The 502,923-nt window shown below is 42.6% G+C and overlaps 34 protein-coding genes across 66 annotated transcripts; 16 read left to right on the forward strand and 18 right to left on the reverse strand.

Moving 5' to 3' along the window:
- Window positions 1-1,017: 1,017 nt before the first annotated feature.
- tmed8 (transmembrane p24 trafficking protein 8) lies at window positions 1,018-3,246 on the reverse strand. The gene is made up of 6 exons (XM_030045221.1): window positions 3,065-3,246; window positions 2,544-2,655; window positions 2,291-2,378; window positions 2,070-2,163; window positions 1,551-1,844; window positions 1,018-1,406 (listed from the first exon to the last, which is right to left on the reverse strand). Exons 2-6 carry the CDS (start codon window positions 2,651-2,653, stop codon window positions 1,189-1,191), a joined length of 804 nt encoding a protein of 267 aa, XP_029901081.1. The 5' UTR covers window positions 2,654-2,655; window positions 3,065-3,246; the 3' UTR covers window positions 1,018-1,188.
- Window positions 3,247-3,639: 393 nt separating this feature from the next.
- noxred1 (NADP-dependent oxidoreductase domain containing 1) lies at window positions 3,640-6,061 on the reverse strand. The gene is made up of 6 exons (XM_030045220.1): window positions 5,765-6,061; window positions 5,435-5,616; window positions 4,832-5,012; window positions 4,583-4,737; window positions 4,054-4,252; window positions 3,640-3,814 (listed from the first exon to the last, which is right to left on the reverse strand). The coding sequence occupies exons 1-6, from the start codon at window positions 5,920-5,922 to the stop codon at window positions 3,658-3,660; spliced, it is 1,032 nt and encodes a 343-aa protein (XP_029901080.1). The 5' UTR covers window positions 5,923-6,061; the 3' UTR covers window positions 3,640-3,657.
- A 5,590-nt stretch (window positions 6,062-11,651) lies between these two features.
- atg2b (autophagy related 2B) lies at window positions 11,652-27,873 on the reverse strand. 3 transcript variants are annotated; one of them, XM_030044311.1, is made up of 43 exons: window positions 27,794-27,873; window positions 26,712-27,110; window positions 25,995-26,157; window positions 25,607-25,759; window positions 25,398-25,500; window positions 25,091-25,253; window positions 24,825-25,004; window positions 24,588-24,684; window positions 24,311-24,475; window positions 24,049-24,197; window positions 23,675-23,786; window positions 23,090-23,333; window positions 22,588-22,750; window positions 22,357-22,449; window positions 22,074-22,262; window positions 21,301-21,574; window positions 21,101-21,209; window positions 20,816-21,017; window positions 20,012-20,154; window positions 19,510-19,667; window positions 19,247-19,422; window positions 18,986-19,136; window positions 18,644-18,846; window positions 17,841-17,921; window positions 17,584-17,690; window positions 17,401-17,493; window positions 17,233-17,303; window positions 17,061-17,137; window positions 16,777-16,947; window positions 16,541-16,673; window positions 16,213-16,412; window positions 15,896-16,125; window positions 15,667-15,784; window positions 15,336-15,527; window positions 15,152-15,253; window positions 14,926-15,004; window positions 14,634-14,844; window positions 14,472-14,541; window positions 14,301-14,383; window positions 14,036-14,157; window positions 13,528-13,682; window positions 13,254-13,403; window positions 11,652-13,138 (listed from the first exon to the last, which is right to left on the reverse strand). In XM_030044311.1, exons 2-43 carry the CDS (start codon window positions 26,871-26,873, stop codon window positions 12,908-12,910), a joined length of 6,228 nt encoding a protein of 2,075 aa, XP_029900171.1. In that variant the 5' UTR covers window positions 26,874-27,110; window positions 27,794-27,873; the 3' UTR covers window positions 11,652-12,907. The 3 variants fall into 3 exon arrangements, with proteins under 3 accessions (XP_029900171.1, XP_029900169.1, XP_029900168.1); XM_030044308.1 differs by having other exon boundaries at window positions 12,908-13,138; window positions 24,049-24,200; XM_030044309.1 differs by lacking the exon at window positions 27,794-27,873 and having other exon boundaries at window positions 24,049-24,200; window positions 26,712-26,873.
- A 498-nt stretch (window positions 27,874-28,371) lies between these two features.
- gskip (gsk3b interacting protein) lies at window positions 28,372-32,576 on the forward strand. The gene is made up of 3 exons (XM_030045231.1): window positions 28,372-28,445; window positions 30,874-31,119; window positions 31,227-32,576. Exons 2-3 carry the CDS (start codon window positions 30,877-30,879, stop codon window positions 31,383-31,385), a joined length of 402 nt encoding a protein of 133 aa, XP_029901091.1. The 5' UTR covers window positions 28,372-28,445; window positions 30,874-30,876; the 3' UTR covers window positions 31,386-32,576.
- Window positions 32,577-32,726: 150 nt separating this feature from the next.
- Window positions 32,727-35,027, reverse strand: LOC115354758 (NPC intracellular cholesterol transporter 2). 2 transcript variants are annotated; one of them, XM_030045259.1, is made up of 5 exons: window positions 34,965-35,027; window positions 34,590-34,686; window positions 34,030-34,137; window positions 33,757-33,929; window positions 32,727-33,333 (listed from the first exon to the last, which is right to left on the reverse strand). In XM_030045259.1, the coding sequence occupies exons 2-5, from the start codon at window positions 34,669-34,671 to the stop codon at window positions 33,247-33,249; spliced, it is 450 nt and encodes a 149-aa protein (XP_029901119.1). In that variant the 5' UTR covers window positions 34,672-34,686; window positions 34,965-35,027; the 3' UTR covers window positions 32,727-33,246. The 2 variants fall into 2 exon arrangements, with proteins under 2 accessions (XP_029901119.1, XP_029901120.1); XM_030045260.1 differs by lacking the exon at window positions 34,965-35,027 and adding an exon at window positions 34,795-34,818.
- Window positions 35,028-35,828: 801 nt separating this feature from the next.
- On the forward strand, window positions 35,829-38,705 carry isca2 (iron-sulfur cluster assembly 2). Its single transcript, XM_030044218.1, has 4 exons — window positions 35,829-35,966; window positions 36,877-37,054; window positions 37,876-37,991; window positions 38,096-38,705. Exons 1-4 carry the CDS (start codon window positions 35,905-35,907, stop codon window positions 38,268-38,270), a joined length of 531 nt encoding a protein of 176 aa, XP_029900078.1. The 5' UTR covers window positions 35,829-35,904; the 3' UTR covers window positions 38,271-38,705.
- A 276-nt stretch (window positions 38,706-38,981) lies between these two features.
- Window positions 38,982-76,479, reverse strand: eml5 (EMAP like 5). Of its 2 annotated transcripts, XM_030044215.1 has the most exons (45): window positions 75,991-76,479; window positions 68,592-68,751; window positions 65,862-65,960; window positions 65,328-65,396; window positions 61,123-61,308; window positions 60,141-60,276; window positions 59,930-59,953; window positions 59,287-59,488; window positions 58,319-58,456; window positions 57,888-58,144; window positions 57,510-57,722; window positions 57,237-57,404; window positions 56,040-56,146; window positions 55,800-55,918; window positions 55,300-55,486; window positions 55,033-55,138; window positions 54,473-54,566; window positions 53,143-53,243; window positions 52,844-53,037; window positions 52,181-52,292; window positions 51,865-51,992; window positions 50,852-50,993; window positions 50,600-50,752; window positions 49,907-50,038; window positions 49,645-49,733; window positions 49,049-49,225; window positions 48,671-48,872; window positions 48,436-48,562; window positions 48,145-48,159; window positions 47,483-47,491; window positions 46,449-46,527; window positions 46,008-46,137; window positions 45,743-45,841; window positions 44,350-44,370; window positions 43,601-43,774; window positions 43,287-43,495; window positions 42,813-42,970; window positions 42,523-42,637; window positions 42,226-42,414; window positions 41,877-42,049; window positions 41,632-41,794; window positions 41,416-41,519; window positions 41,182-41,335; window positions 40,417-40,517; window positions 38,982-40,323 (listed from the first exon to the last, which is right to left on the reverse strand). In XM_030044215.1, the coding sequence occupies exons 1-45, from the start codon at window positions 76,185-76,187 to the stop codon at window positions 40,287-40,289; spliced, it is 5,949 nt and encodes a 1,982-aa protein (XP_029900075.1). In that variant the 5' UTR covers window positions 76,188-76,479; the 3' UTR covers window positions 38,982-40,286. The 2 variants fall into 2 exon arrangements, with proteins under 2 accessions (XP_029900075.1, XP_029900076.1); XM_030044216.1 differs by lacking the exon at window positions 59,930-59,953.
- A 915-nt stretch (window positions 76,480-77,394) lies between these two features.
- On the forward strand, window positions 77,395-81,848 carry ttc8 (tetratricopeptide repeat domain 8). 2 transcript variants are annotated; one of them, XM_030045105.1, is made up of 15 exons: window positions 77,395-77,610; window positions 77,930-77,959; window positions 78,143-78,263; window positions 78,376-78,439; window positions 78,556-78,715; window positions 79,204-79,293; window positions 79,398-79,442; window positions 79,550-79,635; window positions 79,748-79,835; window positions 79,944-80,054; window positions 80,180-80,319; window positions 80,407-80,581; window positions 80,707-80,829; window positions 80,997-81,080; window positions 81,198-81,848. In XM_030045105.1, exons 1-15 carry the CDS (start codon window positions 77,497-77,499, stop codon window positions 81,312-81,314), a joined length of 1,548 nt encoding a protein of 515 aa, XP_029900965.1. In that variant the 5' UTR covers window positions 77,395-77,496; the 3' UTR covers window positions 81,315-81,848. The 2 variants fall into 2 exon arrangements, with proteins under 2 accessions (XP_029900965.1, XP_029900966.1); XM_030045106.1 differs by lacking the exon at window positions 77,930-77,959.
- A 75-nt stretch (window positions 81,849-81,923) lies between these two features.
- LOC115354516 (CD209 antigen-like protein E) lies at window positions 81,924-84,784 on the reverse strand. Its single transcript, XM_030044908.1, has 6 exons — window positions 84,679-84,784; window positions 84,306-84,422; window positions 83,701-83,964; window positions 83,094-83,257; window positions 82,841-82,968; window positions 81,924-82,077 (listed from the first exon to the last, which is right to left on the reverse strand). Exons 1-6 carry the CDS (start codon window positions 84,782-84,784, stop codon window positions 81,924-81,926), a joined length of 933 nt encoding a protein of 310 aa, XP_029900768.1.
- Window positions 84,785-86,479: 1,695 nt separating this feature from the next.
- On the reverse strand, window positions 86,480-88,720 carry LOC115354517 (CD209 antigen-like). Its single transcript, XM_030044910.1, has 5 exons — window positions 88,541-88,720; window positions 88,427-88,436; window positions 87,154-87,420; window positions 86,892-87,055; window positions 86,480-86,620 (listed from the first exon to the last, which is right to left on the reverse strand). The coding sequence occupies exons 1-5, from the start codon at window positions 88,718-88,720 to the stop codon at window positions 86,480-86,482; spliced, it is 762 nt and encodes a 253-aa protein (XP_029900770.1).
- Window positions 88,721-89,489: 769 nt separating this feature from the next.
- Window positions 89,490-96,368, reverse strand: LOC115354662 (C-type lectin domain family 12 member B-like). 4 transcript variants are annotated; one of them, XM_030045111.1, is made up of 8 exons: window positions 96,248-96,327; window positions 95,611-95,680; window positions 94,999-95,098; window positions 94,783-94,896; window positions 93,153-93,416; window positions 92,528-92,691; window positions 90,308-90,441; window positions 89,490-89,935 (listed from the first exon to the last, which is right to left on the reverse strand). In XM_030045111.1, exons 3-8 carry the CDS (start codon window positions 95,060-95,062, stop codon window positions 89,788-89,790), a joined length of 888 nt encoding a protein of 295 aa, XP_029900971.1. In that variant the 5' UTR covers window positions 95,063-95,098; window positions 95,611-95,680; window positions 96,248-96,327; the 3' UTR covers window positions 89,490-89,787. The 4 variants fall into 4 exon arrangements, with proteins under 4 accessions (XP_029900971.1, XP_029900972.1, XP_029900970.1 ...); XM_030045112.1 differs by lacking the exon at window positions 96,248-96,327 and adding an exon at window positions 96,144-96,171 and having other exon boundaries at window positions 94,999-95,091; XM_030045110.1 differs by lacking the exon at window positions 95,611-95,680 and having other exon boundaries at window positions 96,248-96,368.
- Window positions 96,369-96,530: 162 nt separating this feature from the next.
- On the forward strand, window positions 96,531-105,145 carry nek9 (NIMA related kinase 9). The gene is made up of 23 exons (XM_030045100.1): window positions 96,531-96,951; window positions 97,784-97,961; window positions 98,052-98,107; window positions 98,189-98,259; window positions 98,412-98,517; window positions 99,012-99,143; window positions 99,258-99,368; window positions 99,502-99,566; window positions 99,686-99,736; window positions 99,847-100,039; window positions 100,167-100,311; window positions 100,406-100,606; window positions 100,808-100,854; window positions 101,046-101,207; window positions 101,294-101,402; window positions 101,490-101,651; window positions 102,164-102,331; window positions 102,436-102,489; window positions 102,596-102,783; window positions 102,878-103,033; window positions 103,222-103,323; window positions 103,414-103,467; window positions 103,555-105,145. Exons 1-23 carry the CDS (start codon window positions 96,766-96,768, stop codon window positions 103,723-103,725), a joined length of 2,868 nt encoding a protein of 955 aa, XP_029900960.1. The 5' UTR covers window positions 96,531-96,765; the 3' UTR covers window positions 103,726-105,145.
- A 27-nt stretch (window positions 105,146-105,172) lies between these two features.
- Window positions 105,173-110,455, reverse strand: zc2hc1c (zinc finger, C2HC-type containing 1C). 4 transcript variants are annotated; one of them, XM_030045102.1, is made up of 3 exons: window positions 110,406-110,455; window positions 105,962-107,370; window positions 105,173-105,847 (listed from the first exon to the last, which is right to left on the reverse strand). In XM_030045102.1, the coding sequence occupies exons 2-3, from the start codon at window positions 107,102-107,104 to the stop codon at window positions 105,626-105,628; spliced, it is 1,365 nt and encodes a 454-aa protein (XP_029900962.1). In that variant the 5' UTR covers window positions 107,105-107,370; window positions 110,406-110,455; the 3' UTR covers window positions 105,173-105,625. The 4 variants fall into 4 exon arrangements, with proteins under 4 accessions (XP_029900962.1, XP_029900964.1, XP_029900963.1 ...); XM_030045104.1 differs by lacking the exon at window positions 110,406-110,455 and adding an exon at window positions 108,579-108,594; XM_030045103.1 differs by lacking the exon at window positions 110,406-110,455 and adding an exon at window positions 108,034-108,149.
- acyp1 (acylphosphatase 1, erythrocyte (common) type) lies at window positions 108,150-109,555 on the forward strand. The gene is made up of 3 exons (XM_030045114.1): window positions 108,150-108,272; window positions 108,836-108,923; window positions 109,142-109,555. Exons 1-3 carry the CDS (start codon window positions 108,196-108,198, stop codon window positions 109,358-109,360), a joined length of 384 nt encoding a protein of 127 aa, XP_029900974.1. The 5' UTR covers window positions 108,150-108,195; the 3' UTR covers window positions 109,361-109,555.
- Window positions 110,456-110,930: 475 nt separating the features above from the next.
- mlh3 (mutL homolog 3 (E. coli)) lies at window positions 110,931-119,861 on the forward strand. 2 transcript variants are annotated; one of them, XM_030045098.1, is made up of 13 exons: window positions 110,931-113,873; window positions 114,060-114,161; window positions 114,277-114,356; window positions 114,566-114,670; window positions 114,822-114,903; window positions 114,995-115,063; window positions 115,166-115,274; window positions 116,234-116,393; window positions 116,495-116,518; window positions 116,651-116,729; window positions 116,869-117,020; window positions 117,141-117,212; window positions 119,774-119,861. In XM_030045098.1, exons 1-12 carry the CDS (start codon window positions 111,230-111,232, stop codon window positions 117,210-117,212), a joined length of 3,678 nt encoding a protein of 1,225 aa, XP_029900958.1. In that variant the 5' UTR covers window positions 110,931-111,229; the 3' UTR covers window positions 119,774-119,861. The 2 variants fall into 2 exon arrangements, with proteins under 2 accessions (XP_029900958.1, XP_029900959.1); XM_030045099.1 differs by lacking the exons at window positions 114,060-114,161; window positions 119,774-119,861 and having other exon boundaries at window positions 117,141-117,485.
- fosaa (v-fos FBJ murine osteosarcoma viral oncogene homolog Aa) lies at window positions 118,595-122,578 on the forward strand. Its single transcript, XM_030045107.1, has 4 exons — window positions 118,595-119,861; window positions 120,514-120,741; window positions 121,072-121,179; window positions 121,272-122,578. The coding sequence occupies exons 1-4, from the start codon at window positions 119,724-119,726 to the stop codon at window positions 121,938-121,940; spliced, it is 1,143 nt and encodes a 380-aa protein (XP_029900967.1). The 5' UTR covers window positions 118,595-119,723; the 3' UTR covers window positions 121,941-122,578.
- Window positions 122,579-123,133: 555 nt separating this feature from the next.
- Window positions 123,134-127,353, forward strand: jdp2a (Jun dimerization protein 2a). Its single transcript, XM_030044623.1, has 4 exons — window positions 123,134-123,274; window positions 125,293-125,510; window positions 125,877-125,981; window positions 126,142-127,353. Exons 1-4 carry the CDS (start codon window positions 123,187-123,189, stop codon window positions 126,325-126,327), a joined length of 597 nt encoding a protein of 198 aa, XP_029900483.1. The 5' UTR covers window positions 123,134-123,186; the 3' UTR covers window positions 126,328-127,353.
- Window positions 127,354-128,549: 1,196 nt separating this feature from the next.
- Window positions 128,550-157,959, forward strand: flvcr2a (FLVCR choline and putative heme transporter 2a). 3 transcript variants are annotated; one of them, XM_030044536.1, is made up of 12 exons: window positions 131,840-131,881; window positions 137,944-138,616; window positions 143,043-143,184; window positions 147,938-148,078; window positions 149,159-149,226; window positions 149,502-149,605; window positions 151,582-151,692; window positions 152,969-153,074; window positions 153,215-153,326; window positions 154,096-154,157; window positions 155,310-155,429; window positions 156,351-156,871. In XM_030044536.1, the coding sequence occupies exons 2-11, from the start codon at window positions 137,951-137,953 to the stop codon at window positions 155,382-155,384; spliced, it is 1,587 nt and encodes a 528-aa protein (XP_029900396.1). In that variant the 5' UTR covers window positions 131,840-131,881; window positions 137,944-137,950; the 3' UTR covers window positions 155,385-155,429; window positions 156,351-156,871. The 3 variants fall into 3 exon arrangements, with proteins under 3 accessions (XP_029900398.1, XP_029900396.1, XP_029900397.1); XM_030044538.1 differs by lacking the exons at window positions 131,840-131,881; window positions 137,944-138,616 and adding an exon at window positions 128,550-129,515 and having other exon boundaries at window positions 156,351-157,959; XM_030044537.1 differs by lacking the exons at window positions 131,840-131,881; window positions 155,310-155,429 and having other exon boundaries at window positions 137,258-138,616; window positions 156,351-157,959.
- Window positions 157,960-158,048: 89 nt separating this feature from the next.
- erg28 (ergosterol biosynthesis 28 homolog) lies at window positions 158,049-160,492 on the reverse strand. Its single transcript, XM_030044543.1, has 5 exons — window positions 160,351-160,492; window positions 159,902-160,047; window positions 159,448-159,538; window positions 159,237-159,355; window positions 158,049-158,716 (listed from the first exon to the last, which is right to left on the reverse strand). Exons 2-5 carry the CDS (start codon window positions 160,032-160,034, stop codon window positions 158,628-158,630), a joined length of 432 nt encoding a protein of 143 aa, XP_029900403.1. The 5' UTR covers window positions 160,035-160,047; window positions 160,351-160,492; the 3' UTR covers window positions 158,049-158,627.
- A 675-nt stretch (window positions 160,493-161,167) lies between these two features.
- On the forward strand, window positions 161,168-216,245 carry ttll5 (tubulin tyrosine ligase-like family, member 5). 3 transcript variants are annotated; one of them, XM_030044533.1, is made up of 32 exons: window positions 161,176-161,255; window positions 161,666-161,805; window positions 163,888-163,994; window positions 164,150-164,232; window positions 165,108-165,214; window positions 165,535-165,665; window positions 165,777-165,859; window positions 166,662-166,731; window positions 166,921-167,005; window positions 176,029-176,130; window positions 176,270-176,361; window positions 176,595-176,702; window positions 182,678-182,759; window positions 183,262-183,323; window positions 185,767-185,837; window positions 186,444-186,482; window positions 187,474-187,581; window positions 187,733-187,824; window positions 188,430-188,492; window positions 189,523-189,671; window positions 189,954-190,188; window positions 191,827-191,944; window positions 192,414-192,560; window positions 192,761-192,855; window positions 192,990-193,120; window positions 193,375-193,959; window positions 194,075-194,262; window positions 197,214-197,350; window positions 204,717-204,915; window positions 207,782-207,990; window positions 211,552-211,634; window positions 214,652-216,245. In XM_030044533.1, exons 2-32 carry the CDS (start codon window positions 161,747-161,749, stop codon window positions 214,702-214,704), a joined length of 3,873 nt encoding a protein of 1,290 aa, XP_029900393.1. In that variant the 5' UTR covers window positions 161,176-161,255; window positions 161,666-161,746; the 3' UTR covers window positions 214,705-216,245. The 3 variants fall into 3 exon arrangements, with proteins under 3 accessions (XP_029900394.1, XP_029900393.1, XP_029900395.1); XM_030044534.1 differs by having other exon boundaries at window positions 161,168-161,805; window positions 186,459-186,482; XM_030044535.1 differs by lacking the exons at window positions 161,176-161,255; window positions 161,666-161,805 and adding an exon at window positions 163,242-163,653.
- A 315-nt stretch (window positions 216,246-216,560) lies between these two features.
- tgfb3 (transforming growth factor, beta 3) lies at window positions 216,561-245,719 on the reverse strand. The gene is made up of 9 exons (XM_030044539.1): window positions 245,708-245,719; window positions 238,025-238,028; window positions 226,397-227,154; window positions 221,133-221,296; window positions 219,650-219,779; window positions 219,381-219,488; window positions 218,539-218,710; window positions 217,747-217,900; window positions 216,561-217,633 (listed from the first exon to the last, which is right to left on the reverse strand). The coding sequence occupies exons 3-9, from the start codon at window positions 226,740-226,742 to the stop codon at window positions 217,475-217,477; spliced, it is 1,233 nt and encodes a 410-aa protein (XP_029900399.1). The 5' UTR covers window positions 226,743-227,154; window positions 238,025-238,028; window positions 245,708-245,719; the 3' UTR covers window positions 216,561-217,474.
- Window positions 227,916-243,889, forward strand: ift43 (intraflagellar transport 43 homolog (Chlamydomonas)). Of its 2 annotated transcripts, XM_030044540.1 has the most exons (10): window positions 227,916-228,273; window positions 230,800-230,901; window positions 231,008-231,019; window positions 234,011-234,081; window positions 236,549-236,584; window positions 237,432-237,478; window positions 241,925-241,997; window positions 242,779-242,854; window positions 243,007-243,069; window positions 243,341-243,889. In XM_030044540.1, exons 1-10 carry the CDS (start codon window positions 228,229-228,231, stop codon window positions 243,449-243,451), a joined length of 636 nt encoding a protein of 211 aa, XP_029900400.1. In that variant the 5' UTR covers window positions 227,916-228,228; the 3' UTR covers window positions 243,452-243,889. The 2 variants fall into 2 exon arrangements, with proteins under 2 accessions (XP_029900400.1, XP_029900401.1); XM_030044541.1 differs by lacking the exon at window positions 231,008-231,019 and having other exon boundaries at window positions 227,920-228,273; window positions 243,341-243,613.
- Window positions 245,720-266,347: 20,628 nt separating the features above from the next.
- On the forward strand, window positions 266,348-291,488 carry LOC115354114 (G patch domain-containing protein 2-like). 3 transcript variants are annotated; one of them, XM_030044306.1, is made up of 10 exons: window positions 266,348-266,396; window positions 267,846-268,538; window positions 274,443-274,504; window positions 276,043-276,201; window positions 276,312-276,391; window positions 276,507-276,571; window positions 277,697-277,736; window positions 277,824-277,915; window positions 282,425-282,507; window positions 287,993-291,488. In XM_030044306.1, exons 2-10 carry the CDS (start codon window positions 267,850-267,852, stop codon window positions 288,181-288,183), a joined length of 1,461 nt encoding a protein of 486 aa, XP_029900166.1. In that variant the 5' UTR covers window positions 266,348-266,396; window positions 267,846-267,849; the 3' UTR covers window positions 288,184-291,488. The 3 variants fall into 3 exon arrangements, with proteins under 3 accessions (XP_029900166.1, XP_029900165.1, XP_029900167.1); XM_030044305.1 differs by lacking the exon at window positions 266,348-266,396 and adding an exon at window positions 266,452-266,562; XM_030044307.1 differs by lacking the exon at window positions 266,348-266,396 and adding an exon at window positions 267,057-267,126.
- Window positions 291,489-327,671: 36,183 nt separating this feature from the next.
- On the forward strand, window positions 327,672-373,611 carry esrrb (estrogen-related receptor beta). 5 transcript variants are annotated; one of them, XM_030044462.1, is made up of 8 exons: window positions 327,672-328,019; window positions 332,077-332,145; window positions 342,735-343,144; window positions 349,240-349,356; window positions 355,913-356,098; window positions 356,583-356,744; window positions 366,390-366,659; window positions 370,281-373,611. In XM_030044462.1, exons 1-8 carry the CDS (start codon window positions 327,970-327,972, stop codon window positions 370,523-370,525), a joined length of 1,509 nt encoding a protein of 502 aa, XP_029900322.1. In that variant the 5' UTR covers window positions 327,672-327,969; the 3' UTR covers window positions 370,526-373,611. The 5 variants fall into 5 exon arrangements, with proteins under 5 accessions (XP_029900322.1, XP_029900324.1, XP_029900323.1 ...); XM_030044464.1 differs by having other exon boundaries at window positions 355,913-356,023; XM_030044465.1 differs by lacking the exon at window positions 327,672-328,019 and adding an exon at window positions 328,026-329,798.
- A 36,242-nt stretch (window positions 373,612-409,853) lies between these two features.
- Window positions 409,854-417,553, reverse strand: prox2 (prospero homeobox 2). The gene is made up of 4 exons (XM_030044713.1): window positions 416,000-417,553; window positions 413,816-413,923; window positions 411,872-412,066; window positions 409,854-410,693 (listed from the first exon to the last, which is right to left on the reverse strand). Exons 1-4 carry the CDS (start codon window positions 417,551-417,553, stop codon window positions 410,526-410,528), a joined length of 2,025 nt encoding a protein of 674 aa, XP_029900573.1. The 3' UTR covers window positions 409,854-410,525.
- A 2,462-nt stretch (window positions 417,554-420,015) lies between these two features.
- Window positions 420,016-427,852, forward strand: dlst (dihydrolipoamide S-succinyltransferase). Its single transcript, XM_030044750.1, has 15 exons — window positions 420,016-420,171; window positions 421,175-421,208; window positions 421,327-421,363; window positions 421,748-421,809; window positions 421,917-421,991; window positions 422,146-422,201; window positions 422,519-422,627; window positions 423,806-423,988; window positions 424,166-424,251; window positions 424,407-424,504; window positions 425,992-426,122; window positions 426,529-426,602; window positions 426,684-426,767; window positions 426,862-427,029; window positions 427,149-427,852. Exons 1-15 carry the CDS (start codon window positions 420,109-420,111, stop codon window positions 427,281-427,283), a joined length of 1,395 nt encoding a protein of 464 aa, XP_029900610.1. The 5' UTR covers window positions 420,016-420,108; the 3' UTR covers window positions 427,284-427,852.
- Window positions 427,853-428,758: 906 nt separating this feature from the next.
- Window positions 428,759-435,235, reverse strand: rps6kl1 (ribosomal protein S6 kinase-like 1). Of its 2 annotated transcripts, XM_030081763.1 has the most exons (12): window positions 435,167-435,235; window positions 434,181-434,297; window positions 433,789-433,962; window positions 433,245-433,369; window positions 432,795-432,887; window positions 432,634-432,681; window positions 431,813-431,945; window positions 430,048-431,553; window positions 429,875-429,964; window positions 429,585-429,667; window positions 429,362-429,457; window positions 428,759-429,254 (listed from the first exon to the last, which is right to left on the reverse strand). In XM_030081763.1, exons 3-12 carry the CDS (start codon window positions 433,922-433,924, stop codon window positions 429,144-429,146), a joined length of 2,421 nt encoding a protein of 806 aa, XP_029937623.1. In that variant the 5' UTR covers window positions 433,925-433,962; window positions 434,181-434,297; window positions 435,167-435,235; the 3' UTR covers window positions 428,759-429,143. The 2 variants fall into 2 exon arrangements, with proteins under 2 accessions (XP_029937623.1, XP_029937624.1); XM_030081764.1 differs by lacking the exon at window positions 429,875-429,964.
- Window positions 435,236-437,558: 2,323 nt separating this feature from the next.
- On the reverse strand, window positions 437,559-439,426 carry olfm4.2 (olfactomedin 4, tandem duplicate 2). The gene is made up of 5 exons (XM_030044920.1): window positions 439,378-439,426; window positions 439,097-439,264; window positions 438,688-438,900; window positions 438,454-438,595; window positions 437,559-438,367 (listed from the first exon to the last, which is right to left on the reverse strand). The coding sequence occupies exons 1-5, from the start codon at window positions 439,423-439,425 to the stop codon at window positions 437,577-437,579; spliced, it is 1,362 nt and encodes a 453-aa protein (XP_029900780.1). The 5' UTR covers window position 439,426; the 3' UTR covers window positions 437,559-437,576.
- A 1,785-nt stretch (window positions 439,427-441,211) lies between these two features.
- olfm4.1 (olfactomedin 4, tandem duplicate 1) lies at window positions 441,212-443,051 on the reverse strand. Its single transcript, XM_030044911.1, has 5 exons — window positions 442,998-443,051; window positions 442,719-442,892; window positions 442,429-442,641; window positions 442,147-442,294; window positions 441,212-442,041 (listed from the first exon to the last, which is right to left on the reverse strand). The coding sequence occupies exons 1-5, from the start codon at window positions 443,049-443,051 to the stop codon at window positions 441,212-441,214; spliced, it is 1,419 nt and encodes a 472-aa protein (XP_029900771.1).
- Window positions 443,052-443,447: 396 nt separating this feature from the next.
- On the reverse strand, window positions 443,448-448,822 carry lrrc74a (leucine rich repeat containing 74A). 2 transcript variants are annotated; one of them, XM_030045292.1, is made up of 14 exons: window positions 448,496-448,822; window positions 447,841-447,913; window positions 447,447-447,622; window positions 447,255-447,362; window positions 447,046-447,139; window positions 446,694-446,743; window positions 446,514-446,595; window positions 446,321-446,406; window positions 446,051-446,245; window positions 445,860-445,955; window positions 445,427-445,570; window positions 444,938-445,042; window positions 444,516-444,601; window positions 443,448-444,155 (listed from the first exon to the last, which is right to left on the reverse strand). In XM_030045292.1, exons 3-14 carry the CDS (start codon window positions 447,507-447,509, stop codon window positions 443,549-443,551), a joined length of 1,716 nt encoding a protein of 571 aa, XP_029901152.1. In that variant the 5' UTR covers window positions 447,510-447,622; window positions 447,841-447,913; window positions 448,496-448,822; the 3' UTR covers window positions 443,448-443,548. The 2 variants fall into 2 exon arrangements, with proteins under 2 accessions (XP_029901152.1, XP_029901151.1); XM_030045291.1 differs by lacking the exon at window positions 448,496-448,822 and adding an exon at window positions 448,346-448,409.
- angel1 (angel homolog 1 (Drosophila)) lies at window positions 448,374-455,307 on the forward strand. Of its 4 annotated transcripts, none has more exons than XM_030045286.1 (10): window positions 448,374-448,529; window positions 449,087-449,917; window positions 450,531-450,766; window positions 450,900-450,969; window positions 451,279-451,721; window positions 453,087-453,225; window positions 453,687-453,797; window positions 453,910-453,943; window positions 454,304-454,449; window positions 454,529-455,307. In XM_030045286.1, exons 1-10 carry the CDS (start codon window positions 448,463-448,465, stop codon window positions 454,702-454,704), a joined length of 2,253 nt encoding a protein of 750 aa, XP_029901146.1. In that variant the 5' UTR covers window positions 448,374-448,462; the 3' UTR covers window positions 454,705-455,307. The 4 variants fall into 4 exon arrangements, with proteins under 4 accessions (XP_029901146.1, XP_029901148.1, XP_029901149.1 ...); XM_030045288.1 differs by having other exon boundaries at window positions 454,544-455,307; XM_030045289.1 differs by lacking the exon at window positions 448,374-448,529 and adding an exon at window positions 448,535-448,589.
- A 1,611-nt stretch (window positions 455,308-456,918) lies between these two features.
- vash1 (vasohibin 1) lies at window positions 456,919-464,311 on the reverse strand. Its single transcript, XM_030045009.1, has 7 exons — window positions 463,304-464,311; window positions 462,233-462,321; window positions 461,574-461,630; window positions 460,967-461,041; window positions 460,103-460,484; window positions 458,542-458,651; window positions 456,919-458,399 (listed from the first exon to the last, which is right to left on the reverse strand). The coding sequence occupies exons 1-7, from the start codon at window positions 463,523-463,525 to the stop codon at window positions 458,327-458,329; spliced, it is 1,008 nt and encodes a 335-aa protein (XP_029900869.1). The 5' UTR covers window positions 463,526-464,311; the 3' UTR covers window positions 456,919-458,326.
- Window positions 464,312-464,909: 598 nt separating this feature from the next.
- Window positions 464,910-468,904, reverse strand: fcf1 (FCF1 rRNA-processing protein). Its single transcript, XM_030044211.1, has 8 exons — window positions 468,753-468,904; window positions 467,996-468,060; window positions 467,675-467,746; window positions 467,441-467,589; window positions 467,261-467,333; window positions 467,068-467,155; window positions 465,309-465,403; window positions 464,910-465,167 (listed from the first exon to the last, which is right to left on the reverse strand). Exons 1-8 carry the CDS (start codon window positions 468,843-468,845, stop codon window positions 465,119-465,121), a joined length of 684 nt encoding a protein of 227 aa, XP_029900071.1. The 5' UTR covers window positions 468,846-468,904; the 3' UTR covers window positions 464,910-465,118.
- Window positions 468,879-486,163, forward strand: arel1 (apoptosis resistant E3 ubiquitin protein ligase 1). Of its 5 annotated transcripts, none has more exons than XM_030044208.1 (22): window positions 468,879-468,908; window positions 469,824-470,051; window positions 471,140-471,308; window positions 474,507-474,727; window positions 475,279-475,350; window positions 475,682-475,908; window positions 476,069-476,306; window positions 476,785-476,954; window positions 477,162-477,342; window positions 477,886-478,130; window positions 478,283-478,360; window positions 478,457-478,598; window positions 478,705-478,826; window positions 478,949-479,024; window positions 479,815-479,924; window positions 480,037-480,216; window positions 480,534-480,659; window positions 481,712-481,841; window positions 481,948-482,006; window positions 482,102-482,191; window positions 482,644-482,819; window positions 483,645-486,163. In XM_030044208.1, exons 2-22 carry the CDS (start codon window positions 469,904-469,906, stop codon window positions 483,745-483,747), a joined length of 3,063 nt encoding a protein of 1,020 aa, XP_029900068.1. In that variant the 5' UTR covers window positions 468,879-468,908; window positions 469,824-469,903; the 3' UTR covers window positions 483,748-486,163. The 5 variants fall into 5 exon arrangements, with proteins under 5 accessions (XP_029900068.1, XP_029900069.1, XP_029900067.1 ...); XM_030044209.1 differs by having other exon boundaries at window positions 468,887-468,990; XM_030044207.1 differs by lacking the exon at window positions 468,879-468,908 and adding an exon at window positions 468,926-469,601 and having other exon boundaries at window positions 469,770-470,051.
- The last annotated feature ends 16,760 nt before the right edge of the window (window positions 486,164-502,923 follow it).

Consider the following 502,923-nt stretch of genomic DNA (forward strand, 5'->3'; position numbering starts at 1 on the left):
CATAACTTAAAAGTAGAGTACAGCAAACATAGGAAGCTTTGAATCAGTTGCTTTATATTGAATACGGCATTAGCAGCAAAATCTGTGATATCTTTGGGAACATGCACACCACAACTTGTGAATGTGGTAAAAGCACTGATTTTCAAGACAGCATGGAAAAGGAGTATTTACTTCAATACAATCAAACTGAGGGGTGTTCAGAAAATGTGCCCTACACAGAGAGGATATACAAAAACAAACACAGTGACCTTCACTCACAGACCGGTGCACAAATTACATTTAGATGAAATATGAGTGACACAGCAGCCTCCTGTGGTTGACCTCTGAATCAACTCCCCAACTCACAGCCAACAAACGGGGGCAAGGCAAATGTAAATATTGGACCTATATTACATAATAAGAGCTTTATGTGATAAGGGATGGCTTTTATTTGTGCCATAAAACACACTGTTAACTATACGCTGGATCACTGTTAACCACTTATTTCAGTACATTCAATATTCTTACAGACCTTAAACTCACTTCTTGTAACAATAACACACCACAATGACAGTACAGAGATAAAACATAAGACATCGCTGTGCACAGTGTGTGTATCGCTTGATTGTATTTCCCGATAGCACGATTGGAACTCACAAAGATTACAAAAAAAAAACAAAAAAACGTTTTATCAGAAAGCAGTAGGATAAATACAAATAAGAACAAAGCAACACAGCAATCATAATCATAAAAGGTGCACAGATAAATGAAAATCCTCCCATTTATTTAGAGCCCTGTTGATTAAACCCCTGGCCTGCAAAAGGATATTTTATGTTCCCTGATCACTGCTACTATAGAAATGTTACGGCCGAAGACAATATATATATATATATATATTTTATAATGGGCACTTTACCTAATTGCACAGTACATACAGTATATTGGACAATGGCACATATGCAAGGCTTCGTAAAATATTCATCAGTAAGACATGGAGCAAATGTTGCACGCAAAATTCTCTGACCTTATAAACTTAACATGTGGCCTCACGGCAACACAAGCCTGATAGTGATAAAAATAGATATGCCTACAGTAACCATTAAATATAACTTTTTTTTTTTTTTTTAAATGGAATCAAAAATAGTTCATAGTTCTTGGGAGTAATAGTCTTCAGTATCATACATTCAAAGACAACAATAACTTGGATTCTCAGGCACTGTAATATACCCTGTAGTACAGAGTTTTATTTCGCCAAAGGGAGTAGGAGTTATCAAATTTCAGGAGGTAAGTGCCCTCACCTGGAAATTCATGACTCCCCCCATGGACTGACAAGTGGCAGTCCTGGCGGTACACCGGTAAGATTTCTCCCAGATTTGAGTTGGCCAAAGTTTTGGAGCCCTTCTCGACATCTCCGCTGCTGACGGGGCCTGCAACACACAACACACGCACCATAAAGTCGATGGAAATCACATTTGGAAGCAGCAATATCCAAATACAATTTACACCGGCTTGCTTAGTTAAGAATCTCAAGACACGGTGTTGAATAAGAGGCCAAGGCCAAGCTAGTTTACCTTCCAGGTCCTCCTCTTCATCTTCATCGTCACTTGATTCACTGATGTGCACTGTGATGGCCCGGCTGGTGACGGGAGTCCAATCAAAATATATGCCGAAGCCAATGTCATAACCGTCTGTGGCGAACTCCCAGCACACTCGTTTGCACTCGGGGACGGTGGGCACATGCACTGTCATGATATCGCCTCGGTACACTGTCACCACGCTGTCCTTCTCCGTCCGAAGCTTCGCCTTCAGCTCCTTCAGCGTGGCAGATGTCCATGTTGTCGGGGGCTTAAGGGGCGGCATTTGGGCTGCCGTCAGGAAAAGCAAATGACAGTGAGTGTGTCCACAAAGAGCTTGATATTTACTTATGTTTCGGGCAACCACTAGCAAACTGAAATATTTATCTTTTCCATGATAGCATGATCCTCATTACTGAGATAGCATCTATTCATTACAGTTGATTGAAACCCCTGAATCCAAACTGCAGATGAAACAAAGCACCGACCATGGCAGCATACCCAGCAGGCCCTCACCTTTTATCTCACCAGAGGGCTGACAGCTCCCAGCAGTGCTGTTCTCCTCAGCTCCTTCCCCCAGGGCTTGCTCTGCAGGAGCCTCTTCATTACCCTGAAACACACACACACACATACACACAGAAGACAGATTCTAAAATTCACCAAATTTGGTAAATGCGCTCCATTCATTGTCTTGACCGACTGCTCAACTGACATACTTAAATAACTGCATTAATTACCTTGTCATGCTGCCTTGAACCCTCTGTGGTTGCTTCCATATCGGGTGGACTGAGGGAATGGCTCTGTGAAAGATCTGTATTCTGCAGCCTGACATGAACACAGAGTGAATGAGCAGAAATACTGGGAAAATAACATGAGTGATGATGCTATGAGACAATCAGAAAAAGTGGAACAAGCAACTGCAAAGAAAACACTAGATTTGAAATGGTAAACATTTTTTTTTTTTTTTTTTTGGTGGCAGCAACAGGTTACCTGTCTGGCAGTCTGTCCTGGCAGTGCTTGGATGTTATTCCGGGGAAAGAGGAGAAAGACAGGGATGACAGCCTTGACTGAAGCTCAGAGGCAGCCTCTAATCGCTCCATGGCTATAAAGACAAGATAAACACCTCAGTGTGCATGGCAGAAAAGCATTAATCTCCGCCCCTTTCAATATCACAGAGAGGGGGAGAGGGAGAGAGAGAGAGCGAAAGTACAGACCCCTTGACGAATTCAGCCAACCAATCCTTCTCACACTCAGCGGCAGCAGCCTTCCTGATTGAATCGACAGGGCAAATGACTTTCTCACAACAAGCTGCCCACATGACAGATTAATGAAAATGTCACATCGCGACTGTGTGTCTGTGTGTGTGTGTGTGATGTCTGAATTCATTAACGCTAGCTCCATCGTCGTAAACTGACGCTAGCTTGTAGCAGCAGGTAAGTTAGCCACTCGCTGGCAAATCAAAAAAAAAAAAAGTGCAGCCAAAGCTACGGACACATGGGACACAGTCTCACCACGGAGTGACGCTAGAAATCCGACGAGTCACAGGCGACAGAACTTGAGTCCAACTTTAGGCCACGGGGAAATGTTTTTCCATATTACTGCAGTCATGCGACGGATCTTGATCTTGCCACCGTGCCGCCGCCGCCGCTGCTGCTGCTGCCTGGCAGGAAAAAAACAGACTCGAGATTTTCATACTTCCGTGTTTCCTCGAAGGTTGACGAAATTTCACGAATCTGTGTCCGGGAGAGTGTGCCTCGAGCAGGAACCATCCGCACGGGAGTTTTCTCGTTTTTATAGTATTTATTTTAGTTTAATGTTTACAGGATTTGTGCGCATGGTCTGTCTTTAGATCACGAGACGCTCTCTTAATTTCATTGCACTTGTACGATGACAATAAAGGCTTTCTATTGTATTCTGTTCTATTGTACCGGAAAAAAAGAGACACAACACGGATAACTGCAAAATCACTTGAGCCCATTTCAGTGCATTTTTTCCATGCAAACTCACATGAGCAATACAAACTTGAATTTTATTTTATTATTCATTTCATTTCAAGACACTCAGACTAAACTAAGCATAGCCGACATCCTTTGACTGCATTTATTTATTTATCCATCCCCCAGTCTCTCATTTCTTTTTTTTCCAATAGTGCTTTGTATGCTGCAGAGATGGCCTCTTGCACAGATTTACTTCTTGATAGGAAGCGTGACAGAGGTGTCTCCTTGGTCTGGGCATCAGTCAGAGTAATCCAGGGGAAAGGCCTTGATGAAGTGAAAAAAAGAGATGGTTTTATTATAATTTTTATATCACAAGCACGTATGGGAATGTTTTCTTAATAATTCCTTGTTTGATTTAATGTGTCTTTTCAGTACCGTGATACTGCACATTTGATTCAAGTCATCCTTTATTTCCCATTGCTTTTACACAATAACATCATCCTGGCAACGTTAAGTTATACATCATAAAAAAACAGTATCAGTTGTTGAATGATTGTACTCACTCATCAGGCATCAGTGCAGATGCATAAGATGCATTGACATAACTCTGTGCATTGAATTCCACTGTGTTGGGCTCTTTCAATAGAAAAAGACTGTTGATCAGAGCGAGGGCATCCCTGGATCCCAGACTGGCAGAGGTGCAGATGTTCAGGAGGCTGTACAGCACTGCATACACCCAGCTTGCACCCAGAGAAATGCCCCCTAGAGGAGATTCAAAGTAAAGATATATGGTTGCTTTCCCAGAGGTACAGGTACATTTGCTGCTTCAGAACTGTAGAGAAATCAAACAAATCCATGTCTACAAAGTCAAGTCTTTCATTAAGCGTCAATTAAATACATACATCAGAAACTAGGTTCTCTTGTATGCACATTTTTGAGACTTGCCATGCTTACAGAAGTTTTTTGAAGCGCCCTTGTTTATGCAAATTCCATGCAAATTAATTGTTTTGTGGCATGTTTCCCTTTAGCTCATAATTGCATATGACATCTCAAGTTGAGATTTGAGCTTTGTCGTCATGAAAGGCAACATACCGCTCACTGAAAGAGGACAAGACGCCTCTATCAACAAAGGGTCGTTCAGAGCCGTGATCAGCTGACCGTGGGCCGGCCACATATCAGCCCTGTCACAAGCGCTGAAGTCATACTGTGGTTTGAGAACGAAGCTGTGCCCCAGCAGCCGGGCCAATCTGAAACATAGGGTTGGAAAAAGGGGTGACTGAGCGCATGGAAACACACGCCTGTGTTTGTGTTTGTGTATGAGGTGCATGCAGGCGATGGTACCTGGTAACAGGCACAGCAGAGAGGAAGCTGTAGATGAGGCAGCGCGGTGGCAGGTGGGAGTGGAGGCTGGCGCACACTTTGGGGAGGTGAGAGGGCAGACAACAGAGGAACAGCACATCTGCCCATGCTGCCAGTCGGCCATTGTCAAAGTAACATTCAACCCCACTCTGCGCAAACTCCGCTAACATGAGGAAACAAGGAGGATCATACATGGATGGATGGGTCATGCAGTTTGATTATGTTCTGAATGCACTATCAGGTTGCAGGGCATGCACTGTGAAACCTCAGAGCAGTTTGGTGAAATGAACTCACATTTAATCATTAACTAAGTGTGTGTGTGTTTTCTACATGGGTTAATGACTTGAAATTATGACATGACGAAAGCTTATTATGTGTGCATCTTTGGTAAATCACAGCTCAACATCTAATTATGATAATCTTGAGTTAAATTTGTAGGATGGTCAGTTCAGGCTTTATCCAAAAAGACTGCTTTACATTAGAACAACTAGTGAACTTTGACCCAATTATTCTGTGCTGTTTCAGCCAACTTGCAGATTTACAGCGTCAGAGTATCCTTTGTTTTTCAGATGATTTGCACTATACCTGCAGTTTCTGGTCTTCTGGTGGAGATCTTAATGTGTGAGGGTTTTGTATCGGTCTTTTCAAGCAGGCAGAGGAGCAGCTGTTTGCCAGTGTGACCCAATCCAAGTATCCCCACGCGTAGGTCACTGTCTCTCTCTGATGCCAGTGCAACTCTCTGTGTGGTATGTCTATTAATCAGCCCTCTAAATGTAGGAGTATACTGATTAGTGTCATTTAAATCAAGATGAGCAAAATTAGATTAAATTAAATGAAAACGATGATACATGTGACTCCTCCTCTTGGATACCATATACACTTGCCTTTGGGCTTGTTATGGATAAAGATAATTACCTCAAGGAGTGAGCAAGCTGGCACCAAAAAACTGCGTGCGCGCACCCACAGATACTCAGTGCAGCGGAGCGCGCACGCAGGGAGAGCAGTTCCTCTTGGTCCTCCGTCAGTCCACAGTCAAAGGAAAAAGTGCTCAGACCAGCTGTTAAATCCTGCATCGCCTGAAAATAAGGTGGTTAGATCTGCGGTATGAGCTGTTAGTATTCTCAAAAATAAAATAACTTTATAAAAAAAAAAAAAATAGAGCAAGTGGGCGACTAGAATATCATTTCAGACTTTATATTTCAACGTTGCAAAATAACTTGTGCACTTGTGGGCATCCTGTTTCCATGACAACAACTTGACAATCAACAGGAACTTCCGATCTGCCACGGTTCACATTCTACAAAATAAAAGTCCCCCCTGGCCGACACTGCGTCGTTTTAAAGCGGCGCCTAAGCGATTTTCTGACCACTAGAGGGCGTCGGGGTTAACGTTACACAAAGCAATGCTCCTGGCTGTGCCTTTAATGAACATTTTATGACTTTACATGATGATGTCCTGCTGATGTGAACCATGTTTGAATTATTGTTTGGAAAAAGTAACTGAGTAACTTTTAATCCAAGTACATTTTAAATGAGCTACTTTTTATTTTTACGTCAGTAAATTTTCACAGCATTACTTTGATTTCAGCTCAAGTAAAATATTAGCAAAGTAAAATTAGTTTGATACAAGTAGCAATTCGTAGTAGTCTCTCAGCCGCTGTCAGTTTTCAATATTTGTTTCATTCACCCATTCACAATTTAATTATCCTTTAAAACAAAGTTATAGCAATGTACCGGTCATATACAATACGTACATAAAACAAAACATACAATGTAATGTGGTTCTTTATGTTCCTCTTAAAGCTAAATTAAGCAATTTCATATAATCCACAAAAACCTGTTTTTTGTTGTAAATCTTTGCTATAAATACCCTGACCACAGCTTCTCTCAGATGGCATTTTTCTTCTATCCTTTTATGCAGACTTGCCATCATTTGTGTTTATGTTTTGCATTTACCTATAACCATTTAACATTTAAAAAAGCAAGACAATGTTATGAACTTCCTGATGGTAGATTGCATGAAATGTCAGGCCAAGACAAAGTCGCGGTCAGATCACGCTGCCCCCTTCCTTCCTGTTCAGTGTTGGGCACTTCCTGCATGACTTCCTCCAGCATCATCATCATCATCATCATCATCATCATCATCATCATCATCCTCTATTTCCCTCACATCTCCGTCCTCTTCACTCTCTGTGTGAGCGGCTGAAATATAAACACACCATCACTCAGCTCCTAATGTACCATGTGTGTAACTTCTTTATTCTCAGTTTTTTCTGCCATCAGTGATGTGACTGTAAGACCTGGAGTGAAGCAGTCTACCTCACTCGGTGAATCTTTTGTTGATGTAGAGGAAGGCCAGAAGAAGGGGCGAGGAGGGGCAGACACCGGAGGACAAATATTAACACCTGCTCCCTCTCTGCACCTGAAATTCATCCACCGAGACAATCAATCCGTTACACCACCAGGTTTTATTTGGAGGAAAGCTTGTCTGGCATTCACCACTGCCTCCAAACCACAACACCACATAAGCTTGCTATGTGGTGGCTGTTGAAGGCTTTGAACAATTTCCAGTAACAATAAAAAGTTATTCTTTTAGTGTTACGTCATGCACATATTGCTCTGCTGTACTTTTTTTCCCCCCAAAATACTTTCATTTTGGAGATTGGATCTATTGTCTACACAAAGTAATCCTATCTATCTAAGTGGAAAGGAAATTCAAGAAGTTATTGAGCGTATAATTTCAACAAGATCGTCTGATTTGTAATTTCATTCAAGCCCTTTATTCACTTGGGCTGTTGTCTCACTAACAGAGCAGTTTTATGACAAACATTATTTCACGACATTCATAAACAGTGTTTATCTTAAAGTAATAGTTCTTTTGATAACATTTCTTTTGGTCTCACTTAATCTAATTTGCCTTTCTTGCCAAGAATGTGGATGTGTTTAATACCAGGTTCTATGAAGGTAATATGCAGCCAAAATATCAGAAAATGAAAAATAATGAAAAATAATAATAATAATTACCGATATTTTGGCCCCATTTTACCTTCATACTTTAGAGAGGCGGTATCTCCTCCAGCAGTGCAGGTGCTGGTGTGGGCCAAGGACACTGATGGTGCCACCCCAAAAAAGCCAATCAAATCGCAGAGGATTTATCAGTGCAATCCCAGGTTTTCCCTTTAACCCTTTGAATCCCATGGATGATAGCGCTTTTTTGTGAAAGTTTGTATTTCACTATCTGAGCAAAATTTACTCCAGTCCTTTTTTACTTTTAATTTTTGGGAGGAATTATTTTGTAATTTTTGATTTGATTTTAAATATACAAATATAGTCAACACAAATGTGTTTTTATGTTTTTTTCTAATTGTACTGTCATTGTCCTTTTTTGAAAAAAATTCTCAGCATTTCTGCTTTTGTTTTCCCTGATATATTATGATTTCAGTGCTCTAAAAAGGAGAGAAGTTACTGCTATTGTGGCAAGGAAAAAAGAAGGAAAAGAAGTCAGTAATAGCTCATTTTACGCCCCTTTGCCTCCCAGCCCTGCAGTAAACAGCCTTTGTGTCAGAGGCTGATCACAGACATCATATCAGAGGCGGGCCCTGACTGGAGCAGATCTGATTTTCAACAAAAGGTCAGTACTGGCCTCAGATGTCAGCAAACCAATGTCAGTCAAGCCGCTCACACTTTGTCCAACTGGCCTGGTGTTTTGTTTCCTACCCTCAGCTGGTTTGTTGGCAGGTTGGTCGGCTGTGCTCTCTCTGGCTCTGACTGTGACGACTGTACCGTTTCCTCGGGCCTGGAGGAGGATCAGTCACAACAGTCACCTTGCAGATGTATCCACCTGAATCATTTCTTGTAATATTTAACAAGCTCAAAGCTGAACAGTTACTCTTTTCTTTCTGTATAGATCCCCGACATTTACTTTTATTGATGATTACAGTCTCAGCAATTGTTCTCTCGTCAGTTTCTGTCTGATGTTTCTGCCAGGTGACTCTCACTCTTGTACTGTCGACAGTCCAGCAGCAGTGGATGTGGACAGTTTCCCCCTCCAGCACAGCAACATCAGGATACTGGACTACATCAAGGTTGTTGTCAGACAAAACACCTACGACAAGATGATTCGTAAACACTTTATTTTATGTATTTATTGAAACTATGCATAAATTTAAACTGTAAGATAAAATACAAATGCAATGGATACAGAATATGTAGATCTGGGTCTGAAAGGTCTGAAATACTTAAATTTTGAAGGGCTTCTCATTATCCTGTGGCAACATAAACACAGTGATATAATAAGGACTTTGTTTAAATCTTGACATTTGAGAGTTGTATTTATCAGTTTCGACACAGGTTTGAAACAACTGTCTTTTTAGAGCCATGGTTAAAAATTAGATTTATTTCTACTTACTCCATGAAGAGAGGTCAGAAAGAGAGGCGATAAGGAGACTGATCAGTAGAGGCTTCATCATTTCAAACTGATTCAACACTAACCTGATTCACTCAAGTCTTGAGAACTACACCCCTCACACACACACACACACACACACACACACATACACACGCGCGCGCGCATTTGCAGTGAAGTGTCAAAACCACAGTGTGTTACTTCATAGTTCCAGTTCAAAAGTGTCTTACCTCGTCTTCTGTCATGTATAATATGAAGACAGGAAATCTTCTTCAGATTCACAGTTACTGATAACTCCCCTTTTATGTTGATGCATACAGCTGAGGAAAAAAGACAGGCACACTAACAGGTATAACAAAGGGGCTCACTGTCATGACAGTCATGGCATAAGCTTAAGACAGAAGAATACACTAAGGTTTTTTTTTTTTTTTCCCCTTGTCTCTAATGAACTCACTCACTCACTCCCACAGAGGCCAACATCACAACTCGGAGGACCCTCGAGGTGCTTTCACACGATGTGATTAAGATGTAAAATGTCAGATCTGGTGTGTTAACAGCTCCAGTGGCAGCGGATGTGATCTGGGTCTCCAGTCTGGTCTGGAAATCCAGAGGAGACTGAGACACTGCTACCAGGAGGTCACAGATGTACTCAGTTTGATGCCTAAAGACAGCCATGAGTAAAATCACTATCCAATTAACATGAGGTACTAGAAAGAAAAAAAAGTGTCATTAATAACAGATTTTGTAGCATAATTCATTGAAATAGTGAGCAACTCAACAACGAGAAGACTGAGGAACACTGCTTTCAACATCTATATTCAGAATTTGTTGAAAACCCAGCTGTAATCAAACAAAATATCTTAATCAGTCCAAAACAATGTCATGATAAAGGCTTCAAGGTGCATGCATCTAGCAGCACCATGCAGAAAACAGTGACAGCTTAATGACTAGGTGTATGTGAAAATCAACCATTAGGGAGGTGCATGCTGATTCTCTGCTTCAAAGACCAGAGCAGAAAGAAAACCACCCGGGCATTTCTTTATTAATAAACTGAAGCACTATATGAGGGTAACTTGGTATGAAAAAAAAAACAGCTGCTTTTCTCACTGGCCTATATACTTTGGTTAATGTACATTACATACACTATTCTAATGTCAAAAATGCACAAGTCTGGTTTATTTTAATAAGGAACTGTAAAACTACAACTGCAGACACAAGCGTGAATATATATAATAAATGATTGTCCATTGCATTAAACCAGATCCTGGAATTTCATCTAGTGTCTCCAGTCCCTGTCTTTGGAGCAACTTCACTCTGTGTGTATTAAGTCTGACTGTATTGGCTATAAAAGAAAAAAGACATATAAAACGCTTCCCTGTTGTGAAAGAGGAGCAAATGCCTTTTCAGAGACTTCGGTTTGGATTTACAACGCACTGTGACCATAGAGCCTTTGTCCAAAAGGAAGTGGCCTCGGAAGTGGCTTTGTGTTCTGCTGCAGAAAATACCAACCATTGGAGAAAAACAGGAAGATCGTCACTACAAGCCACCAAATTTGAGACCATCTATTACCTCAGTGGTTTCAGAGTGGGACAACGGTCATCTTCCCTCTCTACGGCATCGCTTTAAGTCCATTCCATATAACCTGTCTAATATTTTGCTATATTTAAGACAAAAGATAAGCACCAGAATATCTAAAGGCTGATCATAAGGAAATGAATCTGGGCCTAGCCTGGAGTTTAAAGACCTCCTCCACTCCAAAATGTGTTTTTTCTCTTGTTAGCGTCCCTTCAGATGTCTGACCTTGACTTCTGTCAAGGTGATTTTGTGAAAAGTTCATCACAAGAGATGTGTTTTCACACACATGTATGCATGCTCCTGAAGTCAGAGATACAGATGCACCCCGGATCAGCAGGATTTGGTACATCACAAATCCCACAGGAAGATCCACCAGTCATTTGAGTGTTTTATTTTCAAAACTATTAACAAGACCGGGGAGATTCGCTGTGTCAATGTAAAGCTTTCAAAACTTGTCTCCTTCACATTTTCCTTTCATTTCGTTTCATGGTATTTCTCTCAGTTCAAGCACTGAGCATATATTTATGTTTTAAGGCATCATGTTCAGTTCATCAAGTTTTGAGAGACCAGTTTAAAAAAAAAATCTGAAAGATTCACATTGATGTTGGAATATTTCAGGCAGATTTGGGAGTTTTAGCCCTGTGTGATTTCTGAACTTAGTTTCCATGAATAAAGCTTTTGGCTTTATCTTTGGTGCTAAGTAAGTGCCGATTGTTGTGTGTTGGTTGTGAACTACACTGTACTAGGTAGAGATCTGTAATACCTCCATGAATGAAACCCAAAGTCTGTACAGTAACAGTAAACAACTTTGACCACACTCGGCTGAGGTGGACTTAACACTTTTTATTTCCCTTTTAATAACAGTTCATGCTTTGATACAAATTCGGAAAATTATCTGTACACTTATGTACAAGAAACAATACTCTTAATTTCCACATAAACAAGAGAATGAGCAAATTGAAAGACTGTGGACCACAGTATATCACACCAAATATCAATATTCAAACATACACTAAAAAAAAAAAAAAAAAAAAAAAAAAAACTTCAATGAAAATAATATTAAGACTTTGGTTAAATGTCTTAAGCAGATGCAGTTTCGTGTAGGAGTTTGGGTCAACAGTTTCTAAGTGTGAGTAGCAGACAAACAGGAAAAAGAGAATAAAAATGTGGAACTCACCTTTAAATTAAAAAAAGCAGCTTTCAAAATAGCAGCTTTAATGAAAATTATACTTGAGCCTGAAAATTACACTTTAGCTTGCAACTCTCATTAAAGCCCACAATAAGATAATGAAACTTCTTTTCCCCGTCTACCGTTCATGTGGGCAAGTAACCTTTCAAGTCACTTAAAAGTGCTGATTATAGAAAGACAAAAATGTACCACATTCAGACTCTATACTTATTGTCTCACATTTGCATGAAATGTTACACATTAGGAATATTTACAGTAAGTAACAAGGCCCACAAATATGATTTTTCTTTAATATCTAAAAATTTAGCCATTACGCCTAAGATATTAGTGTTTGCTGACATCCAGTAGGATAAGAGAATGTTGAATGACTGACCAGACATTTTGTAAACATAGCTATTTCAAAAACGAAGCAATTATGTGTCTCATGAGGCAACAGCCTGTTCTTTCCTTATTATTATGCTTTAATGTTTAAAATGCCAGTTCTATCCTACAACAGAAATTAATCCACATAAAGACGATATGTGGCCCTGATCAGCATTAATTCCTCATACTTCATTACGTCCCTTTGATTAAATGCAGTGTTGGAAAATGCTGATAACCATAAAGGCACTGTGAGGGAAATGTGGGAACTGGCAAGCGGACACACGCCGAATCACATTAGCTTAGATTGCCACAAATCCTATGAGATGAATTTTGTTTTTATTTACACTGGGGCTGACTATCTACTTCTGCGTAGTTTTACATCAAAAATAATCTGAAGAAACATATTCATTCAGTTTCCAAGACTCTGCATCAGAAAGTGCTGAGCAATCTACGTCGATCAAGTCTAATTTCATTGGCAGCTGAATTGTGCACAGTCACTGTTTCAGTTACTGGATGGCAGTATGGAGTTACTCCTCCCCTTGCCTCCATTTCTGAGACTCCTCCTGGCGAGCATCAGGGTGGATCTGGTTCCTCATCCCACCCAGCACATTGGAGGTGGCCTCAGTGGCCATGATGAGCGGCTTTACCACTGCTGGCGGCAGCTGTCGAAGAACCCCGCCCACAGCGCCGGTCATTCCTCGCTGCTCGTGCTCCCGGGTGGCGGTGTCATAGATAGTCAGTGCAGTGTCTGTGATTCCCTGGAGGTGCAAACCCACACACAACACAATTTTAAAATTAACAACAGAAACCGTTTCTGTCAACCATTTTCAGTGCAGTGTCAGTACTGGCCAGCTCAACTTGCAGTTTGTGTACCTCTTTCACCACTGTGTAGGCTTTAGCTACGCCTTCTCTCAGGTCAACAGGCTGGTGAGCCAATCCGTAATGAGAAAACCGTTTAATCCTCTTGGTGTCTCTCTCATCAGGCACCGGAGACACCATGTCATAGGCTGTCTCAGCTGCTGCCTGAATAGGACAGACACAACACATTTGTTTGGTTACTCACAGAGGGCTCATGAGTGATTTTAATCATAAGCTGTTAGGCAATTTTGCACATCTAAAACCAGACTCAACAGGATGGCCAGCTAACCTGGATTGTCCGGACCATGCGGTTGGTGAGCTCCAGAGCAGCCATAGCAGTAGAGGTCCCAAAGGAGGCAGTGCCGCGCTGAAACCCACGGACAATCCGACCGTCCTTTCGGTACTGCTCTATTGGGAGCCAGACCAAGTCCCTGAACCCTTGGACTGAACATAACAGAGAAGATCAGCTCATAAAATCACCTTATAGTCGGGACATTCTGGAGGAATACCTGACAGAGTAAAAGACATCCACAGAAAAAGACATCCACAAGAGTTTATCAGTACAGTTGTGAGTTGTAAATTGATCCGGCCTCACAGACACTGATTAAGCATCTTCTCAAGCGATTGTGTGGTGCTGATCTCTGAAGTGTTGAGATTTTTAGCAAATCCCATGAATGAGCAGCTCCTTTTTCACAAAAATACTGTTGTGGTTTCATTATAAATATCAAAGTTGACCCTGAAACATGGAAATCAACTGTGCCTGTGACTGGATTAATGGTTATACTGGTTATACTCACCCAGCTGTATCAGAGAATGAATAGGCCCCACTCCACCCAACAGTCCTGGAAGCTGGTTTTTCTTTATGTCATTTAGCCACTCAGTTATTGCATAGGAGAAGAGTTTATCCACACCTAACAATCTGAAAGATAACCAAATATTACTTTTCTTCAAGAAACAAATCACTTGTTTCCTCCATAGTGATTTACAAATGTGCACTATAAACTGTGTCAGTGATATTAAATGAAAACAAAGCAGTCTAACAATCATCTGAGATAAACATACCCTTGCCTGTAGCACAACCGTCTTAGTTTCAGCTCTGAACAATTCAGCTGGGTCAGTCCAATAATGATCCCTGCAAACGTTCCCTGAAACAAAAGATGGATAAAATCATCCATAAAGTGTCAACAAAATGGTGCACGCTCTGTTTTCTCATAGGCCTCTCAGACAATGTACCTGCTCCATTGCAACATGTTTCCCGTGGTAATCCAAGCGGATAGGAACTTCAGAGGTAAATCGAAACTCCCTGTTAAGAAATAAAGCAATTATCAACTACTGAAAAGCAATTCAATCATTTGCTCAAAGGGTTTGGATCACTTTTAGCTATTAAACACCAACCTAAAGAAGATGGGCTGATCTGTGAAGGAAGGAGCAGCAGCTTCATTTTCACTGGATTCACTCCTGTCCGATGTGGAGAGACCGTTGTGGCTGAATTGCCTCTGAGCAGGCACTGAGATAATTGGGGCCGGGTCTTGGCTGCCGCCAGCATGCTTGGAAAAGCTACAGGAGATCTCTGGGGCGGCTGGTTTCCTCATGGAAACACAGATAGCTGCAGACCAAACAAGCTATCATGAGCCACTGAATGAAAAACAATTTTTTTTGCCTCCCAACTGTAAATGATGAGATTTACCTTCCTGATCAGGCGGAGAGAACAACTCAACTTCAGCAGCAAGACTAGTGAAGAAGTCCTTCAAGAAGAAAAGTGCATCCTTCAAACACAAAAAAAGAGGTAATTTAAGAAATTTTATCATAACTTCCGTAAAACATTCATCCTTCAGTAAAACATTACTGAAGTTATGAGTATATCAGATGTCAGTGATATACTGGAGGAAACTGTATCGGATGAGCTTGTTAACCTGGTCGATGTTGAGGCGAAGAGGCATCAGGGAAACACGCAAACAGCACTCCTGTGGAGCCTGGCCTGCCTCTGGACACATGTGCAGTGCTTTAACTGTCAACTGTGACAAAAAGCACATAAAAAGTTACACTGGGTCCCAACCTCATCTCGCTGGATTACTGTGATTATGTTGCCTTCCTCACCATATTCGAGTGGGCTTTGCGGGGCATTTCCTTGCTGGAGTATAAGTAGAGAAACTTGTTCATTTGTGAGGTGGCCAGCCTATCTCGAATCTCCAAGTCCTGCACAATGAACACCTGCCGGGATACTGGCTGGTCCACAGCTGTACCAGAAGCCACCTGGGCCTGCGGGTACACCTCGTGCTGAAACCTCACCTGGCGGAAAAAGTTAAAAGGAAGCCAGAGAATTGTGAAGTCATGAGTCATTCGGAAATGGACACTTTCATCTCTTGGAGCAACTATGTGACCTACATCATATCGTCACATCTGTTTAATACAGAAGAGAAAGCTTTACTTTGCTGAGCTGTATCTCCATCAGGACATCAGGGTTCCTTCCTCTTCCACCTCCTGCACGTCCCAAGGTCCTGCTCTGCCTCACTGGGGTTTGGGAGGGGGAGCTGTGAGGGGTAGAACTGTGACACAGGACAAAAATCAAACAAACCTGCCTCCATTTGAACACATTTACATTCTAAAACTTTTTTACAACTTCTGTCTGCTCAACAGCTCAACATTTCATGGCTCACCCTCTGCTTCTCACGGGAGATGCCGTGAAAGCAGCATTCCCAAAGTCTTTCCCGCCATAGAGGTGCCACACAACAGAAATCTCCCTAATGAGGTAGCGCACTTCTGGAACGGGGAAATTCATGGCTCCACGGCTGGAATCACTCCCATCTAGAGGCTGACCGAAGTGATTATCTTTGATTTCTATGGGGTTTGACGTTAGCTGCTTCACTACTGGCTCTTGATCACGATCCTGAAACACAAGATGATTACAGAGAATCAAGACAAATTCTACCTGACCAGTCAATATGTGATTTGTGGTGAATGCACACATCCCAACCTCTCCTCTGGAGCCTGGCGTCTCTAGGATACAGAAGTCATCTGTCTCTTGGGCCAGGCTGGGAACAGGGGTGATGAGAGGAGAGTGAAGCATGGGATAGGTGGGGCTTGATTCTTGGGTTGAATTCCCACTTTCATCTGGGAACAGGAACAGGTCTGAGCGAGGAGGGTCGTGGTCACAGTTCCGCTCCTCATGTAAGCCTGAATAAGTGGGGAAATGGTATAAAATGTCATTAAGGGATAATGTTACACAATTTGTCAAACAAGAAAATTATTACATATAAATCAATATGAAAAGTTAAATAGAAATAGATTTTTAAAATGCCTACCATTCTGTTGTGGTCCAGCAGCTTGCTGCCCATCAGTCTCCTCCATAGCCTCGCTCATCAAGTCCTGCAACATCTGCTGCTCAGTCTCCGGAAGCAGTGGGGTCTGAGATGTAGGCCGGCTAGGAAACTCCGCCTGTCCCAAAAATTCGCTCAAGATAAGAATTTGCGAAGAAAATTAATCACTGAGTTATGTAGTTACAGTGTAATGTTGAGTAGTGGCTGGTGTCCTTGCCTACCTTGGGTTTCTGTGTGGTGCTGCTGCTCCTAGTCTCTGGTTCTGTCGGGGGTAGCAAGTCTCCATAACTAGCCACATATTGGATAAGGTTCATGAGGGCAGCACAGGAATCAGAGCATGTTCTGATGTGAATGACGTCACTGGAGCACCGCAGCTCGAACCTGGGCTCCAACTATCACCACACAGATAACACAACAGTATGCAGTAATGAATGTGTGATCATGATTTTGAGAGAAAAGGATGAAAAAAAAGCACTTAACTCCATCAGAGGATGCAAATTCTTACCAACTGTCCATCCACTCCAGGTTTGACAGCTGTAATCCTCAGTTCCAGTGTTCCCATGTCTACCACTTGCACATAGTCTATGACACAAAGGTAGCCAAGCATAAGTCAAAGCTGCAGCATTTTAAAAACAAAGTATTCTTTATTCAAAAAGCTTTATCAGAAGTCAACCAACCGCGCATTAGATTGACAGAGACAGCATTACTCCTGTCCGACAGGAACAAGGCAGCTTCGTCCAAAATTATCCTGTAATAAACATGATAGTTAAACAAATTCTTCAGTGTCCTAAATGCAATGTAACCTCTCATTCAGTATCAACGTGGGACCAGTGGAGCTTTCGTACCTAAGTGTGGAGGAGGAATGGTCTAGAGAGACGCTGCTGGAGACACTGAATGTCTCTACAATCAACAGTGATCTGAGTGGCAGGTAAAGGGGTCTGCAGAGCGAATAACAAAAGGCACATTAAAATATACACACACAGAAAACTACATAACACTATCACAAATGAGCTGGTGGTCTACAGTACCTGTAGTCTAAACAGCAGCTCCACAGGTGTAGATGTAGGGTGGTAACAGAAGTAGGAGGGGTGTAACCTAACACAGGCTCATCGGAAACATTCAGAAAATCGACAATCTGTCACACATACAAAAAAGAAATGCTGATTAGATTGATAATGTTACGTATTATTCCATTGTATTTACTTTGAAAAGACTGAGGACTTTACACGAGCTAAATAAGTAAGTATAGAATAATTAGGTGGCTGCCAGCCGCATCTTGCCCTACCTGGTCATACCAGCCGAGGCTGGGAGGGACGACTCTGTGTTGGAGAGTGGCACCTCTGACTCCAACAGCAACCAGAAACTCCTGCAGAAAACACACACAGCAGCAAAATGAGCAGCAAACTAACTGAATTGAATTTGATAAGCGATAACAGACTGATACTAAATACAGTTAACTGCCAAAATAAACATGTGGATAAATGTGGGGTACAAAACACTGAAAGTAAATGTTTCTTTCTGCACAAGTGTGGTCTCAGAGATAATTCAACTATTAACATCCATCATGCCAAGAATTATGCATAAAATGCTGGGAAAATCCAGTTGTCCGTTATTTTGGCTTCAACAGCTTATGGCAGAGATCTCAAGGACTTTGAGAGAGCACTGACTGCTGGGGCATGTTTAGCTCAGATGTCAGTGACAAAGTGCGCAAACTTGCTGATGTTTCAGGGACAGAATTGGCTGCAATGACGTTGGCATGAAGGCTGGAAGGGAAGACATATTGGGAAATGATACTTCATCAAAGGTGGTCCCCAAATGATTTGATGAGTCAGAGTAACCTCAACCTACTAAGTCTGTCCTTGTCATTAGATCTCAATCAAACTGAGCCTTTGTTGATGATGCTTTAGCTATATCAGCTGTTGAGGAAATCAACCGCTGACATGACTGAAGACCGAAGGATCCTGTATGAGGCCTCTGAGGTAAGAAGTATTTCTGGGGGCCTAAAGTGCTGTTGTGCCCTACTGAGACACTTTATATTAGTTTTTCCTTTATTTCATTTGTTATCTGTGAGCTAATTATGTGCCCTACCTTGACATTACGCTCTGCGTTCTGTGATGAGATTTTGACAGCAACAGACAGCATGCTATGGGCCTCCAGGCCGATGCCCTCTGAGGGTGTCGACGATCTGTCAGGTGATGTCTCTGATTGATAGATGGTGGGCTCCAGCCAATGGGGGTGCGTGCTGCATGGCAACTTTATGTCTGACACAGATGTGTCCCCGTCCACTAGTCCTGAGCAGATTGGTTGAGTCAGAGGAGGGGGAGTGAGCAGTATTAGTCTTGCTATCTTTAAACAAATTTCAGAAGGATACTGTAATATAATGACAGAGGACCTATCCTTTGATAAATCATTTGATGTCTCCTGGTTTACCTTGGTGATACATGCAGATATTACTGGTGTGGAAGCAGATGTAGTGCTGGTCTTTGTAGCCTTCATACTGCGTCACACTAAACAGCACTGCATTCTTTACCTCCAGCCAGAACTCGCCATGTCTGTTTTTCAGGATGGTCTTATCTTCCCTCTGGTAAGGAAAAACATGTAAGCTCCTGTTGTTTAGGCATACAACAAGCCTCTTAGGAACACAGAGAGAAACAGTGATAAAAATAATACTATAGGAGTTTTGAGGGCTACCTTTGCATTAGTATGTAGAGCCACCAGGCCATGGTTGACACTGAGGACGACAGAGAACAGGCTCTGGGACGTCTTGCTCTGGGTCTTGGGCTTTTTCTTCTTGCGAGACCTGAGGCCCAGGTCAGAGGCCGGAGAGTAATATTGTGCTGTCTCTTCCTCTGAGCCACTGGTCTCCTCTACAATCACAGCACAGAGCAGTTTTCTACCAAGACACTAAGAGTCTGACCAAATACAAATTTTTGTGAAATGTTTTCTGTTCTCACCCTCAGGACCGGTGGAGCGGAACTGGCTGAAGCTGTCCTTGGAGTAGGTGTTGATCAGCTGACTGGCGACAGAGAGTCCAACACCATATGGCATGTTTTCCACCGTCTCTACTGGTGAGGGAGCTGTGGGCTCCCACAGTAGCAGGTCATTGTTTATTCTGTAAGAAAAAGAATAGAGATTTTAGATAAGGAGGACGTAGGAGTTAGGTAACTTGCACATGGATACTTTGACAGCGGAGATCAGTGAACTGTAGGAGACAACCTCACTAAACAATCATGAATGCCAAAGAGTGAGGAGGTTTCTATTTCAATCAAACCCTACCACAGTTGATTTAACCGGTGACTGCACTTTGATTTATACAAGCAGAAATAATTAGTAAAATCAGCTGCTCTAGACATTAACTGCAATGATAGCCTGCTTACTCTTGGGCACATAACTGAAAAGCACTGTTCTGAGCTGTTGTGCTGCCTGATTTGTATCAGATTATCATGAATTAAGTACCTGTTGTGTAGTTTTTCGTAGAACGCCTTGCTGGGAAGTGCTAACTGCACGTTGGGGAAACATAGTTCAAGTATGAAACGGGAATTGTTCATGGTTTTCTCCTGAAACTCAGTCATCTCAGCAACATCGCCAGGAATGACCATCTGGAAAAAGGAAAAAAGGATTTCCCATATGTGGTCAGTACTGCTTCTGTAAACAGGATAGGTATGCAAAGCAGTGCTCATATTTATTTTCATAGTGTCTCTGTCAAAGGGTTCAATAGGGCAGATGACAGCGCTTCCCATTGCATGCAAATTTAGCATCACACACATCCCCTGCAGAACTAGCCAAACACATGAACTAAAACTGCTGTCAAAAGTTCATTGTCAATCCTTGAATAAGGAAAATCTTAATTTAGTCAGAATTTTCAAATACAACCAAATATATGTGGAGCAACATCTCCTATAGCTGAAATTAAGTTTTTTTTGACGCAAAGAACATAAAATTAGTCTTTTCTCTATAAAAAATACATCCATATGCATTCGTTTTATGTCTCACTAATGTGACTGGTTGCAAGTGGGTGGATTTTGAGTTTGATGAATTGCATGATAATGGTAGACGTAGATGAACTACTGAAGTGGAACAGATACCATGCATTTAATTCTAAGCCAGCCCATTTAGCAGCTGAAACAAAAATAATAGGAGGGGGGATTTGATGTCTTTTCATGGTAAAATTATTCTGTTACACCCTATGAAATGTACCAGTTACTATTATGGTTGTATCTGAACACTTCTGACTGATGTGGCCCTTTTGGAGCTACCCACCTCTTCATTCTCATACATAACCCTGCGTGAGGAAAAAGGTGATGGCTCAGGTTTCCCAAAGTCACAGACATCCTTCAGTGAGTGGGCAGCCCCTTCCTCCTCTTCCTCCTCAGGTGAATGGTCCTCAGCCCCCTCATCATCCTCAGCTGTCACACGCTCAAGGATGGAGTGGACGGCGGTGGGGTTCATCTTCAACACAATTCTGCCCAGCAGTGACAGATAAATTAAAGGTCACTGTGAGGTCATCATGAGAGGAGAGATCTGAGATTGGATAGCTAGTCTTACCTTGGCCAGTCAAACTTCACACTTTCAGACGTTGTCATGTCTCCGTCCATGGTGTGCGACACCCTGAGGAACCGGGCAGCTGGTTGATCCTGCTCCTCCTGGAACCTCCCTGTGGAAATGACAAAAATAAAGAGCAGTTCCTCAGTTTAAAGGCTTATTCAGAGAGCAGTTTGGGAACATTTGTTTCTAGGGCTACATACCAACAAGTTCCCTGAAAGTGAGTTCCATCTTGGTTTGGTCAGGAGAACTGCCACCCATGAACTCGGTCTTCACTTCCAGGTCCTCCAGCTCCAGGTAGAGTATTTCCCTCTGCAGGGATTTCTTGAACCAAGGACCCCTCTCCTGATCTGAGCGTAGGTCAGGAATGGGGAAGCGGATTGCCAGGCACATCACTGGGGCATTGACAGTCAGTGTTACATGACAGCTGGTTGGGGTGCGGCTGTCGTCAAGGAAGACCTCCGTAAAGGCCTTGTGCTGTGAAATACGTTTAGACAGACAGAGGCTGACATTAGGTACAATGTTGTAGAACATAAATAAGCAGCAAATTTGACATTTTTATCTAAGCCTGGGATATCAATGTGCTAGATCATCGAGTAATCACGTCCCTCGTGTGGTAGGTTACATCAAAATGGATGACATCTGGGATCTGGCAGTAAAATGTCTGGGCGCAAACAGGAATATGGAAAACCAATGATATGCAAGTAAAAATAATATAGCCCGGGGAAAAAAACTGTTGGTTAGTCCGGAGGTGTGGGCTTTAAATGACCTGTAGTGCCTGCCTGAGAGCACTAGGTCAAACAGACAGATTGGTTTTCCAAGAAATTATTTATACCCCAATTTGCCCTGATGACTGGCCCAAATAACAATAACTATGGATATGTACAAGAGCCTTGCTGCTTCTATTCATCCCCATTTCACAAAGTCTGAATTCTACTTATAGAAATTCAAATGACAATTCCTTGGATGTCCTTACCAAGCTGACATGCTTGTTATAGGATGTGTACATGTGAGAGGCCATCATCTCTGTAGTGGCTAGCTTCTGAGGCTGTAGTAGTGAGTTGAGGCGGTCTACGATGCTGATGTCCAGTTCGGAGCGCACTGGGCCCAGCTCGACCTGGATGTCAGCCTTCCTGGGAATAGTGCTGAGACGCACCTGGCCACCCTGCTCAGAGAAAAACAGGGTTGATCGACTGAAAGCCAGACAGCAGAGTGCAGCTTGTGTAGTGTTGCTTTTTGTCATATTTTTTCACATTTACCTGAGGGCCTCTGCGCTCAGCCTGTTTATAAAGCAGGTGAAGGCAGGTGGTCGATGGTGCCTCGACACTGGCTTTGGTGTCAAATGTCAGGAGCTGAGGTGTGACAGAGAAACTAGTGAGACACACTTGTATTATCATGCCAGGTGCACCCGTCAGGCTTGTACATGCAGTGTTTAACCAACCAAAACTGAGTGCTGTGCTAGATGTGTTGTGTCAGGCTCAGACTCTAACCTCTGTGTACTGAACCCCTCTTTGGGGGCCACCAATGAGGGTTTCAGAGGGGAAGAGGCACTCCAGCAGTTCCATCTGGCCCAGGGAGACATCAGTGCTGAAAGTCCGCAGGCTGGAGCCCTGACAGTGCTCATAGATTATCTTCAGTCCCTGGCCCACAAACCTGGAGAAATGGGCATGGGTAAGACAGACACTTAAACTCAGGTGATAGACTTATGTCCCATACTAAGCTTTAAAACCCCCAAGAAATGAAATCCAATGATTTGTACTTCCTGGAACACAGTGTATTTAATGGTGACCTCATGTTGTAACCAGTGTAAATAAATATTTTGACTATTAAAACTTTTTTTTTTTAATCAATCCAATCCCTCCACCCATCCCATAAAATTAAACTGCTTCCGTCTTCCACTATTGAATGATCTCTACCTGCATTATGTACCATCCCAACAAGCGTTTACAGGAGGAAATATAATAAAATCAAGGAACTAAGAGAAAAATGCACCTGAGGTGGTCATGGGGGCAAGCCTGATCAAACACGGTCCGAGACTGAAGAAACGCAGCTGGTAGAAGCTGGCCCGGGCCCACCTTTCTGAAGAAGTCTGTGGCCATGGGGGCAAGGGGTCCGGGGGCAGCATCTGGTGGCGGCAGGGGATCGATGTGGAGGACTGAGACGGCCAAGCTGCCGAGTGCCAGCTTAAACACCAGCTCTGGCCTCGACTCATCACCATGAGTTTTGGATTGATGAGCTGAAACAAAATAAAGACATTTTATAAAGATTGTTTAGCCACTGGAGTGAAAACAGAGCTCCATATAGAGACAACCCTGTGTCACAGAGTGCCGACAGTATGAACGTTTTTATTTCAAACAACCAGATGATTTCACGAATTAGCACATCTTCAACCAGAGAAGAGGAACTAAGCAGTAGAGCAGGCTGGTATCTTCTTTTACTATAAGGACAAACCTTCATAATTTGGACGTTCCACAGCACATAACTACTCTCCCCTGTCAAGCCACTATCAAATGTCAGCATCTCAAAATCTAATAGCTTTGACAATATTAAACAGGTATTCTTTGTTTTAATGCTTACAGGTCTGTCTCAGTAATTTTGGAGGGAGCTGTGAATCTCGTGCCTGGAGGGGAGTTTCATTAGCTTGTTTCTCTCTTTGTCGTGGCACATCCAGATAATCATCCCAGAGAGCCTAAAAAGACAGACACAGAGATATGGTATGCGATTATGAGGGAACAATAGGTCCAACGTTTTAAAGACAAGGACATAATTTATAAAAATAAGCACACATTAGGCTTAAGGACTACCACACAAGCTGAGACACCTTTGCTCAAAATAGCCATGTGTATACCACCTAAGTGTCTTAACTTAGGATAACATTGTGTATCTGTGAGGGTCTTCAGATTTTTATTTATTGTGCAGCTGTAGGAGTGGCCAAAGAGGAGAGGACGTACAGTTGCATTTCCAGAGGGAGATTCTCCTGGGGAGGCAGAGTAGTTGCTGTTGAGTGACAGGTCCAGGTCAACAGTGGGTGGTTCACCCAGGGGAGGAAGGGATGACAGGCTGTGAGACATGTCCATGTCAGCCATCGAGAAGAACACATCTTCTACACCAGAGACAGGGAAAGGATAAAGAGAGGATCATTCTCATTAGACAGGTGCAATCATGACAGTTTGTATGAGAGCACAGTAAACATCAATGATATTTCCACCCAACCTCGACTAGACACCGTTCTGGTAGTCTGGCTCTCAAAGAGGTCAGGATCTGCTCCGGGCATTGTGCTATCCTTCTTCAGACAGCGGTTCAGTTCCATATGCAACCGATATTCATCTTCTTGCTGTATGGGTCGATTCTTTCTGTCCTTGGCCCATTCCTGTGCTCCTTTACACAAAAAGTAAGAGATATTCCTTTCACTCAATTTCTAAATAATTCACTTGGTTTTATTGCCACCTTTCAAACAGTCTACATCATCTGTGAATATTAGAGAACTCACCTGCTCCGGAGAAAGCACCAAACAAGTCCAGAAGAAGATGAACTTGCCGTGGAGACAGCAGAATGATTACAGCATCAATCTGTCCGTCAACATCCAGCTGAAAAACAATGTACACATAAAAAAAGCTTTTACTGTCAATTGTCCTACAGGCATAATATTCCATAGTCCAGTACTGATTTTTGCTATCATTTTCTTAAAACAGAGTAAATATGTCGACAAAGGGCACTGTTAATTTACCTTTGCTCCAGGCATGGCTAAATTGTGTTTCAAAGTGAGGGACAGCTCAATTTTTCCACTGAGGCTGCCCACCTGCATAGGCTCAAATGGCGTAGTAGAGGAAACTGGCTCTGTGAACTGGGGATGAGGCTCACATATTATTTTGGGATTCCAGCTTGGAGAAAGCTTGGCTTCAGTCTCCTGCACATAAAGGAGAGAAGTAGGTAAGAAAATGAAATAATTATGTCCACCTCCTTTGTTTAAATTCAGAAACTTTCTACACTCACCGCTGGAGTGGGTGAAGATTTCAAACCAGCTCGGGACGCTTCTGAAAACTCATCCCAGAAAATGGTGACTCCTTCCATCAGCAAGTTTTTGTGTGCAAATGTGGTTGGCTGATGCACATTCACACTTGAACTCTCCTCACCCGTTTCATCACAGTAAACAATCCTGAGCAAAAGAACAAAATAATGAACATCACAAGGAGGTGTGGGGGGTCCCCTCATTAATGTACATCATAAAAAAAAAAAAAATAAGTGTCTCCAATATTTTATAAATTCAGTTTATTCAGCCTGAATGACTGTCCAAACTTACTTGCTGATTCGAACCTCAAGAGCAATTCCAGTCTTAGAGTTTTCTGGAATGTGCTCAATTCTGAGAACAGTGTCCAAAAACGTCACTCTGACTCTTCTAAGAACTGCAAAGGAAGAAATTGTGGATATTAAATAAAAAAAATACCTACTATGAAATCCAGGTAGGTAAGCCCATTTAAGAGCTGGTGTATCAAATCCACAAAAATGTACCTGTTTCTATGGTTTCTGCAAACTTTTCTAGGCCCTCAAATGGCTGGAAACTCTCTCCCATGTCATCGGTGAGTCTCTGGCTCAGACATTCTTTGGCAAGCTGCATGCTGCTCGTCATGAAGCTGGACCAGTACATGGGCTCCATGCCAGATGCTAACATAACAACAACAACAACAACAACAACAACAACAATAATAATACTTCCAGTGTGTATCACTGTCAATTCCAATACTCCTCTCTGTATAGATGCATAGTATATACTGTCTCATTCATTGCTGACAGGTTTATATAATGTTATCACCTTTTTTATTTAATGAAGAGAATAAAAATGTTTATTTTCTCTCAGGTTTTGTGTTAGAGAAGAAACAGGAATGTAGTATTTCCTTACCCACTCGTGGTCTGGGTCTGAACACCATCTCCAAACCCTTGATCTCTAGGGCACAGTTTTCTTGTAGCAGCGCTGCCCATGGCACAGTTAAAGAAATTGTCTGGATAAAGCCCTCGATGACCTCGAATGGGGCATCCGCTGTCTCCAGGAGCTCGTTCAGTGACTGAGGAACAAAGAATAATGTTCAGTGCTTCTTCAACTGCTGCACACTCTACTCTTATATTTAATTGATTCATCTACTCTGTTTAACACCACAAAATTAACACTGCACATACTAGGGCTGAATAATAGATATATCGTTATCATATCATTATCTAGGTATGAACATGAGCAATGTTAATATCTCAGAAAGCAACAATATGAACGATATCACATTTAGGATTAGTGTAAGACTGGTCTGTTATGATCAAAAAAATATTTTGTGAATAAATTGCAGTTTCTGCATCCAGTTGGTATTATTATGCTGCTTTTAGAGGAATGCTCAGACTTCACTGTGGTTACACTCTTAAAATTTTGTTGAAGCACTGAGTCAGAGCAGATATTGCAGCCAAATGTTTGATTTTAATTTTTAATTTATTTTAATGCAGCCTAAGACAGTGAGTCACCTGTTCTGGTCCATAAAAAAACTTGAAGTAACTGCATTTTGTCCATTTGGTATTATTATGCAGGTCATATGATATATCTTTGGCAAAAATATCGTGCCACCTAAAGACATACCCATTTGTCCAGTGGTACTTGTGCAAGTGATCCAGTGCCCTGGTATAGGTCCAGGCTGAGCTGATCCAGGCTCAGCTTCTCCTGCAGGAAGTTGCCCAGGTACCGATGCAGGAGGTATCGGCACGCCCGTTTCTTGATGGACTCCGAAAACGGCCAGGGCATCTTGACTGAACCGATGCACCCAGATAGCTGAGGGGATCCTGAAGCTCTTGACTGCTAGTTAAGCAAATGACTATGGATTTACGGCTGGCTGTATTACTCTGTCATCCCGTCGATTTAAAGCAGTCAAGAAAAGGTGAACTCAAACATCCTTCATATCCCAAGATCAGGGAGACCTCGGAAGATGGGCAGACACTTAGGGATATGTGTGGGAATTGGTCCGACTCCAGTTTGATGTGCCTACAGAAAATAAACACATATGGTGCCCCTCTTAGTAATCTGAGACATCACCAAATGTGATTGACAGCCGGAGCCAGACACACTTCTGTTAAATAGTGCGCTTAGTTGAAGTAAAAACATGAGCTTATTTCAAATGTCTGTGGAAGATAATTCACTGAAACATATCCACCAGCTTGGTAGAGAGACAGAGAGTTGTCGACAACACATTATTGCCTTTTACAATTCAAGAGTGGCAGTGTCAGCTAGCCGAGCACACTTGCGAAATAGCTGCTAACACGCCGCAAACTAGCTAATCATTAGCCACCTAGCTAGCTTCAACATCTTCAGTGGAGTTAGCTGCGGCTGTCATCGTGGTCAGAGAGACGGGAGCTGTGCTGTGACTGCTGGCGAGACAAAGGGGTGAGGGTTAGCTCGCCAGCTGGCCACCAGGCAGCCACTGTCCTCTCAGCTACACTCCTGCTAGCCGCTAGCCGCTCTGCTAACGTTAGCCGGCTAAGTTTACCTAGCGGGACTAGCATGCTAGCTTAGCGGGCTAACTTCAAAAGCCTGACGTTACATTTGTAAAGTGAGCCCCGTCGCTGAATGAATTCACGTTAACTGACAATACAGACCGACATGTTACTGATGTGTGACACATGTTTCAGTTAGTAAGCTGCTGGTGGAGACAGCACGTCTGTTCTTACCCTCTGTCTGAGTTGTTTACAAACACTTTCATGACTCCGCACCAATTGAGCCTAACGTTACCCTGCACACTGAACCCAGCGCACCGGGATGAGACAGTGACGTCACGCTGTAGCCGTTATTACTATTATTATTATTAGCCTGATGAACGTCATTAAATCTTATAAAAAAATCATGAACAGAGAAGATAACAACATTGCTTACTAATTGAAGCATTAAGTCATTTAAACATTTTTTAAAGGAAGAAGTCGTTGACATGTATTATTCTATTATCTTCATGAATACAAACACTCGATTTTTTTTTTTTTTTTTTGTAAATTTGCATCTGTGAATGAGGGTATCAAAACAATTACTGTGCACAGTAGTTACGGTGTCTGTGAGTTTATTGTAATGCACAAGCGTTTTCATGTTTTATAGAAAAAAATGTTTTAGGTATTTGCTGTATCTCTCTCTTTTATGCGCTCCCTACTTCATGTTGTAATGACTTAATGCTTAATGTATTTGCTGTTATTTTCTTTGTTCGTGACTTGAAATAAACAACACAACCCGGGCAGGTTGACTCATCCTTGTCCACGGACGGAGCTCGGGGCGGGCGGAGTCAGCCGTAAGCCGGAAGTATACTCTCTCACACACAGTAACACCGCCAGCACGGAGGTAAGAGAAAAATCAGCGCAGCAAGGCAGAGCACATATTTACGAGCCTTGTAACATTACAGCATTACACCTGTAGTAATAGCTCTCAGTCGCACATAATACACATGTTTGAAATGTAAAAGCAGGTGAATGAAACGTGTTTATAAGCCGAGGAGGAACGGGTTTATTTGCTAACGTAACCATAGCAGCGGCTCTGTCACAGCTCACCGTTAGCTCGCTAAATTATGTTAAAGTATATAAAGTGGAAAGCACCCACTGTCTTCATGAAGTTCATGTCACAGAAGGCTAACTCGGATTTACAATAAGACTAGACAATTCACGTTTACATGGTACACGCCTACATATATTCGGTGTCGGGAGAAAAACGATTCACTTTGTTTTTAAATCGATTTTGTAATTATTTGTAATTTGTAATTAAGCGATTTAAAGTAAAGGTATTGGTGTCATATAAAACTAGACGACCTAAGGAATCCATCAGCACCACGTTTGGCATGCTAGGTTGTGGGCGGCTAGGTGGCTAAATAATCCTTCAAAGTTGGGCTATACTCTGTTGAGGAAAATTTAGCATGACTGTTGTTTTCAAAGAGACCCCCTGACCTCTGACCTCTAAATATCTGAATGAAAATAGGCACTATTGGCAACCACTGCTCTCTCCTCTGCAGACATGCCCACCTTGTGCTAATCCTACGCAGTTTGGCCCACAAACCATGCAGTGTAAAAAAAAAAATGTTTTACTCATTTAGGCCTGTGCTAAAATGGTGTATATGTGCAGATTGGGGCCTAAACAGACTTAGAGTTGCATAAATTGGGTTTGACTGGAAAGCTGAGCCAAGTTTTATTCCTGTGTTGATGATGTCAGCCCCCATGGTAGCCATTTCATTGTAGTGAGACCGTTTTTTGAAAGTTGACATCACTGTATAAAATGACCCATTTTGACCTTTAGGATGATTAGAGTCTCATTATATTAAACCTACAATATTAAACAGAGATTTACAGCTAGTCACTTCAACATAACTATGGGCAGCATGGGGCAGTGTTGCAGTAGAACCCATTGACCCATTAAGAGACCAACTAGGACCATATTTATAAACAGTTAAACAGGATATCTACTCACATGCTACAGATAGACAGATGTATCGACGACTATCTGGTATAACCACACAAGATGCTGTATACAGTGCAACAATCAGAGCATAATTATAGGCATAATTGATAATAAATGAAAGATTACAGCGTTGTGACATTTTGCTGCCTAGTGGTAGTGACCCGCGGGCCATGTTAGTGCCCATGGTCAGTGGACGGCACTCTGAATTGGCTGCGACTGCTGCTGACTCACTGGGCATCATGTAGAGTCAATGTATTGATGAACTGGAGCTGTCCTGAGGGGAAAAGAGGAGGTGCACTGTGTCTGTGATGAATGTTGTTAATTGGGACAAATAATGCCTCTTTGTTTGATACTTATTTAATGTTATTTTAGTCAAGATGACTGTACTTCAAGAAGTAATTTAGAGATTAAAGTGATAAACTGACAGTCAGAAAAGTTATTTCCTCTCAGTGATATTTTTGCTGTAGAAAAGAGATAAGAATATGTAGGCTAGTCATTTGCACCTGTTTTTCAGTTCTGTTTTTCTATTCTCTCAAGTGAGAATGATTCTTAGAAGGTGAATTGTTCTTGTTGTTTAACCTATGTTTTACTTAATTTGTACTGAGGGAGGCAAGGGTATTTTTCTGGTTGTCATTTCTCATGGCCTTTCTGATGGGTAATTAGGCCAAGAGATAAAATGGACACTACACTGACCTCTATCAAAATCCTAGTATAGATCTTAAGAGGTGGACAGGTTACAAGATGGACTGATTTTTTTTTTTTCTTCCATAGTTCCCCATACAGTGCATCCCATGCTACAATTTCAAATTGTTAAAGATTAAACTTTCAGTGTAGAGGTTAAAACACTTTTCCAGTTGTGACCTGCTCTCTTTAGACTTCAAGTTCATTATTAAAGCACATTATTTGAATTCAATGCCTCGAGCTGTTTGCCCTTCTTATGTAATTTAAGTAAGACTGTAAATGTAGCTTAATTACACTTGTGAAAAGAATCTCAGGCTTATTTTTTAGGTAGTCTGCATAATTCAAGAATGACAGTTATATCCTGGCTCTTCTAAAATTGCTGTGTTGACAACCGGACAGATGTACATTGGCAAAAAATGAAATCTAGATGTTTGTAAGTGTGGTTAAATCAAGACCAAATGGAGTGTGCAGCCTTAAGCTGACAATAAAGCAATTTATTCTAACATGACCCAGTTAATTACAGTGTTGGTGAAGTTTACTCAGCGACTGTGAGTGTGCAGAACCGTGTGGCAGTCAGTCAATTATTTTAATGGCACATGGCAGTGAGTAAATTGCAGTATGTTGTGGCTGTCCTGTGTTGTAGGGGATGGAGATTGACTGCCAGCCCGAGGACTCCATTGTCACCTCGTTTGATGAAGACTGTGTGGAGCTCGGCGACGTCAAGGACATGAGACTGGAGGCGGAGGCCGTGGTCAACGATGTACTGTTTGCCGTCGCCGAAATGTTTGTGTCACAAAGTCTCAGCAGCGCATCGGACGTGGCCTACATAAATGTGGAAACAAGAGAGGGCAATCGCTACTGTCTGGAGCTCACAGAGGCAGGACTGAGAGTAAGACATCAAACAATGACGCCCAGTGGTTTGCTGTTTTAACACTTACACACCAAAAAACAAATATAGCTTTGCAGTTCTTTAACTAGAAGTTTCTGCCCTAACAGGTGGTGGGCTACGCCTTTGATCAAGTGGATGAGGATTTGAGCACCCAGTATCATGAGACTGTTTACTCCCTTCTGGACACCCTGAGTCCAGGTTACAGAGAAGCCTTCGGGAACGCTTTGCTGCAGCGGCTGGAGAGGCTCAAGCAAAACGGACAATAAGAAAATGAGATGCTAAGCTGTGCAACTGGAAAAAAGGGGGTTGATAATGCGGTTGTGTTTGGACATGAGTCAATAATAACCTAACCTGTTCAAATATTATAGCCTATCGCCTGTATACCACTGGGAATGAGTGGTACTTTGGCTTGTCACTATGGTTTTGTTTCCGTTTCCCTGTGTGGTTTCATGTCAGTCATTTTAGTTTGATCGCTAGGGATTGGCTGTGTGGGATCTGCTGCATTATTGCAATATTCACCTCTTTTCCCCCCCGAGGTTGGAAAGATATTCCACCTTCCAAATGTTACAAATGTGTGACTTTACATGTTTTATAATGCTGCACCTTTTGTACTCATCAGACCGAATCCCAGTAAGAAAGAGTGAGTTGACTGCTATACCGGGAAAATAGACCGGTTGTACCTCTGTTCTGCTGACTGCACTACGGCTGTGATACTCTGACCAATATGATCCCTGCAAAACACCCAGTGGTTTTCTAGTGCTTAAGAATATCACTCTCACTGAAAGAGCCAAAGACGGTGTTTAGTTGGTTTCACAGGCTTATTTTCAAACCTGCTCCTCTCAATCCATTCCTCATATTTTATATTAACTGCCTTAATGACAGATCCTTGGTTAGGAAAAGTACAAAATCTCATTAACCTGGGTTTTGCTTAGTTTGTATTGAGGGAGGTGAAAGGTATTTTTTTGTGGTTCTTTCTCACAGCCTTTCCGATAGGTAATGAGGTCAGATGTAAAGTGGAAATTTTTATTCAAAGTGTTCAAAATCCTCCTTACCATATTGTTGTATAGATCTATAGAGGTGGACAAGTTACAAGATGGACATATTTTATTTAAAAGTTGCTTTGTGGACATTATTCCTCCATGGTGGCCCATGCGCTGCTTCTCAAGCTACAGTTTCAGAATTTTTGCAGTGAAAGATTAAAGCTTTCGGTGTAGAGGTTAAAACACTTTACCAGTTGTGACCTGCTCTCTTTAAACTTTTGCTTCATTCTTAAAGCACATTATTTGAATTCAGCGCCTTGAGCTGTTTAAAGATTTGCAGTTTGGTTTATTGTATGTGACCTGCTCATCAGTTTAATTGGGTGTTATGAGATCTGTGTGCAGAAAGCCTGTTCATTTTGCGTTCATATGGTTATTCCTTGCTGCTGGCCTTCAGACCAATAAATTCTCAGAAGTACATCTGCCTGTATTTCTGTTGCATGGCATCAGTGATTTTCACATTGTGTGGCAAGTGAACAAAGGGTGTGGCACCTCTTGATATCAAAAGTAAAAAACACTCATTCCAAATTTCAAAATTTAACTTCATACAAAATGATAGCACAACTTAGGTAAATGTTAAATCTCTTTATTATAATTAACTATTCAAATTCATTTACAAAAAAATTAACTGTTTGGAAGAACAAGTTCTACATGAAGTACATATTACAAAAGTTTTAAGTGGAAAAAGTGCAGCATATGCGAAGTATTTTTTGTTCCGACTACACAGCAGCCAGTAAGACATGACATGGAGAGAATTGCACTGTAGTGGAATGTATTTCACCAGCCAGGGTCACTGACACGATCACTACCCTCATTTCACCTCCACAAAACTCAGAATCAACGGTTAGTGAGATCACACGGCGCAGCAACAAGCCCTGTATTGATTTGAGTTAACACTCGGCTGCAGAGTTAGAGATGGCTGCAGGGCAACTGAAAATCTTGCAATCCAGTGAAAAGGCTACACAGCTTAAAAACCAATCTGATGAATGAATAAAATGAGATCTTAATAGAATCATTAACATTCCCAATCTTATTTTTATGTTTTTTTTTAATCCCTTAAAACAATTGTGCAGGAGGTACCATCGATGAATTAGCTGACAATCTGAACTGGGAACTTGATGCAGAACAAGTCCTTGCTTGTATCGTCTCTCAGTTCCCATTCCACGACCAGCCTGATCTACAAATTAAAAAAAAAAAAAAAAATGGAGACAGTCAGTGAACAATGCACAAGAAAGGTTACAAAGCTTTAAAAAGGGAACAAACGAAAGGCAAAAGAGGAAACTCGGATTCACGAAAACACATTAACAAACAAAACTGCTTTTAAAACTTGCAATCACAGTGAAAAGAAGCTTTAAAAAAGGCATTGTTCCTCTGAGTCATATATATATATATATAAACTAGGCAAAAAAAAAAGTTCTGCAACGCTTTTTCAGTCTATAATTTCTCCCCTTTATTTATACCCAACAGTGTTGTATCTTATACCGTTGTAAAGCCTGATTCGTCCTTTTTCCAATGATAATTAAAGGGGAGAAATTAGACTGAAAAAGCGGTGCAGAATTTTTTTTTTTTTTTTTGCCTAGTTTAAATATTTTTAACTTACAGCAGGGTACTCGGACTTCACAGGCAGTGCGTTCACATAGTTATAGCTCTGCTGCTTCTGGATGGGACACTTGATTCCAGACTTGCAGCCATCCTCGATAGGGATGGGGAACGGGATGGGGACTCCAGCAATCACCCCGTGAACCACCGCTTTGCTCGTCTGGCTTACCACATCTGTGAAAACAAATACACCAGGTGAGAGGGAAGCTTGAACTCTGCTTGCTGGAAATAAAATAATCAGGGCAAGACAGAGTCAGAGCCAAAGCCTGCTCACCACTGCTGAATGTCACATTGACACTGTAGGACTGGCCCTTCTGCAGTTGGCACGGCTGACGAGGACAGGGCTTAATGTCCACCATGGACACTTTGCCGACAGATGATCCTGGAGAGAAAAACGACAAATTACAGCATGGAGACTTGCTGTGTGTGATAAAACCTCCCACTTCACTCTGATCTGCTGTCGACAGGTTAGTTCAATCATTTGTCTTAAAAAAAACAACAACAAAAAAAAAAAAAAAAAACTGTTTTAAATCCAATCTTGCCATGCTCACCTTATAATCATGACAATCCAACAACACCTGATTACATTACATGTACTTCCATCTAAAGTCTTAGTTCACTATTTTTCTGTCTAGGCTTTTGTTCCTCCAGTTGTTTGTTTGTTTGTTTGTTTTTTAAATCTAGTCACTGATTTTCAGCACTGGGAAGGTTATGTTTATTTTAATATTTTAAAAGGGCTATTTAGGTGGTCAAGACACAAAAGTACATGACCCCAGCTTACTCCTGTTGGCTTCATTTTGATGCGTTTTTAAACTGTAGACCAACATGACTCACCACAGTCGACATATTTCACTGGCTCCGCACAGGCGAGCGCCACCAGGGACAAGAAAACGATGAAACCAGTTCGCAGATACATGTTTCTGTCCGGGACCTGAAATAAAACAACATTAATATGATTAAACCACATGTGGAAACCAAACTTCAGACGGCGGTTGTCCCGCAACAGTCGAGCCAGGAGCGGCTAAATCATATGACTTGCTTGTTTGCCGAAAGCCCCGAGTCAAGACGGGGTTACCAAGTTGGACAAAACGAGGAGACACTCAGCGCCTGAAGACACACCAAGCGCTCCTCCTGATGCTGAGTAAAACCCCGTCGTGTCTTTTCAAAACAAATTAAAACAACAAGTCCACAAACTTTCCACGCACATACCTGCACAATGGCTTCCGTCTCAAGTGCAGCTGATTGGAGTTCAGCCCTTCTTATTTCCCTGAATCACGCGACCGCGCTGACGCCCCTACGTCATGGGTGCGTTTGATTCGGACCCCGTGACTGAATGGTCCGCACGCGAGCCGGAGCCGCGCGTTTCAGTGTGCCGCACGCCCCCGCCCCGAGCGTATCACGAAACAAGCGCACCTATCAGAGAACACAATGTACAAACAGAAGTATTAATTTTAAAAACAATTTAATACAAAAACAGACTCCATTAATATAAAATCATTAAAGAATAATCATTCAACACATCAGGTATTCCTCTTTAAAGAGCTAACGGTACAGAGTGGCAGTTTTATTACTTTTTTTTAAATCGGTGTTTATAACTTTAATAATTCTCACAATAACAATGAAATCTGGGGTAAGCTTTGTAATTCTGCATTTATGTTTATGAAATGTATCATCTTAAATCAATAAAAACTGAAATCCGGGTTAGATTTATCATGTTCAAAGTAAGCAATGGCATTTTTACATTCACATTTTGACATTATGACTAGTTTTACCCTAAATAAATTCTGTCATTCGAGTCCAAAAATAAATCGAATATACACAATGGTAAAATAAATAAATTATAAAATAATAAATCATCTAAAAATGTGGGAAAATATGGATTTGTCGGCTGTATATTACGTAAAATTCGGATGAATTTAATTTTATTTATACGGTCATAGCCATTATAGATATCTATGGTCATAGCCACAGCATGTCCTTTAACCGCTCATTGGCTCTCGATGCGACGAGTCAAATGGTCTGTCTCAACACGGTGGGCGTTATCGTGTGACAGACAGACACTTCAACCAATCAGCTTGTCGAACTTCTTTGACGTCGCAGCCGTTTCATCAACGGGGGCGGAGCCACACCGGGACATTTGTTATGGAATATGTCGTTCGTCGGAGCAGCGATGATAGCCACATCAAAGTCAAGAGTGTTGAGCCTCGCTAGGTAACACCGACTTATGTTTAAATTTAAGACCATAAAGGAGGCGTGTTTAAAATGATATCTTGTTTACAGCCGCTTTTGAGCGACAGGTTTTGGTTGACGTTACAGGTGTATGTATGCTAGCTACGTTAACAACATCAAGCTAGCGCTAACGTCCTGAGGTCAAAAACACAAACAAACAAACAGCGTTATGTACATTTAACACACTTAACAAGCAAAACTGAATTTAAAAACAGGTTAAAGACACACCTCAAAGCTCAGAACAGCAGTCCGTCTTCAAATTGGACATCCATTGCTACATAACATCTGATTACATGATCATTAACGAGGATATTTTGGCCATTTTATTTTCTCAGTCACTGCATACATTGTTTTTAATGAAACTATATTATATTGTTGAGCTGTATGAAATGTTTTACTGATTATATATTGATTACATCCCGATAGAGTGTGGGTGCTTTGTCATTATTGTAATCATCGTCGTTGTAAGGGATATTGTTGATGATTCATGGTTTTTATGTTTTATTCTTAGCAGTCTTACACAGTTTGTTGTGCATTAGGATGATATGTTTTGTGTTATGATGTAATGTTTTACCTGTGTGGACCCCAAGAGGAGTAGTTGCTTCCTTGGTGATGACTAATGATTGATCCAACTAAATTGTATAGTAATAATAACAAGGATAATACTGTATTCATGTAGCACCTTTCATGCAGGGGGTCTAGCTCAAAGTGCTTTACTTTCTTTGCTTGGCTTTCTTGTTCTAGGAAAATAAATAAACTTGTATGGTCGGTGTAACTGCACTACCAGCAGACATGCAGTGTTACCTGAGCTTCCACCTTCAGTGACTTGACTGTGATGTTGTTGGCCTGAGGTGGTTGCCCCCCGGTGTGTGACATCAATGTTGTGTTGCAGGGCGTCTTCTCTCCTCAGTAACTTCCATGTGAGCCGGCAGGTGCAGTGGCATCCTCAGAGCCCGCAGTGTCTCTACACAGCTGGGGTGCAACGCTTCAGCAGCGCCTCAGCCCAGGAGCAACCGGTGGCGTCAAGCCCCTCAGAGGACAAGGTGCACCTCAGTGAATCGTGTGTCAAGGTCAGGAGAAACCCACGTTTGGGCTCAGAGCTGTTATAGCTGTGTAGTTTTCATTAGTTGTAATGTTCATTTTTGTTTTTAATTTTGGTTTTCAATTCAGTTTAGTTTCCAGGTGGATTTGCTCATTTAAGTTAAGTTTTTATTGTTTAAAAATGTTACATTTTTATTAGTTTCAGTATTAGTTTTAGTTGGGATTTTAATTATAATATGGGCGGGTGCTTGTCAGAGGCAAGATGTAAGAATTTCAGGAAAGGTATTACATTAAGAACACCTCACTTTGTGAAGGCAGTTGACTCCCAGCCTCAGTAAACATCAGCACCAACGCCTTTTCATGCTTGTTGTGTTGATAAATTGGGCCAAATTGATGAAACATAATGACATTTTATGTATATTTTGATGTTATTCTAGTTAGTTTTCTAATTACACAGTATTGATTTAGTTAGTTTTTCAAATCAGTTTTCTTTTTTGTACGTGTGGTCCCAGTTGTTTCAGTTTGTTTGCTTGTCTGCATGACTTCCCGTTCTCAAAGCTCAAAACAGAGAGGAAAGGCTGTTGTCCAGCTGAAGCTGCTTCAGTGTCAGGATTTGTGGAGTCTGGAGTCTCTTTGCCCATCACAGAAAGATATATGAATGATCATTGTTTTAATTAATAGTAGGTCACCCTGATGGTCTATTAAAACAGTGATCTGTGAGACTGTATTAGTTTGTATATAGATGATCCACCTTGCCTCTGTTGCCTCTGCTGAATAATAAATAGTACTGTGTTGAAATCTTTGTGCTCTACACCTCGTTAAACATGCCCACGTTTCTCTTTTTATCCAGAGATTAAAGGAAATAATGACGGCGGGCGAGTACCTGAGGATACATGTGGAAGGAGGAGGCTGCTCCGGCTTCCAGTACAAGTTTTCTGTTGATAGCAACAGGAGTGAAGATGACAGGTAAATGATGCCAGAAATTTAGCTTTCAAGTCATTGTTTTGAACTTGCCACATCCTGTTAATCCAATCAACCTTGCCCCCCTGCACCTGCTCTGCCTCTCTCAGGTTGTTTGAGCGGGAGGGAGTCGGGGTCATCGTGGATGAGGAAAGCCTGGAGTTTGTGAAAGGAGCCACGCTGGACTACAGCCAGGAGTTGATCCGTTCCACCTTCCAAGTACTCAAGAATCCCCAAGCGGATCACGGCTGCTCCTGCGGCAGCTCCTTCTCCGTCAAATTATGAGACCCACCCCAGTCACAGCATATATGAATTATATTGGATTATCTCAGAATTCTTAATTTATTTTACCAGCGTTTCATTTTAATTACAAATTAATAATAACATCCTCTGACAATCCATAACACTGCTAGAATACTCGCTTGCTTGGAAACGTATTCTTTACTTATATATACAATTTTTTGAATTGAATGAAAGGCAAAGATAGTGATTCATCACTGTGTATGGATCCTTGCTATTTTGCAAATAGTAACATTGTCAGTGATGCTTCTTGACAGTGGAGTTCAGTGGAGTTTTTCTGCACAGATTTGCAATGTCTTTACAGAACAGAGAGTATTTTGAAGTGGTTTATATGATCGAGCATTCAATGCTTAGATTTATCTTTGTATGTAAAAATGTAAATAGACCATATCTATGAATATAAAGTGTCAAGCAATCTCACCTTGTTGTTTATTTCATCAAGGATGAAATTACTGTGTGCATTTCAGATATTTGCAGTCAGTTTCAGATTACATCAGAATGAAGAAAGGACAGTCAGTGAGTGTTTCCATTCACTGATAGGTGATAAACTATTGACAAGATTCAGATGTGCTCAAGGCAGGTTTGAGGATTGCTAGTTTCAAAGTGCTGCTTCACTAATCTATCAAGATTTGCTTTGTGGCCTTCACACTCATACATGGAGTAAGGCAAGAATACAAATCAACATGTCACTCAAAATTTGAAATGCAGGGTCAGTTGCCTTTTTTATTAAAGTTGAATTTAAGAAACATCTCACAAAAATATACAAAAAGAATATCTACAAATGATATTTACACTGGTATAATGTAAATCAAAATATGCAGCAACTTTTTCAGTAATCAGTCTTAATACATGGAGCAAAATGTTTTGCACTTTTCATATTTTCTCTTTGATAAAACATTCCATTTAAGCAATATATCTGATTACATAAAACATTAACTTACTCTTGAAAAAATAGTCACACGCTTCATATAAATGAAAACGCGACGATAATACACCATAGCAGCACACTGAAAAGTGACCAAAAGAGAAATGCAACAGTGCATCGAAACATCAATTTACAGCTGTTCCTTTGTTTTTCTGAGGAATTTGGTTAGACAGATTGTCTCTCGGTAAGCCATGCACACCCGTTAACCACAAACAAGTCCTCAAACAAGTATGCACACGTAACATCATGAGGGGGTTACTGCACAAGCTGAAAGACTGCTACACACATGGTCACATACTGCTGAGGGAAGTTTGAGGTTCAACCAGTCAACAACACAATCACATAAACAAACCATAAATAAACCGTCAGGGTAACACAGTGACCAGGTCAGGTGTACAGTGCATAGTATGCTTTGGCATGCTGACATCCAGAACATAACAGTGGATGTTACATTCAGGAGGAAGGCCACAGGAGTTAAAATTACCAGTAAAAAATAATCAAATTAACCAAATGAGTATGTGATCAAAAAGTAAAACAAATAATGACAATACAAAAAGAATTAAACAAATCCAAACCCTCAAAAGTTAAACACTCGTAGATTAAGGCTAATTCAATATGCTACATTTTTTTTTAAAAATGGCATTGTCAGTAACACAAACTCATACCAGCTGGCAAAACTGCCAGTTGGAGCATTTACACAGATACGCTCATACTAAAAAAATAATGCATTTTGAAATGAACTGCGGGCGTTGGAGAGATGTTTGTATACTTTTTTCCAGTGCTGATGTGACTTATTCAGAGGGATACTTTGCAACAGCAGGGCCACACGCTCTGCACCTGTAGTGTTCACAATCGGGGCTGATGTTGAGATGAGAATGAGCCTTGCACATATGCATGCACCTAGTTTTGAGGCAGTAAGTCAGATCGCCTCTCTCCTCAACTCCTAGCTGCCAGGTCCGTCTTCCCTTTCCTTGACATGCATTCTTCAGCACCTTCCTTTCTCTGGATAGCCATGCTGGGGAAAAGCCCGTGCAGCCCCTCGGGCTCATGGAGGTGGGATTGCCAAGGGCTGCTGTTCAGTGAGGCGCATGGACACACCTCCAGACAAAGAGGCTGGGAAGGACAGAAAGGAAAGGACACATTCTTTAACATTCAATAGTCACGTAATTTGTTAAGTATCATTGTACTCTGGGGCTTCAGTCATACCTTCTGTCATCTCCACCGGCACTAATGACAAAGCGATCTCCATTTGTGAAGCGTATGTTAGTCAAGTGAGCTGAATGGCCTAGAAAGCGTTTGTGTTTGGCCTGGAATAAAATGACATTTGCATGGTCAAAGTGGCACTTTTTTAAACAACAGGTAACAGATGCAAGACAGCGTCCAATGGCATCATAATTAGGCAATCAAAGTCATGTTTTTATCACAGGCACATTTATAGTACATATATGTGCCTTTAGAAATTACATAAATTCCAACTGAATCATTTCATCACATGTACATTTAGAATATCAGCAATGCTAGCATCTCATCAACAGAAAAGGATGCTGAACAACAGGCTTGAGTACTATATCCTATCCTATCAAGACATTAATGACATACACTAAGAGACTTTTGGCTCTGTCGTAAATTACATCTTCAAATATATATATATATATATATACATATATATATATGTGTGTGTGTGTGTGTGTGTGTGTAGTGTGAACTATTTAAAAAGTATCGTGTGGTGTCAAGAAGCCACATAATCTACATGGCAAGTAGTGTCAAAAAACAAAACAAACAATACAAACTCAGCTTAGCATATAGAAAAATTCTGCATTTACAGTTAGCCCATAGTTTATTAAGTATTTCCATTAGACTGATGATGTCAGAATGTCACAAAAATGAATGTGTGATAAATCAAAGTATATCAACAGAACAGCAAATATAAAAACAGTGATAATAACACAGGTATTATATTGTTATACTTACAAACTTCTCTGGACACGGAAAATCAAACAGCTTTACCATCCCGAAGTCATCACCTGTGACGATGTTGAGGCCCGAATGGGACACGCAGGCACAGGTGACATCTGCTTTGTCAGTGTTACGGGACCAGATCCCTATGACCTCGTCCCCAAGGACACTGGACCGGGAAAGAAAGAAACACACGTCAGTCGACAGTCGACCGCGTCCTCAACCAACACCCTGGTGCAGCACCTTCACCTTGTCCACGTGGCCCAGGTAATCCTGTCAATGTGGGACTGCTCTGTGACCTGCTTTCCAGATGGCACCTCGTACACCAGCCGTTTATAAGCACCTGTGGATATCTGTTTCAAGGAATTCGACATCATGAGTCACACTGGTTACATTGCTTGAGGCAATATCTGGCAAATTATCTTTTTAGTTTAGTGGGTTGATGTGTCTTTAAAGAGTTTGTACCTGGACATAATTGCTGTCTGCAGAGAAGTCCATCTGCATGACAAAGCTGGGGATGTCCCGACAGCAGTTAATACGGTTAAGCTGTGGCCCGAGTGTCAGATCGTAGAAATCAACTGCGTTCTCCGTAGAGCCCACAGCCAAGTAACGAGAATCTGGACTGAACCTGTAACAAAGAATTAGAAAGACTTGTGTTTTCTCAGATTTACATATGCAGTTTGTGGAGTGTAGCGCCTTATAATGAATACCTAATATCCTGGATAGGGGAGCGCCGGTCTCTTTTTTTGCCCCAGATTTTGAGAGAGGCGACCAAGAGGATGATGAACTCTCCATTCTTCATGCCGATGGCGACCATGTCTCCCTCAGGACTGTAGCTGACGGTCCGCGCCGGGTGGCCCAGGTTCACTTTATTCAGCATCTTCTGTTTCCCCACAAGGCAAGCCAAGGGCATACATAATTGTTATGAACACAATGACAAGTTGATTTATTGTTAATGTCTTGATGAAATGGAGGCAAAATGGAAGTGCTGGAATGAAATCAAGACTGTTTTATTGCTTAATGAATGCGCAGCCGATGATGGAGGTGATTGGTACTGACCTTCTCTGGGATGTCCCACAGACGTACGGTGCCGTCCTCTGCAGCAGACAGGAACACATCTCTTGAGGGATGGGTGCCTATGCCCCAGATAGGTCCGTCCATGTGTCCGTTCACCAGAATGTTGCATGCTGCATTTTTCTCCCCTACTTCAATAATCTCTGCATTCCTAGTCCCCACAAGGATTTTACCCTAACACAGACCCAAAAGAAATATGTGAGATTTCCAACAATTTACTTCACTCAGCTACAAACAACATATTATTTACAGCAGCAGTAAATGCACAGCTATGTAATGTACCTTTCCTCTGCATACAGAGCGAACACAGTCAATAATCTGTCCAGTTTCTAATCGAAAAGCCCTGCACCGCTTCAGCTCCTGGTCCCAGAGCTTCAGTGCTCCACCCTCCTTAGATCTACAAAGGAAAACACATCATGCAATTCATAGATTTTAGTCGATCATATCCTAAATGCCTAAAGTGATTCATTATACTCTGTGCAGGTTGATTGACTCTTATGCAGTCAATATGTTAATAACAAGAATTTACAGTTGTGCAATTTAGTTTAGCAACGTAAGAACGCAGCACTCACGGTCTCTCTTTGCCTCCAGTGACGATGAGGCCGTCTCTCAGTGTGGTGTACATGGTGAACACAGGGCCCGTATGAGCCTTGGCCACTATTCTTACTAGAATGTGTTCCTTCCACACACACACATCCCCACTAATGGTACCTGTAAATGTCAAGTTATTCTGAAAAGAAAACAAACCTGCACTAATCTAGTGACCTAAAAGAGCAGAGCAAGCATTGCAAAAACAACTCACAGTTCATTTAAGCAAAGTGTATAATGATATGTTACCTAAGGTGGAAAATATAGCTTCAAATATTATCAGGCATCACATTGTGAGAGAAAATGTAGGAAGGATCAATCCAATATTTGAGAGATGTTTACAATAATGGCCCTGGGCTTACAAAAACAGCAGGCCCATTTTTACACAACTTGGACAAGCATATTATATATTATATTGTATTATATATCAGAATTTTAATGAGGAGAAAGTCACTTACAGCTCCAAATGCCACAGAGAGCATGGTCTGCATCCGGGCATCCTCTATGGAACTCAACACGCCTTTTTTGCTGAGCAAAGCCCGACCAGCCAACGTCCAGAAACGAACGTGTTTGATACCAACAGACACAAAGTGTGTGTCTGAGTCAGGACGAAACTCAGCCACAAAGATCCTCTGAGTGTGACCCATCCGGCTGGCCACTTTGGCACCTTGGAAACAGAGAATGCGAGAACATTGAGTTCTTTGCAATGTTTCAGTTGCGGGACAGTCAAACCTCAGACCTTTTAGGTGTTTTTTTAGATCTCAGAGCGTACCTTCCTGCCACTTCCAGATGGTGATTGTATGTTCAGAGTCCAGGCCCACAGACAGCAGGAGCTTCCCTGTGGCACTGAAGCTGACAGAGCAAACCCCGCTGGAGTGGAAACAACGCAGCACCGACAGCGTCTGCTTAGTCATGGCATCCCACACATGAATAGACGGAGATGTGGCTGAGAGAGAAAAAGCAAGAAAAGAACAAGAATAAATTCTCCAAATCGAAGTAGCATGAAAATCTTTCTTTACTCTCCCCTTTTCTCTCTTGGGCTTATCCAAGTTTTGTGCTCATGCCCAAATTTGAGAATTTTGATTTTAAAGTTTGTTTTCAAAGTCAAAATGAGTAGTTCATTTATTTCTATGAAACGTCTTAGAAAAAATATATTTGTATCAAAAGGATAAAGGTTATACACATTTGTAGTTTAACACTGTTATAGTTTCTGGATGATTATGTGATGCAAACTAAAACAATGTAAAAAAAAAAAATGTTTTTATACATCATAGTCCATCATTGAGGAAAAGAAGCTTGGAAAACAAGTTTGTGTGAGGCGGAGGGCTGTCTTAAACCAGAAGGCCACTAGATGGCAGTGTTTTCAAAGAATACCTTGTACTGAAACTAAACCTATTTTCTGTAAGAGTCATCATTGTTATTTCAGAATACAAAGGCTATAAAAACTTGATGCATTTGTGCTTTTACCACAATGCATTTTTTTTTTGCCTTGCATGAGGAATATTTTATAAATGTCCTTACCTGACATGTCACCAGTGTCACCTGAAAAGCAGGAAAATGAGAGAGGTTAAAAGTGACTACCCAAGGGCCACACAAGGTCGAAAATAAAACACTACGAGGACAAAGGAAAATCTTTTTAATTTCTATACTCCAAAATCCTGAATCAGGCTACACCTAACACAAAACTGTTTTTTTTTTTTTTTTTTTTGAAAAGCCTGCAAGATTGTTTCATCACTCCAAAATTTGGTGCATCATTTTATTGATGCTGATGTGCAGCAAATTGTTGTTTGCAGTGCCAGGGGGTCTCATGCTGTCTAAACAAGTGTGAGCCAGACTGTGTTATAGACCTGCATAACTGCGAATATCAGACTTTGACAAATAATTGACTATGAATAGCCAATGGCATGTGAAAACTAGACCTCATTTCTAATCTTCTCATTATTCCTCAGTTTACTACATATCCTGTTCTCATCAGGTGCGAGGCCAAAGCCGAGCTAGTGTATCTCACACTGATTATCAATTATTGGCTGTTGAAAGAACATCCCTTTGTTGATGACACACTCCATTTGCTGTCAAACCACACCCATTGTTGATGAAATACTTCTAATTTTGCTCATAGAATACTCTCATTGTGGACAGCCATTGTTGATGATTTTGTTAATAGAGCACTCATTTAAGTTGATGGAATGCTCTCCTTGTTCATAGAAGTTCATTGGAACAATCCTTTTTATGATGGAACACTTCCTTTGCTGAGGAAACAAACTCTCTTTGATTGATGGAACAATCCTTTTCTTTATTCTTGGAACTCTGCCTTTGTTGATGGAACTCTGCCTTTCTTTTTTTGATGGAACACTCCCTTTATTAATGGAATGCAATGCCTTTGCTGATTGTATAGTCTGTTTTATTAATGGAATACTCCCTTTGTTGATGGAATACTGCCTCAAGGGTAAAGTTCATTCATTTATCTGACACATTTAAGACAAACCAGAAACTTTTTGTTGATTTTCTGTATTTACTGAACAGTGTTTTCTCCTGTACAAACAGCTGTACTTGAAAAAAATGATCTTCATGTTAATTTATCATCCTTGACTATAAATATATTAATTTTAATTCTAACAATTTAAGGTGACTTTTACAATCAAAACCCTGCATTCAACTTCGCAAAAGCAGGGGGTGTTTTTTGTACCATTTGTTCCTGTGAATAATACAGCATGCAAGGCAGTTCCACTACAATTCAACCATGTCGAGATTGTGATTGTGCAGGCTAGTTGCTTTAGAGCACAGATAAGAGTGGGGGGAGGGGGATGGTTCCCTGTCATGTGCAATAATCCCTCTGCACAGTGCACAACACAGAATATAGGGAGGAAAAGTGAGGCGGCTGGTGACACGTGAGGTCAACTTTTCACAAACATACCTACTTGGCCAGTTGCCACCACGTTGGGGAATTTGGGGTGTTGATTGATTGTTAGGCACAGAATGTCATCGCTATGTTCTACATAGAAACTTTGGCAGGCTGTAAGAAAACACATCCAGTCACACACATGCACACACACACACACACACATACACACACACACACAGACATATTGAAATATATTTCATGTTGGCTATTATGGTAATATAACACTGTCATTGCGTGGCAACACTATCCACCTTCTACTGTTCTCTGTCCTACTCACAGGTCGTCAAGTTGAGCACAATGCCAACTGAGGCTGCATGGTAGATGATATCCGCCCCCTCGTTCAGATAGTGCACGTTATTGCGGCAGTCATTGCCACGGTAACCAAACACCAGATCCAGCACCAGGTCCTGTGGGGGAGAGAGGAAAGGGCCGTCAGAAAGCCAGAAAGGTCGATGCCATGACAACTGAGATGTTTTGAGCCACCTGCCATTTCAAGTGCTTCATTATTCAATTACAGCATCATCAGAGTCCGCAGAGAGGTTGTCTGGACAGCGTAGGAGCACACAGAGTCTTAGCTGGAACAACTGCATTAGAAACCAGGATTTTGACTCATTTGTTCCTCTGACAGAGAGGGGGCTGCCTGAGATGAGATGAAATGCACCATCTTGATATGATCACTGAACTTGATGTGTTTTGGTGAAGATAAGGTCTCTTTTACCTCAATGGGCCTCTTCTTTTTGCCAACATTGTTGGTCTGTAGCTTCTCTGGCTGTGGCAGTGCCCTGCTGACAGGAGGTCTGAAACAAACAAGTGGGACAGGATAAGAACTGTGGAACTGCTTATGATGATGATGATGTTGATGATGATGATGACATTAATAAAATTATATTACAATATTTTTTATTCTCAATTATAGTCTGACTCTAACACTTAATGGAGCTCTTTAAGTAGTGAGCTTAAAAGTGACAATGTATTCATGTCCTCACATGTGCAGCCAAAGTACACAGTGCTAAAATGTACATCTCATTTAAAAGACAAAAACATCCATTCTGCACCTGTTGAGGGAGTTTTTCTGTTCAAGGTGGAATTATCAGAGCTACAAATTTCAAGGTGGAATTGAAATGAGGGCACAGATAAAGCCTGATGATAAAATGATTTTTTAACCATCAAGGCTACTTGTATCACTTGGTTTTACAGGCAACTACAGAGTCTATTGGGAGCAAAGCAGTGAAAAGAATATATTTGAATAAGAGGGCTGAGTGGGAACACGTCAACAGGTGAAAAGTGGAACAGACTACTAAAGAGATATGAAATAAAAAAGCCTTGAGATGTGTCTGTTATTCACCACACATTTGCTCTGGCACTCAAATGATTATGATCGACAGTATTGAAAATATCACCAAGGGTAAGAACTTGAATATCTATCAGCAAGTGTGGCTTCAGAGTAAAGCAGTCTGCACTCTGGGCTGAACAAAAACTAGACTGTAAATGTGTTAGTGTCTTCTGCTTATTCAGGCAACAAGAAAAGGGAATTTAATTACAGGTAAATGATTATTAAGCCTATAAAATATGCATTATAAAGAATAGCTAGACAAGGGCATGTTCAAGATTTAACAATGACCAGAGAAAATTTAATGACAGAACGTTCTCCTTTTCTTGCTTCTGAACCATTTCCTATATTAACATTATTCTGTATTAATTAATCAACAGGAGAAAATAAGTACAAATTCCGAAACACAAGATGCAGCTTACCTTGACCCTCTTTGAGGCAGCAAAAACAAAGAAAAAGCAAGAATTACAAAAAGGTTTCTCACAGCGTTCGCTGCTGCCCCGCCAGCATACACAACACTTCAGCCACTGAGGACATAAAATACAGTAGTCAGTACTATGGGGTAACCATAACAACCAAAGCCCGTCTCTATGACAACCACTGCCCTGTACATGCTACGTGGATGCTTTGAAACAGTCAAAAACAAATAAGTTAGTCGATGAACCCACAAGCACCAAAAGTCAATAACTTTCCTTTATATGCTATTACCTGTACTAGAATAACAAAAAAATCATTATATTTGCAACTTTCACTTGAAGACATTAAGGCCTTTACAAGAAAAAAGATAATCAATCTAATGACTGAATCAAATGACTTAAATCTTCACAATATTTGCAATGTGTTATTGACCTGAGTTTTGAGGTAGCTCTTTATTTTTTCCATTAAGGTTTCCATGACGTTTTGTTTTGGAGGCTGATCCATTTGAGGCATTCTCCCTACTGTAAGATTTACACTACAAGTACTCGGTTCAGCCAGGGTAGGTTTGTTTACCTTACCTCCACATTTGGACATGTGTTTTAACTATGCCCTCTGCTTAATTTTTGTTTTTTGTGCAAAACCAGCAAACACAGACAGAAGTGCTTACCTGACCACCCCTTGTCTTCAAGTGGGATTAAAGAAGGAAGCAGGATAGTGACAGATGGACAGCCATTAAGGAGAGAGGAAGAGCAGAGAAGGCCAAGTTATTTCAAAGGGACAGGGACAGGACTGGAAATACATGCAGGAAAGAAAAGAAGTTGAAAAAACAAGTTGAAGTGAAGTGGTCTGGTTTCTACCAATCTTTACTATGATTGGCTGGAACCTTTCGGAGCGGTTGCCTCGCTGCCTGCTGGTCTGAGGCTTTGCAAAGCCGCTCCACATCTCTGTTAATGGGTACCTTTCATCCACAGAGGGCTCCTTCAGCTGCAAGTGGGGTTTGACGCCTGTCATGGGTCGCACGCTGGTGGATAAGGCCTTGATGGTGTAGTTGATCTCATTCTCCCTTGTCACATCACTGTCATAACCTGACACAGGCGGGGATGATACAGATACACAGCTTTAGGAGGACTGTTGTATGCAGTAGGACCGTTTTTGTGTGCCACTGTATGAATGAAAAGACATTTGCCTCTCACCTCCATCGTCCTCACTCTCGATGTCTGACTCCTCGCTGTCGCACTGCCGGAACTCTCGGTGGCCCTCGGGCTCGTGGGCCCAGATCATGAAGCACGTGTCACCCCCACCGACTGTCACCAAGAGGCTGTCATCGTGGGTCCATCGCACATTGGTAACATGTGTGCTATGGGCCACATAGCGTTTGAACTTTGCATACTTTCCCTGAGGGAGGAGGCCAACATTTATTTAACACTTGTGACATTAACACGGCATTAACATAACATTAACCTAAATCTTAAAACACTAACCTTAAGTCAGGAGATATTCAAAGAGAATGAGTCTCATTCACGATTAAATACTGAGAATTATGCATTTTGTAAACATCCTGCTTGTCGTACCTTGACAGGGTATCTGAAGAGCTTGACGTATCCCATATCATCTCCTGTGGCCAGCACCTTTCTGTCATTGCTAAGGCAGGCAGCGGTCACCTCAGTGACCTCAGTGATCACGGGCCAGATTCCCTCAACAGACGTTCCCAGGACACACGTCCACGTGCTCCAGTCAATTTTCTCCACCTGACCGAGACAAACGGGAGATGAGTGTGAGGACGGGGAAGGAATGGTAAGGAGGTTGAATGCATCATGATAGGACGAGATGAGGGAGCGGAGGGAGGAGGGGGAGACATCAGACGCTCCAGTGAGACTTGACCTAGCATCCTCCTTAACAGCATCTATCATCTCTAACCCTCATTTTCTTAACGCTCCCCTCCACTGTGTTCCTTGCAAGGTGTCTGAATGTCACACTGTATAAAGGGACCCTAAACACTATCCCATTTCCACTGCCATAATTAGAACGATACTGGTGAAAAGTGGGCCGTGTTAATGCTTCACTGCCCTTCCCCGGGCCGTCTCCCATCCCAGGGGGAAAATGTGGGCCAACAGAGCCACAACCACGGCTCATCCATGGCTGCTCCTGTGCTTTTGCCCCTGCTTACCTCTGTAGCTGGAATAGTCTGCCTCTTGCCGCGAGGAGCTTCGAAAAATAATTGCTCTTTAGCACCAGTGTTGACTTGGAGTAGTTTTCCTGTGAATGAAAGAGCCCAGTGGGCCGTGGTGTGTAATTGTTTTTTAGAGGGCCATTTTGAATCCATAATCACCCGCTCTAAATTGTTTTCTGTAGTCTGATGCATATATCACTTCCTATCATTTGCAAGGATCCACTAAGGAGAAGCCCTGCAAATGAATGAACATGTTTACCTCTCTTGTCCCAGTCCAGATGGGTAATGTAGTTGAGGGATCCTTTGCACACACCAACCCTTTTGCTGCTCATCACGTTGTAAATGTCCACAAAGCTGTCCCCTGACGCTACTGCAAGGTACTTCCCAGAACCTGAGCGAACACAGAAAGAGAGCAGCGTCCAACAATCAGTTTCAGAAGAACAATTTGGGCCAGGGATCAATAGGATAACAGAAATCACAATTACTTTCTGTGATGATCATAAGTAAATAATTATACATATTCTGGATGCACATACTCCACACTAAACTGCACTATGCAATGACTTCTACTCTAAGGTGCAGGCTCGCAGAAATTCATCGGTGTTGGGTTGAGAAATAGGATGCCCTGCATTGTAGATTAAGGTTAAGTGTCCTGGCGAAAGAGAGTTTAGTTTCTTGCTCTCACTTTGTCCGCCCCCACTGTTTCTCATTCCTCTCTAGCTGTCTCTCTGTCTGGCCTTATTACAGAGAGCCATTAATTTGGGTCAGGCCTGCAGCAATATCTCCCCGACTCACAGTGGAGGGAAACATGTATACCTGACTAGATAAGTGGAAAACCTAACTTCTGCACAGCATCCTACAAAAACAGAGATAACTTCAAGAGTGTGATGTTGTGAGGAGCCTAGTTTCTCCTCGGTGTAGCAGTGAGGAAATGGCGAAGTGAACTGCAGACCTGGAGAGAATCTGATATCGGAGATGATGTCCTTGCGGTGGTGGAAGGACACCAGGTCCTCCAGGGTGTCTGCGTTTACAATGAGGAAGCTGCCGTCATTCAGACCCACTGCCAGGGCCTTGCCATCTGGGGAGAAGCAGCAACAGCGGCCCCCTATGGAAAAGAGATCCGTTCAGTACGCTCCCTGTGAGCACAACTGTTGAACAGAAAAGAGAAACACAGGCACCTCTCCCTGTTTGGATGGTGACTCACCTTTCCTGAGCTTGCGAACAGCCAGCATACAGTGGCTGGGGGAGAGGTCCCATATGCGCAAGGTTTTGTCATCGCTGACGGTGGCACAGAGAGGGAGATGTGGATGAGTCGCCAGGCCCCACACTTCTCCCTCCATGTGACCCTGCAAGCATACACATATGCAATGGCATGATGGTTTCATATGATGAATTCCTGCAAGACTACTTCATTCATGCAGTTTCAGTGTTTCAGAAGGGTTAGGATGCTTGCTAGAGGCCGTTAACTATTAGCATAATACAAATCTGTTTCAACAGATGACAGAGCAGAACTCTTGGTTCTTGGCTTTCCAGCAACCGACTCCATTCACAAGCATTTTCTTATATATTTTAATGCACTGCAAAAGGGCAATCAATAACATTAGCTCTGACTACAGTCGTTGGAGCCCGGGGAAAACTGCAGGACCACTTAACTAAATTAACAATCTACCATTCAGTGGCAGTAATTCATCACCATTTACGGCCACCTCTTTGCTGATTCTGCAGTGTTGCATAAGAAAGAGTGGTGTTATAATCACGCCACAGCTCTAGTCACTGCCAGCCATTCATTCAGTGCATCTGCAGCCTTTTCGAATCTTAAAGGCACAGTTCATCCAAAATACACAACGTTAGATATTTTCCAAATTATTCCTAGTCCGTTCTATCCATGCAGATAGTTTCTGTGTGAATGGTAAGGTTTACAGTCAAACACAAGCTTCACTGAGAACTATTTCCTACCAAATGTTAATCCCCCTGCCACCCACAACAAGGGTTGCTTATTTTCGGTGAATTGTTCCTTTAATTAGTCTGGAAAAAAACCCAAACCCAACATTACTGTCACCTCACAAGCACCCACCTAGCGATGCTGCAAAAAGCTGGCGTCCTCATGACTTTGTGATGCACAGCTGGAGTTTGATGTGGTGTATATTATTACATTTGTGACACGTGTTTGGGTTATTTCTAAATGTGCTAAATGTGCTGAGAGTGTGCTGCTCTCACCTGGACCAGCAGCGTGATCGGGCCACTTTTGTCCACCTCCAAGATCTCACCGTTCTTTGTCCCCACTAGGATATGGCCATGGCCCAGCGATATGGCACGTATGGAGGGATTGTCCTCCAAGAGCAACCCTATAGAATCAGTGAATTATAGCATGAAGTCAGAGCCCTTCACTTGAACCAGGGCACTGCAGGAGGCAATATTCATTACAGCTAAAAGCACTGAATGTTTTTAATGGATCTGTGCTGGATGATGATTTCACCTCTCTGAAGCGACAGGACTGGAAGATTGAATCTAAAAGAGAAAGATAATCTTTTACCTTTAGAGCCTGGAGCTAGGACTGATCTCTTGATGGCGTAAGTCTTGAGGCATCTCTCGAAGGTGTCGTCCCAGAGAGCTACTATACCATCCTTACCTCCAGTCACAAATCCCTGCAGAGTCAGACAATATGATGGCACATTTAAAGCTGCAAAAATGTCTGCTGATTGCACCTGTTTTTTGATGATAAAGTCCATTCTATATGCTGCTCATTATAAAAGACAAAACGTGAGGCAGAAAACTGCAGATGGGCATGAGCATTATTAAAATTATCATTTGTCATCTTTCAGTTGAATTACATTGTGATGATATAATGATATCAAATTATTTTAATACACAATGCTGTTACATAAGTTTACAATAAAACCAAATACTAATTAAAATCTATAATAAGTTAGGTAATCTTACTTAAAATAAAGAATTTTATTATACCATGTATTTCAATGGGATGAATATCAATGTGATTATTTGGCATTTTATTTTGCAGATATATATTAGAATAATTCCTTAAGAATATTGTTATAATCTTGAAATCCACATTGCAAAGACCTAGCTGTAGAAACAGATGAAAAGGAAGTGAAATGGGACCATTTCTGGGAATATTTTTTTAAATGTCAAAACAAGCTCGTGCTGCCCAGCGCATGAACCCTTCCCCCTGTCGTACCTTTTCTAGTGCATGCATACTGAACACAGGGCCATCATGGGCCTTGACTGTCTTCATCAGGAACATGTCCCTCCAGATACAAATGTCTCCCGTGCACGTGCCTGAAAACACCATCTCCTCCGTCCAGCCGTACACGGCGCACATCATCGTTTCTGTTTTCCCCATGTTCCCCTTGCGCCCTATCAGGCCGCCACCTGAAAGAGGAAAAACGAATAATAACCTTAGACTAAGGTGCCAACTTTGCCCTAGTTAAAGTCGCTTTTTTTTTTTTTTCAGTAAAATGTGCCACGGGGTCTTACCAGCCTTATGCCAGAACTTGATATGCTTCACTCCGGCTGTGATAAGCTTGTCAGGCATGTAGGGATTTATTTTGACAACAAATATCTTGTCCTTGCTTCCCCTGAAAATCAATTTGCATAACACAACAATTTCATGAAAAACTATCCTGTATATGAAATGTAAAGAGAAAGACAGCTAAATGGCACAGGATTTACAACACATGCGGTCCATTTTAACAGCCCCCCTGCTCTGCCTTTTTCACACAGTATGAACAATAAGGATCAGTGGCTGTTGCGTGCCCGATGCGATGGAGCATACCTGACACTTCAACTTCTCTAATCGCTGGCCTTTGTGCTGCTGCATCACTGAGCCTTGGTGAAGCTCGTGCAACACTATGCCCCCCTCCCGCCTAGCCTTTCACTCACTCACCCTTGCGTACCCTTTCCCTGTCCGCCCCCCGCCCCCCACCGCTCCCTGTAATTCCATCCCCCTCCCTCGCTCAGCCCCTCCCTTCCCTTCACCCGCTCTCACACACACACTCCTCTTCTCCCAGCTGAGGACTAGGCAGTGTGGTGTACAAGGCAGGCTCTGTCAGGCCCCATTTCCCTCTGCCCGCCTCACTGCACTGCCCACCAGGGTCTGCAAAGAAGATTAGTGCAGCTCCAAGCTGTCCCGGCACACAACAGCACGCAGGAGAGCAGCCTGCATGCACTGCTCCAACTAGCCAGGGGGGGATTTTGATGGAGCAGACACTAAATACAACTATCAAGTGGGCCAAGGAACACAGCCAGATATTTGGAGGTCTGGAGGTTTTAAGGTTCATACTAATGTAGGCCTTTTGATTTGCAGGATATATACGATCTTACCTAAAAATTTAGTGTTATGTTTCTGGTCCTGTGAGGTACAAGCCTGATGTGCTCCATATGTGGACACATCTATCATTTCCATCATATATCAAACAGCCCAATCTTGGCAGGAAAAGCTCACGGTGTTCGTGGGTTTAAAGTAAATCTCATTTATTATGGATCTACAGTTGGAGCCCTGAGGCAAACCCCTCTTCTAACCTTGGCAGGGTTAAGGTCTCTGCCTCATACAGTAATCTACAAGGCACCCTCCTCTCTCCCTTCCTCTGCTCCATCAATCACACTGCAGACTGGCACAGTGTAGTGAATTCAATTTGGCTCTCCTCTATAAATGTCTGCATTTAAAGTGGAGGTGCTCAAGTCATCTTTAGAATTAACAGTTCTGTGTTGTCAAAACTCAGCTTCCTGTTATTGTGTTTGTCCTCCTAATGTGAGGACAGCTGCTGCTGATCAGCGACAAAATAAAGGCTGTAATAAGTGCGCTAACCGTATGGCCGACAGCTTCTCGCCCTTCCTCCAGTCCCATAGGACAATGGTGTGGTTGTCATCCAGACCCACCGAGGCCAGCCGTTTGCCATCCGCTGTGGAAGGAAAACCAAAAGCAGACCCATTCAGTGAAACACTCGGCACAGCTCCCGTGTTGCTTCAGTGAAGTTTTGCCCTTGTTAGCAACATTAAAGCAGCTTGCTGGGTTTGATCCATGGCAGGTAGTTCAATGATATTGACAGAGAGATCACTGCTCTGCCTCTGTTTGGGGCCAATTAAAGGAACTGAGATGAATGGCTCTCTCTTGATGCCGTCAGACTGCCACTGCTAAAAGACAGTAGAAAGAGGATTTTTTTCCATTGTGGCCTATAAATTTGCTGCCTTGTGAATTTGCTCATATCCTTTGTGGGGAGGGAAGTCCTCATCTTTTTTGAGTCACTACTGACTGAAGAGATCTCAGGAAGCACTTTTGTAAATATGAAATGTAACATATTCTCTGGGTAGTCGAAATGATCTGGTAGATGTAAAATAAAAAGCCCAAGGAATCAGCATTGCTGTTACCTGAGAAGTCCAGAGCACACACTCCCAGCTGGTGGAAACCTTTCAGCACTGACAGGGGTTTCAGCATCTCTGTGTCCCATATGTGGATGGAGGAATCTCGACCGACCTGCAAAAAGAATAAACATTCAAAGTCCTTAGGCAATTTAAATTCCACATGAAAACAAAAAAATACTGAGGTCTGTAAACATGGAACGGCAATGAATTCAGACCTGCCGGGCAAAAACTTAGCCTTTAAATATTTCATGCTGGCAATGCTGGGTCAGCTACCTGGCCTGTGGCTACAAAGTCCTTGAGGGGGTGAATAGCCAGGCAGAGGATGTCATCATCGTGCCCCATGTAGAAACGCTGGGTGTTCTGCTGTCTGTTGTACACCACCCCCACAGCAGCAACATGGTAGACTATCTCCCCTGTCTGGGTGTAGAACAAGTTGCTCCTGCAGTCGTAGCCCCTGTACCTGCAAGCAAAAAGAAAAATGCAATAATGTTCAAAATAAAAAAATCACAAGGTCAATATGAGAGGCTTTATTGCAAGTGCTATGTTTTCTTTCTGGAGTCGTGGCTGCCTGAATTTTGTCAGTAATTGTTTTTCTGAAACGCAGAAGATTCTAACCTAAAGCTGTTTTCCAAGCAGTGGTCTTAAAATGACTTGCGACTTCAATAGCGGACGATTTGTCATTTGAAATTAAACCTTTCATAAGTTAACTGTTCCATGTTTGTGGTGTGTTTGGTTTTTGGGTGATTCTCTGTGGCACAGAGTCAGTGGCCTACCCGTGAATGAAGTGTAGCTTCACTCCGCTGCCTGGTGCTCGCTCTCTCTTCTTCATGGCCGTCGCTCGGTGCTTCTCTTTGCACTGCTCTTTGAGCTGAGGTAGATCTTCTTTATAAACCTGCACATGCGTTGGACAAAGTGGGTTTGACAAAGTCCCAATTGTGCTGGTGCAAACTCAAGCAGGATTTGCAGAGGGGTACAATGTTTCAGAGGGGATCATCATTGGTTTCACCACAAACCTGTCGTCGATACGTGAGCTGTGTCTCCTGCTCGATTTCTGAGTCCATCTCAGGCACATCTGACTGGTCTGAGTCTGACTCTTCACTGTTTGAGTCTGCCAAGGTCTCTGCAGGAAGAAAGAAGGTTGCATCAAACCTCCCAGATAAAATCCTTCCCTGCCACTAAATTGGACACAAATTCCAATTCAGGGCAAAAAAAAGAAAGAAGCAAACAACAAAAAAACTGCATCGTGTTTCAGTTAAAGCAAAGTGGCTCTTATAATAATAGTTTGCCAGCCGCTATGACATCTCCTATTTATCAGACAGCCGTGCTCCACAGTGACATTACTCAAGACAAATTCATAAAAATCCTGACGCAGCGAAACAGAGCTGTGCCAAGACAAGGCAATAAGCGGCCCTGGAAGCCGAGGGCTGCTGCTCACAAGATCCATTAGGAAAATTAAACGGAAAGGCAGTTAGTATGTGCTTTAATTTCAGAAAGCACAGCCGCACTCTGTCTCCAGGAAAAACACAACTTGAAAATGACAATGAAATTATGCTCTCCAAGCTTCAGTCACTTTTATTGGATGTGTCTTAATTAATGAGCAAGTCTTTCCTTTGGAGAACATTACAGAGATGATAGTTCACAAAAAAAACTATACGGGAAAAGAACAATCTACATTGCTCTTCAGTGCCTTGGCACATCAGATTCATAATGAGGCCATTAGGGGTAGTTTGGGGGGCACAATTATGCAGCTGCAAGTCATCATTAATCATGCAACCCTTAATGAGTGACTAAGTAATTTAACACATTACTTTTTCAAATTGGGTAACATTGTTCCAATAACAGAAATTAGCCCTAGTCTAAGAATTGCATTGCTGTTAGAATGTTAAAATGTAAAATGTAAGCTGATACAAAAGAAAAGTAGCAGTTGTGATGCTGAACCACTTTTTTCACACACAATTTTGCAGTAATTGAGCACAGCTCTTCTCAGATTTTAGTAGACTTGATGACCTTGTTAACAGGAACCATTGGAAGAAACACTAACTTTGTTAAAGTAAATCACTGGTCTCTACACAAAGCAAAATTATAATATAATACTGTAATATCCCAATGCTCTGTTTATATGAAGATGATGTGTAATGCCTGCCCTCTTTAGACAATAAATTCCCCTTTCCTGGTTAAATGGTGGTATGGTTTAGTGGATGGCACCTTACCTTGCGGTGCTATATGCAAAGCCTCTTTAGACTTTCGTTCAGGAATAAACTTCCACTGGAACACTGAGTGGTCAGCACCGCCAATAGTTATGACCCACTGGTAGTCATGTGACCATCTAACATTGGTTATGTGGGCTGAATGACCCAAGTACTTTTTAAATTTTGCACCTGAAATCAAGAGGAAATGCATCAACAATTAAATTGTTGTAATAGGAATATCAATTTTTAAAAAAAATGTGCATCTGTGCCAGCATTTGCTATGGTCTTCCTCACCTTTTTTTACACATGGATATCGTAAAAGTTTTACTAATCCATAGTCGTCAGCTGTTACTAAGACTTGATTATTAAAGTTGGCATCCACAGAGTTGATGTCGTTGATCTCAGAGTATTTGGGCCAGATCCCGTTCACCTCGGGACCCAACACACATGTCCATGAAGACCACTGGACCAGCTTCATCTCCTCCCTGTTGGTGACCTCCTTGCCACCTCAACAGAACACGGAGACACTTTATCTCACACAATATGACATGACATCCAAGTAACATTTGTCTTTTTGGCATTTCCTTTGATTGCAATCCTGTTACAGAGAATGGACGTGATGCTCTGAGACAGTTACAGTACACGCAGAAGCTGGCGATGTTTTGGACTTACTTGGCATCCTGTAGAAGAGCCTCCTGCCGCCGCCGTCGTTTGTCTGCAGGTATTTGCTGTCCGTGGACCAGTCCATGTGTGTGATGAAGCTGGTGGAGCCGATGCACTCACCCACTTTCTTGTACCTCTGCACCACCCCGTAGATGTCCACTGAGTTATCATTGGAGCCCACAGCCAAGTGGGCCCCATCTGGGGAGTACTTCAGCTCATGGATGGCCTCCTTCCTGTCCTTGATGTGGACCACCTCTGTCATATCTCTGGATAGAAGGAGAGAAATCTAGCTTGACTGAAGAACTAAGGAGGACACAAAATAAAATTATGGACTCCCTCATCATAAAGGTTGTTCGTGCAGGAGGAGAATTTCAAAGCACTGAATTCTGGGTGAATTCCTTCCTCTTGAATAGGGTTTGCCCTTTGACCTGTCTACCCACCTGACTCTGAGAACGGTGAAGGAGCCATCCTTCATGCCCAGGGCCAGGTGAATGCCATCGGTGCTCACAGCGGCACAGCGTATGGGCTCTTCCATGTTACAGCGTGCTATCAGTGCATGATCTATAAGGCTCCATATCCTATAAACACAGAAGGAGATTCAGCTCAGCAGGAGAATTTTACAACCAAACCAGCCTTGGGGCTACACAGGGGAAGATCACACTCCCTACAACAGGAGAGGAGGTGCAACTGCAAAAATAGCTTATCAGTATTTCTACTCTGGGTCATAGAGGGCTGGAAAATATCCCAGCACACACCGGGTGGACAGCAGGGAAACAGCCTGGACTACACTCTCATTTTCACACCTCTGGGCAATTTAGAGTCTTCAGTTGTCCTGACCTGCTTGTATTCAGACTGTGGGAGGAAACAGGAGCAAACTCATGCAAAAGCCAAAAACAGTCCAGGAGTACAAAATGGACACCACGCTTGCTCCATTTATATTTACTTAACTAGGGAAAATTAAAACTTTGGCTATGGAGAATTTCCTCAGAAAACAATTTACACTCTACAACTTTTAGGTGAGAGACTGGCACCCATCATGTTTTAAAACCAGCATTTGGAAGTAAATTGTTCCTGAAACTATGATTACATAATGATATTACTATGAGTAATACAGTAATTATGTTTGCTAAAATACTTTCAGAATCACATTTTAAAAGCTGAGATTTTAATCAAATTACTAACCAAATGAAGCAAAATTTCAATTTCACTAATTGCTTCAGTTGAAAGATAATATCCCTACACAGCTGTCAAAAACTCTTTATGTGGCTCTTTTCGCATGAGTCACATAAAAATGACTAGAATTTTGTCAGATACATCATCGGCCTATTATCCTACTGAGTGATTTACTCCAACGCTGCGTTCACAGGCCAGTCTCAGTGGCACCGTGAGGCTGCACGTGATGATTCACCTGACCGAGCGGTCGTCACTGCCGGTCATAGCCAGAGGCTTGGTGGGGTGCACGGCCAGAGCCCACAGCTCCCCCTCACAGTGACCTTGCATGATGAGGAAAGGCTTGTTGCGGTCATGGACCACCACCTCAAAGATCTCACTGTCCTGGGTTCCCACCAGGATGTGATCTCCCCGCCAGCACACGCTGCGTACCGACAGCCCTGTCAACACACACACACACACAGACGTACAAACCAGTTAGGAAAAAAAAAACCCAAAACATCACAAAAAAAGAAACATAGACCAGACAGATGTATGCCAACATGTACACAGTCAGTGTAAGAGACATGACAGGGAAAATTACAGGGGTGGTGTAAACAGCCATCTTTAGGCTACCTAGGATGAGTTTTTTTTTTTTTTTAACAGGAAGTACAATGACAGCACATGTCAAGCTGGTCTGTAACTGACTGTAAGGTAAATAACAGAGAGAATAGGATGGAGGAAGCATGTACTGTATACATATGCACACATGACATTTGTATACAGCTTATAATTACAACAGCTTGGACTTAATAACAACAGGAGGAACAGTGGAACAATGCAGGGACTGCTACAAACAGACTGACATGGTTGTTCACTGCGCCCTCAACAACATTACCCACCTCGGCTATTTTCACCTCTAGCTACTGTTAGGTCCAAGATTACAAACCAAGGAGATGAAGAAAATAAAGAACAAGAAAAAAAAGTTAGTAAGGAGAACAGGGACGAAAAAAGAGTGGCTTTAGCTTCTCTTTCCATTTGCACAATTCTAGCAGCACCTCAGTGCACTATGATGCTGTCTGCCTTCCTGAAAAGGAGACGGTCTGAGATCACCTTTATATCCTTGGTCTGTTTCCCTGAGATCGATGACAGTAATTGGTTTGAAGTTGAGATCCCACAGCCGCACGCAGCCATCTCGGCCCCCAGTAGCGAAGCCCTCCTCGCAGGCATTCATGCTGAAAATCCCTGACTGGAGGAAATGACAGGCTGTCAGCCGGGATCTGCACAATAAATGGACAACGACAGAACCTGCCCGACCTACAGACAACATAACACCATTGTTCAGCCAGGCATTTGTTTAACAAGGCCTCCACAATTACAAACTTGTTAGCGCAGTCTCAAGATGACACAGCACTGGTTAAGAGGAGGTGTGCATTGTGGGATTTTTCTCATTATCTGAAAGCTCTGATGGCCTACTTTGGCTTAGTGTGATGGGCGGTAGACAGGTAAGCAAGACAGTGGACATTTGGCGGTGGACAGTGTGCAAAAAGCAGGAATGAATGTGAATCGTAGTCACTGTCCCCTCCCCCATCCCTCCATCCCTTCACCCAGCTGTTTGATCCCATAGATATCATTTAATCCTCTGTAGTAAAACGCTGATCCTTTTCTACCGGGCAGAATCAAACATCAAACAAAGCCACAGGGGCTCCATGGCATCACCCTTGCTGTAAGTTCACTTGATGCTTTTACTGTGAATCCTTCATCTTTAGTTTATAGGAAATAACAAGCAGCGTATTGGCTGAGGACAGAAAGCCTTTGGGTGGGTGGAAGCAGCCACAGTGATGGAGTACAGTAAGTTTGTGTCTGAGTGTGAGCACACTTTCATGCTTTCGGCAAATCCACGGGGTCTGCAAAAGCAGAAATGCAAAAGCAGCCTGAGCCGCACAGCCCAGCGCACCCTCTAAGTGGGGACTTGTTTAGCACTGTCCTCGTTACGGCCCCCCCACAGGGGGGTGACACACAGACGAGACACAACACTGGAGCTCGGCTGAGTCTGCGCTGGCTTAAACCAACAACCTCCAATCTTCAAACTTACCCCGTGAGCTCCTTGCACTGTCCTCATTAGGTTGATCCCTTTCCACACGTAGATGTCACCATTCAAGGCACCTGAATATGTGACCTCGTCCTTTGCACAGGCAAGGCAGAGGATGGTTTGGAGATCCCCAGTTTTGCCAAAAACACCTCGTTTAGGGGTCAGGGCATTACCGCATAAGCTCCAAAACTGAAAACACAAACAGGAGAGTATGGTGGCTAATAATCCTCTGTGTAATCCTTCCCTGTAAACGGCAAATAGACGATTAATTATGTAGCATTTGGATGCATAAGAGTGGAAAATCAACATACACGCACACTAACACGCGCGTATGAACATTCACACATGCATATACATTGATACACACGTACATCAGAGAACAGAGCTGCACTCAAATACACACATTTACAAAGACCACACTGCACATCTCCATTTTAACAAGTTATTTAGTCTCATATTCAGTGTTAAAAGCTTGTTTTCCTTAAAACAAGTGACAAAAATCTGCCAGTGGGGTGAGATAATCCCACTTGTTTCAAATGCAGTTTCACTTGTTTCAGGTATTTATAAAGGAAGCAGACATATGTTGAAACAAGGCAGATCAGCCCACTAGTATTAAGAAAGTGATACTTGATTCAACAAAATTCTGCAAACAAGTTGACTATCATTGGAAACAAGGGTGATTATCTCATCCCACTGGTAGTTTTTTTCCCTTGTTTGAAAAAAACAACAACACTAAATGAGACTAAATGGCTTGTTACGATTTTATGCAGGGCATCACAGAAAACACCAGTGCATGCACATGGTCACCTTGAAACAAAGCAAAGTCAAAATTCATACAGCACCCCCCCCACATCTCATAGCGGGGGCTCTTGCTGGGGGTCAGTGCTGTAACCACCTGATCAACATGCCCAGACACAGACGCACACACGGGCTCATGATTTATGAACAAGGTCATTGGGATGCATGGGCACAGCCTCGTCTGAGGGCTAAATCCATCAAACAGAGGGAGACGCTCCGTCTGCATGGAGATGAGATCACAGGGAGAGGGCTCGCGGAGCGCGTCTCGAATGCTGAGACACGGCCGCCGGCACGTGACACAGAGACGCACTCATCAAAGGCAGCAGCTGGAAAATGACAGACTCGACAGCCCTTTTCCCTGCCCCACCTAAAAGAGGATATCCCCCCACATCATCTTTCCCCTGCAGATCACGTACTGAAACCTGGCTCACTGCACAAAAAACTGTATAACCTTGAAAGAGGATACTGCTGCTCGGAAAAGACGAAAAAGTGTGGGCGAGCAGTGGTGCACAAGAACAGACAAAACCTATCTGAGGAGGCCAGACAGACAGAATGCACAAATGAGCTCCTCTATCACAATAGCCTGTCAGACTCAGCCTCACTAACACCTATCATGGTGACTGATAAGGCCACTGCGTGTTAACAGGAGGGATCGATTATCAGCGGCAGGCATCGCAGGCTCAGATACAGCCGGAGCCTTCTGCATACCCCAACACTCAATCCTCAGTGTTTGGATTTATTTATGTGTGGGGATGGAGGAGGTGGCAGTGAGGTTAAGTAGTGAAAATAATAGGTGTACAAACAGTCTGGGCAGGTGTACGGGTGGGTCGGATCGTGTCGAGTAGCAGTAGCTTTGAGTATCCGGGCTGTGCAACACTCGACGGGGGGGCTGTGTGGCCCCAGCCTGTTGCGGAGGCAGTGGGAATGGATGCGGCGTGACTGCACAGCCCTCCCTGCCCGCAACTGATAAGGCAGCGAGACACGGGCACTGGCTAATCCCCTCGCTGCTGAATTACTGAGAGGAGATGGGATGCTGGAGGGGTTTATGATGAGGCTGGGAGCAAGAGAGGGGAGGAGAAGGAGAGGACTGCGGCATGGTAGAAGAGTGGAAATCAACAGTAAATTGAGAAATAAAACTACTGTGATTTGAAAAAGGGGAGGGGGGAAACAGTGTGACACACGAAATGGATGACTTACCGTGTTGAATTGCTACAAATTAAAAGCACTGTTGGAATAACTCAGTGAAAACTGGGCATGATGGAGGCTGTCCTTCTTAGTTCAGCACTAGGCACACACCACAGTTCCATTTTAACAAGTCATGTAGTCTCACATACAGCTTTAAAATCTTAAAACAAGTGAATAAAGATCTGCCTCTGGGATGAGATAATCCCACTTGCCTCCAATGCAGTTTCACTTGTTTCAGACATTTTTCTGGGAAAAAGCAAAACTATGTTGAGACAAGGCAGAATAAGGCACATCAGTCCACTAGGATAAAGAAAACAACACTGGATTAAAAAAAAATTCTGGAAACACTGATAAATTTTGGAAACAAGTGGGATCATCAATCTCACTGACAGCTTTTTTTTCACTTTGTTTTAGGAAAAACAAGATATTAACACTCAATATGAGACTAAATGATGTGTTAAAAAGGAATTTTTTTGCAGTGTGCATGCCAGTGGCTTTAGTTACCCTCACTAACACTCCAGGGAAAAACATTTGAATACAATAAATGTGGAGAGGGGTATAAATCTAACTTTTCATCTCACTCACAAAATCCCCTATCTCAGAACGACTGCAGCGACCATACAAGAGCTGGCTGCCAAGTTGAGACAGTGAGAGGTCGGCAGGCCAGCAATCTGACTCCTCGGTGGCTCATTGTATGAACACTAGCTGTCTGACTAACTGGGTGTCAGTGTGCTAAAAGTTGATTCTCTGAAAGCTGCTGTCATCCATGCACACGGTGTCAAACGCAAGCTCACCTTTGTGGCAATTTGTGGCAATGTGATCCACTCACACAACTACATGGGCGCGTGAGCTCATACACACTCCTGCAGCTTCCTTAAGCAGCTTCAGAGATGAACTAATCACCCATTAGTAGTCAGGCAGGGGGTGGATGAGAGGTATGTGTGCGTATGCGCGTGCATATAAGGGGGCTGAGGAAGGGTAAGCCAAGGTCTGCGTCGTCCTGAGCAAATTAAACACAAATGGCTATATGATTAGCCAGGAGGAGTTATGTGTGTGCAGGAGGAGGCTGCCAGCAGCCCAGGTCCTCGTCACAGAGGTTGTGTTTTCTGCAGCCTGCTAGTGAAGGGATTACTGGGGCTAAATCTCCTGGTTGCTCTGAGTGCTATAATCGCTGAGCGAGCACAGGGCCAGGGGAGCAGATGTCACATGGTCCGCGGGGTAAAGGCTGGGGAATTATGTGGGACGATTGCTGGATTGCCTTGGCATCATGAAACTGAATGAGGAAAGGAAGAGGGGAGGGAAAAGAGTGAGGGTGAGGGATGCAGCAGGGACTGGGAGGGGGGTTCTGCAGGCTAGAGGGGGCGTCTGTGCAAGAGGGCAGTGGGAGAAGAGTTCAGGGGGAATTACTGGTGGAGATGGAGGTAAGGAGCAGGAGGCAGGTCAAGCCGGATTGAGAGGAGAGAGTCATCAGTGCAGTCTTACTCCTTTGGGAAATACAGTAACCCACTCGACTGCATCAAACCCATTTAAGCATGCCGCAGCATTGAGCCTTACAGCAACAGTGGGTGCATTTCCTATCTATTTGAGAGTGATTTGCTCCCTGTCTACTGTTTTGGGAATCAGCTTGCTCTGTGGCTCTCTACTCTTGTTATTTCCTAATGGCCCAGCCACTCAAGGAACACAACTAAATATCCCGGGGGGACGGCTTGGCGAAGATACCGCACATGAACTCATTGAAGATTCATGAACACCACTCTTCTGTGAAAAAGAAGTGATAGAAAGATAGGCTTGAAAAGGGAGCGGCACAGCTGTGGTTTGTACAGTAGAGGGGTTTGAAAAGCTGAATGAGGAGAGCTGAAAAGGAGAACTGAGCAGCACAGAGTCATGCTCTGCTATAAAAGAGGACATTTTCCCACTCCGCAGTCCAGATTACTACAAACTTGAGAGGAGAGACTGGGAGTCATTGCCTGTCCTACTTATGTTAAGTGCCTAATAACCATGGACTCTGGAATAGAGTGAATTTGCATACATCTATTTTAAGGCTTTGATATGGTCATGCCGATAAAGCGAAGAAGGCAGAGAAGAAAGGGCCGCAGAGCCACTGGATTCTTCGAACTTCCTGAAAATCATAATCTGTTTTCAGATATTATGCAAATAAGGCACAAGAACTTCAGCTTTCAAAAGCCGACTGTAATCTATGCAGAATGACCAGGAAGCAGCTGTACCTTGATATGTTTGACACCACAGCTTACGAGCTTGCTCGGCTGGTACAAATCCCATGATATGTCAAATATCTGTGAAAGAGAAAACACACATACACATACATCAAAAAATGACTTATTTATTTAACCAATGCCACAACATCTCCCTTGAATTGCATGCAGCATATTGATCCTTGAGGGTATATGAGAACTTTTAGAGAATGCAATCGTGAAGAAACGCTTTACAGGGAACCAGTGCCGTAAATACAAAACAGAGAGGGAAAGAGAAAAAGCATGTCTGTGAATGTGGATTGTACGCCGGCTGTGTTGAAGCGTGGGGGCTGAAGGAGAAAACAACAGCTGCCTGTATTTCATCTTTCTAAAATTCCTTTTCATTAGCCTTGTGTGTTCTCAGACAGGCCTCGGAAAGCTCACAATCAATCAGCCCTAACTTGTTTATGCCCCCTTTGGGCAGGAGCTCCATCCTGAGTTTATAGCTAATTGAGCCGGTCGATACTGAGCCTGTGACAGAGACAGAGGAGGAAGAGATGTGTTTACCCTGTCTGTATGACCAGGAGCGGCTGCCAGAACCCTCCCTCTCCTCCAGTCCCACACACAGATTGTGTTCTTGGAATCCAAGCCCACTGACACCAAACACTGCAGAGGGAAAAAAAAAACAGAGAGAAAAACAAGACTCTCGTCACAGAAAGCATCCCATACAATATCTGTTACACTACTCTGCTCGGGCCTGACAACTTAGCTACCTCCACGGTGCTGTGGCTGGCCACAATGAAAAGATTCATAGGCTAATAATGGCTGCAGCACAGAACAGTTGTCCAGCCCCTGGCATTTAAAGTGAGCACATTAGCGAGCTTTTTGCTGGAGGAGCCTCCTATAGCCGATTGAGTGAGTAGGCAGCGGCAGCAGTGGAGCAGAAGAGGAGAGAGCAGCTCTTATGGAAAATCATCTCCACTTGCTTTGGAGGTGGTGGTGGTGGAGGAGGTGTCCTCTTTGATTTGGACTTGAGCTCTTGAACTTCCTGTCTGTCTTTTAATGACAAGAAAAGAGTCCTTGCGTGCAAATAATCCCAGTGCATTGCAGACATTAAGACAAGTGTATTTAAAACCGTATGAATTATTATTTGAAATACTCTAGTGTAGGTGTAAGTACTACATACTTCATGTAAATACTACATCCCATTTGGAGAAGCAGGTACTGACTGGGATATGCTTTAATAAAATTATACTGAGGCATGGGAAAAAAAATCCACAGGTTAAAAATTAATGGGTTGTTTCTGGCAGTTTGTGATAGTAATAACAAGAAAATATAATTTCAAAAACAAACAAATAAACAAAGTAATGAATATATAAATTAACTGAATTAATAATTTATGTTTACAGGGATGTTGCTAATGAAAATATGAATGTCCATATAAAACTTTATCATAAATAATGTAGCATCAGGAGGACTCCAACACTCATTAAGTGACAGTAAACTTTTAGTAAACACATGCTAGAATAGTGGGAAAAACTAGATTTTTTTTTTCAAAGCACTGAAACTGCCATGAACAAAAAGGGGGTAGAACCTCCTCGTACTTGGAGAATGAGCGGTACACTTTGTCCCACACAGTACGACTGCAGCTTGTACGGAAATATCTAAAAGAGACGTCTCAAACATCAGGGTATTTTTTTGAAATCGCCTTAATAGATGGACGGGTAAATGAACAAGGGATTCCTCTGCACAGTCCTCAGTTCAACTCCTAGTTTCTCTGTTGCAGAGAGGGGAGAGATGAGGAGTAAATAGAGCTGCTAAACTGAGAAGCGATGGAGCCTCCTCTGGCTTTAAACACTGTCACATTCCATCTAAATCCCCAGTCCTCCGCCCGAGCAGGAAAATAGCATGGGGTCATCTCCCTGTCTCCCACTGCAAGACAGAGGAGGTGTAACTCTGCTCTAAGAACTCCTATGGGAGGAAGAGAGAGACTTGCAGAGATGAAAACCCAGAGATTGATCCATGAAACATTGATTTTTTTGAGATATGAATACTCCAAACAGCTTCAGGTGGAGGCGTGCTGTGGGAAAGCCTTAACAAGTGGCACTTCCACCAAAATGATTTTTGAGGAAAAAGACAGAACATGAGTTTCCAGTGTTAAACCAGCAGTGACACAAGCAAGCATTGTTTGCTTGGTTCGATGGTTAATAAACTCCAAAAGGGTATCTCAAGAATCCCAAACGCTCAAAAGCCCTGTGCCCTCACCTGAGCATGACAAGATCCTGTCAAACTCTGTGATGCGGTGGCTAACAGACATTCCAGCTGACTGTTTCAAGTTAAATCTCCCAAGCAGGGGGTGACTGTGTGCAGCTGTCCGGCTAATACTGCTGGAGTAATCACAGATGTGTCATTTAGAAACTCAGCCCAGCAGGCGAGCTCCGGCAGTCAGCCTGCAGTTTGGAAAGTCACTACTCCTCCACTCCAACTCAGCTTTTTGTGATAATAATCTCTGCTCTCTCTCTCTCTCTCTCTCTCTCTCTCTCTCTCTCTCTCTCTCTCTCTCTCTCTCGCTGCAAAACAGATACCACTATTTGCAAAAACTTGTACTGCTTAAAGGATCTGAATAATGCTAGCAGGACTGGGCAAAAAAACAACAATATTAGATTGGTGCTGTGATATGAAACTACAGATTTTCTATATTGTAATATGGTGATACAGTGTAAGTGTTTTTCCACGTTTTAAAGACTGCATTACAGTAGAAGGATGCAATTTTCTGACCTCACTGGCCTGTTGTAGCTGTTTTATTATTTGCTTCTACCTGTTTGATCATCATCAAAAATCTCTTATGTTTAAATATCTTGCAAAAGTACAGGTAGTCTTCCCTTCAAATAAATGCCATTACAATTTCATTTTGAGGTATTTGGTCAAAGGTATTTTTCACAGCAGCCATTTTGACGGGAAAATGTAGCGTGAACACAGGCATTACTAATGACATTAATTAAGGCTCCATTCCATTTATGTCTAACAGAGTCTGGGTCCTGATGCTGTGCATGCAGGCTCACTGGAAAGGCTCTGGTACACTTACATGGAATGCAGCGTTAATTAATGTAATTAGTAACACTTGCTGTTTCATGTGAAATCGGCTGCTGTGAAAAAGGCCTATTGTTACATTTGATTTTGTCCCTATCATTCAGATGAAATGCTAGAGAACTGTCAGTGCACCAGAGATTTTTTCACAGCTGTTTTGTGGCAGATTCTCACTGTCTTTTGCATTATCGCCTTGTGTTTCACTCATACCTGTCCCTCGAGGTCAAAGGCCAGACAGGCGATACCGTGTGTGTGCATGTCCTTGAGGATGGACACGGTCTGGACGGTGTAGGAGTCCCATACACAGATGTAAGGCTCCTTGCCCACCTGTCCCGTGGCCACCAAGACACGCTCCGGATGCAGAGCCAGACTGTGCAGAGAAAAGCAGAGAGAGACAGAGGGGGTTAATTCAAGATGCATCTAGAATCTCTGACTCTGGACAGGCAGCTTGATTGAGGGTATAAACAGGACAAACAATCTGATTAGCACGAGAAGAGGGGCTCAGCCTCCCAGAGAATGGAAGCTGATGGGGGGTGGGGGGGATGATGGCACATTAAGTCCATGATGGGTCTGAATCAGGAAGCAGAGGGGCAGCTTTACCCCCGGAGGTGACATGGTCCAATTAACCCATTCATGCTCAGATAGGTTCATACAGTCATGCTTCACCCGTGCCCACTGGGTGTTCACAGGGTGTGGATAGGGTGAATTTTGTGTTCCCATCATTTCCCAGAGTCCCTTGAACTGTTCTGTGCCCCTTTCACCTCTCCTAATTCATCTGGGGTTTCCTCGCATCACCAGACATATGTTTGCAACACAGTTACATAATCCCTCTCCCCTCCACTCGTACCTCCCCCCACCTACAAGCATTCCCACTCTACAGCTGAGCAACAGCCTGCTGTATAAAGCATTCACCCCCCCACCCCCACATCCCTCCTATCCCCACCCCCACCCCCACCCCTCCAACAGCCGCCAGTCACGTTTCAGGCAGGGCTGAGTGATTCACTGGGCAATTCTTCCTCTTGCCTTGTCCTGGCCTATATATTTCATGCTGCGACGGAGCTCCCTCCATTATAATCAGGCCGCCTGTTTTGCCAACTGCACTCCAGAATTTCTAATCCTGGCATGTATTCAGAGAGCAGGCCAGAGAGACTTCGCAGGCCAGGCAGCACCAGCCTGCTGAGTCAAATCAGCTCACGACGAGGCGGCATTCTCCCACTCTCTATCTCTATCTCTCTCTTGCACTTTTTCCTCATTCTCTCTCTCTCTCTCTCTCTCCCTCTCTCTCTCTCTCTTTCTCTCTCTCTCTCTGTTTCACTCTTCCAACTTCGCTCTGTGAATCTCTGTCTGAGTTGATTCCTTCGCCTGTCATGATGACACCTCATTTGCATCTGAAACGCGCTTGTCACCATTCTACTGTGAGCCTGTCATAGGCTTTCGTGTTTATGTTTTGGCTTTAGTGGTGTAACCTCTCAGTTTGGAGGCAGAGGTGGGTTAGATATGTCGAGCCTGAGGTGATAGTCTGGAGAGGAGAAGCCATCCGGAAGCCTCTTGCCAGCGCTGCTCCTTATCTTCCCTAAACCATCTCCCCTTGGTTTCTCCCCCGTCCCCTCCCCTTCCCCACCTTCTGCGTTGAACCTCTCTCCAACCTGGCACGATTTCTCATCTTCCTTTATATGAATTATATAATCAGAGCAAAGCAGCTAAAAATAGCATTCAGAGGAAGAGAATATGATTGGAACACTTTGAGATGCAGACAGCCACAGCAGAGAAAATCGCTTTGGCACAAGCAGGTACTGCATAGCAAATGTGCGTGTTCCAATGTCAAACCAATGGGATGATGAAGCAAAGCTGAAAAAATAAAATATGTGACAGTGCTTGAGTCCTGCTAATGCAATAATTGGTCAGCTCTCCCTTGGCAACATCACTAAGTGAACAAACACATTCCCCTCCCTTTGGCGAGCTGCACATACAGTATGTACAGCTGGGCGATATGGACAAAATCGCTATTGTGATGAGACTATAGGCATGACTCTTGGTGCTTTCTTAAGACATTTACATACAAGACATTTTGATAAATAATCATTAGTAATGTGTATATAATGGCCAAGCAGTTAGAAGCAAAGTCAGTCAAATAAGTTAATTGCATCCCTTTACTGTAATGCAGCCTTTAAACAGAAAAAGGCAACATATATGCCATATCACAATGTTCCGATATGAAAATCCCACACAATATCAGTATAATAACAATATATGCCCCATCCTTTAACTTCAGGCTGAATAAAACAAACCTGCACGCCATTCCTTCCAGATAGAAATACAATTCTAGACACAGCTGATATTCTCCTGTCCAGTCATTTTTGTTTATAATGCCTGTGTAATTATTGCTGGTGAAAATAAATAAAAAAAACAGAGGGCAACATTTAATTTTTTTTAGCTGATGACCAATGGCAAATATTAACAGGGAGGACTGACACTCAGCAGCAGAACTTGTCTCCATATCCTCGGCAGCCACACTGTGAGCTCTATTTATCTCCAAGCGGCTGCTCAGAAAAAGCCACTGCAATCTTTCCCTTACGGTCAACCAAAATAAGATCACTGTTTCACTTATGTCTCAATTAGCTAAAGAGCTTGCTAAATGCCATCACTAATGACTTATCGTGCGGCGCAGCGCCACGGCTCTCATGTTTGATATGGGCTGTGGCGGTTTGATGTGGCCATCTTTTACAATGAGGACCCTGTTGTCATGTACACACTGGAAGACAAATTTAACTCTAAAGAAAGTGGCTTGATGGAGGGTTGATTTCATATGGCGATGATACAAAGGTATAGTAAAGGAAATGCAAAAACTGTCACTCGGCCTGTGGTCCACTTAACTGAGCTGGGCAGAGGACTGAAAATAAATTTACTGGTTTACAAAGTGTGAAAGACATGGTACCAGGGTTATGAGACAGATCTTAATACACCCTCAGCATGGAAACACCTTTACTCTATGATCCATTACAACACCACAGCAGGGGTGGTTCCATCAACATGAACTAAACAAAGTCCCTTACTTCTGTCTGGCAAGTGAAGACGATTAGACTTTATGTAAAAGGTGGATATGGGCAGCAGGAATGACGATAGGTCCTCATGAGCCAAATTTGACTCACATTCCCCCGATGGCAGTTACCTTTTCTGATTTTGTCTCCGGTAGATTAAAAAGAAGCAGAGGATTAGCACATTTCTAAAGGTCTAAACAGTATGGACTATCTCCCAGGATTCCACAAAGTATTTTAATCCAGCTGCCAATCATACACAATCTGAAGCACCTGCCCATACAGCAGCTGCTTAAAACTAAAAATAGGGTAGTAGCGATGAAAGTCAGCACTGGATGAAGACAGTGGTAGGGCCTTCTTTTTAAAGATTAGTTTTTATGGCTATTTCTGCTTCAGTAGGTATTTTGCTGAAAATATGGGGAAGAGGTAATGGATGATATGACAAACACTGAATTGGTAAAATATAAGGGACTTATCTTTTCACAATGGGCACTGAGCCTTCAAATGTCTCGGAACAACAAAAATGACCTGCTCTGTCTCCTGCGCCTGAATGCACCACAGCGGTCTGAATGGTGGCATGTTTCTTTGTGAGGGTAAACTGAGGTTAGTAGTATAATATCTGCAGCCTTTTCAAGCCTGTTTATGTAAATCTTTGTTTCATAACATCAGTGTAAACCAACATCTGTCTCTTAATTCCAGCAACAACAATAATGCTGAATCACACCGTTGTTCGAAGTAACTCCACTGCACTTGGGAGGATACTAATTGGGTTAGACAGATTTGCTCTTTATAGACCGCGCAGACTTTCATGGACTGGCATGGCAGCTCCTCACAGTGATGGGGGGGACCTTTCAAAGACCTCAGCATCTCACTGGCACTACACACACTGCACCTGAAAATGTGTGTGAAGGTTAGAAGTAAAAAGGAGTAGACAGAATTGTCACCCTTAGTTAAAGTTAGCGTTACAGAACGTTCAGAGAGAATTACCATTGATTCTGTCAATCTTTTTTACCGGACAGGTTCCCTCTTCTTTTCTTGAAGGTTAAGGTGATTAAAAGCTATGAGCTCACTGACTGAATAAAAATAAGAATAAAGTCAAAAGCAACGTTAAGATAAATGGGAAACTGTAGTTGGCATTGGCATTCTACATGGGCAGAAAAATAGACACTTAAGCTAAAGACAATGTTCTAGGAAACAGATCACAAATCACAAATCTCTGTTAATCCGCATCACTACAAAAGACAGTGGATTTGTAGATCTGAGAATAGGCTGCCATGGTCATTGTTCAAACTGTGTATGGCAGACAGCAGTGATCGCCACACACCAACCAAGGTCCCTCTCTTCCCAAAGCATGAATCATCGCTCTAAAAAAAATGCAAGACTTTGATTCTGGGTACAGGGATAGTCTTGGAAAATCAAATATACCGTGTTCATGGCATAAAGGCTCTAATAAACATTTCTGTCCTGTTTCTGTACTTTTCACTTGAGCTTGCACATTAACATGCGAGGGCGGTTTACACCATTAGCTCACTTTGTTCACACCGCTGCTGTGAGACTCCTGTCTGCCAACCTGACACATTTATTTTAATTTTCCCTGTACCTACAGTACTTGCTGACTCTAACAAGCTGCGATAATTCATTAGAAGCTGAATTAAAAAAAATCCTCCAGCAATATTAAAAAAGATGGACCCAATTCACTACATGTCGCTCGCTGAAACTAGGAAAAGCCTAGGTCTATAATCTATAATTTTGCCTATCGTCTATCATAAAATTAAGATATTGTATTAAGAGACAGCCTGTAACTGTGGTATTCAAAGCCCTCTCTCCTTATCTCTCACCCTCTGTCATAACAAAGAGCATCAAACAGCACAGATTAAGTATGACAGTAGAAATTAATGTATTCAGTTGCACAGAGCTTTTAAATTGCCACTAGGAAGGGATGTAGACATGTTTGAAGAGTAAAACCATGAGAGAGAGAGAGTAGCCCTGATTCTGAGGTTTTCCTTCTGGAAGAAGGATCAGTGTGGCTCAAAAGGAACAATGGCCCACCCTCGCTGTAACCATGCAACTTTTCACTCAAAGATAAAATATGTGCATCTTTCTTCTGAATTTCTGCACCATCTTTATTTCCCTGCACTGGATTGCGTGTGCTGTGATTCCAGTGCTCATGAATTACTCAAATAGATCACACACATTCAGGATTTCAATCTTTAAACACACCTGTATTAGTAATTCAGTGTCTTCTAAGTGTGCATGTGTGCGTACTTGCGCATGTGAGTGCATGCAGGTCAGTGTCTGCGTGGCAGGTTCAATTTGGTGGCGACAGTATGGACTAGGCTTTGTGGTATCGACAAACCCCTGTAAATATTAGAAATAACTTCAGGTTCTTCGAGTGTCAGATATAGACAGCAATACATGATAATGCTAGAGGTAAAGTGCTAGTGGTAAATATCACTAAAAGTGTGACAAAACAATAGGAAATAGCAATCAGAAATATGGATAGTTCGCTAAATATACACCCACGATAAACTGTATACTGAGTGACGTACTATGTCTACTCTGTTTTTGCCCAATATGAGAAAAGCGTCATGAAAAATGCCCCACTGAGACATAGTGCAGATCAGACCAGTGCACAGTATATTTGGAGTCCTTGTCAGTTGTCAAGGAAGAGATCAGCCTTTCGTTCATGTGAAAACCTGCCTATTAGCTCCTCTACGTCAGTCTGGGAGACCAGCAGATTGAGGAGGCTGCAGGGCAAGATAAAATCAAGAGGGAGAGACGAGGACAGCAATTAACTCATCAAGTAAAACACCATGTTGAAATGTGGCTCACACATAAAAACAGAGGATCATTATATAGATGATGGAGCACCAGCCAAACTAAAGTAGGCAAAAAGATGTGAGGGAGACAGGGAGGCAGACGGACAGAGAGAGGGATCTGAATTGTAGGGTTATTCGGGGGTGGGCTGCATCTTTTTCACTTGACTTAGTGCAACATGAGAGCAGTCCAGCAGTTAAAGCACTGAATCTGCTCAGAATTGGCCCTTCTTGTGCCATACCGCTCTACAGTCAAAAGAGTGAGAGATTAACCAGCGCTCTTCCGAGAGCTCAGCTGTATTTAAAGACTACTGCCCAGCCCACATCAATAATAACAGATAGCATGAGAGATTTGTTCAGCGCATCAAGCGTAATAAGACAGCTGAAACATAGCAGGCCAGAGACTGACCAAATAATTACTCAGAGGAAAAACCAGTGGTTGCAGCAAGTGAGTATGTTTTACCAAAGCTTTTATGCATTCAGCCAGCTTGGCTGCAGAATATATGTGCACTAACTCATTGCATCTTCTTAGGAAAAAACGACACCGTAAAGGGTCTACATGTGGTCCCAAGTGTGAAATTTCACTCTGCATTCATTAACGCTGATTCATGACACCATGGTCTGTGTACTGAGTGAAGATGTAAACATGACCAACATGTGATACATCTTATTTTCATATACCACAATTGTCACCCTGTGGCTGAATCAATGACCCCTCCAGCTAATAGTCTGAAATGAGCCACTTCACCCACAAGGCAGCACAAGCTTGGTGTCTAAGTTGTTCAATTAATAATGGAGCAGGAGGCCAGCTGACTAACGACACAGTATATAATGCTAGTCATCTCCAGGCCAACCCACACAATGTCAACACAAGCACTGAAGCGTTGGACACAGCTTGTTATTGTTGTGTGGCATCTTGAGCAGCAAATTGGAGAGGCGGGCTCATTTTGAGTGAAAGATGTGAATCTAAGACCTTTTCACAAGGGGTTAGCCAACCAATTAGTGTGCGGTGTTGCTGTCGTTAGGCTACTTTGCTGTATTTTGTCAAGACTAGGCGGCTTAAGGTTTATGTGCCCACTCAAATGAGTTTATCCTGACCCTTAGAGAGCTTTCGGAAAGATCCCCAGCAAGGACAACTATATTCATACATGTACATTTTATGGAGCTCCCCAGGCTGCTGAGTGGTAAACATTCAAGTGTAGAATTAGATAATATTACTCTGGTGACAGATGAACAGGATAGGTAGGCTGTTTTGTTTGTTTTGTTTTGTTTTTTTTAACTGGAAAAATCTATAGGGCTTTGGTGATTAAATTTTGCAAGCTATTCCATACTATTCAGCACTCAAACTTCTCCAAGGAAAAAGTTGTGCAGTCACCAGAAGAGGTGAGGCGAGGTGGGGCAGCAGGGTGACCAAGAGGCTAAAGGGACCATCCCCCTGCAGGAGGGCATGACCCGGGCATCAACCCTGCTGAAGTGTCCTTAAGCAAAGCACTGAACCCTTCCACCACCACCACCACCACCAGGTCCAAGGATGCTGCTGTGACCCTGTGCTCTGAGCTCACGGTAGCTGCCTGTAGCTTCCTATGGCGATCAATAAAGTGTCATGTTACAGTACACAAGATGACACCAGCGCCCAAAACCATCAGCACTATCAATTCATTGGCTGTGAGCGCAGTGGAGTCTGGCGCTGTCCGCGGTGCTGAAATGAGGAGTTAGTAACGCGCACTGGTGCACTGGTGTGTTTTCATGATACACTACCTGATTATGTCATCGTTGTGTCCCAGGTAAAATTTCTGCTTGTGCTCCCGGGTGTTATACACAACTCCCACACCCGCCACGAAATAGACAATTTCCTTGGCCGCGGTGTAGTACAGGTTGTTGCGGCACTGATGTCCCCGGTATCCGTAAACCCACTCCAGTCTCAGGTGGCAGTTGGGAGCAGTTCTGTCAGCCATGTCCGCACTTCCGTGTCTCTGTTGCTAGCACGTATCTGATAGAGTGTCATTCACCAAAAAGGATTTATTTTAAGCCTGTGTGTCCCATTAGTTCCGTTGGATTTTTACCAGTCCAGAAAGAGCGTTGAAATTAGGCATTTGAGGGTCATGTGCATAATAGTCTGCCGTAGCCTATTATTAGGTGAAAGGCCCCGGTCTGCCTCTCTGTAAAGATAGCTCTCTATACTGATGTTTTCATACTGAGAATCTACTTCTACTTCAGCCCCAGGCTGGCAGTCCTTCTCGACATAGGTCAAAGCTCTTGTCAAATCCTACAAAGATGGAGCTGTAGTGTTATTCCGCAAGCACCGCCCAGCACAGTGACGGACCAGCCACCGGGCCAATCAGCACCTCCGTCCTCCTGGAGGGGAGAAGCAGGAGGAGACACGGCCGTCACGGCCAGGCTGAGTGGGAGTGAGGCGCCTGTACAGTTACATGTAGAACTGGAGCATCATTCATTTCGTATCGGCCTTTTTTTAATGCTAAACCTGCCCCATATATTCCATGCACACCAGAAAATGTACAGAGGAAAAAAACGAAGCCACAGATTCTTTGTCAGGGATATTCACATTGGAAAATGACTCAAAGCTATTAAAACCTTTGCAGTATTATTCTAGCATTCTAGTGAGTATTATAGTATTCTGTTCTAACATTGTACTACTTCTACTTCTATGGTTAAACCACTGTAATAAATTAAGCACCTAGTGATAGACTGGGCCAGTGCAGACCTATTTAGTCAGGGAATTTGAAACAGCTGATTTGACAGCTATCAGTCAATTTAACCACTATTCTGGGTTATTGCGGATGTTCAAACACATGGTGAGAGTAAACTGTCAGATATCTATTCTTTAACGTCCTTGCTGCACATTCATCACATTAAACTCCCTAAACACAGGCAGAATTTCCTTTGAGCATAAAGTAATAACATGAGTTTAGGCAAATAACTTTTTTACCCAGAAAACTCTCTTCTCCAGTAGCACTGACATTTATATGTACAAAAAATAAATAACTATCGTCTTGTGTTTCTGTAGGCCTAGAATGAAAACAAAGTCTTGTTTCTAAGCTGAATAATACAATAAATGTTTTAAGTTTTTACATGATTTGATTTGATGAAACAGGAAGACGTACGTCAGGGAAGAACCTCCCGCCTCCTCGTTGCCGAGCAACAGAGGAAGCTTCATTTCCGCCATCATCCCTTCGTCACAGAGCTACAGTGCTAACTTGCTAACCCACTTCCCTCACTGCACAGTCTTTTTATTCGACTAACGCAATGGAGGTGACTATGGACCCTTTGTTTCTGGCATGGAGCTACTTCAGGAGGCGGAAGTTCCAGCAGTGCTCCGATATTTGTTCAAAAATCCTAGCGGACAGCCCGTACGACCAGGTACTGTTGAGCGGTTAGCCCTGTTAGCCTAGCATGGCTAAGGTTTATCCACACCACAGGGCAACTGTATAATCCCTATTAGTCAAGTGCTTTTAGTTTTGCATAGCAATGAATTTAGCCAATTAAATTATATGAGCTTAACTGAATCACACACAATTTCTCTCATTTCATTTATTTACATCTCTTACATTTCTTCTTTGCATTTATAATTGTTTTCTTCGCTTTCCTACCTTCCTTTCAATTTTATTTTGCCTCGTGTATTCAAATCTGCCTTCATCTCTCCTCTTTTCTCCCAATAACTCACTCATGCTGTCTTAAGGACACTGACTCCTCCTTGCTTATCTCAGAGGTAACCCTGTCTGCCTCTGCTGTCTGTTTTCATCACTACATAGTTCAATATAGTAGTTCCTTGCTCTTTCAAGGCAGATATGCTTTGAAGGTTTATGTGTGTGTGTGCGTGTGTGTGTGTGTGTGTGTGTGTGTGTGTGTGTGTGTGTGTGTGTGTGTGTGTGTGTGTGTGTGTGTGACACAGGCTGCATGGAGTTTGAAAACCCGTGCTCTGACAGAGATGGTGTACATAGATGAGGTTGAGGTGGACCAGGAGGGGATTGCTGAGATGATGCTGGATGAGAGCTCTATTGCCCAGGTTGCACGTAAGTCTGGACTCGGTGCTTTGATGTCAAGCAAATCAGTTATTCACACTTTTACTGTACTGAGTCTCTTAGAAGTTGTGGTAAAATAAAATTTAATTTGGCTCTTTCTTAGGTCCTGGGACATCACTGAGACTCCCTGGGACAAGTCAGGGCGGTGGTCCCACACCGGCTGTCAGGTACTGCACGATGGATGACACAGCCTTTGAGATTTGATTAAATTTTCAAGGAGTGAATAAAGGTAAAGAAATGCTTGATCGGAACAGAGTTGTTTTTCCTTTCCTCTGAATGTTAGGCCTATGACCCAGTCAGGGCGTCCCATAACAGGATTCGTGAGACCCAGCACACAGTCGGGGAGACCTGGGACGATGGAGCAAGCCATCAAGACCCCCCGCACTGCCAGCACTGCCCGTCCTGTCACCAGTGCTTCTGGGAGATTTGTTCGTCTGGGAACAGTGAGTCAAGAAGCAGATCTGAGTCACAAAAGCAGTATCTTCTTTTGTAAACTTGATTTTATACAATCATTTACACTGTGATAACATGTTTCTGGCATTTTCTTCTATTTGTTGATGCCATTATTATTATTATTATTTTATATTATTATTATTATTATTATTATTATTAACAACAGCCACAACAATAATAAAAATGATAACAATAATAATAATAATAATAATAATAATAATTTTAATAATTAATAATTATAATAATAATTATAATAACACTGGTTTTGTGCCAGTATATAATTGATTTTTTTATATATATTAATGGACTTGTAACTTGTTATTTTATGTATTGTTTATTGTTTTTTAGTTAAACATTATTGACTTTCCTGACTGTTTCACACTTTTGAGAAATACTGTACATTATTTGTCATAGATGCTTTATGGTTAAATTCATAATATGTGCACATGAGTAAGACTTTGTTTCACTGTTTCCCCAGGCCTCCATGTTAACCAATCCAGACGGACCATTTATAAATTTATCAAGACTAAATTTGGCCAAATATTCTCAAAAGCCCAATTTATCCAAGGTAAGATTAAGATTGTGACTTTGGGGAAAAAAGAAATGATTTCATGGGAATAATCATTTTTTTCTCTTAAATGCGAGTTGAGTAACCCCTGCTTCTCTCCTCAGACATTGTTTGAGTACATCTTCCATCACGAAAATGATGTGAAAAATGTAAGTGGCTGGACTAAAGCAGGAATTGGTGATTTTCCATGTATCAACATTAGATGACATTGCAAGATGTTGTTCAGTTTTCCAGTAACATAATATTTTGTGTTCAGGCTTTAGATTTGGCTGCTCAAGCCACTGAGCATGCTCAGTTCAAAGACTGGTGGTGGAAAGTCCAGCTGGGAAAATGCTACTACAGGTTAGTAATCCAAACATCTCAATTCTGTAGTTGTAACATTTTTGGTGTAATACCAGACACTGAATACACAACAGCTTTCACAACTTTTATAAATTATCACCGACCATTGCAGACTTGGTTTATATCGAGAAGCGGAAAAGCAGTTTCGATCAGCTCTCAATCACCAAGAGGTGGTGGACACATATCTCTACCTTGCTAAGGTACTACAATGTCAGTGCACAGTAAAGAAAAAATCCTTTCTAAATAGCAAAACATAGTGCTGCATGATTTTGAATGTATAAACCTGTGTCTTTTTTCCTATTGACAAGGTGTATCAGCGCATGGATCAACCAATAACGGCACTGAACCTCTTCAAACAAGGCCTCGACCACTTTCCAGGAGAGGTCACTCTTCTAACAGGAATTGCGCGTATACATGAGGCACGTCACCTTCGTCATCATTACTGTAGATTCCTCTTAGCACTCTGAAGTGTAACACAAAAATACACCTGCCATCATGTGATAAGTAGCCATATTTGCTGTCTATAATGTCCTGCTTTTCACAGGAGATGAACAACATCACCTCGGCCACAGAGTACTACAAAGATGTCCTGAAGCAGGACAACACTCATGTGGAGGCTATTGCCTGTATAGGCAGCAATCACTTTTATACTGACCAGCCTGAGATTGCCCTGCGCTTCTATAGGTCAGAAATATTACATACACATGCTGTCTGAGAAGTCAAAGCCTATCTGTGGAGAGGTTTATGCAAAAAAGGTTTTTCCTTTCCTAGACGGCTGCTCCAGATGGGGGTGTATAACTGCCAGCTGTACAACAACCTGGGTCTGTGCTGCTTCTACGCCCAGCAGTACGACATGACTCTGTCCTCATTTGAGAGGGCTCTGGTCCTGGCGGCCAGTGATGAAGAGCAGGCTGATGTCTGGTACAACATAGGACATGTGGCTGTGGTAAGTTTCTGTAGCAATCCAACACTTCTAACATTTAAGCCACTTAACAGCATGTTCTGCCTCTTTAAATGATTTCTGGGAACTTTCCAGTACTCAGTGCAAAGTGTTCTTTTCTGTGTTTCCAGGGCATAGGGGACTTGACCCTGGCATATCAGTGTTTTAAACTGGCTTTGGCTTTTCATAATGACCATGCTGAGGCCTACAACAACCTGGCCGTGCTTGAGCTGCGCAAAGGTCGTGTTGAACAGGTGAAAAACATTTTCAGATGTGTAGATTTTAAGCCTCTCGAGTGAGAGCTCATTTCACTGTCTTGTTAGAGACACTAGTATTCTGCAATACAGCTCATTATTAAACTCCAATGTGTATTGTACTATTGATACTTTATGAATGAATGTCCTTGTTTTGTTCCATCCAGTCTAAAGCCTTTTTGCAGACTGCTGCATCACTGGCCCCTCACATGTATGAGCCACACTTCAACCTCTCCACTCTCTCTGAAAAGGTAATACATAACCACTCCATTCACAGGAACACCTGAGCAGGGCAGATCTTAATTGTTGTGTCGTCACCTGATCTGTTTGATTCAGTATGCCAAAGGGATGTTTTTGTCTCTGTCCAGATTGGAGATCTTCAGAGCAGCTACACCGCTGCCCAGAAGTCCGAGGATGCCTTTCCAGAGCATGTCGACACCCAGCAGCTTCTCAAACAGCTTCAGCAGCACTTTGCATCACTGTGAACCTCCAGCCTGTATGCTTCGGGAGCAAGGTGTGATGTGACTGATGTAGCCGTCAGAGATATCAGTGCAGCAGTGGCAGGAACATGACGATACGATTGTGAAATTTCTGAAAGATTGGTACAGTACTCAGACACAGAGAATTGCTAAATAGAAATTTATCAACTGTAATTTCTCATGTTGAAGACATATAGAAATCCAGACAGTCAGACAGCTTAGTACAAAAAACATTGCCATTTTTTTTTGTTGCAAATAAGAAGTTTGACTTTCTGCTTGCAATGATGTTTGGGTAATGATGTTAGTTTTCGCTTTTACTTATTTTTTAAATGACATGTATACAAGTGTGTATAATAGTAATATGTACATAGTCAAATATTGATATGGAAAATAATTTATTATAGTGAATTGACTGGCATCTTTTTATAGTTCTTTCAATATGTCAGATGTATTTTTTGGTATTCCAATATTTATTACCATTTTGTAGTCTCGACTAATATTGACATGACAATAAAAACAGTAACAATTCTTAATGTGTCATAAAAACCCAAAAGGCAGAGGTAATTCTTTGCTCTTTTGGTGTAAACAAAACCCAAATGTGATCAAACTGCAGTGTTAACTAACAGTCAATGGTGGCATTTCACAAATCCACTTTAAGGTGTGTTGGCACGGGGCATCGTTCCAGGACTTGGCGGGGTTGGCTCTGGGATACGTGGCTGCACAGTCCTCATTGTGCCCAGAATCATTGGGTTCTCCATCATTCCAGAAGCTGTAGCAAGGAAGAGGTTACTTTGCAGACAAAGTACCTGCATTATGCATCTCTTTCCTATTACAAATAATTAATATGGGCTTAAAACGACGAGAGAGACCAGTGTAACAATTGCCTGCAGTCAGTGTAATTGAGAATTAGACATGCACCATCACTTAATGTGTCCTAGTGTATATTTAAAATAGTAATTCATGAGTATAAATCTGTCTATATATCATGGCAGGGCACAGTAGCAGTACCTCATACTGTTATATAATAACGGTAGTAATAGTGGAGGGTATTTTTTCCATGTCTTCATCCACTCATCTCTTAAATGAAATAAAGTGAGTATTCATCTGGTGCCTCTATATTCATGGCAGTGGATAAATGCTCACTCTGATAACTTTTTAAAATTCTCCACAAATAGTGTTTTGTTCATGGGATCTTGTCAAATTGGATGATGTTGCTGTCATCAGGTGCAAAGTGTGTGACACGAAGAAGGTGATCACTTATAATCTGTTGTTTTTAATTGTAATTTCATAATTTCAAACCTCTTAGGCAGGATTAGATTAAACCCATTCCTGGAAATAAAATCCTGAAGGAGACCATCGTTGTGCTAAGTAATAATTCGCAGTATGACTAAGGTGCAGTATAAAAAGCACTTAAATTCTTGAAAACCTCGACTGCAAGTGACCTCTTCTGTGTTTTCGTGTATTTTAAATCTGCTTCCATCTCCACACTCCACACAACACAGAGCCATGAGAAACCTGCGTTTAGCTCTTACCCCTCAGCCAGCACCGTCCCATCTAGCCATCTCCAAGTCCCCTCCTCTTGGTCATCTTTCAGGCCAATCCAGAAGCCACCTATGAGGCCTGTTTGTGCACGATCATTTAGCAACGCACTTACTGCCAACTGAAAAACACAGAAATATTAACATTAAAGGTGCAACTTCAATTTTTAGAGTGATAATGGCCACTTTTATTCGAAGTATTCATTGTACTGCATAGAACTAAGAACTGACTGCTGACTGTACTCACCTGTTTCTCCATGCTGTCTATGACTGCCAAATCAGCTCCTTGCCTCTTGCAGTTATCTCTGGCCTCTTGCCATGATCTGCGCGTGAATGTGTTCGAGAAAGTGAAGTAGTAACACTTTGAATTCATAAAAACCCATCCAGGTAAACAATGTCTGCAGCCATCCCCTGTTGCAAAAGGAAGAGTAAACTCGTTGATACAAACATGTAGAAACACAGAAACGCAGGTAATGTGTTATTGACTAGATTTCCATGAATATCCATTAATAATAGGGGTGTAAAACAGAACTGTAAAAAACGACTCGTTCAATACATAGTACACCATACAGTGAGAGCCATACTGCCACACACTTAGCTGGTGAATCACTGAATATACTTTAAATAGCCTAAATAGCACTTTTGCCTCTGAGAGAATAAATCGCAAAAATGACAAAATGCAGAGAACATTGGAAATTGCGATGTTTGTTCCTCCCTAATGTACAAAACAAACTGAAACCGTGACCCAACAGCCGCAATGCAAACCGAACTGTGGGTTTGTTGAACCGTTACACCCCTAATTTATAGCTTTTGACAAGGTGAACCGTCACAGTGACTGAAAAAAAAAGTCTCACTTATCAGCGGGATGGTTGATTGCAGTGATGCAATCTCCCTCTGAAGTTTGTCCATCTGCACTTTATAGTCATCGCCACTCCTCTTCCGTTGCTCTAAATGCCACTTCGTCTGTTCCTGCTGGGCGATCTCCTTTGCCACCAGTTTCTTGGCTTCAGCCACGGCTTCCGTTGTAACCTTGTAAGTAAGCTTGAGTTTTGTCAGCTCGCTGGTGATGCGCGTTATACCACTGTATGGATATAAGTTCCCATCTGTGAGTTTGTTATCTGCAAGAGGTGAAGACATACAAGACATACATTACTGTAAAGATGTAGTGATCGCTGCAGCACTGAGCACATATCCTGTTAGCAGAAAGTGACAGCAGGATATTTCATGAAAAAGTTCACAAAGTAAGTATGCATTGAAAAGATCCATCATCATCCATTTGAATCTTACACTGGACTGCAAAGAGGAACCACTCTGTGGTTTTGAAGTCTGGGCAAGTACATTTAATCAGTGTATAAAATATACAAGACAATTTACTAATTCATGCAGCCTTTTTCTTCTACCTTTTCAAGTAAGCTGCCAATAATTTTCAGGAGCACTTTAAGTCTTGGCGCTGACTTACAATAAACTCCCAGGCCAATATCCACTGTTAACAGAAGAACAGCAAGCAGCCCCAGACTCACAGCGGCCAGTCGGTAGTGTCTCACGTTGGGTCCAGATCTGATCATGGACATGGACACTGGACAGTACGGTAATGAATCAGAGTCAAGGCTAGAAACTGTGTCAAGCCATGTTGGCAACACAATGTAATAGAAATAATCAATCCCAAAGAGCCAGCATACATGTTAGACACTGGAGTAAGTTATTATAGCTCATAGTTTTAACTCTTTTTTTTTTTTTTTTTCCAGTACTATTGTAAACAGTTTCAGAGAAAATTGAAGTTCTTGTTTGAGTAAACATATTTTTGAGTGTTTTGTGGTTTGTTTGTTTTTTACCGTGTTGTTGGTCTTGGTTAGAAGAGAAGGAATGCTCTGTGCTTGAATCCTCTCGGCTGAGCAGTTTATTATAGGAACTGGTGCCTGGATCTGCTGTGTCCCCCATGTTGACTGTTCAGATGAGAGCGGCCGTTTGAGTGCACTGGAGGGATGATCTGTCAGGACATTGCCCTGTGTCAACACTTGCAAAATTAAACTGCCAAAGAGAGGTTTGTGTGTGTGTGTGTGTGTGTCAGAGAGAGAGAGAGAGTGAGTGGATGTGCACAAATCCCAAATACGCGTGTTACATTACAAACTGCCAGTCGAGTTCATTTGTTAAATATTTACAGAGGGTGAAGGCCATTTGTAGACTAGAGTGTTTTTTTCTTCATCACTTCATCTTTTTAAAACAGTCAGACTTTATGTATGAAATGTGTCTGGAGGCAAGAAAGTGTCACCGCTTGGTTTAATCACATCAAACGCTGTGTCACACTGTGTAATAATTTGTCACTAATAAATTGTACCCCAAAAGCTACAGTAAGCTACATGACAGACCCTGCACAGCTAAAAGAATAGTTTAATTTAGAGTTTCTGTGCTGAAAATAACAGTCATGCCATTTAACAGTTTTTGATAAAATACATAGAATTAAATATACAAAATAAATATAAACAAAGATGACTGACTTCTTTCTAAATATTTGCATTATTTATCTATTCACTATATTTACTATACTACTACTATATTTACTGTAACAGACAATCCATGCATTGCTAAAATGTATGCAGAATATAACATGAATTTTCCCAGCACTGTCTTTAGGGAGAAAATAAGATTTGACTGTGGGAAAGCTCCAAAAGCTGAAATGAAATTTTATTTCCTTAATGCCTGAACTATTTATTTTAGTTACAGGGATCAGTTTTCAAATGTAAAAACTGTAACGATTGGATATTTATGAGGCAGCTGCTGAATGGAGAAGCTCTCCAGAGAGACATCAAATTTGAGAATGTCAAAATATGGTATTAAATATGAGTGCAGTCCTGGTTAATATACACACCTCTTTCTCTGGCAGTTTGGATTATATCAGCTCATCAATATGAATCTAACCCTGTTTGCACTGCATTTCACAAAATTCATTTTAGCTTTTTTTTTTTTTTTAATTGTCTCTGCACTTTCCTCTATCAGTGAGCCCGTGTTGCCTGAGTGGATGAAGACACCATCAGCAGGTTATTGGTCAAATCCATGACACCAACCATGTTTCTGAAAGGTTGCTGTTTGTATTTGTGATTGCACATTTTTCTCGCTGCTCTGTCCCAGTAATATTTTTGTCTTGCAGCGACTCTGCCCCCATGTTGTCCCCTTCAACACAATTAAACCTCCAATGATTTTGTGACAAAGGTAGATGAAAAAAAAGATCAGCACCATGTTTTGTCCTAAATATTTTTATTTAAAGACAAGTGTGAGACTACTGTATGTACAAACACAATTTCATTTTCTAAGATTTATTTATTTATATATTTTTATCTTTGTATATTGCTTTCTTGAGGTTTCATCTCACATATCCAGTTATATTGATGGTGGTGGCATTTCCCGTCATACCAGGTAGAAGTGGGATTACCCCTGGAGAAAAAAGCAGCACAGTTCTCCCCCTGGGCTCCATGGTTGTTTGGTTCACCATCTATCCAGTGCCTTGGACGACACAAAACAGAGTAGAAAAGAGTGTAGTTGGCACTGATCATCATCAAACACAATGGGACCAATTTATTAGCAATCAATCGTAATCCATAATCAGTCATTATCTATATCCATGAGATAGTGCAGTTCTTACAGTGGTTCCTGCTGGATCACACCATTAATCCAGACCCACGTCCCCTCTTTCTCGATGTCAGTGAGGCCGATCCAGTATCCATTCGCCCACCAAACATCACTGGACCTCACGTCTCGATAGTTATCAGTGATAAGTCGCTATGGAAGCAAACACACAGGTTGATTATATTAACAGGCCACTGAAGAGACTTTCAAATTTAATATTTCCACAAGTAAATGTATTTAATGTAGACACCCCAGAGTATATTTGTTATATATCAATATAGTTCTAATGTTGTTAATGCTGAAGCTATTGCATCCTACAAGGCATGACTGTGTTTGGAGTTGCTGACTGATTTACAATTTCAGTCATTTTCAATTAACTGACTCCCTAGGTTTTGCACACTTTCTCTTCCCGTGTCTTTCCCACCTGCTCATCCCAGTCATCGATCACAAGCAGGTCGCCTCCGCGGCTTATGCAGTCCGCTCTGCTTTCGGGCCAGTTCTTCTGTGAGTCAGTATTCTTGTTAGAAAAGAAATAACAGGACGAGTTCAGAAGAGTCCATCTTGGTTGGCAGCGGCCACAGCTCTCCCCTGTTGTGACGGCAGAATGGAAAAAGTATTGTAGCATTCTCCCCGATATAGAATAAATAAAAGAAGTGTATACAAACAATAGCATAATACTGCCTCACCAAGGGCAGATTTATTGGACAGCAGATATGTCTTCTTGGCCTTCAGCTCCTCAATGTGGAGCTGGAGGCCGTCGTTGACCGTCGACTGCCGCTCCACCTGCTGCTTCAGCTCCATGTGGCTGCTGAGCTCGCTCTCCAAGGCTTTGTGGGCATCCTCTTTCGCTTTGATCAAACTGCTGTGGTTGCTGCGGAGATGATTCAGCTCCAAGATGAGGGGCGTTGCGATTTCGTGGGGAATCTGATTGTAACTCTCATTGACTTGGTTGCCTGAGGACACAGAGACTCAAACTCACAAAGAGCGCAGGGCAGCTGTGGTAAAACTTGTGAAGTAGAGCCTCATTTGCCTCATATCTATCAAAGAGACTAGACCAAAGGGAGTCACTCCAAAAGCTACCGTGCACATTTTTCTATTTTAAAAGTAAATGTAAAATGCTTTGCTCTGGCAAAAAGACCATATAGTTATTAATTTTGAAGTATAAATTTCACATAATATATGATTTCCCCATGGACTTGCATGATAAAACTACTTAGGAAATGCTCCATGAATATATATTAAAGGCACAGTATGCTCAAAACAATAAACAAATAAATAGACAAGCAAATAAAAAAATACATGAACTGCTCCCTTAACCTCAAGTTTTTGACTCAGATATTCCTCCACATACTACTGTATATACTCTTAGGTTTTAATTTAAAACCGTTTAAATAATATGAATATAAATATTCAAGATCTGGTGTTTGAATGGCCCATTTCCACATAGTTATCTTGCTTTGCATTGCATTTAGATTAAAAAAATATCTACATTCCAGTGAATTCTGAAAATGGGTGTAAAATGTGCAAACAAATCATGAGCACTGGATTTTTTTGAACTGTGATATAAAGTCAGAGAGAGTTTTCTGTACGCACAGCAGATCCCAATAACAACTGCAGCTATCAGCAGGAGGACGTTGAGCAGTCCCAGACACAGAATGACCAATCGGTAGGACGAGCAGCCAGATCCGCCTCTTTCTGTGAACATACCATACCATTTCATGTTTTACAGTCTGAATATTGCACTTCATCTTAAAATATGTCAAAGCAATAAAGACATAATACGAGTGCTGATGTTTTTCAATCACAAAATATTCAAACAGAGACCTTGACAGACAGCTTGACATTTTTGCAAACCCAGGACTTAATAGCCGATGTTAAGCCACACTTTTCATTTTTTTTTTTTTTTTTTTTTTTTTTTACGTTTGCATTTTTAGCAATATTATTCGGTGCAACATTCACACAGGGCCAGCTTCATGGAGAAAAAGAAAGAAGAGGGACATGTGAGAGAAAAACTGGTCTAAGAGAGAGCAGCAAATTTCAGACAGTATTGAAGATTTGACTAATAAGTCGTACCTTGTAGAAATGTTTGCTGGCGAAAGCGAGAATGTCCATCTTGGCTGAAATCCCCAGGAGAAAACTCTCCTTTAAATCGTACTCTCTGTCCACGCTCTGAACTTGACTGTGAATTCTCCATTGCACCGGCGGCTGTAACTTGTACCCATTGATCTGTTTGCCTGCTGCTTTCATATCCATGATAAGGCAGAGTGGGTGTATGTGTGTCAGGATGGGAGCACCTATATGTCTATGTGTATTCATGCACTTTATGTCACAGTTTTTGAAGAAACTCAGCAAATGTAATCTTGGGCCTTTTCATCTCTTCCATGTGTGTACTGTATCTGTCTCTAAATAGTTGCAGCTATAACATAATGTTGTGAATGAATGTGATGTGACTGTAGGGATGTAGGGAGCTCCTGCAGTGGTCTGTAGTGGTCTGCTTTGCACTTCCCTCTGAATAAGCTGCCATATCTGAAAAACAACTTCTGATAGTCTGGTGAGTTGCAACTCTATCCATCACAGCACCTGCAAATGGTCCAATCCAAAACATTTCCTTGGGTGCTGTTCATTCACATACGGCGAATCTACGACGGCATTACGACCATTGAAAGGAGAAAAAATATGGAGCTGGGTGGGAGGCGAGATAATATTCTGAGGGAAAAAAAAAACCTCCGATATCACATGGTTTTAAGCAGCAAAATTACCAAAAATATGATTCTGGAGGAAACACTGAATTTTTGTAATTTTTGTGTACTAAAATGGTCAAATTTGGAGAAATGTAAAATCCATACAAGGTAACTTTAGTCCAAAATAGTGGTATTGTCCTTCAAAAGATGGCTTTTTGGAAGTAAAGGCATCTTACTTCTTTGATTTGATGTATTTTCTGTTGAAACAGGATGGTGTTGTAGCTTATAGTGTGTGGAGGGGTCATTCAAAAGAGTAGACCGATGGGAGATCAGCTTTATTTGATGGAAGGGATGAAGGGACAGATGCCTACTGGTGCACCATGAAGTCACCATTAAATACACACTTGTTTCCAAGATGTAAAATTAAAGAGAGTTCATTTTTCTACAATAGCACACACACAATAAATTAAAGACTCATTGTTGTCTCCATATATTGTATGCATTTATTATTGAGCTAAGTTACTTAAAAACAGAACAGATGATGTCCAGGTTATTGCCATCTCATTATATATCTGACATTATGTACGCTACTTCCTCGTGGAGACCAAAACACAGGAAATGCTGCCATGACCTCCAGAGCTAACTGAGTTCCTTTTCACATAACCATTCGAAAGCGTTTTGGGTGCAGTTTTCATCAAACCAGGTCCTCCTTGGGTTGCCTCTGTTGTAAATGGCTACACAGTCCTCACCCAGGCTTAGGTTGTTAGGCTCACCATCTATCCAGAACCTAAAACAAAGCTCAAGTTATTTATTTTTTTTATCTTTTACAGTCTCATAAACTGTTGATAGTTATCACACAGCTGGTTTAGCATCTATCAGTGTTCAAGCACTGGCAGAGCTCAGCGATAGGGCACCAGTGAAAAATCTGATTAATCCAAAGATTACTGAATACATGCCTTTTTTTTGTCTCTCTCTCTCTAATAGAAATAGATAAAAACATCAATCTCTTAATGGGAATACACCTGTTTTGCATGCACTCAGACAGCTGTTTACTCAGACAACTGCTTACAGGCATTTAGAAATATCCTTGGTAAACAAATCCAAGCCTTTGATACTGATTATCACAGCAAGACAGCAGAATAATTCATAAAGCCCTTACCCTGGATCCACCTGAGTCACATTATTCACCCACACCCAATTCCCCCGTGTGTGAGTGAGGCCGATCCAGATTCCATCTTTTATGGACGACCGGGGCTGACTGGAAGCAGTCGGTAAGTACTCAAACAGAGTTATCTGGGTAAGCACAAGGGGTGAAAAAAGGACACAAGTTGTTTGTTAAAAGCTGCACTCAGCAAAACTGTGATGCAGATACACATTATCAGGCTAAATCACACAACAGAGAGCACCGTGCTATCCTCCCTAATTAACATGCAGACTGCTGGGTAACCTCTGTAGCCTGGCGCGGCTATACTCTGACTTAGTTTCCGCTGTTCACCACATAACCAGGTGTTTCCCAAAAAATATACAGCAGGTGATTGGATCAACCACTTGCCCATCATTAGCTAAATCATTCAATTGGACAATTGAACCATATTTGCAGTATGAGATGCTGAAACAACAAACAAACAAACAAAGCTCACCTGGTAGAGCACGTACCACAAACTCTTACACATACACATACAAATACAAAAGGAAAGTCGTTTTAACATGTAATAGCTCACTTTTGACTATCCGGAATTAACATTACAGATATCGTTCTGACTATTCTGACGATTTCGACTAATTAAAACTTAATTTAAAGGCAGAATTAATAAATAAATAAACAATATACAGACTCATGCAAAAGTAATCCCTCTCAATCATCACTTATGAGCCACTAGAAGTGTGTGTTGGTGTGTGTATCTGTAGAGACTTTGTGCTTTCTGGATTTTCTTGTGTTGCTACTCATTCTGCCTTTAAGATATCTAAAAAGGACAATGTAGCTATCCTGAACTGAGAGGAATTGAAGATATCTTGAACTGGAATTATAGCTAGTCAAAATCAAATTGTAGATATTTGAAACTGGAATTATGACAAGGTGTAATTCAGTTGTAGGTATCCTACATCGGTATATCTGTGATGAGAAACCCCACATACATGAATGGCACAATTGATGTCATTCTGTTTGCTGCATGTTAACCCCTTTGCCCCCTCTCTTCCCTATGTTTCCTGTCTATCTCTACTATCACTGTCCAATAAAGCAGAAATGCAAAAAAAAAAAAAAAAAAAAAGAACTGGCAAGATCAGCTGGTGCGGCATAAACAGAAAAATCAGTGTCATATTACATTACTTGTGATTGTTGAAGTCTTAAATATTCAAATGTTTCCCTTATTGAGCTATTTGGGGATGCCAGCATGTGAAATTGCTAAATGCAGCTTTAAGTTTAACTTATCTTTGACAGTTTCATGATAATAAATATCTGTTTCACTGTTCTCTATTCACAACAGGACTTCCAACCTATTCTCAGTTCATGAAAACTGTTATTAGCTGTCCTCTTGTCAGGCAGGTCCTTCCCAGGAAAAATCCCCTGCCACACAGAAAATTCTTCTTTTTCCATTTCAGCCAACAAACACAGCAATTTGTCTTGAATACACAGGGGAGGAAATAATGAATTGATAACAGGGATAGCCAAAAACAAAAGATGCTAGTGACAGAAGAGAAGCCTGACCACCCAGTTTGACTGAGAAATGATCTGTGGGAACTGCAGCGCAAAAGAAAACACCACAGCAATGGGTGCTTAACACTGCAGATATTATCGAAATTCAAAACAGAAGAACTTGAGGATTATCAGTCAGAAAGGGAATAATAAAGTCAGCAAAATACTTTAAATGTTTAATGTGATGTCTCTGTGTTTAAGCACCACCAATCAAAGCCTATAAGACAACACATTTCAGTGTGAAAAAACACAATTTTCACTTCGTGATGAGGCAACTGCTGGATCACAGTGTACTTCACCGTAACATGAAACCACAGATCTGAGCTTCGAGATCTGTACAGGTAAAAGGGATAATGATTCTGTTCTGGCTTGTGTTTAAAATTGAAAATATGAATATTTCTATGAACTGAACCCATTTTCTGTACAAATGTAATTGCGCAAAGTGTGGTGCTTCTGTAAATGTATTTACTTGTGTCTCGTGGTAACCCTTAACAAAGAGGGGGCTTCAGTTCTGTAATGATTTGTTTTGTGCTTACTGTCCTGAAAATGATGTCCTGCTTCTTCTCATCAAGTTTGTGATGTTTTCTTGATACATAACAGTTTGAAGCCTAGCGCCATGCTGAGATCATTTTTAAAGTCTAGAGTCCTCTGTTCTGTGTTTGAGCTCCAGCAGACTGGACTCACCTGTTCCTCCCAATTATCAATCTTCACCAGGTCGGCTCCTCGACTGATGCAGTCCGCTCTGCTGTCCGCCCAGCTCTTTTTGGGAAAGGATGCCACTTTGGCATGGAAGTAGCAGGATGTGCGTAACAGAAACCATCCTGACGGGCAACGACCGCAACTCTCCTCTGTGACAAGACAATGAGGGAAGCGCGTTTTTAGATTTATGTGCTATTTGAATGTAATCTAAAGTTCACTTAAAGAAACATACGGCAGCATAAAAATTCTGGTGTTTTATGTTTCTGCAGACCGGGGATGTGTTGCAGTGTCTTTAAACTGAGTGAAAAACACCACACTGGGAGACAAGAAGGGGAAGGGATGGCACAATTAACAGGACTTTACTTCAGCAGACTGGTGCCACATTAGTTTGGCGAACATTTTGCAACATTAGCCTTTTCCTAACCTTAACCATGAAGACAAAGCATTTCCCTACTTTAACCATGACCTGTTCCTAACGTTAATCAAGTAGTAACATTGACGCAGGCTCCACCACACTGATTATGAGTGCATGTGTTGATGTATTTGTTGGTCTGCAGAGATGTAAAATGGTAGTATTTTATCAAGGTGATTGGTTTGGCCCCGCCCTTACGGAAACTGGACATATTGGACATCAGTTTTGTCTTCTCTGCTCGCAGCTGCTCGATCTGGTTCTGCAGGCCGTCGTTAAGCAAGCCCTGAACCTCTAACTGCAGGATCTGCTGCCGGCGCTGGCTGATGGCTTTCTCTAACGCTTGCTGGGCCTCCACCTTGGCGTTGATCGCTTCCTTCTGTATGAACTGAAGCTCCTTCAGCTCACTGAAGGCTGACCAGTGAGGGCTGTGCTCGGGAACATGTATCTCATTGAGTGTGCCACCTGTGAGCAGCAGACATACAAAGATCAATACATGTTTACATTTATAGCTTATATTTGTGATTTGTTTGATGCCTATGTATTTGTGTAATCTCAATAAACCTTCAGGTAAGTAAGTTTATTATTGGTTAGCAGGGCTGGGCTATATGGATAAAATTAAATAGCATGATACCGTTGACTAAATATGATGATACTGATATAATAATGTTGGTGCTTTCATAAGCTGTTTACACACAGTATTTATTACACTGTAGGGGTACAGTAGGAGTCTATTTCTGTCCCCTGAAGGCCCAATCTACACAAATTCAATCACCTAGGGCTAATTATTAGACCTCAAGGTGAACCTTTTTCAGAGCCTAAATGGTCCATACATGTTCCCAAGTACTAAAAGGTACATATACACTCAGTGGCCACTTTATTAGGTCCACCTGCACAATCTAATACAGTGCATTACTACTGTTGTGCCATTTTGTTCTACTTTTATGATGCCTATAATGCTCAGGTTTTCTTTTTGTCACAGTAATAGAGGTGTTGAGCTCATAGTTAGTACGGCTGTTGGACTGGACTGCATTTTATTGAGAGCTGTTTCCAATATTCTGTCCCCCTCATTGTATATGAATAGGGAGGACACAAAAATAAAAACACCTCTCAATATAATGTGGTCCAGTACAAGACCTCTGCAAATTACAACCTCAATAATAAACAAATAATTGAATTTACACTTTGTGTCAACAGAAACTGAACATTATAAACTTTGTTAAAAGGTAGAATTTATGGCAGAGCTGTTGCATTGAACTGCATTGGGTTGTACAGATGGACCTAATAAAGTGGCCACTGAGTGTATGTCCCATTTCCTATAAACGTGAAGGAACAATATCAGGAGAGAGAGAGTAAATAAATTAGGTAAAATATTAACTTAAAAGTAGATTTTAACTCACAGATTATGGTGTTGTAGCCTTGAAATGAAACAAGTCTTGCAGATTTGTGGATATGAGAAATAGTTAATAGAGTTATCCAGTCAATATTGTAGTTATAGTACAGGAACAAGATACAAACCACATAGGTACTAATAAGCACCCAGTATCAGGGGTACAAAAGCTGCACCTTAGAGGTTCCTGCCCCTAAAGGTACAATTATGTGCCCTATTTTGTGTGTATACAATCATAATGTGATTGTATACACACAAAACACCACACTTTATCACTTACATCACCAAACTCTGATATCTAAAATGCCTCTGGAGTCCTAGTGTCATGTCACTGTATTGATATATCAACATATTGCCCAACTCCCTCGAGTAATCCAAGGTGATTCCACAGATAAACGCCTAAAATACAGATATCGGTGTATTCTGAACAAAAGTACTCACAGTAAACCCCTATGACGAGGGCAGCCAACAGCAGAATAATGTCCAGCAGCCCCAGACACAGGATGACCAGGCGGTAGTGAGGAACTGAGAAACTTTTCCCCCTGAGCAGAGATCCTGGACAAAGACGCACAAGTGGATGACAAGCCGCCCCACAGAGGAGACACCTCTGTTTGCTCTCAGCAGCATGAGGACCATTTGAAACCTGTGCTGACCTACCTAAATATCTTGCGTCACCACGGAAGGTATGTCCGTCTGTGCTGCCCTCGTCGCTTGAAGCCATACCTGGATGCTCGTTTGGGTTTCCACAAACTGCAATCTCGATTACATGATCATCACTAGTTTGTGAGCCACGTATGTTTACCGGATCTTTTATCTGTTTGAGGGCTCTAATGTCAATATTACAAAACTCTGTGTGGGGGCGTGTGTGTGTGTGTGTGAGTGTGCAGTCAGTTGTCATCACTACCTCTTGTCTAAGACCAGTTTTGCTGTAAGAATTCATTATTTTATTGTTTTAATTGCACTTTATGGTACAGGGGAGCCCAAACTTTCTATTATGACAGACCCCAAATTACATCACCTTTATTCTTTATAACATTTTGTCCTAGAGGAATATTGGAGAGGATTTTAAAGCTTATTACCCAAATCAGCTGTCTTTACTGTAAATAAGGGGGTGAAACCAGTGAACACGTCATCCTCATCCACACTGGTAAACCGTCAAGGTCTCCACTTTAGAGGCCAACACAGTTAGAGGATGTTGCTTTAATCAGACACTTCACTTCCCACTCACCAGACAGCTGGAAAATACTATTTTTAATCATATTTACTTACAAAAATATTCTCAGATGGGGTTCCCTGGGACAAACATGGTATCAAATGGTCCCTATGGTCTCATGTGTTTCTTGAAAAAAAAAAAGAAGAAGAAGAAGAAGCACACACACACTTGTATTGATATAAAGGAAAAAGCATCAGTAAGCCTTATTTTTAATTATCCCTATTTTACAACATATTTACCTACTATTGAAAATTTAAATCCCAGAAGTCACAAATTGGCAAATACTATTAGATTACTTCGACATTTCAAATTTACTCCAATTAATTAGCAGACCCTGGAGTTTTTTCTTTTTTGTTTGTTTGTTTGTTTTTTTCCTTTCCCTACATTTTGTTATTTTTTCACTGTGATTAATTTTTATATAATTTTTTACACTGATGTATATTTTCAACAACTCTTCTAATAATAAAAAAATAGATTTAATGTGTGCACATAGACTTGAATTTGCTGAAATAACGGGGGAAAGCAGCCCCGGTGAGTTGAGAGTGTTTCCGGGTTTGTGCGCATGGATACGGACAGACTCCTTACTCACGGCACTCTGCTGGGGACTAGCTGTGCTGTGGCTCTGTCAAAGTAGAAAAGTCTGGAAAAAAAACTTGATATACATGTTCAATTGGGTATTATTACTCAGAGCACCTTCAGCTGCTGTGGCGGCGTCAAGCCCGTGTAGCAGATTTAGTTTTTGTTGACGATGCTTTCGACCTCCTAACTGCGAGAGCTCCTCTTCCGATTTCCTCACTTTGTTAGCCGTTAGCCGCATGAAGCTAACCGGATGTAGCTCGAGCACGACCGGACGTTTGATTAGTTTCCTTCAGTGTAAAGACACCGCTTTTCTTTTTTTAAAAAAACATCACAACACAGGCGTGTCGGGCGCCTTTTACTTTGAAAGTTTGAAAGTTGGCTGGCCGCTGTAATTTTTTGACTCTGGCAGGCTTGACACTGGTGCAAGTCCAGTTGCACATTTTGCTGCGTTTTATTTCCCTTACAAGGTGCTTTGATGCATCGGGCTTTCCTCGCACAGTGACCGGGCGCCTCGACAGTCGGGATAGGTAACATGATAAACGTGTTTATGCCCCTGTAGCGGTCTTTCAGAGAGATTTGTCGTCAGGCCTGTTCGGGTTATTACCATCACTGTACCAAGTGGCTACACAGAAATGTCACTGGAGGACTATGAACGGCATTTCGCCTCGCTAAATTCAGATTTGGGCAGCGAGTCGGTGGCCAGCGGGCGATCAGCCTCGGGCACATTCAGTGGCGAAGAGGAAAAGTTGCATTACATTCCTATCCGGGTCCTCGGGAGGGGGGCGTTTGGTGAAGCGACTCTTTACAGGAGAACAGAGGTAGGTTTCAATCCGGCACAAGCTTCTGCACAACTTTCTTCATGTATGAGACACATGCCATAAGTCATCTCATTTTTCTGTCCCGACAGTTCACAAGGCAGCATGTATTGTCATAAACACAGAGTATGTTTATGATTTACACACACACAAGTTAGACTGTGTGCTTTCAACAAACAGATTTTCTCTAATAGATAATTAAAGTAAGAAGTGAGTACCTTTGTCATCACTGTGGGAGAAACACAGGGAGCCTCACAAACAGGGTCTTACAGTGTTTTCTTGGACGGGGAGGGGGGCCCGGTACAGTACACCATGTAATAATGCCTGTACACTCATCACAACATGAGGTGTGGTGTGTTTCTGTAGAGCTACACGAAGCTCTCATGCCTCCTCGTGTGTCTGGCCGGCTGAAGTGGCCCACTGTTCCTGTGTTTCCATACCCTTGTGAGAAATTCTTGAGTGAGAGCAAGATGAATGACATTCGCATGCCTTGCTTTCCTCTCTACTGTGAAAAAAGTGGGTTTACATACTGTAGTGAGGGGGATCGCAAACATTGTCATGTCAAGCCAACCAGACCCACGTACGGTTTAAACCACAGGCATTCATTTGATAAAGGTTTTATTCCAGGGACTATCCCACCTAAAAAGATTTTTATTACCTAGTCGTCTTCACTTTCTGTTATTGTGCTAACTTCTTGTGTGGGAAGGAAACGGTGACAAGTCCCTTATTTTCTTGGGACCCCTTTGTTATGCCGTTAAGGAGTCACAGTTTGGACTCTGCTGTAGCATGACTGGGTGAGATAAGTTGGGCTTTAATTTCCCTCTGACATTCCCAGGACAACTCCCTGGTGGTATGGAAGGAAGTGGATCTGAACTGTCTGTCCGACAAGGAGCGCAGAGATGTCATGAACGAAATAAGCATCCTCTCCATGCTAGAGCACAACAACATCATCGCGTACTTCAATCACTTCATGGACAAGAACACGTTACTTATTGAGCTGGAATATTGCAATGGTAAGGGAAGACATCCAACTGTGAGGATTACGTTTGAGAGTGGAGGGGGATCATTGGTGACTAAATATCACATGGCTTGTCTCATTACAGGAGGGAATCTGTATGATAAAATCAACCAACAGAAGGGGACCCTTTTCAGTGAAGAGGTATGGAGCCATACAGGGCGATTATCACAAACAAAAACATTGTTCTCCAATAGATCTACACTGTTCATGTTTTTCTCCTAGGTGGTCATATGGTACCTGTACCAAATCGCCTCAGCGGTGGCCCATATTCACAAAGCTGGCATCCTGCACAGGTGAGTGTATTTTTCATGGTCTAAACTCGCTGTTTTGTTACTTATATAGACTTTAAGGTTACAGTCATGCTATAATATCAATAAATGTAAAAAGTTGTGATCATTTTCTTTGAACTACAACAATTTTGTGTCATATTTGCTTTTTCTTGCAGGGATATCAAGACACTGAATATTTTCCTGACTAAAACCGACCTCATCAAGTTGGGTGATTACGGCCTTGCGAAGAAGCTCGACTCCCAGTTTGCAATGGCCGAAACTGTAAGACATCTTTAACCATCTCTAGAGGCTGCAGAACCTGTGCATTTCACTCCTCTTACATATTGATTTAGCACATATTGATTTACACAGTTATTACATGTTGTACTGGCTCTGGGCAGTGCAGTTGTTTCCACCATTCCCTGTAACACTTGGCAAACCGGAGTCCAGTTCATTGTGGCTGTGCAGACATACAAACACAGTGTGATGAAAACACACATCAGAAATGTTCACAGCAACTGTGTGTACAGTTAATTGTCGGCTGCGACCTTGGCCGCTGCTATTCTTGTCTGATGAGTATCCAGATGGGAGAGCTGCTCACAGGGTATATGAGGCTGCGGCTGTTTGCTGGCTGTGAATTTACTCTGCAAATACTCATTTTGGAATATCATACGGCATAGCGGAAGCCATAAAACATGCATATTATATCGGCATCACCATTAAACATGTTATGGTCATTCTCTTTTTTGTGCTCTTTTTATTCTGTGTATATCCAGTGTGTGGGAACCCCTTATTACATGTCACCTGAGCTGTGCCAGGGAGTGAAGTACAACTTCAAGTCAGACATCTGGGCCATGGGCTGTGTCATTTTTGAAGTCTTAACTCTTACCAGAACATTTGATGCAACGGTAGGTTTGCTCCCTTGTTTTTGGTTGTCAGCACGCTTTGTTTCAGTTATTTGCTTTAATCAGTAGTTTGATTTTTTACAACATGCACTGACTTTGCTATTTGTTTCCATTCAGAACCCTCTCAACCTGTGTGTGAAGATAGTCCAAGGCAACTGGACTATGGAAGTGGATGCAAATGTTTATTCCTCTGCATTGATCAAGCTGGTATATGAGTGCCTAGATCAAGTGAGTGTTGTGTTTCAGAGAGTTGTGAAGCAGTTGTTTTGGTGGATGACGCTGTTGTGTAATGTGCTATATCACAAACCAGCTCATGTTAGGGATATGAACGTAAGGTGCTTGTGATCTATTTGTGTCCCAGGATCCTGAAAAGAGGCCCACAGCTGACAAGATTCTGGACCAGCCAATCATCTCCTGCCGCAGACAGTAAGTTGGCTGAAGTGTTATATGACTTGTTGAATCAATGAAGTTATGGATTTTGTCAGATGCAATATTGATACAGTCATAACAAACATACTCTCATTCACAATCTCATGCTCTTTCAGGAAGCTCGAAGAGAAAGTTGCCTTGTTGAATTCAGCGATGAAGAAACCAAAGTAAGTTTTCAGCAGATGTTTCATATGCTCCTCTGTAGAAGCCTGTTGATTTTTATCCCGTAGGTTTTTTTTCTTATATGATTGTGAATTGTCCTGTGTGTGTGCAATAGGCTGAGTACAGTGACAGAGAGCCCTGTTGCCGTGGTGACCACACGCTCCAGGGAGGTGTACTTCTGGGGAGGGGGGAAGTTCACCCCTCAGAAACTGGACACTTTTAAAGGAGGCAGCAGCGCCCAACATGTGTGTGCAGGGGAGAGTCACTTTGCAGTGGTGACAGTGGAAAAAGAACTGTACACTTGGGCTGTGAGTATTAATCCATCGTTGTAAGACAGACAGACCGAATCGTGGTGTATAATTTACCAAACCCAGAATGACAAAGCCAGTGGTTGTGGTTTTCCCCTACTGCACACTTTCTCATCTCTTGTGTCAGAATGTCCAAGGTGGGGCCAAGATGGTGGGCCAGCTCGGCCACGGAGACCAGGCCTCATACCGGCAGCCGAGGAAGGTGGAAGGCCTCCAAGGCAAGGCCATCCGACAGGTGGCATGTGGGGCCGACTTCACCGCCTGTATCACCGGTGAGTGAGGAAACATGCAAACCAGCCTCAACCGCAAAGACAGGATTTTTTTTTTTTAAAAGAATCTTGTTGATTGAGCCTTCCTCTTTTTCAGATGAGGACCAGATGTACATGTTTGGATCTGACTACTACGGCTGCATCGGAGTGGAGGGCGAGCTGGGCATGGAGGTTGTGAAGCCAGTGCTTCTGATGTTTTTTGAGGAGAGGCCCGTCCGCCAGGTTTCCTGTGGAGACAACCACGTGGTGGTGATGACTCACAGTGGGGAAATCTACTCCTGGGGCTGTGGAGAGCATGGTACAGCAGGATTGCTTGTAACTTAATGTTGGTTTTAGCTGATTTCATTAGGCCTTTGCCAAGATCTGTTTTTGCTGTTCTAATTGTAGCCAGCAGGTGGAGACAGTGGCCTTTTTTTTTTTCTAAAGAACACTCATAATTACTGTATGACTCATGGTCAAAGTTGCCCTTCAAGTTTTCTTCTTTGATTTCCTGGTGCAGGACGACTTGGCCTGGAATGTGAAGATGACTTTTCTTCTCCCATGCAAGTAAGATTGCGTTCTTTGTAGTGCGTCCATGATCATGTTCATGCACACTCTGTTCTTCTCTCTGTGTGAAGAAAGGCAAGAGCCTTACAGACCAATTAGATAGGAAGTATAAGAATGTTTTTAACACAGTCCCTCTAAGAAAAATTCCTATTTGGAACTAATACTTTGTCCTGTCTGCTGCTTTGTCCCAGGTGGAGGTCCCCAAAGGAGCCACCATCTCCTCTGTATCATGTGCTAGTGATGGGACCTTCTTCTTAACAGAAACAGGGAAAGTCCTGGCGTGTGGCAACAATGAATTCAACAAACTGGGTTTGAACCAGGGTATCTCTGGCCTCAAAAACCACCCTGGAGAGGTACTGTGCCCTACTAAAAGTACTATATGACTTGATTGTTGATGATACAAGTTTGTTTGAAAGCTTTCTTGTCTCTACCACAACAGGGCTACCAGTGGATCCCATACATCACCACACTCACTCTAGTAAAGCAGCTTTCCAGGTTCAAGATCCAGGTCATTTCTCCAGGGAAGACCCATACAGCTGCTATTGATGGTACGGCAAAATGAGCCTGATGTTTGACATGTGAGTTGAAATCACCCATATTTAAGTCATCATTCCATATCATCTTTGACTTTTCAGAACGTGGCCGTTTGATCACCTTTGGTTGCAACAAGTACGGACAGCTGGGAGTGAAGGACTTCAAGAAACACCATAGTGTCCAAGTCCTTGTGGGACCTTTTGGGGGAAAGGTAGTGAACAAAGTGTCCTGTGGAGATGGCTTCACCATCGCAGCCACTGAGGGTGAGAACAACTACAGCTTCTATGTAATGCTTTTGGTGCTTTTGTGGCAATGACATGTAGTTTTCTAAAAATGTGGAGCAGATTGTGGTAGTTAATATCAGGCATTTGTGTTAGAGAATGTGTTCTTTAAAGGTGCAGTATGCAAAATGTCTGTGTTGATTGAGCTCAGGACTGTTTAGATTCAACCAAGAAAAAACACAGAATGTGCATGTAATTATTTAGTGAGTTTGGATGATAATGATAACCATGTTGATTCAGAGGTCAGATTTTGTGGTTAGTCTACCTTTTTTTTGCAGTTGAGTATTAACAATCCTCACTTCATTCAGCCTGCAGTTATTTTTTCACAGTGAACCCCTAATAAGCTGATTTGTCTGTCATAATTTTTCCTCTTGCTATTTGTTACTATGTGGCTTGAGATGTTGAAGAATATAGATTACCTCCCCAGGAAAAAGACTGCTGAGGTTGTTTTGGTCCCGACATCAGTAGAACTTATTTTTGCTTCATTGTTGCAGACAATCAGATCTTTGCATGGGGTAACGCAGGAAACGGACGCCTAGGAATGCCTGCCGATAAGGGATTTGGCTCAGAGGTTTGCCCTGCCTTGCCAAGGCCCATCTTTGGCTCTCTCCACCATGTGCCAGACCTGTCTTGCCGTGGATGGCATACCATTATCATAACAGGTCAGTTATCACGACAGGACACCTCTACAGTGTGATATTCACAATAGCCAGGAGTCTGCCGATGAATTCATTTTAGTCACATGAATTTATTTCTTTCTTTGCAGAGAAAGTCCTCAACTCCAAGACCATCCGCTCCAACAGCAGCGGGCTGTCAATCGGTAGTGGAAAGTACTTTTCTCTGGTCACTGATTTGATGAGCAAAATGTTCCATTCAGCCTAGTCTACATTTGATGTGTTTGTGACTGTGTGTAACTTTATATTAAGGATTAGGCCAGGAGGCGTCTACATCTACAGTGGATCTTGAGCTAGAGCCGGGTTCAGAGACACAGTGTCGTGACAGGGGTCTTGGTGGCACAGTGGAGGCTAATACTGACGAGCACCTCTTGGAGACCCCGATGATGTCAGTGGCAAACCAGACTGGAGACAGCTCCTGCCCCCTCTGGCTTCGAAAGGTTTGTTATGCTAAAGGCACTAAGGAATAAGGAAACCATAGTTGAAATAACAAGGTCGTAACCTCTCACTATCTTTGCTGACTCTCCCCAACAGGAGCTCCAGGATGCTGAGTTCATCCCCATGCCAGACTCCCAAACCTCCACACCCGACCGGCTCTCTTCTTACTCAGAGAGCATCACTCTGCCCTATGAGGAGCTGCAGGAGCTGAAGGCTGCAGCAGCAGCTGTTACTACCGAGAGAGACCTCTCGGTAATATCCCAGCACACCTCACACTCAACAACATCACCAGCCTTCTCACCTTTGTAGCTTAAAGAACTGTCATTTCTATTTTTTATAGTGGTCACTAAAAACATTTGCTTACTTCCAGAATATTTTATGTTTCAACGTTTTGAAATTAAGGTATTGACTGACTGTTTCCCCTCTGCCTTTCTCCACAGACTAAACGAATGGGCTGTGATAAAGTCAATGGGATGGAAGCTGAAGTCTGTCGGAGAGGAGAATCAGCCACATGCTGCAGAGCAAGCAGTGAAATTACACAGGTGTCAAACTCGCACTCTACAATGCCTCTTGATCAAATATGCCCCACCCCCTTTTCACAGCACCTGACGTAACTGCCCCTTGTTTTGCAGCTGCGAGAGACAGTCACTCGCCAAGAGGTCAAGATCCAGATGCTTGAGAAGCAGGTGAGATAATTTTCTCAAAAGGCCGCCTCTTTCCCTTCTTTTACCCGTGTGAATAAATAAATAACTGTGTGTCCTTGCTGTGTTTAGGTCAGCGACCAGCAGAAGGAGAATGAGAGGCTCTGGGCAGCAATTAACCGTCTAATGCTAAGAGAAGCAGGATGTGAGACGAATGGAAACCACCAATCTGATCGCATGCTCGGGGATAGAGGAGGCGGATTCACAAACCATGGGGGTAGATCTGCAGGAGCCAGTGTGTGAGCTTCAACCTGCAAATGTCCTGGTTATGGGAGCAGTGACAAAGCTCTTAGCACATATCAAGGTAATCAAGCTGATTAGTGGGGAGTGGAGACCGGGGTGCATTCAGTGGAGGCAAAAGTGGACATGTTTAGAGGTATTAGAGTTGAGACGCAGTAGAGTTCAGCACTCGCCAATTACTTAACCCAAAGCGGCCTCATGCCCACTTAACAATGTGTCACGTCATAAATGCTTGATATAGCGCCAGCTGCATGCATACATTATATTGAATATGTGAGATGATATCTTACACACATTCATATGCACACGTCAGTTCACCTGGCTGCAGTGATCTAGCTACAGTTTTCCAGGGACTGAAATGTTGGCTGGATTCAACATGATGCCTCTGACCTTGACACCTGCGAGAGACAATCTGATCATAGTGTTACTCTGCAATGTGAATATTAAGTCAATGTTTTTGTGGTATTATTGGTATCTCAGTGACATCTGCGCTGAGGTTTTAGTCCCGTGCCTCAGATATTTTGTTTCTATTTGTCATATGACAGGTAAGACCAGCTTATGAACATTGTGAGGAAACCTTTTACTTACACATCCAACGTGTAGGTTTACTATAGTCAACGCTCGAGATCTCATTAATCTGTGTTAGTTGTTATTACAGAGAGGAATGGGCAGACGGTGTAATGTCCAGATTGATCATGACTTATGTCAATGCCATTTTCCAATGTGAAAATATTACTTTTTAGATTTTTTTCTGAGTTCATTTGATACTGTAAAAAAATGCTAAATGCCATTTACAGTACAGTCTCTCAAACCTTTTTTTTGTATTTATCAGACATCAACTATTACATACATTTTCATTTTTCCATACAAATATTTACTTTTTAACTTGCATGTCGCATTGCAATATTTGCAAAAGGCATTTGTGTGAAACACAGAACTACTGATTCATTTTAACAAGTAGGATACTTTTTGTTACTGCCTTAATTGGTTCTTGAATTTTTATTGGTGTAACAAATGTAAGTACACCTTTGTGACATGTATGAACACTTGAAAGGTTTTCTTAGAATGTAGAAAACGCTGTCTTGTAAGACATTTCTTATAGCCTACAGCAATACTCTTGTTTTCACAATGCATTTTTAACCATTTTATCTGTCTTTGGTACTTGTTTATGAGATACTTGTTTTGCCTTAATTTTCATCATTTGTGAAAGCAAAAGTCTTGCGTTTTGTGTATTTGTTTACTATTGGTTGGTTATGTTGTTTGAGTGTACTCATGATAACCAGAAATTTGAAAACAGTACTTTATTTGTCATAGTTAGCTTACCTGTATAAGCTCTTGTCTCTTGGTTGGTGAGCTGTCCAACCAAACTAAAACACTGAATGCAATGTAAAAGACAGTCAGTGTGCCTTATCCTATTGTAACAGGAAAAAAAGTCCAAACATGATGATGGTTTGCTTTAGTTATAAGTTTTTATACAGTTGTCAGCATTTAAAAGATGTGCCTTATCATTGTGTGTCAACAGCTTACCAAATATTGATGAGATGTACCAGTGGTCTAAATGCTCACTCAATAAGTCACACTGCTATTTCTTGCTTTGTGTTAAAAAAACAAACAAAACAAAGAAAAAACAAATAAAACCAAATGCTATCTTTTGTTATGTGTGCTAAATCATTATTTAACACAATATAACTTGAATGATACTATGACTAATTATACACAATGAGTCTAGGTGTTAAGGTGTTGTGCTCTTTTCTATAATAGAGCTGTAGTTGTGCACAGGCTAAATGATCTTAGATACAAACACACAAATAAATAAATATCACAGGAGCAGGAATATGAGGTAGAAAAGATATGAAACAAAATGCTGATAGGTGGCCTGCAAAAACTCAGGTGTGATTTTCTTCTACTGACGACAGCGAGGCGGTGGAGGGCGACTTTTGATGTGCTCGCACTTGGAGATGTGTCGCTGTGCCGCTTTAGGGGAAAACCGTCTGGAACAGTGAGGGCACGTCTCGTAGTCGGGGTTGGGCTGGACAGACGGGTTTGGGTCTGAGGCGCCACCTGCTAGACGATCCTGGCGCGTGTTCCTTGTTAGGACCTCAGAGTTATGCCTCCGACTCTTTCTCTGAAAAAGAGATGCCATGACATGAATTTTAAAAAACAGGAAAATTACTGATCTCTTTAATGATTCCTCAGTTCAAAGATGTGAAAATGGGAAATTGATAAATGATGGGCCTACCTCTGGAGTCTTGCTTCTTGGATGGGTTCTCAAGAACTCCTCCAGGGATGTTCCCTTTGTCCTGTGATGGGAGGAGTTGAAGACTTTGCGCTGGGCCTGATGTGTCCTTTCACAGATTTTGATGTGCGTCTCTAATCTGTCAGCCCAAAAACATCTGTGGCAGATGTTGCAAGGAAGACGCTTGTGGCTGCTGTCTGCACCCTCAGGGTCCAGCTCAGCCTGCTGCAGTCTGCTGGACTGAGAAGAACCAGAACCTGGTGTGAGCAACGGTTCCCCAGATGCTCTTCCCTTGCCACTGTGGTTCTCTGCCTCCAGTCTGGAAGCAGACTTCTGCTGCCTCTTGTGAGGTGCGCCTTGTTTCCTTGTGTCATCATTTGAGCCGTATTTGTCCTTAGATGATTGTTCCTTATGCCTCTTTTCACCGGTCCATTCTTCATCCACTTTACGTGACCTATTTTGTTCTCTGTCTTTTGCTTTCTCCTTTTCATGCTGTGATCTCACTTTGGTTTCTCCTGCCACTGTAATATCTATGTCATCCCCTCCTCTTCTTCTACTCTGGTCTTTCACACTATTCCACCTCTGTCTGTTCAGCTCTCCATCCTCCATCCTTTGATGAGATATGATCTCCTGAGGAACTCCATTTTTATCTATTTTTGACTGAGGCTTCCCTTCCCTTGTTTCCCTTGCGTCCCCTCTGCTCCGGCCTTCATGTGTCTTCCTCATTCTGTCATTTTTCCACGAGTCTTGCTTCTTTCTCTGATGTTTAGTATCTTGTTCTCCCTTGCCCTGCGTCACTGTTTCTCTTCTTCTTACTGATCCTGTCTTCTGTTCCTCAGCCGGTGGCAACCTGTTCTCTCTCCACCCCTTTTCCTCTTCTGCTTGTCTTCTGCGTCGCCTCTCCTCCTCACGGTGTTGTCCGTCAGCTGCAGTAGCACCACTCCTCTCCCTCCGGCTGTTTTCTTCCAGTTTTTTTCCGAGGCTCAGCAGATTCTCCAGCAGTATGAGTGTATTCTCATTAATTGCCTTGGCGATCTCTTGTTCATACCTGGCCAGACTGTGCCAGTCTGTCATTGGTTGCTGAGATCCAGGGGCCTCTCTGATACCATCTGAAAGCTGCTCTTGGGACAATAAAGGGACCACCATTTGTCGCCTGTTGCAGTTTATCCTCTTGGTATTGACCTCTGAATGACCTCTCGGCTGTGCCAAACCAGATTTTTCAACCTCACATGGATCAAGTGAGTCTTGTGTCCTGACGGTGGCAGCTCTTACATGGTAAACAGGCTTGAGTGGAAATGGTCCATCAGCTCCGTCTCTGTTCCTCACAGCTGCCACATTGTCATGTGCTTTGGTGGAGTTACTCCAGTGTCCTTGTCCTTTAGAGTTATCTTGAGGGTTACATCTTCTGTGATCTTTTTTTTTTTTAAACAAAAAAGTGGATAAGATTATGACTTTATCTGCATAGTATAGTCATATTTGTATCACAAGACAATGCTAAAAAAAAAATAATTAAATGTATCTATACCATGTTCTGGGTTAATACACTTTAACTTTTAACGCTCAACATTTAAATGCAATATACAGTATTTTTAAGAGTAATACACATGATGACATTTAAGACATTCTATTCAATTCTATTCTATTCTATTCTATTCTATTCTATTCTGATTGGCCGGCAGGTTTAAACCGCGTACTGCCCACGTAGTCCGGCTCAAGCTCTATATTCATCCGCCACCCACCGTGTAACCATAGCAACATTAAAAAGCTGAATTATCCACTTGATAAACTAACGACCGGGAGGGAAAACACACCAATAAAAAACTTCATTTAGTTTTCTTCTCTTTCCTTTGGCTATATTGTTGGTAAATGACCATTGTATAACCGGGATAAACTCGTAAGTGTGCGTTCAACGGTTTTAAGGCACTTAAACCCTTAGATTAATAAATAATGCGTGATTAGTAAGCCGTTGGTTTGCGCTAACATCAGTAACTAATACTTACCAGCGGGAAATTTTCGATCAAGGTTTTGATTTAGCATTTCACAAACTGGCACCGGCACTGTGTGTTAAAACACACCGTTTAAAGCCACTGAGATGTGCAGAAATGTTGTTTTGTGATGCCTCTCCTGTCCAGTTTGAAGCCGCGCTGGTTAGTTGACATTCGTTGCCTAGAAACAAGGGATTTTTTTTCAGTGCTCTTTGATTGGTCCATGCTTCACTTCCGGTGGCAGGGTCCCGTATGTTACCAAAACACTACAGGAGTCAGCGGGTCTGTCGGAGTGTGTGTGAGCGAGTCGCAGCCTGCCAAGCATTCAGGTGAGATTATGTGTCACACAGCGAATTAACATCACTTTATACGGCGTGAAGATGAAGCTAAACCACTTTATGTGGCCGCAGAGTTTTTGAATAAAGCTGAAATACCGGTTGGTGTGTCGTAGCCTCAATGTAGGCTATCACGTTTCCGATTTTTTTCCCTCAGCAAACTAATGTGATTTTTACTTGACTTAGATTCATTCTCTACAGCGTTTCCTTAATGCCAACTCATGTCTAATCCTAACCTGACCTAACCCTAACCAGTAAACCATAATGACCACTCAAAATGAGAAAAACCCCATCGCTTACCTAGGAAAAAACTTAAGTGCATCCCGTCCCGTGCATGCAGCTAGAGGTCGTTATTGTAAAGGTTAGCTACATTTTTTATTTTATTGTTTCTTTATTATTTCTTTATTATTATTAACAACAGGATGATATACAAACATCCAGGTGAAGAATAACAGCGCGTACGAATCAGTTTTAGTTGATAAATACATATTTAAGTTGGCCTGCACGAGCATCAACAGACGCAGCACGTGACGTCATGTTTCTCAATTGTCCAGCAGGTCCACTATGTCCAGTGAAGACCTCATGTCAGTGGATTATGAAGTTTATGGCAGAGTACAAGGTGTATTTTTTCGAAAATACACTCAAGTGAGTTTGGATATAAAATCCAAGTTGTTTCCACGTGATAAAGTCTAATAACTTTCACACACACACACACACACACACACAGAGAGAGTGAGAGAGAGTCTTACAGTGCTGTGAGTTCTAGGTCTTATCATTGGTCAAAAATCATCTAACATATTGACCTCTCTTGTTCCTACTCCAGCCATACAGATGTCTCTAATGGTGTCTCCTTCACTCTCCAGGCAGAGGGCAAGAGGCTCGGCTTGGTTGGCTGGGTCCAAAACACGGACGCAGGAACCGTCCAGGGTCAGCTGCAGGGGCCGAGCAGCAAGGTGAAAGAAATGCAAGAGTGGCTCCAGTCCACCGGGAGCCCTCAGTCAAAAATAATGAAAGCAGAGTTCAAGAATGAGAAGAAAATACAAAGCCTAGATCACTCCACTTTTAAAATAGTTCGCCCATAAGCGAACTAAACGTGTACTGATAACCTTGAGGTAGATTTTTTAAATTTTTTTTAGTTATTTATTTTTATTTTATTTTATTTTGTATTGCATAGAATGTGATATCTTTTGTGAACTCAACGGGTGTATGGTGTGTTTGCTTAAAATCCATCAACTGTGGAATAACATGTTAATAAATTCAAAATACCTCTAACAGAACTCATCTTGTTGTTGTTGTTTTTTTCTAAACATAAGGTTTTATTTAAGATTTTATTAATTTTAGATAACAGAATGGATGCAATACCACCACTGCTGTCTCATAAAGCCAACCAAGGGAGCAAACAAAAACACAACAGACAAATCATACGTCCCTGAATGTCTCCACCCACAAACCCCACTCTCCCCAAATGTCCCCTGGGCTGACGGAAGTTGACAAAAATACAAACATAAACTAATTAAAAAGAAAGATTACATTCTCATATTGTTTGAATGAAGTGTTTAATTCAGAATACCTTAATGGGTATAACTGAAGAGTTTCTTTATGAACTGAGATATCCAGAATTTTCTGAGAGTAAATTATTGACATAAAAGTAAGCTATGGGTAATTATTGGAATGAGTCACTTGACTGCTGGAGTTCGGGAAGCTTTTACTCATAAAATAGCACTTTGGAAAGAATGAAATGCTGCATCTGACACATCACATTTTTCAAAGGACTACTGAACCACTTATGCAACTGGGATATATTGTCTAATATGATATTGGGTCCCTTCAGGGCCACTGCATCAGTTCAAAAAAACACTTTAACCATATAATTGAGTATACATGGGTTATTGAATTTTCTGATTGTCGTGATTCACCTGCTACTGCACGTTCTTCTGCACTGTGCACCATGTCTTCAAATAATAGTCACTTTAACAGCTGTCATAGTTGTCACTGCATCACTTTGTTTACTGTCAGGCACTTTATTTTTGTACTGATTAATCACTTCATCTGAAATGGTCACTTCTCAATTGTTTGCTGTTTTTGTCACTGCACACTCTTTTTTTGAACTTTGAAATTATTACTCACCTACTGCATTATCTGTCTGCTGCACCAGTCATCGATCTACTGCAGGGGTCACCAATCATGTGCCATGGAGGGCTGAGAGGCTGCAGGTTTTCATTCCAACCAAGACCTCCACCAGGTGATTTCACTGATTAGCTCCTCCTTTCTGATACAAGGTGAGGTGATCAGTGAAGTCACCTGGTGGAGGTCTTGGTTGGAATGAAAACCTGCAGCCTCTCGGCCCTTCATGGCACATGATTGATGACCCCTGATCTACTGCATGAACAGCGCCTTTTGTATGGAAATAGTGCGGCCACCTCGCCAGACTATTGTTTTTATTATTATTATTATCTTGTTGTATTTTTATTTACTTTTTACTGTTTTTAAACTGCACAAGATAATTTGTCACAGGATTACAGGCTGTACAATTGTTATCCCACACATTCCAGGTGTTGTCGTGGGTCCTTCACACCACTGGAGGGCAGTGTTGGCTTCACGCTGACGAAGTTATCACGTCTTGTTTCTTGCTTGTAACTCGTTGACTGTAAACAAGCGGATAAAGGTCCCGAAGTCAACTTTCAGAGTAGTTAATTTTTCAAGTAGTTAGTTGTTTGTTAATTTTGTATTACTTATTCTAAATGATAGGCCTATTCGGGTAACACTGGCGCTAACGTTACTCGGGGAAAATGTGTCGTGCGCGCGCCGTGTCCGTTAAAAAGTGTTGTGTCCGGCTCAGGAGTACACTACCAACCGCCACTGTGAGGCTAACTGCTAACGTTAATCAACCTCAGTGAGCCATTAGGCACCTTACTCACACAATACCTCGCCGTGACTTAAATTTAACGAACATGATAAAGTGTTTGTCCAAGGAGGTTCAGGGTAAGCTTCGCTCCGGCGTTGCTATCTCGTCGCTCCAGCAGTGTGTGGAGGAGCTCCTTCTCAACAGCATCGATGCCGGGGCGACGTGTGTGGGTGTGAGGATGGACATGGAGGCCTTCAAAGTTCAGGTGATTGACAACGGCTCCGGGATGAAGTTGGAGGACATGGAGCACATCGGGAGCAGGTACCACACCAGCAAATGCAGCTGTGTTGAAGACCTGGAGAACCTCAGATACTACGGGTTCAGAGGGGAGGCCGTGGCAAGTATTGTTTCTATGGCGACGCTTGTAGAAATATCATCCCGGGCCAAGTCATCTGTGAAAACACACGTCAAAATCTTCAAGGATGGTAAGGCCTTGAACGTCTTTGAAGCTGAGACCGCTCGTCCCTCTGCTGGGACGACTTTTGTCATTTGTAATTTCTTCTACAATATGCCAGTGAGGAGGAAGAGGTTGGATCCTGTCCTGGAGGGTGAGCGGATCAGACACCGTGTTGAGGCCATTTCCTTGATGCATCCCTCTGTCTCTTTCACACTGAAGAATGACTGTACAGGGGCCATGTTGGTGCAGCTCTCGAAAGCTAGAAACACCTACCACAGGTTTGTCCAGATACATGGCTTGGGGCGGGCACAGAAACTGCGAGAAATCAGCCACACGCATGGACAGTTTGAAGTTATGGGTTACATAGGAAGGGAGGGCCATTACAACAACAGCTTACAGTTCTTATATGTGAACGACAGACTCCTCTTGAAAACACGCATCCACAAGCTGCTGAATCTGCTCCTACGCAAACTGAGAAGCTCAAACCAGAAGAATGACAGTCCAGATGGGCCGTCTGCCATCAGGAGTCCAAAACACAAACGAAGCCAAGAGATGCATGGACTGTACATCATCAATATCAAATGCCCTTACTCAGAGTATGACGTTTGCCTTGAGCCTGCCAAAAGTCTAATCGAGTTCAAAGATTGGGATGGTATTTTGCTCTGCATAGAAGAGGCGGTTAAAGTGTTTTTGAACAGAGAAAACTTGGTGGTTGAGCTCTCCCAAGATGATTTGGAATATGCTTGTCCAAGGTTGTTTGGCGTAGCAGAAACAGATCAACAAGTGAACAATGACGGCGAAGGTGTCCAAGCAACTATAGGATATTCTTCACTAGAATGCATTTCTGGAAGGACACTTGCATCTGAACCTGTTCATCGTAAGCATAAACAAAACAGTGTATCTGAAAACAGTGTTGGCCAGACATCTGAGTGCACAGTAGCTGAGGAAGAAAGCCTTGGGGAGAGAAGGATTATTGCAAGTGAGTTGGATAGTAAACAAAGCGATGCATGCATAGATCAACCCAGAGCAGTGCCACAGTGTGATTCGGTGACATTACCCGATGGATCTGAACCTTCAACTGACAGTAACATCGCTGAAGAAGAGGAGTTAGCTTTTAGAAGTGTTGAGGAAAACTGTCAGGGTATTGAATCTACGCCCAGTTCAGTCAGTCAGCCAGAAAGTGAACAACTGAGAGTTACGATAGTAGAAGAGATGAGATTAAACAGTACTGCCTCAAGCAGCAATGTGTCTGCACTGCAGAACGTCACACAAGAAATTCAACTCAGCACCAAAGAAATGCTACCAAACTGCCAGAGTACAAACGGACATGAAGAAACTGTAGTAGATAACAGAAAGATTAGTCTGTCCGACCCATACATTCATGAAAATCTGCAGGCTCAGGATGTGCCCTTGATCATTAGGCCACAGTTACACCAGCATTTGGGGACAGTAAAATGTGAAGAAAGCTCTTGTGCATCAAAACGCAAAATATCGCTCATAGAGGACTCAAGTCATATCAAAGCCACTCAGCAAGTACACAAGGACCTTGCCCCTGTCATCCCCTCAAAGATTCCCAAGCTCACATCTTGTCAAAAGTTGTCTTTATGCAAGGAGGCTGGATCTCTGGACAGGTTTAGAAGAATATATGGGAAGTCCAATGAACTGAAATCATCCTCTCTGGGCACTTGTGACAAGCTTTCACTGAATGATGCCAAAGCATCTCACACACACAGCTTTGATTTGAATCCCCAGAATGTTCTGGCTTGTCAGGAAGCGTCACAAGAAGGTGATGTTATAGAGACACCAAAAACACAAACCGACTTGAAAAGCCCACCAACACTGTCTGTCTTCACAAAGGTAAAGCCAGCCTCGACACAGAATAGAGCCAGAGGAGTATCTCTGGCTGCTAAACTGTGTCATTTAAAACAGCACAGGACAGAGGCCACACGAAATGAATTAACAGACTCTTCCAGGGCTACTTCAACGGACGATACGCATCTCATAAGCGCTAATGACAGCATTCAGGATGACAACAACAATGAGCATCCCTGTGATGCTACAGGAACTCCTGAGCCGGTCCCAAGTTGCAATACAATTCCTTTGTCCACTGAAAGGGAAGAGGCCACAGCATCGAGTGACTGGCTTCAGCACTATGACACTCATGTGGGAAAGATAGTTTATGTCAACAAAAAGACCGGGCTCAGCCGATATGAAGATCCGCCTGTGGAAGAAACACAAGTTCACTGCACATCAGATGTCACCAATATGGCTGTCAGCGTCATATCTAAATCAGGTAAGGAAGCTCTGCTGTACACCTGAAATGCTGAATGATGATGACGTCACTGTAACAGGAAATGGCAGTCAACAATGACCAAAAATAAATAATATTTTAGAAATTTTGACTGTGTGTTATGAATAGCACATGTGGATCAGATGCTAGTGCTGAAGTGAAATGTTTTCTTCCTTGTTTGAACTGTAGGGATCGAATACAGGTGTTACCCTTTTCAGACGGAGCTAGTGTTGCCCTTCCTTCCTAAATCCAAGGCAGACAGAGTGATTAGCTCAGGGCCTGAAGACAGAGGTACCTCTCCTCACACATATCAGATAGTATTTTATGGTAGTTCATCAGGGCAAAAAAATGCATACAGTCTTCATGGCTTGTTTGTATTCATGTGGAGTTTTTTCTGTCTTCATAGGAGATGGTGTTGAGGACTCCAGCTCACTTTCCTCATTGTACTCTAAATGGGAAAATCCTGTGTTTGTCCGACCTCCTATGGTAAACAAAACAATAGTAACAACAACAAAAAAACCATTTGCTTAACACAGAGTGCACTTTTGAAGTTTTTGTAATAAAACCACATTGATTAACAATAACATTAACGACAGTGATTTAATTTTGCAGCTTGCTTTATCTGATGTTCATTTCAGTGTTCAGTGCTATTAAAATAATGCAGTAAAAAGTCTCTTGGGCTTTCATGTGTTCAGGTTGGCGTGGACATATCGAGCGGTCAAGGTGATGGACTGGCTGTGAAGATCCATAACATCCTGTTTCCATATCGCTTCTCAAAGGCCATGATTCACTCAATGAAGGCAAATGTCTCTTTTGTTACTGGAACCCTCTCCATGTTAATGCTCTGACAAAGTCCTCCGTATCATTCCTGATTATATAGTCTACGTTTATCATTTTGTCCTGTTGATGTTATAACTTAAAGTACACTGCTATGATTCATCTACCTTATAGGTTATTCATCAAGTGGATAAGAAGTTCCTTGCATGTCTTATAAATACAAGAGACCAAGAGCCTGCAAACACTGACACTGAAGGTAAGGGGACCAAACCAACAGTCTCACTGTTACTTGTTTTCCACACACTTTGTGTATTTTATATCTGTGTTTTTTAATATTGAAACTTCAGGAAATCTTTTGGTGCTAGTGGATCAGCATGCTGCACATGAGAGGGTTCGACTTGAAAATCTAGTTGCAGGTAAAAGCAAAAATGTAAAGAGTGGATTGTTAAATTAATAATGCTTTGAGGGGCACTGATGTCACACTGTTGACACAACTGTATCCACTGTTTGTACCACAGACTCCTATGAAGATGATCCGGATGCACCAGGGGAGAGACGTCTGTGCTCATCAACCATTTTGCCACCACTAGAGATCAGTGTAACAGAAGAAGAGCTGAGGCTACTTGGGTTTGTGCTTTACTATACAACAGAACACACATAGACACATCAATTTGAGCTTTATTTGATAGTATTGCTAAAAGTTCTGCCTTGGAAATTCTGCTTTTATCTCCAGAAAATGACCACGGCGCCTCACACCGAGACCTTTCATCTATTCATTTTGAACTGAGATTAACTGCCATGTGGCATCACTTCTGCATTTGTTCCTCATTTATTCTCAGTGAAGATTTACAGCAGTGTGACACCGCAGATTGGCTTGGTTAATGAACCAGTAAATGTTTATTCATACAAACTTAACTATCACTGGCACTAAAATATATATGTAAATATTATGTAGTCAGAAGTCCAATTATTCCACACATCAGCATTCACCTTGCTGTATTGTTTATCTACAAGTTATAACCCCAACAGTAATTATTTTATCTTCATATTGTTAAGTTAATGTCATCCTTAATCACCATTGTCATAATGATGTAGTTATCTTACTCGTAGCTCTGAATGGGCATTTTTCTTTGAAATGCTTCAGTTACTGACCTGAGCGTGTTTAGCTATTTTCCCACAACTTTAAACACATGCTACTGACTCTGAATATCATAAACACAACATACATAAAAATAGTCAAAAACATTTACTTGGACACATGCACACACACACACCAGGCTCTACAGATACATACACACGGTTAGTCAACTCCATAACCTATTCTTGTCCAAGAGGGTCATGCTGTCTTCTCTAAAGTTATTAAACCATTATCCACCATGACTTGGATGTACAGTAGCTGACATGACAGTATTTACATTCTGGTTAATCTGCACCATGATGCCTCCTGCAGCTCTTTGATTCTACTAATTTTCTTTGCTCTATTGCATTTGTAAAATCAGGACTTCAGATAGCCAACATATAGTAGAGCATGTGTCCAGATCAGTGTGTTTTCATGTGCTGCTAATAGATCATGGGCTCTTCTCCAGGTCTTGTCAGCCACATTTGCGAAGTTTGGGCCTGGAAGTGGAGTTCTCACAGAAAGAGGATCCACATGTGCTTGTGGGGAAGGTTCCACGGTGTTTCACAGAAAAGGAGAGCAATGAAACCAGGCGGGGGAGACCGTCTGTCATCAAGCCGATAGTTGAGGTACAATCTGAAACCTCAGTACTAAGACCATCTGTCACTCACTCAGCCAAGTTAGGATTTGACATATTTACTGCTTCTCTCTTTTTGTAATTACCCATCAGGAGTATCTTCGAGAGCAGATTGAGGTAATCTTGCCGACTTCTTTGCCCACTTACCTCTTTATGTGGGCAGAAATCTGTTAACAATATATTATTTTAACAGTATATTATCTCAGCATTGGATAATATTTATGTATGTTATGCATTACTTTCTTTCAGTTACTCCGCTCAACTGGCAGAGTTAGAGGAACGCTGCCTCTCACTGTGCTGAAGGTGCTTGCCTCCCTGGCATGTCATGGTAAGCCTCAGTTACATCTCTCTATCTGTTTTTTGTTTTTTGTTTTTTTGTTTTTTTTACTTTTGCAGTGATTATTCAATGATGTACAGTTGAATGTTCACACTAGTGACCTGTATGTATGCATCCATGTGTTGCACAGGTGCTATCAAATTCAATGACAGCCTTAGCAGAGATGAGTGCTGCAGCTTGGTAGCATCCTTATCTTCCTGCCAGCTGCCTTTCCAGTGTGCTCATGGCCGCCCATCCATCGCTCCCCTGGTAGACATCCTCCACCTGGACAAAGACTACAAGGTACTACCATATGGAACATTTAGTAACATTAGAGCACAGGTTTCCTGTCTTGATTCAACAAATAATGGCATTCACAGTTTCTCAGAAATGACCGTATGAATTATTTCTTGATCCCTACAGGAATCACTGAAACCCAACCTCCAAAAGCTGAGAAGGATGTACAAAGCATGGAAGCTATTTGGAAATAATTAAGTGAGTGTGTGTGTGAGTGTGTGTGAGTGAGTGTGTGTGAGTGTGTGTGAGTGTGTGTGAGTGTGTGTGTGTGTGTGTGTGTGTGTGTGTGTGTGTGTGTGTGTGTGTGCGTGTTATAATTTAAGTATATCAAACAAAATTAATTGTAACTTATATTTTCCTCATTAAATGAGACAATTTGTTAAATGCACAAACAAAAACAGTGCCATACTTGAAATGAGGATGTTTTGTTATATATTGAAGCAGCTGAACATTCATTGGAAGGGTCAGCATAATAACATCTTGTCATTTTACATCTGTAAAATCACATGCTGTGTGGTGTTTGCTTAGACTATTGATTAAGAGTACGAAATGGCAATTCTGATACTTAACAATACTTTGTTAAATGTCTTTAAAATGAGTCTAAAAGAAAGTACATTTACATAAATGTTCTTCGATAAAAAAATCAATGGATGATCAGAAAACAAAGGCACATTTAAGAGTATCCATGTCATTGTACTCAGACTTGAGAACCACTTCATGGTCAAGTTGTATTCCTCACATTGTCTTTGGAAAACTGCGTCACTCAGTCAACTTTGCGGCTTGAAGAATTGTCACAAATAGATCAGTTGCCATGTTGCCGGTCCCATCAGTGCTCACCTCAAAAAGACTATTTGATTTTGATTTTCAGATTAATTGCACTAGAGCTCCATGCTTCAAGTCCAGGTTGGCTAGTTGGTTTGGAGCCCTCCCAATGCCTAAAAACTGGTAGTAATAACACCATGGAGGTCGAAAGAAAATATTTTCATTATTATTACTGTCGTCATCATTTTTTTTTTTTTTTTTTTAAATCCACAGAAGGTTTTGCTGAGTATGATTTCTCTTTTCCAGCAACACCATGCTTCACACTCACATTTACACTTATATCATCCAGATGTTTTCTTCAGCCTCTCCTGTCCTGCACCTTTGGTCTCCACATTTGACAGCTAGTAGCCTTTGTAATAAAACCACTTGTATGCTATTTAGTCACCTCACTATTAGAGCCTTGTGGGTTGTTGAGTCATTTAGACAGTATTTGAAGTTCATTGTCAAAAGATGCAGTACAATACTCCCAAAGCAAACATCAGACATGTCATAACTCTTGCTTGTGAAAATTGACAGACTTCCTCTTTGAGGCATCCTCCCTGGTACGACGTACAGTGTGTGTCCAGATCAAAGTCTGATGTGGGACATTAGTGTGCAGCATCTCATAAGTTTACTCAGTGGCCCAGGGTCCACCAGGACTCCTTCAAAAAAAGATAATGTCACATGTTTTTTTTGTTTTTTTTTCTTTGTCTGGCAGCTCAGGAGTTAACTTAGGATAATTTTTATTTTTATCATTATTTTATGTTTGTTTGTTTGTATTTGGCTGTTCACGCAGTGTTGTGTGACCGACACATCTTGCAGGGATTTCCTCCTTTCACATTAAAACGAGGTGGAAAAGAAAGGGGCTTAGCAGCAAAAAGTCGAGACATATTATGCATATCGGTGATGCTTCTTTCTTCGAGTGTGTCCCAGCCTTATTTCCGGGTTATGTCACACGAGCTCTCCGCCCACGCCGTGCGTCCCATCACCACATCCAAGTGAACATCTTAAACCTTTTCATTATGGCTCTCGTTAACAGCCCTCCATTCAGGAAAGGCAGCCGTGTGTTCAGCTAACCAGGAGGTGTCTGTCAGGCTGTCGGGGGGTGGGCTGTCAGCCAGAAGTTAAACACAGTCATGTTTGAACACAGAAACACAGGATAAGAGGAAACAAATCCTTTCAGCTGTGATATTTTAGCTCCTTTTCTGCAAGTGGGCTGTAATGAACGTGTTCCTATCCAGGCTGTGTCGAGGCGACGGACATATCTTTGAGGTCATTGTGCAAATTGCGACGCGACCTTCTACAGTGTGCGAATTGAGCTTTATTTGCATTGTCTGAAGGATATCTGTGTATATTTGGCTGTCTGTGCACTGAGAAATCCCATCGATCAATTCTGGCTGCAGATTTAATAAGCACTGTAGCCTAAGCGAGGTGCAGAATGAACTGCAGCTCATCTGTTGTTGTTTTTTAGATAAGCCATATCACGAACCCGTGTTTTGGTAAACAGGCTCACGTTTGTACCACATTGCATTAGAGGCGGACTGTTTCTGAATGGGAGTGATAACACCAGTCTGACCCTAATGTTGTGTCATAGCCATGACCAGATCTAAGAAAAATGCTGATATGTGGGTGACGCCTCAGAGGCAGAAAAATACAGTGGAAGACAAATGTCAGAATTGTTTTGCACCCCAAATGCAGGCCTTTGTGGCTGACTGTCAGCATGACCCCCCACCCCTCCGCTGATGGTACAGTCTTGGTTCATTCATAAAATTCTGGCGGAGTATAAAAGGAGGGGCTTGCATTCTAGTCATCCAGTTACCAGGTATATACCTGGAGGAAGACCCGAGCACTTCATAGAAACGCAAGGCGAGGGGCATATTTGTCATTGGTCTAGACTTGTTTTCTGTGATGTATCTGAGCAACTTGAAGCCTGACATGGATTCGGCCTCTGCTAGCAGCCGGACAGAGTCTCCAGCCGGGACACATTGCCAGAAGACGCAAGAAGAGGCGAGCTCTCCTGCTTCCTCCTCAGAGAGCAATGCAAAGGTATGAAATGATTTGGTGATTATATTACATATGCAATTTAGGCATCCAGTTTATAAGAAGCTCAGATGCACCGTTTGTCTCTTAAATAGCTTGAGCATACAGATGTTTTTTTTTTTTTTTTTTTTTTATTGGGGCGGGGGTGGGGGGGTCGAACTGATAAATAAGATTTTAATTGGTGGGTTGGCTGAATGTTTCATTTTTGAGAGATTTACTAAATAATTGAGTCCGAGACAAATGCGAGGTGCAATGTGGGGAAAATATCACCGTGGACTTGTGTTGTTATGATTCCGACGTCCTGGGACCAAATGTGAGCGTGTCGATGCAGCGGTTCATTGAGAAAAATAAATCCATTCAGGAGACTCCACAGCATCTCTGCGTCAGTGTTGACGTCAGAGACAATGATAAAGTCAAATATTGATCTGGAGAAGGCTATTTTTGGTGGGGTATATTTCAAGAAAATATAACACACATGTGGGCCACCCTATGTTCTGGACACTGAGGGAGTGTGGTTTATAGACTGTAGGTTGATTCATATGAGACTGTCATTACAATACCATGCATTTGAAACCACTGATTGCATAATAATATATTCATGAAGAAATCACCAGTGCTGTTGTTCTGATTGTGGTTCATTTATTTATTTATTTTTCAGGAGCTCTGCCAAGACATGGATGTACAAGCCACTCCATTTGTTCCAACAGTCACCGCAATTTCCTCTACCCCAGATTTTCAGTGGATGGTCCAGCCTACGATTATTACATCTGTCTCCCCGTCTCTGGGTAGCAAGCAAGCCAATGAACCGCAGAGCTCTCACCAGGCAACACCCAAAGCGGGCGGGAATAAAGGGAAAAATGCTGTCAGGAGGGGGAAAACAGAGCAGGTAGGTTAACTCAGATGAAGTCTTTACCTGCTATTGGACACAACAGGCCACAGTGCAAATTTACATATGCCAATCTGAATTTCTTGTGTGCAGCAGCACTATTGTGCATGCTCATCCAGAGCTGTGTGCTGGCTGTGTGCCTTCCTTAGGCAGTCAATTTATATTCAGGTCACAGCAAGTCTGCAACAATGGTCTATTTTTAGACGCATTGCAGAGAAACATGCTTTTGCCACTCTTCAGAGGGAGAATTGGCAACGGATGTGGTGGATTAGGAGATGAAATGGGTAGATTCTTCAAGGTAATAACTGAATTATTTTTTTAACATGCCAGCTCTCTCCAGAGGAGGAAGAGAAGAAGAGGATAAGGAGAGAGAGGAATAAAATGGCTGCTGCAAAGTGTCGCAACAGACGGAGGGAGCTTACTGATACACTGCAAGCTGTAAGTAAACAATGATCCATTTGCTCAGCTGTCATTTCCACTTAGTGCTATATTTCCCATATGGATGATTTGGAATGTTGATTTGTTTGAAGGAGACTGACAAGCTGGAGGAGGAAAAAGCAGCCCTGCAGACAGAAATAGCCAACCTCCTTAAAGAGAAAGAGAGGCTTGAATTCATCCTTGCCACACATAAACCAGTGTGCCAGATGTCAGAGGAGCTGGAGTCTATCTTCCAGGAGCCCACCGGGTCCCCAGAGCTTCCACTCAGTCCAGATGAGGGCAGGCTGCCAGAGGACGGCACCCAGGAAGCCCCTTCACTCCAGGACATGGACATCCCCAGCGATCCGTCCACAGCCATCTCGGGGAACTCAAACATCTTGCTGTGTGCCAGCGCTGAACTCAACATCTGCGACCTTGAGCCCTCTTTGGACATTAAGGAGGGGCTACTGGACAGTATGTTGCCCACTTTAGAGGAGAAAGCCCCGATGGAGACGGCCCGTTCGGTCCCAGACATAGATCTGAGCAGTTCTCTTGGGGTTTCGGACTGGGAGACTTTGTATAAGTCTGTTTCCAGTGACCTGGAGCCCCTCAGCACCCCCGTGGTGACCTCCACCCCCACCTGCAGCAGCTACCTGTCTGTTTTCACATTCGCGTGTCCTGAGCTGGACTCTCTCACAGAGGGACTTGACAGTCATAAAAGTGGAGGCAACAAGGCTGAATCAGTTGACATCCTAAATTCTCCCACTCTCCTAGCCTTATAATGTACAGAGGGAAGTTGTTGGTCCGATCTCTGTGATGTTTTGTTGCAGGTTCTTGACTTTGAAATGATATGAACAGAGTATGCCACAGTATGCTGTAACACTTCAAGGAGTACATTCATGAAATGTCTTGTGTGTGACAAAGCAACAGTGTAAACTTTCTCAAGATACATAGCCTACAGAATGATGTAGCTAATAAAAGCATGGCTTTTAATTTCACAGAAGGGATTGAACTAAGTTCTGATTTTAAATCGCATGCTGAGAAATTCCAAATAATTTTCAGAGCTCATATATTTGATCTTTTAATAGATCTAAGATGTATTGTGGAATATAATGTTACAGTATGGTTTTGTGTTTTAATGTTAATAGTGTATTTATTGCTGTGAATGTTGTATTTAGGTATTCATCCATGTTAAGTACTTGCATACCTCAACATTATCAACTGTGGTTTGACCTCATTGTTAAAATGTTTAGAGTTTTCCATGAAAACATCCAGTGCTATATCTATCAAGATGTAATTTATGATTTATTTTTTTACCTTTCAGATTTTGACTTATTTGTTAAATTTAAAACCGAGTAAATGAGCATTGATTGCTTATTTATGCTGCTGAAAAATCACAATAAATCGTCATTCAGAGTGACGTATGATGCCAGTGTTTGCAAGCTCAGTTTCCGTGGCAGATTTCACGCGCTCTGAAGAGTCAAGCCTAAAAAAATGTGTGTGTGTGTGTGTGTGTGTGTGTGTGTGTGTGTGTGTGTGTGTGTGTGTGTGTGTGTGTGTGTGTGTGTGTGTGTGTGTGTGTGTGTGTTTTGTATGTTTTCCCCATAGAAGTCCTCAAACTGTACAGTGTTATAATGTTCCGATGAAAGGACTAACAGTGTGCACAAGTACCTTTGGCAGTTTACAGCGACTTTATGGTGCTTTATTGTATTTTTTAAAAAAGTCTCCTCTGGCATCACTGTATAGGCCGGTTAATAATGTGCTGCCTCATTCATACTGTATAATTGCATAATTTGTTTAAGGATTAGGCAGTAGTTGTGTGCCGGTCTACATGAGGCAGTCTGTCGGTGCAGTCTGCAGCCTCGGTCCGGTTTCTTTTTTGTTTCTATGGGAGGAGCGGCGCGACTTCCCCACTTCTGCCCCCACTTCATGTACTTTTTTACATCCCTGCTTACGTTTGGCTGGCATAGCCTAATTTCCGCATTCCCAAATCCTCCCAGATTGGGATCACATTTAAAAAACGGGCTGATGCAACGATTTCCACTTTTTAAAATCTACTCTCGACCTTCGGCTGACCAGAAGAGAGGACATTTGTTGCACCTGGGATCAAAGTCAGGTCCGTACCAAACTTCATAAGTCGCGATCTGGAGAATATTGCACATCGGCGCGCCACACAGATCATAACGAGTGTAGTTTGCGAACGGGCTGCAAGCAGGTCCATTATGTTGTAGCCTATGCATGCGGTGCATTTCATTGCAAACTGTGCTTTTGGTGTGTTTTTTTTGGTGTTCAAAGTAGACCTGACATCTTCTTGACCATGCTGTACAAAGACCATTATTTTCTTTTGTTTGCATGCTCTTACATGTGCAACTACGAGGTGAAAAATAGTGCAGAATTTTCTTATTCTGTAAAAGCTTCATGTTATTATTCACAGTGTTGCGCTTTGTTTCGCATAGTCCCACCAACCTGAGGAGAAAATGCCCTTACACGGCAGGCTGTAACATTTTGACTGCAGCTCTCTTATGGAAAGGCAAAGTTACGTAAGACAAATGCCGCACTGAAGAAAAACTTCCGCTTTGAAATTGACCCATGACTTCAGTGTAAAATATGGCTCTCATTGTTACTCTACACCCATGTAACAGCAAAACGCACTTTTGACAGACATAGCCAACAAAAGCTCACAATTCTAAACAAATGTCAGTGCATATTAATGAAGTAGCCGGCAAGGTGGAGCTTTGCGGGCTCCTATAAAAGTGTTAAAAACAAAAAATCCTATGCAAACCTATCAGCTGGTATGTGATGGCAGTGGTTTTGGTGTGGAGTCCTGGGACGGCCTCAGGCTAGTCCTCCTGTCCCCTAAAAGTTGTCATTTTGAGAGAATGCAGAATCACTTTTCGATCACACCTACAGGACCCCTTCATCAAATGACACCTATTATCTTTATGTGTATTCAGCTGGTAGCCCTTATTCTGACAATCAAAACAAGTGGCAACATGCTCTAGTTTTCTTTTTATTTACTTGTGTTTGGTTAAAAAGTTCAAATCCAAATATGTATATTTTATCATGAAGAACCTGGGTATCCATTTTATTAGTGAATTTCACAACACGGGGTTGTAGAGCAAAACACACGACTGCTTGGTTATGATGTCCCAGCAACATGACCTGGAAACTTCCACTCAGTCTTCTTTGACCTTTATTTTGGGGAAGTGCAAAAGATGACACTAATGAGCATGAGAGAGACTCATGTAACTTGTAAATTCATTTCCTCAGGACTGTCAAACATGCACAAGTGCTGTGACAAAAAAAAAAAAAAAAAAAAAAAAAAAAAAAAATCCTCCGAATTTCTCTTAGGATAGTGTTAAAGTCAAGATTTTTAGAAGATTAAGTAATCCAAGTGTTGTGCACAGTTATATTTCTGTGGGAAATTGCCTATTCATTCCTGCAGCGTGGGCTGGACGATTTTGAGAGCAAATGACCTCAGTCGGTTGTCTTGCCTGCATCATATGGCTTGGAGATCTGCTGAGCGGCTGTAGTAATTTCCTGTTGTCCTTGGCTACCTCTGCTCACACACCTTTTTCATCGTCTTTGGACTTAACTGGGTATGCCTGAGTCTCAGCATTCACTATTTTACAAATCAAGTTTTTTTTGCCAGTGGAAGCAGGCAGACATACAAAACCTTTTGGTCTCCAAATCTGTTCAACACAAAGCATTCTAACCAAACAAAGTCATCTCTGATATTTACATTTATGATTTGGTGACACCAACAAAAAGGGGTTTATTAAATTTGGAGCTAGGCTTGGCCACATTAATGCTCTATTTTGGCAGCCACATTCCACTCCCCTGACATGAAGGCTCATGTGGAGGAAAACACGGGAAACGGGTGTTTCTTGGCAGGGACCACCTTTAGCTCTCCTTGGAATAAAGGGGAATTTGTCTGCTTTTGTACAGCAGTGTTTGTCTCTCTTTTGGCTTCTTTGGGGGTTAAAAAGGTAAATTCTTGCCAACACCTCTGTATATAGGAGTCTGTCTATTGCTGAAGAAGAGGCAAAATGATAGAGTAACCTAAAGGGAGACACAAAGTATGGCCTTATAGTTTCATCTGCCTGTCTCCTAACTTCTCCCTGTGCCTCCCAGCTGTGGTCACGGCCGACCCTGACAAGATGCCAGGACAAATCCCAGATCCCTCTGTGACAGCGGGCTCCCTGCCCAGCCTGGGCCCGCTGGCTGGGATCTCAGCCACCACACTGACTGACCAGCTCAAGTTTGGTGACCTCCAGGAGCTGGGGACTATGCTCTCACCTTTGCAGTTCTTGGACAACCTGGGGAAGAGGCAGCTGGTCATCAAAACTGAGGCATGGATGTTGTAGCGGTTCCTTTTAGATGGAAACCAGTGTTTTCTCATTTTAAACCTCCCTGTAATTCATAGCAGTGTAGTTTGTTTTCTGTTTTACTCTGCTCACATGTTATTTCCTGATTATTGTTTTAATAATATGTTTATTTGACAGCTCAAACAGTGCTGTTTTTCAGATTTACCATACTCAGGCCACTGCATGTAAACTGGCATAATGTAACATCATGAAAGTGGAAGTGCCTTTGTTATTACAGTTTAGTATCTTAACCAACAGAGCCACCTAGTGGAAGAATTGTGACTGTGCCCAAATGTAGATCCCTTATATCTTATCAAATTCTCAAACTTTTTGTCCTGCACTTTTATTTAGAGAGATGAGGAGGAAGAGAGAAGGAAAAGAAGACGAGAGAAAAACAAAGTGGCTGCAGCACGATGTCGAAACAAAAAGAAAGAAAGGACAGATTATCTGCAAAAGGTGAGGCATTTCTTTCAAATCACTTTCGTTATTTTACTTTCTGACATATTTATGCATGATACATATGCAGGGAGTAATTGGTCACTACTTAATCTTCCCTCTCCCCTATTTTGATTCTGTCTTCCTTAATTGCTTCCCTTTTTTGTCCACCCTCTCCCAGGAATCAGAGCGACTGGAGATGATGAACTCTGACCTCAAAGCCCAAATTGAGGAGCTGAAGCACGAACGACAGCAGTTGATCCTCATGCTTAACCGCCATCGCCCCACATGCATTGTCAGGACAGATAGTGTCAAAACCCCCGAGAGCGAGGTCAACCCCCTGCTGGAGCAGCTGGAGGCCAAGTGAAGGTGTGATGACTTACCACAGGTTCTGTTTACAGTCAAGAAGAATCAGCCAACTAACAGCACTTAGCCCTGAGCCTCAGCCCTGGAGGAGAACCAGCGAAACACTCCTGCCTTAAGACACAGCATTTATCCACAGAGTGGATACAATGTGTATGGACACTGTACTGGCGGTTCAATTTAATATTTTTTTTTTCTTCCTTTTGTCATTCAGTTTAGTTGTCACTGAGAAGCACACAACTCCAGCCACTGCCAATATAGAGCAGGTGAAATTAAAGGAAAAATCCACCCTAAAATACTTTAACACTATAGAATAGCTGCATGCTGCACTGCTGTTGGTGATGTATTGCTTTTCTTCTTGAGATAAGTGAACAAACATGACACGACATCACATTCAGATCTTTCCAGTGCAGCTACAGAGGAGTTTAAGTCGAGATGATTGTTCAAATCTAAGACATTGAATGACATGACATTGTTGTAACTCCCTCAGAGTCACAGCAGGGTTTGTTTCTAGATGTAGCATGTTGCATGTAGATAGGAGAAATCTATCGTATAAAAAGGCAGGCAAACCATGTAGAAAATGATGAAGAGGCAGGTTGAGAGTAAACAAATGCTTAGCAATGCTTAAATGCATTGAGCATCGCAGATTGCTGATGCATAACAGTGTACTAGCATTTAAGGGTGGTATATTCCTTTAATTAGCTTACTCTAGAAGATTGCCCAGTTTTTCAAAAATCAGTGTATCAGCCTTATTGGCACAGTTGAGCTATTGTTAATTGATATCTATCACATCTGGTTATTTTTCTCTCTTGTGTTACACATGTTGTGGCACAGCGGTTGATCCGTTTTCCTTTTTTCCTTTGTTTTTTTTTTTTTTTCTTCCCTGTTTTGGCGCAGGCGTCACATATGCACATATATATGGACTGTTTACATTTTAGTTGCCTAATTCCTGTTACTAGCTTACATTGTTACTTCCAGTTATGTTTATGTTTTTTTTATACTTTTGTATATGATGTCATATAGGCATATAAGCTATCATAAAATGACATTTTGTATTTCTGCAAGAAATAAATATTTAGTTTCTTTTCTACTTGAATTCTTCAGCCTTACAACCATGACAGGATGTCAGTTATGTTGTGCATCTACAATTTTTCATGGATTTGATTTCTGGATATGACTGCCATCTGGTGGCCAGTAGAAGCACAAGCTGATGGATCTCATGCAAGCTGTCTCAGAGGCTCCCAGATGTGTAGGTGGTTCACCACATTTGCGATATTCTTATTTCATTTTTCTTTACTGTAACATCTGCTTCTGTGTTATGCAAATTTTATGCAGATTTTATTATTTCAAATTTAATTTTCATAACTTAGGTGGGACCTAAGTTAGAGGGTTTAGAGGGTTTCTGGTTTCTTCAGCAAATGAGGAAAGTTTAATTTCACTTCTCAGATGTCGCAATGAGAGTGTATAGTTGACCAAGTCTCATAAATAATATCACAAACGCTGCTTTGTTCACAAGGATCAATGATCCGACTGTTACATATCTGCCTATAGTATCCACAGTTCAGACATTCTGGGTTAATTTACAGCCTGAGCAGCAGAAATCAAATGTTGTTTCCATTTTTTTGCTGTGTTCAGATTTTTTCATTTACATTGCATAAGTAAGGGGGGAAAAAGATCAGCACAATAAGAATTAACGGGCACCCCATGTGCCAGATATAAGAACAGTACACCCTTTTATATCCAAAGGGTGCTGGAGTAAAAGTGAGATTAGTCCTTCTCAAGGCAGTCATTGTGTCTACCAGGAGGGATTTTTACTGGCAGATTAACAAGGCGATGACTGAGACATGAATTTAAACAAAGCTTTTGCTCATAGACAGTTAATATGAATAATATATAAAGTTACAGAAGGTTTTTTGTCCATTTTTCACGTTTAAACTGTACCTCTATCAAAGCTATGCCATATAGGACACAAAATAAGTCTACTAAGCATAGGTTAAACTCACTTTTTGCCTATTATATCTCAAACCCCTGTGTGAGTTTTGTGATGCTATTTACTGTAGAAAGGTAGATGTAGTTGCTTCATTGTTGGCTGGTAGCTGATATTGTCTATACTGCCCTATTTAACACCCAGTGTGTTTCTTATCATTGGTCCAACTTCCAGCTGGGTGGAGTAAGAGCATGAGACAGCGCATAGTGTTTGTCATAAAGGAGATTTCCCCACACAGCTCAAGTATTGAATGAACTTCAGGGGAATTAGCCATTCGCTGGAGATGCGTGCTTCACACATGAGAGAAGTTTGAACCGGCTGTTCAAGTTATCGCTGCGACGCTGTGTTTAAGAGCAGACGGAATCAATATCCTTGTTCAAATGACACTTGAACGAACTGTCAGGCAGGGTTTATGCGCACTGTCAAGCGATCAATTTGGAAAGCAGCTGAACGAAACTGACATTTCATTTGTGTTACTTCTGTAATTTAAGTCATCAGGACTTCCCCGAAAACAGTCCAGCCTTTATTAGAAATTGAATATAGCGCAAGTGCGGCGACTGATTGTGGAAGATTTGGCCTATTTACATCTAGAGTGGTCGTCTTAATTTAAACAGGTGGAAATGGAAGATAGCACGTCGGACTTTGACGACAGGGGCGCAAAGGATGCCAGTAAGAACGGTTTGGACTTGGGAGCAAAACCCCCGGCCGCCTGGGAGCAAATTGAAAGTGGCGGCATTCTGAACGCGGACAGCGGCTCCCCGGCCACCACGCGTTTATACAAGAGGCGCTGGGTGATGGTGTTCCTGTTCAGCTCCTATTCCCTGTGCAACGCTTTCCAATGGATCCAGTACGGGATCATCAACAACATATTCATGAAATTCTACAATGTGGACTCCTTCGCCATAGACTGGATGTCCATGATCTATATGCTGACCTACATCCCCTTCGTTTTCCCAGTCACTTGGCTCCTGGACAAGAAGGGGCTGCGGGTCATAGCGCTTGTGGCCACCGCTATTAACTGCGGCGGGACGTGGATCAAGGTGGCCAGCGTCCGGCCCGACCTGTTCTGGGTCACCGTGCTGGGACAGTTCGCATGCTCCCTCGCCCAGGTGTTCATCCTCGGGATGCCCTCCCGCCTGGCATCGGTCTGGTTCGGCTCGGAGGAGGTTTCCACCGCCTGCTCCATTGGAGTTTTTGGCAATCAGGTGAGTTCATCTACTACTCCAGAACAACAACATCAAAAAAGTAGTACAATATTAGTTTTGGCAAAATTTTGTCTCAAAGAGCACCATTGGGATCTTTAATTTAGGCTGTCATTTCTGCCCATTTAGTGCAGGTGGTAGCAGTGAAAGCAATAAAACAGTCGTCTTGTGCTGACCTCTAGTGAATGAAAACAAAATAGTAAAATTAAACTCGTCTTCATTTTGCTGGGGATTGCCTGGAGCCACTTAGAGGGCCCCTGGAAGTCCCCGGACTTCACTTTGGGAAATTCTGCCTGAAGATTTGCATCTCCAAAACCAGCAGATTGAACACTGATTAAAAAAATAAAAGCACGTCGAGGACAAAATTAGTAGGCTTGCAGTTCCAATAATCTCACTACAAGGACTGGTTACTGTGTGTGTGTGTGTGTGTGTGTGTGTGTGTGTGTGTGTGTGTGTGTGACTATAAAATCATTATGTGATTTTATTGTACTTTGAGTTACTTTTAATCTTTTATGGTGCAATATTAGACTATTATTGGCAGCACCTATCCAATAGGGGCTCCTCTTCTGTATTAACTCTAATTTCCATAACTCTATAAGTGCAGGCCTGTGCTTATATTGTCTTTCATGTGTTTTTATGTCTTTTATGCTTCTCCAGCCCCTTGGCAGACAGTCTTGTCAGTCAAGGGGCTGTCACCCATCATATCATGTTGCATGGCCGTGTGTCTCTGTCAGGATAAAGGTGCTGGTACACCTCCATGCTAACTTGGAATTTACAGAAGAGATTTGCAAATACACAGATCCGTATTTGGCTCAGTGGCACAGAAGCTGCAAATGTGTAATCTGATGTTTAATCCAAGTGAGTGGAACCTGTCAATGTAGCAGCCTCCTAACTTTTAACAAACCAAATCTATGACAAATATTAATAGTGATAAATCATAAAAACAACCGGGAAAATGAAAAAGCTCCCTTGAAGTCAGACTTAAATGAAAAATCACTTTATCTGTTTGTCAGCTAATTTTCCATGCCCCCCCAAAAATTAAAAAAAAAAAAAAAAAAACTTTTCACATCAAAATCCTATTACTTTCTGGAAAACCTACGTTATTTAATGAAAATTTCAACCACAGATTTTTAAAAACATAATTCTCTATCCCACCTGATGACCCATCTATATATCCTGTTTCAACAGGAAATGCATCTCATCAGGAGAGCATGTAGTTTATTGTCCCTTTAATCAGCGCTTAGTCACGCAATGTCTATAAGACCATCAGCTCAAATATTAAATGATGCTCAATCACTTATCTGAATTCAGTTTGGGCAGAGGTGTGTGATTGTGTGTGGTGAGTGCAGGCCTGTGCTTATATCGTCTCTCATGTGTTTTTATGTGTCTGTGGATACATCACCTTTGGCTAATTTACTGTAACCCCTTGTGATGATAGGCTCCCTCTAAGTCGTAGTGGGGGATCCAAGATGTATGTATATGAACCCATCCTGCTGAAAATGTCTGAGGGGTCGTGTATGAGGGACAGTGACAGACACACTCTCGTCAGTGAGTGTTGACACGATCTGAGCACATCCTCACATGGTGTCTATTTCCTTTGACCTAGGCTTCACCGTTTTCATACTTTATTCATTGAATTGTAGATGTTTCAGGTAGGCTGGCAGCATTTATTTTCCACAGAGCACTTTCTTTATGTTTGATACAGCCATTCCAGGACAGGGGCCCCCAGTTTTCTCCATGTCAAGAACTCCCTATTGGCAACCATCCCAAGTTGATATATATAGCCTATATATATATATATATTTTTTTTTTATATAGATGATTTACTCTTTATATTGTAGGCTAGGTTAGGTGGTTGCAGTGACTCCTGTGATCAAAACTGATTTATATTCTGTAACTGTGCTCTGATGAATGAAACAAAAGTCAAATTATGGTGTTCTTAATTTGTCTGTAGGTTAGACTGGATGTTATCAGCCTTATATCCAAATCAGCAATCACTGCTGAAAATCAGCACCGGCAAGAAAAATCACTACACCGAAAAACTTAAGGCGTCTGTGTTTCTCTACAGTGATTAAAATATATATATATATTCTATACTTTCTCTCGGTGTAATAGCCTTATAATATCCATAGCGATGATTACCATGCTTTTTCCTATGAAGTCACACTAGGTGACAGCTTTTTCAAGGAAGGCACACCACACCCTGGGTTTCACCAAGCCCAAAATTATTCTCCAAACTTTGGAGTTGTTTATTGCAACTGGGGCATCCAAAGGGAAATGACGTGATGCCATGTACAATTCCGCCATCTTCTGCTGGTACAGTGTAGCCTATACATTCATTGTAGTGTATTAATGCGGCTGTGCTCCAGGTATGTTACACTGACAGTCTTTTTCCAAAAAAAAATTTTTTTGCTGTTTTTTCATGACAGTTTCTACTCAGATAATGGGGCTGTAGAGTTTTGTATGGGCATAGTAAAGGACGAGACTTTGTATTTAAACGGGAAGCGGCTGAGGATGACACATCGTGGATCACCTCATAGCCGAAAACCTGAAAGTATAGTCTATTGTATGTGCAGTTCAACCAAGCTGATAATGTTTTATGATAGGCATCGCTTGTGGTTAAGCATTTTTCTTGCGCTGTCCTAATGAAAACGAGGCGATTGCCCTGCCAAAGTATTATCAACCACGCAATCCCGGTTATTTCTTTAGTTGAGATCTAAGCTGTACAAAACGAAACTGGTGTCTTGCCTTCTGAGTTTGATTTTGTGGCACGCAGGTAAATGCTTGTTTATTTATTATTTATTTGTTTTCTGGAAACATTCAAGCATAAAGGGCAACATGAGCTGCATTTGAGGTTTTGGTTTCAGTATTGTGAGGGTGGTGTTGGCTCGCCTCTTCTCCACGGTCCCTTTCACTCCTTCCATTCATGCCTGATATTTGCTTAAATGCAGCCAGAGGTGGTGTAGCTGGAGGCCGGGGACAGCAGGGGCAGTGCAGCACACGAATAGCATTGGAAATTTCCAGTCGGCTCAAGTCTGCTGGGAAGACACACAACTAGATCATCTGCCAGACCTATGACAAAAAGATCCATGAGGTTTTTATTTTTTGAAAAATACCATACCAGTAACAGCAACACTCTTCACTGTATAGCCCGTGCATTAGGAATATAATGGTGATACATTGGGATAATGATAATGATGCAGTAAAGTACCACAGGCACACTGTAGGTTCCCTATGGGGATATTATGTTTTTTGTCATGGGGTAGGGTTTCATAGGGATAATAGTAATATTTATTTATCTATAACACCTCCACCAGCTCCACCCCACTGCTTCTCCAGCCCCTTGGCAGACAGTCTTGTCAGTCAAGGGGCTGTCACCCATCATATCATGTTGCATGGCCGTATGTCTCTGTGAGGATGAAGGTGCTGGTACACCTCCATGCTAACTTGGAATTTACAGAAGAGATTTGCAAATACACAGATCCGTATTTGGCTCAGTGGCACAGAAGCTGCAAATGTGTAATCTGACGTTTAATCCAAGTGAGTGGAACCTGTAGATGTAGTAGCCTCCTAACTTTTAACAAACCAAATCTATGACAAATATTAATAGTGATAAATCATAAAAACAACTGGGAAAATGAAAAAGCTCCCTTGAAGTCAAAATCACTTTATCTGTTTGTCAGCTAATTTTCCATGCCCCCCAAAAATTAAAAAAAAAAAAAAAAAAAAAAAACTTTTCACATCAAAATCCTATTACTTTCTGGAAAACCTACGTTATTTAATGAAAATTTCAACCACAGATAAAATAATTCTCTATCCCACCTGATGACCCATCTATATATCCTGTTTCAACAGGAAATGCACCTCATCAGGAGAGCATGTAGTTTATTGTCCCTTTAATCAGCTCTTAGTCACGCAATGTCTATAAGACCATCAGCTCAAATATTAAATGATGCTCAATCACTTATCTGAATTCAGTTTGGGCAGAGGTGTGTGATTAATTTCTGTGAGTGTAAATTCCGTCCTAACTTCAGTCTTAAAATTATTTTTTTGCATGAGCATCGTTTGAGTAAGGGAAGCACATTATATCTGAGCCTAGTCCAGATTTGGTCTTGTAGCTTTTTTCTATTATAATTGAGACCAAATTCACAAAAATCTGTCATGTCTAATAATGAATCACACAGGCCAAATAATGACATCTGGTCTGTCACAGTGCTGTCAAGCAAATATTATCTTTACCTTAGAAAATCAGTAACTCTGGGGCAGCACTTCTATGGCTCATGAGTTAATGCTTAATTAGCTGGTGATAAAGCAGTAACTCATCATCCCTTAACAGTAGTCAGGTCTACATGCGTCAGGGTCAGGGTCAAATTCCCCATTACACTGCACAGTGAGCAATGCTCACTGCTCGTTTACAAACCTGTGATGCAAAAAGAGTTACATTTTTTTGGTTTGTTTAATATTCCTTAGTAGTTTTGGCAGATTCTTGGTCTAAGGCCCTTGAACAACAATAAAATGTCAGCATTACAATAATTTAAAACATTAGTAAAATAGAGTACAATTAATAAAATAATTACATTAATTTAAGAAAATAAAAGAATAATAGGATAGTGATAAAATAGTAAATAGTTATTATACTTACCACTCCTTAGATTATTGGCATTATCCCAGTAAAACCAAAAACGTGAGAATTTTTTACATTTTCCTGGTTAATGAATGATACCAACTGACCAGACAAATAGTATTGTTCGAGGAAATTGGACACAGTTGTAAGTGGTGGATTAAAAACTCATGACTGGTACACTGAGGGGCTGTGTGTGTGTGTGTGTGTGTGTATGTGTGTGTGTGTGTGCGTGGGACGGGGGTCATCTGACATTGTGCTTTCAGTGGTCCATGAAACTTGCAGAAGATTGGCTTCCTACTCCTTTACTTCACCAGTTATTTGACGCTTTACATCCGTTTATATCTGCTTGTTTGTCTCTCCACGCCAAGCTCCAGATATTCTGTATTTATAGAATATATAGATTGGCTGGTGATAATGTCCTTAATGAAATAAAGTAGCTTTGGGTCTCCCGGTGTGGCAGTGCCCATGGCCGATGATGTAACGTAATGTGATGGAGCATTAATGAATCCAATTTATGAGGCACAAACACTAAGGCTAATAAGCAGTCCTCAGACGGCGGGATACCGTCACATTGTTTGAGCGCAGAGGCGTACTTCCTGCCCACAGCAGGTGCGCTGTACCTGTCAAAGAGCATCAACCTTGTTTTTATAGTTCTACATGATGTTTTCTTGGCCCACTAGTTGTATACACTAGGGCCCGACCGATATGGATTTTTTGGGGCCGATGCCGATTCCGATATTAGGGAATAAAAAAAATCCGATAACCGATATATCGGCCGATTAAATTTTTACATTTTTCAATTAAAAAAAAAAAAAAGACAACCTGCTTTGGATGGCTTAAATATAGTTCTAAACACTTGTTACAAAGATATTAATTGAAGGGAGAACATTTTACTATTTTCAAATACTTTTATTATCAGAAATTGTGTGGAACAAGCAGCATATGAACAATTTGAACATAAAACAAATCAAAAATATGATGTGCAAAAAGGCAGTATCATCATGTCATCATGTTTAGCTTTAAGGTGCTGCCATAGGTTGGTTGTGTTTTTTGCTTTTTGCTTGCTTGATCCCTGGCTTACAGAAGCTGCACAAATATTACAGACTGCTTCACCAGTGACATCCTTGGTGAAGTAGTCCCACACCATACTGCATCCACCTTCTTTTGCCATCTGTAAAAAAACAGTAAGACATAATACACGTTAGTTAAAAAATAACGTTACAAATCTGTCTAGTTATGTGAGCCATTTTGAAACTCAGACATTAAGCATTTGTCTTACTTGTGTTCACATGAATATGGCGTGTACACTCCTGGCCACTTCACTAGACTAAACCTATTACTTTTAAGATGTTGTTGACTGTAAGAAAGCTGATAATTCTTCTTTATGGTTATTATTGAGGTGGCAGTGGGTGTTGGTGTGAGGAGCATCATATTGAGGTGTCTGATATTTTGTCAACCCCACTTACATGCACCAGAGGGTCAAAATACTCTTCACTTCAACATACTGCTCTCCACACCAACAGCAACACCCACTATCATCTCAGAAAACATAAAGAAATCTCTCTGACAGTGTCAACATTTACAAAGTAATACATTTATTAAAATAGAATTCATGGCAGGGCTGTTATTGGTGTGCATTACATTGCACAGTGTCTAATGAAGTGGTCAGTGAGTGTAATAAATTACAAATTATTAATAAATTATTATCTGTAGGTAATAGGTAGGTGGAGAAACAGCGTCATAAAAGTCTCTGGTAAAACATGATTTGAAATGCCCCTCTCTGATGTCCTCTAAACGTGCGTTCACATTTTCTTTCCTCCATGAAGTTATAACTTGGACCAGAAACGCTTTTTTCTACCTCAGCGCCATAAGTTAAAAAACACAGTTGGTGCGCTGCTGTAAATGAATGCAGCCCATAATGGTTTTTGCACGGCGACGACGCGTTATCCTAATGTGCTCCGGTCTTATCTAGTCTGCTAGCATGGAAAGTGCTCAGCAAGGTAATATTTAAGCTAGGTCATCCTAACTTTAGCTTGCTAACATATCAGTCAAGTGTGACAAACACAACGAGGCTCGCCATGGGGAATGGGAAACTTATTGAGTTATTGTTTAAGTCACAAACTAGTTATAAACTTACCATTGAAGCAAACCGCTGGGCTCAGTAAATACGCTGTCGGCTCTTCCCTCTTCTCACTACTTCACTCTGCTGCTTCACTGTTGAGCGTGACCTGAAAGGAGTCGGAGGCCCTCTACTGGATACGTAACGCAAGGACATTACTTCTAAGAAAACACCATATTCCCTGCATTTTACTAGTGGAAAAATAAGTGTTAACATCGGCGTCAATCGGCCAACTTTTGGCCGATTACCGATTATTCCCTAATGGCTATAATCGGCCGATTAAATCGGCCTACCGATAAATCGGTCGGGCTCTAGTATACACTTTATGCAGTGAATGCAGTCATTATAGTGCTCTCACCTGTGTGTGAGGTGAAATGTGGCACGAATAGTGACTTAAGTTTCGTTAAACACTGTCACAAACTATTGTCAAAGGTAAACCGGCTTTTCTGACCTAAATCTTAGGTTTTAAAAGGGGACAACACAGTTGATTACCCATTGTACCGTGAATGACTTATTTATTTTTACACCTCACCTGTCAGGAATTGTAATATGTTGTTAGAGAAAATTAAAGGTAAATGCTCCGAGAGAGAAAAACACATGCGTTCAACTCTTGTCAGCAGTTGTTGTCTTCTTAGAGATGGAAGACACACATATGCTGATAAGAAATGCTACCACATCAGCGTATACTCTAAAACAGCTTCAGCTTACTGCCCATTGGACCTTGGGTGTTTCAATGAAGCTGACGGGATGGGGTGCTGCTTTACTGTGTTGAATGTTTGGCCCAAGAGTCTATATTTAATGCTGTATCCTGTGCATTTTCAGTTTTTGATGGGCTGAGGAGTTAAGCTGTGCATTTATGTGACAGTGACAGTGCATGCTTACTTTGGTGTGGACCAAAGCCCATATTCTAATATTTGTTTATGTGTCATCATATGGCTGTCAAACCAAACATTTATGGCTGCTTTGGAATTGTGTTCCTGCATTTTAGTTGCTGGAAAAATATGTCAGTTCCGAAGCTTACTGTGTGTTATTTGCTTAAAGTGTGTTTGCTATCATTAAAACAAACATTTGAGCTGGCTTCTTGTTTTGAGTGACTACATTGTATCTCGCCTTTGGCCACTGACTGCTGCATACCAGTTCCTTCCATTTTCTGATTAACTTGCAGTCTTTGTTAAGTGTCATGCCCAATGGACTTTTGTTCCATGTGGTCAAGCCACATTGTGTGTGTCATGTGCCCAGATTAAGCAAGACATTCACCATATTGTCATACAACAGAAGTTCAGGCAGAAAGCCTGTTATCAGCTGTTAGCTGATGCTCTAACTTGAGGTGGAAGGAGGAGTTTGAGTGGGAAACATAAAAGAAAATCATCACATGACGGAAGAGCAGAAGGAGATAAATAGCAGAACATGCAGGCAAGTCTTGCACTGTTAGAGTCAGTCAGGCATGTACTTGTTGGCTTGGACAAGAGCTCTCCAACACCACTCATTATATTAAAACTGCAACTCAAATGCACGGTTGCCAACTCAGCAGGAATAATAAGCGGTAATCTCCACTTTCGGCACAGCAGTTGAGCTCGTTTGTTGGCTGTGTTTAGGAAATAGCACCTGATGGGGTGGGAGGGGCAAGCCAGGTAAATAACTTGTTGCAGATTACACACACAAGGAGAAATATTTGCTCTTCCCTCCAGCTACTAAATGCTTCAAAGAGCAGAAGGGAAAGGCACTATTGTTGGAGGGGGGAGCATGAGCACGCAGGATGAATTACCCCATGAGTGGATCGACGACCAGGGCAAGGCCGGGGACGACGCTTGTTCTCCTCGAAGAGGGGAGAGCGGCAGCCTGGGAGAATATGACCTGGGAGACAGCAGCCTCGCCCTGGAGCCCTCCGTCCTGGACACCACCCATCTTTTCCCACTGATGGAGACCAAGCTGTACAAGCGGCGCTGGGTCATGCTCTTCCTGTTTAGTGCCTACTCCATGAGCAACGCCTTCATGTGGCTGCAGTATGGCATCATCAGCAACATCTTCATGCGCTTCTACAACATCGACAACCTGGCCATTGACTGGCTGTCCATGATCTATTTCCTCACCTACATCCCCCTCATCCTGCCCGTCATGTGGCTGCTCGACAATCGGGGCATCAGAGACGTCGTCGTGGTGGGCGCCGCCTTCAACTGCGTCGGGGCCTGGATCAAGACGGGCACAGCCGCCCCCAACATGTTTGCAATGACCTTCTTCGGGCAGTTTGTGTGCTCAGTGGCCACGGTTTATGTCCTGGGCATCCCGTCCAGACTTGCGTCCCTGTGGTTTGGACAGCAAGAGGTCTCCACTGCCTGTTCCATTGGCGTTCTGGGAAACCAGGTGTGTCTCTGTTTACCTACTGTGCTCAAACTTTCTATGCCAGTGTGCGTTTACATTGGTGCTCATGCACTTCTCATGTCTCCGTTAAGGTAGTTTTGTGTGGGGGTGTGTGTGGAGGGGGAGTGGTTTATAGATGAACCACAATGTGCTAATTGTAATTTAGGCATTAGGTAGGTTCGTTTTGCATTATGTCTCTGTCTGCTATCTTAAATGTGTGACTGCTGTGCTGTAAGAGTCTCTGTGCAAGGCTGACTTCCTGCCCTGTCATAGTAAGCCTGTCCTCTTGAGTCAGCAGGTTTCAGGTTTCAGGAATGGATTCCCTCTCTCTGCCAGTGGAGGATATTTGTATGGCTGCTGGCCACTTCAGTCTCCAGCAGCGAGAGGGACCTTTAGAAAGCCAATGTTGTGTACATTCAGATCTAAACACTTTCTAGATGTTCACATCATTAGTTTCCTTTCTTTCACCTCAGTTTCCTGCGCCCGGTTACATGGTGTGTGGGAAGTCACGGTTACAAAGTGGATGTTTTGTTTGAATACTAACAACTGTGTGTGTGTGTGTGTTTGCTCACAGTTTACATTTAGATACATTCAAGTTAATGTGATTTTTTTTTTTTTAACTTACTGACATTTAAGATTAAAATTATTTGCCAGATGCCAAACTTTCAGATTAGATTGGAAGAATGAAATGGTTAAATGAAGACTATAACATAATAACATTGGGCCTTTACAAGAGCTTAGCTACTATTTTTTAATATGGAAGTAAACTCTAATATACGTAATGCTGCAGTTATGATCCATGAATGCTTTCGATAGTAAATGTTATGCAGTCTAATTAAATCTGCTGAGTAGAAAACCTGAGTTCAGGAACAAAGTGATGACAATGTCAGCTACATATGGACATAATGCTCTTGGACATTGTCCTTGTCAGTTAAGTGAAGCCCATAAATCCTCACACACATGTCCTTGGTTTTCTTCCTAACACACGGGCAACAGGTGTGGAGAACATGAGTGAAGGTAGAGGCCCATATAGGACTGAGTGTAGATCTGTCTGATTAAATAGCGAGATGTAGGTTTTTAGAGAATTGTTCAAAGTGATCTGTTTATGTTTGTGTGTGTGGTTTGTTCTTCCTAGCCTGGGGAAATTGCGGGGGATGGCGGGTGACTTCCACCGCTCGAACCGTCTGCTTCTCAACAAGCTCCCACGGCTTGGGTAAATTAATTGTACAATGAGATTACATTGAGAATGCTGTGCACATGGCAAGTTAGTCAGGGCCGCAGGGGAGGGTGTCTCTGGTTGTTTACCTTCACTCATAAAAATAGGTCACACTGCAAATAGTCGACCACACCATATACTTACGAGGTCTCCTGCAACTCGAGGCAACAGCAAAACAGAAGCACGTTTCATACCACGAGCTCTCCTTCACCTCAGATTGTGTTTTTAACATGCACCTGCAGAATTTGTCAAAGGAATGGTCAGCATAGAAAAAAATCAGCAAGACAAAAGAACTAGGCTGCAGAGAAACGGGTTTAAAAGGTTTTGATGCAATGTGGACTTCTGAGGGCAAGAATTCGCTTCTCAAATTAACGTTAGTTCTTAAAGGAATAGTTCACCCAAAGTGCAAAGAAAGTTCCTGTGTGATTTGGTGAGGTTTCCAGCCTGTGTGGTCTCCTGACACCCTAATACAATGGAGCTGGATGGATTTTTGTTTGTTTACACGGGAATGCACATGGGAAAAACTGAACCGCAGCAGTTCTTCCCAAAGACAATGACACAGATACCTGACATAATCCATAGGGAACTATTTCTTGCTGAGCAGCACTGGCAAACTTTATCTATCTGCCTCAAATTTGCTCTTGTTCAGAGCAGAGAGATGTAGTTTTCTGGTGTTCTTCAGCAGAAAATAGTTCCCATTGAAACTCTTCAACCTGAGGGCAGTGGATTTTTCTGGATATCAGTAATTATGTAATTGTAATTGTGTTTTTTACTGATGGTTCGGGCTTGAATTCCCATTCAACTCTGATGTACAGGGGTGCCAGGAGACAGGGAAGATGGTGGCATTGGAAACCTCACCAAATCACACAGAAACAATCTCAATGAATTGATTACAGTATGGTTAAGAGGGCAAATATCTTCACTGAATTTTGGGTGAACTGTTCTGTTAATTCTTCCTGCTTAGAAACTGGTGCTAAGTGCCAAACCAGCTGATAAAAAGGGATATTTAACTACAACACTTACAGGCATAACAGTCTTCCTATAAATTATAAGGCACACAAAAAGAAGAGTTTGCCAAACAGAGTTCTCAACTCTGCTGCCTTTCGACTTATGAAGCCAAACAGTTTTCTCCTCACTTGAGTTGTGTCCTCTTTTATATGCATAGGGAAGAACACTGCATAACAATCTTTGTCACGCATGTTTCTGTTTTGTGACTCAATCCTGCTTCCTGCTCCTGGCTTTCATGTGAAGATAAAAGGCTGCATTGTTGTTGATGTTTTCTTGCTCCTTTATTCCTTTGGCTCTGGTCCTAAACCTGATACCTCCAAGTTTTTGGGCTGATGTAGTTCACAAATCCCCCTGGATGTTCAGAAATAGCCCACTTAAACAAGACTAGTTAGTGGATTTCCATGAAGGCATGTGATGTTTTGAAGATCAAAAACACTTAATTGTGTGCCAAATTAATTTTCTTTCAAGTTGATGTAGGAGAAAAGCCATTCTGGTTTTGGACCAACTAAAAATAAAGTTTTAGACAAGCTATTAAGTCGTGCTCTGTTTAAAAATAATAAAAATACTACACAAGTTTTGAGGACGCAATGCAAGTTATTTTGAGATGGTTTTTGTTTCATTTCCTTTGCTTTGAACTGATGACTGTGATGAAGCAAATTTAAGATGACTTTTCAGTTACTCTGTTGTAGGGATGCTGATCTTTAATAGGCTCCTGTGAGTCTCTTGTAAAGCTATCTCTAGCAAAATGACGGCAAGGTAAGTTGATCAGTGTTGTAGTAGCGTGTGTTAGATATGTAACCATCAATATAGAAACTGTGCACAGTGCATTTGTCATAGACGGTAGAGGAGGGACTCGAAAAAGTCCCTGAGCAGTCCTGACAACATACTGTAGGCATTAGCATGCTGGGAGGACTGAAGCGGTCTGACACATTTTATACGTATGCTTGCACGCCACGCACTTTCTATTGGTGGGTTCCTGCTGGAGGAGCCTTCTGCCCTTCACCTTCTGCCCTTTTTTCCCTCTCACCTTTCCCCTAGACTTCGGCTGATGTCCCCTTCTGGAATGTTCTTGAGGCTCTAGGAAGCTGAGGAAGTGGGAACTTCTCATGTGGTATTCAAATTTGGAAAGTTTAGCACTCCTATTTGTCCAAGATCCACCTTACCTTTTGGTGGACAGTGGGAAAGGGTAGGGCGTTAAAGAAATGGCTCATTCAAAATACAAAAAAGATTCATAGTTTCTGTGTGATTTGGTGAGGTTTCCAGTTTGTTGAGATTGTCTCAGAATGGCTTTCACTGTGTGAAAGCTCGCGCTGTCAAGAATTTACCTGTGAAAAACCTGAGCAGCAGCAGCTCTTTTCAAAGATAACAATGCTGATACCTGGCAAAATCTGCAGCCCACAGGGGCAAAGAGTTTAATTGGGAACTACTTTATTTCCTGCTAAAAAAAACACTTGCAAACTGTATCTATTTGTGCCCAATGTGTACGAATTAGAGGTGAATAGATATAATTTGCTGGTGTTCTTTGCCAAATCTCACACACACACACAAAAAAACTATCTGGATGGATAAATTGCTCTAGGGGTAAGTGGAAAAGTTTCTTTTCTGTATTTTGGATGAACTGTTCCTTTAAGTAGTCCGAAAAGCGACACAGACACTGAATGCTCAGACACATATATGGACTACCATCTCCAGGAAAGATGATCCCTGGTATTACCTTTACGATCCAACACATTCTTCTTCACACATTTTCATGTCACACCTAACGAAGCATGCACAACTTTTGTGTTCGGAGTAGCTGGTATATTATCACTCAAACATATGTCAACAAGTCAAAGGCCACTGCTGTAACAGCTCGGGTGTAGGGTGAAGATGCCCTTGAGCCCTGTTCGCAGATCAGTTTTTTCACGTTTTCATATCACATTTGGTTGTGTCAGTGGTTTCCTTTTTTTTTTTTTTTTTTTTTTTTTTTTTTTTTTTTAATCAAAGCAGAAACAGGTATGAAATTGTGTATTCTATTTGTCTGATGTGGTTTTATAGAAGCCTCCAACCCCTTTTTGTCTCTTATGATCCCTTCCTGCAAGCTTCTCCCATTTATGTAAACATTCTTCCCCACTTAAAATGACGTTGTTTGTGTGTGCGAGTGAGTGTGTAGACGCCAGGTGATGGCACAGGGTAATACTTGTTTTCTGTCCCTCTCACCCACAGCTGGGTATTGCCATTGGGTTCCTGGTCCCACCGATCATTGTGCCTAATGTGGACGATATGGACGAGCTGGCGTACCACATCAGCATCATGTTCTACATCACTGCCGGAGTGGCCACCGTGATCTTCGTCCTTGTGGTCATCTGTAAGTCTTTGTATCCCTGACTCTTTGTGCTCACATGCACATTCAGTGACTAAGCGCTCTCCTGGCTCTTTGCTCATGCACAATTGCTCGTCGCATTTCTTTCTCAATGTCATATCGCTCCCACAGTCATGGCTCTGAAAACAAATCAAACAAATAGCGGTGATGACAGTTTATGCTTTCCAGTGGTGTGTCGGGCTGTGACAGAGCAGTTACCTCTGATCACCTCCTCTGTCCCTTACACTGACGCCAAACAAGAAGTGACCTTTTCATGGCCAGCGTTGTAATGTGAGGCTGTTCTCAGATGACCTTAGAAGTCTTATTGCAACAATAAGGTTCATTGTTTGACGTACAGCTCCCTGGACCTGCTCTTCTTATGGCGAGGCTCCTGCTCTGGTTGTTAGGCTCCTCAGGCGGCGCTGGTGGAAAGCTCAGTGCTCCCGTGGTCCAGTGCGTGTTGAGATGTGCTCTCTACTGAAAACTCAACAGCACTGTGTTCAACTAGATGAGCAGCTGCGGTAATTGCTGTAATTGTCCACTTTGTGATGAGATGTGTTCGGACATGATGTAAAATACAAGCAGGAACTCAGGAAGTCATGGAAGTGTTTTATGAAATCATCATCTTCCCCCCCTGGGCTCTGCTAAATTCCTCCCTTCACTTCTGCAAACTACTGAAACTCTCTGACAGCGCGAGAGGCACGGGGAAGCTTCACAACACGGCCTTTTCATTTTTTTGGAGATGCTAAGTGGCATTTTTTTATTCTGGGGCAGCAGAAACAGACAGCTGGCTGACACTAAAAGCATAAATTCTGCCTGTGATGATCAGTGCCAACAGTGAGTGGTAAATTAATGGAGCAGATCAAACCTTGACTATAAATTATGGAATCAGATAAGTTCTGTCACTAATGAGAAAACACATGTCTTCTGATTTTTAGAGGTTAATAGTAATAATGTAATAACAATGGAGGTTTAATACACACCTGTTATCCATTTAGAGATTTTGTTATTAAAGCTGAACCAGACAAGTTTGCATTTTAGCAACTCCAAATGGCAGCAAGAGATACTGCAACTGTGAATTCCCAGAATTTAGGTTATTGTCAGTTTATTAATTAGAAAACATCATGATCAGTGACCATGGCAGATGTTGTCTCATTGGGTCTCTGAGCATGGCGGATACTAAATGTAAAGCAGAGTCCAAAGCTTTATCTTGATATAGCAACTCTGACTTTAACCGAGACCTTCTATAATTAGAATCTGCTATAAATAATTTCTGGGCAAAGGGCAGTGAGATGGTAAGGAAGCATTACATCTGTCTTTCTGTAACGTCCCAGATCATAGTCACAGTGAGATGATCCATCTGGAGAAATGGACAGCTATCGCTCATAAAACAACAGTTCAATCCACTGGAATAAATGGCTCTAATCCTAAATATTAGATTCGTAAAATATTCAGATTCATTCCTTCGTTCACTGATTTTGATTTTGTTCCATTCATTGTTGAGTAATGTAAAATCATTTCTCAATAATGAGTAATGATTGACTTGTATGTCAGTATCACTTTTTATGGAGTCTCTGGCAAATTGTTATATGGCAGTTGTAAAAAAAAGAAAGGCAATATTGCGTTTCTTTGAGAACAAAGCTTTCATTCATTGTACTTGTTATTTTCAGTGCAGTAAAGAATATGGCAACAGAGACCACATATGTTTCTTATGGCTCAATCGTATAATAATGCTAATGTTAACAGAAAAATATATATATATATCAGTAGTAGGAAGCTTTTATTACATTGATAAGGAATTATTACCCCATCAGGGTTACTGCTGGAAATTGTTATCTTAATATTTTTTTATGTCAGTGATTAAGTGATTTTACAGGTCTTTAACACTTGATAATGGTGGTATGATTTCTGTTGCAGACCAACGTTGCAGTTTGTCGAAAAGGTCTGTCTCAAATTGCGTCTATATGTGCTTATCAGTGCAGATTTTTTTGTGTTCCATTCAGAGGATGAGGGCACTTTAGATAAGCTTTAGAAAGCACAGCCTGCTCCATGTGCTTGGATGAAAAATCCAGTCAGATTACAGGTTTGACATACTGACGCACATTTTCAAGACGTCGCATGTTCACAAGCTGTGAAACAAGTCCAGATTCAGCCTCTGTTGTCATGTTAAAGTGTTAAAGAATACTTTCACTCTGCTTTGCATTGTGTCACTGAGCTGGTGTGTAAAACATTCTTAAATCATGGATCAGCTCTTCATCCGGTCTGAGAGGTGGAGCAGGTCACAGTGTGTTATTGTGGCTGTGTGTGACACTCCAGGGTGGCAGTGACTCAGTGCATCACGGGTGTGGTAAGTATTTTAAATCATATCAGATCAGATATCCATACAAACACGTCAGGACATTTTACAGCGTGGCCTCATGTAGCCAAATGTCCTTCCCTGCAGGTGATGCTACATCATTTTTTTGCACTTGCCAGATGCTTAATGAGGCTGTGTGTGCCAGCTTCACTGCAGGGCCGCCACTGAGCATTTAGTGTGATGGATAATTAGAGAGTCAAAAGCAGCATCAAAGCAAAATAAGTTTATAACTATAATAAATCAGTCGGTTTAAACTATAATAATCTGTGGTCACTTTTTATTTCTTCATTAAGAGGAATGTCCATTGAAGTGCATTGTAGTATTTTCCCACAGTGCACAGAGAGCAGCTTGCAGTGGACGAGTGGCAAAGTGAATACTGAAAATGTACCTGTCTGGCAAATAGTCTGGTGTTACATAACAATAATAGCATCCTACACAGTCATCAGGAGAACTGCAGATTTTTTTTTTTAATAATTGCAACCAAAACAGCTTAAAGGTATCAGTGTTATAAAACCTGAAAGACTGAAACAGCGAGGATTGGCTAAACGTGAAAGTCTGTAGGAAAAGCTGCACTGCTCTGGTTGTTGAGTTTTCTGATAAAATTGTCATTTCTGAACAGTTCACATTTACTCTTGAAATTACTTTTTCACTTATAAAAGCAAGACAAACAATCTGTATTTATGGCAAAAAAAAAAAAAAAAGAGTTGATGTTGTTTTAGTGTGTCTTTCCGTCCTGCTGAATGCCACGCTGTGCTGCTGTGTTGTGTCAAACCTGATAATGAGCTGGACGACGGGCGCGATGGTTGACCTCGCCATACAATAAGCTCATCTTTCCATTTCGGTGTGTGTCGTGTGTGCATTGCTCACACTGGCGAACACTGCAGACAAGGTGGAAGGCTTTGATAGGGCAAACGGTTCGGATGGTCCTTATCATCAGGGTGATTTATCTTATCTCAGCAGTCGTCAGGGGACGGTCCAGTTTTGTCCTGCCCTTGCACACGGACACACACTCACACATAAACACACACACATGCACATCTCTTTCGCTGCCTCTGTTGATCTTTTGTATGATTTCCCCCACTTTTTCTGCCCCTGTCTTACTCTAACTGATGCGTAGTGGAGATCACAGGGCGACTCAGCACATTATGACATATGAATTGTCACACATGACAGAGTTATTACATATTTTATTGTGTTACTGCATTTTTAAAAAAAAGATTTTGTTAATAAACATTGTGTAATCCTCCTTATAATCATATGACTCTGCTTTACAAAGCCACAAACATGCTGGAATGTTAAGTGATATATGGCCAGTGTTTGTTTATTCATTGCAGCTTCAAATCCCATCGGTGTCCAGCAGCAAAGAAAGAATAAGCAAAAGCACAAATTTCCAGTGTTAGGTTTGGACTGAGTTAAAGGGACACTTCACCCAAAATACACAAAAAAGCTGTTCTCCCACCCACCCCTAATGCAATCTATTCATCTGGATAGCTTTCCTGGGAACTATTTAATGCCAGAGAGAACCAGCATACGTTTTCTCCGTTTTGTGAGTATGATGGACAGATACAGTTTGCTGGTGTTGTTTGGCAGGAAACAGTTCCCACTGAAACTCTTCCCGACAACACTTTTCTCAAATCACACAGAAATGCACTAAGGTGACTGATAAAAAATAATTTTCATAGCTGACAACATCTCCCTATTTTTAACCCTTTTTCCTGCCATGTAATTTTTCCTGTTAATCTCCTGATTTCATTGTGATACAAATGAAATGACTGTTTTTAACTTTGTAAACGTGGCAATAGAATCACAGACTTTTTTCAAGAGTTGGAGAGAATGAAGCTGATCGATGAATCACAATGACACAATCTGTTGCCAGATAATAAGTGAAGCAGTTGTGAAGTTGTGAAACAGGGAAGTAGGCAAACCACAGTAGCAGCATAACAGTATCATCAAAACAATGTTTCTGTTCTGACGGTGACCATAAATCAGTACTATTTAACTGTATAATGACCATAGTTTGAAATCTGCCATCCACTACAGCCACTGTTCACAGAACTGAGGTCAGAACAGCCGATTTCTCAATGTAGTCATGGCCCAGCCATATACTAGGTCTATACCTAGTCTTGATTTTTTTGTATTTTGGGTGAACTGCTCCTTTAAAGCCAATCATATTTTTTTTTTTTAAATTAATTTTCAGGTTAGACTAAAAGAAAGCAGCATCTGGAGTCCATTATTTGGGCTGAAAAATTCTGTCATGTTTACCAGAACAATTATGGGAAATGAATTCTTGACAGTGTGACTGAACCTGTTCTTTTTGTGTGTATGTCTGTGTGTGTGTGTGTGTGTGTGTGTGTGTGTGTGTGTGTGTGTGTGTGTGTGTGTGTGTGTGTGCGTGTGCCCCAGTGTTCCAGGAGAGGCCGGAGATCCCTCCCACCCAGGCCCAGGCCCAGGCCAGGAGCATCCCCCCGGACGAGTACTCGTACACGGCCTCCATCATGAGGCTGCTGTGCAACAAACCCTTCATGCTGCTGGTGATCAGCTACGGTGCGTCTCCTGTCTGTTTCATCTGTCAGTGTGTGGCGAGGCGGCAGCACCCCGTCCCGAGGAGCGGGTCCCTGGGTGTTATAGCTAGGGAGGAGGAAAAGGCCGCATGTCCTAAGATTCCCTGTGGTTTGTCAAGTCAGACAAAAAATGTTATTGACTCTCTAGTTCACACCTTGATCCAGCAGTAAGGATTAACAAACTGTGCATCGAAAATCTCTCATCCTTTTGCGTATTCCCTTACAGATCAGTGTTCCCTGTATGATGTTAAGTAGAAAATACTCTGAGACGCTCCAAAATCCTAATTTTAGCTTTGCAATGCAGATGCAGTCGCTTCATCGAGCTAAAAAGTCACGTCAAATAGATTTTCAGCATCTCATCTTGGTCAGTACATTTACATGTCAACGCTTGTCATTGCATCAGTCCTGACCTACAGTTCATCTCACCGTCCAATGTCAGTATTAGCTTTGTGTCGTGGATGTTGTTGCACTACAAAGGCGAAAGGTTAGACAAACATGAAAATCATTATGTACAGTTCAAAATCTTATTTGTTGATATTTACAGTCTTTATCGACTTGGTGCTCAGATATGAGGTATGTGTCATCATGACTCATCCGACCTGGCCACACAATCAGTTTTTGCCACTGAAGGCTCAAAGGTCAACATTTAATGACTGACATTTTGAAGATGAGCTGTTTCAAAATTTATTAGTGAGGACAGTAGGAGTATAAGACCCTTGGTGTCCTGTCACTCCTCACTGAAAGCTCTTACAGCCTCTCTCTCATTTCACCAGAAACATTCGACTGTACAGATAAAAGTTTCCGAGGTGTAAACATCTCTAGTCTGCAGTTGTGTAAAATAAAGTATTGATTGACACACGTTCTCGGCTGAACTTAAATGCTTTACCCATAATGTAGATGTGGCTGAAGGCCAGTGTGGACTTGATGTGTGAGGTTGCTGGCAGTGGTTTTAGACGGAGCGCTGACGGCACCAAGCATACGGTCCCATCTGGACCTTCTCCTTTCCCTACAGGTCCTCTCAGAATAGATGGAGACTTTTACTTTCTGCTTGTGTCCTCTGCAGGGCTGAATGTCGGCTGTTTTTATGCCGTTTCCACCCTGCTGAACAGGATGATCATTGAGCACTACCCTGTAAGTCCTGGTTTCTCAGGTGGTAAACATGTTGCTGCCTTATTTCCTGTATTGCCACACAGTTTTGTTTCTTTGTCTTTCTTTCTCTCTCCCGAACATTCCTAGAGAAATGCTCACTTGCTCAGTGTCAGTATGTCCAACATGTAGATGATATTTTGTCTAGCTGCCAAGGATGTGACCCTGATACAGATAGATTGGGTTTCAGTGTTGAGTCCAAGGACAAGATAACTGTGGGATTAAAAAAATAATAAAAAATTCTTTGTTGTCTTTCCCAGGGTGAAGAGGTGAATGCAGGGAGAATTGGTCTGACCATTGTCATTGCTGGTATGGTGGGGTCCCTTATATGTGGCATCTGGCTGGACAAGACCAAAACTTACAAGTAAGAAATTCTTGTTACACACTTGCGAAAAAGTAACCCCACTTTTTGTTGCTCCATACATGAAGAGCAAAAACGGATTGTGTCAGTTCATATGTTTGGTAGCCCAACTTATTCACAGGGTAATCATGTTTTACATATAAAAATGTTCAGCCTTTCAAAACAGTAGGGATTTCTGTGTTTCTGCAGCATTTGTGCTCGAGCCGCTGTGAAAGGGCAGTCAAGCTGAAGCATGCAAACATGAAAGCCATTTCATTTTTTTTTCTTTATGCCATTGTCTTTTTGTGGCCTCTTGAGCTTCAGTTGAGTCTGTGACATCCGAAAACTCAGCGTGACCTCTGCAAGGAAGCGCTCCAACACAATTCTCAGTCTCCAAGCTCAGTCGCCCCTCCTCCTCTGCCACAGTCTTATCTTTGTGCCAGAGGAAGGGCTCCTCACATGCATGTCTTTTAAATCACCAGTTCACAGTGAGGTGTCTAAGCGAATTAAAGCCTCTGATGGAAGTGGGCACCACTGAGATTCCAGCAGGACTGAGTTCTCTGTCTGATGTCCCTCTCTACTTATCTGAGCCGACAGGCTTTCTGCACTGGTCCTCCCAGATCCCAGCTCAGGCCTTGCACCACTGAAACCAGCAATAATAAAACCTCAATAGTAAAGGGGCACAGCCATCTAAAAATCCCTAAATATCAATTAAAGATGCCTTCCCTTACTCATGCTTTCACTCATGCGTGCATTTGTTTTGGTCAAGCAAATTAAGAATTTCCTTCTTTTCCCCAGATAGCTGCTCATTTTGTGATCTGAGGCTGAAAAAACATTGGACAGGTTCCTCAGCAGGAGAGCCACCTTTAATTATCTGGCATGCAATCTATTATGATTGGGAAAAATGTGTCGTCAAATTCTTAACATGCCATTAGGATACGTAGCTGTGAAAGCAACCAGGCCAGATTTCTGTTGTTGACCCACACGCTCCCATTGTCCGATGTGGGAGAGAGGAAAAGGACTATGTTAAATTAACAAAAACATTTGGGAGCAATATTTCACGCGTGGTTGTACAACAGAGAGCTTCATCAGAGTAAGCCTGTTTGTGTAGATACCGCCTGGGTTAGGACAGGAGGTCTTCAGTGGCCCAGGAATATTGTTTTTTCCCGCCGTGACAGGATGGAGCTGCTGTTTGTCGAGCTCCAGCCTCCAGCCACCACGTTTAGAAGATTAACTGCATTATACTTTTTAAGGCTCAGCGTGTTCTAGCACCCAGCGTCGTCTCTGACCTTTTAACTCCTTAAGAGTCCACACACACACTCTGAGCCAACTCCTGGCTAAGTAAGAGAAGTAAATGTGTTTTTGTGCTGTGGAAAACAAGGCTAGACCAAACAGCATCACCTATTAAATCACGTCTCTACTTTTGTGGACATTTTTTGGGGTATAATGTCCAATTTTATTCTGTTTTGTTTTATGAGGCATGTGTCTTATCTTTAATTCTTGATCCTACAGAGGCCTTTCCACCTGTCTTCTCCTATCCCTACCCAATTTTTTTCCGGTCTGTTATTACATCCTGTGTGTTCATTTTATTCCTGGTGTAAAACACTTGATTAGCCATATTATCTGCAACTTTGTTTTGAAAAGTGCTGTGTCCATAAAGGTTATTAATATTATTCTGCACTGCAATAGTATTTAAATTAGTATTATATAACGACTTTCATTACTATTTGCTACTCTAGTAGCAAATATCATATTAGAAAATATCATATTAGAATATATCCCTTTTTATACAGCAAACTGTGTTGTTGCATTATGTAACTTTTGTAATGCATGCAGGGAGCTGCAGTTCTGTCACGGGATGTATTTTTGTAACAGTAAATGTAAAATCCAGATGAGATTAAATTTAATTTCTAAGATGATAGGAGCTGTAAACAGCATTTCAGCATATTCAGTGCTTGAGTTTGTCTCTAATGACCGATTGTCCTTTCCTCTCTCCGTAGACAGACCACCTTAGTGGTGTATTTTCTCTCTCTGGTTGGAATGCTCATCTATGCCTTCACCCTGAACCTGGGCCACATGTGGGTGGTGTTCGTCACATCTGGAGCTCTAGGGTATGTAAAGCTGAGGAGTGTCGTCACCATGGACATAAACAGAGGTCACCTTAAATTCCCTCTACACTTGGGCCTTAACTGACCCATAAATTCCTTACCACCTTGACGAGAAATGATGATTCGGGAGGCGTGGAAGCTATTTCTACACGTTGAATCATTAACAGAGCTCCCAAGTTCCTTGAAATCCTTGAAAGTTTGTGATTAAAAAAAATATGAAAGACTGTAAAACATTTTGGAAATGAATGAATGGTGTTAAAATTACTTGATAGTAAACTCATCATTATGTGTCAGGTCTTGGGACCTTCATGTCCTGAGAGGATAATAAGTAAGACCTCTATGTCTAATTTTACCAATGTCATGTCAACCAAACATCCCATTTTGAATCCTTGTATGCAGTACTCGAGTTGAGGGGGGATGAGGGTGGATGGCATCCCCCCTGAAATAAAAACGGTCAAAATCATCCACCCTGTAAAACTGCCATCCTCCCTTTTCATCAAGTGAAAAAAATTGACCATCCCCCCTGATTTTTTTTTTTACAACTCGACCACTGCTTGTATGTCACCTGAAAATTCCTTAAAAGCCACGTAGAAGTCCTTCAATATGATATCCACGTGAGTGTGGGAGCCCTGAATGAGATATTTTGGCTGTTGAAAAGGTTAACCTAGCAGCTAGGGTGTGTTAGCAGCCATCACAGTTGGTGATGACCTTAAATTTTTTATTCCATGCTGTTGAAACTGTCCCGCCTTTACAAGTGGAGTCTAAAGATAATGTATAAAGTCAGATGTCTGGCAGCCACAATCTTAGTGTAATAGTTGTGACTAATTGTAAAGCTGACGTTGTGATGAACCATATCTGTCACATGTGCTTTCCACAAGTCCTGCAAACTATTTTACTAATAGCCACTGCCAGCATTCTTGTTGAGGCTTTACTTCTCATTTCCCTGCTATTCTCTCATCTGGCTTTGTCAAAGCAAAATTAAGACTCCTCTGACTCCCCAGTACATGGGCTTTATCCCTACAATCATTTCTATTTATAGTAAGCTGATTAAGCCAATATGTGGTTTCCATAGCAGTTCCTTTGTCTGATTTCCATTTCATAAAGCAAGACCAGAGTTATTATAATGCAAAGTACATTCACCCTCCTCCTGAAATATGTGTCGCTATTCATGATTCTTCAGTCAGGATGAAATACATTTATGCAAATGAGTAAACTATTCGAGACCATGCTGTTTTATGTTATTTTAGGCTTTTATTTGAAGATTACTGTCTGTCTGCAGGTTCTTCATGACAGGATACCTGCCTCTGGGCTTTGAGTTTGCTGTGGAGCTCACCTACCCGGAGTCAGAGGGAACATCGTCCGGGCTGCTCAACTGCTCAGCCCAGGTCAGTGAGGACTGCAGCTGCCGCCTGAAGCTTAAGCTGTCCATGATAACCTGAGGAGACTGTGGTTGAATATGTAAAGCAGACAGAGTGTAAAAGAGACATTGGTATGGGTCGTAAACGCTTCACAAATCTCATTCCAGGTCTTTGGAATCATTTTCACCATTTGCCAAGGGAAGATCATCGATGCATGGGGCACTTTAACGGGAAACATCTTCCTCTGTATCTTTCTCCTCATAGGAACTGTAATGACAGGTAGAGCCATTAACCTTTCCCTTCTTTCTTTAATATACACCACTTACAACACCGCTAACAATGCACTGCAGTGAACGTTGGACTCATATCAGCCCTTGTTACTCAGTAAAACTCAGTTGTTTGCCCTGTGCTGTGTTCCATTTAAATTTAAATGGGGCTGAAACAGCACCATCACATGTGGGGAGCGTGTCAAGTCTTTCAGAGAGCAAGAATGCCACCTAGTGGTCAAAAAAACAAGCACGTTTTGTTATTAAATTTGCAATGAAATCCAAAATGACTTTATCTTGTGAGCTAATTCTCCATACCCTAACACATGCCTGTTTAACAGAAAATACCAAGTTTTAAAGAAAACAATCTATAGTTTCTTGTGTTTTTAATATCACTGTTACTTTAATTTTTCCTGAAAACCTGCAACCTCATAACTACACAAAAACCCCCAAAATACAAATACTATTTAAACATTTTACAAGAATGTGAATTTGTAGAACAAAAAATACAACTGCTACTTATTCCTACTAAAGGCGTAGCTGATTATGACGATGACATATGGTCGGTTAGATGACTGTTGACAAAATGTACTTACTAGATGTCACTTTGGACAAAAGTGTCTGGTAAATGACATAATCTAATGTGTTGTTCACACTTGCAACATTTTTTAATATATTTTACCAACATAATGTACAAAGTATCTCCATATGTTTGCAGAAAAGCCACATGTTCCATAAGCAAATTGTCATTTTAATCTCTCTCCCCTGTCTGTTTATCACAGGATTCATCAAGTCTGATCTCCGAAGGCAAAAGGCCAACCTCCAGGCTGAGCAGGCGGCGAGCGTAAGTGCCTCTGTGTGTGCTGTGTGCAGTCAGAGGTGGCATCTGCACGTCCCATGGAAGGGGGATGTGTTGGATGCTGCCTTGGCATGAGGCTGTCTGCTGGCTGTGTGGGCTCCTCTGGCTGCCGCTCTGCAGGCCTCACACAGCTCTGCACCGCTGCAGGCATGCACTGGGCTTAATTCAAGGGTCACACTGCTGCCATGGTTGAAACTTTCCTTCTGAACCCACTAAAAACATCCCTTCCCCTGAAAGCATGTTCGCTGAGAGAGCGACTCTTTATTATTTGACAGCTCTCCTGCTCGCTCGCTGTGATGGCATGCTTTGCAAATGTTTGCCGTGCGACCAAATGCACCAAATTTCTGTTTAATATTTACAAAGATATGCTTTGTTGCATCTTAAATTGGCTGCAGTTGGTAGCTGTCAAACAGATGTCATGATCTTATGGGACCATGTAATGATATGCGTATAAATGACTGTAATCCACACTAATTTGACAAAAGAAGATAATCCAGAATTGATAATAGTGAAAAGAAAGCAACAAAAACATCACTGTGCTCAATCTCTCAAGTGTGATTTAAATCCAGTTTGAGTGAATTATTTCTCATTTTTAAAATTCACCATGAAACAGACACAACTTGGTGGCCTCCATCTTTTTCAACTTTCAATCAGTAACAACGAATGCCTTTCTTAACAAACCTATTTCACACTGCTTGTGCTCTGCAGGCAAGTCTTTGGTTGGGGTTTCTCAATAACATCCTTTGCTGTTTTTGCTCCTACTTTATCTGCTCATAACATTCCATACTAACATTAAAAATGCAACTAAAATGATTGCCTCCAGTAACACTGCAATACTACAGCTCCATACAGTTACATTCAATTCACCACCACCGATGCCCCCCCTTTCATAATAAGCTTGTTATGTTAAACTGCAGTATTAGGTATTTTAAACTAAATAATGCTGTAGAGATGTTCAGTTGGAAATCTTGAAAGTTTTATAATTCACCAAGGATTTGTAAGTGTTACCATGGGCAGGGAGGTGGGCTAGTCAGCAGCTGAATAGGGATTTTTGGGGGGCAGGTGGGTGGTGGTATGGGTGGAGGATGAGGTACCGCACGGCCCCTCAGAGGCGTGACACCCAAGCTATCGTTGCAGCGTGAAGGCTCCCTGTCTTCGGTGCAGGACTACGGGGCCACAGCATCCAGCGGCCACTGGCAGCGGCAGTCTTGACACTAAACCACAAGCTCACTAAAACCAAAACACACACCTGCCAAGGTAGGGGCACACACTCTCTGAAGTTCAAACATACATCACACAACCATGAAACCATAAAAGGACAGGGTTACCATTTGATATTTTAACACACTTTCTCTTTGTTCAATGTAAAAATGCCGCTGAAACGTCCACAGCGTTCAACATATTTTCAGTTTACTAAAAAGGGCTTCATATGATGATTTCATTCATTCTCCACAAAAATGCATGCTTGGTATTTTGGAAATATCACCCACTGTGACTGATGCCTTAGGCTCATATTACTTTCTAAGACTGTAGAACATTCCATTCCAGCTCACAATCCGGTTTTAAATAAAACTTACTACACCTGCTGTTACTCTGCAGAAAAAAAACAAAACAATAACAAGGATTTAGATGCCATATGAGATTGGTGGCAGATTTATAAAACTACAATGATAGTTGTTCAATTAATTTAAGGCTATGATGTGTTTAAAATCTGTATTGGAGTAAAACACATACTGTGTGAAGTTCGTTTCCAGCCCTCATGTTGTTTATTGTGTTAGAGCTGAGCCTCTTTTTATTTCATGAAATGATCACCTTTCTTAAACACTAACAATAGAAAAAAAAATCACCCTAGATTTGTGATTGTCTTTGATGTAGACAATAACTCCAGAATAAATTTGTCAACTAACAAAGGATTAGGAGCCAGTTTTTGCTGAAATTAATGAGCGCGCCAGAAAATGTATAGATTACCTTGTCTTTAATGTATTGATTTGATGTGTGTGACTGTGTAAGGTTTTGAGTTCAGTGCAAATGAGTAATATCCAAAGTTATATCCATGAATGAGTTTTGGTCCATGTTGATGTCCTATGGTCAGCTTATTTCCTTTGATGCTAAATTAGTTTTTTTCCTGATTTGTTGGACAATGTGATTGTAATGTTTTTCTTTGGTCCTCATTCACAGAAAATGACGGCTGATGTAGAGGGAGGCGTCTCTCTGCCTGTGACCCAGAAGGAGGTCAAGCTATAAGGAGGGAGGTCCGCCTGGACCGGTCTGAGGAGGCAAACATTCCTTTACTTTTATCAAAGCAACAAACTCTGACATGATACACAAATCACACATGCACACGCACACACATATGAACAAAAGCAAGCTGCTTCCCCTTTGGTAATGTGAAGTGTTAGCACATGAACACTGAATCAGACTGAGGAGCATATCAGCCTATGTGAGGCTTTACAAAAGCATCGAGAATCAACAGACCAACATATGATGTACTGTACCACGCGACGTACTGTATGGACTCTGTGCTCTGGCCTGCACACCAGACACTCACACTCGTATCCCAAGTGCAACTTAGCTCTACCCAAACCATGCACAGACAATGAAGCAAAAAGGGAACGCACTTGGAACCTCGAAAGTTCTTATCCCTCAAAGCGGAGACTCTAGAAAATAATCAGCTTGAGAAAGCTCCATGAATTTTATATTTAACAGGCATTGTTTATTGCCTAGTGATTCTAAGCGTTGTCAGTGCAATGCAACTGCCACTTTAGTGACATTACTACTCCTTGAATTAATCTCTGTTTCCTTAGCTTCTACCATCCCCCCTCCAGTTAATGTTAATGACGTAGTATTCTATGCATTGTGATGAGCAATATTTAAACTGTGATTGTTCCTCATATTTGACCAATATTGTGCATACCTGAACTCGGTGTTTACAGTGCTCCAGGTATTCATGTAAATGTTCTATTTTTAGAATGTGCATGTGAAATCGGACAAAGGACTCTGTGATTTGTTTTCCTGTGATGGCATTTTGTTCTCTGTGGCTCGGGAAGCTGCCACTGCCTGCCATGAGGGATTACGAGGAGGTACTGCTTCTGAGTACTGCTGATAACACTGAATACGGTTGATGCTGTGCATCCGAGTACATCTCAGAAGGTCAATCTTGTCCTTGTTGAAGTGATCTCTACACGAAACTCGTCCTGCTTTAAGTACACTCTCACAAGTTGGAAGGGGACGGTCACTCCTGCTGATAAAAACATGGATGAACGTTCGAGAGCCTTTGGGGCGCTAAAGAAGATTAGCACAAAACACAATCGAAAGACGAGGCAAGTCGATCTACTGCACTTGTCATTTTGCACGAGGAAATGGTATAGTGTTGCTTTTTCATGTGTTGTACTCTTGTATATTTGTTACTGAGAAATGTAATTCATGCTGTGCTTAACCAATGGTAGTTGGATATATGAGGAATGTCCATTGTGCAGTGTGCCATCTGCATTTTTACTTGACGTGTTGTGGTTAAGTTAGTTGTCCAGTGAGTTTCCTTTTAAATGATTGTTATGTAATCATGAGAAGTGCTGGTTATCCCTCCAGTGATATTTTTTGTAGGACATTTTATATACATCATGAATAATTGGTGATATAATTTTAACTGCTTGTGATACTGTGTAATGAAGAGCATAGTTTTATATAGCCATTAAATCTCTTCAGCAAATCGGAGTTAAAAAAAAATTAATTAAAAAAGTAAGCGCTAGTCTGGTGAAATAAAAGAATAAACATTTTGCGAAAAAGGAAATCTGTTCTGGTTACTTAAGCAATCATCTGACGCTCAGCATCAAACACACAATTGTCAGCAGGATAAAAAACATTTAATTGCTGGATTTCAAAAGGGCTCACAATAAAAATCCATTTTATTGGCTTAAACATACAAGAGAGGTTTCATTCCCCATTATCATGTCAGAAACGCTTTACCCCACATCTCATCTTAGACTTCATTTTGTTTCCACATAATAAATTGAACATGAGCTAAAGCTTTTTTTTTTTTTTTTTTTTTTTTTTTAAATGAAACCAATTACAAGGTTTTCTGGGACCACTGACCAGACACTATAAAAGTTAACAAAGTTGACATCCTGTGTATTAAATACTTGGGACTGAGATATAATCCAGTGCACAGCAATCAGTGTACTGTAATGTGACCGCACAAGATTAGAAAGTGACAATTACCCTGCCATACTCAATTTTTCCAAATGCACTGTCAGCTGTAAAATAGCATTTAAAAAACTATATAAATTAAGATATATTCCAGTCTAGTGTGTATCATCTATAGAGAGTGGCATTCACAGTATGGCATCGAGTTACACCTGGATCTCCTGTTCTTCAAGGCGGGACACAGCAAACGAGGACAGGTCCACAAGTGTCTGGTGGCGGGTTAGACGGATGAGAGGAGTTGGGCACCACTGGGGTTCAGTTCCGCTTCTTCTGTCGTGCTCCGACTTCCTCCTGTGGCTCCGGAAAACACTGGAGCCCGATGAGCATGCCGATGATAGAAAAGCCTAGAGAAACACGAGGAAAGATTATGGTTCACATTGTGTCCAAAATGTTTTTCATTTGAGACACAAAGACAGGAGAGGTGGCTCTCTTAAAATATATTTATATCACCAGGGTATCCACAGGTTTTTAGACATTCAAACTTAAAACTTGGAAGTTTTTTTTAATGCTACCTGAAGATGAATAGACCAATTTTAAAGAAATAAAGCTGACAAAATCAGCTCTGACAGAAGATAACTTCAGGCAATAACTTCAGAGGCAATGTGATTCCCAGCTGGATTTTGAGCCGATACCATAAAAATACTGAATATTTTACTACTAACTCTGGTATGAATTTCTTTTAAAGTGTACTGTACATGCAGTGCAAAGAAAAATGTAATTGCAGTGAAAAAAAAAACAATCTCTAGTAGGTGTTTTTAAGGCATTTCAGTTTTTTTAAAGGCTTTATGATGAGCTGTTTCCATACTTTATAAGGAATCATGGATACCCTGATTACAAAATGCTCCAACTCTAAGATGCACTCACTTGCCACAATAAGAGGTGCCATAACACCAATAGTTAGAGGTGCAGTTTTGTAGATAAAGGCTTCAGACAGGAAGTGTCCCAAGGCCAGCACGAATGTCCACAAGGTGATGTGATATAGCCTGAAGGAGCCAGCATGACAATGCAGTGTAAGAATACAAATACACTCTCAACAGAAAAGCAGGCAAAGTGCATAAAGTCACAGACGTCTTACGTTCTGTTCTGGATGTCAATGGCACAGGCACAGCGTATAATCGATGACAGCAATGTCCAGATTCCAAATGTTCGAGCTTGGAGACCATTTACTGAGGAAATTAAAGCAAATTGGAACATCAAGGGTAATTTAATCTGAAGACACTGCTTAAGTAAAAAAAACAACAGAATAATTAGACTAACAATTAAGACTTATTTAGCTGTATTTCCCATATGAATGTTATTTTGAGCAGGGGAAACCTGCCTAAATTTACCTTTTTGGTTTGACAAAAAGTGACTTACATTAAAGGTACACATTGCAGCATTCATAAACAATAATTATAGTAACAAGATAATAAAATGATGCAGCTTATATAAAGGTAGAGTTGTTTATAGGGACAAAATGTAACTCATAGTTTACCTGTGTTATTATTACCCAGCACATCGCTTATTACTGGCCTAATACTGCTGCTTACCAAACTCTGGCGTCCCTGTGTAGAGTTTCTCTGACAGGAAGCTGTGATCTCTGAAACTCTGCACAGTGTTTCCCATCGCAATGACAGACACCATGACCAACCAGCTCCGCAGGACGTTTAGGAAGCGACTCATCCTCACTCAGCACCTGCCAATAAGGTGAAGCCGACCTGATCATATTAAGTGCTAATCACAATAACAACTTCAAACCACAGGGCCAATACATGTGGTACTGACTGCTTATTCCAGAGAATGACAAACAACTTCCCAACTCCCTGTCTAAGCCTTAATTTTCTATTACACATCTGTATCTGCCAGCAAATGACATGCGACAATAACTAACATTACACAGCAGGCTAATGTTGTTGTAACACAACCTGGATACTCCTGGCGACAGTTCGCAGGCCTGGGCCACACAAAATGTATTCACAGATTCGCTACATGTATTTACCTGATGAAGCAGCTTGTATCAAACTACAGAGCACACATGTTCCTGTGGCAAAGCGAAGACAGTACCAAAGACAATAAGGTGGGACCCATGCCAAGTGCGGTGTTGCGTTCACGCTGCTGGATCTGCCAATCTTGGCCATTTCGAGTCAGCCAATGGGCGCGCTCAGAGGGTCGCCCCATTTATGCGAATGGGCCGTTCGACGCTCCAGGTTCCGCCTTCTTCCAGCATCAGCCAATCGCTATCGATCAGTCCTGATCACCTGTAGGCTGTGGCGAGGCTGGTCGATCACAAGTATCCATGCGAGCCGAGGATAAATACACGAGAGGCTGTACTTCCGTTCACTTCCGTCTTCGTTTCGTAGACTTCGTAGACTGGTTTCCCTCTGCGAGAGTTTTACCACCATGTTAATTTCTAGTTTCAGTGGAAATAGTGTTACCCATTAAATGAATATACAAGGCCTGAATTTTATTTATTTATCTATTTATTTATGCACGCCGCCAGCAAACAATCTCAATTAGCACTTGTTTATTGGTTTTAAGTGGTCGTATCATATGCATACGACCAGTTTTGCTCAATTACATTGTGATGTAGTGGAAAAAATGAGCAGGTGTTTCCGCTAGCTGGTTATTCATTCATCAGTAGTGTAGTAATTTTAGTCAGTTGTTGACATTTGCGAAGTGTTTACCTGTCGGTGTTGCTGATGGGTGAAGGTGTGAACTGTCTTGACAACTGAAAAATTTGAATCTTTGGTTGGAATTTGTCGGCGGGAGCGCGCATGCGCCGTGCTCTGTTGCTACTCAGTTGTTGTAGTTACGGGGAGGATTACGGTGGTCAGTTAGCTGGCCCCAGTACCAGCTAGCAGGCTTGGGCTTTGAAAACAGACAGGTTTATGTTGGTGTGTTTGGGTCTGTTATGACAAAGACATTAACGTTAACGGTCTCAAAGAAGTCGGACTTCACCTAGCTAGCTGCCCGCATGTAAATTAGCTCAATTTAGCTAACGCCAGCTGACGTTACGTACTTAACGTTAGCTAACATTAACGTTACATGCCTGGGCTATGTCAAATCTTTTGCCAGCCTCGTGTCATTCACTTATTTCAGCAAAAATATGGCTTCATTGTCACAACAAATGCAGTTATTTCCAGCTTATTGTGGACTTATATTAGTTGCATATTTGCGACGTTTCGTTCTTTGTTAGCAATTACATTTACGCGATTGAAGTTACTGTTGTAATCTTGTCAGCGCGGTAACGACAGCGTTATACAGTTGAACGAACAGACTGACATTTACTAGCATATTTTTGCAGCTGACATTAGAGACTGAAGGGACCATGCTAAGCCTAGATACTTGATCCCAGGAAGATTTCACCGGGCAGCTTTTCCCCTTTCACCGTGGAAATGCCAGCTGTGATCCGGGATAAAGAGGATTCCGAGTCTTCCTCTGAGGACGAACAGGAGTAAGTGTTTGGGCTGATTAAAAGTTTGTGGTCGGTCAGATTACTTGTCCCCACATGTAACAGTCTGTGGCTATGGTCCACTCCAGTCTGCTCCAGAATAATGTTAGAAAGTATGAAAATGTCTTGCTTAATCCGCAAATACATCTTATTGCTTGCATTTAAAAGTATTATAAATAATGGGGCATGCCTGTGTTCTTTGAACCGGAGTCCAGAAGAATGGTATCATTAAATCTTCAAAGGGAGGAGTCTGCACACTAGCATAAATAATACCAGTGGCCCCAAACCCTCTAGGAAGATAGGGGAAATCCCAAAGCTAAATTCTTATTATCTCTCAGTTGTCATGTTTACACCACCCTCATGTTCATCTTATTCTGTCCCAAAAAAAAAACCAGAACAGATGGCATGTCACCTCAACCCGTGGTGATTACTCTGTAAATTCCATGTCTGTGCATAGTACTCCCTGATGATATGATAAGTCAGAATGTGTTTATTCTTGAACTTTCATTTAAAGATTTTATGTAAATCACTCAAAATTCTTTCATTTTTCACTCCACACACCTATGTGTGAACATTCTCTCTGTCTACAGATTCCTTCACTGAAATGGTACAAATGATGAAGAACTGTCACAGTGGTATTTACAAACTAAGGATATGAATGTAATATCCTCATAGTCCCCTTTATCTTGGAGTGTTAAGTCAGCAAGTCTCTTTTAGTCATCAGGAAGCTATTAGTCCATTGCTCCTCCTGGCACACCTTGCAAGATTTGTCTCTGAATAGACTACCTGTGGAACAGAAGCACGTGCTTGAGTAAAACCATTACGTTTTTTTTTTTTTTTTTCTCCCTGCTGCACCAAGGCTCTTGTTAATGTGAGCTGTCACTGTCTGTTGGGTGTATAATATAATCTGTGTAAGACTACAGGGGATGTCTTGGTCCTATCTTAATTATTGATGTTAAATGCATTTCCCCAAAGTGACCTTGGGTTGCTCTCACTTTGCATGACTGTTGAAAGAAACTGGGAGCAAAACCAGAGAGAACACCATTTTGCACCAGTCGGCCTTTGTTATTTTGTCTGCCAGCTATTTTCAATTTAAGTTATATTTAGCTATACCTTACTGAGAACCACTGCTTTAAATCTATGTCTCCTGAGTTAGTTTGGATCGCTTAATATTGGCAAGGGTTTAACCTGTAGGTGACTGTAAAGCCTCTATAATGTGCTTATTTTATTGACAGGGCTATAATACTCGCCAAGATGCTCCAGAGCAGTGCCACCAAGAGATCTTAAAAACCTTTCCGTCTAAAACACATCACGCTCACAGTTACAACAGAGTAACTTGAGTTTTGAAAATAAGTTTATCAACATAAGTTCTCAAGAGCCTATTTCATTTCAACACATTATCAGCCAACCATCACCGTCAGACATGAGACTTCAGCCAACAGAGCTCGACTCTGACTTGAGATAAGTGTTAACAAAATGGCTTGTGTGGTATGTGGCCAAGATATCACAGTGGAAAAGATAGTTTCCATATTGTCTTACCTACCTGGATACTTGAGCCAGGGGCAGCAGTTGTTTACATGCTTCCCTGCTTTTCCCCGCCCACCTTATCAAGAATGGTCATGCCTGATTGAATTCTGCTCCATCAACACGCAACCTTATCTTTTTTTAGTACCTGATAGGCAGGCTGTGTCTGGCACTATCAGATATTCTTCTGCAGTGATACCAGGGTGTTTTGTTAATACAGTACCTGGGTTTGTTATTGCCCGGCACCTCCTGAAACTGTGTGTGGTTCTGCCACTGTCTGCTCCACTGGAGTAAACAGCATGTCAGGATGCATTCCTCCAGTGTTAGGTAAGATATATATATATATATATATATATATATATATATATATATATATATATACAGGCGACTAGCATCGTCCAGGAAGCCAAAATCAAGATAACAGGCTGTGAACAGAATGTAGTTTAATCACATTATTAGGTTATTCACTATACATGATACAGGTCTCTGATTTTGGGAAGAATCTAGAAACTCTTTCACAAGTGTGTTACATTAATTCTCATCTGATTCTCTGTCACCCAGAGACCATCCTTGCATTGCCTGGAGTGGCCTTAGCAGGAAGATCCCAGTTCTGCTGTTTTGCCCTGAGGCTATCATTTCTAAAGATGGGAAGATCCACTGCATTGGAGGTACATTAGTCTGTTGAAGCTACAGAATGACTGGGGGAAAAAATAATTATAATAACTGAATAAACTTTTGTAGCCTACAATTAGTTGGATACAACGGATGTTTTACTTTTATGACTATATGAAGTTAAAATCCCATGTTTTCCATTTGGCTACAGAGCGATACAACATGGCCTTCAAGATTGTGCGCACAGAGAGCCGCCTGGTTCGAGGAATACTGACCAATCATGGATTCCATGAGGTAAAGTTCTCCACTAAATCATACAAATTTAAACTGATAGCTTTTTAAGGAAACATGTTGTCTTAACTTGGTCAATTAGTCTAAATCTCAAGAACATGCTGCATTATTTTTCAACAGCACATACTATTCATGCTCCTCTCTGCTGTGTAGGATAAGGGATAGTAGGCCTGTTATTTTTGCCTTGACTGATATTGCCTATGTCAAAGCCTGGGAATGCACCCATGGAAAAAAAAATGAATTGGACCTCAAGAGCATTAATCCTGTTTCACAAGGGCGCGCAATCCCCATTATTGCTCCTTCCAAGCAGTTACAATTAATTCCCTTTTCATTTCATTTCAATGCTTCTTGACTCCCACTAACCCATCATCAAAGGCAGACTAGTGTCTACCACAGCATCACCAGAGCCAAAGTTTAATAAGCCTTTATTACAAACATCTGGCTTTCTCCTAGACAGTGAACGGCCATGTGAATCCTTCCTCCCTACCAATTGCTGGAAGAAAAGAAAAACAAAATTCGTAAAATAACATGTTGTTGATGAAAATAGCTAGTAAATTGGCATTCGTTTTGAGATGATTTCAAAAGCACAGGCTGCATTTCACCAGGTTAGTGGCAGAGCCTCTGATCTGCTTCTTAGATTCACTCTAACCAAGCTGTCATATGTGATGGACATCAGAATATAATACTGCTGTTGGTGACTGGAAACTGCAGAGAGCTCATACAGTATGAACATCAATGGCTGTGCTTAGTTTTTCTCTTACATAATCTTTTGGTTTTTGAATGATCCCCTGGTCTAGGGCATTGGTTCTTCATGCAGTGAATCTAATTTATTTGTCCTAGCCTGAGGATGGAAGTCAACCAAAATGTCTGTTTTTCAGGTTCACCCAAACAGTAATGATTTTAACCTCATGTGGACGGGGTCTCACCTTAAGCCTTACCTACTACGCACCCTTCAAGACTTCCAGAAGGTCAACCACTTTCCCAGGTATAATAGTGTTCTTAATTGTATGAGTTAAGGCAAGAGTGTCTATGACTCCTGCCACTGTTTCCAGTGTTAAACATCACACCACTGAGCCACTCTAAGCCCTTCAGTTCAGGCAGTGTGTTTGTTGGCTTCCACTGCAAAGTGCATTTAGTTTGGACTGGTGCCTCTCTGAAACAAGAAATGAATCATATTGTCAAGCAGAGGGTGTCTTGTTGCCATAGTGTTTCTATAAATTATGTTTTTTTTTCCTTCTCGAAGCGTCAAAGCTGTTGAGTGTTAAAACATTTTAAACTTAAAGTTCACTGGCCCTTCATTTCCAGGTCATATGAACTGACGCGCAAAGACCGTCTGTATAAAAACATCCAGCGAATGCAGCAGGCTCATGGCTTCAAAAACTTCCATATCGTTCCTCAGACCTTTGTGCTTCCCTCTGAGTACCAGGATTTCTGCAGTAAGACACCCCTCACTCAACCTCATTTGACAAAGCAGACCTCAGTTTGTAATATGATCACTTTGATTGCTCATTCTGAATCTTTTTCACTCTCTCATACCTTAATCTTAGGTTGTTTTTCCAAGGACAAAGGTCCTTGGATTATTAAACCAGTAGCATCTTCAAGAGGACGAGGCATCTACCTGGTCAGCAATGTGAGTGATATTGCCATGGAAATTCGCACTATCTAATGTAACTCTAACACATGCGTAAAAACAGATCAACATTCATCGCAGCCTCAGTAGAAGATAACTGTAAGAAATACTGTGAGAACTGAAACAGTTGGATGGCCAGATGTTATTTGTGTGTGGGGGTGTAGTGATAGAGCTGTCTTTGAAATAAATATCAACCAGTGTTTTAGACATTAATAAGTATTGTGAAGTAAATCACACACTTCCAAGGCCCTGGCTTTTGGAGGAGCTCCACAAGGTTCTCACTCTTGGACAACATATACACGATTTTTCTTCTAAGGCATTTTTATGAAACAGTGGAAAGAATGTCAGGGTGATATTTGGAGAGAAGAAAGAAATACGTTCATTTTTTTGGTTTAGATTTTCTCTGAACTGTAGCCAGCACCGAGGTTAGTCCCCTCTCCCACATCTCCTCTCTGCTTCGCCACCTGCAACACATTTTAACCTCATAAATGACCCATCTCCCACCATCGTATTGTATTTCCAAAGCCTGCTACTGAGGACTGACCTACGATGGACAGTGCCATTGCAGATTCCAGCATTCCTTAATCTGATTATTGCTTGATATTTACGGGTTGGCAACAGTGTTATACTAGCAACGTGCAAATCAGTGTAACAGTTATGTCAGTTAGCAGAAAATGACTGTGTTACTAGGCTGCTTAGACCTGTTAAGATGGATTTTTGTGATACAGTAACACCTGCCTCTTCCCTTGTGTGTGAGGTGTTCATTTTTCATATTTTACGTATTTCTTATTGTCATGTACAGCCAAGCCAGATTTCAATGGATGAAAACATCTTGGTTTCTCGCTACATTAATAACCCACTGCTGATAGATGGTGAGTTCTTCTTTCCAGCTTCACAGTTAAAAACAGTGTTGCTTTATTTATTCCTCAATTTGTAGCAGAGGATTTTTAGTTGGCATCAGTATGACTTTTCTTCCTTTCTCTTTCTTTCTTTCTTTCTTTCTTTTGTTCTTTCATTCTTTCTTTCTTTCCTTCCTTTGTTTTTTCCCATTGCACTTCCAGACTTCAAGTTTGATGTGCGGTTGTACGTGTTGGTGACATCATACGATCCCCTCCTCATCTATGTGTATGAGGAGGGCCTCGCTAGGTGAGTTTTCTAAATTGGTTGTTTATACTTTATTTGGATTGCAGTTAGCTGACACTGCAGTGACCACTGTTTTTCCTGGGGTCTAAAAAACACCATACAGCACATTTAATACTAAAAACACAATCAGTGCAACCTAGACGGTACTAAGTAACTTCAGCAGTGCTGGCTAAGTCTCCAAAGTGCAAAGCTGCAGCCTCTGCCGTGGTTTATATTTGTTTATCATATGTATTTCGGGTGCTGTTAAGCAGCCAACAGGTTAAATCCTAGACTTCAACCAAACTCCCCAGCACTTGAATGGATCAACACTAAAATCTAATAAAATGATTCTCAGATCAAAGTCTATCTGTCCTAAAATTTTAAGCCATAATTGTTACTTTTTGACATGTTTTGTGAATAAACAGACAGACAGAGGGGACCATATAAACTCCTTTTAAGTGTGTTGGCAGAGGTAAAGATGAACCTTACTAGACATAGACATTAACAACATGATCACATTTCAAGAGATTTGACAAGTGAATGACATCTTGTAAAAATGCTGTATAATTACTTAGCTTTAGACACTAGAGATGAGTCAAGCCATTTTAGGGACCGTTGTATGCAGTTTGAATGGATAAGGAAGTCCAATCTGTAATTCTTTATTATGACTTAGTAAGCTCTGTGCCTGTAAAGACTTAAAGTAATGTGTCTGTAATGAGGTCTATTATGCAGTAGGTGAGACAGTGACCAGAAGAGGGCAGCCTCAACTTAGTGTGGCGTGGTGGTTATTTTCAAACAAAGCTCTCTATTGTCTCTGTAGTGTGATGTGCTAATGAAATGTTGTTAGTTATGACGTTGTTCAAACATACCTTATAATTCCTGTGCGTAACTACGCTCCATTATTTGGCCTTGTATTCATTAAAGCCAGAATAATTCATTCATTCTCGGTCAAGACAAGTCAAACAGATGTGGGGTAGGAAAGGGTAGATGATGGATAAAACAACTAGCATACTGCTGCAGTCTGACAGAGGTACGTGCTGTAAGCAGAGTGCCACCGCCCTCTCGTTTGCTGGCCTTGATTATGAACTGTGAGCAATAAATCTTGGCCAAATTCTGAATCCCCCTTTCATCTCTTGACATTCCATTTGGTTTTGATGGTATTCAGGTACTTACTGTATGCCAAGGAATTCTCATTATTGCACATGTGGCGTCCACTCCTCTCAAATACTGCCAGCGACTAATCTCTCCTCAAAGTGCCCCATTACCCAGTCAAGTGTCAGCCTTTTGAATGTGGTCGTAGTGGCAGATATATAAGAATTTTGCTGTGAGGTGTAACACCCCAGTTCAGAAATAACCAACCAGTGTTAAAAGATGTGGTCAAAAGACAACATAACATATGTTTAAACTCACAATGCTTCATTCAATTGTTTCTAATAAATAAATGAATACCTATAACTAAATGTGGTCTAAAACCAGGGGAGCCATTAGTCAGTTTGGTGGAGATAAGTAGGATGTCTATGGTTGGGTGCGCTCAACCTCTCTTCCTTGGCTGTGGCCAAAATGTCATGCCAAGGGCTGCTGGTTGTTGATTGTTGGCTGTTGTAGCTGCACCGCACAGCTTTCAATGCACCAACCCAGCACCAGAGTCCGCACAGTGTACACAAAGAAAGTCCAATTCACTGCATTTTCAAACAATCAGTCCTTTCAGGAACACTACCCACAGTACAACAAGCATTCAACATAATCTCTAAATAGTGGGGCGGGATAGCTAAACTATCATTCATTTTGTGATAAAAGCACCAAATTTGGTACACTCATTGCTGAATATATGTTGAATGAATCTGGATATTGGGCCACTGCAAATTTTTATTCTGATGACTGTGGCAGCCATTTTCAAAACTGGCTGCCAGTGGTTACTGGCATGGAATGCTTTACCTACCCTACAGTTGCTGTTTCATGTTTTCAGCACCACAAATATAATTTAGAGACATTTTAAAGTGGGAAAAAGCTTTATTACAATGTAACAGAACAGAACATAAACTTTAATAGGCTCTCACATTCCCCTTCACAGTCTACGAATCTTGTATTTTAAAAATTCTACAAGAACAAAATTCTTGACCTGAGGTGTGTGACAGTGATGGAGTGATAAAATAAAGAAATAAAAAAGAACCACATGGGTAAAGGAGACATTTAAGTTCTAAAAAGGCATAATGAAAGTAAATTAAGTTTCTTGCTTTCAGGAAGTGTTTTTTTTTTTTTTTTTTTTCTAATATTTGTTTTTAGCTCAAACAGTCACAAAGCTACACTAAAATAAATATGGCTTGTTTGCTGTCACTAATGACATGGCTTTTTTTTTTTTAAGCATTATCAGTACAGCATTTCAAAGAATATCAATATTATATATAAAAATGTAATTTTGTTGAAATGTCTACATTCTACAATACATAATTTTTCAGTGTCAAGGGGCTTTCACATAGCGGGCGCTCAGCGCCGACCTTGGCGGCGTAGCCATTCATTGTGTATGTGGTCGCTGGGCGCCACGGCGCTCTGCTCTGCGCCGAGGAGGGTCAGGGCGCTGCGCCCAAGTTGGAAAATTTCAACTTGGGCGCTGCGCCCTGTGACGTCACCTCGGCGCACCCAATAGGAGAGAATAGTGGAATCATGGCTGTCTCTCTGCGTCCAGAGCTGTGGGACAATAGACTGCAGGCATACCGTGATATTGTCAAAAAAAAAGCCTAGGCATGGAGAGAAATATCCCACAGTTTAGGAGTACCAGGTGTGTTTAAAAATTGTCAGTGATATGATGTTTTTCCTTTCCACAATAGCCGATTTTTTTTTTGTTTTTTCTGCAATTAAACACCAATACTGTTGTAAACTGAAGCAAATTATTTTCTAAACGGACAGGAGGTGTATGTATTTAGAAATCTTTTCTAACCTATCTTTCAGTCTTACTCTCCCACACTCAGCTTTGCTACATACTTGCTACATTCCAAGCTAGCTACATGCTCCAAGCTAACTACCTAGCTTAACTACCTAGTTTTGCTAGCTTGAAAATTTACCTCTCCACTGTTCCCCACAATAATTCTTTTTCTCTTTAGCCTTTATCTATGATGTTCAAAATGTATACATCCAAAAACTAACATATTTTATTCATAATTATTACAGTTGAAATAAAATGTTTAGGCCTACCTTGATGGACTGTCCACTGCACTGCTTGTCACAGGAAGCATATGCTAGCTTGTTGGCTAGCTGGCTTGCAGTGGTGGTTGTGGTGATGGGCCAGAAAGTGTTTGAGTGTGTATAACTGTATTTTTTCTTAATTTAATGTGTATTTACATTTTTAAAATAATAAAGCATTTTAATATTTATTCATTTTAACAAATCAAATGCGTGCTATGGCCACTAGGGGGCGATTTTGTGATGGCCCAATATCAAGATTTGTTTGAAATATATCCACCAACACATCTACCAAATTTTATGCTTTTATCACAAAATGAACGATTGTTGTGATATATTGAGCTCAGCCGCCCCACTAAAAGAATATATATTCCATACACCTGCACAGGGGGAGACATTAAACACACAAACATTAAACTACCTTATGTACAAACAAGCATAAGTCTGCACGCAAAGACAGCCTAATTGGCTGACCCTAGTGTGTATGTGTGTGTGTGTGTGTGTGTGTGTGTGTGTGTGTGTGTGTGTGTCTGGTTAAATACACTGCTAATTGAGGTCACACCTGGTCACACCTGTATCCCAGTAGTCCATCACCAGACATTCACCCCACACCACGCATGCAGGCCACACCCACATGACACACATTAAGTGCTCAAACAATAGTTTTCATCACTGCACTCTAAATTAAGCCTGATACAGGTCTACTCAGTTACACCCCTACCCGCTGAAATGGCCATTGTCCCAGTGAGCACAGTGCAATGACACACTGGCACTAAAGATTATGGTATCGCTGGGGCGATACTCCTCTGGTCACTTTAGTGGACCATGTTGGCTCTGGGGGGCTTGAGCTCACTCTGGCATCAGCACCAGTAGGGACCCAAAACCCATAGAAAGGATACCCTACTTGTGGTAGGGTATCCTTTCTGTCTCCGGGGGGTAATGGTGGGACCTCCTGACTAGGAGCTTTGCACTCCTGACTGGGGCCTGGTTCACTGCTGTACTGGAAAAGGAAGGGGTCTCAACAAATTACAATGAACACCTTTTTTTTCAAAGTCTTTTTTCAAAGTCTAATAGCATACACTGGCAGTTCAGAGTCCAACTGTTTTACTAGCCAGCTTTCCCCAGCCCTTGGCTCTCAGTACCTGCTGTTCCAGAATCAGTATGGATATGTCAGCCTTTTGGTCATAATACACCTTTTGCCGGGACATTTCAGAGTCTCTCTGCTGCTTGGCCTTCTCAAACACATACTGCAGTTACCACTGGTGACACCTGACCCAGTAGTCCCTCTGACAAGCAGCCCACATTGTCAGAGAGTCCCAACCAGTGATCCTGTGGAAGAAGTCCAAACATCAAATAATATGGGCAATAGCCTGTTGAACTGTGAACTGGGTTATTGTATGCCTGATTCATTTAAGAGAGATGTTCATGCCAGTTCCTCCTCTCCTGTCCCAGGGCTCCAAAAACCCTAGGAGAGTCCCGTTGAATCTTTCACACACTCCATTTCCTGTTGGAGGATAAGGTGTGCTATGGGTCTTTGTGATGCCATACAAGTTACAGAGTTCTCTTATAAGATGTGATTACTGGAACCTTGATCTGACAGGAAGTGTTAAGGCACACCAAACTGTTGAATAGCATTACTTCATAGTACCTTGGCTGTTGTGGCTGTTAGGGTCTTTTGTTGCTGCTGCCCAAGCATATATGGTGAAGTGGTCCACCTTAACTAGCACGTTGTAATAAGCATCTGCTCTGTCTATGGATGACCCATAGACAGAAAATCTAATGACAACAAGTCCAAAAGGGCAGAAGTCTGGATAGGGATCAAAGGAGCTTGTTTAGAGTTAGGAGTCAAACACACAGCTGACATTGGGCATACCAGACTGTGGAGTTGAATTATAGGATCAAGTTCCTAGGGGTCATGTCATGTCCAACACAGTACTCCATCAGTTAGTGAGAGACAGTGCCTCTCTCTTATTGGGCTGGTAGCCTCTCTGTAGGTACAGGAATACTCTTGCAAGAGTGGGAGTGGGAGCAAAGGTTTACCAAGTATAGCGAATCAAGAGCCTGGGTGAGGGATGCTCCTTCCTGCCCCGAAACACATCACCATGGCTGCTTTGACTTCAATATGGGTATAGGATGGAATCTGTAGCCTTTCCATTGGTTCGTCTGAGTATGGTGTCGGCACTTTTGGTGGAAAACGAGACACTTCCTGGCCTATACTTTATTTCAAGCTGAAAACTTGCCAGACTTGCTGTCCACCTTTGTTCCAAGCTGCCAAGTTTAGCTGAGTTCAAGTGCACTAGAGGATTAGTGCCCATATATATAGCAAATGGAGCACAGTGTAAATATTCAGCAAATCTCTTAGTCACTGCCCATGTCAGAGCCAGAAATTCAATCTTGAGGGAGCTGTAATTCTTCTAATTTTTCTCCATGGGGCTTAAGGCTCTACTGGCAAATGCAGTTACCCTCTCCTTTCCATCCTGAACCTGACTCAGTATAGCTCCCAGGCCTCTGTTGCTGGCATCTGTGTACAAGATAAATGGGGAGATTAAAATCAGCATAAGCCAAGATTGATACATTGGCTGGGCTTTGCTTAAAATCTCAAAAGCATCCTGACAAGTTGCATCCCAGTTAGTGATCAGCTGATAACTTGAGCCCCTAGAGTTTTTTGGATGTATACCTGTTAACAGCTGAGCAGCTTAGCAGAGTCTTTAACAAACCTGCAGTAGTAGACTGGTAGGCCAAGGAAAGACTGTGCATCATCGTCTTTGGAATTGCCCAGTCCTGGACACATTTCACCTTATCAGAATCTGGGGAATTCCCCTCTGCTGACACACGGTGTCCCAGATATTGCACTTCCTTTTTCAAAATATGACACTAATCAGGCTTTATCTTTAGGCTATGCTTATACAGTTTACCCAGAACTGAATCCAAATGGACCAGATGCGAATCAAAATCAGTGGAAAATATGATTACATCATCAAGGTAAATCAATAAAGACTGTAGGTTTTGATCCCCCAGACTAATATAGGCATTAGTCTTTGAAAAGTTGATGGTGCTTTAGACAAGTAGAATGGCATTTGGGTAAATTCAATTAGACCCATGGGTGTAATAAAGGCTCTTTTCTCTGTCTGCAGGGGCAACTTCCACCTGCCAGTATCCACTTGCCAGATCCAGTGTGGAAAAATACTTTGCTTTGCCCAAGCTTGCCAGTGACTCCTCAGTGTGAGGGAGTGGATAAGCATCTTTATAAGTCATGGAACTGAGTTTGAGATAATCCACACAGAATCTAGGTGTCCCATCTCTCTTGCGAACTAGCATAATGGGAGCTGCCCGTGGACAAGTACTAGTTGCAATGATTTATGAGTCCAACATACTTTGAATCAGGGCCTTTACCTCCCGATCCATTTTTGGTGGAATCTGCCGAGAGCGTTCTCGCACAGGCAGAGCATCCCCAGAGGCGATCACATGTTGTACATTACTTGTCTGGCCATATTCCTCATCATATGTGGCAAAAACAGCTTTGTGCACCAAGGTCTGTAGTTTCAATTTTTCTTCTACAGACAAATCAACACTGGTGAAATCAGGGGGTGGATTTACACACTGAGGTTTGCTCTCATTCTTGCTCACTTTGGCAGTATGTGTCAAGTCATACTCACGTCCTTCTGCTGTATGGTATCTGCTGGATCAAACTCACAGGTCTTAGCTAGTTTCTGATCTCTATAAAGATAGACGGATGTGTAAGAAATCCACAGTCAGATCTCATTAGTGACACATTTAATCTGGTGTCGAGGGTGCACTGAATAGGAACATTAATCAAGCAACAGTTAAACTTCAGGGACTTGCCCAATTAATATGTGATATTTTATTGTTTGGGCCCATCCACCTCTACACACCCGACTGTCTGGGCCACCACAGTGGTGTCTTTTAGTATAACAGTGTCAACCTGGTTTGTTTTTACAAAACCGTGTTATGTGTCCAGGCTGAGTGCAACTATTACAAATCGTTATACCAGTTTGCTGAACCCATTCGAGGTCAACTTCCCTTTGATGGCCTGTGTTGTGGGCCAGTCGGTTTCCATCCTAGATTCTGTGGTGCCATCTGGTGAGGTTCCACTGAATTTCCTTAATCAAGGACTCAGACAGTTCATTAAATTTAGACATCATTTGTGTGTTCATTTCAAGCAGTTATGTCTTAATTTGTTACAAATCTTTCACATTGAGAGTATTACCATAGCTATGCCCCTCATTGCAAGACATTGTGCTTGTTCAAATGTTTCCCCATATGACTGCTCCTTTAAACGAAGTTTTGCCTTGATGGCCTCAAATGTCAAATTATCTTCTAATAGAATCTTGTCCCTAAATTCACTGTTAGTTGCAGAATCTCTCAGTCCCTCAATCAGATGGTCTCTGAGCAAAACATTCTTTTCTTTAATGCCTCTTCAGTCCTTTTTAAGCCAAAAGAAGTCCTCCTGTACTGTCAGTGCAAACAAACTAATATCCTCATGTGGCTCCTGTCAGGCATTAAAAAACTGAGAGCACAGGACCAATTTAGTGGCTTTATCTCCATACAACTTATCCAACTCACTAAAAATCCGATCGACTAAGCCACGCTTTTCTGGTGGTAAAATTAAAATTGCCCTTTTGGCTTTACTGTCCAAACAAGTCAGTTTGTCCCAAAATTCTGTTGGGACCTCCTGCAGAGCAAAGGTTGTCTTGAGATTACTTTTCCACTCTCCTAAACTGATGTCTGAATCTCTCCCTTTAAACTTAGATGTCACCGTATTAAGCATAGGAACTATGCCAACTGGTCTGAACATTGTAAATTGAACATTGGAGCTCAATTTTCCCTACTAGGGCCATGTTGTGGTTCATTTTGATCAATCACATTTCCACCACTAGTTTCTTCTTATGTCAGTCCTTGCCAACAACAGTGGTTGTAACACCCCAGATCAGAATTTGCCAACCAGTATTAAAATGAGTGGTCAAAAGACAACATACCTTATGTTTAAAATCACAATACCTTATTGTTTTTTTTTTCTTTCTAATAAATCAATATAACTAAAATGTGGTCTAAAGCCAGGGGAGCCAAAAGACAATTTGGGGGAGAGGGAAACTCTGCAACACACAGCTCTCAATGCTCCGACCCAGCACCAGAATCCGCACACTGCAAGACAGCCCAGTTCACTGCATTTACAAACAATCAATCCTCTCAGTAACCCTGTACACAATACAACAAGTAATCAGCATAATCTGTATAAACATTCTATACACCTGTACAGGGGAAGACAAACACACACACACACACACACACACACACACACACACACACACACACATTAAACTACCTTATATACAAACAAGTAAGATTGCAAACAAAGGCAGTCTAATTCACTGACCCTAGTCTGTGTTTGTGTCTGGTTAAATACACTGCAGATTGATTTCACACCCAATCACACTTGTATCCCAGGTATCAGGTATGGCTGGATTAAGTAGAAGATGCTAGGGGTGTTGATGGTGTGTATGTCTATGTTTGATTCGAACTGCAGGCATGGATAAAGAAATGATTGTGTATTGCACTGCTAGAGCCGGTGTCACTGATGTCACCTGCTCTAGAGGTGCAATACACAATCACTGGGATAGATTTTTACTAAAACAATATAAACTTGTTATTCACTATCCACGCACACATACACACATACCATCAAAATGCTCAGTGTCTTCTGTTGAATCCAGCCATACCCAGTGTGAGGCAATCTGACGAGTACTTTTGAGGTGACGACCGTTGGAAGCTAAGGATGCACCTTCACAAATGCAAAGTGAATGGAAGGGAATGAATTGTTTTTGGTACAAATAAGTATTGCCTGTCCACAGGTTTGCTACAGTCAAGTATGATCAAGCTTCAAAGAACATCAAGAACCAGTTCATGCATCTCACTAACTACAGTGTGAACAAAAAGAGCAGTGACTACATCAGGTAACTCGAATCAATAATGATGAACACATAACAGGTTTACTGTGTGTCAGCAGTAAGCACACTGTCTTTCTTGTCTTTATATGTTACATCAAAGTTAATTTGTTACATGGAAATTTTAGGGGTATTTCTTCCTTTTCAGCTGCGATGACCCTGAAGTTGAGGATTATGGGAACAAATGGAGCATGAGTGCAATGTTGAGGTATTTGAAGCAGGAGGGGAAAGACACTACATGTGAGTCAAAGCTTCATTCTTTACGTAGTTTTTATCATTTTCATGTTTGCTTGACTCCTCTTGGTTTTAATGTCCATATTGTTGCACTTATCAACTCTTGTTAAATTTGATCTGTTTAAATCTGCTATGTGTCAAAAATCAAAATACTAGAATTCAACCAGGCTAAATAAACAAAATTTGGGATTTCTCATAACCCAGCCTCTCCATGTCTGTCTACATTTTGTATTTTCTAGTACTGATGAACCAAGTGGAGGACCTCATCATCAAAGCTGTGCTGAGTGCTGAGCTACAGATAGCCACCGCCTGCAAGACCTTTGTTCCCCACAAGACCAATTGTTTTGGTACCATCTTCATATTCTTTTTTTATGCAATGTTTTGGAACATAAGTAAACCAGTCTAGTGCGCTTTCCTCACTCACATATGTTTGCAGAAGAGAATGAGGCATGTTTGCGCCTGCAAGAGGTGTAAAGCCCATTAGAGGTAAAAGATAAGCCAGTTTGAATCAGGGAATTGGGTCAAGGTTCTTTGATAAAATAGCACATACCTGAACTTGTAAGAGCAATTTGAAGATGGAGGGCATGCCTAATAAACGAACATGTCTTCACTTGACCAGGCAAACCCGCAGCCAAAGATGTAATATTCATATGATTAGCCTACATGCCACACTATTTTGTAATACTCCCACCCCTCCTCCTGCTGTTTGTGGCAGTGCAGTGTGACGCACAAGGGGTTTCCTTACATTCCAACAAGTGTAAACGGGTGAAATGGAGCTCAGGTAGATTGTAGCTTCACAAGACTTTCCTAAGGCTTAACAGACTTTATTTGAACTATGGGCAAAATCTTTGTTTGCTTAGAGTACAGATGGACTCACTCACACATACTCACACACCCACACAGACATATGCTCCCACGCCCCTCAGATTTCCTTTCAGTTTCACATTCATTGTCTTACAGTTCCTCTATACTATTTCTACACTGATGCTGGCTGTGGTTGTAGACAGTCATTCCTGAGCGTGGAGCCTTCCTGCCTGTTGCTGCTCTCTGACTGGCTGCCGGGTTATGGAGGGCCTGTTGACTGAAGCAGGAATTTGCTTCCTCTTCTCTGTTGCCATTCAGGTCTGTCTGATTTAGGCTGACTGTTTCCTTGGCTGCTTTTGCCTAGCAGCGGGCTTGTGTGAACTCCATTTTGGAGCCATTACCCATGTTAGTGTTGGCACTAATTGTCTGTGCTCTCTCTCTGTCTCTGTCTCTGGCAGTCTGTCTGAGATCTGGGGTTTGAATGCAAGCATGTTGGCCAAGCCTCCCCCAGTGCCTCTCTGTCTCGTTTTGACTCTCTTTCTCCTTTTCTTTCAGTGTTTCTATTCGCTCACCATTCTTACCGTCCTGTTTACTCTCTCTTCCACCTATCTGTTAAAAAAATAAAGGCCTTTGTACTTTTGACAAGCTTCTCTAGACATAATCTGCCCTGGATCTCTGGTTCTGTGAGCTGTAGTGGGTGCGTAGCAGCATAGATTCACACTATCTGATGATTGCCTGCATGAAGATGCTATCTGCACCCTGAGCATCACTCCTCGTGTGGGAGGCACGCAGGCCCAAGGTGGGAATGTTTACCGTGCAGGTATTTATGGGATAATGTGGCTTGGCAAGCCATAATCTGGCCCTCATACACATTTGATTGACATGAATAAACAACCAGATGACACATTCTTTTGGAATGAGAGGGAAAACATGAAAGGAAAAGCTTATTCTCATTCAGTCTCATACTTGTGTTGACTCTTCCTCCAAGCCCAGTTAAAGCCCTTATTTTCAGGGATCAGCTATATCTGATACACGTCTTCATGCCTGAATCACAAAAAAGTGTTTTATACATTAAGAGACTGAATATTCTGAATGTTGCCATGGAAGTGGAATTTACACACTCTGCAGAAACTAACAGCAGCTGGGATAATGTGTCTGTATGCCTAAGTGTCCTGGCATCTGTAAATGGCTTATGGCTTCATCAGCACACAAGGCATATTTTTTTGTGTAGCGCTACAGCTACAAGGTGTAATTGTTAATGTGCATGTAAGGGTGCTCATCACAGATTGTCAAATTCAGTGCTTTCATCATGCCACTACAGCGATATCATTTTTGTGAAACATGGGCAATTAGGTCATACACCTTGTAGTAAGATACCAGAAACACTGTGGTCTGCTGCAAATTATCTTACCTCAGCAGTATCAGTTTACTGTTAAATGTAGTATAATTTTGTTGTCTTCAGATGGCCCTAAGCAAGTTAATTACAGCATTCATAGTCTGCCTGCAGGATTAAATTTCCAAAGACAGACACTGACGGTTTCAGAGGACCACCCTCATCCTCCCTCTGTTGATCTGCCTCTCTCAAGGTGGGTCTATTGCATGTAAACTACCTGTGGGAGTGTATGTGTGTGTGGGAGTGTGCGCACGCAAGTGTGTGTGTGTATGCATCCACACATATGGAGACATAGGGGCTCATGTAAAGCATGACATTTTACAAACAGGCCGGTCTGTCTGTTCTTCAAGGAGTCCAGTCTGGTATTCCTGTGTGTTTTTTCTCTGTTAAATTATATCCACCCAAAACACCAAGGTTACCAAGGTCAAGCCTCGTCTTCCTTCCTCCCCTTGCACTTACCATTGCTTTCCCCCTCGTAACCAAGAAAACACTGTGTTAATGCGTCCTCTGAAATGGGTCTCAGCATGTATCAGTAAAAAGTGAAACAAAACATCAGAATTGTGTGATGTATGGCAATAAATAGCTGTGGGTATGGGCAGTCAGTGTCCCCATAACAGCATTGTTGAGAGTTTTTATAAAATTGCTGACTTGTCTGGAAGGGAGCCATGTAAGACCATAAAGTATGTTGTAATCTTAATTTGCAGCAAATTGTTCCCTGCCATTTTAATGTCTATTAATGCTTTGAATACAATGTTTATTGTTTTCAAATGGGATTTCTGCCCTTTGGTCAAATTGCACTGCCTCTATCTAAATTGGCACACTGTAAAAAAGTCTTTTTATAGCTCTGTAATGCCTGATGTGGGAGGGAGTAAAAACAACAGATTTTTTTTTTTACTTTCATTGGTAAAAAAGTGTGTGTGTCTGTGGAGAGAGAATGCCACCCATGCAGCTCCTTACCGCTGCCTTGTGATTAATGGACAGGCTTTTTACTGAGGGATACTGATTACGAGATGTTTTGACTAAGATCTGATTAGCCAAGCCAAAGGCCTATTTTATTACACACAAAACATTCCACTTACTGGTCCTGTGTTCCACAGAACGTCCCTCATTAAGTGCTCACTGTGGTTGGATCCCCCGTCTGTGAACCACTCTCCCTGTTTTACATTTGTCAGATAGTCCCACACTTTACTGCAGCACAAATAGAAGTACCCTGATGATGACAGTATGGTTACTATGAGATTCAGAGGCTTTTTAAAGATGATAAATGGATTTGGCCCCTCTATCACGATACGGCTATACAGTGTTAACTGGTGTAATTTATTGTCCTCAGGGTGTTTTCATGATTCTGGCTCCAAACAAGCTGCTCCGTTCTCTGCAACAGCAGAGAAACAGTGCAACAACAATAATTTATCTCAGAGTGATGCAAGAATAATTCAATTGTCCTCGCCTACGACGAAAACACACATGAAGGAGATGCTTTATGTTGCTGTTGTTATTGTGAGCCAACAAGCTGCATGGCCAGGGTGGAGAGATCATTGTTTTTGGGCGTTTGTCTCTTGTGGTGGAGTTTCCAGCAGCGCCCATCCAATATAAAAAAAAAAAAGCATTTCTCTTCATCATCCCTCCTCTCGGTCACGTTTTTTTTCTTTCCCTCCCTCTTTAATGGGTGTGATGTGGATGTTCGCTGCTTCTTCTCCCCCTGTCTGTGATGCTTGTTGTGGGCTCTCTGCGGGCACATTTAACAGCGCTCCCCTGGCAGCGGTCAAGCCACAGAACAAACGTGTCTAGCAGTGAGCGGCTTCGGCGGGCTCATGGGGCAGAAACGGCGTCTGCTCCTAATTGGAGGAAAATGCGCGGCACATGGAGTCTGCTTGTCGGTGGCTAGCGAGGTGGTGCACCCCCCTTCTCCCCCCTCTTTCCCCCACTTTTCCCAGTGTTGTTGTGGTGCCACTGATGAGGCACTCCAGGCTCAAACCAATTTATTCCAGTGCTCTGTTCCCTGAGACTAATACATAATGTTTTATGACACACTCCCTGTCTCTCTCTCTGTCTGTCTCTCACTGTTTCTGTGTTTGTGTGTGTGTGTGTGTGTGTGTGTGTGTGTGTGTGTGTGTTTTCATTAAAAAAAAAGAAAAAAAATGCAGAGAGAATAGGATCAGCCTGCAAATGGAAAAGTAAATCCATGCGTTCTGCTTAGCAACTACTGTTTAGCAAAGGGTGTCCAATCCTTTCTCAGAAGTCGTGCATCTTATGTTGCAGGCCTTGGCTCAGGGATGTATGACAAACTTTGCACAGTTCCATCATGAATATACAGTTAGTAGTTAGAGCAACCGCTTTGGACCTCTTGATGCTATCACATTACCTTGAACTCCAGACCCATATAACATAGGCCTACGCATTACACTAACTTTACCAAACTGTGACACCTGGTTGGGATTTCTCCAAATTGTACTTGTCTTGATACAGACATTGAAAATATAATAAGTGCAACGATTTGTGAGCAGTATGTGCTTATATATAAGCACACACACACACACACATACACACACACAATACCAGTCAAAAGTTTGGACCTTATTCAATGTTTTTTCTTTATTTTTATTATTAAAACATATTCTGATTTGTTTGACACTTTTTTATTTTCTCATTCCATATGTGTTCTTTCATTGTTTTTATGTCTTCAGTGTCAATCTAAAGTACATTGTAGAATATAATAAAAACAAAGAAAAACCATTGAATGATAAGGTGTGTCCAAACTTTTGACTGGTACTGTATATACACACACACATGCACACATTTTATATGCTTTATATATGTAAGGGCAAGGAAGAATGTGCTTTTCATAATAACTTGCTTAACTTGTTATTCTGGGCCAACAGGCTGTGTAGCCAATGGTTTGTCAAACAGCACATTTCATACGGTTTTACCTATATACCATGACTAATGTTTGGCCTAATAAATGGAACTTGTTCTGTGAAACTAGAATTGCTCAGCCTGTCACGGTGTAGTCAAGTGCAGTGTGAAACTGTCGCGCTCTGTCACGCTGGCTTTTGTGTGCTTAACACTGGCATTGACCTGAGATGCTAGAATAAACAATGTTGGTTATGGCAGCTTTAAAACCTCTAACCCTCTGGCCCGTTCTCAACACAAATTTTGTTCTTTTGAAGTGCCATTCGGAAGATTTTTCCTCCAGCTTTATGGCTATGTTTTGCACTATCCCTGTAAAACGCTGTGGTTTCCCCGCAGGCAGCAGCTGAGACCTGGGGGTCGTTGGCTGGGGTGAGACTCCCTAGTGCAGTGTGAGCAAGCGGTTTGGAGGGTGTTCACAGGGCATGTAGGCCAGCCCCATTGCAGTTAGTGCTGTATCAGTCAAGGAAAGGAGAGATAAATTGGGGGAAGAATGGATGAGAGCTCCCTGACCACTTTAAAAGGCTTTTTTTGTGTCACTTGGGGACAAAACTATTGGAGTACAATATAAATATACAGTACTTCAATGTTTCTGATATGCCACGTCCCTCTCACTTGGGAAACATCTTGCACTTTCCGGTCTTCCTTTGCCAGAGTACATGGTATATTAGAGTTTTTCTCTTGTCATCATCATTGCATTTCCACTGTTGGACAGCTCATTTTACGAGAGAGGTGCAGCTTTGTGTTCCAGCCATTAGCATGCTGTCCCTCTTGGTAATATGTGGTGACAATATGTAGACTGCAGAACCTCCCAATAATGAAAAAATTATTGACTGCGTGCATGAATATGTTAACAGCCACAGTTTGTTTTTGATCTATAGTCTTACGTAAGCAGTTTCAGTAGAGAAGAAATGTGTATGTACTTAGTTAATATAATGCAGCCAATCCCTCAGTAGCTAGCTTTGATGTATTTTTCTGCTTTGGGTGATTGGATATATAATATACATGTAATCAGTAGCAGAAAGACGGAGGCTGTGCTGCCAGCTGCCACATAGCAGGGCAGTGATAAGACTGAAAATACTGTGTGCCGTTGTGACTTTGATAGCTTTACCCATCTTCATTTATTGTAAGGATGCCAAAAAGAGGCTTGTGCTTTCTCTGCTGACCTCCCAGTCTGTGGTGATAGCCTCATGCTTCATTGTGTCTTGCCCTCTGCAGAACTGTACGGTTTTGACGTGCTCATTGACTCCAACCTCAAACCCTGGCTGCTAGAGGTGAACCTCTCTCCCTCCCTGGCCTGGTGAGTGATGTCATCTTACCAGTTTACCATTCAGTGGAATGTGAAGATGGTTAACATTTCGATCTTCATCTGTTGTTTCAGGAGAGGTTCTCTGTGAAAACATTTCTTTCAGCCTACTAAGTCAAACAAGTGTTTTTCTTGGAATATGTAACTATTTTTCTGTTCTTTTCCTGATAGGCATAAACACCCTCTGGTGGGTCTGAGAAAAAAAAAAAAAAAAAAAAAAAAAAAACGAGGTTGTGGTGCACAGAGGAAAATGGGCACCTACACTGCATTTGTTGATAAATCCCACAAGGCTCGAGTTCATGCCAATTTTTTTTTTTATTTCTACTTTCTCCTCTGGGAATGCCAACAAATATTTTATTCAGGGGCAGACAGTAAATCTGTCTTTTCTCACCACAAGTGACTAATTTTGTTGATGAGAACGTCCACTGATCCACACTTAATATGTGTGTATATGTGTGCATTTATTTTGTAAAATCATGATTTGTTTTATTTGCAGTGATGCACCTTTGGATCTGAAGATAAAGGCTAGCATGATAGCAGATATGTTTTCTCTTGTGGGTAAGTGCATGCTGAAACAGTGTCTAAATATTACTTCCAATAGATTCCAGGTTGGAATTTAGCTATGGAACTGTCTATCTCTAACCACTACACCACCCTGCTGCCACAATCATATAGATATCTCAGACCATGTAATCTGTTAAGTTTTTGTTAGTGGGCAACTCTGTTTTGTGTATCCTACATGTACAGCCTATCTGCTCTTGTGTCTGGGCCTGCAATACTGACAGGGGCAGTGTCGATGGAAAGCCTCACGGCCAAGGGTCCTCCTGGGTCCAGGTTTTAGTCCACAGCAAGTTTCTCAGCCCAGTGTCTCTAAATTATTAGGGCTCTCTTGAGTAGTCTCGCTCCAAAGACACAGATGCAAATTGGCCTTTCCATCGACCAACAGAGGTTTGAAGCTTGTGAAGACACTCAGCTATTGTTTCACTCTTGAATATTCACTCCACATTCCGCTAGTTAACTTTTGTGAAAACTGCTGAAAATAGCTGGATGGCTCTGAAATGGTGCTCCAGAATTGAGCGCAAACCGCAGCCATCATTAATTGACAATAAATGACTCGCGGGGGAAATTGTCAACAGAGGCCTTGGCTGTTTTGGAGTCATTAAATTCTCTTGAGAAACTGGATCCTGCATTGTCAAGCTAAAGCAATCTTCAGCATGTAGACATAAAAAATGCTTAGCCTAAGGCGGAGATCAACACTGTTTATACAACAATGTTAGCAGCAGGGAATGAGATGTGTCTCTGTTACGTCTCCTCCCATCTTAATTACTGCATTCTCATGAAGCAGGGAGAATTCAGAAATGTTTTGTCAAATGCAAGTTTTAACCCAAGAAAAATCTCACAGAATCTTGCTGCTCACTAACACATGCACAGAATGGGACAGTCTAGTCATAGAGCACTAGGTGGAAATTGAAAAGTGTACATGTGGTGCAAAAGCGATAGATTTTATCCAAGCTTTCTTTGACATCTCTTGACTCATTAACTTCTCAATCCTCTGCTCTCTCTTCCTTACCTTAGACATTTGCCAGCAGGCTCCCATCTACAGTAGACTGGCAGTTAAGTCTATCTGTGGACTCTGCCTAATGCTATAATGGGAGTGGGTATTTTCTGAGTGTGTGTTTAACTTGGGCCATGCAGCAGTTTCAAGCCCCTCCCCTCCTGTTCATTAAATGAGAGTGGAATCATAAATTGCCAGTTATCTTTGGACTGAAGCATTAGTGTGGGCCTGGGGAAAATGAGCAGTGGCATGTAAAACATAGCACATCTATTATGCACCAAACAAACTCAGGCGCTGTTGGCTGATAACACTTGGGTTGCATCCCAGTCCTGTAAATAATGACAGCATGCCATTAGCATTCATTTTCCAGTTGTGTGTAGCTGTCAGTTACATGTCATCCATGTTTGTAATAATTGCTGCATTGAGGCAAGAGCATGGCAAGGGACTGATTCTTACCTGACGACTTGGGTGAGGTAGTACAAATAGCCTCAGGGTTCAAGCTGTCAATTGACTTGATTCAACTCCTGTGAATGCAAGATACAATATAAACATGCTTCGTTTAACATTTTGGTTTCACATTCAGTCAGCTTTTGAGTGAGCTTTCTTAAGTGGGAGCAGTTATGTAATGGGGAATGTGGTGATTAATCACCAAAAAATCATTGATTAGAATCCAAGGACAGGGTTAGAAAATCTTGTGGAGAAAGTTAATGACACTACTTTAACTACTGTCAGAATGCACTTGAGCAAAGCAGTTCACCTTGAGTTGCTCCAGCAGAGCAGCAGGAGACTATAGTTGTGCTTGGCGTGCGTGCTCAGTCAGTGTCACTGTGCCCATGAAGTGAAAAAATGAAAGCAAAGGTAAAGCATGATTGACTGCTTTAGTACTTCACATTCTACTTTGGCTTCTTGCATCAACTGAACAAAACATTAGTATTCATACAGTCTCTTAGATGAAGACAATTACAAAATGTTGACAGGTTTAAATTATTGCTTTAAGCGGTTAAAGGATTAATTAACCTTAACAAGGAATTAACTGTAATAATTTTCCACAAGGTTTTGTTTTGACCTAGAACATGACAGCCTTTATTTGTAAACAAGTCTCTTCAAAATTCTGTGATATTAATCTGTATCTCTTCCTCTGCCCAACACTTTACAGACTGAAATAGATTTATCAACAATAGACGGATGACTAATTGGTGAATTAAATAAATTTATTTGAAAATTTCTGGACAATTTAATGGCTCATCAGGTCATAACCAGAAAATATTCCCTCAGTCCCCAGAAAATAATCCTCACTGTTTTCATAGACATCTTTTCCACTATTTATAGACTTTTACTTTGGTGTTACATCACAAAGTAGGTGTAGAGTAAACTTCATAAGGATGAATAACATTTTAAACTTGGTTGCGTTGATGTTCCCCCTTATGACTCAGTATGTTTCCATAGGCTTTGTGTGCCAGGACCCCCTTTTGAGACAGCCACGCTCTGATCGAGTCACCCTGGACCCCAGCTTCAAGGTATTAAACACGCACATAAGCACACATATGCACACATGGGGATGAGAGAAGAACAGCCAAGCCAAGTATCACACTCATCCACCACTCCTTGTGAATTGTTCCTGTTCTTGTTTTGGTCTTTTTGTCTCTTAGAGCACATTCTTGCCTTTGCCATAGGGCTCCCTTCATACCCTCGTGGAAAATTCACCATAATGCAAAACAACTGCTAATGCAATTACAGCATTTGAGTGACATCACTTTGTAAGTGCGACGCTCTGTGGCTTATTGTTTTATCATTTCTAGTCAAGTGACTAATGCTCTCACTGGGCCTTGTTGCCTAATGATGCCACAACAGCTAATTCACTTGGCTCCTTTCAGTCAACTACTGCACCCAGGTTTGGCCCACAGTCGACTGGAGGGAGATTACTAAATCAGACAGTTTTCTGCTCCACCTTACATTGAGTAAAGGGCCTGTTAAGGCACGGAGTAACAATGCTCCGGTGTTACATGTTCATATAAGCATGCTTAAGACTTTATGTGCCTGTAAGAAGATTAAATATGCAACAGTATATGCCAATACTGATGCTCACTCTCCACTCACCATCTTCACCTGTTGCCTGTTGGCAGCCTTTCTCTGCACAGACAGTCACTGCACACACCAGACTGGTAAGTCACCTCCCATCTCATCTATCTTAATCTTCTTTTGCTTTTTCCCTTTGTGACTCACTGATGCCTGTTGCATTACCGGTAAGACATTACTTACTTGGTATTGCTTTTTGCTACTTATTTCATGGTATTTTTTGTGGTGGCAGACAGATTGCTTTTATTGATTCCTAATGCCATTTTTGATAAAATTCTCATTACATTAGCAAAGTGGCCCTTACAAGCCAGTGAATTAAATGCTGCAATGCAGCACTTGACTCAGGATCTCAGCAACTCTGCTGTACAGCGTTTCAGCTCTTCACATATAGCAAAAACAAGTCCACCACTAACCCAGGCTGTCAGAGAGGCAGTTGAAGAACTCTGGGGTCTTGAGGAGAACTTGCCCTCTCCCTGTGCTCTGATTAGGGGCAATAGTTAGGACTTTTTTTTTTTTTTTTTTTTAAAGAGGGATTAGGCCTTGTCACTCTTTGGCCGCCATTGTATCCCCCCAGTCGCGTCAGACAAATTAAATGTAATCCCCCTGCTATTTAGATGACAAATTCTGTATCTGATCCTGTGGGGTTATGCCCTGCTGTCTGGCCTAAGCTCAAACCTGTATGCCAGAGTCGTCAATCATGGCCTGGTAGTGCATGCAGCGGGGAGGCAGCCAGGAATGCCAATGAATAACAAAAATGTGCCATTTATGTAGCAGGGAGGGAAGAAGAGTGGAATGATTTTTGTCATTATTCAAAAGATAGTTTGCACACTTTCAAATTATAGATGAGTGTTATATTTCAGATGTATAGATTGAGGTTTATGAATAAAAGATGACTTCTTAGACATGAAGTAAAGAATTAAACCTAATCTGACAACCCTTAATAACATCCAATTCATTCATGTTATGAGGTACCCAATCATTTACAAAGTTGGCAAGGATTCATAGTGGAAAGAGGATGTACAGCACTTGGATGGCATCAATATACTCTGGTATTATCTCCACCCTTCTGTCCCATAGCGGCAGCGGCCCACGTCAGCCAATGACCCAGAAACAGAGGGCTCTAAGGACAAACTTGGAGCCAAGCACAGCCAGGGAGACAGCACTCTGAACTTGACTGCTGAGGAGGTAAGTACTGTGCTAACAACTGTGCTGTGTAACACTGTCAGTGCAGTCAGGATTGTTGGGCTAAATCAGGCTGGGAGACTGAACATACACCGACTCTTGATAAATGTATCTGTTTGAGAAAGTGTGTTCTGTCCTCTTTCTCTTAATGTAGATCAAACTGCTGAGGAGGATAAAGGAAGAGTATGAGAGACGAGGAGGTTTCATCAGAATCTTCCCTACTCCAGAGACCTGGGAGCTCTATGGGTAAGCTGAGCCAAGAATGAACGGGCTGATTAATAATGATTCCCTGCAGGCTCTTTGTCCATAATGCTGCTCATTATTGATACCCTCTTCAAATGAATTTGGCTCAGGATATTTAAGCTAAGTGCATGCAATCAATGCCTGTAGCCAAACCATACTGCTCCTTCAGACTGTTACTAATGACCCGCCAGACCCAAGGCGTATGCTACAGAGTTACTGTGCATTAGTTGTCAGAAGGTATTTATAGACCTCTGTATATTTTTTTCCAAGCATGGCTCACATCCCACAGTGACTTCACATTGAAACAGCATTAAAGCCCCTGTTTGAGAGGAAATCCATTTTTGTGCTTACAGTCCATATTCCTATATGAGGGATTTGCTGCTTGATTAGCTTCATTGGGCAGGCAGTAGTGGGGAGTTCATGGCATTTTTAACAGCGTGTTATTGAGTGGTCTGGGAAATTATTAGCGTATTTAACAGTGGCTGCTTTCAGAGTGACTATCACAGTAGCCCCATTTTAACACATATCCCACAAATAAGGCAGTCTGGGCTCATTTGAGTCCCTGCTGTTATGATTATTGTAATTTGGTTATTATCTCTTTCTTTCAGTGGATATCTGGAGTCCAAGACATCAATGAACTACATGTTGGCGAACAGACTTTTCCATGGAAGGTAAGCATTTCCATTGTGGTCGGAATTGAGGAGTAGTCAGTTTGTGGAAATGGTTGGGTTCTAACATGATGTTTGTTTGGTCTTTCGATTGGATAGGTGAGAGGAACAGCTAAAAAGATGTCACATAGTCAAGTTTTCCAGCATGCGCCTAGTGTCTATGTGGCAGTGTGGCTTCTGTTTGGGGGCAGTAGGGGAAAGATAGTTATGGAGCATGAAAAACAGAGGAAAAAAACCCCAACAGAATTCAAATAGATGAACTGTGCCTTTTTATTGAACCACATTTTTGTTATTGTAATACACCATGCATTTATGTTATTTAAATCAGTATGGGCTTTCAAGTTTTAACCACAACTTTGACTACTGCACATTATTGTCTGGGGATTTGGCCCCCCACTTAGCCCATCTATGATTTTTCCATATTGCTTTAGTAACCAGATTGGGGATACCAGCTGCTACTGCAAGACCACAGTTGGTATTATCATTTGCTGTTTATCCTCCCTGTTTTGGTCTATCACCATCTCTCACTTAAGCAACTTCTAGACAAGATATTCAAGCACACCACTCATTGGCATCAGTTAACCATGTCTCACTGGCTTACTAGCTGTATGCCTCATGATGTCTATATTTCCTTTTCAGTATAGATGAGTAGGATAGATGAAAGAGGCCTGACCATTCTCCATTCGGGCCCCTGTAGTATGAATCAGCCTTCCTGAAGAGCTTAGGCTACATAAATCAGTTCAGTCTTTTACGGTTAATCACTTCTTGACTTCTTTAAACCCATATCCATAAATTTAACAATTTTTATTATTTTATTTAGTTTCTTTTATTGATGACTGGTTTATTATTGACATAGATTTTGATGATATCCCTTATTTTTTATTGTTTTTTTTATTCTCCTCACTTGTTTCTTATTCTAATAATCTGGAAAAAGATTTGCAAATGCCGTAGATGCTATACAAATACTAATAATTATTATAGTTATAAATATTGTTATTACCATTCTTTTGACCTGTTCTGCCCTGTCTCTCAGGAATCTGAATGGGAATGTGCAGCTGCAGGTGGATGCTTTCCATGGCTGTCACATCCTCCGTTATGAGAGGAAGTTGCTGTCTCTGGAGGCACGTAAAAAGAGACAGCGCCACCTGGCTCAGCGCTCCTCTGCTGGGAAGAAGAAGTCGGGTAGGTCTGATGTATTCTGGCTCAGTTCAGCAAACACTGATTTAAATTCCCATCTCAAATGGAGGACAGCATAGCTAAGTGGGAGAAATTCACACACTTTTGGTTTCAATAAAGAATTCTCTTGTGTAACATTGGCCAAACATGACTTAGGTGAATAAATTTCATTACAGCAATAGTAAGAACCTTTTTTTGAGTGTTTTCATATATATGTATATATTTTATCCAATAAGACCTAATAAGGCAACTGGCATTTGTCTTCCTCTACAACGCTGCATAACTTAGGGACGGAATCCAAGGCCTCTCTCTCTGAAAGCAGTTCTCAGGATGTTGAGGGAGAGCAGTGTGTCCAGGAGGAAAGAGAGGAGAATCACGCTCTGGTAATGGTGCAGGCACAACCGATGGCCATCCCACTGCGGTGTTTCCACAGTGAAGTCCTGTCCACCTCAACAGCAACCAAGTCTACTGCCAAGCCTAAAATCAACCTGCTCCTCATCCTCCAGCAGGGCTGGGATCTCAGGTCAGTCTTTGCCCCGTGCTGCTGGTTGCTTTGGCAGCTATCTCATCTTCCACACATACTCCATTTCCTCCCCCATTTTCCCTCTCCTCTCTCTTCTAGAAAGATAAATGTGAAATGCACTTTGACACCAGACAGAAGAGCTGAGAAGAAATCCAGCCCCTCTTTAGAAAGGTCATGACTATTTTTTCTTTCAAGCATGACTCCTGTATATCTTTCTAGGTCACAAAGTGGATGATTAAGGGTCCAGGGTCTGTTAAATCCAATGCATCTGCCTACAGTTTCATTAAGGCACCACTTGCTCAAATGTTGCCAGTAATTTCCTCTCTAGTTGCAGGGGTCAAAATGTCTTTTCTTTGTCTTTTGGTGAACTTAAAAGGCATTCCACTATTTAATATTGAGCAGAGCAGTATGTTACCTTAACTATTTAGCTTTCTGCACTTTGCGCTTTTAAAATGGCATAAATAGCATTGATTAAACACTACAATTAAAGATGTTGCTGGTTTACAACTCTGAAAGGTTCCTCATTCGAGGGGCGCTGATGACAAACACCCTCTCAGCTTTGGTATTGTGTCTAGACTGATCAACCATCTGAGGAGCCTTGCCAGATGATCTCAGGTTTTGCTCAGGTTCGTTTGGGGTTAACATGTCTGTATTATAGCTAAGGGCCAGACTTTGCTGAGCTGTTAAAGTCATCAGTATATTTTTTTAAATCAATTATATAACCGACTGGCAACCTGTTTAAAGATGTTAGAATTTGGGTGATAGGGTCTCTTTGTTTAGCACCAGTTAAACTCCTAGCCCCTACATCTCGTATAAGCCAAAGATTTTCATGTTTGACTGAGGTGGGCATTACAGTAGTTTCAACTAGATAATGCAAAACTACAAATAACCTTAACAGGACTAACAGGGTTGCATTGTACATTGTCAAAAACTACCACCAAACACCACATACTCCTGTCTAAACAGAAACAAAGAGTGCAGTCTCATATTGATTTTAGAAGTAGGCCTGAAATTGTAATTCAGGGAAGAATTACAATAACAAGTCTGAGTTTGTAGAAATTCCTCAGCTCTTGCCAGGACTGTGCATGGAACTGGGCAATTATAGTACAGTATATCATTGTTTGTGTTTGACAGCTTTTTCCAAAACATTTTTTTTCCGCTACAATGTTCTGACAGTACCTTTTCTCAGGTTCACTCGGGCCATGAAAACAATTCATCATTCTGATGCTGGCGCAGGAGAAGTCACACTGTGCTCCAACAAACTTTTGGCTGAAATTGATACATACCTGTTTTTGTTTTCTCTCTCTCTCTGGATGCCTAAGTCAGCAAACGGAATGTGTGTCACTGCTTGTGCTTTCTGTTGTAACACATGTATTAGAGATTCCAAATAACCAAAACAACCTTTACTGTCAGTTCCAAGTGAAGGCTGGCAGCAGTACTAGTAGAGAATATTTATTATCAACTGTCAAGGAATGAAAAGGATGAACAAGAGGAATGATAATAATAATTGTGTGTCTTTTTCCTTTTCCACTGCTTTACATTGCAATTCTTACCTTATGAAGATTTTTTTCTTCTCCTGGTGCCCATATTCATTCACTTTTCCTCCACACCATTTCTTCCTCTGCTTCTACTTCACAGTAAAGTGCAGGCCCGGATGGCCTTTTCCTCCTACCTGCAGCGGGTCCAACTAAGACTCTTGGCAGAGAGTAAGGCTAACATCACCCCAGCCTGGCCAGAGAAAGACAACGACCAAATGGTACAATGATAACCATCTGTGTTGTTGCTGAAATACCGTTTTTTGGGCACATACCTTGTAGAATTGTTTTATGTTTATATGCACATTGATTTTCCATTTGATTGTTCTCTGTTACTCATCTGTACTGTGGTAGTGTTAATGCAAACAGAGAATTTGTGGCCATCTCAAAAGGAAAATGCAGTTTGCATCAAATATGACGTGATTAGAGTCTTGTTGTGGTACTGGAATGGCACACATCACCGTCATTGGTGTCACTTCTTAAAGGAAAATGAATGTAAACACAAGCTGATCTCTGAGCCTGTGAAATCAACGTCTTATTGTTTCAAATGTCATCTAACAGTGTGAGGACCACACACACAGCTTGTATGACTGTAGCATGACTGCTGGATGATTCAAGCAGGTAACAGCAGAAGATCATGTATATATATATATATATATATATATATTTTTTTTTTTTTGTCATGTCCAGGAGCTGGTGATTCGCTTCCTGAAGAAAGCAGCCGGTAACCTTCAGCAGGACATGAAGGTGGTTCTGCCCAGTCGCCAGCTGCCACTCCAAGACCGCAGACGCATCCTGTCCCACCAGCTGGGGGAGTTCATCCACTGTTACAACAAGGTACCCCTTTCAGAAGTCCACGACACAACTGTTTGGTATTATGTATACCTTCTGACAGTGTCTAGTGTCCTTATGTTAATTTTCAAATAGCATATTTTTATAAAGACAAGCATAGAATGATGTACATTAGGGAGATGTGCTTCTATCTCCCTGCAGACAGTAGATAGTGCCTGGTGTCTAATTTGTTCTTGCCTTCACAGGAGACTGAACATATGGCAAAGAAACAAGAGAGTAGCAAAGAGGAGGAGCACTGTATCAACCCCAGTGTATTTCAGGAGTATATCACTGGAGCAAGGTTAGTGGATTGGCAAGCTCACTTGCTATTGTTCAATGCTTGGCTCCTTACTGTTTCAATTATATATGCTACTGACTGAACAGTGATCCCAATCTGCTCTACATATGTTTATCTCTTGTCTTATTTTTTAACAGTGAAAATGATCTGGAAGAAGTTCTGACGTTCTACACACACAAAAATAAATCAGCCAGTGTCTTCCTAGGAACAAAAGTCAGGAGTGAAATAGATGCCTCAGGAGAGCCAGTCAAATGTGGGAATCCTAGATGTGAGTTACATCCATACTTGTTCCATTTTTTTTTTTTTTACCATCTTTCACCATTCAAGAACAGTAAACAGGAACTTAGATGTTTGGATATGTAAATGCATAGATGTGGAGGGGAAAAGATTGAGTCATGAAGAGTCATGAAAAGGTCAGCTTCAAATGATTAGTCCTCACTGGGGGAAAATAAATGTGTGTCAGAGCCATGGAATGGCTAACTGGTGATAAAGGAGCTCTGGCTTCTTTCCTTCTCTGAACAGCTCTGCCTGTGGCCAAAGAGGATTCCAGCGAGTCCTCACTCTCCATAGGCAAAGTCAGCACAGACCCAGACACCAAGACCACTGCAAGTCCGCCTTCTGTCCATACACTGTCTACAGACAAGCATGCAGTGGTTAGAGCTGGCAAAGCCCAGCCGGAGGTCCAGGCCTCCCAGCACTGCTCCAGCTTCCCTGCAGTTTTAGACTACAATCACATCCATCTGCAGCACTGCCCCTCTTCCTCAAGATCCCTGCCTCTCCACTGTCCACCACCGCCACCACCTGCTCAGCCACCATCCTACGCACAGTCTGTGGCCAAGTCTCAGTTGTACCCAGCTCCTCAGCCTACGACGCTTCCCCAGCCCCCAGCATACACCTCTGCCCCCATAGTCATACAGCCCCCAAGAGTGATGTGGACGGCTGTTTCTACCAGCCCCAACACTGTGCCTGCCCCGCAGCCGCCCCAGGTGCTGAGGAGGATTCAGTCCTTTACTTCATCCACGTCCAGCTCTGCTACAACCTCCTCCATGCCAAGTGCCATGCACATCTACAGCCAGAAGCTCTCTAGGCCCACATCTGCAGGCCAGCGTAAGTATGTTCTCTACATGCCACTTTATGTGTACTCCTTCACTACCTTTCACCTCAAGCCTGATTCATTTGTAAAATTCATTCATACATTCTTGATTTCTTTTTTTTATGTCAGTTGTCAGGAAGACCAGCTCCAGTAAGCTGAGGTCAAACTCAGCGGGGGTCTTCAAGGAGTTGAACTCTCTGTCTGCCCAGGCCCAGTCTAACCAGCAGGCCATCATTTCAGCCCTGCAGAGGCTGGCTGACAAGCAGGTTGTGCGTCACTATGGCAGCTCCAGTCACATCAACCTGCTGACACAACATGTGAGTTCATTTTATGTTTCATCGCCACAGCCCACTGAGCATACACCTAATATCACCTGGAGCTGCAAGTTTTCCTCTGTCTGAATAAGAAACTTTGTTTGAGTTTGACTTATTATGAACTTGTAAACCGATCTCTGTAATTCTTCAAGTAAGGAAGAAGGATCTGGCCCCTCTGCAGTAGTCTCTCACTGTGAGGTCTCTGATATTCCTTTTTTGTTGATGCATAAACCTGGCTCTGACCCCATGCTGACTGGCGGCATCTAGCTACTCATTCATTCAGCAGAGCTGTTGGAGCCAGTGGGTCTACTGCCCCGTACTGTGCACCTTCCTTCTCTAGCCTTCAGCTCGCCTGTAGCCTGTGGGCTGGGGAGGGGGTGGGGGGTCTGGAACTGGGACTGGAGCTGGCTGGTCTAAGCAGTGGTGAGCCCCGGCTCTGTGTGAGGTCTCATTATCAGATGCACCACGGGGGAGTGCTTTCTGTTGATACTTAACAGGCAGCCACTTTTTTGTGGTAATTGATGCTTATAAATAGAAGAATGTGGCAAATTGGCACTGAGCAGGGGAGCGGCAGCTCCGTTGGCTCCACCACCCTCTTCTTCTTTCTTTCCCTTAGGTTTGTCATTCGGTGTGAGGAGCCCCTCAGCCTTTCTCCATTCCTTCTGCTCTCTGCCTCGCAGGATTTTTTTCTGTCAGTTTTTGTATGATGGCACCAGACCACACAGACTGCAATTTTTATGGCTTCCTGTCGGCTGTACATTACTCTGTCTATCTGAAAGGTGTTTGCTGTAATTTCTATGAACAGTTAATCCAGGGCATGGCAGCGGCTTATTATGCGGAGTAAAATAGTTCAGTGTTTGCACTTACAGAGTACATTTAGCTTTTCTTTAGGCTCAGAGTAGAAGTTGTTAAATCTCACTAGCTTAACTGAATGGAGAACTCTGTAAAGACGGACAACACCCTGTAGAACTGCTTGAGATTTTAAGTAATCACTCTCTCTAATACTAAGCCCCACACCACAAAAGAAACTGTAACTGAGTGAAGCCAAGTTGTGCCAAATATGCAAGGCCTTATCACTTTACAATTAGGTGAACATTGTATAATTAGTCTTTTGTTGTGAAATATAGGCATGATGGTGAATCGTCTGTCTATGTGCCTCTGCATGTGTCTGTGTGTGGCCAACATGTTATACATCTTTAACCCTCTGTCTCATACAAGCCGGTCTGTGTGCAGCACACCCAAGCATGACCTAACACGAGGGAACATTATAGCAGTTACAGTACATACATTGCAAAAGGGTACCTGCCATATGTGGTGCAAAATGATAGCATTCAACTCTTGATATCTCATGACATCTTGGCCACAAGCCAAGCCTTATTTGTACTCTGGTTGTGTGTGTGTGTGTGTGTGTGTGTGTGTGTGTGTGTGTGTGTGTGTGTGTGTGTGTGTGTGTGTGTGTGTGTGTGTGTGTGTGTGTGTGTGTGTGTGTGTGTGTGTGTGTGTGTGTGTGTGTGTGTGTGTGTGTGTGTATTTCCTTATGCTCCCACCCTGAGTAATGGATAGTCACACCCAGAGAAGGTGCAGTTGACAAGCATCAAGTGTAACTGTAGTTGGCAGAGAAATGCTTACAGTTTAGAACAGATGCAATTTGTAAGACCAGTCCACCCAAATGAGAAACTTATAGCTGTTATACCTCCATGCTTTTGATAGTTGCATTGCTAACAAGTTCTTTCTCATTGCACAAAAGCTTGGCAGCCAGAGCAGCATTACAGTCGAGAGTCAATGTTTTATTTGTCTTGAAACAGTAAGAATACTGAACAGTTTTGAATGCCTCTGACCACTGTTATTTTCTGACATTATGTTGTAAATTTTTCTGCAAATAGAGAAGATAGAAATGGAACTCTGTATCTGGGTTCTGTTGACCTGGCTGCTGTTCTGTCAGCCCCTGATTTAATTTAAACACCTGTCTGTTAGGAATGTATTTCCCTTTTTCTGGCATGATGACCAGCCAAACAATTTGTTCACCTGCCTAGAACTCAGCTTAAAACTTCGACAAAATAAGAAGCCTTGTCATTTTTCAAAAGCGAAACAAAAAGTTCTCAGCTTTGAGGAACGGCAGAGAATTTCTCTGAAGCTGAAATGTTCATCCTGATGTGGGCTCTCATAAGAGGGGATTTATAGGCCTTATTTCTTTTATGACATTTTTGCTGCGATACCAGCTAAGTTTTCACACTTTTCTGTGCTGCAGGGAAGTAAATAGAGAAAAAAAGCACCACAGGAGCATGAGAACTGTCCACTTCTATTAGATTTCAACACCGATAATAACTCCCAGGGTAGTATAGTGCAGTATGCTTGGACAGAGGTGCAGTGCGTACAGTTGTGCTGATATGGTTGTAAACACATTTGGCTTGGTGAATCATAATAACTGATGCTGTCAGGGGTGGAGGGAGGAGAGGGGACCATCTGGATTTAGTGCTGACTGGAGACTAGATCTGCCATGTGTTGTGTACATTTCACGCAGCCTACAGATAAAGGAAATTGTAGTGGTCAACATAGGGCAACTAGGAGGCCAATAGCGAGCGCTTCTGAGAACATGGAGTGTGTGAGGGGTGCTTTATCTGCAGTTGTAATTTATACATTATCAGGATTTGTGTTGCTACCGTGTTCCCACACTTTTTTCATCAAACATTTCCATTGAATTACACCTTGTAATGACTGGTGGTGAGATGTTTGGTCACATTTGCTTGACTTTACTTGATTACTTGATAATTTTTTTTTTAAAATTACATTGTTTTACAGTGTTTTGTTGCCCTGTTTTCTGCTTGTTCTCTACATTTTTCTCTTGTTTCAAATACACTATGACCCTAAGGAAACATTTTTAATAAGGTGGAGGTGGGCTGGCAGTGAATTTAATTTGAGATGAATCGTCTCTTGAAGTCTTCTCCTGTCCACAGTTGTCCAACCTGAACCTGACCAATGGGATGCTGAGCAAAGAAGGCTTTATGTTTAATCCTAAGGCGCGCCATGCCACTGTGACCCAAGGGCCAATGAAGGCTGTCCACTCTGACACGGATCTGGTTGGCAGCACTGGGTGAGTCCAAAGAAACATGCTACAGAAGATACAACATTTCACAAGCAAATATAGGAAATATCATGCAGTGCAAGCCTGGAAATGTTTTGGAAAATGATAAAATATACTTCAAGTTTTAAAAAAGTCATGGACATTTATAATGATGATAATCTTAGGTTGAGCTAGAACCTGAGAAGGGAAGAGGACAATTAAGATATTTTCATTTCGTATTGTTCTGGGAAACCATCCAGTCATCAAGAGACGTGGCAGTGGCTATGAGACATATTTTATTCGTCTTGTGATTCCACTTGCTAGTTGTAAATGTTGCTTTACTTATTACACTGCAGAAATACAGTCATGGAAAATTGGTATGTGGTTATGGAAAAATCATGGAAAAGTTTTGGAATTTAATTGGCAAATAAGTGTAGAAACCCTGAATATCCCTTGATATTACAGCTCTCAGGCAGTTCCTCTGCTGCTACCCCACCTACATTTGGCATGCAATATACCTCTGTTCCTTTTTTAAGGTCTAATGGTGCTTTGGGTGAAATTTGACCATTGTGCTCACGTGAGCTATTTGCCTTCCCCAGAGGCAGCGGAGAGGGAATGGTGCGTTACGATCTTAGTAGGGTTTACTGCCAAGGTAAACAGCCATTTTTCTTCTCTGAGAGCCTTGCGTCTGAGATGCTGGCCTGTTGTACACATAAATACACAGAGCAGGTTCAGTGTGGCGTTTAGACAGTGAAGTCCTCATAAACAACCATTCTCATTTTTCAGAATCTGTGATAAGGCTATAAAACAAGTTTTAGCTCATTTGAGCTGGTCTAAGGAGGAAGTTGAAATAGTTGAGTATGTGATTTTTAAGGAGGCTGATTTTTTTCCATTCTCATCACTATGCCTGGCTGTTTCATGGGAGCGATTCACAAGAGCTGTTCAGGTCTCAAGACATTCACTGATCAAATTAATGTCCTGAGGATTTTCTGTGTAATCAGCTTTATACTTCTTTACTGTGGGTGCTTAAATTGTGGTAGCGTATTTGGTCACACTCAATAGAACCTGAAGGCTTTTTAATGGTCTCTGACGAAATGTTAGATTGAGAGCTGTTAGTGTTTGGAAAAGTCTTCTCAAGCTCCAACACCCATCTGGGCAGGCTAGTTCAATACATACCTGGAAATTGGCATTTTGTTCTTTTTTAATTGTGCTTCGTGGAGCTTGCTAGCTAGCAGTGAAGTTGGCTGCTGGCTGCCTGGAGTGTGTGAAGCATGCTGGCAGCTAATACATTGCATTGGAAAGAAGGGGGTTGGGGGGCAGAGTCAACAGTAAGTCATCCACATAGTCTGTCTGCTCCAAGCTCTTTCCTCTGCAACCATGAGCTCCCTGCTCACATTGTTCCACTGCAGCGAGGGCGATAGAGGGGAGAGGAGAGGAGAAAGGGAAGAAGATAATGTGATTCCATGTCCATGGTCTGTATTTTGGCCAGTCTAAATTACCTCAGTCCAAGACAGGAACTACCTGTAGACTGTTGGAGGTGTGGCTGATTAAGGGTTAAGTATCCATGGTTGCTCCACTCTTATTTTTATAGTGATATGTGAGTGACAATGTCTCAGACAGTTTGGCCCTGATCTTGAGCTCAGTGTTTTTCCAGTCCAGCCCTTCCTTATGTATGGAACTGTCAGGGAATTCCTGGAATGTCTGGCTTTTTCCCTTTTTAAAATGTTTTTATTTCCACAAACCAAGGAAGAAAGTTTTGATAGAATTTATAATTTTGAGGATAGCCTAGCTTAGCCTTTGGATATGACACTGAGGAAACACAACTCACCTCTTGATCTCCCACTTCAAGTTTCAGTCCCAGTGCTTTGATGAATTATACTTTTCTATTGTGAATTTACTCATTTCCTCAAGTAATTTCACCTGACACTTTGTATAAATATAAGTATACCTCTACCCTTCCATAGATTGTTTTGGTACTTCATTCATCAGAAAAAATAGTTTGAATATAGCTTCACATTTCAGTTTTGACCAACGTTAACCTTTTGAAGAAGTAAGAATAATATTGAGTCCTTTACTTCATACAAGATAGCTTTCATTAGAAAGCTGTTCATTCTAAACGTCTTATTATACGTGGCTTGCTGAAATTTTCCATGTGCTACCTGGCAGCAATGCAAAAGAGAGAAAAAACAGTCTTTTACTCAAATACCCCCAACTCTAAGTTTATGGCTCATGTCTTATAGTAGTGTAATATCTTTAATAAGATATTAGGATAAATTACCTTGATTCCTTCCCGACACTGTTTCTTTTAACATAGAATTTTGTGAACCCCCTCCCCCTTACACTGGGGCCGATGGTTTGTGCCAAACATACTGAAACTGTTAAGCACATTGGCTCTTTAAGCAACCACAGGAGTGAAGTATGATGGGTTTCAAAGAGTAGCACGGCTCTTTGAAGTGCCGCTGCAAGGATCTGCCAGGTATGCTGCATCAGCAATCTGAAAGCTACTACCCCAGTCCAGTCTGCTGACAACCATAGGGCCTATGAACTACATGGCATACTGTATCTCCAGACAATCACAGTTAACTCAAATGCCATAAATGTACCAGGAGATTACACAAAGGAAATGACAGCTGAAGTCAGTGCACTTTTGAATATGATGTGGACGTTGTAAAACCTGTTACTGACAACCAGATAGTCAGGCTATATTCAAGGGGACTACCTCAAGAGTGACCAACACTTTGCTACATCAGGTCTCCTTTACCAGTTCTCAGAAATCCACATTGTACTTGGCATGATTGTAATAAGTTGGTAATTCTACCTTGATCTTGGATTCAGCTCATTTCTTGGCTCCAGTAAAAGTTAATTTCCAGTAAGTTTTGGGTGCTGCTTTGGTTTGCTAATAACAGTTGTGGTTTGACTTTGTGTGATGTAGTTCTATATTCAGTCTGCAACAGGTCGTGGCTGTACTTATCTCAGTCAGCTGAACACTCACAAATGCATCTTGCAATGCTTTAGAACACTCATCATAACATATTTAGCTCCGTTTTGTTTTTGGTATACAAATAACCACAAAGCCTTCACCAAGTTTAAGTTCATAAACTTAAATACCTCTTCATCACGCGCATGTCTTAAAGGACTTTACAAAGAATGAGCCTACCTTGATCTAAATAATCAACAATCATAGAACAAATGATGAAACACAGGTACAAGGGAGCAAAACAAATGAGAAGACACAAAACAGCTTGTTCTAATAGGATATAGTAAACCTACCTATCCTCCATTGCCTAGTTTCCAGGTCGCCACCAGCTTTAGATGCTAAGTGTGTGAAAGGAAAAACTCCCAAGAAAAGCAGGCAATAGGTACTGGGACAAACAGCAAAAGAAATATGGTGGAGAAATGTGACCACAGTGACCACAGTTGGCACAAATGTCTGAAGAAACAAGGGCAGCACCCGCGTACACAGCCAGGTAGAAAAGCAGAGATGGAACCCTGGCCAGCACTAATGACCACAGAAGCTAAGGCAACTCCCATGTCCAGCTGTGAGGTAGAATCACCACTCCAGTGTATTTTTTACTCTGTGACCACTAGGACTGAGAAATACTGCCACCATACTCAAACCGGTTATTTTTAGATCTATTCAATATTTTGTTAAACTGTTGTTATATTTGGTCTGATTTTGTCAGGACATTTCATTACGGCAGACTTTGCAACTGTCCATTTGCTGAACCAAAAAAAAACACCTTTTTGGAAGATGAAAGGAAAGGTCCCCCCCAAATTTTGTTGACTTTGTTCTTTTTGTGAAAAAAAAAACAACACATTTTTATTTGCATCGATTGGACCCAGATGTGGTAACAGGAGTTTGGAGAACCCCTAAGGTAAAAATGAGTGAAATTCCATTGAATGGATTAGATAGCTATTTTAATGAGCGGACATAGACATCTTCCCAGCAGAACCCCACCCCTCAGTGTGCAGAATTATTACATGCCTGTCGCCCAGGTGGCAGATGCACATACCAGGGGTTCCCAGACTTTTCAAGTGAAGGACCTCCAAACAGATGTGGGTATTAGACCCCATATCACATTTTAAAAGGTCATATCTTGAGGAACCCCTTTGGAGGAGTTCTTTGTAGCTATTTTTAATTTAAGAAAGAGATAGATTACTGATGACACTGTTTGAGTGGAGGTAATACCATTACTGAGAAATATATATATAAAATCATCCTTATACATGCTCCTGGGTTTTCTCTGTAATTTGTTTACAGTTGTGGTGTTTTGGACAATAATGCTAAAAATGTTTTATTCATGCAGTGATCAATTCATTCATTATTTCCAAAAAATCTGGGTTACACTTATAACAATAAGACTAAATTGCATTGTTATTGCGGTTATTTTAATTTCACATTTCCTCGTACATTGTGGTAATATCCTTGTTGTGATGCAACACATCTAAACACAGTGGAGACACTGCATAGTCTTATTAGGATAACTTCTGTAGAGTCAAATCATAATCAAATTGAATTCTTTCTTATTTATTTGGGGACACCCTGAAATTCCTTCAGGAACCACTGCAGGTTTCTGGTTCCCTCTACAAATCACTGCACTATACCAATGCAGCAATATAAGCTATTATTTAAACAAACCCCAGATAATTTGTATTTTAAGAATCAGTACTTCTTAGGTTATTGCTCTGAACAAGTGAAATGAGAAATAAATAATTGCTGGAAATACCCCCAGACTCCTGAGACTGATGTCCACAGTGACCATGCAGGGTTTTTGAGATAATGTGGGTTATGGCATGATGTCATCTTTAACGGTCCGTTTTCCCACATTCACGCAGAGTTAGATTGATGCCGCACATGTGCTCAGCTTGCACTGCTGTGTTATTGTAAGTCATATCAGCATATTAAAGGATGGCGAGCGCAGCAGGGAGTGAATTGACACCCACATGCAGCAGACCCGCAGGCAGGGAAGTCCCAGATTGTTGAAGCGCCATGCATATGCTGTACTACTGATGAGAAACTCAGATGTAGCACTGTTCTCTCTCTCTCTTCCTCCCTCTCTCTTCCTCCCTCTCTCTCTCTCCCTCCCTCTCTCTCTCTCTCTCTCTCTCTCTCTCTCTCTCTCTCTCTCTCTCTCTCTCTCTCTCCTTTTTCATATTTTGTTGGTTGGTGTTGAATTATTTGGCCAGGAACTCTCGTTCCCTCTGATGTGGGAGTCAGGACAATCCATTTTTTTGTTGGAACTTGTGTTGACAAGCACCTTCTGAATACAGTACAGCGACATTTTTTCAGTTCAGGAATATTTTTTAGTTGAAGAGCATTTGTGCAGCAGAACTAAAAAATGCAGGAGCACAGGAAACAAACTGAAGAGCATGCATTGTGAAAGTGTAAATGCCATCTTCATGTAGTATCTCAAATGTGCTGCTTTTCTGTTGTCTAGGCATCATGAATTAAAATTTTGGTGCACATGCTAGTAAAATGTTAGCACTGTAGATCCCTGTGGACTGCAAACTTTAGCTAATTTATAGGAAATAAGAACTGCTATAAACAAAAGACTGAGGTTTTGTTTTGTCTCCTGGCGTCGTAGAATCTCTGGCCTTACAAGGTTCACAGACATGCCTTTGTTTGGAGAGGCTGAAAAAAATTGAATGGGCCCATGGTCACACCAGTTGTTTTTGCAATATATATGCCATTACGTGAACTGAGAAATGCATGGGCGGATAGCATGTTCACACGAGTTTCTGATCCCTTGTGTCTTTGTTTGGCTACACAGGACGGGAATATTTTTCAGGCAGACTCTTGAGCGACACTAGATTATTTTCCCGCAGTATGCATTGTTATTCAAGATTAATTGAATTCTAATTTTAGACCTTATCATAGTTTGCTTCTAAAAATGTTGCAGCGATTGTGATTTCAAGTCTGACAATGTTTTCTTTAACTCTTGCGATGGACAAATGTTATTGCATGTAATAGGAGGAATTTCCAAGAACCTTTTTCTCTCATTAGGACCCTCAGGGATCCTTTTTCTTTATCTCTGCCTCTATCTCCCTTTTTTCATTCCCCCCCTCTCAGCTGGCAACACAGCTCTTTATGGCATTATTTTTGGCTGAAGTGGTACATATAGAGCAGCACACCATATTCCATACAAACTCATGAAGCTTGGCTAAGGGGGAGCCTTGACACCTCATTTCTTTAGCAGGAGCCATAAAGGCAAAAGGCTGAAACAGGCTTAGTCCTAATGACAGATAATCCAGTTACAAACGTGTGGAGCCGGTCAAAAGGTTTGCTTTCCAGGTTGTGGCTTTGTGATGTGGATGGAACGTGAAGCTCTGAGAGCGCTGAGGCGAGGAGGAAAGGTTTCCAGTTCAGCCTACATTTGCCACAGGCCTGCCCTCTACTTTGACTCTGATTTGCAAACTTTGACTTGAGGCTTCTGTGGGCCCAGCAGCCACCAGCTGGGACACTGTGAGCTGTCTTGTCTTTTTTACTTCTCACCCCTGATGTTGCAACTTAACATGTGGAGGGAAATGGGGCAGCTAATTAGCTAATACTATGTTCCCGCCTTGGCTGAATTGTCCAGTAACAGGCAAGAAGAAGATGGTAGCAATTGCGCCCATGAATCACTATTGAGCCACTGAAGCTTGAACCATGTTGCCATATTCCAGGCAGTTATTAACTTTGAGACCAAAGATGTGAACTGTGGATTGATGATCCTGTTAAGTTGGTAGCAGCTTCATCGGAGAGTAGGAGGATTTAGGGAAAAGTACATGGTGGAAAACACAGGAGGTCACAGTTTATTGCCATCATTGTAAACGATTAACTTCCCCATCAATCTGTTAAAGCAGTTGTCTAATAACACAGCAAGTTATTATTAGGAAAAAAGACTGGCTCAATATTTTTAACATGGTCTCTGAATTTTCTTTCGCTCCTCTGTTAAATCTACTTCAGTTTTGTCTCCTGTTTCTCTATATTATAATATATAAAGGAGGTTGCACCTTAACTACACATATCAATCTATTGTAGTGTTTAACAGTAACAAATTATACTGTTAGGCTGGAGTGACATATCTTGTAATTTTCATTGATCATGTGATCATTGTAAAGTATCACATCTGTTTTATTTATTTATTTATTCATTAATTCCATGGAATTTTCAGATTCTATACCCAGAATTGCAACCCTCACGGTGAAGGTTGCAATTGTATTTTCTGAATTCCTGTGAATCACAGGAATTCAGAAAATACAATGTAAATAAAAGAAAATCAGGTGTTAATCATACCATTGTAAATGGTAGGCAGTACACTTTGCATTTTTATCACCCAGATGAAGGGAGTGTCTTTTTTATCATCATTGATTTGAATTGTTTACTAACTTTATCTCTTCATTCCCACCCTCAAAGCCACAGGCCACAGAAGGATGAGGACGGTCTTTGGAACGACCAGATGCAGAATACCAGTAGTCTGATGACAGGGGTGAGTGCTCAGCAGCACTACCAGCCCACCCAGGGAAGCTACCAGCTTCAGTTTGCCATCCAACAACTGCAGCAGCAGAGACTCCAGTCTCAACAAGTCCTGGAACAGAGCCTTTGCCGACATCAGGTACCCAAAAGCACTGCAAGCACTGTAGCAGGTCTTGCAGTCTACTTTCTTAAGGATTGTTCTTTGAAAACATTAAGGGATCTGCATTTTATTTAATCAGGGTTGAGAGGGAAACCTGATTGTTCCAATTTCTCCTGCTGTCTCTCTTGATGTCTTACTCTTATTTCAGCACCACATGGATGAAAACACTGTGCAAAGCTTATGAGAACCATTGATTTATAACTCTGGAAAACCCTCATATTTGTGTCTGTACAAAATATTCCTTTAGCTGAGCACAGTGCAGTCCAAAACAGTGCAAAAAGCACCCACATCAAGGGGAAAGCTTTCATGTTACATTTACAAAGCTATTCTGAGAATCTCAGTCCAAACCACTGAACAAAATGGTGTTCAGTGGGAACATCCTCACCAGAAGCTCATTCCTGGAGAGCAAACATGACTCCTCACACCAAGACTTTTCTTTGTTCAGCTGAGTGACTTTGCTTGGCTTTTATTTGAAGGTGAGTAATCAAGGCATGCTACACATAAGGGCACTAGTGGGGCCCCAGTACAGATGCCATGATGGTTTTTGAGTCCATTACATTTATATCAGATTTGAGCTCCATTTGTATTCCCATTACAACACAAACAAAATTTGGGGACATGATTTGCTCAGCTGGAGTAATGTAGCAACAAAAAACCTTTTAGTCATGGCTGACTAGGCGTGACAGATGTGATTTGGCTGTTTGCTGAGAGAGATTAAAAGGTAGAGGGCTTTAGGTCATTTGACACAGTATTATATTCACGTTTTGAGAAACTATGGGCTCTCTGTCTTTCTGTAAAGTTGCTTTGAAAGTGGATCTTAATAGGAAGTGTGTTTATTCGTCTTCTGATGATTCTTGTGGAGTCATTCTATGGATAGAGAAAAATGGAGACAGAAGAGTGCCGAGGGACGACTTAAAGGGTGGAATGATTGGATGCACAATTTTTTTCCGATCCTTCCTGAGTAATGCAGTTACGCTCACGTCATTGTTTTTTTCATCATCTTGGTTGGGCCCTAATTAATACAATTGAGGTGATATTTTTCTTGGCTCAGTCCAGCAGCCTTACGCAAGGCATTTTGTGAAAGTGATCCCCCTTCCTTGCCTTTGGTCCCTTCCCCCTCTCATCCCCTCCCATAGTGAGGTCTCTGATTGAGCACAGTTTGCCAGTTAACCAAGCTTCACTCAGTGCTAGCATCTTTCATCATGCAGCAGTACCTGGTACTGAAGCATATGGCAGCAGGAGCATTTCCCTGTTAGAAATAGTTGCACTACACTGGGGATTGTGTAGTACATGGCCCCATGTTGAGACAGAGCCATCCTGTCGTTCAACCCTCACACACTGAGGTCATAGGAAGGCTGACTCTGGGCATGGCTGAGTCACCATCAAATCAGGAAACCCTCCCTGAAATCTTTGCTGTCACTGCCCTGGTCCATCCCCTGGGTTCTCTGCCTGGCCGCCCTGCTGATGAGCATCTTCACTGAGACTGAGCTTTTCAGTTCTAAAGCTTTTCCCTGTCTTCCACGGCAAAAAAGATCTATTCTATTTGACTAAGAATAGAATTGCCTGGTAAATCCCTCTTTGCAGAGCATGCACGCTGATGAGAGTCAGCCAGTGACTTAACTCAACTCTGTAGTGAGATGACAGAGACAATGGAGAGGCTTTGCACTCCACATCCTTGAGCTCAACTTGCCTGCTTCTCTGGCCTTATTGGAAAATGTATTGAAGTATTTGGCTTTACTGAATATAAAAAAACAAGTGTTGGTGGAGTGAAAGTGGGTGTATGTGTGTGTGTGTGTGTGTGTGTGTGTGCGTGTGAGAGAAGGAGGGAGAGAGAGAGAGAAAGAGAGAGAAAGAGAGAGGGGGTTGTTCCGGCGCTCCAGTCTGTGTTCCAGTTACTGGGTGCAGACTGCACGGCTCCTCCACAGGCTTGGCCTGGGGCCACCTGGCAGCCAAAGAAAGGTGCCCTTCCTGGCCCCGCTCAAACTGCAACGCGGCTATAGACCTTGCAACCTGGAAACTCAGCTTCTCATTTATCAACACAGAAATTACATCAGATATTCCCTGTCACCCGGCCGGCGCTTTGAACGGCTGCGCTGGGAAGCTGGAAAACCATTAGCTTGTTAGATAGCCGTATAAAGCGGCAGAGAAAATAGCATAGACATGAGATGTGGAAGGAATGTGTGCAAAGCATTCCCCAGCATCTCAAGGACCCAGTGAATTGTGGCTCTTAAATATTATGTCAGATAGAAAATGCTATTTTCTGCCTTCCTGAGCCTTTGAAGAGCAATCTTGTCTAAACAAGTAAATAATGTGAGGAATTTACTTTTTCAGTGCAGTGGGTTGCAAAAAATGTGGAGTTTATTTTGATATTGGATGACATTTCATTAATTTCCACAATAATTCAGGTCAGGGCCTTTGATATTTCACCTTAATGACTGGAGACAGCATTTTTTTCCTATGAGTAATCCATTTTGGATTTGATTGCTCTTCCCTTTTCCTCTTTTGGTGTGGAGGTTGAGTACATATAATGACAATTTGTTTGTAACTCACTGATAATTTTTATTTGTTGAAGTTGTGTAAACAATATATGTCAGGTAGATGAAGTTTTGAAGGAATACATCAACGTTTTAGCAAATTAGGTTTTCAATCAATTAAAAATTGTGATTAGTGGATGAGTATCACGTAGCCAGTGTGTATTGCGCTGTTGCTAACTGCATAAATACTGGACACTCAGCGCTGAAACTGCTAACAGGTGTTTTATTGCATGACAATAAGTTCATCAGAGAGCTTATTTTATGTAATTTAAGCTGACCTTTTGTCTAATTTTGCCTTTCTTGTTCCGTAGACTCTATTGCCAGGCCAGACAAACGCTCCAGGAGCCCAGGCTCCCAAAGACTCATCCAGCTACACTCCAGCCAGCCATCTTGTCCGTCCCAATCACAGCCATAGTCACAACCATATGCAGACTCATGTTAGTCCTGCTCTTACCCCAAAGCCACCAAGCAGTGCCCGGGAGGGCCGAATCAGGAAGACAGCAACTCAGCGCCTCATCAAGTAAGACCAGCCATGCAGCTGACTCAGTGCACTTACACTCCACAAAATTGTTCTCTTTCCATGTTGCTTAAATCCAGTATAGCTGAATGATTAACACAGTCACCATATAATTTATGTCATATTACATGGTTGCAGCGGGGTGGCATTGATTGGGCCCTTCTTGTGGAGTCAGTCAGGGTGCATGGCATCCGTGAGTTCAAGAGGAAATGGCTAGAGCTAATGAGAGTTAGAATATGTGTGGAGTGGAGTGCTCCCAGTCTCTTGGCTGCAGGCTGTATCTGCCTGTTCAGTAAACAACCTCATCACAGGCCTGATTTCTGCCTGAACCGTAAACAGAATGCGGTTCAATGGAAGGGCCTGGCCCTGAGCACCATTTAAACCCTGTTTGGTTTGGAGATAAGCTGAAGAGCAGGGAAGGGAAATAAAAGAAATGGAAGAGAGGAGTATAAAGGAGTGAAAGAGGCTAAAGTGCCAGCTGTTTCCCACGCTTGCAGTATGACTTTATTACTGCAACATCTGGCCAAATTACACAACAACAGCAAACCTTGGTGATCTGGGGTGCTTGTTTGTTTAAAGCACATTGTTGCAGTGGTGAAGGGTTCCTCAAACTGTTTTACACTCCTCTTTAGTGGAGTGTAAAAGGAGAAGACAGGACTTCAGTAGCACTGTGACTGGAAGAAATCTTTGTGTGTGTGTTGTGTTCGTGTATGTGGGTTAATGTGATGTGTGAATTTCCTAACTGTCTGCCTGCCAAACTGTCTGTGTGTGTCTATTCATCCAATGCAACAAAGCTTTGCAGGCTCGCTGGCTCTCTGATCAGTAGAGCTTTGATGTGGTTGATGAGGCCAAAGAGTAGCAGAGGGCACAGGGCACCACTTTTGCACTGTTAATGTTGAGAAGTCAGTCATTTTACTCTCCTGGTCATGCTGTTAGAGGACAGGCAGATGAAGAGTTAAGAGGGCAGGGGTGCAGGGTTGGGGTTATAGAATAGGTTAGGGCAGCCGGGTAGGTGCGGTGTTTGCTCCTGTGTGTGTGTCTTCCTGGCAGTTGCTGTGTTTACCCTCTGTATGTGGAATTCCAGAGCCCCCTCACACTCTCCACTGTCCTGCATTTTTGCGGTCGACCAGTGTGACAGGGGAGAGTGTGGGAAAAACGGAAGCTTCAGGACCAAAAATGCACTGATGGAAACAATGAAAAGAAAGAATAAAGAGAGGGGAAAAGAAAGAATGACAGAGAAAGTAAACTCTGTCCAGAAGAGAGGAGATGATTGTTCGCAGAAAATGGCTGGATAATAAGTTGCTTCCATTTATTCCCAGCTCTCATTTTAGGGGCAACTCAATACCTTGGTTATTGAGGCACATCTGAAACCCATCCCAGTGTAGGCTTTAGTTCCTCCACCTTATAATAGAATCACTGTGTTGGGTGTATTCAAACTGCCCAAGGTTATTCAACCCTCCAAACACCTTCCACTAGCCAGCTGTTGAACTCTGAACCCACAAAGCTGATTTTGATACCAATTTACCAGCACTGACCTCGTCTGGTTTTCCCTGGAACAATACACCACTGATGTTGATCCCCGACGGTTGTTATTTGGATCTATGACATTTGGTTTTGGGCCTTGTTTAGGAAGGGAAATTCATTTTTTATAAAGATCAAGATTAGGAAAAGAAAAAGAGGGGATTGCAGTTTTCTGTTGATGCAGCCAAACGGTCTCCTCTGTTTGAGGAAATTCCTCCATTCATTCTCCCTATTCAACAGAACACCATCCACTCAGAACACAGCGTTATCAGTAAATGCTGACTCTGTCCTGTCTGCTAATTGCACCAACTGGCTTGTCAGCACTTGTGTCTGCCCCATTACATTAAGTTTTAATTGATGTGAAGACTCCAAGAAGCTGAATAGAACTTGGCAGTGGTTTTCAGTGACATCCCTTGTATTGTGGTTTGATTTTTAAATCCAGCCAACATGAAATATGTTTGCTACTGCATCATATCCAGGAGGGCAGGGCTCTCTGGTCTATCAACATACGACGACTGCCAACGAGTCAAGGGGCTGCAAGGTCTCAAAGTGGTATGACTTCAGCGAAGGCTTTGAAAGCAGCAATTTGTAACACAAATAAATGAACATGTTTGGTATTTTGTTTGCGAGGCTTGCCTAGTTGCAGCTGTAACTACGGAAACCCTAGCTGTCGTGTGGCATTACTAATAGGGTGACAATTACAGCAGCACCATTAATGTCAGCCTCACCGCTGCCTTCACTCCCTATTAGTCAGCCACAGCAGCAGTTAGCTTTACAGGATACTGTATACACACAGAAGCTGCCAAAAGTGTGTTTATGGTTGAACTTTATCCCCTTGGTCAGTCTGAGTAACATTAAGTCATGCAAGCTAGCTACCTGCATGCACAAAAAGTATGGCTGCATCTTAGCTCTGTTTACATATGTACTTCACCCCTCTCCCAAGTATTTTTCTGAAATGTTCAACTGTGGGTCAGTATTTTATCTGAGCATACTGCAAGTTCACAGGATTTGGTCCTCCTCTACACTGGTGCTGACCGCCTGACTCTTGAAGTGACAGAGTGAGAGACTGTTGACAAAGAAAGTGATGTGAAGAACCCAGAGGTCAAGTTTTTTTCCCTCCAAATATGAAAGGGGTTGCTTCCTGTCAAGTTATGCCACGCTTAAAGTGGGCCAGTTCTATTTGTGGTTGTGTAATGGTATGAAAGAACAACTGTGCAGTCCCTTACAAGGAGGCAGTGTGTACCCTCATTACCTTGTTAATGCTGCTTTGGCAAGCTGCTGTTATGGGGCGAGAGGTTAATGCCAGCTAAGCTTTATTTATTGTTCACCCTAAAAAATGCTTAACAGATTTAATGTATAAGGTTACAGACTTGTCTGCCCCTGCCCTATGTCTTACCACTACTTATAATGGCTTACACAGTGAAAACGCCATATTGGCACAGACATTTGTGTGTTGTCTGAATCCATGAAAAAGTCTATGTAATTTGTTGTTTATGAGCCCCAGAACCGTGAAGCGCAAATGCACTACAGTAGTTTGTTCTTTTGTGGTGTCCTTGTTAAATGCTGTACTTTCCTATCCACCGAACAACGCCCATTTCTATTACTTCTCTGTTGCCTACACTCCCCCTGTTCTCAGTTATCACCACAGTCATCTAACCAGTGTGAAAAACACCTCACCCAGGACAGCTACCAAGGAGAAGGAATGTGCCCCTTCCCCATCACAATAACTCATGAGAAGCACTCAGTAAACACTTAACATCTACTTCTACTGAATGTCAAGAAAACCCCACCAGCCCCCTTGGACTGGATGCATAGAAAGACTATTTTGAATCTCCAGTTTTGTCTTGCATCAGAAACACATACGCTCACATATACTTCAACATGTAGCTCAGAGTTGAAATTGATACTGGCATAATTCTAGAGGGAAGTGTCCCTACACCTTGGGCCAGGGCAGTGGTGATAAGAATGACCTTCACTACCTAATCCCTTAGGAATGAGTCTTGATCAGTCTTCACTCAACCTTATCTCGTGTCTAACCAACAGGCAGACGTCCACGGAGAGTCCAGCCAATGCAACTGTATCCAGTGGCCAGCATATGGTGTACGAGGCCGTCTGCGGGAAAACAGGTGGGTCTGACATGTCACAGTTACACATGTGCACTGTACTGTGCTGCAGTGCTGCAGTCCTCGGGCAAACGGTATGGTATGCCCTGTCTGTGCCAGCGCCAATGATTACAGCCAGGCATAGTGGCCATGTCCCAATTGAGGAGTGATAAACAGCACTGGATATTTTTAGTTTGTTTCTGCTTACTTAGTGGTATATGTGATGGCTAAATTTATGACATTTAAAAGACTCCACCTTATCAGGCTTCACACACTGTAAGATATTACTACATTATTAAATACTGTACAAACTTTCATTGCAATCTTAGCGGAACAGTACAAGTGAAAGTGCCCTAGGGATAGGTTTTATTGGTTATTATAACATAATGTCTTGCGCTATAGTCCTCTTCAGAGTTAATGCCAGTAGAGTTGAAGCAGCCAGAAATGTGGGGGCATAAACACATAATTAACTTTCCAGTGCAGTAATCTGCTGTTTGATCATATAGTCTCCATGTGTCCAAGTCTAGAGGTCAGATTACTGCTGGAGGATAAAGAGGCATTACAGTGATGACATCTCTCTTTTGTAATGAGATCCAGTGATGGGAACGGTTTGGGCATTCCCATCTGTTGGCCATTCCTCCCCAGTCCTAATTGCTGCCCAGCCACCTAAATCCCTGTCCAGTTGTGCCTCAGAAATCACAAGAACAGACTGAAAAATATAGCTCAGTTTTTGCTAAGTGTGTTGTGCTATTGTATGCAATTGTGCATGCACGCACTCACGTGTGCCCTGTCATCTTGCACTAGTTGCACAACTCTTTCCATCCTTGGGTTAGAGCAGGGGACTAGGGGAAGTGTTCAGCTTACTGCAGTTACAGTGATATTAAGACGTTTGTGCTGATGCACATCTGTTTGTCTGATCAAGGACTGTTCCCACAAACCTCCTATACATTAGCTTTAGTAAATCACACCATTCATCATCAGTGAGGGTCACACTTGAGCCGACCCAGAGAAAATGAGATGAGCCTGCATCTGTCTAAACTGAGCTGCTGGAAAAATACAGTAGCTATGCACCAACCACCACCCCCACACCACCACCACTACCTCCCCCCCAAAAAAAGGTGCGTGCCTGCAACCAGAACATTTCTTTTTCTTTCATTCTCTCTTTTTCCCCTGAAGTATGACGGCTGGCGTAGGTTAACAAACATCTTATAAACTCATCAATAACTGTAACTGGATCCGTTGGGAGCAGCTTCTGAATTTCATGAATGCATTTTTTCCATCGTTCAGGGCGCAGAGAGTGGGGGAGATGCTTCACTCTTGACTTCCAGAGAGCAAAAAAAAAAAGTCTGAACGAAGGAGAGAACCAAAAGCCCAATATTTAAACTAGTTAACAAGGCAGATTTAGCCATGCATTGAGAACGGTACTGGGAGTTAATAGAGAGTTGGTGTGGTGTTTTTTTGGAAGGGGGTGGGGATGCATTGTTATTGGAAGGGGCACAGCCTTTGTGGAGCTTAGAAGTGAGTCAGGGTTTTTTGCCTGGCCAGTGTACCTTTGTAGCAAGATGACTGGGCTCTCCTGATCGATTGTGACAGGGAGTTAGAGTAGGTCCAAATGGAGAGCATTCTCTATGATCAGCTGTCAACCATCATTAATCACACTCTCCCTTTATCTCTCTTGCGCTCTCTCTTCATCTCTTCCTCTCTTTGCTCATACAACTCTCTCTCTCTCTTTATACTTTGAAAACTTTCCTGCTCACTCCGTACCCTGTTTGGCACCCCCCATCTCCCTGCCTTTCTTTCCTTCCCCATTTCTGCTTCATCTTAGTCTCTTTGTGACACCCATATTCATTTTTGATGTGGGATGAGAAGAGGATTTTGATGAGGACCCATCAGTGCTTATGAAACTAGATTATATCTATCGGCCACATGTGTTTTACAATCCTTCTCTTGAAGTTCCCAGGGCTCCACAGACGGCGACTGAAAGAAGATTTATTGCTTTCTGTTTGAGAAGGAAATGAATGCTGCACTTGTGCCATTTTAATGGGATCCTGATCATGTCAAGACGGATAGCTTTAGACCTCTCTCTACAAAAATAAGACTTTGTGTGGTGCCTTGTTGGAACAGAAAAGGTAGTTATTGGCTGTCATCCCCTTTTCAGATGCTAGTTGCTGTTTTACTCAAACTAGTTGATGATAAGCCTTTATCTTTTTCTTTAAAGAGAGGGGCTCCATCACTGCCCTCAATTATATTATTAGACTTTTTTAAAGAGAGAGACAGGGGAAATGGGCAGAAACAGTGTTTAAAACTACATAGCATGACTCTGGATTCCTTTGCATTTGTGTCTTTGGTCACCAAGGATATCAGTTATCCTGTTGCGTACAAAAGCAATATGGGCTACTTGTTATACCTCTGAGGTTAATTTGCCATGGATTAAGCACTCAGTGTCAGTAGTTTATCATTTTTTGTTTCAAATGTGTCATGTGGAGAGGGAAAAATAAGAGAGAATATTGTCCCTTTATCTCCCTTTTGCTGAGCTAGAAGAAGCTGTTTCCAGCGGTCATGTCATCAGATTGGAAGTCAGGGAGATGTTTTCGTTTTCCAGCTCCATCAGGCCCCACGGTGTAAAAGAGCACCAAAATAAACAGAGTCTGCCGAGAGGGAATGAAAGGGAATACTGTTTGGGAGCACAAACACGGCAGCTCCAACTGTACTTGGAATTCCTTTTCTACTGGATGCCTGGCGCACAGCCAGACGATAGGATAGGGAGTTAGGGGCTGAGAGTGAAGGGACAGCCAGACAAAGGATAACCACGAGCTGACTGAGCAGATCTACTGGTAACCACCTTGACCATGAAGAATTAAAGGGATCTACAAAGAACATGCACCAGCATAATTTTAGTGTGCTCCCTTGAAGAAAGTTTTAAGGTTTGCCATATTTTTCTTCCAGTTTTGACGTTTGTGCACACATAGGCACTCTGAGGAAAAGTTAGTGTTTCCCCTCCAGAACCTTTATTAATTCAACTTCTGTCTGTTGCTTCCTAGGTCTCTCTGTGTACCGCAAGCTGTTCCAGGGCCAGAGGCCCGATCCAAGATGACATGAAGGGGACCAGAGGCACGGTCTGCCGCTCTGCCGGCCTGACAGGTGTCTCTGCATGTAACCATACACCCGCATCCTTACAGAGGTGTATTCTGGGAAAGGACAACAGCAACAGATGAAAGCATGCCAAACATTAAACATGGCCCCATTAATTTCTCTATGATACAGCCGCAGACATGCAAGTGGATAGCCTGCCGGGCCAGGAATGCCCAGCTTTGACGCAGGTTGGGATTCTGTTGCGCAGCTCAAGATCATCCAGCCTTTTCAGCCCCCCCACCCCCTCATCCCTCTCAGCTAGCCTCAATCTGAATATAACAGTTGCCCTCCCTCATTTTCCCCATGCTACTGATGCCATGGAAACATTTCAGACAGATAGCCTTCAGCAGATGATTGACTGTAGCATAAAACTTTTTATTCTCTGTTCAAGCAGTGATATGTGTCCCCAAGCCATTTCTTAAGCATTATGAAAAAGTTTTTGTTATACAAAAAAGCACATCTAAGATGTGCATTTTTGTAATTGGAGAGATCTACTGAGTGATTGCAGATTGACCAGGGTTATAGAGATTGTCTCAGTGTCTTCTCATCCTGCTGCTATGAATGATGAACATGCAGAGAAATTCCTTTCATGTGTGGTTCCAGTACAACACACTTCAGCGACCATTCTCTCTTGAAACCTAAACAGTTGCCAATTCAGATACTGAAAGTCATTGCCAAAGGATGTGCTGAAAGTTTTGCATCCTTTGCTTGTAGGCAAGATGGAAAAGGAAACTGATGTTAAAAGCTGAAATGAAGTTGGTTGCTGCCTTTTTTGCACCATACGTTGTGTACACCCTTCTCTGAAATATGATAAATATGTTGCTGGCCTGACAAATCTTTGAGAAGTTTTCCATCAAGAATACCGTCATCTTTTGATTATTCATGTAAACTGCTGAGACCCAAATGTTTTTTCCTCGATGGACCAAATTATTTATTTTGGCTTTATAAGTAAATTATATTATTGCATCAGTACATAATGACTGTTCATAAAATAGAAACTAACTCTCTGTAGCTCAAAGCATAACATAAAGAGGATTTATGCTTATGCACAGCCTTGCCTACAAGGAAGGTTAATGCTGCACCTCCCAGACCAATATCCTTGTGTTATTTATAACTGTGTAGTGAACATACTCAGGGTTTGTTCATAAAATAAAATATCTCTGTCATATGATTAGATTTAGTATATGTTTATGATGACTATTTTGCTTTGTGAAAAATACTTGAATTTTATGTATTGTCTTACTCAGATAAAATGATAATTTTAATGGGTGTTTTGCATGATTGTAGTTTACAATTTTGCAAAGTTATTGGGTTTATTATACTTGATGTTGATTGTGTTGGGGTTCTTTGTATTATTTGTAATGGCTGATGTGAAAGTTTATGTTGTGGATTGACTACTATTAAAGCCAATGCATGCTGAATTTGCAAGATTCTTAGAATCCAAATACATTCTATTTATCAATCTGTAAATTTTTATGCGCTGATAAACACCTGTTTACAGTCCCATGTATTGAGCTCTTTTGTTGCTGTTTGCTTACAGTACACTGGCATGGTAATGTGTCAGCTCCATTTTGGGGACCAGTTTTGACAGTTAATAATTATAGCAAGCAATAATGGAATTATTTTATACTTTGTTGAGAAAAGTAAGTGTATGTGTTCTAAGCGAGAACACACAGTGAGTTGAGATTGATTCCCAACTGGATGCAGTGTTTTAGTTATGTGATTTTACCCTATTTCCTTCTAAAATAAGGTGGTCTGTAATAAATAATGGGAAAAAACTCCAAAACAGTATTGAAAATAGAACAACTCTTCCCAAGACTGTCCATATTTTAATTAAAAAAAAGTGTTTCCAAGAGTAATAAGAAAAACATTTACAGTTTATCTAGTGAAGTGTTCACTTAGTGACGTACATTGTCTCATACAACAGAAAGGCTTCATTTCAGAAGAACACAATCCCAGGAAACACCGTCCTGTTGCATTACAGAGGTAAACATAACCATGAAAATACTATTTTGAATAAAGGTTGGTTTCCAGCATTTTTTTCCTAAGATCATTTTTATCCAACAGCATTTAATCCTAAATTAACAGTGTCGGCAGGTGTGGCGTGCACAGCCCTCATTTCCAGCGCAGACAATCGAATGTGTCCTGTGTGTCGGGGCCATGCATTGTTGGCCGAGGGATGCGTTTGCTTTAAGCAAACAATCTTTGTTTTACCCCTTTGACTTGATCCTATCATGCTGAGTTCAGTCTGCATTCTCAGTCATTTTCTCGTTTTGACTGCAGTTACTTTGATGTCCTTCAGTATGCCGGGGTCATAGCCAGAAGATTTTTGTTGTGTTCCTCTTTTCATTGAAAATGGGCTTTGAATGCCCATGTCGTGTAGCATAAAGATACAGGCTGTTCAGAATGCTGGAAAAACAGGAAGAAAACACTGATGTGGAAAGGCCACTGCTGATGGTCAAAAGTTCTGATGGTTTTGAGAGCGTTGTTAGTGAAGTAGTATTTGAAACATCCTCTAGGTTCACGTTGCCAATGATTGTGAGCAAAGTGGGGGGCCGCATCTGCAGGGTTTGTTCATGTGAAAGAGCTCGGGCATGGCCGATATAGGGGGAAGGGTGTGGTGATGGGTAGAGGTACTCATAGAGGGCACACTACCCTCCCCCCACCATACCCCTCCTGAGTAGTGCTGGGTGCTGTCAGATCCCAGGTTTCTCGCTGGACTCCAAAGACATTTAGCTGCACTTGCACGACTTAACGATCATGTTGGAGAGCTGCTCTACTTTAGGGGTGCGACCCACATAGTAGAGAATGGTGAGGGGCTCCAAGTCTTGAGGAACACAGCAGGGTGAGGCGGATGCCTCAGGGTTCAAGGTGTTGTACAGGCTTAGCAGCTATAGAAGAAAGACCACAAGGAGACATAAGGATCAGTGAGGGAGTATAAACTTCCTGATTACAAAAGCAGATGGATTCAAGCCTTTATTGTGGAAGTTTTGCAGTGTCTTACCGAGCTGTGGGTGGTGTCTGCACTGCGTAGGTAAGGACAGGGACCAGAGCAGAAGTTAGCATAGTACCCTTTAGGCTCATGGATCCACCTCCAGCCCAAGTGCTGGCGGAAGTCAATATATAGTGGCCGCACACAGCAGTTCTCCTCATAATTGCTACAGACAAGACGGGAGAGAGGGGAAGAGATGATTTCACTCCTCATTTCACAGATAACATACAATTTTAAGGGTTGTATACATTTTCCTCCCTATATGGCCTCACAGCCAGAGACAGGAAGCGCTCAGAAATTCCACTCTTAGGTGTGCCCTTATTTTCCCTCTTGGAGTCAGCCCAGGTGTCTTGGTGCTGCCTGTCAGCCTGACAGAGGAAATCCAGAGCTGAGGAGACAGCGTGTAAGAGAAGGTAGCGTCTCCTGGTACTGGGACAGATCTTGACTTGTATCAGGTTGCTAATGCTTCTGTCATGCTCAGCTAGTTGATTAACAAGTTTATTCAATGCATTCTGCGACCATGTACTCACCTCTGCCATCTCAATGAGAGATGTCAGGTGTTGTTGCCTTGGCTGGTTTATAGTATGCCAATCTGTAGCCCCCTGTTTAAAAGACAGTACTGGCAACTATTTTTTCATTCCCATTTCTGAACTAGCCAACAGCTTGTGTCATCCAGAAAGTCCTGCATCTCTGGGAACTGACTGTGCAGATGCAGTCAAAGCAGTATTTTTAGCAAGGTTAAGACAATGAACAATAGTCAAAGCACTGCATTATATTTTCCAGGGTGACGAAAAGGTTTCTTACGAGAAGCAGTAATTGGTGTCAAGTGCCCGCTTGCGCCTGCGGGAGGAAGATTGGGCATCTAGTCTGTGGGGAGGGAGCATCATGAGGATGAGGTGGGGATAGAGCTGCTCCTTCTGTTTATTCAGACGAGTCGGGTCTGGGCGATTCCGGTCCTCATATTCTCCCTCCATACCTGCAGGAGGAAGTCAGTTCAGTATGGACCATACCAGCCAGAACCACAACTTAGAGAAAAAAACCTTTCCTTCACTCTAGTCAGCGAATTCTATTATTTCTATTATTTCATCCAGGCTGGATGTCACTCATCTCTGGCTCACTCTTTGTCTTCCTTCAGCGCCAGTCAGAGCTGGTCCCTAACTTCCTGGGTTTCCCACCCCTGGGCTCATGTCTGCTCATCCAATCTACCCCTGATAGCTAAAGCAGCGGGGATCTCAGGAGAGACGCCGCCGTGGATATGGACACCCCTTTTTAATTCAGGGCCAAACGTCTGAGTGCCGTGGCAGCACATTCCTTGTGGCCAAGCCAGTCAGGGGAGTGTTCCCAGGACCAAGGACCCGGGGGCCCCAGTGCTAAGTGAGATACCAGACCAATTGTATTCCCATGCTCTGTCTCTCTCCCTCTTAGAAAGGAAACCCATTATCTTACTAAAAAGGCTTCAAATGAGTATCAATGCTTGAGGCACATGTTCACTGGACTAGACTTCAGAGGGACTTTTTCCTCAGACTAATAAGGAGAGTAGGGCTGATGATGAGCTTTGGGAAAAACAACGGGTAACCAAAGATGACTGATTTCTGATAGAAGTTTAAGCAATCGGAACTTTTTATGCGTATCTGATCCCATCTCACCTTTGAACTTGACCTCGAGCACCTCATTGACATTTTCAATAATGTCACCATTAGGACTGAACGTGTGGCAGGGACAGTGCACGCTGATCTCCAGGCCAAGATTGGTCTCTGAGAAGAAACAAGAGCAGAGGGGTGCATATGAGGAACTGACATTTTCCCCAAGGCCATTTTCCTTGATTTAAATGAACTTTAAATTGCAATGCCCTTTGGCACAAGCTGTGATATGTAATAAGGTGTGATGCAAGGAAAATTTCAGGAGTCCCACTCACGTCGGTACATAAGCCACTCCCTAACTGTCTCTGTGACGTCAAATGAGACCCATTCAGGCGTTCCCTTGGTTAGGACGTTCTTGCCCCCAATGTAGCGCTGTTTGGCTATGTGGTCATCTTTCTGGAGAATCTGCAAGGAGAGATGAAAGTGTGACCCAGCTGCATAAACTCTCTCTTTCTCTCTCTCACACACTCACACACTCAACCAGAGCTGTCTGAGCCAGACTCTCCAGGATGCCCTGGGCCAAATGTCTTCTCTTCATGGAAAAAGTGACTCCCTGTGTTGATATCCCCATTCTGCAAGTTAATGCCTGCGTGTTACCCTACTGCCAATGAGAACCTGGCTGTCCTTCCCATCAGCAGTTCAAACTTTGACTTCAGCTGGGCTCCCAACATTTTAGGCTGATACAGTACTATACTATTCTGAAAGCAGGGTTGCAGCTAGAAGCATCCATGCCCTAACTGTATTATCATGTCAGAGTTTAGATCTGTCGCGGCCAAATGTGTAAAACTGGCCATGGAGACTAATGTGATCAGAATGGGTAGATTTCAGGGACCCCTACCTACACCAGCATGAAGCTGTGCTTCAAAAACAAAGACATTGATCTCTAGGGTGAAATAAGTGAAGTGTATTTGTGTGTGTGTTTGGGGGGCGGGTTTGAGCACTCAGCCCAACAGCAGTGCTGGGATAACCGGGTTCCTGAACATTGTCAGCATCTAATCTGGCTTCCTGTGGGAACAAGGGGCCAAGGGCTGCCAGCATCAGCCAACTGCCAATCAGTTCCTGCCTGAAGTGTGGGGGTGAGCAGCTCCTTTACTCCCCCAGTGGCTGACCCTGCCTCTATCTCCTCCTGGGCCCCTGGAAACAATCTGAGGGCCTGACAGTCTGTATTCGGCCCTAGCCAGAGCCTGCCTCTGAGGCGGTATGCAGTCCGGAGACGCTTGTCTCCCTGGCAGGAAATGTTGGAACCTGATCATTACTCCCAGTCTCTCATGGGAGATTAATGAGGAAACCGAGCAAAAATCTATCCTCGCCACCCCACATACAGACATCTAATAGACACATTTTTACACACACATAGCAGAGAAAAATGCTCATGCCATATAAACACAGAAATGCAGGTGTAGATCTATAAATCCTCTGTCAAAACCATAATGCCTTACTTGAAATAACAAGGATGGACAATTGCTTCGAGACTGACAGCTGAGAAAGAAGAAATTGCCGAATGGTAATCTAGAGTTTCTCAAAGACGGCTGTAGCAAGCTCTTAAATTTGTTCTAATGTAGAATCCATTTGACTGTAAGCACATGGAATAATGATCAGCACTTGAAAAGAGGAGAGAGCAAGTTGGACGCCCTGTTGTAAATGTTTTCATCTTTCCCGTTGACATAGAGTCTTGTAGCATTGGGCCTTCTGAGGGAACTGGAGCGCATTACCCCCTGTGTTCAGCTAACAGTGGAAATGAATGGTCAGTTCACACACCTGGTAGAGCTCAATCCTCTGCTCGTTTCTCTTGGCACTGGGGTTGGCCACCCGCAGGGCTCGAAACTCAGCCCGGAAGAGGTTGGTGGAGTTCTTCTCCATGGCTGAGACATTGAAGCGGAACACCTTCGAGGTGATACCCTTAGGGCAGTAGGGGAGGTCATCTGCAGAGCACATGGAAATCGTGACTCAGTGGTGTCCTTAAAAATGTTATGGAGATTTTCCTCTCCTTCACATGAGGAATATAATATCTGCATGTGTGATCAGACTGGAACTTTCATTGTTTCTTTTATCAGATCCCTCTAAGCTCTTTTTCTTCTGTTACCTCATTGTGTACATGTTATCAAAGCCTGTTTTCCACTGTCATCTCTGCACAGGGGTGGACATGTTTAGATTCTCAATATTGATACGCTTATTGTGCTTATTGTTGAGGATTTCTCACTACAAGCTAAAATGTTTTGCAGAAAAACATTTTTTAACTATTTCTAGCCCTTTTTAGAAGTGAGCCATTGCCATGGACCATCTGCTTATGCTTTGTGGAGTCCGAGTTAGCAACAAGTTGAAGTCATGAAATGAAAACCAAATGTCCCATGTGGTGGTGGAGCAGGCTGGAGTTAGACAGCAGCGTGCTCCTCCCACCAGCTCTGGAGCCCAACAGGTGCTATGAGGGCTAGGACAGAAGCCAAGTATTCCCTGGAACCAAGCAGCTTAGCAAGGAACATGTGGGATCACATGCCGGAACGGAGCAATACCTGAGCCAGTGGGCTGTTGCCCCAACGTATCTTAAGGGGAGGGCAACTCCTTCATGATAGCAACTCTACTCAGTACATGATTGACAAGCAGCAGCATACATGTTAACATGATGTGTGGATGGGTGTGTACTTGTATGATTGTGTTGGGGAGTGTGTGATTGTGTGGCACACTGAACTCATGCAGAAGCAAATGAAATGGCTGCACTATGATTCCCTCTCAAATGTTTCCTGTTGGACGGCCCACTCAAGCCTCTCTGTGTTTTTATACCCTAATACCATTGAATCGTTTATTATTTTAACAGGCCGAGCACATGCAGTTTTGGGCAAAACAAGCACACGGCAAGCTTTTTATGAGCCAAGTGGAAACACTCATTTACAGCCAAGCCATCGCTAATTTATTACCCTAAGCTTAAGCTTTATTACCAACCCTAAGATTTGCTGATGTTTAACAGGGGCATTGCACCTTTAGCTGATTTGCACCTCGAGCTGTTTTGGGACAATGGAAACTCAAATGTTCAGTTGTATCTGTGTCATGCAAAAGGAACTTGCACATCCCCAAGTATCTGTACTTCATTTGACCCATAATCCTATTTCAATGTCCTCCCAGTCATTATCTAATATTTCCACAAAGTTTTTTTTTTAAGTTTCCCTATTTATAGGTGACCTTTTCAGCATTCATCCCAAGCCAGATATCTGTCCAGTGTTTCCACACAATCTATAAGGAGGAAAACTCAGTAGCCTTTTCCTCCCTGAGCCTGCCCCTCACTTATGGTTCACTCTCCCTCTCCCGGTCCCCCTTCCTCCCTCACAGAAGGTGGAAAGCCCCACTTCGAGGGGAGATTTGAAATTCTAATCAAGTCTTTGGTTTCCTTTTGGATGACCTCATTTTTCCCATTGCAACGGTTTTAGGTGGATTTCACATTACGGCTTATTTTTGCCAGTGGTCTGAAGGTAATTTCTTCCATGTTGTTGAGTGGAGGGGTTTGCTTGTATAATTAGAATGAAATACATTGACTAATTTTTGACCCCTACCATTTTCAATTTGGTCTTAGGAGCAGAACTGGGATGCTGACATGAATTTGACCTGTACACTACTGGAAGCAACATAGCTTATATCAATAAGCCTCTGGACTCTCTCCTCTACACTTAGTGGTAAACCCATTCTGAAAACAAAGACTTGGCTCTTCTTCAGCTGAATGTTGAGTGTGTTTGCCCCTACCTTAATTATTAAAAATATGAATAACCCAAAGTATATACATTGTAAATATTATGGAAATATAAAATTGTGATTGACTGTTACATCCACTACATTAGACTGTTCTCTGATCAAATGCTAATTAAAGTGCATGGTTTTATTGCTCGACATTCTCATTAACACCTTTGCAACAGTGTATTTATAGTCACATTTAATAGCTCGCATTTCAAAATGATGCCCAGTTGATCTCATTTTCATATTATCACTCAATTAATTGGAGCATGGACGGGCTCTAAGTGAGTAGTTTAATGGTAATGCTACACAGGAAGGCCCGGGGACAGACTTTTGAATAGCTCTGCTCTAAAGCTTCTCATAAAGTGTCTGGCCCAGACACTCATCGTCCACACCTCCCACCCTCCCAACACACGCTCAGCCTCCTCCCTCCTCTGTCTGGGATGCCACACCATGTAGCTTGCCCCTCTGCTCTCCCTCACAGGTGAGATGACAGAAGCTCCCTGATAAAAGTTCACAGTAATCACCTCTGTTTCCCCATTTGCCCGGTGGGCTGCCTGTGATGTCAGTCTCTCCAAAGCTGTGTGGAAGTAAACAAAGGAAAGAGGAAACATAGGGAGACAGGTGCTGGCCAGCTGCTGAGGTGTCTTGACCCTGTACAACTACCTACACTATCTTAGCACAGGCCCTGTGTGTTAAGATAGTATAGTATAGTTATATATAGTAAGTTATAGTATAGTATAGTATAGTATAGTATAGTATATTATAGTATAGTATGTGTGTATTCAAAGATGACAGGAGCAGGTCCCGTTGCCCAACATGTGTAATCTTGCTAAGACAGTGGCTCTGAATGGACATTGACTGTGGCAGGCTGCTCTAGATGAGATAATGCTAAAGAGCTCTCTGAAGTAAAACAGCTTTTTTCCACTTGATCAAGGATGAAGAGGCAAAAATGGTAAGGAAATGGGGGTTGGGGGGTTGGGGGGGTGACGCTGTCTTTTGGAATAGGCCAAGAACTCTGTCTGTTTGCTAGGATGACATCATCTCTCTACTATTCCATATATCAGAAACAGTGCTGTCCTCAGTGCTGGTCAACGTCTTTTCCTGGTCCAACACTGAGTCAATGATTGCCTTGTGCTTGACCTTGCAACTGCATGCTTCTCTTTGCAAGCCATGAGCTGCCTAATTTCAAGATACAAGGGCCAATGGAAAAATGTTCAGTTCTGGTGGCTTGATTGTTTGTGTAGTCTTAATATGCCACAGGTCAAATGTATGGTATGTGAAGGCACAAATATGTCCTAATCTAATTCTTTAACAGAATTTGGTTTGTCCGGATACTCAGTATGGCTTATGGCTCGATGGCATAACAGACTGCAGTGGCCTTATGACGCACCACAAAATGCACATCTAGATTGCTCTCTCTTCTCTGAATAACAGTATGTTTTTTTGAAAATAAGAAATTAGTTGTTTGGCAGTGGTAGTACTGTTAATAAAAAATAGTCTTAAGCAAATGAAGCATTGAAATAAGAGAGAAAAGTTTCTGCTTGATTTTTTGCTCAGACTGTTCACTGGGCATGAGAAGTAAAACAAAAAAAGCAAAACCTGACTACATTCCAAGACATTTCCACCTTCCAAAAACAGTGAATGTAAAACCCATTAGATCGAATAGGAATGAAAATGGACTATACTACAGAATTGCTGTGCTGACAGACATTATGCTCCTAGATACTGAAACATGCCCTGCTTCCTATGAAGTTACATAATGGAAAGTCATAAGGGACAGAAAAGTGATTATTCATCCATGCTGGCAGCCCATGTTAATTAGGGTAACGCCCTCATTGGATAAGCTGTTTTAGGGCAATAAATGTTGCCAATAGTAAGTCAAGTTCATGTCGTGTATTATCACCATGGAGGCCTACAGTATGAGACCATGGCAGCGTGATGTGTCCCGGGCACCTGGCCATCACTGATCCCACTCCTTAGACCTCTGTTTGTTTTGGGAGCTCTGGCTACCTCTGACCAGTGGATAAACCCAGAGCTGTGTATTTTGAGTGTCAGAAGCACTTTGTGGGACCTGTGAAATGGATTTGATTCAGGGGCTTGTGCTGGAGCCAGAGGAGGCTCTGCTCAGTGTCACAGTGCAGCATAAACACCTGTTGATTTCAAAGTGGTAACGCCATGCAATGACCAGCCTCTCTGACTGTGAATAGGCATAATTCCAGCTCCTCCACTTAAAACTCACTCTCTCTGGAGAATAAGTGAAAAGTGAACAAAAAAAAAAATCAGTAAGCTTCTGATTCTGATTCCTGGAACAATCAATGGACCATAGATTATACAGGAAATGCCATATGGATAAGCAAGGCAGTCTGATCATAATACAGAGCCAGTCAGCTCCTAGCTACCAGAAATGAGTAGTAGGGAAATATAAGTAAGAGAGTCGTAACGGTGGACAAAAAATATTGGGAAACTCAAGGCCAAAAAAATGGAAATGAGGTATTGGAGTTGGCAATAAATACTAGACTTAACTGCCTGAGAATTTTCCCCCCTTTGGAATGTGTCAGACTAGGCTGGAGTTCCCATGGCTTTGGTGTGAGGTATGTATGAGGAATGGTGCTCATTCCAATTAGACTGTTTACTTTGCCCTCTCCGTTGCTTGCCGCTCCGCTGCGCACAGGCGCGTCTGTGCGTAAAAGCTGCGTCGACCCCAGTGGACCTAACACCAGCTGAAGAAGTTTCTATTTTTCTTTCTGACATTGTCTCAACGCTGCTTACAACTTACCATGAAATTCACTTTAAAGTTTTTTTTTCTTTTTTTTTTATGGGCGTCAGTCGGTTACTGCGATGCGTGGCGCCACAGCCCAAATGAATCCAAATTTAGGCATTTTTATCGCTGTGTTGGTTAATAAAAATCGCGACAAATGGACAGAAATCTATTTGCAAGCCATATGTTTGAAATTACAGTTAGTGGAGCATCAACCTGTGCGTCTGTGCCGAATAGTATGGGAGCATATGTCTAAAAATGTATCACATATTCACTGAATAATATCTGGCCAGTCAACTGATCCACTTGTGCCAAGACATTTAGATATAGATGGGTTTGGCGGTAAGTGATATCAGGACTTACATTTCAAATCATCCAATCGAAAACTTTCTTGAGAAAAATCCTCAGTATGCGGAGTTAGTAGTGAATTTGGTGGGTATATTAGGCAACTTTATGTTTATCAGACGACGAGTGGGCTATGCGAATAAGAGACAGTTATGGGCGGAGGATAAGTGGATACATATGAGGAAAAAAGGCAACTTACTGTTTTCTGGCAGACCATTGATCATGTTGAACTTGTAAATCTCTTTGGCATAGTATTCAGTCTCCGTGTTATCCTGTCCACAACTTTGCTGCCTGTCTCTTCCCAGCTCCTCAATGAGCTCCTTGGTGCTGTTATAAAGGGCCAGAACCTGAAACGGCACTTGATTTGGACCTGTTGTTTGTGGCGGACTGGTCAGTCGGAGTTTACTGAGAATCTGTCCCCGGATCGCCTCTACTCTCTTTTTCTTGATGTGGTCAATGTCCACAGTGGTGCAAGTGGATAGCGACAAAGTCATGGTCACACAATTTGAGAGGAGGAAAAACAGAAGTGCTTTGCCCAAATTCATATTTCTTTCTGCGTTTACTCAAAGCGGAGGCTTGTCAAGTATTTAAAAAAACACACACACAACACAAAACTAAATTCCGATTTGAATAGAATCCCTTATCTCTTTTCATTCAAGTCGTGAGTTAAGTTCTTTCCTCTGAGGAATCCCATTTTGTCAAGTGTTATGTCATCTTTGCAAAATGCGTATTTGCATGAGCGCAAATCCGTGACATTTTTGAGAACAGTCTCAACTCTTCATCAAAACCTTTTATCCTATTCTTCATTCCCCTTTGTCACACGCACAAGCATAGTTTCCCTTCTTCTGTCGCTGGTTTACAGTGCGCTGATCTCTGCAGCATAGTTCACTTTCTCCATTGCATTAGAGGCTCTTTCCATCCACTTGCTGTTGTGGTGTTAGTGTGTCTCTCTGCTTTCTCCCTGTTGTCCAGCTTCAAATACACTCAACAGACGCTCTTTCTCCTCTCACTCATACTTTATAGTCACAAGCAGCTGTGACGTTTTCGAGGGAGGGACTGCAAATTACAGTCTATACTAGGACAATAAAATCTGTCCTATTCTGCCATGACTGTCAAAAGACTTTTACTAAAACTTTTATATTGTAAGGATTTGATTTTGAATCCAACAATAAACGTGTGAAGTAAGCCTATGGGACAATTATAGGCTACTGAGAGGGTAAAATTAGAAAGATTTTTGTTGTTGTCTCTAGGCCACTGCAGGTGGAGAGAGCTAAAGTTGTGGTCAGGTAGTTATTTATGCACATTCTCGTGTATTTTAGAATTTGTGGTGAATGGAATAAAAGTTAAAAATTAATCAAATAATTTTGCTGCGGGCCCCTTGGCACCCCCTTAAGGACCCCCGGGGCTTCCTGGACCCCAGTTTGGTAAACGCAGGTCTAGACTAAACTATCGTAATGCAGGGGTCCAAAACATGCCAAGTAAAGGACAGAGCAAAACAAAACAACATGCAGACACAAAGTGAAAAGCAACAGGACTCTACACGCCAAGCCGACTGTTACTGGCATGTTGGCTGTGCCCAGGGGAGCTCAGAGCCAGCTCCTGCGGTCCGCTAGATGTAGCTACTGTGCAGGTTTTTACACACCTATACCAGGCCATAAACCATGCACAATAGCGACATCTAGCGGCTCCAGGGCGCCAGGAGAAACCCCACATCTGCTTTAGTTGCACTGTGCTCGGCATGGATTGATAAATTACAGCAGGAATGCTTTTTTCCATAGCCCAGTTTGGCATTAATCCTGACTGGTCCAGGCTATTTTTCACAACAACAACAACGATAATAATAATAAGTATTCGCAGTGGTTGATTTGAAATGTTGATGACTAAGCTAATGCTTTTTTCTCGCTGTTCTCCCCAGTAACATTGAGGTGGACGGCTCACGTGCCTCCGTCCTTGATTGGCGTTGCTATGGAGACAGTTGCTATGTGACGCTTGTTGATATCCAGGAAGAAGCTAAGCAAAAGAAAGATAGAAATGGATGATAGCCTTCTTGTCGGAGATACGGGAGTTCAGAAAAATGTGAGTGACATTTTGTATCTCCGATAATGTCGGTGGTCAGAAGCAACGCAGTCGAGGCTACATGTTGGGCTTCACCTCCTCTGCAAAAGACGTGGTGTTTGCCTCAAGGTGCAGCTAGCGTTAGCTGGGTAGGCTAAGTAGCCTAAGCTAACGTTAGTAAGTAAGCTATCGCTAAGTTTATGCAAACAGCGAATAAGACAGCCTCTCTCTGTTTGCCTCTCAAGAGTCAAGTGGCACCCAGAAGCGCTTCAAGTTGCAATTTTCAAATAACGGTTGCCGAAATGCTGGTCTCACTTGAATGTTTTGCCTACGTGTTGCTACATTAGCTGCTGCTGTTCATGTTACTAATGTTACTGTGCGTTGTGTTTTGCTTGTCCTTGATGTGATGCTTTGGGTTAACCTACCCTTTCCCCCGGCGAAACCCTGACCTGTATGGACACCCACGATAGTAATCGCTCCATTGACTAACAACGAAAAACTGTAATTTAATGTCATGTTCTGATATATTTGCCGTAATCCAATGTCCACTGTAATTGGAACAATTTCCTTATGCCTGAACGTGCCTGCCCTCCCGACTTAATTCAGGAATGGAAAGCTGACAGGTTACTAAAACGTCACTGCACACCATTGAAATGTACTTTGTACTTTACATAGCTATGCTTTATATTGTTAAGTTCTGCACTTAATTTCAGCATGCATATACTTAGTTTCATTCCCATAGATTTAACTCCAAAAAGAGACTGTAGCAGTCTAAACATATTGTGTCAAACCTCTTTGTCTGTCACTACAGTATGGCCATCTCAGTTATTTACCCGACTTTGACCCATGTAAGGTAGAAGCCATCGGGGCATACTTAACCCTCCTGTTATGTTCAAATTTTACTAACATCCCTTATGTTTGGGGTCAATTTGACCCCAGCAGTTTAAACCTCAACAAAATTATTATAACTAAAATTGTTACCAAAGTTTATGTGTCAGGTACTTTATGTTTCTTTGTTGACTACCTAAATAGTCCTTTAAATAAAACATAACTCCGCGCCCACCCCCACTTATACATCCAGTATTCCTATTACGCGACTATGGAAAAATATGCAAATCACCATAAAATCTCACTGATTGACCTAAAATTGGAAAGAAATATCTTTTTGGTGTTTTAATGGCTATATATTATTTCTAAGAACAGATTTTTGTTATTTATAACATTTGGAAAGGAAATCAATTTCTATTATCAAGGATAGTAACATGTCTTATGTTTGGGGTCAATTTGACCCCAGGAAAAAGAAACACAACTTCTGAGTGAGTAACCCAATGTAGGCCTGCAAATGGGTAACATCCAAGTCTTTCCAGCTGTCCCCATACACACACCTCCCCTCTAAGTTTGTCATCACAAGTATATCCCCACCTGATGGTGTTACAAAGGGCTCAAATGCTGATTTTATGTCTTGGACATGGCTGACAGCGTATCTGCTGGGGCCTGGAACCATTTTGATGACATTAGCAGCACTGAGTCTACCCTGTTGTTCATGTGGGAGAGGGACCATGATACCTCTCCATTTTTGGAAGGTAACGTGTCTGCTGGTGGTTGAGAGACAACAGGAGGGTCAGAACTGTGGGTTTCATTCTCATCAGAGGATGCCTCATAGCCAGGGTCCTCCACAACATGATCCTCTGTCTCAGACACATTCTCCTCTGTGTCACTTTCACTGTCAAAGAGCTTTGACAAAACCTCACTGGCAGAAAACCTTTGCTTCGTGTTCATATTCAACTGAGAGAGAGCATAAAGTGAGAGTACACAGCGCAACAAGAGAAATTATTTAGAAGGCTGCTGTGCAAGCTTCTATATGTTTGCTCCCCCCCATGTGGTGGGAACTATCAATGTCGTCGTGGGAACCATATTTCCTCACCCTCACAGCGCGGGAAATATCGAAGTTCTTGTAGGTATTATGTTTTCCCCTCCCCGATATCTCCCCCCATATCCACCCATGTCAGTGGTTCCCGTACTACTTCAGGTATGGTTATGTTAGGTTAAGGCCCTAAAGCAGAGGGAAGTTTTTTGAAGATTATCAAATTGCATGTTACAGTGACCTCATTTTCATCCAAAACAACCAAAAAAAATTGTGTAAAACGGTGTTTTATACAGCTAAAACAGCCTGGGGTCAAATTGACCCCAAACACCACCGATGCGTACAAAACGCGTACAGGACACTGAAAACATATCATCATGTGAATTTCATGTTTACCCGGTAGTATCCATTAAATTAGGAAAAGTCATAAAATATGAAGCAAAAAAAATGATGTTAAGTATGTATTTAGAGACGTTAAAAACTGAATGGGGTCAAATTGACCCCAAACATAATAGGAGGGTTAACATGCCCACTGATGTGCTCCACCATTACTGCCTCTCTTGTGAGTGGTAAAAAACACTTTCCTGGCCTATTTTCTCACTGTGACAACAACATATTATTCCACTGATCCCAGATCACTTTACCAAATCAAAGTAATTTACTTTCCAAAATTATTTTCCCAGGTTACAAAGACAGGACGAAGGGCTCGCCTTGCAGCAGGACAGACATCGTTTGAGGAGGTTCGGCACCCGAGGAAGTCCTCCTCATCTGCTTCCATGGGAGAAGTATGAGATCACCTGATCATTATGAACCACATGCATGTTTATAATTTCACCTCACAATGAGCTTTATAAATATACATTTTGATTTTGTCTCATGCATGAATCCAAGGATGAGGACGAGGTAGGTAGCATGAATGAAACAGTTACTTTGCATGGCTTGTGTTGCTTAAGCTCCAGACTGTAACTTTATACCATTTACAGTAGCCTTGTATTCATAAACACTGGCGGCTTATCTTGAGTTCTCATAATTAATTGATTTGATTCAGCTTGTGGGATTTGATATCTTGGCTTGCTGAAATAAACAGCCTCTCAAAGATTAGCAGAGCAGCTGCTGTGTGGTTCAGCCACTTCAGATTGGTTACATTTAGCTTAAAAGGTCACACATTTGGCTATATATATTTTTTTTCATATATCACTGCATCACTGAGGCCTGATTTGTGGGCACATTTCATCGACATAGCCCTCTGTGTAAAATTCATATCTGTGGTCTACAGTACAGACCATAGATATGAATGACCGTGTATAGGCTCTATACATTAAAAATAGTGTATAGAGCATTTTTCTGATGGTATAAAGTTATAAAGGACTGCTTATTAATTCAGAAAAGTTTGACTAGAAACTTTCCTACTTTAATAGACTGTAAGAACTAGAGATTACAAGTGCTTAAACTCTGCAAATGGCAACTCTTTAGACACTTGAGTAATGCTTGTTGAAATAATTTAAATGCATCAGTTGTCTTGTGGAATACATCTGATGTGCATGCATGGCAAATATAACATTACTATTATTGTTGTTATTATAGCTTTATTTGTATAGCACCTTTGTAAAAGTTACAAAGGGCTTTACATAAAAAAAGCTTATTCTAGGGGAAAACTCTGGCCACTTTATGGACTTTGTAGTGTACACTCAGCATCTCTGGAAATTATCAATTTTACAGCCTAATTTTATACAGAATTCATAAGTCCTTACAAATGTTCAATTGGCTCACATTATTGATAAATCCTTGCAATGTTGCTGTATGCAACCTCTAATACCATTAGGTGAGTGACACTTTTTTCAAAACATCATACCTGTCCTGCTATTAATCATCTTATTAAGTCAGTTTTCAACAAACAAGGTGTTTTCCTAGAGTCCATTTAAATCTTTTATCAGTTTTTATCAGTCCTCTGCTCAGACTGTGTAACATAACATCAAACTGTCTCTGAAGATTTTCAGAAATGCCCCTCCTTGTCTCAGTAATCCCTACCTGTTGAGACATGTTGAATTAATAGTGCTAAATTTGGGCTAAATACATATGACAGAAGTCAAACCAGAAGCGATAATCAAAACATAACAAATCATGTCACTCCACTATTATTGGCATTCATGGAATCAGTCGTGTCTCCTAGACTGGCAAACTGGTAAACCCGCCAGCATTCCCAAAGCAAAAATTCCAACAATGCTTTTGCTGTAGGCTAATCTTCCCAAATTAGGCCAACTTCCCTAATGTATGAACCAATATTCTCGCGCCCTCTCTGACCTGCTGTGCGCATGCAATACATTTTTCCAGAGTGTCGTGCGACTGGGTGGGTTTATTTGCAGTCTTCGTTTATCAACTCTGGCCTCTTCTGCCTAAAATACCCAACTGATTGGTCACATTCCTGACATCCTTTTAAACAAAGACTGAATTGCTTTTATGGGCTCTTAGGGTTTGACTACCCCAAGTTCCTTGCCCCAGAGACTATCAGAGAATCCTGAATTAGAAAATATGAGAGTTAAGCTAATAGCCTTAACAGCCATAACTATTTTACTACGACTGTGAAGTTCATATTTGGTCAAGTTTGGAGGCACAGCATTGTTGTGTTTCTCAGGATACTTGTGGTCCTCTCCATTTTTGTTCAGAGACATAAGTTTGTCTAAGAATAAATCATTACTCTAAAGAAAGGTTTTGTTGACCATTTTTAGTTTACTGTTGTCTCACTTGATAAATGTTAATTGTTAGAACCACCAACATTAAGTGGGAATTCTATGGTATAAGACATGTTTAACAACACAAGGCTTGAATATCACTTTACAGAATTTAAAGCACTCAAAAAGCCACTCTTGTCATTATTTTAATCTCCCTTGTTCTTGATGAAGATGCAGTTGCTAATTGCACAAATTAGGGGGCTTTTACAGCCTCAGCTCTTGTGGAAATATACATTGCAGCGGAGTGCCCCCCTCCTCCTGCCCTGCTTAATGCTGACATTCAGATTTATAAATGGCTTTGGTGAGGGAGCCAGCCATGAAAAATTATTTCCTCTTTCATCATAAACGAAAGAAATTCTTCCTGACCACTTTGTCCTCTGCAGCCCCAATTTAGTAATGAGAAATGTGCATTTTTTTCTGATTCATTTGTCTGGTGCCCACCCTTGTGTGCTCTGAGGAATTCATTCATTCAAGTGCTGGTCTCAGGGTCCCGGTCTCAGGATCAGGATCCAAACTCAATTGACTATTTTCAGTACTATTTTCAGAATCAAAGAATGAGAGGGAGAGGGTCATTTTTTTCCTGTGAATCTATTTTAGGTCAGACATGAAACCCTGGCAGTTCCCACACTCCATATGCTGTGGTGCTACAAATGGGCCGCCCTGAAACCATAATAAACAAAACAATGGCCTGCGTATAGAGGACTCTGCGCTGCACATACCAAACTAGTGTTTATGTGAGCTATGATATCCATTGTTAGGTTGCAACAATGTGCCCACTTAAATCCTGAAGTGTAAGATTAGACTTATCAGAAGAGAACAATAGTTAAAATAGCCGTCCCGCCTCGAGCTGAGCCTTTAAGCTGACTTTTCCTGCCATTCATATTTACCCTAATGTTCTGCTCTTGCTTTTCTGTTGTAGAAAAGAGAGCCCCCTATCTGCACACTCTTTAAAAACTTTGGTTAAGAATACATGGACTATAAATGTATGGAGAAAAACTACATATCCTATACAAGAATGCTCTTTTTTGTATGTTACCTTTGAAGCCTGAGATCACACTTTTTATGCTTAAGAAAGTAAGCCATTTGTTCTCTGTTTAACTGAATAAATAAAAAAAACCTTTCTAATGAAGAAGCTGTTTGTCATTAAAGGCCTCTCTCCTTCCAGGGCCCCCCTCCTAAACCAGCCCGGAGGCAGGGAGGCTGGGCTGAAGAAAGTTCTGGATCTGGCTCTGCCAAGTGAGTATCTACCCTTTATCCTCCATCTACTCCGGCTACACTCCGGTTCACATTGCCTCCTCAGACACTCAAGGCTGGGACTGGGAGCTGTGGTCTTGTGTTATGTGTTATTAATGAACTCTCATGCTGTTGAATGAGCTTATTTATCAGTGCATATTTGGCACTTGGGCTGTGAATCAACAAGGTTAGAGGGAGCCTGTCTGAGCAGGCAACTCCCCATTCGTCTTCATCTGCAAGCGGGGCTGTAATTGACATGGTTAATGCATCAGCCACAGGAGGGCACTGTTAGTCAGCTAGCCACTTCATCACAGGGGTTCAAGCCACTTAATCACCCCTTACCACCGCTGTCTGCTCTTTACAAGGGAAGCACAACATATAGAATTCATAAAATATTTGAAACAGATGGAATGTGTCTGCCAAAAGCATTTTTCCACCCCAAATAGTACTAAAAATATCAGTGGATATGACTCACTCAATTTGAGACCGTAGACTTTATTATTGTGGAACTAACTATCTCTCTTGTCTTCTCTTTCACCCACCACTGTGCTTCTTTTTTACAGTTTCAGTGGAGGTGAGAGCTTGGGAAATGCATAAAGTCATACATTGAAGTGAACAGGCTGAGTCAATTGGGCTTATTTGCGTGGTTTTCTGCACCGTTAGTGCAAGCCGAGAGAACAGCAAACTCAATAGATCTTTCCTTTTCGCGGAAGGTCAGCGCGTCGCTTCCCCGCATTTGCGTAACCCGACTTGATTCCCAGTCTGAAAGAGATTGAAATACAGGAGGTGTAAAAGGGTTTTGCACGTGCATTGATCCTCTCTGAAACAAAGTAAGTAATGTTCCCCCGTGGAACCCGCAAGGACTTTTCTCTTCAATGTCACCCCTCATGCTCAATCACCGCTGCCCTCCTCCCACTAATCTCAGCGCAGAAATCCCGGGATTTGTCGATCTATCACTCCTAATTGACACTAAATGATCTGTCAGTTTATTGATGAACCTTTGAAACCAGGTTGTCACAATATATTTTATCCCTAACAACTTTTTCCAGACAGTTTTACCATGTCTATCGCTTTGCCTTACATGAGTCTTAATCAAGGGGCCTGTAATGTGTCTTAAGTGTCGCCACCCCCGCCCCCCAGACAGGACACAGTCCAAGGGCAGGCAGGTAGGCTCCCTCAGCTCCTCTGCCCTGTCTGACTGGACTCCAGTACCCTTGCTGCTGTTTGTCTGGGCTCAGAAAGCATGGAATAGAAAAAAAAAACAAAAACAAAAACAAAAAAAAACAGATAAATACTATTGGCTAGGAATTTTTTTTGTCAGATTTGTTGTTTTAGCATTCTCTCCTTTTTGTTGTGAAACAAAGAAATGATTAATTAGTAAGGTAGAACTTTTTTTTTTTTTTTTTTTTTTTAGAAAATACTTCATAAATAAAAGTTCATTCAAAATGACACTTTAAAGGTATTCAGGATCTAAGGTACTCTAGGGAGAGGCAGCTGGGTTTATTAGGAGCTTTTACTAATTTCCCATCTTCCTCCACAGGGATTTGCTTTGCTGGTGTCATCTCCACTGATCCATTGTGTTTGAGGATCTCTGTATTAATATGAGCATGTTGAAATTTGAAAGAGTAAACTGATCTATCGTAATGAACATCTTTCTTAATATATCGTAGATATATGCATGTTTTTTCTCAGTTTGTGATACCGGATTATTATCCCTTAAGTTTTGGCAGTGTGAAAAAGGGAGAATGTAAGGGAAGAGGAAAGAGGGAAAAGGAAAATACTATTGAATGTACCAGTGAATGTGCCTCCTGTGAAACCAGGAGGGGGCACTACTCAACCAGGAGCGTAAGCAAAAGCATTACACTGTGCATGGGAAAAAAAAGATAAAACCTGCCATGCTGAAATAAATTTTGTGGAGTTGTTTTGACAGCGAAGAATGCATAGATACCAAAACATCCCTAGGTTTTGATTTCTTACTGTTTTGATACAGCTAAATGTGTCTTATGGGAATAATAGTATGGCTATTTGCTCTTTCTTTGGTATTCGGTGTGCCTTTTACCTTACGTCAAATAGTGTGGGCTAAAAATACTGTGTTGAGGTACAGAAGTGTCAAAAGACAGTAATTTGGCGTCTGGCATACCCTGTTCAAGCTGGGCCGTGTAAATGGAGAGAAGTCTGAAAATAGCCACGCGGTCCAGTAGGGGATGAAGCTGAGAAAGCAGACAGGAAGGGAGAAGACACAACTACCATACTGTGCCTTATTTAACAGGATTACTATCATTATTAAATACAGATGAATTATTGGGTGTATCTGTCAGAATGCTGGCGAGGACTTCAGGAATAAAAAAAAAAAGATGTTTAAGTAGCTTTGTATATGAGTTTTTAGCTCACTGTTATTTAGAAAAATGGTACCTCAATGGTGCTTTTTTTAAAGCTCTGATTAATTAATGTCTTTTCTGTTGGTGCACAGATCTTCAAGAAGACCTGCAGCTGAGGATCTGGAAGAGTAAGTTTACTCAGCTACCTCATCCATGTTTCATTATATTCCTGCAGCTGTTGATTGGATTGAATGACAGTTTAAATTTTTCATATGGATAGAATGGGTCAATTTAAATGTTTGTTCCCTATGCACTAAAGTGAAAATTGCGCTGTATTTTCAGATTGTCCTTGGCAACAACTAATCCTTGCCTTCAAAGAACAATCACTTAACATGATTAAAAAACAGCATGACTGAGTTGTCATCACTTTTATTGCTGTTGGGAGCCAAGTTTTCCTGTTATTCTAGTATTTTTCCCCCTCACCCGCCCTCGCATCATTCTGTGACTAGAATAAACATCACCACAAGGAGAGGCAGGTAGAGGACGCAGTTGTCTATGTTTTACTCATCATCGCAGCTGGAGCCCAATGCCTGAATGGCAGTACTGAGACAGCGGCTTTGTGTAAAACTTAGGCTGCTGCCCTCCAGAAAAGTCCCTTAAATTGCGCTTTTGTCACGACTGTCTTGTCCCGGTAACAGTTATTCCAACTGCTGCTCCAGCTGGGTTTGTTTTTTAATCATTCCTAGAGGTGATCTTGTCTAGGACTGCCAGGCTGGTCACCCAGACAGTGCTATAGCATCTCGTAGCACCATCAGTGCCTTTTGGCAGAGTCTGCATAGTGAAGTCCCAGTCACCCTGTAGCAGATAGCAAACCTCCTACCTGCCACAAGAGAGAGAGAATTAAAAAAACGGGCCCGTCATCAAAGCCTAGGAGCCCAGGAGCTAACTCACTCACTCTCTGTGATGACCTCACCATTGGGCTGCGTTTGTGAAAGCATTAAATAATTCAGACTCTCACACTTACTGTTTCTACAGCCGCCGCCTGCAACCACAAACTCCCCAGGGCTCAGATGATGAAGGAGGTGAGAGCACCCTTGCACCCCCCGCTCCCCATTCCATGTGTCCCCCCTCACAGGCAGAGTGGAGCCCTCCAGTGCCTCCCTGGCACATTCATCCCCTGGAAATAGAGCAGATAAGCAGTCAGATCATCGCTTTTCACTGATGCTCACAACACATTTCTTCTTGATTCAAGTGTGGATTCATATGTCAGAACTCTGCCTATGACCACCTAGTGCGACACACCCTGTGAGCATGTCCCACCGACCCTTTAGATGAAAGTGACAAGTGAATATGCTCATTTGATAAGGTTAGAGTCGTGCTGGTGGGATCATCGGTAATCCCCCACACTCACTGAATTCACACAAAGTCCATAGCCGACCTCAAGCATTCAGTAAATCCCCTTCCCTTATTCATTGGCTGAAGCGTGGCAGGGTTTAAGTGGTACCCCAGTCCCAGAGCGACACAGTGACAGTCAGTAGCACACACACACACACACACACACACACACACACAGACACACACAGACACGCTTGCACACACACAGTGCCTAGGCAGGTGCCGTGGAGCACAGATCTAGTGGGAACATTGCTGCTTTGACTGTGTCACCTCAGGGCCCAACTCTCCGCATCACAAACAATGTCAGGATAGAGGGGGAAATTTCAACAAAGCACTGCCTAGGATAATTGTTCTACTTTTCAGAGCAAAGCAGCAGGGGAAATGGGGGTGAAATTGCCTTAGCAAAGATAGGAGCAGCACACACAGCTCGTTTGACAACACTGAAGGACCTATATACTTACCAATAGCAATGCCTCAGTTAGCACTGTGTAATGGCATTTATGAACATATCAAAAGTCTTTTGGCTGCATGTACACTCATGTCAAAAAATAAACGCATATATCCATCACCATTTTTGTAAATTTAATCTCTGTCTTTTCAGGGGTAAAACTGAATATTGGTGAAGTAAATTTTTTTTTTTTTGCCACAATATTGTATAGGGGTGTGTTTGTTCATATTAATTTACATTTCAAAGTCCATGCTGAAGGGTGACAGTGTTATTTTTTGAAGGTGATGTTAGTAAAAATAAAAACAGACCATAGAATGCTATAAAGTTTGAAAGGCATATTTCCCACAAATGTAATTGATTTTGATGTTTAAATGCCTTGAACATCTGTATTTGATCTTTTTTTTTTAAATTGCAGTATAATGTAATGGTGAATCGCAATATTTAAGGTTTTACTAAACTTTTCAATGGAATAAGGACGTATTTAGAAATTGTAATATAATGCAGTCCAGAACTACCATGTATAAGATAGCACAAAACTTTAAGAATCCAAGTGCCAGGTGATCATATGAGTAGTTATCTTTACGGAGGGGGTCATGTAAATTGATTTTTATGCAGTAGTTTCAGAAAGTTCTCGCCTCCATTAATTATTTGAAGATCTAAAAAATGTTGGCAGTTTTGGGTTTTATTCAAAATAACCCATGCTGAAGTGAATGTGCTTTTGTGTTGAGTGTGTATACAGTATATTAAACAAAGTAGTTTGCACAGTGTCTGGCATGCACTGCCTAAAAGGGCCAGTCAAGTGAAGAGCCCAGTGGTTTGCTTCTCTCGCAGTTAATGCCACTGGAAAGATTATTACTCTGTGGAGGGAGACCTCTTAATACAGAGCCGGAGGCAGGGGCATTGGAAATTACAGTGCTGAGGGTTAGTGAGATAGCCCCTGCGATCTTGATTATGTCCCCTACCCTTATCCCTTATGTCCACTGGCTACAAGCAGTGAGAGAGAGAGAGAGACAGAGAGAGAGAGAAAAAAACAGAGAGAGAGAGAGAAGGCTAGCCCAATCCCCTGCTCCCATCTGCCCATCAGCTGCCCCCTCAGCTTCCTGCCGGTCACTTAAAATAGCACCACTATCACAAACATACTCATCTGTTTCATGTCTCACTCCCTTACTCTTAACCGGTGATCTGCTGAATATTGTACCATAAGCCTTTCAAATGGATCTGCCTAGGTAATCATTTGACTGGACCCCTGCGTAGATTATAGGAGCCCCAGCGATGTGGAGAGGCGTCCTGTTCTCCAAAGTCGCTGACTGCCACATGCCTGCCGGGAATATGTCTACATTCACAGCAAATTATCCCCTTTTGATATTTACATGCCTCAGCGAGGAAACTGGACGCGACCGTGTAATATGGATACACAAGGCCCGCATGTTGCCAGACAAAGCCACCTTGATAGATGTCCAGGCACAGGGAAGGAAGTCAGTGTAGAAGGTAATGTGTGCCAGCGCCACTGAGGAGAGACAGCTCCTTCTAATGGAGTTGCCCTTTGCATCAGAAAAAACATCGGCTTGTTTGCAGCTGCTTTTAAGCCCCTCTTGACCTCCAGTAATAGGTTGAATATGAAGCTCATATACAATGTTGTTCTTTTTTCCCCACTTAATAATAGAGTTTGCATATAGAGAACCTCTGCCTCGGTGCTTCACATTGAACTCTCATAGAATTGTGTTGATAGTGCATTATTGGCTGAAATGGGGTAGGGGTGTGTGTGTGTGTGTGTGTGTGGAGAGCTAGACAACCCAGGAAGCTATTTGCAAAGAGCTGGACGGCAAGGCTTTTTGATGTCATTGCACTAAGACCATTAAATTTGATTGGGGGTCCAGGGGGGACGGATTCTGCTGAACGCTGTGCTTTGTAAATGAGAGGACAAAGTGTCACCGGGGCCTCATGAATATGAAATACCCGCGCCCGCATTTATTTGGATATCAGAAACACAGATGAATCTTGTCAGCGGCTAAACGAGCATGGCATTTTTAATTTTGTTTAATTAAAAAAGAGAAAGGAATAAGTTATCAACAGAGAATTAGGTTTTGTTATCTAAGGAAAGTTGATAGACTAGGTTTTGGCCAAGTTGTCTTCAGAAGTCGTCATCCATCTGTCAAATATGTCCAGAATCTAAATATTTTTCCCTTCATCTCAACGGAACCTAACTTTTATGGAGTACTACAATTGGGCAAGCCATCAATAATTGATGTTTCTTCAACTGCAGTTTATTTTCAGGAGTTATTTTGAAGGAATGGTGACACAGATGCCAAGATATTTCCTCACATCAGATGCGGACTTCCATCTCCTCACCTCTATTTAGCTCCTCTATTGACTTTCCCCTCAGGGTGCAGCACTGTGTTTAGAGATTACTGACAACCCTGTTCGTTCAGCCCAGCGCTCTCTCTCTTCTCTCTCTCTCTCTCTCTCGCTCCTACACAAACACACACACACACACACACGCACACTTTTTCTTCCCCTCTGTCTCTTTCTCAGTGTTCTGTCTCTCACTGTCACCGCTCAGCTGTAGAGCTAATAAGGATGTGCAATTGCATTTCTTCACTAACCCAAAACAAAAGTAATGTTCAGGAAAGGCACAAACTACCTGAAGTTAATACATTTTCCTTAAGGGAATCTGTCAGTTATGTTTTTTTCTGATAACTGTCATGACTACACAGAAACGGAGACTGATGCCATATGGAACCGTAGTCCAGTTATTTTACTGAGCAAATAAACAAATTCCTTAAATTCCATAAATTCTTCCTCATTGATTGATGTGTTCTTCTTCAGTTGTACAGTACATTTTCAATAATAAATGTCGGCAGAATGACGTACCTATTAGTGCAACATCTTTGCATAGTCTTTGAACACATTTCAATCAAAACCTCCTTATTTATTATTCAGTTTAGCTTTCTCCCATCCAGTCTTTATCCCCTACTATCCCCCTCTTATTTCCCTGCTCCAGCAAATGTCCATCTGAAAAATGCTGTGAAAGTTTGCCCTGTCCTTCTTGTGAGTGGAGCCATCCTCTGTCCTGTTGCGTTTTGCCAATTAAAGTGGGTTCCCACTGTTTGAGCAGCGGGCTGGCGGCTCCTGGCACCGCAGCCCCTGCCAGGCCGCACTGTGACTTCCGACCCCACACAGATGGGCCCGCAAGCAAATACTCTTGCACATGGCTGGATGCCGCCCCAGTCGGAGTGGCAGAGTGGACATGGAGGTCGGCCTACCGGCCACCGCGGGTCCTGGGGGTGGGCGGCGCTGACAGGGCCCAAATGCTAAGGTAGCAGGGGGTGCTTTCTGGGGAGCCCCTGGCCAGCGCCCCTCTCGCAGCAGGAAGAGCTGCCGCCTCGCCTCCTGAATATTCATGGCCGCATGGCTATTGTGACAGGGCAGCTCTTATGAGGATGTAGTTAGAGAGAGGGAGGGGAGGAATCAAGTGCCACACAGACATGGCCACACATAAGCATACTCACACAAATGCACATCTTCTAACAGGCACATACAGCAGATTTATTTATTTTTTTAATCAGTGTTTGCTTCTGTAATTGGACTTAGATCACTAATTTCTGACACTTTTTTAATTCTAATCTGTGGTTCATTATTGTATGATCACAGTGATCTTCATATGGTCTCTGTGGTGGCTTTTCAGATATCCCAGTGATTCCAGATCTTGAAGACGTACAGGAAGAGGACCTCACCATGCAAGTTGCAGCTCCACCGAGGTAGTGAATGCCTTGAACTCCAAACCTCAGACCTCTCACACAAGATGCATTTACATACAGCTTATCCCTCAGACCCATGCATGACACTTAACCTGTGTCCTAAACTGAGGCATCCTTGGGACACAAGGTTGGTAGCCTGCACTGATGACTTTCAAGACTACCTGTCCTCCACCAGTAGAATTGCAAGTATCTTGCCATGTCGGGCTGTTATGCAGAAATAACAGTAGGATGTGATTTATGCGACTCTGTTAGCGGGGCCCTTAGTAACGGGGCCCTTTGATTTACAGGGCAGTGAGAGACACGCCGACATGTGTCGGCTATGTAGCAAGGCTATGACAGCGGTGGAGGTTATTAGGCTGGGGCTTGCTCTCTGTGCGAGATAATATCCACATTGAACTCATTGCGGGGGCAATGTAGCGTGTAATGTGCAGTAAGTAGGACTGGCATGCACTGCTAGGCCCCGGCCACTTTGAGAGCCCCCCCTCTTAATTCCAACCCACAGATAAGCAGCTGGGTTTCAATTTGAGGCGTTTACCACTTGGCAACCATCTCCTGCTCTCTGTGGTCTTTGCTGAAGTCTTGGTGCTTCATTGTCCATGGGTGTCAAACTTCTTCAAAGCTGCTTCTCACAGTCATGCTTTCAAATGTAGTGCCATGAAAGCACAGCAGTCAGGATGGCTGTTGTTTGTCACTGTGGCATGTTGTCCTCATCGAAATACAAACCCTGAGTGTATCAATAGCCTCTGTTGTGTTGACCGATGTGACTTTCTCACCCCATTAGCATTCAAGTGAACCGGGTAATGACCTACAGAGATCTGGACAATGACCTGAAGTACTACTCTGCCTTCCAGACCTTAGTAAGTCAAGGTCCTATATTTTTATGTCTTTGATTTTATCACATTTGTCTTCATCAAGGTGGTCTATTTAGTTTTGCAGCCAGCATCACACGCCTCAGTTTGGGGCTTCTGTTTGTGCAAGCTAAATAGATTCCGTTGCGTTCTTTCTTCAGGACGGAGAGATTGACTTAAAGCTCCTCACCAAGGTTTTAGCACCAGAGCAGGAGGTGAGAGAGGTGAGTGAGTTTTTAGTAAATATAGCTTGTGAGCTCCCAGAGAGGACCTGTCCAGCTGTTTCTAGAGCACCAGGGGAGGTCGCCACTCTGTCTCCCAGGTAATCAAGATTTATGATGTGTACATTAACACCCTCTGCTCTCCTGCTCTCATTTTCCTCTCTCTGCTCCCTCCATCTCCCCTTGCACTCCTTCCTGGAATCTCTCTCTCTGTCTCCCTGATTCTTGTTTCCCCTCTCTCTCTTTCTCTTTGTCTCTCTTGCCCTCTTGCCAGGAGGATGTGGGGTGGGACTGGGATCATCTGTTTACAGAGGTGTCCTCAGAGCTGCTGACGGAATGGGATCAAGGAGAGAATGAGGAGCAGGCCGCGAAGCCTATAACATGAGGAGGTGTGGACTGTGCCTCCATTGGGAATTGGGTGCTTTTCTGTTGCTCACAGAAGGGACAAGTTTGGTTACGGTCACTTTAATTAGTGTTTGTATCCAGAGTTTATTTTTTTGTAAAATGTACATAGCTCCTGCTTTTTAAAAATAAATTTCACAAATTGCATTTTGCATTGTTTTGTCTTTCCCTACCACTGTCACATTGTTCAGTTTTCGTTGAACTTAAATTTTACTTGTTTGTTTAACTTAAACAGCTAGAAGGCAAACTGACTTTTATTTTAAAAAGCCCCCCTGAAAATAGCTGGCACAGATAAAAATGTCCTCTCTGTACTGCCAGCATTATCAACCCCCTCATACAAGTCCAAGGTTGATAATCAGCTAAGCTGAAATCCAGTTGATTGTGTTCAAATTAACATTCCTCATTAAAGCCTACAACCTTATTGTTATTGACTGTGCCACTGACTTTATCTTCCAGCTCTTCGATAGGAGCAGCCCCTTCTTCACTATTATCTCAAATGCATTGAACACAGTTCCCATTGACACCTGGGGGATTAGCATACATTATACCTTTTTACTGGATAAAGAGGGATGCATCTCAGTCTGGACCAAGATGGCTGCTGGTGTCAGATATGTGCTCTTCAAAGTTAAAGAGCTTTAACTCCATACAACTATGCAATGGTAAAAATAATCTGCAACATGATGGAAATGACATAGGTGGCATCGTCCTTAGGTGAGGAGGACATGGTCTCACATCTGAATTAATATTGATACAGGCTCTGACACACACACACCAAATTCAGTATCATGTATTGCACATAATTGGTCATATACTGTGCCTTTAACACATGCTGGTACTGTGTATCAGCATTCAGTATTGTCTTTGGTTCATGTGTGTGAATATAAATGCTGGCCTCCGAAGTCAGGCCAGGGCTATTAGGGAAACAGGTGTAACATTTACAGATTGTGATTAGGTTTATTTCTGAGGCAGAGAGTGGTCTCATGACATTTGGAGATGCACACCAAAGTCCTCAAGGACATCCAATCTATGCATCTAACAGCTCAATTACTGCCCATCACAAATAGATCCAGATTTTTTCATTTGGTAGGCCTTAAATCAACTTCAAGTGTAATACCTTAGGAAAAAGCTATCAACTGGGATATTTGTGCTCAGAATATTTTGCGCGTGGCAGAATATTTGAGCCCAGTGAGTGATCTCTGTTTGTCTCTCTATCACACATACAAACACACACTTTTTACAGCCTCCACAATTGGCTTATTTAGCCAGACTTAATGAATTCTGCCCATATGCCCTGAGCAGCTGCTATGTTGCCCCTTCCTCCCACCCCCGCCGAGCTGCGAAGTGCCCATCCATGTAGAGACAACCTCTAGCTGTCTCTCTGGAGAAGGCTGAGCCTGCCACTCCTCTGCTGGCAGCGGGCCGGTGCCGTCTGAGGTGGACGGCTCACGGGCCGAGGACTCAGATTAGGGCCCAGTGATCACGGGTTGTGGCCGGCCTCAGATGATTGGCCGGAGCGTCGGTGGATCATAGAGAGGATTAGAGAAAGAGAGATCCAGAGACGCTGTTTGGCATGTGCTTGCATCCAGCTTCTCAAAGTGACCTCTCTCTCTACTCCCTCATCCTCTCTCTCTCTCTCTCTTTGCTTCCCCTCCCTCATTCTCTTCCTTCCATCCCTCAGAATATATCCTGATGCTGCAGCAAGACTCAAAATGACCTCTCAGTGGTGGCTGCAGTGAATTTAATCACGTCAAACCAACTGTAACATATACGTTATTTCTAGTGAGAAAGACAGTCTTGTTCCTAGAGAGCTTTGCAGTTATGGCATTACCTTTCAGATGAACACGGTGTCACAGGGAGGTGAACTGAGTCTGAGGCCTCGTTGTGTCTTCCCTGTGTATATCAGATCGGAGGATACAGGCCCCACTAGGGCTTAGGGTGTAATTTGTTTTTCCCTGACATTTTTCTATTAAAATAATGGGGCCATTACCGCTGTAGAAATCTAGATTGCTCCAGTGCATACTTTTGTAATACAATGTTTCATTCAAAATGTTATAGTAATGACACAATGTTTAAAATCCTTTGATATGATATAGGACACGTGTGACACTGCTTCATGCCAAAGCCACTTCTCGGGCCATATTTATTTAGGAAAAGAAGCTTTCTCGTGTGAATCTACACTGGCTATTTTTAAAGCAGTGTTTCTGAACTGAAACTGTAAAACCTTGAGGCCAGTATGGACCGGCAGAGCACAGGGAGTTCTCAGGCCATTGAGTTTAAATGGGTCCTTTATCTGTGTTTTTATTGGATCCCTTGGTGGAAATGACTTTTCATTTTGTGGCAAAGAAAACAAACGCGGTAAGTAATACAATTTTAATAAAAATGGACCCAGGCCTCCTTAAAAAATATTTTTTCCTCTCCCTGGTCGACAGGCTTGTCCTAATGTATTTTGATATAGGGCGCTAATTGGAAGGATAGAATAGAGATAATATGCTTCCAGCTCTACCTAATATGCTGTGGTGTTGACAGAAGTTTATACATCTTATCTGTTCTCAATATCTGCCTTCCATATGGCCCAAGAGCAATATGCTGTTGTGTAATTAAAGCGTTAAGAAAATGGGGAGATGTGGAGATAGCTGGGGCCCAATGGCGGGGCCCCTCAGACACAGAGTGAGGGGTGAGGACAGACACGCCAAAGCTCATGGGATATTAGCACTGGCTCATTCCACCAGCGGCCGCGCGCCTGTCACAGGTTCCCTGTCACTGACCTGGCATCAGTCAGGTGCCATGAACCCAGCCAAGTCCTGTATCTTGTGACTATCAGTTTAAAATGATAAGAGCAGAAATCTGCCTCATGTTTTGAGCTCTCTTGTGCAGTGGGATAGGATCATGTTTTGCACATTAAGTTATAACATAAATATATGCAAGGTCAATTTGAATTCTTATTGTAGAAATAATAAATGCAAATGCAACCATATTCAAATGGATCCCATAGCCTTTGAAACAAAACTTGAAAAAGCATAGCGGTTTAGCCCCAGTATTGATTTGCCACAAAGACTCCATGATATTTCAAGTTTAAAGGAGAAATCCTCGCCACAGAACTAAGGCAGCCAGATCAATATCATTTTTTGATCAAAAGGGGATTTGCCTTTGAAACAGCTAGATTAAACAGATGTTTTATTTTTCATTAGATATACTGCACCTTTAAAGGGCCGCAGGGGGCTTGGGGGGTAGGGTGATTTACTCTACATAAGAGACAATGAAAGTGGTATTTTTAAGACCTAAAGTTTGATGGGTTGAAAAACTATTTTCAGTTTGTCTGTGCTATTTTTCCCCTCTCTTCTTTTGTTAATATTCTATCGCTCCAAGTCCTTTTTTGTTTACCCCAGGTGGGCTTGGACATGAAATGACTGGGACGGTGGCAGCTTGGAATGCCCCTGGGCATCTTACGGCCGTCATGTTGTCAAAGGACCTGGGAGGGGGAGTGAGAGGGCCGGGTGGCATTCATGGGAGTTTTTTTCAAGTACAAACCATGAGAGGAAAAAAAGCCTCTGTTCTTTTTGTAACAGTGAGATTGGCTGAATTCATTATTATTATTTCCCCCTGTCTCCTCATATGTTTTTGGTGCAGCTGGGGGTTGGAAGGCGAGACGAGGGGCTGAACATGAAATACAGTTGGGCTCCACATTTGTCATGTATTTTATTATTTCCTCTCTTCACCTCTCAGTCCGGTACGCAAGGCCCTTCATTTTTCACATGACTGGTTTTCTTATCATTGTGGGCCCTCTCCGCTGGCCTACGAGTGACTTAAAGGCAATAAAACACAAAACATTCTGTAAAACACGGGTGCCTCTCTCGTCACGGAGGCCCTGCAATGTCTCCCTGGGAAATTATGATAATAACTCAGTGGTGGTTGGAGTGGCCAGGTCACTGTGGGGGCCGGGGGCGATGGGACAGGGTTCACCAAGGCCCTCTGAGCAGGGACAGGTCAAGGTGGGCTGCTCAGCCACGTTACCCCCCCTCGTCATAAACTCTCTCCATCACACAGGACGCTGGCTGCAGCCATGTGTGCAGCAGAACCTCTTTGTCTTGTAGCCGCTGGCGATAAAGCAAGGGCTGATGGGAGAGTGGCTGTGTAGGCCCCCTGGCAGTGGCGAGGTCAGCCGAGGAGCTTATCATGGCCAGCAGAGGAAAACGCCTGAGTCAACACAACTCCAGTGTTTGCCCTCCCAGGGTCAGAAACATATACTTCTGTGGTTGTGCTTTGAACTTGGTACTTTATATCTTTGTTCTTCACGAAGGGAAGACACAAGGCAGCAAGAGCACATCTATCAGAATCCTCTGTTGTTGTTGAATAATAAACTGCTAGTGGTCATTAATTGGGTGTCTGGAAAAATGGATGGATGGATGGATTTGTGGCTGGGTGGAGGGAGCGGCTGGATGTGGTCCCGTTACACCTCCAGAGTGTGTGAATGAGAAGGAGCGAGGACAGGAAGAGAGCGAGCGCTCCACCACTGAGGTGCTGACAGAGGGGATCGAGGGGCTGAGATCGCACCTGTTTCAGCCCAGCACCCTCCCAGCAGGGCTCCGCCAGAGTCTCAGCCTTCTTCTGGCATCTGTGATGGGGGCCAGGCCAGTCCCACCTCCAGCGTTTGCTCCACCTCCTCCTCGCCTTGTGGACGCAAAGAGAGCGCCGGAGCCTCCATCTGCTGAGGGCTTGCGGTGGTCTCGGCGGCCCGCCTGGGGGAGGGGGCTGCTGGTCCTCCACTGCTCTGCCATGGGGGTCTCACAGTGGTAGACCACCGTGCGCCGCATCACACGTCACATGCCAGCTGGCTGAGCTCTCTCCACTGTAAACAGAGACTAATGACCACTCCGCATACACATACACCGACACATGTAGCCCTCGGTATGGTGGAGGAGGGGGGATGCAGGAGATACAGTTACTGCAGGTGCAAATGGTCGGCTGGCATGGACGGAGGAAGTGATGATAAATATCTAGATTTATTATAGTCAGTGTTACAAAAATACTACCACTGATACCACGGTAAGTCTCTGAGTTGTACCATCCAGAGGTCACCTCTGAGTGTTTGAGCCTGGTGAGTGAGCTCACAGTCACAGTGGGACATTGCTAAATCTACTCTCAGGCTCTGGTTGTGAGTCCACTACATCACAGTCTGGTTGCCTGCCTGCCTGCAACATCACAGGCCTCCTGGTGCTCCTCAAGTCCTTCTGGCTCAAGCCGATCCACCCTCTGAGCCTCCGTCGCTTGTCGGGTCTCTGCAACAGTTTTCTCTCTTTTATTATAAACAGCATGTCTAATGTATGGCGGAAAGGTTTTTTCCTTGGGCCCCGTCTTTACCGACCTGTTTCAACCAGAGTCAGACAGTTCGACCGCTGCGCCCTTGAGTTTTGTGTCTCCAGACTCAAGGGCACTGGGATAAGCTTCCTGTCTCCATATGTCCTGTCCCTTTTCATTCAGGATCTCCTTGTCCATGTCAGCAACCAGCACTGTCTCCAAAGCTCAGTTTTCCTCAAGATTCCCCCCTTCTTCAATCAAATTACAAATATTTTTAGCATCCACCACCAGATAATTTCATATGTCCTGCTATCTCATTTGACGTTTCGCCCCAATGTCCCCAACACGTGCATTTATAGATATAAATATATATAGGGATATAAATAAATATATCAAACGCAGGATAGGGGTAATGTGACATTGAGTGTTATTCCCTTGTTAGGCAGGGAGAGTTAGGGAGGTCACTCGGCTACACTGAGCCACTGGCAGCCCGGGCCCCGCTGGTCCACTGGAGTGACTTGGCTTCATCTACAAACTCGCAATAAATATCTGGCCATCATTTATTTTAATTCACTCCTTTTTTGCTTAGACGGAATGGATTCTTAACCTTGTAGGACAAGGACACCCGCATGCTGCCTGCCTTGCCTTAGCCGCTAAATTATTCTTCATTCTTCAGGGGGAATGAAAAAAAAAAGGAGTCCGGCGTTGCTCAAACTGTCAGCTCCAATGAAAAGCATGCCTGAAAACGTTGTCACTGAACCCCTGGACAAGGAAGGGGAGTGGGCAGTGAAAGACAGAGTGAGAGAGGGTTGGGGGAGGGAGGGGGGAGTCAGCAGCCTCCAGAGTGATTTATTTGCCAAATCAGGACACAATGAGTCGATTATGAGTCCTCTAATAAGAGAGAGTGTTTGGGGACCCACTAATTGGGCATGATTGAGTTGCAGTCTGGGAGCCGGGCGAAAAGGGAACCTGGTCGGCGGCTGTCATGCAATCATCAGCTAATCAGAGCTTTGAAATTAAAACTGCGTGTTTAGGGTAGAGGAGGGGATAATGGCAGGGACCTGCCTGAGCTGTGTGGCTGGCAGAGGAGTCTGCTGCTCTGGGTGTTTGTGTGTTTATGAATTTGTTTGTGTGTTTTAAGTACAGTATGTGTGTGTGTGTGCGCTGGAGACAGTAGCCTACTGTATACACTGCATGTGTGTGTGTGTGTGTGTATACTGTGTGTATACGGGGATGTGTGGGGCCTCTCATCTCTGACTGTGGTCTGTGCTGCTCTTGATGAGCACAGTGAAGAAGCTGTAATCAGCCCAGCCCTTGGACTAATAGGCGTGTGTGTGTGTGTGTGTGTGTGTGTGTGTGTGCGCGTGTCCTAATTTTAGCTGTGTATCTCCAGTTTGTGACAAAAGGAGATGTGTTGGTTTATTTCAGTGATGGATGCAGAGCCAGCATACTTACCAAGGTAGCAGAATGAGCGTGAGAATAATTTTAGTTTGCATTGGGATATAAAATTATATTTATTTTTCTAAGATTTGCTACAAAAATCACAATGATTATTTTCTATTTTAACATCTCATAATTTATGTATCAGTTTATAATCTGAAACTCAGTAAGAGCACATGAACATAGGCTGCAGGGTAGAATTGCAACAATAAGTTGCAATAGTTTTTATTCATAATCTTTCCACAAGCATATTTGTGAAAGCACATACAATTGAAACACCAAAAATCTATGAGTTAAATTAAAATCCTGTACGAAATAAAGGCTGAAGAGTCGTGCAGACCTGGCCCCACTGCACAGAGCAGATGATGATGTTTGAATCATTGTGTTCACGTGGCGTCACTAGGGGGCAGTGTTTATCTGCAATGCATCGCGAAGGTAAACAGACGGGGCTCATTGATGTCAGGTGCCTGATGTGGCTCTGAGCTTCAGGAGGAGTTTTGGAGCAGAATATTATGATGAGGCATTAACTAGGATGCAATGCAGTTACAGCAACTACAACAGAGCTAAAAGGGAAACATTTAAACTTGCAAAGGCTGACTCTTATTTTGCAACTTTAGGACAAGTTAGATTACATTTTGACTGAAGCACTGCAGTTGTGGCCTGGACAAATTTGCAGGTTACTTCATACAGTTGGCATGTAGGCTGCAGTTTAATCTTTGCACCAGCTGCTAATGAGATCTGAATGAGGATAAAGCCAAACTTCCACGGGAATTTGGCCTGAATCAGTCTTTTAGTTGCATTAAATCAATAAATAAATAAATGGAAAAAACCTCATTGCATAATAGACTGTAACCGTCAAACTTACAGGACTGGGATGCTGGGACAATTTTGTTTGATTATTTCACCCCTAAACCTGTCATCATTTTCTATAAACAGAAGCTAAAAATTGGGCTTTCTCTGATGAAAAATCACCCCAGTATCCTTATAGTATACTTCTACTATTCCTATAGGAATTTCCACTATCAGTGCTATCCATGTTGGTTTTATAGTGACTTCATCATGGTGGTAATTTTGTATTTTGTAATGTGATATTACTGTATGATATTTTAATGTTTATATGTGATGTTTGTGCAATATCCTTCTGAAGTATATTATAGTATTACCAATTAAATTGTGATCATAAAATTAAATAAAAGCTAATATTTTTATTTTCATTCCAGATAACAAACTCGAGTGGCCTGCATGGTGTGTGCAGGACTTCACCTGGCCGTGGGACTGTGTGAGATCTGACTGCAGCTACAGAGAACAGAAGGTAATGATTACAGGTATTACTGTAATCAAAAGATACTCTCTGGATAAGGGAATTAAAAATATAAAAATAATTAAAAAAAAAAAAAAAATTGGCCAATGACAGGGTATTGTGGTTTCATCTATTCAGAGCAAAGAATTATTTCAGATTCTCTGTGGGATATGAGAGATATTAAAAAATGTTGTCTCATAAAGAATAGATTTTTTTTTTTTTACCATTTGCCTGCTGCTCTATGTGCTACAAAAGTGTGGGGAAAATGACAATTATCAAATAACACTTTTGTGCCTGAGATCCAGTCCACATGCGAGTCATTAACAGCTGATTTTTGGAAATGACATTAATTTGATTCAGTCATCATTTCATCTGTCCAAGAGCTCGTGTATTTTCTGTCTGTCTCTACAAGTTATACAACAAACAAACCAATACTTTTTTTTTCAGTCCTCCCAAGGCCCTGTCTAATTGTAAATGTGCCTTACATCTAAAGAGGGCCTCACTATAAAAATTTGAAGTGGGTTTAGGCATAAATGGGATTAATTCCCAAAGAATGTCCTTTGCTCTTCCTCCCATAATTTCATTTGCAGGGTCCACAGGATGAATAGCCAAGCAGGCAGTGATGTGGAACTGGAGGACAGGCCTTGCGGGGCCTGTGCTGCTACACCACAGCCTTCAGGTTATGTTACCTTGATAATGTCACAGCTGCAGGATCCACACCGCCCACCGCCCACCGTACAGGACACAGGAAATCCAATTATCCGGCATCTAATGTGTGGGAATTTTACGCTCTCATTTCTTAGACTTTGGCTCCAGTTCTACCCGAGGGCAAGCCTACCTGGGCAAAAAAGACAGATTCCTGGGATTGTTTTTTTTTTTTTTTTTTGTCCAACTGAAAATGTTTTTTTATAAGAAAGTTGGATTTTCATGGAGCCCAGATTTTTATTGTTTTTCTTCACACAACTACACTGGAGACGCAGGCCTCTTGTGGATCATTAACAATGCTTGACATCCTTGACACCCATAATTTACTGATATCAATGCCATGCATAACGTGGCACAAGGAGCACACAGTGGCGCACAGAAAGGGAAAAGCAAGTGCTGCTGAAATTCGGCTCGGAGTCAGCCAGGTCTTTTTGATGGCTGTATGGGCGCAGGTCCCCCACCTGCCCGGACCCCCGACTGTTTTTTGATTTAATTAAAAGGAAGAGGGTGCATCAATTTCAGCCGCGTGGCGGGGAGATGACAGTACACAAATTGAAAGTAAGCATCTCACTGGAGCAGGGAGGGGGCTGGTTCATCATTAACATGGGAGACAATTCTGTGTGCAATGTAACAAGATTAGAAACATTATTATCATTCCACCCCTGGACGAAAAGCCCTGCCACAGAAAGAAAAAAAAAAGAAAATCCCACGAAGGCTCTTTACTCAGGAAAGACTAAGAGGGGCTAGAGAAGACATAGGAGGGATGTAATGATATTGAACTGAATCACACATCTATTTATTGACAAGTTTCTGAGACCATATGGCAAATCAGAGAGTGCTTTTTTATGTGGTCTATCGAGATATGTAGCTCACACTTAAGGGACGTTTTCTATTTTTTGAGTTCACACCACACAGCAGTGATTTTGTGTCCACCCTCCGCTGCAGAATATCCTGCACCGATCCGGTGTTTCACTGATGGGGTTTGGTTTCGGGCCGATCCAAAGGAATGTGAATGGCTCACGAGCTCCAGGAGGAGCCCTGTTAATGAACAGTAAAGACAGATGAGTCTCTCTCATGCCAAGCAGGTCACTTCAATTGGATTACTGAAGCTGAGATTGGGATGGATAGCTGTCTATGTGCCAAGTGGCCATTAGCTTGGCAGGGTGACCACCTGCCAATATGACTGTACACAAAACAGGCTCAGGATTCCCCTCGGTAATCTCAACACTCAAATTGGAATTAACGCCTTAGTGTCTCTAAAGCCTTAAAACTATGCTGACATGCTAACAAATAATAATCTCTCTCTTAACTATGACTAATAAATATTTATCTAACAATGATATCATGAGTATCAAGTAGTTCATAAAATAGCTGAACTGTTGTAATGGTATCTTTAATATGAGGGGCCATCTAAAAAAAAAAAAAAATACACTGTTTGTCGATATTTCCATTACGTGAGCTGGTTCACTATATTGCTTCCCTTTATTGTAAACTCTTGCTGGTATCAGCATCCGGTAAGTGTGAACTGTTTACGGCTGTCACACTCTACTTTATGAATGGAAGTGCTTCAATCCTAGCATGTGTCACAGCAGCCTGCAGTGTTGCAGCGGCTGATGTCATGTTCTCCGTGGGGCGAAGATGGGCACTGTGGACACAAGGGGCCCTTCTCCAACCAACTATACAAATGGGCATGAGTGTGAAGAGCTGGAGAGATGTTATCAATCACCCTGAGTCCCAGCGGAGGGGCTGCTAGTGTCTGTGTAGAAAGCAACACTCATAGTGATCCATATAAAAGGCTGTGATGTATTAGAGCAGATGAGCAGGGGCCGGCTCTGACACATGACTGACAGCTCATTTGACAGCCCCAGGAAAGTGTGCAGGGAACTTTCAATCTAATCTAATGCTGGTGGAGGAATGAAATTGTGGCGTGAGATTATGTTTTCATGTTATACCCCCTCTAGGACAACATGGGCTGAATGGGATGAATATGATGTGGACGACCCCTGGTCTAGAAGGCAGAGGGACATACGGAGCAAGACACCGCAGTCGACTCTCAGGCGAGACCCAAATGACCCGTGACTCTCTCCTCAATCCACTCCAGTCCAGTGAATCAGGTTTCTAAGGAAAAAACAAGAAACTGAAACCCTGCTCGCAGCTATATCTGTGGGTAAACAAAAACATTTTTGTGTCATGCATTATCAATCAGCCGTCTCGTGGGGCTTTCCAAACAGGTAATCTCTGTCATTCAATCGCTCTATCGCACAGGCTGGGTCCTCCTGAAACGGGATAGCTACAAAACAGACATTAATATTAAGTGCAAGGGAGATCAACTTCTCTTTGGATTGCACATCTCTCCAGCGCTCCCCTTCTCCCTTTTTCATAAGTGCAGAATACTGGATTGGCCATCTGCTGTCCGTGAAGTCCCTTTAAATCTCTTAATCAATATTGCTTATCCTGCAGTAATTATTTTTAGCCACTACTACTTTTTAAATAAACGCTTTTTTTTTAGTCACATAAAAAAACAGCTTCTTTGTGTGGCTTCAAACACATTTATTGCCACTAACTTCATGAGCTCACATTGCTTGGGCAAAATACACCCACATGCCACAGTTAAAGGTCACTTAGGTCATAGTACATTTCTTAATTACATGAGAAATGTAAAATTATTTTACCAGAAAACTATTAAAGCTCAGGAGACTCAAACCTCCCAATGCGTGCTCCCACAATGATCAATCATAGAGGACTAATTAGCCATTTTACAGCTATTAAAAAAGACACTCAACCCTTTTCATTATACCCCATCTATTTTCTCACTATTATGGCCTTTTCTCTTTTTTTTTCAACTTTTGAAAGTTATTAGAAACTTTTGGCACTTTGAGGTGAAAGCATCAAAACCAGCGTGTCATATTTGCATCCCTTCAGCTTCGTACAACGGGTTTCACTCCCTTAAACGAGGTCAGTAGTTGCATCACAAGCAACTGAGTGTCAGGTGCAGTTTTTCCATTGAAACAGACTACTGTGACAGGCCTGACGCTGGCCTCCTAGCAGCGCAGTGACCACAGAAACTGATCTTACACATGCAAGCGTCCGCGTCTGCCCCATATAAACTCATCTAGCCCGAACATCTCACCCAACTCACCTGCCTTCGCGTCTCTCCTCCTCTCCTCTTACCTCTCCCTCCTCTCTCTCCCGTGTCCCCAGTCATCTGCTTTTTGCAGCGGCAAGCCCTCTGGTGATGGCGTCCATATTTTCCTGTTAATGCCGTGGAAGCCCTGCGAATGTTCGTATTGTCTAAGTGATCATTAAAATTTATGGCAAGCTGACTTCATCCAGCTTGCTAGGCTGCGCTGGCATAAGTCATAATTATGTGATGACAGTGTAAGACAGAGCGTCCACACTGGCCCCTCATCCAGGCCAGTTAAATGATATAATTAGCCCAGTAAGAGGTGAACGCTCCAGATTGGATAAGTTATTAAATGTTTGGATGAACCTGAGCTCCATTTCCTAACTATCACTGTCTTCTTCTCTCCCTCGCTCCCCCCCGCCTCCATTAGCCCATTAGCAGTTATGTGATACTATATGCTGATGGGGCAGTGGACAGAGAAAGTGGGTAAATTAAGCCTGACCATTGGTTGTGTTATGGACTGCTCTTATAAGCTGCCACTGAAGGACACTGCATGTCTAAAGAGAACAGCACATTCACTAAGGGACATGCACCTGATTTTACAGTAATGTGAGCTTAAACAAAACCAAACCCCCCAAAAAGGCTTACCTTGTATGAATCTGATACACAGTATGCTATATTGAAAACACTGTTTGCATTAATAGCATTTACCAAAAAATTCATATAGACACCTCACTCTATGAAGGTCTGGACAGGTGACTGTTCAACAAAACGTGAACATGAGTCCGCCTGGCAAACACGTCAAATTTAACCCATCAAATTGCTCAATTTGTCGCTGGTTAAGCTGTAATGGAAGGGGTTGCACCGAGGCCGACAGTGCACCTACTGCTAGGCCCCTGAGTCTCTGTGACACGTGTGTGTATGTGTGTGTGTGTGTCCATGAGACCAGAGAGGGTCTCACCAAGCGTGACTGCGTGTTATTCACACTGACGAGTTCCGCTGTTCACTGTCACCTCTCATTGTGAGGGGAAATAAGCCTGTGGAGAGAGCCGTGGCCTGGAAGAGCGGAGGACGGAGGAGAGGCGACAGGGAGCCTCCTCGCAACCGGGACCCAAGGACTAGTCACACTTCCAAGGAGGACACAACTCCCATCCTGCTGTACGGCTCTGAATATCAGCCCAAACACTGAAAAACTCCACCGTTCGCTGATTTAAGGAGATATTAAGCTTGATTATTAGGTTATCTCAGTTCCCTCGTGATGCCCTGTGTTTTGTCTGCTAGCACATTCTTCCAGACAGTGGAGGCCACCTCGCTGTGTGTGTGTGTGTGTGTGTGGCTCGGTCTGGGGAGGGGAGGGGAAGAGGTGGTGTGTGTGTGTGTGCGGGGGGGTGTTATGGTGTTTGATTTGTTGTGAAGACTCAAGCAGCAGGACTCAGCAGAGTCCAGGTTGGCCCAGCAGGCCCGCCGAGAGTGACACTTCCTCTCTCTGTCTCGTCCTGTGGCGAGCATTGACAGCAGGGCCCCGGCGCTGAGCCGCAACTCCGTTCATCATCACCAGAACCAGCCACCCACAGTGGGCAGGGGGGACTCGGTTATCTGTGTCACCCCTCTGTCCCTCCCCCCTCCTCCTGCCCCCCTTCTCTGCCTCTGGCCCCTCTCCAGAGAGAGACCAAAAAAGCTGCTCTCTCTCTCTCTCTCTCTTTCTCTCTCGGTTCCCTGATTGTTTTTGTTCCTGTGAGCAGACAAATAGAGTTTGGCCTCCTACAAAAGAAAATGCCGGAGCTCATCTGATCTTACTGCCCCAAGGAGTGGCCCGGCCTGAAGGGCTAGTGATTGGAAAATTACAGTGCTGCTCTAGCCATATTGTCATGGAGTCTCAGCCAGACTCTTTTCTGTTTGGGTGAAAGGCCATCAGCTGAATGGCCAGTTGTACTTTTAGAAACACATCCATCAATACCATGGAGTGATTGGCCTTCGTCACATCCAATTAAGATCTGAATCATTACTTACGCAGTTAATCCCAAGTCGGGTCATTTCTGGGACTGTGATTACAGTCCATGTGCATGCAAGGCAAACGGCTGACAGCATCATAATGGCAGGCTGCGTCTTTAAAGAGTAAATCAGCCTCATTTTGTACATTTGAAAGAGTGCCAGTTTTAAATCTGCTTTGCATTTTTTTTTCTGATGAAAAAAAAAATCATGCATTAATCAAGCAGTTAGAGATTTGGAACAACAGGAAGAGATTTGGGTCTTTTGGTACACATACTGTACCTGTTGCAGCACCAGTGTGATTATTATTGTTGAAGCCACCTCCCCCATCCTTTCCACACAAGTGGCTCTCTGATAAGTGATTACAATTGGGGGAGTGGGGGGGGTGGGTGGGAGGTGGAGTAAAACAAGGGCCTTGTCAGCACAGACCCTCCATCAGATTTGAGGTCAATTTCTCCCCCTGATTGCATGTATTTTTGTGTGTGGGGTGCGGTGTCTGTGGTTGTGGGGGAGGAAAAAGAGAGAGAGAAAGAGCTTACTGTAGCCTCATTGGAGCCATCGCCATGTCTGAGCCCAGAGGCTGAAAGCTCAGTTCCCTCTCTCAGTTCTCACCGGTGCTCAACCTCGTCTTTTCCGTTTTCCTCTCCACCTCGCTCCCTTACGTTCCTCCACATGCCTTCCTCTCCTCCTCACCTCATCCCTATCTCCGTTCCTCTTCCGCCCCTCGGCCCTGGCCCTCTGCCTGCTCTTTCGCTCACCCCCATGTTCGCAAATCACTTCTTCCCGTGTCAGCAGGTAAATTGTTTTGTCCTCCCATTCCCTGCTTTCATTACCTTGTGTAAATTAAGCGATATGTCGTCCACCGGTGCGCGCCAGAGCACTCACCGCGCCAACGCCAAAATCATGAGATTTGGCATAATAAATGAAGACAAACTGGCAGTAGCAGTGCTCCTCTCCGCGCGGGCTCGCCTTCATTATTCGCTTAACTTGCCGGAGAAAATGACTTAACCCTGACCTGTGTATTACGTCCCATATTCACTCCAGATAAAAGCCTTTTTACAGCGCACAACAATTTATATTCCAGCAAAGAGGCTGCTTTTCTCTGTCAGTTTTCCAATCTCAGCTCCTGAACACACGTCATTAAACTTGTCTTGCCTTCCTGTATTTGTCCATCAGTCCTTCTTTTTACATAAAATCTGGCAGCATTATTCTGGGATTTGATGGCACCCACTCATTTTTTCCCCTTGGAATGTTTGATTGGAAGAAATATAGCCAGGCTGGGGCTATCTCCTCTCTTCTGTGGAATCATGCGCTTGATGAAATAGTGTTCCCCCAGCAAGAATAATAAAAACAGACTTGTGCATTACAGGGGGCTCTCAATCTGCCAGCTTGGCTGGAGCAGAGCGAAAAAACCCACCCTGCCTCTTGACAGATTTTTATAGTTATCCCAGCAGATAAATGGAAACGGGTGACCAGGCTGGGGAAGGCCATTTTGGAGCCGTGCAAAGGGGTACAGAGCTGGACAAGAGCATCCGGAGTGGCGAACACAGCGGGTCAACCAGGGGCTCCTCAGACAGATGTGAGCTCTATTACCACCATAACCCTCCTTTCCCATTATTCCCAATGAACTCTGCGGCAAACTGTGGTGGTAAAACACAGCATAATATGTTCAAATCCATCTTACAAGGTGCCACCAAGGAATTTCAGCTCTGAAAATATGACATTCAAACGCCTGATAGATTGGTCTGTATTAGTAAACCCTCACCACTGTCTTCCACAGCCAGAGACAGAGAGGAAAGTTACAGTCTCATGTTACACGGCGGTCTAGCTCCATTGAGAATGAATTGTAAAGGATGGAAAGGGTGATTGCAACTGTCCTCGGGGTGATAGGTGTTCATTTTCTGATTTGGAGGTGTCAGCAGTACTTTAATATCAAGCTCGCTTGAATGTAAAAGGTCAGACACACTTTGCATGAGTCCACAAAGTCTCTCATTCATTGTCGGTGTAGCAGAGCCGGGCTCGACATGTATGGCTCGCTGGATTAGAGTCTCGCTTCTTGTTTCTGTCTTGAGTTGTTCATGTCCACGGTGATAAAGGACATGGCTTTGCTTATCGTAGAGCTACATACAGCGCCCAGTATCTAAATGCACTTGTACAGACAATATAAACAATGATAATGAAGTGTGGTTAAACGATTTTCTGCATCTTGAGAAGGTTTTTGTTCCTTTGTTTTTGTTTAACAGATAATCAAACATTAATACATAAAAAGTCAGCTATTACAAAACAGATATTGATTGATAGTACGGGTTTAAGGCAATAACAGGAACAAAAGAACATGAATGAATAGGCAAAGAACAACTATAATACAGCCTGTCTATAACAATCAGTCTTAAGAATTGATTTTAAGCCCCTTAAGAAGGATGTTCCCAAGCTGTGGGATCTCATGGCAAACATCCAGTTGTGTCTTTTGCCTAAATCTTCGAATGGGCAAGAGCGTCATGGCTGGGGAGCACGGACTGTATGATACAGATGTGATGAAATTTTGACAGTATTTTCACAGAAATGTGCCATTAACAAAAGAAGATTGTTTGTAGCATAAAAATTGTTCTTTTTTCAATACAGAAATGGAAAATTTAAAGATTCATCAAATTAAAGCGGAAAACGATCTAAATTATTCTCCCTCCCTTTTTTTGTCATGAGTTTGATTGTGGATTTTCAAAGACAAACGCAGATACTGAAGCAGAGGTTTTGAGTTTTCATTCAAATGTGACAGCAAGTGTGCTAAAGTAGAAACATTAAACTAAATGAAATGAGACATGTACAAGCAGCATTTTCATGACTAGAATAAGAGCATGAAAAATCCTTTAGATGGAAGTTGCAATGTTTCCACCTGAGAATATTGCTTTCTGGGAAAAGAATGAGTGAAAAAAAAATGGTGGTCATATCCTTCCTTCCTTTCCTTCTTTCTTTCTTTCTTTCTTTCTTTCTTTCTTTCTTTCTTTCTTTCTTTCTTTCTTTCTCCCCTTCTCTCTCTCTCTAATAAAAGCTCTAACGGGCTTTGATTAATCAGCCAAACCGAGCAGGCTAATCAGTCTACCTTGAGTGCCTTCCACCCCTGGCCTGGAGAGGTAGTCCTCATCATCCTCACCATCCTCATCATCTTCATCACTTCCCCTGTGCTTCTGTTTGTTCCATTATGAAAAGCAGTGCAGATCGGAGGGGGGATATTCAGCGTATGCATAATAGTAATTTTGTGAATGATGAGAAGCTCGAGCTTTGTGAAAAACTGAACGAGTGCACACATGGTTTGATTAATTCAAGTGCTTTGTGGTTCAGATGTTCGCGTTCACGTTTCACCTTAGCATTAACACTCCTCAAAATCCATGTTAATTACATGAGAAACAGAGTGAGAGACAGAGACAGAGAGAGAAAAACATACACTATTTTGGGCAGAGAACTTTTGCAATTTACTATTTAAAATGCCGAGGAATATTCCCTCAAATGTGTGACACACAAACACTCAGGCAGTAACTTAGTGGCAGCAGTGTTTTTTTCTGACTAATATTCATGTATTACTGTTCATTACAGTTAATTAATATAATTCCATATTACACTACATGTGAAAAGAAGCAACTTTAGAAACATTTAAGTTCACTGTCTTGCCCCTTGTATTGCTATATATTGCTGTGGAAAATACTTTTTTTTCCTGTACAGTCAGGCTTGTTGGTACCATTGAAATTCTATCTTTGGAGACATGCTGTCTATCATATTTTTTTTTATATTGAAATTTCTACTCTTGTATTGTACTTTAAATGTGTGCACACTGTACTAAATGTGTGTATATTTTTTAATTGTCGTGAATCGCTATGTGTCTGGACTGTGGACTGTGCATGGAGTAAAGGACAAATTTCCCTTTGGGGCTAATACAGTATATCTTATCTAAAATAATAATAATAATAATAATAATAATGATAAAATTAAATAAAGCTTCAAAATGAATTTTGTCTTTGGGGACTAATATAGTATATAGAATCTAAAATGAATGGATAAATAAAAGCTAACACCAAATAAAATACAGTTTCAGTAGAGGCCAACATGAATGTGGTCTTCCTTCCTGGTAGGTTAACTGTGGCTGAGTGCTGAGCGGCCCTCTGGCCCTGCTGCCCTCGCTGCTTTCACCTCCATCACGGTGACTGACAGACACAGTTTGTACAGTCTGTCATCGCCTGTTTCTCCCACCACTCTGCTTTTGTGTGACGAGGTGATGAGATGATGAGATTTGTGTTGTGCAGTTCGTACCAGTTGATATGTGTATTTATAATTGTAGAAAAACATTGGCTCTCTCTGCAAATGACTTTGACCTACTTTCCAGTAACGCTGGGCAGTATATCAATATTATATCAATATCGTGATGTGAGAGTAGATATCGTGTGGGATTTTTATATCATAATATCATAGTCTGGAATAAGTAATGACTTTTCCTGTTATTAAAGGCTACATGCATTTTATTGAGAGCTGTTTCCATTATTCTGTCCCCCCTCATGTAAAATGGGGAGGACAAAAATAAATAAATAAATAAATAAAAAAAAAAATTGGAAACACTTCTCCATATAATGTAGTCCAGTACAAGACCTCTGCAAACTACAACCTCAATAATAGACACTGAATTAAATTTACACATTCTCCACAATTTCAACAAAAACTGAACATTATAAGTTTTCTTAAAAGGTAGAATTTATGGCAGAGCTGTTGCATTAATCTGCATTGGGTTGTACAGATGGACACTCAGTGGCCACTGAGTGTAGGCATTACAGATGATTAGTTATCTAAAATTTCATTGTGTAAATATTTTGTGGAAGCACCAATAGTCGTCCCCGCAATATTAATATTGAGGCATTTGGTCAAAATATTGTGATATTTGATTTTGTGCATATTGCCCAGCCCCGCTCCCGTGCTCAGACAGTTTATGGGTCCAACAAAGGTCAGTTAAATTTCTTATATAGTGTTTGTCATATTTTACCATGTAGTTTTGCTTTCCTACAGCTTTTTGTTTTGCTGTTTTTTTCTATTTGCATTTAAGATTGCATACTATATATCCTTAACCGTCATTTAAAGGGATGTAATATAAATGTCACCCACCTTTGTGGTTGCAGAGAGGAGTTTAGTGCAGGTGATGTTAAATAACTATGAAGTAAATCTATAGTACACATCACAGTGAGCAGAATGAAGCTGATGTAGCTTATATGACAATAGTGTAGGTTCACCTAAGGAAAAACTAAGTGATTGAAATATAATTGAATTAACAATCGACTATGTCACTCTATAAATATATAATTGCAAATACAGTGACAACAACACAGAGAAAATCACCTCAGCTTTGGGAATAGGGCTTTTTTTTTCAATTAAACTGAGAAGTCCTCGTCCTGTTACTGTGCTTAAAGAATCAATCATGTGCATCACACTTTGGCTGGCAGATGTCATCGGGCTGGCAGGGCTGTTTGTTGTTTGCGCTGACATGCCGCCGAGATATCAAAGGGAGAGATAAAGGATCAAATGACTGAGCTCGGCTTCAGCCCCGCTACCTGCTAAATTGACATGTCAAACCTACATTTGTGGAGCAGGTTGACGTCGCTAACCATGACAACGATGTATTTGAAACAATATACAGGAGGGTCTCCAGGTACACGCAGAACAACAAACAAACCCCACATACTGTTTGATTTTCTTTGACAACAAAACAATGCTCCTGAGGTTTATGGACCGGCTTTGCAGATAATTTTGTTAATAGCTCGTGCCATCTGGGGACAGAAAACTGAAGCCTTTGAATCCTAATGAGAGACCTCAGGTTTGGCTTTTTGTCAGTCAGTTGATACTGCTTTAGTCCTGACGGTTTCAGCTGAACTGGGACACCCTTACAACAGTGAAGACTCAGTAACCTTAGCGAGCAAGATGGTAATCATCTCCTTTGATTGAAAAAGGGCTGAGCTTTTTTTTTTTAAGACAACACAGTTTTCATGGAATGTGAGATAGAAAAAGGGCCTGACGTGGCGAAAAGGTCAAGAATTCGAACCACCGTCACAAGCATCTCAATGTGCCTCACTACCAAGATGCTCGGCTATGAGCTTGCCACTGATATCGTGAATGAGCATCAGTCAGTATCGAGAAGCATCAAGTTTCCAATGTCCTTTTAAAATACAAAGGGCCGCGGTGTACTATGAGATGGACAAGCTTCCTTCAGCACAAGGCTGCTTACACTCGAAAAGGACGGGGGAGAATGATACAAACAAAGAAAAAAAACCCCTCAAGAATCCAACTCATTTTTTACTGTATGAAAGTTTCACAAGGTCGTTTGGAGAGTCATGTTAACACAACACCCGAATACAGATTTGTTTCCTTGTTCTACAAGTCACGGAGCCCCGGGTCTTTAAGCGATCATTATTACCATACAAATAGACAGATCTATTTAACAACCCCCTTTTTATCGCATAACACTTATTCTTTAGTGTTACTCCCTGAAAGGCACTGAAATGCGTCTCTCCCTTTTTTCTTTTTTTTTTTTTTTGCAGGGAAATCGTCTCAGGGTTGATAAAGGCTCAGAGCAATAGACGAAGCAAGGCTGACATCTTCTTAAGAGATGATAGGGAAGCCAAATCAAATAGGATGGAGCAGTCACTCTTTTCACAGATAGGTAGCTCATTTCTGGTGGCTGAGAGTTTGCATCCCTAGTGGCGCTCTGCCTGGGAAAGATAGCTCACTCGGACCCCATTCATTATTTCATTCCCTGCCCCTCTTTTCACATCTTAGCTAGTTCTTTTTTTTTTTTTTCTTTTTTTTGCTTTGCTTTAATGAGTTGCCTATTTTTCCGAAGTATTGATGGGGATCTTGGAATTTAGATTTTGAGACAAAATGTTTAATCAAGGCCTTTTTTCATTTGTGGAGAAGAGGCAAAAATCAATTATTTCTATTAGACAAAGCTGATTGCAAATGAATGGATGTGGTAGCATTTTGAAACAAAGGCTCCGTGGTGGCAAAGATAAGTGTCATGCTTCCCTCCTGAGGTAAGCTATGTGGTTTAGCTTATTAAGCAGTTTGCAAACATTTGCCATGCAATCCATGCAAACACGGTGGGGGTTTATCATGCCAGTAGAAAACATCAGTGAGCGCTTCATGGTAAAGCTGTGTAACATCATTGCTCAAAAGAGTAATATTGAACTGCAAAACCTGCAAACCCTGGAGAGGTCTCTGGCATGACAAAAGCCTGTGGTTCTCTCCTGTCTAAACACTATCACCTGAACTTTAACATCCTTGACTTTCTGAGCTGTGTTGTGAGTTGTGGAGAGGGCTGCTCTGCTCTGCACTGAAACTTCCTGGTGAGTTGCAGGAAGTTTCCTCGCACTCTATTTACTGCTTGACTTAATCAATCAAGCACGAGCTCCATAGGATATTCAGCTTGGCACTTCTTGAAGAGCACTTTGCTATCATATCCCACACATTCTTTGCAAATCCCTTTGAAAATTATTTATAAAAATTAACTTCTCTTGCAAAGGGCTCATTGAAAAGAAGAATTACATGAAAGATAAAACACTTTATCACCAGTGAAAGACTAGACAATGTACGTCGAGAAATTGGGAAGATGGGAGAAACAATGAATATTAAGTGCCTAAGAATCTAAAGCTGCTGACTAAATTGAAACTGTATATCCTGAGGGGGCAAGGTTTCCAAATTGCTAATTACTGCCTCTGAAAGGGGGCTGTTTCTGATATGTTTGCTTGTGAAAGGCTGCCGCTTAATGAAGCAGTGGCTGAAGTTTTTTTTTTTTTAATATTCCCACTCTCCGGCTTTCAGTGCTCTCCCTGGACTGCCTCCCAGGCCAGAACAATGGCAGGCCCAGGAGCCCAGCTTTCCCACAGGCCCGGGCGAGAGGAGGCCGGGGGCTGGGTACTGAGGGAGCCGCTCAGCATGCTGAAATATGGAGGCGACAGATAAGGTGGCAGCAGCACAGAGAGGCCCTCTCCCATGGGCCCAAGGGGAAATTTGCAGTTATTAAGAGGAAGATGAGAGAGATTAAATGGCTTTTGTACTCATTTTCACAGACTTTTCTTTTTTTATTATTTGGGCTGCCTTCATCTGAGAGATGAAAGAAGTGGTAAATGACTTTTTGCTTCATTCAGCAACACACTGGCTTTGAGACAGCCCTTCATTATTGGGAGTTGTCACACATCATAAAACACTTATTGTTTTAAAAAGGTATGGACGTGACAGAATTACTATAAGCTACAACTAATCATTGGTTTAACATGATATTGTATTTTGTCTCAAGAAATTAACTAAATGTTACATATGTTTCTAACAATGGCTCGGCTATAGGCCTACACTGGTGCATCAGTAAAGAGAGTTTTGGATACACTGACGCCATTTACCCTGGCAAAAAAAATCCCATAATACAGTTTGGATGATTATTAAGCACTGCATAAAGCCACAAAATACCACACATCCACTATTAACCTGTATCACACATAATCCCACAAATTACTATTTTGCACTGGACTCTCTGTTCTCCTAACGGGCTGCCATAGGAGACAAGAAACATCATTAAGTACAATAAGGTCATTATCAGCTCTACTGAACACACTGTAAGTCCCTGCAGGAACATTATAGTGATGCCATAGCAGATAAAAATACTATGAAGTACCATAATGACACTATAAACTCACTTCTTAGCCCCACAGATGAGTCCCTATAGGGATGTTTTAGTGGCATATTACAGCGTTGATGTTTTCCTATCATGTGCAAACTGTGGGTAGATTATCAGAGCATACCGGGGTTAGTTTCCAGAGAAAATATGTATTTGCCATAATATCACAGTCGTCGTGCAGGCTCGTTTTTGGTGTGTGTGTGTGTGTGTGTGTGTGTGTGTGTGTGTGTGTGTGTGTGTGTGTGTGTGTGTGTGTGTGGAGTTGGGGGGGTGTACTCAGTCAGCGCGAGGCGGATGTTACTTCATCGCTTTGACAGCAGGGCGGAAGTGCGTCTCGGTGCCCCAGCTGTGAAAACAAAACAAGTAGGCAGCAGCGACTGGTGAGTGGCGAAAACACGGCGGAGCGGCGGCTCGCGGTGTTACATAACGTTGCGATAGCGCCGGTGTTCAGGCACGCGACTCGTTTCCGTTACGGTTTCCTCAATGAATGCGGTTTGGGACGGCGCGCGGAGCTGAGAGTTAACTGTACCGCTGCATGATCAATGTGTACGTGTGTGTGTGTGTGTGTGTGTGTGTCCTAACGCCGCGCTCACGTGTTGGCTGATGTTATGTAACACAGTCTGCACGGAGGATGCGGACAGCTCGGTGACCCTCTCCGCCGCTGTGCTACCGTGCAGCCGTTCAGCCTCTTACTTACCTAATCAGGACTGTGTTGTTTGGGTTTGCTCGCCGAGCGCGTCTGTAAACAATCAAACAAGCAGCACACACCCCGCCAGCGATATCAGCATTGTTGCAAGCATCAAACAAGGGTAACACGAGCTGGATACCCTTATTTTTTTTTTTTTATACGCCACCAGCTCCTAGAGGAGGACAGGGTGGACGATCCTCCCAATTTTTAGGCTGCCAGTAGACTTGATGTCAAAAAATCTACCCTAAAGCATTTGTGCACCTTTTAAAAAGCAGCTATACGCGATTCATGATGGTGTTTGCTTGTGCGTTTTTCTTATTCCCGCTGAAATCTGGACAAACGTACGGCGTAAATGGCGTGACGTCACCTTCCTCCAGCTCAGCTATACACTGGCCTTGAATAGCAGAAATAAAACATCACGGGTAAATATTAGGGTTTAGTGTCAGGCCCTTAGACTCAAAGAGACTAGACTCACCATTTTTCACATTCAATACTTTAACAAGGAGATAGTGTGGAAGAGATGCCAGTTTATTCCTTTGTAATTGTGGCCTGAATGCAAAAGTAAGGGGCACGACTCGGACTCTCTCTTGACAGGAAACCATGTACACATAAAAACACTTCATGAAACATACAGGTGAATGCAGTGAGTTCATGCTGGTCCCCTGGAGACTGTGAAATGGCATCCTGGGAAATGTAAACAAAGCTGTGTCAGGGAAAAGAGTGAGTCCACTAAAAAGTAGATTACAGGACCTCATCAACAAAGCAGTTCCTGAAATGTATGGAACAGCATAAACGGATGGCATTTAACAGTGTAAGAGAATCCATCGGTGGAATTTTCCTGTAATAGTCGTGCATTACAGAAAAAAATGTAACCTGCAGTTTAGCAGGCCCTGTCCTTAACGTTTTGAGTCACCACTAATATTTTGTCTGCAGTGCCTATCTCTTACAAACCACACATTTGTGTCAGCGCTCATTATGGGTTTAGTTAATTTTTTGTTCTATTCCGAGTAAACCAAATGGCTACGTGAGTTATGTACCTACTGCAATGCAGATTTCATGTACCAGCAGCTAAACTAAGAGTCACGACAGCAATAAAGTTAAGCCTTTTTTCCTTTCCCTTTTTGCTTCTCCTTGCCCTCAGCATCATGATGGATGAGCTGGTGCAGGACCTTGTGTCTGCGTTGGAGCAGACGTCAGAGCAGAGCAAGCTGGGCGAGCTGTGGGAGGAGATGGTCCTGAGTCCGCTGCATCAACGCAGGCAGATCCGCCGTCGGAGAGGCCGCAAGCGCCGCTGCGACTCCTCCCTCTACCCGCTGGAGCACCGACACTGCCTGAGCGAGGCCTCAGAGTCCAGCTTGGATGAGGCCGCTAGGGACTGCAGGGAGAACACCACTGTTGCTCCCTCCACCACCACGGCCTCCGCGGCTAACTGCAGTGACTCTGATGACATGATTGTTACCAGCCGGTGGCACCCCTTCACCAGCGGCTCTGCCAAGACCAGACAGCACTCCTGGCCCGAGTCCGACTCCTTCACTGAGAATACTCCAGGAAGGCCGCTCAGGAGGCGGCGGAAAGTCAAGCGTATGACGTCAGATGTGACCATCAGGTTGCAGCAGAAGCTAAAGGTTTCAGGTGTCGATAGCAAGCGAGGATGCAGCCACAGATCGTCTAAGAAACAGCGCTTGACACAAATGAAGAAGAGGCCTGGTGGTTGGGTGGGAGCGGACCGACAAGTTGAAGGAGCCGGCGTGATCGCAAAGGAGTGCTGGAAGGACAAGATCGCACTGGAGGCCGAGGAGCAGAGAGATGCCTCAGATGAAAACATGTCGGAGGGGTAACGTGTTATGCCCAGTTCAAACTTGGTGTTAACATCCATCTCAGGTCATCTGATCACAAATGGACAGCCGAGACAGATCATCGTTCACACCTGGCGTCATCATGCATCTCAAATTGGTCTCCAGTGACTTCTGATCAGCCTCAGACCTTTTAGAAATACTTTATTCCTTTTGTTTTCTCACTTGGATTCTGCTGTAATTCACCCCTTCCCTGCTTCATCCTCACTTCTATAACCTAATCCATGCTGTCACTAAATTATTCTATTCCCTATTTCCGTTCACAAAGCAGTTGTGCGCAACCTCTCTGTTTTTTGGGACTACCTACCAAAAATTCTGCCATCTGACAACAAAAACAAAATTTGTTCAAATTTGAATTTCACGCTAGAGGTCCACTCTGTCAAACTCCTTCCCTCCACTAAGTGACTAGGCGGTCTTTCAGTGTTGTCAGGGACACATCAGGATGGATTATTGTTGTGTTTATACTGCAGCAGCTGTGTGGCCCATTGTGTCCCTGGCCACCTCTGAAGGTGATATGAGTGCTTTAATCACAATGCTTCACCAGAACGCATCAATCCCCATTCACGTCTGAAGTCAGTGCTGTCCACTTGTGATCAGATCTCCAGAGATGGTTCATAAAAACCAAGTGTGAACAGGGTCTTGGATTCAAACTTAACCCTTCATGTATTACACTGGCTCACATTCACACACATAAGTAACAGGCCACTCACTATCCATGTAGATCTGTGAAAAAAAAACGTTTTTCAGTCTGTTATCTGCAGAAAGCAAGCCTTTTCTGTCATCAAAAGACCACATTTCTTTTACAAATTTGAAACAAACCAAATGTTAACCCTGTCACTGTTTAAAGAGGCTGAATTAAAGCCACAGTGGGAGATGTGCTCCACATTCTAAAAGCCCCTTTTACCCTTTAAATGGAAAGTTACCAAGGCAGTTAAACCCATAACATAAAAGTCATGGGCATAACTACTATCAGACAGAAGCAATTAAACAAGGCGACATTTAAGATGATCTATACTGCCTGTCTTCATCTAGCCAGTTGTCAATATTCAGTGTCCTCATCTAAACCAAAAAATGTATCACAATCATGCCACTCCACTTTAAAGTATTGAGTTGACATTAAAAATGAATGATATAGTCCCTTTATCCTCATCTCCCATAGCTGAGATGATCACCAGGGAGGGATCTTTGATAGTTATGCCTCCAGGCATCTGCCAGCTCATTATTTCCTTTCGAGAAATATTGTCACAAATAAATAAGTGACTTGGTGTGGTATTGATTCGTTTTGAAATGAATTCCTGTCTTGGGCTGGGTAATTAAAGCTGTGCCTGTCCCAGCATCCCAGAGTGCAGCCTATTGTGTGCATTTTATTTAGCAGCAGTAAATGTTGCTGTAACTGACAGCAGAATGTGACATTATATTAATACACTGTTCAACAAATAATACAATATGCTGTGGGCCCGAGCAGACAAAGTGGCTCAAGTGACCGGCCTCATATGAGTATGAGACATCCAACAGTTTAAAACACTGTCTTCCTTCACTGAGGAAATGTTAACTGGCATGAAAGCACCACTCATCCTAACAATATTATTAAATTTTTTAGCAAATCAAATATTTTAGCTTGCAAAATAGTATCATTGTTAGGCTTGAATTGTTGTGTAGCTTTTGGAAAATTATTTTTCAGAATGTAAATATATGTATGTAATGTGTGTAATGGTGTCATACACAGATGAATAAGGTAGCTGTGGTGGTGGGGTGCTCATAAATTGTGTCATTATTAAATGACATTGTACCCCGTACAGGTTCTTTAGGTACTGTAGTTGTCCGAGCCTGGCTGTTGTCATTCCTAGTGTCTCTCCTCATGCCACACTCCCCCACAGTGCACTTCCCTTGATGATCTCATTATCTGTTGGACCATATAAAAAAGTGAGAAGAAGACGTCTGTGGTAACCAATAATGGGACAGACAGAGGGCTTTACATCTTCTGGTTTAATTTGTGCTGACCTCCCTAGCCCCTTAACGGTACTTGTTTTCTTACTTTATGGAAAAATCAATAGCCGTTCTGACAGAAAACAGCTCCGGAGAAGAAATAAATGGGAACACCATGGCACGCTGTCAATCATTTCTCACTTACACAACACCAGCGCTCTTGATTGCTGCCCGGTAGACTGCCATACTGTACAGAGGGCTGAACAATCTAATTGTTAAGCCCTGGTGGAGCCAAAGGATATGAAAAAATGGCAGCGGCGATGAGTGGTTGACAGTGGTACAACAGCAATATTTATACTCAGAGTCTATGGTCCATGTGATGTCGGACACAGATGCCATTGTTGAAATGTCTTTAACCACCTGGATTTCTTTGCTCTCTATTCATTCCATTAACCTTTTCATATGATGCGTCTGGACTCTTAAAACGTCCCTTTCCTCAAGGTCACTCCTCATATGTGCATACTGAGCAGAGCTTTGCCTTTAGCCACCCAAGTGCAAGGGGAGCAGATGTTGGCAGCTCCAGTTGGGCTCCACATCCTTGATTAGACCTGGCCCAGCCTGCTGGCAGTGAGGCCACCTGGCGCCCAGGCTGGCCCAGCAAGCAGGCCTCACCTGTGGGTAGACGCTGTCCCAGGCTCAGTCTCTACCTCCAGCTGTGTGCTATTACTGGTGATGTTGATTTCAGCATGGACAACCTTGCCACCAGAAAAAACACAAAGCCGCTATGTGTGTTTTTCTCATACCCCAGCGTTATCGTGCAGTAATTTATATTTGAAAACTCTACGAGGAGTTTTTGGTAAAGCGGTGCACCATTTGCAGAAGTTCATTTTCATAAATCTCTGAGACTAATCCAATTACTGCAGCTCAGGGAGGGTGGGATAACCTTATAATCAGACACCCATGGAAGAGGGCATGGATTTGGGTTGGGGCGGCTTGTTTGAAGAGCCCACAGATCCATTGTTATCAGCGCTTTGCCCCCCTCCGTCTCTGCCTCTTCTTTATTCCTCTGCAGAATGAGCCCAGGCTCAATAAATGGCGGCTAGCCCGTAATCTCTGTGCAAACTGGTCTGCCTCTCCCAGGAGCTGAGGATTATATCCTAATGATTAGTGCTCATCTGGATACTGTGTTTTGCTTCACCTCTCTGGCTTGTATAGAGACAATGGGGCCATGTGGGGAATCGATTAGTTCAGCCCTAAAACACTGGAATGCAGTTCTTGTTTCTGTCCTTGTCTTTGTTTCACCACGGACATATGGCATATTAGCTAATTAAGATTTATTTGTTGTTATGGTACCTAATGCTAAATAAGTTGTCTTATTTTTCTGAGCGGGTGAAGTGCTATTTTCTGCAAGGCTTTCGGCGTATCAATTGATGAGTTTTAAACAAACACAGGAAGGATACCCTTTCACTTACAGTTCTGCGAGGAGCAAAAGCCAAGTTCACCAAAAATGTTTGTCAACTTTTCTTGACAAAGGTCACTTGAAGAAAAGAGAGGAGGTGTTTCTTTTGGTCTGAAGAAAAATGGGTGACTCAATTATTCATGGCATTAATTAGGCAGTACTTAATGGAAACAGTCTCACATCGGCCCTGGGCTGCTCCAAGCGACATCACATTACACCTTTAATACGGATAAATACTTAATGGGTGTCTGTAATTAATTGTTTATACCTGTGATTCTTTTTCAAACTTTGCACAAAATCCCTCCAATAAGAAGCAAACACATTTTTTTCAGCACAGTAAATGGAGGAAGATGCGGTGCTGCTGGAAACTGTTTGTCAGCACTGGTTCTACCTGTGTGGTATCATGTGTCAAAAGTCAGACTCATTGAGGAGAAATAGCATTGGGTGCACCGCTGCCTTCTATTACTCTGGCAGCACCTATGCACCTGAATCTTTGAGATCCAGAAAGGTCATGGAAAGTAGCAGAAAACCAAAAGGGCAATTGGTGCTCATTGCAGAGCTTGTGGCAGTGCCCTCTGCTGATGCTGGCCAGGGGAGCTGTGTGCTCCAGATGCCAGGCTGTGAGTCCAGTGGTGGGGTACAGCTGAGCAGAGGCCTGGGGAAGCAGAGGGTACAGAGGGAGAGGGCTGAGGGGGTGGGGGTGGAGGTGGAGGGATGGTCCAGTACTGCTTGGTTAGGCCAGACATCTTCCAGATTCCCTGGAGAGGCCTGGTCCCTCTCACATCTGCTTCTTGTGTATGTGAGAGGAGATGATGCAGGACCATCTGGCTGGAAAGACGTGCAGGCCCGACTGCCGCTTTTTCTGATCCTGCCGTCACCGGCACGCCTCTGCAATATGGCAAAACACCATATCAGCGCATATCTGACCCTGCCAGCTTCTCTCTCCTGTAACCAAGGTCAGAGCTGATCACCATGAAGCAAAATGCAAGACAATCAAGAGCGTCAGGCTCCGCAACTCCCAATGGACAATATTCTCATAAAGGACTTTGAATGACCCCTATTTATTTAGCACTATTTAAGCCGGCTGGCATTCTGTGAGGGGATTTAAACACACTGTTGACACTCATAATGTAGACGTAGTCAGGGTGTATTGGAAATTCAGTTACAAATGTAAAGAGTGTGGCTAGAAGTTAGTCTTTGGCCAGTATCCGATAATATCGAGTATCATGATATTTGAAGCCTTGTGTGATATTTTCTATATTTCTATAATATTAAACCCCCACCATCCACTGCCCTGGACTGCCACCTAAAGTCACATGACCATAGCCAGATCAAAGCAGAATGACTACGGTAAACAACAATTTAATATTGAGCCTAGTTACTTAGATTGGATTGAATGCAATTCTTAAATGTCCAGTAACTATAGGATAATAGCTTTGGAGGTTTTGTACCAAAGTGCTTCTGTAATATTGTTTTTTGTTTCAGAATTATTGTTTTATTAACTGTTATAGTCTTTAATGTCGTTTTATATGATTTGATAAAATAAATATATTTTTTGAACATTGCAGTGTTCAATAATATTGAATATCACAATGTTGCAATGGGACAATATTGTGATATAAAATTTTGGATATTGCCCAAGCCTACCAGAAATACATAAACATTTTTTTTTTTTCAAAACAGTGTAACAACTTATTATTTTGTCAAGAAGTAGAATTAGTTTTGTGAGCACCTCTCCTTCCATTGCCATATCTCGCCATACCTCCATCTCCCCTCCATGACCTTGGACTGTGTGGAGTTCCCAGTCCGGGGCAGCTGAGGTGTGATACAGGCAGAGAAGCCCAGGCCGTCTGGGGCAGCAGCGGGGGCACAGAGGGTGTGGTGGGAGTGTAACAGGGGTCGCCTGGGGCTGAGGAGAGCAGCAGCAATGCAGCAGTCCAGGCAGGAGCAGCAGCAGCCTACGCAGCAGATGTTGGCCAGTTGTTGTGTGGAAGCACGTCTGAGGGTCTCTGTCTGTGTGGGGCACACCCAGAGGGAGGGGCGGGCCGGGGAATGTGTTTCGCTCTCCTGTCATCCTCCACAACGCAGGCCAGATTAGATTGGAGCTGACAGCGGAGGATATTCAATTAGATTGTGCATGTCACTCAGTGGCTTCGATCAGAGTCCTTCCCCATGCCTTTGTGTTTGCTATCGCGACGAGGGGGAACGGAGCACGCTCTGTCTTTTTGTGTCATTTCCATTTATGTCGACCTCTAGCTTCGGTCTTCTTCATTATTTTTATTATTGAATGTTACATGTTAAATGTTGACATTATGGGGCATGTAAATTCTTGTTTCACGTTGTTCACTTTTCAAATTGTACAATGTTGTCTGACCCAGGAGCCCATCAGTTTTGAAATTACAGATCAAAACATAATTCTTCATCCTCAAATGTCATTGTTGTTAAAGAACCCAGTCAGTGATGATAATTCATGGATGATGTTTCTCCTCTTCCTTTGCAGTGAAACCAGCAGTATATGCAGCAGTGACCCCGGCCTTTTCACCAATGATGAGGGGAGACAAGGTATAAGACAATTCATAATTTTAACATGCAGGGAGTTACTGAGTTTTTTTTCCTATTCAGTACTTAAATAACATACAGTGTTCAAAATACAGCAGATTAAAACACCTATTTTTTTTCTTTGTCATGCTTGTCTTTATAGAGTCTGTAGCTTACAGACAGAGCATTCTTGATTGAGGAAAGAATGGCGGATGCTCGTCAGATTTACACAATGCACAGCTTCACTTTGAGGGAATGCTGGGCCGAGAGAGAGGGAGGTTCGATACAATGGGCTGGTTGCTGGGCACCCAGGCGACTCTAATAAGACGTTGTCATGTCGTGTTAATGAGCGCTGAAGCCTTTGCTAATCTCATTAGCTGTGGTGGGGCCAGGCGGCCTCTGATTTAACAGTTGTCACTACACCTTGACTGTGAGAGGCATGGCTCCTGCATGCGCTTTGCTGACTGACAGGTCTGAGGAGAGCTCACTGTCTGGGGACAAAACTGGGCTGCTCCTGCCTGGTTATCTGGTAGTATGTTGTTAAATGAATAGTTCGCCCCATAATAAAAATACATCCATTATCTACTGTCAGCGAATATCTTATTGAAATTTGCAGCACCACTAAACACACAACATGTTAACTCTTCTAGTTCCATCTCATTCTTCTCTCAAACTACTGAAATCAACATGGCTACCTTTTGACAGCTCCCAATTTCGCCAAACAGCTCAATCAAGTAATGTTTTTTTAGCCAAACAGCTCCCCTACAGGTCCAAAAATCCAACATTTACCCCAGTAACACCTATATTTTATACTCATTGTGCAATTGTTTGGCTACAAAACACTTGGACCATGCTGCACAAGCAGTTTGGAGAACTGATGGTCATTTTATTTATGATCATCAATGAAAATGAGAGATGGCTTTATGAGAGCTAAGTTGGATTTGGTGGCCCTATGCACTTCAAATGGGTCATGACTGTCATTAATGCCTAGGCCACATTGTCTGCCAGAGCAGTGTGTATGTGCCGTGGAAACTCTTGACAGTGCAAATGATGTGTTGATCATATTAACAGCATACCATCAACAGTACATAACTGACACATTGCACTAATATCTATATATTTAGAATTTGTCATAGACATGAAAACATTGTATTTTTTTTTACAAAGTATTTTAGCCATTACATGGACAAAGTGGAGGCTGCAGCTGTGTGGGTTTTCGGGGATGCCGAACACGCCTGTCTTGGTCCCGTGTCGCTATGACCTTCTCTATCGGAGATATAAAAAAATGACACTGGCCATTATCAAAGGCAAACTCAATGTAAAAAGATAGGGCTGTCAGTAGCAGTGCCGCAGCAGCACTGCGGTCTGTGTGGACGCCACACGCGTGTGATCTGCCGCAGTTCAGCAAGGCAGCCGTCACGCACAGGTAGAGGTAACCGGCCGGGCCCGGCTGCAAGGCGAGTAGGTAATGACTGTATTTTCATTTTGGGCTGAACTATTTTCTGCTTACAGTGCAGACAGCGGCACTGAAGCACTAGCTTGTCATCTGTCTCTGTGCACAGGTGACGATGAGCAGAGTGACTGGTTCTTTGAGGGCGACTGTGGCGCAGGGAAGGGCGTCACCAGCCTGCTGTCCAGCTGGGACTCAGACAGCCAGCTCTCCCTGGAGGATCCACGCCCCTCGCCCACCTTCCTGCAGCCCACACGGCCCTCTCACAGAGGTGACGGAGGACACTTCTTGCTCTTGTTCTGGCCTCTCACTTAAGCACAGATCTGTCTCTGACCATTATTCTACACAGGAGGACAAATGTAGTGTGTTGCACTGTTGCAGGGTACCATGCCTGCGCTAACCGACTGCCCGGCACCACTGCCCGCTGCATCCGGAGGGGTAGAAGGAGGCTTCCCAGCAAGGTTACTGCAAACTGGCAGTCATACTCTACATATTGTAAAACTACAGCCACTGAAAAGCTATGCAGTGTTCAGAGTTTAAGTTTCATGTTGTGTAACTTTGATTTGTGTTTTCCAGGACAACAGTATGCCTCTGTTTGTGGAGCGACTGAAGCGTTTCTCTCAAGATCCCTACCAGAGAGAGTGAGATCTAACTTTCACAGTTACTTGCTTCATGTCTTGCTTGACAAACAAAATGATGTACTACACTCTTGTGTAGGGGTGTGAATCTTTGTCTCAACAATGATTTGATTTCATTCACGATTCACTAGTGGGCAGTTTGACTCTAGAACAGTTTTAATTTTTTGGATTTGATTCAGTTCATTTATGTAAACCACGATTCAGTTAACCTATTCGATTGAGTAACCTTATCACTTTACCTTTACCTTGCAATGAACCCCTTGAACTCAACTTTTACCTTAAATTTATCCCTAGGTAGTTTCAAGGTTAGGAACAAAAGAAAATACTTGTTTTTCTCCATATTGCATGAAAGTGTCACAAGCATATTTTGTATCTGTTGCTTGCAGCTCTTCGGTGGAACTGGCAGTGCTACATCACACTTGTATTGAGGGAAAAATCCAAAACGAAGATGCCTTTGTTTTATGGCTGCAGCATTACATCAGATAGAAAATATCTAGATGTCTCCTACATCATTTTTACACATTTCCCTGGAATTCAGCAGAACATATTTGGCATCTTGGGAAACACTGGGGTCTTCACCAGAATTTACTGTTCTGCAGATCTGACATAGCAATGACAAACCCACACACGAGAGCAGCAGAGTTGACAGGTTAAACATGCAATGGTTGAGTTTTCTCCAGTGTGCGTTTCACTTAGCGGTGGTGTTTGCAGAACTGCCTTAAGCACAGTGCAGCCCATATGAATGAAACAGGCGGTCATCTAGTCTTAATATATCCACTCGTCAGCTTTACAAAGTGATCTCTTCTCCTCTTTTCAGCATTTTCATACATCTTGGACATCTAAGTATTTAGTATCCATTTTACAAATCCTACACACTGTCCGTGCAGCAACTTGTGCCTTGTAGTATTTGCTGTATGCACGTTGGGTGTGTTTTTCTAAAAAAAAAATCAAGAATAAATTGATTCAAAGTAGTTCCTATCAATTCGGCCGGCATTTGCGCCATTCGTTCTATCATTTTCAATTCATCCTCACAATGACTGAATTGTTACGCCCCTACTCTTGTGACACTAAGTCTGTTTACATCATCACTTTGCATCCACTAATTCAAATTTGGTTGTGCTCTTTTAGGTTTTGGCTGACTTCTTTTGGAAAACGAGACCGAAGCCAGGTATGTTCTAGTCCTGCTGTTTTATACCAGCTTGTTTGACACTTGTTCAGACGAAATCTAAAGATTATTGATGCTCGTCATTCGCAGTTCAACCCTTTGTGCCCATTACCTGTGTATCCTATTGACATGGTGTCAGAGAGCTCCCACCGCAGATGCTCCTCATCAATCTGCAAAAACAGGTAGGTGACGCCGTGTAAATACAGCAACTTCTCAAGGGCCTATTGGAGACATCATTGAGTCTTTTCCTTTGAAGCTCAATATATTGATGCACAAATCCATGGTCAACTCAATTAAGTGAATCAGTTACAGAGCACAGGTCACTTTTAACTAGCGTAATCTATGTCAGTGTCATGCCTCAGTGACTCTGTGTGAGTGTGTGTGTGTGTGTGTGTGTGTGTGTGTGAGCCTGAGAGTGTAAATGCAGGTACAGTACCTGGTTGATGTGAATGTGACAAACATCCGATGTAGCAGAACCCCGGTGGCCACATCACCCTCTTCCCTGCTTGTAAGCTTTTCTGGAAAATAGTGCAACCATCAAATTATATTAATCTGAAAGGGAAGGGAACCAGAGGAGAGGACACACACCCTCACACACCCCCAACTGTGTCTTTTAATTGACAGCAATCAGGTGTTACACTTATTTTGTTGAAAAATAAAATATCCATGGTGGAAGCCACTGGAGAGGAATTTAAACTTTATCATGTGTTTGATGTACTTTATATTGCTTTGTAGTAAATAATAATAGTATGATGCACTCAATACACATATGTACCCACATTCAAACAAATGGGAAAGCCAGCTTGATCTTTGAACTCGACTGGCAATAGATAGCTGCAGTTGGGTGTAATACTTAGTTGCAATTTGATAACACTTGGATTCAGTAGTTTTCAAGGTCAGCTTTCCCAAATAGAGAAATTGTCGTTGTTGTAATGCAGATTTAAATCCCAGCATTTCTGGAACTGCAGAAAAAAATAAAAGACAAACATTTTAAAAAGTTTATATATATATATATATATATATATATATATATAAAAAAAGATGTTTGTCAAAGCCTCGCATCGCTCCAAGTCATCCCTGGATCTGTTGGATCTGCATGGGGGACCAGTGAGAAGCTGAGCAGCCCCTTGGCCTCAAGACTGTGGGACTCCTCATTGTATTGTTTCCACTATGCCTATTTATGGTGCATTCTTAATTTTGTTTCAAGCACTCTCTTTCTCTCTCTCGCGTGCTCTCTCTCTCTCTCTTGGGTTATTTCACAGAGCGCTCCACCACTCCTTGATGAGGGGCAAAAACACGACTGCTATGAAAAGCCCCCAACTTCTTAGGGCTTTCTTTTCTAAACTGGCCTTTTCTTCTCCACCTGAAAGGTTCCTTCAGATTCCAGTTCGAGGCATTGTGAATACTAATTTCTCTCTATTAAAAAGCCCTCATATCCCTGCCATGCTCTCATTTGAATGGCGGACTCAGGGGAGGCCTCTTAATTCCTTTATAGCAGGATTCAAGACCCTTCACTTCAAAAAGTATAAATCATACTCCCAAATGAACGAGGGAGAGAGGGGGGATTGACGAGAATGGCTTCTGATGTGTCCCGTTGGACGGCACGAGCTGAATCCATCTCCCCAAGCTGCTCAAATCCACTCTCCAGTGAGATGGCTTCTGCGTCCTTACGACCCAGCTCTGCACACATGGCACCCATTTACTTCCTTCGCCTCCCTCAATCAACCATGCAACACACACACACGCGCACACAAACACACACACATACACACGGCTATAATGATCCTTATGCATAGCGCCTCTACCCGTACAGCCCAATAACAATAACAATTGTAGTGTCTGACTATGATAGTGACAGCTCCTAGATAAAACAGAGTGATACTGTAATTGTTCATGCGGCAGCTCGCTCCCAGCAAACTTTAAAATGGCCAGTCTCGACTTCACTATATTTTCATTTCTTCTGAGCAACTTACCTGCGTGATCGATTTTTTAGCGCCGAGCTCCCATACATCTGACTTTTCTTTGTTTTCAGACACCCTTGAGAGAAAAGTGTTTTCTCCATGGGCAAAGTGTAAGCATTAATCTTGTATCGCGGCCAGGTTGGAATGATACTGTATTAATAAAAGCTGTCATCTCCTGTTTGGCGGGAGTTGACGGCAACAATCAGAGATTTGATTTTAAGTGATAAAGGCCGTGTGAGGCTGCGTGCTATTTATCCTCGTATCGGCGCGTGAATAGGCACGATGCTTTGTGGGATTTGGCTCTAATGCTTGGGGCCGGCGGCCATGTTAAAATGCATAACTGCCTCCCACCTGAGCCGGGCACCAGCAGCTTTTATCTACTGACTTATTTATTTCTAAATGACATTTGCACTGTGAGATAAATCATAGTCTTACGCCACTCCCTTCCCAGTTTTCATTTTAATTGTGAGATCTCGGTGTCAGCAGTTAGTATATTGGTGTGAGTGGCCTATTGATTATTGATTTGGAGCTATTGATTATGTTCCCAGGAGACCCTAATCCTTTCTGATTCATTTGAATACCTCTATTAATCTTGAGATCCTGCTCACACCTGAAGCACCATGTACCCTAATGAAAATAGATGGCCATTTTGTAACTGCAGCCTCTCACTCCTCTTTTGATTTATTATTTTTAATTGATATATCTGCTTTTGGATGTGGGCACCAAAATTACAATTGACCCAGTGTCAGCACTGTTTTACTCTGTACCCTAAGGGACTCGGCTGCATTTAGAGGTGCCTCATATGACCTGAAAAATCTATCTTGCAGATGTTTTCCACGGTGTCCTTGCGTCTTTGACAGAATTTAGTCGTTGCTGACCGTCTTCATTACATATAACTTGTTTCTTCAGTGCTCTTTGCAGCTTTGTCAGAGTGTGGAAAAGGTGTTTTGTTGTCTTACATTTGTCAGGATTTTTAGGGACAAACAGCTGTCCAGCATTTGTCGTTCTGAATTGAATGATATAGTGACAGATGTTAAATAATATGAACAGTATTTTATTAGTCGTGTTGGACGTATTCAGAGCCAAATAACATGCATTTAAAAAAGACTTTGGATTCTGCTCTGAGATGAATGGTGGTGTTTTGCCTTGGTTAATGAGCCAGCTGATGGTATTCTCATGTTTGATTAGCATTGTGCTGAGTGTCTCGGCGGGCCCCTGGTGGCCCCGCAGCGGCTCGGCCCCTCAGCTCTCGGCAGCAGGGGAGGGCCCTCGACTCCCTGCAGGCTGCCGGGACCCCAGAGCTCCTCGGCCCCGGTGTAATGAGGGAAGAGATGGAGGGATGGACCTCCACACATTAAGACCAAATGCATCAGGGTATTACTTTTAATACCGCAGGCGTGCCTCGTGAAATAATGCGACGTTTAAACGCGGATCGATTTTGGAATTAAAAAGTTAGTTTGCAAAGATTTACTGTGGGGAGTTCAATGTCTGAGCTCTTTATCAGGGGCGCAAATGGCTGGTTATGTGCTGTCCGACAGAGGTACGATTGAGGGATCGATAGGCGCGTGATTTACTAACTGGAGTACAGGTAATCAATAAGTATAAAAGTAAATGAAATATGCATTACTGGGATTTTATTAGAGAGGGGTAGCAGGGAGAGAATAACGGTCAAGCCATTTATTTTTATATCTATTGATTATACAACGTAGAGACTTCGCTCAAAGCGTGCCCCGCGTGGCTCCCGACACCCCATGCCTTCACCCCCGTCATGTGATTTATGGGTGCTGAGGTCATGGAACACGCAGCCTGTTAAGAGGCTGCCCTGACAGGGCCCTGTCGCCGCACGTGCCTGTTAGGGTTGTGAGCTTTATGTAGCCTGCAGTCCTAGATGAGCTGCAGTGGTTAACGAGGAGCGCCGCTGTTATGGTCTTCTGTTGTTTTGCAGAGTGTCAAGACGTTCTGTTTTTACATGAATTGCTTTTATTGGCATTTTCAAGCAGCTTGCCATATTGTTCTTTAAATTGCCTCTTGGATGCAGTGTAGCTGAGTGTGAGAAACAGCATATGTGGTAGTTAAGCAGGAGTCTTTTTGTTTATCACTGGTTTTTGCACTCACACCTAGACCCCAAGTCACACACACACAAACACACACACACACACACACACACACACACACACACACACACACACACACACACACACACACACACACACACACACACACACACACAGGCACACACAAACACACACCAAGTGAACCTATCATCCTACCCCCTCCTACCCCTGGTGATGGAAGGGACCTTGACCTTAACTTTACATCTCACGCTGTGAGATTGTGTGTGTGTGTGTGTGTGTGTGTGTGTGTGTGTATGGGAGTGGGGGTTCCTATTTCAGGGCTCCTGACATATGACAGAAGAGGCATATAGCAGGTGTAATTTGTTTATGTGAACTCTGCTTTTGCTCAGTCGCATGACCCCAGCACCTCTCATCCAATAATTCCCGTGGTAAAAACAAGGAAAAATGGTGAAAAACTAAGATGTGGTGAAATATGCATTTTACAGAGGCTAAAAATAAATTGGAACTGTGCAGGACATGCTCTTAGTGGTATCTGAGAAATGTTTAAATTTTTATGTGTGTGTGTGTGTGTGTGTGTGTATTGTGGGTGGGGTTGGAGCAGGCGGCTGTGTCACCATCTTAGTGAGTAACGTTGCTGTGCCTGTGTGTCCCCCAGGCAGACGAACATCCCTCTGGGACTGTTATGCACAGGAGACATCAAGAGGAGAAGGAAGACTGTTGCTGTGGCCATCACCTCAGGTAACAGACTGCACACACACCAATGAACCTCTGGCCTCCTCAAGTCTCACCTAAACACCTATTGGAATGGTTCTGTTATTAAATCCTCACTGTACATAAACAGTTTTACATAATATGTTTCGAATGATACCTTTTTCCCAAATAATAGAAAGTGTTTGTCGTAATGTGTTCAGCTTAATTTTTTCTTAATTCTGCCCACATCAGGATATGCAAAGTTTAAATCGTGTATTTCATTGGAGCAGGCTTGTTAACAGCAGAGGGACGTCTACAGGCTTGTTAGCACAGTACAGAGAGCTTTGCGCCCATGTGTAGACCAGCAGAATAGAAGTGTGATGTGGAGTGGATCCTATTGGAGGTGGCACTGAGCAGCAGCTGTTTTGTCCATTTGGGCCAGTGGAGCTGCCTTTTTTCATTAGACTGATGGCTTGGGGCCTTGTGTCTTTGTCGGATTGAAATCTGAATTGGTTTGTACACCTTTTCTCCTAAGTCCCCTACCCATGCTCCACTCCTGCAGCTGCTGTTTGTCATTTAAATAACAAATGCTGGTGGTTCCCTGATTTAGTGAGGGGTGCAGGCCTCTGATGTATATTAATATTGCCGCACAGTGCACTGTACCAGGGTCCATCATTCATTTGGATAAAAGAGGTGGAATTTAAAAACAGCCAATGCTTTACTGGGATACAGATTGCATCCATTTATTGCACTGAGTGATGGAACGGCCGGCAACTCTGTCCTTCACCTCCCCAGCGCTGAACCACTTCCCATAAAACTAAAAAAAGATTCACCCCTGCCCCTTAAAGACCCCTCATATTCAACATGCGGAACCAAGGAAGGGGCATCCCTCAGTTTCCGCACCGCAGAGCTACACTTCACAGATCCACACTCAGCTGCTGAGGAAGTGGTGATAAAAATACGACGAGAGTGAAAACCTCAAACAAACATGACAGTTGTTTCATTTCTTCTCCCAAATTAAATGCAGTATTGATCCTCTAAAAAGAAGACAATCATCTAACCAAAAAGGTTCAAGTAGGACAACAAATGCTGAGAGAAATTTATCAGAATAAACATTTTTTATTGAAAGTGCAGATATTGAAATGATGCAAAAAAATGTCTGTTTATTAAATTGTAAGTGATCCGGTTCCCCGTGCAACCTGCTTCCAAGTGTGTCTTCCTGGTTCCTGGAGTGTAGAGCCCCCTGTCCACTGTGATTTATCATGCACCCCATGTCGTCCAATGTCAGTTTCTGCAGCTGCAACTGCTCTGTATAAATCTTTACTTTGTCAGCCTGCTGCACCATGCCTCTCCTCAGTAATCTCACCACTGCCAGCAGATGCACATTCGCCATGACAAGCTTTTACACTTTATGTGTGCAGATTTTAGTTGTTGCCATTCTCTTCAGTATGGCACAGTAACAAAAGTAACCTTTCCCCTAAGATTAAGTGGATCACTGTGTGGAGTTTTGCATGGAAAATGTATGCAGTGGTACGAATAGCGCGGCTCCATGTGTTCGTCTTAATGAACAAGAAAGCCTCCTCTTTGTTTGAGTTGGCCAGAGGAAGTGAATTGTTGTTATGTGTTAGTGGCTGATTTGAAACTCTGTAATCAGGAGTGAAAATGGTGTGTGGCTGGAGGTGTCTCCCAGGGCTCCGTGGGGAATTGCTGAGGCGGTACCCAGCTGTTGCTTTGTCTTCTTTCTTTACCCTTTTAGCACTTCCACGGCAGTGCTGAAGCTGCCCGTGAAAAAAATCAACAACTTATCAAGCGAGGTATCTGTTTGGATTAGATGACCATTCCATTTCTCAGCCTAAAATTGGCCATTTTCTGCTTTTCTCACCACCATCAATCCAACTAGAGAAAGAGACAACAACTCCTTACTAGATATAAGACAAAGCAGTTTTTTTTATGTCATCAACTATTATTAAAATAAGGATTGAAGTTACTCGTGAGCTTTGTCCCTCAAGTTGGCTTCATTAGTCCATATGTTGTACAATTTCAAAGGAAACTGATGCTTCCAATCTGCAGTGAAGGGATGACTAGTGGATTAGTGAAGTCATAATGTAGTCCAGGGTTTGGGATTGAAAATGAATAGTTTCTACACACTCTACAATTTTGGGAGAGAATTATTTGTAAGGCAGAGATGAATTTGTAAGTGTAAAGATCCTGATGGATTTTAATAGCCTTGGCTCATCTCACACACAGACTAATTAATTATTGCAATTTTACTCCTCCCCTGCTGTCTCCTATAATGCCCTTCATTTTTATCTCTATAAAGGGATGATGGCAATAAACTCAAACTCGTACCCACTGAGTGCATCACATTTCAAGAGGAGCCCAAGAGTTTGGTGTGGAGTGAAATAGTCAGGGCAGTTAACCTTCAGATCAATTTAGATTTTGATTAATGTAGTCAAACTAGTTATTGAATGTTATCTCTATATGTTGCAAAGCGGCACAACTGGGTGCCCATGTGGAGGCCAGCCCTCGGCCTGCCCCGCTGCCTCTCCCTTCCTCTCTGTCTCCATGTGTCTCCTTGCCTGAGCGAGACGGGCTGTGTGACAGATCACCTGCGTCGGAGGCCCGGCGTGTTCCTGCCCGGCGGTCCGGCCCCCTCTCATTAATGCCCAGGCTGGCGCGAGGGCCGTATGGCAGCACAAGACAAATAACGCTACCACTCAGCCATCACTTCTGCTGACAGAAATGCAGCCCACCGCACTATTTCGCCCTCTCCGGCTCCACTCCCGCACCCTGCTCGCATCCTTCAAAAAACCCACCTCCTCCGTCTCCACCTGCCCCGGCCTCCGCTGCTCCGCCAAAACTTTCATGGTGGTTTTTGTTGTTGCTGCGGGCGGAGTGTAACACTTAAACACACACAAGTTGGTCTGAGGAGAGCCACAAAGCTGCCGCCTTGTTGCCTTGTAACCATGCTAATTGGTTTCTTTCTGCACTCCCTCTTTTTTGAGTCAATTTTACTTAGCAAGCTCTCCAGTGCTATTACCAGCTCAGCGAGTCAGGTGCTGTACTCTTGACTGCCTGCTGTTCAAACCTTCTCAATAGGAGTTTTTCATTTGAATGTCCTACTTTTTCCAGTTGTGACATGAATGGTGTGTGTGTGTGTGTGTGTGTGTGTGGGTGGATGGTGTGTAGTACGCGAGAGAGCGAGAAACACAAAGGCTAATCATTAAAGAGCTATTCAGCCTTGTTCATTTAAGTGTGGGAATCAGCAGGCCCATTACTGTCAATGTGTAATTAGCTGATTAATAAACAGGGGGAAGGGGAGTGCTCCAGGAAGGCCTGTAATGATTGTTTTTAGAGAGCATCACATGAGAGCTTATTAAGACGGTGAGATGGTTCCATTCAGCCACCCATTATCACCCCCAATAAACACTTTCACTGTAATTCTCCCATTGACAGAAAACCTTTGCATTATAATGTCTCCATCGACCTTGATGTAAAACACGGGTGTTGGTGTTCTCGCCGAATCAAGCGGTCCCGCGTTCAAATAAAACCGGGCAGGTGATTATTCCCTCCTTTCCAAATTCTTGTGTTTGAATGAATGTGTTTACAAGCACATAAATATTCTGGGATATTCAGCTTTGCTCTTTACGAGTTGGTGCATGTGAACGCCATATGCTGCTGGCCATTACCTCCATAAGCTCTCAGGCCCGTCAGGAGAAACTTCAGCATGTCGGGTTACAGTAGATACACTGTTAACTGGAATATTTATACCTTTGGTCACATTGTTCGATTTATGTCAGGATCAGATTGCAACCGATGATCCACTCAGTTAAAAAAAACAACAAACAATAAAAATAAAAATAAAACCTGCGGATAGAACAGGAAGAAGAAATGTGTTCACATTAACGCGTTTCTGCATGTTGCCTTTATCATTTTTAGACAAAGATGCTGAAACCAGTTTAAATGCCAACTTAAGAATAAAACAAACAGAAGAATACAGAAGAATTTTTCAGTAAAAAAGACAGTAAAAACAAGTTGGAAACTTCACAATATTGAGATTTGTCATCCGGGAAGGGCCACAACATCAACAGAAAGTCTAGCATGTCAAGATTTTCTTTTTTTGCTTGTTTTTTGTTGACAAGTGTGACAGCTCCTGTGTGTGTATTTGACTGTCATACTGTTATTTCTTTCAACCCCACCTCTAAGATCATGATCATTAAAAATGGCAAGTGTTGATTGGTCGGAGTGCGATGTGTAGTCTGGCTTCCCTCTCGGCCAAAACATGGCAATAATTTATGTCACCATAAATGCCTGATGACCATCTGGATAGACAGAAATATTGTGCAGTCTGATCCCAACATCAGTGTGGGTTTTCTGCAACCAGAGCAGCCTCGGTTTGTCATAATACTTGAAAGGTCGAGTTTATTTATTTACAAATGGATATTCTTGCTCAGGGTGTGGAGATGCATGAGCAGCTTGTCCTGAGTATGACCTTGACCCGGCGTGTCAGCTTGTTTCTGGAATGCCGTGCGCATGTAAACACACTCTGACCAACCAAATGCTGCCGGTCATTCCTGTGTATCTGTCAAATATGAAAACCTTTGAATTTTGATCCAAGGCTTTGACTATGTTTAACCCAAGACCTCCAAGTGTTTGGGTTGAACCTCAGCAATGGTTAGTCATCATTCCCTCAAGAAATATTAATCAATTATCTTGCCCGCCGGATCAGTTTGGGGAAGAAGTCATCTGGAAAGAGGCACAAGCAGATATAATGGGAACGAGCAAAAGCACATGCCAGTGAATGCTGTAATGCCTAATCCTTTGAGACAGCCCAGAGCCACAATGTCACTTCTAGTTCCCTTGTCCTCTGCTCTGGGGACTGCCTCGTAAATGTCTTGTGTGACCGCCACTAACTTTTTGGGAGACCGGGAGAGATTTATTTATCAACGCGACGCAGGAAAGCAGAAAGCATGTTAGCGGGCACAATTGTTTTAGAGTTCCTCTGTCTTCTGCGAAAATTGGCCCAAGTTCGGTTTCCGATATTTCCCTCACTCGCAGAGACAGACAGATTTAAAGGCGAGTGCAATCAAAGAATGAGGATCTTTAAAAAAGGAAGGCAGTTGGTTTGGATGTGAACGTGATGAATGGAGGCAAAAACACACAGCGCACAGCTGATCTCATAGCATAACTGGAGGGGGGGAGGTTAAGCCATAGGAGCAGCACAGATTTGCCTTTTAATAACCATGTCCACAAGTCATATGGGGCCAAATTGGATTGGGCTCACTTGACCAAAACCTCATTAATACTTAGCCTGTTTGGATAGGATTGCTGCAAAGGTTTATTTCAATATACCTAAAACGAGGAGCGATTGATGATGGGTTGTGTGAAAAATTTATTTTTTACTGAAGAGGTTGTCCATTGAAACAAGGAAAATGTGAGTCAGGGGAATGTTTTTTAATTTTTTTTTTTTTATTTGTTAATGGTACTGTACAGTTTTTCCAGATTATGATGTGTTCTTTCTGTTTCTCCACAGCTTCCCACTCCTTTCAGAGGGATGACCTGGGAGAAGAGGCACGGGGAGCCAGTAACACATTAAACCTGGAGGCTGTGGGGGCGTCGGGGGCAACAAGTGCAGCCGGTCCACAGCCCTCTACTTCTGAGCAGCCAGACCTCATGCAGCCTGAGATTTTATTTAATCCCCTGGGGGACCAGGAAGAGAACTGAAAGGGGCGGGACCCGGCATACTCTAACTTGGAAGAAGGCCTTGTGACAAAAGGAAAACTGTTGCACTAGAGAAACAGAACGCTAAAACTCTTGGTGCATAAACTTTGCAAGAAAAAAAAAATACGGAACACATCGTTAGTCTTCAAATCAGCATTTTACTTGCTACATCAAGTCTTTCCAGTTAGTATTTTGAGGCTGAGAATTGTTAATGCAATCAAGCCTTGTTAAGCACTCCTTAGCCAGCCATGTCCTCGAGGAAGAGGACAGCTTCAAGAGGTCCTCATTTGCGACTCGAGACTCTGCGCCCAGGCGGCTCCTCCTGTCTCTGCACAGTCTCCAGGCCACCTGCTCCCACACAGGCCCAACAATTATGTTTTCTCTTGTAGCCCAGCGTTTGTCAGCGGGGACTCTGCAAAGATGGTCAGAAGTTGCTGGGGGGTCTACTCTACTTTACGCCTGCCCGAGTGGGACCGGCGAGGCTGTGTAGCGGCACGTAGCGAGCTCAAAGACAGGAGAGCATCAGAATGTTTAGCTACCACATGCTGCTGCAGGGTTCACAGAGGCGACCACCGATAGAGAGCCACACAAAGTACAGCCCTCCTATTAGCATGGATTTGAAAAGCTACACTCGCTACAAAGGTGCTCATTAGCACAACATAGAGGGAGTGTAGTTGCGGTCCTCTGAGGCCTGCCTCTGTTCTCTTCAGCTTACCTTCCATATTCAAATTGACCCAAACGTATTTAAGTTCAAGGCCAGCTGCAAATCTGTTTGAACAGCCTGTTTTTCAGCAGTAGTGGATTAGTTGTTTTTGGAAGAGTGCAGGGAGTGGATGAGAGCAAGCGGAGAGGAGTTGGAGGAGCAGGTGGTGACAGGGGAGGAGGAAGCGTGCAGAAAATTGTCACCTACCCTTAGGGTATACATCGCCCTGGCTTCTTCAGCATCAGATGCATTAAAAGAGCAATGGAAGTGTATTGTGAGATCAAAGAGGCATCCTCGCTCACGATGATCTTTTTGCAGCCATAGAGTTCTCTCCAAGCAAATGATGCAAGGATTATCTCCAGCATGATATATTTTATGTACAGGACTCAAGTGATGTACATTCATGTTTTCCTGCACCGGTGTTGGTGACAGCTTTGGTAGTGAGTTGAATCTCAGTTATCAGCTGCATTTTGCATTTCTTTAAAGCCATATTTAAATAGTGGATTCACGTCGAGCAGAATGAGATTTGTCGATTAACATGAGTTATACTTCCGCAATCAGCCCACCGAGAAGGCTTTATGTGATCATGTTGGCACGGGATGACATTTATAAATGCTGTGTGTGCACACTCGTCTAAATGGATGCCTCGCACAAGACACCGCGCCACAGGAATCAGTCAGAGTGTTGAGGCAGAGGCCACCCCACTCCACCCTCTGGATGCTGCTGCTGCAGTTTGACCAGAGCAGCTACGGGCAGTCTTGCAGCACTGGGACTCTTCCTGTAGCGGTAGCAGCGATCTGCGGCTGTAGACCTGATGGATAGGAACAGCACAGTCTGAGGCTCATAATTAGAAAAAAGAGGCTTTTGATAAATTCATTGAGGGCTGCTGCCAGACAGATGCCCCTGAGCATATTTGACAAGTATTGACTGTGTAGTGTTTAAAAGGAGAGCTTCTTGCTGTTGCCTTATCCGTCAGTCGGTGTTTTGGTGCCAGGGCATTGACAGGGAGGAAGCTGCATCAGTACAGATTAAGCTCCATTAGCAGCCAGGGGAATCACCTCACCTGCTCCCATGGTAATTAGCGGTCACCGTAATGACGTCTCAGCCAGACCGTATGTCCCAAAATGAATTTCCAATGGCTAGGAAGTGGGGGAATGATTTCCTTGCAGCCAGTCAACTGCCCTGTTACAGTTAAGGAATCCAGCAGGCTGGTACCACTCATATTTCATCCCAGGTAAAGATTACCTGTCAGGCCCATGGGAGATGTATTGATCTGTTTTCCTTTTTCCGCCAGCAATCACCTGACAAAGGCACCTAGGAGGCGAGTGAATGAGTGATGCCTGGTCTGTCTCCCCCGGCGCGGTGGCTTCCAGTGTCCACTGATGGGTGGAGAGCAGATGAGGAAAGGAGGAGATAATGTAGTCATAAACTCTGTTTGAACCTCCACCCCTATGCATGCAGGGCAGCCCCTCTGTGCAGCGGGTCACAGGTCAGCAGGGAATTTGCTTGTTGGGTTCCTTTCTTGTCAGCGGCATTTCTTGCGTGATGGCGGAAACACATGCAAAGGAGACTCTGTGGTTCCTGCTGACAAATGCATGTTGTGAGTCATAATAGTTCAAGTCACATCAAACGTTAAGAGTGATCCAGCTCAAACTGGGCACTTTTGTGCAATGCAACCAAGCGTTGTGTGGACTGTGGGTTCCCTGAGACTGTCAGCATGGTGGTGCTGCACTAGCAACCAACACATTGTACAGTATCTCATTTTATTGGCAGCTAAATGTCTTTATATATTTGCCTTGTTCAATGGAATGTCAGAATGTTGATATTGTCCATGAAACCCTGCGTTTAAAATTATTGCACTGTGTTAAGAAAATATATGTGTGCTGTATTTATGAAGTGATGCTTAATTAATAGGTCCATCCATTGAGGATTTAAGATTGCAGACCATAAATTCATTTTCTTGATAGATAGTGCAGTAGATATGTCTCTCTAATTTTTACTATCATATTTTTTATAATTCATTTGCAAGGATTTAAATCTATCTCCCCCATATCAGGGCTCTTAGGCAGCTATCCCATTTGATATGTAGCACAAATAGCATCTTATCTCCTCGGGTGTTATCTTTATATTTAATAGCAGCGGAAGCATGCCTAATTGCTTTGCAAATGATCTAAAGAGGATTACTCCTTCCTTAGAAAGCCTGCACGGTGTCACTAGATGTTAGATAGACATTACAATGGTAAAATTCAATCAAACCTGCAGTGCAGTGTTTATGCAGTAGCTCTGTTTTCCGTGATCACCACCCAAGGCTTGGTCAAAATAACTGCAGGTACTCTGTTTTCTTAGGCTGTCGTACAAACTCTGTAGGGGCAGGTTTAATTGCATTTAGACTGTTTTTGGATAGGAAGCAGATTCAGGTATATTTAGGACCTTTGCTCCTTTTAAACATTATTCAAATTAGATCATACAACGTCTTGCCTGTATAATCATTACTGTGTGTTATTAGTATTTATAGTAAAGCTTACAGTATGCATTTCAAAATGTATTTATTCCAAATGCTGAATTTGTGTTCAATAAATTTGTTCCAGTGGTCATGATGATGGGGGAAATGGCTTGTAATCAATGATGAAAATTAATTAATTGGCCAAATTGAATTTAAAAAATTCTATGCATTTGCATGGTAATACATTGTGATTTTTTTAAAATTTTAAATCACATATTTACACATGCTTTGTTGCCTTTTATAGATAGTGAATGCTTCACAACAGAATTACACAATGCCTGAGCCCTACAAGATTTGACAGTGGCTCTATTGAATATAAATGGAAGTGTGACTGCAGTATGGCTGTGTGTGACAGAGGAAATACTCCCTCGGCCTGTGGAGATTATCAATAGATCCCCCGCTGTTAATCTTGTGGCTGGATGCTGAAGAAGGCGGTAGTCACTTTGCCACGTGTTGAGAGTTGGAGCAATTCTCTTTGCTCACCGGTGGTCCACAGTTACAAATCACATCATCAGCTGTCTGAGCACCCACAGCCACCTCTTCTTCACCAGATTGATGGTGAAATGGAGGAAAAATCAATGGCTTCTCGTCAGAAAGAGCTAGCTCTGTCATGTTTAGGAGCTTGATGTTTGCCTCTCCAGCTTCCTCTCTGCCTTACTCCTCTGTGGGAAATTGAAAGTTGAATTTGAACAAACTGGCCCGGTGGATACTCTCAATTCAGTTTAATAACCCTTTTAAATCTGGTTTGTGATCTGCAGCGTCACCACTGCACAGTGCTGGTAAGTGCTGGAATCATGCAGCAGGTGAATGGAAAATTTCACAGTCATGGGGTAAAAGTTGGTTGAGTTTCTTCTAAATGGTGGCCAGCCTCCAAACTGACATGGCAGCTTCCATGTAGGTGACCCTTTGAGTAACAGTAGTCAGTTTCTCTACTAGTCACCCGCTCAGCAGTAGCCTCCATCAGTCCATCCTTATCACCACTGTGCCACTGCAACTGTGAAGCAATGTTCCTATTCGCTGCTTGGTGTGAAATGAGCAAGCATCAGTGAGCTTTTTCACTCAGACACACATTCCCCGCCTAATGGGAAATTCAAATAACACATATCAACTGAATGCAATATTCACTTAGAGGGAGATAACACTCCGTTTGATGTATCTCATGTATCCTGCTTAGAATAAGCGCGCGGCTTAGTCTCCCTCTGCATAACCGGATCCTGACACCAGAGCTCGGTGTGAATCTTGGTGTATAAATCCCATGTCTGGAGACAGTGAGTGGCCTATTCATTCACATAGTGCTTCACGTCTGTGGCTGTGTGTTTGTGAGAGCGAGCAGATTCCAGGGCATCTGTGCTTGTCCTGCTGCTTCTCTGGTGTCTTACGCCGGCACCATTCCTTTTCATTTCTGCTGGCATTCTAATCAGAGGGTTACGAGCTTCAGCGGGTGAAGTACGCAGAAAGTTGTGTTTCCTGACAGCCAATAAAAACCTTATAATCTCCCCGATTCAAGTGGCCCATTTTAAAAAAATACTAACTAGTGCTATCACTCAGACCACCCCCTTCCCTTTTTCTTTAATGCCCTTTTTTATTTAATATATAGCCCATGAAAAATGAGAGACTCCTGCTTCACCGTGTAGATATTTTGTTGCTGATGATGCGAGACGAATTTCCATCACAGCTTTGTTTCCAGCGGGTGAGCGGATAATCTTTTACAGTGCAGGGAGGGGAGGGCGCAATTCCCATCAATCTCCGGGGCTTATAGCCACCGCATGGTCGCGTTACCCAACCAGAACGCCTGTGCAGCGCCACACCAGCAGCCCACTCAGGGTCAGGAGCCACCAGGGGCCGTGCCCGCACAGGAACCACCGGGGGCCCCTCTGATGGACCTGGCCCCAGAGAGCAGCCACCTCCCAAACCCTCCTTATCCTGCGGAACAGTGCCTCACTTCTGTTCCATTACTCCTGTCGTTGTTATTATGTAATTTTTCTAACAAGGCAGTCACGTCTGAGAGAGCAGTAATGCTTTCCTGCTGACAGCCCTGTGAAACTATGTTTGCAGCGAGGGCCTCAGCTGCTCCCGCTGTCGACACAAAGCACCACTTCTGCACCAGAGCTTCCACCCCCCCGACACACGCTCACCCCACTTCCTTCTGTGTTTCTCAGCCATGTGCACTGTGTGTTGTAAAGCTAAAGGTCCCAGTTTGGGCTGTGGCATCCTGCCCAGGCAGCCTCTTGAGGGGGCCCCCGGTGGCCCCGTGCCGGTGTGGCTGCCTGGCAAGCGTGCAGCACGCCGCTCTCCTCGCCTCCGCACCCCGCTGCCCCGCCAATCGCTCGCTGCACAGCTCCTCCCGTGGAGACGCCGCTGCTCTGATTGACAATAATGGGAACTGGCAGAATCGATGGGAGACAAGAGAGGGGCGCGCGTGAAATTCTCCCGGAGCTTCCAGTCACAGACCAGAGGCTCTGGCACCACTCACCTGTCATCCCTGCAGCACCAGGATTAGGGCCTGTGACAGCGGCAGCAGCCTGAAGAGAAAGACACTGTGGTCGTCATTGCCACTGACAGCCTGGAAATGGAGCCTCTCCTGCACACTTACACTATGTACACATCTCGTTACCTGGCTGGACCTGAGCACCTCACTCCTCCATGGGATTTGTATGAAAGCAACGTACAAGACTGCTTCAAACATCTGTGTCTACCGATGTGAAAAATCATCTGTGCTCAAACGGAGAGAGATATAAAATTGCAGTAAAATGAGCTGTAGAATACCTTAAAAGCATTGGATGGCATGGATTTCTGTCTATCACGTACAGCCGCCTCTCATGAGCCATTTTGGAGAGTGCTTTCAAATAGTATCTAATTTCAAGGATAAAAATAGCCTTTCACCTTGTGCTTGGGCATGGGATGCGCGTGTGCGGTGCGCGCGTCTGCATGTGTGTCGCAGCAGAGGATCGAGGGCAGGTGTCGTGACAGCGGGGCACTCCATTCTCTAATTGATCGGCAAAAGATGCACATGAAGAAGACGTTAAAGCAAAATGAAGTCATAACAGTGAATTGAGACATTTATTAGGTCAGACGAAAGGCCCTCAGAAACGTTGAGATTGTTTATTGATTTTTGTGTTTTGGCTGGCTGCGCAGGAGTAATCGCTCGTGCTGCTGCCACACGGGCTATGGGGTTGGGGTGCGGCCAAATGTTCAGGTGGCCACGCTGACTTCCTTCTAAAGGAGGCAACTTTAACCAGCAGAACATGAAGCTGTCATTATAAACTGTGATTGTTCCACCATTTTTACGACAGGGCTGACTTGATACCTTGTCAAACGGACCGTAACAGCACCGCACTCTGACTCATGGTCTAAGATGTTGTTTCGTGGCGGACATGTGTTGTATTGCTGCTAGGTGGCAAAAAGAGTCTATTCTGTGTGTGCTTGACTGACAGAGTGGGGTAGTTTTCCCTCAGGGGATGCACACCAAGATCTCTGACAGACCGCATTTCCCTGCTCTGCTTGATACAAACAGGTTGCATGTAATTTGGTGTGTGTCTGTGCACAAATGTGTGTGTACATGTGTGTGCGCATCTGGATAAATGTGTTTTTTTATCCTGGAACGGTTGCAAATTTTCAGCTTTTTTTTTTTTTCTTAAAACAAGGGGAAAGAAACTGCCATCGGGATTACATTATCCTACTCGTTTCCAATGCAGTCTCATTTGTTTGAGGAAAATTTATGTATAAATTTGTTAAAACATGGCAAAATATTGCCATTGGAAACAACTGTGATTATATCATCCTACTGGCAGATTTTTTTTCCCTTTGAAGAAAAACAAGATTTTAGAAGTGAATATGAGACTAAACAATTTTTTTTTTTTATTATTATTTCTAATGTCAGTTTTGTTGTACTGCTGAACCAAGGTATGTATAAAAAAAGGTGCCTAGCAGAAATGCATGGAAAAACTGATAGAAATGGCATGAAAGCACAGGATAACTCAATTTTTTCCCCTCCAAATAATACTTAGTGATATATAATTGAATCATCCTCTCAGCTGGGATCTTTAATGATTTCCACAGAGTTAGAAAATAAAATGATTTCACCCCCGTCACCCCTCCCCGACTGTCCCATTGCACTCGTGTGTCTGTTCTGTGTGTCTGTTCTGTGTGTGTGTAGAGGGGTGCTGGTGAGTGTTAGGTAGAGTTCAACCATACTGGTGACATCAATCTGCCTGTTCTTTATTAGACGGAGCAGTGAGCTGTAACTGACTGCATTGTCCACAGATGGACTGGGGCCCGTAGCACACGGGACCCTGGTCAGCCACCCTGACAATACAATCAATAACCACACACTCATTATGGGAGCCCTGCCTGCCTTCTCCTGCCGTCCTGCCCCGTGAAGCCTTCCTCTGCGCCTCGCCCTACCTTTAACTCTGTCTTCCTCTTTCAGCCTCCCTCTCCATTTTCCTCCTCCTACATCCTCAGTTACTGCTTCCCCCTTTCCCCCTATATATCACTTCTGTGTTTGTATGATGCGTCGTTTTTCTACCCCATGCTCTCCCTCATTATATCAAACAGGAAAGAGTGAGGGGACACTGCGCCTGTACCACGTCCCGGTCCTGGCTGTTCAGGCTGCTCCGGTATTCTGCGGCGAGGTTGGACAGTAGCAGATGACAGTGATCCAGCATGGAGCCCGGGGCCTATAAATGGTAATGCCCTCCACTTGCCTTCCTCATAAAGCATAATAAAAGGAGGTTATAAATCCTACCAATTAGCTGCGTCCATCAGTCGCCTTAATTGGAGTGTCGTGACTGGCTAGGGGATGACCTTGTGTGCCAGAGAGCCAAGACAGACGAGGGGGCCGGAGGGGAGATCTATGTGGATGTGGAAGACTTGGGCTTCTTTAAATCAACTGTATCTAACAGGCCATACTGTAGTTAAGGGTTGAGCCATATGGTGGTAAAGCGTTTATGCTGACTGTTGATGTCTTTGGTGCAAATGTGTAGGGTTTTCAAATGTGTGTGGATATGCCTCGAGGCTGCCGAGAGCCGGAGCTGCGGCGTCAAAATGCTAAAGGAGCAGTTCAGCCCAAAATCAAGTCATAGCTATTATCCACTCATTCCTGACATTATTTCAAAATCCACTGAAGTTCATTAAGACTATCAAACACGAGTTACTCTGCAAAAAAACAACAATCTTAACAAGTCATTTACTTTCATATGCAATGTTTTTCTTGAAACAAGTGTAAAAAAAAAAAAAAAAAACCTGCCAGTTTCCAGTAATAATAATTGTTTCCAGAATTTTCTGTGTCTTGAGTTGCCGTCTCTTGTTTCAACATACTTCTACTTGTTGCCAGAAAAACTCCTGAAACAAATTAAACTAAACTGGAAACAATCATCCTGCAATCATCCCACTGGCAGATTTTTTCCACTTTTTTTTTTTTTTTTAACAAGATTTTAACACTCAGTGTGTGTCTAAATGAGTTGTTAAGGCGGAGTTTTTGCAGTAAAGCCCCCACAGCTTTTTTGATGTTTCCATTTCTCCAAACATCTGCAGTAAAATGCAAATGTTTTGTCATCACACGACTGCACTGTGGGCCCAACAACAAGAAGCCCAGCATTTACCCTCTGTTATCATCTTCAGTGGGACTAAGTGGCTAACCTGCTGTAGGCTCTGGTAGGCTTACGTTCTCCAGTGGAGTTTCGACTGGCAGGGTGGTGAGTAGATTTTGAGGTGAACTATTTTCTCCCCCACACACAAACAGAATTTACCTTTGATCAGGGCACACAGGTGTCCCGGGCTCAATAGGCTCCACTCATTCTGAGGTGCGCTGATTGTTCTTTCTTCCCCCTCAGCGCACCAGTTAAATCTACACTCTGTCCTCCTGTGGGCTTGGCCACCACACCTCGCCTCTCAACACCTCAGTCAAGCGCTCTCTGTGGCCACTCAAACCTGAGACCTCCGCTTCCGCTACCCGCTCCTAACATCCACTATCCAATGACACTGCTCGCTCTGAGAGAAAATAGAGGGCCCATTTGTCTGTGGAGAGCTCCGTGTTCAGGCACTGATGTGTCCTTACACTGTGCTCTCTCTCTCTCTCCCTCTCTCTCTCTCTCTCTCTCTCTCTCCCCACCCCAGGATTAGGCAGCAAGGCCCAGTTAACCAACCAGTTGTTGCAGCAGGAGAATCTCTCTCCAGCTGACTGAGAGCTTGCTGACAGTTGTTTCCTTTCTCTCTTACCGTCCGGAGATAATTCAGTCAGCAGGCTTTGAACTGCAGATAAGGGAGGAAGAGGATGATCCCCGGGATGGTCCTGCAGGGTGTTTGGGGCAGGGGGAACGGAGTGGAAGAGGGCAGGGGGAAGCAGGGAGCAGGTGTGGGAACTGGAGCACCTAGAGGGCCAAGCCAGATAAAACCTGCAGAACAGATGAATCATTCACACTGCACTTCTGGTATTATGTGGTATAAAAACTAATGTAAATCTGTATCTGTCATGTGAAAAAACACCCAGCTCAGGTGTCAACAACTTTCTGTGTTTATTTGGATCCTTATTTTATCTTATTATTATTTGGAAAGTTTCCATCGTCCCTCCTGTGCTGAATACATGTCATGATCACAGGACACACAAAATCCTTTTCAAACAGCGTAGAGGGTTTTTTTTGAACAGGAGAAAACTGCTCTTGTTATAAAAGCTAGTTCACTTGTAGGACATTTCAGAAGTTTCAATCGAATATCTACTTTTTTATTTTAGCAATTCAGTGTGAGCTGAGTTTGATTTAGGCCAGCCAAAATGTTATCTCTTTTAAATAAATGTGCAATATTGTAAGACTATCCTTTTTCTTCTCATGTGAAAAAAATCAATCATTGGAATTACTTGCACATTATTTATTCATAAAAGGACAAAAATAGATCAGCACAATATTAGGTCTTCTTTTTAAAGAATTTGTGAATAATTTGATTGCAAATATTTCATAACTATGCAGGCAGCAGTCAGAATATTAATACATGTGTTGCTTTAAGTCAGTTGATGCAGTTGAATTGGCAGAACTTATGCATCGATTCAGTGAATTTATGGTATATCATAACGATGTGCACAAAGAGAAATTCATCCTTAGCCAAATGAGTCTCATGATTTCCTCATGAGCTGTTGGCTTCAGACAAACCCACTTCCTGTGGCTGCCCACCTTTGAGTGCTGCCCCATATCGGCCTGTTCTTTTCCATCCTGCATTTTATGAATGCAAAATCACGCGGGAGAGGAAATTAATTTCCAATAAATGTCTTGACAGAGTGGCTTTTGTTTTGGCCTGGGCACGTGGTTTTGCGTACCTGCCAGGTGTTGTGCTGTGTGAACCCCCCCTCCTCCTCCAGGCCCCGTGCTCTGGGGCAAGGTGCACGATGAAAGGCCTCGGGTGGCCCATCAAAGGACCCATTGAGATGTGGCCACGAGCAGGACAGAGGGCCACAGTGTGGGCTGGTGAAACTTGACACCCTCTGACAGCAGCTCCACACGGCCCACTCCAGGCCACGCTGACAGCCGCGCTCACAGGAGATCAGGAGCTCCCTCATTCACTTCTACCGCCTCACTACCTGCTCGTCCCGGTGGAGAGAGAGAGAGAGAGAGAGAGAGAGGGAGAGAGAGAGAGAGAGAGAGAGAGAGAGAGAGAGAGAGAGAGAGAGAGAGCACCCTGCAAAAAGTATCTATCTTCATGTTCATTTAGTCTCATTCTCATCTTCAGTTTAAACGTTTTATTTTTCTTAAAATAAGTGAAAAAAAAAAAAAAAAATCCCGCCACTGGAATGACATAATTCCACTTGTTTCAGGAATTTTCCACACACAGATTCAGTATCTTAAAACAAGGCAGAATATTTTTAGGAAAGCATTTTTCTTAAGTTTCAGTTATTTATTAAATGGCCTGAGATGCTTTTTGCAGTGCACTGACTGAATCTCGTCACCCTAATGCCTCCCTATATGTCTTATATTCCTATAGCACAGTCATGTGACATTATGGCTCTTTGTTTTGATATTATATGATGTAACAGCTCTAATAAGTGATGGAGTCATGACCCTGTTCATGAATGAGGCAGCGGGTGAGATTATTAGTTTTAGGAACAGGCTGGACAGTGAAGGGAGATCCTGTGCTTTCCTCTTAAGTTCATCTTTGTGTCACTTGTGCCCATTGTTGATGTGATTCTCTGCAAATATGACGGCCTCCTGCCTCAACGTGATGCTCCCTCAACATAAGAAAAAGGTAACGTCCATACCACTTTTATATGAATAAAAACAGATAATCTTATAGCACATGATCCATAAATAATATCAAAAATGCTGTTTATGGACAGTGTGCTTCCAATGATGTGCTTCTCAGTCACACTTTGTATTACTATAACCACACACTTAACAGTAAACAGGTGTAAGTGCTTGCTGTTTTCAGCTACTGTGGTTACAACTGTGGTTGTTTTCAGTTTGTAAAAAAAAAAAAAATACACCGAGGGACTATAGGACTCACTTAGTGACCCATAGGAACATAAGGCCCTGGAAATCTAGATCCGCTCTGGCACCTTTTTGTGTTTTACTAAATAAAGTGGTTGCAAACTGTGTGCTCTGTCAGGCTGTAATGACTTTACTTTGCACTTCCACAAATCCATTCTCACGAGTGCATCGCTGGAGGGTGTGCTCCTGGGTTTTTTAATTAACTCAAGAAGTTAGCTGCTGTACATGATGCTGACAAGCTAACTGTTTTCACATATGACGATAACGAGAGTTTCCCACTTTCAAAAAGGAGATAAATCAGGGTTTTTGAAGGATTGCCTGCTGGACTCTGTTGAAGCTCAGTGGGAAGTTTGTCATTACTACAGAGACCAGTGTAGTTGTGCTCTAAAATATGTCAGACAACTTTTTAGTGAGGTGTGGGATCACAAAAAGTTAACCTGTCCTTTAACAGCTATGCAGGAAGTGCTCTTGAGCAAGCCTTCAGCCTGTGTGTCTGTATGTCCCTTCACTTCCAGCTACACCACAGGCTTTCACCTTCATTGGAATGCTTATTAAATACGTGTATTTACCAGTTTAATAAGCTTGTGAGTATAAGGCAAAGAGCAACTCCCAGACTCTAAAATATACAATTGCAAGGTAAATTATAAAGATGACATAATGAGAACTTTATGCAAATTCAGTCTGTGCAAAATTACCTCAAGCCATCCAGAAGTTTTTGCATGACTGAGGTTTGCCACTAATGCAAGATATATCCACTTCAAAGTTGGGGATCTTTCCACAGAATGATCTTATTAACCAAGCGCCTCCTGAATGTCATTCCTGAAGAGATAAAAAAAGGAGTGTGTTTTAATGAAGTGTAATATAATTTTAACTGTGAGTCTCTCAAATTAGCGGTGGCTGGGTCATCACAGGGCTGCTGCTCTCATCGATGCCCTCAAATAAGCCTCACCTGTCGGGCAGTAAAAGAGAGCGCAGGGCCCTCAATCATGAGCAAGTGATTGGTGGATACAGGTCCCGATCCCCCAGCCCACAACCATAGGTATTAATAGACACTAGGCACAGGCGTAGTGAGAGGTGCCTTGTACTGATTAACTAATATAGCCACACATGTCTTAATCTATAATCAACTGTGCTGTCTAATTTACAATTGAATACAGAACAGTTGCTGTGTGCAATGTGTAAAAAAGGTAAAACATGTTTCAGAATAGCATGTAAATCGTTCAGTTTCCAGTTAATCTTGATCCATATGCGGTGAATATAGCAAATGAAGTCAATTCATCAGGCTTTCAGGTCTCGTAAATAATGTGCACAGCATCCAACCCCCAAGTCAACTTGATTTCACCATCCAGGCCATTCAAGCTGATCACCTTTAAAAGAGACAGCCTTAAATAATAAGAGTGTTGTTTTGTGTTGACACCCCGGCTGATGTTTGTTGCTCAGTAATATATTGCATCAGCAGAGCAGGGCAGTTGTCTGTGCTTGCACCTGCACCAACCATTCAGGCTCGAGTCTATAAATCCCAGCGCTGGGATGAATCAGAGAGCTGGAATGTTCCACGGCCCGGCCGGCGGACTCTGGGGTTGCCCGCTCTGTCACCCTACGCCACCGTGAACCCTTGGGTGTTTGCGTAGTTGTTTGTGCTCGTATGCATGCGTATGCACTTGAACCATGGCTTGTGGAGCCGCTTTGATTAGCTAACCCCCCCCCCGTCCACAACACATTCCACCCATGATCCTCCCTATCCCGCCCTGGGTTGCACCTCTCTTCCTGTGCAGCCCCCCCATCCCAACCCCTCCGACGCCACGTGCCACCAGACTGTGCATATACAAATCACTACGGCCTTGTTAGCATAGTTTAGTGAAGATGTCAGCTTTACGAGGGCCGGGATGCTTGCTATGCGTGTCAGGGACAGCAGGGGAGGGGCTGACCCACCGGGGGGAGTGCAGCGGGGCACACAAGCCCTGCACTGTAAATTTAGGTCTGAGGTATGGGAGCTGTGAAGTGACAGGCCCAGACCTCTCCTGGAACAGAGTGAACCCACGCCGCGCTGTGTGATTTAACAGGGACACAGCAGAGCAGGGAGAATGGAAATGGAGAGAATGGGGTTCCTGCATCAAATAATAAAAAAAAAAGCTGCCCGGTTTCTGATATATATCATAAATAATATTTTGATCATATATCACTGAAGATGTCTTTTCCTTAGCCCATAATCAAAGCTACGATAAATGAACAGTTTCTTAAGAGTATTGTCTCATGCATGCGCGTGTGTATTTGCTTGCGTGCGTGTGTGAGTGCGTGTGTGGGTGGGTGGTGGCGTCATTAGATTGTTAATCTCATTTCCTTTCTGATGATTGAAAATGGAGAGAGGCTCTGAGTTTATCAGGCAGATAAATGGACGACCCATCCTCTGAGAAGATCTAATCTGTCATGCGTCAAGCCTGAGGTTCACCTGCCGCCGGATAATAACCATGTCGAAGGGCACTGATGATTTAGGAGAGCCTGGCTCTTTGTTTGCCTTTGCAAACACCTGATGGTTTCATTAATTAATCGGCCACAATTAGTGGCCCACGTCACGCCAGGTAGACCCCTTAAAGAGAATTATGAGATATTAAAAAGCAGGGAGGAACTCCATTAGAGTTGACCTTTTCTTTTAAATTACTGATATTTGAAATTTAATTCAGAATTCAATGAAAACTTCATTTTTATTCTTATGGCTGAGGCCCTTTCTGTCTCCAGTCTGAAATGGGGTCTCCTCCAGCCTGCAGGTTGTTAATTATGATCTTTATAAATTAAATTAAGAGGATGTCACCGGTTGATTTTTTTTTTTTTTTTTTTTTAAATCTTACTCTCCTACCGCTTAAAAGAGTAGATAAGATATTTATCACCTTTGGAAAGATGGGGAAAAAATATGGCCTCTTACATATGAATTATATGATATGTTACAAATACCTGATTGGCCATGCGCTTCATATATTTTGCATCAGCCACAGTGGAGCCCCAGTAAACATGAGTTATAACACTGTATATTACCAGAGTGCTGTGTGAATATCTTTGTGAGTTTACTTGAACAAATTGCCTTCCTATGAAACAATCTCAGCCATTCACCTGATGGTGGGGTAAAATATTCAGTGACTGCAGCTGCCTTTGAGACTGATTTGACATGTGACAGATATGGACCCTGGGACAGAAAATACAATGTAATTCCGCGGGTATCCGTCCTGATAAAAATGCCTTTGGCAAGATTAAGCACAGGGTATGGTTGCACGGTAATGTTTTAAGATGTGTAATACTCCAGATTATTTCATACTCAGAGCTCTGCTGGAGGAGAGGCAGAAGTGATCGCACTGTCCTTTCTCTGTTTTCTGTCTCTGTGAGCGTCACATTTCTACATTTTACTCTCTTTTTTCCCCTCTTTCACTCTGTTAAATACACAACACACACAAACACTAAAGCTGAGCTGCCACCACAAGTCTCCCATTCCTCTCTCCCACTTTCACTCAGGGCCACTGCAGCTGCCTGCTCTCATCTCATCTCTCCCTCTCTCTCTCTCTCTCTCTCTCTCTCTCTCTCTCTCTCTCTCATACACACACATACAAATGCACACACACACACACACACACACACACACATATACACACATATACACACTGACACAGCCACCGCCACCCGCATGCATTTATTTATTCGTTATATTTCCTAATTCAGTTTGACGAATGAGTGACAGCTTGACACTTCATTCGGCAAGATTAATAGAACGACACAATATTTACGTGGCAGAGACAGCCAATTATCCCACCATCTATCATCCAGATTATCTTTCTGATTGAAAACTACTCGTCCATGTAATCGGAATTATTTGGAATTAGAAGGGAATTTATGGCTTCTTGTGTCACTTTTCCTGGACGGTGGTAAATTAGAAATATTAGATACATAAAGAGAGTATAGGAAATGGGGTAAATAGAGTCCCGGAATTAATGTCACACATTTTCCATTTTATTTTTTTTCCCCAGTCGCACTGCCCCTGAATGAACTCCATTTTTGCTCCGCCATTTTATGGGTTATCTCCACATATTATTAACATGTAGATTATATATTGTGTTGATATTATAATTCATACTTATGAAGACCACTTGCCACGATATTGGTCCATTATCTGGATTTGTTTTGTAAAGGAAAAAAAAAATGGACTTTGAGAGGACCTAGATATGTTTGATGGAGCAACGAGTTATTTTAATCAGCGAGAAGAATTAAATGTGTTGAAGTTTGAAGACAGTAATGGATAGATCTTATCAACAGAGATAGCCTTGTGTGTATTGATCTCCGGCTATGTTTTTAAATGTCCATCTCACTCAAGGCAGAGCCGACATTAGTTTGCTCCTCCAACCTCTGTCCTTCAGCCTCCTTTGATTAATTCAACCTACTCTATCTGCCTCACCCTATAATACTTTGCATTCTGTTTTCATACATCACCTTTTTGTATTATGTTTCCTCCCTTGATTAATTTATTTAATCTTTCACTGTTGTTTAATGTCCCTCAATATCTCCCTCTCATACATAAACCACATATTCACTTCCAGTATTCATGAAAATCAGCAGAATAGACTTGGCCATGCGGTGCCGCGCGCTGTGCCATCTACCAGCAGACACTATGATGTGGTTGTCAGGCTGTTGTCAGATCTCCCAGCCATCAGCTGTGACACAACGGACGGACGGGGCTGACAGTGAAGCACCAGCACTTCTGCATCTCGCTGGAGAAATCGATACGCTCCACTTCTGCAGAATTTGAAACTTGTTTTTAAACAGCTATATAGCAAATGAAAATAGACTTATAATGTAATCCCTTATCAAAGTGGTCAATAGCTGACCCAAAAATAAATGCACCTGTACTGTGCCTAATATTTGCTATGGTACATGAATTGACTGAGCATTTTTCTCTGTAGGTCTTTAGTAATGAAATTTGGAAAGTGACGTTTCATCCATTTAGTAAATCCTGGCACTCTAAAAGCCTTGCACTCAGTTATTTCTTGGTTTAGAAATAGTGAAAATTGCCACATATAACCGTGTTGCTGGGGTCTGACTTTATTGGCCAGAGTGCGTTCAGACTTGTAAATGGGATTACGCCATCCCAATATAGTGCTTCAACAACTAGCTTGTTTATTTTTATCCTCTTATTAGGGGAGTTGGATCCTTAAAGGGTGCCAAAATTATCCTGCAAATCGCTGACAAGGAAAAATGAAAGGTCTCTAACGGTTATTATAAGCAATCTGTCTGCATTGAAGCACAATGTGACTGCTGCGCTTGCGATACCAACGAGGTGACCTCAGTGAGATGGGGAGGAGAGACATGCTGAAAGTCAGACACACAGTCTGGACGGGACCACCAGGAATACACACACCTCTCAGTGCACAACCACTGCTAGAAGGACACTCATTTAAAAAAAAAAAAAAAAAAAAAAAAATTATAAACTGTAAAAGTATTCATAAAACTATTTGGGCACAGTGTATCCTTTTTGTCCTCTGTATGGACAACAGAGAGCTATTGCTCATATATTTTATGCATACATTTAACAGTACACATAATCTGATGTAACTATAGCACGTGTGTAATTACATCAGATCCTCCTTAACAGTGATGTATTATACAGACAATTACAAGGTATACCATGCAAAAACATATCTACTGTACAGCACACTTTATATAATATTTCATGATGTTATTCTGTGGATTGTTTCTAAAAGCCAGATATAATCACTTCTATATTTTTCAAGTTTTAATACCTAGATTTTCCTTGTATAAAACTGGATGCAGAATTTTGTCGTCAAAGTGGAAGAGGTTGTAGGTGATTCGGCTCTGCCTGCACTGACTGTCTATCTCATGAAGTTGCTCTTTGTCAAAGTTCTCTTTCATACATGATTGTCGACTGCCGCAGGAGTTGGTATTTTGGAAATGTCTTTTGAGTTTGAGAAGCCAAATCACTGCTGGTCTGCTCCCTGAACCCAGGGGAACAAATTAACAGTATCTAGCTCTTGGCTTCCCTGTAACCTTTCCTCATCCTGAGTGACATTTGTGTTCTCCTTTGCCTTGGGCCTGGGCGTATGGTGGCCTGCGAGGACATGCAGAGAGATGCTGCATATGGGGGACGAAAAGAGCGTGTGTGTTTGTGCAGGGTTATGTCTGTGTGTGATGTGTGTGTGTGTGTGTGTGTGTGTGTTTGTGTGCACGCATGCGGCAGTCCAGCTGTTGTACGGGATACTTCCTCTGGTGTGAAACTGAAATTCTGTGGAGGAGGCAGCAACAGCGGTGGGGTCGCAACCCCAGATCATGGAGCAGATTCACAACTCTGACTGGGACGTATCGGGAGACACGCTGATGAAAACAAGAGACCGTTTAAAATGGGGCTGGTGTTTTTTTCTTGGGTTGAGAAATCTCGTCATGGTTTGTCACATTATCATTACACTGGTTTAGTGTTAACACTGCCAGCAGATGGAATATCTGCTGTATCTCTGCAAACTGCATCGCCACTTTTCGGAAAGCAAGCACTTTAATGTTTCATTGGGATTGCAGGGAACTGGCGTATTTCTTAAAGTTATCTTTGATTTGCGAGAAGCCTTATGAGATTGTCATCACACAATTTTTTTGCATTGTTTTTCATCTTTCTCTTTACATTGCTAGGATGTACACTGTGGATGAATTGCATTTGGCCTGTAGGACTCACCTCACAGTGCGAGCCATATCTGGTTTTGAAGATCCAAATCACAGTGCGAGCAAAATTTTTCTTTGAACTTTCTTTGCATCCAGATTGTCATGCGTTATGGCGAGGCAGGATGATAGAGGCTGCATTAAAAACAAGTGATGGGAGGATTTAGATTGTAGTTTTCAGAGCAGCTGAAGTTGGGTGGGAGAAGAGGGATGGAAATACTGTTGGGTATATGAACCTTACAGTCGAGCTGTCATGGTGCTAATGGAGGAAGTGGAGCAGAGGGTCAGGGTCCTCAGCACCTGTGTGGAAGATTAATGACCACAGAGCCAAGGGAGAGAAAGAGAGACAGAAAAAGAAAGAGAGAGAGAGAGAGAGAGAGAGAGAGAGAGAGAGAGAGAGAGAGAGAGAGAGAGAGAGAACTTTGAAACAGTGAGGCCAGAGCCTATCTGACTAACTTAAAGGTCAGACCTGCCTGACCCTTGCTAGAGAGCTACAATATTAACTATATCTATGCACTGATTCCTGTATGCACCCCTCAGGAGGGCCAGATTCAATTTAACTCTTAAACGTATGCATTTAGTCGTAGGAAATTATATAAATATCATTGTAATGTCTGATTGTGATTTTTCTAATTTGATCAAACAGAAATCAGACCTGCTCAGAGAACATGCCATAACGTCACCTGGGATCATCACAGCACATGTATGCTCGGCCTTGGCGGAGTTTGATTCAGATTCATATTCTGCAGAAGCTGTTGTCCCTTTGGACCATAAAAGGTGCTCTCAGGCAGTGATGACAGAGGAGACCTTTATGATTACCTCAGTAGCATGTAGCGCCACAGAAAAGAGATATCATCATTATCTCGACACAAAGGCGGCCCTCACATTGTTAAAACAATTTGCTGCTTGCTAATGTGGGCTGTCAGAACGGCACACAGGTCTAGTTCCAAGAGTTAAGTTGTAGGGATTTTTTTTTCTCCCCCCGTTGCCTGGGGAATCACGGCGGGTACGAGGCTCATTTCCTCATCAAACACAGGACGAGTGATTTGGAATATTTATGAGGCTCCCAATTTAAGTTAAACATTTAACAAAAAAGCATCCGATTAAAATGAGACAGCAGAAAGGGTTAAAGTCCCTGTGGGCAGCCAAGGCTAAAAATTAAACGTGGAATGCTGGAGATGAATTAAAATAGCGGTTCTAAGGCAGATTTCAGCTCAGTAACATTACTGTATAGAACCATTGGTGATACGGTATATGTTGAAACAAGCTTTTCATTGACTGTGTGACCAGAATACCAATTAGGAACGAAGAGATAATGCTTTGATAAAGTGCCTGCAAGATCATTTTTTGAATAATTTGCATACTAATGTGAGAACTTTTACATAAATGAGACATCTGATAAAATAGATTGTGAATGAAAAAAAATTATATATATATATATATTTAAACATACAACATCTACATTTAGTGAACATTGCACTTTATTAAGAGGAAATGTCTTGCTTCACATTTAGAAATAAATCGAACATCTTTTGCTCAATTAAACAATAAAGCAAACTTTGTCAACAGAATTTGCGGTTTCCAGTCATCATTATGCGACATGGTTCAGCGGTAGGCTGGTTAATGAATCTCAAACCTTCTAATCAGAACAATATTGGATCCAAAAAGCCCTGATAAGCACGCAGATAAAAATCAAAACATCTAACTGTGGAATACAGATTAATTACAACAGTCTTTTCCATTAGCCTTGCTGGGTCCCGATGTGACGATACCACAATGAAGCTATCAGAGCTAGACACCCTGCTTAGGTCAGAGGGCACGTGTAACACAACGCCATATTGACTCTATTGATAATCCATGGCTCCCTTTCATTCTTTCCCTCCTCTCTTCTATCCTCTGTAGCAGCAGATCAGTGAGTGGCTGAGAAGGAGGGGTCAGCCGGCTCCCGCTCTGCTCCGACTCTCCCTACTTCCTGTTTAATCACCAGTCCCGCAGGGATATTCTGCCATCCATCAGTCACACCCAGAAAAAGTTAAGGTGCTCTATATCGCTGAGAGATGAAGGACTTGGGTCAGGTATAACAGTGTGTGTGTGTATGTGTGTGTAGTTTTTTTTTTTTTTTTTTTGATGTATGTAAGATTGTGCACACACTTGACAAAATAGAGCAGGTGTATGTACATTTATGTGTGTGTATCTGTATATTTATATATGTGTGTGTGTGTCTGTGTGTTGGGTTTAGGGGCCATAGCCATAGGCTGTTGTGACAGACGTCCCCATAGAGGAAGCCCCCTGTGAGCTTCCAGCCACCATTCAGGGATGTTTCAGCACTCGCCTCGATGTGATGCAGCAGAGGCAGGAGACTGCAGAGGAACAAAGAAGGCATTAAACTGCAGTGTGCGTTTTTTTTTTTTTTTTCCCCCAGAATTGACTTTTCTTTTTAAAGCAATGTCCTTTTAAAATCACTATTGATTAAATATATGCATTTTCTGGGTGTAAACATTTAACATTGCATAATTTGTGTCCATGGCAGATTTTTATAATTTTGTCCATGGTAGTTTTTACACAAGCGCTCCCCTGCTGAGTGGGAATGCTGTTTGTTTATGTTTTCACTGGCTGCCCTCAGGGAAGTGACTGATGCCCGAACCACAGAGACACTGCCTCAGGCCATCATATGTTGCCCTCCAAGGTTCCCCATGCAATCTGCATCTGCCAGCCAGTGTGTGTGTATGTGTGTGTTTGTGTGTGTGTGTGTGTATTCATTAAAGATTCAGCAATCATACAGATACAGTAAAGCACTATATTATATATATTTAATTTCTTAAATCTTTTCTCTTTCATTCTTCAGGATTATTATTATTTTTTTTTTTGTTTTGAATCAGTGTCTCTTTGAGTTTGGGCAGTTTTACTTGTGTGCATGTGGTGTAGCACTGACACATTTCTGAGCTGGATGGTAAAATTGTCTTTTAGAGGAGGAGAACATATATATTTTTTAATGTTTTATTTATTTTCTTTACCAGTGATGTTGTTTTTATGAGAGACAATGCTGCAAAATACCTTGAACTATTGCACACACACACACACACACGCACACACACACACACACACACACACACACACATATTGAAAAGGTGCCTGAAGAATTAAAAGATTTTATTTATTTATTTATTTTGGTATTTCTGCTTTATTTGACAGTCACGCAGAGAGAGAGACAGGCAGGCGAGAAAAAAGGGATGACATGCAGGAAATGGCCTGAGGTTGGATTTGAACCCAGGACACTGCGGTCACGACCCAGCCTTAACAAGTGGTGCACGTTCTTATCCAGTGAGCTTACAGGGCATCCCAAATTTGAATATTTTGTATTTCCGTTGCTACTGATGGTGGCTACTAATTTACACTTACATAACAACACACAGGAGCCTCCTCCAGCTCTTTTGCTGTGGCTGAATGACAATAATTGAGAGTCGGTTGTTAACACCTGTTCATCCTACGCATTAAGAGAATTTATCAAGGCGTCTGATTTATTATAATGTCCCCCTAGTTGATGCAAATGGTGTTCCACTATTATCTTGTTTCCTGGAATGAAGGTCCTCCAAAGGCAGGCCCCCTGTTGTGGTGGTGTGATCTCATTTTCTCGGCAGAGAGGCAAACTGCTAGCCTCCCTCTGATCCACCTGGCAGGAGGGGAGGTTGGACTGAGACAGGCTGGCCAGCCCACTGACCTCTGGGTAAATCTCTAGCTGTGCTGGGCAGGCAGCCGATGTGGGCCAACGATGGGGCATGGATGACTGAAGCAATAGGGCTGTGATTAGCTGACATGGCGGCTGGGTTTTGCAAGCTGTCCTATTCTTGGGCGTGGGTGGGCAGAGGGGGCAGAGCAGCTGAAATGGGAATGAATGTATCGATCCTGCTGCCTTTATGAGAATGACACACACAAGCTATTTTTATAGGAGGGGGAACACACTGCTGGCGAAGGCAATCTGTCTGTGACGTAGATAAGCTTCTAAAAGTTAGATGGGAGCGTGTGGGAAGAAGGTGCTGCATGATTTAAATTAAATAGTAGATGTTGTCAAGGCTCATACATCAATTTAATTGTTACTAATGCCCACTATGAGACTTTCTATTTCACTATCTGGAAAATAAGAGCGAGACTTTTGACATTCTGTTTTGTTTTTAGTAGCATGTCCAGTCAATGCAGCACAATGAATTCATGTAATTGCATAATAACTTGACAGTACCTATATGAATGGAGGCTAGATGGACAGTGTCACCAAAAAAATCAAGTGCATGTTATAGTGCTGCACAGCTGTCCCTTACCCATTCACTGTGCCACCTTGCCGCCCTTAGGTGCCCATTGGGAGTGAGTGGACCCTGTTTGAATGCTGTAGTCTGCCAACAGCCGGTGTTCAGAGGAGGCTTATTCTCACTCACGCCACTCACTGAACTCCTCCACTCTTTTTGCATAAAGTAATTGCTGTCAGGGAGTGTGCACTGCAGAGAGTTGCTTGGGCTCCACAAGCACAGAGGGTGAGATTAGGGAATAAAAGAGCTAAGTCAGTGCTACCCAGGCACTCCCAGCGCCTGCGTCTGTCATTGTGCCGCTGTGGATGAGGGCTGACAGTGATGAATATTGGCCAAAAGTTTGTATTCCACATGATGATTTTCCCTAATGAGAATTGATGAATGCGGGAGGGAGGGACTCAGGATTGTGTGATGAGAGGAGGGACCACTCATTAGAAGCCAGTCATGCTAAGTTGAGCGGCTTTAAGGTGGGCAGGACTGCAAATGGTGGAGCCAGAGGGCTGAGCTGGGCTGCTCTGGTATTTCCTCAAAGAACATCCGCTGATATTACTGATCAATATCACACAGAAGAGTGTCAAATGAGATATATCCATAAAAGGAAAAATCAATAAGGAAACTCCTCCCTGTGCAGAAACTGGATTGAGCAATACTGTCCACAAAGCAGTATGTTCATTAGGAGCTGTGCAGTCAGCTCACACATATGGTATCTATAGCAATCTCGGTATCCATATGCATGAAACTGTGGTAAACACCTGGGTGTGGGGCAGTCACAGGCCTCTGCTGCCCCAGCTGCAGCCATGCCAGCCCAAGAAGGGGAGCAGGACCGCTAGTCTAGCAGATGGCAGAGTGGGCTTTGAAAAGCCATGGCCCTGAACGAGCCCCAGGCAACCCCAGAGGCCGACGCTCAGCCACAGCTCCACATGTGGCAAGCCAGGAAGGACATTAAGTGGATAATAGTTAGTTAATAGTGAACCAGGTCATTTACTATCATGTGCGTACTTTATGGAGCACAACCACCACTCCTGTGTGCAGAAGGGGCTGTGGCCATGTGCAGGTTTAACTTTTAGATGCAGATAAAAGTTCCAAATGCATATGCAGAGCCATTTTCAGACTGTCACACTCTTAGATAAACACATTGTGCAATACCCCAAGTGATTTAATAGCTTGTTGTGAGTTGAGAACGCATATTAATGGCAATGTTGTTCTCTCAGTCATATGACTCGTGACTGTGGAACATGGCCTCACTAGGTTCAACATTTTCCATCCGAGATTTTATTATTGCTTGGTTTATGAATGATATTCTAGGCCTGACCATTCATAATGAAGCTTTCTACTCACAACCTTACCCACCCCCACCCCTTTACAGGGCCATGCGATGTCAGTGTCACTCCACTGTGGTTAAGTACAGATTGAGAGATAGCCTCTCTTTAATATCCAGGAGCTCCTTTCACAATAGCTGGCAGGTAGCAGCATGATGACAGCTAAACAAGCCAGCCTACAGAACAGAACATAACACACACACACACACACACACACACACACACACACACACACACACATACACACACACACACACACACACAGGGCCGCTTACCCAGTGCACTGTGGCCTGCAGTCTTCTGGAGTGTGACACCAAGAGGAAATCAGAGTTGTAAGATGGTGTGTTATTAAACCTCTAGGACCCTGCTGGACCCACAGGTGGGTCAGCTGTTACAAACCCAGAAAACTTTATTTTAAACTCTAGTGGGGATCCCAAGGTTTCCAAAGACACCAAATTTGGGAAATGTATATAAGAATCAAAATCAGAGTCAATTTTATTGGCCAAGCGTGCTTATACATACAAGAAACTCTCTTCCAGTTTGCAGTGTCTTCTAGTACTTACATATATAAAATGATGCACAAGACTTTCTTGATATTTTCTATTTGATGCAGTGGTGCAGCCGTAAAACAATGGTGTCACTGAGTTCAATGTGTCACTCAGTATGAGTGTGGTGCTACAACCAGCAGACACGGAGTATACTGTATATGTGCCATTGCCATCCAATGTGGAAAAAAAATAACTTTGAATCTACTTCAGGGGAGGTTTAAGGGAGAATGATAGCTCACACGGTTAAAATACCATAAACGGTGAAAGGATTAGGGTTAACCCAACATTTTGAGCTTTCCTGTTTGTAGCTTTGTTGCTGAAGACAGTCTGAATGGTTTTCTCCTCGTAAGCCACAAGAATAGACTATGTCATTGGCAGATGCAAAGCAGGGATTTCTAGAGACACATAATAGGATTGCCTTTTCTACATTGTATTTTCATCTGGTTTCTCTCAAAAGTGAATTAGGTATCTCTTTTCCTCACAAAGTGAAATAATGTATCCAAGGGGTGAATTCAAAAACCATTTAACCACTTTGTGCTGTATTCATAATTGGATTTTAACTGCAGGTTCCATCATACATCTAGCCATCACCATCTCCAATATTGGATTTTTCAATACTATTCAGTAAGCCCTCTCTTTATTCCTTCCTGTTGAAATGACATGCTTTTTAATCAGCCAATGCACAAAATGTCTGACTGAATTGGAGTCATTAAACCTGCCCGCCTGTGTGCACGCGTGCACTTACACACGTGCACTTACACGCACGCACTCACTCACACACACACACACACACACACATATACATACATACTGGGTGCATTGCCTATTAGGGAGATAGAAGATTATGGGCTAAATGAAGCCATTAGTTACGCAAACCTAATGATCATCTTATTTGTATGTATAAATCTGATCCATTTCCCTTGCTCCAGGCAAATATTTCTTCCCTCAAATGATTTTAGATGAATTGAGTAAAAACAACAACAGCATCAACAACAAAAACAACATCAGGGCCCATAATGAAAGGAGCGGAGGCACAGGCACTCAGGCGATTGCATTCATTACCCCTCTCCACTATATGGACCCCTTCACAGGGATTACCCCTGGTTCCAGAGAGGTTGATTATTAGTCGCTCGCAAAGGTTTCGTTTGAATCGCCCCAGTTAAACGAGAAATTGCAGGCTGAGGAGAGAGGCTAATAACAGTTATTAACCCCGTGCGGGCGGCGGCGTAAAAGAGCGCCACAATAACGAGGTGCACCACCAAGGTTTGAGGCGCGGTGCAGCTAGCACACCCCCGAGGAGAAGCTAACTTATTAAAATAATGAATTAGCCGACCAGATTACTGCAGCCTGCGGCAAAGGCAATTATCCCTCTCCAAATCCCTGGACAGGGCTCCCTAGCGCCACCATAAAACAAGTGCTCAGAAAGCAGGAGCCCTCCGCTCCACGCAAATGAATAGGCTGTTAATTAGGATCTCTCCCGCTGCGGGTAGCCTTCCCACTGCCATAACAGAAACCACTTCCACGACAGGGAGAGGAGGAAGAGAGAGAGAGAGAGAGAGACAGAGGAGAAATGAGTATGAATGAGTATGTGATTGCAAACGATGGAGAAAAATGTAAAGAGAGAGAGTGGGTGAGAATGAGGCTGCTAATGGTTTTAGCAGAAGTGCAATCAAAATGCACAGTAGAATGACAGCCAGAGATTGACAATTAGGGAGGGGGCGACAGAGAGAGAGAGAGAGCGAGAGAGACAGGAGGAATCATTGGTGGCCCTAGTTGTAAGCTCTGTGTGAGGCCTTAGTGCAAACAAAACCAGGGGCATCCAGTCCCAGCCCTGAACAGTGCTGAACGCTCTGCACCACGTGGCTGCAGGAGGCCCGGTCTGATGGGCTTGTGTGCACCGGGCCTCAGTGCCTCCACCAGCTCTGCAACACAGACACAAGGGACATGCATGCTCATTTAAGCTGTAATACTGTTTAGTTCGGGAAGAGGTAAAGTCAAGCACCGTGACAAAACTACCACCCAAATGTTTTCCTACAGAGAGAAATGTGAGGGCTGATGAGGCTCACCTAGCAAGGGCTCACGTGTACCAAAAGGGTTAACTCTTCCCTCTTGAAGAATAAGGAGTTGTCGGTCCTGGCCCTGGCATGCAGAAATAGGCGGACAAGGATAGGTGGCAAGTGAAGTAGGCCAGTGGCCACCCTGAAAAAAGAGCCGCACTGTACTTCATGACATATATACAGACCCTAATGGTTATAAATAATAAAGTATCACATGGTTGACACCGTGAACCAAATCTGGCCACCCTCTGCTATCACCTTCCAACTCCGCATCAGTAGAAATCGCAAAGTTTTGAAGGCTGGACTCACCTTGTCCTGCATAGCTATACTTACACAGTGCAGGGAGATAACTGTCAAAGTGGAAAGTGTGCCAAAGGGATAACTGCTACACATGCTGTAGCCCAGCCACCCATTTAGATTGTCTGTTCTGCATTTCTATCACAAGCCCTGTGTGAAATAGTAATTTATATTAAGGCTAGATCAGGATTCGTTTTTTTGTCCTGTGGATATAGTTTAACATGTGCAAATACCTCTGGCCTGCATTTGAATGTTTCACCCAGCATGTGAAGATAACCCGAGCAGCTTCCTCGTTTATTCGCTCTATTTGCAGTAATAATATTGCTGACTCCATGTGGATTTTTTCTGTTTTCATGAGGAATGTTTCATCCTATATTGCATGAGGCAAAATATAGCTGTTATAGAAATATTCATTAAGTTACTCTTGGGTGTATTACAACACTGAATTCTATTATGAAAGATTACTGTCTTTCCAAGACAATGGAGTGAATTGTATGTCTTTGACGTGCATTGCAATATTGTATTTAGTCTATGTTTTGACAGCGTTTTGAAAATAAAACGTCATTATGTATTAAGAGTTTGAAAAGCTTACCCTTTATATTATGATTTGCTCCCAAGAGGAAGATTATATAGTCACACAGATATGCAGGGCACGAAACAAGACATTATGCCGCTCTACTGTATGTATATGCCTGCAAGGCTTGACATGAATGCAATTTCATGTCATTTGAATGCCTTTCATGAGGCAAGGACTCTTTTGAACTGTCTTAAAAAGCTCATCCACCATGGTAGCTGCCAGTGGCCCTGGGTACAGAGGAGTCGTGTCGACAGGCCCAATTAATGATGGGGCGTCTGAGAGTGAATGAATGAGGAGCTTTGAGAGGATTCCTCCACCTTAAATCCCCCTGTGCTGCTGCTCCCAGACTGCCTGTGAAGAACAATCAAACGGCAGCACCCCCCTCCTATTTATCACTTTAAGACATTAGCTAGACATGGGCCTGAATATTAACCAGCCTCTTTTCCAGGGGAGTTCCACACCAAAGGCTGCGTGTGGCAACATACATTTTTAATCACAGGGGAAAACGAGGCCTCTCAATCGCTCTCATCTATTACTGTGTGCTTAACTTGCCACATTTTTTTTCTCTCCAGGATTTCCAAAACAGGAAACAAGCAGAGCAAATTATCATCTTCATTGCTCTTTTTTTCCTTGTGGCCTCTTGTTTAATTTTTGTGTTATTTAACTCCAGTCAGTCAAAATGGTAACTGTTCTGTACAGCGCAGTGGTGGGTCCAATCTCCTACAAATTGTTTGTAAAGCATAATCCAGCTCTCTTGGTGACTGTGTTGGGCTCATCTCCCTGAGTTGACTGTGTGTCTTCCTGCTGAGGACAACTGGGCTGAGGCAGTGGAGCGTGAGCCAGGCTTCCACAGCTTAATTGGAGTCATGTTCTCCAGAGCCTGGAGCTGCTCCTCTCGCTGCACCGGCCTCTCTGGTGCTGGGCCTGTGCTGGGAGCAGGGAGGGTAGAGCACGATACCAGGCAGGCAGGGAGATGACCTGCTCGCCCCCCTCCTCTCCCTTTGGGTCTCCCTGCTGTGACACATGGCACCCTGGTCATGGGGTCACTCCACTGCTGTGGCACCACAGGGGAAGATGGCCTTATTATCAGGAGAGAAGACACTCTTAAGAAGAATCTAAAGGAGAATTTGATCTGAAATTACATTTATTCACGCAAGATGACAAGGTTTTCTATATCCAGGAGCTTTTCTCCCAAGTTTCAAGGGTAACGATTCACTTAAAGTGCGCCATGAAGCATCATAAGTAGTATAAAAAATGTGTAATGGCATTATGTGTGAATTACAATCACATAGAATACTTTGACATAAAATAGAATAACAGTATAATGCATTATCAATGCCATAAGTGTATTTCTTTAATTTTTTTAATTCTTAATGCTTATTGTATTATGTTATTTTATATTATTATATGCTATTATGTTATTATGTACATTGTAGTGGAGATTGATAGAGTAGGTGAAACTGGAGAAAGAGGGGTTGACATATGGTAAAGTTCAGGACCTAAATGACAACGCACTGTGTCCCTTGTATTACCCATCACTACTGTATTAAGACACTTTTATGGTACATAGAAATATTTCAGTGAGCATCCTACCAATATAATAATCATTGTGTTGTGCAAAGTGATGTCAGAAAACATTTCAAAATTTCATAAGAAATTTCTAAATGTAAAAATTGTAAGACTAGTAAAGTAATTTAAAATATATTTGGTAAACCCCCATCCATTTCAACAGGTTTTAACAATAACACTACTTTCAAATGATTTATTACTGTCTCAAAATCATCTTACATAGAGAAAATATGATGCAGACTCTTAACACGGTTATACCTATTCATTATGTATTGTAAAGTGTTGTGTTGCGAATGCTTACAATGTCCCTAAATGTACTTGTAAAATACTAATGATGCCCTATAAGGTAAAACAATGTCTATGAAGAACACTCCAAGCCGGTATTGGATGAAAAGTCAATAAAATGAGATGTTTATAAGACAAGCAATGCATCTGGTTTATGGTTAATAAGTCAAATACCTTTCATCGCATGATTTATTCTATGGGCTGTTTTTCATTGGTTTAGATAACCGGGTATAAATCACTTTGTTTAGTGAGGAAATTACACAAATCAGCTAAATGAGGTACAGCATGCATGGGCTAGCACTGCCAGCATTTATCAATCTCAATCTCTCTCACAGTCGTGGAAATTGAAAACTAAGGAAAGTCATTTTGTGCTCAATGGAAGTTTTCCTTTGGAAATTTTGCTTTCCATTAAGAATCAAATTAAGCACTGGACCAATGCTTTCTAGAAATCCACCCCCTATGAAACTCTGTCACACACACGCACACACACACACACACACACACACACGCACACACACACGCACACACACACACACACACACACACACACACACACACACACATTTGTGATTTATTATGTTCTCGTTGAGGTACCCAGGATTGGTGTGCTGTTGAGTGAAAGGTGGTTTATCCGCTGCACAATTGGTGTGTGTGTGTGTGTGTGTGTGTGTGTGTGTGTATGCGTGCATGTGCCGGTGCTTACGTGTCACAGAGGGGGGTGAAGCAGAGTATGCAGCCATCATTCACTGCTGCGGGTCAGCCCTCGCACGTGACAGCAGGTGACCAGTGTCAGACAGGAAAGGTCACAGGCCTGCAGTCTGCACTCTTTCCCAGTTTACGGAGCTTGAAAATCCCACAGACAACCGCGCAAAACTTCAGCCTGACTCTGTTTGACAGATTGTCTGCCTTTCACATGCTTATGGTACCAATCTGAGGTTTGGGTCATGATGAGATACTTGCTGACTGGAGCTGCAGCTAAACGCGCCCGCTCACTTAGCTGGATGTCTCTTTGCCTTATGCGTTTCCTCTGTCCCGCTCGCCTCTCTTGCTATTTTTCTTTTTCCATTGTCGTTTTTTCTCTGGAACTTAGACAGCACATATCCTTTTTCCTGGCTAGTCTGTCTGCACGGACTCTGATGATGGTAAAGACTGGAAGCGGTGTCTCTGAGCATCTCTCTGCCTGCCTGCTCTCTGCAGGAGTCCACTGACTTGAACGTGTCACCTTATTTGTCTAATGCATGATGCACCACTAGATATTCATCAGAATGTGTGTGTGTGTGTGTGTGTGTGTGTGTGTGTGTGTGTGTGTGTGTGTTGTGTGTTAGTCTGGACCTTGTTCCCATGTTCACAGGTCCATCGGTTTAATAGATAAAATGCATCATTCCTTTTTCATCTCTTTATTGCCTAAGGGGCATCTTTCTGTGATTGCATTACATTTACAGTAAGCCTCCCCTCATTAGCGGCAAGCATGCATTAGTTCCTCATTTGAAATGGTGAATTTCACACTTATCCACACGTACACACACACACACACACACACACACACACACACACACACACACACACACACACACAGAAAGACACAAACAGCCCTGTCTTTTTTGTGAAGGGCAAGTAGCCTCATCTTAATCTCCTACTTTACTTAGTGAGTCTAAAAAGGTAAAATGATGGCTGTTTTTGTTTTAATTTTTAAAGGATAAAAATCTCCTGTTTGAAGATTAGCTATGAAGTTTTGTAGCGGACCCTCCATTGTGAGAAAAGGGCATTGATAGGAAGACAGATAGTGCTGATCAATAAGAAGTGTAGTTTTCTCCCCAGGCCTTCTTTCATATCTCTCCCCTGTTTGTGTTTTGAAGGGGTCGGGGGTAGGGTCTGGTAAGTGGTGGTGTGGGCGGGCTTCTGCCCCTTTATCAATCGAGATTTTAATTACACACGTCTAGGGCGACAGCTAGATTAGAAACCAATCGACGCTATCGGCCACAAAATCTAATTACTGTTTATTGACAGATAAGGGCAGGCCCCCTTCACTTTCCCAAATAAGATAAACCTCCCCCCTCGTACACAATGAGGAGCAGCTCATACTGTCCATGAAAGACTCTATGATAAGTAACCCTCCTCCAGAGGATTCTCTTATGCGTATGGAGAGATGCTGCGTCTAAGGAGCTCTCTGTTTTGGATGACACATGCTCAGTGAGAGGGAGCCAGTTGATGTTGCGCACAGAAATTCCTTTAATCTGTATCAGTCCCATTGATGTACAGTAGGAAAATTAATAATATTGAGCTAATACGACAGTACATGTGCTGAAGACGAGGCCCATCTCCGTAACCCATAACCTCATGTTTCATAAACTCTAGTTAGTCCCCTTTTTGTTAGTTACTCATGAATCAATGTGGCCTTAATGATGAGAAATGAGTGACCTTTAACCCTGCACAGCACACACAGGTGAACCATCCCTTCTCCTGTGGACACACATTTCCCCAGAGGACGGTCCATCTTCGCCCTCCTGGATGTCCTCCTATCTGTGCCGGAGACCGTCTGCCCCCCATATCAGCCGTTTTACAGCCTCCGTCACCATGCCATGCACTTTACCTTTAAAGCCGAGAATCTGCCTCAGGTAAATATGGAGTAAATGATTGGATTATTGTTCTTTCATTTGGCTATGTAGTAATGGCTGGATTATAAACATTGCAGAGTATAGATTTCCTGTCAGATCCTATGAATCAGACATCCTTATCTCATTTCCAGACTGCCTCTCCACCCAGCACTGCCATCTCCCAGCCAGGGAGTCTGGGAGAGCATGCAGGGGCCATATACGGGTACACACACACACACACACACACACACACACACACACACACACAGACAGCAATCATGACAAATACACACAGGCGCACACACAGATGGGGAAGAGAGAGAGAGAGATGGAGAGAGACTGTTGTCACCCAGCGCGGCACAGCACAGGCACTCCAAAGTCCATTCGAAGATTTCAAAAACCACTTAGGCCCCCTGTCCATATTTGTTAAGCAAGTAAATCTAAGGGCTATGGTGTACTGAATTCAGAGACAGAGGAGAGATAGCAATGTAGAGACCATGAGAGAGAGGGGGAAAGGGAGAGAGATGTCTCCTAAATGAAATTTAAGGGGGGTTGGTGGGGGTGGAGGGCGGCTGACAGCAGGTAGAGGGAGAGAGACTCGGCCCCTCTGATTTGGTTTGAACCACGCAAAGAAAAATGTTAGGGTTTGAATTATGCAACATTTTTGACCAGGAGCTGAGATTGATGCCTGATTCCTCTGATCCCAGGACATCACATCAGTAGTTGTGCCTGATATGTTTCATGTATCCTGTCTCCCTCTCTCTCTCTCTCTCTCGCTCTCACTCTCTCTCTCTCTCTCGCATGGCGCTCTCCTCACTGAATTATTTTTCACTGGATTACCAACAACGTAATTGTGTTAGGGAGCTACGGTATGTGGAACAACAACCATCGCAGAAGCATGCTTTTGTCTAAATCCAGCAAAACTCCCTACAAAAACATAGCCAGTCAAGATACATAAAGATATAACACGCTAAACTGGGATTAGTAAAAATGCCAAATTGAGATTAATACGAATATGAATCTTTATTGTCCATCAAGTGGAAAGCTGCCTTTGGCTTCATAATTTAAAAGACATAGACGGACATTGGAAGACATAAAAGACAAATAACAATAGATACCCCAGAACACACCTGTCTAAAATACAATCATTCCTCCTTTAAAAAAAATCTCTGTGTAACAGCCAGATTGAAATATCAAAGATGCTACCTGTAGGATTACATCCCCATGAAATGAGCGGTGGCAATCTATTCTGAAGCTAAAAACACAACAACATGCAAGTCAGTGTTACAGAGCTTGGCCCCAGTGATCTTTGCACTTTCCTTCCGTCTAATTTAGAAGTCCTTGGGCTTGACTCGTGTCAAAATCCCTTCCAGTATACTTGCAATTTTCACATCAAAGCCGCAGACAGTGGCAACAGCATCAGAAATCTGCTCAGAGGCAGCATTATAGGCCACAGTGATGATGGTCGTTATCACAGTTCATTTGAGGATGTCATACAGAAAACTTGAGAAAATCCTGAACAAGTTACTTTTGAAGTGGAGCACCAGATGACTTCCATATTCAAATATGTGTAGATATGAGTCTGTCTATTATGAATCTTTTTGAATCAACAGGGAGGTGTAACAGCACCCCAGGTGATTTTTATTTATTTTGCAGTTGTAAGCACACTATTACCATTTCTAAATTTGTTTGTACTGCAAAAAGGAAAAAAAAAAAAAAAAAAAAAAAAAAATCAGTGTAAAAATTGAAGCAAAGATTTTACAAGTGTGTAAAATAAGTCTCCCATTTATTATCAATAGATTGGCTCTTGTCAGTATTTTAGCAACTTAATTGTCTGGGATTCTAGTTTTAGGGGAGAACTGTTTGTGTTAGCCAATAAAAATAATTTGTGTAAATTCTCAAATTGAGTGATATTCCCCTTTAATTCAGCGGCTGGATAATCTTCTCTCTGTGAATTGTTGAGAGGTGCTGACTGCTGGTTAATACACCTAACAGAGGGAACTGAACAGGATCACTGTTGTCATTCCTTAGTGCTCAAGCACTGCGCCATTACATTTATAGATTTTCTCTTTGATGGGATAATCTGGTCTTTATATCTCTCACAAATGAAGTGATCCTCAGTGCTCCTTGTGCAGCTCAATGTGCGGGCCCCATTTTCAAATACAGTTAATTGCATTCGAAAAGAATCAATGATACTTTCACGGTGACAATATCATTCTTTTAATGTCACTTAATTTCCTCAGTGAAATGATTACATCAATAGCCTGGAACCCATTTCTATCTTTCAGCATGAATTAATCTATTAAGGCCAATAATCACACGTTTGTAATGGATAGGTTTTTGTACTCTGAAGTAAATGTAGTCCACAAATTCTATTGTGTGGCTGGTTGTTGGCACTGTCCTGACTGTCATTCATTCCGTTTATGAATTACACTATTAGCCAGGGAAAATAAATAAATAAATAAAAGGTGCCTCTGCTGCATCTCCTCAGTGGCCTTGTTGTGAGATAGCCCTCCCTCTAGTGGAGATGATAGAGGTGGCTGCTGCTGTCAGCTGGCTTTGTGCTCTTGTCCACAGATGAGGCAGACACTGATGGAGAAACACGCCTGAATGAAAAGCTTCTGATGAGACTGGATAGTATTAGTGTTTAACAAAATATATCCTGTTTATAAATCATTTCAATTATACACTTTTTTTTTTTTTTTTTTTTTTTTTTTTGCTCTCGACAGGGTCAGGTCTATTGCTGTGAAATGTACTCAATTTTTTTTATGACATGTTGACAAACTTGGTAAAATTGTCAAATTTTGCCACTGCAATGGCAGAGGTTTCCAAAGTGGGTTGGAGAACCTCCAGGGGTCCCGGATGGGGGTGCCCCAGCAATATGAGGAATATTTTTATTCCGTTATTTAATTGCCTACACAATAAGCACATTTTGTTCATGTGTAACTATGTGTGACTATTTTGATCATAGATTTCACTGTCCTCACTGTGGCTATTATTGTGCCTAACAACAGGGGTCACGTCTACAAACAAAAATCCTCCCACATGGGACACCCTAGAATAAAATCGCACCAAACTCGGGGCCACAGTCTAAATGTGCATCCATCTGGGGGGTGTGGGGGCTTGACATGAAAAAGTTTGGGAACCTCTGGGCAATGTGATACAGCGCCTCTGATCTCTGAAACAGACGCGACGCTGCTTTTGTCCTGTTATTTATTCATCAACAGTGGAAATCCAACCGACTGCCGTGCAATTCAACATTTGCACGTCTACTGTCACCGGCTGTTTTTTTCGGGTGAAGATTTACACCGCCCCGGCTGGTAGTGAGCAGAGAGGGAAAGAATAAGCAGTTATCCATAATTACACCCTCGACTTTTTTTTTTTCTTTTTTCTCTTGCAGTGAAAGGCTCCGTAGAGGCTGCAAACAGCTGCACAGGCACCTATAGTACAGAAACACTAAGTTACAAGTAGCCTGCTCCTACCAGCCAATTCTGTTACCGGCTATAAATATCACATTTTTCTTGATGCAATTTTTTTTCTAGAGCTTACACCACCAAAGAAAAGTGGCAGCCAGAGTTAAACGGAAACACGACGGAGGCGCTGGTTTTGTAATCATTTTTCAGGACGGCGCAGCGTCACATTTGACCCCTCTCACCCGGCCGGGTCCTCCCGCTGCCCGTCCGCCCGCCTGCCTGCCTGCCCGCGGCGGACTGGAGGTGTTTGGTGTAGCCGCTGGGCGCGCGCCGGAGGAGGAGTTGATGCTGTGGCTGTCGCGTGTGACAGTTAAACGGCGCACGCAGCAGCAGAGTGGCACCACTACAAGCTGGAGACTCCACTTCTGCAGCACGCAGTGGGCACCTGGGGGACTTGATATGACCTGTCTGAGTAAGGTAGAGCGCCTTCCTATCAACCTCACTTTTTCCTTTTGCTACCACTCACACGTTACAGGCCTTTCTTGTATACCCTGTGTTTGTTTGTTTTTTTGTGCTGTCTTCCTTTTATTTGGAAAGTTTAAAAAAAAAAAAAAAATGCATCCCGGGTTAAAGTTAGCTTTGAAGCACATCATGCTGGCGGCTGTGTTTGGCTAGTTATTCCTCGGGGTTGATGTCTGAATGCGTAATGGTGAATGCATAAAAAGGTAAAACACACCTAGCGACCTTAAGGCCAGTTCTATGGGTGTATGGCTTCCTCCAGAAAAGTTAGAAAAAATATCTCATAAAATGTGGATGCATTGATTTGCTTGTTTTTAGTAAACTTATTTTTTTTAAAGTGTCACTGTGAAAGTTTGATCAAGCCTGGTCAAACTCAAACTCAAACTGTAGTGTAAAACTAACTGTAAGTGTAAGTGACTACTATAGTCACTTAGTTGATTAATTAAAGCAACGTTATCTTTATTAGGACACCACATGTGTTTTATGTTGTGGAGTCAGCTTTACAACTCCAACAGTGTTTAAATGAGCTTTTAACCTTTGATTTGGAGTACACTTGTTGTGTATGCTTGTGTTTTAAAATAGTGCATGATAGCAGTCTAGGGAAAAAAGAAAGCATTAATATCGTGTGACAATTTAAGGGGAATAATTAGTGGCCTGTCACTAAAGCAGTATTGAGTAGTCATACAAGTGTCCTAAAATAACTTCTTTTCCTCCTTTTGACAAATCCCATTTAAAGTGAATGTTGCCTCAGGAGACCCCCACCCCCACCGCACACACACACACACACACACACACACACACACACACACCACCATCATGACCACACACACACACACACACACACACACACACACACACACATTCGCACACACTGACAAAGAGTTGAAGTGTAAAGGCTGAATATGTTTTTACTAAGATGCCAAAACAAAAGCAGACATTTCTGTTTTTCCTCTTAATGTAAGTAATAACATTAGCTGAGTGTTACGTGTTTCAATCAATACTGCACTGCTTCTGGCTGTAATACTGCACTAACCTGCCATGAGTGATCAAGTGTTTGCCTAGTGCAGGTCTATTCTTTATTTGTATCAGATTTCTCCCTGTCAAATCAACTGTCACGAGCAGTGAGTTTTTCATAACAGAGCTGATAAGAGGCAATGATAGCGCCAGCAGGGCTTTCACAGCTTAGACAACATGACAAAAGTCTGTACAATGTCACTCTAAAGCCCTGGGAGGGCAAAGGAATATATGTAGCGATGTGATTTGCATCAGATGGAGGCACTTACCAACAGGATAAACAAGACGTAGATTCCAGGATTGAAGTGTAGTCTGTCATGGGAAAGTATCACCTCGTGTGATTTCTCTGTTTAGCCAGAGGAGAGGCCTCGCAGAAGCCACGACTCTGACTTAAACCATGCTGGATCATCTATATTAGTACTGCTAATCCTGTGTTTTGTGCAGTGATGTTTGCACACAATTAAGGGTTTTTATTCTCAGTGTAGATCTCTTTATCCTTCTTGGTGTGTTTTAAAAGATTTTCAACCCACTCTTTAATAAAATGAAATAGATACTTGAATAATTTTCCTCAGATTAAGTCTTACAATTACACAGTTCCCACTGACAATATGATAAAAAAAAGTGATTGACTCAACACATGTGAAGTGTTACCAGGCAAAATCACTCAGAGTGTGGTTTTGGCCAAATGTGATAGGCATTATTTCCCTTCTTCTTCTTTAACCAAACTTTGCAGTGGCTCCTAGTTCTTGACATCCAGTCTTTAATGGCGATTTTATTCCTCTGAAACTGACAGGTGTTTCATTTGGTATCCATCTTAATTTGATTCCAGCTATTTAGCCATTTGTTTTTGTCACAAGACAGAGAGCAGATGCTGTGTGATCTGTGCCACTGTGAAGGGACTATTGCTGAACATCAATAGGCCTGTGATGATCAATAGGGATTGCGTGATGTTTTTGCATTGATTATAGAAACGTGAGCCGATGAGTGGAACCGGATTCCTCTCGAGGGGTAAAGAGCGTTACATGCAGTGATGGGGCATTCCTGATTCACCACTGAAACACTCAGAACAGTGGTGACCCAACACCCGTGTTTCAAGCCTCGGTCTACTAGTAGACGTTGACTCCTCGTCACTGACTCTCGTTTTTACTTTGGTTGAAGTAACTGAGGACTGTTGACAGGCGTCTTGTGACCTGCCTTGCTCAAGCAGAGTTTTAGAGAAGTGGGCAAGCTGCTCCCTCTTTCTGCTTGACTCCAGCCAAGTGTCAGCCATTGTCGGACTGCTCATTTCTCCAATAAGATGCCATGGTAAGCTCTGTTCTTATAATGTGGGGATACAGTAACATGGAGACCCTCACTGACTGTGAAATGGTATCTGCATTCTCTGCATTCTTCTTGAGCTTGATCAACACTGAAACACAGACCGTTTTAAAGCTGGGGTTAGAGAAGACAGAGCTGGATTTTCTGCCGCTTGAGAGGCTGATGGGCTTCCAGAATTTGAGTTATGGCTTGAGATCATCTCTCACAGGTGGTGAAAGGTTCACAATGGTCCCTCACATGTAACGCCCGCAAATGGAGCTAGCGACACAGCTCAATAAATACATTTACTGTCCTCAGTGGTTTAAAAGCTATTGCTTATTGAAAGTGAAGTGCTACAGATGCACTCAGCTGTTTGCTGTAGTATTTCTAGTGTGGCTTGCGCTGGTGTCAGATTTGACTTTATAATGTGTTTATAGAACAGCACAGATAATTTCTTGGTATCTTAGACATGCTTAGATTATATGCCATTGGTTGTGAGCAGTAATATGGTTTTAAAGGGGCTTTGTTTGATATCAATAATGCAAGCATGAAAACAAAAAAGACACTGAGATTAACTGCATTACTTTTCAGCAAAACAGCTGGTATAAAATCTAAGTGAAAATTTAATTTTCCTGCTAAAACACTGTATCTGTTGCAAATCCTACAATTTCCTATAGTTCAATACAGAATTAAACAAGCTACTCTTTATTTCACAGCTGCTAAGTACATGCACTTACACTGATAATCCCTTTTCTGTTTTTATGAGCTTCATTTTCACAGATTTTTTTGGTATCCAAAATCTTTGTGACTCTGTTTTTCTTTATGTGAAGGTAGCAACTTTGTGTGTGTTTGCATATTTCTGGATCGCATCTCTGTTGTTCATGTGATAGGGTTGTTTTGTCTGTGTGCGTGAGAATGTGTGTGTGTGTGTGTGTGTGTTGCATTTGTGTGTGTGGTGGAGTGAGCGAGCGAGCGAGCGAGCATTCGGATCCCTCCTCCCCCGTGCTCTGCCGGCCCCTCTGTCGCTTTAAGTCCTGCCCCTCAGAGCCAGCCAACAGCAGCTGTTCCATATTCATCAAGCCCTTGAGTCTTAAAGAGCCCTATCCTGACCATGGAAAGAGTCATTCCTCTCGCTCGCTCTCTCATGCTCTCTCCATCTTAGCGCTCATCCGCTGCTGCCTGCGCTTCTCTCTCTCTCACCCCCCTTTACCTCTCTGTCTCTCTGCCCCCCTCCACTCTCTCCCTCTCTCTCTCTCTCTCTCTCTCTCTCTCTCTCTCTCATACACACACATTCACTTACATACACTCACATACACTCAGACACACATTGTGTCTCTCTCTCCCCGCACATACATACATAAACACACACACACACACACACACACACACACATACACTTGCGTATACACACGTACACACAGACACACACACACATGCTCACGCACACACACGCCCACTCAAACCGTCAGAGTCCAACATACCTGTGCAGGCTGGGGGGAGCGGTGCTGGAGGGGCTTTTCGGCAGCGTTGTCTCTGAGGGTGCTGTGCTATCATTTGGGGAAGAAGCGGGTCTCAATTGTTTTCTCTTTCCTCTTCCTCTCATTCCTGGAATGCTAAAACTGGACTGATGGACATTTCAGAACTTTGTCTTCCAGACCCTCTCAGCTATCATAACCAGTAGGTGCACCTCTTTCCTTCACTCTTCCCTCTTAACCCGTCTGTTCTGATGCAGTTTTTTCCCCCCAACACATTGCTTTCTTTTCTTTCTTTTTATTCCCCGTCCTCATCTTTTTTTTTTTTTTTTTTTTTTAATCTGCATCTCTTCTTTTAGCCGTGCCTGTGCTTGTTTTGTTTTCTTCACAATGGACCTGCTAATCTAGGTACTGAACTTTTTTTTTTTTTTTTTTTTTACTGTTTTAGCAGTGATGTCTTTGGCTTTCGCTGGCTTCTCTCTTCATATGCCCTCTCACACCCACTCACACTCTTAAACACGCATTTCCTGACTTTCTCTTGTCCATTGTTTTAAGGGTTTTTAAAGCCTGTAGGACTTTGTTTTGACATAAAGTAACAGAGCAGGTGCAAATGTGTGTGTGTGTGTGTGTGTGTGTGTGTGTGTGCGTGTGTGTGTGTATAGAATTGTCCTGAGAGCACATCACGTATGCCAGTCTTTATAAATTTCATTCAGAGCATGGCTGATCGATTAAGCTTGCCCCATTGCAAAGTATGTATTTTTCCTAAAGAATTTGGGGTACCTGTCCTGTTGGGTTAGGAGGCTGTGTGGTGATGGCTTTGTTGCTAGATCGGGCCGCCCTGGGAGAATGTGAATAATATTTTAAGGAGATGAGATTAAAGTGAATCCATGGAATTGGAGAGGATGAATTACACACTGTAATATTTGTACTCGGAGAAAGACAAATGAAAGGACCCTGTAACCCCAGTGAGCTGGCAGCTCCATCCCAGCCACCGGCATGCGAGGCAAGCTGCTACCTCACCAGCTCCTGGGTGTTGGGCCAAGTCTGGCTTATTTACCACACTTCAACCTCGTAAATCAATCCACAGCTTTTCACAGAAAATAAATTGTCTTTAGGAAAAGTTTTTTTTTTTTTTTAATTGGAAACACTTTATTTTTTAAATACAATATTAAGGTGTTTGTCTCAACACCAAATGTAAAAAGGACAGACAGATGAAAAACACTAATTGTGTAGAGTTTAGAGTGTAGAGAGAATTTTTACTCTTAAAGCTTTTCTATTTTAAATAGCTGCTAGTGTTACAGAAAAATATATGTAAAATAAAAGACTGGTGGAATCACTGACTACTATTTTGGCTTTTACACAATTTGATTTTTTTGTTCACTGGTAGTGAATGGAAACTTTTTTTTTTTTTTTGAAAATGTATATTAAATTGAGTAATTTTAAATTTAATCATGCATTCATTTAACTTGTCCAAATTGTGTGTTTTTGTAACTGAACCATGTGTGCTGCAAAACATGTTAACGGTGCCATATGTAAGCAGGACAGATTTATTTTTTAAATTATTACTACATTATATTTTAAAGCAGTGCAAGTGACACAGAACACTAATAGAAAATAATAGTAAATGAGTCGAGAGAGCAGGATTCTATTGGTATCTACTTCTTTCCATCATTCATATATTTTCAGGAAGTCTCAGCTTTGGGCTTTAACCATTGCATACTCAAAAAGCCAATCTAGTGAACGTATTAACTCCTTAGACGTGCATGCAATAATCTCCTTTGTTTTCCTACTAAGCTGGATTACAGAACTTCTCTACTCTCTCAGATACACCTTAATACAAATTTACACAAGCAGCAGTTACTCTCCCTCAGTCAGACACAGCAGGTATTTCTGAGATACATCAGCTATCATTAGTTCAACTTTATTTATTTTTTCAATGTGCTTGTTTAAAACAATCTGCCCCAAAAGGAAAGGCAAAACTACGGTAATTAATATTTAGTTTTGATACAGCTTGATACGCTATTCCGGTGCTGATAGATATTTTAATCTGCTATTTTATTAATTTGAATGTTGCATTGTTTTCACCAAATTTTCCAAGAGGTTCACCTTTTTCGCCGATTTAATTGTTTACCACCTCAGATGTAATTATCCACATGCACTTTTCAGCTCCTGTTGTATCACATTCATTGCAACTCTAGGAAATATTAGTGACACTAAATACATTTGACATTTTAATTCTGTTGTGAGCCATTTGTTTAGAAGTGCAACAGTTTCACTGGACTTAATTTGACTTTGTTTCCTTTCATTATGTGTATAGTCAGGAGTGTGTTTTTATTATTGAAATTTTGCATAGATATGATTTAGCATACACCAGGCATTTATACAATGTGAAATGAAATTTTCTCTATTTGTGTACGCAAAATATTGCTACCACAATTTATAGATCCTTATGTTTGTTTGTTTATTTTTTTCCTCCAACAAATCAATTACAGTGTAACACATTGCAATATTAACATTAAATATTAAACTGTGTGCAAAAACTGAGAATTTGTTTTTTTAAGAGCAGAAAATACTGTTGATACCACAATGGTGCTGTACACAATATAATCACAATACTGTATTAACATCATTACATTTCAGTTTTGAAATATATTATTGGAAAAAGAGCATTTGCTTTTTCAAGACGATGAACAGGTGTTTGACATATTACTTTTACTTCCACAACATAGATGTTTTGTTTTCAATATATAGATTTATTACATAATTATAATACAATTATTTCCTAACTCCCCCCAAAAATCTGTCACAGTGCAATTCATAGAAATGAGCGCACTAAATTTACCTTTTTCCTGATCACAGGCCTGCCTACCAACAAGTTATTTGTGGGATGTAGCCAGCGCTGGTCTGAGTGTGTTGTTAATTTCGGTTCAAAGTAGCTCTCCTCTGCTAATTGTATAGCGGTATTTGCAGCCCCTCACTGTGGGCTGGATGTGGCCGTGATGCTTGGTTGAGAGGATTAGTGGGACGTATGTGCTCCATGTAATTAGCACAGCCCTGTTGTGGAATCACTGTAGTATACACTCTATAGATTGACCTGAGGGCATTGCCACTGCCTGGGAATTGGATTGAAACATTAGAGTTTTGTGTGTTTGCAGATTGGTCATCTTAAAAACTCTGAACATACGCAGGTTATAAACAAGCATTTTGTCCACACTTTTTTTTTTTTTTTTTTTTTTTTACTGTAAGTTGCATTTTCCATCGTGCCTATTTGCTCAGAATTTGTTTCCTTCATTGCCATTAGTATGTAGCTCATTACATTTGATATGTTATTTACTTTTGCTTCACTTGTTTACGTGTAAATTTCTCCTGGCTCACGCAGAGAGACGGAGCATATTTGAGTCTGACAGGCTTGTTGTTGATGTTGCATTGCACTGGCTGTTCACGCGCCACTCAGACATCAGCCAGTGCTGAGGATTGTCAGTTTGAGTTCATCTGTGCCTGCTAGAAAACACATGCAGCCTGAGCGGCAGTGAATTGAGATGTGACTTCTTTCTGGTTTTAAATGTTCCATCAACACCCTCGCTGCTCTCCTCAAGCCCTGGCCCAGCCATTGCCATATACTAAATATCCAATTTCCTTTCATGAAATAAGAGCTTTTTAATGTATTTTTTTAGAGAAGCAGAAGTTAGCACACAATGATGAATTAGATTTCAATTTATTTGACTTCATTCCCAGCTTGCTGCATTAGAGTCAGCAAATGCCCATCTCTACCATTCCGTCCCGTCCCTTTTCTCTTGGTTCTTATTAGGTTTCAGAAAACAAGGCGAGGGAATTGCATTAGTGTATCTTAAGTTAAAAGCTCTTTGCTCTTTGACCAAGTGTTTCAGTGTTATTGGGTTAATCAGATTTTTGCTGTCTTCATGGAGATGCTATCGCAGGCTAGAGGCAGTGGTGGGTAACCAAAGCAGCCCTGCACAGACACTATCCAGATGGGATCAGCTTACGGTAATTTGGTTTCAGAATACATTACCAGAAGAGGCTCCTGACCGAGAATGGCCACCCTGCTAAGAGCCAGGAGCCGGTGGCCTCTGTAGCCGCAGCGTCCAGCCCCGCTGCCCGGCCAACTCACCGGCCCCGTTCACACCCTCCTCCTCTTCCTTAGCATTTAGGAGGCGTTGGGATGTGTTGCCTTTTAAGGAAAACCTAATGTTTTTAAATTCAATTTGTCTCCAAATTCTAAACGAGTCTCCTTGTACCAACAGGGCTTCGTTGTCCAATTCATTAGGGCGATTACTCAGTCCACTGGCCACTTTGGACCCCTCTCATTTCTGGTAAGCCCTGCATATGAGTATCTTTTCTTTCACTGTAAATATGTCACTCAGCCTGGACTGAGCGGGGGGAGGGTGCGGGACATTGTCCCTCTCCAGGGCAAATCGGGATGTAGAGTGTATTGACACTCTGGATGTTCACTATTCTATAGCTCTCTGTGTGTTTGCAGTTGTTAGCGGCTTAGGCCTGCTTTTTAGGAGCAGCCACTTCAAACCCCTTAATTCACCCCCACACATGTAACTCTCCCCACATGGAGAGCTTTATCCCCCAGGTTAATTGGGACAGAATGTAAGGATTCAAAGCTATCTAGTCTTGTTCTGTTGTAGGAAACTTGACTTCATCAGTGTGTATTTTTTTCTTCAGTGAAATACCAGTGTGTGTTTTATAATGTGCATAACAATGCATGCAAAGATAAGGTTATGTTGCAGGTGTGTTGTTTATTTTTCTTTATTTTACAGTAACAACAGATTATGCATGAATTTGATTGCGGAGAGCATACCACATTTTTGCATGATTCCTAATTTTATTGGCCAGAGTTGGCAGATTTCACTGTTATTTTAATATGGTGACTCATGAGAACCCATGTGATGTTTGGCCTCTACAGTCCTTAGTGATTAGATGCCGTGCCTCTTTGGCTATTTCACGACATCCACCCGCACAGAAACCACCAGCCGTCACCGCACACGTCCCTTCTGATTTCCCGTCCACGGTAACCTTGGACACCTCCACCGCAGTGTGAGAATCTGTTTAAAAATAACCAGGTCCATTAGTCTAGAAGGATAATGCTAGCCTACGTGGGCTCTCATGCCCTTGTGGCAGCGGAGTGCTATCACTGACACGGTGCGTCAGCACTTCTTCCTGTTGCTCCAACACTGAAAGGGCCCCTCTTCATTTACACATACACATGCATGCACACATACACACACACATAGGCACACACACATACTCACACACACTCACAGGTACCTCTCCAGAACTGAAATACCAGAGAACTTCAAAGAAATTTTTGATTCAAGAGAAGAGTTAGTCATCCTGAAAGTATGTAGTTAATTTTAACAGTTCTGTGGGTAAGGACGTATATTAGTGGTAAAAAAGTGACACCACTGAACCTGAGATTTGCCATGTTTCATACAGTATTTGTGTTGCATGTTTGCTTTGTGGATATAAAGGATAACGACAATTCTTTTGCTTTTTGCATGGCTCCGTCCTAAATGTAATGGAGGGAAAATGCTAAGTCTGCTAATTCACACTCGGTAAGAAAGTGTGACGTTAAGGTGGGTGGCTACACGGGCGTTTATCAGTGAAGGCTATTGGTATTGAGCGGCCAGTCGTTTGAAGGTTATGTTTTGGAGCAGTAATTGAAATGCAAAATAACATTAGGATCGATGGTTAGCTCTGTTTATTTATGAAATCAATATTGAAACCGTCCGTCACAATAGCAGCCCTGATTCCCACTGACAGTTTCACAAAGTCTTCACTGTACACGGCCTGTGAGTCTTGCACCCAATATATAGCTTTTAGGCTGAGAGCTGTTTTTCCCATCCAGTGTTTCCTCTGTACTCATTTAGCAGTGGTGTGCCACCACAGCAAGGAAGTTACCACTGCTGCAAGAGAAAATGTGAAATTCACATTGCTATTGCATCTTGCTGTTACCTAAAACTAAAAAAAGTACAGTATAATCCAGTAGAAGTGATGTTTCTATTATGATTAAAAACATTTTGAACACTAGAACCTCAACTTGAACCATAACCCAAATGGTGACAGATTTGGGACAAATGTATAATCGCTGCTCAAAAACACCACAGCTGCACAAAAATTACAGAGGAAACACTGCCATCACTCTTTGGGGAACTCTGGTCAGATGTTTGAGGAGGATATTTTAAAATGGACAGAATGCATTTTTGCAGGAAAGCTTTAGGACCTGGTGTCATCAAATGTTTAAACCTTCACAAAGGGTGCAGAGATGGCGGGTGTACATCAAACCGTGTTGTGGGTGTGTCTTCCATGCTACTATTTCTCATTCCTGGTTTGCCCAAGGGAACTTCATGTGACCAATAACCAGCCATTAACCTGGCAGGGTGCAGGCTGCCAGCCACTCAGCCAGTGTGAAGGCCTAGTTTCACTGTGGGGAAGAGGAATTTTTATTGATAAGTGTGTTTCTCTTGTCCCATGCTTTTCGCCTGTGTTGCAGAAAGAGCAAGAATGCTTTGATTTGAAGTTTTAAGTCAGTTTGCAGCGTATAAATTATAACAGAAAACACTGCAGCACAATTTCTTTGTCTGACTGTGTCAGAACTCAGAGCTGGCTGGTCTACAAAACCTGTTGTCAGTGTGAAAATATTTTCAATCTGTTTTGTACAGGCGTTTCGTTGCTTGTGCATGCAGGAGGCATTGACGTAGTAAAATTTAAGTAACTTAATGCTTCCTGTTTGTTACTTGCTTTATAATTTATTTATTTTTACAAGGTTAGGATTTACATTTAATTTATTTGTTTCAATTCTATGCCAAGTTGCTACCTTCTCATTGTAAATCAGAATCAGTCTATTGTTTGCACTGAGCGTCTCAGTTACTCAGAGTGCATTATATTGTAAATCTTTATTCGTCGCTCTCCCTGAGAGAAGCCTTTCCACCTTCATATCTAGAGGCTGGAAATGCAGACAAGTCACTCGTTAGAGGATACCTTTAAAGTCAAGGACATAAGTTTATTTGTCACAAGTTTTGTGATATCATTCATCTCGTAATTGACAGATTTGCATGTGTGTGTATTTCCTTGTGTGTGTACCTGCTTGCTTGCTTGTTATACAATGAGTTTTTACGTGTGTGTGTGTTTCTTTCCATGTTGGTCGCAAAACGTGTTCGCATAAAGTGCCTTCTTATGAGTCGACACTCAGCCGCCCCCGCAGGGCCAAGTGCAATCGAATGGCTAAGTTGAGTGTTTAGTTGTTGAACCTGCCACTTGGAGAGTCCCTCCCAGGACAGCACTGACACCAGACACAACGCGTTCTGAAATGTATGTTTAGATTGCCCCCTGAAGGAGACACATTAATGCAGGAAAATATCCCCAAAGTTTAATTATTCCAGAATGGTGTGGTACTGGACGCTACCGTATAAATCAGTAAGGCCCACTGCCTTTTTTATTATCAGCACTATTTATGGGGAATGAGGGGCAGCTGGCGGGATGAGCCTGTAAAAAGCTAGAGACTGTGGGGAGACTGTCTGGTCGGCTTCAGCCAGCGTGAGAACAGATTCTTAACCAGTGTTTTGAGCGATTTCAGTTCATGTTTGAGGTGTGTATTTTTATTTGAATTGTGTCCTATAGCCAGTATTTTATATTGAGAAATCAAAATTTAATGTGATCAGATCATTCTGTATTAATGCACCTTATCTGGATGTTACGTATGAACTGTGATTGCATTATGACTGTGAGCCTGTACAAACATTTACACATTTGATTGCTTTTAAATTATCCTGGCCACCTGATAAACCTGCTAATTTTGGCCTGTTAATTTTGCCTTGTATATTTGTGGTGTGTGTCAGTGTGTGCATGCATGTGTGTTCGTCTATTTGTATTTGGCTCTTCTTCTGATGAAGAGGGTAATTTATGGTTGAGGCAGGATGGGCTCTTTGTTTTAAGCAGGTAGAGTTTCCCCTAAACAAGGACAGACTATCAGAAGAAGATTAATGAAGTAATTTCATGCATGGCTCCTTGCCTCCAGCCCCCTGTACACACAGTCACTGTGTCTAAACCTGTGATTTACATTGGACTGTGTTAAATAGCCTTAACCCTTTATAATAATATTTCTTTCTGTTTATAATCTATATGTACACACACACACACACATACACACACACACACACACACACACACATACACTGCAGAATGCAAGCAACACAGGAGTACCCAGGCATCAGGAATACCCTTCACATTCTTTGTGTACATACTGACTATTTTCTAATTAAATTGATCACTCTCTGTTATGTGGTTCTGTGGTTCTCAAAAGATTTGTCCACAGTTATCCACTCAACAGCTATGCGCCAACATCCCTGCATTTCATACCCAAATTTATCGGTCATATGTCTGTGATCTTGCCCTGGATTTTACACACTGAACACCAATGATAGTAAGTGATATGTGTGCGGTGGTTTATGTCCACTGAGTTATTTTTATGAGCTTCAGATAGTTCAGTCAGTAGTTTGGCAGATTTTAACAAGTTGCACAGAGGCATGCGAGCTAAAAGTGGAGTTTCTGAGGTCAACAAGGGATGGTCTTCAAATCTTTTTCCATCAGCTAACATTTTGATTGTGCACTAACAAATGATTGTCATTTTCTGTACAATTGCTAAACCTTAAAATATACCCAGAAGACATTGAAAGTATTGTTTGATAACACCACAGACCAGAGTTTTGGTTTCCTTGTGGAGTTAAACTTGTTCAAAAACCAAAATCTATAGACTCTTGCGTAACAATATCACATGAACTGTTTATAGGGCTAATTAATTTTGCCGCTACTGTCCTATCAGAATTTTTCTAGTTATAATCAACCATTGTCACTTTATGTTTTTAAATTATACCATGGCCATGCCATATAATGGCTGTAATGGAAACTCATTATTTCTGATGAAAAAGCAGAATTAGAAATGTGGTCCCAAAAGTACTGCATGCCAGGCTAGACTTATCACTGAACTTCTTTTTACATACAGTATGATGAGCTGTCCAATTCTGCTGGGAGCTTCCCCACATGGAACGCACAGTAGATTGTTAACTCTTCACTCTCCGACGTGGGAAGTTTGGACAACTGGTTCTCTAATAGTGTGAACATTCCCTGTTGAGGATAATCCTATCATTAGCGATTGCTTCTGTGAGGATCCTGAACTCAGCCCCTCATAAGAACAAGATCTGCCCAGTGCGGCTCAGACAGTTTACGTCAGACAAACAGCAGTGCCTGTATCACAAGAGGCCCTCTCTTTCCTGCCAGCAGCATCTCTGAACAGGAAGGAACGGGAGAGGGGATCAATAGATGTGATCTGCTTCTTGGCCAGCACTATCTTGTGGTGCCGCTGGAGCATGGGGCTCATGTTGTCATAGTGGAGTGAGCTCATGGCTTTATAAAGACTACAGTGACATCGCTGTGGAGAAGCTAAATATAATCCTCTGCTGGAGACTGAAAAACTTAATTGCCCGGGCCACGGAGCAGCATGGTCCCCCCAGTGGTAACCCAGCACCAGCCTCTAGCCTACGGACTATTGATCTGGGGCCCTTGCTCTCCATTGGTACGATAAACAGCTCTCTCTCTCTCTCTCTCTCCCTTGCTCTCTCTCTACCTTTCTCTGTTCTGCATATCTCTTTCTTTTTCTCTCCCTTTCCCTGTTTTTTTTTCTGTCTCCTCTCTTCCCTCCCGTTTGTTTGCTTCCATAGATCTGCACATCATAAATCTCTGTCAGCCTCTCCTGAGTGTCTGGCATATCCGTTAATAAAGAGGCCCCTCCCCTCCCCTCAGGTCCCCCCCTTCTCTCCCCTCAGCCCCCCACTTCTCTCTCTCTCTCTGTCTCTCCGTCTCTCTGCCAGAGCAGGACTAATGAATGAGAAACTCCAAAATTAGGGGCCTCTCCCTCATAGATTAGAATGGGTCCCTATGGAGTGCTGGGCTTGCCTCCAACCAAACCACTGCCATCATCCTCCTCCCTGCAGTATTTCCACCTTTCATATTGTGTCTGTAGCCCAAACACACACACACACACAGACACACACACTCACACCCGTGAGCACATGCATCCATGCATGCATGTACATGTATGTACACACACACACACACACACACACACACACACACACACACACATACATATACACTCACACATGCTAGGTTGCCCCAAGGGTCTTTTGGCCCCATATTCCCCTGATGGTCATTAACCTGGAACCAGTTACACAGAGAGGCGTCCTCCATATTTCAGTGTGTTTTGGACTCTCCATTCCCTTTCTCTCTCCCCAGAGCCACTCCACCCCCTCCTGGAGCCCCCATTCCTTTCTTCATTTACATGTTCCCATGTGAGAACGCACACCCATCACACTTGGTGGCATTTAGTGTATGTATTTCCGCGGCTGTGGTTGTGTCGCACAGACTTTTAGCATGGTCTCCCCTCTCCCCAAATGAGTCCCTGGCTGTGTGTCGGAGCGGTAAGAGGTGGCAGTGGCCCCTGGAGGAGAGGTCAGCGTGGCAGCTGCCAGTGGGCTCTGGCTGTGGTGGGGAGGCTGAGCCGGGCTGAGAGGAGGTCTGTCAGGAGCTAATTGAGTTCGTCCTACCCGTGCTGACTCTGGGGCCAGTGGCTTATCAGGCCACATCGCCTGGGGCCCTCCAGACAGATCTGCCCCTACTGGGGCATTTGATATCACCATCACCCTGCCTGTAGATGTCAACCCCCACTCCCTCCACCCGCCCCTTTCCCTCCACTTACCCAGTCTGATCAGGTAGCAGAGCTCTGACACTCTGCGATGAGGTTAGCAAATGTTATAAAACCATGTTTTTGGCATCTGGTGGCCTTGAGACTGAAAAGGACATCAGGAATTTACAAAAATTTTGAGTTGAGTTTCCTGTACAGGTTTGTGCTGCATGTGTGTAATGTACAGTACATGAAACAGGGAGAGGGCTTTAGTGGTTCAGAAGAATAGCACAAGACATCAGTATCCTCCTGAAGTGAGTGGGGCGCTCTCAGCAGGGATACCTACAAATTGGCCCAATTAGATACTGCAGGTTCTGCGCTCTTACGACTCTGTCAGCCTGTGTTCGGAGTTTTGCTCGCAGGCGGGGGGAGTGGTGAGACATCAGGGAACGAGCGCTCCTCAGTTCTTCTCTCCAAAGTTGAGGAGCGGGGAGAGTGAGCCGAGCTGCCAGATCATTAGGCCAGCTAATCCTGGTCACGGCAGCAGCGGTGGAATGATATTAGGAATCTGAAATGCTGTTAGGAGGGCCAGGTGGAATCAGATTAAAACCAAACTGCGCAGTGTGCTTTTGCGGGCCCATAACCCACCACTCAGCATGAATTTTGATCGGTACAAAGGGAACAAAAGGAGGAGGAACAGAGAGAGAGAAAGGGAGAGGGAGAGATACTGTATCTTTGACGAGCACCGCTCCTTTGGGCAGCCAGGCAGCAGAATTTGAAATGCTCTTACCTTGAGGAAGGAAGTAAGACAGAACTATAGATTTTACAGCGTCAAGTCTCAGTTAGTTCAGCATACCTTTTCCTTCTGTTCTGTCTGTGTAGCACACAAGCTAATTAGCACCTGCCCCACATATTGAATTATTTATTAGTACTATTGCTGCTGTCAAACTATTTAATGTTCATAATTCATTTTCCCATACAATGGTATTTATAGATTTAAATTGAACCTGTCCCATTAGAGAATACGAATATTTATAGAAATATCTCAGACTATTTGATTAATATGCCAGGTTCAAGTGGTTAGTATTCCTTCAGTATCATTAATCAATATATGCAAGCTTGTTAAAAACATAAGCATAGCAGTGGTATAATGTGTCATAGCAGAATGAGTTAAGGGGATTCTAGCAAGCACATTTATTATAAATGACCACATTGAGCTGGAGGGGAAACAGTTAAGACACTTATGCAATTATGCTAAGTGTCACCCTGAAGACGGCCTTTGAACCGGGGTTAAGCTTACTCTGAATTTGTGAAATAAAAGCTAAATGGAGCCATCTTGAGCTCCTGCGTTTTAATATATAGCCTTTAATAAGCCGAGTGCAGGTGCCCTATCACACAGGTGCACATATCCATCTGAAACAGAGAACATAAAGCAGATGAACACAGAGCCGTGCATTAATTTATGGGGATGCAATCTGCATTCATTATCAAGAGGGGCAAGTTCTATTTTAGAAAGGCATGAAATGGATTCACTTGTTCAATTTCTCACTGCAAGGACGTTTAGGAGCACAATCGGGTAATTTTTAAAACTGCGAAATCTGCGAAACCTCGCCCATTACCACCAGGAATATTGCAATTTTTTTGTGTTGTTCAACTGTGCTCAGAATCATTGTGAGAAAAACTGTAAATTAGACACCATGATCTCTAGTAAAATAGTAGTTGTGTAGATTTTATATATATATGGGTTTTATATTGTGGAGGCTTTATATTGAAGGAATTCCAGAAGTGCTCAGCCAAAGGGCTTATTCCACAAGGTCAACGGTTTTAACAGGGGGCATTTTTTATTATTTATTTTAGCAGTTAACCTTTTTGTGAATTTCCAGAAGTGGTAGGCACCTGGAGCTCCGATGAATATACATGACAGTAGGGAGGGAAACCCGGGAATGAGATTTAATTTGACACGCTGACCCCCATCTCCACGGGCCCAGGAAGCCGGGGTGAGAAAATAAGGTTGACCCACTGACCCCTGGGCCTGAACCCCTCCGTCACCCACCCTCACAATTAAATCAACCAGAGTGAGCAAGAGGTAGGCCGAGCGACCGATAGGGGACATGGCGGAGGCCTCTCGCTTCCTATTTCCTCTCCAGCACTGTGAGACAGACAGCTGTCCACCAGCTAAGGAAGAGAGAACCCAATGGGGGGCGTCCAACTCTTCCCTCACTCTTCGCTGATGGTAAACTGACATGTCAAGTATGTAAACATTACCATTAGTTGGCAATATGCTAATGGCTCTAATGTGCTAAGGCAGAACTTGGGCTGTCTAGCTGCCACTCACTGGGAGCCCCTGTGTCTGAATTTGCATAAGCCATGCAAGGCTCAATTTTGTTAATGTAGGCGAGTGCAGGTGACCTTTCACCCCTTCAGCGGTACCTAATGCAGACGGGTGTGTGTACGTATGCGTATGACCTCGCCTTGACCCAGAGAGGTCACTGTGTGTACACAGCATCCCCAATACATTGAGTTATCCATCTCCTCTATCAGGCCGGCTCTTCAATTCACTGTATTTGCTGACCAAAAAAATGGGTTGAGTATGTCCAAGCTGAGCCCCCCCATACCCTCCTCACTCCCAGTGCATTTTAAAGTTAAAGGTTATAGAGCAGGACAGAAATAGATTTATATGGGCAAAGAAGGCTGGTAGGGTTTGGAGTGGATTTTGTGGCCACAGCCAAAAGGCTGCACTTTAGTCTGCACTCGCTACAACAGCGGATTGTGTGTACTCCAAAATACAGTTATTAGGCAGACAGTGAAAAAGTCAATATCCTGCCATCATGCTTCCTTTTGCCTGACTGCTGACTCAAGGAGACAAGCCAAGGTCCACTCTGCACTCTAAACTATGGAGATGCCTGTGTCTTTTAAGAGGATGTTCTGTATGTGTGTGTGTGTGTGTGTGTGGCTGTGGCTGTGGCTGTGGCTGTATTTTGGTATTTTAATGTGTTCTCTCTCTCTCTCTCTCTCTCTCTCTCTCTCTCTCTCTCTCTCTCTCTCTCTCTCTCTCTCTCTCTCTCTCTCTCTCTTTCTCGCTCTCTCTTTCTCGCTCTTCTTTTCCAATCTGTCTGATGTGTGATTGTGTGTATATGTGTGTGTCAGAAAAGAGAGTGTGTATTTGTACACTGGAGCTCTTTTACAGCTGCTGGAGTGTGTGACTAATTAGGCACTTAGGATCCTCCCACCTGGTTCACTGGTTCATAGGGAAGGTCAGGACACATAGTGGTGTAAGAGAGAGCAAGAGCACTGGAGAGACTGGGAAACCAGAGAGATGCCACTATAAGCGGATATTCCTAAACAGGACTGAACACTTAATCAAAATATTATCAAAATTGCAGTATGGCAAAGTGCAATATCCAAATCACAGGAGCTTTTTTGATAAAGGTAAATAAGGTGTTATAAAATGGAATTATAAAATTAACTCTAGTGATGTTGCAGAGATGCGCTACTACACATCATAAGAAAACATGTTTGTTTTGTACAGACATCAGCAAAAATCGCATCATCTTCATTTTAATTGAATGCGCAGTGGAAATAAAAATTATGATGCAAAAATGTGCATTTCCACTAAAATTGTAAATCGCGTTGGAATCACAGTATCTGCTAAAATAATTGCAGTATGATTTATTTTTGCCATGTTGTTCATCCTTATTTCCAAACACACTGCCACAAATGTGGATTGGCTACTAAAGTGAACAATATCTTGGTATCTTGGTGCTTGGTGTGATCTTATTAAACTTTCAGTCTGAGCTATACACAAAATTTGCACAGATCTCAGTCCAGTGGCACATCTTTTCCACTGTAAACCATAAAAAAATATTCATGCATGAAATAATACCTACCTACCCTAGACAAACAGTGTAAGGTAGATGTCAGGGCAGATGTAGAAGTCTGTTAAGCTATATTATAGCTATATTATATTTATTTGGTTATATTTCTTTGACAGGAGAACATTTTGTGTCATAATTGTCATAATTAAATATTTTTGCCATGTATTTTGCAATCATCATCAGTCAGGTATTTTGTCATTTCAGGCATTTATGTCAGTCACACTACTGGTTGATGAAATTCATTTCCACCCTCTGAAGACCTTTGCTAATCATCTTCCTCCCCTCCCCCACTTTGTCTCATCTCCACCACCTCCCTCTCTTCACCCATCCCCTCCCGCAGGCTGCTGAATAGAATGGCCGCTGATGACCGGCACCTGCCCTCCAGTTGTGGGTCCTACATCAAGACGGAGCCGTCCAGCCCTTCCTCTGTCATCGACACGGTCAGCCACCACAGCCCCAGCGGCAACTCGGATGCCAGTGGTGGCTATGTCAGCGCCATGAACAGCCACTCCAACGGCCTAGACTCTCCACCTATGTTCACCCCCGGTGGGCTCGGGGCCGGCACCTGCCGCAAACGCTATGACGATTGCTCCAGCACCATCATGGAGGACTCGCCCATAAAGTGCGAATACATGTTGAACTCCATCCCCAAGAGGCTGTGCCTGGTCTGTGGAGATATAGCCTCGGGGTATCACTATGGCGTGGCCTCCTGTGAGGCCTGCAAAGCCTTTTTTAAAAGGACAATACAAGGTATTTTTTCTCCTCTCACCCCCCGCAAACATTTGAACACAGTCAGTACAAGTTATACCATCCCCCCATCACTGCATCACCGGACACAAATACACTCTCCATACAAGGCACCCCCGCCACCACAACAACACTCACACATACTCAGTCTAAGTGATTCACAATGCTGAACATCACTGTAGTGTGCATGTTCTCTGCACCTCCTGAGACCAAAAGCCACCCGTAAAATGTCCTGTGTTTGGTTGTCCCCTGTCCCATATGGCACCTAACTACTATAGGGGAGCATAAAAAGTGCACACATTCATTGCACAATAATACACTAGATACATAGTAACTCAATTTAACTTTGAAATATTAAAAGGACAACAAATAGAAAGCAACAGCAACAAAAAAAAGACATGGCTCTACCGCTTGTTAAGTTGTATCATATAATTGTACAATATTTGCTGTGCTTGAAGTTTATGCATTTCATGGTAGAGGAGTGGAATAGTAAGTCATCACTTCAGCAGCTATTGTCCTAAATAATAAGAATATTTTCACATGGGGCGCAACTCTAGTGAGAGAATGATGACATCATCAGTCAGGATCACTGGTGGGTGGTGGGATGGGGGTTTGGTGGCCATGACATCATCATCAGAGGTCAGATTTGGTGGAGGAGTGTGAGGGCTGTTTGCCCGGATGCCTTAGGGGGCTCAGAGACTGTGCTTTATTATTCCTGTCCTGGCATATGTGTGTGTGTGTGTGTGTGTGTGTGTGTGTGTGTGTATGTGTGCACATGCATGAGTGTGAGTGTGTGTTTGTGTGAGTGAGTGTGTGTGTGTGTCTGTGTGTGCTTATGCCTGGGGACCTGGGTGCGATTGGCTATCTGCATGGCATGATGTATCACAGCTTCCCATTAGAGATGCAATGAAAGGCCCCCCACTGTGAAACTGTGCGCTCTGTCCCAGATTAATCAGGGAGACAGAGATATTATTGAGCCTGGAAAAAAAAATCACTGCACAACAGCCACAGCTGCTCGGATATAAGCCCTGTCTGCTTAGCAGCAGAAGACATGCGAAAGCAAAACTTGATAAAACAGGCAAAATAATGCAAAGGAAATGAGATAATTAGAAAGGAAGAAAATAAATTTTACATTTAAGCTAAATTAGTGTAAAGTCTTTTATCCCTCGCTTTTACTTTTTTTTTTTTTAAATCAGCCATTGATTGCAGGCATTATATAGAGTGCAGTCTGTCTTGATGCTAGGTGTTGATTTTGGACCTTCCAGCCCTATCAGCTTTAGACAGTCTATGTACCTTTTGCAGGCAAACAAAAGCATTAGGCCATATCCTCCTGTTTACCCATGCTGCCATCAGCAATCCTGTCTATTGACAAAAGATGAACATTTTCTCTCAAGTAACATTACTGAGCTTTTGTCCCCTCACTAAAAATACACTGACGGCAACACAATAGAACAGAAAAGAGGCATTGGGGAAGAAAGAGACGTCTTAAGTGGAGCAATGGCCCAAACAATTAAGAGGGAGGTACATGAAAGAAAAAAAAATTGAAAGCGCTCTTCTTTTTTCCCCCCTCACTTTGCATTGTCGATTTGAAATCCCTCTCTTTCTCCTCTTGGAGGGCTGCCTGTAATGGAGCTAATCTGCCGTCGTTTGTCCGAGCCACAGGAGTTTTGTCAATAACAATCAGCGTTTGGAAAGTGTAATTAAGGCCGAGGCTTTTCATTAGGAGGAAGGGAGGGGGCCGTCTCCAGGGACGGGCATGCCAATTAGAAACTCAGGCACGCGTCGCCGGGTAATTTCAGGGAAAGGAGGGGAAAAAAACCCAGGACTTCTTTAGATTGGAGAGGGACCCTGCTGCTCTTTCAGAGGAGAGGAGGAGAGGCTTAATGGCATAATAATCAGACAGGGGTCCCAGGCAGAGAAGGTAGGAGGACACAGGGACTTTTTGGGGGAGGTGAAAGCCTTCCGAAATGATAAAAGAAACACATGCAGGATTGCTGGAGGAAAATGGAGGCTGTAAATAGCAAGATGTAGAGCCCTTGAACGAATGAGAGGGTGCCGTTGATGAGAACTGATTAATTAAAGGAATAACGAGGCAGTCAAGGGTGGAGTGTGAGACGGCCTCTTCTAATGAGAAGAAAACAAAGGAGCTGTCTTTTCCAGCCCTTTATCACATTGTTCTGTGGCACTTAGGGCAAACAGCATGCTAAGTTAACGTTACCATGTACATGACAGTTCTTTTATCACCTTGCGCGCTTACCTTGTGAATTATTGTGCACAACCTGGTGATACTACAGCAAATTCTTGCTTTGCTTTTGCCGGTGCACCCTTTTTCCCCACTATAATGTATTCTGACTGTTTTATTGTATTTGAAATAATTGTGCACACCACCTGCCCTTACATTTTATCTGCAAGTTTAGTCGTCAGAATTGTTGGAATATTGACTTTCACAATAACCATCAGTTTTTTTTTCTGTGCAACCTGCAGCACTATTTTCAGTTGTCTTTGCATCCATTTCGCTTGTCCCTCTGTCGTCCATTTCTTCAGGTTTGTGGAGGGGAAAAAAGACCTGATGCCCCTACCTTTTCAACAAAAGGGGACGGAAAATCCATCTTCTGTCACCTATTCATCCAGTGAAAAGCCCCTTGAACTCCTACATGGAGATAGTTACATTAGTCAAGGCCAGGCCCAAATTAATGTCAACCTAGATCTCCATCCATCCCAGAAATACCCCTGTTCTCATTGCTCCCTAATCATACCCCCATCCCTGCACCTCACGTGCCCCACCAATCAAAAACATAAATCTCTTATTGAACCGTATTTTCTTCCCATTTTGAACCCAAGTGTAAAATTGCTTGAAAACCAACTGAACTCAGTGGCCCTCTTTTTTTTTATATGAGGTAATAGACCTTGACAGTAAGCCTGTAAAAGTCAGTTTAGATTTTGATGAGAAATACCTGCCATTTTACTGTAATTTACTTACAAGACCTGACTTTCCCCTCTGTGCCCTGGCATGGGTCCTGAAAAGCCATAAAATAAATTGAGACAGATACATATCAAGAGAAGAAGGAGGGAAATCTTTTTCTTCTCCCTTCATTCTGTAATGTTATTCGTAACCATACCATAACCTCTGTAAAAGCAGATAAACCCGAACGTGGCCCCTAGTTCAGGGGCGCCAGTGCAGGTGCTTGACTTGATCAAATGTTAATAAATTGTCTTGTTAAGCTCATTTCATTGGAAGTGGTCACACTTTTGAGAGACCTGTGTGTTTGCTTTATTGCTGATATTGCAACACACCTTGCCAGTGTCTAAATGTAATTATAAAATGGATCACTCTAGTCTTCAGTTCTGATTTGCTAAACCACTTTCAACGTCGTTGTAAAATACCTGATAAACGCACACGTAAGGTCACCAATGACATCAGTGCTTGTGTTGTTTAGCTCCTACTCAAGGCCTGCATTGCAGCAGGGGAAAAAAATAATATAATTCTAATTAATTATAATATGTTCTGTATGGCTGGACTGCAAACCACTTTTATAAAAACAGCAATCCCCGGAAGGCTGCGGTAATTTCCAGTGATTTCCAGTGATTTTCAAAGAGCTAAGAGGCGTTAAATCTGACACGAAGCGGCACTTTGCGCATGCCGATGTTGACTCCTTTGCAGTCTCTAAATATAAGCCGAATGTAGACACGAAGAATGAGATAATCCTCCCTCTCTCACCGAGTTGAGCTATGAGAAGCCCCTTCTGACAGAACATCAGACGCACAGGGGGCCTGACAGGACAGGTGGACACAGCGCAGCAGCAGTGTGTGAGTGCGTGTTTGTTTTTGTTTCTGGAGTGTGTGTGTTATCAGAGGGCTGACTCTCTTAGTTAACCACCAGGTGTGTTGTGCGCACGTGTCACCCGCGCCCCTGAGAAAGGAAGGGGGGAGAAGGAGGAGAGAGGGAAAAAATATATCCGTAAACCAAGCGTCCTCAGGGACAAACAGGGTCAATTGTGCCGTGTTGGCCTGGCAGCCAAAGCGGCATCATAGCATGCACACGTGCCAGCAATCGACTAGCTTTGATAATATGAAGTGAATCTCTAGAGGCGCTATGACAGTAAAGTAATAATATCCAGGATTTTTTGAATTACAACCAAAGCATGTGTTGTTTTAGACTGTTCATGTCAACAAATTGATAGCATAAAATGCACTGTACAAAAAAAGAGACCATCACTGATTCCAGTTCAGGCTGGCAGTGATTACCTCCGCCCAACATATGGGAAATGGATGGGATTATTATGGTCTGGTTCTGCTATGACAACAGAGAAAACAGGCAGAGAAGAGACCATCAGAGCTCATCAGCCGCTTCCCTCATACCTTTATTTACCCCAATCCCAAAGAGATGATGAGAATTAGCATAATGATTTCTAACCCAGATATAAGGAGGAATTTCTAATTATTTATAACATCTTGGGACCCTCCACTTGATCTGTCCAATAATGTTAACATAATTGCATAAGTTGTCAAAGGGTGTTGGAGGGCTGCTGGTGGAACGCTGTCAGAATATTATACAGCTCTCCGTCTCTCTGTACAAAAACAGGGAGTGAGGGTCAGAGCCGCGGAGCCGCTCCACTGTGTTGGGAAGGAATCCCAATGTGCTTGTGTGTGGATGTTTGTCTGCCGGTTAACAGACTCCACCTGCAAAAATGGAGAGATATGAGTGTTTGGGGGATACGTGTGTACTGGTGCAGTTACAGATAGAGAGAACACTGACATATTCTTACATTTGAATGTGTCAGTCATTGAAAAACTCTGATAATTAAATTCAAATTTACCCAGCACTGTAATTCAGGACAGTATTGACAAAGAAATAAAACTAGCTTAAGAGCAAAGTTTAGGAAATGCCAATGTCAAAAAGCTTAAAAGCTCAAAGCCAACTCAGAATGGGAGAGATTCAGACTGATGGTGAAGCAACTATTATATTGAAACCCTTTATTGAAAACCCCTGAATACAGTAAAATGTAGGGAATCAGACACAAGCGGAAGAATTGCCTCACATATCCTGCCCTTTCTATTGCTAATGCTAGAGTAGAGCAGAAGCAGCTCTTTTATTGTGCAGCAATGAAACTCTTTTTCACTGCGCCATCCTGGAATCAGACCCTGCAGTTGAATAATGCATAAGGCCTCAGCCTGTACACTATGTAAATAGTCAACAATGGCAACAGTGGTAACAACAGGTTTGGGTCTGCTGGAGTATTATGTAAAGTGGCCAGGGGCGGCGTGTCCGGCTCTCCAGCCTGCTATTGAGGCAGTGGCAGGCCCCTCTGAGCGCAGGGGGACACAGCCTGCACCCGGGGCCTGGAGGGGACACGCGCAGAATTAATGAGGCCAATTTAGTGTGGGACCAGAGTGGCGTCTACTGATGGGTCCTAGAGGACTACTGTAGCCTTACCCCCCAGCCCACCCCCCTCACCCTAACCCCCAGCCCCCGTTTCTCCTCCCTTGGCCCCCGGTGCTGCAAGTTACCTTGTCGCTGGAGGACAGCTCAGCCACCTGCACACGACTGAATTCATTCCACAGGATATGATTAACAAGTGCCCACGCCCGGTCGGCAAAATATGATTTATTATAGACTGTCCGACACTACATAGAGGACACACTGATGTTTATCACAAAAATAACAGTAGGACTGATTGATACGGACAAAACAAAATATCACAATATCCTCAACCAAATACCTCAATATTGATGTGACAGTATTGTTGTGATGATTATTGGTGCTTTTTGATGAACAGTCATTAGTAATGTGGATATGATGACCAAGCAGTTAAAGGAAAATAACAGTGTAATAAGGTTAGGAAATTGCATTCATGATGATATCCAAAATATCTAGTGTCAAATTTGGGTTATGTATTGATATAATATCAATATATAAACCATCTCTAAATATCAGCATTTCACTAGACACTAGTGAAATGCTTACCCAATCTCCAAAATAAAATATTTAAATATTTTACTTTAACTTAAATTTCCTCAGTTTCTTCCCAAAACATTTATAACATCTTATGTAAGGTTGGGTTGACAGCACTAACTGCTCTGCTTTTTATTCTTCTCAGGCAACATAGAATACAGCTGTCCCGCCACAAACGAGTGTGAGATCACAAAACGGAGACGCAAATCCTGTCAAGCTTGTCGCTTCATGAAATGCCTCAAAGTGGGGATGCTCAAAGAAGGTAAGAAGTACATTTCTGCTTTTTTAAATTTATTTATTTATTTTTTATTTATTAATTGTTTACAATGTCCACAAATACACACATGTATTTTGGAACACAGAAATCCATTAAAAAAAAGAATGTAATTGATCTGACAGTGCACATGCTAAAGGGACACGTCACACACTGGCTCTCACCATCGTCATCCTGTTAAGTCTGTACCACAGTAGTTTTCTCCCAGCAGCCTGGAGTGAGAGATACATGCAGCTGGCTGGCCTAGACAACAGATCCCAGCCCCCCTGTCCTCCCCCTACCAACACAGCAGTAAATAATGTGCAGTTGAGCTGGGGACAGAAATATGCTGAATAGGTCGATCCCGCCGTCTGAGTAATAGAATTGTAACAGTATTCCGACTGGAAAGGCTCAGGCCGGGTCCCTGAGCACACACTCGGCACGGTCTCAGCTCTCCCCAGCATATTGATCCACTAAATGTTTTCCGAACATCTCAGCTCTCTTCCTGTGGATGTTTTTTTAAAGTCACGCCAGCAGGGAATTCAGTGACAATTAAACATGCTTCCGATGGATTTCTCTGGCTGGGTTTCTCCCCCCTCCCTATCACCACTGAGACCCCTGGGACCCCGAGGCCAGACCACTCTTCCGGGGGAGGCACCTAGTCAGTCTCCCTTACCCCCATTGCATTAGTGGATATGTTCTCCCCTGCCTCTCTCTCTCTCTCTCTCTCTCTCTCCCTCCCTCCCTTTCTCTCTCTCTCTCTCTCTCTCTCTCTCTCTCTCTCATGCTTGTGCTTGCTCTCCTTCTCACTTGTTGGTTACTCCAAAAAGGCCAGACAAATGAATAATGAAAGATATGTGGCTCGGGGGTGAAGAGACGGTGTTATATTTATTCAAGCCTCCACTGGGAGCAGCTCAGAGACTCTGTAAGAAAACATGTTATTGCTTTTCTTTTTTTTTTCCTCTCCTCAAGTGCTGGTGAACGTGGGTCAAGTGGCACTTATGTTTTACAAAGTATGATTGTCTCTCACTGTTGACCAGGGTATACTTTAGTCCGTTTGAACAAGTAGCAGTCTCTCGGAAGTTAATGCAGGAATACTTAAAGTACCCCAGTCACGAGCTGGTCCTAGAATTTTATTTAGATCTTATAAATGAATTCTGTAAAGCCTCTCACTTATGAATTCTCTGTCATACATTGTTCACTTATATATATATATATATATATGTACCTCCATTATTTCTCCCATTATTCATTGGAGAGCAGAATTTATAGATGCGTATAAATCTAGTCTCCACCTGAAGCCACAGACTTAGCCCATATGGATCTCCACACAGTAACAGAATCCCCTGGACTGCATGCAGCCAGATAAAGACACAGTGCCAGAAAGACAGAGTAATCGCATTACTATCTGATGAAAAATTTATGCCAATATATCATCTTGGAGAATAAGAGACTACAAAAATATGTAGTCATGGCTATAAATGAATGACCAGTGTCAGGTCAGAGTAAAAAAGAGCGTAAATGTTCAAATATGCAGACTTAGGCTAAGCCGAAGTTACTAATGCACACTTCTGTGTATTCAGCACGTTCCCAGAATGAGAATGACCCTCCTTTTTTAAATAGTGGGTGTCATCACTATACTGCAACCATTATCACTGGCTGATTGAAGTCATGTGCAGGTGTTGTCATCAATCCCTCTCGAATAGCTGGTTTCTGCTACAGTCAAAATCATTTAAAACAGTTCTCCTAATTAATGGAGAATGTGAAGTGCATTTTTGCCTAACCTTCACTAAGAGGCCTGGCACCTTAAAGTGTAACCAAGATGAGATGGAAAGAGCACCGTGTCCACTGTAAGCTCTATGAAGCCGTCGGCTCAACGCCATGCTCAGGCCCAGGGTGTGGAGATGGCCACCACTCATGTGACTGAGGTTGCCACTTACTTTCATTACTGTCGAAAGGTCACATTGTGTCTCAATGGAAAAATCACCTAATTATAACTTTACAGCTCCAACAAAGTCCAGTACTGCCCCCCATGCCATCTCTGGATGAAACAGAAGCTTAAATCCATCACTGTCCTGCACATAATAGAAATAATACACAACATCAACTGAGACCTGGGGAGATTAAAATGTGATGTTTTTCATTATGCTTTCAAAAAAGCAAAGTTTCAGTATTTACAGATCAAGTTCATAAAGTACTAATAGCATGTTCATGTTTGTTACGTTTGGTAGAAAGAGATGTAAGGAAAATAGTCTTCATATCAGCAGTCCGTTTACAGGGTATCTGCTTGGGACCTGTGTTGAGTCGCTGTACTTTCCCCTGACTGTATAAAGGAGGAAGTGATCAATAGAAGAATCAAATGTCAGGGGCAACAGGTTTTTCCTTTGATCAATGGAAACGGATCAGAGCTTAGAGCAAGAGAGAAGACAAGATACTATTGAGAGATTACATTGACATCATTCAGTGGCAGTTGCTCTCTGCCCCGACTTCCTTTCTCCCTCCCTAGCTCACACACGCATCCACACACAGATGCCTCTGCATACATGGATGCACACACACAAGTGCAGAGACGATCACTTAATGTAGAACTTTTTTTTTCCATAATCACACTGTACATTTGGTTAAAGAAAAGAGATTTTTTTCTCCATTGTTGTCACAGTGTAACAATGCTGTTTGTGAAACTGATAAGTAGTAGAGAGCAAGGATAGTGCTGTAGGTAAGCTGTCTTATTCTCCCTGTAGGACAGGTGAGACAGCGTCATTAACAAATGCTGAACAAAGGAGCAGAGAGTGGCTAGGGGCTGATACACAATACATCTTCCCCAGCATGGCATTGTTTTAGTAGACTGGCATGCAAAGAACAAACACATCCCGTAATAGCCACCTCATAGTCACATACAGTACATACATACAAACCGCATTACACTCACACATATAGTCACTGAAATACTTGACATACAAATGGCCACATGCTCTGCAGTACATAACAGAGAGACAAATACAGAGTGCTTGGCTGTATTAATGGATAGAACCAGGAAATCAAGTATCATAGAACCCAATCACTGTTATTTATACAGCTATCCATGTGTGTTTTTGCAGCTTTTTGCAGGGACAAACCTCACTTAAAAAGTACTTTTTGGACATGAATATAATTCAAGCTTGGAAAATCTTTCTACAGGATAGTTCCTGTTTCATAAGTGCCATGTCGTCTTTTTCAATTAGTCATCCGGTGAGTGGGGATGTCAGCTCACCAGGGATATTGCAGCTAACCTGTAAATGGAGTATGTGGGGGGTGTCAGTATGGCAGCCCCTGGGGTCAGCAGATAGGAGGGCCAATGTGTGACCATTTTTCCGCTACCCTCGCTCATCACCACTCGTGATTAAAAATGCTGCAACACACTTACAAGCATGCAAAGCTGGCAACAGGGGTCCTTTGAAATAGTGCTGACGGCAGTTTAGTGAGGCGGCTGCCTTGAAAGGCAGGGTTCACCATGCCTTGCCATGTGGCCTTCTGATTTTCCCAGCTAAAATAGGGTTCGCCTAAGCCCCCCTTGGCATTGCCAACCATCCCAGACATCCTGACACTTTCCCCAGGGAGAGACACCCAGAACAGGTGAGAGGCTCAAAATAAGGGCCCCTGCCCTGGCCGGCCACACAAAGTGAGTGAAGACAGGCCCTTTTGTAGGAGTGTGCTCGGAGGGGGATTATTATTGTTTTTGGAGAGAAAGAAGAGCCCTAGGTCAGCTGGCCTCAGCCCCCACCCCGAGGCCTGCGTTAATCCGTGCACAAATGCCAGCCGCCTTGGCCAAAAGCCCTCTCCCCTAGCACCCTGCTTTGAAGAGATGATACCCGAGCTCACCCACTGCCACCCTCACTGCACTGTGTAGTGGGCCATAAAGCAGCGAGATGACTTTGGGTGACGTAGCACTCAACTCCATTCGCACACTTAACAACACACCTACTGTTTACTCTGGAGGGAGTAATACTGACCGGTCAGAGTGAGACCACTTAAAGCTTTGAGGACCATATGAGCCTCGCAGAGGTCTCTATAAAGTCTGACAGCGAGATGTGAATGAATCGGTGTAGCTGCTCTTCATCACACTCTCTTCCTCCCTGCCTGTGCCTGGCCCTCTTGGACAGTAAAATGAGACAGGTTAGTGCCAAGCTTTAATTCCTGTCAGCATCTGTTAATTATGGCCGGGACTGTTCTAATTAAAAGAGGCACCCATGTACCTTGGAATCCTCACACTGGCTTTGCGCTGGATGACACAGCCACATGACTCAAGCAGCACAGTGGATCACGGTGAGCGGGAGCGCATCCACCTGGCAGCGGCATGAGCTCTTCAGGAGAGCCGGAAGAAACTGTAGAAAGTATTGATATCACGTTTAACAACAAGAGGAATTTTCCATGCCTACAGTAGCGACGGCGCCGTCACAGCTGAATTGGAAAGTTCTTAAGCACTTAAACCCGAGCACCAAGTGGAAGGTGTTTTATGACTACGCTCAAGGCGTCGACAAGATTCCTTCTTATTAAAAAAAAAATTACTTCTTTCTCCTTTTTATTTCTTTCTCTTCTCTTCCTCTTTCTCTCTCTTCTTCATCTTTGATATGATGTGATTCACATAAAGAAGAAATTGTGACATGTTGTGACATGTCCATATATATATCTATATATATATCTACACACACACACACACACACACACACGGATACATTTACACACATATGTATATTATGTGAGTGTTTCTGTGTGTGTAAAGCACAGGTAGTTGCCATCAGATGATTCCCTTGTGCTTGCTGGGAAGGATGAGACTCAGTTGGGAATTGGGGGTAATTAGGTTAGTGGGTTGTCAGTGTCAGGAAATTGAAAGACAATCCTAATCAGATTTGTGTTTCTAGGGAATCAAATAATTTATATAAGTAGAAGAAATCTCTTTATTCTACTGTTACATGATAATACAGTTTGCCGGACCCACCCGTGCATACGGTCTAGCGGAGCAGAGCTATGGCCACGGCAGTTAAGTGGTGAAAATGAAGAGAAGGCAGTTTGCATAAATCCACAGTTGAATTCCTCTTTGTGAAATGAAGGCAACCCGGTTTTATATTACATCATCTGCTTTCCCTTCCTCCGTTCACCCAGCGACCTCCAATCGCTGTGCATGGGACACATCCAAACTCATCCTCTCCAAGAGCACTCGCTGATGGGCAAATTGTATTAGGCTCATTTGCAGTGGCCACACAATGCCCAGGTTTGACACCGTCCTCCCTGTTATAAAGTGATGAAATCATCAAGGAAGTGCTCTGGCTGCGGGTGTCGTTCGCTCAGAGGACGTGGTAGGCTGACAAATTAACTCCTCCCCCACCGCAGGCATTTCGCTGAGCCTTTTTCTCCGCTATGCTTTAGTATAAATTTGTTTAGGGGTTACATTATGCATAGAAGGTGAATTGAAGGGATTGTCCCTGTCGACAGGATTAAGATATCAGGTATATTTTAGCTGTAGCTGTAGCACTGACACTCTGGTCCAAATGTGGGGATGCAGGATATAAATGTTTGCATACAATTACATTAAATAACCAAATACCTGCCCAGTGGTATCAAATAAATAGAACAGTGCAGATGAAATATTTTAACTATGTTGAAAATTAATAGAATAGAAAAGACATCCAAATGGAAACATTCTTATCAAATAATGAGATAATAAATAACTTATGTTATGATGAGGCCAGCTTGACATTTACAGTATCAGTGTGGAACCTGGCCCCCTAGGTGTGGCTGGGGGTGATAAGGCCTCGGTGCTACTCCAGTGAAAGAAGGGTGAAATAAGGGTCTTTTATGGGAAAGCTATACCTAGCTATCTGTCTGCCATAAGACAGTGGGTGTTTTGTTCAGTGTGTGCGGGAGTGTTGCCTTCGCTCACAGGCTGGTTAAGTTTCTTTTCTGGATACCGAAGAGCCAGTCATACCTGAGCTCATACACACATACGCACACACACACACACACATACGCAAAGAGGCGTGTAGCTGGCAGCTAATTAGTATGCAGTCTGCCTCACCCCAAAAGCTAAATAATTAGAGGGCCAGTCTGTGAGATCATTGACCCTGCGTTAAATATTCATATGTTTAGACCTGCTCTGGGCTCAGCTGTGTCACAGTAGACCAGCCAGGCATGGACCACATATGGGAAGGCAGCCGTGCCTCTGACACATCTACACGCTCACGCTCAACCACACAAACGCACACACACAAACACACACATGCTGTCCTTTTGCCATTCTCACAGGCTAGAAACCGGTGTGGTCACTCACATTACTGGTTACCTGAAACTAATATGTGTCAGGCTTTAATTTCTGATTGTGTTACCCTGCATCTTCGCACCAGTGAGAAATGCCTAGCTGTGCATCTCTGATGTAGCGCATCCACTTTCAACTGTGAAGTTTTATGCCATGACTTTTTATGGCCTAGTTAATTTTCATTCATTTGACTGCCTGTAATATTATTATGATATCCCTGAAGATGTAGGTTGAGAAGATAAACTCTTTTGTCCCCTCCTCGTTTCTCCCCCCCAGGCGTGCGTCTGGACCGCGTGCGAGGGGGCAGACAGAAGTACAAGAGGAGGTTGGACGCAGAAAACGCCCCGTACCTGGGCTTGACGCTCCCCCCTCCCACCAAAAAGCCTCGTGAGTACCGCTCCTCCGTCACTAGCCCATTGTCTCGCTCCTCTGTCGCCCCTCCTGTGCCAGGCCAGCAAGCAGGTAAAGCGCCAAGGCAAAATTCTAGGCCAGACTCACGTTCGTTCCCCTGCCTCTTTCATGTTTGGACAGTTGAGAGTTCATCGGTCAGAAATATAGGCCAGGTATTGTTCCGGTCAGAACTGAATTATGATAAGTCTCTGAGCAGATGACCGATATTAAACAATGACAGAGTGCTCGGGGACACTAGTGCTTCACATTCTCACACATACTTTTTTCTCTCTCTTGTATTCTGTAGGGATAAGTGCTTTTAGTGCCTTCATTTCACTCATACAAATGTAAGCTCCATCCATTAGTTTGCATAATGAGCAAAAAGAGACAAAGGGACAAAAATGCGTCCGTCGTTTGTATAGTGTGGTACAATTTTACCGTTACACAGTGTTTATCAGTGTAGGGTATCTTTGCGCCTCGCTGAGCATTGCAGCGATGCGACCTATGACCTCCGCTCTGCTTTGACAACCCCCTCCTCTTCCTCTTCCGTCCCCAGTCACAAAGATAGTGTCTCACCTGTTGGTGGCAGAGCCGGAGAAGATCTATGCCATGCCTGACCCCACCATGCCGGAGAGCGACATCAAGGCGCTGACCACGCTGTGCGACCTGGCTGACCGCGAGCTGGTGGTCATCATCGGCTGGGCCAAGCATATCCCAGGTATGCAACAGATATTTCCTTTTTTCTTTCCTTGTGTTTTTTTTTTAAACCATTCCTTTCTGTTTTATGTGAGATGCAGCTTATCCTATTTTCATTTTCTCCACTCACTCTGTCTCTCTCACATGAATATGCTCATATTCACACACACATACACATAGATAATTAATGCTAGCAGCTAACCCAGCCCGCGGGTATGTTGAATGGGGGGGTTGAGGGGCAAAACGGACACAGCTTTTCAAGAAACAAATCAATAGAGTGCTGCTTAAATCCCTGCATTGAATGGGGAGGGGGACACAGTCCTGGAGCCGATGTGTATCATAATCACAAGGGAGATTTAGAGCAGAGTTGGGGACCCGCCCAATCAAACAAGACATCACATCTCGCACATGCACGCACACACACTCACTCACAAACACACACTTCCACTGAATTATTGATGGGCATAATCATGTTTCTTCCTTGCCCCATAGACATTCTGATAGACGAGGTGTTAGGTTATAAGAGGCTGTTGAATTAAGGATACTGCGCCTCACGTCAGCAGAGATTTTGCTTCCTTCAAGAGTTTTCCTCTGATTTTGACAGAGAACACATTGTTTGGCCGCTCTTTTTTGCAACCAAAGCAGATTCTCCTTGATCTTGAGCTTGACCCTCCATAACTCTATAACATTACGGTGCTGCAGCCATGGAGAGGGAACACACTAAATGAATGTGTCCCTCAGCGGCACCTCCATAACCTCTTCTCATCAGCATAACTTGGACAGGGACAGAGCTGTCAGCAAGGCAGGGCCCCTGCGACAGCATTACAATACTGACACACAAACACACACACACATACACATGCGTTTAAGCGTGTGTGTTTGTGCATGTTTTAGTTCCAGAGTCCGCCTGAATTCAGCATCATATCAGTTTACTCCGAAGATGAACTGCAATCCCAATTCAGAGATTTAGAAGGCCCATTTATTTTCAGTGAAGTGGAGTGGACTCCAGCTGACCTCAGGCGGGTGCATTTCGTGCTGAAAAGGTATTAGAGTATTTCTCAGAAGGGTATTAATCAGGTACAGATCTGATAGTAAGGAGATTAGGGATGGATATGCTCCCAGCCCCGGCCTCAACCCCCGTCCCTTACCCATCTAAACTATCTGGATCGCTCCACGTGGGCCCTGCATGGTCAGCAGGGTGAGAGTTTAACCAAGGAGCTTACTCAGGACTGGATCACAACTGACCCAATAACACACTCTCATCGACATGACCCAAAACGTACCAGCATAGCACACGCACACACACACACTGATGTGCTGGCCATGCACATCGCTGCCACAGTACTTTACATACAGACGCATGTACTGTGCAGGCATGAAGACATCACTCACTGAGACACTAAGACTTGCACACACAGACACACACGGATCCAGAGAGCACACAAAAATGTTTTATAGTTCATCGAAAAAAAATATGTTGAAAACTTAACAGGTCATTTGAGGTAACTGAGTCACTGACTTCGTTTTAAATACTGCTGTATACTGTATTATGGCAGGGATTAGTGTTTCTACGTGTATATTCTGGGCTACTAGAGGAATTAATTAAAACTGAGCACTATTTTTTTAACATAATGTGTGGCATTAAACAGTTTTGGAAGTGCATCATCAATTTATTATCTGTAAACTCCAACTATGTTTTTACGAGCGTCATAGCTTATTAGCGCTGCGCTGATCAGATTATCCTAACACCTATTGTGCAGTGGATAGATTTATAATGTTAATGGGATTTGCTATACAGATTGTGGCAGACGGCTTGTCATTCTGAATGCGTTGATAATGATCATTTAACCCAAAACCTGAGGCAGTAAGCCTTCATCTGACGGGCCCAATTTGCGAATACCTGGTATTGAATAGACAGTTCTGCTAAACAAGCTACCTGACAGATGACAGGCTGTAAGTAGATTATTCTGAGAATGCCTCTGTTTACATACGCCTGCACGCAAACTTGGGTTTTTGTTGTCCATTTGTTTACCTTTAACTGTCATTTTATTTTAAAATCAAAACCTTGCTCGTTCTTTTTACATTAAAAAAAAAAAAATACCACGCGACTCGAAATAGAGAGTTACAGTTCAGCTGAGAGCTCAGTCTGTGTCTGTCCCTTTGGTGGCGTCTGTATTAGGACAGTGGGTCTCCTCTGGCCATGAAATGGCTGCATAATTGAGTTGTACATGGCTGAACCTGATCAGAGACGGTTCACTGGTTGAGCGAGACTCCATGCACTAACACTCCGTGCAACAGCGGTACCCCAGGGCAGCCTACCATGCTCAGCTCCTACCATATTTCTCCCTCCATCCACTCTGGGAGAAGAAAAACTGCTGATTGCATTCTGATAGATTTTTGCGGCCTTTGGCAATGGAATTAAAAAGATTAACAGTTCATTATGAAGTAGACCACATTGATTAGGCCATTGACAGATGGGCCAATGACCAAAGTCCAAATTTAACAATTTAGACGTCAGGAAAATTGGCACTTACCTTCTCCCAATTGATTTTTAATTTCCCCTTTTCTCGACTAACATTTGAAAAAGCGGTTTAAAAGTGCTGTAATTTGCAATAGAGTGGCCCTATTGAGTTCTAATTTGAAGGTGATTTGATGATAGCCAAGCTGTATCATTAGCCTAGATGGTATCTTTGTCTTACAGGGTCCAATGTCAGCTTTGTCATCTCGTGTCTCCATACAGTGAAAGAGGAAGATGCGTCAGTTTGCACACCTGAAGTATTTTCACAATAGTTTTAATCACGATAAAGCAAATCAAACAAAATGCAGACAAGTATAAGGACAGAATTCATCAAATCGATCATGCTACAATTGTAGTAGATATTGGGGACTGTTGTGTGAACAAGCAAGAATCTTTTCATAGGTTTGCCGCTGCCAGGCCTCGGCCTTGCCCTCATTCTGGATCTGCTTTTGATTAATTGATAATCACTGCAGAGCTTTTGGACACCGGTGTCACTGCTCCAAATAGCGCCACGAAGCTGCGTCTAACACGGCTGTTGCCTGAGGGGGGCAGGGTCATTAGGAGTAGTGTTAGGGGGATGCTGACAGATGGCTTGTTGCTCCTAAGGTGCTAACAACCTTTGACACACATAACAGTCCACTGTCCACCCCTCTGGCCCCCTTCCATCTCCTAAAGCTGCATTTCACTCTGTCCAAGAGGTTTAGGGAAGAACTAAGTATACTGACAGCGTCAATACACTGGAACCTGTTTACCTCCTTGACATTGCTCCCTTCCTCAGTAGTGGTGATGATTGCCACACAGGGGGGTACCAGTGTGACCCCTCTAACCCAGTGCCACTCCACCCGCCTCTCCCATCACCTCCCAGGCACAGTGGGAATGTCATGCACTCAAATGTAAAAACTGCCATGCATGCTGCTTATACAAGAGGTGCTCATTGTTAGATGTTTGCTCCCATCCCAGCTGCCCAGGCCAGGATGTTTTCAGCTGGGAATTCTCCTAGGGCTAAAGAGATGAACGAACACTGACGTATTCCTCTTCTGCTATTTGCATCCTGTGCATCGGGACTACTTCTCCTCTGACATATCACCCCAAGAATGTAAAATATTTAAACATTGTTCTTGGCACATTTTTTTTTTTTTTTTTGTAGCTCATTTTGATTATTTTCACATTACTTTAAAACATCCAGAGTAATAAAGCAATACATTCCCCACCATGTTTTTATTCCAACATCCTACTTGTGTGTTTCTGCATGGTTTTGTATTAGATTTAGACCAGATTAATCTAATGAAATATCCTTGTTTGCGCTGTTCCATTCATTACTGGTGTTTTGGGAATATTCATCATCTCTGCTTTATTGGATTTCACCTCATCAGCTCGGCATTTGACAGACAACCGTGCGGCTGGCGTGTTAGCTGTTAGCGGGGAAGGCAGCGATGTTAAAGAGAGATCGCTCCTCTTGTATGTTGTCGTGTTTGTGTCAGCTCAGCCCACCACCATAACCACTCCACCCACCCACCCATCAGCCCACCCTCCTCCAGCCCCCTCTGGGCTCCTGTTTTCTCTTTGCCATTAAATTGTGAAATCTACTTACTGTGTTGCCAGCCTGATCCCACTCAAGCTGCGTAATCTCCTTGTAATAGAGTGTGAATACTGCCGGGCAATAAATCAGCACCTCATCAGTGCACTTTATTAAATATAGACACCAACAGACAGCTCTTAGTATATTCAATTTACCCTCTGACGTAGGCTTCAACACAGGAGATAAAGATAGATTGAGCAATCAGGTGGATGCTGAGGCCTGAACCCGGGCAGGAGAGCGGGAGGAAGGCAGAAAAGCTGCAGGGAGATTGAGATGGGGGCGTATCGGAGGCAGACAGGCAGTCAGGGCTGTGCCGGGCCAGGAAAGGGACATCTGCCAGGCATGGTGGGGGAAGGCTTTGTTTAGTCACCGTGATACATGAGCAGGTACATGCAGCATCACGATCATGTGAGTGTGCTGTTCATATTAAGCATCATCATCAACATCAGTGCCTGAAAATGTAGCATCTGTGTGGCATTTTGTGTTTTGCGTAAGATCTCCTGTAGGAAATTGCGTATGCTGTTGTGCCTTTAAGTCGTCGTCAGCAGACCGCTGTCCCTCATTAAGCAGTGTTGCTGGATGGCAGCGGAGATAAATTATGTGTAATTATGGCAATGATTAAAGCCTGATTCGTCCTGGTCTTTGGGGCTAAACAGAGATATATAACATCAGTGGCGGGCAGTGGGGCCCTGGGGAGGGCTAAAGACTCCCATGCTAGGGTCACGAGGTCAGAGGGTGCAGATTAAGACAAGGGGATTACTGTATTTAACGTTATTCAACCTCATAACGTTCACAGGCTGCTGGTCAAATCACCCATTCCCTAGCTACTTAAAATGGGATAATGGGCTGGTTATCGTGTTGAAAGGAAGCAGATAGCCAGCTCTCCTGAAAGTGAGTGCTGAAGCTAAAAAAAAAAAAAAAAAACAAGATTTACTTTCAATCATCAGCCTCTTTTTCATCGACTGAATTTAGTTTGTATTGACATGATTTTGTCCAGTATAAAACCGCCTTTGTGCCACCAAATCAGGATTGAGGGAAGGCTCACAGCAAACGGAGCAGTTTCTGTTGTACATGTGGCTGGACTTCAGGTCAAATTATTTATGTCAAGCGCAGCAATTTATTACCAAGCTGCTATTGATTGGGTCCTCCTGACGCTGTCATGTAAATTCAGGAAGAATCATAGTCGGCAGCTGCAAGTTACACACACACACACACACACGTGCACACACAAACACACAGATCTAAACCAATACTCATGCACACAGACGCGCGCACCATTATGAATCTGCTGAAAATTGTCCTTCATTCCAGTATTGGTGATACGTCTCCCACTATAGAATAAGGCACTGTGCCAGATCACAGGAGCCTATACAAATCAGAGGTGCATACATCTTTTTTCTCCCTGTCCTCTTTTTTAAGGCTATCATCTAAAATAGAAAGCTTTGATATAGAATAAGCTTATGGCAGCATGATCATTCAGCACAGTTTGAAGTTAGGAAGAAAAAAAAAAAAAGATGAGCTGAACCTCTGGGGTCCTGTTAGGGGCATTTTTACTCCAACTGGAGCCTGGAGAGCACTTGACTTGGCTGAGGTGAGATTGCCGCTGGGCAGAAGTCTTCAGGGCCTGCTTGTCCTTCTGATAGCAGGCCATGATAGATCAGCCCCTGTCCAGCCAGAATTACTCTCTTTCCTCTCTCTATCTCCCTCTTCCTTTCCCCTCATGCTCTCTTCCCCTTTCGCTCCCTGCTGCTCCCTTTCTCTCTCTCCCTTATCTCCCTCCTCGCTGGCACATATCTTCTCCTCTCTTTTCTCCTCCATCTCCCTCTCTTTCTCTCTCTCGCCATTTTTTTTTCCCCCTTTCTCTCCCTCCCTCTGTCTGCTCTGTCGTCTGATTGAGGGTGAGTTACGAGGGGGCTGCAGCTGGAGGGGGCCACCGTGCCTCGTAATTACATCTCTTTTTATTACCCGCGCTAATGGCCCTCGGGGAGAGGGAAACAATAATAAATTAATAGAATATGAACTCCAGCTCAACAGAAATCTCCAGCATTTCATTTTGGACCGTCCTGTGCTCTGGCAGATGAAACAGTGCTCTGATTAATCTCTGCGAGGGGTTTGAACCAGCCGTCTGTGGGTTTGGGCTGCCCCCTCCTGCCCACAGCCAAGGGCTTTTGGGGAGATAAAGGGAGAGAGGATGTGGGTTTTGGCTCCCTTGTTGGTCTTTAGCGGTCTTGTTTTCACTTGCAAGCGATGAATAACGGTGTATTGATGTAGTTACAGTGGTTAGTGGTGCTGTTTCTCAATCCCATACAGTATATTTATTTTTGCTCCTTCGTCCAGATCGGATTGAGTTGCAGTGATCCACATACAGGATAAACTTAATCACATCTTGTAATGTGGAAAATCAAAATGCCTGGGAGACATAATTTCCCCATGAGCAGGGTGCTTAACTCAAAGTGAACAAAGAAAAGAAAAACTCTGCATTGTTATTATCTCCCTATTCTAGCCTGGAAGCCTTTCAGACCGAGATTTGCCGGTGCACTCAGCAGTGGAGTGGAAAAGGCCCTTCAAGCGCACAGACAGGCCTCTCTGATTTGGTCAATATTGTGTCATGTTTGGTCAAACCCCACCAAGGCAGTGGGCTGGAAATGAAGATGTAAATATTGATATTTCATTAGAGGAAATCACCCACTCTGACGGCACTTAACCGGGCCGCCTTCAGAGTGCGGCGGCCGGAGCGCCGTGTGACCTGCGGAGTCGGGAAGTCACTTCATTACTCGATTAAATTGAGTGGAAAAAGGCGAGGCAACGACACGAGATCCCATTTGGAGCGATAATTTAGGCCCTGAAGAGAGGGGATGGAGCAGGGGAAAAACACCACCTCTCCATCTCACAACACTGGATTAAATTCAAGGACTTTTAGCGTCAAAGGTAATTGTAGGCTGCTGGGCTCCATGTGTGCATATGGCTGAGAGGTGTCTGCTGTATCAGAGCAACTCTAAAGCCTCTCCAACAAGCCCTGAACAAGGCCTTCATATGGGCTGTCACATTGGGAGTAGCGCTTTAGTTCCGCTTCAGTCCTCCTTGGCATTAAAAGGCTAGACAAAGCCTCGCCTGTGATTGTGATGCCAACCTGATGCGGCAATCAAGACCGCGTCCATGCTTGCATGACAATTTCCCTTCGGCCAGTCCACATTCTGTCCGATTTAATGGCCACGTATGCAGACAAGGAAATTACACAATGAAAGATTTTAAGATGCGTTCTGGATATGAGTAATGGCACGGACCATTACAAAATATGACTTATTGTCTCTGCTGATAATAGCCGACTGTTTTGAGTGCTTTCGGCAGTTTGCTTTGTTGGGTCTAATTTGGGATGAGCGCTCCTCAGACCCCTGACCGGTCCAGCCAGGCGCCGGCACCTTCTGTGTTTGATCAGAGCACTCCATTCTACTGACTATTGATTCCCCTTCACAATGTGAAGGCCCTCACATTCTGATCACAATCTGTTAATTAATGTATCCTCCAGCTCTTCCCCTCCTGTGGTCATCACCACGATAAGGGAAATTGAACACTCAGGTACTCCTCTCTCGCTCCTCTTGTCTCTCTCTCACACACACACTCTCTCTCTGTTCTGCTTTTTACCGCTTTCTCCCACCTTCCCTCATCATGTCCCTCATTCTTGTCCACCTGGATGTGCGTGTGTTTGTATGTATGTGTGTGTGTGTGTGTGTGTGTGTGTTGGAGGCGATAAACATCAGGCTTGTGACTACGCCCCCCAGTGAGATCATTTATATTTAAGAGAAAACATGGGGCGGAGGTGTGGTGAGCACCCTGGTCAATACTGTAATCTATCGCCTCTTAATCACGCCACGGCAGATAGCATGGCAGCGGCAAACTTGTAAAAGCAATCATTTTAATCAGGGTCTGAGTTGAAGGGCCTAATATGCTGTCAGAATGGGCGGCCCGCAGGCACTCGGCGCAGGGGGAGGGGATCTGGGAGATGGAGGGGTGGCGGGGGGAAGGCTTCACACAGTTTATTGACAGCTGAAGGGTAGTACGAGGGGAAAAACGGATGAGATGGCTATCTGGCTATCTGTTCCTCTCTCTCCCCTTCCCTTTTTGCCTTTACCCTTTTAATTTGTTTGAATTTCTCACAGCCCATCTTTGGGGGATTGAGCGGTTCTGTTCCAAGCATATGTAGAGGCGTTCGAGGGGGGAAATAACAGCAGTTTGATGCCAGTAAGACAGTTTTAGCCTGTTTTAAATGGAGGGTGATGGGCGATAGGGAGGTGTGCATGTGTGTATGTGTGTGTGGGGGTTAATCAGGTCTTCAGGCTGGGGTTGAACCATGACCCTCTTCTGTGTGTGTTTGCACCTGTGTCTGTTTATGTGCGCGTGTGTATGGATTTTACGTGCATAAGTGTCAACAGGCTCCGCACATGTGCTTGTGTTTGTTTCCCCGGTCGCATGCGTTCGCGCACACGCATATGTTTTTGTATCCATGCACGTCCACATGTGTGTGTGTGTGTGTGTGTACGTGTGTGTTCACTCATCACCTCCCCCTGCTACACGCCGCAGCACCGAGTGCGTGTCATGTCCTCAACCCCTCCAATGAGGATGTGTCTTGGTGCTAATCCCCCTCACACCAATAGCAGCGTGACAGGATACAAAGGGGGTAACCACACGGCTTTGTGTCTCCCAGACCTTTGCACCGATTTACTGTCCTCACTTACAGTAAAGCCCCCTCAAGTGGTCTGACACCGGCCTCAAAGAGGACCTTCCACACTGCTTTTAAAATTAAACACCCCGTGCTAACATGTGGCTCGGCATGTAGTCCAGGCAACCGGGGCGAGGCTCAACAACTCATGTTTGGTTTGCTGATCAACCTTAGGTCAAGAGAGAGCTGATTAGTAAAACACATACGGTTTTAACATGAGAGAGCAATTTGCTTTGTCTCATTTAATTTGAAATTATTTATATGACTTTTTTCTGAAGAAATTCATTTGAAGATGGAGCAGGGTCGCACATGCATATTTCAAAATATTGTTTACGTGCAAACAGAAATGCATAGATGCCACGGATGGGCATTGGCAGGGACCTCACAATACAAAACAATCCATGGGTCACGATACGATTTGTACCATGATGCATTGCAACACTCAACAGAATTGAATGAAAATGTCTAAGTAGAGCTAAATGAATAAAATGTGCAACATGATAAATCAGGTGACTCAAAGCAAGTTAATTAAAAATTACCATTTCAATTTATTAAAACAGAATTAACTCAATGCACTTCCTTAACACAGTGCACTAAAATGTAGGTGTCATTAAATTGTATGAAAATAAAGTGTAGAAATTGTACATATGAACACAATGAGCCATAGAATAAATACAGTATTCAGAAAAATGATATTGCGATATTCAGCTGTATCTACTTTTTTTCCCACAGATGTAATAAATGCACACACACACACACACACACACACACACACAAACACACAGACTTCTGTCCACTTTTCCTTGGAGGTGATGTCCTCACATCCTGATGGAGGTTCCCCCTCTCTCCCCAGGCTTCTCCACTCTGTCTCTGGGAGACCAGATGAGTCTACTGCAGAGCGCCTGGATGGAGATCCTCATCCTCAGCATCGTGTTCCGCTCACTGCCGTACGAAGACGAGCTGGTGTACGCCGAGGACTACATCATGGACGAGGAGCACTCGCGGCTGACGGGCCTGCTCGACCTCTACGTCTCCATCCTGCAGCTGGTCCGCAAATACAAGAAGCTCAAGGTGGAGAAGGAGGAGTTTGTCACCCTCAAGGCCATCGCTCTCGCCAACTCAGGTAGGGCAGCTGCAGCCTGAGAGACACTCATGCATCAGATTTTTGTTTAGGCACATTTTAGGTGCATTTTAAATGTTAAAAAAATTGTTGAATTACGCATTTGTAAAGAAGTAGGAATTTTAAGTGACTGCATTTCAACTTATACATGAAAGTGGAATTGAAAATTCTCTATTGACATGGAAAACACTTTGCTCTGTAGAAACATTTATTTCAATTTGTTTTATTGAGAAATGTGGTTATTATGATGAGGCACATTTTTGGTTCATATTAATAATATGTCAAGAATTGTGTGAGGAATATAAAATCGTCAGAATTATAATTAGGAAAATAGGATTTACACCCCATGCATATCATGAATTTGAATTTTACTGGATTTTGCAACTTAAATAATGCAAAAATCTTTTTTGCATAATCAAATATCTAAATGAATCCTTTTTTAACAATACTTGACCCTGAATTTAATAAGACACTTTTAAACACACCAACCTTTCCCAAAAAATCTATTTTTAAAAAATATATTTACCTTTACATTTTATGTTATTTTATACTGTTGTCTATGTTTATGTTTTCATGTCATCATTTAAATTAATTTTTGCAAAATTACTACTGTTTTTTCCCCTTTCCTTTTATGATACAAGTTCAGCCACTTGTTTTGAAGATTTTTTTTTCTCAAAAACTGCTATCAGTCTTAAATACAACAAATTTTTTGACCTGAAACCAGTCACCTTAGAGGAAGCAATAAGATGAGTTACATTATAAACTTTTACTATTTTCATTTACACAAATCACAAACTAACATGGTGTATGAAAAGTACACTGAAGATACACCATTTTATTTAAGAATACTTCAATCCTTTTCATTCGTGAATTTATTACTACTGTAAGGATTTTTAGTTTTACCCATTGCACATGAGGATGATTTAATTTTTTTTCATTATGTAAGAAGTTTGTATACTCCTCAAACCTCTGACTGTGTACACCAGTTTGATATCCAGAGTCTGTAAAGTGTCGTCCAACACGCTTTCTGAAATGACATTTCTTAGTTTTTCCTGGAGTTTTTGAGTGTAACCTTTAGTTTGGAGCGTGAGACGGGGAGATGGAGAGAAGATAAGGGCATTGTGTGTGAAAAGAAGGAGGAAGGGAGCGAGGAGTGAGCTTTTTAATTGAACGCCTTCCATGTTGTGGTATTTCTCCATCGCTCCCTCTCTCCCTCTCTTTCTCTATCTCCATAACAGTAGCTGCGGGGCACAGCAGCCACAGGAGATAAATTTAGCATTTCATTAGGAGCACAGGGGCTGTCAATAAAATGTGTTAAGTCGAATGGAATGAGTATCAGGGAGTGATAGGCCTCGTTTGTTCCAATGCGAAGACGGCACGCCGCTATCGACAGGCTGCTTTTGAGAAGGCAGGACCTGTCCCTCTCTGATCAATGCACGCCTGGGTCACCGGGCCGCTTTCCCTTGTTTTGTCCGGGCTGAAAAATGAAAATGCTGATGGTGGGGCTTTGCTTTCAGACGACAGAGCTTTGGTCGGGAGGTGGGGTGTGGAGAGGAGAGATGGGGGTCGAGGAGAGAAGAAGAGGGAGGAGGAGGAGGAGGAGGAGGAGGAGGGTGTCCGGAACGTTAGAACAAGGTCTCTGGGAGATCACTCTCCCGGGAGCCCCTCTGTCTGACAGCTGTGAAAATTCATAGCGATTGATTTTGTAATTAGCAGTTTATCAATCGGATCGACGTGGGCTCTCTGATGGATTGCAAGGAAATTGTTTCTTCAAAGTTGTTTTTTTAAGCCTACCCCTCCTCCAAGGGCTACAGGCTGTGTGCTCTCTGTGTTTTGCTCCCCTTTCCTTCCCATCTGCTGAGACGTCTCTATCTCTCTGTTTTTAAATTTTCCAAAAAACATTCCATTATAGTGTGGTTCAGATCAGGTTTATCTCTGAAATGTGTGCGTGTGAAACGCTCCTGCATGCATCCGAAAATATATTCAACGGAAGAGGAAACCGTTGCATTTTTCCCACACATTGAGTTTGATTTGTTAAAATGTAACTTGTTAGGTTGTGACCCCAAGGAGAGTCACTGTGCTGCCCGATGCTCTGTGAAATGAACAGGAGATAATTATGTCACATCACATCCTCATCAGAGATTTTTTTTTGTTCTTCCATCCTCTTCCTCCCGTGCCTCCCTCCCTTCCCCATTCACTTTCCAAAACGACCTACTTCATTTTACCGCTGTGGATTTGAAAACCGTCAGGGTGAGAAATGTCTCAAGGTCTTGGGAATACAGTTGTTCCAGTCAATGAATTTGGGGCGAAGTCTAAAATCTGTTTTGCCTTTTATTGTCCCGTGTGGTAAAATATGCACCGCCAAGGTGAGACGAGTCAGGCAGCCAATGACATGCTGCCTCTGGAGTGCCAGACACCGGTTAACCAGTGAGAGAACCGCGACCCCAGACTATCCCTGAGAGAGGGAGAGGCTGGGAGATAGAAACACAGGGAGAGGCAGAAAAGGGGAAAATGAGAGGGGAGCGCGGTAACATGATGTACAGTAGGAACAGTACAAACGGTGGCACTGTAGCAGAGAGAAACGTTACAGAGAGAAACATTCGACACCGAAACTGTAGACTGACATCTTTAATACTGAGCAGGAGGTGAGAGAGAGTCGCTGCTGTTGTTGTCATTACAGCATAATGAACACACTTGACATTGTAATTCACAGCCATGTTTATCAATCCAAAAATAAAAAAAAAGAAATAGTGTTTTGCTCTGTGGTATAGTTGGTATTCTCTGTTCTATTTTATTTTTTTTTATTTTTATTTTTTTTAAATATGCCGCTATAAACAAATTACAGACAAAGTACAGATACTACAAAACTGAGCAGTGCAAGTATTTGGTCCATTTTGAATGCACAGGTTTGCTTAAATGGTTTTGAAACTGAACGATGATAAACCCTGCTACACAAATGCCACATTTGTCGTCGCATTTAGTCGCAAGATAAGCCTGATAGTTTTTGTTTTCTCTCTACTTCGATGCTGAGAAACCCCTTTGAGGGAATAGGAAGGAAATTAATAGGAAGGAAGTATTGTGTTTAACTGGAGCTTGTTTATGCCGTCCAATTCTCTAATGGAGTTTTTTTTTTTTTTTTTTTTTTTTTTGAAAACAATCTGTCCTTTGGAACAGTGAGGTGTTTAATGTGTACTCATTCAACAGAGATTGGCTGCTATTCATTCCATTGTTGCTACAGACTATTCAGTCTCACTGGTCAAAGGCCACATGAATATCCCGCCTAGTCCACTAGACGAAAAAAAAAAGATATTAGATGTTTTTTTTTTTTCTTTTTTATGATCTATTCTTTATCTTGTCAGGGTGTGAGTTATACTGATAATGTGCCCCCCCGCTACCTGACTGCTCTGACAGAGCAGTAGAGATCAATCATGAGGTTTAATTTTGTTTTAGAAAAATCCATTTCCCATCACTCCTGTTATATTACTGGTGTCTCACAGTTCAACTGCATTTCTTGCAGTTTTTCACATTTGAAAATCATTGTTTAGACATTTTCATGTTCTCATTCTGCGGTATCCCGGGACACAATTTCCATGTGTGTTTCTGTGCTCTCTCCCCCCCCATCAGACTCCATGCACATAGAGGACATGGAGGCGGTGCAGAAGCTTCAGGACGCTCTCCACGAGGCCCTGCAAGACTACGAGAGCAGCCAGCATCAGGAGGACCCACGGCGAGCAGGGAAGCTGCTCATGACCCTGCCCCTGCTGAGGCAGACGGCCACCAAGGCTGTGCAGCACTTTTACAGCATCAAGGTGCAGGGCAAGGTGCCCATGCACAAACTTTTCCTGGAGATGCTGGAGGCCAAGGTCTGATTGGAGGGAGGCGAGTTGCCCCGGCATCGGCCACGGCAACAGCGGAGGGCCGCGTTAGCGATGCAGAGAGTGACTTGAACCAAGGCTGCGGGTGCTCGGGAGAGGGAGACGCCCACTGACTGTGCTAGGCTGGACAGAGACCAACCTCTCTCGCTCCTCCTCCTGGAACCCTGGAACACTATCTAAAAAAGAACAAATGCAAAACTTGGTTATTAGTATAAATATAAAATGATGCAGATTAATTTAAAATATATAAGAAATATTATGTACAGTAATAATTTTTTTGTTTTTTGTTTATGGTCTGTGGTCATGCTGTATATGAAGAAGGACCCTTCTGCCCCTAAATATCTTCAGAATAAGTAGTTGCCAGTTCTTGATTAACAAGATAATGGGGTTTCTTTTTTCTCAGAAAACTAAACTTCCTAATATTTGTTCTGAAGAAAACAGAAGTGTCAACAACCACAAACAGACTCACTTGTCTCACAATTGTGTTTTTGCCTGGACTTGACCAGGACATGTATATATTTATTATTGGAAGACTGAGTGTACAGTTCAAAGTCTGGTGAACTCGGTGGCCATTTTCTCTTGTTCTCCTCTTGGAAAAAAAAAGAACTAAAACTGTTACCTAAATGTGAACTCTGTCGATCTAAATGTCCTTGAATATACCTCTCCAGAGCTGTGAGCTGTGTGATCTGTGTGGCTCTGTCTCAGACAGGAACACTTACTGGTCCCATGTTTAACCAAACTAGCATAGGCAGGTACAATAGTCAGTCGTCTTATTCTGTAGTAACTCAGCAATAAAGGGGAGCTGTGGGAAAGCCATGCTTAACCTCCTATCCTTCATGTGCTTTTCGATGCTGCTGTTGCTAGAGGACCATGCCTTCTCATACGTGTGTATCTCAGTCCCACCGGCGGGACACACCGCTGCGCCACGGTTGCACAGTAGTACTTGTTTTCTTTTGTGTGAGTCGGTTCACAAAACTCCTTGAACCCCAAAATTGGTCATTGTTTATGCCCATGGAAATCGCCCCTCGGCATGCAAGTGGATGATCTGATTTGGGCTAGGTGAAAGATGATCAGTGGGTTCGGGGCTGCAGTATCAAAGGATTTATGCCGAGTGGCAGGAGTCCAGGAGATTCCATGTTCAAACAATCAGAGGCCCATATGTCAACCGCTCTATTTTGGGTCCCTTTAAGCCTGCGGCAGTCATCCCACACACAGGGAGCAAGGTGCCCAGCATCTGCTCTCACCATTTTAGACGCCTCCCGTCTTTTAATAGCTGTGCCTGCATTTATAGAGCTTCAACCAAACAGAGGTAAATGGCAGGTGCAGGGCTGAAGTGGTGGCACTTCACACTGGGTTTATTTTTAACCCAGCAGGAGGTTGTTGTCTGCGCGGCCTCCCTCCAGGAGTACAGTAGACACGTGGAACACTTCTTGACCTCATGTTGACACGGTGGCCAGTGCACAGTAACACCCTTCCTACTGGCCAGCAGGCAGGCGGGCAGGCAGGCGGGCATCTGTAAGGACAGCTAAAGACCCCCAAGCGTGCACCATGTGAATAGCTATGCAAGCAACAAAGTGTCAGAGTGCTCCAAAGGGTAACAGCAACCCAACGGTGTGTCGGTGCCAGGTGTTATCTCTGGTGGGAGAGTGAGATCTCATGCTCCCTTCTCCCTGTGTTTAGCTCGATGTCCATGATGCTGGATAGGATTAGTGCCATAGTCCAGTCCAGCAGAGCCGTGCCACTCGTCTCCATGTGAGAGAGAATGTGTCGAGGTGAATGCTTATACTACTGAAGGAATTTATGTGATGTGATAAATTGTGGCGCTGTCACAACAATATGATACTGTGATCAAAGGAATCCCTGACATTGCAAAGGGGTAGAGTTGCCGCCATGCTTGCGATATCATTGGCCAGCATTAATCCAATGGCTGGCACGCTTTTTTTTTTTTTTTTTTCTCCCTTACAGCAGCCTGGTTGGCCACTCGATGAGGGCTGACTACACACCCCAGCACCTAATCATCTCAACTTGAACTAGCGGCTGTCCAGTTAACAAGCTCCAATGTAGAGGGTGACAATATAACTTGAGTTATTTTACTGTTGTGCAATACAACAGGGACCAATTCTGACTGAAACCATGCTAAAAGCATGCTTTTACTTAGATTTGGGAGAATTTGTATGCCATTAAGTAACATTCTAAATCACTCTAATAAAAACAAATGTATCCCGTATATCAGAAGAATATATTTGTTTTACACAATTGTCAAAAACAACTTTGTTTCAATAATAAAAAAAAAATGCAGTACAAATGAGAACTTTTGCAAAAAAAATCTTTACAACTAGTATTTTGTAGAGGCCCAAGATGATCAGCCATAAGAATTCATAACGCTGGCAATCCGTTCATCTCCCTTTAAGATTTTTATTTGCAACATGGCACTGTGTAGAGTAAAAAAAACATGTCTTACATTACAAGCTGTGTCTAAATGTGTAAATATATCAGCGTCAATACAGTAGGTTGCCGAAATACCATTGAAAATGAAGTATGCAGCGCCCTGCTGACTACTACCTCATTATCATAATGTCAATATTTCTCTAATGCAACATGTTCTCCTCTTTGTCATCCTCACCACGACTGTAACCTACCTGAGCCATCCATGTTTTTATCAAAGAACTGCTGTTTCTCTCCCTCAGCGCTCCTGCCAAGACATTTGTAATTGTAGTTAACAGTCTCTTCTCTTCCCGTCCACCCCTCATAGATCTGTTTGTAAGGTAAAGCATGCTTCAAGTTGACCTCATGACTTGGCCATTAGTGGGCGTGACCCCCATTTTGGTTACTAAGCGGGTATGTGTTTTTATGAACATCAGTGTGTCAGAATTGGTCCCTTGATGATAAATTGCAGACAGAGGCAGGAAAATGACCTCCTGCCTCTGTGATCTGAGTATTTATGGTGTGAATTATATCATTTGGCAATGGTGTACATTGATATCTCTGATCGTTGAATCACCAATATCTGTGTAACTTTTATGTTTTGATTTTCAAAAAGGTAAAGAAACGATGAATTAAATATTCCCTGAACTCTGTGATTCATTTGCTTTCCAGCTAAAAATCTGTTGTAACCCCAATTTCCGAGATTGAAGAAGTGCTCGATTGGTTTGATAATTGTTTTATACATCACATTTAAATACAAGCCAGTGCTGTTTAAGGTAACATGGAATAAAAAAAAACAAAACAAAAAAAAACAACTAATAATTATTCTTATAGCTCTTTAAAAAAAAATCTTCATAAATATCTATACTGTATGACATTTGCCCTTTGACTGTGTTCTACCATCAATATAACATGTCTGCTCAGTCATTCAGCAGCTCGAGCAACCCTTACCCTAACCCTGTCCTCTCCTCTGTGTATTTACCCATTCTGCAATCAGCAGACACACACACACACACACACACACACACACACACACACACAGATTGTGGCCGACTGACTGGCAGTTCAGCAGTGGGACAGAACAAAGCGCGGCTCGCAGCTCCCAGCAGACCAGATCCGGGTCACAGGAAGAGAGGCCAGCCAGTCAGAGAGTCACCCAGGCCACCCAACCAGCCACCCAGCCGTCCAGCCATCAGCCGCAGCCACTGCAGGGCCGGGAGCTGTTGAAAATGGATCCGTCACAGGAAACAGGCAGACAGACACGCTAAAGCTGATGGAGGTGGGGGGGAAGCGAGGGGGCTGTGGCTCCATTATTTCAGGAAGCTGATATTCCAGGGAGTTAAAGTATTCCCTTCTCTATATAATTATAAGAGCCAATTTCCCTTTTTGAAATAATGTCTTGCTAGCCAATTAATTGTAGTAATCCTCTGCGTGGAAACAATGGCATCACAAGACGTGAGACGAGATGACTTAAGGAACACTGCAGGAAAAAAAAAAAAAACTCCATCTTAAGGCGTGTACACTCACATTCAGTGACTTGTTTTCCTTTTTTTTTTTTTTTTTAAACCGAAAAAAATCTACCAGTGGGATGATATAATCCCACTTGTTTGCCATGCAGTTTCACTCGCGTTTTTCTGGGAACAAGAATAAATGTGTTGAAACAAGGCAGGGAAAGCAGATCAGCGCACTAGCATCGATAAAATGACACTTGATTCAAGGAATTTCTGGAAACAAGTTGATCAGCGTTGGAGGCAAGTGGGATTATCTGATCCCACAAAAATATTAGACTAAGATGGAGACTTTTTACAGCGAAGAAAGGAGAGGAGAAGGAGATAGATAAATGCTGAGGTCTCTCATACCCTCTGCAGAAGTGGACACAAATAAAATGTAAAGCACTACTGTATATTTAAAAGCAATGGGCCGCTCATTTCTCATGCAAACCGCCCAGTAGGGCCACACTTTCCCGTCAATACGTTTCTCACTGATACAGTAGCAAGGCAATCATTTACCTCCATTGACAGGTCAAAACACCTTTCATTAGAGTTACGACGCATCTCATCAAGATGCGGCCCCGCTCCCAGCTGTATGACTGCTGTGTACTGCTTAAGTGTGTTTCATTATTCTCAAAGCAACGTTGATGATGGTGAGGGAAAGGATTACACGTCAGGGTGAGTGATTGGGTTTGAACAGAGCTGCTGCATACACTTTGTATCAACCCACGGCTCAAATTACACTTAGGTTGAAAACGGAGCACGCAAATGCCCAGGAGAGCTTGTGGCACAGAAATGAAGAGTGGGCCACCATTTCCCTCTCTCTCTCTGTCTCCCTCTCCCTCTCTCTCTCTCACACACACACACTCACACACATGCGCACGCACACACACTTTTCATCTCTTTCCTCCTGTCAATTTTTCTCTCGACCCCCCTCCTTAGCCCTTCCTCTTCCCTCACTCTCCTCCTTGTTTTTTGAGACACAACCATGCTTTATGGGGATTCTTATTGTTCCTCTGATTCTGTTATGTGTATTTATTGCTCCATTTGTGAAATTGGAGGCACCGGCCGACAAGCCTATTACTATTCAATAACAGGAGCCAGGCATTTTCACAACCAAGGGCTATCAATGTCCCAGACAGAAATGTTACGTCACATCAATCTCAAACAACAGAAAGATTGCAATACTGTTGTTGCGTATTATATTGGAGAGGGAAATTCAGCCAATAAACTTTATCCATACAGTCTGCTTCTCTGTGGTGTCCAATAGGAGCTGCCGCCAGCGGAGAAACTGCACGTAGCAACAGTCAACAACAATTCCAGTTGAATTTCCAACACAAGAAAAAGGCCTCATTCTCCTTGTTATGGATTTATAACTGGATCCTGGTTACCTCTGTCCTGTACCTGCCCCACCAGCAGGACGTGAACCATGAGGCTCACACTTGTGACCCTGCCCGAGACTCTCTTTGGCTGATCAATAGGCTGTCAAAGTGCCTAGCAGGCACACAGAGCAGGCCATCTGAGATTTCGCTCTCTCTATGTCCATCTTCACTGTTTTAAGTGCATTTATCAGGTTACATGCCTACTCTCCTCATCACTTAATGCATGGCTGAGCTGCTGTCCTAAAAAAACCTAATGGCCATGAGTGGACCTTTGTCCTAGTTTGCCAAATTACTCTAGTTACATTTTTCATATCACCGTCATGGAACCACCCCATGAAAAGGTAAAATCACAAATATACCGTAAGTACAATTTAAAGGTGCGGATCAATCTGAAGAGAGTTAAAGCGATCTGAGGAAAACTGAGGCCAAAGACAGACAAAAACAGATGGATGGTAGCAGAGAGAAAAAAGGAAATGGAGTGGGAGAATGTGCGTATCAGGTTCTGTATTTCATAAGTGACATCAGTTGAGTGTGTGTTGTGTGCTGATATGCTGTCAGGGCTGAGATGTGGCTCAGGCCCCCGTCGCTGTGTGAAGGGGAACGGGCCCTGCTGTTTCAGCTGATCAGCACTATAAGATTAAGCGATCCACCGATCCCGTGAGAAGTGATCCCAAAGGGTTCAGAGGGGGGGGGCACGGTGCTGGGACGCCGCCGCACAGGATGGGACCACACCGGCTCTCCGGCGTTATGGAGAAAACACCAGTTTTCACCTGGAAGTGGCTTTTATTTCTCAACACTTGAACATTGTAGGAGCACAGTGAGGGAGCAGGTTGGTATTAATCTGTACATCCGTATACACATAGTGCACGAGTTACACACACACACACACACACAAACACACATATTCAGGCACACACAAGATAACTGTACTTGAAGGGTTTTGTTCCTTCATTTGAGATTTATTTGCCCAACTGTATCTTTATCTGTGCTGCTCACTGATATGAAGCTGTGGGGGAGCAGAAATATTTCCAACTATCTGGTGAATGTATCTCCCTCTAGCCAAGGAAAAACACTGTTGTGGGATGTGGGAACTCCTCTCCCACTGTTTTATTGCCTCTGCCATGTATTCACTCTTTCTTATGGGCTTTTCCAATTTAACCACTGGTTTGGAAATAATGAAGGGAGATAAGGAGCACTGATAAGCACGGATACGTCCATCAAATGGAGAAAAACTCACACTGAGTGCTCTGTGTGCTCACTTCACAGCCGTTTAACGCAATTACCGTGATATTACCGTGGATCAGACCTATGTGTTGAATTATATCAAGACATTTGTTTGATCGGAGGGTGCAAGAGTGACTGGTCTGAGTCTTCATCATTTTTCAGCATGTTTTTACTGAAAGGTGCACGATGCAAAATAACCAAAGATTGATTTAGGCGAGGATTGTTATGATTTAACTGACAAAAAAACAAGGAATAAGCATACAACTTAGTTGAGTCAGGTGAATAATGAAAACCATGTTGACTCAAGCATCAAATTAGGGGCTTATTCCTTGTTTTTTGGCACTTGAGTCTAAAGAGTCCTCACATATTGTGAATCACACTATGGAAATTTTGCACTGGGCACCTTTAAGTAGAATAAGATCAGAGAGATAGATAGATGTCTCAAGTATAGTAGATATATACTTTAAGTATATTGATTAATTCATCAGCTAAATGTGTGGTTAAATGGGTCTCATACAGTGGGTGTGTTTGTAACTCTGCACTTTGCAGGGTGTATTGTGTGTTGAACGGTTCATATTGTCACAGTTTGGTTTTATCCGCCTGATAAGTAGACAGATAGACAGATAGATAATTGCCTCTGCACAAAAAAACATGAAAATTAATACACTAGTTTTTTACAATGCCAGGTATACATTTGTTAGTTTTCCATATGCTGTGCTTTTAAAATACGTCGGCAGGCTGTGTGATATAAGTAGGAAGACTCATTTTGTCACTTTTCATTTGCAAGTCATTGGCATTGTGGCTGCGTGCTTGCTGGGACTGGGGCTTCCAGGGACTGGGAGAGCAGAGCTCAGTGTCCCTGGGAGCCCCGGCCAGGAGGAAATGGTCAGGTTCAACTCTGGAGGGAAGCCATGGATGGGCCTGACCTTTTCGGCATGTCAAGCAAAGGTTAGAAATCTCCACTGGCCTTAAAGCAAATGCACTTGTTTGCCATAATGGAGGAGGCCCCTGCCTATTTCAGCTGGCAGGGAGAGACCAGGTCCGCTCCCGAGAGAATTCCCTGCGATGGAATTCTCTGTGTACGCACGCACAGACACACACGCACGCGCACACACACACACTCACACACACACGCACGTACACAGCTGTCTGAACCGGTGTCTGCCTCTCTTGCCATATAACTAAGTTCAACTACGTGTCAGGCTTTCTCATATCAAACAAAAAAAAAAAAAAAAAAATCGTTGAACACGTTTTATGCTGATAAAAAATATGAGGTAAAGAAATGTTGTAATGACAGTTTATGCAAAACAAATGAGGACAAATGTGTATTGCCTGGTGTGTCTCGCTGTGATCATGGGATTTGCCATTTTCATGTCATTTGCATTTTAGAAGGTACGAGGGAGTCGAACATGGTGCCGTGATGACACTGCATGCGACCTGCGAAATAGATACATGATCAACCACCTAAGACCCCAGAGAGGAAATCACCCATCTCTTATCCTCTTACGAGATATAGAAATCTCATAAATATTGGCAAGACACTCTGTCTGGAGCCTATAGACATATTGTACACCATATACCACATATGACTGCTCATAATTCACACATTTATATTCATAAACGTGATTTTGTATTTAAAATATGACTCATAAAGCATGATATATGGAAATTGACAGATCATATGTGATTCCTGAATTAAATATCATATAGATCACATGTTTTATGTCCTTTTCTCCCCTCTCTCCTTGCCTGAGAAAGGAGCCTTGACCACGCAGGTAATTTACAGTGTTATGGGATGAGTGCAAAACATGCTGTAAATAAATAAGAGTCGATCCATTTCATTTTAGGACAGGAGGAGGTTAGCCTCCACTGCCCCCCCCTCCCGCCAGCCACCCCTCCTCCCCCACCTCGGTGTCCCTTGAAACGGTGATGTCCCTTCACTGGGTGCATCTGTATATCACACAGAGAAGGGAGGACGGCAAATGGGGCAGCAAGCGACACTATGCAGTCCATTTGCTAATTTCAATATGGTGTCCGTCTGTGTGGGTATGGCCTTGGGCACAGCGGCAACCCCCCTCTTGGTTCACCACTCCCCCCGTCTCCCCGATGTCCCTTTGACCTTGCTCTCAATCACAAACAAACCGGATACAGACACACACACACACATACACATTCACCCACTGACTTTATAAGAAACTACATATAAAATAATGCAGAAGAGCTCTGGTCTGCTTTGTTTTCCAGTCTACTTTAATGGTCTTTTGTCCCCAAGTAGGATGCTGTCTCTTTTTATTTATTTATTTATTTTTTATTTACACCAAACAATGCTGCAAGGAAGCTCCCTCTTAACAAGTGATTTAGTCTCTTTTGGGGTGTTAAAGTCTTGGTTTAAAAAAGGGGGAAAAAATTAAATAAGTGAAAAAGATGTCTGATGTAACTACACTTGCTTCCAAGGCTGGTCAAGTTATTGCCCAGAATTTGAGCAGATCTGCGTATTTCAGCATATTTACACTTTTCCCAGAAAAAATCCTGAAACAAGCGAAAATCTCATCCTACTGGCAGATTTTTACACTTTTTTAAACAAGATTTTAAACATGGAATATGAGACTAAAGGTCTCATTAAGGTGGAGACTTCTCTCAGTGAACCCTACAAAACCTTAAAAAAAAAAAACAATCTTAAGTATTTATTTCTTGTTCATTCAATCATTTCAAAGCTCAGTGTTTTTCCTTTTGACGGCTGAGTCTTGCAGGTGAAAGATGCACCGACACAAAGTGCCTCCCACACTGTCAGCTTGGACCTGCACGATGCCAGACACAAAGGCTGCGGCTGTCAATGCCTGACAAGCATCAATAGCCTCAATGTAAAGCTGCAGGACTCCTCCTATTGTCTTTGTGTAGTTAAAGCTCACATATCGGCAGGCATTTTAGGACACTTTTCAAAGGAATTAACACTGTCACTACTCGGGTAATGAGAACGGTCAGGGAATGGATTATTCTGGAAATCCCAATATCCAGATTGGTGTGTGTGTGTGTGTGTGTGTGTATGTATGTATGCAGCTTGTCTCTTGGTCCCAGCAGCACTGAGATGGACTGTGTTTGAATTGCTCAGTAACTGCTCCATAGCGATATGGCTATGATCACTGCACAGCTGCACAGCACAAGATGATGCAAAGCAAATTAAATATTTTTAATGCATTATTATTGCCCTCCTTCTTCAGCTTTAACTATGGGATGCTGATAAAAATATGCATATATGTATGTTATATTTATATATATATATGACGTGCACCGGTGCCATAACCCCCTTTGAAAATTTTTTCAAGAACTGCAAAATATTTTGACTATTTTGAAGAAGTGCTTTATTTTTGCCCCTGTGCTTCTGTCTTTGATAATATAACTCTGTCACTGTTTTGTCCCGTGGCTGACTGACTGCTGTTTAAAGCTTTACTGGCCCATGAATCGTGATTAAAACATCCGCTATGAAACACTTGACGGTTGTTGCTGTTTGCGCCTTATCCTAAAGCCTCTAGCACGTCTCATCTTCCCTCTCTCTTTTTCTGCCTGTGCATGTGTGTGTGTGTGTGTGTGTGTGTGCATGTGTGTGGGCGTGCACACATACTGCGTGAGTGTATGAAGGGATAGGTGTTGGGGCAGAAGCACAGGGAATATTACACAATCCTCTGTGCATTATTGTAATTAGATTTCCCAGGATAGCTCAATTAAGTCATACTGCTCCGGGGAGCCAGTGGTTTGTGGTTTGACACTCGCTCACAAGGGGTCCAGTCTGTTAAGTAAGACAGAGGCACACAACTATTAAAATGGTCACTGTATCCACTTAAGACAAATACAATCACAAATTCCAGTATTTCTCCCAGCATGCATTTGTTCTCCTTCTTTATTATTTTTTTTTTCCCCAAAACTTGCTTTCTGCTTACATAAACGGGCAGGTAAAGGCAGAGAGCAGATTCCTGTTTAGTGCTTCCAGTGCTGTTGCAGAAATGAAGGACAGCACAAAGTTACCCGAGGACAGCCTTGTAATGTAATGCAATGTAATGTATATTCTAATGAGAAGAGCTCCATCTATAGACCACCTGTTGAACTGCATTCCTGATAAAAAAATAAAAAAAAATTTAGAAACCTATGAATTTTGCCAGGGGTGAACTTATTACAAAGGAAGGGTTTAAAGGCCGGGTGCCCGACAATATGAGAAAGAAAATGCTTATAGGTGCTAAATATTTTTATATATCTATTTTTAGCAGCTACAGTGTAAATCTGACACAGTTGTGCAGGTCAACTTTAAAAGGCTGCGCTGGCTTTCTGTGATTATTTATTTGTATGAATGGCAACAAACATGAATATGTTTGGAGGAATTGCACGTCATGTGTGGTGACAAAGGGAGATTCAGCACTTTTGATGATATGTGGTTACATTACTGGTCTCAAGGCTGGCGCCGAGTTTAAATGCTCCAGTAACATTTCCTTTTATTTATATCCGTAGACCTTGGCTGAAATAAATGAGTTGAGACAAGTGTGAGGGGCCGATGTTACGAACAATTTCTTCCTGACATCGGGAAACGAGTATGCGCAAGACATTCAACTCTTTCACTGCCAGTGGCTGACAGGCCGGCCCAGCGCGGCAGCAGGAGGCCTCTTAAAAAGATTCAGTGTCGGCGGGGAAACGCATCAACGTGAAAGTCGTTGTGTCATTATCTTAAATCTTAACTATCCAGCAGGATGAAAGTGTGAGAGACAACCATATCTGTCAGGGGTCGGCAGGAGATGCTTTATTCTCTGTGTACAGTGAGCTTTCCTCTCACACGCTGAGATTAGCAGTCCCAACCGAGAAGTCACTCTACAAGGGTCATTCTGCAGCCTGCCTTCAATTTACAGCCACTTTTTATATTCTGTCATAGTTAAAAATTTTATTGCCCTCTTTTATGACCATATCCTTATGTCCCGTGCTTATGAACTTTTCTATGCAAATCACTCGCTTCTCTTCAAAAGTGGTTGTGGTTGAATCCTCGTCTCTTTGTTTTCAGGCAGCTGGAACCATCAGGAACATAGCGGGCCTGCATTCTACCTTGGTGCTCACACATCACATTTCTCCTCCATTGTTGCTACTGCAAAGCTTCTTCGGGCCATTGTGTCAGAGTGTGTGGTCCACAATGGATGGAAGGGGACAGCTGTCCAGACAAAAAGATCCAAAGAAACGGCCTCAGACATTTGGAATCCAACATGACGTCAACTCTGTATTTGCTTTGTGGCACAATTTGGACCGGGAGACTAAAGCGTGATGCCTCTGTCTGAGTTTTTCTCGTGGCTCTCTAGCGCAGCGCCAGCGCTCACAGGGGACTGGTTTCTCTGAGCTCAACATTTGTACTTGCTTCACCTCCCTGTATTTTCACACTCTTTTTCCTCCCTCATGGCCGCCCCATTCTTGTTTTCTCTTCCTCTGAGGCTTGACAGGCCAGGAGAGGGAGGGGAAAGGAGATAGGATGAGCTGGAGATTTACAACCGCGGATCTGCCACTACTGAGGCTGAAGTTTATGAATACATTTAGATTTTGTCCTCTGACTTTGGCCGGCGCTGTGTGTTACAGTTTGCAGAACTATAGGGGTAGGCAGGCGCACGGGGAGCCATGCATGTTAATCTGCTGCAGTATGGATCAGCCAGCCAGGCTGCCAGGTGGGGGGAGGGCAGGAGAGGCAGAGACACAGGAGGCTGCTCCGGGACTGACCAGTGGCCAGGAGGACCGGACTATTGTCCTGGTGCCATGGTGACTGGGACCAATCAATATTACATTAGTATGATCATGCCATATGGATGCAACTGCCTTCAGCGTCTGCCTCCCTTGCTTTCTCTGTCCGTCTTTGACTCTCTCTCTGATTCTCTTTTTCTCACGCGCACACCGTGGTTTTTAATGATAGTTATTTGATTGGGGAAGGTGCTTGGAGGAGAGGGCAGACCTGGCCAGGGTGATGTGTGGGATGTGTGAGGGGGGGTGGGGGTCTAAGTGCTCATGAATGGCCCTAATGAGGGTGGCAAATGGAGACATAAAGAGGGAATGGGTACACTTTTCACTTTAGTCTGACATACCGTTGCTGCCCCCCGAAGCCCTTGAGGGGGCATTTGGAGAAGGTGCGACCATGCTTCAAATTCTCCTCCTCCCCCTCGGACTAATTGTTGAGGATATTGACCTTGGAAAGGAGGAGAGAACGAGAGAGGGAGGGGTGAGGGGTGAGGGGTGGGTGGGAAGGGCTGAGGTGGCTCTCAGTTCACGCTGGTTCCTTGACCTCCAGAGAATTTTTGCTCCTTTCTTCAAAGCTGCCACCCACACGCGCGCCGACGCCTCGCCACGTTGGGGAAAGAGAGGAGAGGAAGTCGGAGGGATCGAAAGGCGAGTCACACAAATCAAAAGGCGTCAATGAACATGGCATCATAACTGCTGGAATCAATCACTCCAATTTCAGGCCTCGTTCCCACCCCGTGCCATCAATTTGGAGCACACGCAGCACTATTGGATCTATGTAGTAGAACGTGTGTGTGTGTGTGGGGGGGGTCTAACACACATACACGCACTCTACCCCCACCATCCCCATCCCTGTCCCCATCCCCTGTCCCTTGCCCTGACCCTGATCTGTGTTAGACAAGTTCACCATCCTGTTCTTTCTCAAGTCCCAGTCAATGGGTGTCAATATGCTGGATTGGCTGGGCGACAGGGGCTGGAAAGGGAGTCGATGAGGGGCTGATAAGCGGCGAGAGGCTGCTTTGTTTTAGTAATGACGGCTTAAACGAACAGCCCTGGACCTTCCTGTTAACCTGCAGCAACGCCTCGAACAACAAGGAAGCATCGACAAAAGTGATACACACACACACACTCAGGTCACACTCACTTGGATCAGCAGCATCCAGGTCCGCAGAACTGCACTTCAAAAACGCTACGCTACGAAATATTGCATCATAACAAGTCAATTATTCTTCAAAAATCTGCCAGTGGGATGAAATAATCCCACCTACTTCCAATGCAGTTTCACTTGTTTCCAGAATTTTCCTGGGAACGAGTGCAAATATGTTGAAACAAGGCAGAATAAAGCAGATCAGCCCACTGGGGTCGAGAAAATAACACTTGAATCAAGAAAATTCTGGAAACAAGTTGATTAGCATCAGAAAGAAGTGGAATTATCTCATTCCATTGGAAGATTTTTTTTTTTTTCCTTGTCTGGACAAAAAACAGATTTTAACACTGTATGAGAGGGCAAATGGCTTGTAAAGATGAGGATATTATGCAGGCTGTAAGCACCTATGTGCAAATGATTACATTTTTCAAACTTTTCTACTCTTGGTTAGGTAAATTGTGCAATTAAACTCAGACATCAGTTTGAAGTAATGCGAATATTTACTTCCTGGGATCTTCACACAATGGTGTCGAGCGGGAATTCCTGGTGCAGAAGAGAGGCTCTTTGCAGAATCTATAGGGATTTATCTTTCAGTACTCAGTGAGATGAAGAGGTTAGAAATCTATAGGTTTTGGGGCAGTAAAATATCTCCTTTTATTGTTCAAGCTGATTAATCGCCAGCTTAATGATATTTTATTATGTTACATTAACACTTTAACGATTTAATACTCTTGATTCTGCGCTGCAATATCCAAAGTTCATTAGAAGTGAATCATATCTCATTACTGATGGTGCTGTGGTTATTAAAATTGTTGTAATTCTGATTTATTTCTTGGTAATATATGTAGTACAGGGGAAATTCAGGGATGCACCAAATGTTTTTATCGGAGGTGAGTGCCCATGAGCAGTAGACACGTTTACACACCCACACACACACACACATGCAGAGAAGGAGAGAGAGAGAGAGAGAGAGAGAGAGATGCTAGATTACACTTGAGAAAGCACAGGGCAAACAGAAGTCAGAATATATGTTTTGGTCTCCAAAGTCATTGATTCAGTCTCCTGCTTGTTTTCTGTCTGCGCTGCCTGCCTGGTCCCTTATCCCCTCCGCTGCAGGCAGGTATTGCTGTATGGCTCTTAGTCTGGTCAGCAGAAACAGCTCTGATGCACTTCACACTCCTGTGCCTCTTTCTTGCTGCTGTGTGTGCTCCATTGGTTTCCATGCAAGAGAAAAAAAAAGTTTACCGTTTAATCAGTATGTAAGAATTAGAACGAAACTATGTGGTTGAATCATAACTTACGCACTTATGTACCTATTTCCTAAAAATGCATGCTTTTTCCAGTACCAGATTATAGAATCTGCATCGCCATTTTATTCGTTCAACTGAGCCACGTTCACAGTGTTAACTTTATAAGACGTAGACATGGTTATTAGAGACAACAAAACATTGAGATAATGTAAATCACTATGGCATAAAAGAGAATTACCGTGCTATTTATTACATTAAAATAGATGGTAGAGAATAAAAGAGTCATGTTTTGGATGGATCATTGCCCCTGTTAACATTTAGCATAAAGGCTGTTCCTCTATTGCTCTGGCCACTTTCCTGTACTGTATGACTGCAAACAATAGCCTTTTACTAGAAAGCCCTCCTCCTCTCCTATGACAGGCCTTTTATGGCGTGACAGTTGCACTATACCTCCGCAATTACTTTTCAATTAGCGCGATGAACATTTCCAACACTGCGGCGCAATTATTTTATAGCCCAGTGTCTTAGCCCATTAATGGTGCTACCAACAGCACGGGAAGTGATAAACCATCTGGCCAGGCTCCCAAAGAGATAGAGCACACTTAATGGAGTGAAAAAGTAAAAGCAATTAATGTCACATTAATATAATGATAATAATGCCTTCCCTTGCAGCTCTGGCGGGCAGAGCAGAGGACTGGGACAGGGCCTTCATGAGCGCTGCTAATCTGAGGAGAGGGACCCCTCCAGAGCTGCTGGCTTTGCCGGGATCACAGCCCCCAAACCGAGCCCGGGACGGGGAAAACAGGCTCACTTCTCCCTCAACCACAATGCAAATAGAAACATAACTCCAGCCCGGGAGGAAAAAAATGTGTGAGAGGAGGCTGAATGGTGTAGAAATGAGCAAGGAGGTTGTCGAGATTTGGAAAAACCAGACAATGAAATGAATTCAAGAATCAGTGGTGAGTTTCATGGCTGACTGACTCATTATTGCGCTGCGTTATATCTTTGTGAATATTCACACTGTCAGCCTGATTGTTTTACTGGTACAGATGATATCATCCTTTACTCTGCATGTGTAGTGTATTAAGGTGTATATCAGTGGGCGTGCCTGTGGGTGAATGTACATATGCTGGATGTGTGTAGGTGTGTGCCTGAGTGTCAGTAGATCTACATGTCCACACATTCAGAAACATGTGTGTTTGATATTATTCGAACCCGTGCGTGGGCATGCATGAGTGTGTGTGTGTGTGTGTGTGTGGGTGGGTGCGAACTTGCGTCTGTGTGAGTGTGTGGCAGCGCCTGTCTCAGGAGTAGCTCCCCTGTCCCCTCCTATCTCCTGACCCCTCTGTGTTCCCGCCGCCCTGCTCTGTTTGTGTTAATTCCTCTACATCTCCAGGGTGGCTTACATTAGAATATCTTAACCACTGGGCTGCATTAGCATAGTGTGATGGATGCCGCTGAATCTCCATGCCAGATAATGTCCACATTTTGCATTTTAAACTAAGCTACGCTATGGACGTGCTATCCATTTTCACAGGGGGAAATTAGGTCCTGGTGGGAGAGCGCCTGGCACTCTGTCATCCCAAGCAAAGCTCCCTGCCCAGGTTTTATGACACCTCTGGGGCACCATACTGAGACAGGTTGAGGGTCATTGTCTAGCACTGGTCAGCTGTGATGTCACATAAACATTTAGTAAACTTGGGTGTCAGTTTACTCCACTTGTTTTTTTTTTGTTTTTGTTTTTTTTTTTTAAAGGCTCACCAAAGTTGGGGATGGAGCGCTTGTGCAGACAGAGTTTTCCTGTTGCAATATTCATGCGTGTCTGTATGTCCAGCTGTCCACCAGTCTCTCCAGAATGCACCTTGTATTTCCTCTCAAAGAGTTACTTTCGAGTGAAGCATGATAAATCATGCATAATTTCCATTTTAATCTGTGTAGTCCAGCAGACGACTCATGTGCATACGTCTCCATGCATCCAAGTAGCCCGGACGCCTCGGCTGTGAGGGAGTGTTGATTTCCGTTACAAGGCTGTCACGGCCCCCGGCAGTTGATCAATAGGAATAAATCAGCGAGCTCCTTTATGTGACATGAGATAGTTGTACATTTATAAGCCTCTTTATGAGATAAGATCTCAACACTTGAGCTGGCGTCATACACACTGACACACTCCCTCACACGCAGCTCTAGCTGCTGGGCTTGGTGATACTTATTAGGCAACAGACTAACAGCAAGTGTGTATACTTTGCCCGAGGGGGATATTCCTCCATAAATATACCAGAGTATTATTTTCTTTATCCTTATTGGTAGTAATAACAATGCTACATGCCTATACTCAGTCTCTTAACCTGACTGTGCAGTAATGATCGGTGATGGAAAGACTATTAGAAATTGCAAGTCAAGTACAACTGATGTTAATTTGCTGATGTTTAAGTAGACATCTAGGCCTGGAACAAAATCTGCTCAAGTAAAAGTAACTCATTCAAAATGCTCTTTGAGTGAAACTTACTGAGTTACTTTTCCGTGCAATAATAAAATAGACGAGCTGAGGGTTAAGACTGGATTCTTCTGATTGAAAATTGGAAAGTAAGGCTCTGCTGATTGACCATTCTTGGTCAGTCAGCAGATGACCAATCAATGTACTTAAGTACATAATAAGTAAGGAAAAATATTGACTTTAAAAAAAATATTCAAAAAGGTTCAAGTACGTACACAAAAATGTTACTCCATTGCAGAAACATGAGTGAATGTGATTAGTTACTTCAACCCCGGCACTGACAATGCTGAATCTTTATTCAGGCTAACCACTGTGCGATTGCATTATAGTAAAAAAAAAAAAAAAAACTCATGTGTTTGCAACATAAACACTGTACATAATAATGCAATGATAGGCTCATTGCTTATTTGTCTCCTTGCTCTCTCTTCACACAAGCATGAAAGGCATTGCTGTGCGGCCTGGCACCTCTGTAATGTTCTGCTAATTACGTTTGACTAATTATGATTCTTTTATGTGGCAATATATGGTGGGAGTTTCCCCCCCTTATTACGTTATAAGTCCTCGCTCTGCTTCATTGATCATGATTGGATAGCAAGGCCTCTGTTTTCTGTTTATTTTCTAATTAAATATTAGCTTTAACCACTTTGGGAGCGATAATTAAACTATTACACCCCCCACCCATTGACCGCTCCAGAATGTGATCAAGTGAGACTCCAGCCTTAATTAGATGCTTGGACATTCGTTTTTTTTTTTTTTTTTTTTCCAGGTTAGGAAAACCAGGCAGGATGCTTTCAACACCAAGCACATTGACTGAGCTCAAATTACATCCGCCTTTAAGTAGTAGATTGATCGGGGAAGGGAAGCCTGTCTTTACGAGCTAAGTGTTTCTGAATAGAGCTGCAGCACGCTACTGCTCCTCTGTCCTTTCACATGGCCCATAAAGAGAGATGCCCTGGAATGGAGTGTGGAGTGTGTGAAAAACAGGAGGGATAATTTAACAACACATGTGCAGATGAGAGGGCTGGGTGCACTGTGGCAAAGACAAGATGTCTCAACAGAGCGAGGTGCAGAGAGAGAGAGAGAGAGAGAAAGAGAGAGAGAGAGAGAGAAAGAGAGAGAGAGAGAGAGAGAGAGAGAGAGAGAGAGAGAGAGAGGAATGGGAAGGGAAGGGGGAGGAGGTGGAGGTAGAAAGCAAAGTGCCACTGTGCTCGCTCTCTCTCTTTCTCCACAGATGATGGATAGCAACAGTGGGGAGAACAAAACCAAGCATTCCTCATGCTGTCACCACAATGAAACAGGGACATAACAGGATTTGGTCACAATGCGAGCGGAGCACTTCAGAGAGATGCCAGGCCATCATGCCACTTCTACTGGAAGTCAAAGACTCCATCCATCACGTCTAACGTCCCCTTAGCATTTGACTGGGGCTGGGGCTGCTGTCTTCCCTGGGACTTCCCAGTCTAGCTCATGAGCCTGCATGATGAATTTATTGCACTGGCCATTGTTTTGTTGTTGCTGTTATTCCATTGAGGAGGGGGGTGTAAGTGGGCGTGTGGAGGACCCGATGAAATGCATCCATTCACAGAGAAAACACATCTGGTTAATTCTGTACGAATAGTTTAACAAGGCTTAAGATGGGGAAGAGCGAGTGTAATTTGTTGGAATGGCCTGAATACACATTGAAACGTTGAATTGAAACAGCTCTGGAATAGGGAATACATTTTTTTCATTTCAAATATGGCCTCTCCTTTCACACCGCAAATAATCTCCATCATAGTAAATAATTTAGTCTCGTATTCAAATTTAAAATCTTGTTCTTTTTAAAACAAGTACATAAAATCTGCCAGTTGGATGAGGTAATCCAATTGGCTTCCAATGCAGTTTCTTTCTTTTTTTTTTATTGCATCAAGTGCCATTCTTTTGATCCCTGTTGTCTGATCTGCCTAATTCTGTCTTGTTTCAACATATTTATACTTGTTCTCAGAAAAAAAATCAAATGAAACTACATTGGATACAAATGGGATTAACTTATCCCACTGGCTGTTTTTTTTTTTCCAACCTTTTTGAGAAAAACACGTTTTTTAACACTGAATATGAGACTAAATCACTTGTTAAGATGGAGCTTTTTTCAGTGATAAAGCTTAGTTTATTTGCTCTATCAGCTCTATGATGTGTCTCGTCTACATCTAGGGAGCACGGTGCAAGCAGGTGTTTCGCCTGTGTCCAGAGCTAAGAGATCAGCTCTATCTGTAGTGGTGGGCTGTGCTCCTGTCTGTAACATGAAGCCCCCCAGTCACACCAAGGGAAACAAAAACTAGAGGAGGACAGCATTTACAATCAGGGCCTGAATGGCTGGCGCTGGTGTGATAAACATGATTGTGTAATGCTCCTGTATGTGATAATGTGAATATTGTGCTGAGAAGAGGGGCGGGGGGCTTGCAGTGGGTAGAAAATGAGGCGTTGGGGGAGGGGAGTGTTGAAGGGGGAGTTGCATTCTCAAAATTAAAAGTTGTAGCCTATTAGTCTGTGTTTGGTAGCTGAGCACGCGCCCATGCCTAGCATGGCCACTAATAGGAAAAGATGTGTGGAAGTGTATGATTTATGGTTGCACGCAGGCAGGGGTGGAATAATTTGGTGCAGAACGGGTACTTACTGAACGGCAACAACTCGGCTACTTATCCGTACTTTCTGGTGATAAATTAGCTCTTGTTTAAAGTAGCTGGAGACCCATTTTTCATTTTGATTACTACACTTGATATCTCTTTCTTTCTTACTCTCTCTTTGTCAGCAGTGGTTCTTAGCGTTTTTGTGTATGGAGGCAGTGTGTTTCAGCAACACTCCATTCAGCTCAGGCACCAGTCTTTAACCCCTCAGTGACTGGACACTACAGTGCCCTCCCATCCACTGGTCAATGTAAGAACACGCTAACATTGTTAATTGTGAAGAGACCCGATAGGGCCAGAGTAACGTGGCTTTTCTCATTGACCGTGGGCTGTCCTGCTGCCAGCTGGATGCAGGGCTCCTGTCAATCAGTGGCCGACCCCTGCCAGGACCTTCCTCTGCTCCGACAAGGTTCTCATTGATCCCCCCATCGCCCCTCTGACAGGAAGCAGCCTCAGTGGGGGAAATAAGCAGGTGAAATATTAAGTTATAAGGCAGCTTCCAATCAATAAACAGAGCTGGGAGCGGGGAGGGGCAGGGCCAAATCCCCATGGCAGGAGCTCCGCTAGCCGGGGGGTAATGCGATTGAGGACTGTGGATCACCCCAAAGACCTGCAGGCAGAGCTGAGCCACCTCTCTGCTCCCTGACTGAGGCCATCACACTGCGTCTTCTGCCAAGTCCCGCAGTGCTGGCTGGCACCTGCTCCTATTGTCCTCTGTTTGGCACTGCCATCCATGCCAGTGCCCAGGCAGAGCTGGACACGCTACAGACAGCATAAATAAAACATATGAAAGCTGTAATGAGAAAAGAGCTGCAGGGCCAGCAGAGCCAGAGAGTAGCGTCCGTTGATATACACAAAGATAGACAGACAGCTTCAAAGTGGCCCTGCTGTCCCAGTACATCTACAGAAGTGACAGAGAGCTGCAGAGCCAATGGCTCCACCTTTAGTTCTCACTGAGAGCTGCACTGTGACACACGTCTGCATGTGGATCAAGTCCATTGTCCTTAATAGGTTGTTTGAGTCTGTGTGTGTGTCTCTGGCCCTGGGGTTGGATAGCTTGGCAGGTGTCAGTGGTTATCTTAACCTGTCTTCTTTGGACAGGACAACTGAGGTGGTGGTGCAGAGCCCCTGTCAGCCCCCTCCCTGTTAGGCCTGGAGGGGGCAGAGGTGTGGGGGCAGCAGGGCAGCTCACACAGAGGGCCCTTGCCCCTGCAGGGCTGCGTCTCCAGGGTCCGTTCCTCCAGCCCCCCTCTCCTCTCCCCTCCGTGATCGTGCTGCTGACTGACAGCTATCTTCCAGCTGCGGGACATGCACCCCAGCAACCCACCACTGATAAAATGTTAATGTAATTAACAGATAATGGCTGTTGTTTTTAGCTGTCAATACTCGGACTGGGAAGGGATAAAGGATTGGAGCTGCACAAAGTCACATTCAGATATCTGCCAGCCATTGTAGAATTCAATTATTTCGGCACCCCCACCTGTCTTCAGCTGCTAACCTCCCACTACCGCCACCATCACCGGCCCCCCTCCACCTGCATTTACTCCAGTGTGATCGTCTTCATGTGATATTGACAGCATTTACTCTGGCCTGCTGTAGAGGAGGGCTGCGGGGCTGGAAGACATGCCGGCCATTGTTAACTTTTTCATATTCAGCCATGTCTTCCTGCTCGCTGGTTTTAGATCATAAATCATGTGACTGAGGCAGGCAGCCACGGGGCTCCTCTCACCTCGGACAGCGCATCGGACACAAACGCACCCAGCCAGCCAGCCAGCCCGCCACAAGACAAATGTATTTATATTTGTAACCAAAAACATAACGCCTATCAGGACGTGGCCAGTGCTGCTTTGGACATCGGCTGCCTGACTATTCTGGTATTTTAATAAGTATCAAGCCCAAACAAGATTAGGCGCTTCCAGTTTACGAAATGTCAGTGAAGGCAGCACTATCACTCATAATAAATGGGCTTATGCAAACAGTGGGGTTTTTGCCATGCATAAGAGCTTGTTTGGTGCGCACCACGGTGATGCTGTATGCTGATATGCAATTATTCTAAAGAGTATCAAAGTTCAGGTGTGAGTCTACCGTCTTGCTGTAGCAGTGGGGGATGCGCTGAGTAGCTACAGATTACCACAGGAATATTCCATGAATAAAGAGAAAAAACTTAGGATGATAAGGGGGAGCCTGGAAGTATGATAAAACGCATTCCATAATGGATGGTTCTCTGTGTATTCATATTTTGTTTTTGGTCTCCAGCTCAGGAGCTGATATGAGTGATAATAGTGAAGCGGTAGCCTTAGCTGGGATTACTCTTAATGATGTCAGACCGGAACTTTGATCAGTCCATCTAAAGTGTTTGTGTTCCTGCTCCCTAATTAACCCAGTTTGTATGTGCTAATGACACCTAATTATCATTTGTGTAACAAGATTGCTCTCATTGCCATAATGAGAAAAACTCCTTCAAATGTTGCACTGCTTACAACCGGGTTCTGCTGTTATTAGCAGAGTGTTTATGCAATCACATCTAATTGAAGTGTTAATTAAATCAGGAATACCATTTTGCTAAACAAAGCCGTTAACAACAGAAGTAGTGGGAGTTGTGTTTAACAGCCATAACACCCCCCATCCCCGCCACCCAGCACTATAGATACCCTTCAAACCTCAGCACCCCCACATCCCGCCCCCCACCTGGTTCCCCAGAATCCACACCAGGGGAAGTAGAACCAATCAGAGTTGATTGGCACTTTGACTGGCTAGTGAAATCAGGCCGCTCCCTCCCACTGCTTCAGTGTTAATTGCCATGCACAAGAAGGTGGGAGGGCCACTGGCTGTTGACCTTGTCTTACCCGTCAATATCCATGCAACTGTGGATGAGACGGATCTCAGGTGACCAGAAACATGCAGCCACACAAGGAAATATCAGCAGTCAGCAGGCACATTGACCACATACATTATATATCATATATAGTAATGTAAGGAGTGAAGGTTAAACGGTTTGGATTTTCCTCTTGAATAATATGTACAGTATACTTTTTTTCTCACTCATGACATAATAGATATTTTTGGCTCAGTCCTCTTTTGCCGGAAAAGCAGCTAAAGGCAGAAATTTTGATGACAGGTATGTTTTTGTGTTTAGAGTTACAACTTAATTCCATCCCTCATTCTCATGTCAGATATATACTGTGAAAGGAATATAAGCCAAAACAAGTGTAAGTGTTTATACATCTCCAAGTTATATGTTCTTCGTATTATATGTGTTTATAAAAACTCAGTTCAAAAAAAGAAAAGGAAAGGAAAGGAAACACCGATGCACAAAAGACTGCTGGCATGAGAGAGCGGATCATAGATTACAATTGCAAGCCACGTTATCTTACTTTTGTTTCTTTATGATGAGGTCATCTGTGTTTTTTAAATACTGACTAATGAAGTTGAAGTTGCATTTTCTTTTTATCAAGTTGCATTTTCTTTTTTTTCCCCCCAGAAATGAGGCACTGGTTTATTTATGGGTTTAAAGAGACATAGATATTTGTGAAGAGATTTCAGCTAGGGCAACAATGCCAACTGTAACTTAAGTTCAAGGTACTGATCACATAGCAATGATGATTTCAAGATGTGGTGACCCTATGTTCCAGTCCAAAGCATATTTGAAGGGTAAAATATTGCAAACAAAAATTTAATGCAATTTTACACCTGTTGTAATCATGGCTAATGCTGCTTAAATGACTGAAGGCAACTTTAAAAAAAACATCAAAATTGTCCAAACAGTTTGTGCAGCATAATTGAAATATGTAATATTTACTTCAATATTTCTCATATTTTGCTCACTGAAATGTTTTGTTCAAGGACGTGGCAACACTCTACAGTAATTCCTCTGTGCTACAGGGTGTGCACAGGACCAAAGCATTATCAGTGGTAAAAAAAAAAAAAATATATATATATATATATATATATATATAGAAAATAATGAAATATATAAAATAATGGACTTTGGGACTGACGGTACCATTCTTGGTCTTTTCTGTTTGATTTTTATTTTGGGGTTGATACTTAGATGTTATGGCTAAGACTGAATGAATTCCAATTTTACATCACTGATTACAGTTTTAAGCAGATTTCCACCCTAGAGGGTTATGACTTCACCATATCTGGACTGAATGGTGATGTGGATGGACAGCATAACAAATTATTTGGAAATACAAAGCCAGTCTTTAAAAAGGAAGGAAGATGGGAAGGAAGGAAAGAAGGGAGTGAGGGAGAAAGGAAATATCGAATGAATGAATGAATAAATGAATGCCGCCCTTATAGGACCTGCTCTCATGCAAGACTGATATTTAAATAAGCTCTGGTCAATGTTTTGTTCAAGCTCCATTTCAGAGTCGGATTCAAACACTCATTTATTCCCTCAGATATTATAAGTCTGTCAAGATGATTTTAACACAGGCACTTAAGTGCTTTAGAAAATTGCTCTTTTTTTTTTTTTTTTTTTTTTTTACTATGGCCTCTTTTTTTTTTTTTTAACAATGGATGTATAAATTTATATTTGTCTCTACAATGTTACAGTGTTTTTGTATAAGTTGCTGCAAACAAATTGCCCCTTGGGGAAATGAATAAAGACTGAACTGAGAGGTAATATGTTGAGGGTGCGGAAAATGCAGAGGATAGAGAAATGTATGATAATACAGTAACTGGTGGAGCTACATCCTGGGAATGTCGCCCAGTTTGCATTCCCATCCCCGGTGCTATGCTTGCCTTTTCTGTGCCTCAGAAGGATGATCCATTTCTCTCCTCTGTCTTTACATTCCTTTCCTCCTCCTCTCAATCTCATTTCATACCCCAGTCATTATGTCTCCCCCTCTCCCTCTCTCCCCCCCATCCTGCTCCTGAAGAGGACCCATTGGCCCTGATTAATCTGCTGCATTTGACTTAATGAGAGGTCATTCACATATCTGATCACAATGGCTACAGGAATCGATGATAGATGGCCACTTGGCAGAAATACTAAGGTGCTAAAAAAAAAAAAAAAAAAAAAAGAACTGAACCTGTTAAGACTTTATTGGATATTCCCCCTCTGCACTGTGTACTTGGGTGTGTGTATAAAATATCTCTTTCCAACCTTTAAAATGCGCCAAGATTGTTTCTTTTTCTTCTGGAGTATTATATTCAAAGCCTGTACGTGTAGCAAGTCAACTGAGCCATTTGGATTCTCAGTGTAGCACTCAGGAGTCGGAAAAGGTGAGTGTTGTGACCAAAATAGTGTGTTTGTGTGTGTAAAGACTACTCTATCGATACACAATAGGTCACTCCATAATACAGCATCATCATACACACATCTAGAAAGAGAGAGATGTAGTAAATACTCAGAATACACACACGCACGCGCACACTCACGCGCAGAAAACCCTTCAGTTAGGAGTTTATGAATTGATTTCTTCCGCCCTATAAAGCTCGTGTCTTCCTCCCTGAATGCAGTAATGTGTCCACTTGACCTTTCTTGGCGGGCTCCTTTCTGGTGAATTGACTCCTAAGTGTTTGGCCCTGGCCTTTTCAGCACCATGGGTGTCCTCCATCTGCAGTGTGGCCCGGCTGGCAGACATCAGCAGCCTGTCAGCACATCACACTCGCCCATACGAGTGAAAACACACACATACACACACACACATATAGATACAGACAGTACTGCTGAGGCTCGACAAAGAGGGCCGCAGTGCAGAAGAACTCAGCGCTCTCCATCTATGGCCTTAAAGGTATACAGAAGCTTGCTCGTCTGTTGCATGTCACTTATCACTCACCCACATCAGTCTCTTTTCGTTTTGAATGTGGACTACTTCAGTTTCAGCCATGTTCGCATTCACTGCAATGTGTTTCATAAACCAATGCACAAACATGAACTTACGAGTAAAACATGAGGAAAGGTTGAAATGCGCTTTAAAAGGTTATCAAAAACAGAAGTTGCAGGTTTGAGTTTGTTTGAACACTTACTGAATTGTAGCCTAACTCCAATCTGAATTGAAAAAACATTATATGATTTCTGCACAGGCACTGTAGCCATCCGCCAGTGTAAGACACAATCCTATTGGTCCAAAACGCACAACACTGAGAGTGTAAATGAAGCGAGCTGGATAGAAGCTAACACATAACAGCACAAGGATTTAAAGAAAAGTATGTTTGAAGAAGGTAGAAAAAGAAGAAGAGGAGGAAGAAGAAGCAGATGAATATGTAGAGAAGTTACATCTGGAAGACCTTACATGTGGAAGTAAAGTAAAAACACAGGGCTGGTGCAAATTTGGGAAACAAACACAAGCCTTCGTACCTACAGTTTGCACAGAAAAGGATTTGCGGTGTCAGCAGATAGAAAACAAGACATTGCTTAAAAAAAAAAGAAAAAGCATGACATATTACTCTGTTATAACATCCTGACCTACAGTGTGTGTATTATACTGTTGGTATAGCACTAAGCAGCATACTGGCCTGTCAGTAATCTATTCCACTACAAGAAAAGATTATGCAGAATGAGACATGTGTATAGGGTATTTGCTGCCATTGAATTTCCTGGTCTTTGTCCAAGTGCCATCTCAGGGCTGCGGTGTGCGGTGGCAATGAGACTGGTCAGTGACACCGAGGTCCTGGGCATCTGAACTGGCATCTGCTGCAGACGGGAGCAGCACAGCGGCCGCCCTGTCCTCGCTGTTGGCCCGACACCATCCCGCACTATCCACTGTCTGTCACACCCGGCGCCCTGCAAAGTTAATTGTGAACTGGAGTGGCGCGTCGGGGCCTTCTCGCTAAGCAGCCCCTAATGACAGGCAGAGAGACAGCTACACATGTTCGCTGGCTCTCCCTCTGGAGGAGGCTACAGATAGCGCTCCGGCACAGACACTGACCTGTCACAAAGCTGTCAGCAGCCAGCCTGTCAGCCATGCAGCCCAGCACGCAGCCCCACTATCCCAGGTGCTCCGCTGACAATCTCCCCACCCTGTTATGTCGGCTGCTCTGCCAAACCTGCTGCCGCTAGGATTCATTAAGGCTTTACTCTAAGCGGCCTCGGCCACTTCATTATTAGCACACCTAAGAGATGCGGAGCACAAGTAAACAGCAAACACATCTCATTGCTTTGAGCGCTGTGATGAAGTAATAAAGTAATAGCCGGCTGAAACGACTCCGGGAGCTTCTGGACTGGAGTCGCTTCCATCCAGCCATCCTGTACCCTCAGCTGTTAAATTTCCTGAAAATTCTCTGTCCCCCGTTCCACTTGCTCTCCCTTGTTAAGAAGACTCCTGAGGTGTGCGTTTTGTGTTTATGAAGGATTCTCCTGGTGGTGTAATGGAGCTCAGCACAGACGTATGGAACACATGTGCTAATATCTCCTCATAGGAGCCCAAATGAGCCATTACAGGAGCTAATCTGAGAGGCACACTGCATTCAGCTCCCCATCTGCCAGCCGTGGTGCTGAGAGCCACAGCGTGTTCCTCCTGAGTGCTGAGCCGGGATGGATGGGCCAGATGGAAAACACACTACGTTAGCACTGAACCACTGACCATGGATATGGTGATATACAGGGAGATAGAGGATGACTGAGAGCATGGGAGATGGCCACACCATGCACGGATGAGTCACCTGGTCAGAGCAGGGAGAAGTTTGAGGAAATCAGCATCCGAGCCAACACTTTAGTTGTTTCGGATGTGTGAAATCCCTGTTTGTGCTCTAAGAAACCGGTTTTACAGCTGTAGGCCCTCTGCCTCTTCTCCTTCCCTGCAATTTCCCATCACTTTCCAGATCCTCAACCCGTGGCGAAAAAGCGGAGGGAACAAAGGCACAATATAGGCTGCCGTCTACCTCTTGGGGAAGAAGACATATAACATTAATGGTATCCGTTAACATCTCCTTAACCCCAATCCCCCAAGCCTGCCGAGCACCTCCAATCCCCTCCTCTCCACCCCAATCCCCTGCAGCCAACCGCAACCCCCTTGCAACCCCACCCCATCCCACCCCTGTCCCCTCTACCTCGACCCCCCCACCGCCCTCCCCAGGCTCTGCTCCCTGGGGGCCTGTTTGTTTCCCTGCCAGGGGCACAGGCGGCGGAACACTGATGAGGTGCTCAGGCCACCGTGAAATGCGCCATAACCTGCCAGCGCGGGGGCCTGGTGAGATTGCCGTATTTACTTTTTAATCTGGCCGCCTTAATACATGCGATAAAAACTTTGTCACATTAGATGGTGACAGATGGGCCCGGAGATGTTATTACTGGTCGGGGGAGGTTGGGAGGAGCGGGTGTGGGCTGGGGAGCACAGGGCGGAGAGGAGGGGTGAGAGAGAGAGAAGCAATGCCCCCAATCACGATAATTTTTCATCACCCCAATTACATTGTTGAGTGCGTCTCGACAGTGGCACGTGCACACCCAGTCCTGCTGCTGGGAAAAGAGCGAGGGAGAGAGACATAAATAAAGATAAAATGAGGTGCCCTAGGTCTTCTATCCCGCTGACTATTCCTCTGCCATCTCTCCAAACTGATGGAGGCCCCGTTTAAATGAAGGCTAAATCTTATTTAGATAAGAGAACTGAACTGCTGCCCGGGACGAGAGCATCATTGTTTGTTACTGATGGCTGGAGAGGTGGAGAGGAGGAGGGAGGGGGGTCGAGGGGAAAGTGCCTTCTCTTTGCATGTTCTTATGCTATAAGAGAGATTGAATGCTGTTTGGGTGTTTGTAGGAGCGGCGGCATGCAAGCCACATGCAACGGATATCTGTCACTACATACATGGACAAGTATAGGTTTTTGCTTTCTAAGTGTGCATTTGTGAACTGAGTCGCTTGGTAATAAAATTTCATTGTAGCATATCCATCCCAGTGTCTTTTCCTATCTTGGAGCTCTTTACTGTATACTGCATGGAATATAATATCAAAATATAGCTGCTGTTTATAGCTCTTACAGTCTACAGCATGTAACACAGCTCCAATGTGAGTGTGTGTGTAGGTGCACACGCTCACAAATGCGTTGAGCTTGACGTGTGCGCATGCTACACAAACATTTTGTTTGAGCCGCTGAACACACACCACTCAGCTGCCTCAAGCAACACAAGTTTAGCAATTGTTTTCCTTTTTAATTGTTGTGGAAATTAAATAAGAGTGTTTGTGACATGAATGTTGTTGGTAATGAGAGGCTGAGAGCAGCTGGGAGGCTATGGGCCTGCGCGCGCATCATTAGGAGCTCAGAGGCTCCCAGGCTCCACGCTAGCGTAAGCCGCTAATGAAAAGAATGTAGTCACAGATCTCATTTTTCAGGCAATTCTTGTGTAAACTGGAGATTTTCCAGTGTATGCACAGTGGAACAGGGGCCCCACATAAATCACACAGGCTGGCTGCCTCCAGTGAAAGAAAGAGGGGGTTCTGAGCACATGCTAACCATACAGACATATGCTGCAGGAAACTGGAAATCTGCAGTGGCACAGCTAGAGAGAGAGCCATTCACAGCACCTACACCTGTCCCACCCCACCCCCCTATCCCCCACCCCACCTCTCCCCATCTCTTCTAGCTCTCTATCCATCTCCACCGTGCTGTCCAACAGCCCAACCCCCATCCTCCCTCCACATACACCCCCTCTCCAACATCCCCTCCTACCCGCAGGCAAACCAACCAGTAACGCCTGCATGCAAGCCATTGAAATGGGTCATTTTTTAATTAAATACAATATTAATTACTGCGAGCATCATTAGCGATATGTGAGATTTGACTAATTAGTGTAATAGTTTTGGAGTCACGCTCATTAAATATGAAAATTACAGCAGTAGAAAGGATTGGTTCCGTGATCAATCTTGTATGGACAGAGAGGAAATGATTTAGAGAATAGCTTTTATTGTACAATTAACTCCATTACAACCTGCCAGACAAGAATAAAGAGAGCAGGGAATTTGGTCGGCGTTAAGAGTTTCACACAAGTGCTTCCTTTGGCTGCTGGCTCTCCCTTCCTTTCAAATGCAATCTTTTGCCTGTAACTAGATGAGACACTTGCCAAAGCACACAATACCCTCCAGAGGAGTCTTAGCCTCATCATCCTCTCAATTAGGACAGCTGCTAAATGGAAGACTTGTTGATCTCTTCTATTTGACACTCTCAGAGTTCATTGTACTTTAGTTTGGCAGCTTTGTGCTCCAATCACAAAGTTAGAAAAATGGGCCACTTTCAGTTGATAGGTTCGCGTGTCGTTCCAGTGAATTCCGATAAATTCTGAGCTTCATCTGCCTCCAAGCCCCAAAGTCTGTTTTCTAAAATGGCACGCTGGCCCTTCAGCGCCAATCTATCATCATATCAAGTACTACAGGAGATTTCTGACTTACGTGCCAGATGAGTGAGGATTCAGTTCTTATAGTGGCCCCACAAAAGGCAAGATGAAGATTCACAATAAAAAAAAGATTTTCAAAAGTATGTAAACAACAATGTTACTGTGCAAAATGATCAGAAATAGTCCATGGATGGTCTCCAAGGTGGTCAGTGGGCACTGAGCTCCACTGTTGTTTGCGTGCATCAGGGTCTCTCTCCACTGCTCTGGTAAACACATTGCATAGGACCATAGCCAGTGCATAAGAGCTGAACAGAGCTCCTCTATGTCCTCACCATGTGTACGGCTGAACACCCAGCAGCGGAAATTGGCCCTTTTGCTGGAGTGGGTTTTGTGTGTTTAGCATATCAAAGCTGTGAAAATAACCATGTTTACTGTGCCTCTCCTCTGTCCAGGTGGTCTATCATATCTGGACCCTCAGACCGGATGGCATACACTGTGTGTTGATCACTATGGCATCTGGGTAAGGGGAACACCCCTGGCTGGCACCACAAGTGTGTTAGTTTCAACACAAGTGGTGACAGCCATGGCAAAACAAACAAGACACAAACCTCATTCAAATTCAAATTCTTTTTGCACAAACTTATGAAACCTTGGGAAAAATGGTGATAGACAAATGCCATCAGGTGCAATGCTGAGTAAAGATGTCCTTGTGATTATTCATTCATACATTATTAATACTTACAGTAATTCACTGCATGAGCTGATGTCGATATGAATTATTAAACTAATTGATGTAAGACATACTGTACATTATATTTTGTTTTGTACATTATTTTTCCAGATTTTTTTTTATTTTCATCATCAGTACATATTTGATGTGAATTTATCATATATTTTTTTAAATTTTAAGCTTGTGCAGTGTCCAAGGAAAATGTTACTTTTTATACTTTTGTAGCATCAGTCTGAACAAGAAAATGAGATTATAATATTCACCCTGTGGTGAGATAGACTAACTCTTCATGCTTATGACCTTGTACCTGGGATGTCTTTGTGAGCTTCTGCTTGTATATGTACCATAAACATTTCCCCCTCTTTGAATATATGCAATAATCCTATATCTCCAGCCACATGAATACTGGCCCTCCATATTATTGTAATGCTAACCTCCAGACTGCATGCCTGATAGCCAATACTTTATCACAGCTTTGCCTTTTTTATGGGTCTGGTGTCTCTTTAAAATGATTGCCCCTGTTTTGATCTGATTAATTTTGTGTGAGCACAAACAATTACTTTTCATCTTTATCTGCTCAAGGAATCACCCCTTTTTATGGGTATCATTTATTACAGGTGGACAGCTACTTGTTTATTAGAATTTCAAGCAGCCTATCGCAGCCGAGATCTCCCGTGGTCTATATTTACATTTCAACTTCAGCTAAACAGGCATGACAAACACACATAGCAAAGGGCCAGCCACGGCCACACTTCATTTTCATACTGCCTCCTCGCAGGCCAGACGGACCAGACTTTATGCAAAAGTTCCTGACATGGTGGCAGAAGGTGCTGAGCAGGAGGGAGAAGAGAGCAGGAGAGAGAGGGAGAGAAAGCGAATGAGAGAGAGAAAACGAGAGAGAGATGGAGAGGGAGGGAAGGTGGTGGGAAGGCAAGAGCAGGTTGACTGAGTATGTGTTTGAGCTTTCAGGTGAGTGTCCATCATTCAGGGAAAGAGGATGGGTTCATGGCCCCTGAAATCCATCCATGGCAAGGGGGTCTTCTCAGTGAATATAAATGTATGTGTGTGTGCCATGGCCAGGGCCACTCTTGACAAGCCAACAGCTGTTAATTATGAATTGGCCTGCAGAGAGGGAGACAGGCTGGTGAATATGCAGAGCTCAAGGAGCGCGCTGAGCCCATGCAACACAAGTGTCAGACCCCTACTGCACCCGGAGTGGCAGGGGTTGACCTGGGTGTCAATCACTAGCGCCGGCCAAGCACCAGGACAAGGAATGCTTGGAATGGGCCCAAAAAATGCAGTTTGACTCACATGGAAATTAACATTTTTTAGTTGATGGTGAAGTGAGAAAGTACATGTCAACTCTTGCTGACAAATTGGTAAGTGGAAAGTACAGGCCCAAGAATATACACCAGCCAAGATGGGAAACAGCCTATTTCTGTATGATATCCAGTGTTTCTATGAGCAACATCAGCTTGGGAATTTTGAGCTTTAGGGGTTTGGTATAATTTCCCATGGCTAATTGATGTAGTAACAAGCCAATCACAATCTGAGAAGACCCCCACTGAAGATGGCACCATTAATTGAGGGATCCTCAAAGCTTATTTGTCACCACTTAAAACTCCATATATCCCCCTCCAGCCACAGTGGAGAGCCCCTGTGTGTACACACAGCCATTCACAGTAGGACCAGGGTTAACGGGGGCCTGTGCCTTTAATGGCAAGAATATCTCCAGGAATTTTAATTAATTTTCCACTCTTAGCAGCTGAATCTGCGTTAATTTCCCCCTCAAGGACTTTTATAAATTTCATCATTAATAAAATCAGACATTCAATTAGTCCCAAAATCCAGATTGCCAACTGTTTCATAACAGTCCTGATCTGATTTTCTTTTTTTTTTTATAAGGTTGGCTGAAAAAAAAAGTTAAAACTAATTTCATTAATCTAATTGTCATCACTTCAAACCATCTCTTAATTAGTACAAATTAATATGATTAATCAAAATAATGACAAAAACTCATTCAATTACAGGTTTTCAATGGCAAGTGGATGTGTTGGGGGTGATAGGGGTATAAAGGATGAGGGCGGGAAGCAGAGCTGGCTGCAAGCGACAGGATTGGTCATGATTATTCCAATGACTGACAGGTTATCAATCATGCCACACTTTTAATAAAGGCTGCTGGAACTTCAAAGGGAGGCCTGGCTCAGTTGTCTCCATTCTTGTTTTATTTCTTCAAAATCCTTTGGAACTCTCCTTATTCCTCTATGAAATATGATCCTCCTTTGAATGACTTGAGCTGCACATTTTAATGTAGAGAGTGGTGTGCATGAAAACAAAAATGGACTCATCCATATGTAAATAAAATGATGGCAGCGCATATGCTCATCTCCACTACCCCATTATTGCAGAAAATTGCATACGTTTATGTGTTTGAATGATATCGCTTTATTTTCATTTGTCAGAGCGTTCACTAAAGCTGGGGATGAGTCTGCTCCCTCTCTGGTTCCTCTCTCTATCTCTCCCCAGACATATGGATCTGAAAGGTGCCTGCTGCTTCAGTTTCAATCAGGGCCACTGATCTAACAAAGCAGGGGAGCAGAAGCATGTCACAATTTGTCACATGCCACTGGGGCACAAGCTGAGCAGCAGGTACACCCTCGGGTGTGTTAGGCCAGGAGGGGCTGCTGCAGCTGCCAGTCTCAGGCAGGTCCCCTCTTGTCCCTTACTGTCCCCCTGGGACCAGCCACCCAAATGTCCCCAGCCAGTTGTCTGGGACGATTTGACCTGTGATCCACCCATCTGGATGGAAGGCTGCACAGAGAGAAGGCTGTTCAGCTTCCCTCAGCCTGAGGAAGGAGTCTGATGATCAGTAGGCCCATCTGGGGATAGACGCCCCCCCTGGAGAGTCCAAACCTGGGCGTCCCAAATCAAGATACCCCCCGCCCCATACCCACTCCTCTTTAATCCTCCAAGTGCACCACTACGTTAGCCACTTCTGCTCAACCTCTGTACCACTTCAGCACAAAGACGCTGCTTTGATCCTCTCACATTCACCTGCCATCCAACTTAAAGTCCAACAAAGCCTGCTGGAGCGTTTAGCAAAGCATAGCATAGATACATATGTTATGTCTCTGTGACAGTGCTTATCATGCAGCTCAAGGGCTCTCATCCCTTACCCAATGGTTATATCTCACCCAGCATTGGATCCATGTCTGATGCATATCTTGGCTGACAGCATAGTTGAAAGCCTGGAGCATGACAGACATGTAAAAGTATACATTGTATACCCATGTGCACTGTGCAAATGTAGGCTATGGCTTTTAAGTTCCTATACTCTGCTTTGACATGTGTTTCTTTACCCATGGCATTGTTTGTAGACCCTTGTGATTAAGGGCTATTGTAAGTGATGCAGAACCAGTCAGTCAGTGGTGCCATACTTTGGGGATGCTGTGACCACATGGGGCAGCATATGGAGCTATTTCCTCTTCTCTCTCCAGTACTTTTCAGACATGTCAGTTGGGCCCTAATCATGCATTTTTCTGCATGAGGAGAGAACTGGAGTATCTGTGCCGAGCTGGCTTCAGTGCCCTGGGGTTCTCTCCCAACACACTCAATCAATAGTGCCAGGCACCACTGTGGATATAACAAACATGCACACATGCACACACCCACATCCACACAGACATACAAACAAACACATATGTCCAAGGACAAGTAGACACAGACATGCGGTTGACCTCAGTGGCATGTAGGAGCCTGTGCATATTCTGTCCATTATTCAAGCCAACATGTCTTTAAACCCTTTCCTTATTGTCATAATGCCTTTTAATTAGAAGAGAGTGGGTACTGGTGAATGGGGGGCTATACCTCAGTAGTTCAGCTTTCCAGAGACTCAGGGACAAAAGGGGCATTTTTCAAGGTCTAAACCCACCCTCCCGGCATATGCACAGCCATCTCTCAGTCCCCAGCCACCCTTGAGAGGGAGGCACAGCCTTCCATGTGCATAAAGTTGAAATAAACTGCAGTCTATATTTTCATTGGGGAAAGTGAACCCAATTTACACGCTGCTCCATTGGAGATGAGCACTCTAGCGTACCCTAGCCAGTAATCTTGCCCAGATTCCCCCTTTGTGTCCTGCATTATTGTTGAAATAAATAACCTTTCACTGCAATCAGTGTGGGGATCTTCACTTAAATTATCGCCCCACAGATAGCTCACTCATGATCTGCTTCTATATCCATTAACTATCCTGGAAAGTGATTTATTGGTGAAGGGTAAGAAAAAAGAAATGGAGAGGAAAGCAGGGGAGGCGGTTTGGTTAGACAATAGTGCCCTCTACTGTTCACAAAGAGGATCACTGCCAGGCATTTGCCACTATAGTGGCTGGCATGGGTGGCATCTTCAGTGGTGACTTGCTGTTCAAAGTTCTATAAAATGTTTCAGTATCTCTTCTAAGCCAAAACCAGCTCATCTTGAATAGTTAATGAGCAATCAAAATAATCAAAGCAAAGCAGAGACTTTTCAGACACTAAAATAGATGAATAAAACTAGATAGATTGGAAAAAACTGAAGGGGGCAAATTGATTTTTTTAAAAAATGATTGAATGCATCACTAAACAATGATCACGACTGTGAGAGCAAAGATAAACACAGGGTTCAAAGTGGGACAACAACGGTTCATTTCGGATTGAGGCAAAGGCGTGGATGTTGTGCCCTCTCTCACCAGCAACACAAGTCAGGGCTCCAGTGTCTAACCACCCCCCCATCTCTTCCTCCATCCCTCCATCCCTTCATCCCTCCATCCCTGCATCCCTCCATCCCCTCCTCCCTGGTCCCTCCTTCCCCACACTCCTGTGATGTGTCGTTACACGCTCGGCTGGCTCCTCTTCCATGACAGACTGTTACTTCCTGGAGCGGAAACACATTTGATTGTTAACATCTGGGCCATTACAATTGCAAACTAGGGCTCTGTACATCAATCAGGAAGTGATTTCAAAACAAAGAGACCGTCCTCCAATCAATCTATTGGGAAGCGAGGGCATTACATGCTCCTGTAATCCCGGCTAATTAGCGGGATAATGGGAATGAGATTTATGAATCTGCTGAGGAGAGTGGAGGTGCGAGGGCACACTCAAATTAGCAGGGATGCATGCCAGCAAGGGCTGCAATAAGGAGGATGTGCTGTTGGTTTTTATCAACTTCTCTCTGCCTGGCCATCTTTGCATCCATGTCACTATAAAGAGAGTAGCACAGATTGGTATAAAGGGATTTTAACCACTCTAATGTCAGCATTTCTGAAGAAAAAAAAAAGTGGTACAACTTTGGACTGTCAGTGTCTGGGTTTAAACATCCACCAATGGAGGATTCTTCAGCTTCTCAATAACTCCATGGATCATTTTGTTCTTAGCAAGCAAAGAAATAGTCTACACACATAACCATAGCCACTGTGCATTAAAATGACTCACAGCCGAGACATTGAATGTTGTCGGTGGCTTTGAGCATTTAGTTTTGTTTCCTGTAGACATCTTGGGGTGGAGTGAAATGACAAAAAGAAAAAAAAACAAAAAACAGTCAACCACAATGTTGGCCCTATATGCAAACCACACGATTTCCAACTTCATTCATCCAATAGAGCTGGGTTTGTCTTTTCAGATTCCACATCAGACTGGAGCAGATGATAGCAGAACATAACACAGTGTGACAAAGTTAAGGACTTATTTCTTTATCTGAATGACTTGTAGTCTGAGCAAATGAGACAGCATGTGTGTGTCTGCGTATTTGTGTGTGTGTGTGCACGCAATGGTGTGTGTGAGAGCAAGTGAATGTGTGACAGTATGTGTGTGAAGACAGAGTGCGTCCCTGGAGGTGGCTGCCTGGTGCCACCCTGAAGCCTCTTCCTCCCCAGCGGCCCGAGGCCTGACCTTGCCCGCTGGCGGGGGACAACTCCCATTAAAGCAGCGCATTGTGATAAGGCCATTTCTTTTCCTTCAGCATCCCTTTAATGTCATCCCTGAAATATGAAGTCATTAAGCGATATTAAAACAGTGCTGACAAACTAATTAACAGAAGACATTATACGGGATGGGCTCGATTAATCCGCTTTAATTGCTCTTTTAAATGGGGGCTCCAATTAAAATTAATAAAGATTTACTGGTGATCACACCAAACTACACCAAGGAGTGGTTGTCTGAAGGGCAGCCTAAAGTCAGCCTCCTCCATCCTCAAGTTCCACTCCCTTTGCTCCCTGCGCCCTCCCAGCGTGAGCCTGCCAAAGAGCCCGTATCTATGAGCAGGAGGCAGAAGATTAAACAGGGGGACTGTCCCAGTGCCCCCTCGCAGCTCCTTTTGTCTCCAGCTCTGGGCCACTTGATCCTGCCTTTGTCTCTGCACGACCCTGCTGGGGCAAGACTGGCTTAGTTTTTCATTAATATTATACCACACACACTCACTGCGTACAAATAACCCTGCACTTCCAAGTCACAAGTGTTTCAAAATGTGGCACGGTGTCATGTTGATGGGACAGCTGTGATTAAAGAGGAAAAATGATATTGATTGTTAAAATAATACACACTGGGGTCTTTACTGTGAGGAAAAATCCAAGAAATTTGGATTCCCTCATGGCTGTTTGGTATCCAAACACTGACAAGTGCACTTCTATGTGGAGATTTTTTCATCTCCACATGAGGAATATTTTGGGGAAAAATCCCTAATGAAAAAAATATAAAGTATATACACTAAAGTCCATTATAAGAGCTGGACCATTTGCCTGCAGGGAAGCTGAGCTCTATGTATTACAGCAGAGATTCACTAGATGACACTGTTTCTCTTTTCTGTGATCAAGTTCTTCCATCTCCAAGAATGGTTTCCTCTCTACAGCGAGAGGGCCAGGCACCGTGAAACATGTTGGCCACTTTAATCTAATTTGTCTCTCAACAAGAGAAGATAGGAAGGTTACAGCTGTAACTGATTTCAATAGGATGATGTTCATAAAGCCATGATTTATAAATATACATCACAACACAACATATCTACTCAAAAATAGTCTTCACAGCACGGGTTGTATACCACTTGTGTTTTATTTTTCTTTATCGTGCCATGCTGCTTTTTATTGTTAATTTCATCCTACTGATAAAACATGTTTGTCTTGCATGAGACTATTTCACAGAGAACACTATTTTATGTTGTACTGTATAAGTTGAGGCTGTGTCAGCCGGAGGCAGTTCAGGGTATGAAGGTATTTTCTTTATTTTCTTTCATTATATCAGAGGTTACCAAGTCTTGTTCTGAAAATGTCACACAACAAATTAATTTGAGCAAAGCACTTTGGTTCGACCAGAGGCATTTTAATTGAGTTGAGAATGTAAATCAATTTACTGAAGAAGACAGATCTAATTGAAAAGAAATGTCTATTAAAAGATTAGTGGGGTTTATTTTCTCCAGTCTTCCTCATGAACCAATCCAACTAATGTTTTAATTTCCTTAATGTTATCATTTCTGATGTAATTGGTGCTTGGGTGCCTAACAGGTTTTCCAATTAAATATTTGGTTTTGGGCATTGGCTATGTAATCTAACACATTAACAAGAAACATTGTACTTTGATAAAAAGTGCTCCAGCTACTGTGGGCTTTGCATTCCTATTCATGTTCTTCAGTTTCACCTTGTATCCGTGTTCGTAAAGCTTCTGGGATAATATTACCTCTCTGAAAAATACAAATAATAACAGAGATGATGAGGATTACGTGCTTCAAAACTTGCATTATTCATGTTGTTTATTCACCATGAAATATTGACAATGAAATTAATTTATCACAATTAATTAGTTGCAGTAATTGTTTGGCCTGTATTAAGCCAAAGGCATCAAAGGTAGCCCATCTGTGTGATTTTTGTGATGTCACTGTATGTGTGTGTGCGCGCGTGTGTGTGTGTGTATTTGTGAAGTGATCAGCGTGCTTTGACTGGGTGCCTGGAAGAAAGAGTCAACGGGTTTGTGGAATTTTGCTTTGGTGGCACAACTCTGATATGAGGTCACATCGGGCATTAGTCATTAGGAGGGAATGCATTGTGGCTGTTTTTAAGACATGGCAGTTGTCCGCATCCGCAGCGGCCACACAATGAATGCAGGCCTTAGAAAGTTGACTTGAATTGGCTTCAGTTAACAATGTGAGCAGCATAGTTTGTGGGACATTTAACAGCTGGCTGCTGGACATGGATTAGAGGCACCTTAGGGGGTCTGAATCAGGCCTGGACATTTTCAGCGGCGAGTTGCGTACGTTTGCAGCTAAAAATACAGCATTTACCTGTGTATGTTGGTGAGGAAATGATTTTTTTTTTCTCTTGCATGGTTTCTTAATATAGTTACTATTCTTGAAGGAAACCAAAACACACAAGTTTCATATGATAATTTAGTGCATCTTTAATTTTGTCAATCACTCCAATACAGTGTCTATGACATATGTGAAATATCTGAAAATGATTGTACTTTACATGACAGATGGCTTTTATACATGATGATAAAACCCATGATAGTCACTTGCATTATTTTCACACAAAGAGTCGGTTTAAAGTTATAACATCATTTCAAAACATTATGCAATATACAACAATAATTAGCAGCACATATACATTTACACAACACACAGCTAGGAAAGGAAATGGAAATAAAAGCATAGCAAACTAATACTGACAATAGTTGCCACAGTTCTCCTCCAGCAGAACAATATAAAACGAGCTACTCTTTGTCTATGGATTAAAACTAATCCTAATATGAAAAGAATGATTACACCTCTGTAAACATTTTGGCACACCTATGAACTCAATCATTCTCTAAATGTGTCGAGGGAGATTATGTAAGCAGACACTAAACATTATAATAAACCGTGAAAGCATTCAAATTTGACAAGAACTGCTTCTCGGTAAAAGCAGAACATATAGAATTTCAGACTATAGATAGTAACTTTCAAAAAAAAAAAATGTGTGTGCATTTTTTTTTTGTTTTTGTTTTTGTTTTTACAGATTTACAGAATCATTTCATTATCCAACATCTATATTCCATCTCACTAAAATGCACTACAAGAAATGATGTAATAATACTGTTAAGTGACTAACTAAAAAAAAAAAAAAAAAAAAAAAAACACCTTTCACCAGCTTTTTGGTTCTCTAATTCAGCCTATAAACAGGAAGACGTCTTGAACTCCTCTGGGACATCACTGTCCAGTTTACAGATCACCTTGTAGATGGCCTTCTTCCAAGACGGGTCTGAATCTTTGGCCGTGGAAATGGCGTTGTAAAATTCATGTAGGGTGATTTCAGCAACCTCCAGGAATCTGTCTGGAACCTGCAAGAGAAGCGAGAGAGGGAAAATCAGAAGGCTTAAAGGCAATATCATTCCAATAAGAGCCTTTTTTTTTTCTAGTCGAGAAACAGCAGTATATTTAATGCTTTGGCTCATACCATACTAATGTGTTCTCTCCAGTTTACTCTGAGTCAAAAATGTATGATGAAGACCTGTAGCTCAAGTCTTCAAACACTCAAACTGATAAAAGGGAGCACATCTCTTTGTTCTCCACACACACACAATAAACACACCACTACAATCATTAACTTTCAATGAAGACTTTCTTTGATTAGCCTGCCTTGTTTTCTTGCACCTAACACTAACTGTTGGGAAACAGCGAGCGCCCTACCTTCCCAGGAATTCTGCCCTGCCCTCTCAGCACCAATCAACACATGCAGTCTAGATGCAAGGGATGCTGGGAGAAGGCCCTAGCCGCTGCCCTTGTTTCCCATCCACTGGCCAGTTAACACAACAGTTGTTGGCATAAGTTATTTTTCTTTCCCCTCATCTCCCGACACAAAGCATCCCTGGGAAAGGAATGTCTTGGTTCCAAGGTAAAGAAAACGGTCTCGTCCCTTTCCCACCAAACGGCCTTCTCCCTCGGAATTCACAGCGTCTTTCTCAGCATTCCGCATCAGTAGCAATCTGAGTCTCGCTCAGGCGTACTGGTCCTCTAATCCCGAGTTGTTTTAGTGGGATTCTGCGGCTTCCTCTTCCCACAGTTTGATAAAGCATCACTCTGGAGTTTAGATAATGGCTGTAAAGGCTGGCCAGCCACAGGTGCAGCGTGACACATAGGTCAGGACAAGGACATACATGACCACAGCCACATGCTGGAGGTAGGACATATTTCAGCAGGTTGGCCTCTGCTGTGGCTTCTGTGATGAATGTTTCAGCTCCAACGCTTCCACATAAACAAGTGCAAGATTCACCAAATTGCATCTCTGGAATGTTGTTTTTCCTCTAACTATATATGGAAAAATATATATTTTTCCCCAAAAAAGCAAGGATGAAAAATAGTAATGAAACTCCAAATCCTTCCATTTTGATGCTCTTAACACATGTTATATATGCAGTGACTCTTTCAACAAAAAAAATACAAAATCAACTTTTCTGGAAGTGAAGTTGACACAATCACAAATCATTTCAGTGAGGAGTGATTAGTGAGCAGGACGTACCTGGAAGTCATTGGCTTTATTGTAGTGCATGTTCAGTGCCCGGAACAGCTCCGAGTCCCTGCTGACAGAAATGTCTTTGACGTCGCTGATGCCGTCAACGATGGCCTGGCGGGCAAACTTCTCCATCTGGATGTAGTAGAACTCCCTGAAGTTGCTGAACCACTTGATCAGCTGAGAGGTGATGCAGCGATTGAACTGTAGATGGACAGACACAAGGACTTGACTCGATATTGTTTATCAGTGTACAGTTTACAGAGTAGCGTGGTCTGATATGGAGTAGGGGGGCTGGTGCTAGAGAGTGTCCCTCAACTGGAGTACCCAGGCTTAAGCCCCTGTGTTGATGGGCATCTACCTTGCTTAAAGGTGCACTACGCAAAAATGTCAAGGACTGATTAACGCAAGGACCACTGAGACTCAACTGAGCAGGTTTAAGTCTAAAAGGTCCTCATTTCAATTGACCCTCAGTAATTTTGCATGTATAGCGCACCGTTAAGTGTCCTTGAGCAAGATGTTGCCCCATTCTAGCGGACCCTAACCTCTGACCTCCCTGTAAATGGAGATAAATGAAAAGAGTTTTCCCTTGACGCATTGATGAAATATTATATTACCATCATCAAGAGGAGTTCGAGAATTCAGTGAGAATTTATTGACATTTGAAAATATTCCTCTCTGTGCTTTTCGAGCAGTGAAAATCAAATGGGCTTCCAATGCTTTTAGTATGAGAAATCCCTCCTGCAAGTGACTCAAACCTCCATTCAGTACCTGTAGGGCAAAATGCCACCTGATGGTCTGTCACTCTACTCGACATTAATTGCTCTGATCTTTTCCCACCGATGTTCAGGGTGAAAAAACATCTGTCAGAGCTCTGTATTTCTAAACTCAGTCTTGACATTAGTCTTGTTATTCTATCTCTTCATCCAGAAAGACAGAAAAAAATGCCTAAGGGCTGGGCAGGCATCAAAGACGTTTCTTCTCTCTGGTGTTGTGGGTGAGAAAGCGGCAGCATAAGGACAGAAGGAAGCTTCCCTCTCACTGACTCGGGCTGATAGGATGGAATCAGACACCAGGATTAGGCCCTCTTTTGTTCAGTGCCACTTCCCACCACAGGATTGTAGGCAAGGAGGAGACGTTCGCAGGCTGCAGCAACTGCATCCTCCCCCCTGACCCCAGGGGTCAGAGCAGAGTGAGCGGCAGGGGCCCACACTGGCCCGCCGATCTGGGGCCACAGTGGAAGAAGAAGAGATAAGAGAAAAGACAGGGGTGGATGATGCCAAGTAGTCAAGAAAGGATAGGCATTGGGAGAAAAAAAAAATCAAAGGACAATGGAAAGGAGGCAGGAGGGGAGGCATAAAAATTAGCCCAGAGATATGTGCAGAGATGAGCTACAAGTGGTTAGGATGCAGCAACAGGAAAGGAGTTAGGAGAGGAGACAGGGATAAATAAAAGGAATCAGGAGAGATAACACAAAAGGTGACAGATAAGGAGACAGGAGAGGAGGCAAAGAAGAGGAGACAGAAGAGGAGGCAGGGCAGGAGATCGGGGCCAAAATACACAGGATGTTGTGGTTAGGGCCAGCGCTTACAGCTCACAGCCTGGTTGCTGCAGTACAAGTCTAATACCAACTCTATGTTGACACTCAATAGCAATGCCTTGCCTACAGAGTCCTTTGTCACTCCATTTGCTGACTGGAGTGGCTTTTTTTAAAGAGAGAATGCCCCTGTATCTCCCTCTGCCCCCAGGACATACTAGCAGCTTAGTGGCTTTGTTATTGTAAACCCTCTGCTCCTTTGTTTCTCTCCTCCGACACACTGCTGATTCTGTCCCAACCATGCAAAAACAAGTAGATATTGGAGAGATAAACACAGACCAAACATTTCTGCAGTTTTTTTTTTTTTTTTTACATGCTAAATAAACGGAGCAATAAATTTATATGTAACAACTTACCTTCACATCAGGGAAGAAGGTTTTCAGTACGTTGGAGCTTGGGTAGCGGGTGTAGAAGAACATGAGCTTTGCCTTCTTCAGATGGTTGGGGGTGAGACCCTCCTGAATGTGCACATTGCTGTTAAGGCAGCTAAAACTGACATTAAACGTAACATACAGTCATGTGCAAAGTGATAGTAGACTGGAGTATTGTGTTGCTTAAATGTTCAGCTAAATTGAATTCCACTAAAGCAGCTCGGCATTAACCAGGGAGTCAATAATGACCCTAACATGTGCTTATTGGCAAAACAGCATTACGAATTAGATTAGGGATTTTTAATTAGAGAGTGAAGCACTTCATGCCTGGCAGTTAAGGTGGTTTGTTTTGCAATGTTTTGAGAGAAAGGAGTTGATTTTCAGATATAATTAAGTTGATTTCAAGACGGCATATGTTGCCATATATTTTTCTTCAGGCAAGGTGTTTATTTGGGGAAATCATCAAAAATTAACTTACCAATGACATAAGGTATTTTAAATACTGTGTTTATTTGTGAGTGAAAATTATTTTGATTATTTTCAGACAACTATGTGTTGATGTTGTGGTCTAATGTATATTTTAATGACTTATCTTTATTGCAAATATTAATGCATTCAATTCCTTCTCAAGTTTTTCCCCTATGGCAGTGAAGATGCTCAGGAGTATTTCCTCTGTAGTCCAGAACCACGCCTTAGGTCATAATATTTCCTTATCAGGTCACACCATACCATACATTTATTAGGGAACCCTACCTTTGAAATAAGGAAGTTGGGATGAAAGATTTATGTGGTATTGTTCAAAGAGAAGCAGAGCTCTTTGCACTGTAAAGATAAAGCGAATCCTGAGAGGCAGCGGATAATATTCCCCCTCTAAAGCCTTGTGACAAAGAATCAACAACACTGACCACTTCTGTGACAATTCAGGTAATTTTTCTCTGTGACAAGATTAGTGGCAAATAAATGACTAGTCTTAATTAAAGTCAAGGGGGGTGATGAAAAGATGATTGTGGGCATCAGCAACCACAAAATTTACAAATATGATTTAACATCCAAGCAGTGGACAAATATATATATATATATATATATATATATATATATATACATATATATATATATATCTTGGACAACACAACTTGTTGTGGAGTGATTTTCTTTTAGTTCCTATAGGGTGAAGTACCTTTTGATTGTACTCTAATTCTATATCATGCATTCTGACAGAGGTATCCAACAACAAATGCTCAAGACAAGAGCTCAAGTGTTATGGTTGGGAGGCACTTGTGGTTTCCACCGGCACTCAGATGTGACCTTTTAGATGCACCCCTATCACTCTGATGATGGAGAAATAGATCCTGCACCTTTTCAAGTCTGAAAAACCGGTGCTTCCTGAAACAGAAACCAATGCTTTCTCTGCCTTTGAAAAATTGGCTTTTGTTCCTGGCAATTCTTATCAAAGCCTTGTATTCCTTTTATTTGTCTTTTTCTAGACTTAAAGTCATTACTCTGTTCAGATTAAAGAAGATGCTATAATTTTCTGTGGGGTTAGCGAGATCAAAGAAAAAATTCTCCTTGAAGTTTGTAACTGGAACTGCTCATGGTGCAATGAACCTCAACCAGTCATTGTTCAAATGGAAGAGATGAAATATGGGGAGTTCTTATAGAATGTCAAGGTAAACATTTTATGCACAAACACACACAGACACACAGACACACACACACACACACACACATCCGCTGTGTGTGTGTGTGTGTATATATATATATACGCGAAAAATATGCCCTGCAACAATCAAAATGGTATAACATATAAATATCAAATTTAACTATGCCCCTATTTTTTTTTAACTCCTAGTTTTGTCAGTTTATGCTATTTTAAATTTTGATGGATTAAGATAAATAACTTGCAACAAAACTGCATGAATGTTGTCATTCATTAATAACTAATTTACATTTACTTAAGTTATACCATTTTGCACCACTCCCATTTCAACCTGCATCTGTCAAAAACAAATTGTAATCCCTTATATTTTTTTAACTTCACAACTAAATAAGATAGTTATGTATTTCAATTTAGCAAAAGCTATGTGTGGCCAAATCCTGCATCAAGAAGATATAATCTGAAAATAGACTCCCAATGTTGCTAATTTCTTTGTGTTTTAAGTGAAAGGATATGTTGAGAGACATGTAGGGGTTTCGCTCAGCCATGTTCTGCAGTTCACCGCACTCCATCTTGACATGAGGCAGACACAGGTTGTCCACTGTCACGGGCCCCAGGGCGGCAGGACGAGGGTGGTGACCCAGGTGGCTGGATGTCACCTTGGACCTCATGGTGATGGTGTCCCAGGGCAAGTCCACTGAATCAGGGGAGGTCCTGTCCATGGATGGGGGCATGCAAGGGAGACCCCCAAAGTTGGTGTGGGGCCCATACTTGAGAAGGTGCTCCAGGATCTGGCTGTCATGGAGAGGCGTGCTGTAATTGAACTGAAATGGCGGTTGGTGTAAGGGATAGGGCCTCTTCACTGTTGGGGCGACTGAGCTCAGAGGAGTCATTGCTGGCTTGCGGACCACCAGTGAGAGAGCCTCTGTCTGGTCTTGCGGACTTTGGGCCTCAGTGCTTTCATAGTACTCCAGAGATCGGGCTTTGGCTGTGGTCTCTTCAGGGTGGGGTTGTTCCTGAGCAGAGCCTCCTTGCTGACTCTTCCTTTCCGCCCCCTGCATGTCTGGAGATGGGCACATGCGCTGAGGGGACAGGTCCAGCCCTGTGGACGACACCTTCTGGAACACCTTGTCCACACAGTCGTTCACAGCCCTGGAGAGCTCCTGCTTCAGGGCGTCCTGTAGATTCTGGCTTTCTCTTTGGTGCACCAGGTACCCCTCTACTTTCATTCTGCCCTTAAGCTGTGCAGTCACCCTGCCATGCTTCCTCTCAAAATCCTCTTCATTGCTCAAGTAGCATGACTCAGTGCCTTGACCCAAGTTGTCGTGCTCGACGGCGTCTGCAGTCTCATCGCTGTCTTCGAGTTCAGGATCTTCCTGATTGTAAACTTGCAGGAACTTTTCTTGGAGCTGCCGCAGGAGCCTTTGCATGCTGTGGAGCTGCTCTTTCAGCTTGTGGCACTCCTCGTCCTTGGTGTTGCAGTTATCTCCGTTGCTGCTGCATCCAGCTCGTCTGTTTGCCGGGCCTCCAACACTGTGCTCCTGATGCTGAGGCAACCTCTGTTTGCGTTTGTTCTCCCTGTAAGCTTCTCTTGCCTCCCTGGTCTCTCTGCTCTCTCTGGCATCTGTCTCACACCTCTCACTGTCTCCATGTGGCCTGCTGTTGGGTGAGCCTGCCATGACCCTGATGATGTTCTCTACTCGGGCCCTCTTGGCCTGCAGGTGGTCGTTCAGGGGACGCTCACCGTCTGGGCTGGCTCCTGTAGAGAGGTGACAGCTCGGGGAGGCAGCTTCAGCCGTGCTGTCCTTTGAGGAGACGCTGCTTTGGTCTTCCTGTCCGGAGTCGGCAATGGTGGAGCTGGACAGGTAGAAATGGCTTTCATCTAGAGCCCTCTTGTTGTGAATGGTCTTGCGAAGGAGCTGAGAGATAATGGATCCATTGGAGTATGAGGCCAGTGACTCGTCGTACATGTTTCTGCGGAAACAAGGTATCATGAGATCAGGCTTGTCATCCTCTATGCAGCCCTCGCTGGGGTTGTGCATGTTCTGGTCAGGGAGACTGAGGTTCATGCTCAATGAAAGCACCGTTTAAGGATTAGCACGGACACTTTGCAGGATGCCGGAGTAAGAATCTGAAAAGTAAGAAAAATCAGCAGAACATTAATTTCATACACAATCTAAGAGAGGCAAAATATAATCAAATTCATTTAAAAATGTGCAGCCCTCTGTCTTTATTCATCTGTTTGTGAATGACTGGTTTCATCATTAACTGTCTGCAATTATCATTTTGAAAGTGATGTGCAGTGTCTCTTTATGCCTTGGGTAGAAAGAGAAAGTGCACTTAGTTGCAACAAGATAAAGAAAATCCAGTGGATATAACGGTCACAAGTGGTGCTGTAATTTCATCTAGAAAACTTGAAATTTCCTTTGTGGTTTTATAATGATTACTTGAGCAAACAAATGTATTATTACATATTCATAATATGGAAAATCAAAAGACTCCCCATCATTTCCAAGATTCAGAGATTCATATAAGAAATTTTCATGATCTTGAGGAACGTAGGAATGCATTCTTATGTAGCCTGTCCTTTCATCTTGGGTGTGTAATGATGGTTAACACGAAAGATAAAAAGAACAATTGTGGTACACCCATGAAAGGTAAATTTCAGCTTATGAAAGGCATAGCCCATGCACAAGAAACAGCACTATATATACATTATTAACAGGGGAAAATATTATGAAAACCTCTTCATCTTTATGGTTTCACCTTAATGAATAATCGGCACGTTCAGTTTTAGTACACAATTATAGTAGCCGAACTTGCATTGTGAGAAGAACAGATTCTGAAATTATTTTTTGCCTGCTTTACAGCAAGCAAAACTTTATATTCTACAATTAGGCAGTGGATTTTATTTCAATAATTCACATTGTGTATAGAGTTCTAGTTGTTTCCCTTTTAAAAGATGGAATAGAAACTTGCAATTTTGCAATAATTATTTTGAATATGTAAAATTACATTGGCTTGTTTTTTCCACAAAGGAAATTGTCTGTCAAATTTCCTATAATTTGTCTGTGTACAGGAAGATTACACAGTTTCAATCTATTTGTCCTATTACTTCAATGAGTTAAAAAAAAAAAAATCCTGCAAGACAGCAACCTATAGGCCTAGGGCTAATTGTGTAGCAAAATAAATTAGTTCATGTCCACTCCCAAGACGGACACAAATATAGAGAATAAAGAAATAAATCTAAAATGACGCTCAAATTTATTTATGGAAATACACAAAGTGAATCAATACCCTATACTAATTTACCATGCAGCTAATCTGATAGTTTTACCCAGCAAATGAACTAAAGTCACAAGTAATCCACAGCAGCAAAGGAGAAAAGGAAAAAAAAATACTGGTTAAAATAAATAAATAAATAAAAATAATAATAATAATAAAAAATAAAAACATGAAACGATCTAAATATTTGAAAATGAACATCATACAGCAAGGCCTACAAACACACACACAAAAAAGCATGTGATGTTATTGTTTTTATCAGGCATCCAAAAAGCATTAGACAGCATAAAAGACAAACCTACCAACTCTGTCACTTGTGAAATATCAGTAAAGTGAGCAGCTGTGAGATGAGTCCACTGTGACACACTCCTGGCCGGGCAGTGTTTGAGAGCAGTAGAAGACAGTGCTGAGCTCTTACCTGTTGCGCCGGGAGCTGCCGAGCTGCTGGCCTGCACACACACACACTGAGTTGCACGGTGAGTGCAGGGAAGTCGATGCATCAAACGGAGCTGGGGCGTGGCCATCTAAAAGCTCTTACGGGCAAATCTGTGTCTCTAACAGACCCACAAAATGTCAGTGGGAGCCAACTTCAGTGACTCTGCCACACCGCAGTCATCCCGGGACAGCAGTCGCACAAATAATTAGTGCAAAGTGGGCTTCAAAGTTGATGAGAGCTTGTGAAGCAATGGCCAAAAAGTAGGGTTTTTTTTTTTAGGGTAACGTGGAAAAATTCACCCCTAATTCTGTGGGTGGCCAATATTATGAAAGTTGCTGAACATGACCGCGTTGTATGTTTAAAGCTCTAATATTTTCTGTTTATTATTACGCTGTTCACATTCAATATTTTTGCTGTGGCTCGATTACAAAATGAGGATCAATTTGAGAAAAAAACAAAAACAAAAAAAAAAAAAAACAGTTTTTATTTGTTATGTTATGTTATGTTATGTTATGTTATGTTATGTTAATAAACTTAACACTATTTCTATTATGGCAATCACTGAAAGTAGTAGCCTGATTTTACTCTATTCTACTCTATTCTATTCTATTCTATTCTATTCTATTCTATTCTTCTCTACCGCAAGGCCAGTTGTGCTGATGTTGTTACCAGCAGACCTTTGGTGAAACCGTCTTTGTGGTGAGTCTCTGCCAGTGCAGATGACAGTCCAGAGAGAGGAGACGGAGCTACATGGTACAGTCCAAGTCGGTGACAGCAGCCTCCCCCCCTCCGGCCGGGGCACTTGGTTCCTCCCTCACAACTTCCTCGGCTCTTGCTCTTGATTAGCCACTCCGTGTGACCGGAGCTCTCCTCCCGCTGACTGGTCGCTGTCACACAGCCACCATGTTATCTCATTCCCGGTGTCTCACCAGGAATTTCGGCCGTTCCCTCTCTGCCATCCGCCAGGTAGGCACCGAGCGCGCGGGGAAGCTCGTGTCTGACTGAAAGGGGCGCGTTGCCGTTGCTGCCACAGCGTCTGCCCGTGCTAACTGTTAGCATTAGCCAGCTAGCGTTAGCCGCTGCAGGCCACGGACAGGCCGTAACATTGTAGAGGAGCCAAGGACAGTATGACACTTCCCTCCCCAGATCTCTGCTGCACTCTCTATTAAAGTGGGAAACAGTGTCCTCCGTGGATTTTGGTCTCATGGTTTGACACGGATATCAAATGTGTTTGCGCAGCAGAATGCGCCGGGTCATGTTAATAATACACCGTTAACATGAACTTGTCTCACGGTTTGTAGCTAACCAGAGCAGGCTAGCGGTGAATGTATGAGCACAGGTTAGCTAGCTAGCTTCCGAAGTGCAGCGCGTGATGCGCCTGTTAGCTGTCTTGTTGAGGTCATTTTGAAATGAAAGAGAGGGCAGTTCACACGGGTTAGATGAACCTACAGTAGCATGTGGGTTTCCATATGGATATCATGTGGAACATTGCATTTTGTTTATATTTGTAAATTTGCAAGGTGGTTATTCAGCCAGTAAAGAGAAGTTGATAGTAACGATATTTTCTCAAATTTGCATGAGAAAGCTGCACACATTTGTTAACGTTTACATAGATAATCCCTACATACCAACATAAAGTCCTTAATCCTTGTGCTGCCAAGGGTCTCCTTCAAAATAACGCAAGCTACCTGTCTGTCAGTACTCATTTTAGATGAGGTCAAAGGTCACTTACTCGATTTCAACCATGACCTTTGACCCAGGGCAGTGAATTCCCTCACACTTGTGCCCTTAACTCCATTGCCCATATTTGCCATCTGTTTTCCTGCTATTAAACTTTTCTGACAGTTATTTTCAGGCGTGCTATTATTGCAAATGCCAGATGAGGTTTATGTGAACACCAGTGTCATATCAAGAGTGAATATTACGGATTTTGTGAAAAGGTTTTTGAAATTCTTGTTTCTTTTGACAGGGGAATAATTTGTTAGCTCGTCGGGCCACATCAGGTGCGTGTTGTTGCTGGTCAGCGATGAGGTCTTAAACATAAACATTTCTTTATTATTGCTTTGAATGATTCAGCTATAAGAGGTTACTCAAACCTCTCCCCTGTGCTGTTTCCCTCAGCTCTGTCAGCAAGCCATGCCATCACTCTCAACAGTGTGTAAGTACTACACCAAACAAACACAATACTGTTTGCAGAGATAAAGTCGTTTCACATCACCGATCCAGTGAATGAGTTGAGTTTGTTTAACATGCAACGCTTTCAGTCAGTCAACCAGCCAGGCTCATTACGCTGTCACGTTTACACTGCCACGTACCTGTCTTACATTTATCAGCCTTTGTAGTGGTTTGTTATATACGGCATGTAACACACTAAAATGGTGTCCAGGATATTAGGCTGACAGTGCCTTGCCACATGCAAGACAGCGTTACATTAATCACACTCGTTATTCTTAGTTTCTCGTTAGTCTTTTCAGTGTGTTTGGACAAGTAATTGGCCATATTTAAGAGTTCTTCTGAATGTCTCTGATTTGTACATTTTCAGTAAATGTGATCCCCGGTCCAGCGTCTTCCACATCCAGTACTTCAGGACATCTGCGCCCTACAGTATGTCTCACCCTGCTTGACTTTGTGTCTGAATTAATAGCCTGGGTTTGCAGCATCACCACTGTGGATGATAAGGTTTTCTGTGGTCTCTTGTCTCCGTCCTGTAGGGGATGAACTTGTCACAGTCAAGACCCCTGCGTTTGCAGAATCTGTCACAGAGGGGGATGTGAGGTGGGAGAAAGGTACCTCTCTTTATGCTGTTTTCAAACAGATATTTGTTTTATTTGCAGCCACCAGCCAAATCACAAAATGTCCAATTAAGATTTTACACAAAGACGTCAAAGTTTTCTTTTCTTTTTTTTTCTCCTGTGATTAAACAATGTTCTCTTCTTACAGCTGTTGGAGACACTGTCGCAGAGGATGAGGTTGTGTGTGAAATTGAGACTGATAAGGTAATTTAATTCATATTTACTGTGCATGTTTAAGCAGATAGTTGCTGGGTATTACATGGGAAAGTGAAAGGCTTCCTGGCTTTTAATCAGTGTTACACCTTATCTCCAGAATTCAAATTTATTTGTACTGATTATCTGTAAGATGATTATAAAGGGAAAGGCATTTGTAAATCTTTCCATTTTCAACTGACTGTATATATATATATAAATTGTATTTTTAACTACAGCTATAAAAACCCTGACACATATTAAGATGTTAAAGTGTCCTAGCACTTTCCTGCATTGCCACTCAAGCTATGATTATTCCTGGTCATTAGACATCAGTGCAGGTTCCCTCTCCTGCCGCTGGGGTGATTGAGGAGCTTCTGGTCCCTGATGGAGGCAGAGTAGAGGGAGGAACTCCTCTCTTCAAGCTTCGGAAAGGAGGTCTGTAGAACCGGATTTGTACTGGAGAATAAATGTCATTTCAGGATAATTCTTGTTATTTTAAATTAGGGCCTCATTTTTCTAGTTTGGCAGTCATAATTGATTTTTTTTTTTTTTCTTAGAATTTCATCACTTTCCTCATTGCGGTGCTTGATGTAGATTCAGATTGCTTTGAGTCGCTGCTTTCAAATTTGGCCACTAGGCAAACACTGTTCAACAGCTGCAGCCTAGGGTTGGGCGACATCGCCAAAAAAAAATTCAATTTTAGGATTCAGACGTTTTTTTGCATCGGTTCAAAAACATTTGAATTAATCAATTTGTTGCCCAGCCCTGGCTGAACCGAAAAAGGTTTTATAACAGGTTGTTTAACGTAACTGACGTTTGCTTACACCCAGTTTCCTGAATCACATATACATTGCAGTATGAGAATCTAATTCATTAATTTATTTATTGTGTTTATTTTTGCAAACTAGCTTGAGCTCATCTGCACAGGTACCCTGATGGTGCGTTCAAGTCATATTGAATGTTCTTTAATATCCAAATTGTCAGCTATATTCACACTAATGCAACCTGCTTGTCTTTAATAAGCAGCACAACGTATCTGCTGTTTATGGTCATTTATGGTTGATTTTAAATTAATGAATGGAAAAGATTGTGGATTTGGACTTCGGTTGAATAAAAAATGTCAAGAATGCTTCTGAGCTGAAGCATCAAATACCTGCTCCTCTGCTTCTTCCAAAATCACAAATGCAGCAGAAAATCAACAGCCAAAGAAGTAAACAAGTAAATATGTGAGCAATGCAAAAAAAAAAAAAAAAAAAAAAACAGTATCAAATGGGCCGTCGAAGGTGAAATGCTATAATTAGTTATATTTAAAGCTATTTAAAGATCAGTGTAACTGCGGTGTGAGTGGTTGTGATTGTTTTTAATTGATTTTTCAACTGCTGGAAAGCGTTTGCCCTGTGGTGTGTATTGGGCAGCACCACTCCTGGATGTTAGATGTAGGTCTGTCATAGTGAAGTAAATTACAAAATGTAAATTACAAAATTACATTTTGAGCACAATCATTTGTCACAATGACAAAAACTCAGAGACTAAGACTCGGGTTGAAAATAACTGGAAGTATGCGTTAATATTTTGGTTGGTATTTTCTCATCTGTTCACTTCTGTGCCCTCAGCCGGAGCCCCCAAAGCTGCAGAGGCTCCAAAAGCCGAGGCCCCTGCTGCTGCGGCCCCTCCACCACCTTCTGCTGCCCCGCCTCCCCCTCCTCCTCCTCCTGCTCCCGCGGCTGTGGGCCCCATTCCCACTACCATGCCCCCTGTGCCACCTGTGCCAGCACATGCTATGGACACCAAACCAGGTTAGTTGTCATCAGACAGACGGTCTGTGTCATGTGAGAAGTATTTCACTTGACCTCGGTGCTCTCTTCATCTAGCAAACATGATAAATCATTTTCCCCTCTTTCTGTAGACAGTGGTTTCATGATTCTGCTAAACTGACATTAACAGATACTAACATCTTCGCATCTTTGTCGTAGTTTCAGCCATCAAGCCCACTGCTGCTCCGGCTGCCCCAGTGGCTCAGGCAGAGGGAGGGGCTAAAGCGGCCAGGACAGAGAGCAGGGTGAGATACAAAAATCACCTGAATACCTAAACTATGTTAAGGTGGATCTGATCATGGCTAGTATTATTTACTTGCTTAGCAGAAATAATAGCAACCAGATTTCACGATTTATTGTATTGATGTTTGTTATCACCCTGTTTTTTTTTCCCTTGTAGGTAAAGATGAACCGCATGAGACTTAGAATCGCCCAGAGACTGAAGGAAGCCCAGAACACCTGCGCAATGTTGACCACTTTTAATGAGGTCGACATGAGGTAGGAAATTCAAAATTAGATGGCCTATATTATCAAGGCCTCCATTCTATTAGAGATGTAAAATAGGAACTGCTACACTAAACCACACTGAAGTAAAAAAAAAAAATACATTAACAGAGATTACAGACAAATCTGACCAATGTAAATGAATATAGGTTAGGTGGAAACGTTAGAACATGAGGTATTTCTGAAGTGTTAAGAGTTGAGACAACACTTGCACAAATGGTTATAGATTGGAATCTGTCCAATAGGAAAAGCTTTTTGAAACCTGATAGCCTGTTAAACACTGGAATGTAAATATTTGGTTGTAATGCCATCTAAAACGAAGATAAGAATTGTTAAAACAGGTTTTATTAATTTACAAGGAAATGTTATTGTCTCTGCTTGCCCCCTGTGCTGAAGAGGACACTTTGAGGATTTCTTTTCCCCACAAATGTGTGGTGTCAGCTTTCGGCTATTCAGGGTTTTCTATGTATCCTAATTGAATTGACATTGACGGTCTGGAGGAAGACTTCCCAGGCTAGGGCTCATCTGGAGCCGAAGGAGCTAGTCAGAGCAGGAGGCTGGAGCATCTGCAGGGGCCCATAGAGACCTGCGCTCTGAGTGGAAGAGCTGCCTCAACCGATATGGGCTTTTATGACAGCCCAATAAGATTTACAGGCTCTAGAAAGTGAAGATTTTTATCGCTTCTTCTCTCCTTTCTCGGAGAGTGTGTGTCTTGGGAGGGGCTAATCACGTTAGCGGAGAAACCCTAGAGCTTCAACAGGGTTAGAGACAGGAAAACAAACAATTAAAAAGAGAGATAGAAGAGAAAAATGAGCAATGGTGAAACGATTAGCAGGCCAGTGTCAATAGCATTAATTCGCTATGACCTGTAACAGCTTTATTTTATAGCTTTTAAAATTCATGTATTTTTCTTGAGAGTTGTATCGAAATGGTGACTTACATTTTTCAAAAAAAAAAAAAAAAAAAAAACATTTTTGGTATACCCTGCAACTTCTATTAACCCATCTGTTAAACTATTGATAACAAGAATCACAATTGTCACATTTTAGCAAATAAATGACAGTTTTCAATAAACAAAGTTCTTAAATTGTTCATGTGTTTGTCATCCACACAGCAACAAGCCCATAACCATTAAAAACTTCCCCACTATGCTGAAAATGCATTTCACAAACTGAGAATATAACTTATTAATCTATGGCTGGAGTGTAATGGTTACAAGTAGTGACCTGAGACATTTTTGTGTTTTAGATGCTGACGTGTGACAAATAACTTGAACATGAAATTTATATTTCAGTTTACGCCCTCTTTGTATGTACTTTGTTGTTTCTGTCAGATTCGCTAGTAAATTTAATCCAGATTTCAGCTACGGTACATTTGCTTGACTGTTACAAAATGCTAAGAAAATGCCCCATGACTTTGCTTGTTCATATTTACTCACATTTAACTTTTATTACTTTTCCTATGTTTTATTCTGTCCACAGCAACATCTCAGAGATGAGGAAGTCTTACAAAGATGCCTTCCTGAAAAAGCACAACATCAAGTTGGGCTTCATGTCTGCATTTGTGAAGGCTGCAGCCTACGCACTGGTTGACCAACCTGCTGTCAATGCTGGTACAACAACTCTAATGACTGAGAAGCCTAAGTGTGTGATGCAAGTTAAAATATGACTGTATTTGGTATCAAGGTGCTGAAGGTGCGTGTGGAGAGGAGCAAGATTTAAGTTTCAGTATCTTACGCTGCCAAGCCTCAAAACCTCACCAACTTATTTACTCCCCCGATACCACCCTGACCTACTTAGACAAACCACAATGAAGCAGCTTGATCTTTATTGCTTGGTTTTAAACATCTAAAATAAGTTTGTGGGTTTCACTTTCCACAGCTTCGTTCTTACATGAAATAGAAAATGGCACATGCTTCAAGGAAATCAGTCCTGGTGGTGAAATTTATGCAAAAATTTTAAACAGGACATATTTTTTTTATGTATGTAAAATGTTTCCCCTGCTCCTTCTGTTCCCAGTTATTGATGACACAACGAAAGAAATTGTGTACAGGGACTATGTTGACATCAGTGTAGCTGTGGCCACACCAAAGGTAAGAAATCCAGATTATAACTGAGCGCTAATGTCTGTTATGGATCAGTACCTACATTGTATCACAAGACTTCTCTCTTAGGGTCTGGTGGTTCCTGTAATTCGAGGAGTAGAGGCAATGAACTTCGCTGACATTGAGAAAGCAATCAATATGTTGGGAGAAAAGGTAATATTTTATACTGTTTTAACCATTTTGTTGAATTCAGATAAGTAGCTCTCTCGTTGATGTTTTGATAGTAATTGTGAATGATTGTTTGCAGGCCCGTAAGAACGAGCTGGCTGTTGAGGACATGGACGGAGGAACCTTTACCATCAGCAATGGTGGAGTGTTTGGGTCCATGTTTGGCACACCTATAATCAACCCCCCACAGTCTGCTATTTTGGGCATGCATGGCATCTTTGATAGGCCTGTTGCTGTAGGGGGCAAGGTTTGTATTATGTTTGTATTATTTTAAACGTGAAATTAAGACATGATATTTAGAAAGAGAATGCTCAAATGTGGAGACAGTGGATTAGAAACCAGTCTCAACCACCTCCTGTTGTCCAGGTGGAGATCCGTCCCATGATGTACGTTGCCCTGACGTACGATCATCGCCTGATCGACGGGAGAGAGGCTGTCACTTTCCTGCGCAAGATCAAGTCAGTAGTGGAAGACCCCAGAGTGCTGCTCCTGGACATGTGAACCCTGTCGACCTCCAGGCCCCAACAAACAAACCGCCCTTCACACACAGTGGCCGTGCCCTCCTGATGAACATTACTGTAACTGCAATTGATTTATCATTATATTGGTTAACTAGAAAAGGGATTTTTGGAGAGAATATGGGGTATGCACTGGACATTGCATGGCTGGAAAAGATAGAAGGCTTGGTGCTATTGTGGAGAATGTCTGGGTTCGGGGTTTCAGTGGTACTGGTCTCTAGATCAAAAAGGATATTGTTGAACTTGTGCGCCATATGCCATTTTCTACATACAGTTCAATAATTGTCAACTTATTGTGAGAGGAATGGCACACTTAGCTAAACTACTTATTATCATTTTATTAATTTTTTGTGAGAGAAGAACAATTATCACAAGTTGGGCTACAATCCAAGAAACACTGTCCTAAGATGTCCAAAGTAAAGGATTCCTCTGAGTATTTCTGTCATCAGCTTCACTCACGTGAGGAAAATTCTCTTTATGCTGTGTAAGAAAATGACTATTTAAAAAGAAGAATGTTTTAAAACAATAAAGCCTGAGCTGCATTACTCACTTTAAGTGTTGTTTGTGCTAGCTATCTCACCAATAGGCAGGCTGGGGCACCCCACGCCCACGAGCTCACCCGGCTGAGCACATACCACACATCAAGTCCAACTCTTTACTGCAGTGGCCTGGGTTTGAATCCAGCCAAGGCTCTTAACTGCATGTTAGCTCTCTCTCCTGCCTTTCCTGTGTCTCTACTGTCACTGTTAAAGCAGAAATGTCCCAAAAAAAATAATAATAATAATAAAAAATGGCTGGCAGAGTTTGTCTAGTTGAAGTTTTAGGAATAGATGTTGTCCATAGGTTACTTGAAACAAATTATATGAGTTGGATAGAGGATGATTGATATATAAGAGGATGAAAAAAAGTTATTTGAAGTCTGGACTCAAGGACTCAAAATCTCCTTGGGGATGAAGCATTATGGGAAAATTCTGGGCCGGTGGCACCAATGATACCTTGAATGAAAAACCCTTTACAAAGCAAACTATTACTTTGATAATCAGTTCAGTGTTTTGTGAACACAAAAGCTAGAAACTTAAAAACAGTGTTATTAACATTGCCAACATCTGAAAAATAAATAAATGAATAAGGGAAAAGAAAATGTGTCCCCACAAAAACTGTTCTCTCTACATGGTCATCAGTCTCCTGGGATAGCTTGTGGTAAGGTTTGGTCAAATTCATAAATATATAATTAGTTATCTTTGATCACATGACTATTTTTCAATAGTGAATTCTACTTTTAATGTCCATTAAAAGTCCTTTAACCCTAGGAGCTAAAATTACAAAGGCCTTTGGTCAGGATATAGATTGTATATTCATAAAAAGAGCATCACATGCAAACGTAAAAGTGAGGGAAAACAGAATTCAAAAGAGTTATTTTTATTGCCTAATGCCCTTGTTTGACAGTATTTTAAGTAATAATGGTCATTATTTAAGAAGTAGAGGCATCAGTTTTCATGCATGGTGATAATGAAGTTGGTAGGAATGGATTTAGCTGACAGTTCTGTACAACATAACCATGTCAAAATTGCATCAAATTTAGCTTCAGTGGAGTCTCATAAGTGGAAGTAACAAATTTATTCATGACATGTTGAAGAGACAATCAGACATGGTTCTCTGTTTCATACTGGTTTCAGTATTAAGCCTACTGTGCCATTTTTCTTTGGGAAGCATAAAATTCAAAGAAATCAGGAATCTGGGGCCTGCATCCGTTTTTTGTCCACACGAAGACACTTGGGCTCTTGAGAATGAACCCTGTCTTCCACTGCAGATCCAGAGATCACAGATGGTGCCAGTGGGTCTGCTAGCAGCTCAGAGCTTTCCAGGAGACACCGCTGAAGAAGGGATGACACTTGATGTCACTCACACCTCCTCCTCCAGAACCCAAACGATACCCAGCATCAAACTGGAGCAGCTGTGGAGGAGCCACAATGGACAGTGTTGCTACTACAGACCAATATGGAATAGACCCAGTGTGTGTATATTACTTGTCTAGTATAATATCTGGAGCATGAGCCTTACCTCAGTGAGAAGGGATGCAGCTGCGGTGCTCAGGTGGTCGGGGATGAGCAGCTGAGTATGAGAATGTATTCCTGCCGGATGAAGCTGCCACAGGGGCTGGAGGCACAGTGAAGAGCAGGTATGAGTTGTCATAATCCAACAGAGTATACAGGAATAATGTAAATGAAATAGTCTTGGGCTTTACTCTAAGGGGCTGAATATACTTTGCAGAGCCGTTGCTTACCATTCCTGTCAGAAGTTCAAACAACAATGCCCCAAGACTCCACCAGTCACATGCTTCTGTAATCTTGGACACCCCTCCAATTTCTATTGACAAACAATGAACGGGATTGAGTTTTATTCATGAACTGCATTTCTCACAAATTTGCTTAAATTCTGCTTACAGTTCCTATAACATGTCATGCAAGTTTGGCTTATTATATAGAAAAAAATGGACAGACTGTCTTTTGCCACTAGGTGGCAGGTTATACCAAGGAATCCAACCACTGTGCTCAGATACATAAATATTTTTACCTGGAGCACAGTACATTTGTTCCATTGCTTTGGAGCTGATCTCCGACTGAACCTCACTCCACTGGCCAAAAAAAGTCAAGCAAACCTTTCCTGTGAAGACATTGAGTTACATCAAAACCAGCAGAGTTGTGTTTTTCCAAATTCAAAATTCAACAATTGTTTGATGAACTCACCATTGCTGGTGAGCAGTATGTTTTTAGGGTTGAGATCCCGACACAGGATGCCTTGTTGATGCAGGTTTTCGAGGGCCAACAGGATCTGAGCCCCCCAGACACGCACCTCGGCCTCAGGCAGCCCCCAGCAGGCCTGCATGGCCCTCTCATTGGTCCTGGAAGACTTGACAGGGAAACGAGGCAGGTGGCACCACCCATCCACCTCAATGATCTGGTCTTCCTCTGGACCCCCTGACCCCCCAGATTTCAACAAAGCATCTGTATATCCTGTCCTGTTGTTGGATGGTGCCCCCGGAGGGCCAGAGGGGTATGGGTCACACAGTGGTCCTTCCTTTGCATGTGCCTTCTTTTCTCCAGGATTCAGAAGATCCAAGGCCTCCTCCACCCCCTCTCCAGGCTTTCCAGAAAGGGATTCCCTTTGGTTTTTCATTCTTGAGGTCATGGAGACCCCTGGATGTGTTGCCGGTTCTCCTGCAGCACTATGGTAGAGGGAAGCGCAGGAAGTCTGGGAACTTTCTGAGGTGGTCCTTATGTCTGTGAGGCCAGAAAACACTGCTCTGTCTGTGCTTCTGATGACTAACATTGCCTTTCTTTCCTCTGCAGTGGGACTGGTGTTGTCCTGCTCTTCTGCTGTGCTCTGCTTAGCCAGGTCTGTCACCATGTCTGTGGTGCTCTCAAAGAACCCACTGAAAACAGATCCATGGTGAGAGCCATTGGTCGTCCAAGAGGCCCTACCACGGATCTGGGTTTGGCAATGGAGAGGAAGATGCAAAATGGCAGGAGAGGAACCAGAGCTCATGCCATTATTTTTAACATTTGCTGAATCTGCTGCTCCAAGTGAGGTTTGACTTGTATGAGGTACAGTTTTTCCTACAGTGCTATGTAAATTAGTGCCAGTCACTGCATAGGGGTTTATACTCTCACAGTTGTGTGCGGGATCCGCAGCTTTCCAAGCATCTTCAAAGTCAGAGCTGCACTCTATCAGTCCCATCCCAGCTGTCTTTTCATGGAGTTGCGACATGACATCAAGGGCATGACTGACACGAGCACAAGAAAGAGGAAGAGCAGGCTTTTCCTGAGTTTCAGAGGTGTGCAAACACAAACTGGGGGCTGGTGGATGGATGTGGGTGCTGATGTGTGTCCTCATTGGACCAGAGAAAAGGGCTGGCCGTTCTAGTCGGGTATAAAATGATACTGCAGAGGCACGCATGTTCTGCAGACAACCTGTCTCCTCAATGTAAGAGTGAGTCCCACAGCTCTCCATCCGCTGCTGAGTTTCAGCCCATGATGTTGGGGAGTCGGTGTCTGGGCTCTCATCGTTTATTCTCTCTGGCGGGGGGATCATGCTTGTGCACTCTCTGTCCTTGTGCTGGTAGTCTGTGCTAATCGTTGGAGATGTGTAGCTGGTCCTTAGTTTGATTCTGTGCTGGCCGGGACTGAAACATTCTGGGTGCTCCTTGGCCTTGTCGCTCCTCACCTTGTGCAGCTTGGAGAAAAGCCTCCCACCTGGGAGGATAGAGGACAAATCATTAGATCAATAATCAAGATGAACAATAATTCTTCTCAATGTTGTTTTGTGAAGATTTCCTAACCACTTGGCAGTACAACTTGTTCCAGAGGACTTCAAGCTGCACATCGTACAAGCTTCAAAATGCACCACCACTATGGGAAATCAATGCAAGCACAGTGCACCACAGAGCTGCATGTGCCAGGTGATAAAGCGTGATAGCTGCAGCACTGACAGCAGAGCAGTTTAAGAGCTCACCTTGAACATGTTCCAGATGCAGGTACACAGCGTCCTCACTGACATAGTACCTCAGCAGCTTCACCATGTATGGCACCCCCTGAGGGATGATGGTTGGCTTGTCTCTGCTCTCCCAGCTAGACTTTGCCAAGCTCTGGAAAGACACACACACACACACACACACACACAAAGCATAACACTGGGACTATTGCACTGCTGTGACTAATGGTCTATGTCTGTCTAGAGACATTTTCATCAAAAATTCATCACCTCTTGCTAACCCATGACAACAGTTTTTTTTTTTTTTTTTTTTTTTTACTGAGTCATCTTGACTTAAACAGCACGGATCTTATTGTAAAAAAGAAAAAGGACATAGTGAAACAACACTAAAAATCTACTGCTTGGGTTGCCTCATTTTGAGAGAATTGCTGCTTTATTGCCATGTGTCACTGGTTACTGACATCAGGGATACAGTTGCATGAGATAAGAGGGTGTGCACTTTTAGGCAGATCAATGGAGAAAGACACTAAGACAGACAGGATGGAGAGCGCGCCCATCGACTGGCCTGCCACAGAATATGGGGGTTGGCTTGCTGCCAGACAACAGCCCCAAAAACATTTCCCCTGTCAGTAGATAAATGTTTCCCTCCAGACCTGGCCTGCATTTATGTCTGCCACAGCGTAAAAGAACAAAATAAATGGCCACAAGAATGCAGTGTCCATTCATTTTTTTTTATTTTTTTTTTTACTTCAATGCTGTTATGTGGTTGCACATCTGGTCCTTTTGTTGAAGCCTGATTTCCCTCTGTATAGTACCACACTTATGGAGAATTAGTTACGCACCTTTACAACAAATGTCTCCTTATTGACCATACTTTGAACAATCAGGACCTTTGGGAATGAAGAATATTTTCAGGCCAGTATAAGAAAGTGAGAAATGAGAAGTGATTACATTTTATGATAAAACTTGAAAAAACGCTTATGTTATGAAGAATATGCCTTACCTTATCAATCACCCCCACCACTTTACACATTTCCAGATCCTCCACAGGTGAACTCAGATGTCTGATTGGACGGAACCTCAGACTGCTGTAACCCTGACAATAAAAGCCACAGCGGATATTAGCTAAAGCAAAACATAGTGGATAGATTGCAGTAATATTTATGGTTTTTGTCTCAATATTAGATATGAAAACACCTTAGCCTGTGGTATCAGTTAAATCCCTGTCTGTCGAGTAGGTTCTTATTGGAAGTAAAAGAGCTACCAGATACAGGCCCAAAATGAAAGCCTACATCTAGTAACAATCAAACTTACACAGGACCCAATATGAGAATTTTATTTGCTAAGCAAAGAGCACAAAACACTAAGACGTAAGTTGTTACCCGTAGACAACAAATGAGGGTAATCATCAAATCCTAATTGGGTAAATATTTATGATGGGCAATAACATTACCCCTAAATGAGAGCTCCCCTTGCCCAGGTTGTCCTGCAGATGTGAAATAAAGATTTCCTCAGCTCTCTTGAGATATTGTGCTGTCTTTCTTTTGACAGCCTCCCGGCGATCCTTGTTTGGGTCCACTGTAAGAGAGGTCAGCTGACTCAGACACTGCTAAAGACAAAATTGTACTCAGTAGATGACTCTTCAAACTACATGAAGATAATAATCGAAATCTAACTATCCTCAGTGAACCACTCTGTATCTGAACTGTGATATGAACTGGTGACCCACTGCTGATGGAACAACGAGGGGGAACAATATGTGTTTGGCCAATACGGACATCTGTATTTGACTTTTGGCTGGTGAGTTCCTGTTTTTATGAACATTGTTCCATTCTGCTCTGAAGTAAGTGTTCACATGCTCCCATCACATGGCTGATGAGTGTGTTGTAAACACACCCATCAGACACATGGCAGTTAAAGTGCCCAGTTAAAATTCAACATCAGACACAGCCCCACTCACGCACAATGATATAAAACAACAGAAGAGTTGTACTCACGCTGAACCCCATTCAGCAGTAAATCCACGCCGTTCTTGTAGTAACTGAAAGCTGCTTCATAGTCCTCATTAACTTCTCTGTCCAGTGCCATGCGGATCTGCTTGGCTGCCTCCACCAGGTAGTCTCTCTTTGCCATCTCTGCCCCGGTTTGGACCCGTCAAGGTCCAGATGGGCCTGTGAACAGCATAGAAAGCCAGGTTGTATCAACCACTACTGATCTAACCCGGATTCAGTTGTACATATCCACGCTTGAATGATCATATGCTACAAACCCTCAAAATTAGAAACAGAAAGTGAAGCTTAGTAAAACTTCTGCTCATGTTTGGCTCCTCCTTGTGACAATACTATTTTAAGCCTTTAACTGTTGTTTCGTGGTTTGGGCTGGCCCTCACCTTTGCTCCCTGGTCTTATCAACAGTGGGATTCATCTCTGTTTGTGGCCACTGGGCTCAGTGTGCGCCTGCCCCCAGTGACTCCAAGGCTGAGGTCTTTGTTGCAGAGCATGATGATCTGAGCCGGCGCAAACAAAGAGTTAACCTTCAGACAGGCACAGGAAGTGAGTACAAGCTTGTGGCTACTACTGCTGGTGAATGGAAAGAGGCAGAGCTGCAAGCACACATGATAATGGAGAGATGATTCATTGAGAGGTAATGTGTGTTTTTTTTTTTGTTTGTTTTTCAGACTGAATAAGATGTTAGATATTTTGAATATCTACGGCAGGACAAAAATGTTGTAATGAAGATGTTGACCTTTTATTCTCACTGTATGCCATAATAATACTAACAACAACAACAACAACAACAACAACAACAACAACAACAACAACAATAATAATAATAATAATAATAATCCTACATTAATGCACTTAGATGCATACACATGCACTAAAATTCACACACATACACACATTAAATGAAATGGATTTATTCTGAGTGGTGGAAAAATCGTAGTCGAAAAGAGTCCTTAGAATTATAAGCATTATTCAAATAATATATTGTACTAAGATATTATAAACCAGGCACTGTGTGTTAGTTCTGATTTGGAAACATCTCACTGACGAAAAACACAGAGTTCCTGTTCCCTTAATTCAAATTCAATTTAAGACAGAAATGCAAACATCATCCACACACACATACACACACACACACACACACAATCCTAGTTAGCCATGGAGGCAATATCATCTAAGGAGTGTTACGAAACACACACACACACACACACACACACACACAGCCATCTTCACTTCCTCTGCTCCATCATTTTCCATTATCTCCTCAATGTGCCTCTCCACAGCCAGGGAATCAGTCGTTCACTATGAAAAATAATCACGCCACATAGTGCAGAAAACACAGGAACACACACAGATACACACACGCTACCTGATGTGTGGGGAGCATGTCCTGGACCTCCGCCCCAAGCAGCAGCATCAGCAGCAGCCTGTGTCTTCGGCAGCCTGCACACACACACGTCCGAGGAACGGGAGAGGAGGACAGAGCTCAGGGGAGGCTGCCGATTGGCTGAGCATGATGTCACTAAGGGTACCATTTAACACAAGGCACTCACATCCCCCCTCTCATCCTGACAGATGCTGGCCGATTTAAAGAGACAGTGCTGTTTTTGTCCTGTGGCTGAAGCCTGTTTCCACCCCAGATGGAGTTTCACTTTGGAAACGGATTGAATTCTGCTCTCAGCATTTCAGTGCACAAAGGATTTTCAATCATTACAACCAAACCCATGTGAGAATTTTTCAGCTCATTCAAGAATAATGTATTACTGTATTTCTTTGATGGCCAGCTTTTGTAAGTGGAGGGATAACCCTGCCTGGAATCCATAAATCTGCCTGGACGACGTCCTCAGTGCCAGACGGGACCAGGCTCCTACCCCCCCAAGGGAGGGATGGCTTACACCGGGGAGGGGGTGAGGGGAGGCCGTCCCCAGCCTGGCCCAGGGAGAGGAGGGGTTGAGGAGGAGGGGGGGAGGGAGGGATGTATCCGATGCTGCAACCTTACCCCAAAAACAGGACGGGAGGGGTCTGATGTATCACACATAAGCATGAGTCACATAAGAAAGGTGCAAGATTTTTCTACTCCCACTCTCAAATGTTCCTCAGTGAGAATGTGCCATATTTTACATTGTTCAGATTGACTTGAAATGAACTAAAACAGCGCAAGTCAGATTTCAGAAACAGGACACACCATGACTATAGTTTCTATATTTAGCGTGCCAGTGAAGGAAGTATCAGTCACTATGGAATAGGTTAAGAAAACAATATGTTTTTATTAAGCCTTGCTTTGTAGGACCCAGAAGCCATTGTTGTGTGCAAATAATATGAAAAACTTTTTTTTCTCAAAAAAGTTCTGTGTCAATTAATCTTCCTCTGGTCACTGTTTGTCTTTACATGGATGGCAGTGGGACACCATGGGTTGTATGAAATAATTCATGTTAACGCTGACGTTAATAGCTTTGCTGACAAATTTTAAAGCTCACTGCCTTAATGTTTTAATAAAAAATAAATAAAGCTTTATTTGTATAGCACCTTTCATACAAGAATTGCAGCTCAAAGTGCTTCACAATAAAAAGAAGAACATTTGAAAACACATTAAATAAAACATTAAAAAGAATAAAACACAGCACAGGGTGGAATTAAAAAGAAAAGGCTAAAAATTGAAATAAAATTTGAAATAAAACAAAAGATGCAAATAAAACAATAAAAGACAACAGTGTGGAATAAAATAGGAGCTAGTTAAAGGCTAGAGTGAAAAGGTAGGTTTTTAGTCTTCTTTTAAAGATATCTAGTGAGCTGGCTACCATTTAACACAAGGCAATGTAATCCCTCATGTTAGTGAATCGCTTTTAAGTCAATATTATTGAATTCTATGAGACTGTGGATATAAAAATAATAATTTTACATTTAATTTGGTAGTTTACTATCACTAATAACTAATAATATTACTAGACAGGTACTTACAGTTCAGACTCACTGTTACTGCTGTGATTACTACTGTTCCTAGTCCATTAATTACTTGTTATTGCATTCTTTATGCTACTGTCTTTTAAATAGAGACAACAACATTTGATATTTTATTTGTCATGTTAAAAATGCTGACATCATCACAAGAAATGAAATTCTTTGCTGATGATAGTAGAGCATAAGTCACTCTTCAGCCGGTGACATCACTTACTTCAGAATAAAAACTAAAAGGAAGGCTGGGTTTTACCTCATGTTGGTGATGAAGCAGATATTATAGAAACATCTCTGGTGGGCAATGCAGTGTTTCTGAGTACAAACATAAAAACTCTCTTGTGGTGTATGTGCCTCCTCCAAACAGGATACTTGGTTTGTGGATGTGTCCTACTCTCATGGCCTTGAGGGCCAAATGATGACCTGACAGGGCATCAAGTCCACAAACTCATGGCAGATACTTCCAGCACAATGAGCAGTTTGAATTCTAGGCATTATGGTTATTATTAATCAAAATTTGAGAAATCTAACTTTTTCTCATTCTGGATCTACTTCATGAAATACAGCCTTGCTTAGCATAATACACACAGTGAGTCACTGTGCTGTACCACAATTATATCATATGGTTAACATAGCAGTTTTATGCATAAAAAACTCAAGGCCAGCCAACTCATTTAAATGCTTCAGTTTGATTTTATTGAAGAGACTGTAGAAAGTATAAGGATTACATATCTTCTTGGATTGCCACTGACAGCACAGAAAAGAGTAAACATAGATCAACCGTATTAATCACAATACAGCAGGTCGGAGCACAGAGGAAGGCACACCTAATTTTTGAACTTCACATTGTAGGAAACGTAATAGCCATTGTTGTACATGTAGAGCTTCTGATCAGAGGGGTTGTAATCCAGGTTGACATAGTTTTCCTGGAACTTTTCAAACTGAATACTGAGGTGTCTCTCCTCCCCGGTCTTGGTGTCATACGAGTAAAAGATCTCCTCCGTGTTCAGATCGACTGATCTGGTGGCATACATAACCCCACATACCATGAAAGCATTGCTCGCCAGCTGCTTGTACACATTGGTGCTCCATTCATTCTCGATGCCAAAGGATGGCTCATCTATTTTAGCAATGACTAGTTTACCCTTGGCTTCTTCTGTGGCATACATAACCCACAATCCATTTTCATCAGCGGCAAAATCCATGTTCTGATAATCTGAATAAATATATGAGAACTTTTGGCTCGCTTGTGGGATCACACGGTAATCATATTTGGAAGTGGTCAGATTCAGCTTGGACATACTGAAAGGTGAGTTTTTCTGGTAATATATGGCGTTACCATGAACAATGTAATTGTTACCAGTGCCGTACCACCCATTTGGTAAGTCATGGTCTTTGAAGGCAGATCTCAGAATGAAGTTATCATAGTTAGAGTACAAATAGAAGTTATACACTGAGGGACTGCTGTAGCCACCATACCAATACATTGATTCATAGCCTCGAGCAGGTTTGGAGTCTTTCCCCCAACCCCCAAATGTGTAACTTGAGCTCAAGTGAGCATTCAGCTGAACGACCATCGGCCTGCTGACACCAGTGATGCCTGTATGATTGCAGTTGCCTGGGAAAAAGCAGAAAAACAAAGTTGAAGCTGAATGTTCATCTCTCATCTATTAACTATTATCCACCACTGTCTAAGGGCCTTACCGATATCTGGATTGATGATGTCTGCTTCCTTCTGGCATTCCTCCAGTTTCTTCTGCAGTTTAGCAAACTCAATGCGGACCAATTCCAGGTTGCTTTTGTCGTAAGTCTCCAGTTGATTCACAATGAGGGTCATGTTGTGAATCTAAAACAGATTGAATATTGATTGGAAGCCTGTTTTAGTAATGACACAAGCCTCCATGTTGATTGGGGGTAGGTTTAAAATTGCTATTTTACCTCAGAGTACAGACTGTCAAACACGGGTGAGGAGGAATTGAGGGACTCTCTCAGCTGAGACACCAGAGCCTCAAACTCTCTCAGCTCGATCCTGAGAAGCTCAAAGTCCAGTTTGATGTAATTGTCAGGATCACTCTCCAGTATTAACACTCTGGTGGTCAGGTTCTTCAGTTCTCCCAAAAAGATCTCCAACTTACCCTTGTAGCTCACCATCTGAAAGGGACACAATTTAAGTCATTGTGTTGATGAAGAAACACATGGGTCAGCATTTTCATAACATTTCTCTCACATTTTGGATGGTGCTATGTATTGAGCAGTGAAATTTGAATGCTCTGAAACCATTATTCTATCAGACTGAAAAACATGCCGACCAATGTTTTTGTGATGATCTGCAGACGTTTTACAGTACCTTGTTGATTTGGATTTCCACTTCCAACATCAGATCCTTGGTGACTTGTTGCATATGTTCAACCCGGTCAGCGGGGAACATGGTGTCAGGGAGATACACATGACAGACACACTGGCCAGACTCACCCAACGATGCAGTCACATTGCCAGACTCCCAGTCCTCAACTGGCTGCCCAAATAAAGATTTAAACAGCATTCACCACTATTGTAATTGACTGCACTGAACGAAAACCACAGTAATCAATTTGCATGTTTCAATGACAGAAAATAAGAGTCACTTACTATCCAAGCCCAAGCAGGACTGAGCACCAGTAGGAGCAGCAGCATCATGTCTCAGTTTATGTCTCAAGCTCAGTGTCTCCTGTGTGGCCTGGTCAGAGGCCTTTTAAAGACAACTCTTATCAGATCATTACATTCACCTGCTCTCTTCCCACAGTTATGACCTAAGTCATCTGAAACGTAAGGTAAATTACAATACAGATGTCCTTTTACAAGTATGGCAGGTATCATGATCCCATACTGTTTATGATGTGAACATAGTGTGTAGATGAGAAAAGTGTCATACGCTGTCATTTCAGGCAGCACCCTGTGACATTTATGGGATGTTTACTGTGTTTAGCCAGTGCCATGTGGCTATATATAAGATATTAAAGATGCTAAACTGATCATCAGATTCTTGGAACAGTCAGAAATGTGAATGTAACATTGTTTTCTTGTCACGACCTCTGTCAGCGCTAGTTAATAACCATTGTCTCCATTGTTCCCACCTTGACACTCAGCAGGGGTTCTTCATCATCTCATCAGTCTTCATCAGCCAATCGGATTCTTGTCGTCTTCCTGCCAACCTGCTACCTGTGACCTCCAGCCTTCCCCCTTAATTGTATTTTGCCTGCTGTCTTCAGTAAAGACTTTAACCATATGAATTAATTTATTTATAAATGTCTCTGCCCATTTGAAGTGTTAGTGTTATTCTGTTTTGTTTTGTTTTTTTAGTTGTATTTGTCCATGTCATTTGTCTTTGTCAGAAAATGTGCATTGATATTGAAACATTACAATAATCTGTATTATGTTGCAAGGTCAAGCTAGTCACCTTGGGTAAACAAGACAGTGTTAGAGCTCAAAACTGAAAGAGTTTTGACTTGCTGTCACACTAAAAATAACATTTCTGTCAAACTAAGATAAACAGATCCTCCGCACACTGACGCAGACTTTACTTGAACACATTCAACATTTCTGTCATTTTCATTTTCATAGTTAAATTAATTAATTTCTTAATCCTGAAAATATTGCCCTACAGGACAGTTTCATAGTTATAGCTGAAAAAAAAAAAGATAGCTGACTAATGACAGAAATCTTATACCAGCACCTATTTAATACATTGTTTTTCATGGCATTTATCTCTACACCAAATTTTGTGGATATTAATTCAAAGGTCTTTGAGATATCCTGCTGACAAACTAACAGCGGTGTTCTGTCATTGTGTGCCTGCTGTGAATATATTATAGCCCTTTTCCAAAACTTTTGAGTATGGCCATTAAATTAATGTAGCTGTGAAAGGATCTGGGCCACTAAATTAAAAAATAAGCCCTCTATAAGTTCATCTTTCTATTCTATCTAAGAATGCAGGTCTGTTTTTTAGTATAAGGGATTATAAGGCATTAACTCAAAACAATTTATGGCTTTAATATACATTCAAAACTCCCATTCCTTGACATTCTTCAGTCCTGTTGTCATGAGCTGAGTCAATCAGTGTGTGTCAATCTCCAAAACTGGTGAAATAAAGTCAGCTGTGGGCTAACCTTGGCACCTCAACTTCTGTACTTTAAATGCAGATAAAGCAGTAAAAAGAGCCAGAATGAATTGCATCATGATATCGGTTAATTATTTGCTATGCTTTCATTTTTACACAGGAACCAAACTGAACAATGTCATGAAGAGTTGCACAAGGAAACACTGGACACAATTTTAATGCTTGAAGGGAAATTTATTGGGAAATTGGGTAGATGAGAAACAGATGATGTGTTGCATTAACTACGAGACATAAAGAGTGAAAGATACGACAACATTTGTTGTCTCTTTCAGAAGACATGATGCCTCAGTAAACCACATGGAGGGATCAGGTCGAGAGGGCTGGTGATTCCTCAATGGCTTTAGCTGTGTGGTTAAACCACAGATGATAGTTAACATAGTAGCCATCATTGTACATATAGAGCTTCTGGTCAGTGGGATTGTAGTCCAGGTTGTAATAGTTATCCTGGAACCTCTCAAAGGGAACACTGATAAAGCTCTCTTGTTTAGTTTTGGTGTCAAACTTGTAAAATATTTCATCCCCTTGGATATCAATGGTCCTGACAGCATAGAAAACCCCACACACCATGAAGGCGTTGCTCACTCCTGGTTTGTACACACTTGTCTGCCACTCCTCCTCTATTCCAAAGGAAGGCTCATTGATTTTAGCGATGACCATTCGGCCGCCGGACTCCTCCGTAGCATAAATCACCCACAGCCCGGTCTCATCAGCAGCAAAGTCAAAGTTCTGATTGGATGAGTATGCGTAGGAGAATCTGGCACTAGCCTTGGTAACCACCCTCTGGTCATATTTCATTGTGGTGAAATTCAGTTTGGCCATGCCAAATGGGTTGTTAATCTGATAATACAGAGTATTGTCACGAACTATGAAATTGTTCCCTGTGCCTCGCCAGCCACTGGCTAAAGTGTGATGCTGGTAGTGATTTCTCAAAATGAGATTCTTGTAGTTGGTGTAAAATCTAATGTCATGAATGGCGGCACTACTATAGGCAGAGTACCAGTACATGGACTCTCTATCAGGAATAGGCTTGGAGTCTTTCCCCCAACCTCCAAATTTATAGCTCGTACTGAGATGTGCATTCAGCTGGCTCACAATAGGCTTGCTGATCTTGATTATGCCTGTGTGTGCGCAGGACCCTGAGGAAAAAGAAGAATTGGGTAGAGAATTAGTGGAGTCAGCAGGGTGGTTGGCATTTTACAGTGCGAATGATCACAGCGTGTATTATAGTGTGACAATCGCACCAATATTGGGGTTGAAGAGCTCCTGGTGGCGTCTCTCGCACTCCTCTAGCTGCAGCTGGACCTTGATGTACTCACGGCGGGTTGCCAGAACCACATTCTTATCGTAGGTCTTCTCCAGCCTGGTCAGGGTCTCCACCATGGCAGCGATCTGAAAGTGAACACAGTTTGCTGTTACAATTAGCATCCAATGGATCACCAATGCACTTTCTATTAAATGCAGCAGTTAATGGCTGCCATCATATCTGCTTTTAAAAAGTGATTTCAGGGCAGTTTAAGACTCACCTGTTCGTGAAGAGACTCAAAGACAGTGGTGGAGCCCTGAATGGAAGACTGGAGCTCTACAATCAGAGCCTCCACCTGTTTAATCTCAATCTTCACATCCTCTGTGTGGGCGTTGTTGTATGAACCAGGGTTCTTCTCCATCCTCTCAATTTCCACTGTCAAGTTTACAATCCTCTCTGCATATGATGTCAGCTTGGTCTCATAGCTTTCCAGCTGAAATCAAGCAAGCATCAGTCATTTTTACATTCTTAAGCATGTCTTACATTGCTTATCATCTGTTGCATGAGTACCTTTCCCATCTCCAGCTCCAGTCTGTTGGAGATCTCCACAGCAGTCTGCTCTACCAGCACCATGTCTTTTATAGGGAAGGTGGAGGTAGGTAAGAAGGCATCACAAGTACACTTGTTCCCATTACCACCATTGGTCCCATTCCTTCCATTCCCCTCAGTCCACAGGCCAACATGCTGAAAAGGATCACATAATTAAAGATGAGAGCTTACCTCCAGTGTAGGTAGGTAGAGGTTCAAAGAATAAGATGAATCTGTAAATCTGAGTCATGTCATACGCACCCCCCGGGCCACTGTGGAGCTCAGCAGAGCTAAGAAATACAGAATGCCGATCATCCTGGTGCAGTCAAAGTGGTTATGATTAAGACTGTTGGTTCAGAGTGGCTTATATAACGTGTTTCAACATCCTGAAGGATGCAGCACCTGTCCCTGTTCACAGCATCATCAGCAAAGGCAAATGTCACACCAGCACAAGACGTAACACCTAATGCTATATTCAGCAAACAGATATTAACAGCTGGGATGTTTGTTTGAAACAAAGTTCACTGATGGCACTATCTACGCCTGCCAGAGTTCCCAAGATGTTTTGTTTCCCTTGGATGTATACTCAGTAGTAAATTAATTATATAGATAGAGACAACTGTACTAAAGGAATGATTGAAGGTAAATATACTGCAAAGGCAGGTTGTCTTTTGGGCTGCCAATAAACACGTTACACTGAACTATGTCTCCTTTCTCTAATATTTATTAAGCAATTGTGTTAAGAGGTTGCCAACATTTTTAGTCAGACAGAATCATAACAGTACAAGCATTGTGTTAGAGTTCAAGCTCAGTCACTTGATAGTTTGTGCAGGATTCTGTGCATCTTTATCCTTATGTTTTTTACTTTTCTTTTTCTTGCCTTTGTTGGTTTTAGCTTTAGCCACTGGCTGCTTGGCATTAAGAGCAGGCCTGGACCTGGTCAGGTGGTTAGTGGGGCTCAGTTTGCTGTGGTCCACCTCTGGATCAGAGTGTATACCCTGGGCAGAGATGGGCTTCCCAGGAGCAGAGCGGGGCGAGTCATCCAGCAGGTTAGGTTGAGAGTAAGAGCGCATGGCTGGGGAGCTGGGGGGGCGCTGGTGAGACATTCCTCCGAGCATGGGCAGGTGGACATGCTCACTGCTCATGTTGGTGACAGAGTAGCGACTACTATTGGACATGACAATGTGGTGCCAGGAACTGAGAGGGGTGGCAGAGAAGTGCTGCGGGCCACTCGAGTCCTCTTTGGCACCCCCGGGGGAAATGACCATGGAGCTGTGGGGCGTAACTGCCTCCACGGCACTCTGGAAGGTCTTGAGGATGCGCTCGCTCTTCTGTTTCTCCTTCTTCTGACGTGACTCGACCTTCCGCAGCTGGCGGCGGTGATCCCTCATCATCTGTTTCCTCGTGTCTGCCAGTCCCCTGCACAGAGCCATCAGAGATCTCATTAAAAGCCTCTCAGACTGCTTGGTGGACCAGGCGAGGGGATAGCAAACAAATCACTGAATGTCCTTCTCTGTGCCATCTGTCAACATCACACGTTAACAACATTGTTATTTCTAAACTTATCACTCAATGATCAGGATGAATTCACAGCTCATAACTGAACCAATGTTGGCTTAACTGTGACATCTGTCAAACAGAGATAAGATAAATTACCACAGTGTACACATATTCACATCCTCCTCATCATGCATTGTTTCAACTAATAAATCTCAACATAGGCTTAGTTTGTGCAGCAGTTATGTATGACTATAATGAAACAATGTGGGACCTGCTCACCTGTAGTCTACCATTCCTGTCCTATCACGATCCAGTCTCTGAATCAGCTCTTCAATCAAGTATCGATCCAAGGGAATGCTGGATTGCTATCATGGATTCCCGTGACAAAGGAAAGTAGGGAAAGTTAGTTTTACAAGATAAAATTGAAAATCAGTTAGAGGCAGCTTTACATAATTTTTTTTTTAAACTCTTGCATACAGTTTTCTACGATTTTCCCTGCAATATGTTTTTCATGATTTGCCATTTGCTACATGTCAGCCAATCAGGGGCAGGAAACATTTGTGAACGTAACTAGAGGAGAGCCCGACATGCATAACTTCAGAGAGCACTTTCATACTCTTTGGCAGCATTGGAAATTCATCAGTGCAGTAGTCCCTGCAAATGTCAAAGCCAGTTCAATAAATCAACATTCAGTTGGAAACCTGCACCGCCTTCCTGAAGTCAGCGACAGGGACTCGCATGGTGCCGTCTTTATCAATGTTCCGAAAGAAATCCCACAGGCGGAGCTTGCGTTGATCCAGATAATCCTTCAAAAAGATCATGACAGTGCTTTTTGAGCATTGTGCAGTGTTTTAGTCACATACAAAATACAAAGTATTAAGAAAATGATTACAAAGAGAGTACAAAGTGTACAAAGGGAAGTACAAAGAGAACGATTAGAGATTTCAGTTCCTCGTTTGTCGGTTTTACAAAATATTGCTTAAGTGTAATTACAATATTTTACAAGGTAACATATATAAGTTACTAGATAATTAAAGAATTCGCCTATGACATGTTTGATTAACGGGATTATATGAGTATTTTTTAAATACATGATTATGAAATAACATTTAATGATACATGACATTGGAGGCACAATCTTTCATTTCAAACTGCAAGGACAACATGTTTTCATAGCTGTCCAAACAGACCTGGATGACTTTCATTGGATCGGGGCGTTTTAGTGGTTTCTTAGCGATGAAGCCTCCCACCCCTCCGTACTGTACCTCCAGGCTGGGATGCTCTTGACATGTCAGCTCCAGCAGCTGCACAAAGTTCTCATTCACCAGCACATTCTGCTCAGACAAACACATGGGTTAATAAATTACATAAACTACAGTGAATGTTATATCGTGCACAAAGTATAGTTATCTTAATGGCACTGACAAGACTGCGTTCAGCTTATACCAGGCTCTGCTCACTGTACTTCATGTTATGGTCAATATATCAATAACATAAACTGGTACGATCTTGATGAATATACACGGAATATTGTTCTGTATAAAGAGCTCATATGATTAGTTTGAGTTTTGACTTGACAGGATGATCAGCTCTGAGTGTAACAGAGCCACACCAGTCACTCACGCATATGTTGATTTCCTCCAAAGCACTTTTAGGTGTGTTCTTCACCACATTAACCAGGGCCAGAGCTCCCTCTACTGTTAAAGAGTTGTATGCCAGCTAAAGGAGTGAAGAACAAAACAGTGTAGCTGTAACCCTCTCAATGTAACTCCACGTGTAGTCACTAATACTGATGCCTTACTGAATACACCCACCAGCAGGACTCGGAGCGTGTCATTGGCCTCTAGACCCCTGCAGAGCATGCCCACGCCCTCATTGGTGATGCGGTTGTTGCAGAGGTCAAGGTGCACCAGAGTGTTATTGAATTTCAGGGCCTCTCCCAGGGCCAGTGCTCCCTCATTCCCAAAACCATTCCATGATAAGTCCAGGTGTTTCAAGGTCATATTCACCTAAATATAGAGAATATATGCAAACGCTGTGTTGTATATCAAGTCAAAGATCAGATGAACTGAATGTATGCAAACCTTGAGCCCGGCACAAAACGCCACAGCCCCTTTCATTCTAAGATGATTCCAGCTTAGGTCCAGCGCCTCCAGACCTTCATTGTTTGCTGTAGAAGTGGAAGAAAAGAAAATATACCTTCTGCCCACTGCCTGGCATGTGATTACACTCCCAAGGTAAAACAATGCAAGGAATGGCATTAAGATATGTCCCTACCCAACATCTGTCCCAGATGCTCTCCTCCTCTTCCACAGAACTCATTGTGGCTCAGGTCAAGTTCTTTTATTCTGTCATTGCTCTAAGGGAGACAGTATTAGCAAAATAATATTGGCAAAATAATCTGCCAGTCATAATGGAAAATTTTAAAGGTTAATGATTAGGTTAATCATCACTTACTGCTAAGGCGTCAGCAAAGAATTTAGCATCGTCCTCAGTGAATCCATTTCCTGTTGGGAAAAATATTATGTAGTATCTTTTAAGTGTGCACAATATCCATGAGTATTTTTTATTTATTTATTTATTTATTTTTTTTATTAATGCAACACTCTATTGATCTCTGTAGGGGATCTTTTCCACTTCCTCTGCCTCCATGGGAAAGTCAGAGTCCATGGTGAGCCACAGAACGGTGCCCATTAAGCTGGTTGGGATTCAGTGTCTTTGTCAAGGGTGCTTTTTTTACTCGCTAGTGGGTGCCTCACGCCCCCACCCTGCTGCCAGCACTGCTGACACTGCTAAATGTGCACATTACCTGAAAGTTTAAGAGATTTTATTGAAATGTTCTCGCGCAACATTTTAGCCATATATTCTGCCCCTGCAGACTGCAGATGATTGCTGGACAAATCCTGGGAAGACAAAATAATGCTTATGCTTACACTTCTGCAGCAGACTCTGCTATAAAACTAAAAGTTGTGACATGCAAAGCACTTATGCCCTCTAGTGGAGAGTTGCAATACATACCAGGTACTGAATGGAGAAATTAGCCCTCAACATCTCTACAATGTATTTGGCTCCCTCAGCTAGAAGGTAATTGTCTGCCAGTTCCAGGGTGTTGATGTGCATATCAGACTAAAAACAAAGAGCTTATCAAGGTTTATATATATTTACAGAAACAAAACAGATTCAATAACTAGTAATTTGTTTCCAACTTACCACCAATGCAATGGCGAGTGCCTTGCCCCCCAGAGGTCCTAGCCCATGGTGGCTGAGGCTCATGGTGGGGGCACCTAGGTTTCGGATGAAGTAAGAGACAGGCACCACGCCCACCAGTTTGCAGGCTTGCAGGTACACTTCAGCGGTGGATGTCTCCTTGTTGCTCTCCTCTTTTTCTGGCAATGAACAAGAGGCACTCTATCTATGAAAACACACCATATAACTGGCAGGTTTTTTTTTTTTTTTTTTTTTTTTTTGGAAATTTAAGCATGTTTAACTCAAGATTACAGAATTAGGTAGGTGAAATGGAGGTTAAATCAATCGTGAAAGCAGCAGAACAGGGTTAGAACTATCTACTACTGTTCTTTAGTGTAATTTAATGCAGTCTACATACCATCAGCTTCCAGGTCTGTGTCAAACTCATCCTCCGGGTCTGCCTTTTGTGTTGGGGAGGGGCAATCATCATCCTTTAAGGAGAGGGAACAGAGGGACAGTGCTGACATTGCCTCCTTATCCCAACCAAATAGCAACGAACCAACCAAGCCTTTCTTTCAGGATCTTCAGTTCATTTCTTCACTCATTCCAACACGGACAACTGTGATCTGTAAGTGCTGGCGCTGTGAAATCAGATAGGCCTGTACTGTCCAGCAGGTAATTCTACCCTTAAGGTAGCATGTCTTGTGTAGTGACATAAATTATTTATACATAATAGGGTTAAAATGCTGTGTAGGATACTAAACCCAAATAACGCATATGGTGGGCCTACTGTAGACTACAGTTGTATAGGGCTACAAGTACAATATAGTAAGTACAGTTTTTTCATAGATTCATCTCATATTAATAAATGAACAAAGTAAAAGAGAGTCCTCATCTGTTCCCCACCACCACCTGTCCCGTACCCTAAAACGCGCCTGTGCAAAACCCAGCAGACCAAACATGATCGTGGTGGCGGTAATGCACCTAAAAGCTATTTGCCAGCCGCCATTAAACATAGAAGAAGAAGAAGAGGCAGCAACATGATTGGCAGCCTGTTATTTTATGTAGCCTACCCATTATCCCGGTATTTTGCACGCCGACCCTCAGGTAAAGCTCGCTGCGCTGTTATTGGGCAATGCAAGAGTGTTGTAAGGTGTTGGGAGTCAGGTGAGCCACGTTGGGCGACTTTACATCCTGAACTCCTCTGAACAGCTGCTCTGGAGTCAGTGGCTAGCAGGGCTGCTATTTTTTAGCTGCTGACCATTTCGGATTGTACTGGCTTTAGAGCGGTCGTCGATCTTTTATTGCTTGCATATGTAAGTTGTTGCTCAATCTGAATTAAAACGCTCCCCTTGTGAAAATGGTAAGTTAACACATAGCCAATATTATATATGCCTCATTTAATGGTGGCTTTCAGCTTGCACGTGTGGCCACCCCCCTTCCCCACCCACTTCCCCCAGGCTGTCACGATGACGTCAGAGCGTCACCACGTGTGAATGTTTTGTTTGCAGTTTTTATTGTTTTGTGTCCTTCTTTGAGACTGATTGTGTCCAGCACTTTACATTGGTTGTCATGATAGCGGATAGGACAAATCTCTTAAGTGTTTCAACTTGAATGTATGAGTGCATGCAAAACTGTTCTCACATAAGTCTTCTCCCCCACAGAGGCCTCAGAGAAGGGTCTCCCTCCTGCTGTGGTTAATGGCAAGGCAGTGTGGGATGGTGGTGCTGTCCCAACCGGGAAGTTCACCCAGTCTCAGACCACCCTGCCGGACCAGTGGCTCAGCCCAAGCCGTGGACTGGGAGAACAAACACGAGAAGGGATGAAGGAGCAGGGTCCGGGAAAGGAAGACGATACACAGCCTGACATGGATAAAGAACAGCTGACGCTTGTCCTCCTGCAGGAGGACACCAAGAATGAGCTTGTGTTAAAGAAAAATGAGGTGAAGAGTGCAGGGAAAGAGGAGGAAGCAGAGATGAGTGATGGAAAGCAAGAAGATGAAGTGGAAGCTCCCAAGCAAGAGGGCCATGAAGTAATTATCCACCATGAGGAGTTACAGATAAAGCAAAATGTGGAAAATGTTGTTCTAGCTGAGAGGGTCAGTCCAGTGCAGCAGCTATGGGAGCATCTTCAGAACGTGCCCGCTGAAGACAGCGAACCAGAAACCACCTGGGAACCAAAGGAGGAAGACATGCACTCAGCCACCCAGGATGAGCCAGCAGCTGCAGCTAAAAAAGCAGCTGCAGATACCGAATGGTGGGATGAATACATAATTCCTGCTGATGAAACACTTGCTGGGGAAAGCGTTCCAGTGTTGGATCTAGCCTCCCTTCTCTCAGCCACTCAGACCCACGCTGAGGACAACCTGGAGTCTCTTCAACCTGGATGGCACTTCCCTGTAGGCCCCAGCCCGGCAGATGTAACCTACTGCCCACTGTGGCAGTTCCCTGCCCTGAGCTACTACCCTCCATTACAGCAGGCAGTGCCCTTGGAAGGTGGGAATCTTAATGGTGTGTCACTTTAGTGGAACAGTTTATCATTTTTAGAAAGTACACATCAACTACCATGGACGTATAATCACCATCAGTGTTTTGATTTGAATTAGAATTCATTATTAAGACCTAACTTCACTTCGTGTCAGATTTTTGTAGTTTATTTTTGAAGTATGAGGTTTTTTTTTTTTTTTTTTTTTTTTGCTAGATTTTCAAAATAAAACACTTTAGCAACTATGAAGTTATTATTGCTGGTTGACTGCTCAAATCTGGCTATGCACACAGAAAAATAAAAATATTCTTGAAAGTAATTAAAATACAAAAAAGATATTTTAAAAGAAGTTAAAAAAAAGAGGATTGTTTTTCAGGTAAACTTTATCCTGGAAAATTACCAAATCACACAGAAACACAGAATCTGGATTGATAGACTGCATTATAGGTGATTGGAGAAATGCATTTTATTTCCTCCTTTAAATTGAAAAACTTTACCTGAAATCCTTCTTTTGCCTCTCCAGTGTGATTGTGTGTTCGTCTACACTCTTACACACTCACAGGTATTATTCCCAGCACATGGTTCGCTCACACTCGTGTTTGTATGTGCTTCTCATCCTCCCAGTCATGTGGAGAATATGGGAGGAAGTAGGGGAGAGCTCCGCCTCAGCAGAGCCAGCCTATACCTGCTTCCAAGACAGATCAGCCTTATTCGACTTCACCGTCATGTCCTACAACATCCTCGCCCAGGACTTACTGGAGACCCACCAGGAGCTTTACTCACACTGCCCCCTGGAGGTGCTGCAGTGGACCTACCGCTGCCACCTACTTTTGGAGGAAATCCTGAAATGGGCACCGGATGTGAGTCAAAAGCCAGTTGTTTTGAAACGTGCATTCATCTTTTTTTTTTTTTTTTAAACATTTGAATCAGCTGTTTCAAATACACTCTCGTCCTCAGGTGTCCTGTTGTGACTTGTGTTTGTGTCTTGTGTAGATTCTGTGTCTCCAAGAGGTGCAAGAGAACCACTACCAGGAACACCTGCAGCCGGCCCTCGCTCAGATGGGTAAGTCCAGAGTTGAAAATATAGTGGAACAATCATTTAAAAAATTAAAATGATGTGATTTTTGCTGTAGTCTACACTTCATTCAAGATTCGTAGGCCAGGGCATCTCTTTAGCGCCACAAAACTTCACTGGTAATGGTATTTTATCACTTAATCAGAAAATCGCGGCTCCTGTGGTGTCAATATGAAATTTGGTTGTGCTGTTTTTTGGATAATATTTTAATTAATTGTTTAGGCCAAGTTGGCATCATGTGGGGAATAACTTGACAGGAACATCCTGTGTATTCTCTGTATTGACTGTTCACACCAGGCTACACCTGTGTGTACAAGCGGCGAACAGGGACCAAGACAGACGGCTGTGCTACTTGCTACCGTGGCGACCGCTTCTCCGAGCTCTCGGTGAGCCTGCTGGAGTTGTTCAGGCCTGAGACGACGCTGCTGGACCGGCACAACGTGGGGGTCGTCCTGCTGCTTCAGCCAGTTGTCACCCAGGGGTCAGAGGTCAAGACCAAGGGCCTGCCCCTGTGCGTCGCCAACACCCACCTTCTCTTCAACCCCCGGAGAGGAGACGTGAAGCTGGCTCAGTTAGCCGTCGTGCTGGCAGAGATCGACCGTGTGGTCAAGTCCTGTAAGGCCAGAGGGGACGGCTGCAACGTCATCCTGTGTGGGGACTTGAACTCCGTTCCAAACATGCCTCTGTACCAGCTGATCACCACCGGCCAGCTCTTCTACCACGGGTTACCAGCCTGGATGGTGAGACTGCAGCAGCACTAGGGCTGGGTACAGATATCAATTTACTGATTAATATCAACCTTCATTTATCGATCCTTGAAATCCTGAGACTTTTTATGTCGATGTGTGAGGAACTTTGCTAAATGTTATTTGTTATTTATTTGTCGTGCACCTCCTGTCATGCAGATGCCATCTGCTGAACTACCAGCCTATGAAAACTCACTTGACCAAATTACATTTTAAACGAATAAATAAACAAATGGCAGGAGCACGCCACCCCAAACGCCAGCACTATCAAACCTAAAAGCAGATGTATTGATTGATTTCTGGATTTAAAAATCGTAACAGTAAAGAAGTTTTGGAGAAACACAAAGCTATTTGTAAACTGCAAAATTAGTAGGAGTGCACGATATTGAATTTTTTGCTAATATCCAATATGCTGATATTTTCCAGCTCTTTTGGCTGATGACGATACCGATATATGCCCATATGTTTTTCCACCTCATTGCAGAGAACATCAAGTCTCTCCTGTAGTGGAATTGACATAGTATGCCCTTATTGTGATGGCCCACTGGCAGATGCAGAGATAAAAAGCCAATGCTTTTCAAAATATACATATTCACAGAACCTAATAAGAAAACTACTTGAACTTTGTTTTTTATTGATGATGCTGCTGTAACGTGTGAATTTCCCAGTCTGGGATCAATAAAGTACACCTATCTATCTATCTATCTATCTAACTTAGGCTATGTTAAAACATGCCATATTTATTTTTATATTACATTTTCTTTCAGTCAGAACTGTTAGATTCATCTCACTTAAACAGGCTTAGATGATTCTCTCCATGACAGTCCATACAATAGCCACAACCAGGGCAGATTTGACCTATTCCACAAGTTGCAAAACATATAAATGAAATGTAATCTCTGTCCACAGGGATCATGTGAAAGTAAGTGCATTGTACAGCTGTACAGCAATTAAAGCCAACTGAAAGAACATACATAGATGTAAATAATTTCTGCCTGTGAGTCAACAATTTAGTCAAGCATTGAGCATTTAGGATTACTTAAAGCGTCATCTTATCAGCCTTATATTTATATTTGCAGAAATTTTCATTTTAAACCAATGCCGATATTTCATTATGAGCCAACTTCGGCTGATATCATTAACATGTTGATATGATTGTGCATCCCTAAAAATTAGTATTGTAACTGAACTATCTCTAACTGAGTTAACAGCAAAAATGTCTAGTTGCTCCCCTGTAACTTGCAGTGGCCCTGTTTGTGGCAGTCACACCACGCTCTTTGTTTTCGGTTTTTATGCCGTGCTATGCCGTGCTACAGTGCTGACCTCTGTAACAGTGTGTGCATTGTGGATGTCTGTCAGGTATCGGGTCAGGAGGACCTGTCACACAAAGCCTTCCACAGACTGTTCCCTCCGCTGTGGCCGAGCTCTCTGGGAGTCACAGACAACTGTCAGTACACCACCGACAGAGAGACGTCTGAGAACCGGACACAGGACTCAGGTCAGTGTCTTTTCCCCCCCGTTGTCCATTTTCAGTACGAATTTCCAGCTATTGTTTTCTTCTTGCTTTGTTTTAACAGATTTCTCAATGATTTTTATGAATTTCACAGGTGTTTTGTGTGCATTATTTTCCTCTGCCTTACTGCTCCTTGTATTTTGAGAACAGATGACGCTATAATATCCAAACCATTTTTTTGGTTTTTTTTTCCTCTGCAAGACTTTTCAAAGAGCACACACCTCTTTACATGTTTTTATTTGCCACTTTTTATTATTTGCCTTTCTTAGTGTGAAGCACCCTCTACCACACTTATATCTTTGAGGTGTTATATAAATACATTTTGACTGACTGATTTTTTTATTTCCTCTCTGGCAAAAACAAAGTTTCCCCCTCACCCACTTTCCCAACACGATGTGATAATTGAACATTCCTTCTCTTGTCTCATATTTGTCCTTCCTGTGTAGGGAAACTCCAGTACAGCCATGACTTCCTGCTGCAGCTGCGCTTCTGTCCAGCTGCATGTGTCCGTCCCGTGGACTTGGAGCAGATCCCCGGTGTGACTGACAACACACCAGGTACAGCTACACCACTTCATCATGCCACAGAAACCACAGTGGAACTTAAACTGCGGCTTCCTTTTTACACAGTGGTTCAAAATCTGTTTCTTCTATCTTTTATTTTCCATAGATGCATCCACGGAAAATCAGTCATATGTACAAAGGTTAGTTCAGCTTCTTCTTAAATGCCTTATGTGCCTGCTATCGCACCCTTATATAGACAAACAGACACATAAATGGGCAGCCAGATCGAGAATTCAGATGGAAAGATGGAAATTGCTATGGTAACAGTTCAGCAAATTTAAAAAAATGGCATTCTCCATCCTCCACGGTACTCTCTGACCTTTTGGTGATGTCTCCTGTTGCCATATAACACATATGAAACAATGATTCAAAGAAAACAAGAACACACTCAGCAAAGTGGAATAAAGGCTTGAGCAAGAAGGGAGTAGAAAATTAAAAAAAAAAAAAAAAAAAAAGAAATAGAAATGGAATATGATTGTAGTTAATTTTCTGTATCACAGGTTCAGATCCACGATCTGTCATGAGCTGAGCCTGCAGTCGGCCTACACACACACCCTGCCAGCCTCTGGCCTGGCTGAAGTCACGACCCTGCACTCTGAAGTGGCAGCCACAGTCGACTACATCTTCTACTCCCCCGATCAAAAAGGTACAGGGCCAAGGGAAGAAGTGCTGCTGCTGGTTAAAAACTGAACCAAATGATGAATTGCTTCTGTAGATGATGATAGTTTTGTGTTTTTCAGCGGGAGGCCACACGGTGAGTGGAGGCCTGAAGCTGATTGGTCGTCTGTCCCTCCTATCAGAGGAGGACCTTTGGTCAATGACGGGCCTGCCCAATCACATCTTCCCCTCTGACCATGTCAGTCTTCTGGCCAAGTTCCAGCTGGACCTGAGTGCTGCATGATGGGAGGTGGGCTGTCCAGTGTGCATCCTGCTTGTGTTCAAGTACTGCTAGCCTTACCCTGTAATTAGTATTTTTTTAATTGCTTTTTTTTTTTAGTTTTTTTTTTTTTAGTGTTTACACTGTTACTTGGTCTTGGAGTTCCAAGACGTAACAAATGGAAAATCCCAATTTTCAATCTTAATAGGAGGCCATCTAAATATTTTTGTTCAAAAGTTTAAAAAAAATGCCAATATTCAAGCCTGTTCTTGATGTTTTTAATTAGATAAATCCTCCTGAGATATGACTTTGAATTATGAAGGTAGGAATGAAGGTAACAATTGCATACATCGTATTGACATGATAACGAACTTAACTTTTTTTTCTGTCTTTGCTGTTGACAGCAGTGATGACAATGTAATATTTAGATAGATGTACCTGGCACTCCAAACAAGTAAAAAACAAACAAACAAACAAACAAAAAAAACGGTCATTGTTATTGACTAAATAAAGACCCAAGATGTTTTGACTTTACTTTTAATTTATTTTTGTTTTGAGAATTTCCCTGCCTATGGAAGTTATATTTTTTCAGACGGTGGAAAAATTGAATAAATGTTTTCCAGGTGACTCATTTATGTTGTTGTTCCTACCACTACACAAATCTTGTTTTGGGGCCAATCATGCCTTGGATGTGAAATGAGAACCTTTTTTTTTATATATACTTCTATCCTGGATATCTCAGTGTATACTATACATCATGTACCTTGTTAATCCTCCATTCCTCTCGTTCCCTGCTCACCCTGCCTGGCCCAGTGTTGAGACTGTGACCTGAATGTTGGCACTGTATCATCCCTCCCCTCTCACTCCACTCAGTTTGCCAGGAAGATGTCTGTGTCTGGCTGTGTGTGTGTGTGTGTGTGTGTGTGTGTGTGTGTGTTTTTGATGCACGAATGAATAATTCATTTGGATAGTGGAGTGTTCATGCATGACGAGGCTCAGTCAGGGAGCTTTGTGTATGCGTACGCTATAGAATGTCAGCTGAGGTGTTAGCAGCACTTATTTCACTCATCTCACTCATTCTTTGCAATGTTGTGTGAATCAGGCCTCCCACCTATTGTGAAAATGAGTATTTTACCAGATGAAACAACTACTAGTGAAAACAGCTTGCGTGCAGCTTTATTCCCCTATGGCATCAAACCCATGAGGCTAAAGGAAACGGGTCAGTGATCTTTAAGAAAAAAAAAAAAAAAAAAAAGGGCCTCGTTTGCCTTCTGTTTCTGTATGATGTAGGGATAACCTCCATCTGATACACCTCCATCTAATCCAATGGAGTAAATCACACCAATCTCTGCCTGCACATCTCCTGCTTTTAAAACATGTAATTTGTACTAAACAGCCTGGACTCTGCTGCAATAAGCAGCAGTTTGTCGTCAGAGCTGCATCACCACCCCGGTTTGCTGCTGACTGGTTTTCATGAAACGCAGCAGCTGTTATAGTCCAGTCGGATATGATGCAGGATGTTGGCAGGCACTGGGGAGTGAAGCCTTGTTTGCAGACTGCAGCCCTGAGAGGTAGATGTCAGGATGCATGGTCGTCAGCGCAGACACAACCAGCTTTGTACACTTGACTAGTATCGCCTATAACTCTACAGCAAACGAATGAATCAAACACTAGCGGTACACATTGTCAGTGGGTATAGTTTCAACCCTTCTTTTCAATTTCAAATGTCATAAAGCTTTGCCTTTTTTTTGTGTTTGTATATATGGATGTACTACAAAAAGAGAAATCAGTGTGATTGTTACTTGCAAATTAGAATTGTCCTGTTTGATGTGACTGGGAATTTTGCTTGCCGTCTTACTGTGAGTCCCAGTGGCACAAGCAGCCTAATGCCTTCCCTTTTATAGTGTTGTTGGTGTTAAGTTTTTATTGTATACTCTTAGCAGGGGTAATGTTTGGAGAGCTCCTTAGTCCACTCTCATCATTGTCTCTCTCAGTGCCAGAGGCTGAGAACACGCTGGGCTCAACTTGAACCCTTTGCCTCGACTGGCCTCAAAGCATCATTTGAATACACTGTATCTAAGGGTTTCACATTTGGTATTTGGTCCATTTATTTTATTTTGGGGGGCTCTTAAGAGAAATGGAGCTCCTCAAGCTCAGCCTAATCAATTTCATCACAAGGAAATCATAGAAATCTTTAGTCACAATGTTTGATCACAGGAAAAACAAAAACAAAGCATCGCAACATCCAAAGTGAGTCTTTATTGTGATACTGTAGATCAACAGCAGTCTTCTGGTATAAAATAAGTGTGTTTTAGAATATTGAAATGAAAACAGACGATACCTAGACTCAAAAATGTTGACTGTGGCAACATATTTCGAACAGTGCATGGTAAATATTAAGTGGTCTTACTGGTGATCATCAGTACTGGAGGAGGTATAAAATGACAATCTCCAATTAAAAAATACAAAAGTGCTGTAAACAAATTTCTTGACATCTTGGCTAAAATGGAAAACAGTTGCTAGGATACCACTTAAGGCTAGTGAACAACTGGATAAAGTTGCTACAAATAAAAGTAAGAAACAATGTCTTATATAAAGCGGTTACATATAAAAAAACGGACTTCTCAGTGTCTCCCTTCGAGACCTAGGGACTAATCCAGAAAATGCAGATGAGGGCAGTCAGCTGCGTCGCCATCGTTCACCTTGACAACCGTCTCGGTTCAAGTGAAAGGTTTTATATTCAGTAGCCAGAGTATGTGTCTCCCATTTCTCAAAAAATCTCTCAAAAGATACACGTTGATGCTCATAAACTATACTTAACAGGTATTGTACAGTATCCCATATTCACTCATTATCTAAACACAGTATAATTGCATGCTTAACATGTTAACCTCTGTGTATTGGATCGCAATAATGTGCCGTACGAATTGTTTATTTCATGGCTAGTTGGGAGAGCAGAGATTGCACTGCTGAATGTTTAGTTAGGCAATGAGAATAATGAATTGGACATAAAACTCCAGCTACTACTGCAGCATGTTTTTCTTTCCTTCTCATTGAATCTTCATACAAGGCACAAGGGTCGTGGTTTGCAAACTATTTTGTTACTACAAAAAGCAAGTGCTGACCAGCAGAGCTGAAAGTTTAAAATTACATTACATGTATTTGCACACTTACAGTACAACATGATGACACAACTTGTACACAAGCCTCGTTAGAGTTCTTTTGGAGAACTAATAGTGACACCATGAAAACCTACGATATGTCCAGAACATTTACACTTGGTGGCTGTTTTGCTAAGCTTTGGAGAAGAGTCAGCTTTTACATACAGTTAGCAAAACTCTGCTTTAATATTAAAAAAATGTTTACAAATCACCAGGTTTCTGATCGCTTTCAGAATTTGGATGTATTTCAAGCACCAGTCATTATCCCGCACTCAGCTCCATAAAAGCTTTTTAACAATCTAGACACGTGTATGAATTTGTCTCGGGAGAGAAAAGTTGCTGGTGACCTATTCAACAGCAGGTCCTGTGAATAGATCAATCTGTACAATGGATGAAGCCTGAAACAACAATAAATCAATTGGTCACGTGAAACAATTGTCCTATACCCTTGCTGACGAGTCTCTTAACTTCACTGAATTTCCTCCTCAGACTCGAATCTGGTAACCGTTCATGTCCCCGGACGGTTTCTGTTCCAAAACCTTCTTCTCTGCAGAGGGACTGCAACAAACAAACATAAATGAGACATAAAGTGCAACTGCTGAACAAATTCGACTAATTTCTGAAACAATTCTCTTTTGCCTCACATCATGGGATGTGAGGATAATTTCTGTCAAGAAATTATCCAATAAATAAATCATACCGTCTCTCAATGCGGCTGATCCTGCGTATGGGACTGCTTGGGTTTCTGAGGGGTGAACCCATGCTGTTCCTCCTGTCTTTGGTGGGAGAGGGAGGTGCAGGCTTTCCTATCTGGAAAAAAAAAAGTTCACATTACTTCTAATGTGGGGCAAAACATACACTTGTGGCAAACGGAACACACAAGGGCATTTTGTCAGGAAGAGGATAAACACACATTCAGAAAAAAAAAAAAAACTTAATCATCATTTTAATCGCTTAAAAGCCTTACAAGGGTGGGTTTAACTGTGCTTACGGCCTCAGTGTACAGGAGGCACAGTGTTAATGGTGAAATCTGTCCAGGTCTGTAATGTGATTGTGTGTTCGGCCAACAGTGGAAAGCACTCTGTATGTAAGATCAGCCACTGATGGATGGAGGCAGCCACGCATGAAGCACAACAGAGCAGAGCAAAGCCATCACATTAGTTTTATTACGCACAGAGCTCAGCGTCAAGGCTGCTTTCATTAATCTTAGCAATGAGAGGCGATAAGAGATTCTCATTTGAGAACAATAGCCCCTCAAATAGCGGGTCAACTCTGTGTCACCTCACATAAAAGAACAGCAGGTCAAAAGAGGCAAAAACGCTAATAAGCGATTGAGAGGAACATTCCATCTGCAATCGCAGTTATCGCCATCTTTCCTCCAATGATTTAAAAAAAAGATATTAAAAATAAAGGGAAGAGAAGCTGCATCCTAATATAATATAAGGCTTCAGAAATGTGTGTCAACTGCACAGACTGGGACTCAAAGCTACAAAATACTTCTGTTTTTTTTTTGTTTTTTTTTGTTTTTTTGGAAAATTACAGTAAATAAAAAATATATGTCCTATATTATCAGTCTGCATCTGTGTGTGAGCACGTGTATGCATGCCTAAATCACATCAACATGTTTTGGGTGTGTGTGTGAGTGTGTGTTGTACGGGTGTGGCCCACAGTGAGTTGGTTGTGGCTATCAGGGAACACACAGTAACAGTAACAAGCAGCAAGTAAAAAACAACAGTGAAGCTCAATGTGCAGCTGAAAAAAACAACAACTGAAAAACACAGTGAACATTGGCAGTGCTTTTTTTGAGGTAAAAAGCTGCCTAAGGCTGGGCAGTATGGACAAAATCCAACATCAAAATACCTTGGACTGAATACCTCAATATCAATATTGAGACAATATTATAGGGACGACTATTGGTGCTTTCATAAGATATTTACACACAAGAGATTTCTGATAAATCACCCATTAGTAATGCGGATATGATGACCAAACAGGTAGAGGCAAATCATGAAAAAGCTGTATTAGTCTAATAAGTCTATCTACTCTCATATCACAATATTGATATAACAGATATATTGCTGAACTGTAATTGTTTCTTTGATTTACCAGGTTACAAATTTGCCTTCACTGATCAAGTCAATATTCAAGTAGCAATATTATAACACACGCACACACACACACACACACACACACACACACACACACACAAACAAATTGCATCCTTCCTGATTGTTTGCACTTTTATGATCGGCACACCATACCTTCAGTCTCATGTCTCGAGTATGTCTCTCCAGCTCCCTCCGAAGCTCCTCCTTGGACAGTTTGTCCACATCCAGGATGGAGTGCTTCCATTCAATCTGCTCCACACTGTGAGGGTCGTGGGAAACATACTGGCCGATCTTGACCTTGCGCAGGGTGTGCCAGTAGCCCCGGTACGCCCCGTCGAACTCCTGCACCAGGTCCATCAGTGTTCGGAACTCCAGGGGCTTGAACATGAGGTCCTCTCTGCGGCTGATGCCCAGTGCGCCGAAGCGCCCCCCGCTGTGAACTCCCAGCACAATGTGGTGGAAGTGGTTCCCTGAGAACTGAGTCTTAAAGCTGAGGGGGAAGCGCTCCACACCCGGCATGTTGTTGGTGAGGTAACTGCCACAAGCTGGGTCAAGGACATGCACATTCAATCTCTTGCTCTTAAGTCTACTCTAATCGTATAATCCTGAATGCAACACTACAATAGAAGCTCAACAAATAAATAACATAGCACAAAAAAACAAACGCTCTGCAATGCCACAGTGATACAATTGGCAGTATTTGTAAGAATGTTGGCAAGAGTGTCCAATCTAATCACCGAACGCTTGACTGTTCCTGTCATGCTGATGTTGTGGGCCATAATCCTACAAGACCATTTTGTTCTGCTAGATTTCATGAAGTCCTGGGAAAAATTCAGACAGAACTCTGCCAAAAACGCATTTCTCGTCCCATTAGCCGCCTAACATAAATCACCGTGGAAAAAAATATCAGTGTTTACAATCATGAAATGGTGAGTAATATTAATGATGCACCCACCACACATTACAAATTCAAACCATCAAATGCCACAGAAATTTCCTCTGCTGGTGAAAAGATACATTCCCAGGATCACTGCCTCCAGACATTTGATTGGCAGAGCCTCTCGTGTCATCTCCTTCGCAATGTCCATCAATCTGTGCAGAGCATTGGAATGAGAGAGCATAACAGTCATTAATACATTACAGAGTGCAGAAGAAATGACATGAAGGACTGTTACTGATTTTTTGAAGGAAAAAAAAAGAACAACTAACATTTTCCATGAGCCATCAAAATAAAATCTCGGCTGCTAAATCTAATAAACTGAGGTCAGAAAAAGTGCATCCCAGGCCTCTGCTGGCAAGACAGATCCTGTGAGGCATGGACATTAGTTCCTATTCACAAAGCTCTGGGCTACTGCAGAAATATACATGAACTGCACATCCAGTTCCCTTTACTTCAGTCAACATCAGAGATCAGCAGCACAGGCCAGACCAGAGAAAATCAACAAATGTACTCATTGATGTCCTGTGTCTGCTGCCGTAGAACCCTGAGAGTCTCTCATCCTATTGCATGACATTTACATCACTCCTACTGTTTCAAACAAGATCACCTACCAAGAAATATCAAAGAACAAGCCAAAAAAAAAGATATTGACAGTCACTCTGGAATTTTAAAAGGGCTGCTTACGCAGTAAGAGGCCGGCTCTTCTTAATCTCAAAAAACTGTGTTCCGGTGTGATTGTACCTGCAGGATAATGTTAAGTTCATCACATAAAACAGAGAAGGTGAAACTGTTCAGCTTTGGTAGAATGCCCCGCTGCATGCAATGGGGCAAAGAGACAACCACTTAAAGTGCTTTGTGATATTCATAGGATGCTGGTTAATTATGGATGAATTCCTGCATTTACTGGAAATAATGCTGGTGCTTTATATAGAATGTAGTGTTCCACAGTGGCCTAGTTTCTCATGTTTGGCCCACATTTATCAAAATATGCCAAAACACTGGGCCAAGTGAGTAAAACGCAGTGTCAAAGTATACTGGCACTGGCACTGCACTGGTGATATACTACTTATTCAGTCTCTAGTATTACAACTGCATATTCTCTTACTTCCATTTGTGTGTGATCAGCTATTAATTACCTGTATTGCCTGAGGGAACAAATCATGCAGTGTTTAAAGAATATCTCTCTAGCTGTTAACAAGATGTTGTAGGGTTTACTTTTAGTCATCACATTCATCTAAACAGACTTCAAGTACTCTTAATAGCCAGCTATTCACTGGCATCATCCACAGCTTTGTGGTGGCGACAGCTAACAAACCGTCTGTATCATAGTAGACGAAGGATACTGCAAATCCCTGATGTATTTCTGTATGGCTTCCAGGCGCTGTGGGATAGTGGTGGTAGGTTGGTATGTAGGCACACTCGGTACTGGAATCTGTGGGACAGAGGACACAAACATTAGTGTTATACAATCCCTATATTCACTGCAGCTGGAGAATGTCCTCCTGTTTGACCTCCAGGCTTCTCTCGATTCAGTGTAACTAATGGCAAGAGTGTCTTAATTGTTCTGCAGCCACATCTCATGAGAATTACATTAATTGAATCTACGCTACCAGTTCTTGTAAGGCGAACATAAGCAGCATTTTGTTGCGCGCCTTGCACAACAGTACCCTGTAGCATGGAAATGTATGTGGTGGATTTGACAAAGCTGCAGATTGGCTACTGGCAGGCAGACCATTCATCATGCTCCACTAATGCAGTCAGTGGAAAAAAACAAACTCACAGAAACAAGTAAAGGAAATATTCATGTGGGATCATATGGTAGCAAAGTGTCCAAGCAAACATTTGCCAATAACACAACACATGGCTGTGAATTGCTTCTCCAGTAAGTGTAAATTTCACATGAGTGGTGTGAAGTGCACAGTACTGAGCAAATTACTCTTATCACTGATAATCAGCTTTAACCAGTTGAGAATTTACATATACCCATAATTGCATCTAACAGATTTATTGAGACTGCTGAATGGATTTATGTATTAATTGACCCACTGAATTTTTTAATTTTGATAACAGATTGATTGTTTTAGTAAGTTATCAAACAAATATCCCAATCAGTTGCTGGTAAAATCTTCACAAATGCTTGCTTTTCTCCATTTCATTTTGTTATAAAATGAATATTTTTGCTCAAGCTAAGAAAACAATTACAACAAATATTGCTTTTGGCTCTGGTAACTTGTTAAGGGCATTCGTCTTTATGTTTTCACCTTTTATAGATTAAATGATAGGTCAGTTAATCAAACAAATTATCGATATGTTAATCGACAAAAAAAAAAAAAAAAAAAAACGATCAGCTGCAGTTTCTGTGCACATGGCATATTGATCTATAGTGTCTATCTGGGAAAGCGCAGCAGTGTTACCTTGGGCAGGTCAGTTGCGCCCCGGATCCTCTTCCCCAAAGCTTCACCATTGGGGTGAATCCGGGCCACATGGCGCCACATCCTCTCCCAAGTCTCCTCATCAACCGGCAGGCCTCCCCTGTTGACGAAGAAGGGCACCCCTCCATCCCTCAGCTCTTCTTCACCTTCATCCTCCTGCTCCTCGTCCCTCTCCTCCACCGAGCCCGCCGTGGCCCGCAGCATCCCCGCAGAGTCCTGGCACAGAAATGTCCTGACAGATGCCGTGTCCCTCTCACTGCTAATCTGCCTGCAGGTTTAAGAATGTTCCCACAGCAGATGACCAGCTCATCATATCCAACAGCAGATGCGCCCGGCAAAAGTCTTCAACAGCGTTTAAAGTCAAATGCAGCGGTGTGTTTGAGGAGCAGACGACAATGAAATGAAAATCCGCTTCTCTTTTTTTAACAGGGAAGCAACCGCAACAGTGTATTTACAAAGATGCAAATACTGTCAAAATATTTAAGTATACTGTTTGAACTACAAGCAACAATAATACGGGAAATTTCGCGTCACCCCTCCGGCACTTCGGGATTAAACAATTTGAACTACAGTATGCAGCAGTAGGCTATTCAAGTGAATGGATAAACTAAGACAATGCGGTGATTTCACCGGAGCCTTGAGCCGTGCAGCCTATTCTGATGCAGATAATGTGAATGTGTAAGTACAATGTGAGTGCACAACAGCCTCGACTGAACCGTATCTGACGCTGTAACAGGATTGGAGCCTGTAGAAGACAAAGTATTAGAAATCCTTAATTCCCGGTACCGTTCTCCCAGAGGTCATTCACACCACAGATATCCAACAAATGAGTGATGTTGTCTCATCTCTCCGACACTCCTCCCTCGTTAGACTCAGTCAGCTCAGCTTGATGAGTCCAGATCATATTCTCCGGGTCACAGTTAATTGTTCATGTTGATGCTCTTGGCTTCAGTGACTGCGGGTTGGTTTCATGGCCAAAGAGCCGCTCAGACACTCCCAGACCGCCGCCGACTGCGCATGCTCGGGATTAGCGGATGACCTCAACCGTGACTAATGCTGCCTTCAAGTCCTCCTTGTAAGCTCCTGCTTCCCCGGTCGACATGCCATCCGATTAAGTGCTTTGTGTGGCAATAACAACAAAATGCACACCTTAGTAATAAAAGTGCCCCGCTTACGTTTTTGAATTTGGGAATCAAGAGTTATAATGATGCTTTGTGGTGTCACACTGAAGAAGGAAAAATCCGTACCAAAGCAATATGATAACTAGGAGTCCAAATGAGACGTTTAAAAAGAAAGAAAGAAAGAAAGAAAGAAAGAAAGAAAGAAAGAAAAAATCATTATCATACTTGAATGTTCACAAGTTCCTTTTTGAGAATGTATATTTCAATAGCATGCATTGCAGGAAAAAAAATGAAAAACACATCCATCATAAGATAATGCGCTTAAAAACAACAACAACAACTGTTATAAGAGTAAAAGGGGTAAAACTGTCAAAGGGCGATTACAGTAAGTTGCTGAATTTCTGCACACATAAACTGACACATTTGCAATGTATGGCTGTTTGGAAAACAAAGTGAAGACAACATGCTCTGCAATAATTCATTTATTAAGTTCAAATGTGTTTGCACTCCAAATACAAAATGAATAACGTTATTGTTATATTTAGGAAAAACACCAACAATTTGCATTTAAATTACATCCAACATCCTGTTCAAAACAAACTCCAAAACCTCTCAATATTGGCAATATACAGAAAAGGCAAATGATATTTACAGGTCCAGGTCAGTGGAAGAAACTTTAAAATCTTGGAGCACCATAGTCATCAGGCATCCGCTCAATATTGTACCTATAGTTAAAAACAACAACAACAACAAATATGAGGAAACAAATACCAAATTGACTGTTAATAAGTACATTACTGACCTCAAACTAAAACTTCTTCCTTGTTTTTTACTTCCACTGCACTGAAAACAGTGTTTATTTTTACCTGTGGTTTGAGATGTACATGATAGGGACTCCAGGGATCTTCCGGACTCTTCTCTTTAGGTCTCTGTCCACAGTAGCCAGGATGTAACATTTATGCTGTAAAAGATTTTTTCAACATTATATCTACACTCAGTGCCAAACTACACAAAATGTGATAAATGACAAACATACTATTATGTTTTGACAAGGAGGGGCATGAGGCACACCAACTTGTCTAGATAGTAACTATCCTAAACTACTTTATTACATTACCATATGATATATAGTCATATCATATGCCATATGATATGATTTGATGCATATTTCTGGAAACATGTCTATATCCATGCTACTTGCCACTGTAAACAAGCCCTGATCATGAGCACAGACAGCCATGGACATTTGCCCTTGTAAACTTTTTTGAACATGTCATTACCTCCATCTGGTAATCAGGCAATTTTTGCCTATTCCTTGTCTCAGTATGCTCTGCTGCCATTATTATGCACACCCTACATTAAGGCTGAGTATGAAGAAATGGTGCTAATTAGGTACTGGTTCCTGATTGATTTTGAACCGAAATACATTGAGTGTTTGGACAAATAGCACTGCTGTCAGTTTTTATTGTAATTCACTGACACACTTCTCAGGAATTTCCTTTACAGGCAAGTATAATGACAGCAGAGACGTAGTTATGGCAATCAACATCATCTGTTTACATTCTGTGGATTTCAATCATGAGGGAGAGGTTAAAACGTTAAAAAATGTTGCCTAACTTTATAAAAGCAGATGGAGATATGGATTAATATGGAACATATGAAGGCAATTTAATTAAAATATGTTGAGTGCAAGCTGGCAACAACAGCACACTCATGAAACACCTGCAATCGCGGCACAGAGTTAATTTGAAACAGTGCAGTGCAGCTGACTCCTTAGGCAAAGTTCCTGCTGCAATGGATGGATGGATGTAATTTCTCAAAATTACTAGCTGGTCCTCATCCAGTCAAGGCAACACATTTTATCAGAATAAGTGAGTAGAAAATTGTAAACTTGGGGAGTGGAGTGAAATAGTGACAGAACCTCATCCCAGCAGCATATTAAAACCGCTCTCAATTTCCATCCATATACTGTATAATAGTGGTTCTATAGTATCATGTCTTATAAAAAGCCAATCCCTTTGCAGTGGGTTTCATTCTAAACTGCTACCACTTATAAGCCTGGGCCTTATGTGAAGATTTTACCTTATGTTTCCTGTGACTTAATAATACAATTTATTTAACATCAAATTTTACTGTTTGTAAGCTCTTATTTAGTTAAAGATCTTAAAATAAGCTAATGACAGTAATAGCAAATAGCCAATTTGACAACGATATTAATCATTTTTAAGAGTGAAATTAAACTCTGTTGTCCTGTTCTTATCTGACAGGCAGTGAGAACTGCTTGTGCATAAAGACTAATTCTAGTTATTCATGTTTTTCTGCTGTAGAGAGAAGACATCTTGGTGCATGCTTTGCATGTTAAAAAAAGAAAAACGTATGTAATCACACAGGTATCATAAGGTATTATTATTATCATTATGCATTATTACATTTTTCTTTGTTTTAAGAAGCAGAAACAATTTGGATTGCTGCTAAGTTTAGTTTACTGAAATAACACAAGAAATATTCATGACAATAATTTTACAAAAGATTTTATTATCCTAATTTGTTAAATCAAATTCCAATATTTTTACTAAATTGTAGTGTATACTGTCTTTAAGTATATCACACAGTGAAATTTCATACCTGAGTTACTCTTTGGACTAAACAGTCATCGGCATATGTTCCCTTGTGTGTGCATGGCAGGCGCTCGAACCGAGGATCCTTAGCTATCCTGCAAAAACAACAAATACACAAATGTTGATCAACTTCAACAATTCAAAGAAGTGACTTTTTATAATCATCATACACTAGTAAGGTTAATTCCAGCAACATGTACCTGAGCGCGACTCTGTATTTCATTCCAAGTTTTTCAATCTCAGCCATAACACAGTCTGTGATACATGGAATACCTTTATGGAAGAAGATTGTGGTCAAATTGTGAAACAGGTTCAACACATTTATCTTCCATGTTATTTATCTTCCTCATACTGCCACTTCATATTTAATGAGTACTCACATTTGGCGTACAGGCAATCCATCATTGACTGAACAATGTCCAGTTTGGCCTTGATGGAAAAGTTGATGAAATTGGTATCAACCAGAATGTGGTAAGGTGGGCCGAGCTGAGTGTTGTACTGGAAGAACAGACACGAAGGATGCTTGGTCCTGTGCAAAGAGTTAAAAGATATCAGCCATGGAACCAGGAGCCACCAGTCGTGACCAAATTCAAACTCTATTCTGGTCAACTTACACTTCTCTCTGCTTGAGCTGTGAGGGATCTTTCTTCTTTTTTTCTTTTGCTTTGGCACGGTCCTTCTCTTTTCTGCAAAACAAACAAGGTGCTATACAAACAAAACACTGGCATTCTCGTCTTTAAGGATACAGGATATATATATATATATGTGTGTGTGTGTGTGTGTGTGTGTGTGTGTGTGTGTGTGTATAAATACATATATATTCTGTTGCATTAATATCAGAGCACCATTTAGAGCGCACCACATAACTATAACAACCTAAACATTTAACCATTTTCTCAGAAACAGAGCAACTATTACAACAAACTGGCACTCACAGTCTCTGATCTTTTAGACTGATCATTCTCTTCATTGCAGCAAACTTCTTGGTCTTCTGCTTCCCCTAGATCAAACATAGTACATAACAAATGAAAAGATGTCAAGGAGCAACTCCTCTTGGAGCTGCGCAAGAGACAGTAATTAGGATGTGAGGCATTTTTCTGTAACAAATCCATTCCTGTAAAGTTCATCACTAAAGAAGCTTGAGCCAGTAATAAATAAAGACTCATAAATACTTCACTGATCTCTCAATTTAGGAATCCAGTAGCTCAGTACAATACATACACGCAAAAATTACCTTGTGCAGCAGGAAAAAAAAAAAAAACAATAGACAACAATAAACCTACAAATAGCCTGGAGAGATGGCTGCACTCTACACATAAACAAGGATCTATAGATACAGTAGTTGTAGAACTAATAGTTTTATATAACACAGCTCCAAATGCACAAAGTCAGGCTCTCATTCATCATCGCTGACACCGCAGATAGCTGACTATTTTCCTCATAGGTTTTGACCAAAGTGTTGGGATCGGTACAGGTGAATTTTGTCCTGTGTGTCAGCAGTTTCCAGTTAACATCAACCCAGCTAGCTCGGCGTTGGCAGCATTAGCTCGACTGCCGGGGCTACGCTAGCTACCGGGGTAAAAGGCTCCAGTTCTCGGTTACAGTTTGTAATAAACACACTAACAAAGCTTAACGGCAAAGTGCTACAACAACCACCGCAATGTAAGCCCGATATAGTTAGAAATAACTTACCATACTGTAATTTCGACGATTATCAGCTATCAGTTGCGAGCAATGAAACTTTCTCCGGTGCCCCTCGTGCAACTGTGCGACTGGTGATGTCATCAAAAAAAAACGACACAATTCTGCGTATTTTCCGGTTGCTAAGCTAATGGCTAACAGGCGAAGGTAGATGCAGTGCTTTCACAGCATTGATAAAATGAATTTATTTGACATGTATAGGGTGATGTCCTGTGCGTTTGCGTTATTGGTAATGGTATCTGACGAACGTTTTCAGATTTACCGCTTGATAACCGCCGTGCCTTGTACACGAGCTTTGGTTAAATTACGCTGACATTGATGGGTAGCATAGTTGCTTAGCTTTTAGCATAATGCTAGCGCTGTCGTTACTATAGCACTTTGCAAATATGATGCTAAGTTAACCATTAGCTCGCAGCTTTATCCTAGCACTGCAGATATCAACACAGCGGCGTGAATGCAGCTTGTTTACTACGCTTCTGCACTCATTGTCTACTTTTTGAGAGGTCATCCAATTAGTAGGTGTCCGGTGAACTTTACCAAAGCTGACTGTGAGATTAGGTTAGTTGTCAGATTGACGTTTGGAAATGTTTTTGTTTTTGTTTTTTTCAGCTGAGCTAGCCAGTCTAGACAGTTCATCATCGTCATTACCAACACCATCACCGGGACAGATGTTTATCGGTGTTGTTTAGTGGGCAATTTCGGCTGAACTGTAGCGTTTGTCCTTCCAAAATAGCGGCTTGTGAGACTTTTTTGGGACCATTTAGCCAAGTTCTTCATGCATATTTTAGTGCTGTGGGTTACATGTAATGTTATGCTCCCATCAGCCAACACTTCTCCAAGGTGACACTTAAATATTCATGCTTTCATGGCATAGCAGTTAACAGTGTAAGATCCTAGCGCAGTGTTAACCTTTCTCCTGTCTCTTTGTCACCTCTCTCAGTTTAATCATTGAATATTTAGCTGGGATCCATTTAAAGCTTGAATTGTGTGTTGTGTATTTTGGTCTAGGTGATTTTCCTCAGTACAGTGAAGGCAGTTTTGTCTTCCCTTGTGGGTTTCTAGGAGTCTTGCCGAGCCCTTGGTGAATGGCAGAGTTTTCCTGTGAGCACGGAGGGATCTGAGTGAAGGCTGAAGATGGTCTGATGGACCGCCGCTTCTTGCTGACCCTCCTCTTCTGCTCAGTATCGTGGATCTTCTTCTGGGAAGTGCGCTGGAAGAAAGGCAAAGAGAGTCAGATTGAGGAATGGCTCCAAGGACATAGCCTCTCCGAATACAGGCACCTATTTGAAGGTCAGTGGAGGACACGTGTGTCTTTGTTTGAGATTTACAGGCGAGTTATGTTTTAGTTGTTAAGCTGATGCTCTCATCCAGGGTGAGGTGAGCACATAGGGGTTGAGTGTCATGCTCAAGGACACATGGCTGGACAGTGGGCTGTTACCGGGATGGAACCTGAAACCTTTCACTTACAGGAGAATTTTCCTAACTGTCAGGCTTTGCTATGATTGTCCAGAGTTTTTGCTAAAATGTCAAGCAGATACAGCTGGATCAAAGCCATGTTATGTCACATTTCACTTAATATTTATTGTGTTTATCCCATATAGTTGCAAAGTGTTAGTAATTTTTTTTCTACCATTTTTTAAAAAATTATTATCATTTTTTGGCGTTTCTGCCCTATTTGACAGTCATAATATAGAGAGAGAGGGGATGACATGCAGCAAACGGCCTGAGGTTGGATTTGAACCCAGAACACTGTGATCAGGACTCAGCTTTAACATGTGATACATGCTCTTATCTAGTGAGCTATCAGGGCGCCCCGAATTTTTACCAAATTTCAATAGAAAATGTTAATTTAATACTAAGCTTTAATTTGTTTGTACAGTTCTGGACAAGTCTAGACCTGGCAACTCGTTTTATTTGAAACATCCCAGCTTAGGAGTGCAGTTGAATTGCAGCCTTGCACTCTGCATTGTCCATCAGTTATACAGATGATTGTTAGCATCTCTTCCAATGGAAATTTGGTCATATCACAAGGCTTTGCCTCTACTTTGCACTCCTCTATCACTTGTATGCATGTGTTGTATATTAATGCAGGGTAACACAGGGACTTCATTATTCAACATTCCTATGTTTTTGTTGTTTTTGTGTTATTACCTTTGCCTTTATCTCTATTTATCTAATTTTTTTTGCGCACCATTAGTTGCATGTCATCCGCACTGAATGTTCCCTGGAATTGAAGGTAAAGCTCTAAATATTTAGCCTTGGATAGTAGATGCTGGTGATGTGCACAGGCAATCAGCTTATTAATTGGTGAAGCCTGTTGCCGTGGCAGTACTGATGCTGATGTGTTGATGCGTGTGCTGTTCATGTGTTTCCTCCAGATGTACAGACACTGGAGGAACTGAGTCTGAGTGTCCTCAGTCGTCTGGAAGAGGTGGTGAAGGAACAGCAGCGCTGGAGGGAAATTGCAGAGGCCCACATCCAGCTGCTCCGAGACTTTGCCTTCCAGGAGTGGCTTTGCTCCCAGAGTCTGGAGCACTACTACCACACGTAAGCAATGAAAGGTCTTAAGTGTCACATTTACAGTAATCCAGCACACAGTCAGGAGCAGCTTGGTTTTTTCCCAGAGACAGTTACATGTTGGCATAGCTTACATTTCCCCTGCTTGTTTTGAGTGAGCAGCCTACATGATTTTTGTTGTGCTTTTGCTTTCTTTTGATTTGATTTCTGACAGAATCAAATTGCTATCATGGTTTGCTTATGACTATATCTTGCATTTTTGAAATCTACTCATTATTTACTTATGTCCACTTGGGGGCAGCCTCTCTATTCATGGCTGCCTGAGCTTGCTGACATTGAGCTGTGGAGGCTGCAGTGTTTCAGAGGGTCACTGCAGTAATAAGTATTCTTTAGAGACTCTTACACAGGCAAGATAGTTTGAGACCCTGCAGTACTGCAGGTGTGTGTGTGTGTGTGTGTGTGTGTGTGTGTGTGTGTGTGTGTGTGTGTGTGTGTGTGTGTGGAGCGAGTTGTGTTGATGAGGTCAGAGTTGTCTAAGATTGATCCTTTTATCAAAACGCTGCCAGTGTGACCTATGCCTCTTTCTGCTGTGATGTTTTCAATGATCAGAGTTGTTTGTCTGGTGCAGCTAAATGCTGCTAAAATAAGCAAATAAAAGAGTCTCGTGTTTTTGGAGAAAAGTGCCCAGGATGTCCAGAGGGACAAAAATCTAACATTTTTAAAAGTGACAGTAATCACTACTGTTGTGTTTTCTACTGTGCTGTAGTGATTTTTTTATTCACATGAAATTGCTGACTGAGCTCTCAATGCAGTGGCTGCTAGACAACTAAACATGAAGATTCAGTGTCTTTTAATATATGTACATATGTATTGATACACACACACACAAACACACACACATCCACACACATACATATACACTCAGTGGCCACTTTATTAGGTCCACCTGTACTGTCTAATGCAGTGCAGTGCAACAGCTCTGCCATAAATTCTACTTTTTAAGAAGGTTTATAATGTTCATTTGTTGTTACATTGTGGAGAATGTGTAAATTTATTCTGTGTTTATTATTGAGGTTGTAGTTTGCAGAGGTCTTGCACTGGACCGCGTTATATTGAGAGGTGTTTCTAATTTTTTGTCCTCGGTATTTATATACCTGAGGGGGACAGAATAGTGGAAACACCTCTTAATAAAATGCACACACACACACACACACACACACACACACACACACATAAATACCTTTTCATTATTTCTCAGGTTTGAAAGCATTGCTGTCTATAATTCACCCTTTACAAACAGTTAGGGTTGGCTTCGAAAAACGAAAAACAGTTCAGGTATGGACTGAATTATGTTGGACCTATCAACTATCAAAAAAATGTCAAGAAAAACTATGCCAATTTTGATACTTTAAGGCACTTATCAAATTATTGCTGTTTACCCAGGCAGCCCTGGCAGGTTGTTCCTGGCAGGTTGATGGCTTATAAAAAAAACATTAAAAGAAAACATACAAAAGCACATAACCACAGAGAAATTGTAAAACTATGCAAGAATTAGCAGGCAACAACAAGGCAGCCATAAGCACATAAGGGCAAATTAAAGCAGAAATAAAGAACTTGGCACCCAGTAATCCAACCTTTACAACATATAGGTGAAATCATGCAGCATGGTGACACAAAAGCTTGCAGCATAACAACACACAAAGCATAGCATAAACATATAAATTACAGTACCATTAAATATACACTGCAAGGCAAGTTTATGCATACACCCCAGTATCAGATTTTCTTATGATTTTCTTCATGCATAAATGAGACAGGAGATAACTTGCTGTGTGACTGCTCTGTTTAGTGCAGTGAACACACACCTTTACACTGCTCTGCTTTTACACTGTTCACTCTGCTGCCGACACACACCTCATCTACCCCAGAGTTACACACATACCTCTCAAGATGGCACCCGTAGATATCCATACCCAAATGCTCTTAAAGTGACATCTTAGTCCTGTTCACAGACCTGCTGTATTACTGCCCAGTGTGATGTTGATGCCTAGTGATACATTTATAACAACTGCGTGTTTCAAAGCATTAATTTGATAAAACGTAACATATTTGACAAACCCACCCAACTTCCCTCCAAGGAAAAAAACACTATCATTAGTCTTATTTGTTCCATATTGATATACTCTAATATCACTTAAATGGAACTGAAGTTCATACTAGTTCAGACATAAGCCTTGTGACAATAAGCCACCTCACTGTGCATCAGAACTCAAACTTAAAATGTGCATGCAGACCCACAGTGTTACAGATTAGATGCTTGTTTTCATAAAACAGTTTGCCACTGAACATTTTATTGCAACCGACCCCATTCATGCACCTTGGTTTATTTAAGCTGGTCTGAGATTGCTGTTCAACAAAAAACGTCGAAAAAAGCAAAGGCTTGTACTGTGCTTTAACAATGATTGTTTCAGTTTTCTTTTTTTTCTTTTGGCCATAGCTCCTAAGTACCTTCAATGTAACTAGCTATATTTTCTGAGTAGCTTGAAGCTAACTAGCTACTTTCTCCAGAGGGTAGCTCAGCTGTTAGCTTCCCTAACACTTAAGATGACCGCCATCATGCTTTATTTATTTCTATGACATTGCTCCACAATACAAACATTTTGCTAGCTGCATTTTACTTGCTGCTAAAAAATGTGTGACGATGACGTCAGAAATGAGTATCAGTGCATATAAAATGTCACACGATGACAAACTTATTTTTAAACATACTGTAGCCCACAAGGTCTTTACTCATACAAAGTATTGAAAAAACAATATTAGGTTAAGTGTATGTTTTTAATATTAACAACCATTCTATCACCCAGAGCATTTTCATCTGCTTATCCATTACCTAGACCAACCCCATGTAACACAACTGTCCAAGGAAACACAGGTTTAATCTTTAGACTTTTGATGCGGCCAGATGCAGCATGCCACACCATCTCACTGTCAGGCTTGCTGTTGACATAACTTCAGAGTTAAGCTGATAACATTGAGGTTACTGTCGTGCAAACTAATGTTTGCTTTGCGTGTGTGTGACAGCCCATTGTGTGTAGTTAAAGAGGCTCTTGCTCAGTAACCGTGCACTTGGAAATCTCACAGTCATGGTTGTTTGCCTTATACAGTTTTAGCTATACTGGTGTAAATGATATACTCTTATGTTTTTTTCCGCTGAATATCCATGTGTAGACTGAAGACTCTGGGTTGTATGAATCTGGATGATCTAGCCCAGTTTGACAGTCAGCTGCAGCTGTCTCTGGCTGCCTGGGGCTACTACTACGAAGATTACATAAAGCTGTCTACGGGCGTCAAGGTCCTCCAGACCTCCAGGGGGAGCCGCGATCAGGACTACGAGATTCGGCTGGTGCACAGCCTTGCTGAGAGACGTCTGAATGAAAAGTGGTCATTTGGTGAGTTTCTGACGATTTTCTGTGGTTTTAAGTTTGTTAGACTGGATCGGTTGACAAGGCTTCTGTTGTTAGATACAAAAACCTAAGGGGGTTCACAGTCACAAATGTTGCTTAGTTTTTCTACAGTCACGTATAATTGAACGAGTGCTTTGAGTTACATGTTGCTTCGCCTCCCTGTGTAGCTTAGCTTCTGTGTCTTTATCTATTCACCGGGTGACTTTGCAGTTCTGCATTCTTGGGAAGTATAGCCTTGTTGTCTTTACACTGGTATTCTTACAGAAAACAGCAAGAGCCCTTTAAACAGACACAGGTTTTTAATCACACTTTTCACACACTGGCACTTTTATTTAAAAGTTTATCTAGGTTAACTATATTTATTATGGTCTCCTATTTGCTGTTAAATGTGATCTAGAGCAGTTTCAGTGTCTAGCTTGGGCATGCCATCGTATTTGAAATATCCCAAAATCAAAAGAGAATGAATCATTCAGAAACAGGACTGTATGTGATCTTTTCTCAAATCATTCATTTGTGTAATGTCTGACGTCTTTCAGCGGGAGCTCTCATATTTGGCTGTACTGTGGCGCTGTGCTTCTTGATAAGGGACCTCATGTTTTACGTGATTGGTGAGTCTGCTGGTAGCTGTTTAGATTCGGGGTTGGGTGTTGTCTGGACTTGCAGCTGCTGCTGTGTCTGACTCCTACTTTGCCAGTGGGCATCTATCTGAACTCTGATGTGTTACCACCCACTTAACAGTTTTAACTTAACAGGGCATTTGTTTAAACTATGAAAGTGTGCCAATTTTTTGTCTGACTGAGATCATTGGTTTTCTCTGTATAAATATTTTCCAATTAATAATTACTGAATCCATTGTCTGCTTTCAAAATCTATTTAATAACATCATTTATTGCCAACATAAATTCCAACAATCTCTGCTGCTCTCCCTCCCCATGACAGGTGGAATTACTGTTTCCATCATAGCGTTTGTCTTTACCATCAAGTTCCTCTGCGAGCTTGCAGCAAGGGTGGTCAGCTTCCTCCAGAATGAGGACCCAGGGCGACGCGGTGACCGTAGCATCTATGATTATGTCCGGGGCAACTACCTGGACCCACGTTCCTGCAAGGTGTCCTGGGATTGGAAGGACCCACAGGAAGTGGGCCAGACCATGAGCTTCAGAGTGCAGGTGATAATCTTTCCAACTGAATGCTAGCTAAAGATGTACCTCCCAACATCTAGTCTAGTTTACTTGCCTGAAAAATAGGTTCTTGGAAAAAATCATGTTCAGAAATTGTAAATTGTGTAGTGTAAGACATCCAACTGAGGTGGCGTCTGTGTCTTTTCAGCTGTTCTACAAGAATGGCCAGCCTTTCCCGGCCCATCGGCCTGTCGGGTTGCGGGTCAACATCACCCACATCGAGCTGGCTCTGGACATCCCTGTTACACAGGAGGTCCTGCAAGAGCCAGAGTCCAATGTAGTCAAAGTTGCCTTCACAGTACGCAAGGCCGGACGTTATGAAGTAGCCGTCAAACTTGGGGGCCTCAATGTGGCCTACAGCCCCTATTACAAAATATTTCAGCCAGGTATGACTAACTGCTGTATGTATTTTAGATCCAATCCTTGTCTTGCAATGCATAATGATTTGTCAAGTTCTTTTTATTAATATGTTTAGGTATGTCTTGTTGATTTACCCATATAATAGTTTAAGTTTGCTCTCAATTGTTGGTGATTGTATTTTCTGAGTGATTGAGGAGAAATCCTGTATAGCCATTTGTTGATGACATTTCTAGAGAATTCAATCTCACCCTGAGCTGTGTTTGGGTTTTTTCCCCCTTCATCTTTATTTCGATCGCTTTACCAGCCACTGGTTTGATCAGTTTAACTTGAAGAGTTTTATAACTACCAAACCTTTATGAAAGGCATCTGTAAAGCTATTTGGTATTAAATGTCTGGCCTTCATTTGTTGCTGATTTGCAGTTTTTGGCCACATTACATTGTTAAAACAAGATCCTGACAGTGTTGACAGAATGTTTTTTTTCCTGTTATTTTCTTGACATTCAGGTACAGTGGTCCCATCCAAAACCAAGATAGCCTACCACTTTTCCACCCTGGTCCTAACTAATGGCCAGCAGCACACTCTGCAGATTGAGCCCAGGGACGAGTACGGAAATCCCACAAGCAACTCCACTTCCCTTATAGATGAGGCCAACTACAGTGTCCACGTCCATTCTGTAAGGGAATAAATCCTGTTCTGTGATCCATCATACTTGGATTTGAACATTGGTTTCCTGATTCATGATTGTGAAGTAGAAGCAGCATCCGTTTTTTAGTTTTTTGTTCCCAGTTTTCCAGTTGCTTCCTTCATAGCAGCGCAATTTCTCAGCAGTGGTTTCCAAATTTTAAGCTGGAATTCACTGTGTGCTCTGCTTCTCTCCCAGCTGGGCACAGTGGATGATGACAGCCTAGAGGAGTACTACAGTAAGTCAGTCTCATCAAACAAGCAGCAGTGCCAGGTTCTGCTGAGACTGACCCTGAGGAAGAGGGGCTGTTTCAGGGCCCGCATCTCCTACAAGGACCTGCCGCTCAGCAACGGGGAATTTGACATTATCGTTCTCAGTGGTGAGTAGACAAAAAGTGTAGAAGTGAAGACAGGGGCTAGTTTGGATTAATATGAAAAGTTAGTCGTTTTATGCATGTGTACATATTTTATCTGGTTACTGGGAAAGTCTTGGCCTCAGTGTGTTCAAGATTTCAGGATTTGTTTTGTGATAGTGCTATAATTTAGATTTTTTTGTCTACCCACTTTCCCTAAATTTCAATCAGCTTCTGCTTCAATTAGTTGAATCAGAAAAAACACATCATGAGGCTGCACTGCATTGTGGTCTATTGAGCCTACCGTCTGTGGAAAAATCAGTATTGTATTCTTCAGTGGTTTAATCCCCTGTTTGAACTGCTTAATTTTCTGTTATTAACTCTATTATAGCTGCACTGTAAATATCTTGATATGATTTGTTTGGCTACCTTTCTGCACCGATCAAGAAAACAATCCCTGAAATGCGAGGGACATTGCCAACAGCTGTGTTTGAACTATTTTGTGGTGCATTTTACTGCTACTTTTATCTGGCCTACCTGTGCATTTATCTCATACATCCTTGATTCCAGAGAATGAGAAGAACTGTGTGGAGAAGAATGTGTCCAATCCAGGCATCAGCATTTACTTCGAGGCATACCTCTACAGCAGTGGGAACTACAGCAGCTCCTCCTGGCAACTCCCAGCCTCGTCCCTGCTGGCTCCCCAGAGGAGACCCTCCATGGGAGACGAGGAGGAAGAGCACGACTCTCCCGTGGAGGGACAGCCTGAGAAGGTCAAGAAACCAAAAAAGGTGTACTGTTACATATCGCCAAAGGTACGTGGACAGCATATAATGGGTAGATGTAATTATTAAGGTTTTTTTTATGTTTGTCAGTATTGAGGGTATTTAGAGATCTTGTGCTTGAAGAAAGAAAATACCTCTGAACATGGGTTGTGACGCTCACCAGTTTTTTTTCTGTCATGCAGCAACTATCCGTGAAGGAGTTCTACCTGAAAATTATTCCGTGGCGCCTTTTCACCTTTCGAGTCTGTCCAGGCACCAAGGTAAGCTGAGCAATTGTGCTGCAAAAAAAACCCAGGGTATGTTGTAATTTCCATCATGGTTGAAGAATTAACCTCAATGTTCTGCTCTCCTGCCAGTTCACCTACCATGGTCCTGACCCCATTCACAAGTACCTGACCCTAGTGGTGGATGATGGGATACAGCCTCCTGTGGAGCTCAGCTGCAAAGACAGGAACATCATGGCTGCCACCTTCATTCGCTTCCTGCACAAGAACATTGGTTTGTTTTTATTTGAATGTTGTTACACGCATCCTGAGGAATGCCAAGTCAATATTGCTTTAGTTAAGCGGAGACTGAAACAGTAACTTGGTGATGTTGTCGATAGGTGGTTCAGAAACGTTCCAAGACAAGGTGAGCTTCTTCCAACGTGAACTCAGGCACATCCACTCCAAGAGACCTCGCACCAAGACCTGCCTAAAAATCACACGCCACTCCATTCTAGATTCAGTGAGTGTTTTCCTCTGCTTTCTGATAGCCAATGTGTTCATTCCTTACAATATGAAAAGATCATATATTCATCATCTTCCCTCTTTTCTCTATTTGTGTCATTCTGTCTTGTTCTCACATAGTCCCTAAAGGCTACAAGGAACTTCTCAGTATCAGACTGGAGTAAGAACTTTGAGGTGGTGTTTCAGGATGAGGAAGGTTGGTAAACATGTCAGCAGAGTTGAATTAGCATCGGGATGTCTGCAGGATGTTGGTCTTAAAAGTAGTCATTATCTTGGCAGATTGTTTTTACTAGTGAAAAATTGTTCCTGTCATGCAGGGCTTAATTCCAATAGGTCTGTAGATTTCAGTCTCTCTTTATTTCATTTGCAGAACTGGCCTTATGTTTTGTGTTAACTGGCATTTGCATAAACCTAAAGCAGAAATCTGTAACCTTCCACAGACTGTTGCTCCATGAGTGTCACCGACTGGGTAACGCAAACGCATTATCTACTGAAACGTTGAAATGTTACAAAAAACTAGCATGGGATGATGTAAATATTTTGATGTGACCGCAGGTTCAGTGTAACACTGCTAGCGCTGCCTGTTTCACTCAGATTCTCAAAAATATTTCTATTAGCACTAGTTAAACTATAACTAGATTGCTACAGGAGTGTCTGTGTTTGATTAATCTAGTTTATAGTGTAGCTGCTCTGTTTTGAACAGACTTTATTGGGCACTGTCAACCAGGACAAGTGTGACCTGACAACCTGATGGATACTTTCGACATTTCCCAGTAGGACAAATGTGCCTGCTTTAGAGTTTTACCACATTCCACCAACTGGGATATCACAATGCTTTATTAGTTAAAAAAAAACATTACAGATTTCAGGTTTAAAGCCTTGATTTTTTTTGACCTGATCAATCTTGCAGACATCCTATAGCTATGTTGATATTTGTAAATAAAGAATTGAACCGATTGGCTAAAGCCCATGACGTTTTTCTACAGCTCTGGACTGGGGAGGGCCTCGAAGGGAGTGGTTTGAGCTGATTTGTAAAACCCTGTTTGACACCTCCAATCAGCTTTTCACACGCTTCAGTGACAACAACCAGGGCCTCGTAAGTTAATCCTTTGAACCAATACCATTAAAACATAACGGATGTTGACTTTACACTGTAGTTCTGACTTTATAATGCAGTGAAAGAGTACAAGTTAACCTTGACTTTCCAGGTGCACCCGAATGCTGACCGGCCACCCCACCTGCGTCTGAAGATGTATGAGTTTGCGGGCCGTGTTGTAGGCAAGTGCCTTTATGAGTCTGCTCTGGGTGGGGCCTACAAACAGCTGGTCCGGGCTCGCTTTACACGTTCCTTCCTGGCCCAGATCATTGGCCTCAGGATGAACTACAAGGTATGGAATACAGCACATTCCCATGGAATTGGATTGAAGGCCTATCCTTCATTGTTTAGCTTCTCGTGTCAGCTGGTCTGTATCATCAATGTATCGTTTCTCACGAAGCCGAGAAACCTGATTTGTTTCTTGGCATTGTTTATCTCATGAAAAACTTGCCAATGTGTTTTGCTGTTTATCCAACTCGCTTAAATTTCAAAGCTGAGTTCTAAAGCCGACTCAATCATCTTTTTATCCTTCCACCGAGAAGATGGAAATGCCTTGTTTATTTAAAAACGTCATTTTCCTGTGTTTGCATTTCATTTTCCATGGGGCAGTACTTTGAGACGGACGACCAGGAGTTCTACAAAACTAAAGTCTGCTTCATCCTAAACAATGACGTGAGTGAAATGGACCTGGTGTTTGCTGAGGAGAAGTACAGCAAGTCGGGGCAGCTGGAGAAGGTGAGGCAACGCTTTGGAAGGGACCTCCCCCTTTTATCCTTGATGTAATTTCACAGGAGATAGGAGCAATAAACCAAACAAAATAAACCATATCACTTGTTTGGCAAGCAACTCATTCATCTTAAATACGTGGAGTGTTGAGTTTATACGAACACGGGCTTGTAGAATTTGGAGTCCATGTTCCTGTTCAGACTGTCTAGCTGAGTAATTAAAATCCCAAACCATAACAGCAGTATTGCACCTCATGTTGAAACATTTGCCCCACTGCAAGCTGTGGTTACATAGAAATGTATTACACTGGTGTTTCCCAAGGACTAGGGCGTGCATCATGTAACCGTGACATTTTGGGTTTGAATCCAGCCTGCAGCCTTTGTTGTATGTCATCTCTTTCTCTCTCCACTGTAATGCATTGAGTAAAGGCTGAAATGACAAAAACAGTATAACAAAGTAGCATTGCACTGACAGTATTTATAAGATACATGTGTTTGGAGACTTTAAATGACTTAACCTTTTGTTTATGAAGACTAGACTGAAACTGAACTGTAGTTGTTTTTATAATTGGTCAAAAATTCAGAAAGAACCCTTATCTTTCATCTATGTCAGATATCTCAAGAATATATGTGAATATACTGCATTCTTCACAGAATGAGAGGATGAAATTGCTTCAGCCAACACACACCTACAAATACAACATACATACCTTGCATACATACATACACATAGAGATGCATGTTATGTGGACAAATGTGAGAGTACATGACCAAAATAATCAAGACCAAAGGAAAATTTTAGTATTTATAAAAAAGGCTAACCTATGGAAGTGAATGTTCAGCAGCCGCTTTAAACAAGCCACAGATTCAGCAGATTTGGATTTAAAATAGGAATGCAGGAACGGACAAAAGGTCTTGATCAGAAGATTAGAGATTAAAGACCAGCTCACGCTGTGTCTAACTAGTCTGTTCTTTTAGGCCTTGACAGTGATAGAGTGGTGTGTAACCGTGTTTGATTTATGATGTTTTGTCATTCATACAGTGAGCTATGTTCTCTTCCAGGTGGTGGAGCTGATATCAGGAGGAGCGCAGATTGCTGTCACCAACGAGAACAAGATGCATTATCTCAACCTGCTGGCCCAGTACAGGCTGGCCAGCCAGGTGAGAGATGAGGTGGAACACTTTCTGAAAGGTAAGGAAACTGAGGCACCCCCGGAATGTCACATTTTACCCAGAGTGCTAATCTGTGATCTCTGGAAATGAGCACACAACCAGGATAACATCTTGGTCAATTGCAGGTTTGAACGAACTGGTTCCAGAAAACCTGCTAGCCATATTTGATGAGAATGAGTTGGAGGTATGTTTGACATTTAAAAAGAAATCCTCTTGACACTGATCAAGCCTTTATAAGGATAATGGTCATTGTATTAACTGTGTAATCTCTCCTTCTAGCTGTTGATGTGTGGCACTGGAGATATAAATGTACAGGACTTCAAGGCCCATGCTGTGATAGTTGGGGGATCATGGCACTTCAGAGAGAAAGTAAGAGACATCATTGAATTTCCCTTTTTTCCCAATTTTCCTCTAGATATGGAGCACAGATGAAAATGTCTGAACTAGGGCTAGGTGATATTGTATTCTCTCGTAATATTAGATTAGATATCGTCTTAGATTTTGGATATTGTAATATCATGATATGATATTACACAAGTGTTATCCTCATTTTAAAGGCTGCATTAAAGTAAGGGGATGCATTTTTCCTATCTTGGTAAACTGTTGTAGCTGTTCTGTTATTTTCCTCTAGCTGCTTGGCCATCATATGCACATTATTAATGATTGGCTATCAGAAATCTCTTCTGTGTTAATAGCAACAATAACCATTCCTACAATATCAACACTGAACTTGTCACTGACAGATATTGTGATATTTATTTGATTTTGTCTGTGTGGCGCATGGCTAGTCTAATCATGATGTTGTTGTTCTGTTGTCGCAGGTAATGAAATGGTTCTGGGCAGTGGTGTCCAGTTTCACTCAGGAGGAGCTGGCTCGTCTCCTGCAGTTCACCACAGGCTCCTCCCAGCTTCCCCCTGGGGGCTTCAACACCCTCTGCCCCTCCTTCCAGATCATTGCTGCCCCCACACACAGCACCTTGCCCACTGCACACACCTGGTAAGTAGGAACATGCAGACATATTCCCTTGGGGGCCAAATTTCCAGTCTTGCTCTTGGAAGAGGGTTCTGGTTACAAAGCAAGTAGACTAAAACCAGGGAGGCATTTGGGAGGAAGATAGTCGCACCCACACGACACATTCATACTTTGGCATATGAGACACGCACACAGAGGAAGAGGGGGAAGGAAAACATTGGCAAAGTATCAGACTTAATAAAGCAAGGAGATAATATGACACATAAATTCCTGAATGCAGCAAAGCTAATGGCCTTGAAAGGCACAGGAGTAAGCAGGGCCATGCAGGGGGAGCTGGACCAGGGACAGCAGGGCATGGAGACAGAGCCAGACCGCCAACCTAAAGATGGGAGCCACATCCATGCAGCAAAACAGACATCATGTACTCACACAGACAGACAACAGTGGCCAACGGACGTCTTTTTATCTGTTCGAACATCTATTAGTCTAGCACTCCAGCACCTTGAGCGCAGGGTGCAAGGGGGGTTATAGGATGAAATTGAGTCACATATATAGGCTGGTGCAAGCCCATGTAGAATCTTATAGGTCAATAAAAGGATCTTAAATTTACCCTGGCATGAATTGGGAGCCAATGAAGGGAAGCCAGGGTAGGTGTGATGTGGTCAGACCTCCTGGTTCTGGTCAGGATTCTCGCAGCAGCACTCTGGACCAGTTAAAGACTTTTGGTACTAGAGTCAGACAAATAAGAGTACAGAACATTACAGTAGTCAAGGTGAGATGTTTGAAATGTTTAGATCCATATATTTTCACCCACTTATTCTGTGTGATCCTCTTATCTTTTACCTCTAGTTTTAACCAGCTGTGCCTCCCTACCTACGACTCCTACGAGGAGCTGCACAAGATGCTGAAGCTGGCCATCAGTGAGGGCAGCGAGGGCTTCGGCATGCTCTGAGTCTCCACTGTCGACACTGTGGTTCCACGAAGACAAGAGGAGATCAGCACGGCCTGCTCCAGTGCCCCGGTTCCCCCATGGCACCTTGTTCATCTGCACTGAACAGCGGGCATCTCTCAGAGAATCACCCAGGCTCCCCATAATTCTCTTTCAGGACGAGAGGGCATTACTGGAAGTCCCAGAAGGCTGTGCTGGAATCGGGACATGCTCAGATGAATTCTAGTGCTATGTATATACAGTATTTCGCTTTTGTATAAAGGAAACCGTGAACTGCTGAAAAAGGCTAGGTTTGGGCTAATTTTATTTCCTGATGCTAAAGTTGCTTAGTTTTATACATTTGAGAGACAAAATGGCGCTAGTGCAAGGGCCTTGAGTATTACTGTATAATTGCTTTTTTTTCCCTTTTTTTTCTTCTCTTTTCTTATTCTTTGCATTTTTGCAAGCTGAGGATCACTTAAGTGCAACGGCAGCCCACATGTGATGAGGATGAGCTGCACATCTACAGCACTTTGGCCTTAATCGATCAGGGACTGATGTGTGTATGTAAATATATAAAATATCACTTTTATTTCAATGCTTGTACATACTTGTGTATATATAGGTTTACATCATTTACCTTTTTGATTTGACATTTAAAGAGAAGGGACTTAATATTGATTTCTTTATTGTTATACGTTTGATGGGTTGAGAATTTCTATTATATTATAATTTCTATAAATATTTTGTCTTGTCAGAGTCGGGTGGGTTTTAAAAGAAGCCAAGTGATTCCTGTTGTTTATATGTGTTTTAACTTATTGTGTCCTGAAAGAAACTTCTGTTGACCCATTCCGTCGGAGGTATGTTGATTGTCCGGAGCGGTAATTGTTTTTGTTACGTTTCATAACCTGCCTTATTCATGCCCTTTGCCTCTGATTGTATCCAGAGAGGTGCATAGTTGAAAGAAGCGTAGTCAGCTGATAATAGTAATAATATGATCTTTTTATTCCTACACGTACACGCAGGGGTCTGATGTATCAACTGGATGTGGATGTCTGGGACAGCCCAGTGCACACAGCTTTGTCATAAATGTGGTGCACTGTTTACTCTTAGTTTTCATTCACAGCCTTTTATGGGTTTACCTCAGAATCTCCTATGCCACCTATGCATCCTCTAACACAGGTGTATATGTGTGTTTATGCACGTGTATGCCAACACATACATATACAGTTTGTTCATAGCTGCCTCCTCCCTGCCCTGATTGTACAACCTTAGCCATATAGCGAGACATCTTCAAATGGTTTAATGTACTAAAGCATGATGTCAACGGAGACTATGTCCTGTTTGTTTTTCTTTATATTCTTGTAAAAAAAAAAATATTTATTTTTAATGAGCATATCTGTTAGTGTTGTTGATGCCATGAGCCAACAGAGTTTTTTTCTGTTCATAATTGTGTAGCAATTCCTTTGTGGTTCAAGAGTTTACATATTCCTTGGTTAGCCATGTGTACTATAGTGCGCTGCCAGCCAGTGTGTATAGACAAGAGCATTTAGGAAAAGCCACTTTTATTGCTGAACACACAAACATAAAGAAAACATTGTTATGCAAGGTTCTGCACAATAATATATTGATTTGGTTATGTTCATCTCCAGTTCCCACAGAGCACTCTGAATGCAAATCCATTTCTCACATTGTTCTCACAGCTGGCAGTAAAAGTTTGACTGAGCCACGAAGAGATTTAATAATCTAGAAACTTAATCCTGCTCTTCTTGAACAGGATACAAAGTTGTTGAGTTAGTGACAGCATTTCTTGCTGCAGGTTTGGGATTAAACGACTGAATGCATTGGCTCGCCATTCGGAGCAAGTGTTCCTCTGAGATATGATGAACCTTCTCTTGTCATCTGCTTCTACTTCCAGATGGCCTTTTTACAGACTATTAAAGGGTTTGTTGGATGGTTTATGGAGCCATGTTGGTTTAAGTTTGTGCAATGCTGACCTTATGTACCAAGGATAAGAGCAATGAAAATGTGATAAATGCTTAAAAATGTAGGTTTTTATGAAAAATAGTCAATTCTTTTGAGCACCAATACCAACCCAAGGGAATTTAAAATAGCTGAAGTATAACGTGTTAGTTGGAAACCTGTTTGATATGGCCATCATGAGCAGATGTGAGAGAGGTCTGTCTTGTGGTGTAATGTCCTTGTTTAGCCAGTGTTTGATGTTGGGATGGTTTCTGGATTACAAAGATTTGTATTGGCCTGGGTATGATTTGGAATTTTTAGAAGTGTAAATATTGTGAAATAGTTGCCTATGACTTTGAAGGTGGGGTGATTTTTTTTTTATTTGTAAAATGGCAAGCCTCTGCTGAAGAATGTCTGAGATTCTCTGCACTGCAGGTCTTTTGTTTATGGAAATAAATAAGTGATGGACTCAATTCAATCTGGTCTCATTTCTTTTTCATATTTAGATTGCATTATGTCATGGAGGTAGCTCAAAACAATTACACATCCTTTCTATAGGCCTAATCCTATAGCTCTGTCTTTTGAAATTTGCAAAAATTAAGGTGGAATACACCTTAACAATGTTGGCATATCAAATCAAAACTTGTAAATGATCCATGATTACCATTGCGAAATTGTTTATTGGACTTGAGTCGACTGACCAAATCAAATTGGCCTCCTGTGGTCCAGAGGTGCCCAAGAGTTCTTGAGAGCGTTCCAGGGGGTTCCCAACCACTTGAGGAATATGTTCATTTCAATATTATTGACACTGAGGTAAGCAAGAGAGGAGAGTGTATGCTGACTATTTTTATCCTGGACTTCACTCTCTTGTGTTGTCTACCCAATACAGACAGACTGTTAAATCTAATAAGATTAACAAAAATCTGATTACAAATGGAGTTTAGTGATCTATAGTATGTCCATGAAGGTCTGAGACAAGAAAAGGTTTAGGAAGCCAGAGCCCTAATGCAATCATCTATCCACGGCATTTCCCTTTCATTCATACAGAATGTTCTCTGTAAGCTGAGGACCACAAATAAAACCTTGTGACAAACAAGGTCTTCTATCCTGATGTGAAATCCCAGCACTAAGGGAATGGAAAGTAATGTCTTTGAGTCTGTTTATAGCCTAATCCCAAATTTAAAATTGCCGTGATGTAATTACAGGGCACAACACTTGGGCTCAGCCACGTGGGTGTTTTATCTCACCTTCACAGGTTAGGAATTTATTCCCGTCTTTATTTCTATGTTTTTAGTCATTAATCATTCTTATTACTGTTTTCATTGCTCTGCTGCTACGCCTAATCATGCTTTATTCAAAAAAGAAAAGCAAAGAAAAAAAACTTACCACAGTAACCACATTTGCTGAAGTTTTTCAGTGTTTACATGGCTTCAACCAGGTTGTTGTCTCTTGACAAGCATGGTCTTTTAGACACAAGGGGGCAGTACCTCTACATGGGACATAAACTTGCTGGCACAAGCCTTTTCTGTTGACAACCCTTGGGACAGCTTAGCAGTAAATAATGAGGGGCTTTCCTGTATCTTCAGCTGATCCACCACGCCTCACATCTTCAACACAGGGCCTGAGAGAGAGAAAGAGAGAACGGGCCTGAGATGAATCGTCTCCATTACAGACATTTTTCATTTGTTGTCCCAGTCAGTTGAAATGTGTGTGTGAGAGTGAATCCCCCCGCACCTCATTAACATCTAAAAATAAATTCAAACCTGCTGGTATTGTCTGCTGAAGGCTTAATGAAATCAGCCTTTCAAAAGCTTGTCTATGCCTTGGAATGTGATAATACTTAACTGCTGAAAGTGGAGTGGAAAACAAGCACTTCCCATCCTTCTCAACATATGGAGGTGGTGGCATGGCTGACAGCCATATCAGAACATGATGTGATAGGAATAGACTCGAGGATGGCTGAATGTTTGGTTCCTGAGTCATATCTGATAATGGTCTTTACAGCCGATCAAGACCCAAGTAAAGATCCTTAATTGCTTTGCTTGAAGGACATGCAGGCCCCCTGGCCCTCCACACTACGCCCACATGTTCCTGGCATGTCTCCTCACACTGTGGTCTGAACAGTATCAGAAGCAGGCAGGAAGGCATCTTGAAGTACTTGGAGTCCAGTTATTTGGTCTTGGCATGCACCTGTGGATTTGCATAATGGTCTCTCTCAAATTTCCCCCAGGAATGCTTGCTAAAGAGGGACCACAAATCAGAAAGTCATCCTTTGGCGCTCACTTAGAGTAATGTACCATGCTGGAGTGGTTCTCCTTCCCCCTGAGAACCTGTGGGGGATCTCTCAACAACAATACTGTGCATTTTTGTATATTCATCTGATGATACTAATTCCCAGGGAAAACATGTTTCTCTGACAAATTCCATGTACTACTCCATAAACATCTCCAGACTGGTTTTGGGGTTCTGAGTTGCCAAGTTCTGAGGGAGTCAATTTATGGGTGGTTCTTCTTAACCAATGAATTTACTTGCAGTGTCTCATTTCTCATCTCTGAGTCAGCCACCCTTCCTCTGAGGAGAAGTCTATCGGTTTGGCTGTTTCTCTGATCAAAGATAATTGTCCGCAGACAGTGGTCTTTACAGGGCAGAGAACACAAGTGTGGCAGGCGTTTAGCATCTCCAGAACATGACTGATCTCCCTTCCTGTTAAGCAGCCCTAGGGCTCGCTGCTTCCCATTCCAACATGCAGGTCCTCATTACCTGATTGGATGCCACTGATTAACTGCCAACTGGATTGGCTGCAGGTATTCATCATCTGTGATGACTGGGCCGATTTAGAAGCCAATCTCAATCAGGGTTGTTGAAGGACAGGGCAGCAGCGCTCCAGGAACAGGCCTGGCAAGACGTTCTCCCCAGGAAGTGTGCTCTTCACAGTATAGTGTACTGACTTCATGTTACGTGCAATCGGTCCCTTAGGCCTTGGTCCAAACCCTGGCAAACATCAGCTCTCTGTGTGCAAGCATACAACGTCCTCCTCAAGAATGTTTTCTCCTTTAGCACACAACCACTGGCCACTACGGTGACTTTGACTAGTGAACATTGTCTGTTATTTCTCTCCCGACCATGTCTTCTGATGTTGTCCTACAGGGGCTTTAACTGGTTCCTTTTATGACATGGTGACAGTGTGGTTCTGCAATTGACATTGTTGGGGATTATGGGGAAAATGGATGTGATGCAGTGAGGGATGCGTATCCTTGTGATGACAATGGTCTGGCAACTGAGTGCCGGAAAGGAATGTAAGGACACTGCAGCTGATTAAAGGGCCTCTACTCCTCTAATGCTGTTTCTCCAGTTCTCTATCGCTATTATTAATCCTCTGTGATTTAAATGCTAATACCTGGATCTCATCACCCATGATCGGATGCTGTGAGTCCACATTGAACATTCAGATTTACAACGGGACTGCACATAGATGAAAAGTCATCATTATAATAGAATTCTCCATCAAAACACATCTGCCAGCACGTCTTCTGTGAGCACTCTTTTTGAATATTATATACACTTCCATACATACAAAGCATGGGCTGAGGTCCGAGACAAGCAGAAGCTTGCACTCTCAAACGGCCTTGAAAAACTGTTTGTGTAGAGATGAAGTGTCCCCCAGCCGATGGCTGTCTGTGTTATATATGATGTTGGAAAGAGGCAAATTGATTCATGGGGTTAGTTGTCCTGCTGGGATGTGCAGCTGTATTTTGTTCTGTGTGTCGGGAAACATTTTAGTCTTTATATTTCCTCTGCAATGACAGGGCCTCTGATATGAATTGTTCAATTGTTTGACAAACACCACTCTGCTGCTCCATCCTTGTCAGTATGGCTTTCACCATCGTAGGTATGAATAGGCTGTAAAGTGGGGTTCATGCTGATGTCTGTCTATGGTACCAGAATACAGAAAAGTACATAAAATCATCAGTGCAGAATAACAGTACATTTTTTTTGCCTGCCTGCTCGTAAAATTCACCATGTCAAATTGTCCCTTTAACTGCAAACGCATGTTAAAGTGCTTGATACAGACCCTGAATCATGGTGGAGGACATGGAGCAGTTTACAACATGTTCTGCTGGTGTGTGTTCAACAGGGGACCAACCTGCGTGGCTCTGGCTTAGGGTCACAGACAGGGTCAATGTCAAAGTCAATCTCATGGATCCAGACTACACAGCATGAGCCGGCCTGCCTGCTATGATATTAAAAAACCCTGCTGGGCTCCTCACAGGGATAGAAAGCAGAGGAGGAATTGACGGGCTGCTCGCCACCCCGAAGGTCTTGACATGTGCCAAGATGTGCTTGGCACTGCCAAGGAGAGAGCCTGGCATTGGCCTGCTTTCCGACCACAGCCACTGCATGCCTGTGGAGAGATCCAGGCCACTGGGTTGATCCTGTGTACTGTAACTCATCACCATACCAGAGTCTGTCTCCACATAAATCCTGTTCAACAGAATGGATGAATCCAGTTGTGTATTGACACAGACAGAGCCCACATACTCTGTTTTGGGTGCTGTGGCCTAGTAACACATGCTGGCTTGTAGAAAGCTTAGCACATTTCTTAGAGTGAGCTTTGAAAACAATATGATGAACGTCACTGCAGCCAGATCCCTTCATGTTATGATAATTCAAAGAGATGTTGGTTTTTCTTTATGTTAAAATGCTATCCTCTCATACAGCTTAAAAGAAGAGATTCCAGAAACTAGTGACAGGCCTGCTTTGCCTGAGTTATTTCATATCTGCGTATTGTTAACTGTTAGGACCTGGGGTATCCCACAGCACCAGACCACGGTGTCTAATACTCAGTGTCTATTGGCAATGCGGTGTGGGTCACACTACGAAAACGTCTACACTGTGCAGCTTGTGTATATCTTTTGGGCAAAATTTCACCATAGAGTTTATCCAGAGAGAGGGAATTCAGTCACTCCACTTTCTCCACTTAGAGGATGAGGTTTTAAATGGGTTTCAGTGACCACAACTGAACAACCACAACAATAGTACTAGCATCTGGCAGCCACATGTACCACCTCCTTTTGTGTACAGATCAGCAATAGCCAGCTTTACAGAATATTTACAGTACAGAGCCACATAATACCCCCACCAATCTCCAACCGAGTTTCACCTCTGTGTTGTTCAGTGGAATCAGTCAGGAGGGGAACTGACAGAAAAACAGACAGGTTTGACATAATGTAAAAATCAGCCAAATAAGAAATCTGTCCTGCCACACGTTTAGCTTGGCTACTGCATGTGTCTGAGCTGGCACGGTGCCAACCTGTATATTGTTGGATTTACACGAGGGGGAAAAAGGGGGCACGCCTTGGCCAGGAGACAGTTAGTGAGAGATCTGGATGAATGAGGCAGGCCTGAAAGAGGGTGTGGAGGCACAGAGCACCTGCTGGAAACTGCTGATTGAGAGGAAGTATGTTCCTGTCTGTCATGCCATCCTGTGCCAAGCCATTTCTCTAACATGGATGGTAGGTGCAGGAGCGACCACCCTGGTGAGAGAGAGGGGAACAGGGAGATACTCTGTTCGGAGTGATCGGAAGATTGACTACATCCTATTCGCTACTGCTTCCAAATGTACCCGCCTCTTAGTGTAGGTAATGGCACGCTGCCGTCTGAACCCTTTGAAGATGAGACAGTGTGTTTCTGCCAGGTTTCTTTGAAGCTATGTTTTTATGCCATGGCTGGTTGAAATGCCTCCAACTGACAGATGTCATGTATAAAAGTTGGATTCAAGATTGGAAAAAAAATGCAAAAATCGGAATGATTGCAGAATACACTATGCAACATTTTGTTTTTCGCAATCTTTTCCCCTATGGATTCATCATTCCTGCAGTCCGCTTTGTGATACCACAGTCCTGAAGTTATTATTTGAACCCAGGTGCAAGATTAGGATATGATGTAACTCCTCTCTGCTTTCTGTGTTAGCACTGTGGGTCATGGCAGGAGTCCTTTCCTGTTCAAGAGTGTCAGCCACCCAATGGGATGATGAGGATACCATCCAGGACACTCTGGGGAGGACAATAAAGACCAGACACATCTGAGGACATGAGAGGGGCCACGGACATGGCAGAGAGTGTTTACTTTGTTCTGGGTGTGAGCTATGCAAGGATCTGGCTGTATATTTTTCTTTTACGGTGACTGGTTGAAACGAGGCTCAGCAGAAGAACCCCCTGCGCGGGTCGTCACGCTGCGAGAGCAAGAATATCAGGGAGAAACATGTAAACAGAACTGCATTGTTAACTGCCACCTTCAGGCTTGTCAGCCGCATGACCTCTTGCCTCAGTTTTGTTTAGATGACAAGAAATATGACTCATTCTGTTTGAGTAATGCTAAAGAGTAGAGTCAACTGTGTTTCTACACAAAAGGTAGGAGGAGAAGAGGTTACATGAGGTGTTTTTGGCGACATTATGAAACCATTTCACAGATAAGGGCCATCTGGAGGTAACATAACTTTAAGAATTTATGTTTTTTTTTATGAGTAGCTGCAGACATCAAAGCAAAAGGAACGGAACAGAACACAAAAGACAGTGATTCTGTGGTCGACGAGGGAAAGCTGTTTTGCTTTGAAAGGCCTGTATATCCATGAAATGTCTGCACGAGGTCATGAAATAAAAATACATATTCCTTCTCGGGGATGATGGACAGAGGAGAGGCTGACATACTCCTGATTTGTTTGCTTCGTTTGGACAAAGCTGAAGAGCAGGGAAAGAGGCCCACTGGTGATGCTGTCCAGGCTGTAAAATCCTTCCTTTCCGACAAAGAGGCTTGTATGTGAACACGCACCGAGACACTTGATATTCGGCCGTGTATTCTGCCACGACACTGTCATCATAATCAATCTGATGGGGTTGTTCAGATGTTTCCCCCATTCTGTGTTCCATTGTTTCCTTCTCAGTGTCACTCCTTACAAGGCCAATTAGCGAACATAACTCATGTAACTCGTGGAATCCCACGGCCTTTTGAAGCCAGCCATTCAAGCTCGCCGTCATCATTTTTGAAGTCCGTGGGCCATTCCCAACCACTTCGTACAACAGGCCAACTTCCCCAGAAGGACATACAAATTTCGTCAGATATGCTACATCGTCCGTGGACTGTGGTTTAGATATTTTCCATCCGCCGAATCAATCTCTGATCTTCTTGCCGTCACTGGAGAATGAAACACTGAGATTTTTGTGGCGAGGCAAACATTATGTCAGCAAAGAGTTTGACCAAGAAGACTTCCCCACGGAGGTTTTGCATGGAAACACACTTCCAAGAGGATATCTGTAACATCATTAAGTTTTCACTGTTCTCAGACACCCTGTATTTATTACCAAAATAATATGATTTTATTTCATTTTCGTTATTTTCCTGAGAATGAAAATGACATAATAAGAGCTGTTATGCAACTAAAGGAGTTCCTGGGTGTTTTCGACAAGGCGATTGAGCTATTTTCTGTTTAGCTCTGAGATTAACAGCTCCCAGGTTGCTTCCAGATGTGGTTTGGCTTCAGACGCGTACTGAGTAAATTCTTGATCAATTCTCCAGTAAAAAAGTGACCCTACACAACACTATCCATCTTCATAAGAGATGACGCAGTGATCTAATAAGTAGATCAGACTCCTCGCTGCAAACATGGAGCCATTCCTTATGCTGAATGGTGGCCAGATGGTTGGGCCCTCTGCAAGCAATCACAGCCAATGATTACCCAGCCTCTCGTCACAAGCTATCAATTGGTGAGATGAAAACAATAAGGTGGTGGGAAACAGTAGTAGGACTGATACAAATTCAACCACCACAGCCTCAAACATTTCCAGGCCTTACGGATAATATCGCGATGTCTGCACACTGTGTCTGTCCTTTTGTTCACCGCTGACTCTGTGTTTATTTTCAGAGGGGAGGTTTAGAATTTTCTGGATCAATCTACAAACAACAAACAGAGACTGGTTTGTTTGTGAATATTGCCCAGATTTCATCTTTTCCTCCGCGTCCATCCGTGCACCCAACATGAAATCCCAAGCAGCTTTAGTCATTTTCCAAACACAGCATTCCGCCACACAGAAACGCCCACCACAGAACAAAAGGTCAAAGATTTTAAGCCAAATTTTGACGCTGCTCTGAAATTTATCTAAACAGCCCACACAGACTGGACTCATATCATGATCTTTCATGCAAGAAGAAATTAGTCTTAATATACAAGCCCCATGATTGATTCCTTGGGGTTATCTTATCTTGGAGCCGGCACAGTTAAGTAGAAACAGTTGAAGGACAATCTTATGACCTTATCTTTTTGTTAACAGCTCTTGATAACTGTTGTGTCTGTCGTCATATATTTTCCTCTCAGCTGTCATCCTGTTTTTATTTATTCAGTAATTCATCTTTTCCTCTAATAAACATTGACCCGGACTGTGCCAAGTAAATGCATTCAGAAAGGAGCCTGAGTACTCATGCAATAACACCGGGTCATACTCATTCATATAATTTGCAGTATGAATGAGTGATCATGTGCAAGCTCTGATAGTAGTAGCTTGGTGCTTTTTGTGTCATTACATTATACTTTATGCATGTCTTGCATCTTATCATTCTGTATAAAATACATAAAACAGCACCTCCTACTCTTCTGATATCACTGGGTTGTTGAGTTGTAGTGAATAGTTAAATGAAACAAGTCAGCAGTGCCTATGATTGATGCAACCTTCCCCTGGTGTAATTTAGATTTTACCTTATCTTGCATGTGGTGTCTGACAGACTGCCGACTTTTCTGGGACTTTTTGGTACTCTTTTTTGGGACGTTTTGGTTCGTTGGTGGCAATGTGGTGGGCCATTTTCATTTGTTGTATGCAAGGTATCATTTTAAAGACACTTTATCCCACAAAGAATGGTCAATTTTGATGGAGCAATTTCTGAGATATTGAGCCTGAAGGTTAGGGCTCTGTAAGCCAAATCTGGTTTGCATTCAAAATGCAAGACCCCAGTGCCAAAATCGATCACTCCCCCAAGTTTCCTCCAAAACGGGCCAGCAGAGGCTCAGATACTGCTCATGAAGAGGAACATACAGGTCAAAGGGCGGATGGATGAAGCTTAATCCAGTGTCCCTTTCAATTACACAAAGCAAAAAGCTATTCCTCTAGTGGGCCAGGGCTATGATGCAGGTGCAGGTCTGGTTAGGTGAGAGTGAAATAGGTGCAGCTTAGAGGCACCAATTGCCAGCTGCTTGTCGGTGCGTATTACAGGACCCACAGGGTAAATGTGGGTGGGGAGGTGAATGATTAACACCTTTCCCTCAACAACCACCAAGGTTGAACCATTAAGGTGCCCTTGGGCAAGGCACTTAACTGAGAGCTGAATGACAAAGAGAAGGAAATTCTGGTTGCTTTGTTTGAATGAGTGCAACAGTGTCAGCATGAAGCGGTTGTTTAAAAAGCATATACATGGTCAGTCCACATTATCTCTGGAGAAATAAAGGAGATAAAACACACTACCAGACCCTGCCACCCGCATCCATGTGATAACACCAACTGCATTAGTATCTGATGCGGTTCAACATAAATTGCTCCGTTCCCTGACCTGCCGGTAAATCACTGTGCTGTAGGTGACTGTTGGGTCATGTAGGTACTTTGCTCATGATGGCATGTGAAGTCATGAGGATCAGCGGGATAAGTAAACTCACCTCTTCTGGCACTTGAGGCTGTTTAGCAGCATGTCTGTCTGCGGGCTTATTAAAACTTGGCTCCCTAATGACCATTCGCCCTTGAAGCCTGCTGAGTGCTTAGTGCTGCTCAGGAGACGGGGCTCTGGACACACGGGGCCTCTCTTCCTGCTCCCTACGGAGTGCTCAAGTATAAAACTTGACTGTACCAGGAGGCTGGGGTAGAGTCATATGAATACTTTTACATTACAGTGAACTGGAATGTTGACGGGGAAAAAAAATTCCACAGAATAAATTTTGTGGTCGTTTTACTCTGTGTTTTCTGAGGAAATTAATTTTGCAAGCTGAAGGAGAGAGCAGTTTTATTGACTCCGGGAGTGTTTTTGTTTGCGGTTTTGTCATTGTCATCCTTCCTCCTCTGCCTTGGGTGATTTAAGCCTCACTGCTGTGACTTGGGACACAGGAAGGAAGAGATAGTTGTGCATGAGCTGGCTGAGAGCATGCCAGGATGCCATGACTTCACGCTCCTTAGTGTGTGTGTGTGTGTGTGTGAGAGAGAGAGAGCGATACCAGATAGGGCTAAGCCTGGTGTGTGCCTCTAGACGATGTTGCACAATAACACTTCCAGTCTGAGAGCTCCCTGCGGACTGTAATTTACTGGCTGGGCAGTGACAAGACATATCGATGAATTAAGGCCTAGTTATCAGATAAGTATGAGAACTGTCATCCTGACTCACAAATGCTCTAAGTCTATCTATCTATCTATCTATCTATCTATCTATATATCTATCTATCTATCTATCTATCTATCTATCTATCTGTCTAAACTTTGGTCTTGACTACTAAAAATCCAGATTAACTGTTGCATCAAGCACAGACACATTTCTTTTCTTCATTCACCGGACTGAGCCGTCCTGCGCTGCCCGAGACGAGGTTGACGCAAAAATAAAAAAGCAGTTCAAAGAGATTCCATGAAAGTGCCATGATGAATGGAGCAGTTTTCTCAAACATCTGTCTAGAGTCTTTGTGTGTGTGTGTGTGTGTGTGTGTGTGTGTGTGTGTGTGTGTGTCTGCCTGGGGGGCTTCGAGCAGACACATCAACGCAGTCAGCGAGGCTTCCTCCCCGAGCCTCCTACACCCATTCTCCTCCAGCCACGGTCCCCTCTGTCCCGTACCGAGGATCAGACGGCCAAAACAGGGCTTCATTGATGGTTGCACACATCGGAGTGAAGTTTAGTCTCTGTGATGCTGCTGTTGATGTTACCCTGTTGACCTTTATGCTGGAGGGATCCCCACCCGTCCTGCTGCTCTGGTGACAGATAATTGGTTGAACGCCTGTGGCCGAGAACACTTTGAAGTTGTCTGGGCTAATTGTTGTGTCATCCCCTTTTCCCTTGAAGCTTGCTCGCAGTAAACAGAACGTAGGTTACCGTGGGCCAACCAACGGTTTGTTCTGACTAAATGGACTATGGGGAAAAGGTTTAATGGATTGAAAAATAACAAATTTATCATGCTTAATAGGAAGCTATTCAGGTCAAATTGACCTCATGCAGGGGGTTAAATCGCATCATAACTTTCTGGCACTCCACCTTCACTGTTAATTGGGGGCAGTGAAGAAGATTTTTCATTCACATAGCTGTTAGTGAAGAGAGCACATGATTCTCTGCTCACAGCTAGCCAAGCATGAGGCTCGTCTAGCGGGAAGAGCAGAGCATCAAGTGGTGATATAAAATAATTTGCAGCAGACTTTTTATTCCTGGCAAATGTTACATAACAACAGGAACATGACAGGAAACCTGAACCCTGCATATTGGAGGAACACAACAGAGCTTCCAGTTACCAAACGCTCAGCACCATACCAAATGAATGTGCTGTCGGAGATTGTGAGGAAGGCACTTGTCATCAGTGAGTCAACCACTGAGTGTGGTTTATGCCTCATCCATTCCCAGCAGCAAAGGTAAACAGACCTTAACGTGCATTACTCAAGCGACTGCTGTCTAATATCTAAACAACCAACATTTTGGTAAAGCTTTCCTTTTCCTTTATCCTGCTCTCGGGCTCAGACAACTGCTGAGTGACGGACTTGGGGGAGAAGAGAACGGTAAAAGTAACAGACAATGATTGATTACAAAGCACATGTTTTCAGTCTCAGTAGATCACAATTACTGTCAGGGCAGGCCAGGCTTCATTCGACAGTGGGTCCTGAGTCAGAAGAACAAACTGTAATTTGTGTTTGTGCATTGCTACCACTGTGCCACAAGTGTTTGTTCTAGAAACCCGAAAATTATTTTCGTGGGTTGAATAGTTAAAAAGGGTTTCAGAGTCTCTGTAGGGGTGATTTATAAATCAACATTGTCATAAATACCTCAAAATTTCAGAGTAAATTTTTAGAGTATTTGACGTCCATGTCCTCTCCCTCAGCAGCATAGGTAATTTTGTTGTAACGGGGCTGAAATGTATTAAAAAATGAGTGACCTTCTGGAGACAATCAAGGAGTTATAACTCTTCCTGTGTAAGTGGTAATGGCCTTTTTACAGGCCCTGCTTCAAAAATAAAACCTCTTTTATAAGATCTGCATCTACATTCATTAAAGATAGATTAAAAAAAGCGGAAATTGATGTAATGTAGCCTCTCAACCTCAGTGGAAACTGGAATTAAGGGCATGATGTTGTTTTACAACAAAACACCAGAGAGACAATTTAAACTTAATTTCAGCTAATCCTTTTGCTATTTACTGCACAGATAGCATGTCTGGAAACTGTACTCACCAGACTTGGATGGTTAAGCACCGGAAAGTCATTAAAAGTATGGTGCCAGACAGTTGGCATGAACTCAGAAGCGCCTGTCTCACCTTTGCCCCAATTTCTGAAATATTCTGTCCAATATTGCTTGTGCATCATTCATGCTGTCGCTTATGAAGTTAAATGTTTATGAAACTGTGTTGAATACAGCCATCAGTTACTATTAGCAGCCTCTGTATTGATGGCAGATAAGTGTGTGTTTGCACAGAGAATATTTCTGGGTGGGGGTTGGTGTATGCAGCAGATATTCATTTCTATCCTCCTGAGTGCTAAAGTTGCTAATGTGGAAAATGCTTGACCTTGATTTTCCACGGTCGGTTAGTGGAGACGCCATGGAACAACGTGAACGGGGAGAGAGGCTGTGAAGCGCACGGTCATCTATCAAGCCATTGGGAGCAAATGGCAGCCTCAGAGCGCAAAAGAGCAAGCCTAATAAGCGACGTGCAGGCAGAGGCCGAAACATGGCGCTGGTCCAGCAGGCCTGGTGACCAGGTCACAGCCAGAGGGACCCAGGAGAGGCCTCAGGGCCCGGGCCATTGGCTGGGGAAGCGTGCCGGCTAGAGTGTGAGGCGCCAAGAAGATTGGAGGGAGGAGAGAGAAAAAGAGGAGAAGAGGAGGGTGAAGCTCAGGGTGAAAAGCCAGCACCATCTATCACACACTTTAACCCCTCCCACCACTCTTCCCTTTCTGAATTCTGGTAAGAGCCAAAGAAAACATGACGACTGTCACCAAGTATTCAGCCCTTACAAGAAAGTATGCCGCAGAGGGCACAATCTCCATCCCACACACACTTATTTACAAATTTCTGCCAGCGCTTTATTGATTTATGCTGTGACTGATTTCATGCGATTCTGAATGTTTCAGGTTAAGTCAGGCTAATGAATGAAAGGCTACACAGTCTTGGAAAATGTGTTTTTTTTACTGGAAAGTTATGGCAAGTTCTTATTTGACCTAATTGGCTGCCAGCATGATCCACCCTTTGAATCTGCTCCAGTGGCATTTATCATGGAGGCTCATGACATCATTCTTTGAATTGTTCATAAGAAATGCTTAAATCAAACTTCAAGAGACAGGAGGACCACACCACCAAGAGCAAGACTGAGGAGGTGAAGTTCGAGTCCATGCACACAACAGGATAGTAGATTTTCTGACTGCCCATAACGAAAATATTACCAGCACATATTTCAACAGCCCACCAGGCTGCCATCGATAAAATCACTTTTATGTGATAAACTTGAGCCATGAATTGTAATAAATCCATGGGAATCTTCCTCCCTCAAGTTTGATGTAGGTCTGAGGTTTCAATCCCAGCCCTTTGAACCAGCAGCTCACTTGGTCCAAACACGCTTCACTCTCAGTGAACTGGGAGAGAGGACTGGGCAGTGGTCGGGGTCTGGTCATATTTCAAGCATCTTATCGTGGTGATTTATGCTCATGAAAGGCAGCTTCCCTGATCACATTTCAAATAGCAGAGCTGGTTGTATCAGGAATGCCAGTGCTAAGGAGAAGTTGAGGCAGACGGAGCTGGATGAGGATGAGACTCTGACGACAACGTGTTTACATATAAGGTCTCCACATTCCAGCTCCGAGATGAGTTTGTTCTACAGGAAGCAGGAAGACAGTGTCAGCGTAATACCTTTCTGTCTGTCTCTCTCAAATACCAGCTAATGACTTGAGTGGATGAGTGACTTGCCCCTGCCCGACACAGTTTATCATACCAGCGGAAAACACACAGATCTTTTCTCTGAGCCCGTGCTGGGTCGCTCCAAACACAGAAGCAAGACAAGGAAGGCTCTGAGCTCTGCCCATAAAATATTTAGCCCACATTAAATCAGGCAGAAGACTATCCGATCGACCTCGAACCTCCAACTTCAAGAGCTATCACTGAAGCATGATATACCTAATAACGCCCACTCATAAATCATGAAAAACAAAATTTTACAAGGATGAACAGAGTCATTTTTGTTTCTCCAGAATGACCTCTGACTTGAGGCCTTACGTCATTTGCTGCAGTTGGCACCTAGTTTGCTATTTGAGTGCCAAGAGTCCATCCATATCACCGACTGTACTGTGATATATGACGTATAATGATGTCTGTACCAAAGCCAAAACCACTTGTCTTCTAGAGAAGCTTTTCAGAGGGGGGCAAAAGGGTAATTTAGAAAAGGAAGTACTTAATCTGATCTTAATAACTGTTTCTCGGTATTTATTTCAGCTATGACATCTCCTGTATGAACAGGGAGCATAAAGCCTTTGTTAACAACTCACGCCCATAAATGAATGAACTGATCATTCAGCCATGAAGTAATGCAGGGTGGATATATTGTCAGCGCTATGACATGTATAAGTAACATTGCCAAAAGTTTTGAAATCTGTCTAACTTTAACATATTACTGGACTCCTACACTCTTTCAGTGTTGAGAGATTTTCCTTTTCTATCTCGCAATGTATGGGAAATGAACAATACCCTGCATACAGCACACTGGCTCACATGCATGCGGCTTTTAAGCACACAAACACACACCTACACACACACGCTAGCACACACAGAGTGCAGTTTTTCAAGCCAGCACTCGCAACACCCACATAAAAAAACACAAGTATGAATATCATGAAAGGCGAAATGGAAGTTCCTGTCTTAAATAACGCCCATGTGACCTACTTCCACTACCCTGAGCTGACAGCACCTCATTCATACAAGCTGGGAAAGACCCCTCAGCCCTTGGCCTAAGCACATTACATTTATCCTACTCCATCTTCAACTGTTTCCTCTTGTTTTCGTGAATGTCTGTTTTATGTAGACTGTTTAATCTGCTGTAAAGCACGGTGGAGGTCTTCTGCGATATTCGCTCCAAAGAAAAGCTGTCATGTTCAATGAAGAAGAAAAAAAAAAACATTAATAAAGCACATAATTTAGGCTGTTACAAAGTGGTATTCTGCCAAACGAGCCTCTTTTCTGCATGTTTCCCTCAGGTCCTGACTGCTGCCCAGCCTGAACAATGTTAGTATTATATTCGCTGCTGGGCAAGAGGAAAGAGAGCTGAGGGCTTTGATGCAAATGGCAAAAGGTAGCTAACGAAGAGAGTGACGTTCCTTATTGGTCCTCTCCATTGAGAGTCGTCACAGAGACCAATTCACATGGATCACTTAAAATTCAGGAGCCAAGGCTTCCAATGCACGGTTGATACTTTGTTATAATGAAGGCCCTACATTCTGGGCGTAATGATACTGTTTGGCTTCCTAATGGGTACACTTGAACTGTGACCTTGAGGCAGTACTCTACTTACTCAACAGTGACAAGGCCTCACAACTAAATGGACATGAATGTATCTCTCTTGGGACATCCACACTGACATGCAAATCCTGCAGCATTTGTTCGCTCTATAGAACTGATTAGAAGGCGAGAAACTCGGGCAAAACATGACCAGTGGCTCCACAGTAATGCACTGAAAAATGTTTAGAAGACGGAGAAATTTAAACGACAATGTATATTTAGAGACCTTATAGCTCTCCCTTTCAAACATCTATGCATATACACACATATGCGCGCACACGCAGGCACAGATTGTTTGCATGAGTGCAATAACAAAACTCAAATATTGTTATTATTTCTATGACACCGTGCCTTACAGGAAACTGTCCAGTGTAATACGGTTATAATTCTGCTCTGCATTTGAAAGATGATAGGAGTGGCTTGGTTGTCATGCCAGAGTTTTCAAAGGAGTCTTTGTGTAAAAGCATCGGTCATAGCCAGAGACATCCTCCTGGTATTTATCCCAGAGTTACTCCAGATGCTGCAAATTGTGTCAAATTGGGCCACATTGAGGCCTCTTTCTTGTAACATGGATAGCTGCTCCACAGATCCACTACACAGATGCAACATGGGGCTTGTAAACACGATGCAGAAACAGCAAGAAATGGAAGAAACTCACTTCTAGAGAGCAGCAGAAGCAAGTGGTGCAGCAACACTTGAGGTGAGGCCAGCTGCTCTCTTGTCTCAGATTGTTGTGCAGATATAGCACCTCATAGATCTGTCGAGGCACGCCCTCATAACCCTCGAGGACACCGGGGTCAGCTGGCCAGAAGAGTTTGCAAAGTGGCGATGGAGCAGGCAGGCAACTAGCCTCGGGGTGGGAGTGAGCCTGTTGGACAGTCATAAGACAACTGCAGCCTCTCTCTCTCTAATTAGATTTCTCATGGGTTGGGAGATGAGCTGTAATCAGCTGCGGTCCTCAGCCCCAGTCGCCACACAGGCTGGATATGTTTCCCTTGGAGGTCCAACAGAAAAGAGGAAGGCAAGAGTTTGGTGGGTCCAAAGCTCTTCTCTATTGAGGAAGGACACCTGGCTGTCTCTTCAAAGCCTTCTATTGAAAGTATGGGTAAAGGATGATGATTTCCTTATATACAATAACCTTTTTTTTTAATTCATCCTGGTGAAACTTGGGTGGTGAGGAGGCTGTATAATTCAGTTCTGGGTGGGAAAGAGAATAAATGGGCAGGCCAGGCAAACAGACCACCAGTCTTCCTCTTTGCTGCTGTGTTTTTTGGAAGGCCATCCAGCGAGCGGTAATGGTACTGGCATTAGAGGACCACTCATGAGAGACATGCGTGCATCTTTGTGGCTTGAATGAGGCGAAGGAGCCAACTCTCTTTGGGCTGTTAAGATCTTATGGGAGAAAAGAAATGTGTTGTTTCCAGACAGTCAGGGGGAAAGTGATGATGCAGCATGGATGAGAGGGGAAGATGAATGGGATTGGTTACATA

The sequence above is a fragment of the Myripristis murdjan genome, chromosome 22 (assembly GCF_902150065.1).
Source record: "Myripristis murdjan chromosome 22, fMyrMur1.1, whole genome shotgun sequence".
Lineage (NCBI taxonomy): Eukaryota > Metazoa > Chordata > Actinopteri > Holocentriformes > Holocentridae > Myripristis > Myripristis murdjan.

Coding starts and splice junctions, on each gene's coding strand:
- nek9 (XM_030045100.1), top strand. CDS start 96,766: ATGTCACTGGAGGACTATGAACGGCATTTCGCCTCGCTAAATTCAGAT. Junction 98,260..98,411: donor AAAGCTGGCATCCTGCACAG/GTGAGTGTATTT, acceptor TTTTTCTTGCAG/GGATATCAAGACACTGAATA. Junction 101,208..101,293: donor TCAAAAACCACCCTGGAGAG/GTACTGTGCCCT, acceptor CTACCACAACAG/GGCTACCAGTGGATCCCATA.
- tmed8 (XM_030045221.1), bottom strand. CDS start 2,653: ATGGAGCGATTAGAGGCTGCCTCTGAGCTTCAGTCAAGGCTGTCATCC. Junction 2,379..2,543: donor CAGGACAGACTGCCAGACAG/GTAACCTGTTGC, acceptor TGTTCATGTCAG/GCTGCAGAATACAGATCTTT. Junction 1,407..1,550: donor TGAAGAGGAGGACCTGGAAG/GTAAACTAGCTT, acceptor TGTGTGTTGCAG/GCCCCGTCAGCAGCGGAGAT.
- fosaa (XM_030045107.1), top strand. CDS start 119,724: ATGTATCTGAGCAACTTGAAGCCTGACATGGATTCGGCCTCTGCTAGC. Junction 119,862..120,513: donor CCTCAGAGAGCAATGCAAAG/GTATGAAATGAT, acceptor TTTATTTTTCAG/GAGCTCTGCCAAGACATGGA. Junction 120,742..121,071: donor GGAGGGGGAAAACAGAGCAG/GTAGGTTAACTC, acceptor TTAACATGCCAG/CTCTCTCCAGAGGAGGAAGA.
- LOC115354517 (XM_030044910.1), bottom strand. CDS start 88,720: ATGGATATGAAAGCAGCAGGCAAACAGATCAATGGGTACAAGTTACAG. Junction 87,056..87,153: donor GTCCAATAAATCTGCCCTTG/GTGAGGCAGTAT, acceptor CCGTCACAACAG/GGGAGAGCTGTGGCCGCTGC. Junction 86,621..86,891: donor TCGATGACTGGGATGAGCAG/GTGGGAAAGACA, acceptor TTGCTTCCATAG/CGACTTATCACTGATAACTA.
- arel1 (XM_030044208.1), top strand. CDS start 469,904: ATGGACCGCCGCTTCTTGCTGACCCTCCTCTTCTGCTCAGTATCGTGG. Junction 475,909..476,068: donor CCATGAGCTTCAGAGTGCAG/GTGATAATCTTT, acceptor GTGTCTTTTCAG/CTGTTCTACAAGAATGGCCA. Junction 478,361..478,456: donor GAGTCTGTCCAGGCACCAAG/GTAAGCTGAGCA, acceptor CTCTCCTGCCAG/TTCACCTACCATGGTCCTGA.
- dlst (XM_030044750.1), top strand. CDS start 420,109: ATGTTATCTCATTCCCGGTGTCTCACCAGGAATTTCGGCCGTTCCCTC. Junction 421,810..421,916: donor CAGGACATCTGCGCCCTACA/GTATGTCTCACC, acceptor TCCGTCCTGTAG/GGGATGAACTTGTCACAGTC. Junction 426,123..426,528: donor CCAACCTGCTGTCAATGCTG/GTACAACAACTC, acceptor TTCTGTTCCCAG/TTATTGATGACACAACGAAA.
- LOC115354114 (XM_030044305.1), top strand. Junction 268,539..274,442: donor GATGAAAACATGTCGGAGGG/GTAACGTGTTAT, acceptor CTTCCTTTGCAG/TGAAACCAGCAGTATATGCA. Junction 276,392..276,506: donor GAAGGAGGCTTCCCAGCAAG/GTTACTGCAAAC, acceptor TGTGTTTTCCAG/GACAACAGTATGCCTCTGTT.
- eml5 (XM_030044215.1), bottom strand. CDS start 76,187: ATGGCTGACAGAACTGCTCCCAACTGCCACCTGAGACTGGAGTGGGTT. Junction 59,489..59,929: donor TAGAGGTGAAAATAGCCGAG/GTGGGTAATGTT, acceptor GTGTGTTGACAG/GGCTGTCGGTACGCAGCGTG. Junction 42,638..42,812: donor ACTGGAGGCAAAGAGAGACC/GTGAGTGCTGCG, acceptor TTTCCTTTGTAG/ATCTAAGGAGGGTGGAGCAC.
- acyp1 (XM_030045114.1), top strand. CDS start 108,196: ATGTTACCAAAACACTACAGGAGTCAGCGGGTCTGTCGGAGTGTGTGT. Junction 108,273..108,835: donor GCAGCCTGCCAAGCATTCAG/GTGAGATTATGT, acceptor ATTGTCCAGCAG/GTCCACTATGTCCAGTGAAG. Junction 108,924..109,141: donor TTTTTCGAAAATACACTCAA/GTGAGTTTGGAT, acceptor TTCACTCTCCAG/GCAGAGGGCAAGAGGCTCGG.
- rps6kl1 (XM_030081763.1), bottom strand. CDS start 433,924: ATGGCAAAGAGAGACTACCTGGTGGAGGCAGCCAAGCAGATCCGCATG. Junction 432,682..432,794: donor TGGTGGGGGTGATTGATAAG/GTAAGGCATATT, acceptor TCATTCCCAAAG/GTCCTGATTGTTCAAAGTAT. Junction 431,554..431,812: donor GCATCTGGAACATGTTCAAG/GTGAGCTCTTAA, acceptor CTATCCTCCCAG/GTGGGAGGCTTTTCTCCAAG.
- gskip (XM_030045231.1), top strand. CDS start 30,877: ATGGAGATTGACTGCCAGCCCGAGGACTCCATTGTCACCTCGTTTGAT. Junction 31,120..31,226: donor TCACAGAGGCAGGACTGAGA/GTAAGACATCAA, acceptor CTGCCCTAACAG/GTGGTGGGCTACGCCTTTGA.
- olfm4.2 (XM_030044920.1), bottom strand. CDS start 439,425: ATGATGCTGCTGCTCCTACTGGTGCTCAGTCCTGCTTGGGCTTGGATA. Junction 438,901..439,096: donor TGGAAATCCAAATCAACAAG/GTACTGTAAAAC, acceptor TGTCCCTTTCAG/ATGGTGAGCTACAAGGGTAA. Junction 438,596..438,687: donor TTGACAGTCTGTACTCTGAG/GTAAAATAGCAA, acceptor AATCTGTTTTAG/ATTCACAACATGACCCTCAT.
- mlh3 (XM_030045098.1), top strand. CDS start 111,230: ATGATAAAGTGTTTGTCCAAGGAGGTTCAGGGTAAGCTTCGCTCCGGC. Junction 114,162..114,276: donor CTCAGGGCCTGAAGACAGAG/GTACCTCTCCTC, acceptor CTGTCTTCATAG/GAGATGGTGTTGAGGACTCC. Junction 115,064..115,165: donor ACTTGAAAATCTAGTTGCAG/GTAAAAGCAAAA, acceptor TTTGTACCACAG/ACTCCTATGAAGATGATCCG.
- esrrb (XM_030044462.1), top strand. CDS start 327,970: ATGGACATTTCAGAACTTTGTCTTCCAGACCCTCTCAGCTATCATAAC. Junction 356,099..356,582: donor TGTGCCAGGCCAGCAAGCAG/GTAAAGCGCCAA, acceptor TTCCGTCCCCAG/TCACAAAGATAGTGTCTCAC. Junction 366,660..370,280: donor CATCGCTCTCGCCAACTCAG/GTAGGGCAGCTG, acceptor CCCCCCCATCAG/ACTCCATGCACATAGAGGAC.
- olfm4.1 (XM_030044911.1), bottom strand. CDS start 443,051: ATGATCGGCATTCTGTATTTCTTAGCTCTGCTGAGCTCCACAGTGGCC. Junction 442,642..442,718: donor TGGAGCTGGAGATGGGAAAG/GTACTCATGCAA, acceptor GCTTGATTTCAG/CTGGAAAGCTATGAGACCAA. Junction 442,295..442,428: donor TTGAGTCTCTTCACGAACAG/GTGAGTCTTAAA, acceptor GTTCACTTTCAG/ATCGCTGCCATGGTGGAGAC.
- flvcr2a (XM_030044536.1), top strand. CDS start 137,951: ATGCTTCAAAGAGCAGAAGGGAAAGGCACTATTGTTGGAGGGGGGAGC. Junction 138,617..143,042: donor TTGGCGTTCTGGGAAACCAG/GTGTGTCTCTGT, acceptor TCTCACCCACAG/CTGGGTATTGCCATTGGGTT. Junction 153,075..153,214: donor TGCTCAACTGCTCAGCCCAG/GTCAGTGAGGAC, acceptor ATCTCATTCCAG/GTCTTTGGAATCATTTTCAC.
- LOC115354662 (XM_030045110.1), bottom strand. CDS start 95,062: ATGGCTTCAAGCGACGAGGGCAGCACAGACGGACATACCTTCCGTGGT. Junction 94,897..94,998: donor TGGTGACGCAAGATATTTAG/GTAGGTCAGCAC, acceptor GTCTTTGTCCAG/GATCTCTGCTCAGGGGGAAA. Junction 90,442..92,527: donor TTGATAATTGGGAGGAACAG/GTGAGTCCAGTC, acceptor GTGCTTACCCAG/ATAACTCTGTTTGAGTACTT.
- prox2 (XM_030044713.1), bottom strand. CDS start 417,553: ATGAACCTCAGTCTCCCTGACCAGAACATGCACAACCCCAGCGAGGGC. Junction 413,924..415,999: donor ACCCCTACATGTCTCTCAAC/ATATCCTTTCAC, acceptor AGCAATGTGCAC/ATTCAGGAGGGTCTCACCCC. Junction 412,067..413,815: donor CCTTCTTCCCTGATGTGAAG/GTAAGTTGTTAC, acceptor GTCCATCTACAG/TTCAATCGCTGCATCACCTC.
- LOC115354758 (XM_030045259.1), bottom strand. CDS start 34,671: ATGTATCTGCGAACTGGTTTCATCGTTTTCTTGTCCCTGGTGGCGCTC. Junction 34,138..34,589: donor AGTGAAATATGTCGACTGTG/GTGAGTCATGTT, acceptor TTTTCTCTCCAG/GATCATCTGTCGGCAAAGTG. Junction 33,334..33,756: donor TGAAGTCCGAGTACCCTGCT/GTAAGTTAAAAA, acceptor TTTAATTTGTAG/ATCAGGCTGGTCGTGGAATG.
- isca2 (XM_030044218.1), top strand. CDS start 35,905: ATGTCGTTCGTCGGAGCAGCGATGATAGCCACATCAAAGTCAAGAGTG. Junction 37,055..37,875: donor TCAGTGAATCGTGTGTCAAG/GTCAGGAGAAAC, acceptor CTTTTTATCCAG/AGATTAAAGGAAATAATGAC. Junction 37,992..38,095: donor AACAGGAGTGAAGATGACAG/GTAAATGATGCC, acceptor TGCCTCTCTCAG/GTTGTTTGAGCGGGAGGGAG.
- atg2b (XM_030044309.1), bottom strand. CDS start 26,873: ATGCCCTGGCCGTTTTCGGAGTCCATCAAGAAACGGGCGTGCCGATAC. Junction 23,334..23,674: donor AAAATTACTGAGACAGACCT/GTAAGCATTAAA, acceptor ATTTTGTTTCAG/CTCATCAATCCAAAACTCAT. Junction 17,304..17,400: donor CATTCCTCCTCCACACTTAG/GTACGAAAGCTC, acceptor TGTTTATTACAG/GATAATTTTGGACGAAGCTG.
- tgfb3 (XM_030044539.1), bottom strand. CDS start 226,742: ATGAATTTGGGCAAAGCACTTCTGTTTTTCCTCCTCTCAAATTGTGTG. Junction 219,780..221,132: donor AGAGGATTGAGCTCTACCAG/GTGTGTGAACTG, acceptor CTCTCCTTGCAG/ATTCTCCAGAAAGATGACCA. Junction 217,634..217,746: donor CAGACACCACCCACAGCTCG/GTAAGACACTGC, acceptor TTTCTTCTATAG/CTGCTAAGCCTGTACAACAC.
- fcf1 (XM_030044211.1), bottom strand. CDS start 468,845: ATGACATCACCAGTCGCACAGTTGCACGAGGGGCACCGGAGAAAGTTT. Junction 467,747..467,995: donor AGTCTAAAAGATCAGAGACT/GTGAGTGCCAGT, acceptor TTTGTTTTGCAG/AAAAGAGAAGGACCGTGCCA. Junction 467,334..467,440: donor GGATTGCCTGTACGCCAAAT/GTGAGTACTCAT, acceptor TCTTCCATAAAG/GTATTCCATGTATCACAGAC.
- vash1 (XM_030045009.1), bottom strand. CDS start 463,525: ATGCTGCGGGCCACGGCGGGCTCGGTGGAGGAGAGGGACGAGGAGCAG. Junction 460,485..460,966: donor GAGGCAGTGATCCTGGGAAT/GTATCTTTTCAC, acceptor AGCTTGTGGCAG/TTACCTCACCAACAACATGC. Junction 458,652..460,102: donor CTCGAGACATGAGACTGAAG/GTATGGTGTGCC, acceptor TTTTTTTTCCAG/ATAGGAAAGCCTGCACCTCC.
- ttll5 (XM_030044533.1), top strand. CDS start 161,747: ATGCCAGCTGTGATCCGGGATAAAGAGGATTCCGAGTCTTCCTCTGAG. Junction 193,121..193,374: donor CAAATGTGGGAATCCTAGAT/GTGAGTTACATC, acceptor TTCTCTGAACAG/CTCTGCCTGTGGCCAAAGAG. Junction 204,916..207,781: donor AGAGCCTTTGCCGACATCAG/GTACCCAAAAGC, acceptor CTTGTTCCGTAG/ACTCTATTGCCAGGCCAGAC.
- ift43 (XM_030044540.1), top strand. CDS start 228,229: ATGGATGATAGCCTTCTTGTCGGAGATACGGGAGTTCAGAAAAAT. Junction 236,585..237,431: donor GCAGCTGAGGATCTGGAAGA/GTAAGTTTACTC, acceptor CTGTTTCTACAG/CCGCCGCCTGCAACCACAAA. Junction 237,479..241,924: donor GGGCTCAGATGATGAAGGAG/GTGAGAGCACCC, acceptor GTGGCTTTTCAG/ATATCCCAGTGATTCCAGAT.
- erg28 (XM_030044543.1), bottom strand. CDS start 160,034: ATGAGTCGCTTCCTAAACGTCCTGCGGAGCTGGTTGGTCATGGTGTCT. Junction 159,356..159,447: donor ATTGACATCCAGAACAGAAC/GTAAGACGTCTG, acceptor TGGCTCCTTCAG/GCTATATCACATCACCTTGT. Junction 158,717..159,236: donor GGCACCTCTTATTGTGGCAA/GTGAGTGCATCT, acceptor GTGTTTCTCTAG/GCTTTTCTATCATCGGCATG.
- angel1 (XM_030045286.1), top strand. CDS start 448,463: ATGATTGGCAGCCTGTTATTTTATGTAGCCTACCCATTATCCCGGTAT. Junction 450,767..450,899: donor TCCTGAAATGGGCACCGGAT/GTGAGTCAAAAG, acceptor TGTCTTGTGTAG/ATTCTGTGTCTCCAAGAGGT. Junction 454,450..454,528: donor CTACTCCCCCGATCAAAAAG/GTACAGGGCCAA, acceptor AGATGATGATAG/TTTTGTGTTTTTCAGCGGGA.
- zc2hc1c (XM_030045101.1), bottom strand. CDS start 107,995: ATGCTAAATCAAAACCTTGATCGAAAATTTCCCGCTG. Junction 107,371..107,958: donor TGATCGAAAATTTCCCGCTG/GTAAGTATTAGT, acceptor AAAAAAAAAAAG/ATCACAGAAGATGTAACCCT. Junction 105,848..105,961: donor CAAGAAGCAAGACTCCAGAG/GTAGGCCCATCA, acceptor TCTCTTTTTCAG/AGAAAGAGTCGGAGGCATAA.
- ttc8 (XM_030045105.1), top strand. CDS start 77,497: ATGGAGGTGACTATGGACCCTTTGTTTCTGGCATGGAGCTACTTCAGG. Junction 77,611..77,929: donor CGGACAGCCCGTACGACCAG/GTACTGTTGAGC, acceptor TGCTGTCTTAAG/GACACTGACTCCTCCTTGCT. Junction 80,830..80,996: donor GCAAAGGTCGTGTTGAACAG/GTGAAAAACATT, acceptor TGTTCCATCCAG/TCTAAAGCCTTTTTGCAGAC.
- noxred1 (XM_030045220.1), bottom strand. CDS start 5,922: ATGCAGGATTTAACAGCTGGTCTGAGCACTTTTTCCTTTGACTGTGGA. Junction 5,617..5,764: donor CAGCTTGCTCACTCCTTGAG/GTAATTATCTTT, acceptor TCCTACATTTAG/AGGGCTGATTAATAGACATA. Junction 4,253..4,582: donor TTGTCCTCTTTCAGTGAGCG/GTATGTTGCCTT, acceptor AATCTCCTCTAG/GGGGCATTTCTCTGGGTGCA.
- jdp2a (XM_030044623.1), top strand. CDS start 123,187: ATGCAACGATTTCCACTTTTTAAAATCTACTCTCGACCTTCGGCTGAC. Junction 123,275..125,292: donor GCACCTGGGATCAAAGTCAG/GTCCGTACCAAA, acceptor TGTGCCTCCCAG/CTGTGGTCACGGCCGACCCT. Junction 125,511..125,876: donor AGCTGGTCATCAAAACTGAG/GCATGGATGTTG, acceptor ACTTTTATTTAG/AGAGATGAGGAGGAAGAGAG.
- LOC115354516 (XM_030044908.1), bottom strand. CDS start 84,784: ATGGGGGACACAGCAGATCCAGGCACCAGTTCCTATAATAAACTGCTC. Junction 82,969..83,093: donor TAGACAGCATGGAGAAACAG/GTGAGTACAGTC, acceptor TGTGTTTTTCAG/TTGGCAGTAAGTGCGTTGCT. Junction 82,078..82,840: donor GGGACGGTGCTGGCTGAGGG/GTAAGAGCTAAA, acceptor TCCTTGCTACAG/CTTCTGGAATGATGGAGAAC.
- lrrc74a (XM_030045291.1), bottom strand. CDS start 448,384: ATGTTTGGTCTGCTGGGTTTTGCACAGGCGCGTTTTAGG. Junction 446,596..446,693: donor TCTTTGCTGACGCCTTAGCA/GTAAGTGATGAT, acceptor TGTCTCCCTTAG/AGCAATGACAGAATAAAAGA. Junction 445,571..445,859: donor TGGAGGAAATCAACATATGC/GTGAGTGACTGG, acceptor TTGTCTGAGCAG/AATGTGCTGGTGAATGAGAA.